The sequence below is a fragment of the Epithele typhae genome (genome assembly GCF_022376455.1).
Source record: "Epithele typhae strain CBS 203.58 chromosome Unknown BXZ73scaffold_1, whole genome shotgun sequence".
NCBI classification, from domain to species: domain Eukaryota; kingdom Fungi; phylum Basidiomycota; class Agaricomycetes; order Polyporales; family Epitheliaceae; genus Epithele; species Epithele typhae.
The window spans coordinates 1,453,553-1,892,307 of record NW_025954192.1 but is presented as its reverse complement, the minus strand read 5'-3'; the positions used below and the strand labels follow the sequence as shown (position 1 = coordinate 1,892,307).

The following is a 438,755-nucleotide window of genomic DNA, read 5'->3' as shown; positions in this document are numbered from 1 at the left end:
CGTTCCATACATCTGCATTCTCTTTGTGCACAGCCATTAGTATGGTCAGAATGCTGTTGTAGGCACAGCTATAGTTGACACTGTCCCAGGGCAAACCATTGAAAGGGCAGCCAGCAGAGAGATTGGTGGTTCTAGGTCGCTTGGTAGAGCTTTCAGCATTATCAGAGGCTTTGCGCTTCCCAGAAGGCTTTCCCACAAAAGTGCTCACTGCAGGCAAGGCCTGGCTTCCCTTGGCTACCACATACTTCTGGGACACCTTGTTTCTATTTGGAAACTCATCTGTTGGTGCTGTCTTTTCAGCTCTTATCAGATCATTTTTTCCAGAAACAATCTGCCAGCCTGCATCCTCTGTGACATCTTCCATATCAAACCTGCTATTTGTACCCCACTTCAGAGACTTGTGCATTGTTTTTGGCACATAGTCTTCTCCCTTCCACTTTCTGAATGAGTAGATGAGCTCATTTCTAGTGATGCCAGTGACCTTTGGAGAGAGAATAACACGACCAAGTCAAGGTCTGGGATCCTCAGTGATCCAGTGACCTGCTTCAAAGACAGCCTTGTACTGCTTGTACTCCTCCAGAAAGAAACCCTTGAAAAGTCCAGCAAAAATGGCAGCAATAGGAGCGGACAGAACGTAAAAGAGCTTTGAATCCTTAAGGATTTGCTCTGCATTGCGTGAGCATTTGAAATTGGGGGTAAGCTCCTGTGTGAGATAGAAATCACTGCTAGGGTAGAGCTCCTACCAGCCAGGATAAGTATATCTGAATAGTTAAGATTAATGAGGTACAAATGAATCGTTCTTTATAGGGTGGGCTTAGACTGCGACGTGCGACACACAGAAAATGCTAGTCTCTGGGATTTTTGTTACTTTTCAATAGCACAGCCACTTCCTATGCATAGTTTTTCTACTTACTCCCATCACCCTAGCTCTGGGTTAGGGTTCCACTAGCGCTGGGTTTGCACTGCCACTTTGGCTCAGTGATTCACTCTCTGTTACACTTTGTAGTGCCTGTTAGTGTTTACACCTATTCAACTGGACTGAGGTAGGCGCTCTTTGGGGGCTTCAGTGAGACACTATGTACTATTGCTATGAATATACTCAAGAGTTATAGGAATTAATTCAATTTGTGAAGGGCTGATTTCAGCAAAGTGAGGCTTCTGTAAGTTATTTGACAACCAGTGGCTGTAATGCCCTGTCTCTGCCCATTGCACTATGCCTGCCTACTGGTAAATAGATCAATTCCCTAGAATGTTGATTATATTTGTGAAGCAATTTTGCATAGTAGCCAGTCTAGATGTAAACAAAGCGCTCATATGAATGTAGTAGTTTCAGCCCTGTAAGGACTATGACATATGGTCTATATGTTGTAACTAATGGTATGAGCTCAGATGATCTTAGTGTGTTCAATGTGCATTGATGAGAGGGATCTCATATTTATGTCATGTGATACAGGAAGTGCATGTGGTGGAATGGGTTGAGTAACATTGGTAGCACACTATCTGTATAGTGTATGGCTGGTTATAAGCTTGTTGCTGAGCCAATCACTATATATGCAGGTACATTAGAAAACCTCTTTGGAGGGCTACAAGACAGTACATGTTACATTATGTATTGTGCATTGCAGCTGCTATACTGTAGCAACTACTGCTTGCAGTGTTGACTGAGTTATAGCACTGGGACTGGGAATATGCTTATGTAACATATATAATTCGAAAGCCACTTTGAAGACGTACTTGGAATAGTTTAAATCATAAGAAACAGACAAGAAATGAACAATAGGGAGGGTGTGCAATGTTCTCATATGCAGTCGCCTAATAAGGTGTGTGAGAAAAGGGTTACATAAGCACCAGCAGCGCACTCTCATCCCTGCTGCCACTGCTCCTCCTCTCTTGGGGGACTCTCATCCACCCTTCACCTCTGTAGCCTGGCTTTTGGCCAAAGTCAGTGCTCATGAGTGGGAGGATGCCCCCCTACAGTCCCTGTGCTTCTGTACCATGCCTACTCGGTGCACTGATTTAGAGCGGTGGTTTTGAGCCTAGGATGCCTGTGACATTGCCACTTTGGGTGGCCGGGTTGTTGGAGCACAGACCAAGTTCTGTGTGAGATGGATTCAGCATTCTCTTCAACTCTCTGGTAAGCTTTCGGTGTCTGTGGGTGTTAGGTAAGTATGCTTTGTTGATTTGCTCATTCCTTGGTACTTTGATGTCACTGTGCCTCCCTTTCCATCCCCATCAATCCCAGAACACTGCCAGATTGTTCCCAGGTGTGTGCTCTTTCTGTAAACCTCTCATTCATCCCCCAGTTCGCATTTTTGCCCCACCTGTGCGCATACTGACAGTGTGGGTTAGCACAGCATTAACAGTGTTTATTTCAGAGGCGCCCATTGCATCGCTACATCCACAAGCCTTGCATGCCATCCATCCCTTTCCTATGGTCAGATTGGTTCTCTAGGAAGCTGTTTGATGCCCCTTTTGATTGATACCTAGTGCCTGATGATATCACAGCCCTGTACTGCACCCCAGGCTGGCCATTTACAGGTAAATACCAGCTATTGCCCCCCATTCCAGCTATAGTCACCTGCAGCTACCTATTTACCCCAATTCCAGCCCATTATACCAACCAGAATGCCCACCCGTGGCACTACCTGCACCTGGTTATTTATAGCTAGGTAGGTCCTAGTGGGTCCCTGGCGTCAGTTATTACAGCCTAGAGGAGGTTCTGTCATTATAAACATTACTTTTGACAGCCTAGAGGAGTTTCTGTTATTCAGAATTGCATTTTTAACAGCCCAGCAGAGGCCCTGTCATTAAGAATTTCACTTTTAACAGTGCAGCAGAGGTTCTGTCATTAAGAATTCTGTTTTTAATAGCCAAGGGGAGGCTCTGTCATTAGATACTTCGCTTTTGACAGCCCAGGGTGTGTGCCATCATTATATATATGCCTATAACAACCCAGAGGGTGTTCTGTCATTAGAGATTTCGCTTTTAACAGCCCAGAGGGTGTCCTGTCATTAGATATGTTGGTTATAACGGCATAGAAGAAGTGCTGTGATTAAATATATCACTTTTGATAGCCAGGGGATGCAGCTGTAATAATAACACAACACATACATAGTATTACAGGCCTTTGCAGGGCTGCTATTGTTATTGCTTCACCAGGGTTTTCTACAATGAAAACGTGGTGGGCCTCAGCATAATGGACTTCCCAGGTACCTAGGGGATTGTATTACATCTGTGGTCACCACAGGTGTCGAGAGCTCTGGTTGTTGAGGTCGAGCAATGTCACGCTCGTGGTAGATGGTGACTGGCGACGTGCTAGGGCACATGCGTGCTGGCCATACGACAATGATGAGGATGACAACTGGTAACATAGGGGCTGACAGATGTGTGTGTATGGACCTGATGTGATCGTCCACCTGGTCACGTAGAACAGAGGTCTGGAGGGTAGCAGTGTACACACGCCGTCTATGCTCTTCAACACGTAAGTCTGCATGGGCCTGGCCAATTGCCACTTGTGCTGTATCACACACACCAGCATGACCAGGCCCTCGGCCTCAAGCTGTTTACCAGTACAAGTGGTGTGATGGAGCAGAGGCTGTCAGGACCACAACACCTGGGGAGTTTAGCAAAAGACACACCTTCATCACCTTGTCACATCACAGGATTTTGTATCACACCCACACCTTGTGGAGTTTGATTGTGTGACGATGGATAAGGTGGGTAGGTGCATGCAAGTCTTTAGGTGCATGCTTCCTGCTGGCAGCAGTGGTGGGATGAGCATTGGTGAGCAACGCACCATCGTTGTTTATGGGCAGGACAGTGATGCGCACCTGGACGTGAGCCTGCACACATGTGTGACTGCTGCAACACAGCCTTTGCAGCCGACTCAGCTCCTATCAGGTCAGACATGGGTGCAGATGTGGGTGTGAGGTCAGAGTGAATAATCTACCAAGACTCAAGGCGGGCGATGTGACCCAAGCCTGGCAGGATGTCGGAGAGGCTGAGTCCTGAACCGTCCTAAGCCAGTCAGAGAGCGATGTCATGGCCGATACTTTGGTCAGCCCTGGCGATGATGAGAGATGCACTGTGAACGAGCCAGAGTGTTGCGGGTGATGGTCAAGCCCTAATGGTGGGAGAAGGGAAGCAGGCCATGGAAGAGGAGGAGAAATTGGTGGATGAATGAAGGACATGGCAGGTGCTGGCAGTGTGCCTCCACTTTGGGGTCATGTGGGAATCAACGCGCTTCACGTGAATTCCAGTGCTTGACACTGCCAGCACCTTGTTGTTCTCATCGTTCTCACCTGCCTTACTGTCTTCCAGCCACTCCGTGCAGACCTCCCCACATCAACCACGCTATTCTCTCACCCTCAAGAACCTCTTCAAGTACTTCACCATCATATTCTCCTGCTGGTTGCTGGAACTGGCTCTCACGTAAAGTCCATGTATGCAAATAGCTTCCCTTGAGTTCTCTACCTTTCCCTACGCATCCTCTCTCACCTCCTGACCATCCCATCTTGCCGTGACCTCCAAACGACACCCTAACACATGTGTACATGCAAGGCAGTGGGTGTGGGTTTACCTCGCACGCCCACAATCCTCCTTCCTTTGATGAACTCTGAGTAAGGCAAGGACTGACTGTAGCACACACGAACAGGAGCGACTACAGATAGAGTAAGCATACGTGTAAGGAGCACATAAGAGTGTAGGTACTTACTCCTCAGTCAGTGATAGAACAACTGAAGAGCAGTGTGAGCCAGAGTCCTCCCTATATACTGTCCAGGAGTAGCATACGTGAGCAGTGATGGGAAGACATATGGCGCAGAGATCAGACCAGACAGAAGATGAATACAATGCTGTACAGGATGTGTGCTCAAGACAAAGAAAGTCCGTAAGTAGAACAAGGGAACAAAAGAGAAGCGTAGAAGAACGGAAACAGAGAGATATGGAACAATAGGGCAGTGTAACTACATGCGGAACTACAGAAACTATCTCACAGTGTCCATATGTACATGTGAACCGTCTGTATGTACCAGTGTTCAGTATCCAATGTTCAACATCCTTGACATCCCGAAGCTCAACATTGCTGTCTCCCCTGAGCAATACAATTCCCACTCCTGTTCACCCGCTCACCTCTCGTAACCTTCACAGGCCACTACTCAAGTCCAGCATGCCAGCAATCAAGTCTGGTAAGGTCTTTGTCTCTGGCACGAACAGCCACATCACTGTCTGGGTAGTCAGGACCCTCCTCGACTATGGTTTGGCCGTCCACGGCACTGTCTATGTGGAGAGCAGGGACACTCACCTCCGCACACTGTTCGCTGACGCAGGTGACAAGCTCGAGCTTGTCATTGTTGAGGAGGTCACCATTGTGTGTCCCCTGCCTTTCTCTCTATCTCTCCCACCTCCTCCTCAACTGACCAACCTATACAGCCTGGTGTGTTCAACAACGGACAATATCTTGTCCGCTGTGCTCGCGCTGGCCCCCACAGCCATCATACCCACCTCTCACTATGCCTTGCCTGCTGCAGCACAGCTCATGATTGCGAACATGGTGTGTCAGCCACACCATACCCTCCGTTTTCCGTTGCTTGTTCAAATACGCCTTGTTGTCACCCATGTCGCTCATTTTCCCATCGCACCTGCGTCGCCACGTTGACACCTCGCCTGTGTCCCCTCCGTTGCTCTTGTTACTTGCCTTATCCAGCGCGCATGCCTTGCCCACCTTGCCATGTCATGCACGTCACCCCTGCGTCTTCTGTATGAGCTCATGCGCTGTGAGTGCAAGACCACAGGCAGTCACTGTGGTGTCACACTCCCCAACCACAACTCGGTAAAGACTTTCCATGTGACAACGAGTCACGACTGGTTTCCCTAATATCTCGCTCACTATGCTCATGTATGTTTGAACAAATCTATTTTTGTTTATGCAGAGACTTGTCTATTAAGAGATCAATAGCACTACTTGGAGCTCACCTCGCACACATCGGTGCAATTTGCATCAGTTAGGACTACATGAGCGTATTATATACATGGGTTAGAGCTACGTGAGCTTAGGTTTGCACTCATCAGAACCACATGAGTGCAGATTTGCAGATTTGCGGAATTTATCACTCTGTTATCTGTGTTACAGCGGCTGGGACGTCACATAGCCTGCCCGCAGAAGAGTCGCAGGTGAGCAGGACAACCACTGAGCCGTCTGTAGGGTGTGGTGTCATAGGAGATGGTGTGTTGGTTGCTCAAAGGTATGTGGGATACAAAATGCAGGTACATAGTGTGAGTCCAAAAGCGATAGCCGAGTTGATCGTAAGGTGCATGACATAACGTGGATCATTACATAGGTGGTGTGTTAGAGCTGTAAGCACTAATATGCAAGTGAGGGTTTTCCTGATACCACACATTCGCTGTTGACTTGTGCACAGTCAAAGCCGTCAGCAACAAGAATCCTGTGTAGTGCAAACAAGATGGCTCGACGTGGTATAGATGTTTGCCATGAGAGGGGGTCACCAGTGTACCTTGTAATACCCAGGTGTGCTGGCACCGCAAGCATGGACAACATGCCAGGTGTCAGACAAGCCTGAGGGTTGTGGTGCTTAAATGACCTGGCACTACAATGAACTACTCACTGACTGTCTCACTGTTTGGGAACAGGGTCACTTCAATACACGTGAGAGAGAAACGAAATGCATACCTAATGGACAGAGAAGCACATCTTAAGTTCATTGTAAAACAGAGATACCATCAGACGGAACGTGGAAGGCTAAGACAATCCTCAATTGGTGAGCAAGGACACAATTGAATGTCTGCAGTTGAATAAATTGTGTCTCAGTTGTGTCCCAGAGAAGTAGACATTTTGATAAAGTGAATACACATGGTACGACAAGGTTCCGCAGAGCAGCGAGAAATTAGAAGAGATGTCAAGAAGAAATTTGGGGAACAGAGGCCTTAGATAGGAGAAGGGGATGTGATGAGGCTCGCTATCGCCATACTCTATCTGTAAGTGGTACAGGCACCCGCACTGCCATGGGTCCACATATCCTTGTGTGCACCACGTTCTCTGCCATGTGCACTGCTCAGGTGCTCGTGAACTAACCGTATAGCTCATTACAAACTTACCATGCACCCCGCCCATGCCATGAATCACCCTTGGAGGGGCACATGATCATCTACTATCATTATCATATCATCGACTATAGCTTTCTGTCTAAGCTACTAGTGTCTGTAGTAGATCCATCATAACTTGTATGCGGCCACAAAATGTGATCAAATGTCATATCGAAGACGAATGAATACCAGCTGCTACCATTCTGCTAAGGTATGCCCAGCACAGACACAACTAAGTCACATGACCTGATTGTGTCACACTCTGCGAGGGAACCAACTGTAAATTGATAGGCTTTTCGAGCACCCACTGTATCCTCAATGTCTCTTAAGAATAGTGTTGCACAGACATCTGTATACATTTTTCTTAAGCCAGAAGATACAAAAGTAACCAGTTTGTGGAAAGATAGTGATTCATTCAAAATTCTGCTTAGCAAGACATCAGCAAGATGTAATTAAGCGAAATATTACACTAAAGCACCCAGACAACCTGTGCGGACTCCCGAGGCTACACAGTACTTTGTCCATTGTGGGGCCAGAGGGGATAACAAAACAAAAGGCTGTGGTAAGCCAACATATCAGAAGTCCTGCCCATGCTCACCCTCTAAGCAAATGTGTCTGAAGGCCACTCTCCTGGCTCCCCTTGAGTCTTGACACCATGGGCTCTGAGGCAGCGCAGTCCTCCAGCAGTGCTAGCTCAACGACGCTGCACAATGGGTGTGGGAAGGTCTTTGCCGATCTATTGATGCTGATTGATGATAGGGTGGTGAGTCAAAGTCCAACCATGGTCCAGATGTGCCCTGTGCTTCCCCCAGCACATCGTCTACTGAGTTGTGACAGTTGACTTGTGTCGGTTGTTATGTCTCAAGCCCATTGCTGGAAAAACCAAATTGGGCTCGCAAGGCCTCGCAAGCAATTCTGGGGTGATCGGCCTCACGAGCAGCGAGGCCTTGCAAGCTAGGCTAATTAGCTCGCAATCCAACTGTGCGTCTGATGTCATCTTGCAATAGGTTACCTGACATCGTGATCTGTCGGCCTGCCTGTCAACTGGGTGTCCGGGCTTGCATCCATTGCCGATTACCCGCTTGTGCACTCATTATAATCCAGATATTCTGTTATAATCATTATGGTGTTATGTGTATAGGCTACAGTACAACGCAGGGAACTCATACAGACAGCGCAAGAACAATGGAATTGAGAAAGAGATATGGCAACATGGTATATGAGTTGTTGAACATTCTGTGGGTATCAGTAATAGATGACTCACTTTACACATAGGCGGCCAAACCCCTACCGCAGTGTCAAGCAATGAGTGCACTCTGCATGGGCATCAAAGGGTGGTCAGATGAGAAGAGGTACAAGACCTGTGCCAGGACAGAAAGTATTAGCAAGGCACGCGTGAATAGGCAGCATACACATACATTGATTGTTGCCCATACTCTGCCCTGCTGCCAGCATGAGCATCTGACATTGAGTCTGAACATAGAGCGGAAAGAATAAGCGAAGAAGGGCAGGAAAAGCAACCAACACAGACCTGAACATGAGATCTGACGTGTGGAGTGGTGAAAGACATGACAAGATGAGAAGGGAGGGGAGGACAAGGACAAGGCCAGGGAGTGAGTGATGTGGTGGAAGCAGAGAGAGGAGCGCTAGAGACTCGAGAGGCGTGCACTAGTCGTGAAATATCCTAAGTCCCTTGTCGTCAGCTGGAGCGTCCACAGTGCTGCAAGGTTGCCGCAAGGCCTCGCAATATGGTTTCATGGGTGATAAGTCCTTGCAATCACTTCAAACACCTTGTAATCCCTCGCAAGGCACCATTGAGCTTGCGATGCCATCGCGAGTCAACCAGCGCCTCGCAAGGGCTCGCAATCTAATTAAAATCTGCTTACCAGATCTTCGGCTTGCGAGGCCAATTTGTTTTTCCGACAATCTGTCTCCATCAGCACCGTGTCTTTCAACCAATCCCTCCCCAACATACTACACACACATTAATGGCTCTATCACTCTACTGTCCACAATAAAGACTACACCATGCACAGTGCGCGCTAATCCAGGCATAGACGCTAGACTTGTGTAGGCTTATCGGTCACTTGCACGTGGTGTGTCACACGGATCACGCATAGTCATATCTGTGCTGGGCATACCTTACCATCATTTGTCATGCAGACAAAAGACGACCTGTCCCGATCTGGCAGAGTCGCGTAGTGTTGCGGAGGGCTCAGCTCGAGCCAGCTCTAGAGCCGGCTCTGAGTCATTCCGGAGCTGAGCCATTTGTCAAAACCGGCTTTTCCCAAGCCAATTCTGAGCCGATTATTAGACGCTAAAAGCCGAAATCAGCCATACTGGAGCCGCTGGTTGGAGCCAGCATCGGGCGCCTGTGCAAAGACAATGCTAGATTGTTAGGTGCCTGTCTCCGGAGAGGGTGAGCAGGGCACATAGAAGCTAGCCACAAGCTAATACTCATGTCCCCTTGCCCGAGTGAATGGAATTCCTTGCACCCAACTGGGTGGAGTGAGCTGCGGACATGAGGGACAGGTCACAGGAGAGAACAACCCATGACCGTCTGGTCTCGGGCAAAGTCTCGGGCTTCTGCCTGTTCAGTGCATGACTCTTGTGCTATGATGAGGCCAAGGCTCTGAAAAAGGGGGTGAGGAGACCACAGCCTTCTTGGTATATCAGAAGCACACAAAGCCAGCGACTCCAGGAGTTGAGTTCACTTGTCACATGGCCACAGCACCGCATGTCCGTGGGAGATCTTAGTCAGACTCTCAGAGTGTCGACCTTGTCCAATCATACTCTTAACAATCTTGAAACTTTCTACACCTCATAGAAGCACATAAAAAGCAGTTCTAAGGTACTCCTGCTAGTAATCACCACGGGTCACCCCTGGGTATTTTTGAGTTGACCCGTACCCGTACCCACGAAACCCGGACCCGTGAGCTCATGGGTCAGGGTATGCTCGGGTACGGCCCTTGCGACTACAGGTCAGTCATGTGTGACAACCAGAGTTGGCTCTTGCACACAGCTTGCCAGTCGTGACTCACAACTTCTCCCTTCCTCCCCCTCCCCTCTGCTTCTCTCCTTCCCAGTAGCTCTCAAACCTCAGCCAAACTTGGTCAGAGTACACCTCGACCTCCTTGGCGCATTTGAGGAGATAGAGTGGAGGTGGTATGGCATTCATCGGCTCAGTGGGAGTGCGATTACAAGGTGCGCTTTCATTTGATCTGCTGGTGAGCCTCAGTTCGTGACAGGAGAGTGACTGGGAGAGGTGCAGGGTGTGCTTTGATCCCTGGACCCGCAGCATGAAGTTCACGCCAGCCTGTATGTCTGGGCTCTAGGCCAGCCACCTCGTGAGTTTCCTCGTCTTCTGTGTCCACTTTCAGCACTCATACGCACGCCCGGACAGTGTATGGTCTAGACGTGGATGGGCATGCGGCGTGCGCTCGCCATACGCTCGCCCGCGTTCGGTGCATGGCTGGAGAAGCTGCCGTTCTCGGCCGTGACCCACGCGCTCTTCTTCAACCTCTGCGAGCATCAACCTGTCTCCCCTGCCCAGCCCCTCCTGCTCTTGGAGCCGAGCAACATGGTAGGCAAGGACGTGCTGAACACGTACTTCCCCCGCTCCTTCCCAGGCGCATGTGCCGTTCAGTGCACCACCGGGCGTGCGCACGGTGGGGCACATGCAGAGGTGGGGGATACCTCTCCGACCTAGCCATGTCTGCCACTCTCACAATGTCCGCAACACCTATCACGATCTCCGACCTCAATAGCCTTTCTGAGCCGTTTACACCGCCCACACACCTGCAGAGCGCCCTCAGCGTCACCAGCGACACCTCGCACTTCGTGCTCCACAACAAGGGCGAGGCCACTGCCCACCCGATCACCAACAACCCGCCCACCAAGTACCTCCCGTTCCAGATGACCATGGAGACCATCCGCCAGCACAAGGGACAATGCCTGCTCTGTGGGCAGAAGGACAACTTGACGGCCATGCGCACCATCCTGCAGCACGGCGTGGGCACGGAGCAGCTGGACGTGAGTCTTCTCTTCCTCGGTGTCCGCTCCTCGCTCAAACCTCGCGGGGACAGCCCATATCGTGGCTGCAGGGCCTCAAAGCCCTCCCGGTGGAATACACGTGTGACGAGTGGACGAACCTCATGACATGTATGTCACCTTTGCTTGCGGCTTCGTCCGTCTGCGCCCTCTGTTTACCCGCCCCTCCCCCCCGCTCTTATCCGATCAGCAGTGTGCAAGCCGCACGCACGCGTGTATGAGGACAACGTCTGGTGGTGGGTCCCCAGCACCGCGTTGCGCGCACACATGGCCAACCTGGTGCCCATCTCAGGCGCCGCAACACCCTCGCACGCCACGAGCGAAGACGGCGAGGCAGACGAGATGGACGAGGGGGAGGACTCCGAGGCGCACGGCCCGTACTCCCCCTCCGAGTTCATCTCTGGCATCACCATCGACGATGGCATCTCCGGGCAGATGCACAACCCCGAGATCCGGAGGAGCAAGTATACAACGCTCACGTGGAGCAGGAGAGGAACTCGCATGAGCCTGGGACGTCTGAGATGCGCGTGGAGAACAGGAAGAAGGAGGATGCTGAGGTGCAGGCGCGGAGGGTGGTGATTTTGGCAGGGAGGGTAGCGGAGGGCAATGAAGACGAAAACACGGACCTCGACGTTGGACTACGATGACCGCCACTACGAACACGACCATGAGATGGCTGACACGCACGGCGGAGTGGCACACGTCGACCACGTGTACCAACAGGTCCAGGATGAGTGTGAGATGGACGTCGATGAGCCCATCGACACGCTCTTGAGCGAGGACAACAAATAGCATAAATTAGAAGATGCGCACTCACCCCCACTCGCTCGCACGCACAGACCCCCCACGATACGCATAAGTCTGGTGTGTGTACATGCTCTACGGTCGCATCCCCACAGTCCTGGGCATGGCCTCATTGTTCTTAGTCACACCAAGGTCCTCCTGCAGCGCCGTCCTCCCCACCGTCTTCTGTGGGTACATCGTATGCACCTTTCTGCACCTTCAACACCTCTGACCAAATCCTCGGCCGCACGCTAGTCGCCATCGGCCTTGCGCATTGTGCGCACTGGTCAGGCCCTGCGTCGTCTTGCAGCACCTACTGTACGTGTCGTGGCCAGACTGCAGCGTTCCCGCACGAGGTCCATGAGGGGCTGCTCGCGTTCGCACGGCTCATGTATGAGGCGAACTGCAACCTCGCCACGCATGCAAGTTGGAGGGTGGGCAGAGTGGGGCTGAGGACCTGGACCCCACCGTGCTCTCCACCTCGGTCTGTGCCTCCAGCACGCGCATGTTCGCCGCCGCCATGATGTCTGCAAGCGGGAGTGTGAGCACTTCAAGGCGCGTGCACGCCGTCAAGGAGTTGGCCACGGTGAGGAGCGAGGGGACTTCTAGGTCCGCCTCGCGCCATATAATCCCTTTTCATTCAATACAAGACTATTTATTACATGTATAGTGTGCTCTGAGTCTACGGGTTGTCACAGGTCGTTGAGGGTTCACCCTGCGGGTGCACGGGTCAGCTGAGCATGACCTGGACCCTTACCTGTGGTACCTGACCCACCAACCCGCACGGGTGGCCCGCACCCGTGGTGATCACTAACTCCTGCCCCTCAGTTGTGCCACAAAACATACATCCTTGTGCGATCACCGGCGCTAATCGATGACCACGGCTCTTGGTGGCTCCATCGGCTCGGACCCTGGCTCAGGCCATTAGAGCCAATTTTGGAGCCACAGCTCCATTTCTGGCTCCCTCAGAGCTGCCCGGAGCCGAGCCGAGCCGAGCCGAAGCCGAGCCATCGCAACACTAGAGTCACGTGCTATCGAGCGCTACCGTAAAAAACACCTTTTGCTGATGTAGAGATCAGAATGTTTCGTTGTATCTACTTAGCTGCACATGTACAATACTAGCACGACCCTAGTGATGAGAAATGTGAGCGCCCATGAGATCAAACCATGAGAATCTCAACCATTACTGCTGCGATAGTCTTCGGTTTTTTTCCACATGCTAACAGTGTCGTAAGAAAGCGATTTGCAACATTTCAGAGGAAACGGGTACATATTGTGCCCCTAGTGAACGAACCAGCCGCAGACCCTAGTTATGAGAAATTTCGCCAAGGCTTGGTCACGGTGCGGGTCACGCAGCAGACACCAACTCTGCTCGGCTAAGCTGTCGGATACTGTACCATTTTGACCCAAAGTTCATGTCACGCATCATGGAGGCTTATGAACTTTCGATCAATGTGTCACGGAGGGCCATGAACTTTCCGCCCACAGAATGTCACGGTGTCTATGTCGTGGAACGGACTCTGGACTCGCCCTATGTATTATTTTTCGCCTTTTCTTTGCCTTTTCCCTGCCTTTGGAAGGTTGTTCCCGCGCTTAAGCGCCCGTGTCGCGCCCTCACTTAGCACTTGCACTTCATGTCCTAGCCCTCATCTCGACCTTTTGGTCTTTGTGGGCTAGGTGAGTATCTCGATTGCCTGTATGTATGTAGAGCTATGTTAACTTGGTCTTTGTGGGCTAGACATCCCTTGTGTGACTCTAGCTTGTGTTTGCTTTGCGCCTAGTGCCAGCAACGCCTCTGCACCATTACATCGAGGTCATCCAACCTCAATCTACACCCATCCACCCCTCCCTCTCCTCCGATTGGTGTTCGCGGCCCACTCCCGCGTCAGTCTAATTTGCTGCCGTTCCAGCTGTCTGAGCGACGAAAAAACGACGGATTATGAACAGGGGAGGCATTGCATGTATATTGAGATAGTCAGAACGGAAACATCACGACGAATACCTAATCTAGCTTCATCCTCCTCTCTGGTCTGCGTGGGAAGAGGTCGCTTTCCGGATTAGGTACTCAGAAGGCGCTTAGATCCTGGCACGACGGAATCCAACTCGGACGGCGGACCCACCACTGCCATTGACATCGACCATCCTCTCATACTCTTCATCGTCGACTTGCGAGGGATTCTTCCAGCCCTTGGCTTCCAAATCCATCCCATCCATTGCATGCAAGTTCCATGGAAAGTCCACATTATCAAGTTCTCTACGGTCAGGCTCTGTCACTACCCCAAACCCGTTGACGGCAAGACTACCAGTTAGATCGTGCGTTTCGAGGTTGCCTGTGACAGGATCCTTGAGTATGGAGGGATGCGTGGCACAGGTATCAGGCTCAAAAGGTAACGGGGAAGTGATGTGACAGGTGCAGGCTGCTGTCTGCGCAGTACGTCCCATCCTGTCCCGTCTCCATGGCAATTGGCAATGTGGCATTCACTATCATTATAGCCTACAATAATTGTCAGTAAATAATCATTTCAGCGAGAGTGTTGACACCGTTAGACGAGCCGCTGATATCCGCAATATTGCGCATTTATCATCATCATATAGTCGCGGGCGGCTAAAGGGTCCACTGGCGCTATGAACATTCATGGTGTCACAGGGGCCCGTGAACAGGGCGAACTTTGATGTCCACGGTCACGCAGGGCCATGAACTTTCTCGGCTGGAAAAGTTCATAGTCACGCCCAAAATCGATGAACTTTGGGTCGAAATATAGTCTTGTTCCCACGACCCTCTGTTCCAGAGGGTCTGGTGCATTTCGTCTCGCTTAGGGGGGTCCGTGACGCGGGTCACCAGTTGATGGATTGGTCAGCTTAGTCATTTGAAGGATCTCGATCGTTCTGTAACGCTGCTGCAAAGGACTGCTGGACACCTCCCCCCAGACCCTGGGGCTCTGGACTTTGCGATGCTGAGCACTTTTTGTCTTGAGGATATAATGACAGCTATGCTCAGTGTCATTGTCCCTTCCAAGAACAAACATGATACTCATATATTATATGTAGATGTCTGCTACAAAGCCAAGTTGGTACAGTGGTATGAATGCCTAGCATGCGGTTTTTATTTGGTTGGGTGCAGGGTTCTATTCCCTATGTAGCCATTTTTGCACTTTTAATTTTTGCCTCCCACAACATCCCATTGTGGTGTTGTGAGGGGCACCCGCTAAATCTAATTACTATTTGCAGTAGAATAAAATGCTTGTAGAACAAACACCCAGGTTGGGCACGGCTTCGTAGATGTGGGGTGCAAAAATGGATAGTGACGGGATTGAACCCTGGCACCAAAAAAGCGCACACCAATGTCAATACCACTGTGCCACCCAGCCTTTGCTCAGTATCTCCCTCTGTAATATATAACTACAGTGTTTACTCTGGAAGTGATGACCCCCACCAGAAGTTAGTGCTGGTGGACAATGCAAGTGGGGAAGTTGTCGGGGAGCTGCTGAACTGGGTGAGCATCAAGGAGGACCGCTCCGCGTGAGTGCACCTATCATAGACGAGGACAGCCAGTCTGCGCGGGTGATGCTAGGGCTGCCCGAGAACGTCTATGACACGTACACAGGCCTCGCCGACTTCGGCGAGTTGACCTTGTACCCTCCCATTCAAAGCCCTCCAATCTCACGCTCAACGGCCACAACACGCAGCCAAAACTCTTGAAGGCCACCATTCTTGGCAGAATCTGACCACACTTCGCGCGCATGCGCCTCCCCAAGTCCACGATTAAGTTCGACAGCGTTCAGGCCGCGGGCACAGTGCGCGTGCATGGACCGCGCGGAGGGGACGGACGCGCGCGGCGCGAGAGCTCAGATAGACGCACAGAGCTCTCGCTCTGGCGCTGCGTCACAGCTGGTCACCCTCATGCCGGATCCGGACGTCGGGGGAAATCGGAGTGACGCTAAAAGTCACGGACCGACATCCCGAGCCCGAAGTGCACCAGACGTTCTACAAGCACTCCCAACGCGCGCCTGCCCCGTCCCCGTGAGAAATTTCAACTTTTGCATGGTTCTCATTCAGTCCCGATTCAGTATTCCCTCCATCCTCCATCACAATCCCATTCCCAATTCGGTATCCCCTCCCATTTCTATTATATAATCACTGCGTAGGGGCAGGCGCGCGTTGGGTGTGCTTGTAGAGCGTCTGGAGCCGAGACTAGGTCGAAATAGTACAGTACGTCCAGTGATGACAGCATCCTCCCCGACGGCAACGTCGGAGACTGAAACTCACTCACGTTCTGTGGCTGAAGTCACGCTTGAACTGACCCAAAGTGCGTTTTCGCCCCCCTCCCGCAGATATCGTGCCGGAGAATTCGAAGCAAGGCAGCCATGCTTCGTCCAATGCCCCTCGCGCAGCTTCCACCTAAGCGCTGGTCATGGGGTCGTAGCCGACGGGTATCAAATCCTCAACTTTTCTCATTTGAGAGATGTTTGCCAAAGATCGGGCTTGTTTCTGCACGGAACGATGCCGTCCTTTTTGCAAACGAAATTTAACGCATATTTCTACCAACGTGTGAATTTCAAACATTATCGGATGAGGGACGGGACCGTCAGACCAGATTTCTCATCACTGGGGTCGTGATAGTACTGGTGCTCATCCTATGTACCGATATGCTTCCGCTGCGCCCCCTACATGCGCTCCAGCGGCGTGATGCTCAGCAACCGCAACGCCGCCCCGAGAACGTCTCGCGCAGCGACGTACAGCGCGAGCCGCGCCCGAGCTTTGTCCTTGTCCATCTCGCCCTTGACGATCACCGTCTCCCACGCGCTCGAAATCGCATGCGAGAGCCGGAACGCGAACGTGACCACGTTGCTGGGTTCGTGCGTCTTGAGCGCGTTCTTAACCACGTCTGGCCACGAGCCGAGGAGGAAGACGATGTCGCGCGCCTGGCCCTCGACGAGGAGGTCGGTGCGGAGTTGCGAGGGGGCTGGGAGCGGAACGAGGTCGGGGTTCTTGCGCTCCATCGACGCGAGCCGGACGTGCGCGTACTGGAGGTAGGGGCCGGTGTCACCCTCGAAGGAAAGCATGCGATCCCAGTTGAAGGTGTAGTTGTTGATCCTGCATGACAGTCACCATGGTTTGTCGATTCAAGCGGATGGTGAGGGATGTGGGGGCGAAATAAGAGGAGAAACCGCACCGCTTGGCAGCCATGTCCTGGATTTTCACGCCCGTGATGCCGACCTCAAGCGACGTGTACTCGGGGTCCTCGATCGCCTTGTACTTCTCCTCGTTCTTACGCATCTGCTCGTGCATCATCGAGGCTGCCTCGCGGATGATCTGGTCGAGGAAGACCACCGTGCCCTTCCGGGTACTCATCCCGAGCACGAGCCCGTAGTTCACGTGCTCGAGATTGTGCGCCCACTGATGGCCCATGAGCTGCAGGATCTTGAAGAACTGCTGGAGGTGCAGGTCTTGCTGCGACGCGATCACGTAGATCATCTTGTCAAATTTGTACTCTTCGTACCGCTCGATCGCAGCACCGATGTCTCGTGTGAGGTAAATCGAGGTGCCGTCTAGGAGCACAAGACTATTGAGCCTCGTATAGATATGCACAAAGGCAGTCAACTACGCACCTCGTTTCCGAATGACCGCCTTCCCGAGTTTGTACGCCTCTAAGTTGACCCGTAACGCACCGTTGTCCTCCTCGATCATGCCCATCTCCTGCAACTTCTTCACCGCGTCCTCCATCGTCTTCGCGCCAACCATGCTCTCGCCCGTGTACACGTCAAAGTGGACGTTGAGCCGGGCGTACTCCTCTTCGTACTTGCGGATTGAGAGCTCGCGCCAGACACGCCAGTTCTTCAGCGCCTCGTCGTCGCCGTCCTCCATCCGCTTGAACCACGCGGCGGCCTCCTCGCGCACAGACGGGTCCTTCTCCGCGTCGGCGCTGACCTTGACGTAGATCTCGAGCAGGTGCTGGATCGCGTTCTCCTCAAGCTTCTCTTGAGAGCCGTACTTCTCGAACCCGGACGCGATGAGACCGAACTACGTGGCGCGGAGAGGGGCGCGACTCAAAAAGGGAAAACGCGCATACAAGGAGCAGATGCCCACCTGAGTGCCCCAATCTCCGAGGTAGTTCAGTGTGATGACCTCCCAGCCGCATGCGCGGTACAGGTTGGAGAGGAAGGCGCCGATGATGGTGCCCCGCAAGTGGCCGACGTGGAAGGACTTGGCGATGTTGGGCGAGGAGTACTCGATGAGGACACGCTTGCCCTCTCCAAGGGAGTTCGCACCATACTCAGGCTTTTTCGATTCAGTGTCGTAGGTGAGGGCGTGGATTTGGTCGAGGACGAGGCAGTTGAGGGTCGTCGTGCGACACTGGAAGTGGAGGAAAGCCTTGGAGTGGACGACGGTCTCGATCCACTCGTCGGGTTGGAACTGGAGCACGACGTCTGGTGTGGGTGGGGGGAGGGACGCAGAATGGGGACTGTGCGCACTTTTTCGAGCACCTTTTTCGCGAGCTCGTCCACCTTGCCAGGCAGACGGAACCGGGGGAGCGCGACGGTAAAGTCTTCACCCTTCTTGCCGTAGTCTACGCCCTCATACGCCTTCTCGACAGTGAGTGCGGGGAGAGCGTCGGCGAGGACCTTTGCGATAGCGATTCGGAAGGCATCGAGCACGCAGCGTGTGGGGTCGGTGCCCGGGACATCGGGGAGTTTTGAAAGATCGGCAGGGAGCGAGAAGGGAGACGGTGCGAGTTTTGGCTGGTTTGCGGACCCCGCTGGTGTCGAGGCCATGGCAAGGAGTGCGGCGGAGGATAAATGGGATGTATGCAAGGTCCGGGAGAGGGGTCGCCGTAGGGCAAGGCGGGGGGGAGAAGGAAGCGTATGTACAAAGCGTGAAAGGGAGCGGAAGGAGAGAAGGATGGCCACGGCGGATTAGTTGAGAAGGAGTCAGATAAGTCGAGGCTTCAGTCCGGCGAGCAGATTTGGAGCAGATCGATTGCATCCACTGACTCGGCTCGTGCCCGTCGTACCAAACACGTGATCGTGACGCGGACGTGGCGAGGGACCCTCGCCCCCTCCAGGGCCCTGCTGCCATTCATCTCGCTCGTGTTCCTCTGTCTTCTCGGCGCGTAGACATTCCCAAGTGCCATTCCCAGACGTACTGGCCATCCTTCGTTTTATTCTTCTCTGGCACCGGATACCTCGCTTGTCATATGCTTGGGGCTCTCCTCCCTCTCGTCGCATGGCCTATTCTCCACGCATGTGCCCAGAAACCCCCTGTTAACGTGGGGCTCAGAACGTCATGGCCGTCGTCACCGCTTCTTCTAGAGTGTCTGTGAGTATCCTGTTCAAATTGCGGGCAATGCACGGCGTGGAAGCCTCTCACCGGCATACTTCATGCCGAGAGTCGTCGTGCATATTTTCGCCTGGTTATAAACCTACTTTTGGATCTAGACACGAACGTATACTGACCATTTTCCTAGTGAATGCGTAGCTATAGAAGATCCTGCCGCCTTTTTCCCCGTACTGCATGCCGTAACCGACCCTGAAACACTGGGGATCTCTCGTACGCCTCAAAACGACTACCAGCACGTCTTCAATGCCGCAAGAGCACTCGACTATCTTGCGCAGCCTGGTGCACATGTCGCGGCGGAGATGCACGTCGCCCTGCATTCGGCCAGCCCCAAGCTCGAGGCGTTCTACCAGTACTACTCTGATCACCAGGCCATGAAGCACGACGCGAAAGGCGTGGAAGGATGTGAGTCGTGGGTAGACTGGTACGGGGAGGTCGTGTGCGACGTGAAGACTTTGGCGCGGTTGGTAGAGACGCATTCGCTTGATGCGCCAGAGAATGTGTACGTCCCTCATTCACTCTTCCTCGTCCACCTGTTAAGACAGCCCCTCCCAGTACGGTCGCTGCCATGGCCTCACCACGGCTTCTCTCATTTGATCATATCCTTCCGGAACCATCCACCGTTCTCGAACCTACGGAGCACACAGTCATCCTCTACGCGAACACCGATTCCCCGAACTTCCGTGACCTCCACGCCTACCTTTACGCCGCGGCAACAGAGCTCATCCCGCGGACCACCTATGTCTTCCGTCCCATCCCTCCTGTGCATCGCGACTCCAGCGACCGCGCCTACCTCTCGGGATATGGTGTCGCGCTCGACCTCAAGAAGATGGACTACCTCGCGGTGGACGACCGACTTCAAGGAGGTGCTGCGCACAAGGAGGATTTGAAGCATGCGGATCTGGAGGATGAGGAGGACCCCATCGTTGCCTTGTTGCAACAGTACCCTATGGACGAGAGCGTAGATGTGACCCTGCCACTCACAGAGCAGGAGTTCCTCGGTAAGTTCTTATCCTTTTTTCTCTTCCGCATTCGCAATCTCCGGCTTCCTCCTATATACATGTAGAAGAGGCCTGTGTCTTGAGTCCCGGCTCAGGATATGTATTCGGGGCGCATATTGTCTGCAACCAGGTTTTGGATATACTGACGACGTTGTCTTCCGTGCAGATATAGACATCCAAGCTGCGCAGCTCATCTACGGCGCTGAGGACAAGCTCGCGACACTCAGGCACCTGGCGCAGAACTTCCCCCGGTACGCTGGCGCGCTCTCTCGTCGCGTCCCTATCAGCTCGCAGCTTTTCGAGGAGATTGCAGAGAAACAGAACCATGTACGGGGAGGAATGAATCTAGTCTGGTTGAACGGCGTATCGTTGGAGGAGAAGGACTTGACCCCGCTCTCGTACGTCCATTTTTACCATCTTTAAAACACACGTGTCAAACGGCTAGAATGGATATAGGTTGCTGAGGCTCATCCGCCGTGAACGGAGCAACATGCAATCCCTTATGTCTCTTGGTTTGTCCTCAGAGGAAGCCATTAGACTCCTTACACACAATACGGTGGCACGCTCGCAGTCGAGTGCTGGAGGTGTCGACGGCTTGTTCGATGCGAGCGACCGAGTTGAAGGCGGAAGAGTGATTGGATGGCTCAACGACCTCGAGACGGACGAACGGTACGCTCGCTGGGGGAACACGCTCAGGATCGTGAGTATCTCTCATCATTCTCCAGTAGAGTACAGGCCTGATTGTTTGCCGTTACGGCGTGTCCCAGGTCTTGCGTCAGATGTACCCTGGGCAATTCCCGTCACTGAAGTACAACCTGTGGAACGCCATCCTAGCGGTCGACATGTCGAAGCTCAGCAGCACACACTTCATCTCGGTCACCGTTCAGGCGCTCATCAATCGTGGCCTCGCTTTCCATTGGGGTATTGTGCCCCTCGTTGAGACCGACGAAGGTCAGAACTTCGATATCGTGCCAGCGCGGAGGATACTAAGGACGTTCTAGCCGCTCGCATGGCAAGACTGTTTTACCATCTCCTGGACAAGGTCGGCCCTGAAGAGACGTTTGCGTTCCTTTACCACGTATGTATTGCCAGAACTCTGCCGTTTATTCATGTCTTGAGCTCACAATCGTTTCTAGCTCAGCCAAGTCGATACAGATATGGAGGATATAGATGGCACAGCTGTCAATTGGAAAACGGTCACGGCAACTTACCAGCAGCTGCTAGCGCGCAAGAGAGACCTCGCCGACCCCCTTGAGTCTGAGCTCGAGGCTATCCTGGCGGGTACGGAGGGTGACTTAGACCATGTGCGTGCATACGCGAAACGTTTGAGTCTCGACGCAGCGGACAATGGACACGCATTCATGAACGGCAAGCACTTCGACTTGGATGACGTAGGGGGATTTTTCTTCCTACTTATTGACAAAGACCTGATGCATCTCCCGCAGAATATTTTGCAGTCTTTCCAGCAGGAAGCGATGCAGCAGTTACAACACGTTCAGATGAAGGTCGGCTGATTACATCTGTCATTTGATGTTGATTCGACTGTTTTCGTGGCAGGTGTACCAGGGTCAGCTCAGTGACGAGCATGCAGCTGGCGTCTCGACTTACTTCTATGACTTACCAACAACTGGGAAGCGCCGTAACGTGTACATCTACCCGTCGTCGAAGCCCGGCAGTCTTCGTATCTTCAGCCTTCCCGAGCTCATCGGGGGTAACGGCTTGAGCAGCGCTCCGCAGGCCTTCGTCAACCCTGGTGAGTTATCCGCCTTCTAGATATCAACCCAGTGCTGATGTTTTCTGCAGTCGGGGAAGGAAGTCTGCCGATAACCACTTACCTCGTCGCCGACTTCGATACCCCCGAAGGTGTTGAACTTGCGAAGCAAGCCCTTATGTCTATCGTATGTTCCCATAACGCTTCGGCCACTACCGCCCTGCTAACACAATACGACGTATAGACCCCGGAATCCGTTAGCCGTCTTTCCTTCATACACAACCCCGCTACCGTGTCTCCCCGTTCAACTTCCGACAAGTCCACAAGCACGTCCCACTTTCTTGCAAGACTTGTCGTGAAGGGCGCCCTCTCGCAGGTGGCACCCGAGCGTCTCTCCGCGGAACTCGCAGGGACATATAACGACGCCTTCCCCGAGGCCCCAGCGCAGGTCTACTTCACCGAGCTTACGGGTACGGAAGTCTTCTCTGACAAGGAGCACGCGGGCTACCTTGCAGCGTGTCACCGCGTCGTGCAAGATCTGGGCCTCACACCGGGTGAGCAGGCGATTGTCGTGAACGGTCGGGTGAGTAGTATGTATATCATTAATGCATCGAGCAGCTTACTGATCCCCGTTTACTCGTAGGTCGTTGGTCCGCTGAAGTCGGGGGTTTTCGTCGCGGACGACTTTGATGCGCTCGCGGCGTACGAGTTTAGCAAGCGCACTGAGCCTGTGCGCGATGCGCTGCTCGATGTGTATGCGCCTCTCAAACAAGCGAACCGGTCCGTCTGTCTCCATCAGTTCGATATGGCCACGACTGAGGCTCGGATAGCACGGTCGCAGCGGAGCTCGTCTCCGTCGCCGCTTCCATCGTTTCGTCTATCCAGCTCCCGGATGCCAGCGAAGCGGGCCTGTTCAACGCACCCTTGAAGCCGCGGTCGATGAACTACCGCTTGTTGCAGAACACTTACTCGTGAGTGTCTTGATAGCACCATGCACTTCGCCCGGTCTAATACATGTGCGACGACAGGGGTTTCAAGATTGGCGACGAATCTGCGGCGCTCTTCCACTTCGGTGTCATCATTGACCCTCTGAGCGAAGCCGCCCAGATGTGGTCGGCATTGTTCGAGGTATGCACTATATGACCGCGTTTGCTCCTGCCAGTTTTGATTGGGACTTTGAAGTGGTTGCAAGAAATGCCTGGTGTGTACATCGACGTGCATCTCAACCCTACAAGGTATAACGAGGTGAGGTTAGTCATCGTTTTTGCAGGGGCTCTACACTGATTTTGTTGCTATCAGCTCCCGCTCAAGCGCTTCTACCGCTACAATCTCAGCCCTCGACTAGTGTTCGATGAACACGGGTGAGCCACTTCACTACATGATTAGGTTGCATTCGCTTATTGTAGGTGTGTAGGCTAGAAGTGAAGACCACTACGAAGTTCACCGAACTCCCCATCGAGCCCATCTACACACTCGCCATGGACACTCCACAATCCTGGCTCATCCGCCCCCGAGAGGCGCTCTACGACCTCGACAACATCCAGCTCGCCAAGGTCCCCGTCGATGGCATCAAGGCGATCTTCGACCTCGACTACCTCGTTATCGAGGGCCACGCGCGCGAGCGCCCGTCCGAGGCTGCACCCCGCGGCCTGCAGATGCAGCTCGTCACGAGCGACGGGACCCCGATCGCGGACACACTTGTGATGGCGAACCTCGGCTACCTGCAGTTCCGCACTACGCCGGGCGTGTACCGGCTCGAGACGCGTCCTGGGCGCGGGCGCGACATCTTCGAGATGGAGAGCGTGGGCAACCAAGGATGGGAGAGCCCGACGGTAGGCGAGGCTGGGGACGAGGTTACAGTGACGAGCTTTGAGGGCGTGACGCTGTACCCGCGCCTCGTGCGTAGGCCGGGGATGGAGGCTGTGGATGTTTTGCTGCCTGCTGAGAAGCGCAGGGAAGATGAGGAAGATGGATTACTTGATAACGTGTTCTCGAAGTCAGTTTTTCTCGTCATTGACGGAGGAAGAGACAACACTGACGGTTGTTCTACAGGATGTCGTCGTGGTTCGGTGGCTCGAAGGAAGAAGAGGTAACAACCGTTGTGTCTGTTGACGACGGCCAGGCGGAGATCAACATCTTCACTGTGGCCTCCGGACATCTGTACGAGGTACGTCTACGCCGGCTTCATGGGATTCTCCCCGCTGACATTGAGTAGCGTTTCGCCTCTATCATGATTCTGAGCGTACTTCGCCACACGAACAGCACTGTGAAGTTCTGGTTCATCGAGAACTTCCTATCTCCGTCCTTCCTGGTGCGTCGTCACTCGATCCATCCTTTTTTCCTCCGCTCACATCCTCAGTAGGAGTTCATCCCTCACTTCGCAGCTGAGTACAGGTTCCAGTACGAGCTCGTCACGTACAAGTGGCCGTCTTGGCTCCGCGCGCAGACGGAGAAGCAGCGGATCATCTGGGCATACAAGATCCTCTTCCTTGACGTCCTGTTCCCCATGGATCTCAAGAAGGTCATCTTCGTTGACGCCGACCAGATCGTCCGCGCGGACCTCAAGGAGCTCGTCGGCCTCGACCTCCACGGCGCGCCATACGGCTACACGCCAATGGGCGACGACAACCCCGACACTGAAGGGTTCCGGTTCTGGAAGACGGGGTACTGGCACGACTTCCTTCGCGGGATGCCGTACCACATCAGGTTGGTGATCCGAACTGCGTGGGATGGCAAGCTGCTGACGCGCTCCGCAGTGCGCTCTACGTAGTCGACCTGGATCGCTTCCGCGAGGTATGTCCTGACGATATGTACGTAGCCGATGGGATACTGACGGGTTACCCAGATCGCGGCGGGTGTGAGTTCATTTGCGGGCCGAACGTGTAATTGCGAGACTCAGCTCCGTACAGGACATGCTTCGTGGCCACTATCAAGCGCTGTCAGCGGATCCCAACTCCCTCGCGAACCTTGATCAAGGTGAGTGGGTCCCGAACAAAGGATGGGTTGATGCCCATGCTTCTCGTTTAGATCTTCCAAACAACCTTCAGCGTGAAGTGCCCATTGTGAGTAACGATTACACTGGAATAATGACGCTGCTCACATTCGACACAGTTCTCGCTTCCTGAAGATTGGCTTTGGGTAAGTGGTTCCGCTGAGTCCAAACTTTAACATCATTCACCCCGTCGTCACGACTTCAGTGCGAGACCTGGTGTAAGTACCGACGTTTGATTTTTGCGACGCGGTCCTTAATCTCTACATTGCAGGCAGCAAAGACCGCCTGCACCGTGCCAAGACGATTGACCTCTGCCAGAACCCCCTTACAGTACGTGTCGACACATCACGTTGCCCCCACGTTCTCGCTCACTCATGGTCTCGTAGAAAGAGCCCAAGCTCGATCGTGCGCGGCAAATCCCCGAGTGGGAAGTGTACGACTCCGAGATTGCCGAGTTTGCACGCAAGTGCTCCACCAACACACAGGATGGATCTAGAGACGAGGTTGTGGTCCGAGGGCACGATGAGCTGTGAATGTGCAAGTGATATAGATGAGGATAATACAAGCTGTAATTTATTCGGAACATTCCACATCTTCGGCCTCAATCAAGTGCTACACTCCAGTTTCAAGAATGCCAGCATACATAGGTCCAAGCACCAGGTCGAGTCCGGATTAATTCTCGAGCATCGGAGACATATACATCGGAATCAGGTGTGTGCAAGTCTAAACTTATCATTACCCGTCTCCTTTGGCCCTAGTGAACATATCTTTGACAGCCGTTTGTTCATCGGAGGATGTTCCCGACTTCGTCAATGTGCCGCAAGAGGACGAGCCGCTCGGGTGCGCTCTCGACGACAAGGAACGTGGCTTTTGTGGTCAGGACCATGGAACTGCTAGACTCCACATCTTCCACACGAGCCTCGAGGCCCTTGTTGTTTCCGGCAAGGATGACCACTTCTTCGCCCTGCTTCTCAGGATGGATAGGGGACAGCAAATGGACCGGGACGGCCAGGATCGGCTGCAGGCGATCAACGGGATCGAGGAAGCGCACACGCGCCGTGGATTCAAAGGTGTCGTTGCCAGTGGCAAGCACGCTAAGGACGACACCCTGCTTGCCCTCGTAGTCGCCGTTGTGCCAGCCGTCGGCGCCGAACGAGCCCTTGACCTCGACGAACATCCCGTTGACCTTGTCCTTGAGATCCGGATCGAGTAGCCAGGTCGGCGATACCTCTGACAAAGATGATGAAAAGGGATCAGTGGATGTGGCATGATATGAACTCACCGAACTGCGTGTCGGCACTGCCGTAGCCCGCACCGCCAAGGACAGCAGGGGTCATTGGATAAGCGTTCGTCGCCGCTGGTGTCTGGAATTCGTACACTCCGGGAGTTTGCAAGGAAGTATACGGCCCCGGCGTCGGCGCGCCAGGTGTGAAGGCAGCCGCGTACGGCGTCGGCGCACCGCGATCCTGGAACAGGTGAGGCGGCGATAACCAGAGTACTGTGACTATGACATACCCACGCATCCCATCCACTGGCGGCTCCCCCTGCGTTCGTCGGCCGTCCTGGCGTCGCTCCGCCCCAAGCCGACGCCCCACCACCGTTCGCATACGGATTCGGTGTCCGTGATGATGAGTTCCATGCCGGGGTCTTCCCTCCACCTCCTGTGTTGAACGAATTCGGTGTTCGAGACGAGTTATCCCCCCATGCCGGTGTCTTGCCGCTTTCTGCGTACGGGTTTGGCGTGCGCGAGTTCCCACCTCCCCATCCAGGCGTCTGGCTGTTGTTGTAGGGATTCGGCGTGCGTCCAGTGTTTCCCCAGGCTGGTGTACGCCCACCACCGCCGACACCCTGGCTGTATGGATTGGGGGTCTGTCCACCTCCGAACCCGACGCGGGAAGTCGCCATGCCCATTGGCCTCTCCAGTTCCTCGAGACCGTTCGCGCTTGCGGGATATTAGTCAAACTTCCATAAAGAAACAACCAACCGCTTACCTTCGCCGCCTGAGCTTCTCCTTGTCAATGGTAATGATTTTGTTGCCGGAAACCAGCTCGACACGGGCATGCGGTCCGTTGGTGTCCTTGATAACACCAGCGTAACCCTTGTTGGGGCCCTTGATGACCATGACGTTGACACCAATGAGTCTGTCGCGAGGTCCCCGACCCATCGTCCCTGATCCGACCATACCGCCCGCGCCACCGCTGAGGGCTGGGTTCATCTTCGACAAGTCGGTGTTGCCGAGTTTCATGACGCTGCCCTTCGGCGCCAACGACTGAAGCGACCGTGAACGAGTCACGAACACGCCTCCGTTCTCGGTGTAGTCGCGATTGTGTAAGAACGCGTGGTATGATTGATGTGTATGCAGGACGCGACCTTTGCGGCTCTACGAAATAGTCATTTTCCAGCACGAATAGAATGAGATACCAACAAACCTCGCCATCGACCTCCTTCACGTTATCGCCGGCGCGCAGCTCGAAGCCTTGGGAGTCTACGGCGATAGCTCGGTTTGAGTCCCTCCGCATTGAGATTTGATGAGGCTGCACGAGGCGAACTTGGCCATGTTGGTCCAATACACGAAACGAATCGCGCTCCGTTTTGAAGATGACACCGACGGTCTGGTGACTATATGCTATGAGAACGAGAGCCTGGACGAGAGAAAAACACGCTTACTCGATCTGAACTAGGTCATGTAGCTCATAGTTTCCAACGATGTTTGTACCGGTCCCGACTTCCGCTGCCTCGCGTAGGTCTTTGGAGAAGACGGAGACCTGGTGCAACGTCAGGGATAGGACGCGGCAAGTGCGACAAGACAACTGACCTCCTGCATTGACATGTCGGACAAGAAAGTGACAACGTTGTCCACGACCGAGACTACTAAACCTGTCTCATCAGCGTTCTTACCCGTCATAACCTTGACGTGGTCTCCAGGCTTGAAGCGTTTCCGGACGGATCGTGCTGGCAGCTGTATCCGTTGTCCATCAAAGTCGACGCCGACAGGTTCGATGGTGACGACGTCTTGTTCGATACTGTGCACGGTACCGTGGACGCCGGACTGTTCACCCTCGAAGACTTCGACGTGATCACCGGGTTGGAGAACGGAGATGGCAGCCTTGCGAGACGCCTCCGCGATAATAGAAAGGTCCACATTCGCCTCGTTGTCGTTGCCGTCTTGACCGCGGGTGAAACGGGTGATCTCGTCGAGCGTGGGATTGACGTCGTCTAGCTGAAGCGCGGTGAGGCGGAAGTCTTTCTCGATGAACCCGTCCTTATATGTGTCGTTCTGGAACACAAATACGACGTTTCGCTTCACGACCGACTTCCGTCCATAAACTCTCGCGACTTCCTCGTAGTTGAAGAAGCGTTGGGGAGGCCGCATGTTGAAGGAGGAGAGGCCAAGCCCAGACTTCTTCCGTTTCTTGCCATCCACCGTCACCTGGTCCTTCGGGTTGAGGTCGATACGGGGGATGAACTTGAGCCCGACTTCCTCGCCGTTCTCCGTGACATCCATGACCTGAGCGAGATCACCCTGGTACTTGCCGCGCTTAATACGGACCCAGCTGCCGGGGGTCACGGTAAGTTCTTGTTGCTTGATTTGCAGCAAGCTCGCCATTTCCTCGATAGGCACGAGGACGATACCACGGCTGGGGAAGACACCCACCAGGCCATTGATGGCCTCGCTGACCTGTTTCGCGCTGCGAGCTTCGACATAGATCATGCCAGGAAGAGAGTCGCGCTGGAATGCGGACAGTATGCTGGTGGGGCGCGCCGAATATTCGAGGTCGATGGCTTTCCGCATGAGGCTGAAGACGATGTCCCTCTCTTTTCCAGGCTACGAGGACGCGCCTTGAGCGTGAATGCAACAGAACGAACGACACAAAGTTGGACGCACCCTGACTCGCACTTGCCACAAATTGGCGTCGTGCACAGACGGCATCAGGAGTCGCTGAGGCACGTCGCTCATCTCTCCCGTATACCGCACCGCCGTCCTACGGTACCGTTGGCTGATGTCTTCCGCCACCTGTTGGAGGTCCCGGTCGTCCATCTCTCGGACCCGGCGGTCATAGCGGGCATGGTCTCTCGCTCGCCGAGCGGTGTCGTCGTCGTCTTCTCCCTCGACACCGGGCTCCGCAAGGAACCCATCTGAAGCAAACTGAGATACGTGTGACTGCGATAGACTGGGATGTGCGTACCGACGAACTCGTCGTCCTCGTCCTCCTCTTCGTCTTCCTCGTCTACCTCGGCCTCGAGATCGATGAAACGGTTGACCGTGGGACGCTTGTGTCGATGCTGCGAAGAATGAGCCATTGGCATACAATAACGTGAAGCCACCCGGTGCAATATCCCCGCTGCCCCTCAGGTAATTCCACGCACCTTGGCTCGCTTGGAACCACGTTTCGTGCCCTCGTCTTCCTCGTCTTCGTCTTCATCTTCCTCATCTCCCTCTTCCTCCTCATCGTCATCGACCTCGTCGTAGTCACGTCGTTTGCTCTTCGCGGGGCGCTCTTCTTCCTGCTCCTCGACATCCTCTGCCGCGTCGCCGCTGCCAAAAACAGCGTCTTCATCGAGATCTGACATAGTAGGGCCCAAGCGGTGGCGGTGATTGGGGAGGAAGAGTGGGGGAGTTCGAACTTGCAGCTGCCCGCTCGAGGCCTGACTTAAGACAGAGACGCTCAGCGCTAAGCGAACCCTCCTGTGTGGGCGCCTGAGCCACGTGGACACAGAAGGCGAGCGTCTCGAGTCCCGTTGATAGTTTGCCCATCCCCCACCGTCGTCGCCCCCATTCCCTCACGCCCGCCCACCTCGGCCCCTGCAATCTATCGCAATGGTGAGTACCGCATCCTCGCCTCCCGTTCTCCCAATCCCGGTAGCTGTAACACGCTGGAGAGTGCACAACGTGATGGATTACACTCGGACCATCTGGATGCACCCGCCCTTCGAATCCACCAACTGACGAATGCATGCTCCCCAGGCCACCGCCGAACTTGCCGCTACCTACGCCGCCCTCATCCTTGCCGACGATGGCATTGAGATCACCGTCAGTTTCTCGGAACCCGCGTCCCGCGCTCGCGCTGACCCAAAACTCACTTCCAGTCCGACAAAATTGTCGCGCTGACAACCGCGGCTGGTGTTGAGCTCGAGCCCATTTGGGCATCTCTCCTCGCGAAGGCGCTCGAGGGCAAGGATGTCAAGGATCTCCTCTCCAACGTCGGTGCGGGTGGTGGAGCTCCGGCCGTGGGTGCCGGGCCCGCAGCAGGTGGTGCCGCCGCCGCCGTGGAGGCGCCGAAAGAGGAGGAGAAGAAGGAGGAGGAGAAGGAGGAGTCCGACGACGACATGGTACGTTCTTCTCGCTCTCTTTACCCGCGTCCAAATAGCACAAGTTCTGAGAAGGCCAACAGGGCTTCGGTCTGTTCGACTAAGCACCCCCGGGCGCTGCTCTGTATCCTCTCGCCATACTATGTGCATGAGATCCCAAAATTATGGCCGTCGTGTCCGAGTCCGTATCCGCAAGATGGTGCACGGACTATGCAGAGGCTACGACTAGGTTATGACTCTCACCGTCGCATTGTGGGCATTTGGAAGTGCTCCAACCCCGTGTTGTACGATATCCCCGAGGAGCAATACTATGGTCATTGAGAGTCATGGTCAAGACGTCAATGCCTGCGTGATCACCGCCGACCTTACAGCCACCCTCGTGAACACCGTTGGGTGGACGCTGAAACGTTGGCTTCGGGCGGGAGCAACCCCTGCAATCAACCTGTGTATCGATATGCGAGTGAGGGGAGCTCTGTTGGGGTCGCGTCAGTCGCGCGTGCGTGCTCCCGCATATACAGTCCAGTGTACAATTGCACAAGCAATACTAACGAGCCATGGCACGATACGGTCAGCCGGCTTTGACCTTTCCTTTCAGCTTGATGCCTAGAGAAGACTTGCTCTGCATCTTCTTCCGCTTAGCAGCGGGGGCCCCGATCGCAGAGGCGGCGGAGAGCAGAGAGCGCGCTGACTCTGGCAAGAGGCTTTGCAGCTCCGGTTCCTCAGCTCCGGCTTTGCGTTTGACTGTGACGACCGGCTCGACCGAGCCCCCAGGATGGCTCGGCCCGGCTTGGGCAGGAGAATGGTCGCCTGCTGGGATCTTGGCGAACACCTCGCGCACCAGCCTCTCGTCCTCTTCTTCTGCCAGCTTCCTCTCCCGATCTTCCTCCGACTCGATCTCCTCCATCCCTAATCGGTCCAAGAGATCCACCGACTGGCCGACGCGCTCGTTGCGGGCGTTGCGGGCACGGATGTCTTGCAGCGCGTCGAGGATGTCCATCTCTCGTTTCGAGTCCACTGTCCGGTTCTCCAACGCCTTCATCGGGTTGTTCTCCTCTTCCTCCAGTTTCGCCAGTCGGTCCCCTCCTCCACCGCCTTCTCTTCTCTCCAGGGCTCGAAATTGCGTGACGCACCATGCTCAGCGGCATAGTCCGTGTTCTTGGGATCCGTCTTGAAGGTGATCTCCGCCGAACATAAGGTGCTAGCGTAGTCGCCACATTAGCGGATGCTCGGGTATGACACTCCATAGCACGCACCATTTGATGTAGAAGCGGAAGATCTTGATCCCGTAGTAGTCCTCTCCGTCGACGGTCTCCTTGCGGGCGTTGAACTTCTTCCCTTTGTAGATGTATTCGCCGCAAGTGTTGCAGCGCCTGGAAATAGTCAGCTCGACGAATGGATTGCGCCAAATGCGAGACGGCGCACATTGAGAACGGGGCCATGAGACGGACGACCTGCTGGGAGTTCTTTGGTAGTCGCCGCCGCGGAATCAGGGACGGGTCAAAGTCCGGGGGGAAGTACTTGTTCAAGACTGCAAACCAGCGTGAGTGCGACGGAGCAACCGGGGATGCTTGACACACCTTTGCGTTCAGACATGGCGGACGACGGACGACGGACGACGGAGGAAGCAGCAGTAGGGAGTGGGGGGCGGAGGCAAGGATGGCGGCGGCGCGTTCGTCAGCCGCCAGCCTGAGACGCACGACGGACGTCGGGCCGCGCGAGACCCTCGCCTTCAGCACTCATCTTGCCCTCTTCTCCCATGGCCACTTTGCAGTTCTGGAAGCCGGGCACCGTTGGGCCCGGCAGCAATCTCGACAGAGCAACAGAAACGGAACAACATATCATCTCCAGCGCGCCCTCCTCTGCCCTCTCCCTGCAGTCAGCCCGGGAGCGACTCCCCATTTTTGCGCACAGTTAGCCCATTCGTCCCCCTCGCATCTTGGTTCTGGCCAGCTGACACTCTCTGCAGGGCACAAGCTCCTGCACACCATACAGAATCACGGCGTTGTAATACTCGTTGGGCAAACTGGCAGCGGGAAGACGACACGTGCGTTGCGAGCAGCTCCCCGCTGTTTTTCTATCCTTATTTTTCTCCAGAGCTTCCGCAGTTCTTGTATGAGGCTGGGTGGGGCGCTGAGGGCAATGTCATTGCATGCACTCAGCCCCGACGAGTGGCTGCTACATCGGTTGCAAGCCGTGTTGCAGCAGAAGTTGGAACGACTCTCGGCGACGAAGTAAGCACTCGTCCATATCTCGCGCCTTCTATTATGTTCTTAGACACTGCTAGGTTGGATATACCATCAGGTTTGAGGATTTCAGTGACAAGGAGAGGACCCGCATTCTCTACATGACTGATGGCATGCTTTTCCGCGAAGCACTCGTCGACCCCTTGCTCAGCCGGTACAGTGTCATCATGGTACGTGCGCCCGGCTCATACGTCCTCGTCGACATGTATATTGACGAGTGTGGTGTAGATTGACGAAGCGCACGAGCGCAGCGTTTACACGGACCTTCTGTTGGGCATACTCAAGAAGTAGGTGCTTCGTTAGTGTTCTCAGTTTACCAGAAGTTTGACACTCTCCAGGATACGCCGAAAACGCCCTTCGTTGCGTCTCGTCGTCTCTTCCGCTACTCTCGACGCTTCCGCCTTCTTGGACTACTTCATCTCCGGGAACACATCCGACGAAGCAACGATTGTCAGTTTAGAAGGTCGTGCCTATCCCGTCCAAATCGCTTATGCCCAAGAACCAGTGCCCGACTACGTACAAACAGCTGCAGAAGTCGTGTGGAACATTCATATGCAGGTGCGTGATTAGCAACCCTGATGTGTCCGACACTTGACTCCGGATATTAGAACACCGCAGGAGATATCTTGGTTTTTCTCAGTGGCCGTGAGGAGATAGACAGGTGCCTGGAGACGTTGGCAGAGATGCTCCCGACGTGAGTCTGCTCTGCAAGCGCCAACTCGCTCTACTCACATATCCCAGTCTATCCCGCTCGGCCAAGCGTCTCACTCTCTTGGCCCTTCATGCAGGCTCTCGACCGAGGAACAGATGAGAGTCTTTGAGCCTGCAGACCGAGGGGTAAGGAAGGTGATCATCGCGACCAACATCGCTGAGGTGAGCATCAAAGTGCACCGTTTATTCGAGCCCTAAAACTCGCCCAGGCGAGTGTTACTATCGATGGAATTCGCTTTGTCGTCGATTCTGGGTTTGTGAAGGTCAGTTGGTACGTCGACTCCCGGGCCGTCCTAACAATGTCATTCAGATTCGAACGTACAATCCCACAACGACGATGTCGTCTCTGACCACGGTCCCCATCTCGCAAGCTTCCGCGACACAACGCGCCGGTCGCGCTGGGCGAACATCAGCCGGGTTCTGCTACAGGCTGTACACCGAACAGGCGCACAGTCAGCTGCGAGTTACTACTCCTCCTGAGATTGCGCGGACAGATCTCACAACACCCATCATCCAACTGAAGTCGTTGGGGATCGATGACCTCATGAAGTTTGAATGGGTCTCTTCACCGCCTGCCGAAAGCATCTTGCGTGCTCTTGAAGGATTGTTCAACGCGGGGATGATCGACGAAGACGGCAGATTGACCGTCATGGGTTCGAAGGTGGCCGAGTGCCCGATCGAGGTCAACTTGGCTCGTATGGTGTGTTTTGGTGCTTCTGTCCAGACACACACACATGATTGAGAAGTATCTACAGTTGTTCACATCGAAAGATCACAAGTGCGGAGATGAAATCCTCACCATCGCAGCCATGACAACCATTCAGGTGCGTCAATTATCATGCTTTGTGTCAACAAAACGCCAAGCTGAGCCCATTTAGGACGTGTTCGTCATACCAGAAGGCGCACCGGGAGCGCTGGCGGAGCTGGAGCGACGAAAATTCACCGCCGAAGAAGGGGTGAGTGACTTGTAAGGCAGTCTCGGCTGGATACCTCACTGATGCTCTTGTAGGACCATCTCACGCTTCTTAATGGTGAGCGACACGTTTTCCGAAGTGGATCGTTACTGACCTGCAGAGTCAGCATACAATGCTTTCACAAGATACGGACGGTCGTCGTCCTGGTGCAAATCCCACGCATTGTCATTCCGCGCAATGTCACGGGCAGTCTCTATTCGAGCGCAGTTGAAAAAATACATGCAAAGATTCGGGCTTCCGCTGGAAAGTTGCGAAGGGGACGCAAAGAGACTGCGCAAATGTTTGGTGAGCGGATACTGGCGAAATGTTGCGCGATGGTCGGCCGATGGGACGTATAGGGCGGTTCGAGGAGACACCGTAAGCACCTCGGTATGGGTCCCCCAAGTCACATGTTTGCTAACATTGTTACAGGTGCTTCACGTACACCCGCATTCCGTTTTGTTCACGCGGAAGCCTCGGTCGGGATGGGTAATCTTTCATGAGATGGAAGAGACCAAGAAAACTCAGTACGTGCTGCCGCCTATGTGCTTGAATTCGATCGTTTCATGGATTCTCGTCTCGCAGGATACGCATTCTCACCGAGATTGATCCTGACTGGTGAGGTTTTGTACGCCCATACGCCGAGAGAGCGTACTGACCCGACAGTGACAAGGTTGTTGGACCACGGACACAAGTACCACGACAAACGTTCGGAAAAGTAAAGCTGTTTGGTGACATCCTTGGAGTGCAGTAGTGACGATTGAAGTGTACCACCGGTAGCCATATAAACGTGTTCGCCTTGAGAGTACAAGTTTACGGCCCGGAGCTTCCCGGGCGTGTCCGAGCGCCCGTCCAAGCACCCGTGGCACGGCGAGTCGCAGCCTCGAGCGGCCTGAGCCTGCACTTGCCTCTCGCCCTGTCCCTCCTTGCGTGCCCTCCAGCAGGGCTCTCTATCCTTCCGCCATGGGCGCATCTCAGTCCTCGCCGCTGGACGAAAAGGTGTTCACCCCCGACACCCCCTCCACGTACGTCCCGCCCCCGTCTGCGCGCGGCGCCCACCCCCGCTCACCCGCCCGCACCCCAGTTCTCCGACGACGTCGTCAACCAGCTCGTCGACCAGCAGGCCTCGCCGGCCATCCCTCGCGAGCGCCAGATCACGCTCGACGCCCACATCCGCTCCCGCATCCAGTCCGAGCTCGCCCGCCTGCACCAGGAGGAGGCGCGCGTGAAGGAGGAGATCGAGCGCGCCCTCGAGAAGGAAACCTCGACCGCGAGCGGAGCATGGCCGGCGGGGAGCACGGGTCCGACGAGGCCGGGCCCGCCGGCTCGGTCAGGAGCAGCGCCGTGCTCATGGGCGACCTCGAGGAGCTCCGCCAGAAGGTCGAGAAGTACCACGGTCGTCAGGACTCGGAGGAGCTAGCGGAGGTCCGGGCGAGGGGAGAGGAGGTCGTGTCGTGCTACAGGTGTGTTCTCTGGCCTCTTCCGCGTCCTGCCCGTCAGTTGAGAGTATGCGTCTTCAAGGGCCAACCCAACCACCACGCTTGAGTGTTGGAAGTCTGTTCGGGCATTCAAGACATCGGTCGCGCAGGTAGAGCAGGTGAGCATTCAGACGCTGTGTTACGAATTACGACCTCATACCGCTACAGAACTACGTAAATTCGCTCAGATAGACATAGAGCCTCCTTGTAGAGCGCACCGGACCTATCATACACCTTCACCAAATTATACCACCACCCAAGAAAGCTCAAGCTCCCTTGACAACACTACGACGTTCATGACGGCGTCCATCGTGATATCGTAAGTAAGTATAGCAAGCGTCGTTTACTTCATGGGAGTCCGTGTGAAGTCCGTAAAAGCGTCATAATCTTCTCGAACAGTCCTGTGAGTCCGTGTTCTGACCTTCAATCACCGTCTGGGTTGCTCATCGTCTCCGCCGTAAGCGAAGCCCATAGACTCCCAAGGATAGTCGCCGTACTGCGAGTAGATCGACCCAGTGCTGTACTCCGACAGGCGGTTGTTGGACCCTATCGAGTTTCGATACCGGTTCCACGGGAGGTAGTTGGCCAGCAGAGACCGTCTCGTGTCCTCGCTGGTCAGCGCCTCGAGCAGGCTCGACGGTACGCCCGCCCTCCTTTCCTCCATCGCGCTCTGTGTGGAATACACGGAACCGGAGCTGAGGGTGGACGCTTGGTGCGTCAGGCCGTGGGGCGGGCGAGAGGCGTCCTCCGATGGCGGAATCGGCGGCACGGGCGGGATGGGTGCAGGCTCGCGCCCAGGGTTCCACCGGGGTAACGGCGGCGGGGGGCTCTTCTCTGGGGCGTAGAACGCCTTCGCGAGATGGGCAGGGGGCGTGGGCGGACGGCTTCTCGGCGTCGCACGGGGCAGTTTCTCCGCGTCTGTGAGTGTGTGAGGGCTGCGTGCGGATTTTTGCATCCACAGGGTGGACTGACCGGAGCGGACGGGTTTCGCGTCCACCGCTCCCCAGAGCGTCGACTGGGAGGACGACGCGGGGGGCGAGGAGGCGAAGGTGACCTTGCGCCCGTTGCGGTCTCGCGTCGCGATGGGCGTATAGCGAGCGTCGGGGCGCGAAGAGGTGGACGCGTTTTTGCGGGTGTTCTCCCGCACTTGGAGAAACGCGAGCTGCGTGCGGCGCGGGGGTGAGGACCACTGGCGAGTCGGCAGACATCACACGCACTGTCTCCTTGCGCTGCTTAGCCGCTTTGCGCTTTATGCATCTGCCCCACCAGGTCCAGCCGACGACGGCAACGAGAGCGAGAAGGACGCCCGCTGTGGTGCCAGCTGCGATGGCCGCGACGGGCACGGTCGAGCGGGGCTGGGAGGGCGAAGTCGCGGCGGTGGGCTGTGCTCCGGGCCGGGTGAAGGTGGTGGTGGTGAAGGTGGGGAGAGAAAGCGTGGTAAGGACGGTGTCGGTCGAGAACGTCGGGGTCAGGAGGAGGAGGAGGAGGAGGCGCGCGACATGGGTGGGTGCGGGGGTGACGGTGGCGGGGAGGAGAAGGGGCGGGCCTCGTGCCCGGGCGGGGGTCGGCGAGATATTGGGCTCAGTCTGCGAAGGCATCGGAGGAGGACTGCCTCGTGGCCGGAGCCTGTCCCGCCCCGCCCCGTTCTCGCTCCTCCCAGAGTTGCATCCGCGCACCTTTCCATCCACGGACAGGCAAGACACCCAGTTCACGAGCAGCAGACTGGCATTCAAGCATCGCGTTACATGTCGCCACGGTACAAACGCAGTACATACACACACACACCCTCACTCCTCCTGCATCCCGGCCAGGGCTTCCTCGTTCAATGCCTCTGCCTCGGCCATCACCCGCTCCTCCAGGTCGCCCACCCTGCCCATCACCTCTCGTCGCTCGCCATCCAGCTCCGCGTACCGCTCCTGCAGCCGCCTCTCCCGCTGCTCCAGCTTCTCCACCTCCTCCTTGAGCCCGCCAGCCGGATCGGCCCCATTGCGCCCTCGTTCGTCCGCAGGCGCGAGAAGCTCTCGTACTCGATCTTCTCCTTCTGCAGCTCCGCGAACCCGTCCTGGATCCGCCTCACCAGCGCCCCCGACCGCACCTGGTACCCGCCGAGGACGATGTTGAGCTTCTTCTCTGCCTTGCCCACCTTGCCCGCCTCCTTCGCCATCGCCTCCCGGTACGCCGTCAGCTGCGCGTTGTACCCCGCCACCCGCCCGCCGCCGACAGCGAGCCCGGCTCCACCCACGCGTTCGACTCCACGTCGTACGCCAGCTGCGCCCGCACCTGCACCCACGAAAGCGACTCGTCCACCTCGTCCGCGTCCGACAGCGCGACCACGCCCTGCCGGAGCACTTCCTCGCCCGCGCCCGGGTAGCCGAGAGACGCCCCGAGCTCCTCGTGGATCAGGCTCCTCGCCCTCGCCAGCGCGTCGTCAGGCGGCGTCTGGTACGCCGACCGGGTCCCGCCGGGGTGCATTGTGCCAGGAATGGGATGGGCGATCGAGTCGTGCTGCAGCAGATGCGCCATCTCCTCGTGGACCAGCTTCGCCGCCGCACCGTCCTCGTCGTCGACTGTCAGAGCCTTCATGAGTTGCGAGACGTCGACGTTGGCCGGCCTCGGGAGTCCGCGCTGGACCACCTGGGATCGACGAGCGAGTGCCTTCCGTTCCTCCTCTTCTCGGAGCCGCTTCAGACGGGCGTCCCGCTCCGCTGCGTCTTCCTCTGGCCCCGCGCCGCCGGCCATGAGCTCTTCGTCTTCGTCTTCAGGGACGAGCAGCTCGAAGTTGTTCTCCGGCTTCGGCAGATTCATGAACCCGGCCTGGAGAGCTCTTTTTGCTGACGTCACTCTGAGGCGTTGGTCCCGCGGAGTATCCCCAACAGAGGAAAAGCCGTCGGAGGGGTTGATGCTGAGACCGTCACGCATCGGGGTGCGCATGGATGTGCCTGGGGTGGCCTCAATCGCTGACCTGGGCGTGGCTCCAGGCCCAAGGCCGCCCGAGTGCATCGGAGTCGCCAACGGATTCGGCGTGAATGCGACTTGGTGCTGAGGCGTCGCGCCCTCAAAACCAGTGCCGCCTTGAGGGCCAACATGGAGAGGGGTGTTCTCGTCCCCAAGGAGAGGCGTTTGCAACATCGTCATGTTTCGGAGGTTTCGTGCTTCAGACATGACGTTATCATCTGAACAAAGCTGTTAGCACATATACTTTGGGCACCTCCGAAGAGACTTACATTGAGGTGCAGTCCGAGGAGTGCGCGCCATCTGGGCCTTCTCCAGGCCTTCATAGTCATTGAGCAACTTGCCAGATGCTTCCGTACCGCCGCTGACCAGCGACTTCGCGTTTTCACCAGCCTGACCAATCTTGACGATGTCCTCCAGCTCCTTCTCTCCGACCTGAGGGGCTGGTAAATTGAGCTTTTGCCGCCTCCCGATAGACTCTGCCTCCTTCAATTTCTGGATCTGAGCGTCGCGCGCAGCAACAAATTTAGTTTGGTGAGGCGCCTCGCCCTTGCCGTCGCCCTTGCGCTGGCGTTTCCTGCGTTCAGCTTCCTCGTCCTCCGGCTTGCGCTTGTTCTCAAGACGACGAAGCGTCTGGCCGACAGGAGCCGTAGTCGCCCGGGCTTGTTCGTCCGAGGTGTCATAGAAGCCTGCAGCAGGTCTCTTCTCGAAGGGAATATCGGCGTTGTACTGCAGGAGCCGGTCAGCGGAGACCTCCAATTCAACAGTCGCATGCCACTCACGTCCATGCCCTTCTTCTTCGTCTTGTGACGCATACTGACGGAGATATGAGCATCGATATCGCACCAGCGAATGAAGAACAATTTACATGATACCCGCGGCCTTCAGCTCACGCTTCTTTTGGAGCACTGCGAGCCGTCTAGCCTCCTCGAGCTGCCTCTCGCGCGCCTTGCGCTTCGCCTTCTTACCCTGCGTGTTGGCCAGGCGAGCACGGGCTTCAGACAGCATCTCCTTCTCTGCAAACCGGGCGTTTGAGTGCCAAGCGTTGACACAGAGCGCACGCTACTCACCATCCTCGTCCATGTCAATGGGGTCCGGCCGCGCAGGCTTCGTCTCCGGGTCAGGGTCGATCTCGCCCGGACGCAACCTGCGCACGTCGTCCGCGCTCGGCCCCGCCTCACCTCCGGGCCCTGCGAGGCCGAGCTCCTCGTTCTCCTTCGCCTCCGCCTCGTCCAACAGCTTCTGGTACCGCTCCAGGCACTGCGTCGCCGTCCGGCCGACGATGGGGGCAATGGTGCGCCATTGGGTGGGCATCAGCTTCGCGAGGTGCAGCAGCTTCTCGTCTTCCGTCTGCCGCGTCAAACGCCACCGTGAGCACCGCGGGACGCAAGGAGGGCGGGAGGACTTACTTTCGACCATTCTGTCTTCTTGATAGACGGGTCCAGCCACTCGTACCATCGGGCCTTGCACTGTTTTGGCGTCTTGCGGACGAGGAGCGAGGAGATGCGGGCCCTGGACGTCGAGGCGTCAGAGAGCCCTTGAAGGAGGGGTGGTAGAGTCGGCAAGAGGGTGTGGGGGGCGTACATACCATTGGTTCTTGCCATACTTGGCAATAGCAGCCTTCAGAACCTCGTCTTCCGTGTTCTGCAGCAGATTGAGTGAGTATGTGGCAAGAGAGCCAATGCAATGCTCGACGTACTTTCCACACGCCTGCAGCCAAAAGAACGCGATGAGAATACAGAGACCGCAAACCAAAGGCGCGTTACATACCTCCTTTAATTATAATGCGCACCATGGCAGAGAGAGGTGGTGAGTGCGACGCGTGGGGGAGGGAGGGCGGGTGGCCAGAGACGACTCTGACGGCGGACGCGGGTCCAGCGACGACGCGGCGCCAACATACGGCTTTCCCACGCGCGTCGACATGCAGAGCGTGGGTCGACGCGTACCTCAAGGCCTCAGGCCTCAGTACTCGGCCGTTCCTACACCTCCACACTCTTTCCACCTTCCGGCTACCATGCTTCTGAATTACCACAACATCATTGTCTATTCTGTCATACTGCTCAGTAGAGCCTCCCCGTTCCCTTCGACTGTATTCATTTCAGACACACTGATCCTCGTCTACACCGGAACCTTCTTCCACTTGAGCCGCGCGATGTACTTGGACCTCAGCGCTCCGAAGGGGGTCCACGCGCAGGATTCTCAGCAACACGTTCCGCGCACACCGATCTGCCAGACGCGGGAGAAGATGGGTCATGACGTTTGTCGTGGAGAGGGCCGGAAGGATACGGGGGAGGGGGGTTGTGGCCATCCAACAACGGACTCTCAGAGCCATTCGGAGGTATGTGGGGATATGAAGGGGGGGAGGTGGTGGTGGTCCGTGAGCGCGGGACGGTGCGGGAGATACACTTTGCAGCCGATAGAGCCACACAGTGGTAAAGTGTATAACTCTGTTAACCGTGGTCAGACATGCACGAAGAACAGCAGGGCCGATACTCACGACTGAGGTGCAGTTGAGGATAAGCCGACCGATGATGCAATCAATGGGCCGCCTAGCCCTACATGCACGATGGACTAATGACACTTTCCCATTGATCACATTGAGATGTGCCAAGGCCTCCGCTGCTGTCGACCGCTGCTCTGAGCGTGGGTGGATCATACCAGCTGTCAGTGGCCCGAGGATTTTCACATTGTTATATTTCTGTGGCGAATGGTCAACTCATTGGCACTGTTACTGAGAAACATCGACGATTATACCTTCTTTGAAAGGATCATGCGGAATTGATTCGGATCGCTTGGACACCTGTGGGACACGGATTGATGTGCTGAAGTCGATGAAATGGTATGTAACATCGGCTTTAGAGCGCCGTGACCATCGATCGGTTCTTGGGACTCTGGGATATTTATCCGAGAAAGGATGGGAACTGTTCGGGAACATGGTAGGGGCTTCAAACCTCAAACTGTCATACATGTCGTCCCTGATAATGCAAGTCAGGACGAGTGATACACTTTGAAAATACACCAAACTAACCGGTGAGCTATATTGTGGGAGTGCATGAACACCAACCCCTGTACGTACGAGAGAATATCAATAGCGACAAAGAGCACGGCAAGACCTGGAATACCTGAAGAAGTTGGCCGACAGCATCAAGAATGCTTCCGATGGTGTCAAACTCCGGCTTGTCAATATGCCGGAGAAACGGCATAACCATATAACACCACGACGGGTTTTCCTCGTCAACGATGACATCCAGGATGGGAACGCAGTGATTGGATGGATCCTTGCGCAGGGATTCCGAGGAGAAATATGTAGCGATCTCGAGCTCCGACGACGATGTCTTCACCTTTTTGAACATGATGTGTTTGCCGTCTGAGATGCGGCGACCATCCATGACATGGAGCTGACGCCACTGACGGTAGAAACAATTGGGACTAACCCGGGCAGGACGAAGAGGCGTTGAACTTACCATACGAATGGGATAGTAGTCCTCTGCGTAAGCGGGGTTAATGCACGGGTCTGCCACCCACGACGGCACCCAGTCGGGGTCGAGCCGTGGTCGAAGGGCATACCCACGGGATTTGAACAGTGTATAACGGCCCACCCAGTGCATTTCCGTCGTAGATCGAGTGGACATGACGGAGCAGACAGATTGCAAGAGGAGACCAGAGGCTCAAAGATGGGGAAGGTGATGGTTGTGGTCGTGCACAGAAAGGAGGAGGAAGGTGTTGTGAAGGAGAGGAGCTGATGGGAGCAAATATATGGATTTGGTTGTACTTACGGGGTTTGCGGAATTGGGGCAGCGGCGCGATCTCCGCGATCTGGGCAGAACCGCGCGTCTACATGTTGCGTTAAATGGGTGGTCCCTCATAGGGACGAAGTGCACTCACCCCGATAGAAATCAGCTTGTTGCTCAACAGCATTGTGACCGCCCCTTTGCCTTCACCACAAACTCTCTCTGATTTCCCATCCCATTGCTCGACTCCAATGGTCGAACTTCAGGGGCATCTTAGGCATGAAAGGAGGTGGCACATGAATACATCATGTTGTTGGCGTCCACAGGTAGAAGTCCCGGAATGGGTCCAATGACGGTGCACCGCCCTCCCGGACCACCACGGTTTGAGTTGCAGACGCCACCGCAGCGATACTGCAAGCAGATTGAGACCTACCTTCGGAAACAGGTTTGGGACAACGTGGTTTGAGTTTTGCGGGGGTAAAACAACGAGAAGAGCGGGGTTGAACTTGTGATCAGACTGGCTGTCTCTGCTCTGGACCACTGGCGAGGACACACCCTTCCTCCAAACCGACCCCCTTGTTGCCCGGCCAAGCATGGAGGATGCACCGCTGCGGAAACGAGCCCACCACGAAGTGGCCTAAGCTGTGTGCATATTTCGGAACAGAGCGGCCCAAACGTCGGAGACTCGGCGCATGAGTTTTCTCACAAAACTTGATGCTTGAAGTGGGCATGATGAGTGTACGGTCACGCGAGAAATCTGTGATCACCATTGGACACACCTAGGGGTGGCTGCATTCGAAGGCGAGCCGGGAGCTAGGGACTGTGTAATTGGCTTCTGAAGGCTGTGAGCAACGTCCACAAACTGCGAATTTAATGTACTTGGACGGGTCGAAGGAGCAGCGATGGTTGGATTGGGCGGAACGAGCTGGAGGAGCGAGGAGGGCAGCGGGAAGATTGTTCCACGTGACCTGTCAAAAAGTCGCCCCTGCCACAAGCGAGTTTCGCCTCTGTCTTTGCCTGCATCATGCCTCCGTCTCTCCCTTCGTCTAAGAAGCGCAAGACTCGCGACAGCGATGATACCGTGAAGGCAATTCAAGTCCTCGAGCAGGACCTCGCGTCTGCGATCTCGCGCGGGACTTCCCTGAACCCTCTTGCCGACCTCTTGGATCTTGCTTCGCAAGCAGAGACTCCTGCTCATGCATCCAGAGCTATATACGCGCTCTACAGAACATTTGTTCTTCTGCTCTCGGACGGCGCACTCTCTGGCCCCAGTCACACCGAAGAGGCCAAAGCCGTACGGACATGGTTACTCGAACGCCTGAATGCGTTTACGGACCAACTGGCAGGGTTGCTAAAGGACGAAGAGGCGTCGCTCCAGGTATGCTGACCTTGTTGCATGTTCTTGCCATTGCACGCGCTGAGCCCTGCTCTTATGGTCGCAGACCTCCGCCCTGGACATCCTCATGTCCCTGCAAAAGCACCTATCTTCCTCACTTACGCGCACTAGCGACAGCAAGCAACCTCCCCAATCTCACGTCTCGCACTTCCGGAAGATTGTATCCGCGCTCCTCCTGTGCCCTCCCTCTACCCGAGGTAGCACGCCCAAGAAACGCAAGACGGAGCCTGTTTCTGACGACCGCATGTTGGACTCTACCGTACGAGACCACTTTGTAAACACTTGGTTTAGCGTACACGACGATGTGCGCTGGTTCTTCCTCAGGGATGCGGCGTGAGTGACGCCGCTTGTGTATCGCTGGGTCAACCGACTCACCTCTCCGCTTCAGCATCCTCCTCGCGAGGCATCCGCACAAAGAAGCGCCTCAGCTACCGGGCAACCTGCTGTCCATCTTGGAGCGGCTCACGACGTTCCCGACACAACGCTCAGAGCTGAACACCTGGTGGATTGAAGAGCTCGGCGCGAAACCGGCACCATCCAAAAAGTCTTCCGCCCACGAGGACGCAGACGAGGAGGTAGGAGGCGCGTCCGGGGCGGACGACGAGGACGACTGGCGCAAGTTCTTCGACGAGCCCGCCTCGAAAGCGGACGACAAGGGCAAGAAGGGCGCCCCAGGCCGGCTGCACACGCTGACGGTGCACCAATCCCTGCACTCGCTCTCTGCGCACCGGGCGGTCTTCACCAAGGCTTGGCTGGCGCTCCTGCCGCAGCTGTCGCTGGGCGGGGCAGAGAGGGCCCGGACACACTCGCTTCGCGTCCTGAACGTGCTGCACCGCGGGGTGGTGCCCCACCTGACGCGCCCGATCCTGATCATGGACTGGGTCGGCTCCGCGGTCGACCACGGTGCGAGAACGGAGGACGTCCCATTGGCCGGCAACCGCTCACGCACATGTTTGCAGGCGGCACGGTCGGCCTTCTGGCGCTCAACGCGCTCTTCATGCTCATCAAGGATCACAACCTGTACGTCTAGACTGTGCGCAGATGGCGTGATCTGACGGACAGGCGCCCGCAGAGACTACCCCGCATTCTACACGCGGCTGTACGGCTTCCTGGACAAGGACGTGCTCCATCTGAAGCACCGCGCGCGGTTCTTCCGTCTGACGGAGGTTTTCCTCGGATCTACGTGAGTCGCCCTCCGCTCGCGCCAGGGGACATTCGTTGACCGATCGCGGCGGACGAAACAGCCTGCTTCCTGCGAACCTGGTGGCGTCCTTCGTCAAGCGGTTGTCGCGACTCTCGCTGTGCGCCCCTCCAGCGGCGGTGGTTATGCTCATCCCGTTCACGTACAATATGCTGCGGCGGCATCCGTCGCTGATGACGATGATTCACCGGACGGAGGAGATCTCAGGGGCGGAGTGCGGTGCGTCGCGCGAGCCGCGTGTCTAGTGTTGTGTTGTCGCTGACGGCGCGCGGCAGACGGGTTCGACGCGGGGGAGGGGAACCCGGCGTTGACGAACGCGCTGGAGAGCTCGCTGTGGGAGCTCTACAGCCACCGACGGCACTACCACGGGGCGGTGTCGTCGCTGGCGCGGATCCTGGAGGAGGCGTTCACGCGGCCGCGGTACGGGATGGAAGACTTCCTGGACCACACGTACGGCACGGTGAGTGCGGTCGGGCTGGGAGCGGAGAGGAGACGCTGACGGAGGTGGGCGCAGATGATGGAGACGGAGGTGCAGCGCAAGATTCGGAGGGAGCCGGCGACGGAGGGGGAGGGAGTGCAGTCGGACGGGCTGGAGGAGCTGTGGAAGATAGGTTGAGGCAGCATTTGGTCGCCGGAGAGGAGACCGGAGGCATTAAGCGAGACGCACGGTTGTGTCGGAAAACCCAAATCAGGAGTGCAACGGAGGGCGGGGCACGTGGGAGAATTGGCGGAGGGTGTTTGATGCCCATTGTCGGTCGCCGGCGGAGGAGCGAGTGGAGGAGGAATTCGCCGGGAATGCCGGTCTGGTCGCCGCATCGGGCGCTTGCCGTTCCCGGTGACGTTGATCCGGCCCGCGCGGGCCTCGGGGCGGCTCTCCGCCACGGACGACGCCCACGGAGAGCGGATGGCGGATGGTGCGGTCGACGCCGGTGAATTGCCGCCTGGGATGGAGACAGACGATCCCGGGCGCCCGCGCCGGCCGCACGCTCAACATGCTTGGCCGCAGGCGGCGAGTCTGAGCTCGGCGTCCATTCCCCGGCGCTCTCGCGGCTGGCCATGGGAGTTCGGGCGGGGAGGGGCGGCATCTTGACGCCTCTGCAGCGCCCGTCGCCCGTCGCGACCCCCGCACGCTGTCCAAACCTGCGACTCAGACATCCGCTTGGCACACCAGCAGCAGCACTTGCGTGGGCAGCGGTCTCGGCCAGAGGCTGGCGTATGGCCGCGCGAGCCTCAAAGATCCCGGAGAGCGAGCGCGGCCCTGGCTTACATAAGCGCGGGCAGCCGGTCTCTTTCTCGGCTTGGAGCTTGAAGGCGTGGATGGGCCCCGGGGAGGCCGGCAGCACACGAGGTTCGATCGCGCACACAAACCGGCGAGCAGATGAGTCCCCGCCACTGCCGACCGTCCGCCGTGCCCGCTGCCCGTCGCACACCACGCCGTCCGGCGACGCTGCTGCACACGATCCGCAAACAGGAAATGCAGCGCGGGTGGGCAGCGGGCAGCGGGCGGGGAAGGGGCGGGACGAGGGCGGGCGGGGACCTCAGTCGGGAAAAGAGCCGGAGAGGGCAGGCGGGGGCCGGGGCAGGGGCCGGCCACTCGCCGGAGAATCGATCCCGGCGAACAAACCGTCGCTCCGGCGTCTCCCGCGCGTCTCTCGGCTGCTCCTCTCTCCCCCGCCACGCCCGTCTTAACCCTCCCGCCCCCACTTTCTCCCTCTCCCAACTCCCACCCGACCCCCTCCCCGCCCATCCCCTCTCCCGCACGCGTCCTCCCGTACGGTCCGTGCTCAGAGCCCCCCCCCCCCCCCTCTCCACCCGACTCCCTCCAGCCACTCTCCCCTTCTCCCCTGCTCTCGTCGCCCACCATGGACGCACCACCCGTCTCAGCTAACCCACCGTGCGTGTCATTTCCTCTCTCTTCCTTTTCCTCCCCTCTCCCAGATCCCCGCTCATCCCACTCCCCAACCAGCTCCAAGAACCCCCTCCACCGCGGCGCGCGTGCATGCACCGTCTGCCGCCAAGCAAAGGTACCTCCGCTCTATCTCCCCTCCCCCCTTCTCCTCATCCCCTCTCCTTCTCCCAGATGAAGTGTGTCGGTGCCGAGGACGGAGTAAAGCCCTGCCAGCGTTGTCTCAGGTCCGGTGCAGAGTGAGTATCTCCCTCTTCTCTACCTCACTCCTACCAACTCCGACCCCGCCGTTTTCAGATGTATATTCGAGAAGCACCGTCGCGGCCGCAAGCCCGGTTCAAAGTTCGTCCACATCTGCTCGTTTGTCTCCTCATCCTGATCTGTCCTCAGGCTGTCCGAGGCCTCCAAGATGCTCCGTCGCCTCGAAAAGGGCCTCAATAGCCAAAAGGCCAAGCACCCCGCCAACCCTCCCCCTGCTCAGGGCTCCTCATCTGCCTCGTACTTGCAAGACGACGGTTCTGCCTATGCCGGCCCCTCCAACGCGGGTGCTCACTCCGACGATGATATGGACGATGAGGAAGAGGGCCGACAAGAGGAGGCTCTTTACCCTGCCCAGGTCATTCGCGCCGCCAGGACCCCATTTCTCGACGTTGTCATGAATCCTTCCCCCACCGACGTCCGCGCTCCTTCCGGAAGTCCCATCGAGCGCCCCACCCATGTCGCTCCCAAGTCCTTTTCCCTTAGCCCATCCCGAGGCAACAGCTCTCCCCAGCTCAAGGCTTTCCGCACTCCCACCTTCCCACCCAGGGACCCCGTCGCCGCCGGTCTCCTCTCTGAGAAGGATGTCAACGAATTTTTCGACATGTTCTTCATCCGCCTCAACCCCTTCATCAATCTCTTCGACCCCGCCCTCCACACTGCCACCTACATTCGTACTCGCTCCCCCTTCCTCTTTACCGCCTTACTCATGACTTGCTGCAAGTTCTGGATGCCAGCCAACTACCAGGCCGTCCGGGACCTTGCCCAGGACTGGTGTGTCTACACCTTTGCCCAAGGCACCGAGACTGTCGAGACTGTTCAAGCTCTCGCCTGCATGACTTACTGGAAGGAACCTACGGAAAGCCGGACGTGGCAGTACATCGGTATGGCCGCTCGCATGGCCGTTAACCTCCGCCTCAACCGTCTCCTCGGCCCTCGGCTACCCAACGAGAGCGACACCCAGTTCCTTGAGCGCCGCAATCGGGAACGCACCTACCTCGTCCTCTTTGTCCACGATCGCTCGCTCTCCATGCAGACCGGCAAGCAGTGGATGTTGACTGCTGATGACGCTTTCATCGAGTCTGTCACGCATTGGCATCGGGAGGGTGTCGCTGGACAGTACGGCGAGGTCCGGTCTGAAGACGTTATCGTGGCCGCGTTCGTCCAGCTCCGGTTAATTGGATCCGAGGCGACGAACATGTTCTACAACCGGCGCCGCGATCTGTTCGACTTCGACAGCGAGCTTCACAAGTACAACAACCAGCTTGAGAGATGGCAGGAGATTTGGGTCGCTGAGATGAGCAAAGGTAAATAGATCTGTGCGCCCTTTTATCCTGACTACGACACTGATCATGGGCTTATAGCATCGTTGGCAGATGAATTCCACAATGCATTCCTTAGGTTCTTCCAGTCTCATGTGAAGCTTTTCCTGAACACGTTCGGGCTGAACCTGTCCAACTTGGACGTGGGTATATTATTTGATTGTCCATGGTAGCGTCATTAACACATCTTGTAGATGGTGAAGACGGCACCCAACCCCGAAGCGGTTGAGAACTGCATCAAGAGCGCGCGCGCGAACCTGCAGATCGTGAAAACGTTTGCTAGCATACACATGCTGGTATGTGTAACTCGCCTCATAGTATGCACACGGACTAACTGCCTACCAGCGTTATGGTCAGGAATCAACGACAACCATGTCAGGATACGCTGCGATTGTTCTCCTTAGGGTATGTCCTCCATTTCTGCATGCCTAGAGATTTCTCACGTCCTTCGCTAGTTGTTGAACAGTCCGGCAACCAGAGCCCATTTGCGCGAGCAGTCCGTTCCCATTCATGATGCCATCGTGAGCGCTGCCGATGCATACGGCGCTGGCTCAGAGGGAGACTCGGCGACACACCACGCCCGTTTCTTGCGCCATTTGGTTGACCAACAAACGGCGCACGAGGCGAAGCAATATCGCACCGACGTTCCTCCCGCATTTGCCCAAGGTCTTCCGCCGCTCAGGTCTCAAGTGTCGCCTCTTTTGGACCCGTTCTCGACCCATCGCCAGTCTCTTGCCCCTCTGTCTATTCCTGGCGCGCCCTCCGGTGTTGACGTGTACTCCAACGGCCACTCAGAGTACGGCGCGGAGTCGGCGCTCCGCTCCGGCATCTCACCCAGCCTTGCCCGCGGTCCGCCGTCGACATACTTGACGACGGCAACTGAGTCGGACCGCCGCTATTTCGAACACATGCTCGCCGAGGCCAACCTGACTGGCGACAACCTCTTCCCGAACTTGGGTTCCCTGCCGTCGATTTCGAGCGGTGTCGTCGGGTCGAGCGGCATGAACGACTTCAACTTTGTCTCGCCGCAGAGCCATTACCGCGAGCCGTCATACGCCACGTACAACAACTACAGCCACGGTCGCTCGAGCTCGTACCACCCCGGCGTGCAGTACCGCTGAGCGCGGGGTGCCGCCGCCGTTCTTGGACCCCTTCTGCTCTTACCTTCTGCTCTTAATGTCTCTCCCTTGCCATCTGTATATGTTTTCCTGTGATCTTGTGCTCGCCCTCGTTCGTCGTCGCTATTGCCCTCATCCATCTGTCGCCCCGCTCTGCTCGCCCATCTCGCACGTCGTAACCAGTTAGTGCCCCCCCTCCCGTATTATCGCTCTCCTCTCCTCTCTCGCCACTGTCGATATATCGTACTGCACTGTCTCATTTGTTCTCCCCCGGACCCGACTCGCGCTCCGGTGTAACGCCGCACACGCCTTTGGTATTCCCACCGTGATAGATATAGCAATGGAATGCATTCGTTGGATGCGCTCCTACTGCGCGGTCGTCCACGCCAAGCGACAAGCACGCCGCGTGCCATACACGTCCATACATTCAGCGGTTCCGCACAGACGGCGAGAGAAAAACCCGGTGGGACGGCGTCCGCCGCCGTCCGCCGACGCACTCGTTACGGTACAAAGACTGGCTAGGAGTCGACGCCGATGTAGAAGACGACGACGTCGCGGCCGACGGCGGCGGCGATGCGCGGGATGCCGCGGCAGGCGACAAAGTCGAACGCGCGCACGTACAGCGGCCGGCGCGCGAGCGCGAACACCGTCGGGGGCGCGTGCGGGTAGGCGACGTTGTGGACGTGGATGGCGGCGCCGCGCGCAGGGCTGCGGGTCGAGACCGCGAAGTAGTCCGGGTACGTCGGGCACCACCTGCGCGGCGGAACTGTCAGCGGCGTGTGCGGGGAGGAGAGGGGAGGGGGCCATGCGCGCGCTCGCTCAGGCCCACCGTGCTTCTGCGCGGGCGGGGGCGGGATCGGATGCGAGGGTCGGGGGAAAGGGGGGCGGAGGCGTGACCGCAGGCGGGGAACGGCGGGGAAGGGGGGACGGGGGACGGGGGAAGTGGACCTGCACGCACCTGAACTGGTGGCCGCCCTCGGGGAAGGAGGGCCCGGCGAGGTAGGGCTTCCCGCCGTGGAGGTTGCCCATGTCCCAGAGCGCGAACCGCGAGCCGTACGCGGCACCCACGCTGCCCGCTGTCAGTGCAAAGTCCCAAAAGCTGCCGCCATCCGGGGCCTGCCCCGGGCGTCGTGCGCCGTGCCGCCGTCCCTGCCTGTCCGACGCACGCTGGCAGGGGGCCGCGCCAGGCGTGCGACCCTCTGTCCGCTGGTGTTCAGGCGGGCTCGGAGGCGTCACGGAGCACGACACCGAGGGCGCGTCCGCCGCGGGCAGCCACACCGAATCGAATTTGAGCACTCACAAGTCCGCAGACGGGTCCCGGCGCCACGCGACAGAGCCCGACCAGCGCGTCGCGAGCCCGGGCGCGGCGTCGGCGAGCGCGCGGGGCTCGAGCAGCTCGACGATCGCCTGGTTCCGCCAGCGCGCCTGCTCGTCCCCCTCCTGGTCCGTGCGCCAGTCGGTGAGGAAGACCGAGCCCCGGGCGTCGCCCACCAGCACCTCCTTGCTCGTCGACGGGTGCGCGTCCACCGACGTGAGCGGGTGCGGGAACGCGACCGCGTACGCCGTCGGCTGCGCTCGCTCCGACGTCCCCTCCGGCGTCCCGCCCCCATCCGGCGAGGATGGCGAGGCGATGTTTATCGACGGCTCGAGGTCCCAAACCATGAGGAACTTGTCGTCTGTGGGGCGGCCGAGCGCACGGCGGATGGGCATCTGACGTCCCAGACGGACGAGGGAGGGAAGGACGCACCAGACACAGAGGCGACATACCGCGAGCTGTCTTCGCTCTGCCCGCCGCAGAACGCCATGTCGTTCACCGTGCCATGGTGGCCGCTCAGGCCGCTGCCGAAGCGGAAGACCGACTCCTCCGACCCGGCATCTTTCGTGAGCAGGTAGAGGCTGAAGTCGGACGCGGCGACGGCGAGCCTGGAAGGCGGATGAGCGCGATGAAAGCCAGGGGGCGAACGGAGGAGACGGACTGAATGGACCAGCGGTCGGAGGAGGAAGGCGAGCTGACCCGCGAGGACCAAGCGATGGCGGTTGTGCGCAGGCCGACGTAGAACGTCGCAATTGTCCTGCACGAGGACTCGCCCTGGAAGACCGTCAGTGGACGCGCGGCGGAGAAAGCGGGTGGAGGCGCACGAGCTGGATGACTTCGACTGAGTGGTCGCCGCCGAGGGCGACGAGGTCGTGCGCGTCGTCGTGGTAGCACGCGCGGAGGACGTGCACCGTGGATCCGTGCGAGTGGCGGACGTCCATGCGGGTGAGGTGTGGGTGAGGGAGGAGGAGGAGAAGACGCGCCACGGCACGTGCGCGCGAATGAGGGTCCAAGACACCCGCGTACTCTAGTGGCTCTGCCGTCCGCTCGGCTTGTCTCCGTACGTCCCTTGCCATCTTCCGCGCACTCGCCGTCCCTCGATGGCTATCTACGACTCCCCCGTGCTCCTCGAACCTGTTCTCTCGCAATCAGAAGGCCTGTACAGTCGATGCCAAAAGGCCAGACACTACGGCGTCGACATCGCATGGTGGATCGTGGGGCCAATGCCACTCTCCTCGTTCAACGAAACCTTCCTCTGTGGCACCTCGACAGATCCCTCGTACGAACAAAAGAGCATGCTGGCGGCCTTCAGCAAGGTCCCATTCGGAGCAAAGAGGTGCGACGAAATCTCCCGGCCCATGGTAAGTATCTCTCAACTCGCGAGCACACATCAAGTCACCTCGGTGCGCGAAGCTCGCGGCTTTGAATCAGAAGAGGTCCAAGTCGCTCTTCCCTGGTTTTGTCTTTGACAATGTCGCGCTGCCGAACGTGCACCCTGACGAGCAGGGCCCCATGAAATCTAGTCGCAAACTCGTGCATGACTCGGACGGGGCATTCTCCTCCAAGTCTAACTACACTGACCTGTTCATTGACATTTCCCCAGACTCTACTCACGATTTCTTCCACGATCCCCCTGCCAGATCCAAAGTCCGTAACCGCCTGGAATTCCTCTCGCATTCCGACAGCAAGCGAAAACAGATGTCGACTGAGGAGCTGTTTGGCCAGCATGTGTCCTATGTCAGCGAGATCTTTGCGCGACAGCAGCGCGTCTTCCTTTTCACAATCGTTATGTATGGCTCTCTCACCCGCATTCTCAGGTGGGATCGCTCTGGGTGCGTCGTGTCGGAAGCTTTTGACGTCGCCGACGACGCGGCTGGACTTTGCAACTTCCTGTTGCGATTTTCAAGCGCCTCGGATGCGGGACGAGGTCATGACACCTCTGTGGCCCAAGCAACCTCGACTGACGAAACTCTCTTCGCGAACGCCATCCGAGAATACGTTCGTTCTCAAATCACCGACAGCGAGGATTTGGAGCAAGCGGTCCAGCAGCGCTATTCGCCACGCCACGTCTACGCGACCCACATCCTCCGCCGCCTCTCTCCGCTGTGCGAGGAGAACACTCGAAAGCGATTGTTTTCTCGACCGGCCGCGAATTCCTCCTCTGTGACAGGCCGTGGAACTCGGGGATACTGGGCACTCGACGTGTCCTCTGGAAAGATTGTGTTCTTAAAGGACACCTGGCGAGATAGCCTACTGGCGGAGGTGGAAGGGGACATACTGCAACAGTTGCACGAGGCCGGGGTATCGTTTGTGCCGTCTTTTGTATGGCACGGGGACGTTTCTTCTCTTGACGGGTACTCAGAAGAGCGGCGGCCGCTGCGTAGTAAGCGCGTCCACTTGATGAATCTCACTGTTGTTGATCGTTCCCAGAGACGGAGATTCAGTCGACCATGACGAACACCCTATGCGGAGAGGAGTGGGTTTGTCGCGTTCAAGGCTCACTGCCAAGATTTTCGCAACGCCGTCACTGTAGACTGGTGATGGGGACTGTGGGCATGCCGATGAGCACGGTGCGGGGGACCGAAGAGCTCCTGCATGCGACACATGACGTTTTCACAGGCAAGTGCAAAAGCGACTTTGTGTCCGCGCTCCGGGGGGCTGCTGATGTTGTACGTACAAAAGAGAGCCGCCTCCACCGAGACGTCAGCGTGGGCAACATAGTTCTAGTCAAAGAGGCGGACTCGGAGATACGTCGAGGTTATCTAATAGACTGGGAGATGTCGTGCAAGGTCAACGACAGCAGTGAAGCGATTGAGAAAGGTGAGTGGATTGTCTCACTCCCTTGGCATACTTGTGAGCTTATTTGCCCAGGGGACATGGGCCTTCATGTCTATGCGCGTTTTGACCTGGTATAAAGACGACGATTCCTGGCGCCTCAAGTTCGAAGACGACATGGAGTCCCTCCTCTACGTGGTCATGTATAGTGCTCTGTTGTGGCAACCGCACCACTTCACCGCCAAGGGGGTCACGATGATCATACGTGGGATGTTCGATGAGTATACTCGTATCTCTTACTTGAACGTGCTCATCAGCGGAGGAGGTAAAGCCTCAAATGTACGCAGCCGGGGCCAGGTATACGGCAAAGCGTTCAAAAGCCCGGCGTTCGCCAAGTGGCTGTCGGACATGATGGCCCACCATGTTCCTAAAGATTACGATGATAAGGCCTACAAAGGCAAATGGGACAACCCGGTCTTCATATACGACTACTGGGCCAATTTCCTCCGCCTGCACTCGTTGGAGCGGGACAACCGCGTGGATAACCTGGCCGGCTACTCGAAACTACGCGATCTTTCGACCGAAGCCGTGGAACGCGAACAACTTCCTCCGTTTCCCGACACGACAAGCCGCGAACATTCGGACGCTGAGCACAGGCGCCACCAACTCAAGGAATCTGCAGCGGAAACCCAGAGGGGCAAGCGAAGGGGGCGCGACTTGTCTCAGTCGTCAGCTCCTCGCCGTAGCTCGCGGATCAAGGAGAAGGAGGAAGCAAGGGCGCAGGCTCAGTCTGCGCAGAACGGTGTTGGGCATGGCCGCGGATCGTCAAGCCGTGGCCGGAGCAGAGGGCGAGCCCGTGGCCGGTCTCGTTGACAAATATGTATGTCAGGTTTTTTACGCGGACTGTATTCGATTGTCGTACGCTACATGTTGTGTCCGCTGGACGTGGTTCTGACGACTTGGCCGACTCCCTTTCTTCGCTACTTAGCACTACTGCTACGTCGTTGCCAATCAGTCATCCCGTTGGAGACAGCAAACATACCGCCGCCCGCGCTCAATGTTCAGCTGCGCCCCTTGAAGGTTCGAAGATGCGCGGTGGCTGTCGAGAGGCTCCGTCCTTCGATGTGTGCAGTGGTAATACTAAAGGGATAATCGGGGGCTTACAAGACGTTGGCAAGCCTGGGATATTGTTCACGTGGGCTGGCCAAATCGGGGGGTGGGCGAGAAGGCGGGCAGCGCGCAGACCGCCCCAGTCCGTCTCGTGCGCATCCGATGGCAGGCAGCAAGTACCCAAACCCACTCCTCTTTGTCGCCATCTCTGGGCTCTCCTTCGCTGCCTTTTACGCTACCCTCCGCTACCGCGCTATCACCTACCCCGCCTCCTCCCAGCCCCGCCAGCACGACCACCCTCTCGTCTCTCCCCGTCACAAGGAGCCCTAGATCATACCCAGCCTCCCGCTCGTCATGCCCGCCATCCTTGACAAGATCGCCGACGCCCTCCACCTCCACAAGAAGGAGGGCGAGCACCCCGCCCCCGCCGAGTCCAGCAAGAAGCAGGTCTTTGACCACAACAAGGTCACCGTCATCTTCGTCCTCGGCGGCCCTGGCGCCGGTACGCTTCCCCGTCCCGCCCTCCCTCCCGTCCGCTCACCGCCCCGCCGCAGGAAAGGGCACCCAGTGCGCGAACCTCGTCCAGGACTTTGGCTTCTGCCACCTCTCAGGTCCGTCGTGCCCGTTCCCCCTGTCGCCCGCGCGCTCACCCGCCCCCTTCCCCGCAGCGGGCGACCTCCTCCGCGCGGAGCAGAACCGCGAGGGCTCCGAGTACGGCGAGATGATCCGCAAGTACATCCGTGAGGGCCAGATCGTGCCGATGGAGGTCACCATCAAGCTCCTCGAGAATGCGATGACCGCCGCCGTCGCCGAGCAGCGCCCCGGCGACGGCTGGGCGGACGGCAGGGGCCGCTTCCTCATCGACGGCTTCCCGCGCAAGATGGACCAGGCGGTCAAGTTCGACGAGGACGTGAGTCCGCCGCCCTTGCCCCTCGTCTCTCCCTCTCTCCTCGCGACTCATCCCGCGTGCGTCTCGACCAGGTCTGCCAATCTGCGATGGTCCTCTTCTTCACCACCACCGAGGAGGAGATGCTCAAGCGCCTGCTTGAGCGTGGCAAGACGAGCGGGCGCGAGGACGACAACGAGGAGAGCATCAAGAAGCGTTTCCGTGCGTTGCCCCTCTCACCTGTGTCCTGCCTTCGCTCACGATCTCCGTCAGGTGTCTACAAGGAGCAGACCATGCCTGTGATCGAGCACTACAGCAAGGTCGGCAAGGTCGGCACCATCGACGCGACTGCGACTATCAACGAGGTGCACGAGAAGGCAAAGGGGGTAGTCACCAAACTTTTCGCGGGCGAGGTCGGACACAACATCACCGCATAGGCTGCACGTCAAAATGGCGAGGATACCCGCGGCGCATAGAGCATCTAGCAGCATAATATAAAGGCCGTCCACTTGTACAGTGACGGTCAAAAGTAATGCACACCCTGGCTCTGGCGTCTAGTGCGCTTCATGGCGGGCTCGAATCTCGTCCGTTTGGGACGATTTCTGTATGTACGGGTAGATATTCTGAATGCGAACCTGTGGGTACTTGTTTGAGAAGATTCGGACTAGTATTGAGCGAGATAGGAGGCAAACTCTGTGAGCCACCCTGTCACAGCTGTCACAACTGTGGGCAGGGGGCGACAATGCATGTCTGTAGAAGCAGAACTGCAGAGAGTTGAGAGCTGCGATTTATTTGAGGCTTATTAGGAGTCTGAATGATGCTCTGTGTAGGAATTTCAGGCTGCAGAAACTTCTGGTTGGGTCATGTTTGATCAAACATGGTTTTGAGCTGCCTCAACTCAAATCCGACCATTTGTTCGCACAGGCTCGGTCTGACTGCTACTGCAACAGTATGGAATATTTTTAACATGCTCATAGACGTGATTGATGCAAAAAACCAGAGGAGAAAAGGTGCAGATGTGGTTGTAGAAGGTGCACTGTGGTATTGATCAATGTCACACACATCACAAATCGATGTCTAGAACAGGACAAAGGACCCTGTGAGGCACGAAACTGCTGTGAGAACTTCCCATAAAGAAAGGCTTTCAGATAAGGCACGTAAGGTTGGCCGCTATGGCTTCGTTGCATGGGTACATACTCAGGAAGTTGCCTGATGTGACATGTGCGGCTTCACCAAGTATCCCCCGTCCCAGGTTCGCCGTGTTTTTCGCAATTCGTGCATGGTGTTTGTATGTATCAACTTTATAAGTCTCTGAAATGTGCTCAAGCTAAAATTCCAGCATACAGACAGCCAGGAAGGCAAAACAATGGAGGCAGGGCAATCATTGAACATGATCATGTCACATCAGGCAACTTCCTGAGTATGTACCCATGCAACGAAGCCATAGCGGCCAACCTTACGTGCCTTATCTGAAAGCCTTTCTTTATGGGAAGTTCTCACAGCAGTTTCGTGCCTCACAGGGTCCTTTGTCCTGTTCTAGACATCGATTTGTGATGTGTGTGACATTGATCAATACCACAGTGCACCTTCTACAACCACATCTGCACCTTTTCTCCTCTGGTTTTTTGCATCAATCACGTCTATGAGCATGTTAAAAATATTCCATACTGTTGCAGTAGCAGTCAGACCGAGCCTGTGCGAACAAATGGTCGGATTTGAGTTGAGGCAGCTCAAAACCATGTTTGATCAAACATGACCCAACCAGAAGTTTCTGCAGCCTGAAATTCCTACACAGAGCATCATTCAGACTCCTAATAAGCCTCAAATAAATCGCAGCTCTCAACTCTCTGCAGTTCTGCTTCTACAGACATGCATTGTCGCCCCCTGCCCACAGTTGTGACAGCTGTGACAGGGTGGCTCACAGAGTTTGCCTCCTATCTCGCTCAATACTAGTCCGAATCTTCTCAAACAAGTACCCACAGGTTCGCATTCAGAATATCTACCCGTACATACAGAAATCGTCCCAAACGGACGAGATTCGAGCCCGCCATGAAGCGCACTAGACGCCAGAGCCAGGGTGTGCATTACTTTTGACCGTCACTGTATAAGACTAGCAATACAGAACTACACATCGTACACCGGTATCTCACAGGCTCGAGGGAATACTACATGCCATCTGCACTTTCAAGCGTAAACAGCAAATCCTGTGGTAGCGTCCATCGGTGCAGCCGCCGTGCAGACAGCCCTACCGCCTTTGGGTATCAGAAGAATGTCGCCGTCTGTGCAGACAAAGTGCGCGCGCTCGTCGATGTCGTCCTGTGCCTTGTCAGTTTCCGTCACAAGGGCAATGGGGCTCAAGAGACTCACCGGCTCCCATACCCAGCGTCCACACCGGATGTACTCGACCACAGTGGGTCCAGTGCCCTCCGACACAATCTTGCCGTCGTCGTCGTAGCGCATGTCGATGTGTTTTCCGTCCTGATACGCGCCGCCGACAACCGTCATCTGCTTCTGCGCAAATGCCGCCCTCACCTCCTCAGAATCCATGTCCACAGACGGGTCCCTGAACGGCCTGATCATGACCAAGTCCAGCGCCGCGGTCGTCTTCTCCCCGAGTACGTCCTTGCCCCTCGGCGTGATCCTGAACGCGGGCTCGAGCCTGTCCACGTTCACGGTCGACAAGAAGTACGCAAACGGGCCCCCGACGTCGACGATCGGCTCGTCCTCCGAGCTCTCCTCGTGGGGCACGAACGTCCCCGTCGCGGGGTCGTACACCTCGACGACGCCCGCGCCGTCGCGTGGGTAGAGCTTCACGTGGGCGGCGTACCAGCGCGTGACGTTCTGCCGCGCGGCGGTCTTGAAGCGCTCCATGCTCGGGTCCGTCGCGCGCAGCGCCTCCGAGTCGTGGAGGATCGCGGCGTGGAGGGCGGTCGAGGCGACGACGGCGGAGATCGCGGCCTGCCGCGCGCCGCGGGGCACGCCCGGCGTCGCGACGGGCCCGGGCGCGATGTCCGCGACGGCGAGGTTGAGGGGGATGGTGCGCGGGGCGGGGGCGAGGAGCTGCTGGACGGAGCGGAGCCGGTACTGGACCGGGTCGTCGTCGGGCGAGGGGGGGAAGAGGGCGGCGTAGAGGGCGTTGGCGGTGCCGCAGGGGACGAGGGCGACGTTGATGCGGGGGAGGGCGGAGCCGCCCGCAGACTTGTGGAGGACGTTGATGAGCTCGTGCAGGGTGCCGTCGCCCGAGCCGAGGACGACAGAGAGCGGCGCGGCAGGGTCCGCGGCGGCGAGGAAGTCGACGAGCAGCTGGCCGACGTGGCCTGGGCTCTCGGTGGTGGCGACTTTCGCGGGTGCGACGCCGTGCTGGGCGAGGAGGGGGAGGACGTGGGCGTCGAAGAAGGCCTGGGCGGAGCGGTCGCCGCAGACGGGGTTGTAGACGACGAGGACCGGGTCTGGGGCCATGACGCAGTCGACGACGTACGGACGAGGGCAGCTGGACAGGGGCCTCAGTCGCCGCGCACCGTTTTGCAAGGACGACGACGCACCTTTCTTCCTCCTTGTCGTCCGCGACGGCTGGGAGTGAGTACGGTTGGCCGGCTTCGACGGACGACAAAGGCCGCCCGATGCATCGATCAGGCCCATCTTATCTTATCTCCCGGCCTCTCCGCCCGGTCTCCCGCCCCCGCCGTCGTTCCCGCAATTCTTGTCTCACTCGCGCATGTTTCGCGTGCTCGCCCGACCGCCCGCCCTCTCTTCTTTCCGATCGTCCACCTTTTGCGCGCGATGTCTTCCACCACTGCCCCTGCGTTCAAGCCGTTCAACCTCGCCCTCATCCAGCTCGGCCAGGTTGGAGTCGACAAAGCCGGTTCGAGGCTGCTCTCCGCTTATCGACGGCCCTGCTGACACGCTGTTCCAGCAAACCTCAAGCATGCCAGGGAGATGATTTCCAAGGCTGTCAGCGGCGACGGTGGAAACAAGCCGAAACCTGATCTCGTAGTCCTTCCCGTGGGTTCCAGCACCCCATCCTCTGCACCAGCGCTATAGGACGCGATTCGTCCCTGTAGGAATGCTTCAACTCTCTGTACGGCCACACCTACTTCCCAGAGACCTCTGAAAACATCGCGTACACGCCTGGACAACTGTATGACGTCGACAAGTCGGAGAGTCAGTCGGTCAAGATGCTGGCCGCTGCAGCAAAGGACGAAGGGGTGTGGATCATCGGAGGCAGGTCCTAATCACAATACCGCCGCGGCCTCTACCGATGCGCGTTCTAGGATCTATCCCCGAGCGCGAGCAAAGCACTGGCAAACTGTACAACACGGCCACGGTGTACTCCCCCAAAGGTGCGCGTCTGTCGGGAATGGCGAATGAACGCACGCTCCATACGTCATGCCAGGCGAGCTCGTGGCCATGCACCGGAAGGTGCATCTGTTCGACATCGACATTCCTGGCAAGATCACCTTCAAGGTTTGTCTCAGCCTTGAGTTGGGTGTATGCGATCTCAAACGCGCACCGGCCCACACTAGGAAAGCGAGAATCTTAGTCCAGGAGAGACGATCAACCATTTGGACACCGGTGCGGTTTCTTGAGCTGTGTGGTGCTTGTGTGCTGACCACAGGAGGGAATGCAGAGTTTGCGCGCATCGGACTGGGGATCTGCTACGACGTCAGGTTCCCGGAGTTGGCCATGACTTGTGCTCGTCGAGGTCGGTCCACGTCCACCTGTCGTCTTCGACGAGCGACTGACTGGCCGCGCACACGGCAGGGTGCCACATGATGATCTACCCCAGCGCGTTCAACACGACGACCGGACCGATGCATTGGGAGCTCCTGCAGCGTGCACGGTGTGTGGTGGTCGAGCACTGCGGAAACACATTCGCTGATGGTGCATTTCAGCGCGGTGGACAACCAGGTGTTCTTCTCGATGTGCAGCCCGGCGCGGGACATGACGCAGAGCTACCATGCGGTGAGCAGCCCTCCGACCGAGGCGGATGTGGAATGCTGACCGGCCGGGCGTGCAGTGGGGCCACTCGATGGTCGTAGATCCGATGTAGGCGGCGGTTGGTCTTCCCCGGTGTGCCGCAGCTGACAGATGGCACGCAGGGGCAGGGTACTGGAGGAGGCAGGACACGAGGAGGACATCCTGTATGTGCACATCGGTAAGCCACGGCGACCCGCGCAGCGCACGCCGAGAGCTGAGGCAGGCCGCAGACCCGAAGACGTTCGAGGACGCGCGTGCGGCCATCCCGGTGACCACCCAGCGAAGATTCGGAGTGTACCCAGACGTGGCGGGGGAGAGCTGAGTGCTCAGAGCATGATTATATTGGTGGTAGTTGGGCGCCGGAGAGCGGGCCGGGAGACGTGCCCGGGCACCTTCCATATCGGGGGACGCTCGAACGGGGGCGGCGAAGTTTCTGGGACGTTCTCCGGGGTTCGCTGTCCGTCCGCCTTTTATCCTCTACGCGTCTCCCGCTTGTCGTCCATTACTCTTTCCGCTCCCCGTCCCTTTCCCTTTCCCTCTCCTTCTCCCCGATCTCCTCCAATGGTCAAGGAAACGTACGCATCCATCCTGCTCTGCTCGTGCTCCTGTAGTGACCGGCTCTCACCGCAGCAAGTACTATGATCTCCTCGACGTGACTCCCGATGCGAGTGAGACCGATCTCAAGAAAGCCTACCGCAAGAAGTCCGCGACATTCCTCTCATCTCAAGCTAGGGTTCGCCCGCTTACACATCACTCCACAGGGCTCTCAGGCTGCATCCAGACAAGGGCGGTGACCCCGAGCTTTTCAAGGAGGTGACCCATGCGTGAGTAATCCTTGCCACATCTGCTCTCCCCGCAGAGTGCCAATATATCCATGTCCAGCTACGAAGTCCTTTCCGATTCCCAAAAGCGTCAGCTCTACGATGCGCGCGGCGAGGCAGGTCTGAGCGATGCAGGAGGCATGGGTGGCATGGATCCTCAGGTGCGCGCTTTCCCCCTACCTCCGTGATAATCGGCTGAGCAGTGCAATCCCTCCCAGGATCTCTTCAGCCAGCTCTTCGGTGGCGGGTCGTTCTTCGGTGGCGGCCCCTCACGCTCACAAGGACCGCGCAAGACAAAAGACCTTGTCCACCGAGTGCACGTCACCCTCGAAGACCTCTACAAGGGCAAGACCACCAAGCTCGCCCTCACCCGCAACGTCATCTGCGCCAAGTGCAACGGCAAGGGCGGCAAGGAAGGTGCCGTCAAGTCCTGCAACTCGTGCTCTGGTCGCGGCGTCAAAGTCACTCTCCGCCAGATGGGCCCGATGATCCAGCAGCTCCAGCAGCCGTGCGACGAGTGCAGCGGCACGGGCGAGATCATCAACCACAAAGACAAGTGCAAGACGTGCAACGGCCGCAAGGTCATCTCGGAGAAAAAGATGCTCGAGGTCCACATCGACAAGGGCATGCGTGGCGGGCAGACAATCAACTTCCGCGGCGAGAGCGACCAGGCGCCAGGCGTCACGCCGGGCGACGTGATCATCGTCATCGAGGAGAAGCCGCACGAGCGGTTCAAGCGGCAGGAGAACGACCTCTTCCTCGAGCAGGAGGTCGATCTCTTGACCGCACTCGCCGGTGGCCAGTTTGCGATCAAGCACCTCGACGACCGCGTGCTCATGGTCAATATCACGCCTGGTGAAGTACTCAAGCACGGTGCGTATCCTCATGCATGCGAGTGGCGGGCCCGTGCTGATCGACTTCGCTCGATGTAGATGACCTCAAGGTGATCCGCGGCCAGGGTATGCCATCACAGCGACACCACGAACCCGGTGACCTGTTTGTCAAGATATCGGTCAAGTTCCCGGATTCGATTCCGCTCGAATCAGTTCCTCTGCTTGAGCAGGCGTTGCCACCGCGCCAGGCGATAGAGAAGTTTGACAAGGGCCTGGCGGTAGAGGAGGTGGAGCTGGACGAGGTGGACCAGCGACAACGGGAGCGGGCAACAGGCGAGGACGCGATGGACGAGGACGATGAGCAGCCACGGGTGCAGTGCGCGAACCAGTAGCGGGTTGGGTCGATGGACGCTGACTGTGCTTGTTCTGTATCGCTACCGAGAGGGGAGACTAGAGAGGAGGAGAGATGGACGTCGTTGCTTGTCGATCACTGTTGCATTGTCTATCGCATATCCCTGCACGCCATTCGTAGCATAGTACACCATCTAGATTTTGTGACAGTACCCTGTGTTATACATTCCGCCTTTTCTATTCTCTGCCTTGTGCGATGAGATGAGAGTCCGCCTCGCCGGGACACGGGCCAGGGCGATCGTGGGCGATCGGCGGACGCGCGGTGCACGTGAACAAGACGACAACGCGACTCGAACCGCCACCACCGTCCTCATCCCCCTCCCCGTTGGCCAAGACCTTCGTCCCTGCGCCTTTGTCTGCTCGTGCTCTACGCGTCCCACCGCGGCTGCCTGCCCGCCGCAGCCTCTAACCACCATTCCCTCCCTGCTCGCCCTCCCGACTCCCACAGCGTCCCTTCGCTTCACTTGACTCTATTCGGCGCCCTCTTCCTATCGCGATGGCCACTCCCTACAACCCCGGCGAGTCTTCGGGGCCTCCACGCAGGCCAGACATCAAGCGGAAGCTCGTAGTCGTCGGTGACGGTGCGTGTCTGCGCGGCTCTGCGGCCTGTCCAAACTAACCTCGTGCCCTGCAGGTGGCTGCGGGAAGACATGTCTTCTCATCGTGTACGCGGAGAATCGTTTTCCAGAAGTGCGTGCAGCTGCGTCGCCCTTCCGGCTGCCCGCCCGTGTTCTGACGCCTCGCCGCAGGCGTACATCCCCACCGTGTTCGAGAACTACGTCACGCTCGTCAACTTTGATGGCAAGCTCGTCGAGCTCGCGCTCTGGGACACCGCCGGGCAGGAGGAGTACGACCGCCTGCGGCCACTCAGCTATCCGGAGAGCAACGTGATCCTCATCGTCTTCTCCGTCGACTACCCCGTCAGCCTCGGGAACGTCCAGGACAAGGTGCGTCCTCCGCTCTCCCTCCTTTGCGCTCGGAATGCAGACCCGGCACCGTTCCCTTCGTCTCTCTTCTTTCTGCGCAGTGGTTCCCCGAGGTCGCGCACTTCTGCGAAGACGTCCCGCGGATCCTCGTCGCGACCAAGACCGACCTCCGACGCGACGAGCAGACGCGGCGGATGCTGAGCGCGCAGGGCCAGCTGCCGGTGACCACCGAGCAGGGCCTCGCGTCGCGAAGGAGATCGGGGCGCGCTACGTCGAGTGCTCGGCCAAGACGGGGGACAACGTCAAGGAGGTGTTCAACCTCGCGCTCAAGGAGAGCATGAAGGGCAAGTGGGGGAAGATGGTCAAGAAGCCACGGTGCGTCATCACATGAACGCCCCGCCCTCCGCCGCGCTCCCTCGCCGACCGCGCGGACGACATCGCCCGCAGGCGGGACGCGGGACGTGGTGGGACATGTGTGCATATCGGTGGACATTGGCTACGGATCCCCCGCGCGCCGCGCACCACCCCCCTTCGACCAGACACCTCTCCCGCTCCCGACCCCCGCCGGCCCGCCCATTTGGACGCTGCTCCTACGATCTACATCAGCATCTTCGTATACCGCTCTGCCCCACACACCGCGTACTGTACTGACTATTGCTCTTGACTGTCAATCCGTTTTTGTGGACGACTTGGCGGCGAGCCGGCGGGCGGTGCGAGTTGCGGACGCGAGCAGGTAGAAGAACGCGGCGAGCATGACCGCCGCAGTGCCGACGTCGACCCATTTGAGGTCTTCCAGCACCCCCACCGGGACGGTGACCTCGAGCGGATCCCGGGGCGCAGCGTCGTGGATCAGAGCAAGGGAGCCAGTCGGCCATCCGGGGAGCGAGACGTAGGAGAGCAGGGCGTCCGGCACGGGCGCTGGCTCTGAGGGAGCACTCGTTCACTCGGACTCCAATGCGCGACCGAGGACGGGCACTCACTGTCGAGGGGGCATGATAGAAAGCCGAGCGGCCTCCGTAGTCGCGCGGTGTGATATGCAGCAGAGTCTCCGGAGACCGGCGTTGCATACCGGGCATGCAGGGGGACGTCTAGCGTGACACTCGAGCCGGGCCTGAGCCCAGCAGTCAGGAGGAGGACGGTCCCGTCTGGAGGCACGGCAGAGAGAGGTCGCTCGAGGTCTGAGAGGCCCCAGAGGGCGGTGGTGTAGTCTGGCCGTTGTGCCAACTCGTACTCGTCGGCGTACACATCGGGGCCGAGGTCGTGCAGGACGTGGAGGGCGCACTGGTCGAGGGCGACGTCGGGGGCGAGATGACCGAGGTGGAGACGGTGAAGTGGAAGCCCTGCGGCTGCAGCGCGGAGTCGAGGGAGGACATGGACATGGGGGTGGGGACGACGGAGGCGGGAGGCCGGACCGCGTCGCGTCGCGCGTGCGCCGTGCGGTGGACGATCGGCACGTGGAATCCATTCCGACGCTTGGCCGCGACCATGGCCCTCCGCCGACGCCCGCCCACCGTCCTCGTCTCCCCTTGCGCCCGCCATGTCGTCGACCGATACTCCAAACACCTTCCGGCCTTCCATCACCTCCCGCGAGCTCGCCGCCGTCGATGGCGTCCTCCAGGACATGTCCCAGACCGAGAATGCGCCCATCTCCGTCAACGCCGTCCCGGGGATCGACATCTCTCTGCCTGAAATCGGCTCTCCCCCCGCAGTCTTCAAGGCTGGGGGCACGATGTAAGCACCTGCGCATATACCGACCAGGTGCCCCGCCCACACTTCTCCAGGCTCAAGGAGTTTGATCAGTCCACGGCGACAAGCCGGATCATGTCCCAAGCATCCACCCCTCCGCGGTCTGTCGTCGGGATCGGCGGCAAGGGTGCGCCCTCTTTTCCTCCATCTCAAATGCCCGCTCACCGTCTCCAGTCGGCAAGCCTGACTATTCCGAGGCCAAGATCGTGCTTGCCATGGTGCGCTTCCACCCTGCCATCTCTTTCGCGCCGCAGACTAAATACCAGCCAGGTCGGCCTGCCCGCCCGTGGCAAATCCTATCTGAGCAACAAACTCATGCGATACCTCAAGGTGCGCTTCTAGCTGTCCCAGATCTTCCCCGAAACGTCGTGTTCATATGACCCCGCAGTGGTTGGAGTATAACGTGAAGGCGCGCCCGCCTTCCCACCCTCAGATCTCGATCCCCTCTGATCGCCGATTCAGGTCTTCAATGTCGGCCAGCTTCGCCGCTCTCGCGCCCGCCAGAAGGCACAGCAGTACGCACCTGATTCGAAGGACCCGTCACGTTGCTCATTCGTGTTTGGTTGCAGGAGCGGCAAACGCGAGGACCACACGGCCTCGTACTTTAGCCACGATAACTCCGAAGCTACCAGGATCCGAGAAGAGCTGGCCAACGACAGTCTTGAGATGCTCATCAAGTGGCTCAAGGACGGGGGGAACGTTGGCATCCACGACGCTACTAACAGTACGCGCAGCCGGAGGTAGGCGTTCACGGGTCGAGATCTTGTAACTCAGTCTCACTTGTGTTAAAGGAAGAAGATCGAAGAACGGGTCGCGCGCGAACCCGGTCTCGTCGTGATTTTCCTCGAGTCCGTTTGCGACGACCCTGCTGTGATCGCCGCCAACGTCGCACTAAAGGTATCCTCTGGTGACCCGGACTACAAGGACATGTCTCGCGAACAAGCCAAAGCCGACTTCGAGCGGAGGATCCGAGAGTACGAGGCCGTGTATGAGACGATCACTGAGCCGCATCTGTCCTGTTTGAGGATCAAAAATGTCGGCAACCAAGTGACTCTCTGCCACATTCACGGTTATCTTCAAAGTCGAATCGCCTTCTACTTGATGAACCTGCACCTCAAGCCCCGCAGCATCTTCTTTTCTCGAGTGAGTATTTTTTTTCACTGCTCTGCAGCTACCATTGACAACAACTTGACAGCACGGAGAAAGCCAGTATAACGTCGAGGGCAAGATTGGGGGCGACTCTTTGTTGTCCGAGCGCGGATTGAAGTATTCCAAAGCGTTGCCTCGACTGATCACTGAGAACATCGGCGACGCGCCCTTGACGGTACGCAGAGCTGTAAATTTCCTTCCAGCTGGTGGTTGCCGACGTCAAATAGGTATGGACTTCGACTCTTCAACGAACCATCCAGACCGCGCAAGAGCTGCCGTATAACAAGCTCACGTGGAAGTCGCTCGACGAACTCGACGCTGGAGTATGCGACGGTATGACATATGAAGAGATCGAGGTCAGTTCCTTTTGTGGGACATGCACAACCTCACTTATCGAGGTTCCAGCAAGCGTACCCTGAAGACTTTGCAAACCGTGACGAGGACAAGTTCAACTACCGCTACCGAGGTCAGTCAGATGAGCCTACTCCAGCCATTGTTTCCTCACCGTTCGACAGGCGGTGAATCGTATCGCGATGTGGTCGTACGGCTGGAGCCCGTCATTATGGAGCTGGAGAGGCAAGAGAACATCCTGATAATCGGCCATCAGGTAATGCAACTGCTCTGGTGCTGAAACAACCCACTCACTCGGCGGTTGATACAGGCCATTCTCCGGTGCTTGTATGCGTACTTCCATGATCTTCCTCAGGCGGATCTTCCATACATCAAGATTCCTCTACACACCGTCATCAAGCTGACGCCCAAGGCCTACGGTTGTGACGAGGAGCGCTACGCCGTGCCCATCCAGGCGGTCGACACCCATCGTCCGAAGCCCAAGGGTGGTGAGACGAACGCTCCAACACCCAACACCGCCCGTGAATATTTCTCGAAGGACAGGTAAAATAGAGGCGGTTCCCCTGTAGACAAGTGCGCGCGTTGGAATCGTGCATAGATGTTGTACAATTGGAATTACATCAGGAGTGTTTGTTTGTTGCAACGCTCGCTTGGCCCGATCTCACGCCACCCACGCGTCTTCCGCTCTCGGGATTCCGTCTGGGCCGCCTTCGCTGCACCTCCCACGTCTCCAAAGCCCGCCCCCTCGCGCACTCGCGTGCCTCGCACGATACTCGCCCGCATCCTCCGCTCTGCTAGTGCGAAACGCGCGCCATCGCGCATGTCCTCTGGCTCCAAGCAATGTACGTGTCCTGTGTGCCCCCCTCCTCCCCCTCTCACCCATTTACCTCGCAGCCTCCAAGAAACGGTCAGCAGATCATCTCGACTCTGCAACCCCTGGACCGTCTTCAAAGTCCCAGAAGCGCAAGTCGCGTTTCTCTTCCTGAGCTCGTATGTTCACCCCCTCCATCCCCAGTCTTCCCTCTCTTCGACAAGCCCGGTGCTAGTTCGACAGACTCTTCGCATTTTCGCTGGATATTACCCTCTCTCGGAACAAAACGCTCCTGCTTGCACGGCCTCAGTCATGAGCCGCGCCCGTCCACCAAGGTCGCCGCCTTTGATCTTGACGGCTGCCTCATAACGTCCTCCTTTCCCAAGAAGGGCACTCCACCAACGTTCGAATGGTGGAACAAAAGGGTGCCCGCAAAGCTCAAGGACGTACACGACCAAGGGTACGTCCGTCCGATTGTCCGCCGTTCTCTCGTGCTTTTCCTCACTCCTCCTGCAGGTACTCGGTAGTCATCATCACCAACCAAGCCCTCCGCACCACGGCCCTAATCAACGACTGGAAGAAGAAGATCCCTCTCATCGCAGCTGCAGTACGTCTGGCCGTTGACGAAACTGTGCTGCACTCAACAAACACCCGCACCAGCTCCCGGATGTCCCTTTTCGCATTTTCGCGGCCACCGAGAAGGATGGATATCGAAAGCCTATGCCGGGCATGTGGCAGGAGCTTGAGCGCATATATGCAGGCGACGGGGTCCAGATAGGTGCGTCTGTTGGTTTTTGTCGCTCGGGCAACCTCACCCCTTCTCACATCGCGCTATCAAGACCTCTCAGAGTCATTTTTCGTTGGTGATGCTGCTGGACGCAAAGGCGACCACTCATCGACAGACAGGAAGCTTGCACTTAATCTTCGCCTGCCATTCTATACGCCAGAGGTAGGCCATCGCTTCACAGAATGTCATTGGCGCCAACGGATATCTTCCTAGGAGTATTTCTTAGGACTTCAAGGAGCCCCATACACATTACCTGGGTTTAATGTGTCGTCTTTACCAGCGGAGGGTCCGTCCAACTTTTCCCGTTATTGCAGAGCATTTTCTCCAACACTCCGTCCACAGAACCCCTACTAGAACCGTCTGACCCCCCTCTAGTACCTGCTCTCTCTACCCCCGAGCTGGTACTGCTTGTAGGGTATCCGGCCTTAGGAAAGTCTTCCTTCGTCCGCAACCACTTCGACCCCGCGGGTTATGTGCACGTCAACCAAGATTCATTGAAGACGCGTGACAAGTGTGTCAAGGCCGCCGGGGAAGCTCTACAAAACAAACAGAGTGTTGTTGTGGGTGAGCCCTCTGCGCAACCACTGAAGGCTCTCGCGCTGATCCCATGTTAGACAACACAAACCGCAACGTAGCGACCCGCAAGTACTACCTCGATCTCGCCAAGAAGCACAAAGTCCCTACCCGGTATACGTTTTGTCCGCCCGCCGAGATGATGCGTCTAACACGTCCCTCAGTTGTCTCATCTTCACGGGTTCCATGGAGTTGGCATGGCACAACAACCTCTACCGAGCGTTCAACTTGCCTCCAGAGCAGGCCGCCTCGGAGGTGCGACACGATCCACCACTTCTACTAGTCTATGTGCTAATCATCTGTCGCCCGCTCAGCCCAAACGCGAGCTCTTGCCATTCAACGCGTTTACCAGCTTCCGCGCCGCGTACGAGGAGCCCACGACCGATGAAGGATTCACCGAAGTGCGCAGGGTCAATTGGGTATTCGAAGGGGACAAAGAGGCGCGACGACGGTGGAGCATGTGGTTGCAGATCGATGGCAAGTAATGTCACGGAATGAACGTCTCTAGCCTCCGTGCATCGTACACGTTCTATTTGCTACGTACATGTCGTCCTACTCTCAGAATCGCAGCGAACGGATCATTCATCTTCGACCTTCTTCAGCCCGCTCACGTCTCTCGTTCCCCTGGTCGGACCTGCAGTCAGCGCGGACGCAGAGACCAAGAGGGCGAATGCACGTACATGACGGGCATCCCAAAGACGTCGATCGCGTCAACACGCGTCTCGTCCTCGCCTCCCTGGTTCGACACCACAAACGCCTGCACGCCGCCCCCGCCGAACGTTCAGCACACCGCCCACACCCCAGCGCCGCGCAGACGGGGGAGAAGAGCGCACGGACGGCGGGGACTCACATGCAGACTCGTCACCGACTGGAAGCGCACGAACCGGAGCGGGACCTTCCTGCCCTCCCGGACGTCCGCCTCCGAGAGCTCGAGCTCCTGCACGACCGCGCTCGCCTCCTCGCCGTCCTCGAAGCTCAGCGACGGCCGGTTGATCAGCAGCCGCACCGTCCTCGGGCCGCGGGCGACCTCCGCCGTCTGCAGCGCGATCGCGCGGATCTTGACCGTCTGGTTGAACTGTGCTCGCCGCAGAGCCCGAGGGGGGGAGGAGGAGGAGGGCGGGGCGTCAGCAGGCAGTGGGGAGATTGATCAGTGGCGCGACCGGGGGACGCGTACGGGGATGTTGAGCAGGAGCTGCTCGTCGGCGTCGCTCTGCAGGTACGCGCTGCCCGTGTTCTTCTTCTTGTCCGCGAGGATGCCCTTGAGGGTGTGCTGTGGCGCCTCGTTGAGGCAGTTGAGCTGCGGGGACTCGAGGTACTCGAGAAGCGAGGCCTGGGCGCGACCGGTCAGCTCGAGGGCAGACTGCGGGCGGCCAGCACGCTCACTTCTGCGTCGGCCATGGGGTGCAGCGGGGTGCGGGGGGCAGGTGTGGAGGGGAGGGGATGGGGGTATCGTGGATGGATTAAGAAGAGAATACAGGGTACGGGCGCGCGGGCTCGGAGATTAGATAAGATGAGCGAGGGCAAATACAGCAGCAGCCGGCCCCGAGCGCGTTCTACAGTCCGTCCACCCCGTCCGTCTCCCAGCGGTCTGCTCGCCTCGACTGGCCGTGCTATACAATCACACACTCGTCCTTCGCGTCCTGCCGCGTCGGCCGCGCCATGTTCGCCCGCTTGTTCCCGTTCCGCTTCATCTCCGTCAGCCGGTTCATTGCCCGCTTGTTTCCCTGCGCTGCAAGCAAACACATTAGCCACATTCGCCACCAGGACCGCGCCCGACTGACCTGCTGCACGCATGTACCACCGCTTCGCGAACTCGACGTCCTGCTTGACACCGATGCCGACCTCCGCGTAGTACCCGACCGCGTACTCGGCCTTGCTCAGACCCTTGTTCGCCGCCCTCCTCGCCCACAGATACGCCTCCGAGTCGCTCTGCTTCAGCACCCCCTCGCTGCCCGTCAGGTACCAACCGCTCAGCGCCAGCTCCGCCTCCGAGTGCCCCTTCTCCGCCGCCTTCGTGTACCACGCGATCGACCGCCGCGGGTCCACCGGGCAGTTCATCGACCCGTACTCGTACGCCTGCCCGAGCTTGTACTGCGAGTGCGTGTATCCGAGGCGACCCGCGCGCTCGTACAGATCCCGCGCGTACCCTGGGTCGCATGGCACAACCCCGTTCGCAGGGTTCTCGTGGAGCATCGCGAGCTCGTGCAGCGCGTGCGGGTTCTCTTCGTCCGCCTGTTCCGCCGCGCGCCGGAGCCAACCTATCGCTTCGCGTGGGTTCGGCGGCTGCTTGAGAAGTCCTCGTAGGAGGATGACGCCAAGCTTGTACATAGCCGCTGTGTCGCCCAGGGACGCTGCTTTGCGGTAGAATGCCGCGGCGCGTTGAGGATCGGCCCGGGTCCCAGCCCCGATCTCGTTACATACTGCAACGCGGTAGCAGGCGGCGGCGTGATTTTGCTTCGCGGCTTGAAGGTACAGGTGGTAGGCTCGTTCGTGGTCAACTTGCAAGCCCAGCATACCGGTGCCGTGGCAATTGGCGAGGAAGAACTGCGCATCGTCGAAGGGCTGGCCCTGTGTGGCTAGCCGTCGGATGACTTTGAGAGACTCTTGAATCAAAGCGTCGCGGTACTTCCGTAGCCCTCTTTGATCCTTGGCGTCACTGCCGAGTTTCTTTGCAGCGTCGATAAGATACTTCGCGTATATGAACTGAGCCTCCGGATCCGGGTCGTCTTTGATACGTGCGCGATACTGGTCGATGTACTCCTTGGTGAATGGAGGGGCGCTAAGGTCGATGGCCTTGATCTTCTGCGTGCGAGGGTTGACAGAAGTCACTGTCTCGGATCTATTCATCCGAGGGCGAGACATCTCGAACTCTGGCTCCTCCTGAGGCGGTGGGCCCATTGAAGGGGCTGTCCGGAACGAGGAGGCGTTCGAGACGCCTCTCGTGAGGCTAGTCTGCGAGTCGTTGGGGTAACCCCCAGGACCAGGGGGGTACTGGCCAGGGGGTCCGAGGAACGCTTGATGCTGGCCCGGCGGGGGGCCATAGTTTTGTTGGGCATAGGGAGATGGCGACGGACCGGAGCGAGGGTAGGGCGGTTGGGCAGGACCAGGAGGGAGAAACTGGCCAGAAGGTCCCGGTCCTTGTCCCGGTCCTTGGGGATAGCCTCCATACATCGGCTGTCCAGGTGGGGGGGCAGCCCCGGGAGGAGGCGCCATTCCTAATACGTCCGAGGCGGCCGCGTAGAGATAGTTGAAGTCGCCCCCTTGAGGAGGAGGGCCATTGTACATGGGTTGTCCGTGTCCTTGCCAACTCCCAGGCGGAGGAGGGTAGCCACGGCCTGGCGGGGGACCTTGCTGATTCTGCTGGGCCACGGCAGGCTCCTCGGTGTACGAGTATAGGCTCACCACGTCGCCTTCTGGGTCGTGCCCTTCACTGTAGAAGCTGGTGCCACCGCTGCCACCGGAGTGGACGGAGGCGGAACGTCCGGTGTCCATTCGTGCTGGGGACCGCGACGCATCTGATCAGGGGATGTGGGAAGACCCATGGGAGGACCCATGCGCTGAGGCGACTGGATAGAATACATTGAGCCCATGGACATGGAAGTGCCTGTGCGAGAGATGGGGTCTCCAAGCGGAGGGCCATGGGGCTGGTTGCCGTGTTGCTCGAGGTACATGTTGCCGAACTGGTCGGCGAGCGCATTGGGATTGTAGTGTGAGGGGAGAGGAGGGACATGGTCGGTCTCGCCGTAGTTGTCTACCTGGGTGTTGATCGCGGGTACGGAATGGTTCTGGTGACGCATGAGAGGGGCATTTGCTGATAAGAGGTGGGACGGGACGAGGGCGATTGGGAATGCGGTTAGGACAGTGGGAAGTGGGACGAGGAGCTAGCTCACAGTGATCATTATGGACGCCGTCAAGATCTTCATAAGGCGGAGCGTCGTAGTCGGGTGGGAATGTGTTCGCGCGAAGGGGGCGTGGTCCCCGCTGTCGGGGGCAAGGCCCTGGCGACGGGATGCGAGCAGTCCAGGGGCAGGCTGGAGCCCGTCGACCTCGGCGTCGGCCATGGGATCGCGAGACCGGGGACGCGTGGGGCGGGTGCGGGCAAAGGAGGAAGAGCGGGGAGGGGCGGGGGACGGGGGAGAGGGCCGGATGCAGGCTGAATGCAGGGCGAGGACGAGGACGACAGCAGGACGGCGCTCGCCGGGAAGCCCGTGCTCCGCCACCGGGGACGCCGACTGTCGTTCATTAGCGAACGCAGACGTCCATCAGCGACTGCTAGTACACAGACGGCGTCCATTAGCGGCTGCTAGTACATAGTGATTAATGCCACAGAGGCAATAATGATATTCCATCGTCCGAAAGTCCTCTCAGCACCCGCCGTCCACCGCCATCGCACTCGTCCCTCCGCCGTCCGCCTCTGCCGTCCCGTTCGTGCTGCCTGTCTCCGCCACCGCAGGTGGTTCGGGGGCAGCGTCCCCCAGCTCCACGTCCTCTCCCTCCGTCTTCAGCACCGTGCGCGGGGTCGACGTTCCGCTCGCGCTCGCGCTCGTCCACGTCCACTCCTCCAGCACCCTTTCCACCCGTTGCCTTTCCAGCCCTCTCGCCGTCCGCCGCACCTTGACGATCACCTCCCGCTGTCGCTCCACCTGCGCATCCTCGCCATCCGGACCATCCGCCACCGCCTCCCAGCTCGCCCACGCATCTGTCCACTGCGATGTCCCCGGCTTCGGTCGCGGTGCCCGGGCGAGCGCGCTCTCCTTCTCCGGCTTCTGCTCCTCCACCTTCTCCCATCCTGGCCGCTTGAAGTTCCGGAACAACTCCGATCCATCCTCGCTCGCGTCCACGCCCGTCCGCTTTCGCTTGTGCGACGCGCCGTTGGCAGACGTGTCCCCGTTCACCGCCGTCTTCGTCCTCCGGTGACCTCGGCTATCGTCATCGCTAGCGTATCCAGCCGCGTGTCGCGCCCTCCACCGCAGCTCGCGAGCCACAGCGTGTGGATCTTTGATCCGGTCTCCTGGCACTTCCTCCTTCGCCTGTCGTTTCGCCGCGTCCGTGCCCCGCTCCATCGTCCGAGTCTCTTGGACGAGGAACTCCGCGATGGCCTCGATTCCTTCCAGCACTGGCGGCGGGAACTCCTCTTTCGCCTTCAGGTCGCGGATGTACTTTTCAGCTGCGTACCAGCATAGCCTTCGACGTCGCTGTCAATAGCAGCCACTAGTGGAGCGAGGAAACAGACCGTACCGGGAGAATTGCGGGAACCTGAACTTCTTGGGCACATGGGTCGCGATCTCAATCTCGCGTACACGGAGTTCTATCAGGTAAAGTGTGAGCGCGATGATCAGGGATCAGACATTGCGTCTTACGCATTGGAACGTTGTACGAATGCAAGAAGTTGCCTCCGAAGACCAGGGTGTCTATTGGTGTGTACTGAAATGCCTGTCAACGTGTTGGCGTCCCTGTATGCAGCTCGGACTCACTACGGCATGAATCCAGCCAGTTGGGATGATCATGGTGTTGCCTGTGGTCAGTTCGACTTTGAAGACCTCGTCGCACATGTCGCCAAGCCAGGAATGGTTCTGAGCCTCGCTTCCTGACCATCGTTCATAAGCTGCCAAGTTTGCAGGTGTAGGGCGGATGAAGTAGAAGACCTGGATCGCGAAGTGAGCAAATGACTGACATAGCTACGCTGGTTCAATTACTCGTACCTTCTTCCCATGAAGTATGTGGTAGTACACCGACGACCCAGCGAAGTCAATATGCCAGTCCTAAAAGCAACGGCCATTAGGTATACTGCAGATAGACCGGAGCTACGGGCTACTCACAGTCCACGCCCCTGCGACGCCCATGAGACAGTAGAGCTGGACTTTGGGATAGGTGTGCCCGCGGCCCTTTTTCGTGCTCGGCCAGAACTTCTCGACCCAGTCGAGCTCGCGGACGATGCGGGGAGGCAAGATGCGGTCCGCCAGGTCCGTGCCCGAAACCTCGAGCGAGATCACGTTCCGGATTTTGTCCCGCTTGTCGGCCTCCGTGTTCCAATACTCCTGCCACTTGCCCAGCGTCCAGTGCACGTTCGACTGTGTTGCCACATCTGCGATTTCCCGACGACGACGTCAACGCTACGACATACGCTACAAACGCGCGCAGATCCACCCGCGCGCGACGGAAAGTACGCACCGATCACCTCAAGCGGATACTCCTCGCCCAACGCCTCCGCGACGTCGTCGACGGAGAAGCCCGTCGGGGCATCTTCATCCCGAGCCCCTCCTCCGTCTCGACCACGATGGGATCCTTCATCGCCTCCTCGTCGTTCTGCAGCCACTCGAGCCCGACGTCGGCGCCGGGCATGCGCTTGAACGGGTCCTTCTTGATCGGCTTGCCTTCCATCATCCGTAACCAGCGGCTGGGGTCCGCCTCCTGGCCTGCGTTGAGGCCGGCGTAGTCCCGCTGCTGCTTCTTGCGCGTCGACTTGCGCGCGGGAGGCTTCATCGTAATGACGCGGCTGGGGCCGCGGCGCGACACGGCTTGCAGAACCTACCGCGTCGTCACGGGGGGCGCGGAGACGAAAAGAAAAAAAGAGAGGACGCAAAGAGGGAGATTGGTGCGAGAGCGGAGACGGAAACCACCGGCAAGAGAGGGACAGTCACGCACCACATGTCCACCGCGTCCAGGTCGCCGTCGCCCGCGCACCGCCAGTGGAACCACGTCTTGCACGCGTCGCAGCGTACCCACTTCTCCTTGTTGGCGTCCTCGACCTGTGCGCCGGCCACGGCCTCGGGGCAGGCGGGGCAGCGTTCCTCCTGGGCCTCTTCTGCCTCCTCGACCTCCTCGCCGATTTCGTGGACCTGCGCGTCGTCATCGGTGGCGCCCGCCTGCTCGGGCGTCTTTTGGGGTTTGGCAGGCTTTCGACGGGTACGGGCCATGTGCGGGCGATGCGCCTGGGAGGTTCGCGTAACAAGGACAGAAGAAACAGGAAGCTCTGTGCGCGTGGCCACAGGCGAGAAGGCGTGTGGAGAGACACGACAGCGCAGCTCGCCCGTGCCGCCCGGGGGCGCTCCAGGCGCCGATCGCCTGAACAGGCACCCTGCCTCGAGCGGGCCTTGCCCTCTTCGCTCTCCCTCCAGGAATATTCTCGGTCTCGGACTCCCAGGCACTCATTCGCGCGGGACAGGTCGCTACTCTATTTTGGGTTCTCTAGTATTAAAAGCACTTACAGCCGGACGGTCCATGTCCTACTACAGATACAGTTGACTTCTGGTTTGCCTTCATGCGCATCACAACACTTCACTCACTTCTTCTCGCTCAGCTGGGCGACACCCGGAAGCACCTGCACCTCTCGTCAGTTCGTCGCCCTCTTTACACTCCACTCGTGTACTCACCTTGCCTTCCAGAAGCTCCAGGCTCGCACCTCCGCCAGTGCTGACGTGGCTGAGCTTGTCCTCGGCGCCGTAGTTGGCCACAACAGTCGCGGTGTCTCCACCGCCGACAATCACCGTCGCGCCATTTTGTGCCGCCTTGATGGTAGCATCCAGCAGAGCCTCCGAAGACGCGGCGAAAGCGGGGAACTCAAACACACCGGGCGGGCTTCCCCAGCGAGTCAATGCCCGAAGTTCCAAAGAGAATAACGCTCGAGAATTCACTCACCCGTTCCAGAGAATGGTCTTCGCCTCCAATACCGTTTCGCGGAAGAGCTCTCGGCTCTTCGGGCCGGCGTCGAGACCCATCCAGCCGTCAGGGATGCCTTCCGCGTCCGTGGCGCTACCCGTCTGTCCTCCAATCAGCCATGTTCGCCTTCAAACGTGCTGTCGCCAACCCACCGTTGCATTCTTGTCAAACTTGTCCGCAGTGATGTAGTCCACGGGGAAAACGACCTTGATGTTGCGGGCCTTGGCCTGCTCAACCAGCGCAGCCACCTTCTCGGAACCCGGCGCATCGAACAGGGACTGGCCAATCTGCGATCACACGATTGAGATTGCCAGAAGACGCGCCACATTCCACGGGCCGACATTACCTTGACGTTCTCGAGAGTCTTCTTGAAGGTGAACGCCATTCCGCCGCAGATGATCAGAGAGTTGACCTGGAAACGTGTGAGCATCTAATAACCGACGGTGAGCCCATTCGTCGTACCTTGTCCAGCATGTTCTCAATAAGCTGGATCTTGTCAGAAACCTTTGCGCCACCAAGGATGGCCAGGAACGGCCTCTCGGGGTGCTCCAAAGCCTTGGCGAAATAGTCGAGCTCCTTCTTCATGAGGAAGCCGGCCGCGCGCTGCTCGAGCAGCACACCGACCATGCTGGAGTGGGCGCGGTGGGCAGTGCCGAATGCGTCGTTGACGTAGACATCGCCGAGCTTGGTGAGGCCCTCGCGGAACTCGGTGACCTTGGCGGGGTCGGCCTTGGTCTTCTTGCCTTCCTTGTCCTTGCTCGAACCCTCCTCCTCAATGTGGAAGCGAAGGTTCTCGAGCAGGATCACCGACCCCTCAGGAGCCTCGGCGACGGCCTTCTCGACATCGGGACCGACACATTCGTTGACAAAGAGCACAGACTTGCCGAGGTGCTTCTCGAGCTCGTGGGAGACGGGCTCAAGGGAGTACTTCGCGTTGGGCTTGCCGTCGGGGCGGCCGAGATGGGACATCAGGATGACCTTGGACGCGCCTGGCGGTGGGATCAGGGCTTGAGCACGCGCCAGAAGAGATGAGACAGACCGTTGTCGATAGCATACTTGATCGTAGGGAGCGCAGCGACGATACGCTAAAAACACAGGCGTCGGTCGAGAGCGGGCTTTGCGCGAAGGGGAGGACGCACGGCGGGGTTAGTGACCTTGCCATCGGCCATGGGGACATTGAAGTCGACGCGGATCAGGACGCGCTTGCCCTTGAGGTCGAGGTCGGTGATGGAGAGCTTGTTGGAGAGCGACATGGTGCGTGGGTGCAGGGGAGATCGATGGCAGGACGCGGTGGGGACTCGGGAGGGGATGGGTTGGGGAGCTTATATCGCCCGCGCGATGAAGTCACTCGGCACTCGCCGCCCGCGCCTGCGATGGCCGGTCCGCGCCTCGGCTACTCTCGTCGCCCTCCTCTCTCTCCTCCCTCCTCTCACGCCGTGCCATGGCTGACAATCCGTCTCCAGACCAGTCTGCTTCCAACTCGCTCGGCCTGGACATCGAGGCTCCCGCGCCCAAGGGCGCTCCTGATGCATCCAAGGCCGCGGAACCTGCGCATAACGCCCCTTCGGACGACTCACCGAAGTCTCCAGAGGATGCTTCGGACAGCAGGGGCGACGGGGAGAATGGCTCCAAGGAACCCAAGGAAAGAAAAAGCCATATGTGAACCCCGATCGCGTCAAGACGGGCGGCCAGCGAGTGCGCACTCGACACGCTCTGTCGCCATACGCGTCGCGTTGATGAGCTTGTGCAGGAAAAGCCCAGCGAAGAGGAGCTGGCAGAGCGCATGACGCGCATTCGCGAGCAGAACGAGAAGATCAAACAGCGGCGTGCGGTATGTGTGCTAAACCTCACTTGCGCGTATCTCGCTGATGGGGGCGAGTCAGGATGTACAAGCAGATGAAGACGAGTACAAGAAGAAGCAGGAAGTGGAACGCGCCAAGATGGCGAAACAGAAGAGGGTGCAAGAGAGTGTGGACAAGGCCCGCGAGCAAAATGCTCGCCGTAAGATGGATAAGGTGCGTGGTCACATCCTCTTCAAACATAACACGCATACATAACATGCTATCTTACTCAGGTCCAAAGTCGCGAATGGGACTCTGGGAAGCCTTCGCGCAGTGAGTGGAACAAGGGCAAGAAGCCTGAAGAGGGCGAAGATGCGGAGAAGAAGCCGCAAGCGTCCATCGGCATCCGAGGCGCAGTGCGGGGAGGTGGCCGCGGCGGAGGCGGGGGGCGTGGTCGGGGCGTGGGGGCGGGGTGCCCTCGCCTGGAGCAGACAAGAGCGAAAAGAAAGACCCATCCCCCGCTGCTCCTGCGGCAGCAACGCCGGCGCCGGCGGAGAGTGTTCCTGCAAACTCGTAGTAAATGATACCCTTGTGCTGTGTATGATAATGCTTTGCTGTATGTTCGGGATGATGTCATTAATGCTATCGAAATCGTTTCTTGCTCCTCTCCAAGCTCGAGTGCGGCGGCTGGTCTCTTCCTTGCCTCCCTGTACTGGGCTAACCTTCGGTCCGCTGGTCCTGCTCCGGCCCGGCCGATCTGTCCCACTCGATTTTCGGAAGCGCGCGTGGCGAGCGAGTGTCGCGTCCTCCGACCTGCTTGAGCAGTTCCGTCCACTGCCGGGACAACTCAGCCTTACATTCTCGCCGACCGGTCACTGTCAACCGCCATGGGTCGGGGCGTTCTCTTAACCTCGAACCTTCCTCAACTCCAAAACCTGATCAAGCGTGACCCACCCGCATACAAGGAGGAGTTCTTGCAGCAGTGGAACCACTACAACAGCATCCGTCAGATATTCCAGATAAACCCGGACGAAAATGCTCAGCACTTCAGAGAACTCGTCTCCTTCATGGCGCAGGCGGGTGGTCAGCCCCACCCTCACCGACCATTACATTCTGATTCCGTGCGCAGGTCGCCCAGTGTTACCCGAAGGAGACCTCCGAGCTCCCCACCCAGATCTCAGCCCTGTTGCTAGAAAGCTACGGCTCGCTTTCTCCAGATACCCGCAAGTCTCTCGTCCAGACCCTGGTCATGCTGCGCAATAAGGATGTCATTACCTCCATAACGTTCGTAATGGCGTTCGTCTTGTCTTCATGGCTAGAGCTTCTTCTTCAGGCTACTGCAAACTCTGTTCCCCCTCCTGCCCCGCACGACTTCGTCCACCCTGCGGGCCTTCATCCGAAGGACTATCCTGTCAGACATCCGCACTGCAAACCTCCGGAGCAAAAACCACAAATTGAACCGTGCCGTACAAGCCATGCTTTTCGGCATGATTGAACGTGGGATGGACGGCGAGGTCGTCGGAGACAAGGGCAAGCTCAGGGCCGCTGTGGGATCTTCCACGGCTTCGAGCAATGGCGAGGAAGCCATGTGGGCAGTTGTTTTGACCAAGGAGCTGTGGAGGAAGGGCATTTGGTACGTCGCGTCTATGAAATTTTACACAAGTTATATATCTCTGGATACAGGAACGATGCCAAGACCGTATCCATTATCGCGCTGGGATGCTTCCATCCAGTGGCGAAAGTCCAGAGCGCTTCGTTGCACTTCTTCCTCGGAAGTGACGAAGAGAAGGAAGACAGCGATGACGAAGAGGACGAGGTGAGCAGCCATGTTAGTTGGGGTTGCCCATGTGGCTGAGATGCTGTTTCTTCAAGCTTCCGAATGTGAAGGCACTCCAGCATCGTCAAAACATCAACAAGAAGACCCGCAGTGGCGCAAAGATGATGCAGAAGACCGTCAAGTCTGTCAAGATGGTATGCACGTCCGTCCCCACGGCTTAAGCCTACCCTGACACCCCACTAGAAAAGGAAGAAGAGGGCCGAAGCCGAGAACACCAACTTCCCTGCCATCCAGCTTCTCAACGACCCTCAGACCTTCGGCGAGAAGCTTTATGACATGCTCAACAAGTACGACAAGAGGTACTCTCTCGATCACAAGATCCTCATCATGCAGCTCCTCTCCCGCGTCATGGGCGGCCACAGGCTCTGCGTGCTCGGCTTCTACACCTACATCATGAAGTACCTCACCTACCACCAGCTCCGCATCCCTGCCATCCTCGTCGCCCTCGCCCAGTCCGTGCACGAGTTCACCCCGCCCGACGCCCTCACGCCCGTCGTGCGCAAGATCGCCCAGGAGTTCGTCCACCCCGGCGTCGGCAGCGAGGTCATCGCCGCCGGCATCAACTCCATCCGCGAGGTCTGCCGTCGGCAGCCGTGGGCGATGGAGGAGGAGCTCCTCGGCGACCTCGTCGACTACCGCAAGAGCCGCGACAAGGCCGTCACCGCCGCGGCGCGCGGCATCCTCCAGCTCTTCCGCGAGGTCAACCCGGGGATGCTCAAGCGCAGGGAGCGCGGGAAGGAGGCGGCGATGGGCATGGCGTCCGGCTCCCAGCCGCTTCCGTTCGGCCATAGTGCGGAGGCCGCGGTCGACATCGAGGGCCTAACGGTACGACACTTCAGTAGGGGTTTTGCGGTCACTGCTGAACGATCGCCGCTCTAGCTCCTGGAAGATCATCTTGAAAAACTTCGGGATGAGGACGGAGCTGCGCCGGAAGGTGAAGAAGATGACGCGGCTGCTTGGGAGGGCTGGGACGTCGAAACCGACTCAGAGGAGGAGTCTTCTGACGGTTGGTTAAGTGTCGACTCAGACAGCGACTCGGACCTCGAGATCAGCGACAGCGAGGACGAGGGCGGAGGCAAGAAAAAGAAGGACAAAGGCAAGGGAAAGAGGAAAGCCGCCGAGGCAGCAGAAGGTGATGAAGCAGACGATGACAAGCCCGAGGGGGCTATGGAGGAGGCGGTAAAGCGCATATCCACCATGGCCACTACCAAAGTAAGCTCATTGTTGACGCTTGAGCGCTCGACTGCTAATCACTTGCAGATTCTTACGCCCGCCGACTTCGCCCTGCTCAACGACCTCCGCATCAAAGCGGCGACCGACGCCGTCGAGAGGGGTGGCGGTAATGCGGCAAAGCGCAAACTGGCCACCCTGGAGTCGCAGAAGAAGTCGTTGCTCGCATCCTCGGACGGCAACCTCGCTGCGACGTTTATCTCCGAAAACGATATCCTCGGCCCACGCAAGAAGGCGAAGGCGGATTACGCCGAACGCATGGCGTCGATCGAGAAGGGCCGAGAGGGCCGCGAGAAGTTCGCCTCAATGAAGGGCAAGAAGAACAAGGCAGCTCCTAGCTCATCGACGAATCGGGAAAAGGCGCGCAACAAGCCACTCATGATGATCCTCGCGAGTGGTGCGGTGCGAGGCAAGAAGAAAGCGTCACTGCGGGAAAAGCAACAGAAGCTTCGTGCACATATCAACCGCGCCAAAAAAGCTCATCACTAACTGTTCTATTTCCGAGATCTGGTTTACATGTGGCGCTTGTATACTACTGTCTACCTGGGATGTATCAACGACTTCCACCCTGATATATGCGCTCACTGCGCAAGGTAGTGGACGTCGGAAAGACTCCTCAACCTCTGAGCAGCGTCTTCGGGTGTGAGATCGCGCTGAGGCTCAGACATGAGCTCAAATCTGTCAAAGGGGTAATGCGTTAGAGAGGAAGCTGAGTCAAAATACACAGGGCTCACCCGGCCAAGAATTTGCGGACTGTCGCGCTACGCAAGAGGGGCGGAGAGAAATGCAGGTGAAGATGAGCTATGTTCTCCTCGTCCTCGTCCTCAGGGATTGTGTCGGACGTCGCTGGGATTGGACGCTGGTGAATCCCCATGGAGTACGCGAAAGAGCACGAGAAGAGGTTGTCATAGCGAATGGTAACTTGCGACAAGATTCGCGCGAACGACGTCTTCTCTTCCGGAGTAAGGTGCAAGATTGAAGGAATGTGGCGCTTGTAAGGCAACACTGTAAAAACATGAGCGAGGACTCCAAGCCGACAAGGACTTCTTCCACATACGAAGAATTTCGAACGGCCAAATCGCCCACCAAGGGACAACGGCGACAAAGTGGTCGTTTTGGACAACAACGCGCCCTTCATTCCCGGCCAAAGTGACCTCAAAATGCACGTAGTCGCACAGAAGGCAAGAACGACCGAGGGGACCCCGGGGCGCATCGGACGGGGGAGTGGAGGAAGCGTATTTCCTGAGGCTTTCCAGCTCTGTGGCTGGGATGTGAGGCACCTTGGACGTGGACCATGCTTGGCCGTGCGGATGCGGGTTGGAGCAGCCCATCATGGCTCCTTTGTTCTGTGCGGCGGTGAGACGAGTACGGATGCGATGGGGGCAAACATACCTCGAAAATCTGCACATGTTCGATTCCTTCCTGTGAGCCACGCTTCTTGTACACAGTGCACCAGGTGTCGATGATACGTTCAATATCGGGCAACGGGAGCCTGGGGAGCGTCAAGTCATGGCGGGGGTGGAAACAGATGACATCGCAGCCTCCCGAGACAGGTTCGGTGGTGAGGAGGGGATGAGGGGCCGGAGGGGCGGTTGGTCCTGGGGGCGGAAGGACGGCAGCAAAATCATTCTCAAAGACCATGGTGTTCTCGTACTTGTCGTTGAGGAGACCTCCGGCGCGAGTGTTGCCGGGACAGAGGTAGCAGGCGGGATCATACTCGAGCAGCATGGCCGTCGGGATGGGCTCTGTCTGGCCTAGCCATGGACGCTTGCTGCGATGGGGCGCGACGATGACATGCTCTCCGGTGAGCGGGTTGACTGGGGGACATGGTAAGTAAATGCAGGGAGGCTGAGATCGGAGCGGGACGACACGAACCCCTGCGGTGTGGATGGCTAGTCGGGTCGAAAGGCTCGGCCATGGTGGGATGAGAGAGGAGACGATGGGACCGCCGATCGGCTGGTCGGGCTCATGGTTGCAGCTGCGAGCTTTCTCCAGCACTCCCACTCAGGGTGTGCAGTGACCTCGCCCCGGCAGACTCCGGCCCGTATGACCGTCCCGGTACCCGCCGGCGTCTCCTCGAGTCCTCGCCGACAAGTTCGTGCTCCAGCGGCCACAGCGCCTTAAGTCCTCCCACTCCCTCACCTTTCACCATGTCCGAACCAGCATACAAGCGCGCCCGCGTCAAGCGCTCTCCCTCCCCCGTCTACAAACTCGACGATGAAGATGACTCCTACGAACCGTATGTTCCCGTCGCTCAGAGGCGTCAAGCAAAACTCGCGAAGCTGACCTCTTGGGGCGCAAACACCGAAAAGGACCAGGCGAAGCGGCTCCAAGAAGAGCTGGATGAGCGAGACGACGAGGAGCGCGAGGAGGAGCGGCGCCGCGAGAAGACCCGCAAGGAGCGCACCCTGCTGATGGAGGCACAAGAGGTCCATGACCGCAAAGCTGCTGAAGGTCCGCACCCATGTCTCTCCACCCGCATCCTTGGACTCAGTGTACGTTAGACGCGAAGAAGACAACAGCGGAGAAGGCAGAGGAGGCAGATGCCGAGATTCTCGCAGCCATTGCAGCCCGGAGGAAGCTCGCTTCGGACCTGGAGTTGGCCAAGGGTGTTCTATATACCGAGCCTATGAAGACGTCGTGCGTACCGCGGCCTCATCGGACCACAGTCATACGTTAATCTTTGGCCCTTAGATGGCGACCTCCCCGATTCGTGCGGGAACGGACACCAGAGGAGAACCACAGTATATGGGAAAAGCACCACATCATTGTCGAAGGCGAAGAAGTTCCACCACCCATCGACAATTTCACGGACATGAAAATCCCAGACCCGCTCGTCAAGTTCCTCAAGTCAAAGCGGATCCTTAAACCCACCCCCATCCAGCTACAAGGCATTCCCACTGCGTAGGTGCATCGAACCCTCATTGAGCGCCATCTGACAACCGACCAGGTTTGCTGGACGTGACATGATTGGCATTGCGTTCACCGGTTCAGGAAAGACTCTAGCATTCTGTTTGCCGCTTATTATGGTTGCTTTGGAGGAAGAGGTCCGACTGCCATTCATCCGCGGGGAGGGGCCGGTCGGCATCATCCTCTGTCCTTCCCGCGAATTGGCCACACAAACGTACGAGAACGTTCTGACGTGGACTGCCGCACTGGCGAAAGACGGTAAGTACCCCCAGCTCAACAGCCTTCTGTGCATCGGTGGTATCTCCATGGGCGACCAGAGCCACGTCCTCGCCAAGGGCCTCCACATCGTAGTTGCCACGCCTGGACGACTCATCGACATGCTGGAGAAAAAGCGCTTCACCTTCGACAACTGCAAGTACCTTTGCATGGACGAAGCGGACCGTATGATCGACTTGGGTTTCGAAGACGACGTGCGGAATATCATGAGCTTCTTCAAGGTGCGTCCGTCCTGCTCTGAGCTCTCCATGCATCTTCTGAAACCAACGTCCTGCAGCGGCAAAGACAAACGCTCTTGTTTTCCGCGACGATGCCGCGGAAAATTCAAGACTTTGCGCAACAGTCGCTCGTCAAACCTGTGCTCGTGAATGTGGGTCGCGCGGGAGCCGCCAACCTGGACGTCTTGCAGGTGGTCGAGTACGTCAAGCAGGAGGCCAAGATGGTGTACCTGTTGGAATGTCTGCAGAAGACACCGCCCCCTGTCATCATTTTCAGCGAAAACAAGAACGAGGTTGATGGTGAGTCTGCTCCATGGGCCGGTGAAACATGGTCTCAAGGTTCTCTAGACATCCAGGAATATCTCCTGCTCAAAGGCGTCGAAGCTGTTGCCATCCACGGGTCTAAAAGTATGTTGCCACCATCCTGTAGTGGACTGTCAAGCTTACGTGCCGCCCTCCACAGCTCAGGAAGAGCGTCAATACGCGATCAAGTCCTTCAAGTCAGGCGCTAAGGATGTTATGGTTGCATCTGGCGTTGCGTCCAAGGGTCTGGACTTCAACGACATCCAGCATGTCATCATCTTCTCTATGCCCAAAGAGATCGAAGACTACGTGCATCAGATCGGTCGTACGGGCCGTAGCGGCAAGACCGGTATCGCGACCACGTTCGTGAACATGAATACCCCCGAGCAGACGCTTCTTGACCTCAAGTACCTCCTCATGGAGGCTGGCCAAAAGTAAGTGATCAGCCTTCTGTCAGGGTATTGGCCACTGACTTATCGCCACAGAGTGCCACCATTCTTGCAGAGCATCGAGGATCCTCGTGCTGCTCAGGGCGGCTCGCTCAAGGGTTGTCCCGTTTGCGGCGGTCTTGGCCATGGTATCTCCAACTGCCCCAAGCTCGAAGACGCGCAGCGGAGGCAAATGGCCTCACACCGGACTTCGGACGACAGGGGATATTGAGCGGCCCATCTCCCTCTCTCGCTGGTCCTCGACACACTTGCGAGCATCGTCGGCATCCGTTCCATCCTCTACGTGTACAACATACATTTTATCACAACTTCTGCGTCATCATAGCCATCACTCGCATGCGCCAGAATCAAAGCTTCGGCGCGTCGATGAAGGAGACCCCCTGTGGGTCACGGTAAGCACAAGACTGAGGCATCAGGTTCGTGCAAACGGACCTTGTCAATGTTGGTCGTGAGGTCGCCGAGTGCGGTCTGAATGAGACTTGTCTCATACTCTGAGAGCTTGCCAAGAGGCTTGATGGCGACCACGCCCTCAGGCTAAAGAGAACACTCGTGAGCGCGAACGATACGGTAAGGATGAACGATGATCACTGACCCCGAGCTCGACAGGTGCAGAGAAGAACTGAAGGTCGCGGCCGATCTCCTTCTTGATGACTTCACCGCCAGCCACGTCGGCAGTCAAGTGGACGAAGGTGGGGGCGACGATGCCCTTCTCGCCCTTGACGGCGCGGATAAGCTTCTCCGCGAAGTCAGCACCGGCCTGCGCCATGGAGAGCGTCGCGGAACCCGCGCCATCCTTGGCCTTGACAACCTCGTCGCCACCGAACTGGATGCGGTTCGTCAGCGTCTCGATGTCTCCCTGGGCGATTCCGGAAGGAAGAGGGTGGGACGACTGCGAGAGGAGTGGGACGATCTGTTGGAAGGATGGTTATCAACCAAAACGATTCCATTCGCGGGCGGGTGTAGACTTGCCGTAACACCGCTGTGGCCGCCGACGACCGGGACAACGATCTTGGGTGCGAGGGAGAGGTCGCCAAGAATCTCAGCGACAAACGTGGAAGCGCGGACGACATCTAGAGTGGTGACACCAAAGATCCTGGGGGGCGGACGAATCAGGGACGATGCATTGGGTGAGTGCGTGTTTGCGATGTGCTACGCACCGCTTGGGGTCGAAGACACCGTGCTTCTTGAACACCTCGGCAACGATAGGGACCGTTGAGTTGACAGGGTTAGAGATGACAAGGACGAATGCCTTGGGGGCCGTGGTAGCAATACCGGTAGCGAGGTCACGAACGATGCCTGCGTTGATCTACAAGCAGTCAGCAGGTAAAACAAGTGTGTTTCACGGTGCGCCTTGACTGACCTTGAACAGGTCATCTCTGAGCGCACGAAGAATCAATATGCGGATGGTACGATCAGGAGACGAGGCCATACCTGGTCATCTAGGCGCGAATGTGAGCATAAGGTAGTGCAGACGTATTGAAAAACATACTCCAGGCTTCCTGGGCACGCCAGCGGGGATCACGACCACCTCAGCGCCGGCAAGAGCCTTCTTGAGACCATCATCGGGAGGGAGGAAGCCTTGGACCTTGGCGGGGGTGTTGATGTGGGAGAGGTCGGCGGCGACTCCGGGGGTGTTGACAATATCGAAGAGCGAAAGCTGTACTGCGGTAAGGATGCGAGACTTCAAAATGGCTATATGCGACCTGCCTGGGTGACCAAGGGGTTGTTCTTGAGAAGGAGAGACAAGGGCTGGCCAATTCCGCCTGATCACGGCCGATGAGTTTATGGGCGGAAGAACGAGCGGATGTAGAGACTGGCCCGCGGCACCGAGAACGACTGCCTTGACCATTGTGCAGGAGGGTGCGATGGAGGGTGGATAGGGGAGATGGAGGGCAGGAGAGAACTGAGGAGGACGGACCTCTGGACCGATCGCGCAGGTATATCTCCGCACACGTGATCGCTCCCCAAGGTGATCGCGATTCGCGGCCCGTCTTCCCGCGTCGCCTCCGGCCTCCCGCTGCACAGCACACGCCAGGCTCCTCCCCGCGCTGCCAGGCTGTACACCCAGATGCTCCTCGCCGCCCGACTCTGCTCTCCTCGCCTCCTCTACTATCTCCCCTACACCTTCCGCTCGCTCTACACTTCCACCTTTTCGTGCACCATGCCGGACCCCAAGGTCATCGCCGTCCACGACCTCCCCACCGCAGACGCAAAGTAAGCATCCGCTGATGTTTGCCGGTATTGCCGCTCACGGGGCGCCGCCTCCCGCCTCTCGACGTTTTCAGGTGGGTCAAACTCAAAAAGTGCACCTGGCAGGATCCGGACGGCACAGAGGCATGTCCGCCGTTCCCCTCCGGTGTTCTCTTCCCCTGACCGCAGTCCTTCTAGAGGCTCTGGGAGTACGCCGAACGACCGACGCGGTCTGCAGGGGGCATAGACGGTGTGTTTCGTGTAGGGCCCCCAGCCACACCATACCGACATGCACATCGACAGCCGTTGCCATTCTTGCACTCCTCCGTTCGCAATCAGGTGCATTTGCGCCCTCCACGGTCATCATTGAGCAGTTCCGCCCGCCCGTGGAACGCTTTGTGGTCGGTTAGTTTTGAGGCTCGTGATTGTCCGTACTCGTGCTTACTCCGTTCAGAGCTCCCTGCAGGCATGCCGTTTACTTTCCGTCGGCCGAACTTCGGCCTCCTAACATGCCCCTGCCAGGTCTAATTGATAAATCCGAGAGCCCAGAGCAAGCCGCGATCCGTGAGCTCGAGGAAGAGACTGGGCTCAAGGCATCGGCAGTCATCGGCTCGACTCCGGTGATGGTGTGCGACCCTGGTAAGTACCCAAGTATCGTGTGCGGCGGGTTTATCTACGAAAGCATACAGGCATGACGAATGCCAACATGAAGTTGGTGACAATCGAAGTATCTTTCCCTGACAAGCTGGAGATGGCACCTCAGAAGCTGGAACCCGGCGAGTATATTGTTGTGCGCGTCGTTGAGCTCTCCAAGCTGGGAGAAGTGCTGAGAGGTATGCTCGTTGTTCATCAACGGTTGCTTGTGGCATCGCTCACACCCACCACCCACCATCCAAGCATATGACAAGGACGTGAGATCATTTCCTTTCAAATTTTTATCTTCAGTCTCTCAGGCTCGCTATTGCAGAAATTCGTCGTTGATGCGCGGCTTGAGCATCTCGCGTCCGGTTACGAGCTTGCAGAGAAACTCCGCCATTAGTTCGGCAGGCGTTGTAAATGTACGATACGGCAGTGACTATGGAGGTACCGCGGCCTCTAGGTGAGTGTTATGTGATCATTGTTACTGTGGACTGCTAGGCTAGGATCCCGTCCTCGCACAATATCAGTCTCGGAAACAACAATTTCTGCGTCATCGAGACCCGGGTCTTTAAGGTTCCAAGGTTTGAAGCAGCACAACACGCCCCTGAGCGCTGAGCACCGAGCAGTGCGACGTTCAGTGTATGCCGTTTACATCGCATCTGGTGTTGCGGCACTGCTGGAGGGGCTGAAGTCACCAACCTCCTCCTCCTCCTCCACCAGCTCAGCCTTACTTCCAGCAAAGTTCTTTTGGGATGCCTGTAGGTTCATGGCAAGCGACCCATGTGGTGCGACCCTTCTGAGTACTGCATGGTGGACCCGACCTGGGATCCAATGGTATCCGCAGATACCCCAACTAGTAGAACAACAGGCATCTGGATGCGTCGAGGCAGTGTGCGGCATCGTGAGCGCGATGCTGTCCATTGTCCACGTATGGGATGGGATTTCATTCTTCTTCCTGGCTGTTGGGCTTCCGTGTGGTCTAATGGGTTTGCGAGGAACACTGCTGGAGACGTTGATGGGCGCATGTCCCTCTTGCGCGACGCCAGTCCGGCGCGCAATGCAGTGCAACTTCGAGAACGGTCTAATGAGCGTACGGCACTCCAGGCAGTGCATCCGCGAGTGATTCTCCTTCTCGTGGACAATATGGTGGGCTCCGTGGGAGAAGCTCGAATCTCTGTCGAGGAAAGCGCCAAGGCAGTACTTCGCCGGGGCTGTTCTATTAGGGTTCAGACCTTGAACCGCGCGGTCTGTGCACATCTCTCTTCTGTGCGGAACTTTCTTGCTCGGAGCCGGGGCAGAGGACGGACATGCGCGGGTTCTGCCACACATAGACGCATCCCTCGAGTCAACCATGTGTCCTTGCACCTTGACACCGCCTCATCCACCGTCCTCTATTAAGTGCCCGACATCCGTCATGTCCTGCACCAAACCCTCAGATACCCAACATCTTTGATACTCCCGCACCCCCATCGCGGTAAGTCGCTCATTCTGCTGCATATTGGATTTCCTGACATGTTCACGACTTCAGACAATGTCTTCTTCCCTCACGTCCGCACCGTTCGCTTCGTCTGCACTCCTCGGCTTCGTCGGCGGTGATCAGACTGCGACTGCTCTCTACCTCACTCACATCGCTGGACGTCAGCGGATCCCGACTCTTGTCAACTCCCCCGGATCCTACTTCGCCGCCCGCGCTCTCGCCGTCCTCCACAAGGCCCGCGTCTGGGATGGCCTCCATCCCGGTGTCAGTGTGGACCCCTGTTCTCTTGCCAGCCCCAGCACTACTCCGGGCCCCAAGTTCATTGCCAGCGTCTCTGGCACCATCCTCGACTCGACAGGCCCCATCGCCCAGGAGCTGCTCGAACACACCAGATCTCTCTCCGCCCAGACAGTTTCCGGTCGCCGCACCACGCCACTCGCCGTGACCATCGTCGAACTACCCGACGCCCCCCACTCCGAGCTGCACCCCACCGCCAGAATATCCGCTCCAGTCTTCCTCCCCATACTCGCGAGCGCTGCTGCAGCGACCTTCTGCGGCCTAACCAGCGACTACACCACCCTCGCTGCCATCGCGTTCGGCATGCTCTGCAGCGCCGGCGCCTCGCGCGCCCTCCACGCCGGAGACCTCACCTTCACCCGCCCGCTCTCTACCCCCGGCGCGACCGTCGGCGACGGCTACCTCGAGACCGGGAACGAGTTCATCGTCCTCCGCGGCTCCGAGACCGCCGTCGCCGCCGTCACCCGCGGGCAGATGACCCTCCGCTTCCGCTCCGAGTGCACCCACCGCTCCCTCGCGTTCGCCGCGCTTCTCCTGGGCACCCAATGCGTCGCGCAACTCCTCCTCCTCCCGCTCGGCACCCTCCTCGGCCAGCTCGCCTTCCTGCTCGCCACCGCCGCCGCCTGGCTCTACCACGCGCACGTCGCCCGCCAGGCGCCCGCCGCCTGGCGCCGCCTCGTGCTCGAGGACGTGCTCTCCGCGCCGGCGATGGCCCGCTACAGCGTCGGCACGCGCACCGCCGCCGCGGTCGTGCTCATGCGCCTCCTCCGCCCCGCGGACGTCGAGGAGCAGCTCGCCCGCCTCCTGCCCAACAACACGCCCGTCTGGAAGCTCTGGCGCGAGACCGTCGCGCAGCGCCTCCGGAGCGGGAAGCCGGCCTTTGTCGGCGCGGACGTGCCCGTGCCCGTGCCCGCGACGTTCGACATGAACGAGCGGAGGCTGTTCCACACGCTGCTCGCCGACGCGCAGTGCGCGGTGGACGCCTTCAGCGGCTCGTACAAGCTGTGAACATTGGGACTTCTGGTGAGCGACCGCCCGTTCCCGTCTTGGTAGAAAGTGCTCACCCTTTTCAGCAGCAATTAACCATCGAATCGAAGAAACTCCTCAATGCGGCTGCTCTTGTTTCGGCCTTACGATACCCTTGACATGTAATCTCAAATCTCCGTTTGCATCCCGGTTGTCACCTATTTATCCCTAGAGATGTTGTATCGTACACTCCGGCTTGCGAAGACACGTGCCCCCTTGTATTACGAAACTAGTCAGAAATCTCTGTAGCGATGGCCTTCTACATCTTGCAATGTTGTGACCCTTTTCACGCGATGGTTTGGGCTGCAAATCAGACTCGATCGGTCTCGTGCTCTGGCACTGGCCAGCGTCCAAGACGAATGATAGCACACGAACTAGAGAATAAACGTTGCCGTCCGCTGCTGGCAGCTGGTACACGCCCAGTCGTCCGGTATAACTCAGGATAACCTACAGCGGAAACATCTTACGACATCCACTGCAATGTCCCAGTGATATTTGACTGGAATTTCTCCACCTGACATCGGCGCCCATATATACAGTGTTATCTCGTTCGGATATCAGTTGATAGCCCTTGCAGTGTATGCCCATGTGACCCGCTTCGTATTCGACCCGCTTCGTGCGCTGCAGTAGCGGCGGATTTGGGCTCTGGCGGACAGCAAAAATTGTTGTCACAATTACTGACGGGATGGACATGTATGACATACAACTACAGGGCGCAGTCGTAATATAGCTACCATAGGAAGGACGCAGCAAACCGATCATCGACGGATCCATCGGATTGGTCGCAGAAAAGCATGGCAGAACGGGCCCGCACAACACAGAGAAGAAACACATGACTCACGAGACAAAGATATTTCGACCTTGATGCGGAAAAGAGGGTACACAAGACGAAGATCCAGAGGGGGAGTCCGATCCTGGTAGGGGGTCTGGCGGTTGAAACGGACGTCGGGACACCCCAGGAGCGAATGCACGACTGAGGGAAATACTGAGTCCGCGACCAAGAAAAAGCGGATGGATGAACATACCTTTGTAAGAGAAGTCGCGAGGGCAATCTTACTGTAGGGAAGAGGTGAATGGGAAGTGTGCTGGCAGGTAGTGGTCGAGAGTCAGGTACAAGTCCGAAGCGCCAACACTGGTGCGCTGTGACTCGCGCGCGCGTGTCGGTCAGCGCTTCGAACTTATGCTTGGCTCCCACCGCCACGTCTGCTGGCTGCAGCCTCCTCAGGCATCTCCTGGTGAGTGTGTAGAGTCCCTTGTTCACCTGCTTTCTGTGTCAGTTGACCTTCGCCACACCCCCACTTGTAGCTCAGTTCAAAATAACTGTGTTGCCCGCCGCCATCCGAGTGTCTTGGCTCTTGTCTGCCGCCCACGTCGTGGTCAACCGCTCACAGGCCCGCTGTTCCTCATATCCCTTAATGAATACAATTATATTAGTTTAGCGCGGAATGTCTAGTGAAGCAATGGCCATGATCCAACTCCCGACCTGTGTGAAGCCTGAAGGTCACCGCTCAATGTTGGAGTCCCAAAGGGGGCACCAGGTTGGTGTCACCGACATAACCCACCGGGCACGTAGGAGCAGCTTGACTATATCTGAACTGGAATATCCCAGGGATATTCTGCCAGCGTGGCTCCGGGTGTATCGCAGTGCCGATACCGTGGGGCTATCACTCGGATATGGAAGCGGTCCCTGCGCGATCCCGAGAGGATCAAATCCAGTCAATTTGTCCTAGGATAAAACGGTCGATTGGCCGTGTAAGTAATTGTTTGGCCACGGACTGTCGCCATGCGCAATTGATACCCGCCACGGCGCGCTCCGTCGAGACTCCAGGCAGAAGGACTTGTGCCCAGTGCCCATGCCCACCACGAGGTGGGTCCTATCAGAAGTTCAAACGAGTACAACGACACTGAAAATGGTGGTGTGCGGTCCAGGCCCTTTGTTTCCGAGCCGTCGGAGCTTTGAGAAGTGGATCTGGACGATGATAGCGATAGGCATCCAGGTTCCTCCAGGCGTATGGCAGTTTTGATGTATTCCGATTACCATGAGAACGTATAGACGGATCTCTCGGTTGAAGAAGGGCCATTATGACAGAAAGAGGGACAAAGGCGTAGAAAGAGGGAGTAAGTAATGGGCGGCAGACGCGGACCGTGGCGTTCATGACGCCCGCGCGCAGACGGAGCCAAGTGCGGCTTGCCTTCTGCTACCACGCCTCTCCCATCCAGCTCCTGCCCTGCCCAGTGTATGCGAAGCACGACCTCCCACTGCCCCGACATCCGCTCACACTTCTCTATACGCATTTCCACAGACGCTTTCATGAGGCTGTTCTCTCGTACACGGCAGCAAGCCCTCTTCAAAGCCGTTCACGCAGCAGCGCGTCAAGAAGCCTTCGACCATGAGGCCATTACCCTGACCCGTTAAGGCACCTTTTGGCATATACCCAGCCCTCCACAGCGCCCCCCGCTCGCAGTCTCTCGAGCCTTGCCTCCTCCCCTCACCGCGCTCTGACTCTCCCGGATCGCTTGATCCCCCTACCGCCTCCTCACCATCCCGCCATCGCCTCCGGCAATGACTCCTGCCATTCCTTTGGCAGACACCAACCTCAACCTAGACATATCAGGCGTCGCCGGTTTCTTTGGTGGCGATGTCGCCGTCTCCGCCATGGCTACCGTCCATGTCTACCCCGGCCGCAAATGGCTGGGGTGGTACAACACCCCTGGGAGCTACGAGATCGCCAAACGCTTTGGCATCCTAGGCAAGACGCGGTTCTGGGACGGGCTTTACCCTGGCGTCAATGTCGATCCCGCTGAACTATTCGAGCTCGATGGTGCCAAGGGCCCCAAGTACCGTGCCCTCCGTTCCGGCACCGTCATGAAGTCGACCGGCCACCTCGCCTACCTCTTCGCCCGTGAGTGCAAGGACATCTCGCGCAAGGAATGGTCCCCTCCCAAAGGCGCGCGGAAGACGAGCCCGGTGAACGTTACCATCGCCGACCTCGAGCACACTCCTCCCGAGACATGTCACCCCCGCATGTCCAAAGGCTCGACAATCACTGCCACGAGCCTCGTCGCCCTCATCCCCATTCTCGCCTGCATCGCCACCGCCATCCCGTGCGCCATCTTCAAAGACTGGACGTGCTTCTCCATGATCGTCTTTGGCATGCTCGTCAACGGAGTATCATGCTTCATCATCGGCAGTGGAGTCCTCACCTTCACACACCCCTTACCTGCCGAGGGCGCACCCCCGGCGGACGGCATTCTTGAGGACGGCGAGCAGATCATCATCCTCCGCGGCGCCGAAGGTGCCGTGAACCCGATCACCCGCGGCCGCTTCACGCTCAAGTACGCGTGCGAGCCCAACTACCACCCCATCGGCATCTCCTCCCTCCTCCTCACCGTACAATTCATCGTCCAGCTTGTCGCCGTCCCACAGGGCGAGATCTTCGGGCAAATCATGTTTCTCTCCTCCCTCGCCGTGTCCTGGATGTACAACTCCTACCTCTCCTCGCTCGACAAGGAGAGCATCCAGCGCCGGCTCCTGCACAGAGAAGTGCTCCAGAGCCCCCGCCTCCGCAAGTTCGAGCTCCCGACCCGGACGAGCATGACCGTCTTCGTCCTCCTCGTCCTCGCCGCGCGCGCGCACAAGGTCGATCGCGGCTCGCTCTGCTCCGTCCTCAACGACCTGCTCCCGAACGACACCGACCTGTGGCAGAACTGGAAGGACCGCATCCTGCACGAGATCCAGAACGGACTCCCGCACGGCCCCGGGCAGCTCCGCTTCGATAGCCCGCCGCGCGAGACAAACTCCGGCGCGGACGTGAAGGACGACGCGGATCTGCTCGAGCGGCTCTACGACGATGCGCGCCTCGCCCTGCAGGCGTTCGAGGCCGTCACGAGGTCAGTCCTCGCGTCTCCGTTTCCCTACTTCCGACGTCGCTCATCCCGTCATCGTCCGCAGAGATAACCCTCGCGATTCGCTCGGGGCTCGCTCGAGCACGACGCTCAAGGAGGACGCGTGTGATGTGGTGAGCTCGCTGACATGGTCTAGTCGGCAGCTCCCTAGTGACAGCATTGATACGCTCATCACCATGACCATCCGCTATCCGCTCATCCCCCCCTCGCTCCACGCTCACATCGCACATCGCAAGTCGTCGTTTGCTGTCCAGTTATGTGTACGCTCTGAAAGCACGCCGTTTACATGCACCACCGCCACCACCACCCACACAATTTGACCTCATCCGCATGTTTCTTGTATATCATAGCACACCCACTTGTACCAAGTATACCGCAATGCAATTAGATCTCGACCCTTGCACGTCACGCGCCCACCGAGGGATAGTTCCTATCAGGGCAACGTGCGAAGGAAGACATAGGCGACGCTGCCGGCGCAGAGTACAGAAAAAGGCAGGCCTACACCTACGGAGACGGGGACACCGCAGGCCGCGCTCAGAAGCCGTTCATCTGGTCGGCGGCGGCGACACCGTTGCCGAGGTTGACGTAGTCCATGAGCACGAAGCTGGGGTTGAAGCCGCCGCCGCTGAGCGGGCGGCAGCCGGCGGCGTTGGCGAGGACGGACGTCACGCCGTTCGTCGTCGACGCGGCGGCGGGGTCCGAGACGAGGATGCCGGTGTCGAGGATGTTGACGTCGAGGAAGTGGTTGAGGAGGTACATGTGGTCCGCGGTCGAGAGCGGGCCCGCGGAGCGGTCGACCGAGCACGGGAAGGTGTTGTCCGTGGAGTCGAACGGCGGCTCCCAGATCTGCACGCGCGAGCCAGGTGGTGAGGGGCCTGCCGCCGGGCATCCGAGCGCGGAGAGGGAGACGCACCATCTCAAACTCGGGGAGGATGTAGTTCACGTTCCCGTCCGCGCCGTCCGCGCCGGCGTCCATGAAGACGACGACGCGCTTGCCCGAGTCGATGAGCGCGCCGAGGGTGGGCCACTCGCCGCGGGCCATGGGGACGTGCGGGGGCACGTACGCGAGGGGCGCGATGCCGGACTGCTCGAACGCGGGGGCCCAGACGTCGGGGAGCGAGACGCCCTCGGGGTTCGTGAAGAGGAAGGTGACGACATCGTTCGGGTTCGCGTCCAGCCAGGACTTGACGGTCGCGAGGTACGCTACGTGCGTCGCGCGCAGGTGAGCGGGGACGGGCGAGCGAGCAGCAAGACGTACCCTCGACGGTGCCACCGTCAAAGAGGGTGCAGCCTGGCAGAGCGTGTGAGCATTGCGCGCGCACAGAGGGAGAGGTAGCGACGGACTGGTGTGGCAGAAGTGGAGCTGGCCATTGTTCCTTTTCGCAAGGGAAATAGGCAGGTTAAGACTGAGCGACGCGGGAGATCGGGATGGCTCACATATGAGATTGGGCCTGGAGCATGCGGATGCCAGAGTTGAGCTGGGTGGTGATGTCCACTCCTGGTCTCTTGCCACTGGATTGGGCGCGTTGGACGGGCAAGATGACACGTAAGAAGCGAAGACGTACGCGCGAAGGGGTTCTCGCTGAAGGCGTACGAATCATGGGCTGACGGCGGAGGTGTGAACGGATGAGGCGATGGGAAAGGGGAGAGAACGTACAGCCTGCAAAGGTGGTGTTGCCATAGCTCCTGTTGCAGAGCTCCGCATGACCGTTGCAAACAGTTGCGCTGCGTGGATTCTTCAGAGAGCAGGCGAGAGGGAAACGAGAGTAGACGGACCGCTTGTGGGGGATTACTGCAGCATACGCAGCAAGGGGTATAGAAAGGAGAGCGGCACAAGCAGCAGCAAAACGCATCTTGAACAACGTCAGGCGGGCAGAGGCGGAGGACGGGGAGCAGGGAGGGGCCGCTGAGACTCTGTCGGTGGGGCATGGATATTATATGGCTGGGAGAAGTAAGAAGAAGTGGTAGCCATGTGGGCAGAAGGGATGATCAGAAGGAAGCGAGGCACAGAGGAGGAGGCGACGCGCGGGGCTCAGAGTGAGCTATAGATGGTGCGGGTCGCGACCGTGGACGACCAACGTTTGCATCCGTCCACGGGGCCGAGCAGAGCGAAGCAAGAATACACATGGTCGTCGTGGTGGGAGACGCGGCGAACGTGGGTCCACGCGCTGGATTCGGTGGAGAAGAAGGCGTGTAAACGAGCGAGAACGATATGTCAGACTGGCAGCTTCATCGTCGCCAGCCAGGCTTGACACCAACTTTAGACTTGGATTGTCGCACGCGTCTACGTCACATGCCGGACGCGACCACGTGAGTCTTTCCCGTCACGTTCACCGTATGTACTTACGCGTCTACTAAGGGCCAAGCTTGCTAAGTAGGCGTGTTCGCAGGCTTGTCAATCGCTAGTTGCTTTCGTTACGACACCCGACCGCATGTCGCCCACGAATTCTTCAGCCTTTTCTGCGGCGACACCTGCTCACTGGGACCACCTACTTCCAGGAACCAGCGGTCTTCCAAGATCGATCGAGGATCGCGAACCTGGCCCATCGCAGGACAAGGCCGGGCCGCGGACGGCGCGCGGTCATAAAATCTGGAACAACAGCGCCCAATCAACCTCGCTCTTGCCTTGGCCTCGCGCGTCTGCTCGACACTGACATGCTCCTCCCGACCGCCCTCTCGCCTCCCTCCAGGCCTCCCTCACCACCCCCGAGTCCACTTTCTTCGACTGGTCCGTCCTCACTCCGGTCTGCCTCTCCATGGTCCTCGATTCCATCCCCTTGAGCTCTGCCGACATCAACCTCGACATCTCAGGTGTCGCTGGTTTTTTTGGCGGTGATGTTGCCGTCTCCGCCATGGCCACCGTGCACGTCTACCAGGGCAGGAAGTGGCTCGGGTGGTACAACTCCCCAGGCTCCTACGAGATCGCAAAGCGCTACGGCCAGCTCGGCCGCTCCCGCTGGTGGGATGGCCTCTACCCTGGCATCAACGTCGACCCTGCCGTACTCTTCGAGCTTGACGGTATGTTCGGTCCCAAGTACCGCGCCGTCCACTCCGGCACCGTCATGACAAAGACAGGCCATCTTGCCCATCTCCTCCTCCAAGAGTGCAAGGGTATCCCTCCCGACAATATCCACAGCCTCCCAAATTCCCGCATCACCACCCCCGCATGCGTCACCGTCGTCCACCTCCACAACGAGCCTGCAATGGAGGAACATCCCCGTCTCTTCCGTGACACCACCAGCCCCCTTGCGCTCATCCCCATCTTTGTCTCCGCCGCCACCGCCGCCGCCTGCGCCGCCTACCAGGACTGGTATTGCTTCTCCATGATCGTCCTTGGCATCCTCAGTAGCGGCGTCTCCTGCTATGTCATTGGCACCGGCGTTTTCACCTTCACCCACCCACTTCCTGCCAAAGGTGCACCCTTGGGCGATGGCGTTTTGGAGAGCTCAGGCGAGGACGTCGTCATTCTCAAGGGTCCCGAAGGAGCCGTGAATCCCATCACCCGTGGCCGCTTCTCCCTCAAGTATTCCAGTGAGCCAGAATACCACAACATCGGCATCTGCTCCATGCTCCTCACTGTCCAGTTCCTTGCGCAGCTTCTCCTCGTTCCCCAGGGCGAGATATTTGGCCAGATCATGTTCCTATCCTCGCTCACCGTCTCTTGGATATACAACTCCTACCTGTCCTCCCTCGACAAGGAGAGCATCCAACGTCGGATCCTCGTCCAGCAGGTCCTCCGGGAGCCAGTCATGCGCAAGTTCAAGCTGGGCACCAGGACCATCCTCGTCGTCTTCGTCCTCCTCGTTCTCTCCCCTGCAGATCCGGAGGCTCTTCGAAAAGTGCTCGACGACATGCTCCCTAACGAGACAACCGTCTGGAGGCTCTTCAAAGAGAACATCCTGATCGAGATCCCCAAGGTCCTTTCCAGCGAGAAGGGTCGCACCAATGCGTTTCTGTTCAAAGACGCTGTCGCCCCCACGGTCCAGATGAGCGACAGGAAGCTGCTCCTAACACTCTACAAGGATGCTCGCACGGCCTGGGAAGCGTATGAAAAGTGAGGGTTTCTTCGGTGCCTCTTTCAGCGCTGGCTGACCAACCGTTCTGTCCTAGGTTGTACATGCAAGGACCCCTGCAGTCTGACTGGGTCGCGCCTTCGCCTACGGAGGATGCATACAACCCTGCGTAGTAAGCTTTGCTGCCGCGCGCCGATCAACCTGGTTTATCGCTTAGCTCCTGCTTGTCTGCATCGCTTGTAACACGGTCTGAACCTCCTCTAACCAGGCGATGATTTACGGGATAGATTCATGTACGACACCGACCCATGCTCCCGACTCTTATGATGTACACACGCAACAGCTACTGCATGCTCACGTTCCGCGGACTATCACGCATTTTCACGCACACCCTAGATGAACATCACGCAGTCTATTTATCCGACGCATCTACCTCACTGCTTTGCTTACACGCTGTCCATACTCATCATGTACCACTGCATCTACAGTACACTTTGCTATGAAGCTGTCACTGTTTGGTCCTGACTCTGCTTGACCGTTGTTACATGTTATGTACGATACTTACCCACAACCCACTGCAAGATGAGAAAAAGGCGAACTTGCCGCCGAAACTAGCAAATATACTTCCGCTCAATTTACATGGCCTTGATACTATGGTATCGTCATTGTCCACTAAGTAGGCTGCGAGCACTCTCTTTTCGAAGTTTCACCTCCGTACCAGGGGGTGTATATATGTGACCGTGACTTGTCACATCTTCCTCCCTAGTCTGCCGCCGCGCACACCGTGCTCCTCGCCCATCTCCACCAGCCACCACCCCGTCCAGCACGATGTCGACTCGTAGGAATAAGCGTCGCCGCGTCGAGCCAGAGGAGGAGGAGGCCGAGGGGGACGACGTCATCGACATCTCCAGCTCCCCGCCCCCCGAAACCGCAAAGTCAGTGGCCAACACCGAAGCGCCCCCAGAGCCGGACGAGGAGGCCCTCGCGCGCGAGCGGGAGATCTGGGACGCGTTCCGGGAGGAGCACTACGAAGGTGCGTGCGCATACACCCCGTGCCCCCGACCGAGCTCACCTCGCGGCGCCCGGGCCCGCCAGTGCTCGAGCAGCTGCCGCTGTCGCTGCACCGCGCGTTCACGCTCATCAAGGAGCTCGACCAGCAGGCCCAAGGTGCGCCCGCGGCTTTGACGACGCCTTTGTCGAGCTCACGTCGCCTGCAGAGCACGTGTCCAGCCTCGCGCCGGCGATACTCAAGTACATCACCCTCCGGAAGGCCATGGAGGCACCCCCAGAGAAGCCGCCCCTGTAAACGGTGGCGAGCCAGAAAACGGTAGTGATGGTGCCGCCGAGGCGGCGAGCCGCACGCCCCGAGCGTGAACGGCGCCCCATCCACCGTCAGGTCCCTCTCGCCCGTCCCGGCCGCCACTCCTAGCTCGGTTACCGCCTGCTCCCCCACGCGCGCGGCCGGTCTGCCGCGCTCCCCAAGTCGCTGAAGAAGATCACGGAAACGTCGACGTCGACGCGCGAGATCTTGGTCGGCATCGCGCAGACGGCGGAGGAGGTCTCCCGCGCGTCCAACGAAAAGGAGTACCTGGCCCAGCACGTCTACGACCTGGTGAGCCCCCCTTCTCCCCGCCGCTCGCGTCCCCTCCGTCTCATGCGTCGCGTCGCTCCCCCCAGGTGGACCGGTACATCCGCGACCTCGACCGCGCCATCAAGAGCAGGAGGCCTCCATCTCCCTCGGCCTGCGCCCGGGCACGCACCCCGCCTCGATCATGCTCCCCGAGCTCGTCCTGCCAAGGCCGGCCGGCCGAAGGCCGTGAGCAGCCCCCCGGCCGAGCCGCAGGACGACTACGTCCCCCGGGACCACGCCGGTCGCGCCCTGTCCGCCGACCGCTCCCGCCCGGAGGTGGGCGTGTACGAGGAGGAGGAAGAGGAGGAGGAGCACGCGGAGGGCGCGCGGCCGGAGGAAGAGGAGGAACCCGAGGAGGGCCACGAGCCCAGTCCGGAGGCCGAGGAGGAGGGCACATCGTCGAGCCGCCGCACGGAGAGGAGATCGTCGACGTCGTCGGGAGGCCGCCCACCTGCGGCGGCGGCGGACGAAGAGGCCGCCGTCCCGGATCGGAGGGGCCGCAAGCGCCGCAAGCCTGCGCGGTACCGCGACAACGAACCGTCCGTGGAGCGCACTGTGAGCACGAGCGTGAAGAAGCCGACGGCGAACCGCGGGGGGCGGAAGTCGTTCACACTGAAGATCCCCATTTCTGCTCCGCCATGGTGGAAGTCGACGAGTCGGACGACAACCAGCGGTGGTGCTTCTGCAACCAGGTTTCCTATGGCGAGGTGCGTTTTTGTACCCAGTGTGTGGCGTCGGTAGTATCTGACCGATGGTTGCAGATGGTTGCTTGCGACAATGAGCAATGTGCTCGTCAATGGGTACGTCGTCGTGCCATCGCCAATTGTACGTTGCTGATCCTTTCACAGTTCCATCTACCCTGTGTGGGTCTTTCTCATGTTGACCCCAATGAGCAATGGTATTGCCGGGATTGTGCTAAAACACATAAGAAGCGCAAAGGAAAACGTCGGGCGTCAGCCCGCTGAGTTTGCATCTATCGTCTCTGATATCTATGTCGTGGGCTCCTCGCTGTTATTTAACACGTTAACGCAGGTATGTCTGTATGGTATAGCATTGGCACTGTAATCGTAGCATACAACACAAACTACTGGTACAACAAGGAATGTCACGACGTCAGGTGCTACGGACTCGGATGCCTAGTTTGTTTGCCAAGGTCTCCATGTAAATCTCTGGATTGCACGTCAGTAACGCGCCTCCAGGCTTGAGTACGTATGAGCGCATACCGGTCTCATGTCGTAGTTTCCAGTATTCCGTCAGTAACTCACTGATCTCCGTTTGACTGACCTTCATGTGTTCGTTCATCTAAAGAGTCTACGTTCAGCATACACACACGAAACATTTATTGAAAGACGGACCTTCCGTTCAATGACGTCGGCCTCCGCTCTCAGCTCCTCCACTTGTCGATCGTTGTCTCGTCGTTCGACGGACATCTCTTCATACTCGCGCTGCAGGCGCTCGATAGTCTGCTGGCTGGCGAGTCGCTTGTCTTCAACATGTCGTTGAGCGCGCTCGAGCTTCTCTTGAGCGTTTGAAAGTTGCTTGTAGTGCCGCTACAGATGATATGAGCAGGGCGTAGAACATGAACGGCGGACGACGGACCTCGCGACGCATGCCGAGTTCAGCTCGTTCGCCTTTCTTACGGTCGAGCGCGTCCCGCAAGTCACTCAGATCCTTCTGTGCCACATCTAGGGTGCGCATCTCCCTCTCATCGTCTGCAGCTGCTCGACACACGAGCGCACGTCCTGCGTAGCATTTTCAGTATCATTCTCTTGCCCAAGGCCCGCGAGCCGCGTACCTTCTCAATGTTGAGTAGCGCTTGGATCTTCGTGTGCAGGTCGCGGGTCTTGACCTCGTTTGCCGCGACGGTCCTCTTGTCCTCGGCGAGCGTCGTGCCCATGGTGCTGATGTTGCGCTTGATGCGCTCGGGCGACTGCACTATACGCGAGCGCGTGTGCGAGATGTTGTCGGTCGACACGCTAATCTCATTCGTGACTTGTTCCTAAACGTGACCTCCAATCAGCGAATTTCCCGAAGAAAGGCGAATGACGAGCGCGCCTTCTCCGAAACGAGCGCCGCCTTCTGCTGCTTGAGGGTCTCGACCTCCTGGAGGAAGCCCATCTGCTGGTCCTTGTACGAGATGACCTGCTCCATGAGCGCTGTGTTCTCCAGCCGCAGCGCCTCGCATTTGGGCTCGTCTTCCGCTCGCTTGACGCTACCGCAGCCTGTGAACGAGGAGTAGGGGCGGCCACGAAAGACACGAGACTCACTTGAACACGGCGATCGTCTGCAGCAGCTCCTCCGTCTCCTCAGCCACGGTTTGTCGTTCTCGGATGAGGGTAGCAGACTGATCTCGCAGGCGGGTAATGAACGCATCGCTTTGCTCGGAGAACTTCATGAAGTTGATGAAGGCGGAGAGGATGGACCGGGTCCGGTCAGGGTTAGGGAAGTACAGGTCAGCGGAGCTGAAGTCGGTGATCTTCGCAGACTCTGCAAACCGCTGGCTTTGCACTCGGGTAAGCCGCATGACCTTCCTGGAAATGGCTCCATACATGTGGTGGAGGAGAAGATTTTGCGCAAGAGCTTGGAGTATATTTCCTGGTGGGATGAGGGTGCGTGTCTGGGCTATGAGTGCATGAAGAGCTCACTGGAATCTCCGTCGACGCCAGAGACTGCTCGACCGCCTCTTGCAATTGTTCTAGGTGATTCCGGTTACCTGGGTCACGCACGCGGTGTACACGTCCACGATAAATTCCGAACTTGGCCGTGCAACTTGCTCTGGACTGAGAGAGTATCCCCACCCGCGAAGGCGTCGACGATCTCCGCGGTGGACATGGTCGGAAACCAGAATTTGCTCGACATTGTGGCAAGGACGGAGCCCGGCGCAGGAAGCCAGTGGAGACACTGGGAGCAGAGGAGGCGAGGAGAAAGCTGCGTTGAATGGCGTTTGGCTGGGACGGTCAGGTGACGTCCGCGACGCGAGGCGACGCGCTCGGCGCTTCTGCCGCTGCCCGCATTGCTCTTCTCCCCCACTCCCCTGCGGTGCTCAGCGCGTCGTCTTTGTCTGGCCGCTTCCCCCATGTCGCGTCCTCGCAACAATCTAGACGAGCTCAACGGAAATACGGCCAGCAACCGCCCCCAAGCCCGACCAAGGCCTCCACGCCTGCCACAGGATCCAAGGTGCGTCGAGCTCCGAGTTGTCGCTGCCCGCTGCGCTCATCGTTCTTCAGAGCAAATTCAAGCCCACCAGATCTATCCCTCTGTCTGCGTCCGCTGCATCCAAGACTGCGGGTGCGTCTCCTTGCTCCGTTGGGTATGCCGATGCTGACTGGCAATAATATCTAGTGCACAAGCTGCCTTCGTTTTCGACGCCTAACTTTGGCAAGACAAAGCCCGCCCAACTCGCTACTCCTGCCAACAATGCCAACTACGTGAGCGTGTCCTCTACTGAAACCACGCCTCTCGATGCCTCTACCTCAAGCATTCCCTCCAAACGGCTTTCCTCTGGATTCCCCGAGGGCACCTTGCCCAGCTCCTCCCCCAAGCGACCTAAAGTCTATCATCCTCAAGAGAAAGAAAACGTCGTACCTCCCGCAACCGATCCTCATGGCAAAGGCAAGGCTCGTGCTCAAGATGCTACTCACGTTCCCGCTCTATTGTCCTCGTTTCCGCCAATTCCCGCTCCACAATTCGTGTCCAACGCCCCGAGAACCTCTCGCATCACTGCACATGCGGCAGTGGGTCTGCGTGAAGCTTTTCAGAAACTCCCTCACGATGCCGGTTTGCGCGAGGTATACTCTCTTGACGTATCCTATTCACTCGCTTACCCGCCTCGTGTGCCTAGAAAACCGAGGCCGAGCTCCTGGTAGCGTCAACCACCTCCCAGGACCTGATAGACACATGCGATAGGTTAATTGGCTCTGCCCGGTCCGAAGGTCCCAGAGACGTGGAGTTTCTCGAAATTTTGGGGTATTTTATTCCCGTTCAACACGGTACTCTTTCTCATTTCTCCGTTGTTCTGCAGCGACTACCTTGAGAACAGGCTACAGGCTTGCCGAACCGAACTCAAAGCACTCAAACGTGGGGAGCGCGATACAGCGTCGAGAGCAGCGAGTTCTGACCCACCCTTTGCGACTGCGACGAGTGCAACCTTCACCGACGGCGACGGACATGGGGTCTTGGATCTCGAGAGCGAGATTCCGGTACAGCCCAACACTGCCCCTCACTTTTCCGACGACGAGGCCATGTGGGATGATCTCGAGGATCACTTGGATCTGAGTCTTGACTTCGACGAACCACCCATCCCCACCCCTGCCACACCCCCAGCGACTCAACCCCGTTCTTTTCCTACGTGCATCCCTCCCCCTATCCCCGAACCGCTTCCCACGCCTCCAGCCCCAGATCAAGCTGCCGGGACGGAAACGGCACCTATTTCAGAGACTCTTACGATCCCGCAACACTCGCATTATCCTGATATCGTGAATGCGTTGCACCGGGTTTTCAAGCTGAAGAACTTCCGCCCTAAGCAACTACCCGCTGTCTCAGCGGCGATGGAGGGCAAGGATGTCTTCGTTCTTTTCCCGACCGGGAGCGGCAAGAGCTTAACATTCCAACTGCCGGCCGTCTGCCTCGTTGGCGTCCATATCGTCGTCTCTCCCTTGATGTCGCTGATGCACGATCAAGTGGCTGCTCTCAGGCGACTTGGAGTTCAAGTCGAGCAGCTGAGCTCTTCTCTTTCGGAGTCGGAAAGGAGTCGAGTGAAGGCACTGCTGTGGAGCCGGAACGACAAGGACTTGCCGCGACTACTCTACGTCACCCCAGAGCAACTGCAGATGAGCGGCGAGCTGAAGAGTATTCTGCAACGTCTGAGTGAACGGAAGCGATTGATCAGGTTCGTCATCGATGAGGCCCACTGCATCACAGACTGGGGCCGACGCTTCCGCGACTCCGTGAGTGGCTTTTCTGACTGTTGCATTTCTGCGCTGAAATCTTGCGTCTTGTCAGTACTCGCATCTCAGTCAACTCAGGAAGGAGTTCCCCAACATCCCTATCACCGCGCTGACCGCGACCGCGACTCCCGAAGTTGAGAGCGACATCATCACACGACTCGGTCTACGAGATTGTGTTCGGCTCAAGCTTTCCTTCAACCGAAGGAATCTCGACTATGAAGTTCGCACGCAAAGGTGCACCGCAGACCTGGTCGCGCAATACATCAAGGAAAACCACCCCGGCAAGTGCGGTATAGTCTACTGTAACTCCCGCGACAGGTGTGAAGAAGTGGCGAAGGCACTCCGAGATAAGCACGGCTTGCGATCAAGGCACTATCATGCAATGATGGATCCCGGAGACAAGTCGCGTATTCAAGACGAATTCTTCCGGGGTGTCGTTCATGTCATTGTAGCAACTGTTGAGTATATGCTTTCTAATCCGTCTGCCAGTTTGGCTGACTACCAACCAGGTCGCCTTCGGCATGGGCATCGACAAGCCCGATGGTGAGCCAGGTTGATGGCAAGTGCTCTGGATGTTATTCACTCCCCGCTAGTCAGATTTGTCGTGCACTATTCACTCCCGAGCACATTGGCTGGGTGAGTTGTCGAATTCGGCAACACTACGATCATAAGGCTAATCCTACCACCGTTCGCAGATACTATCAAGAAACCGGTCGGGCTGGACGTGACGGCGAGCCGGCGGCATGCGTTCTATGTACGTTCCTTCATGGGTCTTCATTGCCTATAGCATATCGACCAATCGGCTCTAGTCTACAGCTACCCCGACTACCAGCAGCGAATCAGCCAAATTCGCAAAGAGGAGAAGGACTGGGAGGAGAAGCGGTGGCAAGAAGAAGATGTCAACGCCGTCCAACGCTATTGTATCAACAACGTTCGTTGTCGTCGTCAGCAAGTCCTCGCATTCTTCGAAGAAGATTTCGACCCTGGGAACTGCGGCCAACTGTGCGACAACTGCCGTGTAGTGGCGCCAGGCGAGGAGGTAGATCACACCGCCAACGCCATCGCGGTCCTCGATGCGGCGGAAGACGCCAAACGTCAAGGCAAATCGCTGACTCGGGTCCAGCTCAAGGACGTCCTCCGTGGTTCCAATAACAAAAATATTCGCGAGAAGGGCTTTGACCAGCTTCAAGGCTACGGCTCCTTCAAGAAGTTATCACAATCGGCGGTTGAACGTCTCATCGACGAGCTCCATATCATCGGCGTCCTTGATAATGACATTCAGATTCGAGGTGACTACCCCCAGAACTACGTCAAGGTCATTATGTCCTCTCTCGTTACACCGTTCCTGCCGCTGACCGTTGACTGCCCACAGGCCGGTAGCAAGGCTGGTCGGTTGCGCAGCGGCAACCTGAAGGTTGTCATTGAGTTCCGAGAGACCCGGAGGGCGGCCAGCGGTGCGGGTCGGGCGCCCGCCCAGAAGCCTCGAAGCAGAGCCGTTCAAGACCGCGCAAACAAGGCTTCTACGTCCGCCGCTGTACCCAACACCGAGGTTTACAAGCTTCCTCTCTACCGCGACGACCCCGTGGACAACAGCCCACCGGATGACGATATCGAAGAGTTCCCGAGCCCTGTCCCCCGCGCGCGTCGAACCACCTCCCATGCGACGACGTCTGCGCCTTACAACGATGCGGAGCATGACAGTGGATCGGAAATTGAGGAGATTGAAAGCCTGCCACCTCGACGTACCGTGACGATGTTGTCGAGGGAGAACATACCCGACTTCGACGGACTCGTCGCCGGGAACGTTTCCGCGCCGAGCGCGACCAGTGCTCCGAGCGGGTCGACGGTACCGCAAACCCCCCCGGAGGACATACCCCTCAATGCCATGCTTGCCCTGCGCGATGAGGTGCGTGGTCTGTACTTCCACCTATACCTGACTCAACTCGTTTCCCAGATCCTTCGCAGCAATCCCAAGTTGGATCATTATCTTAGCGACGAAGTCATCCACACGCTTGTCCTCACACGACCACAGGGTTAGTGATCGAAGTGCGCTTGCTAGAACCTAGAGGCTGAAGCACTGACGGACGTTCCAGACCCAATGGCATTAGCACGGGAGCTGCGCAGTCTAGAGGTCCCCGCAGGGTCTCTTGCCGAGTACGAACACAAACTCTTGGCTATATGCAAGCGATCGGACTGAGGTACCTGCGGGCATGGCCCTACTTGTTGTGACTTCTTGCTTCATTTTTTCCTAGTCTTCATCTGTAGGCTTGTAGGTGCTGTAGTGATACGATAATTGAACTTGCCCGTTAATGTGAGCATAGCGATGATTCATACTTAATCGCCTGCAATACTGTGCTGGGAACCCCTGCGAGATCTCAGCCGTGACATTCGCAACAGGCATCTAAAGACAACAGAAACACAGACGCAAGAACGCCAGGGATTACACCGTCGACTCGTACTCCGGCCTACACTCCGTCCGGAATGTGCTGAACCAGCCGTGGTCGACGCCCTCCTCGATCGTGCTCGAGCGCGAGAAGTGACTCTCATGCGTCAGCCAAGCCGAAGTTCCGAACAGCTGCCCCGTGCGTTCGAGGAGCTCCTCGAGCGTGTCGACGAGGCACTGCATGACCTCCTGCTCCGCGAACGCGTACACGAGCGAGAGCCCGAGCTCGGTCTGCTCCTCGCGTGCGTGCGCGATGCACTCCTGGACGTGCGCCTCAAGCTGCGCGAACGCGTGCCGCGCCGAGGGCAAGAACTGCGGGAGCGGCTCGCGCGCGCGGAACGCATGCTGGCACGCGTACAGGATGATGCACACGCACGACATCTGTTGGCGGAAAGCGGTCAGCGTAAATCGGAGCTTCGGTGTGTGAGCGACTAACGAATTCGCGGCGCTCTTTGAATACGCTCGACACGGTCTCCTTCCGAGGAATGTTTTCTCGGATCTTGCGAAGGCCAGTCATGAGGTCGAGCAGCTTCTGCATCGTAGTCACGATGTTGCGGTACTGACCCAGTGGTTTCTGAAGACAAGCCCTGGTTTGTAATCGTGTAGAATGATTTGAAGGAACATGCTTACAGGGAGAAGACTCAATTCATCATTCATCGTCTTCAACAGAGCGGACAGCCTGTAGAGAGAACTGCGGGTTTGCAGCTCTAGCTTTAGCTGTTTTCGACGTTCTTCAAGAGAGCGAGTCCGATTCATTCTGAACATGTCGCTGGAATGCACGGCGTCAGTGGAGAGTGAGCGTAGGCCGTTGACTACCCACTGGCTCAATGTAAGATAGAGGGTGCTGAGTCTGCCGAGCGTGCGCGCCGTATCGTTGAGGAAGAGTACCTGTGATATCATGAGTCTTACGGGCATCTGACAGAAGCCACGAGAACAAACGCACCCGACAATGCCGAGGGAATAACATACTATTTACGATGACGGCCGCAAGGATTCCTGCGGCGATCATTGCCGCGCGAGCGACTGTGAGATCTGTGGATAGATGAGTGTGATGCTAGCAAGGATGCATGCAGGGGTTACGTACGAAGAACAGAAGCCGTTGTATCTGGGGTCGTATAATGTGCGAACACGATGGGGGGCAACGTCACGGATCTGAAGCCGGATTTAGTATACATCCTGGTTATCAGCTTGAACCTTGAGCTTACGCAGGAACAGCAAGCGGCGTCACAGAGGTCCGGAGTATAATCCATGTAATGGGTATGTCAAATGCCTTCCTATGCCATTAGACATGCGAGAACAGTTTGGTGCGTTGGAAGGCTCACCGTAACCATGGTCACAAGACCGTATGGATTTGTGCCACATATTAGAGCCGTCTAACCGTCACTTCGTGAGACAAATGAAAAGGGACGGAGCTACAGGGTCACGACGCACAACATATGCGTATGTGGCTCCAAGTAATGTACCAACCTGTTTGGTCAGAAAGTTTGGGTGATCGGAACGTTGTTGAGGAAGAAAGTAATACGTACTAGTCGTAGGTAACCTGTCCTCCACGTCGCCCCGGTGTTGGTCTCCAGGACCCATAGATAACTGAGCCACATTGAGCGACGCAACACGGACGGGCTAAGGCGGATGGCTCACCTGATAGTCATCCACTGCCCTCTCCAATCCTGGAACCATAGCCGACCTGTGCAGAGCGTGAATATTTGCGAACTGAAGCCTTGGCACAGCACAAACCAGGAGAGTCCGCTGGCAAAAACGCCGGGAAAGTCAGCACGGCGACCCCGATCGCATTCTTCAGCCCATGCTTCCAGTGGCTCGAGTGTTGAACCGCCCGGTGCCTCTTGGACAGCCACACCCTCGCGCGTAACACCTGCTCGCTCGACCACAACCTGCTCATCTGCCCGCGCCAGAACCGCCACGTCCACACCCGCGCCTTCAACGCCTTCAGCTCCATCCTACTCGCGCTCGCTGCCGCGTATACGCGATAGCGCGCCGCGGCGATGCCTCCGGCGGGCAAGTGCCGGCCGTGTTTGGCGAGCGTGAACTCGAAGGCGCGCTCGACGATACCCTGTCGTGCCTCCATGACGGTCAGCCGCTCGTCGGTCTCGGCGTCGGCGGGCGAGTTCTCGCCCGAGGCGTCGGCACCGGCGTAAGCTGCGTCGTTGTGGTCGTCGGAAATAAACTGGCCTGGGGGGACGCCGAGCCATTGCAAGGATATCCGCGGGTACCAGAGCTTCGTGGGGGACTCCTCGTATCGCCTCGCGACATGTTCGGCGAGGTGCAGCGCAGCAGCCATCTCCTGGGCCATCTAGCCCGCCCAACGCAAGACACAGGTCGAAGTCAATACCGGGGGACGCAACAAGGGGGGTGAGGGCCGAGCACATACCTGGAGCAGCGCGATCGCCGCGAGACTGCAGTCGAAGATCTCCTTCGGGAGGTGCGGTTGCTTCCCCTCGGCACGCTGGTGCATGTCAACCTGATCGAAGACATGCTTGAGAACCTCGCGCATCTTGTTGCAGGCGACCTCAAGTTTGCTCCTCGCGGCGTGGACGGCGACCTTCTGAGACCCGGAGATCGACTGCGCGCTCTCCGGAGTCTCTCCTGCTGATCGCTGGTGAAAGATCACCGTGATCATATGCTCCACCGTCTTCATCGAGTCTAGGACGGCTTGGGCCAGGTCAAGTGCTGGTGGTTCAAGTACCGACACGAACGCAAGCGGGTGTTGGCTGGCAGAAAAGTACTCGTTGAGACTTTGTGCTACGCTCCGAGGGCTCTGAGGTAATGAGCGTGGGGTGCCAGGGCCCGGAGACCGAGGAGTGCCAGGAATACTGCGCAGAGGTTTCACGGGCGACAGTCCCCACACCAGCTCGCGTCTCAGGTGCTCGACTATGCCCACGAACGGCCGGATGGATTGGACTACGAAGTATGGGGTGAGCATGGGGTCGTGACGGTCCGATGTCGACGTACGACTGAGGCGACCGACGCGCAGCTCGAAAGCCGCCTGCGAATAGGATTCATTCAGCTTAATGGAGCGCTGGAGAAGCTGCGCGTGGAGTTGCCGATAGTACGAGACGTCCATCTTCGTTTCCCGGGCGCCGACACGATAGAGACTCGTGGATAAGCATTCTTGAAGGACAGCGAATGTGGCAGCTGTCTCAAGCTCAAAGTTGGTAGTAGAGCCACGGAAGATGACCATCATGACGAGCAGCGATACGACGCCTATAATTGCGGCAGATAGTGTTACCCAAAGGAAATTACCTGAGTCCGCCAGGACGCGCTGCATGATAACTAGAAATGAACTCGATTCCAATCTGGGGTATTCAGGACGTACATCTGAGACTCCGATGTTGCCGGTGAGCAGCCAGATGGAAATGAAGCATGATATTCGTGTAGAGAGCTGCAGACGAACAAGTCTGCTTTTAGCAACACCAGCTGGAGAGATATAAGCGGGAGATCTGCTGGGCCAGAGGGGTGAAACGTACCGAGGAAGCTGATCAATATCAGGAAGACGAAGCAAGTGATTCGTGCGGTCTGGGAATCCGGGCCTGCAAGAGAGGCGAGATATTTTGCGAGAGTGGATAGGCCGATCCCGAGCAAGGCACCGATGATGTTGAGGCACGTGAGCTCAAGCTGCTGGGCGAGGTTTTCCTGGACTGAAAAGACGAGTTCCTTGAGGGCAAGGACGAGAAAGGCATATCTCCCGCCAAGCCTGGCAAAGGGGCGGATGACTATGATAAGCGCACACAGGAAAGTGGAGAGCAGCCGGGCAAGCGGTCGCCTGGCCAGAGAGCTGGCCGGAAAGACCGACAGACGGTGCAGACAGGCTCGCCACGGGGCTGGTGAGGGTTCCGGGGCTTTCTCCGGACCATCGTGGGCCATGGGAGGCAGACGGAGGGCGGAGGCGAGGGGGAGAAGGTCAAAGAAACATGGTGATGCGCACCAATCGTTTTGGGTAGTCCGGAGAGGACGCGACGCGTGATAGGCTCCAACAGGCTCCGCTCTGGTTCTCTGCCCCCGCTCGCCCGACCTTCCAGCCTGTGTCCTCCTCTAGTCTGCTCCTCCAGAACGACTGGGCTGCACAGCTCTTGGACTAACCCGTCAACATTCTACTCATGTGTCGCGTGCAGAACTGCGCACAGAGTCACTCTGTCTTCGGCGACGGCGTTAGAGTGCATGCCGTTCATGTCCGGTCGCCGCACGTTGAGAGACGGCTCTTAAGATCTTATGACTGGGGGTGGGCGGCCCTTGTCTCCCGGAAAGTACTCTCGATGCTCGCGGCCCTGCTCTGCATGGTCAGCCACGTAAAGTTTACCAACCGTCCGTGCGGAAGTCATGGTTGGAATTGCTCACCAGCAGGGTCGTGACTTGCACACGACAGGGCGTAAGGACCACGGGGAGCGAGTTTGATGGCTGAGCGGCAGTCTGGGTGCAGCGAAAAAGAGCTGGGAGTACTGGCAGGAAGCAAGGATGGGTGTATGCGCGTCCCCCATCAGGTAGCGGCCGCCCCGTTTGGCAAGTCGCCTGCCTAATGGAGACGGCGCAGCCCTGGCTTCAACTCCGACCACGCTGCGCCTCTCGGCTCTCCCTGTTCTCGTCCCCTCTTCATTTCCACAACATCGCCGCCTGTGCGCTTCCATGAGGCTTTTTCGCCGCCAAAGTTCTTCATCACATCCCTTCTTCCTCCGCCAGAGAATACCTTGCGCTGGTAAGCCTATTGTGCGGATGCATACGGGGAGCGAATCGTGACTTCTCGCTCTCCAGGCCTGTTCTCCCTAGTCATAGCGGACTCACGGGCGATAGTAGGCGGCAAGAGCATAGGATATCGCATCCCGCTTTCAATGATTGATCGTGTACGTTACCCATCACAGGAAACGAACGATTGTCCATGTATGCGCAAGTACACGCAACCAAGAGCAGATAGCTAAGCTTATACGCACTCGCGTGCGCTCCCTAAATTGCTGACTTGACTTTGCTCCCACATCATACACAATCTGGCCATTGGATCACTTCCCATGCCTGAGTAGACTTCGGTCCCAGACCGCGGAAGTGAATGATCGATTAACGACGCTCTTCCTCCGCTCGTTAACGAGCCAATGTCATGGCAAGTAAACTCTCAGCAGTGTGCTTCGGATACGCTCATACTGCCGGCAGGTATGGGCAGCGGAAACGCGCGTGGGTGAACTCGACCGCGCGCATGTACAACATGACCCGACCGTGATGACGAGGTTCGGAGGCTGCACAACGCTGTCCGCGAAGGTTCCAAGGCCCTTACGTCCGCGACCGGCGTAGCTGAATTAATACCGGAGGGTATTACTATGAAAAGTTGACGACAGATCCGCACCTGATGGTTGATCTGGGCGGGTGAAGTACCCTGCTGACTCCAGTCTCCGTAGGTCTCACACCAACGGAGCGTAACGTTTGTCCCCGACAATGTGGCCACCTTCCAGACATCGAGAACGCATTGAACCGGTGTTCTCCAGGCTTTACAGACTACCACGAACGCCGACCACGGGGCCACGCTCGGAATCGGTTCGCCGGTGACCCGGGTCGCTTCCTCCACCCATTCTCGCTCAACCTTCCCTCGGCAAGCCCGTCGTGCCCAATCGTACCACCACGCGACAATGGACCTGACGACGAGGACCGAAAACCGCCGTAAGACGCAGTTGGATGCGCAGGGTTGCGCACCCCATGACCACACTCATCTCAACGAGCTCGGTTGGCTTCCCATACCGGCGGTACGCGCTCGACGCCCGACGTACGTCACCCCGCGCTCGCCTGTGCAGCCAGGGCCCTTCCATGCCGTGTCGTCCAGGCCGCGCGCCCGTCGCGCACCGCCGATGCCCTGGAGCTCGGCGCGGCTGCGCGGCCGCGCGCAGGGGCGACGTGGGGGCGACAAGATTCGGCCCCCCAACCTTCCTCCACCGGCTCATGATCGAGTCTCGCGGCCGTGCGCATGAGCCTGAGCTTGAGCCTGAGGCTGGAAGGCCTGAGGCCTGAGCCCCCGGGAGCGTGTCGGACGTGCGAGACGATCGCCGCTGGGCGCAGCGCCGTGTTCAGTCGGGCCGTCGACACCTCGCCTAGACCCGTGGAGCCTGCCGTCGACGCCCTGGCCCCGTCGCTGGATGGTGGCCAAACCTACCCGCGCGCGCCCGTCCATGTCGCGATCGAGGCCACCTGGCCCCGCGGCCCCGCCCTCGATCGCTCCAGGGCGAGGGAAACCACCCGCGCGCGGTGGCCCGCGATCGCCGATCGACGCTTCATTTCCGACCCCGGCACAAACGCCGTCAAGAACAAGAAGAGCCTGCGCAGGACACTCGCCGCCAGGAGCTCGGCCGCCTTATTGGCACACGCCGTTCGGCGGCGGCAGGGAATTGGAAGGGAGGGAGGTCCGCGGCGGACGCCGCGGTTCGTGCGCGCAGGTGCGCGGAGTGTCGAGTGCGCGACGTCCAATCTCCGCGGTCGTCCCCCAACTCCGTCCGCCGCCCTCGCTCGGCGGCCCACCACAGCGGCCCAGCTCTGGCAACACGTACATACACGTCAGACGCGGTGGGCGCAGGCGGGCGTAGAAGGACGTGCCAAACAGAATTCGCGCGCGCAGTGCGCCCTGTGGTCAGCACGAACTCACGCTCACTGGACGTACGATGATTCGCGAGGGGCCTCGTCCGGGTAGGGCCATTGTCAAGTCCGCGAGTACCTTGTCGCAGATCGAGCGTGCCTCCCTTGGCACCTCAATATTCCTCGATCAATTTCCCCATCCCTGAGTGACGCACTCGTCTTGTGGGCGCACGGCACTTGCATCACCCTGCAGAGTACTGGAGACGTGTATATTCCAGCTCTTTTCTGTGCCAGATGGCTTTACTCGACAGTGACGGCGACGACGGACTACATAGAGCAACAAGATCCAACATACAGTTTCCCATTCAGTACATAGATAGCCAGAGTATGGACACAAATGCAGACTACAGCGTTATCCACAAAGCAGGCAGGTAAAAAGAACAGCAAGGCCGAAAACAAGCACTATTATACACAGAAAGCAGACCGTTCGCGCAAGACGTGGGTTTTTGAATGTATGTAGGGAAAGCGGAGAGGACGGCGGGACCGGCGCAGACGTACGAACGAGACAGAGAGCACCTTCAGCGAACGCCTGCCGCACGCGGATGTCGCATCTGAGCGCGAAGAGCGAGTGCACCGCACAGCTCCCTGACGACCTGTTCACTTGCCTGACGCGTCCGCCTCGTGCTCCGGGCGAGGGTGGCTGCGCGAATCGACCATCTCCCTCGGCGTTCCCGCCTCTGCGCCCGGTGACCTCACCGGAGGCTGCATGTACGCCTGTGGATACCCGGGGAAGGGGTGCGGCATGGGATGGGCGACGACGGGGATTTGCATGTCGGGCCGCATGTGAGGGTGATGCTGGACGTACGGGTGAGGGACCATGTACGTCCCGTACTGAGAGGTGATGGGGATGAACGCGGTGGGGAAGAAGCCGGGGTGTGGAGGATAAGCACCGATTGGTTCACCGTCCTGGCCGGCTGGGGGCGGGACTGCAGGGACGGTGTAGACGACGGGGGAGAAGTACAAAGGAGGGTCCCCGGGCCTCGCAGCAGAGGGGGGGTATTGGGTGAAAACCGGTGCAGCGTACGGGACTTGGGCCGTCGGGTGGGGGACGGTGGCGGGGACGGCCAGTGGGGACGCACCCGCTTGCTGCACGACAACGTCGGCCTGCTGCTGCCGGACGTTGGCGGCTAGAGGATACGCGGGTCACGGTCGACGGCGCACGGCTGGAAGAGGGGCGGGAGGACTCACTTTTGTCATCGCGCTTCTTGTAAGGCCCCCGCTTCTTCCCCTTCGCTCGCTCTTTGCGGAGCGAATCGACGCACTCGTCGGCGAGGCCGTACTTGACGCAGCGGAGGCAGGGGCGGGCGTCGTAGCATTTCTTGCATGCTTTCTGACAATTGGTGCACGCGTTCTTGACCTGCTTGCGCTTGGGGGGCGCGGCGCGGGAGGACGTGCCGGAGGAGACGGGGTACATGGTCATGGGAGGCATGCTGGACATGAAGTCGGTGTGGATGGTCATTGAGGGCTGGATGGTGGTTGTGGGCGAGGGCGGGGTGGAGGGTGGCTCCGGGTGGCTCGCGGCGAGACCACCGTGTTCGTCGCTCATGGGGAAGGAGGCCGAGAGGGAGGGAGGAAGCCGGGCGTGGATAAGGTCGCGCTGATATAGCGACGGGAAGTGGTGGGCCGCGGGTGGGTACACGTGCTGAGAAGCCCCGCGCAGACGGGCGCGGGGAAAGGGGATGTGGGCGCGGGAGGGGAGAGGGGCCGGGCTGAAGGGGCATGGTGAGCGTCGAGGACGGCGGGGAAGAAGGAGCGGGCGACGTACGGGGTGATGGGCGGGATGCTCGCTGAGCTTGGGGCGGAGGGCGGCTCCGACCGGAAGCGGAGGCAGAGGCGGGGGAGGAGAAATTGAAAGGCAGCGGGCAGGCCGCGTCGATATCAATGCTATCAATAAGTATTGATTCCGCCTCTCCTCGCGCCTTAACGTAATCGTTATTTATCCACAGCACTCCGCGGCCTCCTTATCGATTAGCTCCGCTCTCCGACGGCTCCTCGGCGCCCCCGCCCGTCCGCCCCCCGCTTCCTCGTCTTCTCCACTCGCCGCGTCCACCGCCGGCCGGAAGCGTCCCCACGCCCCGCATGCGCGCCGACTCGCTGCTCGAATTTCGAAAAGCGCGCGCGCGAGCGTGCTTTATCAGCGCCTATTATAACACCTGCCATTCTGGCGCTCCCACTAAGCCTGCAAGCGAAGTCATCCCTGTCTGTGATCGTTTCTGCCCTGCATCTTGTTCGCGAACGCACCAAGTCCGTAGCCCTTCGCGCGGGTACGAGAGTACGGCGCCGCGCGGATGCCGCGCCCGGCTCTGTACACGCAGCTATGCCTTCGTGGGTAGGCACGCGCTGTAGTCGCGCGCGAGCACGTCTCCCGCACTGCGCCGCCGCGCAAGTCCTCCGTCTGACATTGCGCGTTTGCGCAATTGGCCCCACCCACATTGCCTCCCAGATTCTCCTCCCATTCCTCGACCAGCGACGGCGCCATGAGGCTCTGAGCGCGCCCCAGCAGCGGTTCCGGACTTGGGCGGCAACAATGGGCCAGCTCCGCCACGTGCCAAACAACCCCAAATAACACGAGGCCCAGCCGGCGACGGGTGTTTGAGCGACGTGCTCCAGCAAACTGGCATCGTCGAGCTCAACGGCCAGTCAGTCGCCAGCCTCGAGCTGGTCCTGAGCCCCAACTCTCTCTCAACTACCCCCAGACCCCCTTTGTCGGTTTCCCGGACTCCAGCCTCGTCTTTCCTTTCCTCCATTCGCTCCTTATCCTCTTTCTCATGTCCGCCCCGTCTCCCCCCACCATCGGTCAAGTGGCTCATGAAAAGGGACGTGTGAGGAGGAGGGACAGGCCTCCGGCCCTGGACATCGCGGATCCCAAGGCAGGTTCGGACGGTGATGTACGATATGACCGCGATGTTGCGAATGATTCCCGAAAGGTGACCCTCGCTTTCGCGCGTTGGCATTTCCCTTCGCTCAACCACCTCCTCGTCACAGCCCTTTCTGCAAGTTGCTGGCGCAGAGGAGCTCACCACCGACGCCGAGGCCGACGTTCCTCGCTCTCGCCCCGCTTCAGCCACGTCCTCCCTGGACCCCTACTACTTCGGCACCAACAGCCCATCGGACTCGCCCATCCCCCCCGTTCCTAGCCTTCCCGCACTTCCAAAGACACCGGAGATGCATGCGTACGAGCCCGTCACCCCTGGAAGGGATCCTGCCGCCATTGATAGGCGCATGTTGGTCGGGGTTGGAGAACTCGCTACTCCACGCTGGGCGCGGGGTGCTCGCAACGACGACTTCGAGTTTGTGACGCAGGACCGTGTGGAGGAGGTTAACGAGGACGACATCATCGACGTGGATGCCATGGATGACGAGGCGAGGGACTCGGATAGCCCATGGACAATAGAAGCGATTGACGGGGAGCCAGAGGACTCTGAGAAGAACGAGGTTCGTCTCTTTTTTCATGGCTTCTTGTGTACTCGTCTGAGCGTTGCAACAGCCCCTTATGGAAGTAAAACACTCCGCTCGCGCGGTTCGCAATCGTCGTTCAATTGCTGAGGAGAGCGGTGGAGAAGAGATTCTATACCCCCGCCATCCTCCGCAGCCCCATCCCTCCGACATGCCTTCTATCCCTCGAATCCCTTCAGATGTCGACAATGACTCCTCTGCTGTGTCCTCGTCTTCCGCCGATGCAGGGCCTCCTCCAAGTGCCTTCTCAACACCACCGAACCGTCCTAGAAAACGGACATCGGAGGAGTTCGAGTTGGACAACGGCGTACTTGTATCCAAGCTTTCTCCCGGTACGGCCACGCCTGGCACTGCCAAGGAGAAAGACAAGGCACGGAGACATCGAAGTCTAGGAGTCGGTATCCCATCACAGACCACCCCCAAGGATAAAGGCAAGGATCGCAGAAGGGACACGCTCTCGGTGAGCGTCCGTCACTCTCGCCAAGGATCTTCAGGCTCGACGCCTGCGGAGACCCACCACTCCCGGCGAATGCATACGTCTGACTTCTCCCACCTTCCCCCGTCGCCGTCGTCGTCATCAATCCAGCAGTTCCTGAAGCACGGCGGCAATTCGAGCAGCTCTGCGTCATCCCCTCTGAACACCCAGCCTCACGTCGCGGCCAACGTCGCCCACTCCCTCCTCCGTGGCACTCAGGAGGGGTGGTCTGATTTGGATGATCAAACGACAATGGAGGCGCTCAGGAAACTTGACGGTCTTTCGGGCAAGGCAGCACGTGCCCGCTCTAGCATTGGTGGACACAGTAGGGTCAGCAGCAGTAGTCGCCCAGGCACGCCGGCCAAAGCTTCCGGGCAGTGGGAAGGCATCGAAAGCAGCACCAGCAAGAGCGGCAAACGAACCAGCACCCACGCGCCGTCGAACGAGGGCAAGAAGTCGAGGGACAGCACTCACAGAATGTCCTCTGGGCTCGGGCTCGGGCTCGGGCTATCTGTGGATGGGTCTGCGGAAGTCGAGCACGTCGTACCGGATGCTGGCGATGCCGTTCTTAGCTCTCCCATCCCGGAGAAATCGATACCTGCGAAGAAAACGGGCTCTGCCAGTGCACGCTCGAGTTTCACGCCGAAGAGGGGCTCTGCATCCTCGGGCACCTATGCAAGTACCCCCACTACGAACGGCTCGCGTGACTCGGCCCAGCTTTCCGTCGCTACCAGCGCCACATCTGTCTCCCGGCAATCGTCTCAGAAGGCCAGGCGCAACAGTGCGGGCAGCGACATTTCTCTCGGACATGCCAGCGACCCGACTTCTGCTCGCGACCGCGCTGCCTCCCTTGTCGGTAATGTCGATTCGGCGGAGGAGAGCTATGTACCACCGGTGCCACCACTGCCGAAGGAGCTGTCGACGTACAAGTCTCCGCTTGCCTCTCCCAGCGTCGCCGTCCCTCCTTCCCACGATTACGTTGATGCTCTCCCCGATCGGAGCAGGCGGGAAACCTTCAACGATGTGACCTTCCCATCCACTCTCGAGCCTCCACCCTTCCCGTCTACCCCGTCGAAGCACAGTTCTCTTCAAGTTCCCAAGTCGACCACGCCGACGAACCTCCACAAGACCCCGTCAAAGAAGTGGAGTTTCTCGAGCGCCTTGGGCAAGAAGCTATCGTCCACGCCTTCGACGTCCTCGATGAAGGATGCTGTTCAGGCGAAATCACCTATAACCAGCCCTCGCGCGATGTCATTCGGACAACAAATCCGGAAGTCAATGTCGAGGGAGAAGCGCCTATCCCCAACCTCCAAGCCATCTTCCGGCGGGGAGTGGTCGCCGGTTAATCAAGCCGCCATGACCTCTGCGACCTCACTGGCCTCATTGTCGTCTGTGGGTTCCACACACGCCCTGTCTCCGGTGATCCCAGGGCAGCCCAATGTGATCCCTGCGAAGACGCCGGACCGCCTTGTTTCCAGCAGGGCTGATACTGCGTCCCATGCCAGCACCAATGTCCCGGCTGCGCCCATGAGCCCTTCGGCGTCTGTGCGTCGCAATCCGTCGACGAAGCGCCTTACACCGTCCTCGATACCCTTTTTCAGGCGATCTTCGTCGCAGTCAATGCAGGTTCCTCCACCCAGTTTGCCGCCGACCTCCATCTCTCCGACCACATCCTCGGGCCCCCCATCAGCCACTCACCTCCGCGCTCCGAGCGCCACCTCCCCGACAAAGGACAATAGTGTTTCTTCTGTCAACGTCCCAAGCTCTGCCAAGAAGTCATCGGTCCTCAGCCTGGGACTACCCTCCCTCTTAAAGGGCTCCAGCTCTCGCCGTAGCCTGCACTCCGGCGGGGAAGGCAAGGGTGACGCGAAGAGCAGCCGCGAGAGTAACGCTGGGCTGTCGGACCGAGAGCGCTCCAAGAAGGACGACAAAGACCGTAGTGAAAGCAGGATCTCGGTGCTAATGGGTAGAAAGAGGGGCAAGGTGCGTTTGGCATGTCCGCGTTTGTGGTCCCGTCTTCCGTATTTATGCTTGCCCGCCCGCAGACGCTTTCGTCTGCCCAGCAACCGCCTAAGAAAACAGAGCCCGTGGCTATGCCTCCCATGCAGATCTCGGCTTTGCCTCCGTCCACCGCTGCGCGCGTGGCTAACCTCAAGTCTACTTCACAGTCATCCTTGACCTCGAGCACGGGCTCTGTTAAAGGTGGCAGTTCCGCGCGCGCCACTGCCCAGACCCTCAGCTCGATGCAGAAGCAATCGGATACGTCACTCCGCCGCCACCAGCTGCCGACCATTGCGGGTTCCCCCTCTGTCGGCGGCCTCCAGCCCGCAGCCCGCGACGTCAAGGACGGACCGCCCCTTGCTGCACTCAACACCTCCGCCGGCCTCCCGAAGGAGACCCCGACCAAGATCCCCCGCATCTCCAGCCGCTCTTCCGCCGCCAACTCACCCACGCTCAAGGCGAACGGGGCGAGCCGCAGGGCGAGCGTCATCGCGGGTAGCGGCCTTGCGTCGTCGAGGGGAGCATCGCCGGCGGGTGGGAGCGAGTCGATGAACGAGTTCGGGGTCTTGGAGAACGGAGTGGCTTCTACATCCAAGACGGCACGTACCTCAGTTCGCAACTCTCCCCAGACGCCGTCTTCACGAGTCCCCCGCCAGGTCTCTGGGACGAACGGCAGCACGATTCCCCGCAAGAACCGCGAGTCACTGTCATTCGGCGGGCTGCGCAAGTCGTCGACGAGCTCGGTCACGTCAAACAACTCAGGTGCGCAGCACGAGCAGCCGCAAGCCTCGCATTCGCACCACCGCTTCTCTGCGCTCTCGCCGTCCAAGGGGTTGAAGCTCTTGAGCCCCAAAGTATCACTTCCCACCGCCCGCGCGTCCAACAACTCTTCATCCACCCATAGCATCCAGCAGGCCCTCGGTTCCCCGTCCACTAGCAGGCAGAGTCTCTCTACGCCGTCTCCGGCGCCGAGCTCTGTCGACGAGGAGGAGCTTCTGGGTGATGAGGAGATGATGCAGTACATCAAGCGGCAGCAGGCGAAGAAGTTGCAGAGCGGTTCGACCCAAGAGGATCTCGACGCGATGCTCCGCTTCCCCGAACCCATCCCCCCCGCCGCCGCTTTGTCTCCCCAAGGTACGTCTCTGGTAACACGTCGTGTGACTTTGCTGTCGTCTGACCGTGCCACGCAGCTCTCCTCGAAAGCGACCAGGTCCGCTGGCTATCACAGTACGAGTGCCGTGAGGTCCTCGACTACGAGTCCATCTACTTCACCGGCGCGCGTAGCGACAAAAAGATGGCCACTCCGGACATCGCGACCAACAACTACGGGTACGATGACGAACGCGGCGACTACCTGGTCATCAACCACGACCACCTGGCGTTCCGCTATGAAGTCATCGACACGCTGGGCAAGGGCTCCTTCGGGCAAGTACTTCATTGCCGTGACCACTGCACTGGGGAGTCCGTGGCGATCAAGATCATCCGGAATAAGAAGCGCTTCCACCATCAAGCTTTGGTTGAGATCAAGATTCTGGACAACCTGAGGAAATGGGTACGTCGGTCTCTAGGTGGTATGTTGCATTTTACTCATGCTATCGCAGGACGCGGAAGAGAAGCACCATGTGATCAAGATGACCGAGCACTTCTACTTCCGTGGTCACCTATGTATCGCGATGGAACTCCTGAGCATCAACCTCTACGAGCTCATCAAGGCAAACAACTTCCACGGTTTCACCACCGGCCTTATTCGTCGTTTCACGAGCCAGATGCTTCAGTCACTTGCGCTCATGCGTCACCACCGCATTGTACATTGCGATCTCAAGCCCGAGGTGTGTAACAGTTGTGCGCAGTCCGTGCATTCTCTGAACCGGGTTTTGTAGAACGTTCTCCTTCGTCATCCCGCCAAGAGCGCGATCAAGGTTATCGATTTCGGTAGCAGCTGTTTGGAGCACGAGAAAAGTGCGTCGATTGCTAGCATTCCTTACAACTCACGTGCTGACATCCGTTGCCAGTATATACATACATCCAGAGTCGCTTCTACCGCTCCCCAGAGGTCATCCTCGGCATGAACTACCACATGGCGATCGACATGTGGAGTTTAGGTTGCATCATGGCCGAGCTTTACACGGGATTCCCGATCTTCCCTGGCGAGAACGAGCAAGAGCAGCTCGCCTGCATCATGGAAGTGCTCGGCGTGCCGGACAAGGACTTCGTGAACCGCAGTTCGCGAAAGAGGCTCTTCTTCGGTGCGTACACTGCACACGGTACCAGCGTATCTCGTACTGACGACCGTGCGCAGATACTACGGGCGCACCTCGGCCTGTCGTGAACTCAAAGGGCAAGAGGCGGCGTCCTGGCACCAAGACCTTGGCGCAGGCGCTCAAGAACCCTTCGGATGATCTCTTCATCGACTTCATCTCAAAGTGCTTGGTGTGGGATCCTGAGCGGCGGTTGAAGCCGCAGGCTGCCCTCCGCCATCCGTACATCACTGCCGGGCGGCGAACCAAGCCTGTCAACTCGACTCCGTCGACGGCGAAGACGCTGCTTCAGACGGCGTCGTCGAACCTCGGTAGCCGCAACACGAAGGTGACCGAGACGCCAAAGAAGTCGCTCATCAGTGCGCCGACGCCGCTCACCGCTCGTTCGTCGCGTACGCTGGCCGTGCCGAGCACTCCGAGCGGGTCGACCAGTATGCACAGCACCCTTGGCTCCGCTTCTCGGTCGTATCGTGCCTCACAAGCGCAGTCCATATCTTCATACCACTCTAGCCGCACCATGGTGAGTTTCCCGTCGAGTGTCAATTCACTGTCGATTTTGACCGTCTGCTCTTCCAGACCACCCGATGACCTCCATGACAGGGAACTATGTATTTCTGCTACTCTAATCGCATCCTCGCAGACTATCGACGATATCTACTCTATGCTGACGAATTTCGAGCTGGTCTGTCCTAGTTGGTCCTTTGCTATCCCATACCCCCCATTCGATTCGTTGTAGTTTATTCTCCTGCCGCATCTGTCATCTGCCACTCGCATCTCGCCACGCCCATTCGCAAACCGAGCGCTGTTGTGATCCTCTCTTACCGCGCCTCATTCCCACTATTTTTTTCCGTTGCATCACGCCACCGCCTTCGCCCACGCACAATATAATACTCGGCCGCCTTGTGGTGTCCATCGTTTCATGGAAAACTCGGGCGGGATGTTACGTTCACTTTGAACCTTTCAATACTATGTACCCCCTTCAAGAAACGGGCACAACATACGAGATGTTATGAGTCACTCCAGTAGCGGATTCCAGTTGTGCTGTGTGCTATACAATGTCCAAAGAGTACGAGAACTATATCTCAACGTCCCCTCCGCCATCCAGACAGCGCAGCTTGATGAACACATCGCTCCCTGCGAAGCCGAGAAGTGAGCACCGGTGCAAGATGAATCGAGCGGCGGACGCACCCCAACCGTCGAGCGACTTGAACACGAGCGAGCCCCCAAAGTACTTGGTGTACAGCCTGCTCATCGGCAGCCCGTACCCGAGCCCGGCGATGGTGCCCATGCCCATCTGGACGCCCCTGCCCGCCATCTCGGCGAACAGGCTCTCGCCGCCGCCCGCGCCCCCGGCGCCGTCCGCGAGCGCGGCGCCGCCGCTCATGTGCTGCGCGGCGTACGGGCCGCCCCCGGTGCCGTCCTCGTCGCCGCCGCCGTCGTGAACCGCGCCGCGGCCGGCGGTGGTGAACGAGTACGAGAAGATGCGGGACATGTTCGCGGGGGGCACGCCGCCGCCGTGGTCGCGCACGCGCATGAACAGGAACCGCGGCCGGGGCTGCGGGCGGTGGTGCGGGTGCGGGTGCGGGTCTGCGGCCGGGGACGGGGACGGAGATGGGGACGGGTGCGGCGGGGAGGAGATGGTGATCACGACGGGCGGGATGGGCTCGGCGGAGGAGTAGGAGTGGTGGCGCTGGTGCCACTCGACCGTCGCGCGGAAGGAGTTCTTGAGGATCTCGGTGAGGATGTACTCGAGGTGGACGGGGACGTATCTGCGCGCGGCGGTCAGGTCAGGTCAGGTCAGGGTGGGTCGGGTCGGGTCAGGGCGCGAACGGGACTCACGCGAACCGAGCGTCCGCGTCGCCGTCGATGACGATCCGCGGGCTTGCGCCGAGCGTGGCCTCGCACAGGTCGCTCACGAAGGAGCCGCACGCGCGGATGAGCTCCCGCGGGGAGCAGTTGGCCTCCACGACGCCGCGGTGGTCGCTCGCGGTCGCGTCGTTCTGGGCGAGGCTGCGGGAGATGGCGATGTGCTGCTCTGCGATGAGCCGGACGGCGATGCGGTTGCGTATCGTGCTGTCCAAGAAGGTGCTGATGTCCTCCGGAGTCATGTACCGCGCACACTCCTGGAAGCTGCCGCGCTCGTCCGTCAACAGCGGTCCGAGAGAGAGAAAAGGAGAACTGACCCCTTTGCCATCGCAGGAATGTCGTTCGCATGGGTCTGGACAAGGTTTGCGAGATGCTCGATGAACTGCATGTTCTCCTCGAGGGTGGTGACCGGTGGGTGAGTGATGAGGAACTCGAACGAGCTCCGGTGCGCTTCGAGAGTCCGGGCGATGAAGGGGTTCATTCCGACTATGAAGGGGAGAGTCTCGAGCGAGCGGGCTCGCATTGCGAGCATGCGCGGGATCTCCGTGAAGACATACTTGACGGAGTTGAGTACGGACTCGGGGGAGACGGGCTGTGCGAAGGAGAGGAGCTTGGAGAGGGTGAGAGGGTTCGGAGGGTTCTTGGTGTGCTTGTCAATGAGCCGCGTGAGCTGTGCGGGAGGAAGGCTGCTTGGGCCGGGGTGCGCCGAGTGGAAGGTGTGCCGCTGCTGTCGGTGGCCGACGAAGGAGAATGGTGGTCGGACGAGCGCGAGCCGTGTCGGAGGATGCGCGAGGGATGCGCGAGAAGGCGGGGCGCGAGGCGAGAGCGCAAGTCGCCTCATGGCGGGCGAGAGGGGAGGAGGGGAGGGAGGGCGCACGAACACAACTCATGATCTGCGCGAGTGGGCGGAACTTGCAAAGCGGGAGGGCGCAATGACGCGCCTCGCCGCGGCCCGCTCTCCTGCGTTCCATCCCTTGCCATGCGCATTTCCCGAATCGCGGTGTGGATGCTCCTATCCCTGCCTCAAATCATAGAAACCCTCCGTGTCTCAGACGGTACTCGGGTTGTGTGGAAGAAGGCGAAGACGGCGTCGGAGGTTAGGATGTCTGCTCCGAATCCCTGCGAAAGGATACATCCACTGCGTCCTCATCCTGGGTGTCATTGTGGATGAGGACCCGTCGTGGTGTTTCATGGGGATCCCATACTCTAGGCGTATTGACCGTTCGACATCATCGGCAGCACTCTTGAAGCTGTCGGTCAACTTCTTCAGATATCTTGCATCTCCTCACTTCTGGCAACCCTCTTTGGTTTCCTCTTGCACAGACTTTGGCGTTTCTACAATCCCACAAGATAGAAAACTGGTTGGTGCTATTCAAATTTATGGGTGGACTACGTGTTCCAAGACACGACAGGACTTGCAAATACAACTCATTGCACGCCACAGAGAGGGCCCAAGAATGGCGTCAGTCGAGAGCGCCCCGGCGCACACGTATTTAGCACCAAGAAGTCTCTGCCTCACATCCTCCGCACCTGGAGAGCGATCCGTCCTTGTATACGGAAGATGCTCGACCCCGCATCGCTCCTCGACCAGCACCTCGCGATTTTTGCGCCGCGGTACGCGTGGTTATAATGGCCAGCGACCAGGGAGATTGCAAGTTCAATGCCAAGCTTGTACTTGTCCACTCCGGTGTCCCGTAGATGACGATGAGCGGCTTCAAGGACATGCTCCAGGATAGTGCGACTTCGGGGCCGCGGTCGTGAAGGACGGGCTCGAGGTGCCAAGACTAGGTGCAAAATTGGGGGAGAACATACCATGTCAGGGACTGAGTCCTACTCTGTGAATGCCAGCAAGGCCTGCGGCTACCGGCACAGGGCCAGTGCGCCCCCTTCGGTTTCCGGGCATATGGAACGTATGAGAATGTCGGATGAGATAACTAAAAGACTAGTAATAACACGCGGGCCTGAGTCTACCACTCCGTCTAGTTGTACACTTGATATAGCGGCCTGCACATGTCCGGTCAGCAAGCATTCGGTTCATCGTGGCGCGGGCGACGTACGTGCTCGAGAACTTCGTCCCTTGGCGCACAACTTTCTCGACGGCATCCAAAAAGTCGCGTTCTGTTGCAACCTTTCTGCGCGCACGGATGGCGAACATTCCCGCCTCCGTCGCCACCGATCGCAACTCAGCTCCTGTCGTGTTCGGGCACAGGCGAGCAATTAGGTCGAAACGGATGTTGCGCTCCACGCTCATACTACGAAAGGAGATCAGCCCACAGAAATATTGCACAATACTTTCCTCCTCACGAACCTACGGGCATGGATACGGAGAATGTGAGCCCGACCCTCGTTGTCAGGTAGTGAGAACTCCACGCGACGATCCAGACGACCAGGACGAAGCAGAGCAGGGTCCAATGTGTCGGGCCTGGCGGCTTCACGGTAAGCTCAGTAGACAATAAGACAACAATCACCTTACCTGTTCGTAGCCATCAACACCTTGATGTTGCCTCGAGGGTCGAAACCGTCCAGTTGGTTGATAAGTTCCAACATAGTCCGCTGCACCTCGTTGTCGCCACCAGCACCGTCATCGAACCGAGCACCACCGATGGCGTCCACTTCGTCAAAGAAGATTATGCAAGCCTTCTTGCTCCTCGCCATTTCGAACAGTTCACGAACCATCCTCGCACCCTCACCGACGTACTTCTGCACAAGCTCGGAACCAATGACGCGGATGAAGGTTGCATCTGTCCGGTTGGCCACAGCACGCGCACAAAGAGTCTTGCCAGTGCCCGGAGGACCAAAGAGAAGGACGCCCTTTGGTGGGTCGATTCCAAGGTTCACGAATCGTTCGGGCTGATGTGAACATGGTGAGCAAGGAGCTGGTGCATGTGGACAAGGAGGACTTACTGAGAGTAAAGGTGTTTCAACGACTTCGCGTAGCTTCTCAATCTGCTCCTTACAACCACCGACGTCTGAGTAAGTCACGTCCGGCTTCTCCTCAACCTGCATCATCGTGACCGAAGCGTCGATCTTGGGAGGTAGCGGGATCTGGATCTGGTACTTGTTGCGATCGACACTGGAAGCATGCCTTTAGAGATTCAAGTATAGGCCCCGGGTCAAGGAAACTCACCCAACGCGCATACCCTCCTCAATATCCGTTGGCGCGACGCGCTCTCCAAGTCCGACAACGAACTTGGCAATCTGCTTGATGTTGATGACGTACTTGTCTTGCTCGTCCGCACCCTTCTGGCCCTGCACCGCGCCTTCCGGGTTCACTGCGCGCGCACGCTCCGCGGCGGCCTCGTCCATGGGAATGATCTTGGTGCAGCGCGCGACTTGGAGGGGATGCTCCTCTCCCATGCGCTGCCTGTCCGCAGCCAAATCCCACAGGTTGGGCGAAGCCAGACCGGTGTCGGACTCCTTAACACCTGGTCGATTTTGAGAACAAGGCGAGCATGCACCGAGCTATGAAACATACCGAGTTTCTCGTTGATACGCTTCTGCACCTCTTTGATATCCGTCTCAACCTTCTTCAGTCTTCCAGCGTACGGCCCTTGGCCCTAAATGTTAATGAGCAATGGCAAACATGTGCGCGAGGTATGACATACATATGTCTTGAGGATCTGAATGTCACTGTCGTCAAGGGCTGTAAACAAGTTAGCTGATGCACCAACGCTGCAGAAGGTGCACTTACGCTTGATCTCTTTCTCCTCCTTATCGTCACCCTTCTTCTCCCCTACGGAATGAGCTCAGTCTCATGCAATTCCGTACAAGCGCAATGCACATACACTTCTCCCAGTCGCTGTAGTCATGGTCATTAGAGTGATGAGAGGTGCATAGTGATGTTAACTCACGCTTTCGGCGGCATATTTCGTGTGTGGCAGGGGGTGTGGAGGCAAGAGGAAGGAAGGGTACGCGGCTCGGTCGGACGCAGCCACCGTAAGCGACGAGGACGCGTCAGTGGACGCGTAGGCGCTCATTCGGCGCTCAGATCTCTTTTGACGCCCGGGAGAGGAGACCGCCGGAAGAGACCATCCCTGGCGGTGCGGCCGGCCAGCCGGCCGGACAGTTACCGATTGTGGATGCCTCTCTCGTCTCTGGCCGCCTTCCGCCCTCATCCCCTTCCTCTTCACCCCCACTCCACTCCATCATGGCCGGTGCTCTTCCCAACGCAAAGAAAACACTCATCAAGATTCAGGATGAAGACCGCGAGTCCCGTTTTGGCCAGGTTTTCGGCGTGTCTGGTCCCGTCGTTATTGCCGAGAACATGACCGGTTCGGCCATGTACGAACTCGTCCGTGTCGGCCACGACGAGCTTGTTGGTGGTGCGTATACATATTTTCGATGTGCGCAGAACTCCGGCTGATTTGATGCTTGTAGAGGTCATTCGTATCGACGGAGACAAGACAACTATTCAGGTGTACGAGGAAACCTCCGGAGTTACGGTCGGGGACCCCGTCTTGCGTACGGGGAAGCCTCTGAGTGTTGAACTCGGCCCTGGTATGTACTATATTGGCGATGTCTCTATTTGCAGGTCAATTGAACTCTTCAAGGTCTCATGAGTAACATCGTCGATGGTATTCAGCGGCCACTGCGAGTGAGTGCTCATTTCAAAGCGCTGCGTGTATGCAGTGTAACATGAGATACGCAGGGCATTCAAGAGCTATCCAAGTCCATCTACATCCCAAGAGGTATTAACACCGACGCGCTGGACCGCTCTCTGAAGTGGGATTTCACCCCTACTGATATGAAGGTACGTTTCCATCTGCCCGGGTTTGGGAGTAGTCTTGACACAGACATAGATCGGCGACCACATATCCGGAGGCGACATCTTTGGGCGCGTCTACGAGAACTCTCTCGTTGACAAGCACAAGATTATGCTTGGCCCTCGCGCTCGTGGTACCATCACTCACATCGCGGAGCCTGGCAGCTACGCTGTCGATGTGAGGGCATGATATGACATCACTGGTAAGCTCGCTAATCACGCGCATTAGGACATTGTTCTTGAGACCGAGTTCAACGGCGAGGTCACCAAGCATGCCATGATGCAAGTGTGGCCCGTTCGCGCACCACGCCCTGTCGCCGAGAAGCACACCGCGGACTACCCTCTGCTCACTGGCCAACGCATCCTTGATGCACTCTTCCCGTGAGTGATGGCCATCCCGACCTTCGCCACGATTTTGACCTTGCACAAGTTGCGTGCAGGGAGGGACGACGGCGATTCCCGGAGCGTTCGGTTGTGGCAAGACGGTTATCTCGCAGGCTCTTTCGAAGTTCTCCAACAGTGACATCATTATCTACGTCGGCTGCGGAGAGCGCGGTAACGAGGTATGTTTGATAAAACCTAGCAGATCGCGAAGTGCTGATGAACCGCGTCCAGATGGCCGAAGTACTTATGGACGTAAGTCGGTTTTGGGCACTTCGCAGTCAATCCACGCGCTGACCCCAATGCAGTTCCCTCAACTCACTATGGATGTTGGCGATCGTCAAGAGCCCATCATGAAGCGCACTACCCTTGTCGCCAACACCTCCAACATGCCTGTCGCTGCGCGTGAAGCCTCCATCTACACCGGTATCACCCTTGCGGAATACTTCCGTGACCAGGGAACCAACGTCTCTATGATGGCCGACTCGACTTCACGTTGGGCCGAAGCTCTTCGTGAAATCTCGGGTCGTCTTGCGGAGATGCCCGCTGATTCCGGATACCCTGCATACCTCAGCACTAAGCTCGCAAGCTTCTACGAGCGTGCGGGCAAGGTTACTTGCTTGGGTAACCCCGTGCGTCAAGGGACGGTCTCGATTGTCGGCGCGTAAGTCTTCCGGACTAGTGTACCGCTAAGAGATGGCTCATGGTGTCCTCAGCGTCTCGCCGCCGGGTGGTGACTTCTCGGACCCGGTCACGGCCGCCACGCTCGGTATCGTGCAGGTCTTCTGGGGTCTGGACAAGAAGCTCGCCCAGCGGAAGCACTTCCCGTCGGTCAACTGGTCGTTGTCGTACTCCAAATACACTAAGGTGTTGGAGCCATACTACGAGCAGTCGGAGCCGGGCTTCGTCGAGCTACGGATGAAGACGAAGGAGATCCTGCAGAAGGAGGAGGACCTCGCTGAAATCGTGCAGCTGGTCGGCAAGAGCGCGCTCGGCGAGAACGACAAGATCACGCTCGAGGTCGCGAGGATGCTCAAGGACGACTTCCTGCAGCAGAACGGTATCTCGGAGTACGACCGCTTCTGCCCCTTCTACAAGACGAGTGCGATGCTCCGCAACTTCGTGGCGTTCCACGACGCGGCGCAGAAGGCGGTTGGCGGCGGGGACCTCACGTTCGCGAAGATCCGCGAGTCTGCGAGCGATATTATGTTTAAGCTGTCGCAGATGAAATTCGAGGTACGTCGCGGTGACCCATGTACAATTTTGGCCGGTGGCTCACTCCAAGACTCCAAACTGCGCCAGTCGCCGTCGCAAGGCAAAGAGCCGATCAAACAGAAGATGGACGCGCTGCATGGCGAGATCCAGGAGAAGTTCCGGCAGATGGTAGAGTAAATGGACGCTATACCCCCTCACACCCACGACTTGTTTAATGATGCAATAGTACGTCTTTGACTTTCCTTGCGTGGGTGCAGGCGACGCACAAGCCTTGCTATACTCGTCCCTCAAACATCGAAGATTCTACACACTAATCACAACAGGGCTGTCTCCGCGGCGTTCTACGCGTTTGGCAGAGCTACTCGTTATCGCCTGACCCTTGGCGCCAGCAGCACCCCCACGCCGCTGTCAATCGAGCGAGCGCGACGCCCGGGTCAAGCCCCTGGCTCCTGTCCTTCCTCCTTTTTGCAAGCCTGACTTGGTACTCGCTTATTTCACTATGGCTACGTCGTGGTGTCTCATGTTGATGCCATATCTCCGGCATATCGACGAGCCACCATTCGACACTGTCGGCCGCATTTTCGACGCTGTCGACCAGTTTTTTCCAGGTCATTCGGGTCTCTCCACACATTCGATCTTTGTTGACGGTCTCCTGTTTAGGGCTTGGTCTTGCAACATAGCCCCCCGGGTGTTGATTGTAAACGGACCGAGTGCTATGACCTGCATCAGTGGATTATGGTTACAAGAACGTGATGTTCGATGCCTCTACCATGTTCCCAGATTGTATTCGGGCCAACTCTCCCCCGTCAAAATTAGCGAAACCCTGAATCTGTTGCGTCGCCGCTCGACAGTGGATGCCACATACTACCTCATCGACTTACGCATTTCCAGTCGGTTTGCACCTGATCAGCATGACAAGTTAGTCCCCGGCTTAGACTGCCTAGACAAAGGTATCGGGCTATCCAGCACAGTCCCACGTCTTCGTTTTAAGTCCCATTATTCGGAGAACCAACATCGATGTATGTCTTCTATGCATTTAACGTCTTCGCTTACAACGTCATTGAATTTACTGAACGCAACAGGTCTACACCAATGCGGATATGCTTGAGACGAGCGACCAGCCGCCGCAGAAGCCTTGGAATGTTTCTCTGCGATCAACAGGAATGTGTCGCTCGTTCGGCGTATTCGGAATACGAGTAAATGCCTTGGCGAACGATCCATCCTTGGCCTTTTCTCGATTGTCGGTTCTATGTCTGCCGGATGTGTATGCATTAATCACCGTCACCAGTGTTCAACCGTTTGCAATGCTGCGGCCGCAATAACTATAAGATGTATCGTACTGTAGATAATCAACAATAACCGCACGCGCTCTCGCACCGTATGTCTTTCCGCCGTCTGGTCCTTGCGGGATGCCATACCTCACGCTTTCCCAGGCCATCACTCTTCCCGAGGGACCTTCACCACAGGCCTCTATCGTCTCCGATGAACCTTACATAATGGGTCCTCGGTGAGCATCGCAACTTGCCTCCAACCTCGTGACTCCTTCCTTTCGGCCCTCGCCTCGATCGATCCTATTGACTCCGAGGATGAGGCAGATGACACACAGTTCCAACGTCACAATCTCAGTTCCTAGCGCACTGGCACCTTGCCTGCCGCCTGTTTAAATCGGCGGCTCTCGCTGCGTCTCCAAGCCCCCGTCAAGTTTGTGTGGGCGGGAAAGCCACGCTGGAGGGGCCTTGCGGAAATTATACTGCTGGTCGGCAGGAGTGCCCTGGGCGAGAACGACAAGATCACATTCAAGGTCGCGCGGATGACCAAGGACGACTTCCTGCGACAGAATGGCGCAAAGGCGGGAACTTAAAGGCGGGAACTTCACGTTTGCGAAGATCTGCGAGTCATGTCCAGGCTCTTGCAGAGATGAATCGCGTGGTGGCCGTTGTATACGTGCACATATGATTTTTGTCTACGGCGCACTCCGGACTGCGCCAGTCACGGTCGCAAGGCAAAAAGTCGATCAAGCAGATCCAGGAGAGGTCCTGGCAGATGGTAGAAACGCCAACGAGTTCTCTAATGATGTATGTCCTGACCCCTTCATGTGCGCGCGCGGGCGACGGGCGTGGGCGCAGCAAGCTATGTCACAGCGAACGGTTTGTGCGTCGGGGTGCATGTTGAGCCCGGGGCTGCGTGTGTTGTGGCGTGCAGTTCCAGAACGCGGAGAGGAGGAGATGCTGCGGAGCGGGGGTCGGACTCGCAGCTAGCGCCAATCCCTGGCTGCGGATGATGCCTCATACTTAAACCATCGCCCACCAAGACGGCGGACCAGCCTCACGGCACCTGCCACTCCCTTTCCTCCTCCCCTCATGCTCCTCCTGCACGCCGTGCTTGCGGTCGTGTCCGGAGGCATCCTCGTCTCCGCTGCCCCCGACCCGGGCCGCGCGAGGCACTCCGAGGGCGCCCCCGACACCCGCCCCGCGTCCTACCGCCGACCCGCTGCGCACGCCGGCTCCGAGTGGGCCCCCGACAGCTTCGGCTTCGACCGCCCCCAGTTCGTGATGGACGACACCCGCATCGCGCACGCCGACGCCGAGTACGAGGACTTTGGCCGCCAGGAGCCCATCGGCCACTTCCCCGGCGCACCACCGCAGTCCCCGAGCCGCGGCCCGCCGCACGGCGACTTCCCGGGCTTCCCGACCGACCTGCCGAGGCCCCCGACCGACATGCCGAAGCCGCCCCAGCACCCTCACCGCCCGCCCCCGCCCAAGGACGACGAGGAACACCCGCACCACCCTCCGCACCGTCACCCGCACGAGGACAAGTCGAACCTGACCATCTTCCAGATCCTTGAGTCCAGCCCTCAGTGCGTTTAACCAACGGTTAACCACCGCTTCCCTTTCTAACATCCGCCTCCAGGTTCTCCCGCGTTTTCAAGCTCGTCAACTTCACAGAGGATGTCACCAAGCTGCTCAACGACTCCTCGGCCAAGTACGTTACCTCACGTGCTGCTTATCGTCCTCCAACCGCTCATGCGTCTAATCCGCAGCATCACGTTCTTCGCCGCCCCTAACTGGGCGCTCCCCAAGCCCCGTCACCCGCCCCCGCAGAAGGGTGAGGACCTCGACTGGGAGCGGGTCCTGAAGCCAGAGGACGATGTGGCCGACATGCTCGCTGCCGCCGAGGGCCTCCTCGCCGCGTCGGAGAAGCCGGACAAGGACAAGATCAAGAAGTTCCTCGGCTACATCCTCCTCTACCACACCCTGCCTGACTTCTACACCGCGGCGGAGCTCGGCAAGAACAACACGGTCGCGACATCGCTCTCCCTTCCCGACGGCTCTCTCGACGGCAAGCCCCTCCGCCTGCGCATCGGCCGCCAGAGCATTCTCTCGCCTCTTCTCACTGTCAACCTCTTCACCAAGATTGTCCGCCCTGACGTCGCTGCTGTTAACGGTGGGTCAATCACAAAAACTGTCGATCACGATTGTGTACTGACTCTTATTCTGTAAGGCATGCTCCACGTCGTCAACGGCCCTATTCTGCCCCCACCTTCGATCTTCCAGCTTTCGTTCTTGTTCACAGATCCATTCTCCGTCTTTGTACGTGCTATATGCGTAGTCTTCGAGAACTCTAATCTGACTACGCCTCCCAGACATCCGCTCTCCAGCGTGTCGGTCTGACCGATGCCGTGGACTGGCGCAACGTTAAAGATGGCTCTGTTGAGGGCTCACCCGCCGTCACTGTGTTCGCCCCAACGAATAAGGCGTTCGACAAGTTGCCGAAGAAACTCAAGCTTTTCCTTTTCTCTCCTTTCGGCGAGAAGGTCCTTAAGAAGCTCCTTCAGTTCCACATTGTTCCCGAATATGTTCTTCACAGTGGTGAGTTTCGTCCAATCTAGTGCCTTCGATCAAAAGCTCAAGGTGTATGCACAGATTACCTGCACGACGCGTCGGAGTCTGTTATCAAGCGCAGGGGTTTTTACGAAGGCGAGGGGAGTCAGTTCTTCGACCAAATTGACTACAACCACGACTTCGCTGGCTTCTTCGACGTGCCGGCGGAACGCTCTGCAGCAGTTGACCCCCGCCTCGAGCATGACTTCAGAGAGTGGTTCGAACAGGACTCACAGACACCTTATTACAGTGCTGAACACGCTCCCGACCAATTCACGGAGGAATTCTCCCAGTACGGTGGGCCGCAGCGCATGCCGCCGCCACCTCCCCTTCACGGCATGCCGCCGCCTCCGCCTCCTCCCGGTTACCACATGCTTCCGCCTCCTCCTGGTTTGTACGGAATGCCACATCCTGGGCCGTACGGGATGCCGCCTCCTCCACCCTCTCCTGGTCATCACATGCCTCCCCCTCCTCCTGGTCCGTACTATATGGGTCCGTACTATATGCCGCCTCCTCCCCCTGGTCCTCATGGTATGCCTCCGCCCCCGCCTCCTTCCGGTCACCACACGCCTCCTCCCCCGCCTCCTCCCGGGCACCACATGCCTCCTCCCCCGCTGGGACCCCACGGCATGCCTCCCCCTCCTCCTGGTCATCGCATGCATCCCCCTCCTTTCCCTCATGGAATGCCCCCGCCCCCTCCCCCGCCTCATCCTGGCCACCACATGCCACCCCCTCCTGGTCCCCACGGTATGCCGCCGCCGCCGCCTGGCCCCCACCATATTCCCAAGGGTCCTGCGGACGAGCACAAGCACCACCACCACCTCCCCCCTCCCCCTCCTCCCGGCCCCCACCACGATGGACCGCACCATCCTCCCCCTCCTCCCGGCCGCAGGCCCGACCATCCCGGTAAGGGCCCGAAGCCCGACCACCCGTACCACCCGCCACCTTTCCCGCACCACCCGCCGGAGGTCTCGTACGCGCAGAACGTGACGGTGCCGACGCTGCTCGCGAACCACAGCCTCGACGTCGAGATCGTGCAGTTCGCGCGCCGGAGCCCGCTGCCGTGGAAGAAGGCGCCGGTGTACGGGACCGTGATGTTTGCCAACGGCCAGCCCGTGCCGGTGCTCGACGTGCCCACCCGCAACGGCGCGCTCCACGTCGTCGTCGAGCTCCTCAATCCGCTCCGGCGCGGCGGCCGTCACGGGCCACCCAAGGGTCCTCACGGTCCCAAGGGCCCGCATGGCCCGCACAGGCCTCACGACGAGCCTGAGTGGGAGCACGAGGGGCCGGTGCCGGAGACCGCGTTCGAGGAGCACGAAGACGGCGAATGGGCGGGCTGGGAGGAGTGGCTCCCTGCCTGGGCCGAGGAGAACTGAGTGCCGTCTGTTACCCCGTCCAATAGTTTCTGACCTCTGAACGTTCCTTTCCCGTGTTCCCAACTCACCCTCCCTCCTCCCACCATATACAGCTGTTGTAGATTCAACACGGTAGCGTCGAATGTTGCGCTCGAGATCACATACTTGTACATTAGTTGCTCCTGGTTGTCCAAGACCTGCCAATTGACTAGCACAGCCCACCACGTCCGTAACAATGGAATGATCACTCGTCATTCCAATAAACACGAAGTCGTTGTGCAAGAGGGGCTTCTATGGCACCTGCCCTGAGAAGACTGCATGTCAAAGAGCTGCATCTGACCTCAAATCTGAGCATTTCCAAGAGATGTGATCTATGTGAGTTCAGCATGCGGCCATCGCAACCCACTGGTCGGTCACTGTACAAGTTTAGAACAAGCATTCAAATACTAAAGCTTATGATAGGTGCGTTGCCCGTCCGCTTTACGTCGCCATGGGCTAATGTAGTGGATGGCACTGTGGCAGTCGACCATTTGCTGCTTCGATATGCAGCGAAGGCGCAGACAGGGACGCGACGGGGCGATGAAGCGCGCGCTGGGCCCCGGCCGCGGCTGCCGACGAGTCGTGTTCGATTGATGGCACAGTACGGCTTGCCGATTCACCTTCGACATGATGCTACAAGGCCTGGGGCCTGAGCGCTGAGCCATCGGCATCAGGAGCCGTCGCGCCTAACACCTCCGCAACTCTGTAATTGACACCCTCAATGGGCTCATCGCCGCCAGTGCCACGTCCGCCGCCAAGGAGGTCGCAAACCTGTGTCAGTTCGTGCCAGCGAAGGCAGCCGTGTCCCTACTTCTCCTTATATTCGAGGCGATCAAGGCAAGTCGCTCCCCCAACCTGCTAATCTGCGCACACGCGGTGCCGCTGACGCCAGTGCTACATATGCAGGACGTACGGACGCAACGGGATGACTGCATCCGACTCGCGTGCCGCTGCCTGTTCCTCCTCGTCAACATCCGTGACCACCTTCTCGATCACGCCACATCGGTTCACCGTTGGCGACTATGGGTACTTTCCGAAGTCGATTGTTGTCGAACAAGAGTGGTCCGAGTCCGTCGTGCTGGGAAACGTGTAGGACGAAGGCCGGTCCGCTTCAAGACCACGCGCGTGTCGGACGGGAAGCCACAGGACGGCCATCGCAAGTGGTATGACGTGCGGTCCTTCGAGCTTCCGGATGGAGTGCATGGGTACGCCTTATTCTCTCTCGAACCATCGTTCGCTGAAGAACAACGATCTCAGATGGACCGTCGTTGTACTTCCGGAAGCGGAGCTTGGCATGCACGTTATCCACACCACTGAAGTGGTCCGCGCTGAGCACATTTGGAGCTGACTGTTGATCCACTGAAGAGCGCAAGCCAGGAAGTACGACATCGCACCCTAAGAGTTGACCCTCAATAGCCTTGCGACTGTTCCCTCCTTGCGCTTGTCCCCTCGCCGATCTGACCTATCCCTTGTGCCCTTCTTCCCACAACTTCCACCGCACCTCTTTCGGCCATCAGAGCTACTCACCGTTCGCGAAGGAGGGGGAGCAGGTTGTTTCAGGGCAGGATCTCGCGCCGAAAGTGTTCTACCTCTTTACGTCCGATCAGAAGGGGAACACGCCGTCCGACACCGAAGCCCCGTCTCCAGGCGGGAGGCACCCCGAATCGACCCGCACAGCGCGCAGTGTTTCGCCAGTTTAAACGGGTGAGTGGTGTTTCTACGCGAAGTGGGTCTCGCGGATGTGATGCTGACGTGTTGTGTGCGGGTGAGTCACAGCGCGCAGGGGGTTTTGGTCTACGTGCAGCTGCATTCGGAGGATTTCTTAGATCAGGGTTGTCGGTATGTGACTTGGTTAGAAAGAACAACAAAAGCGAAGACCGTAAAATCGCAAGACGTGCGATCAGATTAGTCCGCTAAGGCGTCGGGACTGGCACACACGATCGCCGACGCGACAGCCAAGATCCAGAACATTCAAACTCACACTCGTTGAACTCGTCCACCACCAAGCTTAAGCTCACGCTCAGGTGTCACACTATTGTACCCGTTCATGACAGTTCGAGCGGGCGACGCGATGCCCGCGTCGCGACACTGGCGTACTGTGCTTCCAAGTGTTATGGATAGATATAATGGCGTTTTTGCGGTCGTCTCAGACACATTACGATTCCAGCACGGTGGGCGTTCTCGGCATGAGCTGGGTCAAAAGTGTGATGGTATTCTGTATAACATTGCCGCAAGCTGTTCGGTCCCCTTCTCGCGCACAGAACGTACAGTGGATTGAACACAGGCTCGACAAGGCCCATATACGACACGCGCATTAGAGTCCATCCTCGTCATGGAAGTATGAATTGGAGGGTACATCTGAACGAAAGCTTTGCTGAGAACGGCATCCAAGGACGGCGAGAACGCGCATGCTTACCTTCTGGGAGCGGGATGACACGACGCCAGTACAACCTCTCCTGATCAAGGTACCACATCGGGTCTTCGTCGATCTCGAGGACCGCCTTCAGCTTTTCAATCCATTCCCATGAAGTGCGGTGGTGGTAGTTCGTTCCAACCTGGAGGCCGAACATCCCCTCTGCGTCTTTGTCGCACAAGGGGACCCATCTGACTAGATGCACGTACTTTCTAGGCAAATCGATGTGTTTCGCCAGGGCGTGGACGAGGTCTCGACTGGGAAGAGTAAGGTCGAGATACCCAATTTCCGTCTCGGGTCTCGGGTTGTCTGGGTACTCGAACAGTTGCTGGTATTCTTCAGGGACTGGGTTTGGCAAGGGCCCTTTGAAAGGGCGGGAAGTCGTTTTGATGGCATCTGGAAATTTCGCCAATATGATCTTCAACATGTGTGCATCGTCGATGGGCCAAGCAAATCGGAACAGAGGAGGTCTAAATTTCGTGCCGTTCACATAGCGAAGTCGGCTGTCGAATTGTGAGTCCTCGATGGGTTGCATGGAAAACAGACGCAGGTCTTCCTCCTGGAGATATACATGTGAGCGTATACTTTACGAGAGGCTTCCCTTGTGAGTGAACGCACGTCTTCGTACTCCAGTCCATCAGCAGGAGCGAATGGAATGCGTCGACTAATTTGAAGAGGTAAGAATGACTCGATGAGATCGATCATCTTGGTGGAGTCGTGGACTGAGGGTAGAGTAGCAGTGAAAAGTTGAGCGTTTACGTTGAGTGGTCATACACCATGGCCCGCTATATTGATACGGTCCAACCGAGTTGTGACTGCGTGACGAATGTGACTGCTGATATCTCCAAGATCTCTCGATGTTTTCGGAAGGCCTACTTGATTGGATTGAGAACAAACGACATGATATATGCTTGTTCCAAAAGTGGTTCTGTGAACTCAGAGCAACATACATATGCAATCTGATTCCCGAAAAACAAGGATGAACCGTATTGAACTAGGCCTTGGCCGACTGCTTTTGTAATTTTTTTAAAAGCTACAAACCAGCCGCTAATATGGCGTAGTATGCCATCCTTGTACTTCCTAAGAGCATGTGGATCCCGGAGTTGAAAGAAACTCGCGTTTCAGCGACTGGCAGACAACGAGTCCTCGGAGTCGGCTGAGGGTGAAATTCCTAGAAGTCCAGACACAGTCCAGAGCAAGAGGTAAAGGGGTGCAGGCCTCGCGCGCACTCCGCACTGGGCACATGTACACACAGTACACATCCGGACATTGCTACTCACAGCAGGACCAGCGCTGACGGATTGAGGAAGACAACAACGGCTGTTTAAAGTAATAGTACTTGACGGTCTCATCTCCTTTCGGCTAATGTGAGGACAAATCCTGAGCAATGATTCGGATTTGGATGTGTGCTATATGGTGTGAAGCGCATGAATCCGGTACAGTAGAATCACGTAGCGATGCACACGGGCTGTTGTGCTTCTGGTGCTGGCCCCTGCTGGGTTCTGGCCGCATTTGGAGGGGTTCCAGGTGACTTGAAGTACCAGGGCCATGTTCCTTTTCCTGTCCGTTTTTATTCCATTTTCCGAGGCTCTTTATAAATACACAGAACACTGCCGCGATGAGCCCAGCATCTCCAATCCACTCTCCTCTTTCCCGGTGTCGCTGTACACCGAGCCTCATCTCATCCACTCCTGCATACATAGGAACCATCATTTCCACATGGCTTCGACTGAAATAATGTATCCCCCCGACATCCACACGACTCTGAGCAGTGCTTGCTTTTCTCTCCTGAATGCCATGGAACTGGGAAGAGAACACGACCTATATGAATGTGTCACCCGGTTTCTTTCCATCCCATGTGATTCTATCAACACCGAGTTCGCCTCGAAATATCTACTCCGCTTCCATATCGCCCCTCAAGGATACGTGTCAATCACCGTCAAGCCCAAAAAAACACAAATCATCGAGGACATAAGTGAAGCAGAGACTGTGCTCACCGACAGCGACTACGATAGCGTAACAGAATATCGTGGCTCGGACAAAGAGGACAGCGAGGAAGATGAGGAAGACCTGGAGGATAGGCGCTCCATCCAGAACGCAGACAACCGCACACCGAGTCCAAAGTCACAATACAGGAAGAACACTTCCAGTACCACCCTTGACGAAATCGATTCAGACAGTGACATGGACTGGTGGCACGACCGTAATGATAGCCAGGCACTCGGCAAAAGGAAGGACGAATCTCACGCTGGTGGTGCAACTAGGGGTTCGGGATCTGCTGGGCGAGGCCGTAGCGCGCGGGGGTCTCAACCAGGTCGCGGTGCTGGAAAAAGGGCCACACGAGGGGCTGAATCTCATCAAGCCCAGGCGCAGCCCCCTAGCAGCGTCATAGGCGACACTGGCGCCGCTACTAGAGGTACATAGTCGGGTTCACGTATTCTCGCTGATCAAGTACTGATAGGTACCCACGTCTCTCCTTAGTAGCACCAGTGTCACAGCCACGTGCCGGATCGAAGAAGAGAGGTCGTACATCCGATGTATCGGTACAGGGCAATAATGCGGCTCCGCCTAATAAGAAGACGAAAGAGAAGACGAAAAAGCCGAAGGATACCCAGATAGTAACACGCTTTCCTGACTGGCGCTGGGTCATGGCTTGGATGATCCGTGACCTCCCAAATGGCAGCGGCCTTCGAGAGCTTCAACGTACGGTCGTCGCCCTCACAGAAGTGAAGCTGGTCTCTCGCAAAGTGCGGGGGCTGATGTCAGCTATCAGGAGGGGCTACTCGAGCGCATTTTCGTACTACGTCAAGCTGATCACAGCCAAGATGGATGCCATGCTAGCACAAGTCATTCAATCTGTTCAGGTCGCCTTTGGTGAAAAAGAGGGTTTGCAGCAGGTCGTCGCACTCACGGTTGTGAACGACTATTGCCGTTTCATCTACTTTCAACGGAGCAGTGTACCAGAAATCACCAGTTTGGATGACGTCCCGCAGAAAGGCTATCCGATTCCCCCGGAAAAGAAGAAGGGTGGGGCCAGGAAAGAATACCTTTACGCGACGATCCTTAAATCCACCGCACCAATCCCTATGATCACTGGTTCCACAAGATTTGTGCTCTCCGCAGCCACCCCCCCTGTCCTCGCAGACGAGAAATTGGACTTCACTGCCGAGTTCAAAGAACACTGGGCGAAGTTCAAAACATGGGTGAGAAACAAGGAGCACTTCCCCCCTCCCTCTGGCTATAATGGCGATCAAGTCGGCGCTTCGCAGAGTCAAGTGGGGGTACAGGAGGGGAATCCTAGCGAGCCTGATTTTGCAGGACATGTTTAGCGGGGGTCAAGTTCGAAGGGAGGCAGACTCCTCGGGCGTGTTTTGTAGCACAAATGACTGTATCGACGCGAGTAAGTAGAAAGCCACGTATATACGCTGTGTTGACGCGAGTTTTTCGCTTCCTGGTGCGCGGGTATAGCTACGTGGTATCAACGGAGTGATGTAGGCCATTCGCGGCAAGGACAGTACTCTGCTCCGATTTGTGGGTCGTATCTGATCATATAGCTAGTAGCGAGGTGGGAAAGGACGAGCGCCCGGAGGGCCGCGCCGCCGAGCGGTTACGCCGCGATGACGGCGGTGAGTCGATGAGTAGCTGGGAACAGGAGTGTGTTACCAATACTTGGGCAGGAGAAAGGAAGGTGGGCAAGCCCGAAACCCTCGCGAAGAGGACTCGGGCACCTGAGTCTACCCTGGCAGGGATTCATCAGTCTAGCCATTGCCTGGCCACGAGCACGCTTCAGCTATCTTCTGACCAGATATCGCGTCCACACACCCGGTTATGTCGCCCTGACGAGCTTTCACTGGTTAAGCTTCAAAACTGAGAATACGCTCTCGCCGCGATGCACAGGCTACATGGAGCTCGCAGCCTGTGCGGTACAACTCGAATCACACTTTGTCCGAGTCTCCTCTCCCCATTGATGCCGACCTCCCATTGAGCTTTCGGGTCATGGTTTTGTGAGCCTTGCTTCGCTGGTGCTCTTCCCACTTCTGGCCGTCGACCATCACGGGCTGCTCGGCGTTTGTCGTACACACGTCGCACTGTCTGCGCTGGTGTGCGCTGAGTACTGCGAGCGGGCTATCAAGTCTCCGTCGTGAGAGCAATGCGCAAATGGTTTTAAGAATCTAAACGCACTCTGTGGGCTTTTCGCGTATCTCCAGGAGCGTGCTTGCCGCCTGGGAGAGCGCCGCAGGGTCTGGGAGCTCCGTTCCTTCCAAGAATGCTGAAGAGGTAACGGTGAGCAGGACGAGCCAGACCAGTAAGTATGGAGCGCACCTTTGGTAATCTGGATTCCTCGGTCGTGGACGTTGGCCGTCCACGCGTCGCCCAGCTCTGCACAACCAAGATGAGCGTGACGATCCGCCGCCGCCGCACATCGACTCGTACCAGTAGCGTCGAGGATGTATGTAGGTACTTCAGGCTCTGTGCCTTCCTCCCTTGATGCGGAGTTTGCAGCGAAGACCGTTGGGAGCAACTTGTTGCGGATCCACGAGATCTGCCTCTTTGCGTATCGTCGCGTACCGAGCTTCATCTGGTCAACTGCCTCCGAAAATGCGGAGTCTTGGCGCCCAGGTGAGTTGAGGTAGTTGTGGAACTCCTTATATCCTACAAACGCCGTTCAGTCGCCGGACAACAACGTACAAGAGAATTCCCTACACACCGATCGCTTGGTAGATACCTAGAGTGTAGTCCATCTGAGCTTGTGGTGAGGCCTCAGAAGGGGTCTGCGCCGACGTGCTGGCGGAAACGATGCTTCGGAGCGTCTGTATCTCGTTCAGTAGGCCTTGCTGCACTTGGTTAGCTGCTGTACGCGCATCAAGAGGGGTCACAACATCCATACCGCGATCATCTGATCAACACGCTCGTCCAACCGAGGCTTGAGAGCATCTGGTTCCGCATACAACCAGAAGCAAAGCGTGCGATATCTGTGAGATGGTTAGATTTGATGTAAATGAGGATGTTGTTGACAGCATGCTTACCGAGGTCTTGAGACGACACGAGACTGCTGCTCGTAAACCTCGCTGGCCAGGCGACGGTTATCTCGCATGACACGGAGGCAAGTGAGCACTCTCCGCGTGTCTCGCCAGTGCCACCTCTGTGCCACTGACGGGTCCAACCCAGCGAGCAGTCGATGGAGAGCGAGCGGAGCATCCTCAAACTCTGGCAGGGGAGCTTGTTCCGGGAGTTTGTCGAACAGTGCTCGCAGTTCTTCCGGGAGTGCAGCAAGAGCATCGGAGAACGCTTGCGACGACGTAGGGACAATCCCTAACGACTCTGACGGCTTCTCTATGGACGCCATGCGTTCGGGAAATATGAGGTGTTGTATCCAGTAGGAAGTCCCACCCACGACGATGGGCACCTCCCCTTGCTCATGAATCTTGTCGATCTGCCCCGCAAATCAAGCTGAATGCCAGTTGGGATGGTCGGGCGACTCACCTCGGTTATGGCGTCCGCAATCCATTCTGGGCCCGTCAACTGCTCTCCTGGCTCCTTGTAGTCCATGAGGAGGTGCTCGACCCCGCATCGCTCCTCGACCGGCACCTTGTTCGTGATGACGTCCATCCCCGTGTACACCTGCATCGAATCGGCATTGATGATCTTTGCGCCGCGGTAGGGATGGTTATGATGGCCGGCGGCCAGGGAGAGTGCGAGCTCGATGCCTAGCTTGGACTTGCCCACTCCGGTCGTCCCGCAGATGACGATGAGCGGCTTCGAGGGCATGCTCCTAGATAGTGCGACTTGACGGACGGAATTGCGAAGGGCCAGCTCGAGACTGGCTGAGACTGAGATGGGTGTGTACCATTGAGGCGGAACATACCAGCATGTAGTCCAAGAGAGACACGATCGGTTGTACGATCGTCTTCGGGCAGGGACGCTCTAGCGCCGGACCGAGCTCGCTGCTCGAGTTGTCGCTCTCGGTCTTGTCGCTTGCGGTCAGTGCGGTCACTGCAGTACTGACCACTGTCTTCTCGCATGCCACTTTACACGCCCCGGATGGGCGCATTCTCTTCACGCAGTCGTTTGGTTTACGTAACTTTTTTTGCGCTTCTACCCTGGTCAAGAATGGCGTCGGTCCATACCCAGGGCACCCCTAGGGGACAGGCCGCAATGCGCTCAAAGACAACAAAATTCCCCAATGGCGTTCTCCCAGCACCGATCGCGGGAATACGTACACAGCCCACTCGGCAGCCTGGACGGGACGCAACAGGCTGGTCCGTTTGGACAAAACAACTACAGTGTCCCACGGGTCCCGCTGATATCTCTGCGATTTTGTATCAGCGGTCGCTTATTTTTCATATCTACACAGTCTCACATAGTAGCTACATACATGAATATTTTCAGGGGGATCTGAAGTACAAGAGACGAGTGCGACAAGAAATGACATATGGCCCTAAAGTTCGAACCCACCCCTCCTTGGGACGGCCCATATCGGGCAATAGATCATGGATCTCCCACGACGCGTATTGGCGCTTCCGATGAGCCATCGCGGCCGTGCCAGTGCTCAATGCCATCCTCCTCATCGTCCTCCTCGTCCCCGCTGTTACCTTCATCCCGTATCCGTACCACAGCCTCCCCCTCGTACTTATCAGGTAAGGTTTCCATGCAGGACACGGAGGGGCCAGACAGGACGACGCGTCGTGTGAGAGTGTCACGTGGTACGCGTTATGTCGCCCAAAAAGACGCCAGAAACGCTGGAAACCTGGGACATGTCCGGCATCACTAGCCCAGCCGTGTGATCACTTGAAACCCCGCAGGGAGAGAGCTAACATTAACAGAAGTCATTAAATCAATCTCCGAGCTTCAAGAAAGTTCCACTCTCCCAACGACATGTCCTCTGAGTTTGCTCACACTCTCGGAAATGCGAAAACATATTTTCATGGTCTCAATTAGCTCTGGGATCAGCTGGAATTGTTACTCTAGCTACATGGAACATCATTGTGCACTGAAGTGACATTTCTTCAAGATTATTGTGAGTGTATATCAGGAGGATCCGAGGTCTGTCCCAAGGACCCGTGGGACACTGTACGTCAATGATTAATCCTTCCTACTCAAGAGTGATGTACAGTTGCTTGCTCGTTAGAAGCGCGGTCGCACCCGGGACGATCACGATCGTTTGTGTGTTGTCGATGATCATCGCCGGGCCCTTCACCTCGTCGCCCACTGCCAGCCCCTCCAGCAGAAACACCGGCGTGTCCTCCACCCGCCCTACACTGTCAAAGTACGTGCTGTACGCCGAGTCCGCCTTCTCCCGCCCAACGGGACGCCGCTCGAGTTTTGCGACCTCCTCGTACACCGACTCTCCCAGCGAGTCGAACGTCTTCCCGATCCCGCGAACCTTGACGTCGTCGACCACTACCGCCTTCGCGTCGAGCAAGAAGCCAAACTCTTCCTTGTACACGCGCCGGAATGCCGCGCCAAACTCCTCCGCGCCGTCGCCGTCGCCGGGCAGCGGGAGGACCATGAGCGCGGTGTCGGTGCCCTCGAAGCGCATGTTGAGCATGCGCTCGGTGTGGACGCGCCCGCCCTCGAAGCCCTGCCGACCGAGCTCCTCGCGCACCAGCGCGTCGAGCTTGTCGAGACGCGCTTTGAGTGTCGCGCGGCTCTCTGGATTATAGACGGTCGAAGAGGGCTCCTGTAGCTCGTATGCCCTATAACCGAATGGTCAGACGGGATGTCGCGAGCGGAGGAAATGATGCATGCGCACCGATCGGCGAGAGCAAGACCGTAGGCAGAGAGTATGGAACTGTATCGGTGAATGAGAATGGTTTTGATACCGAGCAGCTGAGCGATCTCGCAAGCGTGTTGACCGCCCGCGCCCCCAAAGCTCGAGAGACTGCAAAGAGTAGATGAGCAATGAGACTTGCACGGTGAGGAGGTACATACACATGCTTCGACGTCGCGTATCCGCGTGCCTCCGTGAGCGCGCGTATCGGCCTCGCCATAGTCTCGTTAGCGACCTTGATGAAGCTACTCGGAGAGTTAACCAGAACTTGCATCACGAATCAGAAAAACACACCCATATATAATCTCGTCCATGCCCATCTCCTTCTCACTGACGCTGGCGTTGATCTCCTTCGCGAGAGCGTCAAATGCCGACTTCGACGCCTCGATATCCAGCGGCTCCTTCTCCGACTTGCCGAAGATCTTCGGGAAGTAGCCGGGGATAAGGCGACCCAGAACGAGATTCGCATCTGTTACGGCCAAGGGACCGCCTTTCCTGTAGCACCGGGTTAGCACAGATTGTATTCATATACACAAAACATACCTGTAGCATGCTGGCCCTGGCTCGGCACCGGCACTGTGTGGACCCGCTTTGAAAAGCCCATTCTGGAAAGTGAGACATGACCCGCCTCCCGCAGCGACGGTGTTGATGTCAAGCTGGGGAGACTGGATGGTCACCCCGGCAGTGGTCGTCTCATAGACGATTTCGTAACGCCCTGCAAACCGAGACACGTCCGTTGAGGTCCCGCCCACGTCAATTCTGTGCGTTGATCCGTGAGCCGCGAGAGTGACAGCCATAATGAACGGTTACGTACCCAATAATGGGCGTCTTCTTGCTCTCGTCCCAGCTGGTGAGCGCGTAACCCACGACGCCGCCGGCAGGTCCACTGAGAATGCTCTTGAGACCCGAGAAGTTGTTGAGGTCGAGCAAGCCGCCGTCGCTGCCCATGAACTCGACTCGCGGGGTCCGAAGAGTCCCATCCTTGAGCTTTGCATCAAAACCGGAGAAGAACCCGTCAAGGTAGTCTCGCAAAATGGGCGTAAGGTACGCATCCGCTGTGGAAGACACTCCGCGCGGCACCATCTTGATCATGGGGAGTAGCTGGGACGACGCGGAGACCTGGGTGAACCCAAGCATGCGTGCAAGCGCCGCGATCTCTAGTTCGTGCTCCGGGTAGGTGTACGAGTGGCAGAAGACGATCGCAATCGAATGGAAGCCCTCATCGTACAGGCGCTGCAAGTCCGCGCGCACCGCGTCCATGTCTGCATCGCGCGTTGAGCGCGCATATATGCAGGAGATGGGACGGACGCACCGGGCTTCCGCATAATCCTGACCGCCTCGCCAGACAGTCCCTTGACGATCTCCCCAGGGCCTTCCGCGTGGCCCTTCTGGTCCCAGCCCTTGCCACGGTACCCGCGTTCGACCTTCCCGTTCTCATCGAACCGAACGGCGTGTTCTTCCGCCCTCGGGTCGGAGGTGTATCCGACGAGAGTAACGCGCTCGTCGACCTCCAGAATGGTGGAGTAGAGTGGAGGCGGTCTGCGGATGTTGAGGTCAAAGATCTTGGGGCGCGACTGGTTGCCGATCAGAAGCAGATCCTTGAAGCCACGCGTGATGAGCAGGGCGTGTTTGTGGCCCTTGCGCTCCAGAAGCGCGTTTGTTGCGACCGTGGTGGACAATCGGATGTAATCTGCGCGCCGTTGGAGGGATTGCTCGCTGTGGACGGAGAGGATGCTCACCGATCTTGTCCGTGTTCAAGATCTGCCCACGGGGGAGCTGCTCTCCGGTGACCTCCTCAAGCACGCGTCGGATCCCTTCTGTGGGCGCATCGCTGTAGTTGCCTGGATCTTGTGAGACTGTCGACGGGACGTGAGGGACGCATGCAACGAGTGCGTGATGGAAGTAGGACTCACGGAGTTTGACCACAAGTTCCTTGCGCTCGCTCGGGTTCTCCGGGTCGGGGTACGACGCGTGAACGTCGCAGAAGGTACCGCCGCGGTCGGCGCAGATCCTGATAGAGTGGTCTGGGACTGTTCTCGCAGGCATGGGCGCGTCGTGGTGTCTATCGTTGTGCAGTTCAGTCGGTTGTGTGCTTATTCGAACCGATACGAGTCAGTCTTGGCGCGAGCCTCCGATTCCGTGATGGTTGAACCAGACGCCGGCGAAGCTTGCAACTTTACTTAATCAATTAATGGAGAGCGCGGAAACTGGCGATTGGGGGTGAGCATCGTGCAAACACCCAAGTAGAGACGACATCGGAAGAGGACTGTGCATGCGCCCAACCGACTGTGAAAGCACATGGCGCAAGGTGGGGCAGGTTCAGCCCTCACCGTAGCACTGAACAGATGGCGAGAACTCGGATTCAATGAGTGGTGTTGTGCCGAACCTGAAGACCTGACATGCAGGATGTATCATCTGAAGTACTTCGCTGCGCTAGTCTGAGTGCTCTCTATCGATCCTCGACTGAGAAACGCTTCTGAATCGCACACGGAGGTATCAGTGAGCGCGGACGCGCCACCGACGCGCCGGCGATCGCCCGATGAGCGCGCTCGCCTGTTATGCACGCAGGTTAGGGCTGAACACAGCGAGCGACACGGTGAAGACTGCATGCAGCAACGCCGCCGGCGGGGAAGCCGGAAACACGTTCGCGTAGAGCGGAACCCATTTGGCGGGTCGACGCGTGCAAATCGTGCGATATCGATTATGGGCGCCTTCTCTGCTGGCCGTTAAGCGATGTGCAAGACAGCTTCCAAAGACAGCAGTTGAAAGCATCTTCGAGATTGGTCGGAAAACGTCGAGGCGAAAGAAGACAGGAGACATGCGAACGACACATTGGCGGGGCATGTGTGCGGGATAATAACGAGGGAGAAGAGAACAGGGGCTAGATCGAGTGGAGTGGCGGAAACCACGTTGGGCTTGGCGATTCAAGCTCCGACTGAATATAGAAGCCCTTGACCTCGAGTCGTGCCCGCTTCGACTTTGTCCCTCCCCGGTACCCTCCATCCTTGACGACCCCGCCTCTACCCCCAGTTCTATTCCCTCATGTACGTGTTTTCTACCCTCCTGAACCACTTCCGACCGCAACGACGCGTCGGATTGCTCTCTTCGGCCTTCAACCCACAGTTTCGGCCTTTTCTTGAGCAGTCGCGCTGACGTTGACATTTCCAGAATGCGTGAAATCGTTCACCTTCAGACCGGCCAGGTAAGCCCGACGCGTCTTTACACACATGTCCCCCCTTTGACCACCCTGCGACCTCCAGTGTGGTAACCAGATTGGTGAGAGTCGTTGATTGCTGGCGATAAACAACCTCGATCGCTTACAAGCGCGTAGGTGCCAAGTTTTGGGAGGTCGTCTCTGAGGAGCACGGCATCGAGTCGGATGGTCTCTACAAGGGCAACAATGACCTTCAGCTCGAGCGGATCAACGTCTACTACAACGAAGTCGGCGCCAACAAGTATGTTCCCCGTGCTGTTCTCATTGATCTTGAGCCCGGCACCATGGACTCCGTCCGTGCCGGTCCTCTCGGCAGCCTTTTCCGCCCCGACAACTTCGTCTTCGGTCAAAGCGGTGCGGGTAACAACTGGGCCAAGGGCCATTACACTGAGGGCGCGGAGCTCGTTGACTCCGTTCTCGATGTCGTTCGCAAGGAGGCTGAGGGTACCGACTGCCTGCAGGGTGCGTGTTCTCGTGACGCCGTCACCCGTCACGGTCACAAGGTCTGATCCACATGTGCAGGCTTCCAGATCACCCACTCGCTGGGTGGTGGTACCGGTGCAGGCATGGGTACCCTCCTCATCTCGAAGATTCGTGAGGAGTACCCCGATCGTATGATGGCCACCTACTCTGTCGTGCCCTCGCCCAAGGTCTCCGACACTGTCGTTGAGCCTTACAACGCCACGCTCTCGGTCCACCAGCTCGTCGAGAACTCCGACCAGACGTTCTGCATTGACAACGAGGCGCTTTACGACATCTGCTTCCGCACGCTCAAGCTCACGACCCCCACCTACGGTGACCTCAACCACCTCGTGTCGATCGTCATGTCGGGTATCACGACTTGCTTGCGTTTCCCTGGTCAGCTCAACTCCGACCTCCGGAAGCTCGCCGTCAACATGGGTATGTAATCCAGCCCATGTTGTTGTCATCTGAACTCACTCGTTGTCCGCAGTTCCCTTCCCCCGTCTTCACTTCTTCATGACCGGCTACGCTCCCCTCACGGCCCGCCTCAGCGCGCAGTACCGTGCTGTCACCGTCCCCGAGCTCACACAGCAAATGTTCGATGCCAAGAACATGATGGCTGCGTCGGACCCGAGACACGGTCGTTACCTTACCGTCGCGGCTGTCTTCCGTGGCAAAGTTTCGATGAAGGAGGTTGAGGAGCAAATGCAGAATGTGCAGAACAAGAACTCCGCGTACTTCGTCGAGTGGATCCCCAACAACGTCCTGTCCGCGCAGTGTGACATCGCTCCTCGTGGTCTCAAGATGGCCGTCACCTTCCTTGGTAACTCGACCGCCATCCAGGAACTCTTCAAGCGTGTCAGCGACCAGTTCACGGCCATGTTCAAGCGCAAGGCCTTCCTGCACTGGTACACCCAGGAGGGTATGGACGAGATGGAGTTCACGGAGGCGGAGTCCAACATGCAGGATCTTGTTGCGGAGTACCAGCAGTACCAGGATGCCACGTGCGTATATTCTCTAGCGAGCTGTTTCATATGTTGACTGAAGTTCCAACAGCGTCGAAGAGGAGGGCGAGTACGAGGAGGAGGTCCCCCCTGAGGAGGAGTAAGCGTACTGTACAACCCCCGCTATCCCCCCTTCCGCTAACACGAAAAGGTCGTCTACATCGTATACACTTTATATTGGTCGCTTTCCAGTGTTATCCGCATTCCTTTCCTCGTCTGCTTTACTATCGTCTTTGCGCTTGACGACGCACCACATCCTCCGACACCGGTTGGCATTACCGAAGTTACCCCTACATACGTTTACGAATTCATGACCTTGGAATATCTCAGCCAGAGGATGAAAACACTGCGGCCGTAAGTGCTGAGCTGAAGTCCGCTCGCCGTGAAGTGTCTATTGTAGCCAAGTGGCGACATTGGACAATAGGCGGGGTGCACTGGCCCCTGGGAGAGAGCTCAAGTGAGAGGGCGCACGACTGCGGACCGGGCCCAATTGCGAGCGCCGGGCAGATCGGCGCAGGTGTGGGCCTCGCCGTCGGAGATGTCTCAACCTCGACACCGCTCTCCTTGATCTCAGCCACGTCCAGCTCCCCCTTTCTTCCACTCTCCGCGATCTTCTCGGTCTCCGACCGTTCCTCTTCAGTGCAGCCCCGTGGACCCCTTCTAGGGCTGTGAACGCCGGCCATGTCAGGCATGCAGCACCTCGGCAAGGGCATCATCCGCACCGCCAAAAACTACACCAAGGGTTACTCAGACGTCCAGGCCAAGGTTCGGGAAGCAACTTCGAACGACCCATGGGGCCCATCGGGCACTCAGATGAATGAACTCGCTCAGCTCAGCTACAACCAGTACGTGCGCGACGTCTGTTCACACGAGACGCGTCCCAACGCCCCCTGCCCCGCCTCACAGAGACCACTTTGTCGAGATCATGGAGATGCTGGACAAGAGGCTAAACGATAAGGGCAAGAACTGGCGGCACGTCTTCAAGGTGCGCGTCCCGCAGCCCCATCTCCGCTCCCACTGACTCGCTCCCCCCGCCCCGTCGCTGGCAGTCGCTGACAGTGCTCGACTACCTGCTCCACGCCGGGTCAGAGAACGTGGTTGTGTACTTCAAGGACAACATCTACATCATCAAGACGCTCAAAGAGTTCCAGTTCATCGACGAGGAGGGCAAGGACCAGGGCGCGAACGTGCGCCAGAAGGCGAAGGACATCACGAACTGCTCCAGGACGAGTCGCGCCTCCGGCACGAGCGCCGCGACCGCGCGATGATGCGCGACCGGATGGTGCGCAACCGCGGCGAGGGCGACGGGGACGACGAGGAGGTCGACGAGAACGCGCTGCGGCGGGCCGCAAACGGGCGGCGCGGGCAGAACGGGAACCCGGAGGACGACGAGCTGCGGCGCGCGCTCGAGGAGAGCAAGCGGACGCTCGCGAGGAGCAGACGCGGGAGCGGATGACGGCCGAGGAGCGCGACCTGCAGCAGGCGATCAAACTGAGCGAGGAGGAGGAGGCGAAGCGACACAAGGCCGTGCAGGACGCGAACCAGAACGCGCTCTTCGACGAATCGCAGTGAGTGCCTATGTCTTTCTTTGCGATTGTGCCTGAGCCCCGGGTAGGCAGCAGAACCCGAACAACTCCTTCCCCTCGTCGACACGTCCCTGCAGGCGCCGCAGTTCATGCAGCCTCAGTTCACCTCCGTCCAGCCCCAGTTCACGGCGTTCAATCCATATCAGCAGCAGGCACAACAGGAGGCGATGCAGGTACGCGTGTCCCTGCATACCTCGGCATGACGCTGACGGTCATGTCCAGGCGGAATATCTACGTCAGCAGCAGGAGTGGCAGATGCAACAGATGCAGCAGCAGCAACTATTGGCCCAGCAGCAACAGCAGGACGAATGGATGCGTCAGCAGCAGATGCTTCAAATGCAACAGCAACAACAGCAACAGCAACAGCAGGCATTCCTCATGCCTCAGCAGCCCTTAGCCGCGCAGCCCACGGGCTTCGGGTGCGTCCTTGGCACTGCGCTCATCATTACATGTGGATTGACGATGGCTTCACCGTGGCAGCTCGAACAACCCCTTCGCGCCGGCGATGTCACTGTCCACGTCGTCGCTCCCGACTGGGCCCCAGCAGACCGCAAGCCCAGTCTCGTTCAACCTTCAGGGGACGTACGGTGGTCCAGCTCAACATCGCCACCGCCGCCATCCCAGTCAGCGCCGCCCGCAGCGCGGCAGAACACGATGCCCGCCGTCCGGGCGCGCACCGACGACGGCGAGCACGCGAAGCTCGCGGGTCTGCTTGCCAACCGCGAAGATGGTGTCGACACGTTCGGTAACTGGGGCAACCTACGGTGCGTATTTAACCAACTTCATGTTCAATCCCGTTGTGAAGATGAAGGCTGCTGACTGTTGGTCAACGGCAGATACGGCCAACAAGTCTCGCGGGTGGGCACTCAGCCGACAGGTGCGCCGCAGGGTACTTTCAACCCGTTCGCGCAGCAGCAGCAACAGCAACAGCAGAGCAACGAGCAGCCATTCTTCTCCATCTAGCGCTCTTCCTCCTGCGCTTCATACGTTCTGCTGTTTATTCCATGTCCTCCGTTCCTGACCCATGCTCTCCCGTCCGCGTGCCGTTCTCTTCCCTTGTCGCTTTCCCCTGTCTGACCCATATTCCCCGCGTCGTGCTTCCGACCTCTTTCTGCGCCACCTCCCACCCTCGCTCTACGTTTGTTCCCGCACGGATGCACGCCTCGCGCGAATGTACATTTCCTTCTTGGCCGGTATACGTAATGTCTCGCAGACGCGTGGAGGGGACTGTCTTCGGGGGCGCGGACGGTGTGTCATGCACATGTAGGTCTATGTCGAGCTCAAATGCAAACCCCGCTGTTCTCGTAGACGCGCCGTCGTGCAGGGGTCTGCCACTGTATCCGCCTGCGTTGGCGCGACATCAGATCAGTGGATTCGGACAACATATATGCGGCGACGCCAAGTCAGAGTGGAACAGAGTGTGCAATATATGTCGGTGGTAAACGTTCAACATTACAGCGGTACGCAGGACTGCTCTTCATAAGTGCCCGCAAATCGTCGGGGAGCGCAGCGAGAACGTCGCGAGATGCCTGTGATGGTACAGCAAGGTCTTCGACTTTTTGTACGTCATGCTACATGGACACCATAGCAAGCATTGGCAAAAGACGGGGACGTTAAGCCAACTTCAAGCGGAGGAATATCGAACAGAACTTTTGCGTAGTGTGCACGAAGGCGTGCACGTACAGCCACGAGATTCTTCGATGCGATACCTACAAAGGTACAGAAAGCATCCGACTAACGAGCTAACGACTGGGAGATCGCGCGGGCGACCCACCCGCAGAGCCGTCGCGCCTGTCCGGCGAGATGCTCCTGCTCCTCGACCGGTACGGCGACCGCGAGCCGGAGCGACTGCGGGAGATGTACCGCGAGCCAGCGGGCGAGGGCGACCTGCTCCCGGGACTGTCGCTGCGCCTCCACTATGGCCCGGGGACTGCGACGGAGGGCCTGTCCGTCCCGACCTGCTCCTGTCCGAGCTTCTGCTCCTGCTCCTGCTCTGCTTCTGCCCCTCTCGCTGCCGTGCTCGCTCTTGCCCTCCATCGCGTCCAGCAGGCGGCTCTTCCGGGGGCCGATGTCGCCCGCGTCTTCCAGCACATCGCGTTTTGTCATTCGGGGCAGGATGAGGTCGCAGACACGCTCTTCGTTGAGGAGCTGGTCGACGAACTCGTCCATGTAGGTGAGGGTGTACCCTCCTGCAGCCCGTGAGCACACAGAACGGCAACCAGGGGGGAACACGCACCCATGCCCAGATATCGTAGTTTTCTGTAGTCTTTGAGCAAGGGTTCCAGTATTTCATACACCTCGGCTGGTCGGAACGTCATGCGGATGTAGAACACAGCCAGTGCTCTTAGATATCTAGGTGGGTTGGGGGGTTGGACGACGCATGCATAAGCAGAAGCACTCACTTGAATTCATCCGCTCGCAGATACTCTATCAGAATCTCCTTCTCTGGCTGGATCTGTAGGAGCTTGAGGAGCAGGCACAAGAACTCGGTGGGTTTTTGGTTGCCGTATACGCCCCGATGGCCTTGAGTTCCAGAGACTTGTCGATGATTGTCTCCGCTGCTTGCGAAGTCAGAGCGCGAAACCAAGGGAACGGTAAGTATAACGTGCGCACCAGTCAGTGCGAAACAATGCTCTTTCCAAAGTTGGAGTCATAGATGCGGTTGCGAATGACGGATTCGACTAGGTACTGAGCATTCAGATTGACATTTCTCCAGGCTGCAAGACAAAACGGATCCTACCTGAGGATTCTGGCCATGAATGGCGGTCGCACCGCGGACGGTGGTGTTGGCCATGGAGGACGCGTTGTTGATCTTTGTTTGTCACCAACAGCGTCCATTCCCTCCACCACATCCGGGCCGGAGCCGGTCCATCACGCCGCCGGAAGCAAGGAAGCAAGGTCGACAGTGGTACACGCAACGATTAACAGCACGCCGCAGAAACACTACTGTCAAGTTTATAAAAGAGATATGTCGCTTTACATGTCGCAAAAGTAGTTTCCTTCTCGAAGGCTCTCCCTCAGATTAATTTACTGACTATCAGAGCAGACGTCATGATCATGATCGCGCGAATCGCCCTCCGAGAGTACTGCACGCAGGGATCTTCATTTTTGTGTGCCTGGAAGTCGTGGTAATCTTGTAAAAGGTCATGGGATGACTCAGTAAGCCGAATTTCCGCGGACGACGTGCTTGAGAGCTTTCTGCAGGGGCACCGCAATGCGCTCGGGAGCATCGTAGTCGACGAGAAGATGCTGACAGCAGTCGCGCAGCCTGCGCTCGTAGGAGTCTCACCTGTAAAACCATAAATCCCATTTTTCAAGGGAATGTCTGAAGAACGCACCAGGGTCATCACGAACGCCGTTAATGTTGGCATTGACACCATTGGCGACCCTGGTGAATAGCTGGTCAGTATGCATTAGGTATCAATCCCACGGCCACTTGCAAATTACTCGACACAGGGAAGCCAGTAGTGTTGTCGATAGTGACCTGGTTCACGGTGGCACCCCCAGTGAGACGAGTGAATACAAAGGGGGGCTATATGACGGTCACTTGTCAGCGCTATTGAGACGGTAGTGACCACTGGCACATCTACTCACAGCGGTGCAGTTGATGCCCGGACCGAACGTGGGTAGATTGACACTGAGTGGAATCAGTACGAAAAACAGTGGTATTCAGAAAGACGTCGTCCAATGCTTACGACATGCCGACACCTAGGGGTAAGAGAGACTGTTCAGAAGCATTGATGCCACTGGCGAGGCCGCGCACAAGGTCGGCGACACCTGCAAGAGTAAAAGCTGGTCAACCATGCTCATGAGCACTGATATATGCATCATACCTTTGCAGCGAGGTTCGCGGGATCGTCAGCCTCGCCTGTGTTCGTTGTGAAGGAGCGGTGAGTGTTGTTGCCGGCTGAGAAGGCGATGGCCGGAATCTGAGACCCTTCGTAAGAACATTCTCCAAAAACAGATAAAAGCACTGCTACCAACCCCTCGCTCTACTGCCAAGTAGGCTGCGCCGATCGTGCCGCTCAGTGTGAAAAGGAACGGCCCATTGTTGTGACCTTCATTGGGACCGGAAACGACAAGATCGATAGGGACGCTGCCAAACTTCTTCGGAGCGACGATATCAATCCCGAATGCAGCCTCCCGTCCCACGGTGCTTATCAGTGTTTGGCCAAGTGGTAGCGGACAGAAGGGAATCGGTCTCACCGCGGCGGCGGGCGTTGCGTTGATATAAACTAAGACGAGAAGTCAGCATCTGACAAGGACGAAAGCTGAATCAGAAAGTGTTGCTCACAGAGGTCGCCGTTTTGCACATCCTGGCCGAAGAACGGTGCGCCGCAGGGACAGTGCCAAATTCAGCGCCGCCCTGTGTGATGTTGGAGGTAGGCAGCACGAAGGTACCGCCCTTGCCGGACTGCTGGACGGCCGGACTAGGGTGCGGAGTGAGCTTAACGAGGTCAGCGAAGGCGATAAATTTTGCTTACGCAACCATGAGGACGTCATGACCATCCGCCTTCAACGCGTCAAAGGTGGCACTAGTGAAATCAATGTGGATTAGTTCACAGAGCCTGTAGAGATGAAGAAAGACGACAAACCGGACATTAGCAGAAGCCCAGCTGTCATCGTTGGTGAGCAGGATGTTCAGACTCGAGACCCGAGACACGAAAGCGAGGAGCGAGAGACTGAGCTTCCACATCCTTGACGTTGAGGAGAGGAGGAAGGCTACAAGTGGAAGGGGAGCAAGCCACAAGGACCAGAGGGCGCGCCCGGAGGCTCATATGTATCCGGAAGGAAAGGGTGGGATCAGGCGCGTTTGGGTAGTAAATGTGTAAACGGCCGCGACTTGCGCAGGATGTCGTCGACCGCAAGGAAAAAGTGGATGCATAGCGAATGGGAAATGGTCGGCGACCCACGTTTGTGCGCTCAGAGTCCAGGTGTCCTCCACGGGATTGCCAAGCCGGACGGACACCTGCGACACCGGGCTGGGAAGACACGACGGGCGGATCCAATGAGTTCACCGCGGGGCCCGGGCTGGTCGATTGACATTCGTGGGTGAGCATTCGAGAAATCATCGTTGCGAGCCCTGGGCGCTGTGGATTCAGGCCATACGCCCAAGCACCCCGTGAGCTGCCGGTTGTCGACAACAAGAGAAGTACTTGCGCACTTGACCAAGTTTACGGACATACACGATATCCAGAGGACAGCGCTGGAGACCTTGCTCGTGGTATAGCGTATAGAATACATCAGAGACGCCCGGAGGAAGAGCTGCCTCCAGCTAGCGCGGGCCCTGTGCACTCCTTGAACCTCACCCACTACCACCCCGAACACGCCAATCAGTCGCGTCGCCTGCCTTCTATCAGCCGCTGTGCTAGCACGTCAATTGATGTCAATGAACAAGATGCTTTTGCCGCTGCGCGTTGTGAGGTGGTTGTGATAGTGGGCCAATCCGCCTCAAGTTGAAGAGTCGAGGAGTCTGAGGTATGCTTCTTCTCCGTTTTCATACCATTGAAGTCTGAAGCCTCGCTCCTCACAAACCAGATTCTTGAGCTCTTTACACCTGCTCTCATACACTGCCTAGTCTAAGACGTCAACGAGTGCTCGATGCTGTCTTACTCTAGACCCTGTAGCCTATCTTGGTCCACAGCTCAATCTGGTTGCCGAGCGGGTTGGCACCCTTTGCCTGGATTGTCGGATTATTGGTTCAGGGAACGCCATTTACCTGTCCAGGTCAACAATAACCTCGGGCGGATATCCCTTTCAATGCAGCAGCGTCATATGCCTAGGTGTGTATGGGGAAATCGTTGTTCGCATCGGTACCGGTACGTCTTTGCTGTTGGTCCCTCTTATGACTCCAAGCTCATGGCAGAGTTATTACCCATAGATCCCTTTCCCGTATGATCATCCTGATACTGTGAGGCGTTGCCGATGCAGAAGACGAAAATTTTCACTGTGGCAGCCGCTGGCGTCTTTGGCCGAGGTCCTGGCAGCACCTGGTCATCTGTGAGCAAAGCATTTGCAACGTGGCTGACACTTGTATACAGACCAGCACTTCTTACTCAGTATCGTTCTCGCCAGTATGTACAATCGAAGGGGGAGGGCTTCGCGCTATGGCGCTTTTAGCGCATGGACTGGCCTTGGGCGCGGAAGTCGGATTACGACGTGGTGTCACAATAGAGCAGAACTTCGAATGCCCATGTTGTTATACACTGGACGTGCTTGCGCGCACGATAGCTTTTGGACATGCGAGAGCGTTGGTAGGATGCTGCTCAGCATCATTGCCCAGCGAAGACGGGAGGCACGCTAGGTTGTTGCCCTTGTCCCTCACCGCCACTGACCACCGACCTCTCGTATACCACTTTGCACGCCCGGAGAGGCGTACCTCCTTCACGCGGTCTCTCGGCTTGCCTTCCATCTCTTGCGCTACCGCACTGCTCAAGAATGGCGTCGGTCGAGAGCGTCCCGGCGTATATGCACCCAGGGGTCTCTGTCTCGCATCCTCCGCACCTGGACGGCGATCCGTCCTTGGCTACGGAAATCCTCCCCGGCCCTCCCCCTCTTGCGTCCCTCCAACAGGCCGCGATGCCGCGGAAAGACAACAAAAACCCTCCAATGGCGTTCTCCTACCTCCCCGGCTCCGACCCAGGGACTACGTACACAACCCACTTCGCAGTGGGCTCTGTTTCCGCAGCGGCACCCTCCAGCCTGGACGGGTCGCGGCGCAACAAGCGGGTCCGTTTGGACAAAGGGTGCGTCCCCCCTGTTTTTCAGAGCAGAGACAGCCGAGCTGATCGCGAGACGACCGTCGCATCTTCCGCCCTTCTCGTTACTTTGCCCCCGCAAAATTACGCCGTCCTCGGGACCCCCCTCCACACGTCGCCAGCGCCGAGGGCAGGTCTCAACGTGCCTCTGCTCGCAGTCTCGCCGCGGTGACGCCTGCGACTGAAGCCATTGTGCTCCAGGAGGCTGGTGCTTCGTCATCGCACCCACTGTCGGAATTTGACCCTGCACTCCTTCCCGCCGACGCCGACGACACCATGCCCTCACGCGCCACCTCCTTTCACGCCGAAGATACCCCTCCGGAATGCGTAGAACCCGGCAAGCGAAGTCGGGCGAAGGCAAACAAGGGAAAAGGGAAGGAGAGGGAGCTTGTGGTGAAGGTGAAGGAGGAGCCGGTCATGATGTCGCTGAGCAACGAGCTGGCATCTCTCGGGGTGAGTGCAACTCGTCCCCCTCCCATGACCACCCCGTCAGACACAACGTGCTGCAGACAAACGAGGACCATTGTTCTGCGTGTCGGTCTCTTGGAGCACTTGTGTACTGTGACGGCTGCCCCAGGGCGTTCCACTGGATTTGTCTCGATCCCCCGATAGAGGCGACGGACATACCCGAGGGGGAATCTCGATGGTTCTGCCCGGCGTGCACCTTGGAGAAGGTATGCTCCCACCTTTTCCCCGCTCCCTTATCGTTCACCCTTCGCCTCGAAACAGAAGCCCCCACCCAAGCCGCAGCCTTCTCTCAAATTCATGGCCCCTTTAGTTAATGAGCTAGCAACTAAGATACCCACTGAGTTCCAGTTGCCTCAGGACGTTCGAACATTCTTTAAAGACGGTAAGCCTCCGCACTCGCTCCTGTGGTCCTCCCAATGACATTTTGGGGTTCAGTGGGAACTGGTGCGAAAGGTGCATATCTGGACACCTCAGAGGTGAAAGCTGCGCGTTTCAAGTGAGTATGACTCGACACCGATATCGTGCCACCCTCACCCCAAGGTTACCCCCAGCCGCCTCGGTCAACTCGAGGATCGCGATCCGTACCGATTAAAGGATCGCAATGGGGACCCAGTGCTATGTTTTCGCTGTGGAGCCTCAGCATTGCCCCCAGGTATGACGGCTGAGTCTCCAACCGCCAAGCGCACAAGGCGGTCCATCTCAACCAATGTCAACAACTATGAGACCGGTCGGGCCATCATATCCTGCGACTACTGCCACCTCCACTGGCATCTTGACTGTACCGATCCGCCGTTGATCACAATGCCGGTCTGGTCGAAGAAGTGGATGTGTCCCAACCACGCCGAGCATGTTCTGGTGCGCGTCCTATCGGCTTTCGTTGGCTGGCGCGGCCGTAGCTTACGTCTATTACATCCTCATAGCAACCCAAACACCGCATTCCTCGAGCCAACGCGACGCCTATCGATATTACGAAGCCTCGGCAGAAGAATAACGGCAATATCGAGATCATACAGGCGGAAACGGCTCCTCCCACCGGCGTCGTCCCACCGAAGGTCAATGTTGACGAAGTTCTGATCAATGGCCGACGATATCGTGTCCCTGAAAGGATCATTACGCTCGACTTCTGGGACAAAGTTAAGCGTAATCGTTCAGACGGTTCAGGGGTCGATATGTGAGTCCTGGATTACACCGCTAGATCAGTATCTGACTTCGTTTCAGGGGCGAGGTTGAGATTTCAAGTTCAATGTCTTCACCATTGACATCCTTGTCGTCACTCGACGATCAGGACAGCATACCCCCGTTCTCCATGGAACCTGCGTTATTCAACACAGACGATCTCAGGATCGCACAGGTGAATCCTTCTTGTTTCGTGTCGTTTGCGTACGAGCTAACGAGAAATATGCTAGATGTTGTGCGGCATGCGCTTGCAAGGTTCCTCATCCACTTCCAGTGCTCCTCTCAAGTCCGCCCCCGCAACCAACGGGACACATCGTGAAAGCCGTAAGCACATCAAGACAGAGTCCCAGGAGACGTCTCTGAGTGTGAGTGTCTCATAGCATTTTTCGGCACGTTCGTCACCAACGTCATCCGCCCACAGACCCACACTGACAAACGGCGCAAGACGGAAACTGGCCCCTCCTCCCGCCGCGCAGGAGCTTCCCGCACGGCCGCCGCGCGGGCGGCGAAAGCCTCGAAACGCTCCACTCGCGACGATGATTCGACCCCGGGCGCCGACTTCGACTACGTACCCTCCATTTCCTCCGGCAAACGTCCCAACGCCCGCCGCGCCGCTGCCCGCCCTCCCGCACCCGCACCCGTGCAGGCCGCCTCAAGCGCCGAGGCCGACGTCGTCGAGGTCCCGCGCCCCGCCTCTGCGGTGTCGACGTCGACGCGTCCGCGGCGCACACGCCAGCCCACACGACGGCTCGGCACTCCGCCGCTTGTGATCAAGCCCGACCCGGACGCCCCCGCGCCGAACGCGCTCATGCTCCCCCCCGCGCCAAAGGCGTCCGCATCCACGCTGCGGAAAAAGGCGAGCATGTCCGCCGCGTCCGCCGCCGCCAAGCCGGCGACCCCAACCTCCGCGTCCGCCAACGGGGAGCTCAAGCCGCCGTCGGCGACGCCGACGCTCAAGATCCGCCTCCCGCGCATCGGCGCGTTCTCGCCCCAGACCGTGGCGCCGACGGCGGCAGCCGTCGAGGCCGCGAAGGCGTCGCCGACCAAGGCGCCCGCCGCCGCTTCGACCGTCGCCGCGGCGGGGGGCAGCAGCCTGCGCCCGCGGCGGTCGCTCCGCCGGCAGGCGTCGGTGCCCACCTCCCTGACCTCGTCAGCGCTGTCGACGAGCCCGTTCGAGTCCTCCTGACCCGTCGCGCTCGCACCCCATACGTACATATCGTTATTGTATCGACTCTCGTCCGTCTCTCCGTTCAGCCTCCCGCCGGTCCGCAGGAATGTATTACGTTCAGTTCAAAGCAGGCTCCGGCCGCGCGTTAATGTTGTCTGTGGGCTCTGTCGCATTAATGGGATATACGGTAGGCAGCATCCGTTCCTTCGCCGTCGCTTTCGGGTGCTCTCGCAGGGCTGCCGGCCTTCGCCGCAGTAGGTGATCCATGTCCTCCGTTCCATAATATAGAGTACACTACGTAAATGCAAGTACAGGGCTGCGTAATAGTCGTGACAGGGCAACACTCTCCAGCGGGTATACAAGCGACGACGCCCCGGGCCCCAACGGCGCACATATCGCCACAGCCGCGCGCGGGACGAGCAACAACTACACCGCCTCGCCGACCTTGACGGGCTCGTCGTCGCGGTGCGCGGTGCTCGCGGGCATGGACAGCCGGTCGGGGTCGAACGTCCCGCTCTCCGCGCGGCTCACGCTGGGCGAGTACCGGCTGTCGTTCACGGTGGCGAATCGGATGTGGGTCGACATCACGGTCGTGCTCGGGTCCGACCGGGCGGCGGCGCTGGTGCGGACCATGAGCATGGTATAGGTGAGTGCCTGTGCGTGGCGTCGGAGTGCGTCAGGTGCGTCCGGAAAGGATCGGTGCTGGTGCGCGAGGGCTTACGTTTACGGCGGGGAGCTGCAGGACGGAGGAAGGAAGGACGGTCGGACGGTCAACAAAAGCGGAGGGCATGTCGCGGGGAGGACGACGCACCACTTGAAGGAAGATGAAGAACGCGTTCGACTGGATGAGGTCGGTGACGATGAGCGCGAGGAGGTTCGCGCAGTATATCGCGGCTGGCGGGCGAGACCGTGTTCAGCACGGGCTCCCTCGGAGGACACGGGGCGCCGCACGCGAACGTACCGGTTTCGATGACGAGCGAGATGACGGAGGAGAGCGGGCTGGCGCCGTGCGTGTGCCTCGACGTCTTTCTCGTCACGCACCTGATTTTCCAGGAAATCAGGGCTGGGATTCAGGAGAGTGGCGGTCAGGCGCGTGGTTAGGGAGCGTCTGCGCCGCACTGACCGGCACAGAGGATGTTGAGGGCGAAGGTGAGGATGAAGAAGTACTTGACGCGGATGGACACTTCGGCGGCCAGGATTCCTACGGATACGGTGCCGGTCTGGAACTCGGTCCATACCGACCATGCGCTGAGCGCTGTGCATGTGATGGGTCAGTGGTCAAACCTCGGGCTGCATGCGGCACGAGCCTGGTACGTACCGTAAGAGGCCAGAAGGAGGCCGACGGTGAAGAAGGCGACGATGAGGTTGTAATCACAGACCACGAGCGTGCGGTGCACCTATAACGAAGCAGAGTGAGAAGCGGAATGAGGTGAATGGGCACGAAGCGCACGATTATGAGGTCGGAGAACATGGCGAGGGCGGCAGTGAAGACGCCCTTGGCAAGGTTGACGTGAGAGCCGATGTCGATAATCACGGCATGCGGATTCGCAAAGCTCTCTCCGGGAGGCACGCTGAACGCAGTATAACCGAGGACGAGCTGCGTCCAGGAGTCCTGAGAGGAGGGAGAGAGGTGAGCAGATGATCCGGTTCATCAGGCCAGGCACAGGGACTCACGGCCATCGCGAGGACGAAGATGATGGCGCACGAGAGCGGGAGCCAGAGCGACGCCCCTGCGCGCCATTTTCGGCGGAGAACGAGGACGGACTGTGGGAGATAAGCAATGTAGACACCTGGAGCGGTGCAAATGGGTCAACTTGGAAGCGGGCGCTGCTGAGGGCGGGCGACGGACCTGTGGCAAGGGTGTCAGCGAGGAGGCCGATGAGATGGGCGTTCTCGGACGAGAGGCCCTCCATGGCACGGGCGGGAGGGGCACGTCCGCGGGGAGCGTGCGAGCGTGCGCCGTGCACGGAGGAGGACGGCGGGGGTGGGGCGGGAGGGGAGTCGTGCAGGTCGACATGGAGAGCTTATAGGCACGGACGAGCCAGGAACAACACAGGCTCGCAGCCGGAGTGCGGGCCCGCAAGAGCCATGGGAAACTGGTGCTGAGAAGCATGATGCAGGCTGTGGGCGAGAAGCACTCACCCAGGGAGCCGACTCCGGCCATCGCGCAGACGGCTGCGTGTGGTGGCACGCGGCGAGCTACCATCATCACGACCCAGTTCGGACAGGCAGCGCCAACCGATGTTCATGCGTCCTCGTCGCCTGCACCGATAGTCTTCAATTCGATAGACCATTTATTGCTTCTCTCCTACTTCTGCCTGGGCGATTGGAGATATGCGTGTAGTCGTTGAAAGAGTGAACGGACCCTAGTGTTCGGACAATTCTCCGTACGTCGTCACAGACGCAGTCACGGCGCTCAGCTGTAGCCGATGTCAGAACCTGTCGTAAGAGAGCCGTTGCCGAGCCAAATCGAGTAGGGCGCTGAGACGTGACGCACAAGCGCTGGATTACTGTCACGCCTTAAGAGCTCAATTCTGTACTGTCGACGCCCACGAGGGCGCATTCTCTCGGAGAATTTGGAAGAAGCTTTCAAAGTACGCAAGAATTACATTCCCAAAATTCCAAGGGGAGCGCTGAGATAGGTGTTTCAGCCGAGACCCATCAAAGGTGGACTTCTCCCAGTGAGGCGAGTGCATCCTTGAGATCGGACGCAGCTTGGTCTGGGGGGACGCAAAACTGCGAACACAGATGTGTGAGAAGCTATCCTAGCTAAATCTAAAATTTCATGATTATCGGTGGAGGTACCGGAGCGCAATTCGCGTTTGTCCGAACACTAGGGTCTGTCCACCGGGCGGATACCGCATTGTGGATGAGAGCATGAGCGAGTTGATGAGTGAGACTGGTCAGTGTTGAGCCGTATGTTGGAAGATGACGGTCACATGACCAATGACCAGCTTGATGCTGATCCTACGCGCGATCGGTTCGGTCTTTCCACAAACAGGTGCTGTTGAGGGCGGAGCGAGCGTCGCGGGTCGTGGGATGGCGACCATTGCGATGCGGGACGTGGCAGAGCCTTAGATATCCTCGATGATGTTGTGGTGGTAGTTGACCGGGAGAGGGAGGGTGTTTAGAGCGGGAAATGCTTTAATTTGCATCATTGCTACATTGCATAGAACACATGCATCGCAAGAATCGTACACCTTGGTAACCGTTCGCCCTACCCCGTCTGCACGGCTCAGCACCCACCATGGTGCCGCCGCGCCTGCCACAGTCGCCGTAGCCAGTCACTTCCCAGCGGCCGCTGTAGTCGCCGCGACCGCCACAACCGCCATGCCCCCTCAGTCGCCGCGGCCCTTGCCGCGGCCCTTGTGTCCCGCCCGGGGAGGCGGAGGGGCACCGTCCACGCGGGCGACGCGGAGATGGTTCTTAACCGCGTCCGTCCACTGCTGCTTCTGCGGCCGCGCGAACCTCGACGTGGCCGCCGACGAGAGCGCCCTCCCGCTAGGCGCCGCCGCGTCCTCCAGCTCGTTCAACGCCACGCCGTCGTAGAACACCGCGGCGCCCAGCCCGAGCGTGCCCTCCGCGATCTTGCTCCCGCCCTGCGCGAGCCCGGGCCCGTGCGCCGCCGCGCCGTTCGGGTCCTCGAACACCTCGACGGCGAACGTCGCGCCGGGCACGAAGACCGTGTTGCCCGTGCCGAACGGCTGCATGGCCGCCTCGGGGCGGGCGGCGTGCGCGATCACGCCGCGGGCGAGCTGCTCGGCGGTGAGCGCCGGCTGGACGCTGAGGGCGACCGGGTCGAGGGCCGTGATCTGCGCGTTCGGGGCGCGGACGAGGATGTGGTCCACGTAGATCTGCTCTGGGGTGCCGTAGAGGTAGAACGGGGTGTAGGACGCGGGGTACGCGCCGTCGCGGTAGCGTGAGTTGAGGGGCCGGTTCTTGAGCACGTCGGTGATTGTGAGCGTGACGAGGATAGCGTCCCCGGTCGTCGGGACACTGGCCGTGCAGAGAGTATCAGCGGCGGTGACATGCGGTGCTTGGAGAGGATGTCAGCGTACCCTTGCGGCTCCACGGTACCCTCCACCTCCATCTTGGTGAGGATGTCTTCGATGGTAGTCTCCACACTGTTGAACTGGAAGTAGGCATCGGGGTAAAGGGCCCGCGCCTGCTTGTATTGCTCGCGCCCGGCGTCGTCGGCGAACGTCGTGCGCACGATCAGCTGCTGGCGACCATTCGCGTGGTAGAAGTTGGGGCGGTAGACGAGGTATGGGTCGTCCTCGCCCTGCATGAGGAAGCTGTGCACCTGGTTCGAGACGGTGTTGCGCGCCACGACGTTCTAGAGAGGTGGTCGACGATCCTGGTTAACCCCTGCAACGATCACAAGAACGGATGATTGGGAATACCTTGGTCTCTTCCTCGAGGACGCCTTGGAAAATGTCGGCGAGTTTCTGAACAAAGTCTCCGGCGCTCTGGAAGGGCGACATGACCACGTTGCGCAGGAGGAACAAGTCCTGCCCGGACTCCGTCTCGAGACCAAGTCGGCTGATGCGAAGCACGACGTCAGACCCCATGAATTGAAACACCGGACACGCGACACTCGTACCGTTGGAAGTCCACGACGCACTCCCCGTAGTCCTCCAGCGCGAACGTCGTCGCCGTCAGGAACAACGGCACGGTCTTCGGGTCGATGTGTGGGCGCGTGATCGAGAGCCGGTCGAAGACGCGCTTGTTGAGGTAGTTGGCCTCCTCGACGTCGTCGTTCACCCGGCCGTCAATGCGGAAGTTGCACGCGAACGCGTTGATGTTGAGGTCCGAGCCGAGCGTGCACAAACACTGGAACGCCACCTTGTCCGCCACGATCTCCTCGTTCGTCTTGCCGAAGATGCGCTCGCGGATGAACTGCTTCTCGCTTGGATCCTTGAGCGCGTTGAACGGCTCGACGATGAAGGGGGTCTCGTCGTCGGACATGGCGGACCAGTGCGAGGCGAACTGCGTGAAGAGGAAGATTAGGTGAGCGACGAGACGTGAACGTGTCGGAAACAGGATGGCCTACTCGGCGGCAGGTGAAAGTGGCCTCTCCCAGGAGCGCACCGTGGCCATTCTTGTGAAGGCCTGTGATGGTGTTGTGGAGGTAGCAGGCAACCGCGGGCGCCCCAGGCTTGCTGGTAATCGCGGAGGTCCAAGATGAGCATGCATTCACATTAAAATGCGCGCAGAGGACGTCTCACCTGCCCTCGATGCCGTAGATCCCGATGCTCTCGCCCTCCGTGTTCTGCGCGAGGTATGGCGCCGACCACGTGAGCAAGTACCGCATCCGCCCGTCCTTGTAGCACAATCCGCCAGCAGGGTACGGGACGTACCCCGCCTTGTGCGGGTCGATCGTGATCGAGTCCGCCCCGCAGAGCGCCTCGAACTGGGTGATGCTGCTCCGCCGCATCGTCATGCTCGGCACGAACTCGCGTGGCGGGTCCTCCCTCGGGGTGCCCTCCATAGGCTCGTGCCCCGCCAGCGGCGGCTCGTCGCGGATCATGGACGCGAAGTACCCGCCCCAGGCGGCGTCTGCGTGCACGATGAAGGAGAGCCCCTTCGCCGCGAACTCATCCCGGAGCTTAACCATCTCGTCGAGCGGGTCTACGGCGCCCTCCTCAGTCGAGCCGATCACGGCGACGATCGAGTAGACGGCACGCTTCGTGTCGAGACACTCTTGGAGTAGTGTGCGGAGCGAGGAGATGTTCATGCGAGCATTGGTGTCGACGGGTACGTTGGCGCAGTTCTTGGAGCCGATACCGACCAAAGCTGGGGAGCGAAGTCGTGAACCTGAGACCCAAGTATCGGACATGCAGAAGGGGTACTTACCGGCAGCCTTGGGCCAGGAGTAGTGCTTCGTGCTAGGGACCAAGTACAACGGCTCATCGGTGATCTTGTAGATCTCCCTGAGCTCCTCCTTGCCTGCCGTTTGAACGAGGTACGGTGAGAGCGCGGCTGTGAGGAAGTCTGACGTGATGCTGTACTGGTTCTGAAGGTCGTCCGGGAGACCGAGGATGACACTCGGGGAGAGGTTGAGTAGTTGCCACGCATCGAGATCGCGGAAGAGCTCGTCCGTGCCGGGGATCTTGAAGTCATCGGCGATGAACCCGAGCGGCTTGTCGCCCTGCGTCATCGCAGCGTGAAGCGAGAGTGGGTAGAACTTGAGGTTCCGTGCTGCCCTGAGGACATGGCACAGCGGGTGAGAATCTGGCATGCGCCGTAAATAAGGATGCGACTTACCACATGGACTCCATGTTGGCGAGCGTGCCATCCGCTGCGATATGGCCCCACGGTTCGGGCTCGCCTGGCTCGATGTTCTCGGTTTTGTATCCCAGCATCGCGGACAGCTGCTTCCCCACTTCGAGCTCGATGACGGTCGTGATGGGGCTCGCTTCGTACGCCACCTAACATCCTCATGACTAGTGAGGATCGCCGTCTTTGGAATATGGCGATGCACTCACGTTGTTGGGGTTAAACAAGATGGTGATCATCCATCCGAGAATCGAAGGCATTGACCTGTGAGACGTAAGCGGATCAGGAAGCGCCCCATCCAGCAGAACGTTGAACCGAATAACTTACGTCTCCATGTCCATGTGGCCCATGTACCGTCCTGAAAAGAACGGGACGGACCAGCCGTTGAGGCCCTCGGTGACGAGTCTGATGTGGGTGCGGAGCTTGTCGACGGCGAGCTCGAACTCGGACGACGCTTTGATCGCACTGGTGATAAATTCCTGTAAGAGTGATACAGTGAGCCAAAGGCGATGGACCGCAGCGCGGATGTATACTCGCCCCATCTTCGGGGTGATATTCCTTGCGTGTATTGGCGTGCATATCGAGGGCCCCCTCGAAGAGCTCCTTGAGGAGGTCGAAGTTCTCGGCGCGGGGGCCGAGGAACCATGCCGACACTTTTTCGTGGAAATGGGGGTCCTGGACTGACCGCTGCATGACAGTGGGGAGAGACAGAGACGAAAATCAGAGAAAAGGTGAGAGCAGGGTCGCTGGAGAGAGGGGCGGAGAGACTAGTTCTTATATACGCATTACCAAGTGGTGTGGGGTCGCTGCACTAGTCAACCATCCCACGTGCGTCATGTCAGGAAGGTTTGCGAGGAAGATAGGTCGGAGCCATGCGGACGTACAAAGGCACGATATCCACTGAAGGGAAGGCATGCGTTAGGGAAACACCTAGTTCTTTCTAGTCGTCTGAGGGCGGAGGTGTGCCTCGCATTGGCAGTGCACGCATGGCAGAAGTCTACAGGAGACCATCCTCTCGATCCTTTCGCCCGAAGTGCTAACGGTGATCTCTGGCGTATCTTGACAGTGTTCGGCTCTGTGCATGAGCGGAGATGTGTTTGAATCGTCCTTTGTACGCAAAGTTAGTCAGGAGAGCACCAGATGAAGCGGGGTCCTGAATGCCAAGCAGTGGCAAGGGGTCACCGGTTCACCTACGACAAGGAAGGGGCGGGGAGTGAGCGCAGGTGGAGACCGTCTCCAACTCACCTGTAGCTGACGTGAAGACCGGATAGCTCGGGGAGCATATGAAGCAGTTATGGCACGTGCCAGAGTTGTTGACCATCTCGTCACCAGCGGGGTAAAAGCCGCAAGCGCTGCCCGTGATCGTCGTACAATGTACTGACGGCCGACGCGACTGACTCCCCTGTCACTAGTCTCATGACTGGTTGTGACGGAAGCACGAAGCCCCATAAAACAGTCGCAGAAGGCTTTCGTCGGTGCTGTTACGGGGGCTTCGACTCAGGCTCGCTGTCGGCGGCGGCGGCGTGCCATCTGGAGTTCCGAACGGGAAGAGAGGCGGCGATGAAAGAGACGCCGGGAAGCGTCTCTCAGGCCCAGGCCTTGGGCGCACAGTCTCTCATTCCCACGGCGCCCTGGCTGGTCTCTCCCCTCATGGACAACGCATCGACGTACCATGTCAAACCAAACGGTGTGGGGTTCGCACCGGACTGCCAGCGCGTTGCCCTCCCAGGCTTCGAGTTGTGGATGAACTACGTGATTCACAACTTTCATTCGCGTCATGCATCTCACACCGACTCCTCCGCAGATCGAGAACGTGCATGTCGTTCCGCAGTGCATAGACCCATCCCGATTTTGTGCCGCGCTCGCGCTCAGTCTGCAGGTCTTCCGCCACGCTGCTGGCCAGTTGCACCGGAATGACGGTGAATGGGAGGTACTGCTCTCCGCCGTGGCAGCTTCACAGCCCACCGACTGAGCCCCCCCCTCACTCAGATCCTACTCACCGACTCTCCCGTTCCGGTCGAGGTCGAGCGCATTGATGCCAACGCGATCCGGGTCGGAGATGACACAGAGGCCGTCGACTGGGTGATCCAGCCGAATCTCAAGCGCTTCTATGCCCACCGCGACGCCAGCTCATCGTCTTCCACGCACACCGCCCCGCTGCTCTACGCGAAGCTCACTCTTTCCCGCTCTGATACCGCTATCGGCGTGTCTTGGCATCACACACTTGGTGCGCATCTGCTCCATCATTGCATTGAACGCATTCTCGTAGGGTCCCAGACGACGAGAGAATCAGAGCGGTGGGATGCGGTCCCGCCAACACATCTCAACTCAGACAATTGCATGGCGGCATAATCGCGGATTGGGGCTCAACTCGCTGACTTACTTCAAACCTTGATCCCGACCGTTGTTCATCCCCTTGCCCGTCGTCTGGGGTCCTGTCCTCGCGCGCCCCACTGGGCGTTCATACCGCTCACTCGACGCTCGTTTCTGCCCAGGCGATGCCTCCGTCCTGCTGCACTTCATGCAATCGCTATCGCATCACTATTCAAACCCTGGCAAGACCCTCGGACCCACAGTACCGACGTTCACAAAGCGAGCGTTCCCGCGACCAACGAAGTCTCTTATCCACGAGTACACCCCTCTCATACCGCACCTAGCCCAGACCTGCCCCGAGGCGGAGCTCGGGGCTGTTTACGGAGCGATGAGCCATGGAACATCGCGGGTCGCGTTCCGCATCACGCTTGACCGGCTAGAGAGGCTGCGCAGCCGTGTCGTGGCGGCTCTGGCCAGTCACCATCACAGTGAAGGCGAGCAACTCAAACCGTCACGTCATGACTGCCTGATCGCGTTCATCGTCGGGGTGCTCAATAGGCATCTTCACGTGCCCATAACCACCGTCACAAACGTTGCGAGTGTACGTCGACTGCACCATTCCAATCCCCCATACTCAAGTCGGGTTTCACAGTATCGTAGCGTGCCAGGAGTGGTCCACCACTCTGCGGTGGCAGGTAACGCAATATGCATCGTAAGACCCCGCCCTTTCTTTCACCTTCTCCATCCTTATCCCTTCGCAGATCCCGACCACGCTGGACCCCTCCACGGCGAGTGGTACATTGGCTGACAACGCCCACCGCCTGCGCGCGAGCCTCACGACCGCGCGCACCCCCGCTTTCGTCGAAGCCTACATGTCCGTCGCGTCCAACCTCATGCACACCGCCGTCAACTCCGGGCGTGCCTGGTGGTTCGCTGCTCCGCCCGGGCGCGCCTCCGTCAACTCCAACGCCGCGTACGTTACCGCTGCCACCCTTCCCCCGCCTTCTGAACCGGTTGCCCCCCAGGCTCGCATGGCACTCCGTGCACTTCGGCTGCCCCGGCCGCGCCCGATTCTACACCAGCGGGACGAACGACCGCTACATCAGAGTCTTCCGCTCGAACCCAGACCCTCCAAGCGCCCCGCAGACGCCCGCCGCAGACCGCGTTCTCTGTCCATCGTCGACACCGACAGAACCCGCGGAAGCTCTCGAAGGCGCGGCGCCACCGCGGCCAGACGACCGGGACCCCGGCTCGCAAGGGTGCGTGACGGCATTCGGTTTCGCGCGCCTCGAGACTACCCGTCGACTGAGTCGTGCCGGCACGCACAGGCGCGCCGTTCTCACAGCTGCCGCCGACGTGACTGTAGACGGCCCTGGGCCGCGCAGCGCCGGGACGACGACGACGGACTCGCTCGACGTGGTCTTCGCCGTCGCGAGCGGGGTGCGCGCCGCCGTGTCGGGGGCCATCGCGGCCGAGCTCGCCGCGCCCGACTTCCCGGACTCCCTCCCGGGTCTGTGATACTTACCCTCGCGGCGAGTCTGTGAGCGAGACGAGATGAACGTGGTCGGTATAAGACGCGGCTTCGATTGGTGCACTGGTGCCTGGGAGGGGGGGGGGGCAATGATTCGAATCATTGCCATGTTCGCGGTCCACAAGCAACCAGACGAGGCAAGACGTGGCGGCGGCCGAAGCGCTTTGCGGGGATCACAGAGAAGGCGGAAGCCTGAAGGGCAGAAGAGCGCGGGCGTAAGGTGGCCGCCCGCGTCCGTAACTTCCTGTGCGCCTGGGATTCTACTGGTCCTGTGTTGGGAGAGGGGTGCCTGCGGGCGTCGCGGGCACGAGTTCTCGGTTTGAATGGGTTCGAATGCCGTTGGGGTGCTGGGGTCAGGGTGCGCACACGTTCAGATGGTCAACTTACGATACTTCGCACTGGTTCCATTAGAAGGCCGAGCGCGCAGCGTCGAGGAGATAAGATGGGTGGGCTTCATCTTCGAGACCCTCCCGGACGCGGACAATGGCGTTGCACAACGGCGTCAAGACCGTGCAGTGCTTCCAACAACTTGGCATCCTCCTCCAACAGAAGTAGTACTGTGCGCCCCCCTAGCCTGACCGACGAATCACAGCTCATCCCCCTCGCATACAGCACCCTCCGATGGAACCACGCCCTTTTCGAAGTACTCCCGAATGTGAAGGGCAGTAAAACCGATGGCACAGAGGACGAGTAGTGCCCGTGTGTGGACCACCATCCCCGCGGCGCCTGGGTACTACTATTCTATTTACTGCCCCGCACGAGCTCCGCATCCCGAGGCGGGCACACTTGGGCGGAGCGCGGCTGCACGAACAGCAGCGGGTTCACCGTGCCATTCGGCGCAGCTTCCACGCCGCGCAAGTACTGGAGGCACTCGTAAGTCAAGTAGTGCGCCCAGAAAGGCCCTGCCCGCGATCGCCGCTGCTCGCGCGGAGTGCGAAACTTTGATTCGGAGCTGGACCTCTAGCAGCCAGCCAGGGGCCAGGGGCCATCGTCCCTCTTCTAACGTTTTAACTCTGCGTCATCCGGCATGCCTACACTCTCGAGCTTTACGCTTCCTCTCGACGCAGTACCTCCTGGCTTTGACCCCGGGACAGAGGCTCTCACCGATGGTTCCAACACCGCGGCGTTCGATACGGGGCTCGATAGACGCGACGTATTCCTGGGAGTCCGGCGCTGCGTAGTCTGCGGAACCACGATATCGTTGCAACACGCCCGTATAATTCCCAGGATCGAAGCCGACACTGTGAGTAGCTGAGGATCGGATCCGTCATCAATACCAACAACTCTCTATAGTGGATGGAGCTCAACGAGCACCAATGGCTCCCTGAAAATGCGAAAAGGTCAGTCAAGCATGAGGCGCGCAACGGCATCACCCTGTGCGCAACCCACCACGTCAGTTTCGACCGGCATGATTTCTTTATACGCTTTTTCCCCGGCCCCGATGGCGATATGCGGGTGTGTTGGATTTTTATCTTCGTCCTATGCCCCCGCCAATGGTGTCGACATAGGGCGCTCGCTTCGTCTTCGTCAACTATGCTGAAAAGATCGATTACGAGCCTTTTCACTACAAGGCCATCGCCCTCGACCCCGCGGACCGGTACTCCCCCATCCCGGCCCTGTTCATCATCCACGAATCGCGCGTCCGTGGCCGCCACCCGTTCCACAACCCTACCCCAGACTGCCCCGGCGACACCATCGAGTGGGCAGCCTGGATCCTGCCAGTGGCGCGTTGCGTACCGACGGTGGACTGGCAGGCCATTTCGTCCGCTCCGGTCCGTCACGCACCTCTCGCCGTGCCCCGCGCGCAGCACGGCTACCAGCCCCATGGCCTCCCCACCCTCGGGCGGTGTGTCCGAGTCCTCAACGAGCCGTCCCCTCCCCCACATCAACGACGCGCTTGCGGACATTCTAGCAGCGCAGCGCAAGATGCCTACGTGGCGCGCGTGCGTGGCCGAGAACACGAGCTGGGATGGGACGGCCGACGAGAACGTCCAGAAGTATGTAGCGACTGTAGGCCTCGAAGGCTCCGACGCCCAGTAGGTCCCCTGTCTGAGACGGCTACGAGAAGCCGCGAATGGGTCGCTACGTCGCTGCAGTTGTTGTTCCCGTTCAATGTCAATGTATCATAGGTCCGGAACACGCACTATTGACCTGAAATTGTCGGCGGGCTCACGAAGGGTCCGTCGCCTGCGCACCTCTCCGGCGAGCGCGATGGGCAGCGGTCGGCGCTCGACGGGGTCGAGGACGCGCTCATGACGCGCTTTGATCGCTTCGGGCTGCATTCGAGGGGTCCGGCTTGGTAGCAGTAGTCGGAACAGTGGCTTCTACGTCGACGAGGTTCCCGCTCCAGTGCTCGCACTCAAGGGTAGCCCTCGGTGTTCAAAACGCCATCGGGTACGAGCCCCATCCTCTATATATCCCAATCAAACACTTCGGGTGTGACTTTAGGTCTAATCTCTGGGAAGGGAAGGGTGGCTGTCGCCGCGACTAGGAATACTACTAGCTTGACGCGTTTCGTGCCGTGGCCTCAAGCTGCGGGCCCGGAAAGGGTACACTTCGGAAGCGCAAGACTTTCCCCCGAGGTAATCGCGTGTAATAATCGTGGGAATATAAGGGAACAAAGTTCACTGATCGTAGCCGCCTTTCATTACGTACCATTGATATCGTCTTGATCACTGGGGGCTAACAGAGCCTGATCCCGCTGTGCCCTCCATCTCGAATGATTCGTCCTTCCTTCGTCCGACATGGTCTTCGAGGTCTTCGCTGTCGCGAGCGGGGTGCGCGCTGTTATGTCGGCGACCATCGCGGGCGAGCTCGCCGCGTCTGTGATACCCTCATGTTGCGGTTTGAGCTCTTGGGGCGCACGAAGCGAGATTTGGATCTGGAAGATGCGCGTGCTACATACTTGGTCCGAACGGAGCACGAGTGCTTCCCCGGAGTCTGGCGGGGCTTATGCGTACAGTCTACTCAATTCTCAGCTCGAGAGGCGAGCAAGCTAGAGCAGCTCGCGCGCTGATTCGAGTGATCAATGATGCCCGCGCCCCGACGCTGGTGCAGCATCTGGCGCAGGCTCATGACTGATGGTCGCGTCCGAAGAGGAGGGAATGTGTTGGAATCAAGAAGAGCAGAAGTGTGCGGGCGCAAGGCGGCCGCGGAAAGGCTGCTTGTCATTTGTGCGCCCACGGAATTCGACTTCTGGTCCCGTTGCGGTGCCTGCCTCGCGGGCACGAGCTCTCGGTTTGAATACCGTTAGGCTGTTGGGGTCAGGGTGCGCAGATGTTCAGATGGTGCGGGAGTCCGATCGGGGCAATTCGCGGTCGGCTTGCGATTGCCCTGGTTCCCTGGGAAAGCCAAGTGCGCAGCGTCAAGGAGATAAGATGAGCGGTCGAGCACACCTCTGAAAGTCTCTGGAACCCTGCCGGAGGCGGACGACGGCGTCGCGCCGACAGTACTCACTCCACATGCATCTGCGGTCGAAACGAGAGCGATGTCGACGACGATGGAGGCGCTGCTGAGATGGGCATCAGTGGGTGGTTGCACTGGCGATCATGGGAGGGCGGGGGAAGCGACGTGCGCGCAAAATCTGCCCACGATGCCACCGCAACTGGGAAGAGAAGAGCGGAAGGCGAGCATGAGGGGCGCGTCGACCACCCACTCCGCCGCACCCACGACGGGGCTTCTGGCGACGACGTTCGTGGCTTCCAGCAGTGCCAGGCGACGTAAATCTCGTGACAGAGGGTGAGAGTATGCAGGAAGAGGGGGCGAAGGCGTTCGGGAGTAAGAATGGGAGCTGCACTGATACACGACCGGATGGTGACACGAGAGACCAAACACATGGGGGAAAGGAAGTCGAGGGCGCCGCGTGCGATGTCGAGGACGGGGCTCGGGCGCCTGCACGCGGGCTGCCGACGCCACGAAGGCGCCGAACATTGACCTGCTTCTCTCCGCCCACCGTGCGGCCGGCCGTGCGCCGCGCGGTGCGCTCCCACCGGACGACGGCGGGCAGGGCAGAGATCAGAGAAGTCGGCTGCGCGCGCGCTCATCGCCCTTCCTGCGCTTGCGCACTGGCGAGCCCGGCCCGCTCTTTTTCCTATAAACCTCCGGGGCGGGGACATGTGCCCTCCAGGCCCGAGTCCTCCAGCCCCGCTGCCCCGCCTCCCCGCCGCCGACCCCGCGTGCCCCAGACAAACGAGTCGCGGCTGCTCCGACCATCCCGCTCGCCCCCATGCCCGACCTCTCCTCCGAGAACGCCCACCTCGTCGGCCTCCTCGCCGACACCTTCGCCAGCGGTCTGTCCCCTCCTTCTTCGCCCCCGCCCCTCGCTCACCGTCCCGACCCAGGTCTCTACATCGCCTACCTACCCCAGTCCATCGCCGTCCTCAGGAGGAAATGGAGGGCAGGGCTCCCCATCTGGCTCCCGCTTTGCTGCGCAATCATATTCGTCCTCGAGATGGGTGTATGTCGCACCATCCCTCTCTCATGTCTGCTCATTCCGACACCTCGTAGGATTGGTGGACAGAGCTCGTCCTCGGTTACCAGGCCTTCAGCCTGCATCCAGGACAGAAGCTCGCCAACCCGTCCGCGACGTACCACAACATCTCCAACCCCGTCACTCTCGCCAAGGGCGTCTTCACTGCCGCCCTTGCCATGTTCTCAGATCTCATCATTGTCCGTTCACTCCCCTTGACTCCCGTCGAGTACCCCCACTCACCTTTTCTATCCCTATAGGTTCACCGAGCGCTCATCATTTGGAACTACAACCTCCTCGTCGCCTTCCTTACTATCGGTCTCCTCCTCGCTTCTTACGGTCCGTTGGCTCCCAGCCTTCGTCCCTTCGTCAAAACGCTCACAATCTTCCACTCGTCTTCAGGCGTCGGCGCGTGGTCCGTTTGGACAGAGTTCCAGACAGGCACTGTTTCTGTCGGTATCCTCGCCGCTGAGGTGACTGTGCGCGTGAGGTACTTCTTCATCATCACCTTCGCCCTCAACATCCTCTGTGCAGGTGAGTCCATTATATGCTTGGACGCATTACGTAGCCGTGCATATACTTATGTTGACCGTAGCCCTCATCTCCTGGAAGATTTGGCGCGTCACTAGACGGACAGCCAAGCATATACACGGCAACAACCCTGTAGCTCAGGTTATGTCGATTGTCATCGAGACTGGTAAGCATCTGCCTTTGCGTGTTCACCCGACAGGTGTCTCATTTTTCTACAGCCGCGATCTACTGCGCGAACCTCCTCGCCCTCATCATCTCAAGCTTCGTCCAATCCAACACGTTCTTTATCTTCCTCCAAATGGTCCGTCACTTTACGCCCCACCACTCCCTCTCGTATCCTGACTCGCTCACAGCTTCCGGCGGTGAACGCGATTACCTTCACGATGCTGTGGTACGCGCGAGCAATGCCTCGCAACCGTCGAACGCGACCGCAGGGACCAACGTCTCACCACGCTCCGCTTCGGCTCCTCCGCCAACGACACTCGGTTCTCGCGCTCCGCGCACCACATCGAGACCGGCATCAGCCTCGACCAGATGTCGGTCGCGAACACCACCGCACGCTTCGACGGTTCCCGTGCGGACGACGAGTCTAAGTTCGCGACCGCGGTATAGCTCCGCCCGCCCTCTCCCCTTCCGCGTAACTTTATTCCCTATCTCCGGCTCGGCGGCGCCGGCGCGCGTCGCGAGTGTGTCTCTGCCAGTCCATGGCTGCGAAGCGTCGTGCGGGGAGGACGCGGTGCCCGCTCTTGCTCTGCTCTGCCAATTGTTATGTTTTGTACTGAACCATCTGTCCCCTCATGTCTTGTTTGTGCTCTGTACTGCATCTGTATCCCGATCCGTAGTGTAGGCAATATACGGAGGTTGTGCCAGGGTTCACAGGGACCCTCGGCCAGCTTCATCTCGAGCAAAAGGGGAGAGAGATTTAAGTATCAGGATCAGTTCGCTGAGGTTCGCCGGGGTCGGAGGATATGAGCGCTCCGGCCCGAACAGCCGCAAACAGGATCGCGTCCGATTTCGGCAACGTCCGACTTTCAAGCTTGGGCCACGACTTGTCGGTCTATCACATCGTTGGAAGTCCTAGGCTATACAGCGCCGACATCCACCAGGACAAGCACACGATGAGCCTCACACCAGGGCTGAAAGAGCTGGTCGACCAATGGCTGCGCCAAGATCCGGTGAGTGCCAAAAGCTACACGGCGAACCAACACTGGTCCTGACCCCGCGGCGCAGAACGAAGAGACTCGCAAGGAGGTGGAGACGCTGCTCAAGGAGGGGCAGTATTCCGAACTCGAGAAACGGATGAGGTATCCCCTCGCCTCACAGGAAGGCGCGACTCCGGTTAGCTGATCACCCTCTCGTGGTCTCTGCCAGCCCGCGAATCGAGTTCGGCACGGCAGGTTCGTCTGCTCTCCGCCGCCTCTTCCACCAATCTCACCACTCCCCCGGTCAGGTCTCCGAGGCCGGATGGAGGCCGGATGGGCGCGCATGAACGATCTCATCATCATCCAGGCCTCCCAGGTGCCCAGCGTCTGCCCTCTCGACTGGTGCCTCCCTCCGATGCTGAGCGCGCCTTCTCTTACTCTTAAAGGGATTGTGCGCGTACGTCGTGAAAACTGTCGAGAACGCGCGTGAGCGCGGGATCGTCATCGGCTACGACCATCGGTACCACTCCGAGAAGTGGGCGAAGCTGACCGCCGCGGTCTTCATCGAGAACGGCGTGGCTGTGTACTTCCACGACGGCGTCGTGCACACCCCTTTGTAAGTGAAGCATTTTATCTGATGCGTGCGTGCTGACCGGCGTCCGACAGAGTGCCGTTCAATGTGAGAGCGAAACGGGCCGCGTGTGGTGTTATGATCACCGGTCGGTTCATCTTCTTTCCGGACAACGACATGCAGCTGATATTTGAGCAGCCAGCCACAATCCCAAGGTATGCCTTTCGTGATGGACGAAACCGGCCAAGGATTCTCACATAGTAGCGATCCAGCAAGACAACGGGTACAAGGTGATTTCAATCCGTCCTATCCTTGTGCATCGTGATAAACATCCTAGTTCCCGTAGGTCTACTGGGAAAATGCAGTGCAAGTGCGTCAGAGCATGCGTCTCCACATCCTCACCCTGACCCGGTCCCAGATCATCGAACCGCATGACAAGGGCATCTCACAGTCGATCAAGGAGCACCAAGAACCTCGCCTTCTGAACATCGAATCTTTGCACACCTCTACCCTGCTGAAGCAGTACGGCTACGACGAGTACTTGGCATACATCGGCTCCCTTTGCCACAGCCGGTAACCGTCACACGGCAGATCTCCAAATGTGCTTCCAACTGAGCACTCTTGCCTATAGGACGGCCAACACCCAGACCCCGCTCAAGTTCGTGAACACCTCGATGCACGGTGTGAGCGACTCGCCGATGAGCAAGGCTTTCGAGCTGTTCGGCTTCCCGATGTACGTCCCCGTCGCCGCCCAGCAGAAGCCGGACCCCGAGTTCCCGACGGTCAAGTTCCCGAACCCAGAAGAGAAGGGTGTGTCCTCCAAGCTTCGGACCTGGGAGTCATATTCTGACCGACGATCGCGGTCACAGGTGCTTTGGTATGCTGCATTTCTTCTGAACTGGACCTGCCGTTTGATTGTGCCCTTCACAGGATCTCGCCATGGCCACCGCGACGGAGTGTGGTGCGGACTACATCCTCGCCCAGGACCCGGATTCCGATCGGTTTGCGGCCGCGGAAAGGGGGTGAGTAGCTGTGCCTTGAAGTGGGGCTTAGGTGTGGATCTCATTGCCCACAGACCCGATGGGAAGTGGATCCAGTTCACGGGCGACCAGCTTGGGACATTGTTCGCCAGTGCTTGCCTAGAGCAGTACAAGGAGACGGGAAAGCCACTCTGTGAGTCCTCGTGAGTCCTCACGATTTTGTACTGATCTTGAGCACAACGTCGGACGGTGATGTGTAGCGAAACTCGCCATGGTTGCGTCCACAGTTAGCTCGAAGATGATCGAAGCGATGGCGCACGCCGAGGGCTTCAAGTTCGCGGAGTGCCTGACAGGTGTTGTCCCCTCTCCCCGCGTCCGAACGGTGCCCTCATCCCAAAGCACAGGTTTCAAGTACATCGGAAACACGGGCCTGACTCTGGAGCAGGAGGGCTACACCGTGCCGTTCGGGTACGAAGAGGCCATCGGCTTCATGTTCGGGGATCAGCTCCGTGACAAGGACGGCGTCGCGGCCTCGGTCCGTACCCCTCCCTCCCACCCGCTCCCGGCTCGCCCCAACTCACCCTCCCCCGCCCCCATCGCCCAGGTCGCGTTCGGAGAACTCGTCGTGCGCCTGCAGCAGCAGGGCAAGACCGCGAGCTCCCACCTCCGCGAGCTCTCCGAACGCTACGGCTTCTTCCAGGTCCGCCCCACCGCTCCCCACCGCCCTCCCTCTGACCCGCTGACACCCCCGCACCCGAACCCGCAGACCAGCAACTCGTACTTCACCTGCACGGACCCGTCCACGATCGCGCGCATCTTCGCGCGCATCCGCGCCTTCCCGCGTCCGCGTCCGCGCCCCCCGCCCTGCCCGCGTACCCGCCGACGCTCGCCGGGCTCGCCGTGACCGCGGTGCGGGACCTGACCGAGGGGCACGGGTACGAGAGCGCGAACGCGCCGAGCTGCGCGCCCACCCTCCCGCTCTCGTCCGGGCAGATGATCCAGTTCCGGGCGGAGCGCCGCGCGGACGGTGTGCGGGTCACGCTCACGACACGGTGCGTGCGGCCTACGCTACGAGAAGGCACGGAGGCTGATCGGGGCGCGCGCGCGTTGCAGGACGAGCGGGACGGAGCCGAAGATCAAGTACTACCTCGAGGGGAGCGGGAAGGACCCGGCGGCGGTGGCGGCGCTGCTGCCCATGGTGGTACGGGAGCTGTCCGAGGTGTGGATGGAGGCCGAGAAGAACGGGCTCGGGAAGCCGTAGAGCAAGGGGAACCTGGGATCGATACAGCAGATGTATGTTGATACATGCGAGAAATCACAGAGCACAGGTGTAGCATTGAACGACAATTGCGACCGCGGTTGTATTCCTCCTCACACTCAGGAGGTGGCGACGGCGGCCTTGCGTCGCTCGTCGAAGGCCTTCGCACGCTGCCATGTTTCGACGCTGAGGGTCGGTTCATGGAGTGACAGCGCGTACAACCTGTAGCAATTCAGTACGAAAGAAGAAGAAAAACCAATCAATGAGACGACCCACTTCGCAATTGACATCTCCCTGATCAAGTCGTCCGCGGTTATGCTCCTGTCGCCTCGCCGCGACTCGACAAACTGGGCCTGTACGTGCTGTCGGCAGGATAGAATCAGCGTCACCTAAATCTCCTCCACCTCCGTCCAGGACGGCTCACCTCGGACGTCGCCTCGGGCACCTGCACCTTCCCACACCGCGCACCCACCACGAGGTCACGAAACGCCGCGAGCGTCGCCGGCGGCGGCATCCGCACCTGCTCCTTCGATTTGTACAGCCTCGAGACAACCTCCGGGTCGTGCGGTACGCCGAGCGGCACGCTCAACTGCGTCTTGAAGAACGCGCTTTTGCGGCCTTCCGCGAGGACGACGGCGGTGATGTCCGTGGGGAACGAGTACTGGCTGAACGGGAAGGTGTAGGCGAGGGTCTGGCTGTCCATGACTTCCTGTAGCGCGCGGACGTTCCGGAGCCCTGCGGGGGCGTGCGGGTCAGCCACGTGCCAAAAACGCTGGCGGCGGACCGACCTTTCTCGACGAGCTGGCCCTCACGCACGCCACCCTCGGAGACAAGGAGGTGGGTGCCTTGAGGCAGCTGCAGGACACCAGCGTGCAGGTCCTCGTTTTTGCTCTCCGGCGCGAAGCTGCTCTTGTTGAGGCTGTCGAGCGAAAGTGGCAGGGTGTGCGCCAGGGGCAGGAGTGCGGAGAGCACCCAGCTGAGCGCAGGGAGGGGCAGGGAAAGGGAAGAGCTAGTGGACGGAACAGGCGGGGGCGGAGGGAACTGTGAGATTGTGAGGGTGGGTGGATATAGTGGCGGTGTGCGGGATTGACTGCAGCAACCTTAGTTAAGTCGAGAGAGCTCCAGAACATCTTCGACGTACACTCTGGCGATAGCGGAGAGAAGGACCCATTCCGCAGCGTGGCGGTCTCCTGCGAGAGACTCCTCGGCAATCCATGAGATCAGCTCCTCTCGCAAAGCAGAGGGTTCTTGAGTATCGTTGGCTACGGATGCGGCACGAGGGAAGTCTCGTAACAGTATGTTGGATGTGTGTGGCTTTGAAAAAAGGACGTGCAAAGTCGGCACTTCTGGAGGCGTTTCTTGCATATCGTCCAAGCAACATCTAGAGCAACATGGAAATCTGAGAATCGTACCAAAGCGCAAAGCACGAGTCACACCTACGGCTCAGCGGATAAAATTCCGACAAAGGTCACCACATCGGTGGACTTGGGCACATCCAGGCCATCTTTGTCATAGATCTATATTGAACATTTTAGGCCGTGGTGATAGTGTAACAAAGAGACATCTCACCTTTACTTGAACTCCGACATGCTCTGTTTCAGGGTGGGGATACTTGTACAGGGCAGCAGGCGGGGGGGACGCAAGCTCACCCTCACGGGAGGACCTCTCTGCCACCCTGTTCATACATGAGACTGGAATTCAATATAACTGCGTACCTGGAGAAGAACCATCGAGCTCTTCTGCACTCCATTGCGACTCAGCAGGAACGCTGACAGCCCAAACGATGTCGCACTCCCGAAGATTTGCATATTGAACGTCGTCGCTGGCGTTTGAGCTGCTCGCGCCTTGAGTTTCATAGATACCCCATCCTCCACTGTCACCACTCTCTAGCTTCGAAAGGTACATCTCCGGAGAGAGTGAGGTGTCTTGAACCATTGCACGGAACCGTACCAGTGTACGATCCTTGTGGAATCTTGCAGGACGAGACAATCCTAGGGCGGGGATCTTAAGGCAATATCAGTTATGTGTTCAGAAGCTCCCAAAATCAAATAAACATACTTTGTTCAGAGACCCATCGGATTCAAACAGTTTGGCGAAGTGTTCCCCAACCAGGCGTGGAAAGTTGTCGGATGCACTTGCGTGCTGAGCACGAAAGAGTGCTTGTATGATGCATGACGGATCCTCGCTCGCTTGTCCTTCGTAGTCGACTGCCATAGGGATGCGCAAGAATGTAGGATAAGAGAGATGGACGTGAAGATCAGACGGCCGCGGGTGCTTTCCATCGTTAATTATGAGACGCGTGTTCGACGCGACTCGTCACGCGCACGCGTCCCGGTCACGTCACGGCAGTCCTCACAGGGGACGGTGGTAATATGCATATGCAATATATTAAGGTAGGAACACTACTATCCCTCCCGGGGTGTTTGGACAGGCAAGCGCCGGCCGAAAGATTTTGATGCACCCCTGTCTCCCTCCACGTCCGATAGCGATGAAATTTTACAGATGCGTCCAGAATGCATGATTTTCACCATTCCGAGAGTTTTAGGCCGATCCAAAGAGCTTTGCGTGAGCGGTCGTCGATTTACTTCGTCGACCCTAGTGTTTGGACATTTCACCGCGAGCGGTCACGCTCGGGGTCACAATGCCGTGCGCTGCCGACGCAAGCTCCGCTCAGTAGACACCGGGGGCATTGCCAGATGAAACACGTGGCTTCATGCTTTGTTCATATAGATTGTCCCATTGATGTACTGCACAAACTCATCTTGAGGGACATCCTTGTATCATTGATTGCTAGCCAATCAGAGCTCGAGCTTCCCATGATACGAGGAGAGACATTCAAAATGAGTCCAGATGGCGCATCCGCGAGGCATTCTATATGAGACATCAAGGAAACGGCTTGTCTCATCGGGAAATGCCCCCGGTGAGACGCTGGGAGGCGCCAGGTAGTGCGTCGGAGTTTGAACGTCTGGGCAGCGCGCTGTCTGTCACTCGTCTGTCACCGTCCCCAGAGACCCCCGTCTTGGACCCAGCTTCCACGCCCACGAATCGTCTCGGAGAAATTGCCTAAACACTCCAAATAGCCTCATAACACATGTTGTAGAATATCGGAGCTCTTACTTTTGAATTTGTGTGAGCCGAGAGGCATCAAGGTATGCTGAAATGCCACTCACCGCACCGGAGTTTGCAGATCGGAACGAAATCACCACAGAAGCACACGAAACTCGAGCCATAGGCAAACGAGAAGCAGGGATATATACGTGCAAAATCTTGTGGTTATCGGTGAAGGGACGGGGGCGCAATTCGCGTTTGTCCAATCACTAGGGGCTGTCCAATCACCCCGGAGGGATAGTACCATCAGGCAGCGAAAATCACCGAAAGGACGGTAAGCGGCGCTAGGCGCAAAACCCAGAATGACCGTGACCGTAGAAAAGATGTAGAGATCATGAGACGGTGAGCAATGCCTCCGAGTCCACCGAACCCTCACAGATCTTGTTCACTCAGGTCATTATAAGCGGGACAAAGGTCCTCCCAAGCCTCTTTAGTAACCCGTTAGCATCGATGAGGCAGCTCAGCGAGACCCGGCACTCACGGGGTACGGGGTTGTTCGCTATAGCATCGGGAATATCTTCGGCCATAACGACAGCAAAGCCCAGAGCGAGATGGTAGTCAATATGACAGTGGAGGAACCATGGGCCCGGGTTGTCCGTCTAGCATAGAAAATTCAGTATGAATCTACATACGACTTTGGGCAGGGAACGCACTCTAAAGCGGATGGTCACGTTGTCGGAATCGTAGAACGAACCTTGACTGGCGACATCGCGCCAGAGCGGGTTCGCGTAGTTGTAATCCGTGCTGTTGGCACTGCGAACCACTGCGAAAGAGTGCTGTCAAGTATGCGTGAGCATTGCGATCGCCTGAACGAATGACGTGATTCCGTACTCCATGCAAGTGCCAAGGGTGGGGGGCGCCAATTTGACCCGTCATCCCCACCGGAAGAGAAATCTCAATGGTAGCATTGGGAGGGAGGGAGTAGATGGAGCTTGCAGGCATGAGCTCGTTCACTGTCTTCGCACCGCTTATGAGCTGAAGGAGAACAGGAACAGTCGGCGGGTTGAAAGTAGCGTTGTTGATGTAGAACTTTAGGCCGAGTCAGGTGAAAGATTATCGTGTCAGTATGACGACATCGAGGACGTGACTACACACGCCGACCTTATTATTCAGGGATGTGGCCACGAAGTTGAGTGCCAAATCGACACCACCCGCGAAAGGCAATCCGGGCTGCAGAAGACATGAGCATATGCCAGCCACGTGAATAAACCAACGCATACCGCCGGCTGCGGGACGAGTGGGCGTAGGTCCGCCTCATGCAGGGCGTTCCCCACCTCCAATGCAGTCGTGGGTTCCTCTTCTGGTGCTCCTTCGTATCGCAGGATCGCCGAGTTGTACCCGTTCTCAAATCCGATAGTTCCCTTGTTAGGGTTGGCGCGGATCCAGTAGTTACCGACCTCCTGGTTGGCATCCAGAACTACAGAATAACGCTGTCCAGCGAAGAAGTCTATAGAGTTGACAATGTGTGGGAGGGTGTTATGAGCATCGGCCTCGATGATCATCAAGTGGTGCATGTCAATGCTGAAGACGTGGTGGGCATCACACGATATGGAAATGATCCGGAAGCGGTACCGCTTGCCCCTCTGAACAGTAATGGTGGTGAGTTCGGCGTTAGGAGTGGCAGTGGAGCGGCCTAGGCCGTTGATGAGGGTCGCATTCTGTTTCCTGTTCGTGGACGTGAGGACGAGACGAGGCGCGACTACATCGGGTACCCACGGAAATAATTGATCGAGGCTTGCTGTCAAATGTTGCCAATCCGCAAGTGTGACAACTGTGCTCTCTGAGAAGGTGTCAGAGACAACTCACAGGCTAAGCACGGGTCACTCACCATCATCGACATCATACAGCCAAGCATGAGGATCTTCAGGATCGTACACAATAAAACCTCCCCTCAGTCCGTCGCAGTACTGCGTTCCTAGGTGGCTGTGGTACCAGAATGTCCCTAGGCAAGAGCAGTCAATACAGGTCAAGCGCAGGATGTATTCATGTCCTACCTGCTTGGTCTGGTACGGTAAAATCGTAGAGGAACGAGTCGCCAGAGGCGATCGGACATTGTGTGACGAACGCCGTCCCGTCAAACGCGTTCTGATGACGCTGGTCGATACCATGCCAGTGCTGAGAAGGGAAATCGGTAAATGCAAGCAGCAATTCAGAAGAGAAACTGCGAACAATACTGGTAGACTTCAGCATGGTGTGGTTTGTGAGCTCGTTGATGACGTTGATCTGAAAGCGGTCACCCTTCTGGCCAGTGATCAGGGCTCCGGGAAATGTTCCACCGGCTAGAACGGCGGCGCGTGTGTAGCCATCCGGCGCAATGTCGCCATTGGTGATGTGAAGATCGGCCTTGGGTCCGATTGCGGCTGACGCGTGTAGGGCGGAAGCAAGTATGGCGAACGACCAGAGGAACGGTCTTGTCATAACAGCTGGGGAGGAGAAGGGTTTGAGGGGGAGATACCGAGGAAAGAAAGGGAGGTGGGAGGCTGGTTGGAGGTTGGAGCCTTCGCTACCACCTGCGGTGATTAAATATCGACTGGAGAGCCGAGGCAGGGGTCCCCAGGGTGAAGGAATGCGGTGATGCGCCGCGATGCTTGACCGGGTGGTAGCTTGGCCATACCATGCGGAAGTGTGACGCTTACAGATAATAACAAATCGATAGAGACCTCGGATTCCCGCACATGTACGCGGTGGAGCTCGAAAAAAGCGACGCTTGCGCGAGGCGGCCAGGGTCCGCTGCGTCTGTGTGCGCGCGCGGCCGCTCTGTTTCGAGCCCCGCCGCAACCAACCGCGTGTGTGCGGGAAGTCGAGGTCTCTATCGATTTGTTAACTCCGTGGGCCCACCGTGCCGCTCCCAGGTCGTCGGGAGAAGTCCATCGGTTGGGCGCTGAGGTGGTCGATTTTCGATCGAGCCCAGCGGCACCTCTTGCGGTAATTTAGCGGATGGCACCATTTTCACCTCTTGTTGACGCCTAGGCTAATAAGCGATGCGGACCAAGAGCATAGGCGAGGCAGCGAAGTCCGCTACTAGTACTGCTGGCGCTTCCCACTCGCCGGAAGCATGGTCAGTATGCAGAACTCTTCCGCACCAGTCGCGGGCGCTGACTAGTCGGGTGGTTCTAATCGACGATGCTGGATGGGAAACGATGCAAGCCACGAACACCGTATGTCCTGCCCCACCGAACGGTAGGCTAACCAGTTGCAGCACCCGGCCATAGAACACCGAGAACCTAGTGTCAGACGATGAGGGTCAGCGCATGGATCTTCTGAATTATAGTGACGATGTACATGTGCAGTCTATTCTGAGAGCGGCGATGCGAAGGCGTTGGCGGGTGCAGGATGCACGGCAACATGTCCCACTTATTCATGGGCTGGTCAGCCACGCCACTCCCTTGTCGAACATGTCACGGTCAGGGAAGACCTCCAAAATTTCGCATGCGATGCCGTCGGTCTCGAGCTTGTATGTCCTTCTCAACTCCCGCTTGCCGCTGACTACTTGAGCGCTGACGCTGAGCAGCGTGAAGTTGGGGTAGGCACGGAGATGACGGAAGATTTGTCCGATAGCGAATTTCTCGTCGAGGAGCAGCCGCTCGCACTCAGGCGAAGTGAGCGTCACTGACGACGTGGCGATGCATAGGACGCGGGATCCGCACTTGAGATGAACCTGACGATCCTGCCGAATAGGATTCGTCGGAGATGCGCCTGTGCCGCGGAGGGCCGTTTCGGTGGAGATGCACTCTATGGTGATTGTCTGGTCGAGGAACGCACTGAACAGGCCTCAGCGAAGAAATGCAAGACGACTCGTCATGCATACCTGAGATGCCGCTGGAGATCGCCCTGCGCGACCAACATAATCCTCTCCAGCCCAGTGACATCCTCGGAATTCTGAATCTGGACTTCGAACTGAGCGACATGAGGCGAGCATGTAGACAGACAGCTTACCTCTATGCTTGTAGAAACCCCCGTGTACGTATCTCTGGCAAAGGAACCGCCGTTAAGATTAGGAGTCTGCATGTTGGAGTATGAGTTTTGATACGTGTATGGATGAGCTGATAGAGACGGCTGTGACGAGTCTTCCTAAACGCTGAACAGTCTGGATGGGAGTCGTGGCACCGGCAGAGCCGCACAGCAGCAATGACGGCGCGCCTTTCGACTCGTGAACGTAATGGGTGATACGCCTCGAGGGTGTCGCGTCGATCACGGGCAGTTGCCCATTGCGCGGCTATCTGAGCGCGCGGCGGGGGACCGAGAGAGACATGCCGGGGAGCGCAGCGGAGGTGGAACAGGCTGGTATCGCGAGGACGAACGACGGTCATCGATCGATTGCAAGCACAAGCGGGAGAGGTCGAGCAGGCCATGAGCGACGATGAGCCTCCGGACCAGATCGTCGTGCGGGGAGTTGCCACCGATATTGAGTCGGAGATTGAATTAAGGGACGCGTGCTCGCAGAGCAGGTTCTCCGAAGGATCTCTGCTCGCTGCTCAAGGCGACTTCGGTCTGTCTTGTCCCAGAGTCTACCTCCTTACCCTTCCAAATCTCTCAAAACGGCTTCTGGCGGGAGCCACGGCGGTCGACGCATGACGGAGGCCTCAACCCGGGCTCGCACTCCAGCCATGGACGGCACCGCCAGCCCCAACATCCACACCATCGTCAAAGCTCAGATCGTCTTCCTCCTTTCTACTCTCACAGAGGAGAACTTCGAGCGTAATCAGGTGGAGATTCGTTCGGTATGTGCTGTTTTTCGTTCCCCTTCTTTCTGCCCTTCGCGTTCTGACTCTCCCGCATCTTGTGTGCGTGCAGCTGTCCGAGCAGCATGGCATCGACACGTACCTCCACTTCATACGCCGTCTCATAGTACACTCTTATGCTCGCCTCACCTCCAACACCCCACCCGCCGCCTTCGACCCATCCTCCGCCCTCACCTTCCGGCTCTTGATTCAAGAGACCCAACGACTCGCACGCGATCCTTTCCTGGCCGACAGGTTTCGAGATGGCATAGATCGGGGAGAAGGAGACGTGTTCCGCAACTTCGATCTGGTCAAGTTTGCCGACAGGATTGGCCTCCGCCCCCTCGAACGGCTCATTCTCGTGTCCTCCATAGTCGCCGCGCCGACACGCCGCGAACTTGCAGCGCAGGCAATGACTGTGATTCGCATGGACTTCGAGAATGCCGCACTGGCGTTATGTCAACACCCGTCCTTCGACCATGCAGACTTGAATCCCAATCAAGTCGGCAAGCTTCTCGCGAATCTCCTCGCTGAGCCACCCCGGGACGCTCCGGTCCTCGATGCCACTCAACGTCAAGCCATCATGGTCGCCGCACAGGCCAAGTACGGGACTGAAATCGCGTCCCCCATACTACAGCGCATCCTACCCAACCTCTGGTGCGTTTTTAATGCTCATAGCAGTGCATTTAATTGGTCTCAACCAATGTGGCTCTACGTTTCCAGTCTCCCTCCCGGTACATCTCTTGTGCAGACTTTGGTCCAGCTCGGCGCCGAAATCACTTGCGATGCAGACGTCGTGCGCTCTCTCTTGACCAGATTCAACATCACAGAGAGCAATCCTCCCACGGACGTACAGATAGTAGAAATGGTGACTACGGTCGCGCGCTTAGCTTCAGAAGGCGCTGTGCTCCCTGATGTGGGGGCAATCGTCAGGGCGTTGTCTTCATTCGTAAGTCAGGACTACTTCTTGCTTTCCGGAACAATGCTTTAGCCTTGCCACAGAACACGCCTTTGAATTGGGCTGCCACCATCAGGGCCTTCGATATGTCCGACCGGCAGGGAGTGGACACAGCGACGCTCAAGCTTCTGATCGCCATTCTCATGAATTCCCCTCGCGACGAGCCGCATGCCGTGACTGGATTCTGGCAGCTGTGGACCAACATTCCGTACCAGCTGCGGTTGCTGGACGCCATGCTCTCGTTGCCTGCTGACACCTTCAGCTTTGTCAACCTTCCTGGTCGCAAGATCGTCACCGTGGAGGATGTCGCCGGTGCGAGTCCCACAATCAAGTCTCTGGCCGCCAATGTTCAAGGTCACACTTGGAACTCGCTGGATTTGTTCGAGGTCTTGGTGCAGGCAGCCGACTCGAAGAACACGGACGTCACGAACTTTGTGCGAGAGATGTTGGATAAGGCGGTGAAGATCAGTGCGGAACTCGTACATATGGGTTTATTACAGGTCCAGGTGAGAGTTCTACCTATTGTCGCATGACGAAGATCGTTGGTCTGACCCTAGAACAGCAACAATCATGGAACGAGATCCGCTTGGACTACACTCAGCGTCTCTTGGCGATGTTCTTGGCTGGCCATCCTAATCACCAACTTGTCTTCATGCGCATCTGGCAAATCCAGCCAGCGTACCTCACCAATGCGTTCCGTGATTTCTATGACGAGAGCAATCAGAACATCACCAGAATCCTCGACGTCGCTCAGGATCTCAAGGTTCGTCATCGTAGAACCCTGTCCAGTATTTCCCCCTAACATTCAACAGATACTGGATTCACTTCTGGAAGTGCGGCCGTTCAAGTTCGCGCTGGATGTCGCGGCGCTGGCATCTCGCCGAGAGTACCTGAATCTCGATAAATGGCTGGCGGACAATGTGACGGCCCACGGTGCCGACTTCCTGCACTCTGTCATCGCTTTCTTGGAGCTCAAGATGGATAGCGAGAAAACTGTCAGGGTTGCAGACCCTCCTGTGGAGCCTCGCACCATGCAGCTTTCTCCACAGACGATAGCCATTTTCTTGCGGGTGCTTCGTAACAGGTTCGTGATTGTCGCCTCTGCTTCCGTATGTCTTCTTATTGTCCCGGTCACACAGTTCTAGCATTATGCATGAGAGCGATGTCGACTACTGCCTCGAAGTCCGCAACGCCTGCTTGCAGATTCACCCCCGCCTCATGAACCTCTTGCCGGGATCCGACGTGGAGCCTGGGTTCACAGTGGTCAGCTACTCGGCCGAGATCGAGTCTGAAGTGGACGGCATCTACAAGCAGATGTACGACGAGCACATCACCATCGACGATGTCATCAAGCTTCTGCAACGCAACAAGGCTTCCAGCAACTCCCGCGATCACGAGATCTTCTCCTGTATGCTGCATTTCCTCTTCGACGAGTACAAGTTCTTCCAAGCATACTACCCTCCCCGCGAGCTTGCCATGACGGGGTATCTGTTTGGCTCGCTCATCCAATATCAGCTCGTCGATTTCATCCCTCTTGGTATCGCCATTCGCTATGTGCTGGATGCACTCAACTGCACCCCCGAGACGAACCTGTTCAAGTTTGGTATTCAAGCCCTTTCACGGTTCGAGTCGCGTTTGTCCGAATGGCAGCCACTGTGTCAAGCCCTCTTGAAGATCCCTCATCTTCTTGAAGCCCGCCCAGATCTCGCCATTAGTATTCAACGCGCTCTCGCCAACGGGGATGGTTCCAGCAGCTCTGCGGACCTCAGGACTCTGACTGTCGCACCAATGGCCGAGCCTCCTCCGGTGTTCACTGCCATCATGCCTGACCGCCTTGAGGGTGAGCCAGAAGCGCCGCCCGAGGAAGTTTCCGACAAGATCCTGTTCATCGTCAACAACCTGGCGCCGTCGAACTTCGAATCGAAGTTGGTGGAAATGAAGGGGCACTTCCAAGAGCAGTACTCAAGATGGTTCGCCAACTATCTAGTCGATCAACGTGTCAGTATCGAGCCCAACAACCACCAGCTCTACCTGCGCTTCCTTGATGCTCTCGATGTGCAGCCGCTCTTCCGATTTGTCTTGCACGAGACCCTCGTCAAGTCGGCCACCTTGCTCAATTCGGAGAAGACCCTGCAGCTGGGTTCGGAGCGGGCGATCCTGAAGAACGTTGGCTCATGGTTGGGCAGCATCACGCTTGCTCGGGACCGTCCAGTCAAGCACAAGAACCTGTCGTTCAAGGATCTGCTTATCGAAGGATACGACAATGGCAGGCTGATCGTGGCGATCCCCTTCGTCTGCAAGACGCTTGAGCCCGCGGCGAAATCGAGGGTGTTCCTCCCCCCCAACCCTTGGTTGATGGCCGTCATCAGCCTCCTTACGGAGCTGTACCATTTCGCTGAGCTCAAGCTCAATCTGAAGTTCGAGATCGAGATGCTTTGCAAGGCGCTTGACGTCGGTCTTGATGCTGTCCAAGCCACAACCATCCTCCGGAACCGTCCCCTCACAGATTCACTCGCTGGTCCCCCTCTCCCCGACTACGTCTCCGACATCGACTCCTTGCCTATGGGAGGGTACGACCCTGCCGCACAGGCCCAAGCAGATGCTCAGGTCATACCTCTAGGCCCTGCGAGCCCATCAGACACCCAGCGCGTTCTCGGAGCCCACATCGAGAACATCCTTTCCAGCCTCCTCCCCAACGTCACTGTCAGTCCCCAACTTGCCCCCCTCCACACCGATCCTCGTTTCAAGCGTGCCATTCAAATGGCTGTCGACCGTGCCGTTCGCGAGGTAAGACTCTCAATTTGCGCCTCCTATAGACACTCACTAACGTGCCTGGCATAGATCATCCTCCCTGTCGTCGAGCGCTCCGTCACCATCGCCGGTATCTCCACTCGTGAGCTGGTTGCGAAGGATTTCGTCACGGAGCCCAACGAAGATAAGCTCCGGAAGGCCGGTCACCTCATGGCACAGAAACTTGCCGGTAGCCTAGCTCTTGTTACCTGCAAAGAGCCGCTCAAGGGCAACCTCGGCAGTCACATTCGTCACTTCCTCTCGGAGGTCGGCTTTTCGGACGTACGTCACGTCACATCTTACTTGCATAATATGTACTAATCGTTGCTTCCCTTCCAGCAGTTGGTCCCGGATCAGGTTGTCTTCTTGTTGGTACAGGAGAACATTGAGCTCGCTTGCCAGGCCATTGAGAAGGCTGCAATGGATAGGGCGGTCATCGACGTCGATGACAGCTTCGCCGCCGCTTACGAGGTCCGCAGACGCCACAGAGAGGTTAGTCTTACGGTGGGTGTAAGAATGAACACATAAACTGACGTCGAGAATAGCAACGTCCTGGACAGCCCTTCTGGGACAATTCCGTCTCACAGTCGCATGTCTTCGGTTCTCTACCGGACCCGTTGCGCATCAAGCCCTCTGGAATCCAACCCGCGCAGTTGGCAGTCTATGAAGACTTCAGTGAGTTGATTCTTTCACCTGAGCAGTTTCCCTAGCTAAGTCTTTTCTCAGGCATGGAGAAGCAGCGGCGCATGTTCACAAGTCGTCCGAACTCCACCGTCTCCTATTCCCGCAACGACCAAGTTCCTGCGCTCTACAGTCCTTCCCCTGCGCCGGAGCACCCTGCTCAGAATCTGCTGCGCCCGCAGGAAGCCATGGAGCGCTTCAACGTGAGCCATCTCCCCTGTATTGCCAACCGAATACTCATTCTATTAACAGGCTTTGGTGCGCGACTTGGAAGCTGTTCTCGTCCAGCTCCCTATCACTTCTCTCGCCGCCCTCCCCCCTTCACACGAAGTCCGCCAACTTCTCCGCCAGATCTTGTTCATTGCTGCCGACTCCATGGACCGCAACCGCACCCCCCTCCTCATGTCACAAAAGATCGTTCAATTGCTGTACAAGACTCCGTCCCAGCTTGGGCGCGAGATTTACGTTGCACTCCTCGACCAGCTGTGCCGCTCGTTCGAGGAGGTCGCGCGTGAGGCTATCACCTGGCTCATCTACGCTGAAGACGAGCGCAAGTTTAACGTGCCGGTCACGACAACGCTTCTTCGGAGCAGCCTCATCACTGTCTCTCAAATCGACCAGCAGCTCGCCAAGACGCTGTACACGGATCCCAAGCAGAGCCTTCAGAACTTCGTCGCCGGCTTGGTTCGCGAGTGCCTCGTTGCCGACCCTTCGTTGGCCACTCAGGCTCAGTTCTCGTACACAATCGACATCCTCAGCCAGCTCGCCCAGTCAGGCAAGGTCACGGATGAGTAAGTTGAACAAACTCGCATTTTGATTTAACTGACAAATCGCACAGAGCCGCACGGTTGCTGGACGATTTGCGCGGTGTGCCCCGTCGGGCTGCCCCCGCTGCCCCGCTGCCCCCGCTGCCCCCGCTGCCCCCGCTGCCCCCGCTGCCGCTGCAGAGAACGTACCAGCTCGCCAGCCATCTGTTAAGCCAGAGACCGAGACACTCAGGGAGAAGCTCTTCATCTGGTTCCAGCAATGGGTCAGCATTTACCAGAGGTCGCACTCGCCCGAGAAGTCCTTCGTGCCATACATCACGCAGCTCACCCGTCAAGGCATCTTGAAGGCCGAGGACACATCTTCGTTCTTCTTCCGGGTCTGCGCGGAGTCCTCTGTCAACAGCTACATCAAGCACGTCAACGCTGGGGAGTTCGGCTTCGCGTTTCAAGCCTTGGACGCCATGTCCCGCCTCATCGTGTACATCATCAAATACCACGGTGATGCATCTGGGGTGAACAATGACCAGGCGAAGGTCCATTACTTGACGAAGATCTTGTCCATCTTCGTGCTCGTGCTGGCCAACATGCATGAGGAGCCAGGACCGCACTTCCAGCAGAAGCCTTTTTTCCGCTTCTTCTCCAGCCTGTTGAACGATCTTCACTCTATCGCTAGTAGCCTCGGCACGGCATACTTCCAGTTGCTGCTTGCCATCGGGTATGTGTAAACAACTTCCATATGGACAACACTAGTTGACATCCATTCATCCCCTCAGCGACACCTTCAGCTCGCTGCAGCCTACTTACTTCCCCGGCTTTGCCTTCTCGTGGATGAGCTTGATCTCTCACCGCCTCTTCATGCCAAAACTGCTCCTTTCCGACAACCGCGAGGTATGTGCCGCTGATCTTTGTCTGTATCTACCACAGTTCTTTGACATCTGTGTAGGGATGGTCCGCCTTCTACAAGCTGTTGCTTTCCCTCTTCAAATTCCTTACCCCCTTCCTCAAAACTGCTGACCTCCAACTCTCCGGCCGCGACCTCTACCGGGGCACCCTCCGCCTCCTCCTTGTCCTTCTTCACGACTTCCCCGAGTTCCTTAGCGAGTACTACTTCTCCCTTTGCGACGTCATCCCCCCGCGTTGCATTCAGCTTCGCAACATCATCCTCAGCGCCTACCCTCCCAGCGTCGTCCTCCCCGACCCTCACCTCCGTGACATCGACTTCGACACAATCCCCGAGATGGGCCCCATCCCTACTGTTCTCTCCGACTTCGCTGCCAATCTTAGGGCAGGTGACCTCAAGATATTCCTCGACCAGTACCTGTTGAACCGGGGCCCTCAGTCCACCTTCCTGGCTTCGCTCAAGGATCGCCTGCGTTTACCAGCTCAAGACGGTACTCCTGAGGCATACAACACCACCCTTATCAACTCGCTCGTCGTGTACATTGGAGTGTCCTCGGTGGCTCAAGCGCGTGCTCGTAGCGGCAGTCCTCTGTTTGTTCCTACCGACGCCGGAGTTGTTGCTTTGCAATACCTTGCAACGAACCTGGATGTGGAAGGTAAGGATACATCCGTCAGTCTTTCTATGCATCAATGCTCATGTCGTATCAGGCCAGCACTACTTGCTCAGTGCGATGGTCCTGCACCTGCGTTACCCTAACGCGCACACTCACTGGTTCAGCTCCCTCATTCTGTACCTCTTCCATGAGATTCAAGCCGATCAATTCAGAGAGATCGTGACGAGGGTCTTACTTGAGAGGTTCCTAGTGCACCGTCCTCACCCGTGGGGCGCACTGGTCACGTTCATCGAGCTGCTCCGGAAGCCCAGGTACAACTTCTGGAACCAGGAGTTCATCCAGATCGCGCCCGAGGTTACGCTTCTCCTCGAGAACGTGAGTATACATGTTCTCCCTACTTCACGTGTGCTGATGATCGCTCTCGACCAGGTCGCGAGGTCCATCTTCCAAACCTAGAGCATGCCATCCCCCGCGCACCCTCCCCCTTTCCTTGCTGTCGCTTTCGCTATCTGTGATATATATTCCGCTCGTCCCATTCTCCTTTTTCTCGTTTAGGGCTGTGTTTTCATCGCACTGTATTGTAACAAGATTTCCCCTCTCGCACTGTTACAAAAGGCACACGTGAAGGATCGAACTTTGCTTATGGTCAAGCCCTGACGAATCCCCCACGCACCAACCACGACCCCACACGACTACCGTACTAAATGTGTCATGTATATTCAGTAGTGATGTATCACCCCATACATACCTCTTGTCGTAATTTAGAACGCGGACATGGCCTCCTTCCAACTCCAGTCATTACCCCCCTGTACGAGTCTCAGTGGCAATGAAGTATCGTCTTTTCTCTGGTGTACAGACGTCGACGCCGCTGGATTCTCGCAGTACCAACAAACTACGTACCACTGTTACGCCGCATGTGGGGCGTGAATCGCGCGAGCATGCGTGCCCAGCGGGTCCGCCACGATCCTCACCAAACTACTGCTATGCATTGACGAAACTATTGTATTCTATTACATATGCGCCTCCCAGGCATAAGCTCAATCCATTTTTGCGTCTGGCGGACCAGAAAAGGCCGTGAGATCCGTTATGAAGCTCGTGATCCCATAATACAAACCGTGCACGAAAGACATGAGTGGGCTCGAGAGTCGCTCAACGCAATCTAATGCCCAAACATAACATCGGACGAAAAAGAGGATTCGACGCACCCCACGAGCACTCAGACGACAGTTGCACGCACCCGGGCATCTCCGGCACACGCAGCTCGTGTTGCCTAGTGAACCACCGTATAGGCCACGGTGCGGTACTCTTGTCATCGGCACTCTGCAACAAACAATCAACCAACATCCTTCGTGAGAAAAGCTGGAGGGGACGGAAGATGCTCACAGATATGACATAGTTGCAGATTTGCCCCATACAATACATATCCCATGCGTACGGATCCAGCCACGTCACGTCGCCGGGTCTGGGTATCTGCGACTCGGGGCTCAACTCGATAGCGCGGGCTGTTCCCCGGGTCCCCGTGCAAGTTGCATCGAATATTCGAAATCGATGAGGTAGACGTTGTCGGGAAGCAGACGGCTTCCGTTGGCGAGCTTGTCACACCATCATATTGTCTTCCGCCAGGTCCTGGAGAACAAATGAGAACGAGGGACCATCGGGGTGTGAACCGTCAACGTACACCGTGCGCAACGTGCTTGCTATGCAGCCAGGCAACAGCCTACGAACGCAGTTAATTCCTGTGATCCATGGAACAGAGTGAAGGAATGGCGTACGTACCCTAAGCATGTTGTCTGTACCGCTCAACCGTTCGCTCCAGGACCATGTTAACAGCAACTTCCCCTTCCTGTAGAGCTCGATATGAGACAGGAAAGGGAGAAGCAGAAAGAGGGGATCATGGTCCTCGAAGATCTCGCAGGGAAGGATGTATCTCGACGCTTGGGGGTCCCGGAGGAGGTAACGATAGACGGTGACCTCGTTGTCGAACTTGGCACGCATTACTCCTTCCCAGGCGCCTTGGCAACGTATATCTCCGGAACGCTGCGGTCGGACGTCCACGGTTTCCACTGCGGAAGAGCCATGAGCAGAGCGCAAACAACTCATGCACGGAGGACGTACGGGGCGCATCTCAATATGGAACCTTATACCTCTCTTCACTACGACGGGATGGTTCACCAGCCATTCTGGCAGTTGAAAAGGATTGCGGGATGCGCGCGGCATGGGGGTTGGAATTTGGGATGGGAGTGAAATGAAACGATAAGGAGAGTATGTCCCAATCTAGCGACCCCTCTCCGTCCACAACCAAGACCGAAGCGGGCGCCTGCTCCAGAATCCCCAGAGGCTATTCCCAGGTGGGTCGAAAACGGGCGGCGCAGGGTCTGTGCAAAGCAACGAGCGACGTAGGCGATATCTTCATCCGTTTCCAGAGCCTCTCCTTCTAGGTGAGGTCCCTCGAGCGGTGCGTTCGTGTAAGTGTTCTCGCCGTTATCTCTTCGCGAGGCCTGGTTTGTCATCGTGGAGGACCTGATCCACAATCCTGTCCTATTCATCTCATCCATCGACGCGTCTGAGGTAAGATCTATCAGCACTGTGACAGCCACGCCGAGTCTCACTCACATCGCTCGTGTCTAGCATACGAGGGATAAGCGTGCGCATCCAGAGGGGTTTGAACGCGCTTAACGTGTAGGGCGCGAACCGGGGCAGACTGGTCAAGAAGTGGTCATCAAAGCGTCTTGTACGATAACGGTCTTGAAGATGTTTCGCATGTCTGAATGAATGGTCATATGTCGCGCACATTCCGCATGCGTGTCTGCCTGACTGGAGTTGCATGGCCCGCCTGCTCCTATCTGGGAGACCTTAACGTGCACATCCCGACGGGATTGCTAGCTTGCGTCTTGTGCGAGGCGGTTGAAGGGCTTGTATGCAGCGATGGAATGTAGACGTGCGTTGATCTAGACCAACGAATCCGTCGCTAGCAAGCTCGTCGGGCAACCCGTTGTGTAGGTGCAAGAAGGATGGCTCCAACTATGTCTGTTACTCACATCGAATAAAGGGTGACTGCCAGCCGCCCCGCCTTTTGCGAGGCACAACTCAGTGCATGTTGAGTGCCGTTGGTCGTCATACTCCCTCACTTCTTGCTAAATTCTAATGGCGACTCTCCGATCTGCTCTGAAAAAGTGCATTCTAATCCGGATGTATACTCGGCCACACCGATTTGACGACGTCGTGTTGTACTCTAGAGCAGTCTAGAATGCAGACATGACCTCATTCCAGGTCCAGTCGTTCCCCCACACCCTGTGTACAAGTTTCAGCGTTGATGGATTTTCCTCTCCCCTCTACGAACACATACCCTGCACTTTCGACACCACCCGACCCCCGCTCGTCGGCGTGCGGCCCAATCACGATCCAATCCGGAACGGCGATTCCAGTGCGGATGGGGAAGAGCCGCCGCGCTCTCTCCTGCCCGGCGGCGTCCGAGCCGTGGACGAACAAGGTTAAGCCGTCCGGGTTGGAAGGGTGGGGGTGCAAAAAGAGTGTTGCAGTCGAGGGGCCGTCGAGCTTCCGACCGCGGAGCGACAGCACTCCATCCTCGAGCTCGAACGGGGTCTTCTTCTGCTCCAGCAGCGCGGTCGCGAAGGGGCCTGTAGCGCCGATACTCAGCACGGCGATGTTGCCCGCGCCCAGTTGCCCGTCGCGCAGTCGGCGGGTCGCCTCGTCGTCGTCGATAATCTCCGCATCGAGCTTGTGGTAGATGTTCAGGTCGTGGGCGATGCGGAGCGCGCTGGACAGCTGCGACGGCACATTGGTGGCAGCGACGATGGTGAAGGGGGCGTGAGTGGTGAGGAAGTTGGCTATGCGGCCTGTGCGTGCGATGGTTATGGTAGAGGAAGGGGAGTATGGCTACGACGTAGGGTAAGATTTCATCAACAGAGAAGTCGAAGTGGTAAGACACTCACCGTCCATGTGCTCTCCTTGGCCAGCCCTAGGATGAATTCAGGCTGTTCCCAGGAGGCTTCGTCGAGCGTGATTGTTTGGCCATCGACAACGATTGGGGAGTTCACCAGGTCTCGGGGCAACAATCCCACCGGAATGGTGAAAGCGTCGACGTTGCTGGTCCGAACGTCAATAGTCCCCACATCCATCGTGACAGCGATCCGAGATAACCTCCCCGGGACACTGAGGCTCTGGATAGCCCATCCGTGCATCGTTCCAGAGTCGCTTGGAATGGCGACAGTTAATGTGAACGACAGCGGCAGCGTAACCGACTTCTCAGATGCAAGGTTGGCCGACAAGAACGACGCCACGTCCTCCCGGGCGAAGAGCGAATCGTACCAGTGCGGCTCCCCAGGATCCTCTCTGTAACTGTGAAGCGATATACTCAGCTGCTAAGTGTAGTCGTTGACCTCAAGACGCTTACGTGATGTTAGCTTGAGGATTCCACGTGCGCACGACGGAAACAGCCTCTCGAGTATGCCACACGGGCACATTATCGTCGTCGCCACTGCATATGAGAGAGGGGGACCCGTTAAAACTGGAAACAGTGGAATTCGAATCAAAATTTACCCATGAATGGCAAGGATAGGTGTATGAACCACGTTGGTGAGGAACAGGTCGTTGTCGTCAGGAGTAAGGGAGGAATCGAGGACTGCACGTAGTCCGGGGTCCACATAATGTGCCGACCTAGATGGTTGTAAATCATCTCGCCCAGCCATGTTGGATGTCACAGCGACTCACCTCGACATAACCCATGGAACGTACGCCTGTGACTTAATGTACCCAGCGGCGGGTATGACTGCCTCAAACATCAGCGATAGACAGTCGCGCAGCTAAATGGACAACGCACCTCCTAGTACTCTATCGGGGAACCTCGCCGAGGTATACCATGCTCCCTGACCTCCGTTGGAATGTCCCATCAGCAACACTTTGGTATCTTCGGGTATACCCCATGCCCGCCAAGATTCCCGCGCATCTAAGATTCGCTGCAGGGCTGCCACTGTGCTCCAGGCTTCCTTCGTGCTCGGGCCATGCCAGTCCAGTCCCTGCGAAAGGGTCAGCTCAGTGCACCAACTATTTGGTGGATCCATACCCATTCGGTTCGGCCGGTGGGAGCGATGACCCAGCCGTGCCTCTCGCGAGGCAAGGCTTTGATCCAGAAGTCCCACTCGAACACGTCTAGTCCAGCACCGTCTGCGAAAATTGAGCGCATCAGTATGTACGTGCATGTCATGAAGCATCGATGGTGACGCACGGAGGGCCAGGATTGGCGGCTGCGGTCCATCCACATTCGGCTCCTCCGGCGGAGCGACGAGGAACGCGGTTGGCATCGAAGACGCATACAGATAGGACGCCTTGATACCCCCAGTCCGGACGGCAGGCAGAGTCCAAGCCTCGTATTGCCGAATGGGTATCGTGACGGCTACAACCGCATCTTTGCCGTCCTTCGACTTGAGCTTCAACGAGAAATCTAGATGGTCCAGCGAGAGCGGTCCCGTTTGTGAGATTTGGAGCGGAACGATGCGGGTCTGAGTGGGCGCAATCTGCATCTGCTCGGACAGAGAGAGCAAGATGACCTGGGATACACAATGCATGTAAATTCAGACGCAAATGGAAAAGAATCAACACAACATACCTCGGATATCGCATCGGTGGAGACAACGTCGACGACCGTCCACCAGCCGTGTTTGCTCTGCAGACCAATGCCGAGTGCTTCGCCAAAAGCCCAGCCACCCACGAAGTCACATGCGACGTCATGGGAGGTGTCGCGCACAACAGGTTCAGGAACTGCATTGGGATCCTCGATCTCAAATGTGACCGTGATAGACAGCTTGGGCACCCCGTTGGAGCTGGTGTCGTGACGAGGATCTCCGAAGAGCCGAATCTGACCACGATCGGTGAGTATGCGATGATCAATCCAGAAAAAAATAGGAAATCTCACTTCGTAGTCACCGCTCAGAAAGAAGTCATATGTGGTTGGAGAGTCGAGGGAGGGAGGAACAGGAAGGCTGATTGTGTTCGGGGCGGCTCGATGGATCATATAAATATTGCCGGCATGCCATTCGGGCACGAAGCCCGCATAATCAGACGAAGGGCGGATGGTAAACAGCGATCCTTGGAGGAGGTTTACGAGCAAGCGAGGCTCCGTCCTGGAAACTGCGCTCGAGGGAGGATGTACCGTCAACGTGGTACGGAGCAAGCTGTGATGCTGCAAGGCCGCCCATCCCTCGGTCGCGCGTAGCGAATCCCATCTAGAAAGACGCTATAGCGGGACATAAAGGATAGAAGTGACGTTGAACGCGCCTGATATGAGGGAAAGAGACTTCGAGCAGACCAACTTCAGTGGACTGAGCCTTCGTCCACCCAACAGCGCCTCCGTCGGCGTAGGAAGACGGCCATGTCGCAGCGAGATCGACGGGTTCGGATACTTAAAATTGGCCACATGAGCTAGGCTTTTTGGCACAAGCGCGGTGCACGTACGGTTGAGAGGAAACGAGGGCGACAGAAAGTGCTGCTCGCGCGCGTGAATGGGGAACGGGCCTAAGACCTCGTGTCCGGCAGTGTCAGGCTCAGCAGTTCTTGTCTCGCTACCACGACCACGACCACCCGAACACTCACATCCCAGTTGTGAGACACCTCCACCCTCCATCCCTGTACGTCGACCCCAGCGACATTCTTATGGCCCATGACTACTTGCGCGTCCTGGGAAGCTGTAACGGTAGCGGCGATAGCGAAGCTGAAGAGATGAAGCGCAAATCGCATCGTCCTTGAGCCTACCATGATCTCCGGAATCCTCACGCGCCTTCAGCACGTGCGCACGTCTTGGGTGAGCGATACCGGATCTTAGAGGTTATGCAAGGCGTCGATGGATGGGATGAGAGAGAGATGCTATCTGTGTTTGGTTCCCACCGCATCCGCTGCGGAATCGACGCCAACACACCGCCATATCGTGCATCTCAGACATCCTTCACCAGACATACATTCGCCAGTGAACCTCAAGGGTTTGATCTCGAGCGGCTGGACGTATAGCAGAGCTTGCGGCTGGTTCGTTTACCGTAACACGGCCTTCAACTTTCTCATTCACGCAACAAGGCGCTGTCCACTGGCACATTCCAAGCACACCCAAGACGCCACGTTGTACTATGTTATGCACTAAGAGAGGCGGGTTACGGTCTTGGTATCTCGCATTTTGTTTGAATCGTTGGGTCTTACGGGTAGTCACGCGACGAGCAGCACACCGTCCGAAGTACGTTCTTCGTTCGTTTATTGGAGTCACAGTCGAAAGCGGGCTATATGATACAGCGTGATCCTGGTACGATAGAGAAGCAGGAATCTTATAGGGGATTATAGGTTTTTGATGTCAAGAAGCAGCGGCATTAAGGAGAAGACGGACTATCGAACGAAACCAACAACACCCTAAGTATGTAAAGCATCCTCGAGAAGACTCGAGGATTCAACGCGCGTACAGAACCTCATACGCTGTGATCAAGTAGCGCTGGACTCCGGCTTGCTCGCCAGTTGTGTCTCTGGTGTTTCGCTGACAGAATGTGTCACGACAGATTCGGTATGCGTGCTAGGAGAAGGAATGCGTATAAGCAGTGAAAAGATGGCGGATTGTACAGGTCTCTTACTTATCCAGGAATATGTTGGTCGTCAAAACACCGGGGAAACCAGACTCAGTACCGGTAGTGCCTTCGGACACTGACAGGAAGTTGCTGGGTCTGTGAATATCATAACAGAAGCATGTCAATCAAAAGGTCGATCGTTCGCAAAGGGTCAACGCAACTTGTCGTCTGTTAGTGACAGCACTGCGTATGAGGACATGATCACGCTACACGCGGCGGCTAGGATAAGATGTCAGAAAAGCCGAGAGGGCAGCAAGTTAGTCTTGCGTACATGGCATAGATGCAACGACATTCATGACGACTGTGCCACACGGTTGAGACCGGGACGATTTTTCACAAAGTATACTGCGTACCATTCAACTTCAGAGCGGGGAGAACCTTGTCACGCCAACTCATTCGTGAGCCAATGTTCTGGGACAATCATAGCGACAGCACATACCACGGCTGGGATTGTGACTACGAAAGTCACAGCACAGTACCAAATGCACTGTTCGGACAATGTACTCCCGAGAGGGCTTTGCAGAGCAGCCGCCTTCCACAGTCCGCAGATTGTGAGGACGAGGACAGCAAGGTCCATTAACATGGCTAGAGTTCCATCAGTCCGAGACAACGCATCAAACCCAGAATACCGAAAGGACTTACTGTAGAAGTAGAAGGCGAACATGGAAGCGGTGCTTGACGAAACCACATAGCAAGTGAGCTGCACAGGATCATAGGCAAAAAGCACACTTTCCGCCATTTCTGAAAACGCGCACGTGAGTATCTTGCTGCAGACGATTTACAGTAACACTCACGAACGAAGACGAGGGAAGCGTGCACGACGGAGGCTGCCGCCCATGCCCACACGACATACCGACTCATATTCTTCCAGATGATGAACGACCGAAGCCCAAGGTTCAGAGTCGAGGAGAATGAAGCAGCGCTGCCGAAAAAGGCGAGAATTTTGTAGACGGCTTAGGACTGCCGGTCAGAAAAGGTGCAGAACGAGCGTCGGAAGCAGGGGCGCACCATCGCAGTTCCGAACGCTGTTCGAATGGGCGATGGTCACGCTGCGAAAAGTCAACATAATTTCACGAGATAGATGAGAAGGACGAACAAAGTGAGCAAGGTAGCCAAGATGCTGTAGCGTCCGAACAGGTAGGGGATCTGGCAGAGCTGTCAGTCTCTTGGCACACAAACCAGCAGTGAACACGTACCAGCACCGGATCGAATCGACGACGACGAGTGATGAGGGACCACTCTATGTCAAAGGCAGTGATTATTTGCATGCTGAAGAACCAGCGAGTGAGGAGGAAGAGGCAGGACATGGAGCAATTCATAGGACGTACCCTACCGCGCCAAGGAGGAAGACGCTTAGTTGGTAGTAGACGAAGACACATATTGCAATGACTTCGGGATCCTGCCAGTCAACCATCTACACGGCATGCAACATGAATCGCTGGGATGAGAGCGGGCAGCAAGTCGGACAACGGACGGTCCAGACGGCTCGGCGGGGCGGACGGCGACGAACTCGCGGGGGACCGACCCAGACTTTAAAGATGAAAAGTGGGTGAATGTGTCATGATGACGGGCTCTGTGATTGACGGTTAGCGGCTTGTGCAGTGGCAACAGCGCAGGGAAGAGGGGGAGAAGGAGCGGATTCGTCCGCTTTGCCGCGTCGCGCACAATACGCGGCACGCGACCCTGACAGGCCTGACGGCCTCGCACGGCCTCCCGGGGCCCAGGTTCCCTGCGCCCTCCTGCGCCGCGTCTTGTCTCGAGGTGTCTTGTCGACCCACTCCGAACATCGCATGAGCGCAGCCTGGCACGCGCAGCCTGGCACGCGCAGCTGTCCGCTCAAGCGCTCTCGCACGGGCCGCGGCCCGCGCGCAGCTCGAATGGTGGCAGATGGGGCCTGCACGGCTCAGTGGCCCGCGTCCCCTTCAGCAAGTCCTACGTCGTCCATCCACTCTCACATACCCTCGGCTCCTACAACACAGATAATCGCCCTCCTTTGCTCTCTCGCCCGCCTCAGCGCGAATTCTCTCCTCGTCCCTCGTTCCCCACCTCCCTGCTGAGGCTTGCTGGCATTCAGCTCAGGTGAATCGTCCGAATGGCTTCTGGGGATCCCCAGGGATTCACTCCTTACGGCTGGGTTGTTTGTCTCTGGGTTCTCATAGCCTCCTTTCAGGTCAGTGCTCTCACCTTCTGCACGTCGACTCTCTTTCTCATCCTCGCACAGTACGGCTTCCACATCTCCAGTCTCAATCAGCTTCAGGCCGTTCTCACTTGCCGCGGCCATGGGCTGCCTTTCCTCCACTACGGCCTTCCAACATGCATACCCATGACGGACACCACCTTCTCCTTCCTCACCTCCGTCTACACTGTCGGTGGCTTCCTAGGCAGCATCGGTGCCAATGTGGTCATGGATCGGTATGGCCGCAAGGGAGCCATGCTCATTAGTGCGTTCATTATGGCTATTGGCTCGGGCCTGATGGGTGTGGCCGCCTCTCTCACCCCCTTGCTGTTTGGCCGGTAAGCTCTACTCCCTCCCTGCGCCACGGCTCTCAACCTCTTACCAACGACTTCGGATACCAGACTTTTTACCGGTATCTCTGCTGGCATCGGTATATGTGTTGGCCCCATCTACATTGCCGAAATTGCGCCCGGAAGCATCAAGGGTGCCGTAGGTGCGCGTGGGCATTGCATTGCCCGCTATTGTCGCTCAGATCACAGCAGGCGTCCTCACCCAGTTCGCCATCGTCATCGGTATCATGGTCACGCAGTCGATGGGTCTGCAGCTCGCCACTCCTCTCACATGGCGTCTGGTCCTCTTCTTCTCGGCCGCCTTCGCGATTGCTCAGCTCCTTGCGGGGATGTTCATCGTCGAGTCGCCCGTATGGCTCGCACGCCACGGCTTCGTCCGCGAGAAGGAAATGAGCTGCCGCAGATTATGGAACGACCCTCATGCTCTTCGCACTCCTGAAAGTAAGCTCTCCGTTTCTGGCGTTTCTGGTCAGAACTCATGGGTCCACCCAGTTTCCACTCCCGACGTGGAGGATGTGGAAGACCCGCTACTAGCCGCTCAGGATGAGCGTAGTTCACTCAACCCTGACATGAGGGAGAGGGATGAGCCGCATGAAGCCGCAGTCACTGTGCCTCAAGTTCTGTCGCGGAAGGAGTTCAGGCGTCCGCTGGCCATCGTCTGTTTCTCGATGCTCTGCCAACAACTTTCAGGTGGGTATGCATATCATCGGGTTGTTTGGGGTAACTGATTATTTTGCAGGTGTCAATGCTGGTCAGTTGGCGCGCGTTGGTAATAGCAAACAGTACTTTAACACAGTGTTGTCATACAGTGCTCTATTACAGCAACGATATCCTATCCAAGACAGTTCCAGACGCGGGTCCATATATTTCACTTGGCGTGACCGTCGTGAATGTATTCATGACCTTCCCGCCCATTTTCCTCATCGATGTAAGCTCTCAAACGGCGTGGCTCACGTACTGCGTTCGTCTAACGAGCTCTTCTAGCGCATGGGACGTAAGAGACTGCTCTCTTTGTCTGCTTCCGGGGCCATCCTATCACTCGTCGGCGTAGGATGGGGATTGGACAGTGGTGCAGTGGTGCTAGCCAGCGTCACTGTTATGACGTTTATCTCGTACGTTGCACTACGTGTTATACCCATCGTAAGACATGCACTGACCCGTCGTGTGACTGCCAGATCGTTCGCCATTGGAATCGGACCGGTGCCTTTCGTCATGATCCCGGAAGTGTCCCCACACCACGTATGTTCCAGTATGACTGCATTGCTAACGACCTGACCCTTACGCCGTCCGCCAGGCCGTGTCTGCTCTCTCCTCCGTGGGTCTTACGCTGAACTGTAAGCTTGTCGACGATGATGTCAGCAGATTTGTGAGCTTAAACCGATCGGACAGGGACGGCGAATTTCCTGGTGGGACTGGTGTTCCTCCCGCTCCGCAACTTCCTCGCAGACGGAGATCCGCTGAAGGAGGGGCGAGTGTTCTACGTGTTTGCTGCGATGCTCACGTTCTTCACGTTCATGCTGTTCGAGACGTACCGGGGTTGATGTGGGGCTTGCTTCGGACACGATCCGTAGTTGGTAGTGACACCGCAAGGACACTGTACTATATCGCTGCGGCAATGGGACGACGTACTGCCATGTCGCCGTGGGTGCAGTGCAAAGCAAGGAAATGGCGCGTCTTGGACTGAGCGCTGCCAAGGGCGGAGCATCCGGGCGCGGTGACGGCTTACGAGTGACTGTTTGTGTCAGGCTGTGACCACTGCGGGCGCTTGGCGTCGGACTGGGCGTCCGCGTCGCACCGCCGGCGTCGCTCTCAGCCTCTCTCCACCTCCTCGTCCCGCGCCCCTTCGTCACCTTCGCTCCCCGGCTGGCCTACCATCCCTCATTTTGCCTCTTGCACCGGTCTTGCCTTCGCTTCCCGTTCGAAACCCGCCTAGATGGGTCTCTTCAACCGCAAGAAGGCCGGCGACGAGGGCGAAGCTAAGAAGGAGAAAGGCAGCTGGCGGCGACCGGCCAGTGCGTTTGCTTTCGTGTGCCTTCCCGAACGTAGATCGTGACGCACATTTGCGCTTTCCCTCTCCCCAATTTCGCCAGACACCGCGTTCAAGCAGCAGCGTCTGAAGGCATGGCAGCCCATTCTCACCCCTCGCACCGTCCTCCCGACGCTGTTCATCATCGGGGTGATCTTTGCGCCCATCGGTGCGCTCCTTATCTGGGGTAGCGGACTGGTGCGTACCCTATCCTCTAGCCCATCGTCGCCTTACTCACCCTCGTACGCGCTGCCAACCTGTGCAGGTCACAGAGATGGACTTCGACTACACCGACTGCGAGCTCCTCGATCCGCAGGGTGCGACAGACGACCTCAATTCGCTCAAATACACCGATCTCCCCTCTTCGAAGTACCTCTACAAGCTCAGCGCTGCGGACTCGAATGCGCCTACGTCGACTCCGCAATACGCATTCATGAACATCAACACCAATCCCGTCGGGCAGCAGCAGCAATGCGTGCTCCGCTTCGACGTACCGGTTGACGTCAAGCCGACAGTGCTCCTTTACTACAAGCTCTCCAATTTCTACCAGAACCATCGGCGGTACGTGAAGAGTCTTAACCAGGACCAGCTCCGCGGCAAATTCGTGAGTGCGAGCACCCTCGGGAGCGGTGACTGCAAGCCGTTGGGGTCTATCGACGGAAAGGCCATATACCCTTGCGGTCTGATTGCGAACTCGATGTTCAATGGTGCGTCTTGTGCTCTCTCTGTAAAGCACGTGCAGCCGGAGATGAACGCAACCCCGTGCGAATAGATACCTTCTCCAACCTCACGATGGCCACCGAAAATTCCACGACCTACCTCTGGTCGGAGAAGAACATCGCATGGCCCGGCGAGAGCAAGAAGTACGCGACCAAGCCCGGCTACGACCCCTCCCAGATCACCCCTCCCCCGAACTGGATCAAACGCTTCCCGAGCTACAACTCATCGAATCTGCCGAATTTGAAGGAAGATGAGCACTTCCAGAACTGGATGCGCACCGCTGGTCTACCTACGTTCACCAAGCTCTGGGGTCGGAACGACGACACCACGCTCCAGAAGGCGCAATGGCGGATTGTCATCAACATGAGTACGTATTCTGTATCTTCCTGTTTTGCATCCGTCACGCAGTGGGCGCGGGCGTTGATCCGCTCGCCCGACAGACTTCCCCGTCCGACCATACAAGGGCACCAAGTCCATTGTGATTTCGACCGTGTCGTGGATGGGCGGAAAGAATCCGTTCCTCGGCTGGGCGTACGTCGCTGCGTCTGGTCTCCTAGTCCTCCTCGGTATCCTCGGCACGATCCGTCATCTCGTCAAGCCCAGGTTCGTTGTCATTCTTTGTTCCGTCTCTCCAGAGCGGGTGCTGACATGGCCTGCCCTCACAGGAAACTCGGTGACATGTCCCTGCTCTCGTTCAACCGGTGACGATCTATGTACACGACTCCTCGGTGCTCTCGCGCGCTATTTATCCCGGACTACGTGTATTGGCCTGACTGTCCTGTCAGACATGACTTACATAATGGAGTGTATTAGAACCATTATGCGCCCGCCTGTCTATCAGGCTCTCTTCTCCACTGACAGCAACGTGGTGCCTCCTGGTATCGAGTCAATACCAGCGACGTAACCGTGCTGTGCGTAGGCATCGGTTATGTTCATGTCGTGTGCGCCACTGCCACGTCTGTCTACCACCAACCGTGTTTATGTAGCGCCACGGCTTGCTACTTATACCAGTCCCAGGAATCGACAGCCATCCCGCCCACATTGCCGGCATTCTCTCTGTTGTCCGCTGATCAGCTCACTCGGAATTTCCATGTTCAGCAACCTCCTCCCCTTCCAGGCAGCGCAGTCTCTATTGGAGCGGCTTCAGCGCATGTCAAGCGCCGCGCCCCCACCTGATCCCGACTTCATTCGTCCAGAGCAGCCCAGGGATGCCATCGTGTCTGTGCTGCCGGGCGACGTGTTTTACATCGTCTTCGCTCTGCTGGACCCAGAAGACCTCCTCGTGTGCAAGCAGGTGAGCCCGTCGAAGTCGGTCACTGCTCGGTGCTCAATGCAGTTCGACCCCGCGCAGCTGTGCCGCGTGCTGTCGCTCCTCGTGGAGGTCGACGTCCGCTCCCAATACCGGATCGAGCTCGCCGCCGCCGGCATGGTCGACGGCGGCCCAGACGGTGCGGGGACGATGGGCGAGCGGCTCGCCGCCCTGCGCGAGCACCGCCGGAAGTGGGACACGCCCACGCTGTCGCTGCTCGCCTCCCACTCGTGGCCGGCGACGCCCAACGCGGTCGAGATGGTCACCGTCGACGGCGTCCCGTGCCGGTGCGAGGCGCAGTCTGACGAGAGGCTCGCGCTCAGCTTCCAGCCGACGACGGACGGGTCGGTTTCGCTCCAGGCCGTCGTCGCGTCCACGCACCGGACGCACCTTGAGACCGCCGATCTCGCTCAGGACCTCATGGTGGTGTCCGAGCGCTTCGGAAACACCTTGTCAGTCTGGTTGGGCGGATACTTGCAATCGGCCACTGACGAGTTGTGGAACAGGGACGTGAAACTGCGCCTGTTGTCGGCGCGAACAGGTCTAGAACATCCTGAGGCTGCGCAGCCTGTCTACGACATCACCACTCAGCTTTCCAACGCACATACTGTGCAGATATACGACCGATATATCCTCTGGAAGGCCCGCTCCGCACAAACCAACACGTTCACTGTTGAGATCCGGGACTGGAGAACCAGTCAGCCAATATGGGTGAGCGGTGAAGTACTGCGAACCCCATCCGTCGCACTCACAAACCCACAACTCCCTGTCCAGCGACACGGCTTCCCGCCATACGTCTCGTACAACCTCCTTGACCACGAACACCTCCTCGTCACCAGCCAACGCCAAGAGCACCTCGAGATCTACCACGTCCCCCGCCTCCCCACCCCAGACCCGAGCTCCTCGGTCACCCCCGAGCCGACCGAGGACACCGCACCGCTGCTCATCCTCGAGCTCCCCCTCGGCTCCTTCCGCGCCTCGGTGAACCAAGACCCCAAGTTCCGCATCCTCACCTCCGGGCCCTCCCCACGCGCGCCCTTCCGGCCGGACCCCGCGCTCGCGCTCACCGCCGTCCGCTTCGCGCTCTACAACCCCGAGCTCCTAAACCCGGTCCTCCTCGTCCCCGGGGCGACGTTCCGCGCGCAGATCGACCTCGCCCATGCGGCCGCCCGTGCGTCCGACCGCCCCGCGAGCCCCCGTCCCCGCCGCGTCTTCTGGCACGAGTGGGGCCCGACGGGCGGGCTCATGCTCGGCGCGTTCGCGCACGGGCCGACGGAGGCCGTCTTCGGCACCCCGTGCGGCACGCGCCTCCCCGTGCTCCTCCCCGAGCGCACCGCGAGCCGCACCGTCGTCCTCGACCTCCACCCGTGGGCGGCGCGGCGCGCGGCGGCGGAGCGGCGGGCCGCGGCGGCCAGCGCGGGGTGGCTCGGGGTGGCGGGAGCGGGAGCGGCGGGGGTCGACGGTGCTGAAGGACGCAGCGGTCTGGTGCTGCGTCGCCGGCGGCGAGCGTGCCGTTCGCTGCCTACCAGGGGCCGCGCATCATGTGCCCCGAGAGGCACTTCCCGACGATGGTGGGATGATGCAGGACGGGTTTACGGTGGTAGTGAGTGTCTTCGCCCCCTCTGGGTTGATTTTGGAACCCTGACACATCCTCGTAGAACGAGTATATGCCGCCGTATCAGGCTAGGATGGGCTGTGGGTATCATATTTTCTCCGTGTAGACAACGTTGGGGAAAGGCCAGTCGAAATTACGCTCATCCATGCATTCCGTGAGAGAAAACGTACATGCTACAAAACCAACCAAGCCGTGGGGGCATGAGACGCGTAAAGTGAGGTACGGAGGTATCCAGTATATAAAGATGAGGAAAGGGGCGGACGGGACGTCTACCGTCGGAGCATAGGTCCCAGCTAGGTCATGTGGAGTTAGTTTTCTATGGTCATGCAGATTCATTTAAGCTTACGTTCTGGCGTTGTTGTTTGAGCCACTTGTGGGTTCCGGCCGCGTTTGTTGCTTCGCGAAGCCCAGCTGGTCTCGTGCTGTGCGCATGCCTTGACTGTGGATGATACTGAGCATGAGGGTTTGCTCTCTGCTGTATCTGGTGGTGGCCTCTGAGTGCAGCCGCTGCAATAACCGAGTGTCACAGTAAGCGAACGATTTGAGTCAGTGGGCAACCACGACCTCTGCCGAGCGAGATCCTCTTCCAAGATCTTGATTTGTGTCCTGAAGCTGTTCTCTGCCTCGTCGAAGGCTCCCTGAAAGACATTGAGTAATCAAAAATCAAGAATACTCGAGCAATGACGTACCGCAGGGATCGAGCTCGTGCTCTTCGCATGCTCTTCCTTGAACAGCTTGTCCTGCTGTTTGATGAACTACGATGCCGAAATCAGACAAGGCAAGAGACGAAACTATACAGATCAGTGACGTACGGCTTTCGCTTTGATAGCTTGTCCTGGGCAGTCTTGTACTGCTCCTTGAGGCTGAGGTTCTCCTCGTGCATGCCCAGCATTTTCTGCCTGATATCCTCCGGGACATCCTTGCCAGACAGCGATGCACGCAGGTCGCCGATCGCCCTTTCACGCTGGAGCATCCTGTCGCGCTGATCGATGCCCTCGCTTGGAGTTGACCTTCTCGAGGAGCAGACCGTTGATCTGCTCGAGTTGCATCTTGTTCTTGTCGGAGAGCTCTTTGACGTTAGTGCGCAGACGGTCCACTTCTGCCTCGAGTTCGATCTTGTCTTCTTCCACAGACTCCCGCAGAGTTTTGAGGATGTCGAGCTGGTCACGGTTGACAAGGGTCACTGAGGCAAGAGGCTGATTAGGCAAGAGACAGATATTCCGGAAGGGATGAACGCACGATCAGACTTGGCGATTGTGAGCTCCTTAGACATCGCATCAAACTTGACTGAGAGCTCGGTGTGCTCATTCCTGAGCTGATCGAGCTCGTCAACAGTCTCGTTCAAGCGTTGACGCAGAGCTATCGCAGCCTCCGCCCTAGAAGCGGATCAGACGCAGTTCCACACTTGCACACTTTCAACGCACCCATCGCCCATAGACTTGCCGTTGCGGATCTCCTCAAGGTTGTTCTGGAGCATGAGCTTCTCGCGGTGGGCGGCGAGGTAATCCGCCTCGTAGCGCGCCTTCATGCGGTTCGCGTCCTCGAGCAAGTTCTCGAGTACAAGGAGGCGACTGGAGTCCGCCTCGTTCTTGCGCACCGCCTCGAGCTCGCGCTGCAGCTTCCGCACCTGCAGCTTGAGGTCGTCATCGTCGTGCCTGCGATCGCAGAGTCGAGCTCTTCTCCAAGCCCAGCGACGTCCTCGTCACCAACGGGATGTTGTTGCCCATCAGTTCAGATTCGGTGAGATCGGCCTGATTGCCTGTAGGCTCGTCCTCGGGCGGACGCGTACGCGAGGTGGCAAGAGGGCGCTGGGACGTGAACTCGAGTTCACGCACGCGCTCTTGGTAGAGCTCAAGGGTCTCTGAGTCCTTCGCGCGCTCGTCTTGTGTCACCTTGAGCTTGGTCTTGGTCTGGTCGAGCTCGAACTTGAGCGCATCAATTTCCTTGCGGTGTGCCGACGATTTGGTCTCCAGCTCGGCGATTTGGGACTTGTAGGACTCCATAAGCGGCTTGAACGCAGCGACCTTGCGGTACTCCTCCTCAAGGGCGGCGTTTTGTCGACGAGATCCGAGTTTTGCTTCTCCAAACCCTGTGGTAGAGTGGTTAAGGCGTTATTACAGCTCATAGATAATGATGACAGGAACGGCTTCGACATACTTTGACCTGTTGTCGCATGTCCGCGGCCTCTTGGAGCTTCTTCTTATACTTCTCCATGACGTTCTCGGTTTTCTGTAGCTTATCTGCTGCATGCCGATATCTGAACCAAATGTTTTGATAATTCGTACGACCAGTTGGTGGCGGGAAAAACCCACTCGTCAAGCTGATCCTTCAAGCGAACAGCTTCATCCGCTTTGCCTTGGAGTTCATCGACCTTGCGCGTCAGGTCTGTCACGAGAGCCGTCTGCTTGTCGAGCTCAGACTCCGCCACGGCCAAGTTGTCCTCGCTCTTCTGCCTGGTGTACACAATGACGTTGGAGCTTGAATGTACGTATTGACCTGAGCACTCACAGGTCAGCCCGTAGGCGGTCCATCTCTCCACGGAGCATGTTGTCTCCACGAGAGTCCGTGGCACGCTTGCTCGCACTTTCGGCCTCACGCTGAGCCTGCTTCAGCTGCCCAACCGCATCCTCCTTCTCATTCACCGCGTCGTCGAAATTCGTCTGCAATGTCCTGTGCTCTTCTAGTAGCTGTTGATACACTTTCATGAGGGTTTCCTTCTCTGCCAGTATCCGGCTCCGTTCCGACTGAATCTGGTAATAGTGGTCGTCTCTGCGTAGATCGAGTGAGCAAACGGCGTGCATGTATGTCTCAAGCAACCGATCTCCACGCACTCTGTCATGCTCGCTTCCATCCCGGCCTCCGCAGACTTGCGCGCCTTGGTCATGATCTGCACGCCGTTCCGCTGATGAGGATGGGCCGCTTCGCATACGCCCCCGCCATGCACGCACCTGCTCAATGACCCTCATGAGCGAATGCTGCTCGGATTCGGTGAGCTTCTGTATGCGCTCAATGATCTCCTTGTTGTTCTCGCACTGGACCGCGATGGCAATGGTCAGGCGGCACATGATGAGCGTCGCGTTCACATTGTAGTCCTTCGCGATCGACTGTAGGTCCGGGACCTCGAGCGCACTCGTCGGCTGGTGAAGGACCTCGGAGAAGTACTGGGTCAACAGCCTGTACAGCTTCTTGAGAGACGCAAAGCGCAGAACCCAGTTTTCCGAAGGTTGCGCGGAAGGACGCCCCGGCTGGCGGAAGTAGTCGGGGTCGCTAGAGTACGAGCAGGAGGTCAGCGGGGCCGTACTTGAGACCGCGGGATACGGGGACACTCACACGATGGACAGGATATCAAACAGAGCCGCTCCATCTGAGAGGTCTCCGATGGTCGTTACAGGGCGTGGAAGGTCGAGCGTCGCGAAGAAGGAGAGGAAAGCGTTGAGCTCCTTCTTCTGCGAGTCGACAGACATAACGGGCGGCAATGCAGAGACGAGAGTCTGGTCCGAGGTACACACAAGCCAGCTGTGAGAAAGGGGTCGGTCTAAGGGAAGGGGCGGGGAGGGAGAGCAGAACAGAGGACACGCGGAAACCGTCTAGGATCACTTGCCCACCGCTGAACGGGTCGCCGGGTGTGTCGCGCATTGGGCGGCTGTTGCTGAAATGCGCCTCCTCCGAATCCGCTTCCGCCTCCCTCCCCAGACCGTCCCCAATCTCCATGACTCCATCCACCGTACATAGCGACAGAGCACGACTCGGTCCATCCAATCCCCCGGCGCCCTGACATGGCCTCCACCTCAGACCCTCTCCAGATCGATGGCAGCGTCCTCGAGGGCGGCGGCCAGCTCCTCCGCATCGCAGTCGCGCTCTCCGCCCTCCTTTCGCGCCCCATCGTCATCCACAACATTCGAGCAAACCGCAAGCCTCCGGGCCTGAAGAGCCAGCATGCTGCAGGTGCGTGCCTCTTCCCTTCTCCGCCCCCGATCCCGACGTGAGCCATTCGCCAGGCATCCGCCTCGTTGCCGAGATCTGCGCCGCCCACCTAGACGGCTGCGAAGTCGGTTCGAGCACCGTCACCTTCGCGCCCCAACACCTGCCGGAGCTACACAGGCCGTACCTCGCCGACCCCGGCACAGCCGGGTCCATCGCGCTCCTGCTTCAAGTCTCCCTCCCATGCCTGGTCCTCGGCGCCTCCTCCGCATCCCCAGAGCCGACCGTGCTCGCCCTCAAAGGCGGGACGAATGCGGCCCAGGCCCCCCAGGTGGACTACACCACGCACGTCTTCCTCCCCTTCCTCCACGCGCAGTTCCGCCTCGCCCCCACCCTGCAAGTCGTCAAGCGCGGGTACTACCCCAAGGGCGGTGGTGAAGTGCGCGTCGAGGTCCCCGCGCACCCCGGTCCGCTTCCGGCGGCGACGCTGCTCGCGCGCGGGGACGTAACGACGGTTTACGGCCGCGCGTACGTCGCGGGGCTGCCCAAGAAGCTAGCCGAGTCCATGCGCACTGCGGCGTCGGCCGTCCTCCTCAAGTCTGGAATTGCGCAGAAGCAGATCAAGATCGACGTCGTGCGCGACAAGCCCGAGGAGTCGATCGGCGCGGGGTCGGGCATTGTGCTGTGGGCGGAGACCGAGGGCGGGTGCGTGCTTGGAGGGAGCGCACTGGGCAAAAAGGGCTTGGAGCCGACCCAAGTCGGCAGAGAAGCTGCGAGTGAACTTCTCAGCAATCTCGAGCATGGGGGGTGCGTGGACGAGTACATGCAAGTTCGTCTATGATCCGTCTTCTAACTCTAACTATTTGGCTTGCTAACCACTCCACAGGACCAGATGGTTATTTTCCTCGCCCTTGCTCAAGGCACTTCAAAGGTTCAGACAGGTCCACTGAGCCTGCACACCAAGTAAACGCCATTTTCCTCAAACTGTCGCTTTTGCTGACAACTTGTCAGGACTGCTATCTGGGTAGTAGAGCAGATGACATCCGCCAAGTTCACCGTCGAAGATACCGAAACTGGCGCGTCTATCCAATGCGAGGGGATTGGCTACGTGCCATCTGCTCGCTAGTATCGTGCTCCGATCACTCCTTCTGCTGTTTATTGCAATATAACTCGATCCTAAATCAAACCAAATGGCCGTGTTGCATTCGTTCTCACCTCACGCCCGAACCTTGAGCGCGCCCGCCAGCACCTTGCCCCCCGCAACCGGCCGCTGGAGCTTGTTCGCGCCCGCATCCACGATGAATGTCGCGCTCGCGAAGCTGTCGAAATTCGGGTTCGCTGCAGCCCCACCCTCGTCAGCCTCGCTCGCCCGTTTCGCTCCAGAGAGGGCTCACAAATGTTGCGCATCGCAAAGTAGGTTGCGTTGGCGGTCTTGGGCGTGAGCTCGAGCGTGAAGAAACCGCGGTACGAGCCCTCACTCCACTGCAGGTCTGTGTTGACCGCCACGAGCTCGGCGGAGACCACGTCCGCCGCCGCGGGCTTGACGTTCGAGCCGAAGGGCGAGCTGGAGGTGACCGCGGTCCCAGCGAACTCGACGCCGATCGCACCCTTGCCGGACACAGGGTCGTAGTTGGTGGTGTCGTTGATGTCTGCGCAGGAACAGCGGCTGGTGAGGAGACAGAGAAACAAATGCACGAGGAGGAGACGTACGCGCGAGGTCGCTGACCCAGTTGGCGTGCGAGTCACCAGAGAGAATCAGGGTGTTATCGATCTTGTTGCTGTAGAGGTGATCGAGGATGCGGTTGCGATTCGCGCGGTAACCGTCCCACGCGTCCTGAAAGTGTCCTAGTGGGTGGTGGCATGACCACCACAGGAAATCGACGTACGACATCAACTGTTTGAGACAATGCACCTGTCAATGCTTTAGAAGACTCATATTGACTGAGGACTTACATCCACCGCTTTCGTTTAACTGAGTGAAGACGATCTGCTGGCTGGTGTGGCATTTTCTCAATTTCGTGCGTGCGAGTTAGAAGGGGTTGCTTACCCGACCACACGCCAAACCGCCCCGCGAGCCTTGGATTGGGTAAGCGTGTTAAGGAACCCTATGTAGGACTTCATTTGTCTGCACAATAATCATAGAGGTAGATCACATACAGGACTCCTGAGCAGGGCCCATGAGTGAGCGTCCCTTCTCATTCGCGATGGAGTTGATGACTGGTTGGAAGTAAACATGACAAACTCAGACTCGGAACACAAAGGTATGGCTCACAGTCTATAGGACATATCGCGATTTGTGTCAGGGATCACAGTAGAATGGACTCCATAACGCACCAGTGTTATAGTAAAGCTGGAAGTGGTCGTGAGACCTATCCTTCAAAAGAAACACTTTGAACAACTCACATCTGTGATGTCGCGGTCATATTGACGCGTGTCGAGCATAGTGAGGTCCTGAGACAGATGTCATTTTGTGGAGCCCAGCCAATATGCCTACAACTGCAACGTACCAGCAGCTTTCCGATCTGGAAGTTACGCCAGATACGTAGCTTGTCATCAGGGTCGACTTGGCGGATCGGCATCCACTCGTGGTACGCCCGCACGGCAGCGAGCTTCCTATCCGTGAAGCAGGCGCCCGAAGGAGACCAGCTACAGCCCGTGGAGCTGTCGTTGGCATCGGCCGTACCCGCCTTCCAAGATTGGTCCGCGACCTCATGATCGTCCCAGACGGAGATCCAGGGTCCCTTTTGGTGCGCGGCGACGAGGCCAGAGTCGGTCCTGTACTGGTTAAGGCGCTGGCGGTAGTCGAATATAGTGGCGAGCTCGCGCCCGAGGGTCTTGCGTCCTATCGCAGCACTGGTAGAGATGCGTGAGCGCGCAATCGGTATCTAGCCATTGACAACTCACCCGTTACCGAGGGACTCGTAAATCTAGACGGCACGATCATCTTTCCAAACTCACAGCGGCTTCGGATCCCACTCACGTAGTCTCCCAAGTGAACGAAGATATCGGCGGATGTGTTGTGCGCGGCGACACTGTAGGCGTTGAACCAACCTGAAAGAAGCGGATTGTCAAGAATCGGATGTGCAAGAGATATCAGGCCATACATACCAGCTTGGTACTGAGAGCAGCTGAACACAGCTAGCATGAGAGGCTTGCCGTTGTTCACTTGGTTTGCGGGAGCTGTTAGATCCGACATCAGCCTTTTATCCGATACATCGGCTACCATTGAACAGACTGTTCGGGTTCGAAATCGTCCGGGTCGTGCCGACAGGGCTGACCGTCTGCGCGTTCGTGCAATCCGCAAATTGAAACCAATACTTGGTGTCCGACTTGAGGTTCTTCGCTTCGACCTTCAGCGTGAAGTCCACGTCGTACGACGTGAACGCATCGCCGGTGTCGAGAGGCTTCCCGCTTAGGTTCTCGTTGTCGAAGAGCTTGAACGAGATGCAGACCGGGATACTCTGGTCGGGGAGCTGGGATCCAATTGGGACGGCGCGGGTCCAAAGGAGGACGGAGTTGTCGAGAGGATCACCCTGTACGTTGGACTCGGTGTGAGAATCCGTGCCACTAGACTAGCTGGCAGGGATTAGCTGTAGTGCTCACACTGGCGACTGTTGGAAGCGTCGGAACGTTAGTGGCGGTTTCGCATTCCAAATCGGCATCCCACTGACCTGAATGAGTGAAGTTGATCCCACCGTTATAGATCCAGGGACTCTGAAATAGATAGGTGTCAGTAGGGGTGCATTCTATCTTTCAGCCAAACGCCGATCGAGACACTTACCGAGCTAAAATCGCCACCGTAGAAAGTGGGGTAATGTTCATCGGTGAACGCTGACGAGCTTTCGGTGTCGTCGAGTCGGCTCTGCCTCTTGACAAAGGCGACATGGCGGGCCTGGAGCGACCGCGTATCGTGCGAGAGCTGGCGAAGGTAGCGTGGGGGCGTCAGTACCCTCCACTCCCACGGAGAGAGCAAGGACATACATGGCGGGCGTTTGCGAACGGCGAGGAGTACGCGAGGTTGCGATCGAAGAGCTCGGTCGCACCCGCGAAAGCGGCGAGCGCAGCACCGATGAGCAAGGCAGAGAGCATGGCCGCAGCGGTTGCGGCTGCTACTCGTGACGGATGGATAGATTATATGCTGCCCCTCTGCCAACGTTGGCTCAAGTTGGAGCAGCCAGGGCGCGCCCGGCTGTCATACCGAGTGCGTGCGGCGTTCCGTAGGGGCAGGGCACGTTCGTGCATCCAGGCGACCATTGGCGGCGGCGCAGGCGGCCCTGAGGTGAGCAAGAGCGTGGGGGTGCAAGAATACCGGAGGGGCGGCAGAAGGGGGCACGTCTACCGCGAACGCGTGCTGCACAACTTCGATGAGGAGACGATTCGCGAGCACGTGGTCCAGATGTACGTACTCTGTTGCCCGTTTGGAAAATCAGATCTCACACTCGCAGCCTGGACGCATCCAAGAACTCGTCCATAGTGCGCTTCCGAACACGACGATTTACCCGTTTCGCCAACACCATATCACTTGCTCACCCCACCAGACGTACCACGATCCGAAGCCGAACGTTCGCCGAGTCATCCATGTGCCAGTTGGCGTTTGGGCGCAAAGGAGATTGACTCCGAAACCTTCTGAATTTCCCGACGGGTAGTACAATGAACAAGTACAACTGCAATCCAACAGAGGTCATGGCATGGTCGCCGAAGTCGGAGAACACACACACCTATGATTTGATACACACAACATTTCTGGCCCCGGTTCGATGTCGCCCTTCAGCCCTACTTGCTCGAGTTTGAGAAGCGGAAACCGACGCCCTCCTGGGCCTCCAGCACCTGGAAGTGGGGCCGGCCACTGAACCAGCCCCCCATCATACTGCCTACAGTCGCATAAGTGATCGCAGCGTCCTCTTCACCGATCTTAATCGTCTTCCCTCCCGTACCCGCCGCCGCAGCATCCGCCATCAGCTGCACTTGGCAAGACTTTTCCATCGCGATGAAAAAGTGGACGGTACCCTCAATAGAGCTCGTAGCGACAAGAAGGCCGTGGTTCTGCATTGGGCGCAATGCGTCAAGGCCAATCGATACTGATTGTCTTTTAGACGAACCTGCAAGATGACGGCCTGTGCGAGACATGGGTCCATGAGACTACGTACGTCCGTGGTTGAGGTGTTTGTATGCGTACCTTCTTATGACCTAACATCTCTGCGATGCGCAAGCCCTCTTCCTCATCCAGAACCACGCCGCCATATTGCGTGTATACTGCATGGTCCTGCGGCGCGCGTTCACTTTCTTCAACACGGCGCATACGGGTGTAGATATCGCGAAACATACCTTGTAGAACGCGCAGCTATCCTGAGTGATCATATCCAACTCCTTCCCTAGCGCGGCGAACGCGCGGCCGTGAATCGAGTGCGAGTGCGCCGCACAAAGTACGTCGGGGCGTGCCGTATGCACGGCTGAGTGGATCATGAAGGCCGCGCGGTTGAGAAGCGTGTTAGGACCGGACTCTGTGGTCTGAACTGTGCCATGGTGGTCGACGAGCAAGAGGTCGCTTGGCTGGATGAGCGCGAAGTGGAGACCCTGCGGGAGGACGAACACATTCAGCACAACGATGTCGCTCATGTCATCATGTGAAGCACAGACTCACGAAGGGATTCACCCAGAAGCAATCGGTCCGGATGGGATCCTGGGATGGACGTGGTCAGAGTCCAAGAAGGGCGCCGCTCCCGCGCGCAATAGGAAAGCAGATCCCTCACCCGGACCGTGATGTGCCCCGCTACACCTTCATCGTACCCCTGCTTTGCTGCGACAATCCTCAGTCACGCTGTCCAACAAACCGAGCACATTTAACCGCGATCTCTCACCGAAGATCCTGAACGCCTGCGCCAGTCTAAACTTGATCCACTCTCGCTCCTCCGTCTTCGTCGCAAATGTGGGGGGTTTCGGGGCGCCTCCAACGGCCACGGAGGGGACGACCTTGTCACCTACGACAATGTCTGGTTGCTGTTCCAAGCTAGAAGCCGCGGTGGCGGTAGGAGACATGTTGCACTGAGGGATTGGGGCCTCTAGCTGACGAGCCGGGTACTGCGAGGAGCACTTAGAGCAAGTTATGCGTACGTGTGAGTACAGGTTTAAGTATGTTCCATCGACATGACCGGACCTCCGGCAGTCATTGACCCGGACGTCCGAGCTTTGGGAATTGCCGCCATGTCTCATCTGGATGGATGCTTGTGGTGGTGTGGAGGAACAGCTGACCTCGGAGGGTGCCCTGAAGAGTTTCTCTTCATTCTCTCCTCTGTCGGCCTAAGGTGTATGAGGCTTATGATAGACGAGCCCTTTGCATGTCGTACCATTTCTCAGCATGTTAAAGGGAGCAGATTTTCCCACTCGTCGGTCCAGGCAGAACTCCGAGCGCAGCGCTTGCATGGGCAGCTGACCTTCGGTTACACCCGTGCCTCCGATCATGCTCGGGCAGTAGATGTAGGAGACCCAAGAGCCGACATCAACTAGGAGCACATTCCGTGATCTTGTGATATTCACTGAAGACATGAACGAAGGCATGGGCTACATAGCACCCATGTCAGATGAGAGTCAAGACTTGGAGTGCGGCACAACCAAGTCTCCCAGCGGTAGTATGTAAAAGGAGGAAGTCAAAGATGGAAAGCCAGGAAGAGCACATGCCTGCCCCAAATGCATCCGTTACGAGGATCCTTGGGCAGGGAACTGAGTACGCTGAGCACGAATAAATACATATAGTATATGTACAATTTGGGCGCAGCAGAAAGCGCGACGACAGCTCTGGATACTCGTCTTTCTCAATTCCGTAGTGATGCTACAACACCGAGAGCGATACCGATACAACTACCTGTCAACGAGAATGAGCCTGCATGCTCCGCGGCGGCCGACGTAGCTGACGACACGTACTACTCACTTGACACAGCCAATTGTCCGACTGTGACTCTACTTGGAGCTCGAGGGGTTATAAGTGACACCCTCTTGAGCCTCCAGTACTTGGAAGTATGGGCGACCACCAAACCAGCCCGCGTTCATGCTGCCTACAGTCGCGTATGTAATTGCGGCTTCTTCTTCTCCAATCTTGATCGTCTTCCCTCCCATGCCAACCGCTGCAGCTTCTGCCATGAGCTGCACGTGGCAAGACTTTTCCATCGAGATGAAGAAGTTGACTGTAGCCTCAATAGAGCTCGTGGCGACAAGCAGCCCGTGGTTCTGCGATGAGCGCAATGCATTAACTCTGATTCCAGGAGGGGTTCCTTCTACGCACCTGCAAGATCACAGCCTGTGCGGAACACGAGATTCGTGAACATGTAAACGGGGTTTGGAAGGTGCATGCGTACCTTCTTTGCCCCCAGAGTCTGAACGATCCGTTGGCCCTCCTCCTCGTCCAGGACCACACCACCAAACTGCTTGTACACGGCGTGATCCTGCCGCACGCAACATCTTCCTTCAGCTTCGCTTGCTCCGAAAAACATGCAGATGAAGCCTCACCTTATAGAACACGCAGCTGTCCTGAGTGATCATGTCCAACTCCTTCCCAAGCGCCGCGAACGCGCGGCCGTGGATCGAATGCGAGTGCGCCGCGCAGAGAACGTCAGGACGCGCCGCATGGATAGCAGAATGGATCATGAAGGCTGCGCGGTTGAGGAGAGTGTTGGGCCCAGACTCGGCGGGCTGTACGGCACCATGGTGGTCGACGAGGATGAGGTCACTCGATTGGATGAGCGCGAAGTGGAGGCCCTGCGAAGCAAGGGACGTGCTTGAGAAATACGACAGCCTGTCATAAATCGAACGACTCACGAAGGGGTTGACCCAGAAGCAGTCGGTCCGAATGGGGTCCTGCAGAGTCGATGGATGCGGTCAGAGACAATGGCGCGCGCGCGTCTCCCGCCTCACGAAGTTGAGCGATCTCTCACCCGGACAGTGATGTGGCCCGCGATGCCTTCATCATATCCCTGTTTTGCTGCGCCGTGGTGGAAGATAGTTCTCAGCCGACCCGCGCGATAATGTGCGTACAGTCGCATGCGACGTCTCACCAAAGATTCTGAATGCCTGCGCCAGCCTGAACTTGAGCCACTTGCGCTCGTCCAGCTTCGACGAAAACGTGGGGGGCCTAGGGAAGGCTCCAACGGCCGTCGAGGGAACGACTTTTCCCTCTACGACGACATCTGGTGCATGCTCCTCGGTAGGGAATTTCACGGCGACTGGAGACATGGTTCGGTAGGCAGAGGATGATGTTACAATCTAGAGGGACATTCAGGGTGAGTTGTCGATGCGGCTGGTTATATGATCTGTCGGCATATCAGGGCTGAAAGGCCGTACTCAGGGATGATCGTGCCCTCCGCGATAAGGGCGTCGGGTCTGACGTCCGAGACTAGGCTGGGCAACGGGTACCAGTAGCAGAGCCACAGCTTACCGTTCCTCTCCAGACCTCCACGTTCAGTTTAATAACGGGCTGCCTGTTCGATTTCCTGAGTGGCAACGCACCGTGCGCGCGAACTGGATGAGATCAATCTGCACCCTCTCGTTTGCCGTCACGCTCAACTACCTCAGGGGTGGCAGTGGCTCCTAGCACCAGCTGACCTAAAGCTCAGTATGGAAAAGTGCTTGCACCGCTAGTGATCGGTCTGGTCTCTCACCAATGCAGGGTCTGAAGTACAAGATGAGAGCCGGGTAGCGTCCAGCCAGAGTTGACTCGAATGTAAACATCAATCTCATTATTGGAAGAATATCGGGGTGCGATAGAAACTAATCTGTACCATAACATACCAGGTTTGAAGACCATTTAGAAGCTCCTATATCGACCGACGAAGCCTAGCGGTAGTAACAGGGACCGCGTGGCATCCGATAGCCGTAGTAGCGGCTTCCACGAGTGGGGCCGTCGTAGTCTAGACGGCGTCAGTATCGCGACATTTTAAATGGCTGTACACTCACAGGAGCTGGTATCGCGCTCGGAGTCGATCCCCGCTACGGCACTGAGGTTGAGGTACCCCTCTGAGGAAACACTCGCCGAGCCGCCAGCAGTGCCTTGCGTGGCCCACGGTCCTCTACAAGACGGGCAGGTTGCCTTGCGGCCATCATTTTTCGAAGTATTAAGCCCTGAAGTCCAAGCTTATAAGTCGAAGAACAAAGACAAGAACGACAAAGGTGGGAGAACGCACATCGTTGGGCACATTCAGTATGAAGAGCATTGCCACATTGGGCGGTGCAGAAAGCAAGAGAACCCTCTTTCGCATCGTCCATTTCCTCATAACAAATGGCGCACATGTCGTCTTTCGCGGGCATGCGGCGCTTCCCTGCATCCTGGGAGGTTGAGCCAACTTGCTTGCCGGTGGCATTAGCGTACGCCTCTCGGACGCGTGCGTGAGCGGTGGCGCCCGGTGCAGCAGGAGCATTGGCAAAGATCTCTTCAAGCTCAGAGGTGAGGAGGGCCCTCCGTGCGAGGATGAATGAATGCACCAATAAGATTGTCTAGCGGAGAGGCTCACTTCTGGTACCAGTGACCGGATGCCTGGGTCACTTGGAGTACTGCAGACATGATCAGTCACCGGTTTCAAACGTTTAGCATCACAAGTACCTTTGAGGAAGATGAAAAGCTGGATGCATCATGAGTTACTTATCTGAAACGACAGCACAGGAGACTCACAATGTGCTTGCAGTGGTTGCCCTTCGTGGCGTCTGGACCTGAAAGTGGCGTCAACGAACGGTCAATGAAAACCATGGGGGCATGCGTACAGTCGCAAGAAGGCTTCTTATCGATCACCACCGTGTACACCTACAATGGGAGAACGAGTTCAGCCAAGGCCTCACGCACGCGCGCACTGACCTACGTTACCGGTTGATCCTAGAACGCCGAACGACTCCTTCAGCTCGTTTGGGTTTCTCTGTCGGTCTATCATGAAGAACCTGAGAGGCCCTCTCATCAGCACCGTCTTATGCCTGACGCACCGCACGACGACAATAAAACGTACCTCTGGGACATGACTCGCTCGACCCGCTCGATGATGTTCTTCGGGCACGCCTTCTTGAATATGGCGCCTCGCTTCTCGGGCGCTGGCGCGCTCGAATCCTTCGTGCTACGCGCCCTCTTCGCCTTGGGTGGCGTGTCTACGGGGATGGGGTCGCGTGCGGTGCCTGCACCCGCACCGGCAGAGTGCGATGTCGACGCGTTTGCGCGACCCCTCGGCGTCGTCGTCGGGGTCGGGACCGCGTAGTAGTCGTCTGTGGCTTTTCTCTTCGGCGGCATAGTTCGGGGTGGCGCGTTGACGAATGGGGGAGAGGAGGAGGAATACGTGCCAAGGAATACGGTGAAAGCCTTTTTGACCGAGAGGGCGGCCACAAAGCTGAGGAGGCTTGAGCACAGCGGTGGCCACTGGCGGATCTCAGCGGCCGGAAGCTCTCCAGGAGGCGTGAAACCAACGCGGCGGGCATTCCCACGCTTTGCTTATCACAAACTCTAATAGCCTTTCACAGTGTGCGTCACCATCGCATTGAGATGCAAGTGTTTCCGATGTCCGAGTAGTGGAGCCACTGACCAAAGTCGCTCATGCTGTGGCTTCCAAGAACAAAGGTAGGCTCCATCAAATAGCAGTGACGATGCAAATACAGGACACAAAAAAGCAAATCGACGATAGCAAATAAACAGACAGATAACCAAAAAGCATGAGCAGCCACATCGTGCTGCTGTGATGACGTTCTAGAGGGACGACACCGGGATAGACAGGGTTGCGGGCGGGGTAGTAGCATGAGAGCGGAGTTCAAGGGGCCGAGGTTCCTCAATATATCGCTTCATAACATCGGCCAACTGTGATATAGGAGCGACGGCCTCTGTGACTGCAGCGTCGAAGGCTGCCTGAGTGGACTCAAGCGTTTCTTTGACACCCAATTTGAGTGTACCGAGCGACTCCGACACCGAGTTGTGTATCTCCGGCAGCACCTTGGCGAGGATCTGCTGGACGAGGTCCTCCGGCGCTGGCAAAGGTGATGCTTGAGGGGCTACTGTTTGCGCAGCATCGAGCTGGAAACGGAGGTCCTGCAGCTGTTGTCGGTTCCGGTCGGTGCGCTTCAGGGTGTTGTCGTTGCGAGCGGCAAGCTGTGTCGATGCTCGCAACGTCAGCATAGAAGGGGGCTTTGCGAGAACGAGTTCTCACCTCCTGCAATGAGGCAGATATCTCGTGGTTGTCAAGAGTCCAGCGGAAGGAAATGTTTGCCATGGGAACCCTGCGGACTCGAATGCCGTCGAGCTGGTTCTTGCAAAGGTCGATCTGGTGGTCGATCTTCTTCATCCTGCTCCCCAGAGTGCTAATCTCCGCTTTGAGCCCCTCGGCGGGTGCTTCTGAGCGGAATGCCTGGTCGGGCTGCCAGTCGCGTTCGGAAAGAGTGTCCGACTCCACAGCCCCGTGGAGCTTCTTGTGCTTGTCAAGAAGCTCAGCGAAAGAGCTGTGCAAGGCGGACAAGCGTTCATCGACCTTCTCATTGGACTGCTGTAGCTCCTCGAACGTGTCGTGAACCCGTCTTACGGATTCAGCAGAAGCAGTGGCAGCTTCTGTGATCTTCAGACTGGCCTCTTCCACAAGTCGTACTTGCTCGTCGTGCTCTTCTTTCTTCTCTTCCAGAGCTTGGACCTGTGACTGGACCTGCTCGATGAGTGGGTGTACCTGTGCCATCCACAACCTGATCGCAGTGTCGTACGAGCGAATATGGACGATCTTCTCCTCCCCCTGGTTATCGCACTGAGATGGCACGGGATAGCTGTCCTGGTACTGTGGCAGGCGGCACATGGCTTCGCTTAGCCGGTCCTTGTTCTTGCTCATCTTCTCTGCATGACTGCTTCGCGCTGCTTCAATCAGCGTGTGAGCTGCGTGGAGAGAAGCGCTCGAGTACGCTTTAGAGTGCTGCATTCTGCGTTGTCGGCCTGCCTCATCACGTAGTATACGCTGCTCCACCGAGAGGAGAGAGGCCTTCACAAGCGCTCTTGACAAGACAGCATTCAGATCTTGTGCGATGTATTTCGAACATAGGACGGCGATACTCACTGCAGGAAGCCTCGAGCCCGGTCGACCTCTGTCGGGGTGGTATTTTCCAGCTGCGAGTCATGTTCCAGCTCGTCATGACCCGGCTCGTCGTGTTCCGGCTGGTCATGATCCAGCTCGTCGTGTTCCAGCTCGTCATGTTCCAGCTCGTCGTGCTCTTCATCATGCTCCAGCTCGTCCACTTCAACTTCGTCAGGCTCCTGTTCATCGCACACCGGCTCGTCGCACTCCAATTCGTCGGTGTCCGAGCTCTCGTATCCCGACTGGTCGCGCTCCACTTCCACAGAACGTTGTGCCAGTTGCGCATCGTCCCCGTCCGTCCGTGGGGCTGCACCTGTGTCCGAGCCCGTAGCCACCGGAGCAGCGTAATCGCCGAAAGCGAACGGGTTGCAATTCGAACCTGCAGCAGCGGTCGACGCCAGAGCTGCGGGGAGACCGCTGCCCAGCACGCGCGTGGGCTCGCGGTCTGGAATCGCCACTTGCACGACGTCGACTTGATGGTGATTGGACCGTCTTCTTCGAGGGCTCGTCGCCGCGGTCGGAGAGGTCGGACCGAGAGCGGGGGCCGACCACCCCGACCATGGCCCAGTGTCGACACTCTCCAAAGCGACGGTGCCCCAGGGCGAGACGTCTTGAGGGCGTGTCTCCTGCCCTGGGTCGCCGTTCGGGTGGCCCCATCCGACGGTGGAATTAGGCACCCGTGCGTTGCTGGTCGGCTCGCCCCATCCGACGTTGGTATCGGGTACCCGCGCTTCGTCGTTCGGGCTGCCCCACCCGACGTTGATATTGGGCCCCTTCGCGTTGCTGGTCGGCTGGCCCCACCCGATGTTGGCATCGGGCTCCTTTGCGTTGCTAGTCGGGTCGCCCCATCCGATGTTGGCATCGGGTAGCCGTGCGTTGCTGGTCGGGCTGCCCCACCCGATGCTGGAATCGGGCACCCGCACGTCGTCGTTCGGGCTGCCCCACCCGATGTTGGTTTTGAGCTCCTTGGCGTTGCTGGTCGGCTGGCCCCACCCGGCGTTGGTATTGGGCTCCTGTGCATTGCTGGTCGGTTCGCCCCACCCGACGTTGGCATCGGGTACCCGCGCGTCGTCATTCGGGCTGCCCCACCCGATGTTGGTTCCGGGTAGCCGTGCGTTGCTGGTCGGGCTGCCCCACCCGAGGTCGGCACCGGGCCCCCTTATGTTGCTGGTCGGCTCGCCCCACCCGATGTTGGGACTAGGCACCTGTGCGTTGCTCGCTGGCTCGCCCCATCCGAAGTTGGTATCGGGTACCCTCACGTCGCCGTTCGGGCTGCCCCACCCGAGGTTGGTATGGGACTCCTTTGTGTTGCTACTCGGCTGGCCCCACCCGGCGTTGGTGTTGGGCTCCTGTGCATTGCTGATCGGCTGGCCCCATCCGTTGAATGATCCCCATCCGGCGCCGCACTCCCCCCAAGTCGCTGGCACGTCGGAGGATTCCACCCGGGACTTCTGCGGTCCTCCACGAGCCCACCCGCCGTCTCGAGGCCGATCCCCAAACCTGGGGCGCGAGTCGGGGGGTTTGGGGGCGGACGCCCACTCTTGGCTGTCGGGATGGACGAACTTGCAGCTGGCGCCGCGAAAGCAACCACCCCGGACCGGATGGCCGTTGTCTTCGAAGAACTAAAAAGCCGGTGTGAGGATGCGGAGCGCAGCTTCGATGTAGAGCGCACTTACCCTACAGCGGCGGCGAGCGTAAGACATCTTGACAAATTAGGTTCAAGGCCGGACCGGAGTCCGCGAAGACGGTGATCAAGTCGGGATGTTCTTGTGATGGAGGGATACATATGTGTGGTGAGGTGACTGTCCCGCGGGGAACTGGGGATACTCACAGGTTCAAATAGCCAAAGTGCGGACAGCCGGGGAATGGGTCGACGAGCTTCTTAACGCGACCGAATCCAATGCCGATCGAAGGGGAAACGTGTTGTAAGGGAGAAAAGGCGACCAAAGAGTACCTCAAGGATGGCCCGGAGCGGGCAGCACTGCGGGGAGGGGCTGTAAAGCCTTGAAGGCTGACCTAGTGGGGCCTGAGGAAGCAGTCGCGTGAGAGCAGTCTGGACGGTGCTGCAGCAGCGACCGGGCGTCCCGCTTCGCGACTTGTTAGTCGACAAACTCTATTGAATCGCTTGCCTGCCCCGCCTTTCGCTTCCCGCCGCCTCCTGCTTTGTTCAATCTTGCGCTTGTGTCACCGTCTGCCCGTCACCACGCCCGTTGTTTCCTCAAACCGGAGCAGAAACACCTCAGACCTCAAGATGATGTGCCCCAGGCTGAACACGTGCGTCTTCTTCCCCTTCCCGCGTACCCCTCCCGCTCGCCCACAGTCTCGAGGGTTTCGTGCGCGGCAACTACCCCAGCCGTAGCGGCGTGGCGCATCGGGGTCCCAGCCCATCTCCGAGCTTGCTACTGTTCGCGACTCAGGGTGACCAAGTTCGGGCCTCGTCGCTCGAGCAGAGGAGTGATGACGGCCACACGACATCGCGATGAAGAGAGGGCCAATGGGCTCGTATGTGTTGTGGGCGGTCCTGCTATTCGTGTCCGGGAGGTCGCTGGGAGTAGATCGACGGCAGAGTCGGGACGGGGCCGGGTCGGCATCGTGTTGCAGGAGAGAGGCCAAACGGAGGTCGGGCTGGTAGAGACACTCGGCAGGTTCAAGCGGGAGGCAGAAGGTACGTGGACAAGGACATGATGGAGCCGGGAGCGAGTTAACTGCTTTTCGAGCGCGCGTCATCTGGCGTACCTTTTTCCACCGCATCGCTGCAGGCGGCCGCCCTCGGTCCTCCAGCACTCCACTCACAACCTGGTAATGTCGCCTTCGCTTCAAACTCGCTGCTTGGACTGACAAGGCATCGACAAGATAGGGATTCGGGAAGGGAGGTTGGACAACGCCCACCGTACTGGGCGCAGGTTACTTATCCCATGGGATCCAGGCCTCCGAAGAGATCCCAGCCGTCTTTCGTCGTGGAAAGGACCGCAACCCCGACCTTCTCCCCCTCTGTGGTACTTGATGCAGCCTGCCGCATATATAAAAATGGATACGCCCGCGCTTCGCCCAAGACCACCTCAAGCTTCCCATCTCTCCGGGCGGCCGAGGCGCTACGCCCGCACACATTTAAAGACCTCGGTTTTGTGAACTCGGATCGGGGGTTCTCTGGACGTGTCTTGATCTGGGATCGCTCCAATGCATGTGAGGTACCTAGTCGCCTGCCGGCATTCAGCACGACGACGCCGGGGCGCCCACCCCCACCCCCAAGGGCCCCTCCGCCCGCAGCACCGCAGCCGCGCCTTCCCCGCTGGAAGCGTGCAAGGGTCGGGCCCGGGGAGCTCGATATCGAATAGCGACCAGCAGTCCGCGCTTCGGCAATCTCAACGACCCAGCTCCACAATTGCAATATGCACCCCTGAAGTGAAGCCTTCCCGACATCCGGCATCGTCAACACCAGTGTTAGGGGCCGTGGGATGCCGTCACGGCGGCGGTACCTCCTGGGCGATTACAAGACATGAGGGACCCACAGGCGTCCACACCAGCGGGGCGCCGTCCCCGTTTCACGGCGTTCCGTCAGCCTTTTGAATGCGCTTCGCGAGCCGGCGTAGAGAGACGCCTCTGCTGTAGCAGTGGGGACCACACAAAACGCCATGGGCGGCTTGCCATCATTAGGTGATGAGCAAAGTTCGGCGAGCGGCCTCGCACCGGTGGTCCGCCCCGATATCTGTGTGTTGTCGGCTGGGGGTCAGACGTGGGGCTGGTCGGGATGTTCGGACTATACTTGTACATTCAGCAGGACCCTATGCGCAGAGTGGAAACATATTAAACCGCTTCGTTGAGCTCCAATAAGTAAAAAAAAAACCATCACACCAGGGTATGGTACACAACCACAAGGGACCTAAGTGACGCACACATGTAAGGACAGAAGACGAATGTGAGAGTGGTACGGAGCGGCGTGCGGAGAAGGGGGTAGAGAGGGGTGCCAGTGGTTGGGGGAGCGTTGCAAAGAACGGGGTCACACAGAGTCCTGAGCGTCGTGACCGGATCGTGAGTCGCGCGTACCAAGAATCGTGTACGTGAGCAATTGTCGTGTCGTTCCTCGCGCGTAGCCTGCCTTCAGCCACCGAAGGGAGACTACAGAGCCAGGAAGCTTGCGACTGTCATGAGCGCACCCATGATGAGAGCGAGCGACTGCGAGGACAGCACGCTCGTGAGTGCCGCATTCTTGGTCGTGGACTGCGTGTTGCTTGTGGAAAGCGACGTCTTGGTGTAACCGCACAAACCAGAACCCGCAAGAGAGTGGTCGGGCATGAGGATCACAGGGACTCCACCTTGCGAGTAATCGACGATAACAGTGCCGTTGCTGCCAACAGCGTACTGCTTGCAGGTAAGGATACTAAGTTCAAATCGTCAGATGATATTCCAAGACCGAGCCGATTGAACTCACTCTGTTGTGGACGAGCTCGCGTTTAGCCACGTGTAGGCATGCGTAGTGAGTGCCTGGGGCTGTTCAAAGGTCAGTAGAAGTCCCGATTAATGTTTCAACATTACTTACAGGAGACCCGATGTTCGTCAGCACAGTGATAACATCGCCCTTGTGGATGACAATGCTGGTATCCGTGTGGCTCAGAATCTCTGTGGACATCGACTCCCAGCCGGCGGTGTTGTTGATCATGAAGTTACGCAGCTGACGATATCGCACTTAGTAAACGAAGAAATCATCGCGGAAATCATCCCCACCCGGTTGAGCTTGGAGATAAGATTGTAGCTGGTGGTGTTGGCGTAGGTCGAAGGCCAAAGAGGTTCACGGTTGTACTGGGAAGAATCATGAGCGGATTTGCTTTGCTCACAACTAACTAGCACTTGCGGATCAGCGTTGCCTTGGAAGCCCTGCTCTTGGCCGTAGTACACAATGGGGATACTGATGATCTGGATGAGTGGGAGCGTATATGACAGGCTCCGGAGCGACTTACCCGTCTGAGAGGAAAGAGAAGATCATGGCATTCCACATGCTCTGAGGATCGACAGACATGTTCGCCCACCGGGGGACGTCCTGGTCCTCCAAAAAGTTGCCGAGAACAGTGGTATCCTGAGAGATCGTGAGCACTACAGCCCCCTAATGAATGGGGGAAAAGCTCCTACCGTTGACTTCTTCTTGATCTGACCGACAATATCAACCAAGGCACTCATGTTCTGAGGACCCGGGATGGTGAAAGCCGACACAAGAGCGTTGTACAGCGGGTAGTTCAGGATGGAATCGAGTGCCTGGGTTCCCTGATACTGGAGTGCTTGGCTGTGATGGCCAGTCAGTCGTTTCCAAGGTCAGGGCAGGAAGTTCACACACCCGGGGTCTGCGTCGAAGACTTCGCCAATGCAGAAGACATCAGCGGCACCACAGAACTGCGGCCAGAAGTCCATGTTCACGTGCCTATACTAACGTTTAGCGGCTGTACTGATGATGGACACCAGACACCCATAACTCACTTGGCAGCTGAGAGAGATGACCCACGGACACGTTATGGATTCAGATTCAGAACAGCCGGAGCGACAGCAGAACTGACCATCAATACGGAGACCATCGATGTTGAACTCCTTGACGAGAGCAGAGATCCACGACTTGTACGTGGAAACCACAGTCGGGTCCTGAGTGTTGACATCAGGGAGAGCGACTTTGGTGTCTCCGAGCCAGCATGACTGCTCGCTACTGGTGTTCCCCCATTGAATGGGACAGTAAGGGTGGTACTGCGACTAAAGAGGAACGCGTATATGAGAGGATGGCGAGAAGAAAGATGACAGAGGCAGTAACCTGGTCCTTGAACGTGAACGTGGAGAGGTCAGAGAGGTCGGTGGAGAGGGACATCACGTTGTTGACGACAACATCGACCATGAGTAGCCTGGGTCAAGCGACAATGAAAGCTGAGCGGGGAATCCGAGACACGAAGACCTGTTTACACACATTCCGCGTTTATGAAGTTCATCAGACAGCGCCTTGAGATCATCAGCGGTGCCGAACTTGGAGTTGAGCTTGGTGGCATCCGAGATCCAGTATCCGTGGTAAGGGTCGCCGTAGGGCGTGCGCTCGCCCTCATAGTTCTGGGACACGGGGCTGATCCAAACTGCGGTGCGGAAAGGGGTTCGGGCACGAGACATGATTAGAGTGCGGGCGACGAACCGGCAGTGAAGCCCATGTTCTGAATGTAGTCGAGGTTGTCCTTGATGGTGTTCCAAGTACCACCGCACCATGTCTGTGCCCCGGGATCGCACGCGTCTGTGGCAGCACCCTCGGGGAGGGCGTAACGGTCGACGATGATTCTGCAAGCGAGCGGGTCGGTGGAAGAGAGTGGAGGAGGGGAAGAAGAACGCGTACTGGTAGATGGACTGCTTCCTCCATACGTCCGCGTTGGCGGCGAAAGTGAGGGAGAGGAAGGAGAGGGGGACGAGGAGGGAGAGGAGCTGCATGTTGAGAGGTATACGGAGGGTATTTTCAGCGCATACGCGGGATTAATGGGTGACGGCGGGCTTTCGGAGGAAGGAGCGAGGGGAGAAGGAATGTGGGCTCAGCGGGGCTGAGAGGAGGACCGGCCGGAGGAGGAGGAGGGAGGAGGGAAGGAGTGTCAGCCTCGGCTGCTGGGGAAGATGGCAGTCGGGAAGCGAGGCGGGCAGCCGGCATGGCGGGCGAATGAATGCTGACCCATGGGCCATGGGATGGTGGCCGGAGAGGGATCACCGTCGCCGTCGGGCCGCGGACAAGTTTGAGCCCGCCTCTCCCTCACCGCCACACCTCCACAACCGTCATGGCCGTCAGCCCGTTCCCCACACAAACGCTCGCCTCCCCGCGTCTGCCTCCCCGCTGTCCTGCGCCCGGTGTCGTCCCTCTGTCGGGCGCAGCGGCACCTCGCTCTCGTCGCTGGCCTGCGTCGTGGTCGCGTGCCTTGTCGCATCTTTTTCTGGACGGCGATGGAAGCCGACGCTGGCGTGACCTCCCGGTTCCTGGCCATCCCCGGACCACCCGGCGTCTCCGTCGCTAACGGTCGTCAGGCCCGACGTCTTCGTCCCGGATCACCTCCCTCGGGCCGCGTGGAATCACCACTCCGGCCACGGCACCTGCCGCCTTACTGCCGCCTCGCCGAAAACAAACCATCCACCCCAGGGGCCATCTAATGGCGATGCGGGTGTAATCAGTGCGTAAAATGTGCCAGATCACAGGTTGCAACGAGCCGAGAGCTCAACTCAGAACCGCCTCGGCTACTTTTAAACGAAGCGGGCCATAAGGATCGACCGCCATATCTATAACACAAATGCTCACATGAGATAATAATACTCACAACGCCCGCGACAGTGCAAGCAGAATCATGGAGCCTCTCGGGCAGGATGCAGTGGGGGCTCGGGCATGTATAGTAGATGGACTCGCGGCAGCGAACACAGCACGAATCCCTAGCAGCCCCTTCCTCCGGATCCCTCGGTCGACCGTTCAACTGTTCATTGCCCGGCACTGGCTACAACCACCAACGACCAAATGCGGAGGCACCATTCCCTCAGCGCCGCATTCCTCTTCTCTCCTCCCCATCCTTCCAGGACACGCTCTGGGCCGTCCTCCCATCCTCCTCGCCGGCTACGTCTCCGCCCGCGCCGCCCTCCTTGACCGCCCCACTGTAGCCCTCCTCGCCTCCCTCGCCTCCCTCGCCCGCCTTTGCACCGCCTTCCCCCCCGACATTATCCTCGACTAGATGGCCCCCGCGTTCACCGCCCACCCTGGGCTCCCAGCGTGGACCGTCATCGCGTGCGGCTGCCCGAACGCGAAAGCGCTCTCGCTCCCGCTCCTCCTCCAAGTGCTCGGCTGCGTGGACGTCCTGAGCGGCCTCGCGACCCCGGGCGGGGACGCGAGTGCGGTGCTCGCGCGCGCGCGCTCCGTGGTCCTCCGCGCAGGAGTTTCAGCTCGCGCCGAGGATCATGCGCTCCGATCGGCGAAAGGGTGCAGTGGTCGAGAGCGTAGCCGTGCGAGATCAGGCCTCAGGACCCCGTAGTCCGGCTCTGGGGCCTAGAAGGAGGACGTCGGTCATGCGGAATTTCGTGCGCGGGAGGGCTACTGGACGGAGACAGGGGGCCGAGGTTGACACAGACCACGGGCGTAATATTGCAGAGGATGATGGCGCGTCGATGGCATCCGACGAGGATGCCGACGTGAAGGAGCAGCCTTCTATGGGTTTGATAAACGAACCGTGGCCGGGGTTTTGAGCCCGCCATTCACGGCAACGATTGTCGCCCTGATCATTGGCGTAAATCGAAAGTGTGCACATGATGTTGGTCCGTGGTACTGACCTCAGGGTGCGCTGACACCTCACAATTCCTGGACAGCGACGGTGCGTTGCACAGCACCGTCACCAGTGCTGTCCACAAACTGGGCGGTACAGTGTACGTCGTTGCTTCAAACGTGCACGTCCTGAAAACTATCCAGCGCAGTCTTTCAAACCTTCAGTCTGCGCCGAGCTCGCGCGTGTCAACTGGTCACATTCAGGGTGACTCGCGCCCTCATGGGTCCTCCTGGTCCGCCCCACCATCAGGCCTGCTCTGAGCCTGCGTTTTATATGGGGGACAGCGGGGCGCGGATGGTATGTTGACAACAAGCTCGTCTGGTGCGGACCGCTCTGTGTTCGGCTTGAGTCACATCTGACCGAGGGGCTGCAGGGTTCTCGATTCTGCCGTCTGCGATGGTGCTCATGAGCGTCGCGGAAGTGGCAGGGGCGAGGCAGGAAGGAATGGCAAGTTGTCTCACCACAGTAGTATCTTCTGTCGCCTCTCATCGCTGTCCCGTGCTCTCACAGCGATTATGTTCAGGGGTAACACAACGTACAGCTTGCAGTATTCATCGCAAAACGTGCGTCGAGGCATCCTGGAACTGGATCTGCAGCGAACGTCAGCGCGTCACAGGAAGACTGAATCGGAAGGTGGTGGGACAAGTTAAAGTTCGCGTGGCTCTGCTGCAGCCACTGCCTCAGGCCGAGGCCCGCAGGCTGCACAGCTGCAGGCCACGGCATGGACACGGGCGTCTACTCCAACACCCTCTTGTATTGGTACTCGACCATGGCCGGCAGACAAGGCGGAAAGCTCAAGCCTCTCAAGGTCTGTGCTTCTCCATCTTCTGCTGTATCTGTGCTCAAGCGTGCTTCTTCAGGCTCCCAAGAAGGATAAGAAGGATCCCGACGACGACGATGTCGCTTTCAAGGAGAGGAAGAAGGCAGAGGAGGCAGCCCTGAAAGCTGCTCGCGACAAAGGTGCGGCTGCTTCTTGTATGTTTCTCTTCTCTAGAGTGTTGACCTTGGGTCATGCCTTAGCTGCAAAGGGTATGTTCGTTCTTTGGCTCATCGAAGGAGAGATGATTCACAATCGATGGTGCGGCAGGCGGTGCTCCTGGCGGTGGAATCAAGAAGTGCGTCTGAGCTATCCATTGGGCCGTTTTCCTAGACTCACACACTGTTCAGGTCCGGCAAGAAATAGCCAGGGTCGTTTCCATGTTTCCCAGCACTCGCTCCCATGCGACCACTAGTCTGTTCCTCCGTATCCCCTTTGCTGCACTGTGCACCTTGCTGTCTCGATACCATACCCCAGCCCCGCGCTCCATGTATCGTAGCAGAACATTTTTGCCAATGTACCCACCAGAACTCATGACTCATCCCTCTCATCCTCCATCATCTATCACGCCACGCCTGAGCAGTTCGGCACACGCACGCATGGTCCAACTACCGGCGACGGACTGCATTGACACACGCTGCTCTCATACAACAACGACCGAGCACGCACACGCACGACACGACCACACCATCCCACCCAACCCATCCCGCTCAAACCCTGACCTTCTTCAGGCCCAAACTCTCCCCCTCCCCGCGTACGCCCACCGCCGCGGGCATCGGCGGCGGCAGCACCGCGCCGATGTCGAACGGCACCTGGATCGTGCCCGAGTGGTCCCACGGGCCGCGCACGAACTCCCGCTCCCTTTCCCGCTCCCTGCGCGCCGACGGGCCCGTGCTCCCCGCGGACGACGGCGAGCTCGGGAGCGACCCCAGCGACGCCTCGCGCCCGTGCGCGAACGCGAACGCGCCGGTGACGACCCCACTGGCGCGCGCGCTGAACGCGGACGGGCCCGCGAGCGCGACCGGCGCGGCGGCGAGCGCGGGGATGACGAGCTCGGGGAGCGCCTTGTGCGACATGCGCACGCGCGGGACGGGGCCCGCCGCGGGCACCGCGCCCGTCGCGGGCGCGTGGAACGCGGGGCAGGGGAGCGAGGGGAGGGTGTGCCGGGGCTGGCCGCGCGGGGGGAGCGGGCCGTCGTGCAGGCGGAGGGGGGTGGGGGGCGACCGGCGGGGCATGGCGTTGCTAGCGTGTGGGGGTGTGGCTGAGAGGAGAACGCGGGCTTCGAGGGCGAGCGAGGCAGCTGTAGGAGCGAGGGCTGTTGGTTAGCATCCTGTGCTTGCAGGAATAACACCGTACACGATGCAGGGGTGTGCGCCAACATACAAAAAATGTGCCAGCAGCAAGGAAAGAGACTCACAATCGGCTACGGTCAGAAAGGGTCGAGTAGAACTGGGAATTCAAGACGAAGAAAGCGAAAGAGCAGTCGGATCAACCGAGCCTGGCTTGTCTGCAGACGAAGCGAGAAGCAGAATGAGCAAGAAGGAGAACAGCGAGCGCAGACCGGGAACGGGGACGTGGAGGACGAGAGGCAACCCAGTGGCAACGGGCGACGCGAGCTCGCTGCCTGTACCCGACCGCGAGCCCATCAGGCCTTCGCTTCCACCATCCAGCCGGCACCCGCGCCCCCGTTCCAGACGCCCGCCTCCATGGCATCCGCCATCGAGATCACTTGACCACAGATCCTCCAACTTTATCCGACTCTGTCACGCAGAAACGAATCACTCACGGACGGGGCGCGGGAACAGAGGGAACGAGCGTAGGGTAGGAACATCTCGTCGCATATGCTTTATGTGACATCTGGACGAGAACTCGTCGCAACGACAACATGGAGCGCATTGCGAACAGAATGCCTGCGAGGGTCGGCTCCCGGGTATATCGATGCAGAGCACTCGTGCGCGCAGCATCTTACAGCACGATCAAGCGGTGGCTGCCACCTGGTGCAGTAATGGCATATGCCTGAATCGTATGCAGTTGGGATCCATGTGCGGGAGAATGGTATGTCATGGCGGCGGGGAGGGGGTTCCAAGGACGTATTGTCCTGCGGCGTGGGTAACAAAACATGCGAGAGGTGATACGACGAAAGTATATACACAGAGGGGGCGGATACGACGCGCTCAGTCGCTCCCTTCTGAAATCGGGCGGTAGTGTTTCATGAGCTGCGTTTTGAATTCTAGACGCTTCATGAGCCCCAAACACGTAATGGCAGAAAGGTCAAACCCTACCTTCGACGTTGTCCCAGATGTTTGACGCATCCGGGTTGAGTGGCGACGCGTTGTTGGGCTCTACCAATAGAATTTAATCAGTCCCGTCTCAAGGCAGTAGACATCCCGGGTACACGTACCCCCAAGCAGGGACTGGAGGGAGAGCATGATGGTCTGCACGCTGTAAACGGCAGACCACTTGTCCTGTTTGCCGACGTCAGCCCCACGTAATCCCACAGCAAGAATATGCGCACCTGCAAGATGTCCAGACAAATGCCACCAGTGCTCAGGTCGACATTTGGGTGGAAGCATGGCGACTCGAACTTGATAGTTGGAGGTGCCATGGGATAGTTTGAAGGGAAGTGGATGGCGATCTTGAATCTCAAACCAGCATACACCTGCGGCAGGTTGGAATCTCGTGAGGATATGGGAGCATGAGGAAACCACGTACCGTACCCGCCGCGCCCTCAATGGTCCCCACCCAATCGAAGAGGTTCGAGTCAGAGCGGGGGAACGCAGACTAAACGGAAATGTTAAGCAGTGTAAGAGGCGTAACAAGCATTCCAAGCTCACAATCCCCGGGGATGCGGACATCTGCGCAATGGTCAATTATGAGATCCTGCCGGGGAAGTCCAGAACACTCACCATGAGGGTCATAAGTTCGCTACTAAGTCTGTAGATATTCAGGCTTGTGACATGCCCATCGCTCCCTCAGCATAGGGACCACTCACCGTTTCGTCACGCTGCCTGCAGGGTCTCCTCCAGCTCCGCCAGCTGAGGGCTTGGTGGCAGTACGGGGGGCAAGCTGAGATGTGATTTGCTCCATTATAGAGGACAGAAGATCGTTAAAGACGTGTAAAAGTAGGAGGGAGAACGACGTGAGGGGGTGGGTGGGTGGCGGGTGGCAGTCGTGTGTTGAGTTTGGACGCGGCTGTTTTGAACGCGTCTTGAACATTACGTCACGTGCGACGCGGAGCGGGCGCGTGGTATCCGTGTTCAGCAAGCATTGTCGCGAATACCTGACGTTTCACGACGCGCAGCAGGATGGAGTCGTGATGTGACATTATGGCGACGTGTGAAAGATCATATGGTACACTGTTCAGTCGTGACTAAATCGTCTAGTATCCGGGGAAAGAAGTCCTGCAGGATATCATCATCTGCCACCACCCGATACCAACTTCATGAAGGAGGGCAAATATTGCTCGCAGATCGAAGAGAAGTAGAACTCATGCTCCGAGTTGTGTTCCTTGACTAGGTTGTGTGCGATCTCGTGAGCAAGTGTGAAGTACCTGAAGGATGGTGAACATGGATAGTAATAGGGAGACAGCGGGACGCACCATGAAATATACGCGTTCATCAGGATACCCGCCTGAACTTCCGCGTCATCTGCAGCGAATGTGTCACAATACGTTTAGAATCCAGCAAGAAACCCGGAGCTCACGCCACTGCTCGAAGTATCTTAGGTTGAGGAACAGACTCGCAGATCGGTTGAAAGCGATGAGCTCGCCGGCGCGGTCATAGAAGATGTGCAGACTGGTAGGCGGGAGGGTATACACTTCCTGCAGAGGCCGAATGGTGTAAATAAAGCGAGCCAGGGATTCAGACTTGGTCTTCATGAAGGACTTCATATCGGGAACGTCTGCGAGCCTAGTATGAGCATATGTTTTTGGGCTACTTGATGAAGACGCCGTACCTTTGGCAACGAAAACCTTGATGCCGCCCATTTCACCTGGAAATCCCAGAACATGAGCAGAGGCGCACCCAGTCCACTGGAATATACTCGCCAGCTAGAGCCATGTCAGTGGGATGCCCGGAAACATCACAGTAACCTTCGTTCAGAGACTCTTTGACCATCTGGACATGCTGCCGATTCCTCAGCGTGTCGTTCCGTTCCTCCTTACATGCCCGGATGGCAAGATCGATGTTGGAGTCTACCAGAAAAAAATTAGTAGAGTATCGAACGTTGACACGCAATTACGAACTGATGGCGCTCCTGGGCGTCGCCGCGGGATTTGGCGTGCGAGCGCGGTCCTGACGCGGAGGCGGCAGGAGCGGTGCCTGCAGCTCATTGCCAACCGGAGGTGGCATGGCTGGTGCATCGCTTGGTCCAGCGACGGCGGAGTTGTCGTCTCCCTTCCTTTTCCACTGATTCATCTTCTGCAGCGATTGACGGAACGTGTTCATCGGCCCGGCATGTTTCGACTCGTCGGGCAAGCTCGCCACTTCGTGGTCGATGAGAGTATCCTTCGCAGGCAGCGGTGGTGGAGAAACCAATGTGTCCACGGGAGCATTCAATGCGGTCTGGGAAGCGATGGCAGCCTTGGCTTTTGCACGAGCTTCTTCTGCAGCGAGACGATCCGCCTTCTGCTGTCGAAGAATGCGGTCGACTACAACACCATCAGTAGTGGCTGGTTTTCACGCGCATGACACGCTTACCATTGTAGCCTCTCCTACGTAGTGCTCGCAGGTCCGTCGACAGGATAGTCATGAACAGAAGAGCATCGTTGACTTTGGGCGAGTCGAAAAGATGCCTGCACATCGACGTTGATACCCTACATGCGAGGTGTCAGTGACACCGACAGAAGAACTGACAGGAAACCCACTTACTCGTACATGTCGACTTGGTCGTTGCCTGCCAGCCACAGTTCGATCGGACCACGATTGATTCTCCGAGCGACGGCCGATGCGTCTTGACTCTTGGAGAATTTCTTCTCACGGTAGTCCAGGGTCTTGGTGACGGTGAGCTTGCCGAAGGTCTTGACGATGAAGTTCTTGTCGCTGTTGAGCCAGGAGTAGGACACCTTTGTCTTCGTGTGCGTGTGTTCATGCAAGAACAACGGCAAGCGTTCCAGGATAAGACCACGAGTCTCTGCCGCTTTGCGCGAGCCTACGACCTCACCGCTGGTATTGTAATCTTCCCGCACCGTCGAGCTCACTCGTCTGCAGCCAAGCTCCATGTAAAATTCTGCCGTCGTATCGTGAGCATAACGGGCATGGCGTTCATAGAATGACCTATACCTTCTAGTAGATCTTCCTGTGGAGCTGTGAATATGACGTCGCCGAAAAGCTGGTATGCATGAGTATCGTCCGCGATCACAATCTTGTCGGGTGTCGCCAGGTCATACTGATACTCCCAATCTTCCTCCTCGAGTTCCTCCATAGTCTGCATAGGCGACTTCTGAATTGTGGGAGACTTCGCCTTGCGGATGCGCTGAGAGCATAGCAGGACGGGGGAGCGCTTCAATCTCGCCAAGGTACCGGAAGAGATCAGCCGTCTGTTGACGGCAATGTTCCGAAGCTCGGTGAGATAGCTGCACAGAAAATCGTCAGCATGAGTTCTTCTCAACAATGCCGTTGACGTACTTCTCACGACCCTCAGCCAACTCGTAGAACTGCCTTGGGTTGTCAAGCAAGATCTTGGCAATCTCCTCGACCGATGGTTCGTGCTTCACGCCGCACGCGCTCAGGAAAGCGTTCGCTGTCACGCCAAAGTCCACGAACGTGAACAACTTCGAGTGGAATTGTGCTTGCGAGTCTCCTTTGAAATAGCACTGTGTAGGAGGTAGACGTTGAATACTTCCGTTGGGGCGCTTGACAGGGACAAATGCCATCTGAGACAAAGCCCTGAGCTCGTGAGAGGAAAACGCTTTGAGCAGATGTCAGTTATGCGTCTCCAAGATTGAGTGGGGAAGATGCATACAGCTAACGCGACTCGCGAGAATCGAGAACCACCGTCCACCTATTTCCTCGCTGGAAGGCGGTGAACTGTGCAAAAGGTTAACCAGTTTCGTCCCGGGTGGGTGTTCTTGAAGCCTGAGATGCACAAGGCTCTCCCCTTTGAGTGACGGGTCGATGACCATGAAGCCAAGAGTGGCCCATTCCGGCGATGAAAACACCTATGATCACCAAGTCACGTACGAACCGATGACGGCGAGCACAAAGCGTACCTCGTGCGGTCGAGCCACGCAGCTCTTGCCGCCTTGCACCGCGGGGATAAATGCGACGTTCGAGAAGTTGTTGGGGTCATAGTCCGCGTAATGGGTGGCATAATGATCAAAGAAGTACTTCATAGCTGCCTTGCGCACTGGCTCATTGTCGTTAGCTGCCAGACCAATGAGCTCAGGCAGTGGCGGGTTGCGTCGCAAGCCCAGCTTGTACAGGAATTTGGCTGTGGTGGGAGTTAGTTTTATACGCAAAATTAATCTGCTTCGGGTACCGTACCCTCTGGAGAATTACTGCGCCATTTCTGGGTCTTTCCCCAGTCGATAATCGGCAGCTTGAGCTCTCTGAATACATCCAGAGGCTCATAGAGATCGGAGGCCTTCTGACGGAAGGGCTTGCCGTTCTCAGGAAGCTTCTCGCCCTCTCGAAGCTCACGAGGGAATGCGGACGTCATCTCCAGTCGCTCGAGCTCGGTGGCGGTAAGCGTCATCTGAACGTCGACAAGATACTTGATCAGGTCCGCGATGGTCCAGTCTCCCGTTTTGATCATCCTGTGACGATACTAGTCAAAATTGACCATCAGCCCGACGAAGTCCAACGCACCGGTCGAAGACGATCTGAAGGTCGACGTGTTTCCGAACTCCAATGGTCTGCAGGAACTTCTCCATAGGTCCTTTCACCACAGCACCGGAAGGCAAGGTCAGAACCGGCAGATCACTGAAGACATGCGCATTTTGGAAGTATGCTTCGCTTGGCCTCTTGAGTCCAGCGGAAGTCGGGATACAAGCGTGTTCGCTAAGCAACGCCTTGGTCTCTTCCAGACGACCCTTGGACAGCGACGGGCTCGCGCGCGCCAGAACGTTCAGCACGCGCTCGGCCCATTGAGGAGACAGGTGGACGTCGTGCTCGGTGTCGTGAGGAGAAGGGGTATGACGATATGTTTAAGCCACTCTGTAATGCTGAGTTCGCGCCAGCCGAAAGCAGCCATGAGATGAGCAGGGTCGAAATGACGGGAGAGGGAGACAGGCAAAAGGTGAGGGGGAAGCGGCCCATCGGTGGGGATGAGGGAGCCACTGGTGCGAGAGTTGAGGAAACTTTCGATGATGGAGAGGGGTACAATCTGTCCCGGCTTGCCAGCTTCTTCGATTGTGAGGACTGCGGCATTCAGTAGCTGTGATCGCACAGTGTCCAGGCTGACAGTGACACCGGCCATGCCCCGATTGTATAGCTTGATCCACCATTTAAAACACTCCTGCATCTCCGTCAGAGTGAGCGGGCGATCACGGAGCTCCTCTAAGACATCCTTGAAGTTGATGTCCTTGAGCATGCCTTGCTCTCGCAATTTATCGATGATGGCGGATGCTTGATCCAAGACTTCCTTTGGGACGATAGGGAGGTTTTTCATGAAACCATCGAACGCCTCGTCTGGGTAGCGCACGTCAAAAGCGTCACGTACGCCTGTGGACGACATGATGTAGAAATGAGTCTTGCGACCGGAGAACAGAGTCTTGGTAACGGCGCATGCGAAGAAGGCCTCTTCGAGGAAACGCGAGACTACTGAAGATGGCGTCGATGCGTGGAATGTAAAGAACTTTAGCGCATGTATGACTTGATCCCGCAATGAGACGCGAAGCTCTTCGTCCAAGGTGGCGTCCGGCGAGTTGACCTTAGCGGCCGCCAGGGCTGTATCCCATGTATGCTGGACGGCAGAAATTTGGATCTCGTAGGCGGCACGCGAGAGGTACCCTCCCATGTAGAGCAGTTCCTTATTCCAAACTGCGATGGGATTAGTGCTACCCAATGTCAAGATTGACAAGCAAGTTCTCACCTGCAACATTACGATCCCTGCGTTTCAAGGAATAATACACAGATCAGGTCGTGCGCGACTTATGCAGCGGGCACACTCACACGAGATCAATGGATTCTCGCTCAACAGTTGGAATGAATCGGGCTGACATGTGCCCTGCGAGACCCGTGGTCTGAGCTGTGGAATGTCCCTGTGATCATGAGTGAGGTTGAGCTGAAAGAAGGTGTCATAGCTCAGCTCACGATGAAAACCTTTGCTTGGCCGGTCCTGTGCTAAAGTGTGAGCCTCTACAGAATGTGGTACCGCACATAGCCTACATACCCATCGATATCCGCACGCAGGCCCTGGAAAATACTCCCTGTGGGCCGCCCGTGCTTTGTATCTTCGCTCTTACTTGCGTCGTACTCTTTCTTTCCGGTCTGTTGATGTCTTAGTAAGATACGAATCATAGCCTGCATGGACGGTGTCACATACATAGATGAGCTCGTATTTCATCCTCGTGGGAGGGTTCTTCTTAGTTGAACGGTTGAGCTCTGTTACCATCTTCTGATCCAAAGAGACTGCGATGTCTGCGGTGAAGATGGAGAGTACGACGTTAGACTCAACGATCGCTTTAGGGTCGACTTTGGGAACAGACGGGGTGGGGGTAGGAGTGATAGATCGTGATGGTGCTCCAGAGCCACCAAAGGAGGAGAAGAGGGACGAGAAGAATCCACCACCACCCCCAGACGTAGGTTTGGGGACTTCTTTCTTTGGCTGGGGTTTTTCGGTCCCTGCCATGTAGACCCACTCCATGACCTCGGCTTTTATCGATAGCGCTGATCATAAGCCAGTTAGCGGGACGTGGGGACAATATCCCAGTCAGATACTAACGAGTTGTCATGATGCCGTGCACAGTCATCGTACCCAACGGACTCGATGGCTTCAATCCTTTTGGTAGAGCGAGCGAGACGGGTTTCCCTGGATTCTTCGTCAGACGAGAAAGCCTCTTGTCGTCCAGGAAGATGCTGACATCGACCAAGTGTCGCATGAATGTGATAGACGATGCCAAGAAGCGAGTAAAATCGAAGGGTTGAGGAATGGGTGTGGGCTCCCGAAGCTCCATCTGAAATGTAGTCCAAGGGTCGTTCTCGATGCCTTTGCGCACTCCTCGCCTTGCGAACAGCTACACACCCGTTAGAAATACACATTGTTAGCGCGATATTGACTGTATAAACCTGGTCTTTCTTGTCCTTCCAGTAAAAGTTCATCCACTGGCCTAATCATGGACGTCATGAGTCCGCCACCGCACTACTAATTGGACTCTTCGTACCTCCAGAAAACACCCATGGCTCCTCGGTCACAGAGAATAGACTGTAGAATCCTGAAGACCTATTTTTAACGAACTGTTATACTGAGTAGCTCGATGTCCATGCTTACCAACGCCGAAGGCCCCGATCTTCTCTTCGTCTGGATTGCCCTCCGCTGAACGTGCGATTATTGAGCAAGACATAAACTTGACGCTCTTCGACACTCACCAATCTTCTTTAGACGGCTCCAGTCCTCGTCTCTGAAGACGATACCATTGTTCTTGAATGTCCACTGGTGGACCTTTGAAACTGTTTCAGTCCGGTTCCCTTCATCTCAACTGACAAGCGTCCTCACCGCAGCGTTCTTGAGATCTGGGAAACTCTCCGCCTCTGGAACAAGATCGGATGCTTCACCGGTTTCAGCCTTGTTATTCTCGCGGTCAAGGTAGGCTTTCGTTTCGAAATGGATCTCGACCGCAGAAGCGCTTGCGTCGTCTGAGTTCTGCAACAGCTCGCGGAACACTGCAAAGGAAATATTGGAGACCTTGTGTGGATGTAAGTTTTAGTTTGAACTCACCTGTGAACTCGCCAGAATATCGCGCAAGGACCTTGTCTATTAGGGCGCGTTGGTTGACCTCAACTGATTCATCATAACCCGACTCCCACTGGAATGATGTGCACCTTTCATAACAATGCATATAAGTGAACCACAACAGACTCACCAACGCATCCCGCACATTAGCCATCGTAATCCTCTAGTCCCGTCGTCGATGACTGACGAGTCCGCGTGATACTCAATGCGAGCCGATCCAGTAGTCCCAAGTAGCTGAGGAAGTCCTGAAGCAAAGATCGTGTGGGCAAGTATTCAAGTAGCGACCCCACAAAATGGTCGAGAAGGGACCGAAAGCCAAGAGGAGGGTGGTAGGGATGAAGAGGGTATATACGAGTGTGTGTGCCAGGCAGTGCCCGAACTTGTGCTGGCTGTCTGTTGTGGACTGAGTGTTCGCGCCTGCCGGGGCAGCCGGACCGCACGCGTCGCATCGTTTCTTCAAGGCGTCAAGGAGTCTTGCCCTTTCCTGACTCTTCCGACCTCCCAGCCTCTAGTCTCTCTGGGCAGACCTTCCACGTACGAAGGCCTCAGCCTCCAGGGACTGCAGGGTCCGTACACTGCACCGTCACCGCAAGTATCTCCGCGCGCCTCTCGCGCTTCATACCCTTGTACATATCCCTCGCTCACGACCCGCCATGACCTCCGCGCCCTTTTTCACGACTTCCGACCCTGCCACGCCCAGCAAATTTGGACCTCGTACCGGAAGGATCAGGCTGGATCGTGGGGACGGGAGCCACGTTCTGGACACAGAAACACCTGCGCTGTTGATCGCGACCTCTCGCGGCGTCGTTCCACACCTCACGCGAGACCATGTGCATCTCACGACCGCCATTCGACACGTCCAACTCCCCTTCGAGTCATTGTAAGACTCCCTAGGTCCTCGCGAGCACCGTTCTGTCTTCTTCTGACAAGAATCTTGCGCAATATGCAGTCTGGATAGGAATCCCCCAGTCCCCACTCTGGTCGAAGGCCCGCACCCTCTCCACTCCTTCCTGGGCTATCGGCCCGAAAGCCACGCGCTCATACTAACGCTTCGCGACCCTTCCGACGGGCGGAAGATGCCTCCCAATGGCACCGACTTTGTATCCGCCCAGTGTACTCGTGGGGTGCGCAAGGTGAGTAAATCCGCACTTCGACCTGGAGAGTTTCGGGACTCACCGTCTTCGTACAGGCGTCTCTAGCTGCATGGAAGGAGTATGCGCACAAATGCAGCCCAGACCTTGTGGTGGCTCTTTCCGACACCCCCTTAACCCCTCCACCGCATTCTCAGAAGCGCCTCACGAAGAGTATAGAACGATCGATAGCTTGGCTCGCTGAGACCCTGAGGGAACCTTCACCCTCGCGCTCACGGCCACCACGGGTTCTCGTCCATCTTGCCGGTGGCGCAAGTTCCCCAGCGCGAGCCGAGTTCTCTGACCGCTTGACGGAACGGATTGAACTGAAAGACGCAGCCGGACTAGCACCGCTCGACACGCTCGACGACGGGGTCGCCGGGTACGTCTTCGACCTTCTACCCCTCCACATGGCCATCCTGGCCGACAGCGAGCAAGCAGACGCCCCGAACGCCTCTCTCGAAGACTTTGTGCACGTCAGCGACCGCCAACGTTCGTCTCCTCAGTCGTCGGAACGGCTCGTTGAACTTCTGCACGCGTCACTGTCTCCTCTCTCAGCGCAGAAACCGCGCATTGTCAACTCCCCCGTCTCCCCTCACGAGATACTGCGGCTCGTCCGGGACATCGGCGTGGACCTTATCGACAGCTTCTGGGCGCAACGCGCCGCAGACATTGGCATCGCGCTCGACTTCGCCTTCCCTGCCCCTTCACCCCTGCAGTCCGCGGAGGTCCCGCCCCCAAGAATACGGGAAGCAGAGAAGCTCGACCTGGGCCACAACCTCTTCGACCACGCGTACGCGCACGATCACTCTCGACTCGCCGCCACCTTCCTCGACGGGCGCGCCGCACAGGCTGGCACTGAACTTCCCGTCTGCCCGTGCGGTGCATGCTCACCCCAAAGCCCTGCGTCGCGGCTCCTCCACAGCCCGGTCGACCACCTCGCGTGGGCGGACAAGCCTCCCGCGACGCTGCAGCCGCCGTTCGTGCGGTCGTACATCCACCACCTCTTGCACACGCACGAGATGTCCTCGCACACGCTCCTCACGATGCACAATATGCATGTGCTCGACGCGTTCCTCGCGGGCATCCGCGCCGTCCTCGCCCGCCCGAACGGGAAGGAAGAGCTGGATCGGGAAATCAAGATATTCGAGCGCGCGTACGACGAAGGAATGGCTCTGTGGGACGAGGCGGAGCGGGTGTGGCTTGAGGTTGAGCGTGCGCGAGGGAAGGGACGGCTGGCGAGAGAGAAAGAGAAGCAGGAGGCTTCGACCATCGGGACCGCAGTAGAGCTGTGATCTATTATATTGAATATTACCGTGGTAGCACGGCGCACAGTACGCTACTCGGAAAGGTTGGCAAGCAAGCCACGCCCAGTTTTACTTGGGAGCGGAGATCACCCGGCGCATGTCGGGACGTTTGCGAGCATCGTCAAAGCGGCGGACAATAACCTCGCACTGTGTCGACTGGCAAATGTGCTTCGAGTTCGCCTTCACGGCATCAGAGATCAATGTCAGACCCGCAGCTCGCTCGACCGCATCAACTGTTGTATGTCAGTGAGGATGGGCTACCGGGACACGGGAATATGTATCCGTACCTGGCACCACGAAGCTCTCTAGCTTGGCTTCGTCAGGGATCACGGCATTTGGCAGCACAAAGGCCCCAGTGAAGACTTCCAGAACGTCGGGGGTCGACGGGGACTTGGGTTTGGTTGTGAGCACAACCTTGGCAAAATGTGTCGGTACAGCGACATTGGGAGGTGAACCAATGACTTCATGGCTCTGGTGCAGGATGAGTAGCTGCTCTAGCCAGACAAAAATAAAGCGATCTTACCACACGCCACTTCCCGTCAGCCTCCATCTTGGGCAGGTACAAGGGCACGGTGAAGACGTAAACGTCTTTGAAAGACCCCGTGAGCCTTCTGCACCAGTCCTCAACATATGCCCAGTCTGTCTCGGAACGGGTTAACTAGAACGTCCGCAGGTTCCCGGCAGTATACGTACAGTGCCTATTGAACCCCTCTCCGACTTGAGGTGCGATGTTAGTGAGCAAGAACGTCTCGTCCATAGCATCCTGCATGCACGGTCAACACTCTCCTCACTAGAAGGTCGCGCCCACGTACCTGCGACGCCTTCGCGTCTGCTGCAGGAACCCTATACGTTCAAGTCGTCAGCTCCCCAGACTAGTACCTCGCGTCCAAGCCACTCACATATGCCCGCGGTCATACCCGCTGCGGAAGTAGTCCTGCAGCCTCGCGCGGAACATCGCAGGTACGGACTGATCCTCCTTAAACTGAGAGTTCTGGCGGTCCGCAGCCGCCCGCGCCTCCTTATCCTGCAGCGGTGACTTGCCGAGGGACGCCAGCGTCAGATGCTCCGCTGTCTGTGGCGAGTCGGGGTGAGCGCAGCGCGTCGCTCGGACGTCCGACGAGCACGTACCCACGCAGGATGGCGAAGCCGACGATCGTACGCGGTGACGTACGCCCGCCGCACGAGCAAGTCCGAGACCGGTCCTGCAAGGCGGAGAGGTGATCGGGACGGGCGCGCACAGGAGGACAGACCGATCGGGCTTACCTGGATGTCCGTACTTTAAGACGGCCATGTCCGTCTGCACTTGTGCTCCTGGAGGCGGGACGACGAGCACGCCCTCTTTGGTGTCCATAATGGGCGGCGTCGTTGGCCTCTGCGCCAGTCCGGGTCCGGTCGGGGGAGGCATGTCCACTTTTTTGTTGCGAGAGGCCACAACGGTGGCGACGCCACCACCAACGAGTGCTCCTACAGCAAACACGGCGGCATTTACGATGCTTGAACTGGCCATGAAGAGCGACAAGACAGGCTGGCGGAAGTCGAGCCTGAGGGAGGAGGGGTCGAGGGCGCACACGAAACGCGGTCAGCTGCAGCACATCGCCTATGACGCGTGCACAAATCCAGGCAAAGCGAGAACCAGCCTCTCGCGCGACCCCTAACAGGACCCCCGACATCTCACCCAAATGCCTGAGCCGAATCCGGACATTGATGGCGATTTCGCGGGCTCGATGCCTGTAGGCGCTTAGGCCTTGTCGGACATTTTCCAGGGTATCGACCGGCCGATGCCTGAGCCATCATCCGACCATTAGGGCGGGGGCTCCTCAAATGCCTGATCCTCAACGGACGGTCGGGCGGCTTTGGGCGGTCCCCGGAGGTCAGTTGGAGTGGGTGACTGACTGCGCGACCAATGGCAGCCACCTTATGTGAGCCGCTGGCGCGCGTGTAAGAACGCTGCATTGACTGAACTGTTTATAATGATATTCTACTGCCCGCAAGTAAATACAGAAAGCAAGCTGAACCCAGACTCCGCCAGAGGCAGCATACTTCTTCAAGACCTAATACAGTTCAATCTCCCCATGTGCTTCCGGGAATTGACGGGCCGTCCGTTTGACCGCGCGCCAGGTGCATATGCTACAGATTTCGTTTGGTCCACCCTGGCTCAGATCCGGGGCGAGAACGAGAACGCGAGGGCACGGACGACGGCTCGAAAGTTGGCCGAGGACTCAGAAAGCGCGGGTAGATCGAGAGGGGATCGCCACGGGCGCAGGTGGCCCGGATAGGTTGGCGGGCAAGGGTCTCTCGACGCGTACAGGTGCCATGGCCCATGCTCTTCCAACCCTCTCACCCGCATGCTGGACTATCGAGTAACCGTCAAGACCTGTGCATTCGATGTGATGACGTGCGCGCCCTAAAGGCCGTCAACGAAGACCCCCCAGAACCCGCGTCCCCCCATCAACGCCCTCACCTACCTCCTCGCCCTCCCCGTTCGAGACCTTCCGCAGCCCCCACAGCATCCCGCGGTCCGTCAGGCGGTCCGTCCGACAGATGTCAAGCACGCCCTCCGGGTCCTGGGCCCGCGCACCGTCATCACTCGCCGCCGCGCACGCCGCACGCGCTCGCGACGCACACCCGCGCGAAGTGGCTCAGTGCAACGTTGTAGTCGTCCGCGGCGATCGGCGTGTGCAGGTGTGCATGCAGCACGGTCATGAGCGCGGCGAGGGCGAGCGTCGGCGAGGGCGAAGGCGAGGGCGAGGGGTCAACGTAGAGGAACCATGGGAGGTCCTGTAAAGAGGCGAGAGGAGAAGTGCGTGGGGGAGGACGAGGGCGCTTAGGCTACAGTAGCCACTGCGAGTCTATGCCCCTATGTGTTCTCGTCAACGATCTCCTGTATTCACAAGTTGCTACAACTCTTGAATGTCTCTCCTACGTGCTCTGAGAAGCCCCGAGGTCTCCTGGACAAAAAATTCGCCTTCCGGAGGCCTGTTCGAGCGGAATCCGGACATTTTGAGGCCCTCCGGAGGCCTGTTCCGAAAATCCGACCAAATCAGCCTCCGGACGGCCGAGGCCTGCGGCCGTCCGACCAAAACGGGGTCGCCGGGAGGCCTGATCCCCGAGGACATTTTTGGCGCTTTTTCGAAAATTGGGATCAGGCATCTGGGTGGAATGTCGGGGGTCCTCCCCTAACCCATGTGACAGGCATATATATGCCCATCCCAAAATAAACTCACGCTGGTTCTGCGCAGGCATCCAACGGTTGATAATGTGATACAGGACATGCATGCAAGCATGGATAATGCCGTGTCCATCCATATATACATCACACCGTTCTTACTCTAACTTGCAATATCGGGTCAGTCATACAACCAAAGGCTACTCTGAGGGGTAAAGGTGGGATAAACGCGGAAGAGGGAAAAGGCAGCATGCGCATGAGCAGGACGACTATGATATATGGGTGGGAGGTGTGAGGGGAATACTTAGCATGCAAGAACAGGAATTGTTTCGAGATGAGAGAGGAGAATGGCTTTTGGTAGGTAAGCCAAATGATGAGGGAGGAACGAGGTGACCGGCGCACTCTCTTGCTCTGCAGAGACCGCCGGTGATGATTAGAGGGCTACGCGAACGGAAGATATCTCCGGACAGACAACGGAGAGGATGATGATCCGGGTAAATACGTGACCGCATCCGAAAGCAGTGTAGGATTGGGGAGACTAGAGCAGGAGACCACGAGGACGAAAGCGAGAGGAGAGGGATGGGTCGTCGTGGAGCCGAATGAAAGTGTGCCGAGTCTATCTCGCAAACGGGATGAACCGAGCGGAGTGCACGTCGCAACCCCAGACCTGCAAATCACTTGCCGCCTGCACGCGCCATCCCGCTAGTCTTCAGATCTCCAAAGGTTCGTGCGAGCGGGCCTCAAAGCCACGGTTGGTTTGACTCTCGCGGCGCTCCCGCCGAGACTCAAAACCACCCACACCAGGGCCACGGGGTTGGCGGACGACGCCAGTGGGGCTGTCCATGCCACCAGTGTTCATGTTGGAGACGCTGGCAGGCAGAGTAGGGACGGGTGGAATACCGTTGCTGCCGAAGGCGGACTGACCGAAGAGAGCGGCGAAACCAGGCGACCGGCGAGAAGGAGAAGCGATAGTAGCGTAGCCTTCGCGGATATTGCCGTTGGAGGAACGAGTGTTGAGGCGCGGCGCGGCTTGCTGGAGACTCTTCATGTCCGGCATGGACTTCTTGACGCGGAGCGACTGCGGCGCCATCGGGGTCGTCGGTGAGAGGTAGGAAGCGGAAGCCCGGGAGAGCGTCTGGCGACCAGCCTAATCGTGGCGAGTCAGTAGTCTGTCCCGAACCGAGGATCATGATGTACTTACAGCATTGGGATCAATGCGAGTCACGACAGCGTAACGCTCCTCGCCTTCACCGACTGAGTAATGATACACCCCGAGCTTCTGGGCCACGAGATGCACAACACGCCTCTGCTTGGGCGAAAGCGCCCGGGAGAACGCAAGCTCGTCGCGCATGGGATCGTCTTTGAAGAGCAGGATGCGCGAATAGATTTCGAGCGTCGATGGATCGTTCAAATCGAGCTCGTTTGATGACTTCAGGCCAGCACCTGGGGATACCGAAGGCATAGGAGAGGTGACATTGAATGACTGCGAGGTAGGCAGAGGCGGCATCTGAGGCGGAGAATACTGCTGGTTCTGGTAGACGTTGGACGCAGAGAAAGACCGCTGGGGGGTGAACGGGGTGGAGATCACCGACCCGTAGTCCTCGTACACCGGCTGCTGTTGCATAGCATGTTGCTCCTTCTCAAGCTGCATGGAGCGCATGCGTCGAATGGCCTTCTCTCGTTCAATGCGCTCCTTTTCTCCGGCCTGAAGCACCTTTTTGTACTCCACGCGAAGCTTACGGCCCTGGACATCGAAGCCGTTGAGAGCCGCGACGACGGCGTCGGCGTCGACCGACTGACGGAAGTTGGCGAAGGCAAGCCCGCGGAACTGACCAGACTGGTCGAGATGGTAGTTGAACGCATACGGCGTCGGGATGGCGAGCGATGCCTGCCGATCAGGTCAGAACATCGGTGTATGCGCCTGAGAGAGATGCCGGAGTCACTCACGATGATATCGAGCAACGTCTCTCGCTTGACGTTGAATGGGATGTTCTTTATAACAATGGCGGTGGGGATGATCTCGTCGTCGCCACCGACGGGGGTGCCAGAAGTCTGTGGGGGCGCGTGCATGTGACCCAAGGGCGGTGAGCCTCCAGACGAGGAGAGATCGGAGTTGTTGGGTGGGGAGAGGGAGCGATTATCTGGCATACTGGCGGGGTTGTCGAGCCACTGCTGGGGACGAGGAACAAGGGTCAACGCGAGGGTATCGAATACGCGTCAGATGGGGTCGAAATACTTACGGAAGGAAGGGCGGCGCGAGAGGCCTTGTTCTTGAGCGGAGACTGATTCATGCCAAGCGGGTTGTACTGGGACTGGGCAGGGATAGGAGGGGATGTAGAGTAGTGGTACGGGTTTCTGCCATTGCCACCGCCGTTGCCTTCAAAGTCGTAAGTGTCGTGAAGACGTTGCTGAGAGGGCTGGGAGCCAATGGAGAGGGTTGCGACCTGGGAGGCGATGTCCGGGGTGGAGGAGGTGGTCATGATGGCTTCGCCGGGTACGCGTACTCGGAATTAGTGGGGGATGATACAGGCCGTTCGTGTCGTGGACTCGTTAGATGGAAATAATGGAGGGGATAGGAGAAGTAGAGCGAATGATAATGCCCAGACAGCGAAGATGGTCGTTGATGTAAAAAGCACCCAGCAGTGAGGCGCTTGCGGTGAGAACATCGACGCGGCGGCCCCCATGGCCAGGCCACGAGGCATCGTTCTTCGTTCGGCGGGCCCCTCCTCTTCTGTCGTGCGGCCCCGTCCGCTGTTGCCGTCGGTGGCAGACCCCTTGCCTGCGACGTTGCGCTGTCTGCCGCGCCCGATTGTGTCCGTGTCTACTCGTCGACCCAGCCCTGTGGCTGCGATACACACCATGCCCACCTTCCGCGGTATGCCGCGGAAGTAGAGCGACGACGTCGACGACTTCCCGTGTGCGAACGAATGCGGCACACGCCATGGAGGCTGGAGCCTACAGGCTGCGGCTGTCTGCGCCGTGCGACCGGGAACATCACCGAGCCCACCACTGCGTACTCCGCAGCCGTAATATACGTCCAGAGTCCTCGTCCCCCGTACCCCTGCGTCCTCGTTGATGACCAGGCCGACCGTCGGGATCGTTTCGCTATGCCTCTACGGCGTCGGTCCATCGCTTCTCCCTTCGTCAGTCCGTACCGCCCTGGATGCCCTCCCGGCGCGCACGGAACGTGGGCTTACAACAATCACTGTAAGTCCCACTCCGGTTAATCAGATTCGCACACCACTTCCTCATCCCTCTCTCCCTGCATGATTCTCCTACCCCCAGACGGCCCCTCACCCCATCCTCACGCTCCCTCCTTCCTCACCCCACGCCCCGAACCCCCGCGGTTTGCCCCACCACCCGAGCAGCATGCCCTCATCTCCGCAGAGGACGACGTACAGCGCTTGTTCAACGTCTGCAGAGTCGGTCGGGGCAATGCCGAGCTCCTCAACGAGGTCCTCGTCTATGCCAAGCCACAGGAGCTCAAGAACGACATCACAAAGGTTTGTCTCCCGTCGCCACCTCTTGTCTCTCCTCTTCGTCTCAAACCACTCTATGCGTAGGAGCTCCTAGAGCGCGCGCGTCAGTCGCACGAACTTATCGCCTCGCAAATACCCTGGGCTACTACCCAAGCTGAGAAGTCGCGGCATTCCGCACGCACACTCGAAGAAACCACCGAGGAACAGCTGCTAGCTGCTCTACTCGGTGCCTATGAGCAGCTTTCGGAATGTCTTCGAATGTATGAGGACCTCGAGCGCATCGCCATTGAGCAGGAGGCGGAGGAGAGGCTAAAGACAGAACGTCTGGTGCGTCGAACTTGCGGGCCAATGCTGCGCTTATTATTAACCGTGTTCCTTTCCCTCGTACTAGATCCAAGCCCTCACGGCTATATCTGAGTACCGACCCGTAGCCGAGGAAACACCTTTGATTGACTGGGTGTTAGCACAAGGTGATCCCGAACGTACTGGGAAGATCAACCCACAAACCGCCACTCGAATTTTCAGTGCTTCCAACCTCACCCCGGATGCTCTTGCCAGGATTTGGGAGATAGCGAGTGTCGATAGCAAAGACGGCCTCTTGGACAGGCAAGGTGTCGGAATAGCACTCCGTTTGATTGGGCATGCGCAGAATGGGGCGGTTGTTATGGAAAACTTGGTCAAATTATGTGAGTATTCTTTCGCGTATAGCGAGAATGCGAAGACATTGACGTCGCATAGCCGGTCCACTTGCTGTGCTTGAGAACATCTCCCCGATCGCCATTGAGTCCGTCGCCGGACCCTCTACGGGCGTGGCGACCCATGTTCTTCCGCCCCTGACTTTGCATGACCAAAATAAGTTCAAGAAGATCTTCAAGGCTTCTGGTGCAGAGAACGGCTTCCTAGGAGGTATATCTCATGACACAGCGAGACTTCACGTTGGCTCACACGCGTAAAGGAAACAAAGCAAAGGACGTGTTCATGAAGTCCAAGCTTCCCTGGAATGCTTTGTCGGATATCTGGTTTGTAGATATGCTCAAAATCCAAAATCCAATAACCATGTCTCATCTCATTGATTTTAGGATGCTCGCTGACTCGCGTCGTCGGGGTTTTCTTGATGTCTCGGACTTCATCGTTGCTATGTATCTAATCCAGGCCCTCATGACTGGGAAGCTCACTTCGGTACCTACCTCTCTCCCTCAACACATATACGAAGAAGCTGGGCGGGGCTCCTCTAATCTTCTCGACCTGAATGGGCAAACATCTAGCGCGCTACAACCATCACATTCGCCGTTCGCCACTCAACCTCCTCCCCAGCACCCCACAACACGATCACCTCGACCGCCAAGTTTCACTTGGGACATCTCCCCAGCTACTAAAATCCAAGCTGACCATACGTTTTCGACTCTGGATCCTGGCAAGACGGGACGAGTCCTAGAAGAGACGGGAAGGGCATATATGCATCAAGCAGGCCTGTCTACAAGCGCAGTCGGTCGAGTCTGGTACGTAGGCTTGGCTGAAGTGACAAGGTTTGAGCTCAATTGAGAATTTAGGGATCTCGTCGATGTTGGCAAGAAAGGATTCCTCACTCCCCTGGAGTTTTCAGTAGCTATGCACCTTGTCAAGATGAGAAAAGAGGGCTATCATTTACCACCATCAGTACCACTTGAGCTACTGCCGACCACCTCCGACGGCGCGTATACGGGTCTCACTGCCAGACAGCCGTCTGAAACCGGAACTCGAATGATGGTTGCTCTATACCCTCCGTCACCACACGGCGAGGGAACGCGCTCTGCCTCCACATCACCTGGTCCCTCTCGCTTGAGGGCATCGCGGAGTACACCTCAACTGCACATGCTCGGACCGCCGCCCCCACCAACTTCGTGTCCACCACCTTTCCCAATGTCCCCTCTCCCACAACCTTTCGAATACGTTCCAGCACAACCCACAGGCATCGAGCAACTGGATATCCGTCCGGAGGAGCGAGCACGATACGACCGCTTCTTCGAGCAACTAGATACCGCAAGGCAAGGGTATCTGAAGTCCGACGTGGCGGTGCCATTCTTTGCTCGAGCTAAGCTACCCAATGCCGTCATGGCCACTATATGGTGAGGACGAAGAGCGCCATTTTGGAATAATCGCGGTATTAACGTTGTCCGGCACCCAGGGATCTGGCCGATTCAGAGCATGACGGGCGACTGACTCCTGAAGACTTCGCGGTTGCGATGCACTTGATCCGGCAGAAGCTGGCTGGGAAGGAGCTTCCGACATCTGTCGTACATACCCCTTCCGCTGGACCATCATCGCACCAACCGCAGCTACAGCGCCCACACAGGCATTACAGTGAACCCTCATTCGAATCTGCTCCGTCTGGGGCGGCCACCCCAGATGCGTCATCTCCCCCTCTTTCTCTCCCCCATCCTCCCCCTCCTGCCGTCGCTCCTGCTCCATCCCAGCCCGAGACGGATCCTACGACGGTTCGACTGCCAGATGATGTCCCGGATGATCTCAGATCGGATACGCCTCCCCCGCCGTATGAGCTGTTACCTTCGGGTATGACCTAGTATATGCATTGGATACTTCGTGGACGCTCGGACATGGACGCTTCGTGTATTACTGTGTAAATCGCATACATGTGCTGCATTTGTTGAGCGCCCATAGTGTTGGCTATGGATGCCGGTCGCCGAGGGCTTCTGAGCGACTCTGCTGGGTTCCCTGCGCGCGCTGGTGCCGCGAAGGCTGGAAGGCTCCCGTTGGCAGTCGGGGCCTGAGGGAGAACAAGGCAAGCGGACATGCGGCAGATGGAGTGGCGAAGGTCGAGCGGAAGTTACGTAAAAGCGTAAAGATCCAGAAAAACGAGGCAGGCGGCGCTGGCGGGCTCGAATAAATGCAAACGGCGGGCGGGACGGGGGCGTCGACCCCGCATACCGACTCTGAGCCCGCCGAGGACGTCGGCGAGCGAGCAAAACACGACGAGACTAGCAGTGCGCACCGAGAAAGGCCGGCTCGGCTGGGCGCGTCCGCATTGTTTGTGCCAAACAGGCCAGGATGATCAACGGCGCTGCCCTGCGAACCAACTCGAAACCCCCACCACCGTCCCCGCGCCGCACTCCGCCATCCAACTCCCCATGCTGGGCTCGCTCGCAGGCCCCAACAAGCCTCCACCCGGCCAGCAGCAGCAGCCCAAGGCCCCCAGCAGCAGCAGGGCCCCCAGCAGTCCGAAATCCCCTCCCCCCGCAGAGCGGCCAAGACTACACACTCTCCTCCGTCCTCCACTTCTCCAGACCGAATGGCGTCGCTACGAGCGCGACAGGAACGAATGGGAGATCGAGCGGGCGGAGATGCGGGTGAGTCTTCGCGCTGTCCTCCCCACACCCGTCGCGTCGCTCACGATGTCTCGTGTGCGTACGCCGCCCAGGCTCGCATTGCGCTCCTTGAGGGCGAGCGTCGCTCGTTCGACAACGTCAAGCTCGATCTCATGCGGCGAATCAAGATGCTGGAGTACGCCCTACGCGTTGAACGGTACGCGTTGCACCTCGCTCGCCGGCGCACGTCCCGCGCCTGACGTGTCGTCCCTCGTAGTTCCAAGCAGCTCGCCCAGCCGCCTGCCCAATCCGTCCCGCCTTCCAAACTTGCGACACTGCAGTCTCAAATAGCCCTCACCTCCCACAAAGACGACGGCAGCAGCGGCAGCTCGCCGCGCAGCGAAGGTGCGTTTGGAGGTCGTGCGACACGCTTCAGGGACGTATCATTCAGGCATGTTCAGACTCCCCTCTGCCGCCCGACCGCATGTCCACGGGCTCGTTTCCCAACGGAGCTGCATCAGGCGGGCCCCCGAGCCGCACACAAACATGGATGAGCGGCACGGGTGGGGTGGAATCAACTCTACCGCGGCGACGGTAGGCACGATGGGGAAGCCCCCTCCGGGACGCGACATGAAGAGCCGGGCGAGGAGTAGAGATTTCTTGAAGCAGTGCGTATAGTCTATTTCGCCCGTAGATTTTTGCACCAACACCCCTACAGGTGTCTCCAAGAGGTCTCCTACCTCACCTCCCCCCAAGCAATGAACCCCCTTCCAAACCGTGCGCTCTTGGCAAACTCCAACCTCCCCCTCCAGCTCCCGAACGTCCCCCAGTTCGAACAAATGCCGTACAATGGTCGTCCGCGAAAGTCCATGCCTGAAGTCGGCAAAGACTTCAACATGAACCTCATGTCTGGTCCCTCAACTGCTCCCGCTGCACCACAGTCAAACACCCTTGACCGTACCGGTCTAGCAGGCCCCGGTGTCCTTAACCAGCAGCCGGGACAGGCGACAAACGGTATTGGTCAGCAAATGCAGCAGCCCACGCAGTCTCAAGGTTCCCAGCCTTTCTCAGGGGAGATGAAGGACAGGGAAGAACCCGACCAACCATTGTCTGACGACGGTGCAGACTGGAAGGAGAGGTTCCGGTTATCACAGGAAGGCTCGGAGCAGGCACGGCACCAGCTGAACAACTCCATCAGCGGTGCAGGTGCATGGGAGCAGCGTGCACGAGATGAGGACGATGATGGGAAGGATGAGGCGGATGACGACGATGCCAGCGTCATGAGCGAGGGAGAGAGTACGAAGGTGTGGAAAGCGAAAAGGACGCTCCGGAAGTCAGTATAATTTTCATGATCCGTTGAACGGCGTGCATACCCTTCGGTTCTGGAAGCTGACTTATCTCTCAGTCATCTGGATGCCGTCCGCGCGCTCGCCTTCCACCCAACGGAGCTTTGTCTCGCAAGCGCAGGCGACGATAGCACGGTCAAGATCTGGCGTGTTGATGTCGCGAGCCTCGCGTCCTCGGCGTGCGCTTTCCCCCTCCTATTCGCCCGCGGTTCATCGGATCTGACCTCTATTGTTCAGCTCTCGCCCAACGACGGAAGTCGAGCCCCAGCTTACGCTTCGCGGACATTCGGCTGCGATTACCCGCCTGGTCCATTCCCCCACAAAAGGCCTTTTGTATTCGGCATCCCTCGATTCTTCGATCCGCGTATGGGCACTTCCCGCCCCCTCGCATACGACCTACGCGCCGTATGATGCGACGCGCGCGCGGGGAGAGTTGATCGGCCACACGGACGCGGTGTGGGATCTGGCTCTGGCGCGCGACGAGAGCACGCTCATCAGTTGCGGCGCCGAGGGGTCGGTCAAGGTCTGGGACGTTTCTGGGCCGTCGGGTGGCGGTTCACTCAAACTCTCGTGGTTGTACGACGGGCTTGAGACGCCATCTGATCTCAGTCCCGAAGGCGACCAACCTGGCGCGACAGCCGTTGAGGCGATCAAGACCGACCTCAAGAAGGTTGCGGTCGGTTACCAGAACGCCGTTATCAAAGTCTTCGACATCGAGAGTGGGAAAGAGCTGTCCAAATTCCAAGTGGACCCTGTTGAGGGTGGTAAGTGGCTGTGGGCTTGTGTCTGCGGCGCAGCGTGCTTACAGTGTGTATGCAGACGATTCCGTATCGGCGCAAGTGAACAGCATTGTGTCACATCCCACGATGCCTCTGCTCATTACTGGCCACGAAGACAAGCACATACGCATATTCGACATCGTCACTGGTGCGCCACCAGTTTAAGTTTTCCGCCAGTGCAACGGCTAATCTTCTCCTGACCTCACCCTCCAGGCCAGTGCACGTACTCGATGCTCGCACACCTCGATGCCGTCACCTCGCTCTCGATCGACGCGGCTGGGTTTGCACTCGTCTCGGGATCGCACGACTGCTCCGTCCGCTTCTGGGACATCCTCGGCTCGCGCGCCTGCATCCAGGAGAACACGAGCCACCGTGAAAAGGCGCGCGAGGGCGTGCTGGACGTCGAGTTCCACGCCTCGCTACCCATCATGGCCAGCGCCGGCGCCGACGGCGTCGTCAAGCTGTACGCGTCCAGCGCCTCATGAGTGCGCCCGCGCCTGGGTGCGCTGTGGTGTGGACGGTTCGTATATAGCTCTAGCTCATGGATGCATGCCGCCGGTCGTCTGGTTCGCTCTCTTGCTGTTGTGTACTCCGCATATATACCTCGTACGACCCTTACGAGCGCAGTAATAGGATTGTTATCTCGGGAAGGACCGCGTCAGCCCAGTGCTGTCTGAAACTTGGCTTAACAGTGAATGGCTAGAGGTAATGATACAATGTGTCTAGGGCTACAGTGGGGAATATGGCAAGTCCGAGGTATAGGCGTACATCGAAGAGACAACAGTAAAATGGTATGGTCGGTTCATCAGCTATATCGCTGCGAAGCGGATGTCAGTCACTGTCCGGAGGGATCTCGCACGAGAAGACGTACATATGTGCATGCCCTGCTCCGCGGCAATAATCTCCGCCCCGAGACCCTTCGCCTCCACGAGCTCACGCACCTGCCTCGCAACGACCTCGTGTATCGGCTCGTCGAACGCGCCCTGGAGGTCGTCCTTGACGTGGATCACGTACACCGTCAGACCCGCGAGCGCGCCCCGCGCGTCCGGCGCCGCGTCCGTGTTCCGCCGCCTCTTCTTGCGCGCCCCGTTCGGCCGCTCGCCCTCCCGCGCGCGCGCCTGCTCGCGCTCGCGCACGCCCGCGACCTCCTGCGCGAGCGCGGCGAGCTCGGCGGCGAGGTGCTCCGGGCCGAGGTGGCCGTAGAGGGTGTCCGCGGGGCGGCCCGCCGGCCACGAGCACTCGATGAACAGCGCGGGGAGCGCGTGGGGGACCTTGGGCGCGGCGGCGCGCCAGACGTCGAGCGTGCGCGGGCCCCCGCGCGCGCGCGAGACGGCGTCGGGCTCGACGTCGCCGAAGAAGAGGAGCTCGCGGGCCGAGGGCGCGTGGCGGACGAAGAACGCGGCGGAGGGGTACGTCCCGCCCGCCGGGGTCTCGCCGTGGCTGAGGGGCATGGCGCGCACCGCGAGGTCGCGCGCGACGGGGGTGTAGCCGGCGTCGGGGGGTATCCTGCGGGGGGCGGCGTTGGGAGGCGTCGGAGACGGGAGAATGGAGGGAAGGGGACGTACGGAGAGAGTAGGAGGCAGGTCCCGGGCTGCTCTGCGTCCTCCCAGCTCGCGAGGTTGGGCCAGACGTCGCCTGCGAAGATGCCCGCGAGGCCCTCGAGCGTTTTCTGGTGGCCGTAGACGCGTTTTGGCAAACCTTTGACGGAGCCTGCGGACAGCACGAGGCCGTTGACGTGGTCCAGGTGTGCGTGGGTGACGAGGTAGCATCTGCGGCACGCCAGTGAGCTCGGGCGCGGTCGACGAGCGCGCTGCGGAGGGGGGCGCACCGTATTCGAGCGTAGACGTCGGCGGCAGTCTTGAGCGCAGGCGGCCCATCGGAATCAGCGGGGGTGGACCCGGGATTTGCGAACGCGTCCGGACGCGATCCGAGAAGCTTCGTGAGCGCGCCCATGCCAGAGCCTGCAGAGGAGCACGCTGAGGCACGCGAGCAGGCCAAGTGCAGGGACACTGCGCACCTGCTTCCAGAGCCACGATGCCGTCCTCCCAGGTCGCGTCGGCGGCTTTGAGCAAGTAGCTGCGGCGGTGCGTGGGTGAGTTGGCGCAGTGGATGAGAAGGAGGGAGCACGGACCTCGACAGATTGTGTTCGCTCGGTCCACCACCTGCACCGAGGGTGGGATTGAGGAGACGGAAGAGGGGAGGACGAGGGGAGGACTCACCACAGCCGACGACGACAATGTCAAAGCTGCTCATTGGGAAGAGGACAGAAGGTTCTGCGCGGAAACGTACGGTCGCGTGGGCGGTTTGCAGGCGCGTCGGGGAGTGGAAGGTTGAGCTGGCGAGTGCACTCTGGCCTATCCACCGGGCGGGACCGACGCAGCAGCTCGCGCAAGGCACACGAAGGCGCGGGCGGGGCAGCAGGTGGGCAGCGACGGGGCCCGAGGCTGTGAACGCGGCGACGACCGTCTCCGGGGCGCGCTTGCGGAGGAGGAGGATGGGATGGGCGGGAGTGTGGGCGGGAGAGTGGGCGGGGTACGGGCAGACCTTTTAGCGGAGACGACGAGCGTGTGCGCCTCGGGCGGGCGCAGGGCCATGAATGCGAGCACAATCGCCGCCGCCGCCGTTGTCCGCCTTTGCCGCCAATCCGCCCCCCAGCAGGCGTGGCGGTGGCCCGCTTAGAACAATGCCGTCCTCCTCGCCCGCTCGCCTGCGGGCTCTCGCGCCCCGACATAGACCGGACAGAGCACAAGACCGCGGTGCACGAGTCAAGAGTTCAAGCGCGGCGCACCGCACACGGGCTCACACGCGGGCCCAGGACTCGGACGTCGGCCACTCACGCGACTCACTCAGCCCACCGCCCAAGACGAGATAACAAGGTGTCATTGACGGTCAAATACGGACGCTCCTCCCTCGAGGCCGCGCTCCATTCATCGCATAGGCAGAGGATGCCCGAGCCCGTCGCGGAATTCCGACACCAGGGTGAGACAGAAAACGGTGAGCGAGAGTAGTAAGCTAGGTCCGGAGTCCGTTCCGTATGGAAAAAATAGCAGATTACTTAGTTTGCGACCACACGACGAGTTATACGGAACAAGGGTGACGAAACGGAGAGAGAGAGAGAGCTCATAAAGCTAACCAAACGAGCGTGGAGAGGACAAGCACGAGGCAGAGTGGAACGAGCGGCAGGTACAGGTAGAGGGTTGCCCTTGTTGGTAGTATGGAAGGCATATACAGCCATACCTTTCAGAGAAGGAACCATGAACGATCCCGAGGATTATTGTGCACCTGTCCGCGGCATTGTCAGCAATGTTCCTCAACAAGGTCAATGGCGCTGGACGTACCTAGTAAGCTATTGAGCGCCCTCTGGACGTCGTACCCATGTTCTTCGAGCGCCGTCACCGCCTGCGTCCTGCTGAAGCCCATGCCGCAGAGCGTCTTCACCGCCTCCACGTCGTCTTCCACTGCGGGTGTCGGGTCCTCCACGATCAGCTGCTGTGACAGCTGAGGTACTGGCGGGGCGTCGTGCTGCTTTTTCTTGCGGCCGAAGGGCAAGCGGATCTGGGGCACATACGTGAGCCGATATCCTCGCCTCGAAATAAAAGGTCACTTACACTGAGCCGGTTACTCCTGGTCGGAGGGGCCTTCTCCTTGCCCTCCTTCTGCGAGTCTGCGGTCGACGGCCTCGGACGGGGAGAAGAGTGCCTAGGAGGTGGGCTGGGGTGCCCTCCAGATGGAGACAACGATCTCCTGCCGCCCGGCGCGGTCGAGCTCGACCCTCGCGGCGAGCCCACCGGTGACCCCGCCGGGAACGCGTGCTGCTGCTGCCGACCCGGTGGCGGGCCTGCTGGAGGCTGGAAGCCCGAGGCGGAGATCGTCGACGTGGCCGCCGATCCGGTCGGGGGAACCGATCCAGTGCTCGTGAACGAGGAGTCGAGGGTGAGCGCGTCATCAGTTCCCCCAAAGGCGTCCTCGAACGAGAAGCCGCTAGCGGTGCCGTTGCTTCGCCCGGAAGTACTAGCGGTGAGGTTTTGTGCTGGGGCATGGGGCAGATGGGAAGAGGACCCCGTCGAGCCGACACCAGCACCGAACGCGTCGTCAAAGGAAATGGTATGGGACGGTGCGCTGGACTGGGCCGAGTGGCTTGTAGGGAGAGCGGTGGCTACTGCGGCGGCGGGGGCGACGGCAGCAGGCGCGGGGACATTGCTTGTACCGAACACATCGTCGAAGCTAGAGCGCTTGGTGGTGGGGACTGGGGGAAAACCTGGAGCGGGGGCAGAAGGGGCAGGAGGGAAGGCGGCAGCCGCCGCCGCCGGATTGGCATCCACGATGGGCTGGGCTGCAGATGCAGCAGCGAAGTCGAAATTGTCGTCGAAGGCCGAATCAAACCCCCCAAACCCCGTGAACTGAGACGAAGCCGTGCTGCTCTCCATACTTGGAAGCTTGGCCAGTGCCTGATCGAACTCGTTAACACCAGCCGAAGGAACCGCAGTGCCGTTAATGTTCGGAGTGGCGGCCATGGCGGGAATGGTGGCTGACGGAGGGGCTTCCTTGGCCACAGCAGGGGTCTCAAACATACTTTCAAAGTCGTTAGCCGCAGTGGACGAAGGCGAGGCTACCGGCAAGGGAGGAGACGCCTGCTTGTACGCGTCATTCTCCTCCTTCGAGATTGAGATACCAAAGGAATCCTCGAAGGCAGAAGTATCTGTGGTGACCGAAGCTCCGTTTGTCTGGGGTTCAGCTTGCTCTGTCAGCTTCGCCGCAACTGAGGTCAGCGGCTCGTTGTCGTCGTCGTCGTCGTCGCTGCTGTCGTCGCTGTCCGACTCTTCGATTTCCTTCAACTGGTGGGCGAGATCAGTATCCTCGTGGCCACTGAGAGGCGTGGATGCGGAGGGGCCTGTAGGAGTGGGCGCAATGTCATCGGTGACGATGTCCTCCAGCGCAGGGAATTGCCCAGCCTCGCTCGGTTGGGGCGACGTGTGGTGGGAAGCAGTCGCGGTACTCGGGGGTGTTGTGAAGAGGTCGGCCTCGGTGTCGGCAGGAGAAATGATCTCTTGTGCACTGGGCGATCCGAGATTAAGAGGCGGCGGCACAGAAGGTTTCGGCGTCTCGGGGACGAGCTCCTCAGGCTTGGACTCCGTTGGGATAGGGACGAACGCCTGGTCAAATCCAAAAGGATCGATACTGGCAGCGGGGACCGCGGGAGTTTCATGCACAACAGGGGTTGGGAGAGTTGACGAAGTGGTGAACGGAAGGAAGGGGGACTCTGACCGAGGAGTGCCCGACATGGCCAGCCGCTCGAAGGGATTGGTGCTCTTGCTAGTCGAGGCAGGTGGGGAAATTTCTGGAGAAGTCGGCAACGGCAGGGCAGCGGCAAAGGCCAGAGTGGGATCTGGGCTCGCAGCGGCAGAGACATGACCGTTTGCGAGCGGGACTGCGGCGACCTCAGCCTCAGCAGTCTCACGTTCCGCGGTGGCAGTCTGCAGCTCCCCCCTCGCGTCCTCCAGTTCTTTGTCGATCTTGGCCTTCTCAGCCTCCCTGGTAGCAAGCTGCTTCTTTGCAATGGCAAGCAGTCCCTTTTGTTGCTTCGCCTCCTTCTTCATCTTCTCGACCTCAGCCTTCGTGGTCTCGATGCTCATTCCCGTCTCGGTCATCTTTCGTTGCAACTCCCGAACTTCTTCCTTGTCACGAAGGAGAGCGCCCTCAATCTCAGCCTTCTCCACCTTGAACGCGCTGAGGTCGCTTTCAGAATGAATGAGCTCCTCTCGGGTCTTCTGGATGTCCGCGCTCTGGGTGGCGAAGCGTTCTTTGAGGGCTGCCAGAAGCTTCGTTTCGGTGTCATAAGCCGCTTTCGACGATAAGAGTTGACTTTGAAGGCTGGAAAGCATGGCAGCTTGCTCCGTCAACTGACGCTCGGGGTTGGCGCGTTCGCTTTGAGCAGCCTCTAAGGAACGGTTGGTGGAAGCCAACTGATTCTTGACGTTCCCGATCTCTGCAGATTTGTCCTGGAGCGGAGCTACTCGCGCTGCGACGTCGTCGTCATCGCCAAGGAGATCATGCGCAGGAGATGCTAGCAGAGAACATCAGTCAAAGGATGGAAATGCGCAATGTGGTCTGACGCACATGTGCTAGGTACACCGAATGGACTGTTCGCGAACGGATCGGAAACGGCAGCAGATGGAACTCGAGGTGGAGGAGACATGGTCGGTGTCGAACGACCTTGGGACATCATAGACATATGACCGGTGGTCTGCGGCTGCAAAATACCGGTGGACTGTGGCTGCATCACGCCAGTAGACTGTGGTTGCATCATTCCTGTAGACTGGGGCTGCATCATGCCAGTAGACTGAGGCTGCAGGATCGACGTGGGATGAGTAGGAGCGGTGGCTGACGCCGGAGGGGAGTCGTCCCAAAGTAGGTCTCGCATAGTCTCGGACATCTGTGGTTGTTGAGGAGCGGTGGAACCACGCATGGAAGGCGGGATGAGAGTCGGCGGGATGGTCGTTGGAATGTCGACGCCGGCCATTTTGCCTTGGATCAGATGCATGGCGACTGCGAAGCCGTCATGGGTCAACCGGCCGTCGTTGTTGAGGTCGGAAAGGTCCCTGAACACATATTAGACAATGGAAGCGCAGAATCTCGGCGGACACCTACCAGACTTGAGCCAACACGTCTTCAGGCAACTTGGACTGTAACATGAACGGTACAGCGACATCGCCTTCGATATATCCTCTCTGCTGGGTATCCAGACTTTCGAAGATACGGTCCGCACTAGCCTTCTCTTGAGGAGTAACGTCCCACTGAACGTTGGGAGACTGCGGCGCGGCGAAAGGGAAGTTCGAGCCAGAAGGTGCACCTCGTGGTGGTGGGGGCGGCGGGGCATTCCTGAGAGGACCGGTCGTTTGAGGCTGCATCTGGGAGAGGGCTTGGCCAGTCATTTGCGGTTGCATCTGCGACAGGGTTTGGCCAGTCATTTGCGGCTGCATCTGGGAGAGTGTCTGTCCAGTGTATTGTTGTTGCAGAGGACGGTTCGGGAAGCCGCCAGTGAGTGATGGACTTGTGTGCCCGCTGTCGCCTGTAGCCTGAGGTACGATACCGTTCATAGCTTGTTCGTAAAGGGAGGGGGGTAGTGTCGCAGGAATCTGCTGGAGCTGACCAGACATGGATGCTTGGATGAGATACATTGCTATCGTGAAGTCGGTAGCATCAAGGGAGCCACGATTCTTCGTGTCGGCGAGATTCCTGTGAGACGAGGAACAATCAGTAAGCGCAAATCTTCATAGGATTGCAGACAAAGCTGGGTGACGCATCGAATGATCGTTCGCCCGCGCGACTTGTCCTTTCGCTAGAGAAACCTTCCCATCGCACACGCGCCTGTCATCTCCACAAGATAATGATGCGTCGATGGGCGAGACTGGTCTCATCACCATCTCGCGAAACAACCAAACAGCGCGCTCTTTCCGACCGCGTTATAGAATGTGACCGCGAACTCGCCCAGAAATCTCCTCGGCCATGAACTCTAGGATGTGAACTCACCAAATCTGTGACAACTTGTCCACAGGTAATTTGGACTTAACGAACACGTCTCTCGCCTTCTCGCCTGAATAACCTGGTCAGCGAGGTGAAGCATAACGCGAGGGTTGCGCGTGTGCGCACCATTGAGGACCCCGTTCTGTGGATGGCAGCCCAAGAAAAGCTTGAGAAACTTGGCCTTGTCTGCAGGTGAGAGAGGTGGGAAGCCAGTGACTGGGGACTTGGCCCGGGCGTTCAGGCTTGAAGGTGCCGCGACGGCGGGAAGGCCCTCGATGCTAGGTATCGGACCGGCTGCACGCGAAGTAGATAATGAACTCGCGTGTACGCGGTGCAGGGACGCAACGAATGCACTCACGTTGGTACGCTAGACTCTCTTCCACATTCTCACCGCGCTGCGCATGGCCTAGAAGGCGCACGGCGATGCCAACACCCTTGCGAGTAAGGACACCGTTGTTGTCTTCGTCAGCAATGCTCCAGATCTGAGCGAGAACGGTTGGGGAGAGCTTGGACCCGCTGAATATCCTGACGGCAGCGTCGCCAGTAACAACATTGAGTTTCTGTGTGTCGGCCTGGGCGAAGATGGCGTTGATGAGCGCGACCTCTTGTGGAGTGGGGGTGAACTTGGACATGGCCAATAAGTTAGAGGGGGCGCATGCGTTGGCCGGGTGCGAGCTAGCTGACGTTCGTCGGCGTCTCTCGCCCCCGCCCCGCGCTCGTGGGAATCCCCGCCTGCGCGGCGCTGTGCGGACCGCCCGGCCGTGTTTTAGAACAGCCATCGGCCAAGCCTCTCCGAAGATGATCTTGTGCCTGGGTAGAGCAGCAGCGTTCCAGACTACGCTTCGCACAACAACTACACACTCAGGCGCGTAAGAGTGGACAATGACAGAGTGCATTAAGCAAGTGTATTAGATTAGAAATCAGCTAGAATATCCTTCACGCTCGCCCAGTAAGCCTTGTCCACACGAGACTCAATCTCCTCCTTCGTTAGCCATGCAAAGTCGGAGACAGTCTTCCCGGGGCGGACCTGGCCAGCAAGAATGTGGCCCTTAAGGAAGAACGTGTAGGCCTGCGGACGAATTGAATGACGACGCTCCTGCCACGAAAACACTGCAACACACCTCGTTTTCAGAGCCCGATGGCTGATGCATGGCAATAGGCTTCCTGCCCACCATCCATGCATCCATGTTCTCACCGCACTCCGCGTAGAGGTCTCGCACCGCAGCCTACGGAATTTTCACGGTGAACATCTTGCATCATTCCGCCCAAGGGGTGTAACTCACCTGATGCAGCAGCTCGCCCTTCTCCAGACTGCCCTCGGGAAACCTCCACATCGACTTGCCTGCACGGTCCTTCCCCTGGACGAGCAGATAAAGATTCCGCTCACCCATCCGATCCAGGCTCTTCACGTCACCAGTCCTGTCCGACTCATGTACCCGTGGGGCAGGAGGCGTCAGGACCTCTTCACCCAGCTCAGCCGACTCCGCCCCCACTGGAAGTTCGCCGAACTCGTCCACATTGCTTGACCTCCTCCCGTCCTTGAACGACCATTTCCCACCAAATGCCTCGCGTTCACGGATCTTCTCTCGTCGCTCGAACTGCTTTTCGAGCAGCGTGCCCGATTTGAAGTAAAAATCGGCGGGGAAGGGGTTGAACAACGCGCGACGGATACGCGACTGGTAGGCGTAGTATGCCCGCTCGAAGGGGGTGGGTGTGCGCGTGATTATGGGCGAACGGTTGAGGACGACCGCAGCGTTAATGACAGGTTCGGTCGACGGCTTGCCAGCCTGGGTGGACGAAGAGGCCTCCGCGACCGACGCTAGTGCGCGTGACGGGGCATGGACACACGCTAGACAAGGGCAGAGCGTCAGCCTTCGCATCCACGAGTGTCCTGTATACACACACCTTTTGTGCGTTGTCTGCTCGCGGACACGACGCTTCGAGAGAACATGGGGCGCGGAGCCAGGACGAAGGTAGGGAGAGTGTGGCTCGTTGACGCGAAAGCAGGGCGCGTCAGAGGCGCGTATATTTCCGCAAGCGGGCGCGTGGGAACGCGGAGAGACGTCTGAGGTCACCGTTCCGGGCAGCGCTGCACTCGTCCCCCTCCGCTCTCGGGCCACCGACGGCCAACGCTCTCTCCGACCATGTCCATCACCCTCGTCTCCAACTCTTACCTCGAGGAGAACTCAGCCAAGATACGCGCAAAGCCCGTTCCGTGGGAGGTACTGCCGCTCAGCATTCGCCCGTCCCGGTTGCTTATTCCGAGTGCTCGTTGTCCAGGCCTACCAGCGCGCCGGATACATCGTCCCTGAGGAGCTCGCTCTCATCAAGAAGGTCGACCGCCAAACCAAGGCCAAGATTGAGTCACTGCACGCTGCCGATGGTCAAACGTACTCTCTTCTCTACCTCCGTCTGCTCAAGAAGCTGCAACGGATTGATACCCAGTCATGTGTTCTAGTGCTGATCGCGGATGCTCTCACTGGTATGTGTTTACCTCTTTAGCACTGGTTTTACTGATCAGATCTGTGCTTTCAGACCATGAAGAACGGATACCCTGGTTCACAACCGCTTCCCAGTCCGACCCAGAGCTTCCGTACGGACCCCTACTTCGGTATGTTCACTTCATGCGCGACCTTACTCCTACTTATGGCATTGCAGTATTTTGGAATCTCAGGACGATTTTGTGCAGCTCAAGGGCGCCCAGATCCTGACTGTGCTCCTCAGGTTCGTCGCCAAGGTTGCATTTGCTTGTCAATCCGACTAAAGGGACCCCAGCTCGGAAAAGTCCTCTTTGCAATCCCAGCAGCTTACACCATACCTCCACACGCTCAGTGCATTTGTTGCCAACACCTCTCCCCACAAGAGAGACGTTGCCGTGCAATGCCTGGAAGCTGTCCTACCGCGTCCAGAATGCCGCAAAGCCGTGTGGGCGAATATATCGCTGGTCATGGGGTACGTCGATAGTTCACGTTGCAGGATCGCTCGTTCATTATATTCGCAGTCTTGTGGACATCTTGAAGCATAATCCGTCACCACAGATGTGTTACCAAGTAGGGTTCTGCTTTTGGCTTCTCAGCTTTGAGCAGGATGTCGCGGAGCAGATCCAGCAGTACGTCTTTATACCCATGTCTGACGTTCCTATCATCAACCGACGATCATATAGGAAGTTCGACATCATTCCCCTTCTCGTCGATGTCGCCCAAGGTGCTGCCAAAGAGAAAGTAATCCGTGTCATCGTTTCCACCTTCCGGGTATGTGTGCATGCACTCATAGCCAATTCATCCATCTTACGATATATTTGCTAGAACTTGATCACGAAGGCACCACAGGCCAACTTACCTGCTATGCTTGTCGCTCAGCTCCTTCCTTTCACGAAGAACCTGTCGACAAGAAAATGGACAGATGAAGACATCCTCGAAGACATTCAATTCCTGCGCGACGAATTGAGTACTCGCTTCGAGAGTCTGACGTGAGTACTTTCCATCATTCAGTTTGTACACTGCGGACTCAAAAGTTCCCAGAACCTACGACGAATACCGTTCGGAGCTTGTGTCAGGGCATTTGTCTTGGACTCCAGTCCATGAGTCCGAACTCTTCTGGAAGGAGAACGCCACAAAGTTGAACGAAAAGGACTATGAGCTGCTCAAGTGAGCTGATATGAGCTCGTTAGCCTGATCATCGTCACTGATGTCTGTACAGGGTTCTGATCAAGCTGCTCAACGACTCGGAGGATGCCTTAGTGCTCGCTGTTGCATCCCATGACCTGGGGCAGTATGTGAAGCATTACGAGCGAGGGAAGAAGTGTGTAAATATTCAGACAGCTTCCCAGTTTACTAATCACTCTTTAGGGTCATCACCAACATGGGTGCCAAGACCCGTGTCATGGAACTCATGTCTCATGCAAGCGCCGACGTACGATACCAGGCCTTGCTGTCGGTGCAGCGGCTCGTGAGCCAGCCATGGGCCGCGGTGTAAGATCACATATTATTAATGCACACAACATGGACATTGTTTATATCATGATCAACGTACTCATGACAGACGCATAGCAATCACTTGATGGCAGCCCTTTGAAATTGAACGGTTTCACTTTCATCGTAAATATCGAATCAACATTTGAGCCCGGTACTCTAGGCTCGATCATCCAGCCGGTCGGTTCAAACTCCGCCACGCCTTCGGCGGTCGGTTCACCGACCGGCTGGTCAAACTGGTCGCCCGTTTGGCAGGACCGCTCAAAAAGGAAGTCGTACCTGAAGGACTTAGAAAAATCGCGCGTTTTGGCCTCTGGAGATGTGGTAGCTCCCCTGTACACATCCTTCCAGTCCACTCCCTCCGGTGTGCAGGTTGTTGTAACTAGTTGTAATTGTACATTCTAAACCAGCTGTGAGTAAATTGTGGGTCTGCATCACCGTTTTCGATGTCAGAGCCGGGTGCTAACGCGCTGGTGGCGGCTGCTTGAAGGGGTGGAGGAGGCAAGGGGTGCAGAATCGGGTGGGGATTGAGCATGAAAATCTCGGGACAGTCAATGTACATCGTAGTGAAATCATTGCTATGGTACATGGCGTGCGTGGAGTGTTGGATTCGAGCGGGTGTCCGCCTGGAGGGCTGAGGGTATAAGCACCATGGGGATGTCCAGCCATGGGGATGACAGGATGACGAGGTGCCGCCGAGGAAAGTCATCGCAGTATGCGGGTATGCTGATCTTGAGTGGGGTGCGGCCTCTTGGTCACGTCAATGAGAGCCACTGAGGTCCGCGCGACGACTTGTGTGCGTCCTGCGCGCAGCTCTTCACGCCCAACCGCGGGCACGCGCTCGCCGCCCACCTCGGCGCGCTCAAGCTCCTCGCGACGATCGACACCACCGTCGCGGACGCGGACGCGCCCGTGCGGGGCGCGCTCAAGCGCGAGGCCAGCGCGGCGCTCGTCCGCAAGCACGGGTTCGACCCGCGCGAGCACCGCACGTACGTCGAGCGTGTCTTCGGCCGCTTCGCCAACGCGCCCGTGCGGGATGACGAAGTTGCGCATGTCGGGCGCGAGCCGCTCGGGAAGCTCGCGCGCGCGGACAGGCTCTTGGGCCCGTACGAGATGGCGCGTGGGTACGGGCTCCCGACGGAGAACCTCGCGACGGGGATCGCGGCTGCGTTCCTGTACGACATGCCGGAGGACGAGCAGAGCAAGGAGCTGCAGCGGCGCCTGAAGGACAGTGGGGCTTTGAAGGTCGTCGCGGAGGTGACGGAGTACAAGGTAGGGTCGGATGAGCACCGGGAGATCGTGGGTGTGTACGAAGAGCTGCAGCGCAAGCGCGTTCTCACGCAACACCCACGACGATAGTGCGTACTTGAACGACAGCAATGGGGAGCGTGGATCTACTACTGTCATCGCCGTTGCTGCAGCAAGAGACGTCACGTTTGCCAACAAGGAAGAGCCTTCCGTCACAGTCTGTGAACATTGAGGAGCACTATTAGCACCCTATATACATGTGCATCAACTCACCTACACAGATTGTGAATGCCAGTGCAGCGCGCAGGAGTAACCAGAGCGTGCGGACATGGCGCGCGGGTGAGTTACGGGGAGGCGCCCGCGCACCAAGATGTCTGCAGAGTGCTGAAAGCGCGATTTTTCTAAGTCCTTCAGGTACGACTTCCTTTTTGAGCGGTCCTGCCAAACGGGCGACCAGTTTGACCAGTCGGTATGGGATTCTCCTTGCCTTTCGAACTCCGCTGTTCCCATCACGCCACATAGATATCCCCCCGATCGGGAGAAAGGTGAGGAGAATCCCGACCGACTGGTTTGCGAGTCTACCGGTACTCGTACAAAGGCGGTAAGAAGAGACTGATATGTCACCTCACCGCCACAACGCTAGTCAATGTCTCATACTTCTGTTACATCATGAACGCCTCGCGCCACAGTACCGCCGACGCGCCGCGGTCAGCACAGACTCATAACGAGGCGCGCTGCCTGCTCCGACCGGGGCTTAATGTCCGCAGCGAAGGGCTTCGGGAAGCTCGACAGGCCGGAGGTGTACTCGCCGCTCGGCGTGATCTCCTTGCCGTCAGGGCCGACCGCCTTGCGGATGTCGAACGCGGCGCACATGGACGCGATCGCCATCCAGACGCTGTTCATCGCCAAGAAGCGGCCTGGACATATTCTGCGGAGGCGAGCGGCGTGAGCGTGGGCCTGCGCAGCCACGAGCGGGCGAGGCGGGGGACACGTACCTGCGCCCGAACCCGAACGACGCGTACGGGAACTGCTCTGGATCGCCGTGCGGGCCTGGCAGGAAGCGCTCTGGCTTGAACGTCTCGGGGTCGTGGTACACGCGGGTGTCCATCGCCATCGACCTGCGAAGGGCACTGAGCTCACTGTACTTGGTAGAGGTAGAGCCCGATGCCCGCCGGAGCGCACGATCACGTACCAGGCGTTCGCGAAGACCATCGTGCCCTTGGGGATGAACATGCCGTTGAACGTGTCGTCCTGCATCGTGCTGTGCGGGATCCCTGGCGCGGTCAAGCCTGATTAGCCACCGTGACGCCTTACGTCCCCCGGATGCCAGCAGCCGTCGGCGGCGCATCGGAGTCCGCCTCGCCGGTCACTCACCGAGAGGCACGACCGGACGCCACCTGCAGAGCCGACGTCAGCTAACGTACTTTTAGCTAGCTTCGCTGACATCCAGGGGATGACTGGGCGTCCCGGCAGCGCGAGCACAGTACGCGAGCACGCACCGGAGGATTTCCTGGAAGATCGCCTCGATGTAGGGCAGGCTCTCGCGGTCATCAAAGTCGGGCAGGCGCTGGGTACCGACGACGCGGTCGAGCTCCTCCTGCGCCTTCTTGAGTACGTGCGGGTGCAGGACCATCGCGAGGATGAACGTGTTGATTGTCGAGTACGTCTGCGCGTAGGGGTCAGCCACGCACGGGGGGATGGGGGGCGGTGGGTGTACCGTCTCGGCTCCGCCGGCGTAGATGGCGCCCGTGGCGTGCTTGAGGTCATCCAGACTGTGCTCGCCTTTGTAGTCTGGCTTGGAGAACTCTTCGAGGTACGTCAACAGGAAGGACGGCGGCGCATGGCCTTCACTCTGTAGAAAATCAGATGTCTGCCACGTACGGAGGGCTCATCCCGTGCACTGACCATCTGACGCTGAACCTGCTCAAAAGGAAAGTCGTGGAACTTCTTGATCGCCCAGCTCCAGTCTAATCGCCGCATCAGCCACACATTTCCTCGCCACGTCCACCATGGCACTCACTGTGCACCACCCGGTTGAACCAGCAGCCCGGGAACCACCAGGGCAGATATTGCACTATTCATGGCAATAAATTGGTCAGTCTCACGTCACCCACCAGAGACCCGTTCCACTCACGGCTCGGGAAGAAATCCACAGGCGCGGTCCCGGGGTCGCCAGCGTCGACGTGCGCGAGCGACACGTTCTCGGTGAGCTTGATGAACTCGTCATCGTCCCGCTCGATCTGGTGCCCGTAGGCGATCTTCATTATCACCGCAGCGCCGTACCTGCATGCGCGGCCCAGAACCCAGAGAAGCGCCGAACGCCGGGCAAGCACGAGGGAGAGACAGCCGTGTCGGGTTAGCTGCTGTTACGTACGCTGAGGGTCCCGACCGCAGGGCGCGGCGGCCAAGAGAAAACGGGTATGCACGCACCGGCGGATAAGCCAGTCGAAGTCCTTGGGGCGGTCGAGAAGGTTCTTGAGCATTTTGTGCGCCTCGTCGGTGTGGATCGGCCGGAAGCGCGGGACCTCCTGCTTGGCCAGGTATTGCTGCAGGATGCGGCGCTGCTTGAAGAACTGCGGGCCGTACTTCAGGAAGGTGACGCTCACGCCCCAGCCAAGGCTATAGAAAAGGATGCACGTGTCAGCCCGTCTCCACGGACTTTTCAGCGAGCCGCACGGCGCACTTCATGAAGAGTGGGAACACGGGGCGGTCGCTGTAGTTGGCGCTGCGTTTATCCATGAGCTCGTTCGCCATCTCGTAGTTGTTCACTATGACAATTTTGCGCCCAAGGATCTCGAGATAGAAGATGTCGCCTGGTGTGGGAGCAATCAGTTGCTATTCGACGAGGTATAGAACGTAGTGAGCTCACCGTACGTCTTCGACCACTCAAAGAACGCTTCGGCTTGGTACGTCTTGGGGAAGATGCGATAGTGCCCGATGATGGGGTCGGAAGGAGGGCTGGGTGGCAGATGCGTGCGCTTGCGCCTGTCGCGGATTCGCCAGCCAGTGAGGAGCAGCGCAGTGGCCGCGCTGAGCGCAAAGAACGGCAAGAAAGAGTTGGCCGCCCAGATCTCCTCGAGCGACAGAGAATGGAGGTTGAACTTGAAAGTGTGCATGCTGGGCGCGTGGGTGTTCCACGCGTCAGCGAGAGCGTGGAGGTCGAAGGAGGCCATGGCGGGAAGCCCGTCGTGCTGTTGGTGGGACCTGCTGGCGCGTTATATACCGCTACGCGGAGCCCCTGCCCCGCTTAGTCGCGCTACCAGTCCACACACGTCCACCCAGCATGACGGGTCTGTTGGGGTCTGGGCATGGGCGCCGCAAGGACTGGCTTCCTGGCAAATGCGCATGGTCCTTCTACGCGAGGCCGCTAGCGCGAAACAGTCCTGTTTGACTGATCTGGGGAGGTGCCCGAGAATGCGCAGGGACAGGGTCCGGCGGCGCTCGAGCTAAGCCCGGCATGAAGTGCGCGCCAACGTTGGCAGCGCGGGGTGCAGCAACTGGGTTGAGATTCACCATAGGACGCATCAAGACACGTGGATGTGCGCGCGCCGTGCGACCGCTCCTGCCGACCGTGACGTGAAAGGGATGGTGCGTGATCTGGCGTACTTTATGCTGGTTTAGCATGAGCGAGAATCCAGGACAGGCCCCGAGGGGGACGCGTACCGGGCACCAGGAATCGGACAGTACGGACCTATTGCTCCGTTGTGGGTCCAAGGTACTACCAGCGCGCTGCTTTGGGCATAGGGTCGCCCGAGAGGCTTGACGTAAAGCCACATGATCCTGAAGGATATACGGCATCCGTCAGTAAGTTGGCGCGCAATTGACAGGGAATCGATAGGGTGAACAGGAGGGTGCTTTGCGTGGACTCACTGACACCAGAGTACGCTTGTGAGTACCGCTCCATTCGTCTTCGACGCTAAGTTACCGGCAGTGGGGACGCATACACGCACTCTTTGGAAGGAATTTCCGACCTCGGCCGGGTGTTGGGCAGTAGCGATAAGCACATAGCAAAGCATGGTTCCTAACGAGCGCGCAAGAATGAAGTTCCTCATGGGTGGGGAGGCATGCCGGCTGAGAGCGGCGAGCCGGGGACGTTCATGTGGATATGTCGTCATGGCCCTTTGGTCTCGTCCTACGTGTGGAAGTAATCAAGGTTTCGCCCAGGCCGGTGACGTAGTCGCAAAAGCGGAGACATTTCCGCTAGTCCCACCAAGTCTCAAGCTAACTTGCGACGAGAATGGCGTCAACACGAAGCAACCTGGGAATAATAATTCTCACCTCACCACACATCGGGCCCGAGTTGAGCCGTCCTCGCCATCCAGGATGTTTCTAGGTTGGTTAGGTGCAGTCCGCGGCCAATCGAGATCGCGGCGACGGGAGAGGCACCAGTGGAGGGCGCCTGTGGGTTGCTCGCCCGTGCGTGGGAAGAGTTGGTCGTATCCGGCTATGCCGAGAATATGCTGCGGATAAAGTTGGAATGCCGAGGAGGACATTTTCGACTCCGCGACACCACCAAAACCTCTGAATCTGATGCGACCACGAAGATGTCCTCGAGCACCTCGAACACGAAGTGCGTACCGATGCTGCGGATGCCGTCGCGAGGTCTGCTGGAACGTCCCGGTCCCATCCTCGTGCCATCGATTTTCTTCCATGGTGCACACAATGACCACAACCATGCGCACGAACGCCCACTAGAACCCCCTGCGGCCAGGGGTCCGGGAGTCGCACGTCCGGCGTCGGAGCTCAAGGCCCATCGCAAGCCCGCTAGAGCCTAGCGCACCGATAACCAGCCACGAGCGACGCGAGAAGCCTGGCATTGGCTTGTATACGTATCCCATCTGGGCAAGCTCAAAGACGGTGATGAAAGATGTGCACGTCGGTGGAGATGCTGCGCTGGTGTTGCGACCTCCTACGATGGGCCTGGTCAAAGGAACACACGTTGTCGACGGTCACGACGGATCTAGCGGGCTGCTGCGTGGAATGTGCAAAGCGTTCGACGCAGCCCGGAAGCGCGTTCCCGAGGTAGCCGCATCGGGTTGCTTGGACACCATTAAGTAGCACCCTTCCAGGCCTGCCCACCCCCTTAGGTGTCTTGCCGAGGGGGGTGTGTAGGGGCATAGGTCTGTAGTACGCACCTAACAACATCTCAATGGCTGCGGAGCCCTTCGAACAATCCCACCAACATGTACCCTGATCCCCTTTATTCTCCCACTGACCGCGTCGGCAGCAGGTAACTAAAAGTACATGTGAGTGACTCGCAGTCTGGAGCAGGACTACTGTAATGGGAACAAAGTCTATCGATGACGAGATGTAGCTGCAGAGAGCGTGAGTAATCGTATGCCCCGGTTGTGAGACGAGTGAGCGCGAAAAAAGCAGAGGGTAATGTAGGGGGACAAGTCCGGCAGATGAGGAAAGCGCGGGGCTCAACATTCGGACTGCCGATGAAAAGGAGCAGCGTTCGAACGTATAGGCGGGAAAGGGGAGAACGTGCACACGCTGCACCTTACGGTGAGCGGCTACTTCGTGTTCAGACGAAGCCCCGGCCGCCGCGCTTGGCGTCGATCTTCTTGAATCGCTCTTCCTCTTCACGCTGGAGAAGGATGGGCGCGTCAGGAGAAGGGCGTAGATGTTTGACAAAATACTTACCTGCTTAATGACACACATCGTTGCCAGGAACAAGCCGATCACAACAGCCATGAAGCCATAGATCTAGAAGAATGGGCGGTCAGCATCACCGCGCTCTCTAACAAGGGTTATGATTCGAGTATTCCACATACAGTCCTAGATTGTATGAGAATAAATTAGTACGGCTGCGCGGAAATGACACCAAAAGTATACGAGACTCACGTGAACACGTTGTTGAGCGTGTAGTCGGCATCCTTCGTGACAGGACCAACGCAACGACCAGTCTCGGTGTTGTTGGGGTCCACGAGCGAGTTAGCGAACGTGAGGTTCGCGCAGAAGCCGCCGATCTCAACGGTGTCGTTGGGGGTAAACCAACCACAGCACTTGTACTGAAGGTCGAGAACGGGTGAGAAATGGCTCGAAAATGCTTGAGGCCAGAAACGCTCACGTGGTCCTGAAGAGCAATGCGGGTCGCAGGAGTGGCGGCATTGAACAAGACAAGGTAGTTGGTGCGTTCTTGGAGAGAGAAGATCCAGAGGGCGGTGCCAATGACGAGGATGACAATGGCGTCAATGAGGAGGAACCAGTTGAGAACGACGAGGCCGAAGGTGACGTGATTCTTCTGGACGATACCGCAGATGGACACAATCCAAGTGACGAGGAGGAAAATACCGCCGATTAGGCCGCCTAGCGATCACGTTGAGGGGGAGGGAAATGAAGGGAGTAAGGGAGACTCACTGAAAAGCTGGCTCTTGCTGAGCGCGAAGTTGATGAGAAGGTTCGGCTGGGCAAAGATTTGGGAAAAGGCCACCATGATCGCGCCCGCTGCAAGGAGAGACACGTCCAGGAGACCCCAAAAGGTCATCGTTCCTTTGGAAGGCATCTTGTGCGAGACAGTTACAGTGTAGGACCTGGCGCATGCGGATGAGAGGGGAGGGGAGGAGGAGGGGAGGAGGACGGACCGGAGGAGGTGTGTGCTACGACTGGGCGAGCAAGATACGAGTCAACTCGAGAGGAAAGCGGCCTTGGACTCTTCTTCCAGAGAGAGCGGACGCGACAGAGGTGGCTGCAGCACCGGAGAGAAAAGAGAGAAAAGAGACGTTCAACGCCTGGGGAGCGGTCAGCCGAAGAACGAAGGGAGGGAGGAAAGGGTAAGGGAGAGAGGGGCGGACCTGCACACACGCGTATAAGCTCAGCTGTCGGGGAGCAACGCGATGCCCTCGCCCCCGCGCCGCGCATAAATGATCGCGTCGTCTGGTCGTCGCCATGGCCACATCTCATTCCCCCCGCGGTTCCAGCCCCAGCCAGCTCCGTCCGCTCGCACAATGCGCCTCCCTGTCTCCCTCCTGCCACACCCCGCCATTGTCTCCGGGCCATTGTCCGCCTTGCACGCTTGCCTGTACATCCGTCTGTCTCCCGCTGTCCGCTGCCTCTGCCTAGCCCGCGCACCACCGCCGCGCCCTGCCCAGCCCCCCGGGCCCGGACGGCCATCACCCGGCGCGCGTTCCGCACAATCATATCCCAGGGACTCTGCTGCGCCCGAGCCGTCTCTAATCGCGTTTTGATTGTCTGACGACCACGTTCGATTTGAACATGCCACAGACATCTCGTCCCTCGCAGGCGGATCTCTCCTCCTCGCCTGGCAACTCGCCGCCAAACGCGTCCTCATTGTCGGCGGCGGCGACGTCGCCTCCGGCCGCATCGAGTCCGTCTCGTTGCCGACGCCCTCATCACCCTCGTCGCCCCCCGCGCAGGTCTCCATCCGCTCACCGCCCACTTCGTCGACAACTGCCCACGGATCACCTACTATGATCGCACCTTCGCCGGCCCCCAGGACCTCGACAACGTCGACATGGTCTTGACCGCGATTGATGACGTCGACGTCTCCCGTCAGATCTGCGCACTCTGCAGGGAGCGCAAAATCCCGGTCAACGTCGCCGACATCCCGCCCTCCTGCGACTTCTACTTTGGCTCGCAGATCCGCAGCGGCCCCCTCCAGATCATGATCTCCACGAACGGCCGCAGCCCAAGCTCGCGAACATCATCCGCAAGAAGATCGAGGCCAGCATCCCCGAGCACGCGGGCGAGGCCATCGAGCGCGTCGGCGAGCTCCGCGCCAAGCTCAAGGAGCGTGCCCCCGGCGTCGGCGGCGACGTCTCCAAGCGGCGCATGCGCTGGATGATCGATGTCTGCTCGTCCTGGGGCATGGACGAGCTCGCCATGCTCGACGACCAGATGATCGGCCGGCTTCTCGACGAAGGCTGGGAGAAGCACAAGGTCCCGAAGCTGGAGGAGGTTGGTGGGGCGAGGAAGACGGTCTCTGTGCCGTCGCCATCGCTCTTCTTCCAACCGCACTCGGTTTCGCTGCAGGCGTAGCGTGCACCGCGGCTGCTTTACTTGCCGGCACCGCTGACCACAGCCATCCCCACCACTTGCTGCCTTACCAAAATAGATGCGCCATCGCGCCACGGATAGACGGACGTCAGATACAACTTGGATAGACATATGTGTGCTCTTGACATACACGTCGGATTAATGTTCTCATGTACATTCAACCAACACACATCTCTCCACTCACCGAACACATGCATATACCATCACTTAATCTCCAATGGTGCTCTCGGCGTTTCGGGAACATTCTCCCTCGCTTGTCTTGTGTCTGCTTAAACACGCCCGTACGTCTGTCATGCCCAGTCATGCCGAGAGACGTGCACCGCAACGCAGACAGACGTGAGCAACCCCGAAGGGTTGGTCACCGCCGCCGACGGTGTCTTCGCCGTCCGGAATCCGAGGCGGAGCATGGCTGTTGCGACTCACTCCGCGCGGAGGCGGCATGACTCAATAGCGCCCGTGCATTAGGCGCCGCATATATATGCTGCCAACTGTCATGCGAGCCGCTTCCCCACATCACCCGTTCTCTAGCTCCCTGTTCCGTCTCCTCGCCACCTAGACTTTAGATATCCCACCCTACACGACACTAGACACGATGAGCAATGTTGAATGGGACGCCAAAGTTGTCATCGGACAGAAGGCCAAGGCCCCGAAGGTCACCCGCAACACGTCCGACCTGAATGGTGAGTAGCCAGTTCATATCCCTCACACCCACGTCAACCAGGCTGACCGGGCGGTTCCTTGCCAACAGCCGTACGTTCCCTCTTTTGCCATGAGCAGTGCACGAACCGTATGTTCTGATGCGTCCGCCGCCTCCGCAGGCCCGTAGAGCAGGCGCCGTGGTCGGGACGGAGAAGAAGACGGCGGGTGGGGTAAACAAAGCCCATCAGGGTGCGCATCGTCTCATGCCTACCCTCCGTGCCGCCGCAGCTGACGGCTGCCCTCTACTTGCGTCGGCTCCCTCTGTGTTGCTGCAGGCACCGACCACCAGAAGATCGCGAAGCTCGACCGCGAGAACGAGGTTGCCCCGCCAGCGAAGATCAGCCCGTCCGTCGGCAAGGTATGTCGTCCGGTTCCACAATTAGATGTCCGCGGCGGTGCTGACCCGCGTGCAGGCGATGCAAACGGCGCGGATGGAGAAGGGGCTCTCGCAGAAGGACGTGGCGGCGAAGATCAACGAGAAGCAGAGCGTGCTGCAGGACTACGAGGCTGGCAAGGCGATTCCCAACCCGCAGATCCTGTCCAAGCTCGAGCGCGCCCTCGGCGTCAAGCTGCGCGGGTCAGACATTGGGAAGAAGCTGGAGGGGCCGAAGAAGTCGTAGGTTCGCCCCTCCAGCTATATCTCGTCCTACGACGCTCCGCCTGGTCCTTTTCTCCCCTCCCCACGTACAATGCTGCCGCCTCATGACCCCCACGCGGCTAGAGAGGAGAGTCCTCATGTCGAGTTGCCGTGATGCAAACCCCGTGTTTTAGTAGACTTTCGTTACACCTCCCACATCTGTCACAACAGGCAATTGTAGTCCACATCCTTGCTATTGTCACGCCCATGGTTCTGGGGGTGGCACTTGTGCGCATCGATAGAGAATCGATACGGTCCGGGAGCTTGGCTTCCATGAGCGTAGACCGTACCGCATGTCTCTGAAGACTCTACACGCCCTTGGAATGCGGCACATAACAATGGAAGTGGCTGCCAAACTGGGTGCCAAGTCGCACCGACCCTGCCGAACAATAGAGTTCAACATTCACAAGTCGGTATCAACACAGTGCACAACACTAGATTACAAGAGGCTAGGCCGCAGGCCGCATTACAAGCACATAGATATTCGCACACTCATCTCCGGCGTTCACGTCCGTCGGGTTTACGTACCCTGCTCTGCTTCATTAGAGCCCTATGCAGTAAAGTACAGGTTAGTGTGGTCCTACAAACAGTGAACTAATCACCGCAGCGACCCCACAAAAGAAGAAGCCAGGAAGCTAGTGAACAAGGAACGTACGTAGGTGATGTAGTCCGGGCTTTCACACGCCTTGTACTCCTTGAGCAGTTCTTCTGCTGTAGCTCTGTTCGTACGCCCCCACGCCACCCACCGCCGAGACCGCTAATCAGTGCCGTTTCGGATAGCAGATAGAAAGAACGGCACAGATAGAAGACGTACCGCGCGTCATCGAACTCCTCGAGGCCGTCCTGGAACATCTTCTCTTTCTTGTATTGTTCGACGAAGGCATTTCGCCGGCGCAGGCGGTCGAATTGGTCGAGCATGCGCTTAAAGAGCTGACGGTCACATTCTGGGTTTAGTGTGACTGAAGCTCGAAGGGCCGCCGTTAGACTCACCGAAGCGACGCTGGTGTGGTTCGCGAGCATGAGCCCGCTCACGCGGTGATTTGTTTGTACATACGGCGACCGCCGTGTGAGAGCGACTTGAATCGAGGCCGGTCCCCAAGGGATGAAGTTGGCGAGCTGGCGCTCGCGGATGCGGAGGAGGGATTGGTGCACCTAAGATGCCAGCTGCATCAGCAAATGGCCATTACGGAGTGACAGGCAGGTCGTACGTCTGTGGGGTCGACGTCACCCTGGATGATGTTGAGGATCGAGATGTAACACGCCGTTTTGCTTGGGGTAGTTGATACCATACAGTTCTTGGGTTGCAAGAGACGTCGCATGACATCGAGGACTGTTGTTCGTCGAATAGGCTTTGCCTGTGGATGTGTTCAGCTGGTCGGTAAATCATGTCTGTGTTGATATGACTATCTTACTTTGTCAATTTGATCGCTCGTGAACGGGGTGTAGGATGTCATGAGGAAATGGCATCGTGGTGTAGGAATCAATGATGCGATGATGCCTACGAGATCGTTGTTCATGTAGCCAGGATACCTGAGCGTTTGTGTGCTCGCAGCAATCACGGTAGAAACCTGATGCATAGAGAAGTAGTTCAGACCGTGTCCATGCTGCACCCCCCATGAGCCTTACCAGTTGGTTCGTTTGATCAAAGCTTGGTGTTTGGACGTGAAGCCGGTCGGCAGATATCCGAGTAAGAGCACCATTGTCCAAAACAACGACCGAATCCGCGTGGTTGGTGAGACGTTTGAGCGTGAGCATTGCGTTGTATGGCTGGACGACAACATCTCCTTCTTGAGCGTTCGGGAATACGGAGTATGTTTGTATCAACTTCTTGGGGAACTTGTCATTCAGGCGCTCTAGCAAGAAAGAGCCTACTCCTGAGCCGGTTCCACCGGCAATGGAGTGCATGAGCATAAACCCCTGCGGTCCAACGAAGCTATGAATAGCAATTGCGGGAGACGTGCAGAACAAACATACCTCCAACGAGTCGCTTCCCTCAGCCTCCCGATCAACCATCTCCATGACCTCTTCGTATATGCGCTCGCCTGCAGCGTAGCCTTGAGCCCAGTTGTTGCCGGCACCCCCGCCATCCTTGGACACAAAAATGTTTTCGGGATTGTACAGGTTTGCGTATGGCGAGGAGAGGATTCCGTTGATTACCTGCAAGGTAGCGCGTTCGCGTCGAGGCTATTGTCGATCAGAAGAAGGTGACGCACTCTTGGTTCAAGGTCGACGAGAATGGCTCGTGGGATGTAGTGCTCATCATCCGCCTGGTAGAAGAAAACGTCTTTCCTGTCTCCACCTTCAGTCGCCCAGTCCTCTAGAATGCCTTCTTTGTTAATCCCGTGCTCGGCGCACAGCCGTTGCCAGTAGACGGAACCCACTTATAACGCGTGTCAGAGTGGCAGTGGTGGTGGGACGGGGTGGAGATCGCACTTTGGTTGCCGCACTGGCCCAGCTGAACGGTCACGATCTCCCGTGGCATGAATTCAGGAACGCGAGGGTAGAGGTGAGAACACAGAACAAGGAAGCTGCAGCAGCAGCACTCGCCAGGCCTTTGCGCGCGGTACGGTGGCGGCGCGCGTCCCGACGCGTGTGTCACGAAATGTAACGCGTGACCCTTTGTGACTCCCTCGGGGGAACCGTGGACGGAGCCGGGGCGTCGCTGTGTGGTGGGCCTTGGCCGCAGCGCTCATATTGGGGAAGACTTCGCCGTCTTGCCTCATCTCTCCCCGACCTCGCCACTCTTTCCATGCCCTCCTCTCTTTCCGCTAGGGACTCGCCTCGCGCTCAGCATGGACGCCGCAGAGCCCCTCGCGGTCAACTTGCCCGCTCAGGCTCCTTCCTTGGGGCTATCAAAAACCTAGTCACCGCGCCCCTCGCCTGGTTCGCGGGCTACGAAGACCAGGAGAACATCGCTGGGAAACGCGGACGGACGAACGTCAATGTGGCCGACGATGAAGGACGCTATCACGAGGGTCAACCATCCGCCAAGCGCAAGAGGGTCGACAGTCCTGAACCTGATTTCCCGTCTGCCCCTCCTCTCTCCACACGTCCATCTCAGGGCTACCTCGATGTTCCCGAAGGCCTTCTGTCTCAACAACAGACTTCCCGTCAACGACCAGGCATCTCCGCTGGCCATGGTCGTTCCTCATCGCTTTTTGCCCCCAACCTCAGCGTCCCTGCCATCCCCGACGTTCACCCCTCTAGGAGGACGGCTTCGCCTACGGGCATCAGCGCATTTACCCAGCCTCGACCCTGCAGCGCACTCAGTCGATGGACCCCCCTCAATTCCGTGCGATTTCTCTTTCTCGAGACGTTTCTATGGAGGATGGTGTCTCTGGAACTAAATCCCGCGACGTCACAATGTCGCCATCTCGCCCTACCGCCTTCAAACTTCGTGCACGGAGCTCCCTGACGCCCCAACCCACTGGTCAAGGCTTTGGTCCGAAGCCCCAATTCGATGAGCGCGACAAATCGGAGCCTCCCCCCTTATCCGCCCTCATGACGAAGCCTCAGTCCGTGAAGGCTCCCTTCCAGACGAACCAAATACAGCGGGAGCCCTCCGTTACTACGCTAGGGACCATTGTAGAGGCATCTGGCAGAGCCGTACGTGCCACTCGCCTCCTTCGCACGTTATCAGATCGTAACCATTTGCAGCAGAGTCGATCGCCTATGCGTCAGCATAGCGGGCTCTTCCTCGGCGCTCGTCCCGGTTCAATCGTACAAAGCACTCCTACCCGTGCGTCTGATGCTTACATCTCGATTTCCGTCTGCTGAATGATAGTGGATGGTTCTTCAGCGATCGGCCGCGCCGCCAATGCCGCTGAACAGGCTCTTCAAGGTCTCGATGTATACAAGACGCCGCTGTTACCATCCCGTCTCCGTGGGTCCCAGACGATTCCGGAGATGTTCAAGCCTAAGAAAGCGCATGCACCGGTTCTGATGCGATCTGAGCGAGGCCGTGATCGGAAGCCGCGCTTAGGTGTGCAGGACAGGAGGGCAGAAGAGATCAAGCCATACACTGCAAAGCGTGGACGCGGGACGAGGGAGATGATCAAACGGCGCAAACTCGAAGAGCAGGAGGAGCTTGAGAAGGAGCGTGCCAACGCGATCGAAGCAGACGAGGAGAACCTCTCCAAGCCGCCATTTTCCGAGAACACGACCCGCGATGTGTCTGAAGCCCTTGAAGCCGCGATGTCTTCCAAGGCTCGTACCGTCGGTGGCCGCGATCAGTCGTCCCTGCGTGTTGGGCGCTCTCGCACTGGTCCTTATATCCCGAGGTCGGCACCGAAGAACAAGAACCGCTTCTCTGCCGCTTATGAGGACGAGGATGGCGACGACTCGATGCTCGATGAAGGAAAAGATGCTTCAGAGGAGACTGCCAAGTTCCCCACCGTATACGAGAGCCCAAAGAACTTCAGCTTCGCTCCTGAGGTTTGTTGATCTCCACATACTCAGAAGGGGTAGTGCTCACATGCCTTCAACAGAAAGCGCCTGTGTTACATGACTCTAGCAATGCGAGAGAGCCACCCATTGCTTCCTTGCCTTTCTCTTTCGCCAAGCCGATGTCGGCCGCACCATCTGCTCCTGTTCCTCCGTTCTCGTTCGCAGAACCCCCTAAGGCTCCCCAGACACTTCCTGTGCCTCAGACGCCGGAGCAGCGTTCATCGGCTTCCTATGCAACCGAGGTCTCCCCTCTTCCAGCGGTGCCGTCAATCTCTCTCATACCCCCGAGCCCTGCACCCAACAAGGCTAGCGACGAAACATCCGCACCTACTTCGTCGACGAATTCTTCAGTTCCGAATTTCTTCGCCAATTCGACGACCATCTCAAAAGCACCAGCAGTCACGGCGCCCTTTAGTTTTGCTCCGGCTTCATCAGCGAGCGAGGAGAAGGGGGAGGTCAAGACTACAGTACCTTCCTCATTCAACTTGCCGCTGGTGCCTAAGGAGAGTGTTATTTCTCCTCCCGTTCAAGCCGCGGTCGTTGCAACTCCTGCGCCCTTTTCGTTTAATCAGCCCTCCACGAACCCAGGCACTCAGAGTTCCCTGTTTTCCTTCCCTTCGGCTTCCACTAAGAATGCCACTACCAGTAATCCCCCACCCTCGCTCTTTACTCCCATTGCGCCCGTTTCTGCCAAGGAACCTGCACCATCGACGGTTGCACCGGCCCCCGAGAGCAAGCTTCAGGCCCCTCCCGCCTTCTCTTTCGCCCCGCCATCCACGACTGCAGAGTCAGCCCCAGCTGCTTCCGGTGTCTTCAACTTTGGCGCGCCCTCAACCACGACGACACCCGCAGTCCCTGCGCCCGCTCCTCCGGCCACGAATCTCTTCAGTTTCGGCAAGCCGGCGGGCGCAACATCTGTGACTACGACTGCAACAAGCACAGCTCCCTCGTTTTCGTTCGGCGTGGCACCTGCCGATAGCAAAGGCTCCGAGGTGAAGTCGCTGTTCGGAGGCAAACCTGAAGCATCCGCGGCGTCACTATTCGGGGCTACCTCATCCGCTCCAGCTCCTTCCACGTCGCTTTTCGGGGTTAGTCAGAAGACTCCCGTTGTAGAGGCTCCAAAGCCTTTCGCCTTTGGGCAACCTACTGCTTTGCCTTCGACCCCAGCATCTACCATTGAAGCGCCGAAGTCGTTGTTCCCTTCAACTTCCACCGGAAGCTCAGGGGGATTCAGCTTCGCTCCCGCCTCGTCACCGACACCACAACTCCAGTCACCTTTCGCTTTCAACGCCTCGCCCTCCACACCACCTGTCACGACGCCGGCCGACAACAAGTCGTCGTTCACATTTGGTACTGCAAGCAGTCCGTCGGTCTCAGCGCCAACAACGTTGTTTGGGGGTCCGTCTAATAACAGCCAAGATGGCGGGAACAAGGGCTTCTCGTTTGGTGCACCCGCGCGGCCTGTCACCCCTCCTCAGAAGGAGCAGGAGATGCGGATGGAAGAAAGTCCGACACACAACAACGGCATGGAAATGAGCAGCGATCAGCCTGCTCCGTCTTTGAGTTCACTGAAGCCGGCGGGTGGGTTCTTTGGCTCTGGGCCTTCTCCCTTCGGGCAGCCTGCATCGGCCGTCTCCTCGCCGTTCGGTTTTGGCGCCAAGAATGAAGTAAAGCCCGAGGTCAAGACTTCGGGTTCCTTCGCTAGTTTTGGCCAGAACAACTCGTCTCCTTTCGGGTTTGGGAAGCCTGGAGAGAACACGCAACCATCCCTTGCCTCTCCTTTCGGTGCTCCCTCTAATCCTTTCGGCTCCTCGAGCACCCCTACTACGACCCCGACGCCTTTCTCCTTCGGAGGAGCAAACAGTGGTTTCGGATCTCAGCCAACGAGCCCTTCGACGTTCGGTCAGCCGGCAAGTGCACCCTTCTCATTTGGCGCAACCCCCACCTCTGCCACGGCTCCATCGAATCCGTTTGCGTTCGGAAGCCAGCCAGCCTCCCCTGCTACTGGTAACTCAGGACTCCCCCAACCCCCAGGCTCAGCAGGCAATCCTTTCTCTTTTGGCGCCTCAAGTCCTGCGACATCCCAAGCACCCTCCTCGCCTTTCGGTGCCCCGCCGACTCTCCCTACCCCTGCTGGAGGCGTTTCATTCACCATGGGCTCTGCAGCACCTCCCCCCCAGGCAGGCGGCGCCCGTAGTATCAAGAAACTTCCCAACCGCCGAGGTGGGCCCGACCGCGATGATCACCTGTGTCTTGATCATTGGTTTCTTGTTTCTCTATGTTATTGTCCCATCTCGCACAAGAACTCTGCCACACTATACATCACATACATAACATATCCATAGTCGAGTCCTCCGCTTGAATGTCGCTCATCCTGTCATCCGTTTCCGTCCCGCGTCACCTCTCGCTCCCTCTCCTTCATTCAAGTGGTCTCTCATGCTTATATCCCGTTTATCTGTTTCGGTCTGTCCGTGTCCCGTGTGTCCATAGCACGCTCTATCTCCTCTCTCGCATAAGGAACCAATCTCCCTCACTTGGCTGACGGCCAAACATCGCATCGCATTGCATCAGTCTCATTTTTTGATCATACATCGGTAGTAGTTAGTTTGCAAGTACGGTTAGATGGCTAGTACTCTGGGCTAAAGGCTCATCATGCATTGCGTCTCATACCTGCAGTTTGTTGTCCGTAGGAGTAGGTACCAGTACTAGTATGTCTGCAGCACCGTTTCCCGAGCTATAACATGTTCTTTTCAGCTCCCCCGCTCGATCCCCGACTCCGCCCTCAAATCCCTTCTCCGCCATAGGCCTGGTGGTGACTGCGTGGCAACATTTGCATCACGCTTTCGGCCATTGGCCACCATGCGCATGAGGTGCGCCCAACTGCTCCATGCCAACCAGACCTGTGACACTCGCAGGTATTCCTCCCTTCCTTGGGATCGAAGGTGAGCATTCGTCCTACGACAAGCCTTTATGCGCGTGATCAGTGCTGTATCTTCGACCACTCCGAATTCACAGCACCCAACGACAAAATGCGTTTCCAGCTGCTCAGCGACCTTCACATGGAGGTGGAACGTCCGCCTACCGCCCTCCAGTCTAATGAAGACTCATATACCTATACCTTCCCTGCCGATGAAACCGCGGATGCGCTCGCTCTTGTGGGCGATGTAGGGACCACGAACGATGAGCGGATGTTTGGTTGGATTCGAACTCAGCTTCAACGTTTCAACCTCGTGTTCTTCCTTCCCGGAAATCACGAGTACCACCACTCGTCCATCGTACGTAGCTCGAAGGGAACAGCCCTGCGTTCGTTGACATCGCTTCAATCTCCGCAGGACGAGTCGCGCGAGAGGGTCGCTCGGTTTGCCGCCGAATGCGCCGCCGCACGCCAGGCCGAGGGGTCGCACCTCGGCCGCTTCGTCCTCCTCGACCGCGGCCGCCACGACGTCTCGCCCACGCTCAGCGTCCTCGGCTGCACTCTCTGGGCGCAGCTCGAGCCTGCCCAGCACGACGCCGTCTTCCAGGGCGTCCGCGACTTCACGCACATCCGTGGCTTCACGCTGGACACCTTCCATGCGCTGCACGCGCAGGACCTCGCGTGGCTCGAGGCGTCCATCGCCCAGATCGCACGCGAAGAGCCCCAGCGCACGATCGTGGTCATGACGCACCACGCCCCGACGCACGTCGGCACGAGCAACCCGGCGTACGCGGGCAGCCCGAAGAGCTCGGCGTTCTCCACAGAGCTGGTCGGCGGGCCGTGTTGGGTGTCGCAGGTGAAGGTGTGGATGTACGGGCACACGCACTGGAACTGCGACGCCGTGCGGGAGGGCGTTCGGGTGGTCAGCAACCAGCGGGGTTACAAGGATGGCGCGCCGGGATACGATCCCGCCAAGGTCATCGAGATAGGAGATTGAAGGGTGGTATTTGATAGCAGAACATGCCCATGTCTCCCGAATGTGTTTATGATGCATAGCTACGGTCGTCCTCAGCACTTTTGTATAGCGTTCAAGACCCTCAACGAAGTCCAAATCCGACTTAATCCGAGCATTTCCGCATCTCCTCTACCGTCGCCAGTCTCGTATTTCACCACGTGAATGTCCGGGGGCTGGGATACAATCTACGACAGAGAACAAAGTGCAGATCAGCAAGGGAACGAACGTCAAAACGGCCGTGTACTGACTTCATATCCACGAACGTCACCGCGTAAAAGTCGACCGAGCCCAGAGAGTCGACGATCTCTTCCCATCTACGAAGGGCCTCCTCCCTCCAAAGCATCCCCGCATACAACGCCGCGCGATCCGGAAGACGGACGGAAAACAGCCCCAGATCCACGCGCTTGACGCGAGGGAATGTCTGCGCGAGGAAATCGCCTACGTCGCGAGCGTGCTCCCCACTTGTCTCGAGCGGTGCAGTCCAGAGCCGGAGGCTTCGAAGCTTCTTCGCCTTTGGGACATCGCCGCCTTGTCGGAACACGAATCCGGTAGAGAACCGCGGGAGTGTGGCGATCTTCAGCTCTCTGAGCCTAGGGCAATGCTCGACAAAGGCCAAGAGACAGTCGAGGGTCTGCATCTCCTCTACAGGGCTGGACGGATGAATAGAAGGAAAGCTTCCTGGGGACTCAGGCAGAGCGCTGAAGCGCTTGAGGCTGGGGAGCGCCTTTGCGAGGTTGTAGATGAAGTCGTTGCCGAGTTTGAATACAGATCCCATGTCAAGCTTGACGACGCGGAGACGGGAGAGACTGGGGCGCAATAGAGGGCTGAGACACGGCTGTCCGAAAAGCAATGTGTGCGTTTGGAAGAGTATTGGTGAACGAAGGGCCCCTGAAACCATCGTGACGGATAGATGGGTCAAACGGGGGCTGATGAGGACGGAGTCAAGAGTGTCACGGAGATGGTCGGAAATCTTGAAACCGCGAGATTGGAGGGATGTCCATAGTATGGTGATTTTTTGCAGTTGCGTGGAACTGAAGTCGAGGGCCGCCAGATACGGTTCCACACTGGGTAACACTAGATGGCGAAGACGATGGAAAGGGAAAGTGTGGTGTTCATCAAGACGAGGCGTAGCTGCATTCAAATATCGCATTCTCGACAACTCGACGAAAAGGGAAGTCAACTTTGGGAGAGAGCTTAAGTGCCGCCATGTCGAATCGTCGATGAAGTCAGGTTGAATCAATACGTGCTCGAGTTGTGTCATCTGGCACATGGATTGCTGGATCAAGGCTTGACGGCCGGCGCCTAGAGGGCGTGGAAGGACCAGTGATTGTATTGCCAATGGCTGCCTCTGTCTTGAGAGGGCGGTCGTGATACGGTCTTTCTGTGGGACACATACAGTGAGTATACCTCGTGAGTGCATCACGAGATGTTATGCACATACCCCGTACCAGTCACTCGGGAGCTGTAAGCGGCGAACCTGGGGATTAAGGAGAAGGGTGCAGTAGGCTTGGCTAAGCCACGAGACGTGCAAAGTGACCTCCTGTAACTGGGGGAATGCATAGCCTGAACCTTTGTCCGTGAGGTATTTGGCGAGTGGTTCCACAACGCTGCCCTCGTCTAGGACTCGACCGATCGAATCCTCGTACGGCAAGGGGATCCCTACCGCACGTATTCGCCTAACAAACGGATCTAAGGTACGCCAGAGAGATGCATCGTCCGGGTTGTGTATATACTGCGGTGATAATAGTTCCGTGAGTGGTAGCTAGTGAACAGATGCAAATGTCAACTCACCAGAGTTCGGTTAGCCTCTTGATAGTCTAGTGCATCGCTGGGAAGAGCATATTTGACTAGGACAAACAAGTCTGGAATGTCGCGCCAGAGGACATCAAGTGCAGGCTCTTGAAACCCCTTGCATGTCCGAGCGAGAGCAGCGAGAGCGTGGAGGCTTGCTACTTCTCGGCACAGGGGAACGACGTTGAGACCGGCGTCGTCAAAGACGTACCCGTCGACCTGCTCGAATACGAGGAGTAAGATGTCGTGGATGCTGAGACACTTGTGCATGGCGGGGCGAAGAAGGGGTGTTGTATGAATCTGGGAGGGGACGGTATCAGGATTAGAGCAGCGCGATTGGGTTCGGGTGCTCTGGTGGGTCTCGGGTCAATGGGGCGGTACAGCGGCACTCCACGCCGCTTTCTAGATCGATCTGCTGGGGGACTCATGTTCTTCTACCCGTACGCTATTTAGACTGATGGTCAATGCCAGCTCTTTCCATTTGGTTTGAAGGCCACTCATCTGGGGGATCGTGTACCTGGAAGGAGTGCTTCAAAACCTTGTGTCACTCACACAGCCATCCTTTCCTCGCGAGTGGGGCTGCCCGGGGCTCAATTCTCAGATCTCTGCGCGAGCTGCCTGCGCGCCTTGGCGCCCAGTTACGCGACGACGGCTCTGTGTCGTCCACCAGCGCCTATACTTCTCGCCATTTCTGCCATTCTCCCTCATCACCGTGACGCCTGTATTGCCAGTCGTGAGCGCGCAGTATTTGCAGACAGACGACGGGAATTCGCGAGTGGGAGAATGGAGAGATGTCGATGAACGCGAATGGGAAGAAAGACAAAGGCCACCTCGACCTCTGCCGGCTGCTGTTCCACATCACCAGCAGTCGTCGCGTAGCTGGGCGCCAAACGAAACGGACGAACTCGAGCGCGCGGGACAAGGCTGTGGCTGCTCGCGCTGAGAATTGAGCAGCTCTATTGCAAGCTAGTGGGCCTTACTATACATCCCAACTCTACTCTTGAAATTAGGAGGCAATCTCAGATAACCTGTGAGTAGCATAATCCACAACAGTCCGGGATGGCCCTTGCAATCCATACCATCACGCCGTACTATCGGCGAGCTTTGGCGAGAACCTTCTTCAGCTGAACATTCTGCTTCTCCAGGCTCTCGATCTTGTCCTCGGCCACGCGCATCTTCTTGAGCAAGTAATGTTGGCGCATCTCTACTACACGCGTGGAACCCCACCAGTGTGCAGTCCCAGCATCCACGTCCTTGAGAGTGAGCAGCTCGCTTTCACATGCTTTGAGGATTGCCTCGGCGGATGCGATGCTCTTCTCGTTGTAGGCGATGTCTTGCGTGGCTTGGAATGTTGCATCTGGAGAACCCCAGTGAGGACTTCGATGGCGGTGTGATAGCACCCGAACTTACCGGTAACCAGTCGCTGGAAGACCCACTTGTATACCGGCTTGCCTGGTTTGATCGTGGAGGGGCGGCCTGTAACACGTCAGCTATTCACATACACAAAGACATTGCGCAGTCGTCCTACCGTTCAGGGTGCTGATGGTGATGAGCTCCGCATGCTCCAAATGGCGTAGAGGACTATCGTCGCCTTTGAATGGCGAGTCCATGAGAACCTCGTAGTACGGGATCTACCAGGGTGTGAACCTCAGCTGGAAAAGAACATCAGGGTGGTGGAGTACCTCATCGTTCTTGGACAGCTGCTTCATTAGCACCCAGACTTGCTCTCGGGACCAGGGCAAACTCTTGGCGTCCTCAAGGTCGTCACCGAAGGCGCTTTTGCGCAGCTCACCAACCCCACGCAATATGATGTCCTCGACTGCCTCCTCCACCGACATACCTCCGCGGATCTTGTAGACTAACTGCGATAGGGCGCATATGAGTGAGACATGCAGTCGAACCACGTTGGTGCACTCACACTCTCGAGATCGCTTGCGCGACCTCCCAGCTTGCTGACATGTGTGATCTGTTGCTTCGAGAACGACACGTCTATCCCGATGTCTTGCAGCTTTTGAGTGATGAACGATAGAGCACTGTTGCTATCAGCATCGGAAAGCGTGATCTGGTTCAGCGGTTTAGAGGGCAGAGCTTCCTGATGGTTAATCCCGGCTTTTACTCTTAGGCAAATGGTACTCACCCTTCGCCAACCGCTTCACGTTCTCGCGATTGTCGCTGATGACAATCACGTGGGCAATCTAGAAGTGGTTCGTCAGCTCTGCATCGCAGCGACAACTTACTGAAAACGCACCTGGTTCTCTGTAAGAGTAGCGGCCCACTGTGCAAGAGCGTCCAGAAGCTCTTCCTTGCGGAGCCCTCCACCCCTCGACTCGAAGTTCTTAATAACTACAACAGGCAGAGAGTGCACTGATTCCATGTCCTCGGACCTATCCTTCTTGCGTCGAGCGTCCGCGGCTTGCTTCTCCATCTCTTTCGTCCGCAACCCGTCTTTCTCGTCTTGAGCTTGCTCGACGGCCTCCAGTTGTGGGTTAGGCTGGGCATCGGCGAGAGTGAAGCGTTCGATACCAACACCCAGCTCGCTGATAACGCCGTTTCCACAAACATCATCGATACGGCCGTCGTGCCAGGTGCCCTCGACAATGCGTTCTCGGAGGAGCTCCTCCTCCTTGCCCTTGATGGCGTCCAGCTCAGTTTGTGTGGCCCGGCGTTCGCGTTGGGTACGGTTGGCAGCGTTGCCTCGAGAAAGGCCTCTACCGACGACATCCAGGATCTCCTTGAGCTGGTCAGGTAACGACGAACTCAAACCGGCTGCAAAATGGCAAAACTCATCAGACACCTCTCCCTCATATTGTTAGTTAGAGCTACCTTTCTGTCCAATTAGGCCTGTGCTCGCTAGGTCTATCATGTTGTTGATGGAGTTCAAGAACGAGAATATCGGCCAGTACCCCGTTTGAGATGCTAGGCCCGAGAGAAGAGCTGTTTCGGAGCCGACTTTGGACAGCGCCCCGACATCGATGACCATGGCTTTCCTACATAGGATTTGAGCTCCATTCAAGTCCACGAGAGCGACGTATCAGCTGCTAACCTGTCGGTTTCTTTGAGCAGAGCTGTCAGCATGCGAGTTTTGCCACTTCCCTGGGGCCCGTGCAAGAAAGCAACAGTGTCTGCAAACAGCAGTGAGAAAATCACATCGAAGACTCAAGCTGACGTATACGTACTGGGCAGATCGCTCAAGTACTTCTGCAGAGCTTCCTCTGCGTCCTGTCTTTCTTTCCAGACATCTGCCTTGGGATGGGATTTGATCTGATCCTCTCCATTGAATCTGTCGATAGTGTTGGCCCGTAACCATTTGTAGACAGCAAACTCTGCAGTCGTGTTTTCAGCAAACGCAGCGGAAGAGTTGTAGAGTACGGCAGTTGTTACCTTTGTAGTCAAACCAATCATTCATCTTCCCTTCAACCATGAGCACACGGATAGGATCAAAGACCTGTTGAAAATGAGTGTGAGGGATACTGTTGGAGAATGAAACGACTGACCGCATACGTAACGGTGCCAACGAGGAAAAAAAGGATAGGAAGGAATATTCGGGGATGGTTCGCGATGTAGTTGCGGAGCTCGTGCGGAGCAATAGGCTGTGCATATGAAGTCCGTAGCGTTGTAACATTCGAAGATGCAGGTACTTGGAAACCATGCAGGGTATTTCGAGCCGAAGTTGATGCGCGCAGGTCACGGTAATGGATCATGGCGGAACGAAGCGTTCCCGCAGGTACAGGCAAAGGGGACGTGATGTCTCTAATCCTGCCATAGGGCTACGAGTTCATTGGGACGTGGTTGCTTGACTAGAAAGATTGCGGACTCACTCGAAACAACTCGTAGAGTTTCTCTTCAGGTACGTCGGGACCATCAAATGAGACCTTGACAATCCCCGAAGACATCCTGTTCATATCCTATGGAGTGCTGGTCGTCAGGATACTCAATTCCACCTTTTTTTCGCAAGTTATCCGTACCTCGCGCCACGGCTGCCCCTCCACGAGCCAGATACCTCCCGACGGCATCCCAATCCACGAAGGTACTCCTCCATGGGAATTGACATGTTCCCTCAGCTTCTCCAATATATCGTTCAGGGAATTGCATGCTCCAGAAGCATCATAACTGAACTTGACGAACACGCCGCCATCTTTCATTTGAGGTTCAAGAGCTAGCGGTCGGAACTCGTGGACATGAACACCGGCCAGGAGGTCGTGCAGGTGCTCCAGAAGGGTTTCTTCCCTCGCATATCCTACAAAATTGCGCACACTGCGAGAAAACGTCAAGACGACATGCAGCAGAGAACATCGAGAGGACGCACTCCGCCCAGCCGAGAGAAACCGGAAAAACCGAATTGATCCATAGCCAGCCTTCTTTCATCTGCGACCAATGAGAAAAGATCCTTCCCGAAGACGCATGCGGCACACCTCTCCCCGCCCGGTTTCGTTGACAGGAGCAGCATTGACCGGGGCACTGTCGGCATAGTGTCTAAGGCGACCGGTCGTCCAAGCGGTGGATTGACGAGCGAGTATAGACCTTGAGGGGGATATTGCGCCACGAGTTAACATCCGAGTAGAGGACAACATGGCATCCTTGGCATATGAAGGGGCAGAGGCAAGTGGGTGGGGGACGGAGCACTCGAGAGCAGGAGGGAAGTTGCGACGGCGCGCCGGTCCTGGCGCGTCGTGCCGGCTTCCAGTGACGTCAAAGCTCAATCGGGCAAGCGGCAGCTTTCGATCCCAACACGTGCATGCAACCTCTCCGCTCACTTCCACTGTCCGACTGATAGTCTTTGTCTGTATTTGCACTCGCACACCTGGGACCGGGCTATTCTTTCGTACTGCGAGTGGTAATGGAGACCGGAAATGGGCAATTGCTTTCCCTGAAGGTGATGCGGGTCTCGGTGCGTGTACGACTTCGCTCGTCCTGCGCATATACCCACCGGCAGCGCTCCAGCGTCCTTCATTGGCATCGTCATGGGAACCTTTCTACTCCAGCTCCCCATCCCTCTCTGCCCACTCAACTGCATCCATTACCTCTCTGCAAGGCCACACACCCCTCCCCGGACATCCCAAGACTCTTCGTGATCTCACTCACATCACCGAGTTGCTCACTCTACCCTCCTCCTTTGGTGCTATTCAACTCGGCGAGACGTTCGCTAGCTGTCTTTCCATAAACAATGACGCAAGTGTGGACGTTGAAGGTGTCACCGTCCGCGTTGAGATGCAGACCGCCTCGGCCAAAGTGCTCCTAGCTGAATTCGGAGGAGTCGACCATCGGCTACCGCTAGGCTCGTCCTTGGAGAAGGTCGTTAGCCATGAGATCAAGGAGCTAGGTCAGCATGTGCTTGGATGCACCGTCACGTACCACGTTCCGCCAAGTGTGCGCGCGGTCGGACAATCTGCGGACACGCAGGCTCCTGAGACTCAGTCATTCCGTAAGTTCTACAAGTTTGCTGTGAGTACGCGTCTCCTTCGACGGGATTGTTTCTCACTCGTTTTCTGCAGGTCACTAACCCGCTATCAGTCAAGACGAAAGTGCACACACCGCGCTCTCCGACGGCCTTAATGTCTGCGGTGGAGCGCGAAAAGATATTCCTCGAGGTCCACATCCAGAATCTCACTCAGGAAGCCATATGGCTAGAACGGATGCAATTCGAAGCTATCGAAGGATGGCATTGTCAAGATGCCAACAGCTTGGAAAAAACTGCTACTCAAACAACGGAATCAATATTCTCGGGATCTGTAGCATTGTTGCAACCCCAGGATGTTCGACAGTACATTTACGTTCTGTCGCCCAACAAGCCGCCCCCTTTCCCAGTGGTTCATACACCAGGTTCGATTCTACCACTTGGAAGGCTCGACATTTCTTGGAGGTCGTCGTTCGGTGAACCTGGTCGACTGCTGACGTCGGTGAGCACGAAATCTCCATCTTTCGAGAGCTTGCACTGACACCTGCTGACAGACACTATCGCGCCGGATTCCGCTCATCCAAACTGCCCCGCCTACCCAGACTCCAACCCAAAGTCAGTTCTCTGTGAACAAGCAACCTCCAACGGCGATCCCTTTGCACTTGCAGCGGAGTAACACGGTTAGCGGAACTCCGCCTCGTCCTCAGTCTCCTCAGTTTCCCCTTCAACGTGCCATGAGTCCGCCGGCTGGCCAGCCTCCAGCACCCTACCGTCCCTCTTCTCCATTTCGAGGCCGTACTGCGAGTGTGGGTCCTCCAGCGCGGAGCAACACCCACTCGCCTGGCCCTTCTACGACATTTGCACAGCAGATGCAACGTCTCCCGGAAGACGTGGAGGTAGATCTTGTCGTTTCGTCTATCCCCCGTGATAGCATTGCTCTCGACAAACCTTTTACCATTGGATTTAGCGTTATCGCTCAGGCCCCTGCGCCAATAGCCCGGCATAACGAACCACGGCGTCAACGCGTCATCTCCCTTGTCGTACAACACGTCCAACCTCCAAAACAGCTTAGTGTTGCTGCTGCCGTCGCCTCTGCCGTCGCTACTTCCACCGGTATGGCGCCACCCTCTCAATCCCAAGGCGCATGGACCCCACGCGTTCCATCCTCTGGCTTCTCGACCCCCTCCCCCTACGCGACGCCGCTCCGCGGAGACTTCACCGATACCCTCGCGCAGCGTCTCCTTGTCGCCTCGCCTCGCCGCCTCCACGCCGGCGACTCCGACGCCTCCGACGGCGGTGAAACCCCCAACGCAGCCGCGCTCGCAGGCGGGCGCGTGTACGACCTCCCCCCGCCCGAACGGCGCGAGCAGGCGGCCGCCGCTGCGGAGGGGCTCCTCTTCCTTGGAGCGTCCGCGCGCTTCCTGCCCCCACTGCGCCTGCCCATGCCCTCCCCGCTCGCGTCGAGCTCCGGGACTGGGGGGCACGCGCGCATCGCGTCGGACGCAACGGACAGCTCGGCCGATAGCGACGCGAGCGATAACAAGCCGCTCGTTGCGCCGGATCGGCTGAAGTCGGTCGCGTCGCAGGCGTTCGAGCTCGACTACCTGCCGCTCAAGAGCGGATTCCTGTCCGTCGGCGGGCTTCGGGTGCTCTTAGTGGAGGACCGGTTGGTGGAGGAGGAGGATACGGAGGGTGCGGGTCTTCCGCAGCTGGCGGCAGAGCCAAGAGTGCTGAAGGAGTGGGATGTCGTCGCAGAGGTATGGGTCAAGTCATAATGCGCGCACAGTGGCTAGAGCTTGCAGTAGTGTTTCATTTATCGGTGTAAATACATGTCTGCTACGCCTTAACGAAGGTTGTGACTCTTAAGCTTGGTCGGGCTCGATGGCTTCGAGCAGTGCGGCGTGCTCGGCTGACCGAGGCTTGATAGTCAACGGGAATGGCTTTGGGTGGCTGCCGCAACAAGGCCCATTCGTGTCAGTGTTAGCGACTCATTGGTCAGCCGTAGAACACACACCACAGGAACCCGCGATGATAATCCCCGTCTGGAGTGATTTCCTTTCCGTCTTCACCCAACTTCTTCCCAATCTCGAACACCGTGAGCAACCGTGCGATGGCGAGCCATATGGAGTCCAGGCTCATAAACCTCCCTGGACAGATTCGTCTCCCGAACCCAAAGGCCGCTACGGAGGGGTCACGAACATCATGGTTGAGCGTGCCGTCGCCGCAGAGGAAGCGGTCAGGATTGAACACCGAATGGTCTGGGTACTGGTTCTCGTCGTGAAGAATGGCCCTGAAAGACATATCAAACTTCGGTTTCTTCGAAGGTGTGATCGTGCCAATGTTACATACCATATGTTCGCAACCACTAACGACCCTTTGGGGAGATAATAACCCTCATAGATATCATCCTCGGTGAGCATGTGAGGAACGTCTACAAACGGTCAGCCCGATTTGAAACAACAGAGATGGTCACCAACCTAGGGGTACAATCGGATTCCAGCGTATTGATTCCCGCACGATTGCTTCGATGTAAGGGAGCAACGGCTTATCAGAGAAGTCGGGGAGTCTATGCGAGCCGACCACATGGTCAAGTTCTTCTTGTGCCTTCTGTTGCACCCCGGGGTTGAGGACCATTGCAAGGAAAAACGAGCCAAGCGCAGCGACAGTCTAGTGCGGTCACCCAGGTCAGTGCCCAAGCGGACAGAATCGGCTTGAAAATGAGCGCACCGTGTCCGCGCCGCCTAGATCGAAGATAGGTGAGACTGATCGACTTCAAGTAAGTGTTGTTGAACTCACCGATGTAAAGAGACCCGAGAGTGCTGCGCATGATGAAGTCAGTGTATGCAGGGTCTCTGGGATCCTTTCCAAAATGTTCGGCAAACGATTTCATCGCGCAGTCTCCTAAATTGCCCGCTGCCTGAACTCGAAATCAGTTTCATGTATCTAACGCGGACAGATAATGAAAAGGCTTACTAGGCGTTTGTGAGCGTCTTCGTACGGATCGTTCAAGAGTCTCATGACGTCTTCGCGCCAGATTCGTGCCTCCTTTGGGAAGCCGGCGCCCGGGAACCACTCCGGCAAATATTTCACTGCGTGCAATCCGACGTGAGCGACTCGGGAATTCAAAGTGTCTTTCGACTCACGGAATGGGAGTACATCAACTACGTAGGAGCCGGCGTTGGTGGTTCGCGTGATGCACTCTGCCACGGCCTCTGCTATTTGGATGTATTGGTTTTCAAGACTTTCTACGTTGATGTCGTATGCAATTGACATAATCGCCATGGCTGCCAATCTGGATCAGAAGTCAGTGAGCGGTTGGTGTACTCTGCCCATGCTTGACATACTGGCGTAGGTTGTCGGTGAGTCTGTCAGGTTCCTGAATTATGTTCAGAAGCAACCGGTTGGTCGACTTCGCTATCTGCGGGCGATATTTTTTGACAGCTGAGGCGTTAAAATCATGGTGCGCCATTTTGCGGGAGTCTTTCCACGGCGTGCCGTAATGGATGAATGCGAGACCCCAATCGAAGCCGCATCTGTGCCGGGAATCAGACCATGTTGCACGTCAAGCGGCGTTTGCGCTCACAATTCGCCAAGCATGACCATCCTGGGCCTGACGAAGTTGCGTAAGTCAGCTGCGGATCAAACGCCAAAAATTGACTGCCGTAAACCTATCAGAATAAGTAGAAGATCGCTTGTCGAGCAGCTCGTTGGTGACCTCGAGGGTGTTCGTGACGACAATGTTCATCCCCAGCGCCGTGAGTCGCACAATGTCCGAGCCTGCACGTCGAGGCATGAGAGTCTTCTAGACATGCTCTGTGAGAAGGTCAAACGCACCGTACTTGTCACTCCACCCTCGATAGGTTTCCCAAGGGAACGCGGAGGGACTGGGTACATCCAACAGGTTGCCTAGAAGAGGGAGGCCGGGAGGCCCAGGTGGGTGAGGGAGATTGGGTCTACGTGCTCGAGACCGCAGCCAGAGAGCACAACCTAGGCAAGAAATAAGGACAAGAGCGTCGATGGATGAAGGAGCCATGGGGGAGGGGTGGATCCTGAGGTTGGAGGAGCACCTTGAGGACCGCTTTATACGTCCTGACACACAGACGGCAGGAAGCGGCCACCTGTGCAGATAGTCGGGCCGTGGTCGCGACCTGTCTGCGCGGCATGTACGCGTGAGGCACAGTATTTGCTTTCGCTGAGCTCGACCGGCTAAGAGCAGGGAAGTCGTGGGCAGGCTTGGAGGTGAGCAACTCCCGCGCCTTTTCTTGCACTCTAACCTAGTTTGGCAGTACGGTGCCACAAAGGCCATCGGTTATCTCTACTCAGAGGACCGGGGTCCAGAAAATGAGTCGACAGATTCACGACGGATCGCGGGGATGTCGCTGATTCGTGAAGCCGTCAGAATCTCCGTCACGACAGGTAGGAGAGCAGCTTTCCTTAAGCCGTCCGAGCGGTCAAGGAGGGTGAAGGGCCAAGGCCGCCGCTGACAAGATCAACAGCCAGTGGACACATGAGCATGAGCATGAGAATCCCCTCCCACCTGCAGTTGTAGACGTTAATCATGAGAAGACGTTCGATGAGCCGAGGGTGGAAACAGATCCCCACGTTGTGCAGAGCGGTGAGCACGCGGCAGATCAACGTGGTCGAAGTTCAAGGGCGCTTTGCGGCGGAGGCGCCAGAAGCCGATGCCGGTTAAATCCCACCACGTCCGGGCTTCTACTTTTCGCAGCCCTCATGTCCCATGATACCCCATCCATGTAGTCGCCTCCCATGCCGAAAGCACGGAAACATAGGCGCAAGGTCCCGGTAACGGCACCTCCGCCCATCGGTCCTTCTCACTCCGCGGCGGCGGCTTCTGCCTCGGCCCGCCCACAAGTCACACGAGATACCATTCGTCGATTTCACGTTCTACTCAAACGCCAGACTCAGTTGAAGGCATTCGATCGGAAAGGAAGAGGAAACGCGCGTGCTTCAGCCACGGAGTTGGCAGATATAGAACGAGAAATCGAGGAGTTGGGTGGGCTTGCTGAGTATCAGCGCATGTCGACTATTGGTCAAGGCAAAGACCGCGGAGGCGGCAGCGAGAAGATCCTCATCCCTTGGTTGCGCGAAGTCGGGCTGTCAGATGACGTTCAGGGTGCGGGATCGCGAGCGCGGTATGTCGCCCTTCTGGATTCTCGTTTGCAATCTGCTGAATGCAGCCCAAAAAACCAGTCTTCTCGAAGTCGGTGCGCTCAAGCCCGACAACTATGCATCGTGTCAGGCGTGGTTGGACGTGACACCCATAGACCTCCACTCGCAGCATCCGGCTATCGAGGAGAAGGACTTCCTGCTGATGAACCCCGCGGAGCACCGAGAGAAGTGGGACGTTATCAGTCTCAGTCTCGTTCTGAATTTCGTACCCGACGCCAAAGACCGAGGTGCATTCAGTAGCTCCGGCCCGCGCAATCAATGACTCACACACACCTACAGGCACAATGCTCCGGTTAGCACACACGATATTGAGGCCCGAGGGTCTGCTCTTCGTTGCAGTGAGTGCATCTCCCAGATCCTCTACCGGATTATTCAACTCACCGCGCTCCGAAAAGCTCCCTCTGCCCTGCATCCTGAACTCGCGGTACATGACGGCTGAGCACTACAAGGGCTTGATGGAGACAATCGGGTTTGAAGAGATTCGGTCACGATGGAAAGAAGGGGGAAAGATGGCTTATTGGCTCTTCCGACGGACAGCACGGCCAGCATCCTTGTCTGAGCAACAGCATACACTGTACGACAAGAAGACAACGTTTCGGACTGGCAATAGGAACAATTTCGTCGTCTTGTTGTAACCCTCCCACGTGTGCCGGCCTCAAGTCTGCGTTTCGCATGCTATGCAGAGCGGGCGGGAAACTATAAAGCACTAAGCTAGACAGACTACCTACTTCTTGAGAAGCTCCATCGGTTGCTCCTTGTACTTCAGGAGCTCCTCTGACAACGCCTTCCATCGCCCATGTACCAATGGTTTGGGCATCCTCGCCAATGCCTCCGGGGACAAGTATCCTCTGTTCTCCCACTCGGTGTACCATACTATCGTCTCAATGGGTAAGGATGAAGGAATGCATAGATGAAACAAGGCGTACCGATGTCAGTTTTGCGAGTAGGCGCGGCTTCTAGCCGGTCCGTGCGCCCTTTCAGGTGGTCGCGCATGGCAAGATCATTATAGTACTTGCAGAAGACAGAGCCACCAAGCTTCTCGACAGCTTCAATGGCACTTTTTGATGCACGAGAAGGAACAATGTGAATGGGAGCCTTCAAAAACTCCGCACCCTTGAAGAGAAACTCAGAAAACGAACGTGGAAGCGCAATGCGAATAGGGTACGCACGTTGCCCAGCAGCTTTACTCCATCATGCACGTTGTGTACGCATCCACTGTGCAGCAAATCCCGCGCCGTAATGGGTTTCTCCGGAGTCGATGTCAATCGGCCCTGGTCTATCCAGTGCTGTATGCGGTCGAGATTTATAGGTGCGTACGTCCTCGCGTTCCTGCACGGGCGTTACACGCGGGCTTTTAGCAGCATAAAAATCACGCACTGATTTACGAATCCAACTTTAGGGAAACGCTTCAAGATGGTCGTCTGCCCACCCTCGAAGCCCTGTCTGGGCAGACTGTAACCCGAACGCGCCTTCTGACCCTTGTGACCACGTCCAGAGGTCTTACCAAGACCGGAACTGCGACCACGACCCAACCTTTTTTGCTAACAGAATGTCAAGGTGCAGACCGGACAGCAAGAGGCCAGCGACGTACTGTTGACTGGGAGCCAGGGCCAGGGGAGAGGTTGAATAGGCTCACGCGGCCCGAAGTGGCCTTGAAGCGCGCCGCAACACCAGACATCTCGATACCAAGTCCACCGTAAAAAGAGAAAGCAGGCGAGAGGTGAGGCGAGGCGAATGGCCCTGGCGCGGTTGTTGGTGTCAGTGAGCTGGACGGTGCAGCCATCGGGCGCCTGTGGGTTTCCGTGCTGTACGCAGTGGGCCACGTGCGCGTCGCATCTCGAGATCGGACGCGCGTGTGGCGGAGCTCGAGGTCCTGCCCGCACTTGCCTGGTCGCCTCTCTGCTCTGCCTCTACCCTTTGACACACGTACTCGATGACCACGCTGCGCCTTGCTCACTTCAACGATGTCTACCGCGTCCAGCCGTTCAAGTTGGAGCCTAAGTCGCCCGAGACGATCGACGTGACCCAATGGACGGCAATGCTCGACGGCGTGCGGGATAGCTGGCCGCAGCGTGAAGATGGAAAACGCGACGGGCTTGTCCTCTTTTCTGGGGACGTCTTCAGCCCGAGCGTCGAGAGCTCAGTGACGCGGGGCAGCCACATGGTCCCGGTCATGAACGTGATCGACCCCGATGTCTCGCTCACCGGTAAGCTGCGTGTTTGCGCGCATATAGACAGTGGAGGAAATCTCATTCTAGTGTATTGATGTAGGCAATCACGACTTTGATTTCGGTATGTCGCTGGTACAAGGGGAGCACTGCATCATATCAATGCGTGGTCGAGGAACTTCTAGGCTATCCCCACTTGTCGAAGCTGATCAAAGACACCCACTTCGTCAGTAGACCTTTTGGTTGATATGAGGCGATCCTGTGTGATACTAAGATTCATGGAAGCCCTGGATTCTCAGTAACATCATCGATTCGGAGACGGGCAATACCCCAGAGGCCCTCCGGGAGTTCTGTGTCTTCGAGCGAGCAGATGTGCGCATAGGTGTGATTGGACTCGTCGAAAAGTAACTTTCACAAGGAGGTGAATCTATGTTTTCGCAGTCTAACATAATCTTCTCTCGCAGAGAATGGATCGGAACCGTGTCCTCATGGCCTTCCAGCTTCGAGTACAGAGACATGGCCGAGGTCGCTCTGGCACTCTCTGAGAAGCTGCGTGACCCATCAGGGGCACACAAGTGCGACATCATCATTGCCTTGACTCATGCACGGTTAGTTTTTCGTTCAGTCTACTGTATAGACACCGTTGACTGGCGTCCTGTCGATAGGGTGCCCAACGTAAGCATCAGTAGGGTGCCTCAGGGATTGGTTTGCTGACACATAACAGGATGTAGCATTGGCTAAGGAAGTCAATGCATTATCCCCTGCAGGTCAGAAAGACACGCCGATCGATAATCTGCACGGGGTGGACATTATCTTTGGTGGACACGACCACCTCTACTTCATCTCGAAGGGAGTTACGTTGTGGGAAGGGTATGACCTTCAGCAAGATATTCTGGGTGCGGAAGAAGACAAGGGCGATATCCTGGTAGTGAAAAGCGGGACGGACTTCCGAGACCTCAGCGAGATCACTCTGGAGCTTTCAGATACGCCCGAAGGGAGCATTCGGAGGAAGATCATCCACGGGATACGAGGTTCGTAAAAAGCGCAGCTCTCCAGTGCTATTCCCACTGACTCGTTCCTATCGAAAACTTAGGGAAGTATCATACTACAAAACCTAACTCCACAAAGAGCGATCGCGTCGTTAGGCTTCTAGAAGACCTCCTCTCGTCCGTGAGCTCCGCTATGAAGAAACCTGTTGGCAATACTGAAGTGGAGTTGGATCTCCGGTCGTCTTTGATACGCGTTCAAGAGGTCAGAGGACGGATTTTCGCAAAGTTGCTACAACCCATGTGCTTACCGCATTCATCAACTGACAGACCGCGGGAGCCAACTGGTTCGCGGACGTGCTTAGGCATTCGTATGACGACGCTCTGGTTGCACAGACAGGCGAAGGCTCTGATGGGGTGTTTATATGCGCCGGTACTTTGCGAGGGGACTCCGTCTACGGCCCTGGTGAGTGTGCAATGGTTTTGTCTACTCGCCCAAGAGGTAAGCTAACATCTGGGTCAGGACCCATCACCCTGGGTGATATCCTCGAGATTCTCCCTTTCGAAGACCCACTCGTAGTGCAAGAAATGGATGGAGAGACTATCTGGGCAGCTCTTGAGGCTTCGCTAGAGACATGGCCTGCTCAAGAAGGGTTTGTGGCTCTCTTCTGGATGTAACCAATACAACTGCCTGATATCTCTGTCCTTACAGCCGCTTCCCGGTAATTTCCGGTTTCCGTGTCTCATGGGACTCCCGGAAGCCCAAAGGCCAGCGGGTATTGGGAGTTTGGCTCCTCCAAGAGCAGTCAGATGGCAAGAGTACACCGAGTACACCTAGCGGCGCAGCCTCGCCTCTCCGATCGAACTCTGCGTCTTCATCCATGACAAGTCTATTGCAGTCCGGGAATAGCCCGGCATCTCAGTCCAATCCCCAGCTTGTCGACGGGGAGCCGATCAAACGGGTCAAAGGGGGGAGGATGTACAAGATCGTCACTCGCGAGTACATGGCTCAGGGTCACGACGGTTTCCTTCCGCTGAAGGGATGCAAGTACCTTGTCGACGACGAGAGCGGGCAGATGATGAGCGCCATCGTCCGCAAGTACCTCCTTGGTGGGCCTTCTGCTTCTGCACCTTAACTCGTCCTCCGTCCACGACTGACTCGCGCACAGGCGCCCGCTTCGTCAACCGCCTCGCGCGCATGGCGTCCACGAACCCCGTCCAGCTCCTCCACCCAGACACCTCCGCGATAGTCCAGCGCGAGAAGGCGCGGCAGTCGCGCCCGACGCGCCGCTCGCGCTCCAAGTCCAAGGACCGCGGCCTCGCGTCCGCCGTGCGCTCCAAGAGCCCGCTCGGCTCCGGGCACGCTGGCCGCACGACGCCGACACCGGCGACAGCGACGACGCCGCGGTCAATGAGCCCCGGGCGCGCGATCGGGGATATGTGGCGGCGGGTCGCGGGCATGGCGCTGCGTTGGTCCCGCGGGCACTACCGCGACCACTTCCGGGTGACAGGCAGGGAGCACATGAGCGATGTGGACTGCTTTGACGGCGCGCGGATGCGCAGGGGGAGGGCGGAGGGCGAGCAGAAGCCGAAGGAGGACGAGGAGCTGAACGGGGCTGATGAGGACTTGTTGGTGATTCATCCCGTTGTGGATGGTCGTCTCAAAGATGAAGGCAGGAAGTAAAGGACATCAATGTGTATAATTTGAACAGCTTGTAGCAAGTACTCCGCGGTGAAATTGGATGTGTAAGTTAGACTTCACGGGGAATATGTGGACAGTGAGCGAAGATGATATTACGAAAGTCCTATGCACATGTTATGTATGTACAGCTTCTCATCCAGCGACCAACAGGATAAGAGGTTATGAGAAAGTTTCCATGCGGTCAGTGCTCCTCAACGGCGCGGTGATTTCTGGAACGCGAGCAGCAGGGGGAGGGTCGCCAGTAACAGTACGGGTGTGATGTGCGATGAGTCCAACTGCCGAGCCTATACCAGCCCCGCCGAGAATCACTACCACCGGGCATTTGAGTGAGCATGCATGGGAGGTTGACAAGAGTAACTCACAATTGAGACTAGTTGCCCTCTTCCAGAAAAGAGCGGGTGTGAGGACGGCAAATAGAATTCCTCCAATTGTGGAGTGGTCATCCGCGCGTAGTGAAGCGGTCTAGAACGTATGGGCATGACTTCCTGACGAGATACAGGCAGGAACTCACATCATATGCCGCGCGGAACCTCCTCATCCTCACTTTCTCCGGATTCGAGTATGCCGTGCGTGCATACTCAAAAGCACCACCTCCCACAATGCCTGCAAACACACGTATTCAGCGCGCAAGACACGCCGAATCTACAAGCTCTTACCGGCTGATCCACCTAACCACGTCGCGCGCAGAAGACGGTTCACCGACAAATGTGATCGACCATAACGCGAGATTGCTATCACCGTGTACACAGGAGGGGTGAGGAACGAGAGCAACTGGTAACCCTTCGTCATTCCCCTGCGAACAAAGTACTCAACATCCGCATTATGAGCGTCATGAGAGGTGACAGCGGGGATGACTTGGGCCATATCGCCGAAGCGCGTCAGAGTGGTGGAGGTGGACGAAGGGGAGCCAACTTGTCGAGCTGCAGCTGTGACCAGGATGGCACGCGTAGACGCCGCGTTCACGCGCCAGGCTTGCGCTCCCTTCCTTCCATCCACGACTACCACTGCTTTCCTCCGCCTCTCGCTCATTTCGCCATCCCATGTCCGTAGAGTTCACCGACGCGTCTCTGGCTCAAGTGCGCGACACCATTGCGCGCTTCCAAACCCCATCCCGACCTCCTACTCTGCTCGCCCTTCTCGCCGCACCACTCGGAGCAATCGGCCTCTTGCCTCCGCGGTTTCGACAACACAACACCTCACCAATCGCGACAGGCAACTTCAACGTCCCACGGCATATCTCAGTACTGCAACGCGCGCTCCTGGAGCATGTCATCCGACGTGGGAGCCCGAACTCACGAAGAACCACTCCTACGAGCTCGTCGAGCAATTCTTCTGCCCCGACCTCATGTCCTTCGCGAATCCCGCCGCGGGGCACATTGCTTTGTACGCATACTCTACTATCCTGTCCACCCCTCTCAATGATTACTCTGTTCGTCTCCTCGCCAAGTTGTGCAAGTCGTACCCCATCGACGTGCTTCATGGCATTGCGTATCCAGACATCGGAGGGCCTGCGCCTGCAGGCAGACACTCTGTAACATGGGAGGATTGCGTACGGAACGCGATCGCTGTTCCTGCCAAGGTTGCGAATTACATGGGCGATCGGGGTGACTGTCCACCGGAGCTCGAGCACGGACAGTACTTCAACGACATGAGTGTACGAACAGAGCGAATCATCTTGGGGGCGCATCAAAGCCGTCTACGGGTAGGCCTTGACGCCACTTTGAGAATTGATGTACTGACTTCAACCAGACAGGATATCTTCTGTAGCCTACCTGCTGGTGAAGTTGACAAATGTCGGCGTCTTCCCCGCCGCACCACCAACATCTCCTGCCCAGCCTTCATTCTTCCATGTGGTGCTTCCTGCTATCCGTCGGCACATAGGCGAGGGAATAAGGAATATTCAACCTGCTGGACCACTGTTCTTTCAGCCTGCCGTCAGCACAAGCCTTGAGAGCTATTCTTACCTCTCTGCTGGCCGCTCTGGCCCTATCACGGACACCCTTGACGCTAATCCTAAGACTAGAGCACTTGTCACACGAGAAGCGAAGATTTTGCTCAATGTCTTCGGACCCCTCAGTGCAGACAACGGCGAACTGCTCGACTGCTTTACCGCTGTAGTGCTGGGACGGAGCTGGGCGAAGGGTCAGCGCGGATATTCGCATGCTATGCTGCGGGTGCGGAGAAAGGGGGGCGCATGAGAGAAGGTGCAACTCTCTGCATATCGGACCTCTTAACATCAGGCTGACCTGTTCTGCAGGTCTGGAAGCCTTTCTCGAGAGGGTCGTGGCAAGATGGACTGACGTTGACCACGTCCGACATTCACTTCTGTCAGAACAGCGTTGTACGCTTGTTTCCTTGGTTTCTTCGCGATGTAATGTCTGACGGAAATCATGACAGATCTCACAGCATTGTTGATCCTGACCGTTTCGTCCTTCCCTCCGCTTTCTCCCGCCCACAAGCTCGCACTCTCGGCCCCGTTCATTCAGGTCATCTCAACATACATATCACACGTGGATCCATCCATTCGACGTTGTGGCATGCTTGTCGCAGAAGAGATCGCACGTGCAGCAGGAAAGTCGTTGGACTTCGGGAGCTGGGATGGCGACGATCAGAACCGCGCATGGTGCAGGCAGTTGCGGACGCTCGCGAAGGAGTGCGACACCGACACAGAGGAGGTCATTGACAACGAGAGTACAGAGCAAGGGCTCGTTTTGGAAGACATCATCGACGTCCTCCCTCCCCTCCCAGGATCAGTGTCGAGCTGCCGCCTTCTGGGTACGACTCGGACGACTCTCTTACCGGTTACGCATCTCCCGACTCGTCACGCTCGGCGTCTCCGACACCGTCTGAGCTTGAAGAGATTGAGAAGGATCCCACATTGCGCGTCGGGCGAAGAAGACCCCGCGACCCGTGTACCTTGCGCAGCTCGGGGAATTGATAAGGCCAACGAATGGGCTGCAAAGCGGCGAGGAACAAGAAACGGCGAACAAGGTCGAAGTTGCTTTGGATGTCGCGGATGGCTCATCAGACGGAAGAGCGGCTACGGTACAGAACTTGGTAAGTGTGCGTCTGGGGGCAGCTTGACCATGCAAGTATTGACTGATTTTGCAGAGGAGAACACCGTGAACCTGGCGTACGCCTTCGTTGGGCTTCAAGATAACTACGACCTGGAAGATTTTGCACAGAAACGACAGGCTGCTCTCAATGCGCTCGTTGCATGCTCACCCAGGAAGGCCGCTCCGTCAGTTCTTCGTCATGTTCTTTGTTATAATTTGTTTATCTGTTCGATTCAGTGCCATTATCGAACAGTTCTTCACCACTCAATACTCAACCGACCAACGTTTCACCATGCTGAACGCGCTTGTCCTCGGCGCCCAGGAATTAGCTGGCCTCCCTGTACCCGAATACCTCGGCCGAAAAGCCCTCCCTCAGGAGAAGACATTGTTCCCGAGCAAGCGGCTTCCAACCGGTCTTCACAACAAATACGTCACTACAGGCGATCAGCTCAGCACACACGACCCGGTGCAGCTCTTGCTCGCGAACGCGACGCGCCTCGCAATAGACAAGGACAGAGAAGCCGCCGCGGACTCCATGCCTGCCCTCGCGCGCGACCGCGCGCTCCGCATCCCATCGTCAAGCAAAAAGATATCCGAGATCTCCCCAACCACGCCCGCCGCCGTCCTCCGCGCACAGCTTGCTCTACCCGCCGCACACCCGAAGCGGACGACGTTCACGGCCGTCGCGGCCGAGCACTTCCTCGGCCCGCTCGTCCACCGCTTCTGGCGCTTCCTACGCAACGAGCAGACGCGCGAGGCGCGCACCACGCACCAGCCCGAGCTCCACCGGTACCGTGCCGCGGGCTCGAACCTCATCCTCTCCGCGCCCGTGCTCGCGCGCCTTCTCGAGGCGGTGGGCGTGCTCGTCCACCTCTCGCGGCACGCGCGCGAGTGGCTGGCGGTGCTCGCCCCGGGGGCGCTCGAGCTCGCGCTCGCGCTCGGCACGCGCCCCGTGTCGCGCGGGGAGGGCGCCACGGAAGTCGCGGAGGATGGCCCTGCGGGCGTCAAGGAGGCCGCGGTGCTCACGGCGGCGCTGGAGCTCGCGGTGGTCGTGCTCGACGGCTGCATCGAGGTCGACGGGGCACGGTCGCTCGGGCTCGAGCACACGACGCTGCTGCTGGGCACGGGGGAGTGGGCGGCGAAGGTGATGGAGAGCCTGGAGGACGGGATGAAGGTGCCGGGGGGCGGGGGCGCGCAGGAGGTTCGGCTGCGACGCGCCGCCGCGGGGGTCGTGATCAAGGTGGACGAGGCCACGACGAAGTGGAGACGGTCTATGGTAGACCTGAGTTAGTGGTTGATACGGAAGAGCGCAACGAAGGGGTTTGTCCACCGTCAGTCAAGTTTTCTCTCTTTGAAATGGGATATCGAGTCATTTCTCCAGGTCCGCGTTCTAGTCATGCCGCGCCCGGACTTGCTTTGGTATTTTTCGCAAACGGCGAAAAGCCCAAGCATGCAAGGGCTGCGGATGAAATGCTCAGTGGGTGGCATCGGACATTATCTTGGCCGATGCATGGATTCGCCACGAAATGACGCATCCCAGGCTTATGAGCTATCGGCTGATGCATTCAGCAGCGTTTATTTCGCAGTGATGGCCCTGCGCTCAGACAGAAAGTCTGAGACCAAATCTGTTGGAGATGCCGAACGCTTCGCCGGCCGACCGCGGCAGCGCCTTTGCCCCAGGGTTCGCGCTCCCAGCGTCTTCCCGCCAGGCGTGCATTTATATCTCCTCCTACTGCAAATGCCCCGGTCGTGGGTGTGTAAGCAGAGGCGCAGAGCCCATAACTGCCTCCAAGCCTCCCTCTTCAGCACCACTTGACGCAGCCTTGCTCACCACCATCCCCAGGCTCTGACAACCCACAGCTTTCAAAAAAAATGACCACCTCGGTCCCGCTCTCGCAACAAACTACGATCCACGCGCCGGACGAATGCCTGATAGACGCCATATACGACCATGACGTCGAGGCCCGGATGGCAACCGGCTCGTCGAAGCCCAGTAAAAGCGTCGCCGGGCCTCCTTTAAAGTCCACCGTTGCCAGGAAATATCCAGGGGGGGAACCCTCGAGGACCCATACGTTGTCGACTGGGACATCGCTGATCCCGAAAACCCGTACAACTGGGAGCGCCCACGGAAATGGACGGTCACCGCCCAGGTGAGCTCTCCATTTCCTACGCTGAAATGACAACACCCGAACCCGCCGCCCTCTCGCCCGACAGCTTGCCACCTCTACATTCACCGTCTCCTTCTGCAGCAGCTGCTACACAGGTGGCCTCGAGCTTATGCGAGCGGACTTACACATGTCCGAGATCGTCGCGCTCCTCGGCGTGTCGCTCTACGTCCTCGGCTTCGGGCTCGGACCTCTCGTCTTCGCCCCGCTCGGCGAAATGTACGGACGCGTGAGTGGGTTTCGTTGGTACCAAACTCGTTACCTTCAGCTGAAATGCTTTCGCAGCGGATTGTATTTATCGTCACTGGCACGGTCTTCATGTTCTTCCACCTCGGCGGCGCGCTTGGCCACAATGCGGCAACGATCCTTGCCACACGACTTCTAGCGGGTATTTTTGGCTCAGCGCGTAAGTCCATTCACTTTTCTTTTTGCGGACAAGGATATAACCCTTAGAGCGACACGCAGCGCTAACCAACGCGGGCGGCGCAGTAAGCGACATCTGGATCCCGAGGGAACGCGGCTTTGCGGCCTCGCTTTACGGCACGGCGCCATGGATGGGCCCAGGTCAGCCTCTCCTTGCCGTATCGGTCACAGGTCTTTCACACGCGAAGTGTAGTGCTCGGGCCCATCGTCGGCGGTTATGTGTCGCAGACTCGCCTGGGGTGGAGGTTCCCATTCTGGATCATGTTCATCATGGCCGGGCTCACCGCGCTGGCGTACATCTCCTTCACGCCGGAAACTGTGCGTTCTCACATGCACACAGTCCGAGTGTTCAACTGATCAGGTGTCCGACATATAGTTGGCACCCGTCCTTCTTCGCTGGAGGGCGCAAAATTTCACCAAGGCCAGTGGGGGAAAGACGGTATACGTGTCCAAACAGGACATGAACCGTTCTCAGTCCTTAGTTCACATCCTCAAACGCGATATGGGTCGTCCGTTCTGTACGTTATCCCTTGTGTACGTCATGCGAAGAGGTTCGAGCTGACCCGTGGGGACTTAGATTTCCTGGTGACGGAACCCATAGTGTTCCTCATGGCACTCTACATTTCCATAACGTACGCGACGCTGTATGCGTTCTTCGCCGCGTACCCTATTGTCTTCCAACGCCATCGGGGTTTCTCCGAAGGAGAAGGTGGGCTGGCCTTCCTTGGCATCGGGTTGGGCAACATTCTCGGCCTATGTCTCTCGCCGGTCCAGAACAGACTGTACTGGAGGGCTATGGACCGGAACGATGGCAAGCCCGTCCCAGAAGGGTGCGTGTTGCGAATCTAACTGCCATGGCTTTTGACCAAAGCACACACCCTGGGGTCCCAGGCGATTGTACCTAGTCATGTTGGGAGGAGTGTTGCTGCCCGTCAGCCTCTTCTGGTTTGCATGGCGAGTTTTCTATCCATTCCTCAGCGGCCGTATTCTAACCGGTATACTACAGGACTAGTGACCCGCCCGTACCATGGATAGTCCCCGTTCTGTCTGGCGTCCCCTTTGGACTCTCCTGCGCCGTGATAATGCAGGGCTTGGCGCAATACCTCATGGACGCGTACTCGATATACTGCGCGAGCGCGATCGCTTCGACTGTAGTGGCCCGATCGACCATCGCGGCGATCTTTCCGCTCATCAGCCCCGCGCTGTACGGGAGCCTCGGGGATGCGTGGGCGTGCAGTGTGTTCGCCTTTTTAGCACTGCGTGCATTCCGATCCCTTTCTTATTCTACGTGAGTGTCTTGCTTGACGGCGAGGATGAATGATGATGCTGACAGGATGAACGCAGAGATACGGGGGCTGGATCCGGAGCAAGTCGAGATACGCATTGCACGACGACACCATCATCCGGCCCGAAAATGATATACTCCCATCACAGCCATCGGAAGTGGAGGAGAAGGCCGTCGAAGTTAAGGAAATGAAGGCATAGATTTTACGAGGACTTTCGGAACACCACCACGATATAGATTTTGTGCCAATAGACTGTTTTGCTTTACTACACACGGGGTTGCTCGGTTTTGACGCCATAATGATAATGGAGTACATCCCGGTGTGGTTAGTGGACCAAGTCTGAGCACAAGCCTGAGGCAGATTCTGGCCAGCTGAGTCAGCGACTCGATCACGGCTGACCGCGTCCAGCGCCCGACGCGTCCCAAGCGCCCGCGGACGCGCCAGAACGGCGGCAAGTTGAACACCAAGCGACGCCCGTCTACGCTCTCCCTCGTTCTCTGCACGACTCCCCCAGTGCTCTGTGCACCCTGGCGCACCCAGCCTCTCATTCTCTCCTTACGACCGGATCCGACTCCGCCTAGCCATGGCAGCCACCCTCACTTTCGTAGCCCCCGCTCCTTTCGCCGACCCCCTCGCCCCTCCACCCTCACAAGACTTCCAGAACGCCCCATCTAATGGCGTGCCCAACGTCTTCGTTATCCCTCCAGAAGAGGAGCACCAGTACAACCCGCCTTTCCTCTTCTTCGACGCCACCGAGGCCCGTCGCACCTCCCTCAGCACCCTCCCCGACCCCGACGCACTCCACGCCCAGCTCGGGCTCTTCCAGCAGACCGACAACCGCTCGCCCTCCTTCGGCCGCGGTCGCGGCAAGGGCCTCAACTTCTCCTTCCTCAACGGCTCGCAGGACACGGTCGTCATGCCCCGCCGCGCGCCGAGCCTCGTCAAGCTCGCGGACATGCACATGGACGTCGACGAGGAGGCGCTCGAGGCCGAGGACGGCCTCCCGGACATCCGCTCCCGCAGGCGCGGTGGGGTACGGAGGCGGGCGGTATGACGACGCGGAGATTGTGGAGGTCGTGCGTGTACCCAAGGGTGCTGTGGGCGGGACGGGGAAGATGAAGAAGTCGATCACTTTCCGCGCGCGGGCGTCCCAGGCGCTCCGCTCTATCAAGCTGAACGTCGGCGGCGGAAAGGCGGCGGCGCGCAGGGAGACCGTCAGCGAGCAGGTTTCGCCATCAGCAGCGTCGCCGACGATCCAGGCCACCACTCTGCCGCTGCGGGGGACGTTTGAGGATGTGGCGCGGTCACCCGCGGAGCCGGCTTCGAGTACCAAGTCACCGACCATCTCGCGGAGACGGTCTGTCACGCTCTCGCAGCTGTTTACGAGCTTCAAGGAGAACCAAGGGGCGCGCCCCGAGACACCGTCGGACGACCCCATGTCGCCCACTTCGCCCACCCTCGTCAACTCCGAATCGAGCTCTATCCGCCCAGTGTCTCCCACCGAGTCTCTTGCATCAAACGCGCGATGCCTACACACATCCCCGTCTTTCGAAGACTATGACAGGACACCGACGAGGCCGTCGACCCTCGGGGCCCGCTCATTGAACGTTTTGAATGTGGATGAATCCGCGAAGCCGACACTGTCCAAGCGCAAGTCTTTCCGCCGTCGCCTCTCGGTCCTCGAGCTCCAAAAGCTGTTCAGGTCGAGCGGCTCGAATCCGAATGTGGTACGCACTCGCCCCGCTTGTGCAGGGTTAACCACTCAACTAAATCCTTCTCCAGGCGCCCCCGCAGGATGGTGCTGATGACGTATTCTCGCCCTCTCGGCCACGCTCAAGATCAGTGGATATACTCTCAACCTCCTCAACACGGTCTACCTCTTTAAGCATGGGCGAGCTAGCGTCCCGTCCTTTGAACGCGTCGCGTGTCAACAGTCCGGCGGCTGACGAACCTGAGGACGACGACGACGACGACCTCGAAATGCGGCTCGACTCGCTGCATTTCGACTCATTGCATTTCGACCCGGAGGAAATTATGAGCTCAGTCTGAACACCTCCACGTCACGTCTCCCGCTGCTCACATCCCATCCTTCGCCGCCACATACGCTCACGTCCACATATACGACTCATCATCTGCCCTCTTCTCCATTTGCATCGTACCGCACCTACCCATGTCATATCACCATAACATTTATACACACTCTAGCCCGCGCCTGTTCCCGACTGTCCCATGTTCGTTCATGCTTTCCCTTGCATATCGTTGATCGTTGTTTTCGTGTCTCATGTCCCTCCCGTACCCGCTCTCATGCTCTCCCCGCCCGGCTGCGCCGCCCGCATACCACACACCTTTGACTCCCTCGCCGGCCGCTCGCTCCCAAGCCCAGTTCATGGTCCCGTGAACGACGTCCCCTGTATCTTCTACGCCACAGATATACCGTGAATAGACCCCTCGCCAGTCTGGCCACCTCTGGCCCTCTCGGATTCCCCTTGGCATGCGCGCACTTCCCCCACATGCGACGCTCGCACACTCCCCGACGTGTGAATCCCGAACTAACCCCACCCCATGAGCACGCGCCACCGGCGCGAAATGCAGTCGTAAAGATTCACGCAAGCGGCGTTGACACTGAAGATCACTATGGCCAGGCCCTCGAATCCTTCTAGCTAGTACGGTCTCGGTGTTGTGCCAAGTGCTATCCGACTCCAGGCCCTCGCCCCATCGTCTCAGCGGGAGGCAAGCTGGATAAACTCTTTTCCCCGCGCCGACAGCGGTCAATGGAGAGGAGCGGTCCGTTGTAGGGTTCTATCTGGTGCAGAGTTCACGGCGGGTCGGGGTACTATCGCCAGCATATGCGCCAGAGGTCGCCGACAACCGGTGGCACAGACGTGTGCATGGCTGAATTTATCTCCCCAAGACGGAATACGCATACATGCACGGTGAACTGGAGCAAACGAGTTTGAGACTAAAGGAAATTGCTCGCAAATAGATACACTGACTGTGGAGAAGTCTATGAGAGAACGGATGGTGAGACAGTATCAGCAAACGATGAAGTTTTATCAATCCTGAAGGCCTGAACCACTGACTGCTGTGCATCACGACGGCCAGAGCTTTCCGAGCAGGCCCATATGGGCGCCCTGATCCCCACACCACTGCCATCGGAAGAATCTCCACCGCAAACGTCCCCACCAACCTGCCCGTCTTTGCATGGATCCAAGGCATGCCGGTAGGCTCCATCCCTAAGTACTCCATGTATACAGGGTAATATACTTATCTCGCGTGGCCCAATCGACCAAGCACAGCCTGCCGTTGACGTCCAGTATCATGTTGCGAGGAGCAAGATCTTGATGGACGAGGACATGTTCGGGACGTGGGGTGCAGTACGCTGGGTGACATCCCGTGAGCCACCAATTGAGATACCTGGCGGAAACGTGGGCGAGGCGTGCCGTTTTGGTCCGTGCAGTCCATGGATCCACTCGGAGACGACGGTTCCCGAGTGAAGTCCGCCAGTCGTCGGAGACGTGACGGAACGCAAGGCGGTCAGGAAAGTTCGGACCTGCCGCGCCACACGCAGGATGGTCCACAAGCCGAGGTGAGGCCAGAGCTGCTCGAGGGCCTGTCCATCCACGCGATCCATGATAATGAAGTGGTCTCCTTGGAGATCGTCGACGACACGTCGGATGATTGGGACTCTGACGCCGACCGACCGTGCTCGTTCGATTGCGTGCAATTCGTCAGAGTGTTGTTGGAAGTGTGGGATCGTTTTCAACATGAGGTCTTGGAGAGGTGATACACCGAAGACTCGGTGCGCGTTGTGTGCAGCATACTAGGAGAGCATTTGATGTATTGCATGTATACTGGTCGAGTAGGTCCTCAACGAAGGCACCGGAGGAGCTCGTAGTGTCTGTTTTTCCTCGCGCGTTAATTACGAGCATAGAGGAAAGGAGCAAATGCTCACATGGCTGACGGAGCCGTGGTTAAACGCAGTGGACGACGTGGACGAGGACGAGGACACGCGCCAGCACCAGATCGAGAACGAGGTCACCCGCAGGGACGTGTCGATTGTGACCGTCCGAGTTCAAACGGCGGATGTACCTCCTCAACCCGGACTCGCCATCATAAGCGGAGGAAAACAGTGACCGGGACGTCGAAGTTGTTCGACTCGCTCTGCAACTACATCAGGCATGCATCTATATATGGTAATTGGATGACGTCATGGCACTCCTCAAGTTCAACGCTCATCCTCTTGGACGCCTACTGCTCCTACAGCCATCACATCTCCAAGATCCGGTGACTCCTTTCGGGCATGCACGGGTCAAATGGCACTATTACGGGTGGTTTGCGTACACAAAGGCCAAGTACTACAGATGTTGTCGATTTTTCGTAACTTAAGCCCGGACCTTGACCCGAACCGGTGGTTTCGAAAATAGTACCAGTCATCGATTATTCGAACTTCTATAAAACACCACAAAGCACATAATAAAACAAGAAGGTAACTCCTATGTCCACAAGCGTAAGAAGCCATGGAGAGTAAGGAGGCAGTCATATGAAGTCGTCAAGGCTCTAAACGGAGGGAGTCAATCAGAAGCAGGATCACTAGTTCACTTGGACCTTCATCGCCAGGTAACGTCCATCCATCATCCAAAGAAAGTACCCTTTGTGATAGGCCGGGCAACCGAGCCCGTGCCCTTAGGGAAGAACCAATATTTGGCAAGACACTCCTGTGTCTCCACCGCATCGGCCCGCGAAACGATGCCTGCGTCGGCCAGATCGTCGACGACGGTATGCAGCCAAAACCGGCATCCCTCGCCGACGGGCGCGAGGATGTACTTGTCCCTCTTCTTCGCGATAATGACCTCCAGGACGTCCTCACGGTGATGGGCGAAGCGGGAACGATATCGACTGAACAGGTGTTGTGCCCGTGACAGCGCAGCGCTTGCTCTCGAGTACGACCATGCCAGGCGAGCCTGGCGCGTTGGGAACCACTTCGACGCGCACAGATGAAGCCGATCCGGTGGCGAGGAAGAGAGACCAGTGATTGGTTGGTTCGAGGCCGGCTCTTGGGTCTCCCAAATTTTCGGGATTCTCGTCGGCCACAAAGTGGATGGTGAGGACGGGGATGTCGAGGGGGTTTTCAAAAAGCGGTACCCCAATCATCGGATGTGGTAATGTGCTTATGGCGGCAGAAGTCATGGCGAGGACAGGGTGTAAAAGCGTACGGCTCGAAAGAGGTGTGTTCGACACGGGCGCTTAATGCACAGTCACCGCCAACGTGGTAACCCCCGTCTTCCCAACCCTCGTAATTCCCTCTCGGCTACTCCGTCAAGACGTTCCCCATCACCGGCACATTGTGCACTCTCACCCCACTTCACAACGACTTCCAACTGCGGCCCGAGGCGGAGCGTCGGATCATTCTGACGTCGCCGTTGCATCAAGTCCGGTGTCTTCTTCAACAGCGCGAAATACGAATTCCTTCTCCACGCAATAGACACACCAACCGAACACGTTCGAGGGTCCGGGACCGGCGACACAGCACAGACCACACGGGATCCCCCGCAGCAACTCCACCATCGTGAATCGCGCACTACGGCATTGGCCGCGTCCGCGCGACCCCACTTTGATGTCCGTGCACGCACCCGCGCCCGTCGGGAGAGAAGCCGAGGCCTGGTCATGGCCGAGCCTCGACTCAGTAGGTCTCCGAGATGACTGCAGGGAGGTGAAGAGCGAGAATGTCGCGTCCAATCGTCAGCTTACGATTCGCGAAGCCCGACGTCGGGAACAGATCACTTACTGAGCGTGACAAGCGACGTCCAGCCGGTGAACGGATGGCTGCGAGTGCGGCCGCCGTGGCAGGGGCGGATGTCGTGAATTTGTCGTCGAGGAAAACACGAGAAGGGGTTGTTATCGCAGAGAAACCAAGAACGGTAGGGCGGGAGATGGAAGAAGAGATATCAGAAGCGTACACCACCAGGAGCAGAGGATGCCAAGCCCAGCAAACCTCCGAGGACCGGGAGCGGACGACGCACCTTCTCTTTCCGGCACCAGAGATGGGATCGTACTGCTCCCATACGTAACCCGTTCGGACGTACTCCTGTCAGGACGCACGCGGTCAGTATCGGCTCGATAACCCAGAGAATAACGCTCCGAAAGTGTACCTTGTGTACGTTGTCGATAACGTTCTTGCGGAGCTCGTCGTAGATTTGTTGCGCACGCGTTTGGAAAGGGCCTTCCTGGGCGGCGTATGTCTGTAGGGTCAAGGTCAGCGTCCGATTGAGGGAAGAAACTCGGACAAAGAATTTGGTAATGGTGACACAACAAGATGACAGGGGATTCTTCACCACCGGATCGACACCGAAGACATCGGGTATCCGAGCGGTCCACCCTCCGGAAGACGAAAGCGGGAAAGGGCAGTATCGTGTGACTTCAGGAAAACGAGACCCGGAGCGAAACAACCAGTTACGATTGCAGGCACGTACCTTGTGCAACGCGGAGAGCGCAAGATAATTCATTTGAATCCAAATCGGCCCTTTCCAGTAGTTCTCGCCCTGGCCAAACTCGGGGTGCGACGCCGATAAGCTACGCAGCCCATACGGCGACCAGAGATGGTCCGGGTCACGCAAGAGCTCGAGGATGGGGCCGAGGTGAGGCGAGTCCGGCGGCAAAACCGACAAAAGGAACGGGAAAAGCGAGAGGTAACCCTTGTGACAGACATGGTAGGACTCGTCTATGGAAAGTGGTTGGTCGGCGGGCAGATCACAAGACGTGCGGAAAAGGAGCGGACCTTCGTCATTCACGCCGGCGTCACAATACATCTGCTCCTCTTCATTCCAGTGCAAGTCTATATTTATGTCAACCACATGTCAGCATTAGGTGGGATGACGATCAAAGAGCCTCCGTACCATCAATATTGTCAATAGTCGCCTTCGCGATCTCTTCGAATGCATCCGCGTCGTCAATCTCACCAATGAACGTGGCAATATCTCGCATCGTCTGCGAGAAGAACGCCATCCAGGAGATCAGGTCTAGGTGGAGCTCACCCGCACTCGGCGGCCCACGGGGGTAGTCGTCCATGCCGCTGGTGAGAACGTGTTGTTGCGAACGGCCCCGCCAGCGGTACGCCTCCGTACGCGAGCGAGCCTTGCGGCCGTACTGCTTGATCTGCCCCCGCTGCGTGCGTCGGAACCATTCGTAATGGCGCTTCAGCGGGCCGTAGATCTCGCGCAGATACCCCAGCGCCAGCTCAGGTTCCTCTAGGAATCGTCTGCCGGCATTGGGGCCTTCCTGCGTGGACAACGGAACTTGGGAGCCGGTGCCGTATTCCATCCCGAGATCGGCGTCGGGGATGCGCTGGTGTGCCCGCAGACGGTTGATAAATGCCGTGACCGCCATCGTCAGAGTGGGCGGGTTGGCGTAAGTGGGGTACTGGGTCTGGAACTCGGGCGGGACGCGGCTCCGTGCCTCCTCGCCGAGAATCTGCTCGCGGGCAACCCATCCGTCGTCGTCAATGAGGTTGATCCAATCCTTGAGAATTTCCAGACTGTGGTGACAGCCTCTATCAGCATCGCTCGGAGATATGTCAACAGAAATTGCCTGACGTGAGGTCGTTATCATAGTGTCCAATGTGGAGGAGATGGAAACCTTCATCCCTAGCGCTCATGTGTCAGCGCCCGGCGCAACTTCCAATAGTTGTACTGCGCTGACATACCAATAAAATCCTCTGGGGAAGAAGCTTCTGCTTGGGGTTGCGGTAAGCAAGCTCCTGGGAGGGACTAGTGTAGGCCCCTTCTTCCCGGCAGCCTCGGACGAATCGTTGTCATCTTCGTCCCACTCGTAAGCAAAGCCTCGGTCAACGATTGAAGTCCCGTAGAAATAGCCGACACCGCCGATGAGATTGGAGGTGAGGGCCTTTGAGAAAGTCCGAAGTGAGTCGGGGTCGGAGTTTTGGTAGTTGGCCGGAATTGGAAACACCGAATCAAAGTGTTCGTTATATGCCGTAGACAATGCCGGTATCCCTTCGTCAAGAACGGACGCTGTGGCCATATGATTAACACGTTTGAACCATGAGGAGCGAGCTACCCTACATGTCAACTTCTGTTTTCCGCTTTGGAAAAAAATGTCGAAGTGGAAGGGTCCGTCGTAGTGCTTCTGCACCGCATATAGATTGCTACCGGTATAGGACTCGTCTGGGAGCTGGAAAATGAACGCTGCATCGGGAAAACCCTTGGTTCCGTCTTTGTAACCTTCGACGACTTCGCTGGCATACTTCATGAGAGGGGCCATAATATGGTCTGCAAAGAGACAGAATGTCAGCACAGCGCCCACTAAAATGCAGGTATGCTGACGAAAGAACAGAAGAATCTGATGGAGTGACACCAGATATCAAGACGCGCTCCGAAATTGCAGGCATGTACGGCCATGTATGCGTCAGCGGAAGTGGAGGTCGCATGTAAAACAGTGGGGACCCGACGGCCAAGCGTCGCACCCAGTACCGAGTACGAAGTGTTGAGCGCCGATGGGTGAAGTGGGTAGGCTTACCCTGAGCTTTCCAGACGGTGCCAGCGGGGACTTGCAGACCGAGATAATGTGACTTCCCAGCTTTGTGCGCAAAAGCGTGCGCGTGCGGGCCTTCCGCGATTAGGTGATTCTCCGGACCTGGCGAAATATCAGAACTTGACTTGACCTGACCAATGCATTGAGGAGCTCGCACCTTCTACAATGCGAATGGTGAAGTCATCTAGCTCCGGGGTAGAGCCTGTGAATACAATGGGACCTTCAAGGCCCTGCTATTGATAAGTAGAGGGCGAGTGAACAAGGTAACTGGAGCCCACGTTTTCATGTTCCTCTGACTCCATGTCGATGCCACCAAGGCCCTCCAGTCCGATATAGAATATGGGGGAGACACGGGATGGGATGGCTTGAGGTACGCATGAGATACGCACACATGTTGAATAGACACAATACATACCGGGATTCAGAGGTTCACCTTTCACTCTCGCCGCCCAGCTTCCACCGAAGTCGCCACCAGGGACCTTGAGGAATTCAGTTGTAATTTTGACATTATTCGGCGCGTCATTGATCACTTGCACGCCTCCCTGACGCGGGTCATATTCCATCCACGAGTATCCCGTAAGACCGTCGTCCTGACTGCATGCATGACGAGCCTCTGTAGCACAGCACCGCGTCAGTAGGCGTGCATACATGCATACGAAGTACACACTTTGAATGGATTGATAGTTGTGCGTTCCAAACCACATGAGCCCAGTCATGAGCGATTGGGGAACTTTTGGTCGGAGGCCAAAGTAGAGCCCCGGACGATACGTGCCCCAGAAGAGTGCGTCAGAATCATTGCCTGCGGCCACGACTGCCGAGGCATGAACGAAGGGCAGCAGGATCCATAACGTCCTCATCTTGCCCGGCGGTTCTTCGGCACAGCAGATGAGAATCTCCGTCCGCGGATGAGCACCGAGTGAGAGGCTAGGGTTGAAGGCAAGACGAGCGAGGTGGGGAAGTCGAGGCGGAGGCCGTGGCCGGGTGAACAGTCGTTTAGCAGTCGCAGCTGGAATTGATCGGACGTGGCAATGGGGCTCCCGGCTGCTGGGCGCATCTAATCTCGCCCCGCGATCTGATCGAGCACAGCGCACTGCAGCACCCGCGAAGGTGTGCTCTTCTTCAACTCTTACTCTGTGGCTCTCCTTCGTCATGCTCAGCTTGTACCGCTCATCCCTGCCCTCCATTGTCCGTCTACTCCTGGGAACGCGGATGCAGCGTGGATACCACATCCAGGACCACAGAGCGTACCGCCCATAGCAACGGCATGCGGAACAAACGCCGACCCTCTGAGTTCTGTCCACCATCCCTTCCCCTCGTCGTTCTCTCTCGACGCTTCCCTTCTCTGCTTCTCTAGGGACCGGACCTTCGCCATGTATCATGATGCGGACGAGCATGTCGCCATCTTCTGGGACTATGGTGCGTTTCTGACTCCTCTCAGTCAACATCCACATATCGAAGCCCCTTTCCCCTCTTGTAGAGAACTGCTCTCCACCATGCAGCTTTCCAGGGTACGATGTCGTGAACAACATCCGCCAGGTTGCCCACCTGTACGGCAGTGTGAAGCTCTTCAAGGCCTACCTGGAACTTTCTGAGCTGTCATCCTCCAAATCTATCGGACTACGCTCGGAGCTTCAGTCCTGCGGTGTCTCGCTAACAGACTGTCCGCATAATGGGAGGAAGGATGTCGCGGACAAGATGATGATAGGTGTGTGACATCATGGTTGAATTTGAGCGCATTACTCAAACATCATGGCCTTTTCCATTAGTTGATATGCTCACCTACGCCATTGACAACCCCGCTCCTGCCACAATCGTCCTCATCTCCGGGGACCGCGACTTTGTATATGCAGTCTCGGTTCTACGGCTGCGCAAGTATCGCGTCGTGTTGGTAGCACCAAACTCCGCCCACGCCAGCCTCAAATCCCAAGCCTCTCATCTTCTTGACTGGGAAACCGACATCATGCGTCGTCCTGGAGTCCGGCCGAACTCACTAGAAGCCTCTCGCCCGGCTTCAGATGACAGCGTCTCGCGTTCTCCCCGAAGACCGGGGCAGTCCTTCGGAGCGAACGCAAAGCCTGCTCGGGGCATTCCGTCACCGGGTCCCGCTCTGGGGCCCCCAGTGCTCCCGTGGACAGCAAAGACGGACATGTGGTCGCCGTTGGCTACCAAGGGAGTCGGCATATTAGGCTCCCTTCCGTCATTACGACAGACGAAACATATCCAGCGGCACCAACCCATACAACGCTTCGACATCCATACGGCACTGATGTGGCAGATGCGACTGATATCCTCGGGTTCAGTATGACGGACGTTAGCGAGACTATGGGCTCCTCCAACCCCGTCGATCTAGTACAAATTATGGAGAGCCTGAAATATGATTCCCAGGCCATGAGTGACTCGTCATATGCGAGGGTGAGTTTCTCTAGATTCCAGGAAGCTAGCTGTATTCCAAGCTCATGCATAACGTACGCCTCAGTCCGTTGAGGAATCGACGCCGACGGAGCAGCCCTGCACGGACTCGCTTAGTCCCGAGGCTACATCTCCAGATATGATTCCGGAGAAGGCCGCCCTGACTCCCGAACCGGTAAGTCCCACTTCGCAATCGCGCCGAAGGATGTCGCCATCTAGCGCGCGCTCGCACGCGGCTCTCTAACGTCTCTTTCTCGAACCGTGATAGGCGGCCCCGAGGAACCAACCGCCCGTCCAGCCAATGGAATCAGACAACATTGCAAAGGGCTATTCTCACACCGCACGCGGCCCTGCAAACGCCCCACCGCCTGCGCACAATGCCTCGCTGCCCATTGCCCCTCGTCCTCCGGCTTCACCGTTGCCGCCCAGTCCCCCGCCTGTGCTAGTGCCTCGCCTCATGACAGCGGAACCGGTCTGTGGGCTCCCGGACGACATTCCGACGGCGTGTCCGGAGAGCCCTGCGGGGAGCACAGCGGGGCCTGTCGTAGTCCAGGCCCCGGACGACATGCTACATGCGGTCCCGGCTGAGGTGGACGCGGAAATGCCTCCAGCGAACGCGGGGATGTCGAAGGTTGCCGATCTGTCACAGTCTGCCCGACCCCGACCCATCGCCGTGCCTCTCCAGGCGCCTTGCACAATGGCCTCCTCCGCTCCGGTTTCGGCGTCTGCGGAGGATACACCGACGACGCCGGCGATCCCAGACGCAAACCCGCCAGCCAATGTGACCAGCCAGGATTCACCAAAGCCATCACACATGCCTCCAACGATTCCCACGCATTTCCACAAGCTCCTGACGGTGCTGGAGGAGTTCCGCCAGAAGGGGACCGACAAGCCCCTGCGAACATGCGTCGCTCTTCGCCTGAATCCCGCGATATACAAGCAAGCAGGCGGGAAAACTTTCAAGACATACGCGGCAGCGGCAGTCAAGGCAGGGGTCATTGTCCTCGGCGGTTCCGAAGGTAAAGCTTGGATGTCCCTTGCCACGGCTTGGCATGGCAAGGTGCCCCCGCAACTCTCTTGAGCTCTCGCCCCTGGTTCTTTGGATTGCAGGAGATTGGCCGCACCGAGCGGAGCGGCTTGTCGCCCTGGGAGCGTTTTCTCCCATGGTGGCTGCGATCGGTACCTGTGCGAGGTAGCAGGATCCCTGGGTAAATCTAGTTGTTGTACACTGTGTATGACTGATGATGACAAGGTATTCCAAATCATTCAGGCGTTGGCCTCCAGGGCATATTGACGAGACCTCGAAACGGCATCGGCTGCCATTTTGACAAGGTGCGTGACGGTCGATTGATGGCGGGCGAGGTGGGGCAGGGCTCGCCTGGGGGTGATGGGGGGATGACATTGGGCCCGGAGGCCGCGGGGGTGCGCGGACCGTCGCCGGAGACGCGGGCTGATGGGGGATGGGAGACGCGCGTGGTGGCACTGCGAGGACGTTCGCCGCACCGTCGTCCGTCGCAATGGGGCAGCAACCATTGGGCCCCGGCCTCCCTCCGTCTTGGCCAGTGCGAGGTGGATCGGGCGCAAACCCATCCATTTGTCACGCCGTCCGCCGGCGCCGTCGCCGCTCTCACGCGCGCGCTGCGTCCGGACGATGCCCATTCCGCGCGATCTCACTCGTTTGGAGACGGCCATGCTGCTCACCCTGCTTCCTGCCTGTCGCCCACTGTCTGACATTAGCAGATCCAGTGCCCGCGCGCGTCCCCTGGCTGCGCCGATCCGGACCCTCTCGTAATCCACAGATTACCCCCGCCCCGAACGCCCCCCCTAGATAAAAGCATTGCCCTCCCGCGACTTCTCGGCTTGATATCCCCTCTTCTCCCATTCCCCGCAGCCATGCGCGCAGACGTCAAGAAAACCTGCAAGCGCATCGTCGGAGCAACCGACGAGGACTCTGCCTCCGTCATCTCCCCCCGGGATTGGGTCAGAGGGTCCGCCTCCAACCCCCTCCAACGCGTGCGCCCACCGTCCTCCCTTCGTCGCCGCGCCCGTGCTTATTTTTCTCGGCAGATCGTCGACTACGTCGTCGCGCTCTTCCCCGTCTTCAGTTGGATCACCCGCTACAGTGCGTCTCCAACCCTCCCCACACTTCGGCGTCATCTGACCACAGCTGTGCAGACCTCGGATGGGCCAGCGGGGACATCATTGCGGGCCTGACGGTTGGTATCGTCGGTGTCCCCCAGAGCATGTCCTATGCGCAGGTGCGTCGCTTCCCGCTTTCTTCCTCTCCCGACGGCCACTCACGTCGTCATACCCAAGATCGCAACGCTTGATCCGCAATACGGTCTCTACTCTTCATTCGTTGGCGTTCTGGTATACTGCGTAAGTGCCGTGCCGCCACTCCGCGGTAAACCCGATCAGCCCTCACCCCAACTCAATCTCCGTAGTTCTTCGCCACTTCCAAGGATGTTTCCATCGGTCCCGTCGCCGTCATGTCTCTCACGGTCGCCCAAATCATCAAGCACGTTACCGAGGCCCATCCCGACGAGAACTGGTCGCATCCGCAGATTGCGACCACCCTCGCCTTCGTTTGCGGCTTCATCGTTCTGGGCATCGGTCTCCTCCGCCTCGGATGGCTCGTCGAGTTCATCCCCGCCCCCGCAGTCAGTGGATTCATGACCGGTTCGGCACTCAGCATCGTGTCTGGGCAGGTGCCAGGTCTTCTCGGCCTGAGTGGCTTCGAGTACGTTCTCATGACCGATATGAGTCCGGGAACGTCGCTGATCTTCATTCTAGCACCCGCGCTGCGACGTACAAGGTCATCATCAATTCACTGAAGCATTTACCTCAGACGAAGCTGGACGCGGCGTTCGGGTTGACGGGCCTCGTTTCGCTTTACATCATTAGGTGGGCTTGCGAGAAGCTTGGAAAACGTTATCCTTCACGAGGTGTGTGGTGTACCATTCATTGGATTCGCCCAGCTGACCGTCCTGCCCAGCGCGCATGTTCTTCTTCATGTCTGTGTTCCGCAACGCCTTCGTGATTGTCGTCCTCACCATTGCGGCGTGGCTGTTTGCTCGCCACCGGAAGGATGCGGCCGGGAACTACCCGATCAAGGTTCTCAAGGACGTGCCGCGGGGTTTCCAGCATCTCGGCCCTCCCACCATCGACCCCAAGCTCATCTCCGCGTTGGCGGGTGAGTTGCCTGTTGCGACGATCATCCTATTCCTGGAGCACATTGCCATTTCCAAGTGTGAGCATCGGTCATGCACGCGTCTGCATTCGCCTTTAGCGCTAACCCCAACTCTCCATAGCCTTCGGACGTGTCAACGGCTACAAGATCGACCCGAACCAGGAGCTGATCGCCATTGGCGTCACCAACACCATCGGCACCCTTTTCGGCGCGTACCCGGCGACCGGCTCTTTCTCCCGCTCTGCGCTTCAGTCCAAGTCCGGCGTGCGCTCGCCCGCATCCGGTCTCTTCTCTGCGGTCGTCGTCATCGTCGCGCTCTACGGTCTCACCCCGCCTTCTTCTGGATCCCCAGCGCAGCGCTCTCCGCGGTCATCATCCACGCCGTCGCCGATCTCGTTGCTTCCCCGCGTCAGGTGTACTCCTTCTGGCGCGTCTCGCCCATCGAGTTCGTCATTTGGGTCGCCGCCGTGCTCGTCACCGTCTTCGCGACGATCGAGGATGGCATCTACACCTCCATCGCCGCCTCGCTCGTTCTGCTCCTCATCCGCGTCGCGCGCCCGCGCGGTCACTTCCTCGGACGCGTTACCCTGCACAACGCCAAGGAATCCAGCTCGCGTGATGTGTACATCCCGATGCAGCCCAACAAGTTCCTCATGAACCCCGACGTCAAGGTCTTCCCCCCGTCGCCAGGCGTGATCGTCTACCGGTTCGAGGAGAGCTTCCTTTACCCGAACTCGTCGTTCGTCAACGACGCGATCGTCGACTACGTCAAGGAGTCCACCCGCCGCGGCAAGGACATGACAGGCGTCAAGGCCGACGATCGCCCCTGGAACGACCCGGGCACGAAGACGGAGGGGGACAACTCGTCAAAACCGATTCTCCACGCTGTCGTCCTCGACTTCTCCGCGGTGTACGTCTTCCGCTCACTCGGCCCGCACACGTGAAAGCTAATCTCCCATGTGTCCATCTCGCAGATCCCACATGGACACCACCGGCGTGCAGTCCCTCATCGACACGCGCACCGAGGTCGAGCGCTGGGCCGACCGCCCGATAGAGGTTAGTGCCTCGTCCGAATCCGCCTCGTCCGTTCTCCCGAGCGCTGATCCCGTCCTCACCTTTGCCTCCCTCCCCTCCCTCGTGCTCGCAGTTCCACTTCGCGACCATCCTCTCGCCCTGGATCCGCCGCGCGCTCGTCGCAGGCGGCTTCGGCGTCGGCTCCGACACGATCCACATGCACGAGGAGATCGCGCCCGTCACCCGCTACCACGACCAGTACATCGCCGACCCAGAGCACACCGAGCCCGCCGCCGCCGACGCGCACGTCTCCAAAGACGTCGCCGAGATCCGCCGCGACGACCCCGAGGCCGGCACGCGCGTCATGGCGATCTCCGTCCGCTCCTCGACAGACGGCACCGTCGCGTCCGCGCTGCCCTCGGCCGGGCTCGGCCCCGGGGCCGAGGCGGCGCTCATGATGCTCCCCGACACGCCGTTCTTCCACCTCGACCTCGCGTCCGCGGTGCGCGCGGCGGAAAAAGGGGTCTCGCGCCCCGCGTCGCTCGCGCCGTCGGTGCGCAAGAAATGAGCCCCGAGTTGTCCACGCGCGCGCCCGCGCACGGGAGGGCCCGCGCTGTAGGTAGGGGTTCACTGGCTACGTTGATTTATCTATCCCACGGAAGGAGGAGCTTTGCTTGCACTTCATGCTTTTTAGAACGGACTGTCACGATTTGATGTATTCATGACCCCGCCACATCCACGCTCGCCATAGATAGTTGTAGTTTTACCGCTACCCTCATGTACACAGAGCGGAATGCCTGTATTATATGACAGCCCTGCACGCTGCGTCAGAGCTGAAATTTTTGGTCCGAGGTGTGCTGTATTGCATCTAAGGAAAGGGGTGTGTATAAGGTCTCTACTACATGCTATGAATCTGCCGTGGTGTACACTCTAAGTGTGTCTCCCTCGGACTCGAGAGCAGCCACGAGCTTGGCTAACCGCTCGCCCGTCTCATCGTCCAGCTCTTCCACGGGGTCGACGGGAGCATACACGAGCTCGCTGCGGAGCACTTGACGGACAGCGTTCGACTCCGCGAGCGCAGACGTCATCCTATGCAGCTCGGATGGTGGGCATGAGAACTGGACGTGAAGACCGCGTCAGCACCAACGACAGAATCCTTGCGAGAACCGCCCACCGTGACCGTGGCGCCCTCGTCCGGCGAGTCCTCGGACACGAAGTCGTGTGCGCCGAAGTCGAACGCGGTCTCCACCGCCATCTCCAGCCGCGCGTCTGCGCTGACGCCTTCCTCGGCGAGTATGGACGCCTCGACCTGGCCTTCGTGCTTGAACAGATACTTGACCTCCGACTTGCGGCCGCTGCGGAAGCGTCAGCGGAAGACGAACGCGGACGGGCGCGCAGGGAGGCAGGCGTACCCGTTGTCTTTCATGAGCTCGTTCAGGAACTTGAAGGTCCGGTTCGGGTTGTCCGACATGGACTCCCTGCGTCCGACGTTCAAACGTTCAGGAGACGCGTCCGCGCGAGCCGACGTGCGCGGAAGGCACTCACACGATGATCCCCACCGAGCCCGGCCCCATGCACTCGAACACGAGCTGCTGCGCCCCCCGCTCGCCCCCGCCCGCGGCCTGCGACCCGCTCAGACCCGCCCGACCGTCCGAGCCGCACGCAGACGACGCACCTTCGCGAGCGCCTTCTCGATGTTGTCCTTCGGGACGCCGCTCGTCTTCGCGGCGCGGATGGCCGCCGCGAGCGCGCCGTTCACCTCGGGGTCGAGGCTCCCGCCGTCTGCGTGGCACGTCTCAGCGAGCGCGCACGGGCGGAGCGCGCGCGGAAGGACGTACTGCGGGCGGCGAGCACGATTTGCTGGCGTGCGCGACGAACGTGAGCCCCTCACGACGCGCGGGGTGGAGCGGGAGTGCGCGCACCCTGTATGCCTGGCTGTAGACCTCGCCCTTCTTGGCATCGTTGGCACCCTTCTGGTTCTTGATTTTCGACCACTGCGGCACGCGCGCTGTCGGGCGCGCCGAGGTAACGAGCGCGTTGGGAGGGCGTACCTTGTTGTGGCCCGAGAGCGCGGGCGGGGCAGGGTGGAAGGCACGAACGGAGCTTAGAGGCCAGGCGACGGACGGAGGTAGCAGAAAACATCAGGAGCAGAGGCAACATCGACTGGTGACGTCTCCGCCCAAAGCGGACATCCTGCCCCTAACCCTACGAGCGGCACGTACTAGTATACACGATCGCATTAATATTGATGTCTCATCCGCCCATCTCACGTCTCAGACTATATCCCTCCCTGTTCTGCTTCGAGTCAGGCCGGAAATTATGGTGGAACTCTTTTGTGACATCGAGCAATGCAATTTCTCTCCCTCCGTATGAGTCGATGTGGTGGAGGTCACACAACGCCACTGCCAAGGACTTGTGTACGACAACAGGCACTCCTACAGCCACCCACCCTGTCTCGAGGGCGACTTTCCAGAAGACTGCTGCGGCTCCTGCGGACGGAGCGGTACCGACAACGCAAGTTACGGTGGCCGTCGATAATATCGTGTTCATAACACGTACAGTATGCGATTTGTACTCTAGCGGGACTTAACTTGACAGCAGAATACACAGCGAGCGAGACACGGAGCAGAGCACAGAGGAAATGGAGAGGACACCAAGAGAACACCGCGAACACTTGCCCCCCACGCTTACACCGACACGACCACCTCTGCCGCCGTCTTCTTCCCCGGCACCGGACTGGAGATGCTCGACGTCGACGACGCCGCGGTCCGGCTCCGGCTCAGGCCCGCCTCCGCCGCGCGCACCGCCGCGGCGAGGTCGAGGTGGAAGAAGGGCGTCTCCTCCGACACGATCGGCGCGTCCGCCTCGTCCGCCTCCACGCCCTCGACGGCCTCCTCGACGTCCGCGCTCTTCCCCTGCGATTCGACCCGCGTGCGCCCGCCGCGGTAGGGCACCACGGGCGCGATCTCGGTCGGGACGTGCGCGTGGACGGCGCCGACGCCGAAGCCGCCCGCGACGAGCGCGCGGCGGATCCAGGGCGAGAGCACGGAGGCGAAGTGGAACTGTGCGATGCGCACGAGATCAGGACCGGCGCTCGCGACGGGGACAAGGTAATCAGGGACGCACCTCGACCGGGCCGTCCGCCCACCGCTCGACCTCCGTGCGCGTGTCGATGAGGGACTGCACGCCGGTCGTGTCGATGTGAGACCTGGGGGCAGATAAGGGGAGGGGGACCCGCGCGGCGCGCATCAGCATGCCGTCCACTGCGAGTTCGGAACACGGAGCACTCACACCGCAGAGAAGTCGAGCACGATCGCGTGCAGCGCCGGCTTCGCCATGTTCTCCGCGTTCTCGTCGTGGCCCGGGCGCGGCCCCGGGTCGTTCCACGGCCGGTCGCTCATCCGGACCGTGGTCATGTCCAGCCCGCGCCGCGTGTTCGTCTTCGCCCAGTCGACGAGCACGTCGTTCAGCTGCGACGTGTTCGGGTACAGGACGCTCTCCTGGAAGCGGTACACCACGATCCCCGGCGCCGGCGGCGTCACCTTCACCTTCGGCGCGGGCGTCATCGGGACGAAGACCTCGCGCGTCTCGCCGTCGGCGCCGTCGCGCGCCCCCGCGGTGCGCAGCGTGACCTTGCCCAGGAAGCTGCCGCGCGGGTGCGCGACGCGGATGATGAGCAGCACGAGCGAGGCGCAGATGGAGGTGTAGATCCCGTTCTCGATCGAGGAGAAGACGGTGACGAGCACGGCGGCGACCCAGATCAGCCACTCGAGCGGCGAGACGCGCCAGAAGGAGTACACCTGGCGCGGGGACGCGACGAGGTCGGCGACGGCGTGGATGATGACCGCGGAGAGCGCCGCGTTGGGGATCCAGAAGAAGGCGGGGGTGAGGCCGTAGAGCGCGACGATGACGACGAGCGCGGTGAGGATGCCCGCGGCGGGGGTGCGCACGCCGGACTTGGACTTGAGCGCGGAGCGGGAGAAGGAGCCGGTGGCGGGGTACGCGCCGAATACAGACCCAACAGTGTTGGTGACCCCGATGGCGATGAGCTCCTGGTTGGGGTTAATTTTGTAACCATTCAGGCGGCCAAAAGCTGTATGACAGTCGTGAGAACGCTTCGGGCGCAGTCTAGGGACAAAACTCACACTTCGAAATGGCGATGTGCTCGAGCAGGAGGATGATGGTCGCGACAGGGAGCTCGCCAGCCATGGCGGACAACAGCTCGGGGTCGATAACAGGAGATTTGACGTGCTGGAACCCGCGCGGCACGGTCTCAAGGATCCTGATCGGATATTTCCCGGACGCACTGCGGCGGTGGCGGCAGTACAGCCAGGACGCGATGGTCAGGACGACAATGACGAAGGCGTTGCGGAAGACGGAGAGGAAGAAGAAGAAGCGCTCTGCGAAACAGTCAGTCTCTGTATAGCACTCGAGAATTGCATAATCTACTTACTCCGACGGGGGTAACGGGCTCCCAACCAGTCGCACACTATGCGAAACCCGTACAGGCAGACAAGACCGGTGATCCCAAACGCGGCGTCGAGTTGTGTATGGGGCAAGAACTTGAAGCAGTTGATGATAACCTTGTAGGTCTCAGCGCGGGTGCTGTCAACTGGTCAGCATGAGCTCGTATCGACCGTCCGTAGGCGAACTTACTCGAAGCCGGACTCTCCGAGCAGTCCGGGGACTTGGCCAGCGGCGATACTGATCGCAGATCCGGTCATGAACCCACTGACGGCGGGCGCGGGGATAAGCTCCACGAGCCAGCCTAACCTCAGGAGGCCGACGCCGAGCACGATGAAGCCGCAAATGAAAGCGACGGTGGTACCAATCTGAGGACCGTCCCATTGTCCGGGGTGGTGAGCCTCGACATGGGCGATGATACGGGAGACGGTGAGGGACATGACTGCGACGGGGCCGATGGAGACATCCTTGGAGGTGGCGAAGAGCTGCAGGACGGAAACCGTCAGCCCGCGTCACATGGTGAGGCCCGCTCCTGCGACTCACGCAATAGACGGCGACTCCCACAAAAGCGGAGTAGAGACCGTACTGCGTGGGAAGCGTGGCGATCTAACGGCACAAGGTTAAGTACGGCTCCCTGGCGAGCGTCACGGGCTCGACGCACCTGGGCATAAGACATGCTCTGGGGGACGACCACGATGCCGACCGTCAAGCCGGCGATGACATCACCGTACAGCCATCCGAGGTCTGCGATTGCCGTCGTTCAGCAGACGGAGCAGTGCAGCGGATAGGAGCGACCTACTGTACCGACTGATCCATTGCAGAATGGGGAACAGACTCTGCAGATAGCGCACCACCTGGGAAACATGAGCGACAAAACTTGAGGGCAGGAAACCATACGTACTGCGTTCGCTGGCTGTTTCGTGGTATGCTGTCGCGTCCAGTCCGCGACGGTGACGACAGGGACAGTGGCTTCAGGGTAACCGATGATCTGTTTGCCGAGAAGCTTGGCTTTGGTGGTGAGGGAGGGCATGTCGCCGGTGGGCCGAGACAAGGGAGTCTGGGAGGACAAGCTCGCTGAGGAGGTCATTTTAAGAGGCCGCCGGAGTCCGAGGAAAGCGAGATGAATCCAGGCACGGCGGAGGTGGTGAGCGCAGATGGGCGTATAGCGCAATCCGGCTGGGGGATGAGGAATGCAGGGCCAATGGAACTAGGCTATACTGGCTTGGCGGCTGTCGGCGGCGAACCGAGGAGCGGTTGGGGTGGGGGCTTGCCGCGCGAGCTGGCGAGGATTTATGCTGCGTGCGCGGCGAGGCGGAGGCGAGGGCAGAGGCGAAGACGGGGTGGTGCAGAGAAGAACACCGAGCTCCATGATTCATCTTCGGGTGGATGAAGTCAGCACAGGGGATGAAAAGCGTCGTGCGCTCAGAAGCACGTCATCGAACTTTGCTGTTGCGCCAGAGCACGTGACTTGCCTTTTCTGGCCCAGATGAGGAGTCTCGTAGAACTCTGACGCCTTCTCCGCGCCTTGGCCACATTCGATCCGTCGTCGCTCTCTACAGCCCGCATCGCGCTCTCTCGGTCTCTCTCAGTCCTCCGTTTTCCGTGGACGCGGTCGCGGTCGCTGCGCCGCCACGCACGGGCACACGTACGGCCGGACGGAATCACAATCAAAGCCCGGGGACTGTGTGCTCGTGTACATCGCGACGTGCTTGGCTGATTATCCCATTGCCGCTGTTCAGCGGAGCTTCCGTAGCCTCATGTCAGTGTACACCTCAAACACCGGCCAGAGAGTCTACGTAACCGGAGCGCACAGTACGCGCGCCCGTCGCGTGCCGCCGATCTCGGAATCCCTCCTGGAAGGCTACCCCACGCGCACTGAGTACGAGTGGCAGAAGCCTCGCCGCCTCGCGACCGGGCGGCAGCGTGCGCGATCCGCGGTGGCCATCGCTGAGAGAGGCCAGCCCGCCGCCGCACCCCGGACTCAACCCCTTGGGAGTGCAGGCTGTCTGCAGGTGGATGTGCTCGATTCTGGGTGGCGTCCCGTCTATACCCTGGCACATACAGAGACCAGCAGGCAAATTTAGTGCGAGATACAGAACGAGCGCTCTAGAATGTGTCCTCTCACAAGACATCAGTTAGCCTGCACAGGCGTCTGGGAGCCCGCGGTCGAGAACACGTCCAAGTTCCTTAAGCTCTGTCGAGCGGGTTCCTGTCTTCGGCTCTTCGCGAGCCTCGAGGCTACCCGTGAGCCACTCCGCCCGCTCTCCGCTAGCAGACGCAGGGTTTATAACAAATAGCAATCACGGATAGCAGGTATGAACCCGCGGTGTACGTACAACTAGTGTCGACTTTTCGGGTTCATGCACCCCGGTTGCTGACGTCCTCGTCTCTTGAGCGCTGAGTAGCACCATTGGACTGCTGCTGCCGTGTCGGGATGCACGTCAGGTACCGCCAGACGCTGCACTGGCTCCGCGGACCGGGTTGGAATAAGCCCGTTTCTGTCCTGGAGTACGATTCCCTTGCCCCGTTTCCACCATAAACATTTAATGCGATGCCAGCATCCAGGGATCAAATGAGCCCGCCTTTGGACTGAACACGGCCTACGATAATCAGCGCTGAACGATGCGCAACCTGTCAGCAGCGAGGCCGTCGAGTATGCGGACAGAAGCGCGCTCACCCGTTGGTATTCTGAGAAGCACACTTTGTCAGTACACACCCCCTCTTCCCAATGCCCCCCGCAGGACATCGCATGGTTACCAAAATCTCGGCGCGATTCTTCCGCGAAAGGGCGGCACAGCGAACGTGCCTTGGTGTCTAATGGTGCGCTGCAACGCGAGCCAACGAGATTTCGACTGTCGTCAGAACCCTCCACGATCGCTTGGAAGTGGAAGCACGGACAAGAATATCTCCTTTCGTCACCAGGCAGCATGAAGAACATGAGTTCTCGTCGAAGGCATCGAACACGTCTTGCGCGTGTGCTGCACAAGTGCGGTCGGAGGACCGGGCCGCTGCGACCGTGCCGAAGCAAGAACACGATCGAGGAGATCGGCCGACGCGAAGATGGGTTGTACGAGGCCATGAGCTGGATTAGACTGGAGGAACCGATACATTCATCACGACAGCGGGTGGGTGTTACGACACCATTCTTGGTACAGACATATTGCTACTCCGAGTCTGCCCCAAGACCTTCGACGCCAAAACAGACCTGTTTTACCTACAACCGAAATAAGGGCGCGCGGGAATATAGTAATGCATTATGTCTGGAAAAAGCCTATCAGCCACCGTTCGCCGGCACACCTTGCCAGAGTCCGTAGGTCTTCCCGGGGCTAGTTTGCCACAACCGAATGGTACCATCCTCTGCAAAACAAGACAAGTATTAGCCTCCGAAGCAAGCTTTCACATAAAAGCAACAGAAGTATAGATAGAAGTTCACAATGCATGAGTTAGGTCGCAAGGCGGGTCCATGCTCCGCCATTTCACAGTACATAGATATGCTCATAGTGCATAGGTCAAGAGCACGCTGTGCACTATGAGCATCTAAGCTGTGCTGCTGATGCCACGTCACAGTACTCTCCTGGCTTGTATGCTGGGAGAACACAAAGCCACGATGGATCCGTGCGTCCCGACCTTCCCCGCATTCAAAACCATCGGGGTGGAAAAAAAGAAGGCAACTCACCACTCCCGCTCGCAAACACCTCGCCATCTGGACTGAACTCGACACAGTGGACGGGCCCGTGATGTCCCTTCAACACTTCCCGCTCCTCGCCCGTCACGTCGTGGATGCGCACCCACTCGTCGCTCGTGCTCCCGGTGACGAACCGATCTTGGAGGATGGGGTGGATCGACGCGGACGAGGGCGCGTACGGCAGCGTCAGGCTGTGCGTCTGTGGGCCGTTGAGCAGCGCGGGGATGAACGACACCGTCTTGCCGGACGTGACCACGATCCGGTTCGTCTGGGGGGAAAGCTCCATCGAGGTGATCGGGCCCGGGAAGGTGAGGTTCGTCGTGAGCGCGCGCGTGCGGAGGTCCCACCACTTGATCATCCCGTCCTCGCCGGCGGTGACACCGGTGTGGTCGCCGACCCAGACGACGCTCTTGACGGTGCCATCATGCGAGAGGCCGGAGGGGCCGTCGACGAGGAAGTCCGGCTCGGCGTCCGGGCGGTTGACGTCGAACATGCGCACTTTCTTTTCCTGGCCGCCGGTGAGCATGTGGCTTGCGCTGGGGGATATCGCGACGCTGCGGACGATGTGGTTGTGGGGGAATGACTGGAGACATTCGCCGGTGTAGGTGTCCCAGACCTTGCTGATCGGACGGGCGAAATCCAGTCAGATCCAGACGCCGGAAACGCTCCGCGGGGGCACGGGGGTGCGGATCGTAGACGTACGCAGTGAAGTCGGCGCTGCCGGATGCGGCGCGCGACGTGTCTGGGGAAAGCTTGCTGCTCCATACCGCGCCCTTGTGGCCGATGAAGGTGCCGATCCAGTCGCCGGTCCATTCGCGGAGCATAGGATTGCCATCTTTGCAGGAGGAAATGATCACATACGTCCCGTCGTCCTGGAGGGGCGAGAAGGATAGATGGGTGACGGGGCGTGTATGCCCGGGCGCGACGAGCGGGACGGCTTTGTGTGGAAGGGCCATAATCGGGATCGTATGGTACAGGCCGAGAGTCGTGGGGGTCGTTACGCAGGCGCACCGCGCGCTGACAGATCTAGAGATGAACGGTGTGCTGGCGAGAAAAGAAGGAATACAGCGGTGTCTCAGGCGAAGGCAAAGGACGGCGAGGAAGGGGCGCGCACGAGAGTTGGCGTCCCTCCAGCCCTGCCCTCCCCACCACGTGGGCTTCCATTTCTGGTCCCTTTCATCAAAACCCGCCCCTGCACCAACTGCAATCGGCCCCGCTGCGACCTCCACCGTGCCATCTGCCTCAGACTGCACTGTTCTCTGACCCAACGCACTCACTCGACTGTATCTGGCGTGCTGTGGTAGGTGCGTCGCTTTGGTCCCCAATTCGCCCAGCCTCCTTGCTATCTCGAGCGCAGCCCACACGTACCCAGCGCCCATACAGTACCGCGCCACGGATCAGTATCGCGTGCAGCGCGGTCCGCAGTCTATCCAGACCTTGTGACGCGCCGGTTACACCGTATGCGTCTCACGACGAGGCGTCGGTTGTGGCATCTTGAGCATCAGCTTGTCGTGCACAACTTCTATCATGATGCAAAGACGTGTACTGACAAATCAACCTAGTAGTCTACAATATTTCTGAGATCCGACGGCAATGTTCGAAATTGTTGTGGCTCTCCAGTTTTGAGTCCTGTCGATGTATATCTTTCAGCGCATTTCAGGGAAACCCCGTTCAATAAATATTTCAACAGCTCAGCTACCTGAATCCGATTCGTGACAGCAAGACACTTCGAACAATCCCCGAATGCCGACACCACTCCCCCGGAGACTCCTCGCCAACAACCAAATCCGTGCATGCGGACTCCCCGCTACGCGTCGCGCCTCCATTCCATCACACTCCACCCACCCGCAGCTGTACCACTAGTGAACTGGGCATGACATTTCGCCAAAGGATCCCACCAGTTAATATGCAAGTCTGCCGCGAGGCGTACACCACACGGTAGATCGCGGATGCTTCGCAAAAAAGTCGACAACATGCCGTAAGAGCATAACGAATTGCTGCGCACCGACGAGCCCATACGCCCGAAATGAGCCACTGCGCCCTCGAAGTTCAGGTTCGCGCGGAAGCGGCGGCACGCCCGACCGGCGTCGCCCCCGCGTTCTCCACCTTCTTCCGCACGTACGGCCAGCACAGGCCCACCGCGAAGTGCCCGTCCTCGTAGTCGTCGTAGAGGTTCACGATGCCCTTGTTCTTTCCCTGCGCGATGTAGTCCTTCAGCCGCGCGGCGCCAGCGCGCTCGAACAGTGCGGTCCGGTCCCGGACGACTTTCGACAGGAGGCTGCCGAGCTGCGACGACGCGACCTTGGTGAGCCCTTCGTCGTGTTGCTGCCTGAGGATGTCGACGAGCGGCTGGAACTCGGGAGGGACGACGGGGTGCCAGAGTTCCTTGGGCTGGTCGTCTCGTGGCTGCTTTGGTGGTGGGTTGGTTTGCACTATGGGGGCGGTAGTTGACTTCCTCTCCTTTCTTTCGGCTGTGGAGGGTGCACTTGTGGTAGTTGAAGTTGAGGAGGGCGTAGATGGATGGCCAGGAGGGGGTGGCGGTAGGACTCTTGCAGGGGTAGTCGGCAGACTGCTTGGCCGGGGCTGTTGATGAGAAGTCGATGCGAGATTTTCATGACTTTGAGCATGGGGGAAACCGCTGACGTTCAGGGGAAGTGGTAACGGAAGAGGAGAAGGTGGTGTATGCTGGAAGAAACGTCGAACATCCTGTGGAGACGGCGGACTGGGTTCTAATTCTGCTGTAGAGAGCCGAACAGTACTGGGAGGAGATATCTGTGACCGAGGGACACTGGTCAACGCCACAAGCAGACGCAGCAGTGATCAACATGCTTACTTTGGTACTGAACGGCTTTGAACAGCTCTCTCCAGCGGCGAGAGCCTCGGCGGCAGGACTAGAGTCAGTGGAACCCACCAATGTCTAGAAGCAAGTGGTAGGGGGTCAGCTGTTGATCCAGACGATTTTGTGAAACATACGCTTGTGTCGGAAGGCGACGTTTCGCGAGCAGCGTGGTGCGCACGTTCTGGGCGGCCGCCGGACACCGAACTTGGTGGCGTAGCAGCAGCATCTCGGGGCTCCCTCTTTCGACTTCTCCCGCCATCGGAGATCTGCCCTACGGGTGCTACACTTGGCGGTCTCGGGATGGTGCTGCGGTTGCAGGAAGTGGAGGGGATTGCATGGGATGACTCCCACGGTCCTAATAGCCCCAAGGAAGGTGCGGGCAGTGGCTGATTTGTAGTTTGGGGGGGACTAGCTTCGCAAGGAACAGAAGGAAGGACCTCCGGAACAGAAGGAACTTCGGGTAGGACGTCATGGGGCCAGTTGTATACGAATTCCGCTTGTGATTTGAGGCAACCGGGGGTAGATCTAGGTGCGAGCAAAACAATACGGTACTGGCGCAAGGCGAGGACGGAGACCGCATACACGAAGTCACGATCTCCGGTGATAAGAAAAATCGTGGTCGGAGCCGGGGTATCAATTGCATACGCCATCATGTCGACTAAAATCCATTTGAGTAGCCATTCGTGCTGTGCATATGAAGACGGTTACCGATCATCATCTTGTCGGCGACGTCTTTGCGACCGTTGTGAGGACAGTCAATGAGCGAAACGCCGCACGATTGAAGCTCCGAGCGCAGAGCCAAGGATCGCGGGGTCGTGTGTTCGGGATATTCAAGGTATGCCCTAAAGCTCTTGACGCTCCCGTACCGATGTGCGATCGCGCGTATTTTATTCACGATCATGTACGGGGGCTCCATGGAAGGGAGAGCGCAATTCTCTGACACTAGGTGTGGGCGATGTGGCAGGCGTAGTGCAGAGGATCTGACAAACCATAGTCCCAGAAAATGGCTACACTGGACGTCATTTTGCGGGGAACCTAGAAACACTGTAAGACTCTCAGGACAATCAAACGCTCTGCTCGTTCCGAGATGCTTACCGTGGCGTGGAAGGGGTCGCCGGGGCACTATGTGGGTGCAGGCGAGGGCTGAATGAATTGGATCATGAACAACAGAGGACGAGCTCCTGGAGGAATGTTTACGCGGCTCATCGGACTCGAATAGCATCGGCTGGGCCCGGGTGGCTGCGGGTCGGTTCAAGTTGAACCACGAGCGGTCCGGCCCCGACCCTCACGTGCACACATCAAGTATCTCTCCTCCAGCCTGTTACTTATGTATAGCGCTGAACTAGAGCTAAGCGATCTTGGCGCGCATAGGCTGCTCTCAACCACCACCTCCATATCATATGATGCACCACAAGTCAGCACTCCTCCTATTACCTTACCTTGTGACACTCGCTGCGACTTTGCCATGCGCCTGGCCCATGAGACTGCGTCGCGCCCTTCGCTGTCTTTCGTGGGTAACCCATGACCTCCTGATCATTCTTCTCTTATGTACATCCTGCAGTGACCGACGTTTAACATGCATGCGGGCGTGCTCTAGCCAGCTATAAGTATACCGCTGTGAGAATTGGCCCCACCCCAAGTATCGTCCCACCCCTGAACTCGCAGTGCCGTGTAGAATCCTCTCCCCCTCAACACCATGTTATCGCTCCTGGCTCGTCGCGCCAACGTTTGCCGCCCCAGCAATGTGACTAGACTGGCATTCTCGACTACTGCAGCGCGACGTGAAGAAGCCGCTTCTCGCTTGAAGAACGCCGGTCAGCTTCCTCCTTATGGACCAGTCGGCGTTGCGAGAGCCCTGGCTTCAGACACCTCCTCCCGTGCGTTGCTCGATACATGGTGAATTTCTCACCACTGACGCCTGAGGCACCAATGCACTAGCTTCACAGCCCACACTTTTCTCCCAGGAGTTTTCCCTCGCAGACCGTGTCGCCCTTGTTTCTGGAGGCAATCGAGGTCTCGGCCTGGAGATGGCGCTCGCCCTTGTTGAGGCCGGCGCCCGAGCCGTTTACTGCGTCGATCTGCCCAAGCAGCCCGGAGAAGAGTGGAAGCGTGTTTGCGACTACGCGGGACGCATGGAAGGCTTGCCCAGTGAAGGTCGGCTCGAATACCTCAGTGGCGACGTAAGGGATCAAGAGGCAATGTGGCGCATTGGTGAGACCGTGGGCGCGCGCGAAGGCCGCCTCGACACATGCGTGGCCGCTGCGGGCATCCTGAAGACGCATACGGACTGCCTGGAGTATCCGCACAAGCAATTCCAAGAGGCGAGTGATATTTCGAACCCTGATCTCCGCCCATGCGTTCCCCGGTCTGCCTCGTTTTGTTGCTGGAACACTGCGCATATGCGTCTATTTTCCGTAACACATGCGCGACCTCGGATGTATGTCGGCGGTGGACACGTATGCTCCCTGCCGTGACGCACGTATAGTGACTCTGGGTCGTCCTCTTGGCAGGTGATGGATATCAACGTCAACGGCGTCCTCTTCACTGCGCAGGCTGCGGGCCGCCAGATGGACAAGTTCGGGAACGGCGGGAGCATCATCCTCGTCGCGAGCATGAGCGGAAGCATTACGAACAAGGTGTGCCTATCGCCCACGACAGCGCCCGTTGATCACGCTCACCGTTTTGCGACTTTTTCTCGTGCTTGTGGACGATGCCCGGGTGTGTATCCTCGCCGTGCCTGGACGCTACTGTGACATCCGGATGGGCCGCGTTTAGGATCACGCCTGGGTGTCGTACAACACGTCCAAGTCCGCCGTGCTGCAAATGGCACGCAGCATGGCCTGCGAACTGGGCCCGAAGCGCATCCGCGTCAACACTCTCAGCCCGGGTCATATTTACACCAAGTGAGCCGCTTCCCTTCCAGATATTCTCGTAGCGGAGCCTCTGGTGTGGTGGCCCTCCCAGCTTCGAGCGCTCCGAGCGCGTCTTCAATTTGCAATCGGACGCGGGTTTCGCAGACGCTGATCGGATCCAACAACCCACAGCATGACCGCAGCCTACCTCGATTCCCAACCGCATTTGCTTGAGAAGTGGTCGAGCCTCAATCCCTTCGGGCGCATCGGGCGGCCAGATGAGCTCCGCGGCGTGGTTACGTGGCTCGCGAGCGACGCGAGCACGTTCTGTACCGGATCCGAGTACGTCCTTTTAACTACTGCACGGATGTTCCATGTACTGACTGTGCCCCTTCGCAGCATCCTCGTCAGCGGTGGACATCATGCGTGGTGATGTGACAGCTGGATGCCTTTACCGTCTGCCTCGCGGCATACCCGGGTCTAGTGTGGTCCTTGACGGTTGTTCAGTCTGCTTTCACTGTTCTGGGTGCTTATCACGAGTCATGTGTATGGATTTGGGCGCTCGTTTGTACGTTGGGAAGTCATGCATCACGCGGTAGACAAGAATTCTAGTGCGAAGCCACCGACCAAGTGTTATGACTCTGAATATGAACTGAGGAGCTCGCGCAAGCTCACTGGGGATGACTTGTAGACCGGTCGGAGGTGGACGTTTGAACGGGCGTGGGATGTTTGTCGGAAGGAGGGCGGTGTGGCAATCTATCCTTGGATTCCCGATAGCATAAGGACTGCACAGTACCGCGGATGTAATGCAGAGGGGGCTGCGCTCAAATGTAGACTCTACCGCATGTCGTGGCCAAGAGTGGACCCAAGGCGACACGCTGGACGCGTCTGCGGCTGCTTGCGCCCGTCGAGGCAGTCGCGAAGAGCGCGGAAAAGAGCCATGCGTCTGGATAGCTGATAGGCACTGGGAAGTCCTGCGGATGGCGGGGGAAGACAGGCGACACATCGATGGCCTGCATGAGACGAGATGCGGGTACGTCGGACGCGCGTTGGGCGCGGCGCGATAGCAGTGGAGGAACATATATAGCGCTGAGTGAAGTGTACACACCCGAGATAACCGCGGAGGGAGGGCGGGGAGTTTCTGGGTAGCGCGGGGAGTGGGTGAGAGAGAGCCATTAATATTCGGGCTGACGCTGGACAAGGTACCGAGCGGGAGCGTTCCGGTGGGGGCTGCGGGGAGATGCGCGTGTGGACGGACTGCGCAGGGGCGGACGCGCTGATGCCATGAGACGTCACGGACGCCGCGGTCGCTGCGGGGGGCGAGGGGACGCGTGTCGGCCGCGGCGCTGCTGGCCGCAGGCTCAGCGGAGGCTGCGAGCAGCTCGGCGGTGCGGACGACGGAGGCTGCGCGTCGGGGAGGGCGGAGAGGCGGGCGGGCCGCGGCGTGACGCGGCGTGAGGGGCGGGGGCCCAAGGGGGCAGGTGTGACGATCGATCTCGATCGTGCGCAGCTGAACGACTGCGGAGTGCGACGCGGACTGTGCAATTGGTTGGCCGAGGGCAGATCCCGTTAGCATTCCTCCCTCACTGCGCATCGCAGCACCCCCATCCTCTTTCTCTCCAACCCTCTCCTCCTCTCCTCCCTCATCCTTCTCCATATTCTTGCGCCTGAGCGCGCTCCCTTAATCCCTTTCTCTCCACTCATGAACGACCCTTCGCATCCCAAAATCGCATCGACGTCCCGCAAGGGCAAGGAGAGGGAACCTGCTCAGATGGATATTGCAGACAAGCTCATCGCGCTCAAGCGCAAGCAAGCGTGCGTGGCCCTTTTTATCTGACCCTCCTACCTCTCATCTTCTTCCCCGCCACTCAGTGCTGCCACCACTCGCGAACGTCCAGAACGTCCAACCCATCCGTCCTCTTCACACCAAGAGCCTCATCGGCCCACCCCACCTCACCGCGGCGGCTACATGCGCCCCCCATGCCCAACCCGAGCATTGTTGTCTCGGAAGGCTCCCCACAATATGAGGCCGATCCAGACGACTTCTCGCGGCGGCTCAAGATTTCCTCATCCTCCCCACGCGGCCCGCACGCGCGCCCTGCTGCCAACGGCAGTCCCGGTAAGCTCTACGATCCCAACACCGACTCGGTCCGCAAGACTGCCCCCCATGTCACTGCCGAGCCAGACGCGATGTCCGATGCCGCATCGAGTTCTCATTCACCGCGAGTCTCCCGCATGCACCAGTCCCCTCAGGGCGCCCGCAACCTCGTCGAACACCGACAGCTCTTCGATCCTCGCAAGCACGATGCGGTTCAGTTCTCTGCCCAGAACCGACATAACGCCACTGTCACCCCATTGCCGAGCGGTCGCCCAACCCCTACACCCAAGTCTTCAGGAGACTGGGTCTCCGCGTCTTCAACCTCCTCCGCTTCGTATGCCCATTCATCTATATCTTCCAACTTCACTCTCTCCTCCGCCACCGACTCCTCTTCTGCATCATCCGCTCTTTTCGACTCCTCAAATCCCGCGGGCCGGAGGTCCGAGGACAGCGCCTCTAGCGCGAACGCCTTCTCTCGAAAACTGAAGGAGGTTTACCGAATGATCAGTGGCCTGGAGACCAGGCTGTTGGGTAGCGACAAGGATCGGGACAGGGCAGAGGATGGTGAGCGTGGATCGCGGGGGGTATTGATCAAGGGACGCGCGAGCAGCAACGCTCTCGCGAGTACAACCGATGAGGGCGAGTCTGAGCGGTGGCGAAAGCTCGTATCAGAGCACCAGCAGTAAGTAATCCTATCTGCGTCTCAGCTTGGGGTCTCATTATGCTTATGCTACTCATCAGACTTGCGGAATGCATCCGCGAGATGCTCGCTCTTACGCTTGCGCCCACGGTGCCCGCTTCTCTCAAGAACATCCCGCAGAAGTACAACCTAATCATTAGGTTATGGTCCCATGCATTCTACCATCTTCTGGAGTCGCTTCGTCACGCCGCGCGGCCACCAACAAGCTCGCCAGTAGCTCTTGAGTACCTTCAGGTAAGTTGCATGTTCCACTGTTTGGAGCTCGTTCTCATCTTGTTTCTTAGCAATTCCTTAACTATGCCTATGTATTCTACGGCGGTCTCATCGAGGAACGCAACTTCGCGCAATACCGCGGGCCGTTCCTCGAGGCTCTCGGCGACTTGTCTCGCTACTGGATGGCCGTCAGCGCCCTCATCGAAGGCACTCATTCTACAGGCAACACACTCACGGTATCCGCCGTTGCCAAGAACAACCTGCTCGCCTCCAACACCCCTCGCCCATCGTCCCCGAATCCTCCCGCCACCGATCTCCCGTCAGCTGCGGTGTCGCCAACCCCTGCGCGGATCGACGACAGCCCTCAGTCGTCTGAGGCTGAGATGCCTCTTGGTGCCGATGACGTGGGTGCTGTTCTCCATATCCACAACATCCCTAGCGTCGGTCAGGAGGCAGCCCGCTTGATGGAACTCGACCCCGACAAGGAGCGCTGGCGGCAGGTCGCGAAGGATTGGTTCGCGCGAGGGCTCGCAATTACCCCCAACTCCGGCAAGCTCCAACACCACCTCGGGTTGCTTTGTCGCGACAAGGACGGCTTGGATGAAGAGCTGCGCGGCGTCTATCACTTTGCGAAGAGGTGCGTTACATGATGTTAGTGTGAGACTGCAACTGACCAGCCGAGATTAGTCTGGTCGCGTTCCACCCATTCCCCACCGCGCGCGAGTCCGTGCTCAACATGTGGACGCAACCGTTGCAGGCGCGTCGGCAAGCACCTGATGCGTCGCTCACGGAGCTCTTCGTCGCCCTACACGGCATGCTCTTCACCAACATCCAGCTCGACGACTTCAAACGCGTTCTGGAGCGTTTCCAAGAAAAGCTGCAGATCGGCGGTGAGTTGCTTGATTTCGGAGCCGAAAGCGCCACTCACTCTTCACGCTTCTCTAGACGGCGAGCAAGTGGAGGAACGCGAATGGATCATGATGGCCCTGGTCAACGTGAGCGCGCTCCTCGAGTACGGCCGCGCCACGGCTGTTCTTCACCGCGTCAGTGGTATCGAGTCCCGGGGGAACAATGCGAGCCCGACGCTCCCTACAGGCGCGGCAGCAGGCCGGATCAAGGTGCTCATGGCAAAGCGACTCGACGGCGACATGGACGTCGATGACGAGGAGGCCCCCTCCGTCGCCTCAGCAACTGCGGCCGCCGCGTCGAGCGAGCCGGAACTACCCGCTTCTCTTTCCCTGGCGATGCAGCTCGCATTTGTTATGCTCTCGCATACCCTTCGCCACCCCTTCCGCCGGCCAAGCGAATACGCGTCACCTACCCTCAACCCCTACAACACCATCTTCCTTACCTTCCTTGCGACCGTCCTCCGCGATCCGCACGTCCGCTCAGCCCTCGAACGGGCCGTTCCGTGGGAGGAGCTTGCGAGCTTCCTCGTCCATATCCCTCGCCGTGACCTCATCCGCGAGCACCAGAAGGTCAGCGTCGAGAGCGGGCTCCTGCTCACGAGTGGCTGCAAGCCTCTCCCGGAGGACTGGTGCATTCGCGGTATGGGCTGGGGCGGCAAGAAGGTGTTCGAGCGGGGGTTCTGGAACAAGGACGCCGACACCGCCGGAGAAGAGCGCAACATCGAGGTCGAGGTCCTCGACCGCATCGAGATGCCCGACCATGGCATGGACGGCATCATCGAGGACGAGTCCGACGAGCAGGAGGGCCACTCCAACGACCAGTCGCCCGAGAAGCGGAGGTGGGCCCGTCTTGCGCGGGCGGGCCTCCGCATCGCGCGCGACATCCACGGCTTCAAGTTCTCGGCGTCGTCTGCGCAGGAGGGCACCCGGCCAGCTTTCCGGGTCGAGGGCGCACTTGCGGAGAAGGTTGCGCGATGGAAGGAGGAAGAGCAGCGCGAACGCCTGGCGGAGGAGCAGCGGCTCCGGGGGACGAAATGGAGCGACGACTCCATGGATGTCGACGACGTCGAGATGCAGGAGGACGAGTCGGATGCGGAGGACGGTGAGGCTGACAGTGAGGAAATCCGCAAGCTCAAGGTAAGCCTTTGTCATCGGAATTCAGTCGCCTCGTGGGTACTGATCACCTATGCCATGCTACTCAGGAGCGCCGGAGGCACCTCCAGGCATTGCTTGAGTCAGGTCAACGTGAGGCGCCTTCGCGTCGCCCTCGTGGATCGCGCCGGACAGACCCGTCCCGGCCTGCGCTCCGCTGTGTCCCGGGCTACAGCGTCCTCGTCGTGGACACGAACATCCTCCTCTCGTCGCTGCAGGAGTTTTCCTCTTTGGTCGAGTGCAACAAGTGGACGGTGGTAGTCCCTCTTCCGGTCATCATGGAGCTCGACAGCCAGTCGTCGAACATGAACCAGCTCGGCGAGGCTGCGGGCGCCGCCCTCCAATACATCTCGTCGCACGTGCGCACCCACTCGGCCTCGCTCAAAGTGCTCACCTCGCGCGGAAATTACCTGTCAAACGTCAACGTCCGCACCGAGCAGGTCGACTTTTCCAACAGTGGATGGGAGCGCAACATGGACGATCTGATCCTCCGCGCCGCTATGTGGCAGGACGAGCACTGGATGGACCGTTCGGCGATGTTGCAGGCCGGTGAGAACCGGGACACCACTGGGGCTGCCAAGGTCATCCTGCTTAGTTTCGACCGCATGCGTAAGTCGCCAACCATCTCACCGTATGATCATATGTACTGAGATTTCCGTGCCTTTTAGTTCGTCTGAAGGCGCGCTCGAAGCAGCTTGACGCCGCAAGCGAGGCTGACCTTGCGGCTATTCTGTCCATGGGCTCGTAACTCGTCGTTGGGAAGGTTCCATCGGAACCCAACTATCCCTTTCAGTGCCCTTACTCCACGCCCATCCGTGTCGGCGCGTCGTCCACCATCCAGTCCGGAGTGCACCCGCATCCACTCGCCCAGGGGCCGCCGACGACTCCGCTCGACCTCCGGCCGCCACGGCAATTCGTGCATTTTGCGACGCCCGTCCGTCGCGCAAGCGCCTCAGAGGCGTTCGCGGCATCTCCGTCGCTCATGCCATGCACTCGACCCAGCTATGCACATACCGTAAACATATATTTATTCCATCCCACTGTCTCGCCTGTTGCATTGACTATCTCACTCTCGTTGCATATTTCGCTATAACCCCTCTACACTACGCCGCAGCCCCCATACCCGCATCCACACACTCGTCGCAGACCCACATCCACACTCCCTCGCCTCCGCTCGAACATTGCCTTTTGTCTCTGTGCCTGTGTGTCTCGCGCCTTCTGTGCTGTCCTGTTTATTGTCTCGTCACTGTCGTTTTTGTACCAGCATCTCGTCTCGTCGTCATTTACAATCCATTGGAAGTCTGGCAATCTCTTGTCGGATATTACAGCCTTCTCATCAACCGTCCGCGTGGACCATCGACGCTGTTGTGGATGAATTCCTCGATATCGGCGCCGGGTGGCTTGAGAAAATATGTGAGGCGGCGGTTCTCGCGGTGTTTGTTGGGGAAAGCGCCCAAGGTCCGGTGAGGCCGGAGTGACGTCTGCATCTTCCCTCCTCCCACCATCTTCCTCCCGGTCCGCAACAGTTTTTACCCCCCAGACCAATGATCAACCCGACAAATGCCCACACACCACCGCATGAAGCAAACCGCGGAACCGACCATGCTCACACGTCGACCGCCTTCGACCACAACCTCGTTCTTCTGTCAACGTCGGTATCATATTCTACACCGCCTTCTCTCAATGCTCAATTGCCATTTTTTTCAAGAGTGAATCGCTCTCGCATGCGGCGGGCGTGCCGTCTGCCCACGCCGACATCCGGGGTCGCAAGCTCGCCACTGCAGGCCGCCGTGGTGTCCACTGTTCATCGGCTGAATACGCCCTTACGCAAGCTATAGCATCCCTGAGGCCTTATCAAAAACCAGTGATCCTCGTGCTCGCCGCCGCTCCGCCGCCGGAGGTCGGCGCATTGATAGAGACTCATCATCAGTGTGGCGATCCGCTCTGCTGGTGTAGTTGCACTCGCCACTAGCTAGCGTGCACAGCACGTGCGCGCTCTCCTTGCGTCTGTGTGGGCACTGACCGGTCGCCAGGAGCACTGCCAATCGTTATCGCATACTCGCTCTTTCTCAGTCGGGCCGTGATGCCACGTAGACATCCAGAACGGGACGTCCGTAATGAGCAGAGGACGAAGACCCGGTATTCGCCATGTGCGCAGGTTGGAGTCTCGACCCGGTACGCCATTGTAATTTCTGTGTATGAAATGTGGTGAATGGCAGGTGCCGTCATTGGCGCCTTTGGCGTGGAACTTGGCTAACTTCGTCATCCATGCCCGCTCTTGCGCTTTCGCGGACATATGCTGACTCTCATTTGTAATGCAGCCCGACGGCGACGACTCACGAGCCCGGCAAGAGAGTGGGTCGAATCCCTTGGCGACTCATAACCACCTCCCCACCCCGTTTGGCCGTCGTTCCGCGACTTCAATGAGGCCCAAGGGCCAAGGCGAGCCAAGAGATCAACGGGGGTGCCTGTCGATCTCCGTGGTCGATGACGAAGGATTCGCGTTCCGCAAACTCCGCCGTCACACACACTATCCCTCGGACGGCTCGGCACGCTCTCTCACCATCAATGACTGATGTACTGCCAGTCACCCCTCTAGAGGCCGTCCGATCCGGAGGAACCACCCTGCAACTGCGATACGCGCGCAGCATTTGGACAAGCCTCCCGCTCAGTGTGCCTTGCTTCTCGCCCATCCGTCCACTGCCATTCAGATGCGAAGGACAATCAGTCTCCATTGCCAGCCGACCTGAATTTCCGAAGCCTTTTCAAGCGAGTGCCGCCTGTGCAATCTTTCTCCGACCGCCCAGGCCTTCCGCAACGTGTGAGCATGCTCCTCGAGCGCAAGTCCGCGTACCTTAGAAGGTAAGCAATACATCTCACTTGCGCGCTCTTTTGGAGGCATACGTGCTACGCGCTGACTCGGACTCGAAATAGACGGCCCCATGAACTGCCCTTGATAGTCTGGATCCGTATCAACGTCCTCAGCAAAAAGACTCCACGTGCGCTCCGAAGGGCTGTTAAGGGGCTCAGGAGTACTGGTCGCGCAGTAGGTATATTTCATCTACACAGCGTTTCCTAGCTGATATCTGAATAACCGTTGCTTGTTCAAGCGCCTTCACGAGACTTCTCTCGCACGACGTCCTACCACCGTCTGACGTGCCAACAGAAGTCATCAAGTCAACAACCTACGGCGTAGTTCCCCGTTGAACGGGAGCGAATTTCATGCGGATAGCATTCTCGACGAGCACATTCCGTCCGCCCACATCAGTTCTAGGCAAGCTGGAATTAGCACCACTCCGCTGGCGCCTCATTCAGACGTGTTTTGTCAGGACCATCAAATCTTCGCCCGCTGCTTTCCCGCACCCCCGGAGTTCCAGCGCCATTGATACTATCTCACACGCCAGGACCAGCACTCCTACTTGCTCGCAGTGAGTTGTATCCAGTGCGAACGTCGCACACTGGTGGCTCCACGTCGTCCCAATCTTCCTTTGTATGGGCACCCAGTCCACCACTACCAGAGGACAGCCAGCCTCTCGACGTGGTGACGGGGATCGCCTAGTATTTCCGGCGACAAACATCTTTATCCCTTCGAGGAGAGGCCATCTCAACGATACCAGTTTGTTGGAGCCACTGCCGGTACTAAGGCCGCGCCAGTCACTCACCGGGATGTGACACCGAGCGATGAGTGTGGGCGGGAGTTGGCGGTGTCGATGCACGGTTGTTTATGGTGAAACACCACACGGGTTGACCGAATGCCTGCGCTCTTCCCAGGATCGGCGTCGTGCCCGGACGCGTCCGCGTCAGTCGTCGGTGTTTGGTTGTCGTCCTGAGGGAGGGCGCTCGGGATCGCTCTTGTTTCGTGCCGCCCGCCGGTGCAGACGAGGCTTCTCCCGGTGGCGGGAGACGCGCCGACGCCAGGAGATCCGGCGCCGGGAGCACGAGCGATAAGTCCGGAGGCACTGGTGGGCTGTGTGGAAGGTTCGCTCGTGCATTGTTCGCTGGAGAGGGGAGCAGCCCACAGCGGCGGGAGGGAAAATGCAGCGAGCGGACGTTGGAATGTTCGGGATGTGGTCTGCCCGGCGGCTGCCCGGGCAGGGTGCAGCTGGCGGCAGACGACAGAAGATCGAGATTGGGCGGCGCTTCCCCGCCCAGCGTCGTGCTCTCAACCGCCCACCTGAGGACCCGTTCAGTTGGCGCTTTGCACTCTATAAGACTCTCCGCCTCCGTCCCGGACTACTCCCCATCCTCCTCCGCGGCCCGCACTCCCAGCCTTCCTCGCACGCGCTTTTCTCTTCAATCATCCTCCATGATGCGTTCCTTGAAGCTGTACGAGCACCCGGAGTTCAAGACCGAGGACGAAGACATCTCCCTCCTCACTACAATCCTCTTCGTTTCGGCGCTCGTCCTCCTCGCCGCCATCTTCATTCTGAGCATATTATGTCTCGTCCGCTGGGACGAGTGCTCAACAAGTGAGTGCCCCAGTATATTGCACCACGTTTCGCTAGATCTGACGAACGACCCAGCGTACTCCGTATACAGTGCGCAACCACAGTTCATGACTGTCCGGCAAATACTCAGCAGTACGAGGAGAAGTATCTGAGTGCCGCTTGTCGGCGCTGAAGTCTGCGTAAATTCCCGTTTTTACAGGTGAGCGTCTCACGTATCATTCCAGCAAGAGTATCGTTCATCACTGAATGATAAACAGGTCACCGTCTCGATTGTTGTATTATTAGTCGCTGCACATACTGCCCCCCATTCAGCCATACGACCCTCGGATGCCGGCAGCTGGTCCTTCGCTTCATCACTACTCTCCCCCGCACCATGTAGACCATAACTTGTATGATCCATTATTCGGTTGCTTCCCGCCTATGGAACCCCGCCACGACGTCTCTCGCACAAGCCCTCCCCCGCATCTTGTAGAACTTCCCTTACAGTCGTCCCGTCTCGTGCTCGCCTCTTTTGTAATACCACACGCTATTCTTATTGCAGCCATGCCTGTTTCCCACCGGGATTCACACTTGCTTCCGTGCACCGAGCAGCACAGGTCGACGGCGTTTGGCAGTACGCAATGATATCGCCCTCCGTGTCTCCTCGGACTGCTTTCGGCTCTCATATCGCACCTTAACGTTATAACACCGACCTCTTAGCACCGAGCTCCCGCCGTCCTCGCGAGTGCAAATTCGCACCGCGCGCAGGTATGGACGTACGTACGTACTCACCGCGCACAGCACACCGGCATCACCTCGTCTCGCGAGCTTCCACGCTCGCCTCGTGTGTTCGGATCGCTGGACGTAAGTGACGTAGCGAGCCGGCAATGCAGCAGACCGAGATCACCAATCGTTTTTGGCAACGCGAACCCGACGTGCATGGAAGCCAGCAACAAACACATGCAGAAAGTTCGAGACCATCGGCGGCGACAGTGCGCGGCCAGTGCGGTCTCACGCGCTCCGCGTCCGCTCGCGGTCTCGCTCGCCCCAACCACAGCTGTGAACGTAAGGGTATATATCGCAGCTGCCTCGGAAATGGGTATACGCTGCACGTGCTGTCGCCGACTATCCTCCACGCGATGCACCAAACGCGATGTACGTGCGTATACAGACCACACGGGCGACGAGGTTATCGTGACCACAACTCAACCTTTCATCGCATACACTACGTGCAATCCCGCGACAGCCCGAACAAAACGTCTGATGCGTCGAAGAGTAATAGAGTCCAGCTGTGCGCTCGTCCGATCCGCACCCTCGTTCTCGCAACCCTGCCCCTGTCGGTGCGCGCGCCGCCCCGGTGTCGCGCGCCTCGCGAAGCAGCTAGAAGCCGCAGACGGACCCGCGCGAGCGCAGACTGAGATACGGCGCCGACTCCGCGCCTGCACATGCATCTCCGCCCTGCACGCGCGGCGTCCCTTGCCCCTGGAATGCGACCGGACGCGATTCGAGCGGGGCGACCCTGCAGCTCCCGGAACGTCCGCGCCCTCGCTTTCGTCCAGAGGCCGACGCGCTCGGGGTAGCGTGCTGCTCTCGTATTGTGGTTGCGCGCCCGCGCCCCTGTCCCGTCGTGGGCGCCCGGCTACACTGGGACCGTCATCCGCATTGTCGCTGGTGTGCGCGTGGAAGATGGCCCCCGAGCCCTGAACGAACCCTGGCTGACGCCGCGGCTGCTGCTGGGGGTGCTCGGTGCCTCGTCCGAAGCTTTGACGCCCCGCCTCGTGCTCAGAGATACGCCGAGAGCGACACCGGCACCGCAAGCACCTCCCGCATCTCCGTCACCGTCCGGGCGACGACGACAGCGGACGCCGGGCGCGCGGGCCGCTCATCCGCCACGGCCGCCGCGGCCTCGCGCTCGCGCTCGGGGCCGTCGTCCTCGCCCGCGAGGCGCGCGGCCTCGCTGAAGACGTCGTGCGTGCCGTCGTCCACGTCCACGTCCGCGGCTGCGACGAGTGCGGCGAGTGTCCCACGTCGGCGCGCCGGGACGGCGGCGGCGAGTGCCTCGGGCGAGTCCGCGCGCGTCCGCCGGCGAGGGGCTAGGATTGGGAGGGGGAGGGGCACCGCGTCGGGCACGTTCCAACCGAGACGCTCTTGTGCGATCTGGCGCCGGAGGAAGAGGAGGCCGATCCCGTACGTGCCGCTGAAGGTCTGCCAGGGTTGATGGCGTACCGGAGGTCGGCCATCGGGCGGGCATTCGCAGGAGTTGAATCGGAGCAAGGCGCACGTCGGGGAGATGACACCGAGCGAGGACGTCAGCGAAGCACTCGATAGCCCGCGTCGCCACACTGCGGCCCAGTGGGCGCAGCGCGGACGAGGCAAGCGGGCAGGCGCGAGCAGACATGGAGACAAGTACTCACCGCCGCCCAAGTGATGCATATGGCCGTGATGGCCTTTTGGCTCGTGCCGCTCACTCCTGGGTCGCGGTCTGCGCCATTGATCGTCTGTGCGTTTGGGGTAGTGGCGTCAGCGCTGCGCATACCGTTGTGGTGGGGGGCCGCGCCCTGCGTATGGCAGTGCGCGGACGCACCTCGTATATCGACAGCCCGAATATCGCGAGCCCGAGCCCGACGTGCAGGATGTTGCGGGGTGGGTGCGCCTTCCGGCCGTCTTTGGGGCGCCGCATGTGCACAAGCGTGCCCAGAGCGACCTGGACAATGAAGAGCGCGAAGAGAACCACACCGCCGATCTTCATATCGTCAAGGACACGGGAAGGAAGACGAGAAGCCGAGGCTCAGCTCAGGTCCATCCCGGAAGAACCCTGAGGACAACACTCACCTGGTGGGCGGTCACCACATGCTCCAGACCCTGTTGCGCAACAGCGAGCGGCCCTAGTGCCCATCCTATGCAAATGAGCGGAAGCCCCAAAACGACGTTGATGAACCAGTGGGCTGTGAACCACTTCGCTGTAAACACCCGAGTCCACCGGGCTACCAGAGCACCCAACGGAAGCATTATCAGGAACCCCGCAGCACAAAAGACCGCGTGCGCCACCAGAAGGCTGTTAGTGCGCGCTCGGTCTTCGTCAGTCGTGGTGGAAGAAACTTGCGACGACGCTGAAAGAGAGGAGATGCTCGTGACCGTCGGGGACCCTGGGGTACTTTGGGCGTCGGACGATACGGTAGGAGAAGAGGACACTTCAAGGTTGTTGGCTAGATCCAACGAGAACCTCCCTGCGTCTAGATGCTGCACGATGCTGGTGTTGGGGTCGGGATCCGGCACAGTTACTCCATACGCCCAGATGAGCGATTCGGCTAATTCTGGGGTCTTCGATATGTCGAATGCCAAAATGGGGGAGACGTTGTCGGGCAGCTGCGGAGGATCAGGTACGATATAAGGGAGCCGCCTCTGAAGTGGTATCTAAACGCACAGGGTCGACCGGATTGGCAACTACGGTGGCCAGGCGCGGGGGATGTGTTACAGGCTGGGGCTCGACATGTCCAGACGCTTGTCGATGTGACAGGATTGTCGTGCCGTTCGGGGCTTTCCATAGGATGACCATCGGGGTATTGGCCATGGTGTCGCCGAAGCCACTAAGAACGGATCGCTCAGACACCGTCCTGCGCGCTGAGCAGAAGGTTACTCACATCGCCATCCATCCTAGCTGATTAAGAGCCTTCAGCTCATCTGTAACCATCCCAAGTGTGAGTAGACGCGTCTCATCGGTTCATTGGAGACGTACATGTTACTGTCGAGGCTTGGACGGTAGCACTGACGCACATCAAGATCCCGCACCAGGAGTCGCCCTGGAGTGCCGAGACCTGGGAGAACCAGGATGGTGTGAACGCGAGGAGCCCCAGCAACAAAGACTTCGGAAGGTGGGCCAAGGAATAGGGCATGCCTACGGGCAGCCAAGATGTGAAGGAGGGCAGGAAGGGCGAGAATAACGTGGTGGAGAGCAAGACCAGAGGAGACCTCCACGACAGCCCTCCGGAGGACGTGGTGCCTCACAATTCCCATGGTTCGCTCGCTCTCGGCATGCCCGGTACCCACCACTGGGAATGTGTGAGGACGGGACTCGGCACCTCCGCCGCTCCCAAAGGACTGCAGCGTGAGAGCGCTCACACGGGTTGCGCTCGAGGGACCGCAGGCTGGAAAAGGAAGCGAGATCACGGACTTGTTGCTGAGTCTGAGCACTTCTAGACTACAGATTGGACGCGTGCGTATACAGTGATGGTTTGCGTGTTAACTTCTCTCGATGCGACATCTACTCAAAGATCCACTTGGCCATGTCGTTGGTGTACTGAATAGTACCCTCGGGGAACCAGCTGCAATGCATGTAAGCGCCACGTGATTACGGCAAGAAAATATGATGAACGTACAGAGTAATCTCCTTCTCGGCGTTCTCGACGGAGTCGGAGCCGTGGCAGATGTTGCGGCCGACAGCGAGGGCAAAGTCACCACGGATGGTGCCTGCAAGGATGTGACGCGTGTTCAGACACACGTGTATGTAAACACGTGCAAGAAACGCGCACCAGGAGCAGACGCGAGCGGGTTGGTCGCGCCGAGCATGGCACGGCCGGTCTTGACAGCGTCAAGGCCCTCCCAGACCATGGCGACGACGGGGCCGGAGGCCATGTACTTGATGAGGCCGGGGAAGAAGGGCTTGCCGTTGAGGTCAGCGTAGTCTACGCATGCCCAATTAGTGACGCGTCGGAGCAACGTATGGAGGTACAACTTACGCTGTTCGAGGTGCTTGGGGGTGGCGTGGACGAGCTTCATAGCGACCAGCTTGAAGCCGCGCTGCTCGAAGCGGCCGATGATGTTGCCAACGATGCCGCGCTGGACACCGTCGGGCTGGAGAGACGCGACGCGTTCAGCTTCAGCATGGGGCGCCTATGGAACACGCGGAGGGTCGAGTGAGTACGGACCTTGACCATGATGTAGGTGCGCTCGGAGACAGACATGGCTATGGCGGGGAGGGGTTGGGGGAGATGGAAGACGATGAAGAGGTGGAGGAAGAGGAGGAGGGCGAGCGACGCTTTATACATCGCGCCTCAGATCTCTCGACGACTCGTTAATCGCGACCAAATCGGGCTCCTCCACCGCGACCGCGCCGCGTCCTCCGCCACCGCGCACAAACACCGTCAAACAGCCCTCGGGCGGACTCGCGCTGCACGCCGGCGCTCGTGCCGCCCACCTCTCCCGTCCCCGCCGCCATGACCGTCTTCGGGCCCCTTGGGGCGTCGCTCGCCCCCTACATCACCAAGAACCGCGGGCTGTACAACATGATCAAGCCCATCGCAGACTGGTACGCCAACGCTTCTGGCTACAGAAAATACGGCTTCAAGTACGACGACCTCAGTACGTGTCTGCCCATCTGTCCTCCGTGTGCCTGTCCGCCGACCCGTTGCCCCCTTCACAGTCGTCTCAGAGCGTCCCGACGTCGAGCGCGTGAGTGCCCTCTTTCCTTTGCATGCGCACACACGCGTTGAACGCGTTTCTCCAGGCCATTGCTCGCCTGACCCCGCGTGAACGGTACGACCGCGCGTTCCGCATGAAGCGCGCCTCGCAGTGCAGTGTTCTTCACGAGCCCCTTCCCAAGGACCAATGGACTAAGCCTGAGGAGGTGCGTGCACACTGCTGTCTATTACGTTTGCTCTACCGAACATGCGGCCTCAGGACGTCCGCTACCTCACTCCTCACATCGAAGACGTCGTCCGGGAGGACCAGGAGCGCGCGAAGTGGGACACCATGGCGGTTGAGCGCAAGCGGTAGACGGCGTTTGGGGCCATTCTGTACAGCGTATAGCAGGCGAGCCTCTTATCTTCGTCTAATCCACCTGGTCTCTACGGCAATACCTCCATCGGTGCGAAGTTGGCTTTGACCTGCAAACCACGCCTTCACGAACTCCCTCGCTCCAAAAGTGCAAAGCAATTTGACATGACCGAAGAAATACACGCGGGCTTTACTTCTATGTCTACGCTACAAAATCCCCGTTGGGCCGCCAAGATCCGCACGATCGAACATCCATTCAAATGGCCTTCGCGAGCGGGGAGACGACCTCGCCGCCCTTCTGCTTGTAGAAGGCGATGACCTTCTTGCCGACAGAAGCAATGTCTGAAAGCGGACGCGATGAGCAAGGTTTATCCAGAGAAACCGCGACGAGATGACGTACTGGAACCGGTGAGACCGAACTTCTCGTACACCTTCTTGTACGGTCCAGACGCGCCCCATCCGTTGATGCCGAATTGCTCGTGACTGTACTTCTGCCAGCCAAGAGTCTACGGGAACGGGTCAGCACCTGTCCGCTCGTGGCTGGTCTTGTACGTCAACTCACCGAGAGCGCCTCAACCGAGAGGATGGGGGCACCGCTGCGCAGCACACTGAGCTTGTACTCCGTCGGCTGCATGTCGAAGATGCTCCAGCACGGCAAGCTGACCACACGGGTCTTCACGCCCTCCGCGGTGAGTACGTTCGCGGCCTCAAGCGCGATCGAGACCTCGGAGCCAGTGGAAACGATGGTGAGGTCCTCGCCCTGGACTTCGTGGACGACGTAGCCGCCCTTGAGCGCGTGCTCGAGGCTCGAGTTCTCGAGGTTCGGCAGGTTCTGGCGCGAGAGCGAGAGGATCGAGGGCGTCTGCTTGCGGGTGAGCGCCGAGTAGTACGCCGCCGAGGTCTCGTTGCCGTCCGCGGGCCGCCAGAAGTCGGTGTTCGGGAGTGCACGGAAGTGCGCGGCAGTCTCAATCGGCTGATGCGTAGGGCCGTCCTCGCCGAGACCGATGGAATCGTGAGTCGCGACCCAGATAACCTGGTGCTTGCTGAGCGCAGAGAGACGGACGGCACCAGCGGCGTACGAGACGAAGTTCTAAGGGTTGATCGAGGTAAGTGGGGGACGAGGCGGGCGCGTTAAGGTGAGGACGTACGAAGAAGGTCGCGACGAACGGAATAATGCCACCATATGCGTGGAGACCGTTCGCGATGGCACCCATACCGTGCTCACGAACACCGTAGCGGATGTAGGTGCCCTTGTAGTTACCGAGACCGGTGCTCTCGGGCTGGAAGTCGACCATCGTCTTCGTGCGGGTAAGGTTGGAGCCCGTCAAGTCTGCAGAACCTCCAACGAGCTCAGGGATGACAGGGACGATGGCGGAGAGGACGATCTCGGACAGCTTGCGAGAGGCCTGAGCAGCGTCGGTGGGCTTGTAGACAGGGAGTTTCTTCTCCCAGCCATCGGGGAGCTTGCCGGAAATACGGCGGGTCAGCTCAGCGTACTCCGCGGGGTATTTCTCAGAATATGACGCGAGCAGCGAGTTCCACTCCGTCTCGAGTTTAGCACCCTTGGTAGCCATCGCGTGGTAGGCGGCGTAGGTCTCTTCAGGCACGTAGAACGACCGGTCGGCGGGGAGACCGAACTTGGTCTTGAGCGCCTGAATATCATCGGCCTTGAGAGCTACGAGTGCCAAACTATGGTGAGTAACGAGACGTGTGGAAAACACACGAGCCACATACGAGCACCGTGGACACCATGGGTACCCTGCTGCTTGGAACCAAAGCCGATGGTCGTGCGAAGACGGATGAGAGTGGGCTTGTTCTTTGACAACTGCGCCTGAGCGATGGCAGCGTAGATCGAAGGGAGGTCGCTGGGAGATTACTGTTACCAATGTCGGATGGAAGTGAAGGCATCTCGATATTCACCTGTCACCGTTGTCGACATGCAGCGTCTCCCAGCCATATGACTTGAAGCGCATCTCAACGTCCTCCGTGAACGCAACAGCGGTGTCACCATCGATAGAGATGTCTGCGGTCACTCAATTAGATCGTATCCCATTTGCAACCTCAAGATGGCTCACGATTGTCATCATAGATCTATGCGCAATAATCAGCGATTGCTCGTCCAATCAGACATGACTATAATACTCACCGCGATCAGGTTCCCGAGCTGCAAGTGACCAGCGAGAGAGGCAGCCTCGCTCGCAACACCCTCCATCAGACAGCCATCACCAAGGAACACTGTACGATATGTGAATGATTGAAGACAAGTACACTCGAAATGTTGAACACACCGTAAGTGTAGTTGTTGATCAGGTCGAAGCCGTCCTTGTTGAAGGTCGCGGCCATATGCGCCTGTCCGATGGCAAGACCGACGGCGTTCGAGAAACCCTGGCCGAGAGGACCAGTGGTAACCTCGATACCGTCAGTGTGGCCAGCCTCGGGATGACCGGGAGTGAGGGAGTCGATTTGACGGAATGCCTTGAGGTCGTCCATGGAGAGCTTGTAGCCCATGAGGTGGAGGAGGATGTACTGGAGCGCGCATCTGTCTTCAAGTGAGTGTGGGATCTCGTGGTCGTTCTATGGGCTGACTTACGCGTGTCTGGAGGAAGGAACAGGTGAGTTATACACTTATATAAGAGAGTGTATGCGCGCGCACCCGTTGGAGAGAACGAAGCGATCACGGTTGAACCACTTTGAGCTCTTGGGGTTTGCGTTGAAGAACCTGCATTCCACTGTGAACAACCATCCAACAGATCGACGGCGACCGCGCGCACCTGGTGAAAAGGACGTGGGCGACGGGCGCCATTCCCATGGGTGCACCTGCGAAATAATAGGGCTCGACGGACGCTCGCGATCTCCGTCGCGACGGATGTGCAGGACGCACCAGGGTGGCCGGAGTTGGCCTTGCCAACGACATCGGCCGCCAGGGCGCGGATAGTGGCAATGGAGATGTCGTCGGCGGACTGGGGTGAGAACGCGGCCATGGCGGTAAACGGTGGGGACGGTGAGGGGTGGGTTGCGCGAGCGTGGAGAGGGGTGTAGCTATATACCCGGTCCTGCCCATGGGCTTGCACGGACAGGCGCGCGCGGGCGTGACTGATATCTAATCGGCCGCCTCTCCGGTCCGGCGCCTCCGTGGGCAACGCTGGCTGGCCGGTTCACGCCGTCTCTCCATACCGCGTCTCTCCGTCCCTCGCTCAGGTCGGCCTCGCGCTCGAACGCCGGACTCCGAACCGCCCTGCACCGGTCTGCTGCTGTTCACCACTTTCTCGTCGTCCACACCGCCGTGCGGCCATGCACCCCCAGCTCACGGAGAAGAAGCTAGGTTCGCACCCCTCTCGGCCGTGCGCCCGCCTACCCATACTCGTATGTGCCTGTGGGACTGACCGATCCCTCTCGTCCCTCTCAGTGTGCCTGCAGTTCATCCAGGCCCTTGAAGTCTGCCACTCCGACGGCGGCTGGCAGCGGTTTTTCGGCGGGTGCAACCAGGCGAAGCACGAACTCAATATGTGTCTCCGGAAAGAGGTCCGTGCATGCTCCCCTCCTCGCCGCCCCGCGCCGCCCCGCTCTGTCATCCATGACTAACCATGTCACGGTATTCGCCCACCCTCGCTTACGCGCGCCGTGCTCCCGCGTCAACCCTGCGTTCGCGGCGGCCAGCGAGTTGACCGCACGACGCGGAACCGTGAGCAGGCAAAGGAGAGGCGGGAGAAGATTGAGCAGGCATGGCAAGAAATCCGCGACGACTAATTAACCCGCTCGCTTCCGCGCCCGACCAGTGCGCGCGCAGCTTCCGATGCCGCCTTTCACGACGAGGGGATGTGCAAATACAAAGAAGCACCCGCTAGACCAAGCGCACCGCCCAGTCCTGACAATGCTCGCTGCTAATCCCGCGCGCCGTGCGACCTGGCTTGTTGACATGAGAGAATTCCCCCACAGATTGGCGGTACACCGTACGTGATACATTGCTACACATCCCCACTCGTCGTATCTGTACAATCATATATTCGCAATCTACGACCGCTTGATCGAGTTCTCATGCCTTGAGTGAAACAGTCGTCTGGGCCTTGGCTTCCACCGTCTTGATCTGGCCACCGGCGAAGTAGCTCACCGACGCCAAAGCCACCGTCCCGTTGGACACGTTCACGACGATCTCCCCACCCTCCATCTTCGCTTCCACGACCCCTGCGGTATCCTTGCCCCGGCCAGTTGGCACCTCCGTGTTGACGACCTGCCCCTCTTCCAACTCGTACACCTGAACCTCCAGCCCGACGCCGCCAAAGTCATAGTCCGGCTTCCCGATGTCGGCGGGTCCGAGGCACAGAAGCGCGCCCTGGCGGACCCAAACCGGGATCTCGTCGAGCGGAACGACCTCCTTGATCCAGATGGGCCCGACCTGCGTGCGCGAGGGGTGGAAGAGTGACGTCCACCGGCCCGCCGGGAGGTAATACTCCGACTCTTCACCGTCGGGCACAAATACGGGCGCGACGAGCAGCGAAGGGCCGAGCATGAACTGGCGGTCGAGGTAGTGTGCGGTGCGATCGTCAAGGAACTCGAGGAACATGGCGCGCTGCATGGGGTGGCCCTTGATGTGGCCCTCGAGTGACTAGAATGGAATTCAGATAGGGAGTCACTGATAGCAACGGATATACGAACCAGCTGGTATAGGTGCGGCATGAGCCTGTGCTTCATGTCAAGGAACCTTGCCATGTACACCGCAGCCTCTTCTCCGTATTGCCATGGAACACGGTAGGACATCGACCCGTGCAACCGCGAGTGGGAAGAAAAGAGGCCATAGGCAACCCAGCGATGATAGATCTCTGGTGGTGGGTGTCCCTGTACCCTTATTTAGGGACTGTTGGCACGCAGAGGAAGCCGACGACCTCACCTCAAACCCTCCAATGTCGTGGGACGCGAACGCGAAGCCGGACGCAGTGATGCTTAGATTGCCTCGTAGCGACTCGGCCATGGCTTCGAATGTCGATTCGCAATCACCGCCCCAGTGCTATCAGAGAAACCCACGTCATTGGATGGGCTAGAAACGCAGTTGCAGGCACGCTTACCACAGGGAACCTCTGTCCGCCGGCGTGGGCAGACCTTGCGAACACGATGGCCTCACCCTTGCCGAAGCGGCGCTCCAGCAGACGGAATACCATCTCGTTGTAAATGACAGAGTACTGGTTGTGCATCCGGTAGGGGTCTGAGCCATCGTGGAAGACCACGTTCGCGTGGGGGATGCGTTCTCCGAAGTCCGTCTGGCATGCCATGTAAGCCCGCACGAAGTCGGATGTCTGCTGTCCGCAGGGAAGCTTACCTTGAACGTATCAACGCCGAGGTCAACGAGAGCGTCCAGTTTCGCTTCGTACCATTCCCGCGCCTTTGGATGTGTGACGTCGACGACGCCTAGACCGGGCTGCCACAAGTCCCACCTGCCATCGCGGAACATCTAATCAATCCTGATATCGTATTCCCGGCGAAAATCACCTACTGCCATGGAGTGCCGTCCGTGCGTTTGATGAGATACCCACCCTCGACTGCCTCCTGGAAGATGGGAGAAAGTTGGGAGATGTACGGGTTGACTACGTGTACAGTGAGAGCACTATTGTAAGCAAAACAGGGTGACGTCCTGCGGCGGAAAGGACGTACTCCATACACAGATCTTCACGCCATATTTCTGCTTGATCTCGGCAAGATAAGCCTTGGGGTCAGGGAAGAAGTCCGGGTCAAATGTGAAGGAACACCTGTCCGTAATCAATGCGGAACAGGTTGTCAGAATCTGGAAGGAAAGCGTTGGGGAAACACTGAGGGACATACCACTCGTATTGCTTCATCCAGAAGCAGTCAAGATGGAAGACCCGGACCGGACATTTCCGTGTCTGCATGCCCTGCAGGAATCCAGCCACTGTCTTGTCATCGTACGAAGTAAGGAATGATGTCGACAGCCACAACCCGAAGGTCCAAGCGGGAAGGAGGCTACAGTACTCGTTAGCAGTGTGGACGCCTGAAGGAGACAAGCTCTTACGCAGGACGACCAGTCATGCGAGTGTAGCGATCTAGGATCTGCACGGCACGATGAGGCTAGATCCTGGTCGGGTTATTGATGGCGTACTTACCTCAAGCGGAGAAGGCCCGTAGATGATGAAGTACTCGAGAGCTTCTCCTGCGATGCTCACGCCGACCCGGCTGACCTTTTCGCTCCCAACCTCGACCTCGACCTCGCCCGGATGGTTGATGAAGACGCCATAGTTGCGGTTCGTGATGTAGAACGGTACGCACTTGTACGCCTGCTCACTGGACGTGCCCCCGTCCTGGTTCCACACGCTCACCGTCTGACCTGGTCATCCGCGCAGAAGTCGTCACCGCATGTCCTGCATCCAGCGCACACAGCCGGACTCGGAAGGAGCGCGACTCACCGTTCTTGACGAACGGCCCGAATTGCTCGCCCATGCCGTAAATAAGCTCACCCGGGGAGAGGTTGAGCTCGGAGTGGATATAGCGCACGTACTCGGGTGGCGCCTCCGGACGGGGGTTCGAGCTGAGGTCCGTCGCGAGACACGAGCTGTTGGACGCGCTCCGAAGCGTCCATTTGTATGGGACATCATAGATACCCTGGTGCTTGTAGCCCGCGGAAGTGAGGGTACGCGTGGGCGACTTGAAGGTGACCGTGTACGGGTTCTGAGTGACTTCGGCCGTGAGACCGCCGGAAGAGACCGTCCATGTGTTGTCTGTCTTGGAGAGAGATGCAGAAGGCACGGGAGGGTCGTCAGGGAACAGGGGAATGTCTGGAGTGGGGCTGATATGCTTGAAGTGCTCGATCTTGACACCGATCACGCCCTCAGTGGGTGAATGCACTCGAATGCTTATGACGGGGCCTGGGAGGTGCACGTTCAGGACGACCAGCTACGGGTAGATGAGGAAAGCATATACCCGCAAGGGTGTCCCCGCGATGGCGGATGGGCTTCGTGGAGACCTGGAAGTTGTAGCCATCGCCGTCAGGGAGGCCCTGGACGACCTGGAGGGCGTGGGCAGGTTTGACGCCGCCTTTGAGGAGCCAGAAGCCGTCGTTGAAGCGCATGTCAATGGGCTGGGGAGAGGGGATCAGGTGGTGAGGGGGAACGGGACTTTATAGTCTTCTAAAGGCGAAGGTGATCCTGGACGGGCCGCGGTCGGGGTGGGCTCGGTGCGGAGCATGGTGGTGGTCGGCCGGGAAGAGGGCCGGGCTGGAGCCAAAGGGGCGGCAGGGCGGCAGGGTCGTGCAGACTGAGAGAGCGATAATGAGATTAACTGAAATTAGACTTTGCACATGACGGCACCAGCAACTCTCGAGCTGGGCTTTACCGGCATCCCCAGGGCCGTGGCCGGGACGGGCATGCCGCACGCCAAGATCCGCATTTCCTATGGCGTGGATTCAGATGATGCGCGATATGAGTCTTCTTCACTTGAAATGGCGAGAGACGAGCGATGTGCATGTGGAGGTGGCCAGGCACGGGGTAAGGTTGGAGCAGGAGTGGAAGGTGGTGAGAGACAGAAGACACGGTCAGGACGCAGTCAAGTGACGGTGCAGGGCCGGGTGTTGCCGCTGCGTGCCGCCGGCTCCTCGCATTACATACGGAGAGATTTCTGCCTCGGTAGTCTGGTGATACAGGACTTGGAACTACTCACAAGCGGAAGTCTTGTGTTGATTCTTTCTGAAACAACGCTTCCACCCGCGTGCACGGGCCGGGCACAACGACGCGCAAGCTCGGCAGAACGGCGCGATCAGATCGAGTCATGTTATCCATCTCTTTTTATTCTCCCTCGTTCGCTCTGTTTCGGTGTCTTTCTTCACTACGGCCTGCAGCATGGATCCATTCCCCAATAAACTGTGGCTTGAAACACCTCTCATTCGCTCCACCCACCTCTCATCTCTCCTGGGAGCCAATATTTATCTGAAGCTCGACGTGAGCATTGATCCAGCACTGATTCTTCTCAGGTGCTTACCACAATGACAGAACCTCCAACCCGCCCAATCTTTCAAATCGCGCGGCATTTCCCACTACGCCCAGAACGCCTTCCGCGTCCACGGCCCCGACGTGCACCTCATCATCGCCTCTGGCGGCAACGCAGGTCTCGCCGCAGCTTGCGCCGCACACGCTCTCGGCGTCCGCTGCACCGTATTCCTTCCAGAATGGGCCGGCCAGGCTACCCTCGACTTCTTGCGCAAGCAGGGGGCCGAGGTCGTCAAGCGCGGCACCTTCTACTTCGAGGCGCTTGCACACGCGCGCGACGCCGTTGCCGCTGACCCCAAAGCGTGAGTACTTGAGTGCTCGTGCGGGTGTAGATCGGGTCCACAAGCTCACAACTGGCCCCGCAGGGTGATGGTACCTGCGTACGACGACCCGCTCTTATGGGAGGGCCACGCGAGCCTCGTCCACGAGATACGCCACCAGCTGCCGGAAGGCACGAAGCCTGCTGCGGTCTTCTGTAGTGTGGGAGGGGCTGGGTTGGCTGGTGGCATAATGACTGGCCTAAAAGCGGTAGGGTGGGACGACGGTGAGCCTCAACACGGAATGCACAGACAGGCGTACCTGATCTCTGGCGTAGTTTCTCTAGTCACGGTTGAGACGCACGGAGCCTCTTGCTTTTATCAGTCCTTATCCCTCAACGACGGTAAATTCCCTGGAGAGGTGAAAGAAAGACCGCCGCCGGAGGGGATTACAGCAGAGTTTGTCGCCGATGCGGATGTAACAGTAGCCCACGTTGCGAAGCTGACGTCGAAGGCAACGTCACTCGGAGCGTCTTCGCCCTCAGCACCGGTCGTTAAGATGGCATTGCAAAGGAGCGGAGAAGTGAAAAGCATCTGCATTCCGGATGAAATGGCGATGCAAGCAACTTCTCTATTTGCAGGTAAGGAAATAGTCGTTTTACGCGAGTGCAGAGATTTACTTCAAACTAAACCCTCCCTTTAGCCGACCACAAGATACTGGTAGAACTCGCCTGCTCCGCGACTCTTGCACCAGCATACAAGCCCGAATTGTTCAGGAAGCTAGTACCGCAGTCCGAGGCTCCCCCCACCGTCGTGCTGATTGTATGCGGCGGCTTCAACGTGACCTTGGCCGATCTTGAAGACTACAAGAATGTCGTTGGTGCGGATATTGCAGCTGGGGGAGTGTGGGAGGTCGCGTACAACGGTGCCAAGTTGACGGTTCCGAAAGCGCAGGCTTAGAAATAGAAGTTGAAGGGTGTGTGTTGCGTACAAGTACAGTGGATGATAGCGTAGAATTAACAGGATGTAATTACCATAGATGCACAGCGAACCTAGCCTGCCATTCCATCGAGGGTCTCAGACGAGCTGTACTCATGCACAGAAAAACGAGGACTCACGCCAGGGCCACCAGCTCCGACTCGACTTCTTTCGCTCCTCAGCATCCACCGCAGCCCTCGCCTCGGCTTCTCGCGCCATCTTTCGCTCCAAATTGCGCGCCTTGATCTTCGCGAGCTCCTCCTTCAGCGTGACGGAGTCCGTAGGTATGTTCTATTCAAACGCGGATCACTACACAGCGGATGTAGATTGCACCAAGCACCTACAGTGTTCAACCTCCCCTCAGGAGGAAATATCTTCTCTTTGTACTGCGGAAACGCATGCATAAACGCGCTGGAGGCATAACGACGTAGTGGTACGTACCGGAAGCACATTCTTCGCATACCAGTCAGGGTTGCCGTAGTGCAGGAGCATCACAACCGGAAAGAAGACATAGACTGAGAACTTGAACACCTCCAGATTAGGTCCTCCCATATCTTCCCGGATAGTCGTGTGAGAGTGAGAGGGAGAGCTCGAAAACCCGGAACAAGTCGCGTCGAGGGTGCAAGGGTGAGCGCTTGAGCGCCGGTGAGCAGCAGCCACAGACGCCCAAGAGAGGCGAGGCAGATCGAGACCGCATTTCTTCGTTCGCCACGTGCAGTGACACCGACGCAATACGGTACTTAGATGGTCGCCGTGTTTGACTTCCACTACTAATAACACTAGCACCAATGAATGGCATGCACGCTCGAGGGTATAAGTCATATGCGTTGCAAAAATCTCGTCTTATCCAGATGCAATCTGACTGAAGTGGGTACTATAAAAGAATATACACTGATCATACAAAATCGTCCAGCCCTCACGCGAAAAGCATCATGACAGAGGTCGCGCCCGCGAGCGCGAGCGCGCCGAGCGCGCCAGAAACACCGAGCGACAACGCAGCTGACGAGCCTCCCGTCGAGCCTGAGGAGCTGGTAGGGGCCGCCGTCGCAATCGCGCCGACGCCGCCAGAGACAAAGCCGTTGTCCTGGATCGTCTTCTCTGACGAGCCGACCTTGACCGCCGCCGACTGCCACGCCTGGGCAGTGTTGCCCGACGTGGGAGCGTTGATGGCACTGGGGGAAGTTTGTGTGAGTATGGCGTGATCAACGGGAGAGTACGGGCCATGGCGTACCCAACCATGCCGAGACCGCAGTGCGTGGGTGACTTGCAGAAAAAGTAGACGGCTGACGTGGAAATAGTTGTCAGAAAGGGCAGCGAGTGCACATCGAAGATGGCTGCTCACGTTCTTGGTCGTTGGTGACGTTGAGAGTGAACTGGACGCCGGCGCTCTGCAGGCCAGAGTCAAATCCGCCCTGAAGCGGCTGGCACGGGTTGTTGAAATCGCCCTGAGTGACGGAGTGGGGGATAGAACCACTATGGCGGAATGCATGTCAGGGCACTGGAAAGCAAGAATGGCAGCTTCTGTGCTCACCCAGGGAAGAAGAACGTGATCAGCGTGCCATTGGGGGCGGAGATGTTCGTCTGGTCGTAAACGAATTGGCCACCAGCTGCAACGTTAACCTGCGAGCAATCCCCGCCAATCAGTGTCGACGTTCTGCAAGCAGAACGGATCACTCACGTTGATCTGCGAAGATGTGCTCGGAGGAGCGGAGGGGGCAGCAGCAGCACTGGTGGTCTGGGCTGGACCAGGATTGCCGTAGATTTGCGGCGAAGCGACCGCGACGAGAGGGAGAAGCGCAAGCGTGAAAGCGGTCGTGAACATTTTCGTTGGTGGAGGGGGCGACGGGGGGTGTGGTGGCAAGTCTAGACGGAAGAGTGGACAAATGTGGTTGAAACCCGGAGTCAATGGGGTGAGGACTTGGGAGCGAGGGAACCTGAAGCTTTATACTTGGCATCCCGAGGGCCTGCTGATGCTTCCACCGTATTCATTCATGGCTGACTGTTCCCGCGGATGACAGCGGAACTGCGCGCCGCGGCAGTGTGGATGCTAGCACGCAGAGGCTGGCCGGCGTGAGTGAAACAGGCGGTCAGCCCGACGGCGGATGTGTGAGCGCATAAGGTGGGCGGACCGCGCGGAACCAATCGCGATCGGGACGGGCTGCAGTCACATCCGCGGGTTGTTTTTAGCCCCCAGGACATGTCGACAAGTCCGAAACGAATACTCACGCTGTACTCGATTGGATCCGGCCTGGCATTCGTCTTCCCTCGCGGATGGCGTGAAGTGAAGATTCACAGAGCGCTTTCTCCCACACCAGTGGGAACATTCTTGCTTTCCTGGCCCGGAGCGCGTTCCGCGGCGAGACCTCCGCACATCTGCCTCAGTGACGTGTCGCGGATGCAAATTCAGTAGCACCCTTGCGGCGCCCGTCAACGGAGATGGACGTAAAGTTGCATGGAAGGTAGGAGAGACCTACAATGACTCCACTGGGTTGGAAAGCCGTGTTTCGACTAGGCTTGTCTTCCATGGACCACGGCCATGGACGGTATCTGTCAGGACCTGCGCACAGTCAGTGGGCCTCGATGTCGGACCTATCAACGACGAGTCGAATTTTACAGAGGTGAGCATCGAGGATGATCTTGAACACCTGCCTGTTAGGGTTTCATCCTGCAGTGCGCAGTAACTTACGTATGACTTCCGCCTGGTTGCTCCTCGACACCTCGTGAGAAGCATCGAAGTGCTCCAGGGACCGGGGCCCCGAGACTGCGCATGCATCTCCGATTGCTGGCTCCGGTTTCATCTGGACGCCCCCCAGGGACGAAGAGAGCTGTTTGTGCTGTGGGAACCGTTCGCTGATAGAATGCCCGAGATATCCGGCGGGCGTGGGCGTTAACACGTCTGAACCCCAACAGCGCTTTCATGGTCGTGTTCTACAGGGAGACTGGAATATGTATGTACACCATGCAATAGGATCAGCAGCCGCACTCTACGTGAAGACCGCATCCTGACGGAAAATGTGCTGATGCTCACCGGTAGGGAGGTGGATGAGCAGAGTCACTTATAGAACGCCAAGTCCCTCTGTCCGACATGGATGGAACTTCGTGCTGGCAGCGCTCCGACACGGGAGTCCGGTACTGCCGTTCCGAGCCGGCGTCCAGATGCTGTCGCGCTGCTTGTGTCGTCTGGCGGCCAGACGAATGTTGGCTGGGAGCACAATCGCTGCGGACTGTGGATAGCATCTTTAGAGATGATAGAAGGGGATTAGAAGCCGCGCCTCGTCGAACCTGTGGGAGCGTCGAAATTTTGCCACCAAAAAGCATGAGCACGTGCCTGTCTCTCTGGCAACGAGAACAAGCAACAAGAAAATATGGCTCACATTGAGTCTCGTATACATAGGCCGCATGACAAAGGGGATGTTGGGGCCGATATGTACATAGTAGAGATTCAAGACTAGCAGCAGCCTACTGTCAGAGGGTGTGAACCGGTATGCCTCGATAACCGTTATTGACCACGCGGATGATCTGAGTGTGAGAAGACCGAGCACGCAATCTCCAGTCCGTATCGCCAGCTCGTACTTATCTCTTCCACGATACATAAACCTAGTATCAGCGCTGCAACGCCACGCCTGCTGCGGGCAAGCAATACCGAAGCGCTGTAGAAGCATCAGCGGATGACAGCGGGTTAGGGTGATGCTAACAACAACTGCTGCTTCAGCGAGAAGGACGTCTTGGAGTCTTGGAGTCAGGCCTGTTCAGCAAACGTTGTCTCGCCTTTTCGTCTATGGATCGAACAGCCTCATGGGAGCAAACCGATCCGCACGAGGTATTTCCAATAGCTAGTCCGTGTACAGAAACAACAGACTGCGCTGCAACAATGTCCAGTCAGCGTTCACATCTACGGACGACCAGAAACAGCACGCCGAACACTCACAGATACACATGAGCTTCCACGATTGTCATCTGCCGTCATGTTTCCCCCCCTCCCGCGCTCATCCGCTCCACTGCAAATTGCGTCCTTCTCACGCTCAACGTCCGCATGTTCACGAGTACGAGCGTGCCCGACGTCGCGAACTTTGGCAAGAGCACGATCCGGCATCTTTTCGTCAGCCGGTCGGCCTTGTCGTCCGCGTTGGGATCCCCCTCCGCCTCAACAAGCTTCGTGGCGAACTCGGGCTGATTGCCGACGGCGTAGATGTCCGGCGTGCGCGCCATGACGAACGGGTCTTTCGCGAAGTACGGGTGACACCAGAGCGTGTCGGGCGCCGTGGGCGCCATATGTCGCCAGCGGAGCGTTGCCTCCGTCAGGCCCATGCGAGAGATTGGCGGGGTCGGCACGTATTTGAACATGTCGTCCACGGGCTGTCCGGAGTGGACAAGCAGTGTGCGCGTAGCGGAGTCATCGACCCGTGACTTGGTCTTGGATGATGAAGCATCAGAAGGTCCGGCTGTTGAAGCTGTCGAGTCGTTTCTCTGGATGCAAATGTAGGCGGGGTTTGATTCGCAGTGGAAAGTGGCATAATGTGAAGCGCCTCCGAACATCGAGCGAGGAAGAGGTTGTTGGGGAAGGATAGTCGCGGCAGGGTCAGAGGCCCCAGGAAGGAGATGCACTGGCATGGAACTACAAACGTCCGTGAGGTGTTTTGCGAGGTTTTGCGCAGGGTTGGTGCTCATTGATATTGATTGCGTGTTCTTCCTTCCAGGCTGCAAAGAAGGAATCATCACATGCTGCAAATTTCCTGGGATAACATCAACACTCGTACCGATTTCTTCTCTGGCTCCCCGCTGAGGACACCCGTGGATGCGGCCATTGAGCCTAAAGCGTCGCCTGCAATTATTAATCGCGAGATTCGCGCTGCTTGGGATTGGTCATCCAGACCGCCTGCTTCGCCGGCCAGATACTCCGCGAGTATCTGAACCTGCCCGTCCGTTGGGTTCGCCGATCCGACTTCCAGGCCGGAAACCAGTGCTATCCACTCGTCCGGGGCTGAATCTATGCCAATGGATCAGGGACAAACACGCTAGGGTCGTGGGTATATGCGTACCACCCGTGTCCATGGAGTCGGACGCGCTCGAGGATGTCCGCCATGCGAGACCGGCGGAGGGCTGGGGCGCCATCTCTGGGAAACACAAGTCGACGACTTCGAAGTCGCCACTGCTGGTCTCCATACCGAGGGCTCCGAGGATTACACCGGTAACGAGGCATGTTGAGAGTATGCGGTTGCCTACCAGGCATATACGCCCAGACTCGTCTTCCAGCATCACGCTGTCCTTGTCGGAGTGGAACTTCTCCTTCGGAGGAGGGGCAGGAATAGATCGCTGAAAGGATATCAACAATTGGTGATGTTGGTCGAGCGGGAACTCACGTCTCGGGCAATGTCGTCAAGCACATTGGGTTTGAGTGGCATTTCCATGTACACCGTGCCAATCACGAAACACAGTTCCCCCCTCTCGACATCAAGCACGCGGGGAACGAACTTCGGCTTTCCTAAGAAGCCAGATACGCATAGAGCGGCCAACTGATGGCTTGCAGACGTACCTGCGAGCTCGTTCCATCTCCTCTTTGCCTGCTGCTCGACAAATCCCCTCAGCGCTCGCAGTCTCACGAAATACATGTTCGCGTATTGGTGTTTATACGACTTCTCCGATGGTTTGATGAGGAAAGATGCGTCTTCTGGGGGCGCGACTACGGTTGTTGGTGGACGCATGAGGGGGACCGCAGACGTCGGCCTGCCTCCTGGTAAGAGAACCGCTTGCACATACATAATTGCAACGCTCACAAGATGTCGGGTACTGTCATTATGTCCCCGTGGTTTTTCAACAGGAGATGGAGACGATGTGGTGGGTAGAGAATGGGACAGAGAGCTCGCTGTGGCTGAAGACGCGTCTCATGATGCATCTCCCGGACGCGTCGCGCGCGCGCGTCACGAGATTTTGGCTCTGTTTGGCTCCATGATCTCGGGATAACTTTGACTCACGACTTCGACCCTCTGCACTTGTAGTACTTGTACCCTTGGGCTCAGGGAAAATATTCAACTCCACGAGCAACCCGCAGTCCATACCGCCGCTATCACCGAAGCAAATCCCAGCGCTCCATCAGATGCCGTTGGATGTTAGTCAGTGGATAAATTCAATGATCAACGGCTGTAGCAACCGCCAAGGCATCTTCATTCGCTCGTCAGGTCCACCGGCCAGCATATGGAGTCGCGAAATCGCGCTCATGCCGTCAACAAGGCCCCAGAAAAAAGCGACCGTTACCTCAATCGAAACAAGCCTCGAGACGCCCACTCTGATAGCCGCGTCCATTCAACGCATGCCACACACGACTCCCAGACAAATTTTCGGCAACAGCAGACCAGAGGCTCCTGAGAAAGCAACGTGTGAAGACCACACGGAAAGCGTGAGCATGTCGCTACAGAATTAACAACGGTCTATGTGATACAGATCCAACAAATCGCCTGAAGCAACCCGAAGCCCGCACGAGTGGGGAGGATACACCCCCTCCGCGACGCGCAAGCACTCGCGCCACGCCCGCAGCATGTAAGCCAGCGCAGAGGCGTGGTTAGAATTCCGGTGCGCCCTGCGCACAGACCCTACGCCCGTATCCCGTATGCACACACTGATCTCAGCCCTCCTCCGCACACCGGTTGGATGGGTGATCGCGCGGTCTAACTCGCAAGCGGCGCGCGAGGGTATCTGCCAGCGCACGAGGGCCTCCCAAGGATCTTTAGCCCTTCAAACTGGGGGGACCTTTTGGGAGTACTGGGTCTGCGACTGGTACTACATGGGCAGAATCTGTGCCATGAGCGAGGCGTTTTTTCGTGAGAGAAAGGGAGGTAGCTTACGTCGACCATGGTCTTGTCGCGCGCCGACTCTTTTGTGGTGTCGATGCGTATGGCAATGTCGTTGCCACGGACGCGCTAGGTGAAACACACGATGAACAATGCCCTGTCTGTGTGGTGGGAAATTGGCGCATACCGAGTTGTAGGCACCGGCTGAAGGGGGGATGTTGTTGAGTGAGAGCGAGAGCTCACCCCGGCTCGATGAACCGTCACGCAGGCCCTTGCGCGCGTTGAGGGTAGCCATCAGCGAGTTGGAGTAGACTGGAAACGCGACGCGATCAGTACGCGGACACCGGCGGATGCATAGCTAACGGTACTCACGACGACCGATGAGGTAGTAGAATATGATGTAAATGAACGTGTCCGGCGCGGTAAAGAAGGTAATCAACGAGAGGCAAGCGCAAATGCCAGTGAGAAGTCCGGTATTGATTGCGAAGATCATCTATGCGAACGTGAGCCTTCCGGTAGCGATGATCATGTAAGAGTCACGTACCAATTTGTTGATGAGCGTGTTCGACCGGGAGAAGCTGGTCTTGGAGAAGTGCAGGATGACGCACAATGTTCCCGCGATGGCCATGTCCGACGTGGCGGCGAAGACATTCATGAGGATGGACTCCGTCTGCACAGGTAGCGTGAGTATGAGATGCGGAAGCAGGCCAATCGACAGAACATACCCGAATCTCACCGAGTTGCAGGTACGAGGTGATTTTGTAACTATAAAACCTGGTGAGATATCGAACACCACGGTGTCACTGTATACATACGCCTTGGAGAGGTAAGCTAGGAAGAATATCGTCAGCACGCCGCAGAACGCCATACCAAAGCTAGGCGCGTACATAGTGTCACTCCGAACTCCGCAAGCACAAGAGCGCCCTACAAGAAGCTAGCCGTAAGACGTGGAAGCTGCTAAACCAGATGTCCTATACTTACGACAGGAAGGACGAGGTATAGTTTGTGGTGGCTCAGGGTCCAGATGCGCATGATGAAGAACGACTGCACGAGCAACCCGGTGATGCCATTGAACAGCAGTTCCGTGATGATCCCACTGCAGTATCCTTTGAGCCCACGCGTATCGGCAAGAAGGCAAAACACTCACAGATCAGGCACCAACAGGTTCAACGGATTGGCATAGTTGGTGATCAGATAACTATAGACTGGATGTTCTAGAATCAGAGACAGTCTCGTACTGCACAGTACTATCCTGCTCACTACTCCAGATAACCAGCGCCTTGAAGAGGATGATTAGTGTCGTGGAAACCCGCGTGCACTGCAGCGAGCTCACCTGATGTGTTGAATCTGACAACCACACTGCGAGTACCTCCATACATACATACAATGTCAGTACGTGTGACAGACAGACCCACCCGTTGGAACGCACCAGTAGCTTTGTACCTTTGGGGTCGCTCCTGTAGTGCGAGAAGTAGAAGTACACCTGTGAGCAAGTCACTAGATGCTGTGTCAGTCCACGAAAGAGATGGCACAGGCGACACGACAAGCTCACCTCCGTACAGCCTGGAACGCACGCGCGTCAAAAGGTAAATGTCGGACTCCACCTCGGGCAAATATGCCTTCGCTCACATTGCGGAAAGGATGACGCCCATGAGGAGCGCCCCCATACTACCATAGACCTATTCAGCCAACGATCAAACGCGGCGAGAACACGGCACTCACGTTTGGTTCAAATCCATCGCCGCAAGCACAGCAGCACCCGCTGCAGCCTTCGCAGCCGCCGGGTCCGCGGCGGTCATATTATCGGTCGGGTCGGACATAGTGTGGGGCCGCGGGGATGAGGTGAAGGGAGGAGAGGGTCGGGATCGGTGAGGCCGGAAGACACGGGACGGGACGGCTTTTCATGTGCTGTACGCGGCGGGTCTTATATCCTCGCGTCTGCAAAAGAGCGAAGGTAGGCTTTGCCTGTTTGAGATCAGCGTCTTTTACCGGTGACTATCTCGCGTATAAGCTGGAGGCCGGTAGCGCCGAGCGCAAGGCGCGGCCGGCGCTGCCATCAGTCGCTACTTTCGCTTGGCCGGAAAAGTTGTAATCCCGCTGCCCGTCGTCCTTCGCAACATGCCCCAGGGCTGCCGACTCCGGGGACCATACAGTCGGGGAGATTTACGTTATGCTCCACATAGTATGAGTTGCCGAGTGTATACGACAGCTTACCTCTGAAGATCTTGGTACGGGGAGAGCGACATCGTGCGATGGTTGGAGGCCGCTTACTCGGTGCATATGATTAGTGTTGGACTGTTCACACGTTGCATGACGTTCAAGAACTGACCTCAAATCTTCTCCAGCATACCCGATGGCTCATCGAGACTCCACTTGATGTCCAGGTGTGATCCGGGATCTCAGCCTTGTACGCAGACTACGTACGGTGGATGTGATGCTATGGTTGGCCTCCGGCTGCAACATCAGAATCAGAGTCCGTTACTCCACAGATTCCGATCGAGTCTCGCGACCGTTCGTAGTTGATAATCACTGGACACGCAGGCCGCCGTGTACCAGTTACGGCAGTTGTGCGCAGACGCGTGGACCCAGGTGGACCTTATTATGAGACGTTAATGAGACGTCTAGTCGCCGATGAGTTGCGCTCACAATATTCTGTTGGTTGAATCTGTGCCAACCAAAGTTCCTGGAAGCTGACGAGGACAAGAACGCACGACATGTGGGTGTTCACAATTGCTTTGATGATAATAGCAAGGCTTTGGGCAAGCAAAATCACGCCGTTTCCTTGGAGAAGTGACGGTGTGGCGCGGAATAAGTTTCCATGGGTTCTGTTAAGAAGAAGGACTTGATTCGGAATATTCTGTAGGATGCTACCAGTATAGCATCATCTGAGTGTACTGAGTTCGGCCTACACTGAAAGCCGATACTAGGCGCTTCAACTTGACCGTTCAAAGCAAGCGTCATCGAAAGCCTTCGGTAGGAGAGACAGGATGGGAGCAGGTGAGAAGAGACCAACAGCCCGTTGGTTAACGGTACGTAAACACTGGTCTTGCGGACCACCTGTGGCAAAGCGGAGTTCGAACCACCCGGCTGGCACCGAGCCTAAAGCCTCTTGGTAACAGGCGCCCATCCCCTGAAACATGAGCCCAGGGCGGTCATATTTCCAACTCACCATCGACACCAAGTACATTCAATCTCTTTGACTCGGATGCCACCTGCTGTAAGTCAAGCTCAACGGTCGCGAGTTCGAAGAGAAGCGAATGTCCAATCTCCAAAGAGCTTGCGTTCTCTTCCATCCAGACCGACGTCCGACGGAGCGTGCAGGTACGGCTTCACCGCTGAACGAGATCCCAGGCTTTCCGGAATGTAGCATGTGAGTAAACAAGTTGACTGTGCGGATGAAGACTCAGATTCTTGGAGCATACTTAGGGAATGTCAGGTGTGTTTGCAAATGGGCCACGAGGCCCGTGCTGTCTGCCCCACGCAGCCCGCACGGGGCCTGGTGGACGAGGCTTTGGCTCTGAGCGCGTGCTGGTATTGATATTGAACGGTGGTTGCGCGTGTCGAGTGAGTTCAGGGCCGGAAGACTGGCTGCCCGGCGAGAGTGCGACCGAGGACGGGTCTCATGATGCTCCAGGCCGTTCGATCTGCGCGTCATGGCAGGTCATGGCAGGCTTTGGTGCAGCTGCAGGCACTGAGCAGAGGGGCCACGCTCATGATGACGGCACCCGCCCTAGGCCGCCCTCCGTCTTCGCACGCGCGCTGCTGCCCATGCATGATGTCATCCACTGCCCCGTCTTATTTTTGTCCGCCCTATACATATCCCCTCTATGAACCCCTCTGCGTGTTACCGACGCTCCTCTTCCCGCTACCAGCATGGCTCTCTCGAGGGTACGCTGCGTTCGACGCTGCACGCCGTTTAGACCCCGGTCTTGATCACCTTTCATAGCACCTCAACGCAGACCACCTCATCCAGCTCGCTAAGGTAGCCTTTCTCCGTACTCGACTCATCCCATTGGTGATGGAACAGTCCTCTAGGATCATAAGGGCCACCATCTTGGCCATAGCTCCACTGACCACCACGCCGTTCATGCGTACGGTGCGCGCTATGGGACCGATCCAATTCCGAAGTTCAATATCCCATCCAAGGTTAGCTGCTTTCCCTCGTCCACCCATCCCAAACGCTTGTTTACGCCTCTGCTTCCAGGGCGTGAGTGCGGAGGCTACCTACCAACTCATTCATGACGAACTCGCTCTCGATGGCACGCCCTCCCTCAACCTTGCTTCATTCGTCCACACATGGATGCCTCGCGAAGCAGATCAGCTCATGATGGAAAACATCTCAAAAAACCTCATCGACCAAGACGAGTACCCCATGACCCGTCCGTGACACTTCTCAACCTCTGTAGCGTCACCATGTCGTCTGACGATCATTTCGTGCAGAGTTGATCCACACACGCTGCGTCTCCATCCTCGCGGACATGTGGCACGCGCCTTCCAACCACCAGGCGATTGGGACCGCGACTACCGGATCTTCGGAAGCTATCCAACTCGGCGGTCTGGCCATGAAGCGCATCTGGCAGGAGAAGCGCAAGGCAGCCGGCAAGTCTATCCACGAGCCCGGTCCCAACATCGTCATGGGCGCGAACGCTCAGGTTGCACTCGAGAAGTTCGCGCGTTACTTTGATGTCGAGTGCAGGCTGGTCCCTATTTCGGAGGAGAGTCACTACCGTCTCGACCCCAAGCGTGCTATGCAGTACATTGACGAGAACACCATCGGCGTGTATGTCATTCTCGGAAGTGCGTCCCAATCATGTCCCTCTATGATACAATCGTGCTAACTCGGCCCATGTAGGCACCTACACTGGGCACTACGAGCCGGTGAAGGAAATGGCTGACCTCCTCGACCAATATGAGAAGGATACCGGCAACTCCGTCCCAATTCACGTTGACGGTGCCTCCGGCGGCTTCATTGCACCATTCGCAACCCCGAAGCTCGAGTGGGACTTCAAGATCCCACGTGTAGTCTCGATCAACACCTCTGGCCATAAGTTTGGCCTTTCTTACGTCGGTGTTGGCTGGGTGGTCTGGCGATCCAAGAAATTCCTCCCCAAAGACCTCATCTTCGAGCTGCACTACCTTGGGTCCGTCGAGTACTCCTTCTCCCTCAACTTCTCCCGGCCGGCGCACCCGATCATCGCGCAGTACTTCAACTTCATCCACCTCGGCTTTGAGGGGTACCGTAACGTCGCGCTACAAGACCTCAAGAACGCACGTCTTCTTAGTCGTGCGCTTGAGAAGAGTGGCTTGTTCACCGTGCTTAGCGACATACACCGTCCCGCGGAAGGCCTCATGGCTCAAGCCGCCCTCGCCGTCGACGAAGAGAATGTGGAGGTCAGTGGTTCTGTTCTGAATAACTAAGAGTCTCCGCTGATCCGGATCCCGTGATGCAGAACTACAGCCCGGGCCTGCCCGTTGTCTCCTTCCGCTTCACCGACGACTTCAAGCAGCAGCACCCCGATATCCAGCAGAAGTGGATCCAGGTCCTACTCCGCGCCAAGGGCTGGATCGTGCCCAACTACGAGCTCGCGCCGGACCTCGAGACCGTCGAGATCCTCCGCGTCGTCATCCGCGAGACGATGACCGCGGTTATGGTCGATCGCCTCGTCGCCGACATCGTGAGTGCGCCCTGCATTAGTGTCGGGCGGCATGACTGACACATGCACCTTGTCGTCAGATCGAGATCGTTGAGGGGCTCGTCCAGCAAGACTCTCCGGTACATGCCCTGTCCGCGTTGGCGGCGCGGAAAACTACTGAGGGTCACCACGGGACCTTGGGTCAGGGGTCGGGCAGCAAGCCCAGCGGGACGTACGCGAAGCAGTGCTGAGTTTGAATCGTTCTGCATGCGCACAAGGACGATGGTGGGTTCTACGTTCTGTGGGTCCAGTTAGGCAATCTCGAAACGTAAGAGGTGTAAGAAGTTCACGATATCGATCTGAGTATGTTAAGACCCAAAGCCTCTTGTACTTTTACTCGCACATCTACTCGTGTTGAAGTGTCAAGCTGTACGCTGCCTTGTGTTCATTGACCTGATCTCGGCACATCTCCCCATGTACTCGCGTAGGTGGCTGAGAGATCAGGAACTCAGGGAGGTTGTTTTTAAAAATCTTAGCAGCCGCCGCCCGCACGAATTGGTAGTCAACCTTGTGCGCTTCGCCCTCCTCCGGAGTTCTCGTCCTCGTCACACATGCGACGTTATGAGCTCGTGCGGCGCGCGCGACGCGCACTTTACAAGCCTCCTGGGCCCGAGCACTTGGCACGTCGAGATCATCCTCGCGTACGCAAACGCGCCTAGAGGGAGTACAAGCTCCTGCGGCGAGCTTTTCAGGCAAAGAGGGTATGAGTTGGCAATTGAACGTTGAATGGTGAACGTTTGAACATTGATCGAACTACTGACAAGCAAAGCGGCAAGCCCGCACGTTCAATGTAGGATTTCGGCGGTCTGGACGAGATCGGATGAGGGGGGATGGAAAGGCAGTCGATACGAAACGGTTGGACCCTATGAACACCGGGTAGCGAGTGGACACGGGGGAGGAGAGTTGAAACGCAACTATCTATTATGCGGGCATATTCCAACAGACTCTGATGAGCCGCCGGTTTAGACGCCGAGCGCCCTGACAATCACCGTCACTCAAGTACTCACTGCTGTTGGCCCCCGACGCTCGAGCTCCTCGAATCGTAGAGAATCAAGAGCTTGGGACTTCACAGTGGCCGATACGTTCTTTGTGAACGACGCACGCTCTCTTGACCACATGATTGTCACACGTTCCTCAGGTTTCCTTTCCATTTCGATTCCGCTCCTCTCACACTTCCCCTCGACAAGCACACCTTCGAATTCCGTATCGACGCGACAGCCGCGGTCTCCGGCCTTCAGCGCGACCTGGATCACCTTCTCGCCCCTTATGCAGCCCTCGCGGAGGCTACCTTCGCTAGCGCTGATTGGTCGTGCCAGCCAGCTAACTCGGTCCACGAATCCGCTTGATGCCGCACAGTCACATGGGAACCGTCGCTTCTCGCGCTCCTTTACGAAACTCCCTGCTGGGGAGCGCAGGGGAGCGCACGTTCTGCTTTCACGGCAAGGGGCTGGGACGCGACGATCGCGTCGTGCCTAGCATCGGCACGGCACTCTACCCTCCGGGCGGGTTCTTCCATCCCACGCCCTGGTACAGAGCACCAGGGGAACCAAGTTAAATGTCCCCTCTAGAGGCTCGTCACCCACCTCCATCTCCCGCCGGCCTGTCCCACTGTTAGGCCTGACGCTAGGAAGTGCACGCCTGACAGACACGACCACCCTAGGCTCTCAACATGAGGATCATCAACGGGCTCTGGACCTTGGCCCTCATGTCTGCGGTTGCGTCTGCCGTCACCGTTGGCGATGTGATGCGCAGCTCACTCCGCGCCTACGCCAAGCGCAGCACGGTCTCCGAGATCCTAACTGATATTGAGGACCTGGCTGAGTGTTCGGCATGCGAGGTAAGCCGATTACAGCGGTCTATATTACATGCTGTTCTCCTAGACGTATGTGCTGATACTTCTGTTCCAACCGTGTAGGCATTGCTGGTGGTGCTGAAGGCCCTTGCCCATCTAGGGAACTCTGACTTCGTCTCCGTGATAACAACCGTTTGTGAAGACTTGGTATGTGACATTGATTTAGCACATCTGCTGCGTGGACCTTACTCACGTGCTACCAGGGCGTTGAAGACTCTGATGTTTGGTCGGTCAATCTTTGTTTGGGGCTGCCCGGCTGCTTGTTACTGACCCAGCCCATAGCGCCGGAGCTATCGGTCTCGAGGGTCCCATCTTGGCTCATGACCTGCGCCAGATGACCGTCGGCACTAAAACCTCGCAGCTGTTCTGCCTGACCGTCTTCGGCCTGTGCCAGTGGCCGGACGTCGACACGTCGTACTCTCCGTCCATGTCGGCCAAACCCGCCAAGTCGCGTCCTCTGTCCAGCGGGAAGACACCGATCAAGGTGGTCCACATTAGCGACATCCACGTGGATCTGAGCTATGAGGCGGGCGCCAGCTTCAACTGCACCAAGAACATCTGCTGCCGGCCGTACACTACAGCCGATGCGCCTGGAAACAACGCCTATCCTGCGGGCGCATATGGCAACCCCTCCTGTGATACTCCTGTCACCCTCGAAGAGAGCATGTACTCGGCTATCGAAACTCTCGTTCCGGATCGATCGTTCATGTTAGTGCCTTCCCTCGATCGGGAGAAGTAACATCACCCCCCATCTAACACTGAGTCCTGTAGGATCTTCACTGGTGATGTCGTTGAGGGCGCCGTTTGGCTTGTCACTGGTACGAACGACCAACTTGCTCCCACTTGGTGGAATTTTCTTTCTCACACTCGCACAGATGAGGAAGTCACCAATGATCTTAACGACGCCTACAGCCGCATGAAATCCGTAGGAAAGACCTACGCCGTCACGGGCAACCACGACGCATCGCCTGTGAACTCGTTCCCGTCGGCAAACATCGACACGACTATCACCACGCAATGGGCCTACGACGCCTTGTCGTCGGACTGGGAGACCTGGATCGGGCCCGATGCCGCCGCGCAGGTGTCGTCAAACTTCGGCAGCTACTCGGTCGTGGACAGCAACGGCCTGCGCATCATCAGTGTAAACACCAACTTCTGGTACAAGCAGAACTTCTGGATGTACGAGAAGGACCTCGAGCACGACCCCTCAGGCATGTTTGCATGGCTGGTGTCCGAGCTCGAGGCTGCTGAGACAGCCGGGCAGCGGGTATGGATACTTGGTGAGTTTATGCCGCCAATGGATGGGCTACGGTTGAGACTTGGAACTAACGGAAACGCTCCGAATAGGTCACATGCCAATGGGTGCCTCTGATGCCTTCCATGACGCGTCCTACTACTTCGGTATGCATATGTAGTGTATCCTAGTATTGTGAAGTCTCGGGGCTAATGCAAGATGCAGATCTAATTATTCAGAGATTCGATGCAACCATCGCCGCCGTCTTCTACGGGTATGTGCCTGGACCTCACCCAATCCCGAGTGGGGAAAGAACTAATAAAGAGAGCAGGCACACGCACAAGGATGAGTTCGAAATCGCCTACAGCGACTACTCGAACCAGGCCGCGTCGACTGCCACGATGATGTCTTACATTGCTCCAGCTCTGACCCCCACCTCTGGGAACCCTACTTTCCGGTAAGCTGGCCCTACAGGCCTGATATGCCCCCATCCCGTTGCTTTTGCTGACGCCGTGCAGAGTGTATGACGTCGACCCGGTCACCTTCGGCATCCTCGACTTCACCGTATACTACGCGGACCTCGACTCGGCGACATTCCAGGAAGGACCGACGTGGCAGGAGCTGTACTCGGTCAAGGCGACGTACGGCGCGCTGCTTGGGGTTACGGACCCGGCGGCGGAGCTGACGCCGGCCGTCTGGCACAACCTGACGGAGCTGTTCGAGAGCGACGACACCGTGTTCCAGCAGTACTACGCGCGCAAGACTCGGGACTTCAGCACGGCGACGTGCACGGGGACCTGCAAGACGGACGAGATCTGCCAGTTGCGCGCGGCACAGTCCCAGTTCAACTGCGGAACCATCAAGCCCGGCGTCAACTTCAAGCGCGACACCACCGACGCGACGCCGACCACGGCCGGCGAGTGCGACGGCTCCCAGGCCGTGCCCATCCTGTCCGCGATACCGGGCTCGACTGGCCTCCAGGCGCTGCAGAACGTGCTGGTGGCGGCGCTGGGATCGGGCTTCATGAACACAACCATCCCCTCAAACTACACCGTCAACGGGACGACCTATGGGAAATGAGTCCGTGGTTTATGTTAGTTTTGATGTATAGCTCGGGCGATCTTTTGGAGAGAGCTACATATTGCAATCACCGACAAGTTGGTTAGCGAATCTGTTGACTGAGCACAGAGTGGGCATGTAGACTGACGACGCGACCAAATCTGGCAGCTCAGGTCCCGTGGCCGTGCCGTTCTGTACAGGACCGCCTGCAGGTGCACAGCGAACATGGGGTGCTTAGGCGCAGTTGGGTAAGGATATCACAGACATCCAGCGACTTCTGACGACGACTTCCAGCTTGCGTGCTACGTGCGCCTTGTAATACATCTCCTGGGCTCAATTAAGTACTGTGCACGTCGAGGTCATCATCGCGCGCGCGCCGATGGACTTACTATCGCCCCGAGATGGTGTCCTCTCCTCCGCACTGAGGGTCGCACTTCCGGCAAAGCCTGAAAAACACCACGCGGTGGCACGTGAGCGTGCCATCTGGCGAAAAGCAGTGTGGCTGGGCCGGTCCGGGTCAGGCCGGTGCGCAGCCTGCAATGCCCCGCCGGCGCTAGATTCGTTCCTCCCTGGGTACTAGGACGCAGGCAACATCCACATCCCTCCCCCTCTTTTCGACATCTCCGGAACGCACATGCTTCAAGCATGGACGGTCTCAAGATGTTCACCAAGTTCCCACAAAAACTCCCCGACCCCTTCAACTTCCTGGGAGATCAGCCCAAACTAGCATTTCGCAATCAGCCTGGAGGCATAGCAAACTCGCTACTACACGAGTGGGTTTCCATCTTCTATAGGCCTAAGTTCAGCAACATGACGCAGTTTCTTTGCAGAACATATCCGAGAAGGAATCATACTGGGACCAGGTGAGTACTCTCACTCGATCTCTGGCGCAACTCACGTCCACGCCTAATAGTATGTTACGCTCTTCGACTCCGCCTCAGACGTCTTCTCTCTCATTACGCACAATGATGGTGGGCCTATTATTGTGTCACCTTCCACCCGCTCAAGTCTTCGCCATACCTCCGCTTCTCCCCCCACCCGGATGCCAGTCCGTCGTGCGCTGCTCGAGGCCCCAGAGAACGTCGCGACGCTCGTCCGCGTCATCTCCGCGCGGCTCTTCAACCTCGTCTCGGACCACACCTTCCCCGCACCTCCCGCAACGCTCGCCGCGACGCTCATTCGCACAGGCTCCGGCATCACCGGCGCCGCGGGCGAACGCAACGCGACCAAGGAGGCCCTCAACTGCCTCCGCATCCTTCAACGCGTGCTCCCCGTCATCTTCGAGCTCGAGAGTGAGTCGAGCCGGTTCGAGCGCGAGGTGCTCTGGAAGCGCGTCCCCGCTCCCGACGGCGCGAGCGGTGCGGGTGGACCTGCGGTCGAGGTGGCGAGCGCGGAGCCGCAGTTCGTGATCGAGGACGAGGACGAGGACGGGAGCGACGAGGGTGACGCCGGCGCGCCGAAGAGCCCACCGCCGCAGACAGCCGCGGCGGAGAAGCCGAGGGAGATGTTGCCGTCCATTGCAGAGAGGTTGTTCAGCTGTCTGATCGACCTCATGTTCTGCTGTGGGTTCACGCTGCCAACGAAGATCCAAGTGGACCACTACAAGATCAACTACATTATCTGGTGCGTGGTCCTTATCATTTGCTTCTGAGCACGGGCCTAAGGCAAGAGGTACGCAGGGAGAAAGGCATTGGGTCGACGGCAGATCCAGGTCCAAGTCAGCAGCACGAGAGCAACAAGACTGAGGTCCTGCGCCTCCTCCTCGTCCTCCTCTCCCGCCAGATCTACTCTCCTCCCTCCGCGCTCTTCACTTCCCCATCACAATACACACTGCACTTCGTGCAGACCCTTCCCCGTCGTGATGTCCTCACGGTCCTGTGCTCGCTCATGAATACCGCCATGAACGCGTCGCATCCGCCGCCAAGCCCGGTGAACGTTGTCGGAGCAGTAGGGGCAGTCGCCGGTCGCCTACCCTACAACCACCTCCTGCTCAAAGGAGAGGACCCACGCACGTCGCTCATTTCCCTCTGTTTCCAAGTCCTTTGCGTCCTCCTTGACTTCCAGAGCGGGCCGGCGCGCGACGACGCCGGGGGCCCGACGGCCAAGACGAATGCGTTCCGCTACTTCATCGCGAAGCTCGTGAGTCCTATCACCTTCGCCGTGGTAGCGTTACTCGTCAGGACCTCTATTCACTTCGCGCTCAGCATCGGCCGAACGACTTATCGTTCATTCTACACGGCCTCGTTGGTATCTTCGAGGAACAGATAGCTTCTATCAGCGGCCTCCTCCCCGGAGCCAAAAAGTCGGTGCCGTACATGGTCGAAGCGAGTGAGTCTCGAACCCACAGTGTTCCTCCCTCACAGGAAATATCGCATTACAGATGCTGATTGAGCGTCGCAGTCACCTTTCTGTGGAAGATGGTCGAGCTGAACAAGGTTTGCATTCTGCTGTTTCCAAGAAGCTTGAAAGCCAGGCTGACGACGCATCTTAGAAATTCCGAGCGTACCTCCTCGATTCCGACAAAGCAACAGATGTCCTCGCATATCTCCTCTGCTATGGGCTTGAGATCAAGGACAAGCCAGGTAAGAACATGGCCTTGCCGTCTGTCTGCTTTGTCGCTGAGCCCCTATGCCAGAACAACATGGAATGTGCCGCGTGCTCTCATACCTGATCCAAAGTCTGTCGGCCGAGCGTGGGTTCGGGCTCAAGCTCAGCTCGCCTATTAAGGCACAAATACCCCAGAAGTTTATGGCTATGGGCAACGCTGGCGACTTCATGATACAGGTGGGGCTTTCCTGACAAGTCTGAGAATCACCAGAGCTCGAGTCGCTCACTCCCTTGTCAGTCGATATACTCGATGATCGCGACGACTTCCGGTAACCTGAATTCTCTGTACCCGGCGTTGATCATTGCCCTGTCCAACTCGGCGCCTTATCTCAAGAACCTCCATGTTACCTCCTCGGCACGGCTCCTGCAACTATTCACAGCCTTCTCGAACCCCTCCTTCTTACTATCAGATGAGGGCCACCCCCGGTTGCTCTTCTTTATGCTCGAAGCCTTCACGTCGATTCTCCTTCACAATCTCTCCGAAAACCCGAACGTCATCTATGGCCTGATCCGCGCCCACAAGCAATTCGAGGACCTGGGCACTTTCACGCTCGCCCGCGGCCTCCGCGAGATCCGGAGGGTGCAGCAGACGAAGGAGGAGCGCGCCCGTCAGAAGCAAGATGCCGCAACAGCCAAAGGCAAACGCCGCATCACCGACGAAGAGCAGGGCGACCCCGCAAGCGAGAAGGCGCGGCTCCTCAGCCGCGAAGCCGCCGGCTCGCTCGACCTCCCGCGCGCCAGCGAGTCCCTAGATAGCCTGCCGCAGCCCGGAGCGGCGGCGGCGGGAGACGACGACGCGCCCCCGTCGACAGCGCACCCGCTCATGTCCCCTGGGGAGGCGCCGATAGCGTTCAACCCCACGCCGCCACCCGCCGCGCGTAGCAGCTCGGACGGGCCTCCGGGCATATCGGAGAAAGCACGGGGAAAGATGCGCGCCGCGGGGCGGTCGCTCTCTGGGGACATGACGGGGAGTTTGGAGCGCCTCGCCGCCGCGGGCGTCGGCCGCAACGGGTTCGTGCCGACGCAGGAATGGGTCGCATCATGGCATCAGGGGTGGGTCCTTATTGCTCCATCCTCTCCTGCTTCGCGGACAGCACTCACCGACGCTCGCATGCATATACAGGCTCCCACTGGATGTGATCATGTTGGTGATCGCTGAGCTGCTTCCGAAGGTACAGAGCTTGCAGAACTCGCTCAGCGCGACCACGGCGAACAGCGCGATCATCGACCTCCTCCGGAGCGCGAACGTCGAGCACGCGCTGCCCAAGGCACCCCCACTCTCCCCTCGGCGCTTCATGGTGCGTCCTGAGGTCCTTCAAATTGCCTCGCCTGTTTACATGCTGACACCGCACATGCGGTCTTGCTCCCCTTCCACAGTGGTCGGACGCGTCCATCGTATGGCTCACGTCGCTGATTTGGGGCGAGATTTACGTGCGAGGAATGACACCTCTCGGGATCTGGAACTCGACGTCGGTCAGGCTATTCTACGTGAAGCACGCGCCGCAAACGCAGCAGCGACAGATCACGGAGACAGTCACGAACGTCATGGGTGGATTGCTTGGGCGGACGGAGTCGTCGCAGTCGCTGGGCAGGCGCCAGTGAGACCCGTCCTACGTAGACTAGACCTCTCGTGTAATACCTCTATGCAGCCTTGTATCCTGTACACTAGGAGAGATATCCTTCGGAATTCGGTGCTCCGGATGTTCTCTTGATTCGATGACCACGGTCACGTGCCATATATCTGTTGACGCGTCGTTGGATTGGGGCGCGTCTATTAATTGCGCGTTCCTCTTCGCAGCCACCACCGATGACACTCTAGCTGTTACTTTTGTTCCATCCAACTCGAGAAATTCAAAGATAATGACATACGAGGCGTGTTCAGGATGGAAAGCCGATACCTTGCCGACCTTTCAGGTCTCACCATGGCGCAGAAGACCACACTCGCCAGAGGTACGTTGTCAGTGCAATCAGCTGTCGCTAGTCCTCACCAACGGCTTCAGGGAAAGTACAAACTGTAGCAGATCTACTTCTCAAGTCTTCAGCTGACACGGCAAAGAAATGTCGTATCACGCTCAAAGAGGTGCAGACGATCACAGACATCGTTTGCGGCGAACTCGAGCAACCGCCACAACCACTATCTGAAGCAATAGGCATCGGAGAAGGCGTCTTCACAACAGGAGATGCAGCGGTAGATGCCTGTTTAGGTGGCGGCATTCGAACTGGCATGTTATGGGAGATTTGTGGGGAGAAGTACGACCATCTGTCTTACCAATCCTCTCCGTCTGACGAGTTTATGACAGCAATGCGGGAAAGTCTCAACTGGCAATGCAACTTGCTCTCAGTGTTCAACTTCCTGTTTCCCAGCACGGGCTGGAAGGCTCGGCCTACTATATCTGCAGCCGCGGACAGCTCCACACAGAACGAATACACCAGATTCTCCAGGACCACCCCGACCTCCCTTCCCGACTCTGCAGCTTGGACAGCATCCAAACAGCCCTCTCCCGCGGATACCTAGTACTCACGCGAATTCTCAACGAGATTCTCGCCCGACCCATCACCGGGCCCTTGACGGCCAAACCGCCACGCCTGATCGTCATCGACACGTTCTCCGACTACTTCGACGCCACGAAAGACCCCCAGTACGAGAATAACCCGGCGCTCCGTGCCCAGCACCTCCGCGCCATCGCGCTACTCCTCCACCGCATCGCCACCAAACACGCCCTCGCGTTGTCCTCCTAAGCGAGGCGAAGCGCACGCTCCACAGCGCGCATGACGGCGTCGGCGCCGACGCCGACGCGCCTGACGAGCTCCCCTACTCAGACCAGGAACGATGGTTCGGGCGCGCGCACAGCCTGCCCGGGGAGGACGCGCACGAGGCCATCCTCGGGCGCGTCTGGCCGAATCACTCAACGCGCGAGTGATGATGAGCCGCACTACGCGCACCCGCTCCCTCAAGGAGATCGGGGTAGAAGGCAACGGTGACGACGTAGTGCCGTTCAGGCGGCTCACGGTCGTCTTCTCGTCCGTGGGCGAGCCGGCATCGTGCGACTACGTCGTGCTCGACCGCGGCGTGGTCGGGATCGCGGTCGCGGAGCCGCCGCCGTCGACGTTCATGTACTCGTCCCCGACGCCGCCCTCGTTTGGAGCCACCCCAACACAATGGCGTTGTACAGTGCGACACGAACGCGATGAATGGGCTCCCAGGGCCTTCACAGGGGCCCACTACTGTCGCATGGGCTCCAGCACCGCACCTGGACCACACGTTCGCAAATATCCCGTCCTCGGCGTCGCCCCCGCCGCTCACTCTCCTTCCTGCGGCCCTTCCACCCACGCCTTCAGGCGCACTCGCCCTTCCGTCCCTGGCGTTCTTATCAGACCCTATCTCAGCCGAGGCGGACGAAGAGGACCAGTACTGGCGCGCGACGCAGGGCGACGACGACGACGCGATCTTCTCGCAGCTCCCCCCAGACGAGCCGATGTCAGAGGACGTCGCGGCGGCGGCCGAGGAGGGACCTGCACCTTCGGAAGACGTCGTCATCCCGATGGACGAAGGGGTCCAGACGCACTCCGACTCGGAGTATTGGGGGAATGAGGACGACGATATCAATTGGGCAGACATTTAGCACTTGTCACCAGTAGGGGGAATTCGCTTGCTCTCAATATTTTGCTCCATCTTGCTGATCTATGCATGTTGTTCGTATGCTCGAAATGTATGTTAACGATCCCGTATCCCTATTGTACCAGTTGTCCTGCATGTCTTCGAATGAAAGCCAGAGCGATATCTCACTATGGACAAACGTAATCCGATGCTGCTACGCAGCTACACAGAATCGAATTGTATTGCTACAGAAATATTAAATGCTGATACAAATGTGAGCGACCTCGCGCTTCTAAAATATCACAGATACTGGGTAGTAGGGAATGTAGGGGAAGGACGGGGCGGTCGGTTGCAAACACGACCTCGGAGCCAATAGTGATAATTTACAATAGGGTATGGCACTGCGCCCTCGCGGACGTCAGGCGTGGTCGTTGTCGTCGGAACTTTGGAGATTCAGTCGGCTGACCTCGTGCTCCAGCATGCTTCACGCGCCCCCCGTCCTGAAATAGTACTGCTTCCCCTCAGTCACGACTGGGGGCGCGTCCACCGTCGACCGCAGGCGCGAGGGCATGTACGTCGCCTCGAGCCCCGAGATCTTGGACGACTGCTGCGACGTTTGCGTTGCGCGACTGCTCCCCGAGCCCGACTTCTCGCGCGAGAAGCCGCCTCGCGCGCCGGCCCCCGCGCCGTGCGCCCACATCTCGGGGGGCGACCCGTGCTGGACGGCGACGACGTGGGCGGAGACGCGCCCGCCGAAGCCGCGGCGGGGCTGCTTGGAGGAGATGGAGAGGAGGCCGGCCTTGGAGTTCGCGCGGAGCGGCTTCGGGCCCGAGATCGGCGGCCACTTCTCGAGGTCGCCCCCGATGAGCGTGTGCGTGAAGCGCTCGTTGCGCTCGAGGAGCGCGATCCAGACGAGGTGGAACGCTGCAGGGAGGGGGGAATGACCGGGTGTGAGGCGCGTCGCGGGTTCTGCGGGCTGGGCGCACACTCACTCACTGACCACTCCACCCAGACGGTCGCGATGACTCCGATCGTGGCGGCTTTCGCGTTCGAGAGATTGGACAAGTCGAAGAGAAGCGAGTAAACGTTGACTGTCATCCATATCGCGCTCGCTGCAAGACGTTACATTAGGTGCGCGAAATCCGAGTGAGATGCAACTTGGCGCACGCACCCAGGCTCATCAGGCTTGAAGCGACGATAAAGACGGGGCGATCAAGGGGGTTTTGTTCCGCAGTGTCGTATCCGTGTTTGCGGCGCTGATTCAAGTAGGCATATAATCTGCAGAGCAAACAATTCGCATTCAGCTGGTCCCGTCGCCACGATACCCAAGAGCAATTGCGATCTCACCTGATTACGGTGGGAATAACGAGGGCACCCTGCAAGCTGACCGAGACAACCTCCGTAGCTGAAACAGACGAGGTGTGTGCATTTAGCACGGACATTGAGGGAGTGCATGGGAGGACGGATACTCGCCTGTTCCCTTGCGAACAAGAAGAGACAGAAGGAGGATTACGATGAGTCCAATTTGGCATGCGAGAAGGAATAGCGCTGGGAAGCATGGTAGAGAGATGGTTAACACGAGGAAGCGTGCGAACGGATGGACTCACTCATGCAAAACTTGATTGCGAAGTGGAGCTTGGTCATCTTGGAGTTCGTGAGGAAGAAACGGTGTGTCGGCGTTGTCCGGCGCAGACGGGGTACAGGAAAAGGGAGGGAGAGCGGGGCAAGCAAAAGGCTGGGTGAAAGCGTTGCCAGGGTATTTAAACAGCGCTGGTCTGCGTGCCACATGGAACCCGGGACAAAGCGACCATACGTCCTTCTGGGGCAAGGGCGTCGAACGCACCCCGGAAGCCGGCCTCAAACACGCCTCAACAGCTGTGAGTCCAGACCTGTTGCGAGTCGCGGCCACGAAGCTCTTTCCCTTGTGGCGGCTGCGCTCGACTCGCGGCTTCTCATTGGTTACGGTGCTGAAATGAGTTGCTTTAGAGCGTCGCGACGACATCCGGGGCCCTCACAGATACATTCTTCGGATGATAGATTTCACGCTACCATCACGACCGTCAGGCTGCTGTGCGCACATGGTGAGCCTGGATTTACGCTGAGTGAGGCACCCTTCAGTGCCCCTGAGTCCTGAGGCGCAAGTCGTTAAAAAGTCCGTCAGTGAAACCCGGAAACAGAGCTACCCACTGAGAAGATGCGCGGTCTGGTCATGTCGCAGCTGGCGGCTGGAGCAGACCGCCAACAGGGGGTGGAGGGTTCTCCGGCCCGCAGCGCGCCTCCGGGCCGGCCCGCGCAGACTCCGAGTCTACTGCCAACCACGAGCTCCAGGCTGAGCCAGCAACAACAAAATACACCACGACCACACAGGCAACGGGGTTTCCTGGTCACTGGACCCGAGGCAGAAAATTACAGCAGTGGCGTGCATGTCGAGTTCGAACTCGCGCGCACTTTTACGTAGGAACGGACCTCACCTCAAGTAAGTACTCACCTCTTGCGTTTCAGAATCTCCAGCCCAGCAACTCCTTCAAGCTTCAAGCAGCGCGATGTCTTCCACTTCGCGCAAAACGCAATTCCCACCTACGGCCGGAGGCTCTTCACTTCGTCGGCAAGACCCTCAGAATACGCTGCAGTCTACCTCCCACAGGGGACTGGGGATCGAACTCGTGCGCGACCGGAGCGTGGAGATCGTCATCCACTCGAGTGACTACCTCGAAGCCCTCCAGCAAGCCCGTCGAGGTCGATTCTTCAGGCCTCAGCGTCCGTCCGAACTCGAGCCCCGCAGACTCCTCTTCGCATGCTAAGCAGTACTCGCAGAGATTTAGTATTGTTTTACGACAACCGTCTCCTCTCGCGAGCATGGTGAACGAAAGCGAGGCCAGCTCCCCGCAGGGTGCACGAAGCCCACCGTGCTGATCTGCAGCGTAGGTGGCGGCAGGCTCGCCGGTGGGCTCATAACCGGCCTCAAGGTCGTCGGCTGGGATGCGGTGATCCTCCTCCCTTCGCGGTAGCAGTTAATGCCGTGCACAAGGCATTGATTGGAAGCACAGCTGTATAAGGACTGAATGACGGGAAACGTGATTGCGACTACCGTGAAGCATGACGCGCTTTTCAGACATATCGAAGATGTCTTCTCGTCTCACACACGTGCCACTGTTGGCCTAAGCCGAGATAGGCAGGGAAGTCAACGAAACCATCTCGGATCTCTGTACTCGCCTTTCGCCTGTGTGACTTCATGGCGATGTACGGCGGATGCAGACTTTCGTTCGAGTCCCATATACATGCTTCATTATTCCATGGCCGGTGGCGGGCAGACAGATACAATCTCAGATACAATACAAAGCCCGCGTCCACAAGAAGCAGACTGGACGGCGGGAGGAGGGGGTCGGAGTATACTTATATCAGGAAACGACACGCGATGAAGGGGAGGGAGGGCGGGCGGGAGGCGTATGCGAAAGACGGGAGATAAGTAATTGGAACGCAACGTGAATTCCCGAACGTGTGCCGCGCCGGCATCTATCCGACTGCAATAGTCCGCGTGCCCAGAGACGAGCCGGAAACCTGGGACGCCACCGAGAGTGTGGTGGGGAGGGGTATTCACCAGGAGCCGAACGTGTTCTCGCCTGAGTAGCTGACATACAAGAAGCCATCTTCATCTCTGGAAAGGGGCAGACAGAAATGGGTCAGGGGAGGTACAACAAGATGGAATGATCCACGCACTTGTGCTCCTCATAGATCGCACTCATGAGTGCTGCCGTCGGAGGGAGCACCTCGTCGACGAAGATGAAGATCGCCTTCTCGGGCGCGAGCTTGATGCGCTTGCGGATAACATAGACGAACTGCCCCACAGTGAGGTCCTAAGGAACCCACAGATCACAACTCAGTCCGCGCTTTCACAATCTTACCTCGAATCACGTACCGAAGGTACCAGGTACTTCTTCTTGTCAATGGTAGGGATGTCCGTCTTGTCTGCCTTCTCGCAGATGACCTGGGGATGGTTTCCACCGACCTTGGTCAGCAGCGTGCACGCAACCTACAATGCAAGACAGAGTAGACGTACGGGTATCCTGTCCGGGTACTTCTGCCTGATGCGCTCCGCCTCCGCCTTGCGCTTATCTGGGACACGAGAAGAGCTGATGAGCACAGATCTCGGGCATCGAATGGTGCTCAAATCCGCCACTAACCGAAGGGGTGCTCATCCTTGAACTTGGAACGCATGATGAACAGGACGAGGAAGGGTGGTCGTGCGGTGTGCGGTGGCGTGAGGTGGTGGGGAAGGCGGGAGAGAAGCAGGCGGGAGGATGAGGACGACAACGAACCTGAAGTAGGCCGGTCGATGCGCCGCCCGCGAGGAGAGACGGCGCGACCGATCCGCGTGACTCGGTCAAACACAGGACAACAACGCGAAGCCTCCCCAGTTTGGCAGCCTCCCACCGGCGCCTCCTCGACGTCCTCCGTGGCCGCACCGATTTGGCCGCCTGTGCCATGTCGGTGGACTCCGGCACCGCGACCGCAATCGCCCAGACGGTGCGCAGTGCGCAGCCGCGCCGAGGTGCTGACCAGCCTCGGTCCCGCGTATACCACCCCATAGGGGCTCGTCAGCACACGTTTCATTCTGGGGACGCCCAACTGGACATGCTCGCACAATCCGTCGGAATCGTGTTGCAGATGGGATGGAGCTCAAAATTTAGGCAGGCTCGTTCGCCTAGCCAGGACTTCGTGAGCAAGATAGGCATCCATATCAAGTCAATTACGTATGTATAATACAATACTGCGAGTCCAAGATCGTGTAGCAGGAGGGCGGTTTCTATATTATGGCGAAGGGCGTGTGCTCGCTCAAGACCGCTTGTTTATCCTGGCGAGGTGGTAGTTGATGGAGGACCTGTGTTGCTTTTTCACGGGGACCTAATCCAAGCTATATGACCCCCGTCTCACGAGCAAGAGAGAGATGAGACGTACCGCCGTCCGCATGCAACCCATAACCAGCTGTGCTGCGTCGGCACATGGGCCCATGGATTTCAGGTCACCAGTGTTGGACCAACACGCCAGCATGGCACTGAGCTCTTTCGCACAAGAGCCCAGCTGGACACCTAAACACATGAAGGATAGTAAGGACGCGCACAGATGCCCAAAACAGAGCTACACACCTTGACGAGGCTTCACCTTGAGCCTCTCAATATGCATCCTGCACCAAGGAACCTACAACGCGGGCGGGTTTCGTAGAAGGGAAGTAAAGGGAGGACAAGGAGATATCAGCCAGGTAGTCGCACGCCAGTGGGCGAGGATGGAAGCGCACCTGGGGAAATGGATGGTGGCAGTCAGACTGCTGTAAAACGCGTCGACTCCTCCCAGCGCACGACCACGATCAGCACCACGGGCCGGACAGGAATGATCACGTGCGTCCACGTAGCGGGGTGGAACGGGCGCTTGAAATGCGGGGAGGAAATCAGGAGGGTATCCGACCGCCGCTTGTCGTGTACTCTCCATCTTCTCTCACCTACTACCCCCTGGCTCCTTCGCCTTCGCGATGGCTGCTCATGCAGGCTTGAACAGGAACAACTCCGGTGAGTATTTCGTGTTCCTTGTCTGAGAACGACCCCTCACTCTATGATTACCAGCTGTCAAGCGGATCATGCAGGAGGCTAAAGAGCTGGCCAATGACCCCTGCACAGACTACACTGCGGCACCTCTCGAGGCAAGTGCAACGCCCTTGACTTTCTCACTTGAGTGTTGCTGATGCGCTTCTCTCCTACTTAGGATGATATCTTCGTGAGTATCGTGGCTGCGGATGCTGCCACAGCCTGACCGCTACCAACAGGAATGGCATTGCACTATTCGTGGCACCCCCGGAACGGAGTTCGAAGGAGGGCTGTATCACCTCCGTATCCTCTTGCCCACCGAATATCCCTTCCGTCCTCCCTCCATCATGATGCTCACGCCAAACGGCCGCTTCGAGCTCAATACGAAGGTGTGTATGCATTTACTGGTCGTGTGCTGCGGGAAGCTAACTCCGGCCTCTAGATTTGCATCAGTTTCACGAATTGTGAGTTCTGCCTAGCGAAGAGAGCTAGCTTGCGTAGAAATCTGAACAAACTCGCCGCAGATCACGAAGAGCTTTGGCAGCCAGCCTGGGGAGTGCGCACCGGTGTGTATTGCCTTTGTCATTTGCTGGGTTTTGCGTCCCTGAGCGCTCCTCTCCCCCGTATCACAGCAATCGTCGGTCTGCAAGGTTTCTTCCCCCTGAGGGGTACCGCTGCCGTCGGCGTGGGTGCCATCGAGTACCCCACTACGGAACGGAAGCGACTCGCCGCACTGTAGGTTCACTCCGTTCTTCGCGCCCTCCGTTCTTCGATCTCATCAATTGTGCCAGTTCTCGTGACTGGGTCTGCCCTCACTGTAAGGTGTCCAACCACGAGCTCCTCCCCGACCCTCCAACGAACGAGGCAGTACCTCGTCCTCCGAAGCTGCCTCCACCGACGGCTCAGACTCGGTCGTTTCTCCTGCCCCCACGTCCGTTCCTGTAGGACAAGCCCCCGCAGATACCCGCGCAGCTGAAGAGTCGCACCCACCAGCTCCCACGCCGGAGCACGTCGTCGTCCACCGTCCATCCCCGTCATCGCCCCCAAGCCAACCCGTCCGATTTCGCAGCCCTCGATCGTATCCCAATCCTTCGACACGCCCCCGCGTACGCCAGACCTGCAGCACCCACTGCTGCAATCCCGCCCCCTCAGCAGCCTAGTACCCGCGATGGCACTCCGCAGCCCGCTCTCGTGGCTGCGGTCCGCCAGACACCTCGCCGTCCCCCGATCCTGCTTGACACCGCGATCTGCGTGCTCCTCGTCCTTATGTTCGCGCTCATCGCCCGGCGCTTCCTATAATACATCTCCCTCGCCGTACGGGTCTTTCTCGTTTTCATGTGAAGACATGCCGGTTTCTGCGTCGCCTAGCAGCTTCTTCTGCCCTCATTGTATAGCACACCTCTGTAGACTAGCCCCCTCCCAGACTCACTACCCAGATCAATATTTACGCACGCTCATCTCTTCCCCTCCCTCCATCATCGTTTTACACGTCTGTCGTTTGTCGTCGCATTGCATCGTCGGTCTGGATCCAACTCCGGCCCACCTTCTCCTTCCCTGCTTCGCTCGGACTCGCTCATCTGGATCGCGCATTACATAGGTAATATATGCAGTAGGAAGTACAACACAGCACATCCCCGCACGCAGGACGCACAGGGACACAAAGGCAACATACCAGCAGTGGGCCAAAACTTGGAACGAACAACCCGGACCCCGTCCCTCACGCCTACTTTTTCTTCTTCTCGTCCCGAACCGTCGCCACGACCAAATCCTCGTCCTCGAGGTTGTACGTCGCGATCGTGTGCGTGTTCGTGAGCATCTTGCCCTGGTAGGAGAACCGGATCTTCGACGCCCCGATCGAGCTCCCCGTGTGCTGGATGAGCCGGTCCCGGAGCGTGGACACGAGCAGCATGAGCGGCAGGTCCGGGATCGTCACCACGCTCCCGTCCAGCTTCCACTCCGGCCGCGCCGCGTCCAGCGGGAGCTGCACCCGGAGCGCGATCGGGTGCGGGTGCATCCCGACCCAGTCCTGCTCCGGGTAGAGCGCGCCCCCGGGCAGCTTCGCGACCCGCTGCCGCTTCGCGGGCGGCACCCCGGCGCCGTCGCCGTCGCCGCCCTCCATCTCGTCCGCGGAGCGCACGGTGCCCGTCTGCGCGGCCGGCGGGGGCATCTGCTGTCCGAGCGCGGCGGCGCGGGCGGGGTGCATCATCGGCGCGCCCGCGGGCGGGGGCTGGTACCCGAAAGGCTGCGCGGCGTCCATGCCCTGGTAGTGCAGTGGTGGGAGCATGACAGGCGCGGGTTGAGAGGGGAAGAGCGACGCGGGCTGCGGGCCGGAGGAGACGGTTGCAGCGGTATATGCGGGCTGGCCAGAGCCTGTCGGGGGTGCGGGGAGGGAGGCGGGAGCGGGCGGGAGTGTGCTGAGAGGAGCAGGAATGGCGGCTGGACCGATGCCTGGGCCGATGGCGTTGACCTCTTGTCTGCACTACAGATCAGCGGGCATTCATACGAACACTGACAAGAGAGCACGTACGGTCCGAGACCCTTGGCACGATGGATGGCTGCAATCTGTTCGTCGATATTGGAGTTCATCGAGAACTTGTCGAGCGTGTTCGCCTTGGATGCAGTGTGACCGTCCCAGACGACCTTCTCGCGCTCCCTTCTGCGAAGCCTTTCTTCCTCTTCCTCCTTCTTCCGTCGTTCTTCGTCCGCCTCGGCACCAAAGATGTCGACACGAGTCTTCGCGAGGGCCTTGAGGGATGATACGACATTGGCACCACGTTGTAGCTCCGAAGCCTGCGCCTTGCGAGCTTCGAGCATATCGCGCTGAGATTTCCACTTGGGGTCGAGCAGTTCGATACGCATGTGCTCTTGGAGCTCGTCGACAGGGATTTCTTGTCCACAGATACTGCAAGTAGTGAGCTTCTCCGCGTTCTTCTTGTGAACTGGAGTTGGTTGTCAATCCCCGAACCACAGCAACAACCGAAAACAACACACTCACGTTTTGGGACGTAGTCTGTCCTGATCTTCATCGGACCACCAGCATCCAACGAGCTCGCTTGGATTGCCCTCGCACGCTCAATCTCCTTCTGCCTCTCCTCTTCATCGCGCCGTCTCCTCTCCTTGACCTCATCGTCCTCGTCGTCGCTCTCTTCCATCGCGGCATCTTCTTGGTCGCCCCCAGCTCCACCAACCGCAGCGGCCGCTTCCGCTTCTGCCGCAGCTTGTCGGGCGCGGTGGGCCTCGACATCCTCCGCCGTGGTCTCCATGATCATCGCCGCCATCCGCTTCTGGGCAAGTGTCATGCTCTCCACCTCCTGCACACTCATGGGCGGCGGGAGCTCAGACGTCGCGTCCGCAGCCGTGAATTCGATGGTCTGGACGATGGCGTAGTCGTGCCAGTCGATCTCAGCGAAGGCGACTGCGATATGTCCCCTGGTCAGCACATGCGCACCCCCAGACACGAAAGAGAGCACGCACCCCGCTCCGCCTCCTTGTCGTCCTCCCGCCGCTTGTCCTGCTCGCGCTTGACCTGCTCCCACCGCGCCCTCCGCTGCGCGAGCTCCAGGTCCTTCCACCGCGCGCCGTCTTGCGCACGCTCCCTTAGCTGGACGAGCATCTCCTTACTAGGCAGGAGCACTTTCGAGTACTGGTCCACCAACCTGTTGAAGTACCCAAACAGCGAGTGCGTCGGCCGCAGGAAGTCGAACTGGTAGTTGCGCCCCTCGCGCGAGGAGAGCGCGTGCAGGAATGGCTGCCCCCGGCGCGCGGTGAAGAGCGCGGTGAGCTTGATGGTGTCCCTGTCGTCCGAGCCCCCAGCCTAGTCAGTCCTCCATGCCGTCACACGCGAAGCCAGCGAGAGAGTGCTTACAGGTCTATCGCCGACACGTTCGGGATGCTGAGGATGAACTCCGGGATGGGTGGCTCCTCGCCAACGTCCACTGGGGTCTGCTCGGCCGGGGCGACCTCGACCTCCTCCATAGCCTCCTTCGCCGGGGCCGCCTCCTCGTCCAACTCGCCGCGGACGACCTTGTCCATGCGGTGTCTGTAGTAGGCATGGTAAGGGTCCGCCGGGTTGAGGAACGCAAACTTTGGGTCCTGACGCTGGTTCTCGCGGATCTTCTCCTCGAACTGGGGCGGGTTGGCCGACCGCGCGACAAAGGTCGCTGTGCGGTCGATGACAGCTGGAGGTCACACACGAGTGCGGTCAGTGTGCTCATGAAAAACGTGGGCGCGAATATGCTCACATTTTATCTCCGGGGGAGGCAGGATGAGGCCGCTGGCGAACTTGGGCTCCTTGTGCACTCCGTTCACGCCGTCCATGTTCTTCACCCCGTTCACCACTCCGTCCAGTTCCATGGGGGAAGGCATTGCCTGTGTCGCCACGCTCATTTTACGTCCTGGGCCGTGAAGAGGGAGGACAAAGGATGTGGGGCAGGTGTTAAGGCGAGAGGCCCGCGAGCCCGCCGTCCAGTTGTCCGCGAAGACGCCTCTCGCTTAGTCAGCACATCCTTCCCTTTCCGATCTCGCGTTCAGCGCTCGTATTGTGGCCAGCGACCCTCACCCTCGACTGCCACGAGACTATGTTCGGGGCATTCAGGCCATCACAACCCAGCTTCGTCGGTCTTCTGTGGTGCGTAAAGCCGCTTTGACGTTCTCCTCTTGTTTTCATCGCGCGTGTTCGCAGGAAGACACCATGGAAACTGTCACGTACGCGCAAGGCCAACGCCCGGTTTCGGTTGAAGCGGGTGGACTCGGTCATTGAGGCCGTCGAGGCAAGCGGTGTGCACTGTGCTGCCCTGGTGCGTATGCATATAAGTCTTTGCGCGTCCTTTCGTCAATCCTGCCCTCTCAGGACAAGGCTCTGGAGCTGCCCAAGGAGCACGAAATGCCCGCACGGGACAAGTACACCGTGTTCTCAAAACACGCGAAAAACTACCGCAAGGGTATTCACAAGGTTCCGAAATGGACTAGAGTGCGTTCCGCCGGTTTCACTGTCGCGTTGCAGTAGCTCACGCCCGTTGCAGCTTACGCTCAGAACAAACCCGAAGGGTTTCTAATACCATTCTCCCCGCTTGTACAGTATCATACACTCATCTATTATACGGAGGCCTGTTGCAGACCGTCCTGGGAGCCAGCGTGATGCGGTACGTCTACAGTAATACTAACTGGATTGTCCCTTGCCGCAAGCCGTTGAAGACCTTTGGCGCTCCGAGCACTGTCCGGAAGACCGAATCTCGAGTCTCAGGAATGTCCAAAAGCGAACGTTTCTTGATGTCCCGATGGGAGACGTCAAGGATGATGTGAGTGAGAGCGGAAGTGGCGAGAGCATCTGTCAGATAGACAAAGTGAGCACGTCCGCTTTAATTGAGAGGGAGAAAACGTACCAGTGTCGCACAGCAGTTTGCCTATGCGATCTGGTGTGCCCACCGCGGCTGCAAGCTTGGTTCTCTTCAGGTATGCGACGTGCTCTTCGAGCTTGAAGTGCCGGGCGAAGAGCTTGGCGACGTCGCCACCCTTTTCTCCCCTCAGCCGTTTATCCTTGAGTATTCTGGTAATATCCGCCACCCGAAGGGCCGCTCCAGCGATGAAAAGAAGGGTGGGTGCTCCATTGTTCTTGGGCTTCTGGGACAAGCGAATACGGAGAGTGGGAAGCACTGGGAGAAGTGAGCATGTATGGGCAGAGGGGGGAGTTGGAAGGGAGACATACTCTTGGATATGAAGTCCACCAACTGGTCCAAATTCCTCGACGCGGTCCACAAAGTGGTGTCCGCTATAGAGGTCTCTGTCTATGCGTCAATACTTAGACGATGGCAGGGGCTGATAGAGCGAGGGCGGCACCTGGAATCTGCATGTCTGCGAGCTCAATGCCGGACATCTTGGAGAAGGTCTTGGCCTGCATGGAAGAGATGTAGTCGGCGAGCATGACCGGGGGCTGGGCGGATACTGATGGGGGCTGGACGGGCTCAATGGCCTCCGCAACCTTGGCTCTCTGTGCCCATGCGTCGGCCATGAGGGAGTGATATACTGGTACATGAATGGAGCAGACAGACCTTTGCTTTCCGCTCCTTCTCCTTCGCCCGCCGCTTGCGCTTCTTCTCCATGGCCGAGGCTGCATTGGGCTGGGCTGCCTGCGTGCTCCCTGCTCCGTCTTCCTCTGCGCTGAGGAGCCCGTCAATGTCATCGGCTTCGGGGAACTCCTGCTCATCGTCGGACGCGACGAGGTCATCGGGGACAAAGTCGTCTTCAAGGTCGTCGCCGCCACCGTGGGTAGACATTGTCGCGAAGAGGCCGTTGAGGACCTTTCTGTGCGGGCAGGGCCAGTTGGATGGACGCGCGAGGGCAGGTGGAACGACTGCGGCAGAGGGCCGAGGAGAGTGGCTAGAAATAGCCGCTGACCTGGAGGCCAAATCTGTGCGGCACGTGGGACGGGCCGGGAGGGGCGGGCCAATGGCGGGGGGCGGGAGGCGTCGGTCTTCACGCGCCGGGCGAATGGGCTCGCGGGCTTTGGCGGGGGCCATGTGCACCCTTGCGCGCACCCATTACCCCGCCCACGCAACCGCCTGCAGCCTGCCCCGACGGCCGCGCGAGACGGGGGCGCGGGCGGGGGTGGTGCGCGCTGTCGCGTGCAGGGGGCGCGGGGCAGGACCCCGAGGACCGGATGGCCGCGATAGGGAGGGGCAGGCGAGCGAGGGCGGGGGTGAGTGGGCGCGCAGCTTCTCCTCGGTCGACGATGGCGGCGCGGTTCGAACAGCGCGCGGCGGGGGGCCCGTCCGAGGTGCACGTCGCCCTCCCGCTCGCCGTCTTCGTCTTCTTCTCCCTGCTTATCGCGACCACCCGCCTCCTCCTCAGACCCCCGCCCCCGTGCGAAGGCCACCCTCCCAGACACGCCCCCTCCGCGAAGCCCCAAGCCCTCCAGCCCCCTCCAGCCCCACCCCTCCCGCCCCCGCCCCCGCCCCCGTCCCCATCACGCCCCAAAGGCTGCAGAGGCGACCACCAGATGGGCAAGCGCGCCAAGCAGCCGTACGACGCCTTCCTCGTCCTCGACGTCGAGGCCACCTGCATCCAGGGCGCAGGCTTCGACTACCCGAATGAGATCATCGTGAGTCCCCTCCTCTCGCGCGCACGCGGATCGCCCATCGCCCCGACCCCGCCACAGGAGTGGCCCGTCTGTCTCCTTCGTTGGACCGACAAGACCAACAAGGGCAAAGCACGCACCCTCGAGGTCGTGGACGAGTTTCGCAGCTTTGTCCGCCCCACATGGCGTCCCCAGCTCTCCTCCTTCTGCCATGCCCTAACGGGCATCACCCAGGTCTGTCTCTTCACGTCGCGTGCCCGCTATCTCCAACAACTGCCACGCTCGTGTGACTCTCATCCCCGTTTTCCTCCAGGAGCAAGTGGACGCTGCCCCCACCTTCCCAGACGTCCTCCAGTCCTTCCGCAAGTTCCTCGAGAAACACAAGCTCATCGACGCCACCGGTCAGCGGATATCGCACTTCTGCTTCTGCACCGATGGCCCGTATGATATCCGAGATTTCGTGGTGAAGCAATGCTTCATGTCCAGGGTCTGTCTTCTCAGTCCCTCTTCCAACCCGCAAGCGGAGCCTGACTTCGTCTCCCGCAGATAACGATACCCCCGTGGCTCACCTGGGATATCATGGACGTACGAAGAGTGGTGGGCGAGTGGCAAGACTCTGTCACAGCATCCACCGCCGCACCCCGCCCGGTACGTTCGCTGGCAGCACCCCGTCTATATTTGTGGAAGAATGGTGCTTACTTTCCACGCAGAACGGCGTGATCTCGCGACCAAGACGAATGACTTTTTCTCTGCAGCGCCAACTGCACGCGCTCGGACTCGCGCCTTTCGAAGGCCGCCAGCACAGTGGTATCGACGTGAGTTCCGCTCCTGGCTCCATCCACGCTGTCACTTAGTCTCGCCCTCGTCATTCCGCCCCATCCGGCTTTTAGGACACACGTAACATCAGCCGCCTGGTAGTTGAGCTGGCCAGGCGAGGCTGGAAGCTCGAGTCCAACACGTCCATCAGCCCCAACCGCCGCTGGCCGTGGATGGGCAAGCGGGGCAAGGTGCTCGAGGAGTATTATTCCTAGTCTCCGCCGCGCCACCTCCACCCCCACCATCGCGTCCGTGACCTGTATATGTACGTGACACCCCTCCTCCCCCGCTCGAGCTAACGCGACCCGGGCGGGTGGAGAGTGCCGCCTGTTGTATTGCCCTGTACGTCTACCGCGGACGATGTACGATTGCACCACCGATATAGCCTATTTCCCAGAATGCCAAGACTCTTTTGCACCCCTACTCTCCCCGGCCCCGCACGAAGCCCTCAACGCCTTCTTTTTCGCGAAGCCCACCTTTCCCCGGGGCCCGGCTGCTTGCCAGATCGCGGTCCCGCGGTCCCAGGGACGGCTCCGGCTCACACAGGCTTTCCGCCCCGGTGTGGGATGAGTGGGACGCGTCTGGGAACACACTGCCATTCCGCGCGCGCGTCGACGTGCCGGCAGCGCGCGCCCCGCACGCGTGGTGGGAAGTGAAGCGGTCCTCGCGCCACCGTGGTCTCCGCATTCGTCCTGCGAGCACCGTGCAGGGTCCCATCGGGGGGCGCCCCGGGTGGCGAGCGGGTACGGTGCGGCGAAGCTTGGCTCTGCGTGGTCCGCGTAGAGCGCACCGGGCCAGGGCGGCGAATCACTCGACAGCCTAAGCCCCGTCTGGGGCACAGCGCTTGAGCGCAGCGGTGCAACAGCCCACTCTCCATTGCACCGTACTTACGCGCCCCGGGGCTCGCAGCGACAACCTTCCGGTGGCGGTCGCGACGCGACAAGAGAGACTAGCACGACTCGGCAGGGGTGGGGCCGCGAGGCCGCTCAACGTCCGTGCGCCACAGCACCCGGGAGGAGTGTCTCGCCGTATGTTACTTGGCCGACACGACCATGACACGGTCGAGAGTCGGGGCCTGGACGTCTGCACGGCGGTGTGCACTCGGCGGCGACCCTGGCCGGCGTGGGTCGTGCATGGTTTGTGGACTTGTTCGGGTGCGTTGGTCACGACGGACGCACAGGGAGGTGGGGCGCCGAGAGGTGCGCGGTCGTCCGCCGTCGGTCCACCGACCGGGCGCGGATCGTTGCTGGGACGAGTACCGCATCCGTCGCGCACGACCACCGCCGTGGGTGCACGGTCGCTGCGAGGGTGGGTGCTGTTGCTGCCGCCGACGCTCCACCTGGAGCGCGGGCACAGTGGTGGTGTGTGTACTGTGGGGCGGGCCGAGGCGGGCTGCGTGGGCAACTCAAACGTTGGGGGTCACCGCGGGCTCGAACGGGACATCCTGCGACGACGTGTGGACGCCGCGCACGGCCTGTCCGCCAGCGAGCGCGCCCGCTCGCAGCGGGGGGGCGTTGGCGTCGCGTCGCCGCTGTGAGAGTGCCGCGGTGGTGATTGACGCAAGGGGTGACGCTCACCAGGCCCTCCTCGAGCCCGACGTCCGACCGATCCCCACTGTGTAACTTACTGCTACGACGGACCGCCCGGCGCGCCACACCACGCAGTGCCGCGCTCGGAGTCGGGGGTGGCAGGCGTGGAGTTTTTGGACACACTGTCAGGGCATTAACATTCGAACACAGTAAGCAGGCCGCGCCCGGCGGCCTGCGTGGCAAGGTTGCGGGGCGTCATAAAGATAAGTCTATTCCACCATGGGCGGCAGCAGCAGCGGTGATGGCGGCGGTGGTACAGGCAGTGCAAGTGTGTGAAGTGTGCAGTGCGGTACCGGGAGGGTTTACATGGCGAGTGCGTAGAAATAAGCGATACTATATCCAAGGGATCCTGGAGCGAACGGACATTGCAGTGATAGGCGGGAATAAATGTGCGTGAGTGGTAAGAGGGCAGGAGTGAGTAGTAGTATGTACAGGAACGACTGGCGAGCACGGCGCGGGGGCTTCAGCCGGGCCGTCGTCGCCATCTATTAACCAAGGATTACAACCGAGTCCCCGAGGACAGGCGGGCGGCGCGACTAGTACGCGCTCACTGTGAGAAGGAAGGGCGGCAGCGTGAGCGAGGACCCAGGCACGATTCAGTTTGGCACTCACGAAGTCCCAAAGCGTCCCGAAGCAGGGGATGCCGGCTTCCTTGCAACCCTGCAATCCGACGACGCGTCAGCCCAAACTCTGTGCGGCCGGCAAAGCAGGCGTGCGCCACGTACCTCCATCATCTCCGTGTTGCCGATGAAGTTCGAGGTGATGAAGATGACTGCAGAACGTCCGTCAGCACCCAGCGCCGCGCCGTGAGAGGCCGCGCGGGACGTACCCTCAGCGTTCCAGTCTTGGTAGACCTGCTTGAGAATCTTCATCGTGTCTGGGCGACCGCCGCGGAGCTTCGAATCCCACAGCAGCAGGCGCTCGGGCTCAATGTGCCTGTGGATGAGGCCGCTGATCGTCGGACCGAACGTCTTCTCCTGGTCAGAGCCTGGGCGGTGGAACGTCAGCGCTCATGCCCCCGCATGGAATCGCGCCGGTGAGAGAGCAAACACGTACCGATCCAGATGAGGAACCTGCGTGGAAAGAAAGCAGAAGCGCACACGTTTCAGTTGGCGGGTGCCACAGTAATTGAGAGGAAATAGGTACTGACCAGTTCGGGCTCTGGATGCATGTGGAAAGCGCCGCACCGATACCGGTACCGGTGCAGATACGGATGCCGCGCTTGTAAAGGGTGGACGTGTTGGACACACCGGCGACCTGGTAATTGCATCAGCGCGTCGGTCTCGGGCACGTTGCCAACACGGATCACAGGCGGAGCAGATGCTCACCTTGAGTTCACGGGTCCAGAGAGTGGGAGGGGGGTCGTTGACAAGGCTGCGTGTGAAGTCACCTGGAAAATTACACGGTCGGGGGCCGTCGATGGAGCGAGGCTGAATGTCACTACGAACCTTGCACACCGCAAATCATGTAATGGTACTTCGCGTGGGCACCCTCACTGCAACTGGGGTCAGCACTGGACGCGGCGCAGGTGGAATGGGAGTGGGCGCACGAAATGATACCGAAAGCGTGGTACTCCTTCACAGCGCTTCGGCTAATACGACCGAGCAGACCTTGCTGCATCCCACGCCTGAAACGGACAACAGCGACCTTGGGCGACGGCTGCGTGCGAAACAGATGCTCAGTTCGTGCTGTGACAGCAGTCACTGCGGCCAGGGACAACTCACAAGCTCGATGTCGACAGGGACCTCCCGAGTGCAGATCCACGGAAGCGCGATCCAGAGGGTCATGCCCATAACATACCAGAAGTCCTGCTGGCGAACGAGGTGCTTGCCGTCAGGGACCCAGGAGCGGTTGCTGGGGTCCCAGATGTCGCCCATGATCGTGAACCCCCCTAGGGTTAACGTGAGAACGTGCACCCACACGGTGAGTGGAGTGGGATGCGTACAAGTGAGGAACAGGGCAATCCAGCCGACAAAGCGGTGGTGACGCTCGAAAACGCTGCGGCGCAAATGAGTCACCGTGCGACGATTGGAAATATGAAGTAGTCACTTGTGGTGTGTGTTGCGGACCCACGGGAACGCCGCAACAGCGGTGATGATGACGGCGACATTCGTGAGGACACCAAGCGCAAGGATTGCGTTGTTCTCGTTCACGTGGTTGATGTATGTCTTGACGACTTTGAAGGTAAGCCAGACGATACCGGAGACGGCACATCCTGTGTGAATTCCTCCCAGGTGCTGTCAATGCGGAACGTGAGTGCTGTGTTATGTGTCAAGGTCGAGGCGCGTACCTGGAGAACAGACGTGCAGCCGAGACGCCACCAAAGAGGTGCCCACTGCGGTGAAGAGTTAGCGGTCGGATCGCCAAGCATATAATCGGAACACGTGCCTTGGCGAAGAGCGTGTTCACGATCAAGTAGAGGATACGGCCGAAGATCTCATTGCGCATAAGGATGGAGAAGTTGAAGTTGCCGACGGCGAAGGCACCCGCGTACTTGACCGCGTATGGCCAGTGGCCGGAGACAGCGAAGCCGAACATTATCATGTTGACGGAAAATGCAATAGTGAAGAGTTTACTGGGATGGGAGAAGTGTGAGCCTAGAATATGATCGCGGTCGGCAAAGGCACTGACCGATAGGTGTTGTACCATAGCTTGAACGTGATGACCTTCGAGACCTTGTGCTTCTTGCCCGTGGCTTTGTGTTGGCCGTACGGGTCCTGCTTTGTGGCGGGCGCGGTGAAGACGGCGACGTCCTTCTTCTCGCTGATGAAGGGATCCTGCTTCTTTTCGGCGGGATACGAGACGGGCTTCTTGTCGACGGGGAAGACGGCGACCTGCTCGAGGGTACCCTTCTCGGCGTCGTCGTATGCTGGCGCGGCACCGACGGGGCGGCGTGGTTCCGTGGACATGGCGGGCGGAGGCGAGCTGGAGAGCTGCGTGTGAAGAGAGGCGGGTCGAAGGCGAAGGCTAGTAGCAGGGCCAAAGGGGAGGCGGGCTACACGGGACGGGAGGAGGTCGGTCATGCCGATGTATGTCCAGCCGGTCTTTATCCACTGGACGGGCGCGAAGCAGGCACGGAGTGTGAGATCGCGGAAGCGCATCTAGGCGCACGCGCAGGGAAGGGGACACCGCAGAAGGGAACCCGGCAGATCGCCCCTCGCGCACGGAGGGCGGATTGGCTGAGAGCCGTATGGGCCGCGCAGACACAGCTCTGCGGTGTGACCCGCGCTCCCACAGCTCCCGAAAATTCCACGGGCGGATGAGCCGTCCGTGGGTCGTACACCCGAGAGCTGGGCGTCGAGTGGGTGACCTCACCGCCATCCCGCCATCGTCGCGGCCGCCGAGCTGCAGATCTGCCGGATGTCGTCCACTGCCGCCAACGTGGTGGCGCGCCGGGGGACGTTTGCCGGTTGGCGCCGTTGTGCAGGGCTGCGGGGCGTTGGCGGGTATGCGCAGTGCGCGCGACGGCCGCATCGGGGACATACGCGACAAGTCGGGCTGAGTGGGCGATGGATGGACGCTGCGCACGGCTGATACGCCCCCGCTGGCCTGTTCCCACTGTGAGTGCAGCACAGACGCCGGGTGCGAGCAAACGTTCATACATACCGCAAAAGGAAACGCCCTGCGCCGGCCCAACGCCAGCCAGCGCGCCAGCGGATAGAGTGCGGGTTCACACAGCGCGACACACACCCGCACGGGCCCGTACACCGCTCCCATACCGCTCGTGCGGAGCGGGACCAAGCCTGCTAATGTCCCCGGGAGATCGGTATGTCGTCCATTTCCGCCCTCTATGGGAGGGCCCTCTCGCCGGCAGAGAGGGCCCCGGGTTCGTACCATGGCCGGGACACCTTCTCGTCGGAAGCACGTCCACGAGCGAGCGCGAGTCGGGGAACGCAGCGAACATCCATGCAGGCGACCGCGGCGGGAGAAAGGACAAACCCTGCCGCGACTTGGAGACAAGCCCGCCAAGCGCCATACGCGGTCGCTCCCTGCGCTCGGTTCGGGCGCGCAGCCGCCGCGTTTGCCGACGATACGTTCGCGGCTCCTTCATCGAAAGGCGGTGCCGCGTCCGACGTACGCAGCCCATCCGATCGGACCGCGGAGTCCCCACTTACCGTTTCTACCTGGCAAGAGGCGAGCTGCAGATATCCATTCTACAGCCGCGTCGCGATTCTTGATATGTTTGACCCGCAAGTCTCCCGTCGTCGAGGCGAGGCTGGCCGAGGCGATTCGCACCAACGTGTGAAGCAGGAGCAGGGGGCGATGATGAGAGTGTGTGAGGAGCAGGCGCGGGCCGTGGCAGATGGCCGCCGCGAGCGTCGGACTCGGTGTCGGAGGCGGCGCAGACGCACAACCCGCGCTCGGCTGCCCCGACGTCGACGTCCTGCCTCGTCAGAGCAGTCTGCCCGACGCCAATCTCGCACCTACGCAACTTCCACCGCCGATGGTGAAACTTCGTGCCCGCATCGCCATTCCGCCCTCACCGGCGCCCGCCCTATCGCCCTATCGTGCACACCATCTCGTTCAAGTACGACGAACACCACAACATGCACACCGGCCAGGTGTCCTTTCTTACCCGGATTGGACTAGTAAGATTATGTTGCTCAGATGCCGCCGCATCTGTTTTTCCGACTCGATGCCACGCCGGCTTTTCGCCTCAGAGCAACGAAGCATGTAAAACGCCGGCGCTGCACATATGGCACGCCCTCTCCACATCCGATGCACGTAGTGTACAACAGGGAGGCATCAGGTATAACAATAAAGGTCCGGAAGTCGTGTCAGAAGCGAAAATTGAAGGGTACTACAAATGTCATCACTATGCGACTGGAAAAATCGCACAGACAAGGTACGGTGAGTAAGGAGACAATGGCATGCTGAGACTACGGAACCCACACAGGGTAACGTCTAGTTCGCCTCGGAGAAATCCTTGAGGTACTGCAGCTGCTTCGACACCTCGTCCTTGAAAGCCACGACATCGCTGCTATTCTTGATAACCGCCCGTACGGTATCCTCCTTCAGCCTGTTCACCTTGTCGATCTGTTCCCGGTACCTGGCAGCAGAAACAGAGCCTTCTGTTAGTTCTCTGCGCTGCGGACGCCACAAGGGAGAGAATCCTCGCAGCCGATGGGAGAAAGGATATGACGTGCGAACAACGGACAGCATGCACCAGCGCCTACCTCCATGATGGGAGTGCGCCCACCGCGCCGATGGAACAAGAGTGGGAACAAAAAGTAAGTACGTACGCGATCTGCAAGGCCTGCAGGCGCGATTTGACGCCCACACCGTTGGCCATCGCGCCGTCCGCGCAGCCGCTAAATCTCTCTCGAGGCGGGATGCCTCCGCGTTGCTAATTAGCGCTTCCTGCTGCGCAGCCTACGAAGTTGATGAACGATACGGACAAAGGAATCATCAGCTTTTCCTGCGTCGTGGCGCGCCACGCTGGCCAAGGGATCCATATCACTCACCTCCCGCAGCTCGTCCGCTTGGTCGTTCAGAGCGCTCGTCTTGTTGTGGACTCGTGCACTTCCTGTTCGATGGTGTCGCATTCGACATTAGTTGGTCAAGTTCATCGTCCACCTTGATCCGGTCACTCTCCACATCCGCGCATGTCGTCCGCTTCATTTCGGCGATGCGGTTGAGCGTGGGTTTCACCACCTTCCGCACATCGGCGCCGGTAAGCAGGTCCTGCGGATTGCTTGCGGCGGAACGCAGGTCGATGGTGAGATCAATGTCCTCGAGCGGCGGAGGTAGCGGAGGGAACAAGCCCAAAGTGGAGAGCACGAAGTGTACTGGTCTAACGCCTCTTCAGCATCTGACACTTTCCGTGTCAAGGAGACCTCGAGCTTGACGACGGACTGCGACGACTCCGCGATCTTCTGCTTGAGAGACTGTATCTCGCGCGACAGGTTCTCGTGCTCGGTGTTCATGCGCAAGACCTCCTCGGGCGAAAGGTTCTGCACTTTGACGATACTGGCAAGCCGCTCCTCTTCGGCGTGGAGCGTCTCCAACTGTGCACCTGTCCGCACAATCAGCCATTCCGTACAATTCATGCACGAGCGACGGCCACAAACGATTGTACTCGAGCTCGGTCTTCTCATCCTGCACCTGGCGCTGCCACTTCTGCTTGCGCTCTTCGAAGCGGCGCAGGATCTCTTCGAATTTGAGTTTATCGCGCCTAAGAGAGCCGTTGTCCTTTTTCAGGTCTTCGAACGGCGGCTGGATCCCCGTCAGCATCCCGCCACAAAATACACAAACATTGGTTGAGATCACTGACCGCAGACTTCCGGAGCGACTCCCACTCTGTCTGGATCTCATCGAGATGCTTCCGCCGGTTCTTTAGGTCCGTAAGCACTCCGGTGTCCTTCCTGGCTGCAGTAGACATGAGATAAGGCGGCGTTGGGTGGGACGGCATGAGTCAGACTTGCCGTAACGCTGCTCCAGGATCTTCTCCTGCTCAGGAAAAACGTCTTGTCCCTGCAAGAAGACTTCGTAGGCGACACATTTGTGTTGAAACGCGAGGGCCAGGTGGTGTTCGTCATCGTCGAATTCCTCCGGCACAAGTTCCGGGTTCTGCAGGGTTGGATGCTGACTATTCATGTAAACGTGCCGAGCCTGTCGGGCGCGTCATCAGCCTGGTGCTTGACGCCTGCATAACGAGAGTTGGTCATGCCGGAAGAGCGCGTACCTTTCCGAGCTCAGCAAGCCAGTGCAGCACGCCGAGTAGCGCGGGCCATGAGTGCATCGCTGCCGGGGTGGGAAGCCACTTGATGTCGATCTGACTGACATATGGGTACTGCATAGCACGGAGCGCTCGCATGAAATGCTCCTCGAAGCGGAGGTCCTGCTCAAACGGCCACTGAGGGTCTAGCGAAGTGATAAGCTGTTGAAAAACCTCTCGGAAGTCTTTGGACGTGATGTTCTGCAACATGGACATTGGTATGTCTTTTTCAAGGTAGTTTTTGAAATAGGCCACGATTTCCTGTCGCGTTTTAAGCTGGTGCGCCTTATCGCGGGTGGGCCGGGCGTCCTTCGTCTGGTTGGACGTTGGCGCGGGATGGCTACCAACTGGCCATCCTGTATTTCGGCGGTTACCGTTTGTACTGGGTTAAGCGACGACATATCAGTGTCCAAATGCAAGCGTGTTCCAATTGCATCGCGGGAAAAGTTGACGGCGGACAAGACGAGGCCGAGGTGGAACAAGTTACTTGGGAGCGCGACCAACATAGTCTACGTCCGCACTGGCTGCATAATGTCCGGACACCTGATTGCTAGGCAGTGGGCTACTGCCCCTAACATCCTCCCCAGTCAACAAACTTACAAACAAAGCTCCCACATACCCCAAACAACCGGAAAACTTCGCGAGTGTTGTACTGAAGCACCACGCAGAATACTCACTTTCGCATCGGTGTCCTGCCGTACGGTTGCGGTTTGCTCGCACTCTGGGCCAAAGGATTGAAATTGTGGGAGCGCATCATGGACTGCCGCGAGTTCGAGGCCGGGGGAGCTGGGTAGGGTGCACGCTGCGCAGGTCCCGACATGGACATACGGCCGGGCCGTGGAGGTTTCTTGACGGTGGAGGGAACAGGGAGTTGCGAGTTGCGGGCATTGTTGTAAGGATCCGCGTGTGGGGCCATCGTGTTCCTCCTTGCGGAGTACTCCATGTGTGCCAGAAGTGTTTTGTGGTGCCACCGAGGGCTGAACGCGAGAGGTGAGGAGCGGTCCTGAGGGGAAGAGGCAACAGTGGACGCGCCACACGCGATGTTGAACGCGCCTCTCACACGAGCACGTGCGCGCGATTTGCTTCGGCTCCGGCGCGCAAGCTCGCTTTTGATGGTGCTCAGGGATGTCGATGAGTTCTGTCCACTTGGCCCCCGCTCTCTCGCGTGCCGCCCGCCTATCTTCACCGCCGTAAACATCGCCAGAAGCGTGTCATGTCTGCGTCCAAGGAATTGTTCGGAGGTGCCATCACGGTCACTCTGCCCTCGGAGCTCATCGATGCGTCGTACGTCTCTTTACTTGCCTCTTACGGTCCGACACCGACCCGACGTCGACCATGTGACCGCTCTCAGGAACTTCCGACAAGTTCCTGATACGCAGGAAGTCTTTGTATCTCCGAACTCTGGCCTCAGCGTCATCGTCGAAGTCCTCCAGAGCGTCGCAGCTACCGACCCCCGAGAAGCTGCCGGGTAAGAGGCTCAATCATGGAAAATTCCTCTGCAACCACTCAATATGGGATCACCGCAGCTTCCATTTCGATGCCTTGGCGCATGATAACGACGCCAAAAGCAAGACGATCACCGACACCGCGACTGTCTCGAACGGATCTGTGGGCGGGACGCCAGACCCTGTCGTCCTGGAGGGGACACAGATGGTGGAGAAGTTCAACAGGACGAAGCCGGACGAGGTCCGCATTCTGCTCGCTCTGTTCCGAGTGCCGGACAAGACCGTCGATCTCGTTATGACCATGAACGTACCCATGACGAGCGGCGACGGCGGCGCGCTGACCGAGGCCGACTATCGCTCTGTCAAGGACGTCTTCGACACAGCCGCCAAATCGTTGCGCATCGTCGACTACGGTTTGTTCGCATGAAATGGGCTTTTCGGGGTCTGAAGAAAGCAGTAGAGGATATTCTGATGTTGTAAGCACGTCCACAGCCCTCGCATAATCGGTGACGTGCTCATGCGGACTCTACTTAGGTACAGTACCTGTAACCTTACGCGCATATGGGTAACAAGTCTCTGCGCCATCTGCCGGTTATCTTGGAGGCATGGTGAGCACTGTGGTCGCGCGGGTTCCTCGGTCACGGCAGTCGGGTCCACTATCATGCAGGATGTCGAAGGCCTCCTTCTCGTAAAACAGGTTGCAGGACCTGTTTCAAAGTATGCATGGGGCTGCCGTCGGCGCCGAGAGGATCGCCCTCCGAAAATAAGTAACCTAGAATAGAGGACTTGATGGCACATTAATATGTCGCTAGGATCTACGCGGTCGTCCGCTGATTCTGAAATTCTACGAGCTGTTCGCTATCGGCGGCAAGTAAATTCAGAGCACCCTGTGCGATCTTTGCAGTACCTCCTTTCCTTTTCACGAATATTGAAACATCGTCTGTGTACAGTAAGGTAGCCAAGTTATACATACATGTTTTGAGAAAGCGTGAGTTGGGGGCATAACGTGTATCTACTTGACAGACGGGAGACAGCAAGGGTAGAGCAAGCGAGGGTAGAGCGATGAGCACGCCCTTCAAGCCGCCACTTCAAGCGACCTGCTCAGGTGCGCGTCATCGCGCTCCGCCGCCGCCTCCGCCTCAGGGTCCTCCTCGATGCGCTGCCCGACCACGTTCGTGGTATCCGCAGCGGCCTTGGCTTCTTTCTTCCGCTTTGCCGACTCCTTCAGCTTCTCCCACCGCTCGCGGAACCGGACGATCATTGCCTTCTGTGGACATATGCATGTCAGACGACCCTGAAGCCTGATGATGGAAGGGCGATGACTCACCTGCTTCTCGTTCTCGACACGGAGGCTGCGGACCTCGTCTTCGAGCTCCCGCACACGGCGCACGAGCTGCGGGTCCCGGTCGCGCGGTGCAACCGGAGCGGGCACGGCCGGAGGTGTGGGCACGTTGATGTTGAGCGAAGCGATATCCACGGGTGACTGAGCTGGTCGCTGCAGAATGTTCGACGATATCATCGCGCGATGTGCCTGGAGATCGCGAGACAAACGGCAGAGGGTAACCAGTGAGTCAACGCACGACAGTGAGACGTGGCGCAGGGTGGTGGTGGGAGACATACCTCTTTTCGTGCAATCATGATACTATCTCGTAGCTGCTGGTCTTGTTCCTGGCGCGCCTTCAACACCAGCTCCATGTTCGCTAGCTTTTGCTGCTGTTGCTCCAACTGCGCCTTCAGTGCCGCGTTTTCCTCCTTCAGAGACGCCGCATTCGGGTCGGCCTTGGATGGGATGAGACAGAAGGAGTCGGCCATGTCGTCGTCTGTGGAATATCACGAGTCAATATGTCCAAGCCGGTCGAAATGACACGAGACAGAAGTGGTAAAACATCCTCCCCCGACTCGCCACCGGGGGGCGGAACATTGTCTGCATTGCTTTCTCGGGAACCTCGGCTCGCTGCACGGAGAACTCCTGACATGCCCGGGTGGCGCTCTAGCTCGATTGATGTCTGACCGCTGTGCAGTTAACCGCACGGCCCGTAACAACAGTCACACAACACCCATAGCCAGTGCGGGGGGCGCAATGCCCCAAACAAGCAAGAGAGCGGAAAAGCCGGACGGATGAGGAAGTTATATATACCTTCGAATGCGCGGATATCATCATCCCAGTCGTCTCGGAGATCGAAGGCGTGGGAGGGTTGAGGCGGAGGCGGGAATGTACTTGGACCTGGAGAGGCTTCAGACTCCATCGTTGAAGGAGATGAATCGTAGCGAGTAAGCATCTTCGAATGCGCAGCTTTCATGAGACTGATTCCACGAGAAATCCGTTTTGAGATGGGGTCGTCGAGGTCATTGTCACTGCTCCAACTGCCCTCCCTCGTGCGCAGCTTAGCCGTGGGGTCTTCAGGAGCAAGAGGAGCCGTGGCAAATGCAACTGGTCTTGAAAGGTAGTCGAGCATGCCTTCGGTCGCCTTCCAGAATTGGTGAAACGCATCACCAGGATCACTCTGATAAAGAAAGCATTCTGGGGGTGAACGGGTGGAGAGAAGACGCGGGGAACATACCCTCTGTCCTAGGAGCATGAAAGATTCATCAACCGTTTGTTGGGAGTCAGACAACTTGCTCTGAGGAGGAGGTGGCGGAGAGGGCACAGGTTGTGGTGGTGGGACGGCGGTATGAGGCTTTTGGCCCGAAGCGGACCGCGTGGGCTTCTGGGGAAGCGATGGATCTTTGTTCTCTTCGCGAAGCTTGGCTATTTTCCGCTGGAGGTCCTTTCCCGACTTCATGTGCTCGTTGTGCAGCATACGCAGAGTGCGTTTTGTCTGGGGCACAGAATGTAGGAGAAGAATCCATGGAGCAGTACATTCAGCGACGAGTGGAGAGCTCTTGTGAGATATGACGCACATTGTCATCGTTAGAAGCCTCGACACATATCTGGAACGCTTCTGCGGCCTTGTAATGCTCCTCGGCTGCCGGGATGAGAAGTCCTCGGGCGAGATAGTCGTCCGCATTTGCGGCATGTTGATGGGCCTGCATGAGAGCCATGCGACACACCTACGTGAACAGAAATATCACACCGCGCGGCAAGCAGAGACTGACAGCATTCATTGGAGAGTCCATTGTTGTGGGTGGATACGAGGGAGGAGACAAGGAGGCGGCGGCGAGGCAGCGCAGTCCCAAAGGCACAGAAGTGGCCACAGGGCGCCAACGCGTGACGCGCTGTGGTCCGAACCCTAGATTAGGTCCCTCTCGGCGCGGGCCATCCCAGCGGCCTTTGCCGGTCCATATCCTCACTCTTGCTTCCCCCACCAAGGACGCCCGCTACATCCTCTCACCTCCAGCTACCGACGTGAACTGTGTTTCTCAATATGTGTGCATCCCACCCGTCCACGCAACAGGCGGACGAGCATGTGCCCGGCCTCCGACGGAGGGCCGCGGACGGCTAGCGGCCAACCCACCATTCCTGCTCGCAAGGCTAGATCGGAAGGATGGTGCCCTCCGCCGGACGATCGCACGCCGCCGCGCGGATCTCAGACATCCGCTGCGACTTTCTTGAGCGGTTCACTGCGCACCTCCTCCATACTCATAAAGATGCTGCTCTCTCCGTTCGCCACGCCTTCCCCACCCCGCCATCTCTTCCCTGGACCCTCACCCCTCCTCCACCCTGCTGCACAATGTTCGACTGGCTGGTGAGGAAAATCCATGACGGTCCCTACCACGGCTCGGCAAAGGGTGAACGGCCGGTGAGTTTCTTTCCGTTCACTTGTATCCACATCTGGTTAACCTTTCGCTTTTGGATAGAAATCGGTGGTGAACTATAAGCATCCACAGAGGGCACATGTGCCTCCAGCTGATGTGATTCCCAAGCCCAAAGCCACTGTTGGTACATCTTACCGCTCTCAGTTGCTCATCCACTAACTTGTTGTGCCAGTCGGTAGCAGCCCAGAGCGGCCAGAACCCTCAGGAAGGCATATTCCTATTTGTAGGAGCCTCACATCCGATCTTGTATGTCTTCATTAACGTTGTACGCAGCGTCAAGTTAGCAAGCGGCAGTCTAACGCAGGTCGTGGGTCGAACGGCCCGATGAACACGACACCGAACGTCTCCAGCTTGCCACATACAGAAGGTTCCCGCCCTGCTCTTGGTCGCGAGCCCTCATGCGAGATAAGAAACCTTTTCCGCGAGAATTCGGCCGACTGTCGGCAGCCCCTGGTCGACGGCGTGTTCCCGCCAGACTCTCCGGGTGCCGTCCCAGTTCACTGCAGCGTGCCTTCCTACCTTCCCAAGGTTACCCAGGCGGATCTCCCGTACCACCCTCTCAAAGCGGCAGTGTTCAGTCCCCACGGCAGGGGCATGCGCAGACCGAGGACCACCATCGAGTCGGACATATCGGAGGAGAGTGAGTCGGAGACAGAGTCAGATCGGTCGACCCCTACAAGTATGACGGCAACAGATAACCGTTCTTCTTTCGCAATACCCTCGACCTCTACCATTCCTTTGCCTCCGACGTTTGCCACTCCGACATTTGCTGCGCCGAGATTCGGTGCTTTCCCCACTCCTACCTTCAGCACAGCGGCCAACGTGACGCCGTCTGCGAAACTCGCCGCATTAGATGCCGAAGGTCGGAAGGAAAAGAGACGCAGCACTGTGAGTGACCATCTTGTGACGGCTCCATCAGTGCGCTCACCTGCTTCAGATGCCTCCGTTTGCGAGTCTGAAACGCGGACTTTCTCTGCTGAGGTCACCCAAGCAGGGCAGTCCACTCCCAGAGGCAAACAGGCGCGAGTCGGGGACTCTTCTGCAAGTCACCGCTCCCAGTGATGAACCCACTCCTCCGACAAGGGATATCCATTTCCCTACTTTCAGGATGAAACCATGAGCTTTACGACTCTTATGATGAACCGCGGACTACATCAGCACCGGACATGGACGCTTTGTACTTGTGATATTACTGTACACTCATTACTGCTACATATTTGTAAAATTGGACTACGACTGGACTCCGGAAGGACGGAGAACTCCCACTGTGTAAGTAGCACACCTGTATCGTGTCGCTCCATGGAGCGCGGCGGAAATAATACATTTATATCGGCCAGGAGGCCTTTCAGGTTCTCAGTGAAGCAGTAAATGGCGTTCGTCGATTTAAAAACATACCAGCCACGAGCGCCAACGCAACACGACCCTTGCCATTTTGGGACCGAGAAATATCTGGACGCGCGATCGTGCAGCTTGCTCTCGACTGCCCATCGCCCCCACCCGCTCGCACAATGTTCCAACGTGATTCCCGTGCAGGCGCATTTCTTGGAGGAGACAGAGTATCTGGCCAAGATGTCCGAGATCAAAATGGTGCGCCCCTCTCGCCCCTCTCGAGTGCACTCCGTGCTGACTGCAGGGCCGCGCGTAGTCCTCGCCGCGCAAACCATTGCGAACGTCGTGAAAAGCTCGCTCGGCCCGATGGGGCTCGACAAGATGCTGGTGGACAACATCGGTGTACGTCGCTCTTCCTTCGCTGCCCCTCTGCGTTAAGCATGCCGACGCGCGTTCCGGCCCCTCTAGGAAGTGACCATTTCCAACGACGGCGCGACAATCCTGTCCCTGCTCGCGGTGGAGCACCCCGCAGGGCGTGTATTCGTCGATCTCTCGCAGAAACAGGACAAGGAGGTCGGCGACGGGACGACGTCTGTCGTGCTCATCGCCGCCGAGCTGCTCCGACGCGCGAACGAGCTCGTAAAGCAAAAGATCCACCCCACCACGATCATCACCGGGTACCGCTTGGCCTGTAGGGAGGCGTGCAAGTTCATGCAGGATCAGCTCAGTGTGAAGGTGGATACGCTCGGGCGGGACGCGTTGATCAACGCGGCAAAAACGAGTATGTCGAGCAAGATCATTGGCGGGTGAGTGTTTACTTGCGCCGGGGGGAAGAAAACGACGATGGGACTCGGTGCGCGATCTTGATAGGCTTACGAGGCTGCTAGGGATGACGATCTCTTTGCGCCTATGGCCGTCGACGCGATGCTCGCAGTGAAGACGATCAACAGCCGGGGGACATCAAGTACCCTGTAAAAGCCGTCAACGTCTTGAAGGCGCACGGACGCAGTGCGAGGGAGTCTCTTTTTGTGAAGGGTTACGCTCTCAACTGCACTGTCGCAAGCCAAGGTATGATCTACCATTTCGTTTGCACGAACAGGAATCTCAGCAGCTATATTAGCGATGAAGAAACGCATTACGGGTGCGAAGATTGCTTGCCTTGACATCAACCTCCAGAAAGCGCGCATGCAGCTTGGTGTACAGATTCTAGTGGACAGCCCGGAGCAGCTTGAAGACATTCGTAAACGGTTTGTCGCTCATTTTACTCCATCGGCCGATCTAACACGAGATCATCTCTTGCCCCATGCCTACAGTGAATCCGAGATCACCATCGAGCGTATACGCAAGATCCTCGCTTCGGGTGCCAATGTTATCCTTACCACAAAGGGCATCGACGATCTTTGTCTCAAGGAATTCGTAGAAGCCGGCGCAATGGCCGTCCGGAGATGTAGGAAGGAGGATCTTCGCCGGATCGCGAAGGCAACTGGTGGGACGCTTGTGTCGACGCTCGCCAACCTGGAAGGGGAGGAGTCGTTCGAGCCTAGCTATCTCGGCTACGCCGACGAAGTTGTTCAAGAGCGCATCTCAGACGACGAGCTTATCCTCATCAAGGGCACGAAGGTCGTCAACTCCTCGTCTATCGTGTTGCGGGGGGCGAACGACTACATGCTCGACGAGATGGAACGAGCATTGCACGATACGCTCTCGATCATCAAGCGTACTTTGGAGAGTGGTTCTGTTGTGCCAGGTGGAGGTGCCGTTGAGACTGCTCTCAGCATCTATCTCGAGAACTTCGCGACGACACTGGTACGTATTTGTCGTTGAACTTCTAGCTTGGATGGCGCTGATTTAGGTGTAGGGGTCAAGGGAGCAGCTCGCGATTGCCGAGTTTGCATCGTCGCTCCTGGTCATCCCGAAGACGCTGGCAGTCAACGCTGCGAAGGATTCGACTGAGTTGGTAGCGAAGCTTCGATCATACCACAACGCTGCGCAGAACGCTCCGGTCGGGGACCCCAAGAAGGTTCTGTTACGTATGGTCTGGATCTGTTGAACGGCCAAGTCCGCGATAACGTCACTGCGGGTGTTCTGGAGCCAACCATTAGCAAAGTTAAGAGTCTGAAGTCTGCGTTCGAGGCGGCAGTGTCGATTCTGCGGATAGATGATGCCATCCAATGCGTTCCTGGTGGGTCGCAACTTCGATTCGTTTTGTAAACCCCGCACTGACCGGTGAATTCGCAGAGGCTAAGGGCGGCGAGGACGACGGACACGGGCATTAGAGAACATATGCGGACAATGGGAGAGGGGAGTGAAGGAGCAGTGCTGCACCAGCTTTGTACATCACCATCTACAATACAAGATCCCGCTTTCTGGTGTACTCGTCGTTCTGTACTTGCCTTGTTGGGCCATAACAACTCTCCTTGCTTAGACTTCCTAACCAAGCCACAACGCCACCGACCAAATGGGCGCTTGTGTTCCCCACCTTTAGATGCCACGTGATGCAGACGCGTTGGTTTGGAATCGCGAGGCAGATGCTCTTTTTCTCCTTCCGCCACCTCCCTCGCTACACGCTCGCCGCGCGCACGTCCGTCTCGCTTGCCATCTGAACCCTATGCCCTAGGAAAACTATGCCTCACGACGCTACGCCTGCGGCACCAACCCCGCAACTATGTCAGCGATATTCCTCTCTTGTATGGTCCTGCCTCGATGCCGATCTCCACAAGACCGCGCTCTTCTATGCGGAGCGGTACTATGTGCTCGATACGAACAACCACGACGCGCGACATCTGTACGCCACTGCCCTCCTCCAGGCGGGCCAGCCCCACTCCGCCCACCACCTGACCAACGTCCCGCTCGACAAACGGTGCACCGGCTGCGTCGAAATCATCGCGAAGTGCTGCGCAAAGCTCGGTCGCCACCGTCAAGCGCGAGAGGCGTTGGAGACGTGTCTGCAGGACCCGGCGTACATGGCCTCCCGTGCGTGCCTGCGTTTTCACGCCACTCACGCGTCCCACCTGACCGACCACCTTCTCCCTGGCGCGCGCGCCCACGTAGAAGCGTCAAGCTCGCGCGCGGCGAGGTTCTCCGACGAAGCGGTGCTCTGGTGTCAAGCCGGGAACGCCGCGCTGAAGGGCAACCAGCACCAGGCTGCGACAACGAGCTACTTGCATGCGCTTCGCCTGAACCCGATGCTGTGGGAGGCGTTCGAGGGCCTGTGCGCGATAGGTGTGTTCTTGTGCTGTTTCCCCTTGCATCCTGGCGAGACGCACGCGACCCTTGAGCCCCCTTGGAGCCCCGTTCGCGCGGTGTCCCCACATTTCTTGCGAATAAACATCAACAACAATCCTTGTATCACGTCGGTTCTTTCATGTCCGGTGGCTTTCCTGTTCGCCGGGGAGGGTTCTTCTTGGAATGTCTTTGTGGTCATGCACAAAGCTTAACCTGCTCGTTCCATATCTGAGATGACTGACTATGCGATTGATTGACAGGAGACGTCCCGCCTGTTGACAACATACTCCCCGAGCGATCAATACCTACATCACTCAACTTCGGACAAGGTGAATCAAGCAAGTCAATACCGGTTGCAACGGGGGCCGGATTTTTCACACCCGAAGCGGGTAGCAGCAATTTCTTCAACGACTGGATGCCGGGCCAGCTCGCGGGACCGCGGGACTCGATGTTAGTTTTGCCTTGGGATGAGTCGCCAGTCAGACTGACCGCCGTGATTAATAGAGCGACAAATGACTCCTCGTTCTACGGCGAGCCGTCCTTCGTGGCACCCATCCGGGCAAGCAGGTCGCAGCCGACCAACATGGCGGTTCAGCCACCAGCTGTGCGTCCCCTTTCTTCAGCCGATGAGGCGGGCCCGGTGACCAAGAAGCTGCGGGCTCTCGTACGGCAGCGCAAGGCGCCGCCGGCGCCGACGGACTCGCAGCCCGCACTCAAGTCCTCGAAGTCCGCAGGGAAGGTCCCCGCCGCGCCCCCCGCCGCGGCCGACCGCCCGAAAAGCTCAAAGGCACGCGCACGCCCGGCCCCGACGATCGCTAACATATTCTCATCTCCTCGCCGGTCTGCCCAGAACGCGGCAGCGGCCCCTCCAGGTCCAACCACGCGGTCAACGTCGGAAAGCCGGGGAGCGGCGCAGGAGGGACGCGGCGGAGTTCGAGGCTGCAGAGCGGGGGCAGCAAGCTCGCCAAGGTGCGCGGAGGGGACCCTGAGATGAGGACCGCGCGTCCTCCGCGCTGCCGTCGTTTGACCTAATCGCCCGCAGGCCGTCCGGGATCGAAGACGAGTAGCGACGAAAACACGGTCGCAGTCCCACGAGTCGTTATTGGACGAAGAGAGCGAGCTGCCGGCGTTTGCGCCGGCGTCTGGCCTCGCGCGGGATCCGACGCCGCCGCCCGCTGAGGAGCCGCCTACGCAGGAGGAGTACGAGATGGAGGTGGCAGAGTGCGAGATATACGACGTCATGCGCAATTTCGCGCGGGCGACGCTGGCGATGTCGCTCTACGACTGTCGACAATGCCTGGAAGAGCTCGAGGCGCTGCCGGCACAGCACAAGCGCTCTGCGTCCGTGATGGCCATGCTGGGAAAGGCGCACTACGAGCTGGGCCAGTACCCTGAGGTGAGTGGCCGCGCGGCCTTCCGCTGGACTTCGAAGCCTAACACGTGCTCGCCAGGCCGAGCGGGCGTTCGAGGCCGCACGGAATCTGGAGCCCTATCGGCTGTGGGACATGGAAGTGTACTCGACGCTGCTCTGGCACCTGCAGCGGAACGTCCGGCTGTCGTTCCTCGCGCAAGAGCTGCTCTCGACCGACTCCAAGTCGCCGCAGGCGTGGATCGCGGTCGGCAACTGCTTCTCGCTGCAGAAGGAGAAGGCGCAGGCTCTGACCTGCTTCCGACGGGCGTCCCAGCTGGACCCCACCTGCGCGTACGCGTACACGCTCAGCGGCCACGAGTCGATTGACGAGGACATGAACAAGGCGATCACCTTTTTCCAGTCCGCTTTACGTGCTGATGCGCGGCACTACAACGCCTGGTGCGTAGACCCTCTTTCCATCACCAAGCCGATAAGAAGGCCGCGCGGGGGACGCGTGGCGAGCTAATCTCTGTTCCCCGTCTCGCAGGTACGGACTGGGTACGTGTTACATGAGGATGAGCAAGCTACGGTTGGCCGAGTACCATTTCAAGCGCGCGGCCGCCATCCATCCCCAGAACGCGGTCCTGCTCGGCTGCGTCGGTGTGGTAAGCGGTGCGGCACACGAGCGGAGACGATCCTGAACGCTGAGCTGGATGTGGTGATGCAGGTTCACGAGCGGTACGGCGATTACGACAAGGCGCTCGAGCTCTTCAACACGGCTATCGCGCTTTCGCCGGACAACGCGCTCGTTCGGTATCACCGAGCGAAAATCCTTATCGCCATGAAGAATTACGCGGTTAGTGTTCAGGTCTCGGTGTCCGGCCGCCCGGTTCGCAGTTGGCTGATTGGAACCCCTCCTCCTGGCGCCTGGGCGCTGTCGGTGTCTATCCTGCGCGCGTCTGATCCGACGACCTCTCGTCCCGACTGGTCCGGTGAACGGCAGGGCGCAGCGGTGGACCTCGAGCACCTGCGGGACACGTCGCCAGACGAGTCGAACGTGCTGTTCCAGCTCGCGCGGGCGTACCGGCTGATGGGGCACGACGTCAAGTTCACGCAGCTGCTGGCGGAGGTGCGCGATGTGGCGCCGAAGAGCGCGGCGAAGATACGGAAGCTGGTGACATGGAAGCGGATGGAGGCGCGGGTGCGGACGTCTCGGAGGTGATGGACGAGCGGCCGGGTAGTGGGAGGGCGAGGGAGGGCGCGGGCGACAGAAGTGGAGGGGAGGACCGCGTCGGTCGGAGGACGAGCGCTGAGCGCCGAGCCATCGGGGCCGCGTGTAGATAGAACATGCACACGAGAGCCTTCCATTGTCCCAGCGTCGAGAGTCGAGTGCCCGATGGCGGACATGACGTGCGGATGACCTTCAGTGACGCGCCGGGGCCCCGGCCGGGATGAGGGCGTGATTGGAGGGGAGGGGCGGCCGGCCGGACGCCAGAGGAGGCATATCTGGGCGTTAGTGCGGGGGTCGCCGGGAGGGGGGGCGGGCGCCTGTGGAGTCATCGGGTTGGCGTGTTATAAGCGGCGTCTTGCTCTCGTGCCCTTTCGCTCTTGCCTCCTGCCCCCGCCACCATGTCGGCCTAAGTCATATCGCCCGTCCCCCCGCCCCTTGCCTACTTGTTCCTTGCCTCGCCTGACTCCCTCTCGTCACGGCGTCTCAGAGAACCAGCATGGTTAACAAATCCGTCCGCAAGTCCAAGAACGGCACCATTCTGTTCGAGCCCTTCATCGTCTACCGTATACACCGCTGATAACGCGCACGCGCCCCGTCTGCCTCGTTCGTGCCTCCTTCCTTCTCTTACGTCTCCTCCGTCTGATCAGTGCTCCTTACATGCCTCCTCCGTCCCCCCGCACAGAACGCACCACTACCCTCTGCCCGGTGTCGTTCAACCGGCCTCGCTTCCCGCCACCCGAACCTCCTTTCCATATATCGCCCGCCCCAGCGCCGTCCATGCCGTCCGACCCATCGCAATCTAGCTCTCCCTCTTTGTTCTCCATGGCCCGCTCCAAGCTGCACTCTGCCGTTGCGGGCGGCGTCAAGGACTCCTGCAGCCTCCACCGCTGGGTCCTCCTCAAAAACTTTATCGTCAACACTCACCCCGCCGAGCCTGCCCCGTCTCAACCAGACGCTGACGTACACCACGTAAATAGAACCGACGACGATGCGGCACGCGACGCAGTCGAGGAGGACGCCTTCATGTTCCCGGACCCCCACACCCTTGCCGCCCGCAGCCCCAGCAGCGGAGACTGCGAAAAGCAGTGGCTAGACTCCCTCCTAGAGGACCTCGGCGACGATGACGACGACGCGGACGTCGGAGTCTCGACCTCGGTCATTCCCGTAGACGATGACGACGAACCGCTGAGTCCGCTGTGTTCCCCCATGTCCTCCTCGGACGACCTCCTCGTCGCACACGCGGGCATGTTCTACCAACCTCCCCCTATTGCCGTCCCCTACCCCGTTCCGTACCCACCACTGCACCCACCGCTCATGCCGTCGTGGCTCCAGTTCGAGGACCCGCACGAGCTGGACGCGCTCCCCTACTACGACGCGAACTACGTGGACGAGCTCCCTGTACCCGACGCGATCGAGGACACGTCGGACGACGAGTCGGACGCGCTCTCGACGCCGTACAGCCAGTCCATGTCTTCGTTGTCCCCGGTCGATCCGGCATCCGTCCCATTGCCACCAGAGCGCAGGCGGCTGCGCGGCGATCCACACGTGTACGTGGGCCCGGAGGACCCGTACTTCTACCCCTTCGAACTGGACCCGCCCCTCCCGTTCCCCGACGACGACGGTTTCGAGACCGCGCACGGTTTCCGTCCCCCCATCTACCAGGAGTGCTAGCTTTCCCTGTCTTATTCCCTTCCTTTCGCGACTGTTGTACATATATTTTGGCCTCTCCCCCGTCTGCCCCCCCTCGCATTGCCTGCTCCCCCCATCCCCCCTTACCCCATCTCGGTCCCCATCCCCTCCCATGGTCTCTCTCACTCGTCTGTTCCGCTCTCGGTGCTGGTGCCTGGACTGGCTCCCCTCCTGTTCCCCACATGCACTCCCCTGTCTGTCTGCATATAGTACTATTGCTCCTATGCTGTCCCGTCGCACTCGCCTGGCTGCCGCCCCTACATGTCTCTAATTTCCCCTCGTGTCTTGTCCCGGTGTCCATACTCGGTTTTCAATTGGAGGGTGCTGATAACGACCGCGATACGTAATGATGCGAGGTCTAATTCCAGCCGGGCACGAGTCGCCCATCCCTTCCCGATCTTCCCCCTCCCGCTCGCGTGTCCCCGCGGCCTGACTCGCCCAGCGGACGATCGTCCCTCCGTCTTACAGCCTCCTACAGCGCCCGCTCGCATGACCCCGTCGGCGTCAGAGGATGGTGCTCGGCGGTCGGGACTCGGAGCGAGCTGGCACGAGTCGCGCCGCCCGGGCTGCAGGTGACACTCGCAACGACAACCTCGCTCACCGCTCGCGCCGTTGCTGGGACGCGGAGGGTGGCTACAGGTATGTCTCATCCCCGTTCCGTGTCACCCTGAGCCGTCAACGCGTCACGCGCCATCAGAAGGATAAATCAACGTGCGCGATCCGTCGCCGTGCGCACGGAAATGGGACGGAGGGCACCCCCAAATACACACGAGGCCGATGCGGACGCGAGGCATGGCGGGGGGGGGGGCCGCCCGTTCTCCCCGCACAACCGCGGCGTCTTGCGGTCGCGTTAAAGCGGGCGGTGACTCGCGTCGGAAGCAGCACGGTTCGCGGAGCCTTTACGCGTGGTGCCTGCCATTACATTCGTCGGAGTCACCCGCACAGGGCAGGTGATCGCTTGACTTATACCAGCCACTGACGTGGTTGGGTCGAGCTCCGAGTGGAACCACCGCTATGTACACGCTCTCGAGCGCGGCTCTCGCGTGCCCAGGCCCCGCGGGGGGCGAAGCGACTCGAACACATACACTCCGAGCCCCTGACCGACCGGGCAGCCTGGCCAAAGTACTGCGGACCGGGGAGGGGGGGACGTGGTACGCGCCACGTTCAAGCGTCCCGACGCACTTTCCTCCCGCCGGGCTGCACATGCCCTCGCCCCCTACCCCGCCGCCTCAAACTGCACGCCAACGAGGCGGTCGAACGTTGATTAGATTTCCCGATCGACCTGCACTCAACAAGAAACGTCCGTGGGCGCTTTCCCGATCGCCCGGCCTCGGCGTTCTACGTTCTACGCACCTACATGGCTCACATGCGCAAACCAGCCGCGCAACGCAGCCGCGCGTGGTGGCCGCCCGAGGCTTCGACGCTCCTGTGTCGATCGAGGACCTTTTCGTTGAACGTCAGAACGCAGGCGTCGCGCGGCTCTGCGCTCTAACCGCGCACACGCCCAGGTGGAGTATTAGGACAGGCGAAACGGATAGACATCACTGGACACTCTGTTTCTCCACCTCCGGTCGATCCAACACAGGGCCGGAAGGGGGCCAGCTCGGCGCGAGAGGGGCGCGCGATAGCGCTCGGCCGGGTCGATAGCCTATAGGTCACCGCCCTCGCTCGATTGCGCTATCGCCAGGCAGCAACGTTTGAAGGAGGTTCGGGGGCGCGGCGGAGAACCACAGAGCCAGCCGGGAGGCGAGCCCCTCGAGCGCGCTCGTTGCAACAAGGCGTGCGCGATCGCGTGTCGCGCAAGTCGCCCCGGATGTGGGGCAATGCGACCGCGCGAGCACGCAGTTATCGCGCGCGGTTACGCCCCTTGTCGCGATCGTTCTGGGTCGGCGCCGGGAGGCGCACACGAACGTTTGAACGCGTGAACGCTACGGCCGGGAGGCCTGTCGGGGAGATCTGTAGTCGAGAGCGCGCGCCTCGGGGGACTGAATGGGCAGAGGGACGCGTGGATCGCAGGTCGTCTGGGTCTGATGTACAGCAACATGGCACCGTACGCCCCGCCGGCACTGCATTAAATCCGTCAAGTCAGTCGCACTGCGACGGCGCAGCTCTCGTCGCCGTCGCCCTCGGCGCGGAGTCCGACCCCGCCGCCGGCATACGCGTCCTCGGCTGTGACGGTGGTGCCACCGCCGTCGCTGCCGCCGTTGTCGCCGTATTTCGCCCCGCCGCCACCGCCGTCCCCGCCTGCGTCACCGATCGCCCTCCCGCGCGTTCCGCGACCGGCGTGGCGTGGCGTCCCTCGGGTGCCCCGCTGGTCGTGCGGGGAGGGCCCACCAATCGGGCGCCTGCGCGTCGAGCGCCAGCCTCGGCGCGTGCTGGAGCGCGAGGTTGTTGAACGCGGTGGGGAACGCGGCGCAGGGCGCCAACGGGCGCGTCGTCAGGAGGGGCACTGGCGGGCGGGCGTGGTGCGAGGTCGTCGGGTCCGCGACGGCCGAAGGCGAGCGCCGCGAGGAGAGGGCAGGTTTGTTCGCGAGCGCGCACGACGCAGGGCGCGTGGGCGCGGGGGAGGGTCCGCGGCCCGCGTGGTGGCGACGGGTGCACGGGGCGCGCGACGGGGAGGGCCGAGCGGGGGGCGGGGAGCGAGGGGGAGCGAGGAGCGTAAGTGAGCGGCGGGCGATATTGGGCGGGCGCGTGCGAACCTATGCGCGCCACGCACGGGTGCTCCGCAGCCAGCCTCCGCGCAGGTGTGCTGTAAACGCCGCACGGCGTCGGGTATGTTCAACGTCTGCGCGGGACACACGGGAATACGCACTTTTCGGCATAGTCCCCCAGGCGGTTCGCGATAAGGAGGACGTTTGGGAGCCGCTCCGGCGACCAGTTTTCACGGAGCAGGTTCTCGTACAGGTGCAGGTCGCAGTGGGGCATGTACGCGATCGTGGGGGATCGCAGCCTGTATCGCGCCTCCTGGGACGTTCGGGTCGGCGTCAGCAAACGAGCAATGACGCAGGGCACGACGCACGCGCTCCGTCGGCGGAGGCGGTCGTTTTGAGCGTGACGATAACGACGAGCGCGGCCGTGCTCAGTGTGTCAGGGGCGGGAAGAGGACATGCAAAGACGTACGATGTCCTCAGACTCGGGGAGGGGGGTCAGGCGGCGCTCCGCCAGAAGCTGGTGGTCCTCGTCGGTGAAGACGGGATCGTAGACGGACACGGACACGGGCGCCTAGGAAAGGCGAGATGAAAACGGACTGAAAGACGAGCGATAGATGGGAAGAGGACAGACTATGGAGAGGTCGTCGGAGGCAGCGAGGAGGAGCGCGAGCTGGGCGCGGGCATCACGCGACGCGGCGGGAGACCCGAGCCCGAGGCAGAGGACGGGAGGAGATACGGGCCCAGCGGGGACTGGCGGTGGAAATGCCTGTTGGAGGGCGTCGCGTATCGCGTCTGCGATAAGAGGGCGGTCAGAATAGAACGGTGGGCGAGGACGGGCACGGACCGAGGGTGTCTCGCAGCCAATCGGTCTCCGCCAGTTCCTCCGCGGTCCTCTCGAGGAGGACGGCGGGGGGGGCGGGGGCCTGGCGATTCTTCCGTTTCTTGCGAGACCTGGCGGGCGTGAAGGGATCGCCATAGCTGAACTCCGCCCTGTCTCCGCTCTGGGCCATGGTGGATCGCCGGTGAGCGGATGACCTCTCCTCATGGCAAATTGCAAGCTTCGGCGCCTGAACAGCGAGCGCCTTTTGTTTGCCAGGCACGCGGACGGCGGGATGAAATCCACGTGGCAATTTGACCCCCACGTGGACGACCGTGTGCCCTCCAAGTTGCCGATGCCGATTCGAGCAAGGGTACATTGGCCCGGCGGCGGGGACAAGGCTCCACCGGCTGTGTCTCATTCCATGCATACATACTCCGATCCTCGGAACGTTGTGGTTTGCAGCAAGCCCCACCGTCACCTGGTAGAAGCATCCGGAGTCAAGTCTTTGCTCCCCTGACACACGTTTGACCCCCCTGAGCACAGCGCACCACAACAGGTGGGCCTCTGGACAGAGCGGAGCATCGGCACCTCGCAATCATCTCCTCAGGGCACCCATTGACATGTCGACCGCACGATATATGCACCGAGGCCCCACAGTCTGACGGATATATATATATATTGACACACCGTCGCGACTCGCCCGACATCGCCACCGGGCAATCCGATACCAGGTGGTTCCCCTGCCAGTGCGGGGGTTTTCCAAGTCCGCGGCCTTCGCACGCCCGACCACGGCTCACCTCGGTCTCTCTCGCCTCTCGCCTTCACCGCGCCCGGGCCTGCCATCTGGACGACCCTAGCCCAGGCCCCTACTGTGGGAAGGACTTTCTCCGAAGTCCGATCCCCTCGCGCGCCCACATAGGCTCCCATGCCGCGGCAGCAACAGTGCGCATCGCAATACCAGCCGTAACCTCATGCCGCACGTGTGTTCGGTGCATCGTTTTTCCTCCGTTTCGATCAGGAACGGCCCGCCACCATCCGATACAACTCTGTGGACACGCTATGCTTTGTTTGTGCGCGCGATGCGCTCGAGCCTCGCGCCGCCGGCCGGTGTGCGCCCTGCAATCCCCAATCCCCGACACCGGACTGGCGAACACCACGCTCGCCGTGGGACGCCTCCCGCCCTCCCTCGCCCGTCCGGCCTGACGCACGCACGCACTTGCGCGTTCTTGGCGTGCGCGAGGTGCACCCATCGAGAGGTGTTGCTCGAACAGGGAGCCGCTCCCCTCCCAGCGACTTCGACCAGCGGCTTCGGCCTCACGCGGGTGGCCAGGGTGCGGGATTAGAAGTGCCCCTCGGACACCGGTCACGACACGCGTTTCAAACACCCCACGGCTTTGGTAGATAGACTTGAAATTGTATTTCGAACCCTCAGATGCGCAAAGCTCCGAGGTTTTGTGGTTGGCGCGGAGACGTCATGTCAACAAAGACGAAGCGCCGGCGCCCGACCTGGAGCGGTGACCGGGCGCGCGATTGGTGAATATTCACCCTCAGAACGTCTGAACGCTGCATCCCTTGGGCGTCGACCTCGGAACGTGGCATAAAGGCTCGTGGAGTATGTTAGAAACGCGTCTCCCGGAGCTCGGCGTCCGCATCATCCTAGGTTAGGGTTGGGTAGATACGTCCGGGGACGAGACGGACCTCTCTAGTATCACATTCAGCGCTGCTCCAGTCTGCGCGCCCCCTCCGCTCGCATCACTCGGTCGTCACCGCGCCCGCCCGCCTCCCCCCGTTCCGACAGAGTATACAAATTCAGATCCCCGAGTTCCACAAGGGTCGCAGAAGATGCGGATGAACGGGCGGCGGAGGCTTTGACAGAAACGCACACGTCATCCGGGCCTGAGTAGACCCCTCCCTCTGGTGTGCAAAGCTCATTCTTATATGCACTTACTAGGGGGGACCGCACGACCGCGACCTTGCCCGCCGTCACGTCCTGCACTCGAGGACGTGTGTACAAAGTACGTACGGTGCTCGGCCGCCGCACCGATTCGAAAGAAGCTTCGCCCTCGTCCTCCAGCCGGCCGCGGCACGCGCAGCCGACGTCGGGCCACACACGCGCCCACGCACCACGCACACGCACCTTCGCCTTTCCCCCGGGGACGACCTGCCCGCGCGCCTGGTGGCGATGCACGGTCCCCACCCACCCCTGCGAGGGTTACCGGTGCCAGTGCCGCGGCGACCGCCATGGCTGCCCCCTTAGAACCTCGTATGCGTTTGCCGCACTCGGCGGCGTGTGGCCAGACACCGCGGAGGCGCCCGCGCTGGACCCGGGCGCACGACTGCCTCGCGTGCAGAGAGAGAGCGAGAGAGAGGGAGGGAGATCCCCCGCGGGAGCAGTAGGCTGCACACGCACACGCACGTACACACGCCGCGCGCGCGCGCGCGGCCGCATGACAAAGACCGAACTCTCTCTCCCGTGGGCCCCTCCCATCTCAGATCGCGTGCTCGGCGCGGGGGGGCGGGGAGGGCTTCGCAGGCTCGAAATGGGCGGCGCACGCCCCGGCGTGGGGTTCCATCACGCGTCCGCCGGGCGGCGGCCGGGGATGGCTAAGAAGTAGTGTGTATTGTACGTGCCGGCGGGCGGGAGGACTTCTGAGTACTGAGCACAAGAGCGGTGTGTGCGCGGGCGGGGGCGCCCCCCCCCGGCGTCGGGGGGATATGGAGACAGAGGCGGGAACTGGATACACAATAGGCGCGGACGGCAGGCGAGAGCGAGACGATTACCCCAGGCGAAGAAGGCGGGTTGGGGGGGGCATTAGCGGCTTTACACTTAGACATGAAACCTGCGAAGCCCGCGAAACGAGGCCGGAGAACGGCGGGGATCAGCGTTCGAAGGTCGACCCGCGCAGCCCCCGGTCAGACGCACCAATATTAGGATACGGGCGAGGACCGCACTAGTCCTCCCCGGGCGTCGGCGACATCACGACGTCCCAGAACTGCTTCGGGCTGTGCGGGGACCCGGTCGACGCCGGGAGGCTCGCGGGGTGCGTGTTCACGGACAGACCTGCGCACGGCGGCGGACGTGTCAGCTCCCGCGGCGATAGCGAGGCGGCCCAGTGCCGGGGACGCAGAGACGGCGAAACGAAAAGACCTCACCGGACTGTGTGTTGCTAGGGCCCGCTGTGGCACCGCACGCGGGCGTGACAGAGGGCGAGGCGAGGAGGGAGACACGGAACGCGGGCGCGGCGGACGAAGCGACGTTAGCCACAATTCCCCCATGCGACGGCGCACTCACCCGCCGCGGCGTCCACTACGCGCGAGCACACCGCGCGTCGCTCTCGCAGCGCACGCACGGCAGCATCGCGCGCGAATCCCTGACCTCGCACCGCAGCTTCTCCCTCTTGCTGTCCCCCGCACCAGACGCCGAAGAGCCCCGTCAGCGCAAGGTTCGTTCGCCCCACCGCCATCCCCCGCAGCCCCGACGAGGGCGGGCGAAGGGGGAGGGGGGCCTCCGTGACTCGACTCACCAAGCTTCGCACGCCCGCTTGCACTGCACCCTGCCCGACGGCGCCGCGTCCCCGGTCGGCCGCTCGCAGGTCGTCCCCGCCTCGAGGCACTTCGCGCAGCGCCACTGGCCGGGCACGTCGATGCACTTGACTGTTGGCGAGAAGGGTCCGTCGTCAGCCAAGGTGCCCGGTATCCCAATCCCAGTCCGAACAAATCGCTCGGGCGTGCAAGGGCCCGGCGCCGACATCAGCGAGCGGCGTGGCCCGCAGAGGGCGGAGGTGGAAGCCCCGGGGCCCGAACGCGCGCAAGCTCGTGCGGACGGCTGGACCGCGTCAGCCTGCTTTCCACGGCCGCCCCCCGAGCGCGCGTCAAGGTCAAACGGACACGGGAGGCAGAGACGAGGACGGGGAGGGGGCCCTCGCTCGGGGCGCACGACGGCGGCCCGCCGGACGTCCCGCGCGAGCCTAGCGCAAACACGGACGGCAGGACGCCCGGCGGTGATGCAGAGATGCAGACCCGCGGGCGTCCCCGCGCCGCGTCCCCGCCCAGCCCTCCGACGCGGTGTGCAGAAGCCCCCGGGCGCGCGGCGATCTCTCGCACTAAATGCGGGGATCGGCCCTCCCGCGCCTCGCGCCCGACTGACGTCGCGCTGCGCAGGTCTCCGACCCCCCCGAGTCCCGGGGACCCAGACGCAGCAGCTTGGGGGGCAGAGCGACCCGGGCGGACGGCTGTGGTCGCGTAGCCCCGCCGGGGCTCTCCCACGCCCGCCCGAGGGCCTAGCGCGTCGCTTGGAGCATCCCGACCGAAAGAGGGCTAGCGTCGGCGTCGGGGAGCGACGCCCCCCACCCCCGTCCTCGGGCAGCTCCGACGCGCCCGGCCGGGCGTGCGTGCGCGGGCGCAGCGGCTGTCAGATGTGGAGGCGGGCGACGGGTCCGCGGGGGCGCCAAGCACAGGCTCGTGGGGATGTGGGACGCGGGAGAAGAGAAGGGGAAGGAGAGGCGGTGAGGGAGAGGCGGAGGGGAAGGACGGGGCCACGGGACGAGAAAGGTAAGGAGCGGAAGCGACACGCACTCTTCTTCTGCGCGCACCTGGAGCACGCGGGGCTCGCGCGCGGCTTCACGAACGGTCGCTTGCCCCCGGTGGTGTCTCCAGTCATCGTCGAGGCTTGAAGAGGGCGGTCGCGAGCGCGGGATGAGTGTGTTAGTGTGTCGTCCGAGGTGCGGGCGGGCGGGCGAACGGGCAAGCGTGAGTCGAGTGCTTGCGAGGTGGCCCAGAGGCGGCGGGGAGCAGAGCTCTGCTCGCCTAGAGAGAGCGTGCAGGCCGAGAGCGAGATGGGGGTGCAGCAAGGGACGGGAGGGAGGAGGGCACTGAGAAGGAGAACGAAGGGGAGGGAGGACGAGCCCCGGGGCGGGATGGCTATATATCGCTGCGGGGTCCGGGTCGGAGGGCGCGCAAGGGGGGGAGATCACGCCCTTTGCAGGGCGGGTGCCGTAACCGAGGAGCAGGAGCTGTTGGGAGCGAGCTCGCTGCAGCGGGCGCGCGTGCGGACGCGGACGGACGCGCAGGCGGGCGGGCGGGCGAGCGGGGGGCAGGGGGAACGCGCGTATTGGTTCCCAGGCGCACGCCGTCCTCCGATGGCAGCCGTCGCCCGCGATCCTGGACCCTTCGTGCTGGGCCCGCGCGCGCAGGGCTCCCGCTCGCGTGGCGTGTGGGCAGATCACGAACGCGCGGCGCGAGGGAGGGCGTGCGGTGCCAAAATGAAAATAGGGTCGCACGGCGGGGACGCACGGCGCGGGGGGCACTGCTGCATCTCGGCAGGACGCGTCCGAAGGAAGGAGGGCGCGCGCGCAGCGGGAAGCGTGCGCGTGCGCGGTGCAGGCCATCGTCGCCCGGGACGCGAGCGGGCAGGCGGGCGGGCGGGCGAGAAGGAGCTGTGCGCCGGGCCGGGCCGTGGACCCATCGACATCTGCTCCTTGCCCGGCAGCATTGACGGGCCCGTCGACGTCTGTCCTCGCCACGCCCAGCTCAGTCCCATCCAACGATCGCCCGCCCGCTCGCATCTACTAGCAGGAGTGCCCAGGGCCCGCATCTTGGCCCCCCAGTGATCGTAGGCCCGCACGAAGCGCGCCAGCGCGCTCCTGTCCGGACGGCATCTGGCGTTGGCGCGGACGCGTTAGCGTTTCACTTTTCGTCTCTGAGGCAACGCAGCCGCGCGGGAGCCCCCCATGTGCCCCGCGCAGCCCGCATACCCACACATCGCATGGCGGGAGCGCCGGTCCACGCCGCTCACCATGGGCTCCGGGGGAGGCGGGTGGGCACCAGCCGCACACCGCACAGAGGACCGAGAGGCTCTGCAGGCAAGTGGCAGCGGGAGGGGCGCGCGTTGACACATTGCCCCGACGGATGCCAGGCCGGCGCAGATGGTGCACCGCACGCCGCGCCCGGACGGCGAGCGCCCGCGGGACCTCGAGGAGATGGGAGAACGACGGGACCCTGGCCACGCGCGATCCATGGCAGGCGGGAAAACGCCCGCGCAGCCCGCGGCCGCGGAAACACGGTGGGAGTGGACGTAGGGGTGGAGGGACGGACCAGCTGGGAGCCAGCGAGGCGTCACCGAGCGTCCGTTCGGACGGAGAACTTGGAGCTGGCGGTCCACAGAGCGCATGGCACGGGTTGCTGGGCGCGCCGGCGCGCCGTGGGCCCTCGGCAGAGTGCTTGAACAAAAGAATCGGATACTGGGAGGAGGCGAGTCGGCGGGAAGAGGGAGAGACGATAGGCGCCCCGTTCAGGGTCGAGGTTACACCCACAACAAACGTCCGTGACGGTGCCCCACGAGCGACGAGCGCCTCTGCACCGATCTATCCGTGTCCAGCACATGCCTCGCGTGAGTGGGCTTGCGCTGGGTTGCCCATGTCGCCCGCGGCGACGGCATGGACTGCGTTGGACTCCCTGCGCCCCGGCAGTTTTGCATCCGGGGCGCGTCGGTGTACGCGTGGCGGGTTGGCAGCGATACTGTTTAATTGTCCGCCGAGCGCCGAGCCTAGTGCCCATAGAGTCGCGGGCCATCGCGCGGACCCTGGGCACCCGCGCCCTCGGGGAGTCCGCAACGACGCCCCCCTCTGCGCACGACGGGCTCGTTTTGGGCATATTGCGGGCTCCCCCCGAGATGCGACGCGTTTGGGTCGCCTGAGGGCGGGCGTCCTCGTCTGCGAGTGGGCAGCAGGCAAAGCGTCCCGACGCCCCTCCGCAGACGCGCACGCGCACAGGCGCAGCCCCAACGCTCGCTCTGGCGATCGTCTCCCGCCCGTTCTGGAATCCAGATCGTGGTACACCGCGGGAGCCCACGCGGGCGCGTCAGCCGCTTCGTCTTCCCCGCGTCCACCGCGGCGTACGGCAGGCCCCAGCGAGCGTCTACACGTGCAGCAGCCTGCGGTGCGCGGTGTGCGGAGTGGGAAGGCGGAGGAGGAAAGGGACGGAGAGGGCGTGAAACGACGCCGAGATTGGCGCGGCCGCGGGATCTGGCATCGACGGGCCCTCG

General features: G+C 58.5%; 147 protein-coding genes across 147 annotated transcripts; 72 read left to right on the top strand and 75 right to left on the bottom strand.

Annotated features, from left to right (window-relative positions):
• Nucleotides 1–10,041: 10,041 nt before the first annotated feature.
• Nucleotides 10,042–11,798, top strand: BXZ73DRAFT_73182 (uncharacterized protein; the record flags this gene model as incomplete). Its single annotated transcript, XM_048021845.1, has 8 exons — nucleotides 10,042–10,082; nucleotides 10,257–10,305; nucleotides 10,437–10,448; nucleotides 10,517–10,707; nucleotides 10,785–11,133; nucleotides 11,205–11,262; nucleotides 11,345–11,615; nucleotides 11,690–11,798. The coding sequence occupies 8 exons, from the start codon at nucleotides 10,042–10,044 to the stop codon at nucleotides 11,796–11,798; spliced, it is 1,080 nt and encodes a 359-aa protein (XP_047884151.1).
• A 4,800-nt stretch (nucleotides 11,799–16,598) lies between these two features.
• On the bottom strand, nucleotides 16,599–18,707 carry BXZ73DRAFT_37553 (arginyl-tRNA synthetase; the record flags this gene model as incomplete). The annotated part of the gene is made up of 5 exons (XM_048018034.1): nucleotides 16,599–17,028; nucleotides 17,108–17,483; nucleotides 17,544–17,955; nucleotides 18,022–18,348; nucleotides 18,408–18,707. The coding sequence occupies 5 exons, from the start codon at nucleotides 18,705–18,707 to the stop codon at nucleotides 16,599–16,601; spliced, it is 1,845 nt and encodes a 614-aa protein (XP_047884150.1).
• Nucleotides 18,708–19,129: 422 nt separating this feature from the next.
• Nucleotides 19,130–25,506, top strand: BXZ73DRAFT_37702 (glycosyltransferase family 24 protein; the record flags this gene model as incomplete). Its single annotated transcript, XM_048018066.1, has 28 exons — nucleotides 19,130–19,251; nucleotides 19,400–19,769; nucleotides 19,811–20,270; nucleotides 20,437–20,668; nucleotides 20,727–20,970; nucleotides 21,038–21,221; nucleotides 21,272–21,348; nucleotides 21,407–21,661; nucleotides 21,716–21,775; nucleotides 21,828–22,023; nucleotides 22,074–22,168; nucleotides 22,226–22,564; nucleotides 22,625–22,761; nucleotides 22,812–22,952; nucleotides 23,010–23,109; nucleotides 23,164–23,226; nucleotides 23,281–23,342; nucleotides 23,396–23,977; nucleotides 24,034–24,148; nucleotides 24,197–24,292; nucleotides 24,344–24,687; nucleotides 24,738–24,795; nucleotides 24,891–24,957; nucleotides 25,009–25,043; nucleotides 25,093–25,119; nucleotides 25,179–25,195; nucleotides 25,249–25,303; nucleotides 25,360–25,506. The coding sequence occupies 28 exons, from the start codon at nucleotides 19,130–19,132 to the stop codon at nucleotides 25,504–25,506; spliced, it is 4,680 nt and encodes a 1,559-aa protein (XP_047884149.1).
• Nucleotides 25,507–25,757: 251 nt separating this feature from the next.
• Nucleotides 25,758–29,545, bottom strand: BXZ73DRAFT_37261 (transcription elongation factor Spt5; the record flags this gene model as incomplete). Its single annotated transcript, XM_048017965.1, has 10 exons — nucleotides 25,758–26,203; nucleotides 26,256–26,439; nucleotides 26,489–26,915; nucleotides 26,965–27,353; nucleotides 27,403–27,592; nucleotides 27,641–27,738; nucleotides 27,789–28,799; nucleotides 28,860–29,120; nucleotides 29,165–29,257; nucleotides 29,342–29,545. The coding sequence occupies 10 exons, from the start codon at nucleotides 29,543–29,545 to the stop codon at nucleotides 25,758–25,760; spliced, it is 3,303 nt and encodes a 1,100-aa protein (XP_047884148.1).
• A 379-nt stretch (nucleotides 29,546–29,924) lies between these two features.
• Nucleotides 29,925–30,387, top strand: BXZ73DRAFT_86548 (60S acidic ribosomal protein P1; the record flags this gene model as incomplete). The annotated part of the gene is made up of 3 exons (XM_048024243.1): nucleotides 29,925–30,005; nucleotides 30,062–30,304; nucleotides 30,367–30,387. The coding sequence occupies 3 exons, from the start codon at nucleotides 29,925–29,927 to the stop codon at nucleotides 30,385–30,387; spliced, it is 345 nt and encodes a 114-aa protein (XP_047884147.1).
• Nucleotides 30,388–30,851: 464 nt separating this feature from the next.
• BXZ73DRAFT_86547 (CWC16 protein) lies at nucleotides 30,852–31,876 on the bottom strand (the record flags this gene model as incomplete). The annotated part of the gene is made up of 5 exons (XM_048024242.1): nucleotides 30,852–31,340; nucleotides 31,373–31,481; nucleotides 31,537–31,653; nucleotides 31,706–31,811; nucleotides 31,861–31,876. The coding sequence occupies 5 exons, from the start codon at nucleotides 31,874–31,876 to the stop codon at nucleotides 30,852–30,854; spliced, it is 837 nt and encodes a 278-aa protein (XP_047884146.1).
• Nucleotides 31,877–32,627: 751 nt separating this feature from the next.
• BXZ73DRAFT_73178 (P-loop containing nucleoside triphosphate hydrolase protein) lies at nucleotides 32,628–34,693 on the top strand (the record flags this gene model as incomplete). Its single annotated transcript, XM_048021844.1, has 10 exons — nucleotides 32,628–32,696; nucleotides 32,755–32,813; nucleotides 32,865–33,084; nucleotides 33,135–33,220; nucleotides 33,315–33,399; nucleotides 33,548–33,937; nucleotides 33,993–34,061; nucleotides 34,116–34,193; nucleotides 34,337–34,496; nucleotides 34,623–34,693. The coding sequence occupies 10 exons, from the start codon at nucleotides 32,628–32,630 to the stop codon at nucleotides 34,691–34,693; spliced, it is 1,287 nt and encodes a 428-aa protein (XP_047884145.1).
• A 460-nt stretch (nucleotides 34,694–35,153) lies between these two features.
• On the top strand, nucleotides 35,154–35,860 carry BXZ73DRAFT_95919 (uncharacterized protein; the record flags this gene model as incomplete). The annotated part of the gene is made up of 5 exons (XM_048026940.1): nucleotides 35,154–35,219; nucleotides 35,275–35,415; nucleotides 35,466–35,653; nucleotides 35,712–35,787; nucleotides 35,837–35,860. The coding sequence occupies 5 exons, from the start codon at nucleotides 35,154–35,156 to the stop codon at nucleotides 35,858–35,860; spliced, it is 495 nt and encodes a 164-aa protein (XP_047884144.1).
• Nucleotides 35,861–36,095: 235 nt separating this feature from the next.
• On the bottom strand, nucleotides 36,096–37,266 carry BXZ73DRAFT_95918 (uncharacterized protein; the record flags this gene model as incomplete). Its single annotated transcript, XM_048026939.1, has 3 exons — nucleotides 36,096–36,586; nucleotides 36,641–36,830; nucleotides 36,886–37,266. 3 exons carry the CDS (start codon nucleotides 37,264–37,266, stop codon nucleotides 36,096–36,098), a joined length of 1,062 nt encoding a protein of 353 aa, XP_047884143.1.
• A 189-nt stretch (nucleotides 37,267–37,455) lies between these two features.
• BXZ73DRAFT_86545 (Cc.Cdc5 protein) lies at nucleotides 37,456–40,415 on the bottom strand (the record flags this gene model as incomplete). Its single annotated transcript, XM_048024241.1, has 10 exons — nucleotides 37,456–37,594; nucleotides 37,621–37,853; nucleotides 37,907–38,841; nucleotides 38,893–39,349; nucleotides 39,403–39,436; nucleotides 39,489–39,636; nucleotides 39,691–39,970; nucleotides 40,030–40,132; nucleotides 40,209–40,264; nucleotides 40,413–40,415. The coding sequence occupies 10 exons, from the start codon at nucleotides 40,413–40,415 to the stop codon at nucleotides 37,456–37,458; spliced, it is 2,388 nt and encodes a 795-aa protein (XP_047884142.1).
• Nucleotides 40,416–41,348: 933 nt separating this feature from the next.
• Nucleotides 41,349–42,252, bottom strand: BXZ73DRAFT_73176 (uncharacterized protein; the record flags this gene model as incomplete). Its single annotated transcript, XM_048021843.1, has 4 exons — nucleotides 41,349–41,595; nucleotides 41,649–41,686; nucleotides 41,743–42,027; nucleotides 42,085–42,252. The coding sequence occupies 4 exons, from the start codon at nucleotides 42,250–42,252 to the stop codon at nucleotides 41,349–41,351; spliced, it is 738 nt and encodes a 245-aa protein (XP_047884141.1).
• Nucleotides 42,253–43,375: 1,123 nt separating this feature from the next.
• BXZ73DRAFT_37225 (CBF-domain-containing protein) lies at nucleotides 43,376–45,564 on the top strand (the record flags this gene model as incomplete). The annotated part of the gene is made up of 8 exons (XM_048017957.1): nucleotides 43,376–43,729; nucleotides 43,794–44,080; nucleotides 44,136–44,650; nucleotides 44,707–44,767; nucleotides 44,820–44,930; nucleotides 44,992–45,167; nucleotides 45,224–45,408; nucleotides 45,463–45,564. 8 exons carry the CDS (start codon nucleotides 43,376–43,378, stop codon nucleotides 45,562–45,564), a joined length of 1,791 nt encoding a protein of 596 aa, XP_047884140.1.
• Nucleotides 45,565–46,810: 1,246 nt separating this feature from the next.
• On the top strand, nucleotides 46,811–49,555 carry BXZ73DRAFT_86543 (fungal-specific transcription factor domain-containing protein; the record flags this gene model as incomplete). Its single annotated transcript, XM_048024240.1, has 9 exons — nucleotides 46,811–46,842; nucleotides 46,915–46,972; nucleotides 47,029–47,093; nucleotides 47,152–47,196; nucleotides 47,245–48,419; nucleotides 48,477–48,577; nucleotides 48,629–48,730; nucleotides 48,780–48,839; nucleotides 48,890–49,555. The coding sequence occupies 9 exons, from the start codon at nucleotides 46,811–46,813 to the stop codon at nucleotides 49,553–49,555; spliced, it is 2,304 nt and encodes a 767-aa protein (XP_047884139.1).
• A 515-nt stretch (nucleotides 49,556–50,070) lies between these two features.
• Nucleotides 50,071–51,808, bottom strand: BXZ73DRAFT_95913 (WD40-repeat-containing domain protein; the record flags this gene model as incomplete). Its single annotated transcript, XM_048026938.1, has 6 exons — nucleotides 50,071–50,305; nucleotides 50,511–50,621; nucleotides 50,853–51,228; nucleotides 51,300–51,475; nucleotides 51,529–51,641; nucleotides 51,692–51,808. 6 exons carry the CDS (start codon nucleotides 51,806–51,808, stop codon nucleotides 50,071–50,073), a joined length of 1,128 nt encoding a protein of 375 aa, XP_047884138.1.
• A 159-nt stretch (nucleotides 51,809–51,967) lies between these two features.
• On the top strand, nucleotides 51,968–54,515 carry BXZ73DRAFT_37757 (uncharacterized protein; the record flags this gene model as incomplete). The annotated part of the gene is made up of 4 exons (XM_048018074.1): nucleotides 51,968–52,228; nucleotides 52,281–53,247; nucleotides 53,298–53,691; nucleotides 53,726–54,515. The coding sequence occupies 4 exons, from the start codon at nucleotides 51,968–51,970 to the stop codon at nucleotides 54,513–54,515; spliced, it is 2,412 nt and encodes an 803-aa protein (XP_047884137.1).
• Nucleotides 54,516–55,106: 591 nt separating this feature from the next.
• BXZ73DRAFT_36937 (UMP-CMP kinase) lies at nucleotides 55,107–56,075 on the top strand (the record flags this gene model as incomplete). Its single annotated transcript, XM_048017915.1, has 5 exons — nucleotides 55,107–55,254; nucleotides 55,307–55,363; nucleotides 55,421–55,662; nucleotides 55,734–55,860; nucleotides 55,912–56,075. 5 exons carry the CDS (start codon nucleotides 55,107–55,109, stop codon nucleotides 56,073–56,075), a joined length of 738 nt encoding a protein of 245 aa, XP_047884136.1.
• A 1,747-nt stretch (nucleotides 56,076–57,822) lies between these two features.
• On the bottom strand, nucleotides 57,823–59,097 carry BXZ73DRAFT_37029 (ATP-NAD kinase-like domain-containing protein; the record flags this gene model as incomplete). Its single annotated transcript, XM_048017930.1, has 2 exons — nucleotides 57,823–57,954; nucleotides 58,006–59,097. 2 exons carry the CDS (start codon nucleotides 59,095–59,097, stop codon nucleotides 57,823–57,825), a joined length of 1,224 nt encoding a protein of 407 aa, XP_047884135.1.
• A 321-nt stretch (nucleotides 59,098–59,418) lies between these two features.
• BXZ73DRAFT_37435 (carbon-nitrogen hydrolase) lies at nucleotides 59,419–60,937 on the top strand (the record flags this gene model as incomplete). The annotated part of the gene is made up of 12 exons (XM_048018003.1): nucleotides 59,419–59,500; nucleotides 59,552–59,640; nucleotides 59,700–59,803; nucleotides 59,860–59,978; nucleotides 60,032–60,102; nucleotides 60,162–60,210; nucleotides 60,266–60,340; nucleotides 60,400–60,478; nucleotides 60,531–60,600; nucleotides 60,656–60,684; nucleotides 60,738–60,793; nucleotides 60,846–60,937. The coding sequence occupies 12 exons, from the start codon at nucleotides 59,419–59,421 to the stop codon at nucleotides 60,935–60,937; spliced, it is 915 nt and encodes a 304-aa protein (XP_047884134.1).
• Nucleotides 60,938–61,176: 239 nt separating this feature from the next.
• Nucleotides 61,177–62,661, top strand: BXZ73DRAFT_95908 (uncharacterized protein; the record flags this gene model as incomplete). Its single annotated transcript, XM_048026937.1, has 6 exons — nucleotides 61,177–61,190; nucleotides 61,246–61,317; nucleotides 61,377–61,439; nucleotides 61,498–61,597; nucleotides 61,655–62,309; nucleotides 62,369–62,661. The coding sequence occupies 6 exons, from the start codon at nucleotides 61,177–61,179 to the stop codon at nucleotides 62,659–62,661; spliced, it is 1,197 nt and encodes a 398-aa protein (XP_047884133.1).
• Nucleotides 62,662–63,176: 515 nt separating this feature from the next.
• On the top strand, nucleotides 63,177–63,997 carry BXZ73DRAFT_86536 (small GTPase superfamily; the record flags this gene model as incomplete). Its single annotated transcript, XM_048024239.1, has 5 exons — nucleotides 63,177–63,261; nucleotides 63,315–63,370; nucleotides 63,430–63,627; nucleotides 63,708–63,827; nucleotides 63,860–63,997. The coding sequence occupies 5 exons, from the start codon at nucleotides 63,177–63,179 to the stop codon at nucleotides 63,995–63,997; spliced, it is 597 nt and encodes a 198-aa protein (XP_047884132.1).
• A 276-nt stretch (nucleotides 63,998–64,273) lies between these two features.
• Nucleotides 64,274–65,093, bottom strand: BXZ73DRAFT_95906 (uncharacterized protein; the record flags this gene model as incomplete). Its single annotated transcript, XM_048026936.1, has 3 exons — nucleotides 64,274–64,530; nucleotides 64,587–64,887; nucleotides 64,920–65,093. The coding sequence occupies 3 exons, from the start codon at nucleotides 65,091–65,093 to the stop codon at nucleotides 64,274–64,276; spliced, it is 732 nt and encodes a 243-aa protein (XP_047884131.1).
• Nucleotides 65,094–65,143: 50 nt separating this feature from the next.
• BXZ73DRAFT_37578 (bifunctional 6-phosphofructo-2-kinase/fructose-2,6-bisphosphate 2-phosphatase) lies at nucleotides 65,144–67,399 on the top strand (the record flags this gene model as incomplete). The annotated part of the gene is made up of 13 exons (XM_048018039.1): nucleotides 65,144–65,337; nucleotides 65,388–65,479; nucleotides 65,527–65,570; nucleotides 65,623–65,682; nucleotides 65,741–65,755; nucleotides 65,815–65,867; nucleotides 65,922–66,092; nucleotides 66,144–66,495; nucleotides 66,548–66,676; nucleotides 66,729–66,857; nucleotides 66,907–66,967; nucleotides 67,017–67,108; nucleotides 67,163–67,399. The coding sequence occupies 13 exons, from the start codon at nucleotides 65,144–65,146 to the stop codon at nucleotides 67,397–67,399; spliced, it is 1,629 nt and encodes a 542-aa protein (XP_047884130.1).
• Nucleotides 67,400–67,672: 273 nt separating this feature from the next.
• On the top strand, nucleotides 67,673–69,508 carry BXZ73DRAFT_86534 (PNK3P-domain-containing protein; the record flags this gene model as incomplete). Its single annotated transcript, XM_048024238.1, has 11 exons — nucleotides 67,673–67,694; nucleotides 67,747–67,824; nucleotides 67,907–68,123; nucleotides 68,180–68,270; nucleotides 68,324–68,441; nucleotides 68,503–68,612; nucleotides 68,664–68,736; nucleotides 68,793–69,014; nucleotides 69,065–69,137; nucleotides 69,188–69,278; nucleotides 69,338–69,508. The coding sequence occupies 11 exons, from the start codon at nucleotides 67,673–67,675 to the stop codon at nucleotides 69,506–69,508; spliced, it is 1,266 nt and encodes a 421-aa protein (XP_047884129.1).
• Nucleotides 69,509–69,601: 93 nt separating this feature from the next.
• On the bottom strand, nucleotides 69,602–70,421 carry BXZ73DRAFT_95904 (DUF1000-domain-containing protein; the record flags this gene model as incomplete). The annotated part of the gene is made up of 5 exons (XM_048026935.1): nucleotides 69,602–69,647; nucleotides 69,704–69,780; nucleotides 69,874–70,098; nucleotides 70,198–70,353; nucleotides 70,407–70,421. 5 exons carry the CDS (start codon nucleotides 70,419–70,421, stop codon nucleotides 69,602–69,604), a joined length of 519 nt encoding a protein of 172 aa, XP_047884128.1.
• Nucleotides 70,422–70,633: 212 nt separating this feature from the next.
• BXZ73DRAFT_37700 (HCP-like protein) lies at nucleotides 70,634–71,921 on the bottom strand (the record flags this gene model as incomplete). The annotated part of the gene is made up of 2 exons (XM_048018065.1): nucleotides 70,634–70,752; nucleotides 70,805–71,921. The coding sequence occupies 2 exons, from the start codon at nucleotides 71,919–71,921 to the stop codon at nucleotides 70,634–70,636; spliced, it is 1,236 nt and encodes a 411-aa protein (XP_047884127.1).
• A 1,466-nt stretch (nucleotides 71,922–73,387) lies between these two features.
• On the bottom strand, nucleotides 73,388–75,940 carry BXZ73DRAFT_86532 (Clavaminate synthase-like protein; the record flags this gene model as incomplete). Its single annotated transcript, XM_048024237.1, has 9 exons — nucleotides 73,388–74,207; nucleotides 74,262–74,331; nucleotides 74,384–74,447; nucleotides 74,498–74,668; nucleotides 74,726–74,785; nucleotides 74,843–75,108; nucleotides 75,227–75,519; nucleotides 75,540–75,551; nucleotides 75,669–75,940. 9 exons carry the CDS (start codon nucleotides 75,938–75,940, stop codon nucleotides 73,388–73,390), a joined length of 2,028 nt encoding a protein of 675 aa, XP_047884126.1.
• A 365-nt stretch (nucleotides 75,941–76,305) lies between these two features.
• On the bottom strand, nucleotides 76,306–77,935 carry BXZ73DRAFT_95901 (phosphoglycerate kinase; the record flags this gene model as incomplete). The annotated part of the gene is made up of 8 exons (XM_048026934.1): nucleotides 76,306–76,344; nucleotides 76,397–76,601; nucleotides 76,662–76,783; nucleotides 76,835–76,969; nucleotides 77,029–77,094; nucleotides 77,145–77,671; nucleotides 77,722–77,767; nucleotides 77,822–77,935. 8 exons carry the CDS (start codon nucleotides 77,933–77,935, stop codon nucleotides 76,306–76,308), a joined length of 1,254 nt encoding a protein of 417 aa, XP_047884125.1.
• Nucleotides 77,936–79,350: 1,415 nt separating this feature from the next.
• Nucleotides 79,351–82,019, top strand: BXZ73DRAFT_86530 (SDA1-domain-containing protein; the record flags this gene model as incomplete). Its single annotated transcript, XM_048024236.1, has 9 exons — nucleotides 79,351–79,539; nucleotides 79,593–79,747; nucleotides 79,797–80,096; nucleotides 80,147–80,279; nucleotides 80,336–80,434; nucleotides 80,484–81,152; nucleotides 81,180–81,306; nucleotides 81,328–81,512; nucleotides 81,561–82,019. The coding sequence occupies 9 exons, from the start codon at nucleotides 79,351–79,353 to the stop codon at nucleotides 82,017–82,019; spliced, it is 2,316 nt and encodes a 771-aa protein (XP_047884124.1).
• Nucleotides 82,020–82,111: 92 nt separating this feature from the next.
• Nucleotides 82,112–83,448, bottom strand: BXZ73DRAFT_37146 (galactose-1-phosphate uridylyltransferase; the record flags this gene model as incomplete). The annotated part of the gene is made up of 5 exons (XM_048017948.1): nucleotides 82,112–82,208; nucleotides 82,265–82,535; nucleotides 82,588–82,876; nucleotides 82,923–83,347; nucleotides 83,406–83,448. The coding sequence occupies 5 exons, from the start codon at nucleotides 83,446–83,448 to the stop codon at nucleotides 82,112–82,114; spliced, it is 1,125 nt and encodes a 374-aa protein (XP_047884123.1).
• A 232-nt stretch (nucleotides 83,449–83,680) lies between these two features.
• On the top strand, nucleotides 83,681–85,897 carry BXZ73DRAFT_86528 (P-loop containing nucleoside triphosphate hydrolase protein; the record flags this gene model as incomplete). The annotated part of the gene is made up of 8 exons (XM_048024235.1): nucleotides 83,681–83,984; nucleotides 84,035–84,170; nucleotides 84,225–84,434; nucleotides 84,481–84,937; nucleotides 84,994–85,234; nucleotides 85,283–85,342; nucleotides 85,398–85,671; nucleotides 85,723–85,897. The coding sequence occupies 8 exons, from the start codon at nucleotides 83,681–83,683 to the stop codon at nucleotides 85,895–85,897; spliced, it is 1,857 nt and encodes a 618-aa protein (XP_047884122.1).
• A 136-nt stretch (nucleotides 85,898–86,033) lies between these two features.
• Nucleotides 86,034–87,535, bottom strand: BXZ73DRAFT_86527 (malate dehydrogenase; the record flags this gene model as incomplete). The annotated part of the gene is made up of 9 exons (XM_048024234.1): nucleotides 86,034–86,066; nucleotides 86,119–86,220; nucleotides 86,279–86,596; nucleotides 86,656–86,779; nucleotides 86,844–86,992; nucleotides 87,047–87,060; nucleotides 87,172–87,343; nucleotides 87,394–87,449; nucleotides 87,514–87,535. 9 exons carry the CDS (start codon nucleotides 87,533–87,535, stop codon nucleotides 86,034–86,036), a joined length of 990 nt encoding a protein of 329 aa, XP_047884121.1.
• Nucleotides 87,536–87,847: 312 nt separating this feature from the next.
• On the top strand, nucleotides 87,848–88,915 carry BXZ73DRAFT_86526 (NUDIX hydrolase domain-like protein; the record flags this gene model as incomplete). Its single annotated transcript, XM_048024233.1, has 7 exons — nucleotides 87,848–87,900; nucleotides 87,972–88,020; nucleotides 88,075–88,126; nucleotides 88,180–88,281; nucleotides 88,399–88,515; nucleotides 88,566–88,709; nucleotides 88,830–88,915. The coding sequence occupies 7 exons, from the start codon at nucleotides 87,848–87,850 to the stop codon at nucleotides 88,913–88,915; spliced, it is 603 nt and encodes a 200-aa protein (XP_047884120.1).
• Nucleotides 88,916–90,046: 1,131 nt separating this feature from the next.
• BXZ73DRAFT_86525 (uncharacterized protein) lies at nucleotides 90,047–91,297 on the top strand (the record flags this gene model as incomplete). Its single annotated transcript, XM_048024232.1, has 1 exon — nucleotides 90,047–91,297. One exon carries the CDS (start codon nucleotides 90,047–90,049, stop codon nucleotides 91,295–91,297), a length of 1,251 nt encoding a protein of 416 aa, XP_047884119.1.
• Nucleotides 91,298–93,878: 2,581 nt separating this feature from the next.
• Nucleotides 93,879–95,273, top strand: BXZ73DRAFT_37284 (uncharacterized protein; the record flags this gene model as incomplete). The annotated part of the gene is made up of 1 exon (XM_048017970.1): nucleotides 93,879–95,273. One exon carries the CDS (start codon nucleotides 93,879–93,881, stop codon nucleotides 95,271–95,273), a length of 1,395 nt encoding a protein of 464 aa, XP_047884118.1.
• Nucleotides 95,274–95,755: 482 nt separating this feature from the next.
• Nucleotides 95,756–97,074, bottom strand: BXZ73DRAFT_86524 (PLC-like phosphodiesterase; the record flags this gene model as incomplete). Its single annotated transcript, XM_048024231.1, has 8 exons — nucleotides 95,756–96,067; nucleotides 96,135–96,424; nucleotides 96,480–96,512; nucleotides 96,566–96,597; nucleotides 96,659–96,733; nucleotides 96,783–96,825; nucleotides 96,879–96,946; nucleotides 96,998–97,074. The coding sequence occupies 8 exons, from the start codon at nucleotides 97,072–97,074 to the stop codon at nucleotides 95,756–95,758; spliced, it is 930 nt and encodes a 309-aa protein (XP_047884117.1).
• Nucleotides 97,075–97,977: 903 nt separating this feature from the next.
• On the top strand, nucleotides 97,978–99,279 carry BXZ73DRAFT_37382 (uncharacterized protein; the record flags this gene model as incomplete). Its single annotated transcript, XM_048017988.1, has 1 exon — nucleotides 97,978–99,279. One exon carries the CDS (start codon nucleotides 97,978–97,980, stop codon nucleotides 99,277–99,279), a length of 1,302 nt encoding a protein of 433 aa, XP_047884116.1.
• A 783-nt stretch (nucleotides 99,280–100,062) lies between these two features.
• BXZ73DRAFT_73164 (uncharacterized protein) lies at nucleotides 100,063–101,829 on the top strand (the record flags this gene model as incomplete). The annotated part of the gene is made up of 7 exons (XM_048021842.1): nucleotides 100,063–100,267; nucleotides 100,330–100,401; nucleotides 100,505–100,536; nucleotides 100,664–100,846; nucleotides 101,033–101,571; nucleotides 101,626–101,689; nucleotides 101,713–101,829. 7 exons carry the CDS (start codon nucleotides 100,063–100,065, stop codon nucleotides 101,827–101,829), a joined length of 1,212 nt encoding a protein of 403 aa, XP_047884115.1.
• A 148-nt stretch (nucleotides 101,830–101,977) lies between these two features.
• On the bottom strand, nucleotides 101,978–103,415 carry BXZ73DRAFT_95891 (uncharacterized protein; the record flags this gene model as incomplete). Its single annotated transcript, XM_048026933.1, has 8 exons — nucleotides 101,978–102,033; nucleotides 102,088–102,166; nucleotides 102,220–102,414; nucleotides 102,464–102,538; nucleotides 102,592–102,606; nucleotides 102,660–102,863; nucleotides 102,932–103,076; nucleotides 103,132–103,415. 8 exons carry the CDS (start codon nucleotides 103,413–103,415, stop codon nucleotides 101,978–101,980), a joined length of 1,053 nt encoding a protein of 350 aa, XP_047884114.1.
• A 1,690-nt stretch (nucleotides 103,416–105,105) lies between these two features.
• BXZ73DRAFT_37257 (ATP-dependent RNA helicase) lies at nucleotides 105,106–107,128 on the top strand (the record flags this gene model as incomplete). Its single annotated transcript, XM_048017964.1, has 6 exons — nucleotides 105,106–105,810; nucleotides 105,866–106,267; nucleotides 106,320–106,353; nucleotides 106,404–106,446; nucleotides 106,506–106,564; nucleotides 106,620–107,128. Coding segments are annotated over 6 exons (1,752 nt in total), but the record flags the coding sequence as incomplete, so codon positions are not given.
• Nucleotides 107,129–108,250: 1,122 nt separating this feature from the next.
• BXZ73DRAFT_37522 (uncharacterized protein) lies at nucleotides 108,251–112,132 on the bottom strand (the record flags this gene model as incomplete). Its single annotated transcript, XM_048018026.1, has 16 exons — nucleotides 108,251–108,634; nucleotides 108,690–108,827; nucleotides 108,884–109,022; nucleotides 109,074–109,141; nucleotides 109,197–109,285; nucleotides 109,338–109,405; nucleotides 109,459–109,523; nucleotides 109,576–109,626; nucleotides 109,685–109,720; nucleotides 109,780–109,840; nucleotides 109,892–109,937; nucleotides 109,988–110,561; nucleotides 110,640–111,169; nucleotides 111,221–111,530; nucleotides 111,585–111,685; nucleotides 111,736–112,132. The coding sequence occupies 16 exons, from the start codon at nucleotides 112,130–112,132 to the stop codon at nucleotides 108,251–108,253; spliced, it is 3,057 nt and encodes a 1,018-aa protein (XP_047884112.1).
• Nucleotides 112,133–115,465: 3,333 nt separating this feature from the next.
• BXZ73DRAFT_95888 (uncharacterized protein) lies at nucleotides 115,466–116,414 on the bottom strand (the record flags this gene model as incomplete). The annotated part of the gene is made up of 2 exons (XM_048026932.1): nucleotides 115,466–115,995; nucleotides 116,057–116,414. 2 exons carry the CDS (start codon nucleotides 116,412–116,414, stop codon nucleotides 115,466–115,468), a joined length of 888 nt encoding a protein of 295 aa, XP_047884111.1.
• A 1,619-nt stretch (nucleotides 116,415–118,033) lies between these two features.
• On the top strand, nucleotides 118,034–123,794 carry BXZ73DRAFT_36846 (uncharacterized protein; the record flags this gene model as incomplete). The annotated part of the gene is made up of 8 exons (XM_048017898.1): nucleotides 118,034–118,303; nucleotides 118,356–120,782; nucleotides 120,845–121,934; nucleotides 121,991–122,352; nucleotides 122,402–122,629; nucleotides 122,681–122,759; nucleotides 122,813–123,046; nucleotides 123,100–123,794. The coding sequence occupies 8 exons, from the start codon at nucleotides 118,034–118,036 to the stop codon at nucleotides 123,792–123,794; spliced, it is 5,385 nt and encodes a 1,794-aa protein (XP_047884110.1).
• Nucleotides 123,795–124,133: 339 nt separating this feature from the next.
• Nucleotides 124,134–129,073, bottom strand: BXZ73DRAFT_86517 (26S proteasome subunit P45; the record flags this gene model as incomplete). Its single annotated transcript, XM_048024230.1, has 13 exons — nucleotides 124,134–124,192; nucleotides 124,247–124,827; nucleotides 124,898–125,188; nucleotides 125,242–125,651; nucleotides 126,978–127,176; nucleotides 127,233–127,346; nucleotides 127,398–127,774; nucleotides 127,829–127,997; nucleotides 128,052–128,349; nucleotides 128,400–128,481; nucleotides 128,530–128,567; nucleotides 128,616–128,657; nucleotides 128,995–129,073. 13 exons carry the CDS (start codon nucleotides 129,071–129,073, stop codon nucleotides 124,134–124,136), a joined length of 2,739 nt encoding a protein of 912 aa, XP_047884109.1.
• Nucleotides 129,074–129,188: 115 nt separating this feature from the next.
• On the top strand, nucleotides 129,189–131,459 carry BXZ73DRAFT_73156 (V-type ATPase; the record flags this gene model as incomplete). The annotated part of the gene is made up of 10 exons (XM_048021841.1): nucleotides 129,189–129,246; nucleotides 129,302–129,421; nucleotides 129,475–129,518; nucleotides 129,573–129,674; nucleotides 129,724–129,864; nucleotides 129,916–130,067; nucleotides 130,117–130,249; nucleotides 130,302–130,322; nucleotides 130,376–130,731; nucleotides 130,784–131,459. 10 exons carry the CDS (start codon nucleotides 129,189–129,191, stop codon nucleotides 131,457–131,459), a joined length of 1,803 nt encoding a protein of 600 aa, XP_047884108.1.
• A 2,183-nt stretch (nucleotides 131,460–133,642) lies between these two features.
• On the top strand, nucleotides 133,643–136,539 carry BXZ73DRAFT_73155 (FAS1 domain-containing protein; the record flags this gene model as incomplete). The annotated part of the gene is made up of 6 exons (XM_048021840.1): nucleotides 133,643–134,139; nucleotides 134,193–134,264; nucleotides 134,323–134,726; nucleotides 134,784–134,872; nucleotides 134,926–135,151; nucleotides 135,206–136,539. The coding sequence occupies 6 exons, from the start codon at nucleotides 133,643–133,645 to the stop codon at nucleotides 136,537–136,539; spliced, it is 2,622 nt and encodes an 873-aa protein (XP_047884107.1).
• A 2,332-nt stretch (nucleotides 136,540–138,871) lies between these two features.
• Nucleotides 138,872–139,675, bottom strand: BXZ73DRAFT_95882 (uncharacterized protein; the record flags this gene model as incomplete). Its single annotated transcript, XM_048026931.1, has 3 exons — nucleotides 138,872–138,915; nucleotides 138,974–139,529; nucleotides 139,589–139,675. The coding sequence occupies 3 exons, from the start codon at nucleotides 139,673–139,675 to the stop codon at nucleotides 138,872–138,874; spliced, it is 687 nt and encodes a 228-aa protein (XP_047884106.1).
• A 1,092-nt stretch (nucleotides 139,676–140,767) lies between these two features.
• BXZ73DRAFT_95881 (uncharacterized protein) lies at nucleotides 140,768–142,299 on the top strand (the record flags this gene model as incomplete). The annotated part of the gene is made up of 4 exons (XM_048026930.1): nucleotides 140,768–141,173; nucleotides 141,235–141,284; nucleotides 141,338–141,386; nucleotides 141,455–142,299. 4 exons carry the CDS (start codon nucleotides 140,768–140,770, stop codon nucleotides 142,297–142,299), a joined length of 1,350 nt encoding a protein of 449 aa, XP_047884105.1.
• A 606-nt stretch (nucleotides 142,300–142,905) lies between these two features.
• BXZ73DRAFT_36820 (tRNA isopentenyltransferase) lies at nucleotides 142,906–144,739 on the bottom strand (the record flags this gene model as incomplete). The annotated part of the gene is made up of 8 exons (XM_048017893.1): nucleotides 142,906–143,095; nucleotides 143,153–143,240; nucleotides 143,294–143,350; nucleotides 143,405–143,623; nucleotides 143,679–143,805; nucleotides 143,859–143,943; nucleotides 143,998–144,404; nucleotides 144,455–144,739. 8 exons carry the CDS (start codon nucleotides 144,737–144,739, stop codon nucleotides 142,906–142,908), a joined length of 1,458 nt encoding a protein of 485 aa, XP_047884104.1.
• A 1,324-nt stretch (nucleotides 144,740–146,063) lies between these two features.
• Nucleotides 146,064–148,787, bottom strand: BXZ73DRAFT_95879 (5-oxoprolinase; the record flags this gene model as incomplete). The annotated part of the gene is made up of 9 exons (XM_048026928.1): nucleotides 146,064–146,667; nucleotides 146,724–146,852; nucleotides 146,903–146,986; nucleotides 147,036–147,236; nucleotides 147,285–147,500; nucleotides 147,556–148,003; nucleotides 148,054–148,431; nucleotides 148,481–148,597; nucleotides 148,655–148,787. 9 exons carry the CDS (start codon nucleotides 148,785–148,787, stop codon nucleotides 146,064–146,066), a joined length of 2,310 nt encoding a protein of 769 aa, XP_047884103.1.
• Nucleotides 148,788–149,910: 1,123 nt separating this feature from the next.
• Nucleotides 149,911–151,525, top strand: BXZ73DRAFT_36859 (beta-tubulin 1 tubb1; the record flags this gene model as incomplete). Its single annotated transcript, XM_048017904.1, has 6 exons — nucleotides 149,911–149,943; nucleotides 150,002–150,017; nucleotides 150,073–150,417; nucleotides 150,478–150,855; nucleotides 150,908–151,421; nucleotides 151,474–151,525. 6 exons carry the CDS (start codon nucleotides 149,911–149,913, stop codon nucleotides 151,523–151,525), a joined length of 1,338 nt encoding a protein of 445 aa, XP_047884102.1.
• Nucleotides 151,526–152,102: 577 nt separating this feature from the next.
• On the top strand, nucleotides 152,103–153,970 carry BXZ73DRAFT_86512 (ENTH-domain-containing protein; the record flags this gene model as incomplete). The annotated part of the gene is made up of 10 exons (XM_048024229.1): nucleotides 152,103–152,266; nucleotides 152,328–152,406; nucleotides 152,471–152,608; nucleotides 152,647–152,742; nucleotides 152,856–152,948; nucleotides 153,037–153,180; nucleotides 153,230–153,426; nucleotides 153,488–153,571; nucleotides 153,604–153,771; nucleotides 153,844–153,970. 10 exons carry the CDS (start codon nucleotides 152,103–152,105, stop codon nucleotides 153,968–153,970), a joined length of 1,290 nt encoding a protein of 429 aa, XP_047884101.1.
• Nucleotides 153,971–154,749: 779 nt separating this feature from the next.
• BXZ73DRAFT_86511 (PRP38-domain-containing protein) lies at nucleotides 154,750–155,801 on the bottom strand (the record flags this gene model as incomplete). The annotated part of the gene is made up of 7 exons (XM_048024228.1): nucleotides 154,750–154,855; nucleotides 154,908–155,196; nucleotides 155,244–155,359; nucleotides 155,410–155,530; nucleotides 155,621–155,639; nucleotides 155,681–155,695; nucleotides 155,748–155,801. 7 exons carry the CDS (start codon nucleotides 155,799–155,801, stop codon nucleotides 154,750–154,752), a joined length of 720 nt encoding a protein of 239 aa, XP_047884100.1.
• Nucleotides 155,802–156,163: 362 nt separating this feature from the next.
• BXZ73DRAFT_95874 (sure-like protein) lies at nucleotides 156,164–157,703 on the bottom strand (the record flags this gene model as incomplete). Its single annotated transcript, XM_048026927.1, has 11 exons — nucleotides 156,164–156,291; nucleotides 156,346–156,395; nucleotides 156,460–156,539; nucleotides 156,602–156,644; nucleotides 156,771–156,784; nucleotides 156,841–156,936; nucleotides 156,992–157,163; nucleotides 157,214–157,242; nucleotides 157,302–157,454; nucleotides 157,497–157,542; nucleotides 157,603–157,703. The coding sequence occupies 11 exons, from the start codon at nucleotides 157,701–157,703 to the stop codon at nucleotides 156,164–156,166; spliced, it is 912 nt and encodes a 303-aa protein (XP_047884099.1).
• Nucleotides 157,704–159,445: 1,742 nt separating this feature from the next.
• Nucleotides 159,446–162,595, top strand: BXZ73DRAFT_37826 (uncharacterized protein; the record flags this gene model as incomplete). The annotated part of the gene is made up of 10 exons (XM_048018083.1): nucleotides 159,446–159,753; nucleotides 159,888–160,218; nucleotides 160,275–160,439; nucleotides 160,495–160,615; nucleotides 160,669–160,729; nucleotides 160,785–161,088; nucleotides 161,154–161,404; nucleotides 161,452–161,584; nucleotides 161,640–161,780; nucleotides 161,831–162,595. The coding sequence occupies 10 exons, from the start codon at nucleotides 159,446–159,448 to the stop codon at nucleotides 162,593–162,595; spliced, it is 2,580 nt and encodes an 859-aa protein (XP_047884098.1).
• Nucleotides 162,596–163,003: 408 nt separating this feature from the next.
• BXZ73DRAFT_95872 (uncharacterized protein) lies at nucleotides 163,004–164,490 on the bottom strand (the record flags this gene model as incomplete). Its single annotated transcript, XM_048026926.1, has 9 exons — nucleotides 163,004–163,231; nucleotides 163,299–163,313; nucleotides 163,389–163,471; nucleotides 163,539–163,640; nucleotides 163,701–163,832; nucleotides 163,896–163,974; nucleotides 164,028–164,189; nucleotides 164,252–164,367; nucleotides 164,427–164,490. 9 exons carry the CDS (start codon nucleotides 164,488–164,490, stop codon nucleotides 163,004–163,006), a joined length of 981 nt encoding a protein of 326 aa, XP_047884097.1.
• A 1,425-nt stretch (nucleotides 164,491–165,915) lies between these two features.
• BXZ73DRAFT_86509 (PLP-dependent transferase) lies at nucleotides 165,916–169,549 on the bottom strand (the record flags this gene model as incomplete). The annotated part of the gene is made up of 11 exons (XM_048024227.1): nucleotides 165,916–166,573; nucleotides 166,636–166,913; nucleotides 166,981–167,119; nucleotides 167,181–167,566; nucleotides 167,631–167,739; nucleotides 167,806–168,373; nucleotides 168,434–168,783; nucleotides 168,845–169,008; nucleotides 169,066–169,120; nucleotides 169,184–169,335; nucleotides 169,394–169,549. 11 exons carry the CDS (start codon nucleotides 169,547–169,549, stop codon nucleotides 165,916–165,918), a joined length of 3,015 nt encoding a protein of 1,004 aa, XP_047884096.1.
• A 957-nt stretch (nucleotides 169,550–170,506) lies between these two features.
• On the top strand, nucleotides 170,507–172,687 carry BXZ73DRAFT_95870 (uncharacterized protein; the record flags this gene model as incomplete). Its single annotated transcript, XM_048026925.1, has 7 exons — nucleotides 170,507–170,608; nucleotides 170,661–170,786; nucleotides 170,846–171,083; nucleotides 171,352–171,770; nucleotides 171,822–171,881; nucleotides 171,931–172,142; nucleotides 172,195–172,687. The coding sequence occupies 7 exons, from the start codon at nucleotides 170,507–170,509 to the stop codon at nucleotides 172,685–172,687; spliced, it is 1,650 nt and encodes a 549-aa protein (XP_047884095.1).
• Nucleotides 172,688–173,727: 1,040 nt separating this feature from the next.
• On the top strand, nucleotides 173,728–174,740 carry BXZ73DRAFT_86508 (uncharacterized protein; the record flags this gene model as incomplete). The annotated part of the gene is made up of 4 exons (XM_048024226.1): nucleotides 173,728–173,943; nucleotides 173,994–174,155; nucleotides 174,209–174,462; nucleotides 174,509–174,740. The coding sequence occupies 4 exons, from the start codon at nucleotides 173,728–173,730 to the stop codon at nucleotides 174,738–174,740; spliced, it is 864 nt and encodes a 287-aa protein (XP_047884094.1).
• A 2,185-nt stretch (nucleotides 174,741–176,925) lies between these two features.
• Nucleotides 176,926–178,311, top strand: BXZ73DRAFT_95868 (uncharacterized protein; the record flags this gene model as incomplete). Its single annotated transcript, XM_048026924.1, has 9 exons — nucleotides 176,926–176,989; nucleotides 177,041–177,156; nucleotides 177,207–177,368; nucleotides 177,429–177,507; nucleotides 177,571–177,702; nucleotides 177,764–177,865; nucleotides 177,918–178,000; nucleotides 178,053–178,090; nucleotides 178,134–178,311. The coding sequence occupies 9 exons, from the start codon at nucleotides 176,926–176,928 to the stop codon at nucleotides 178,309–178,311; spliced, it is 954 nt and encodes a 317-aa protein (XP_047884093.1).
• Nucleotides 178,312–178,817: 506 nt separating this feature from the next.
• On the top strand, nucleotides 178,818–181,653 carry BXZ73DRAFT_95867 (phosphoglucomutase 1; the record flags this gene model as incomplete). The annotated part of the gene is made up of 17 exons (XM_048026923.1): nucleotides 178,818–178,874; nucleotides 178,930–179,003; nucleotides 179,071–179,096; nucleotides 179,150–179,217; nucleotides 179,288–179,457; nucleotides 179,508–179,560; nucleotides 179,611–179,627; nucleotides 179,685–179,702; nucleotides 179,759–179,782; nucleotides 179,831–179,985; nucleotides 180,044–180,222; nucleotides 180,282–180,289; nucleotides 180,343–180,434; nucleotides 180,488–180,585; nucleotides 180,653–181,092; nucleotides 181,164–181,444; nucleotides 181,506–181,653. The coding sequence occupies 17 exons, from the start codon at nucleotides 178,818–178,820 to the stop codon at nucleotides 181,651–181,653; spliced, it is 1,908 nt and encodes a 635-aa protein (XP_047884092.1).
• Nucleotides 181,654–181,769: 116 nt separating this feature from the next.
• Nucleotides 181,770–183,864, bottom strand: BXZ73DRAFT_73142 (mini-chromosome maintenance replisome factor-domain-containing protein; the record flags this gene model as incomplete). Its single annotated transcript, XM_048021839.1, has 9 exons — nucleotides 181,770–181,872; nucleotides 181,927–182,012; nucleotides 182,075–182,385; nucleotides 182,439–182,740; nucleotides 182,792–183,031; nucleotides 183,091–183,167; nucleotides 183,220–183,317; nucleotides 183,366–183,654; nucleotides 183,709–183,864. 9 exons carry the CDS (start codon nucleotides 183,862–183,864, stop codon nucleotides 181,770–181,772), a joined length of 1,662 nt encoding a protein of 553 aa, XP_047884091.1.
• Nucleotides 183,865–185,130: 1,266 nt separating this feature from the next.
• Nucleotides 185,131–187,176, bottom strand: BXZ73DRAFT_86504 (phenoloxidase; the record flags this gene model as incomplete). Its single annotated transcript, XM_048024225.1, has 10 exons — nucleotides 185,131–185,186; nucleotides 185,240–185,357; nucleotides 185,412–185,534; nucleotides 185,590–185,787; nucleotides 185,860–185,928; nucleotides 185,979–186,423; nucleotides 186,475–186,538; nucleotides 186,587–186,700; nucleotides 186,753–186,873; nucleotides 186,928–187,176. The coding sequence occupies 10 exons, from the start codon at nucleotides 187,174–187,176 to the stop codon at nucleotides 185,131–185,133; spliced, it is 1,557 nt and encodes a 518-aa protein (XP_047884090.1).
• Nucleotides 187,177–188,116: 940 nt separating this feature from the next.
• Nucleotides 188,117–188,766, bottom strand: BXZ73DRAFT_95864 (uncharacterized protein; the record flags this gene model as incomplete). The annotated part of the gene is made up of 3 exons (XM_048026922.1): nucleotides 188,117–188,519; nucleotides 188,567–188,643; nucleotides 188,695–188,766. The coding sequence occupies 3 exons, from the start codon at nucleotides 188,764–188,766 to the stop codon at nucleotides 188,117–188,119; spliced, it is 552 nt and encodes a 183-aa protein (XP_047884089.1).
• A 599-nt stretch (nucleotides 188,767–189,365) lies between these two features.
• On the top strand, nucleotides 189,366–196,645 carry BXZ73DRAFT_37539 (Not1-domain-containing protein; the record flags this gene model as incomplete). Its single annotated transcript, XM_048018031.1, has 17 exons — nucleotides 189,366–189,479; nucleotides 189,553–190,136; nucleotides 190,203–190,428; nucleotides 190,482–190,943; nucleotides 191,000–191,200; nucleotides 191,250–191,521; nucleotides 191,577–193,224; nucleotides 193,279–193,509; nucleotides 193,567–193,719; nucleotides 193,773–193,902; nucleotides 193,954–194,111; nucleotides 194,161–194,699; nucleotides 194,747–194,784; nucleotides 194,856–195,390; nucleotides 195,449–195,563; nucleotides 195,619–196,231; nucleotides 196,284–196,645. 17 exons carry the CDS (start codon nucleotides 189,366–189,368, stop codon nucleotides 196,643–196,645), a joined length of 6,381 nt encoding a protein of 2,126 aa, XP_047884088.1.
• A 2,786-nt stretch (nucleotides 196,646–199,431) lies between these two features.
• BXZ73DRAFT_37690 (uncharacterized protein) lies at nucleotides 199,432–202,867 on the bottom strand (the record flags this gene model as incomplete). The annotated part of the gene is made up of 14 exons (XM_048018062.1): nucleotides 199,432–199,480; nucleotides 199,536–200,086; nucleotides 200,137–200,548; nucleotides 200,604–200,687; nucleotides 200,750–200,866; nucleotides 200,921–200,978; nucleotides 201,030–201,225; nucleotides 201,273–201,373; nucleotides 201,435–201,756; nucleotides 201,807–202,064; nucleotides 202,122–202,442; nucleotides 202,480–202,607; nucleotides 202,661–202,727; nucleotides 202,799–202,867. The coding sequence occupies 14 exons, from the start codon at nucleotides 202,865–202,867 to the stop codon at nucleotides 199,432–199,434; spliced, it is 2,733 nt and encodes a 910-aa protein (XP_047884087.1).
• A 798-nt stretch (nucleotides 202,868–203,665) lies between these two features.
• Nucleotides 203,666–204,666, bottom strand: BXZ73DRAFT_73138 (uncharacterized protein; the record flags this gene model as incomplete). The annotated part of the gene is made up of 8 exons (XM_048021838.1): nucleotides 203,666–203,753; nucleotides 203,812–203,901; nucleotides 203,985–204,024; nucleotides 204,077–204,106; nucleotides 204,159–204,183; nucleotides 204,245–204,390; nucleotides 204,448–204,546; nucleotides 204,600–204,666. 8 exons carry the CDS (start codon nucleotides 204,664–204,666, stop codon nucleotides 203,666–203,668), a joined length of 585 nt encoding a protein of 194 aa, XP_047884086.1.
• Nucleotides 204,667–205,897: 1,231 nt separating this feature from the next.
• BXZ73DRAFT_95861 (general substrate transporter) lies at nucleotides 205,898–207,872 on the top strand (the record flags this gene model as incomplete). The annotated part of the gene is made up of 11 exons (XM_048026921.1): nucleotides 205,898–205,975; nucleotides 206,027–206,319; nucleotides 206,383–206,474; nucleotides 206,524–206,772; nucleotides 206,824–207,021; nucleotides 207,071–207,082; nucleotides 207,141–207,259; nucleotides 207,316–207,443; nucleotides 207,507–207,570; nucleotides 207,626–207,665; nucleotides 207,721–207,872. The coding sequence occupies 11 exons, from the start codon at nucleotides 205,898–205,900 to the stop codon at nucleotides 207,870–207,872; spliced, it is 1,425 nt and encodes a 474-aa protein (XP_047884085.1).
• A 392-nt stretch (nucleotides 207,873–208,264) lies between these two features.
• BXZ73DRAFT_95860 (cell cycle control protein) lies at nucleotides 208,265–209,782 on the top strand (the record flags this gene model as incomplete). The annotated part of the gene is made up of 6 exons (XM_048026920.1): nucleotides 208,265–208,343; nucleotides 208,422–208,555; nucleotides 208,623–209,064; nucleotides 209,130–209,444; nucleotides 209,518–209,680; nucleotides 209,743–209,782. The coding sequence occupies 6 exons, from the start codon at nucleotides 208,265–208,267 to the stop codon at nucleotides 209,780–209,782; spliced, it is 1,173 nt and encodes a 390-aa protein (XP_047884084.1).
• Nucleotides 209,783–210,167: 385 nt separating this feature from the next.
• On the top strand, nucleotides 210,168–211,966 carry BXZ73DRAFT_95859 (uncharacterized protein; the record flags this gene model as incomplete). Its single annotated transcript, XM_048026919.1, has 5 exons — nucleotides 210,168–210,371; nucleotides 210,414–210,838; nucleotides 210,893–211,097; nucleotides 211,161–211,817; nucleotides 211,865–211,966. 5 exons carry the CDS (start codon nucleotides 210,168–210,170, stop codon nucleotides 211,964–211,966), a joined length of 1,593 nt encoding a protein of 530 aa, XP_047884083.1.
• Nucleotides 211,967–212,343: 377 nt separating this feature from the next.
• On the bottom strand, nucleotides 212,344–215,465 carry BXZ73DRAFT_86499 (HOOK-domain-containing protein; the record flags this gene model as incomplete). Its single annotated transcript, XM_048024224.1, has 14 exons — nucleotides 212,344–212,508; nucleotides 212,529–212,639; nucleotides 212,691–212,756; nucleotides 212,810–212,983; nucleotides 213,012–213,184; nucleotides 213,241–213,377; nucleotides 213,426–213,656; nucleotides 213,712–214,090; nucleotides 214,155–214,258; nucleotides 214,314–214,454; nucleotides 214,510–214,770; nucleotides 214,833–214,888; nucleotides 214,950–215,268; nucleotides 215,332–215,465. The coding sequence occupies 14 exons, from the start codon at nucleotides 215,463–215,465 to the stop codon at nucleotides 212,344–212,346; spliced, it is 2,451 nt and encodes an 816-aa protein (XP_047884082.1).
• Nucleotides 215,466–215,777: 312 nt separating this feature from the next.
• Nucleotides 215,778–217,048, top strand: BXZ73DRAFT_37019 (RNA 3'-terminal phosphate cyclase; the record flags this gene model as incomplete). Its single annotated transcript, XM_048017927.1, has 4 exons — nucleotides 215,778–215,946; nucleotides 216,000–216,751; nucleotides 216,809–216,885; nucleotides 216,934–217,048. 4 exons carry the CDS (start codon nucleotides 215,778–215,780, stop codon nucleotides 217,046–217,048), a joined length of 1,113 nt encoding a protein of 370 aa, XP_047884081.1.
• Nucleotides 217,049–217,138: 90 nt separating this feature from the next.
• BXZ73DRAFT_95856 (PhoD-like phosphatase-domain-containing protein) lies at nucleotides 217,139–220,011 on the bottom strand (the record flags this gene model as incomplete). Its single annotated transcript, XM_048026918.1, has 18 exons — nucleotides 217,139–217,260; nucleotides 217,317–217,571; nucleotides 217,633–217,756; nucleotides 217,809–217,816; nucleotides 217,876–217,916; nucleotides 217,970–218,027; nucleotides 218,080–218,139; nucleotides 218,257–218,272; nucleotides 218,326–218,373; nucleotides 218,430–218,775; nucleotides 218,827–218,849; nucleotides 218,903–218,973; nucleotides 219,031–219,102; nucleotides 219,158–219,455; nucleotides 219,526–219,533; nucleotides 219,594–219,636; nucleotides 219,704–219,841; nucleotides 219,904–220,011. The coding sequence occupies 18 exons, from the start codon at nucleotides 220,009–220,011 to the stop codon at nucleotides 217,139–217,141; spliced, it is 1,839 nt and encodes a 612-aa protein (XP_047884080.1).
• Nucleotides 220,012–220,695: 684 nt separating this feature from the next.
• On the bottom strand, nucleotides 220,696–221,958 carry BXZ73DRAFT_73133 (class II aldolase/adducin domain-containing protein; the record flags this gene model as incomplete). Its single annotated transcript, XM_048021837.1, has 7 exons — nucleotides 220,696–220,965; nucleotides 221,022–221,036; nucleotides 221,099–221,185; nucleotides 221,248–221,496; nucleotides 221,564–221,602; nucleotides 221,673–221,719; nucleotides 221,781–221,958. 7 exons carry the CDS (start codon nucleotides 221,956–221,958, stop codon nucleotides 220,696–220,698), a joined length of 885 nt encoding a protein of 294 aa, XP_047884079.1.
• A 918-nt stretch (nucleotides 221,959–222,876) lies between these two features.
• On the bottom strand, nucleotides 222,877–224,145 carry BXZ73DRAFT_95854 (class II aldolase/adducin domain-containing protein; the record flags this gene model as incomplete). Its single annotated transcript, XM_048026917.1, has 7 exons — nucleotides 222,877–223,143; nucleotides 223,199–223,213; nucleotides 223,272–223,358; nucleotides 223,423–223,671; nucleotides 223,732–223,770; nucleotides 223,848–223,894; nucleotides 223,968–224,145. The coding sequence occupies 7 exons, from the start codon at nucleotides 224,143–224,145 to the stop codon at nucleotides 222,877–222,879; spliced, it is 882 nt and encodes a 293-aa protein (XP_047884078.1).
• A 600-nt stretch (nucleotides 224,146–224,745) lies between these two features.
• Nucleotides 224,746–227,744, bottom strand: BXZ73DRAFT_95853 (uncharacterized protein; the record flags this gene model as incomplete). Its single annotated transcript, XM_048026916.1, has 11 exons — nucleotides 224,746–224,819; nucleotides 224,866–224,978; nucleotides 225,197–225,364; nucleotides 225,420–225,459; nucleotides 225,509–225,527; nucleotides 225,578–225,615; nucleotides 225,667–225,706; nucleotides 225,762–225,837; nucleotides 225,903–226,274; nucleotides 226,737–227,023; nucleotides 227,082–227,744. 11 exons carry the CDS (start codon nucleotides 227,742–227,744, stop codon nucleotides 224,746–224,748), a joined length of 1,890 nt encoding a protein of 629 aa, XP_047884077.1.
• Nucleotides 227,745–227,962: 218 nt separating this feature from the next.
• BXZ73DRAFT_95852 (uncharacterized protein) lies at nucleotides 227,963–229,687 on the bottom strand (the record flags this gene model as incomplete). The annotated part of the gene is made up of 2 exons (XM_048026915.1): nucleotides 227,963–229,606; nucleotides 229,661–229,687. 2 exons carry the CDS (start codon nucleotides 229,685–229,687, stop codon nucleotides 227,963–227,965), a joined length of 1,671 nt encoding a protein of 556 aa, XP_047884076.1.
• Nucleotides 229,688–232,100: 2,413 nt separating this feature from the next.
• On the bottom strand, nucleotides 232,101–234,425 carry BXZ73DRAFT_95851 (alpha-amylase; the record flags this gene model as incomplete). Its single annotated transcript, XM_048026914.1, has 14 exons — nucleotides 232,101–232,362; nucleotides 232,414–232,472; nucleotides 232,522–232,653; nucleotides 232,707–232,781; nucleotides 232,824–232,887; nucleotides 232,940–233,055; nucleotides 233,109–233,259; nucleotides 233,311–233,394; nucleotides 233,451–233,457; nucleotides 233,528–233,714; nucleotides 233,773–233,860; nucleotides 233,923–234,082; nucleotides 234,139–234,278; nucleotides 234,334–234,425. The coding sequence occupies 14 exons, from the start codon at nucleotides 234,423–234,425 to the stop codon at nucleotides 232,101–232,103; spliced, it is 1,617 nt and encodes a 538-aa protein (XP_047884075.1).
• A 2,574-nt stretch (nucleotides 234,426–236,999) lies between these two features.
• On the top strand, nucleotides 237,000–237,461 carry BXZ73DRAFT_95850 (translation machinery associated TMA7-domain-containing protein; the record flags this gene model as incomplete). The annotated part of the gene is made up of 5 exons (XM_048026913.1): nucleotides 237,000–237,086; nucleotides 237,139–237,238; nucleotides 237,299–237,307; nucleotides 237,366–237,393; nucleotides 237,446–237,461. 5 exons carry the CDS (start codon nucleotides 237,000–237,002, stop codon nucleotides 237,459–237,461), a joined length of 240 nt encoding a protein of 79 aa, XP_047884074.1.
• Nucleotides 237,462–237,805: 344 nt separating this feature from the next.
• BXZ73DRAFT_95849 (uncharacterized protein) lies at nucleotides 237,806–238,330 on the bottom strand (the record flags this gene model as incomplete). The annotated part of the gene is made up of 1 exon (XM_048026912.1): nucleotides 237,806–238,330. The coding sequence occupies one exon, from the start codon at nucleotides 238,328–238,330 to the stop codon at nucleotides 237,806–237,808; it is 525 nt and encodes a 174-aa protein (XP_047884073.1).
• A 939-nt stretch (nucleotides 238,331–239,269) lies between these two features.
• On the bottom strand, nucleotides 239,270–240,182 carry BXZ73DRAFT_86494 (ubiquitin-conjugating enzyme/RWD-like protein; the record flags this gene model as incomplete). Its single annotated transcript, XM_048024223.1, has 8 exons — nucleotides 239,270–239,325; nucleotides 239,378–239,437; nucleotides 239,497–239,560; nucleotides 239,611–239,754; nucleotides 239,808–239,876; nucleotides 239,930–239,950; nucleotides 240,002–240,029; nucleotides 240,088–240,182. The coding sequence occupies 8 exons, from the start codon at nucleotides 240,180–240,182 to the stop codon at nucleotides 239,270–239,272; spliced, it is 537 nt and encodes a 178-aa protein (XP_047884072.1).
• A 327-nt stretch (nucleotides 240,183–240,509) lies between these two features.
• Nucleotides 240,510–247,140, bottom strand: BXZ73DRAFT_86493 (uncharacterized protein; the record flags this gene model as incomplete). The annotated part of the gene is made up of 28 exons (XM_048024222.1): nucleotides 240,510–240,645; nucleotides 240,694–240,742; nucleotides 240,798–240,995; nucleotides 241,050–241,085; nucleotides 241,141–241,287; nucleotides 241,339–241,743; nucleotides 241,793–241,908; nucleotides 241,964–242,321; nucleotides 242,375–242,667; nucleotides 242,720–243,002; nucleotides 243,057–243,252; nucleotides 243,304–243,524; nucleotides 243,578–243,849; nucleotides 243,902–244,203; nucleotides 244,233–245,074; nucleotides 245,127–245,143; nucleotides 245,207–245,295; nucleotides 245,348–245,372; nucleotides 245,427–245,524; nucleotides 245,580–245,923; nucleotides 245,979–246,270; nucleotides 246,323–246,363; nucleotides 246,418–246,468; nucleotides 246,525–246,569; nucleotides 246,623–246,695; nucleotides 246,750–246,916; nucleotides 246,972–247,059; nucleotides 247,117–247,140. 28 exons carry the CDS (start codon nucleotides 247,138–247,140, stop codon nucleotides 240,510–240,512), a joined length of 5,208 nt encoding a protein of 1,735 aa, XP_047884071.1.
• Nucleotides 247,141–247,639: 499 nt separating this feature from the next.
• BXZ73DRAFT_95847 (tRNA-guanine(15) transglycosylase-like protein) lies at nucleotides 247,640–249,411 on the top strand (the record flags this gene model as incomplete). The annotated part of the gene is made up of 3 exons (XM_048026911.1): nucleotides 247,640–247,866; nucleotides 247,936–248,119; nucleotides 248,176–249,411. 3 exons carry the CDS (start codon nucleotides 247,640–247,642, stop codon nucleotides 249,409–249,411), a joined length of 1,647 nt encoding a protein of 548 aa, XP_047884070.1.
• Nucleotides 249,412–249,492: 81 nt separating this feature from the next.
• BXZ73DRAFT_73126 (uncharacterized protein) lies at nucleotides 249,493–250,930 on the bottom strand (the record flags this gene model as incomplete). Its single annotated transcript, XM_048021836.1, has 8 exons — nucleotides 249,493–249,656; nucleotides 249,711–249,894; nucleotides 249,947–250,062; nucleotides 250,117–250,186; nucleotides 250,236–250,266; nucleotides 250,323–250,495; nucleotides 250,552–250,625; nucleotides 250,687–250,930. 8 exons carry the CDS (start codon nucleotides 250,928–250,930, stop codon nucleotides 249,493–249,495), a joined length of 1,056 nt encoding a protein of 351 aa, XP_047884069.1.
• A 2,368-nt stretch (nucleotides 250,931–253,298) lies between these two features.
• Nucleotides 253,299–255,069, bottom strand: BXZ73DRAFT_37556 (uncharacterized protein; the record flags this gene model as incomplete). Its single annotated transcript, XM_048018036.1, has 4 exons — nucleotides 253,299–253,736; nucleotides 253,791–254,477; nucleotides 254,537–254,761; nucleotides 254,830–255,069. The coding sequence occupies 4 exons, from the start codon at nucleotides 255,067–255,069 to the stop codon at nucleotides 253,299–253,301; spliced, it is 1,590 nt and encodes a 529-aa protein (XP_047884068.1).
• Nucleotides 255,070–255,855: 786 nt separating this feature from the next.
• On the top strand, nucleotides 255,856–258,629 carry BXZ73DRAFT_37704 (EF-hand; the record flags this gene model as incomplete). Its single annotated transcript, XM_048018067.1, has 8 exons — nucleotides 255,856–256,092; nucleotides 256,153–256,395; nucleotides 256,460–256,754; nucleotides 256,807–256,974; nucleotides 257,024–257,087; nucleotides 257,148–257,567; nucleotides 257,619–258,173; nucleotides 258,233–258,629. 8 exons carry the CDS (start codon nucleotides 255,856–255,858, stop codon nucleotides 258,627–258,629), a joined length of 2,379 nt encoding a protein of 792 aa, XP_047884067.1.
• A 564-nt stretch (nucleotides 258,630–259,193) lies between these two features.
• BXZ73DRAFT_86488 (WD40 repeat-like protein) lies at nucleotides 259,194–261,980 on the top strand (the record flags this gene model as incomplete). Its single annotated transcript, XM_048024221.1, has 10 exons — nucleotides 259,194–259,412; nucleotides 259,484–259,587; nucleotides 259,648–259,775; nucleotides 259,832–259,933; nucleotides 259,969–260,038; nucleotides 260,089–260,703; nucleotides 260,776–260,895; nucleotides 260,954–261,480; nucleotides 261,536–261,643; nucleotides 261,709–261,980. The coding sequence occupies 10 exons, from the start codon at nucleotides 259,194–259,196 to the stop codon at nucleotides 261,978–261,980; spliced, it is 2,265 nt and encodes a 754-aa protein (XP_047884066.1).
• Nucleotides 261,981–262,304: 324 nt separating this feature from the next.
• BXZ73DRAFT_86487 (cyclic-AMP phosphodiesterase) lies at nucleotides 262,305–263,748 on the bottom strand (the record flags this gene model as incomplete). Its single annotated transcript, XM_048024220.1, has 7 exons — nucleotides 262,305–262,333; nucleotides 262,367–263,001; nucleotides 263,061–263,264; nucleotides 263,324–263,456; nucleotides 263,513–263,571; nucleotides 263,627–263,657; nucleotides 263,715–263,748. 7 exons carry the CDS (start codon nucleotides 263,746–263,748, stop codon nucleotides 262,305–262,307), a joined length of 1,125 nt encoding a protein of 374 aa, XP_047884065.1.
• A 1,018-nt stretch (nucleotides 263,749–264,766) lies between these two features.
• BXZ73DRAFT_95841 (uncharacterized protein) lies at nucleotides 264,767–269,651 on the bottom strand (the record flags this gene model as incomplete). The annotated part of the gene is made up of 8 exons (XM_048026910.1): nucleotides 264,767–264,777; nucleotides 264,834–265,050; nucleotides 265,104–267,559; nucleotides 267,613–268,094; nucleotides 268,144–268,731; nucleotides 269,026–269,089; nucleotides 269,146–269,313; nucleotides 269,378–269,651. The coding sequence occupies 8 exons, from the start codon at nucleotides 269,649–269,651 to the stop codon at nucleotides 264,767–264,769; spliced, it is 4,260 nt and encodes a 1,419-aa protein (XP_047884064.1).
• Nucleotides 269,652–269,932: 281 nt separating this feature from the next.
• On the bottom strand, nucleotides 269,933–270,970 carry BXZ73DRAFT_37370 (39S mitochondrial ribosomal protein L46-domain-containing protein; the record flags this gene model as incomplete). The annotated part of the gene is made up of 4 exons (XM_048017985.1): nucleotides 269,933–270,112; nucleotides 270,141–270,245; nucleotides 270,303–270,868; nucleotides 270,925–270,970. The coding sequence occupies 4 exons, from the start codon at nucleotides 270,968–270,970 to the stop codon at nucleotides 269,933–269,935; spliced, it is 897 nt and encodes a 298-aa protein (XP_047884063.1).
• Nucleotides 270,971–271,163: 193 nt separating this feature from the next.
• Nucleotides 271,164–272,994, top strand: BXZ73DRAFT_37243 (ATPase V1 complex subunit H; the record flags this gene model as incomplete). The annotated part of the gene is made up of 11 exons (XM_048017960.1): nucleotides 271,164–271,241; nucleotides 271,300–271,501; nucleotides 271,555–271,630; nucleotides 271,678–271,743; nucleotides 271,795–271,971; nucleotides 272,021–272,128; nucleotides 272,183–272,270; nucleotides 272,325–272,488; nucleotides 272,541–272,666; nucleotides 272,719–272,820; nucleotides 272,868–272,994. The coding sequence occupies 11 exons, from the start codon at nucleotides 271,164–271,166 to the stop codon at nucleotides 272,992–272,994; spliced, it is 1,314 nt and encodes a 437-aa protein (XP_047884062.1).
• Nucleotides 272,995–274,946: 1,952 nt separating this feature from the next.
• On the bottom strand, nucleotides 274,947–277,354 carry BXZ73DRAFT_36835 (cytochrome P450; the record flags this gene model as incomplete). The annotated part of the gene is made up of 12 exons (XM_048017897.1): nucleotides 274,947–275,166; nucleotides 275,234–275,356; nucleotides 275,431–275,512; nucleotides 275,613–275,635; nucleotides 275,738–275,904; nucleotides 275,956–276,090; nucleotides 276,144–276,205; nucleotides 276,259–276,312; nucleotides 276,373–276,521; nucleotides 276,669–276,857; nucleotides 276,922–277,051; nucleotides 277,108–277,354. The coding sequence occupies 12 exons, from the start codon at nucleotides 277,352–277,354 to the stop codon at nucleotides 274,947–274,949; spliced, it is 1,581 nt and encodes a 526-aa protein (XP_047884061.1).
• A 2,411-nt stretch (nucleotides 277,355–279,765) lies between these two features.
• Nucleotides 279,766–280,746, bottom strand: BXZ73DRAFT_73118 (tetraspanin; the record flags this gene model as incomplete). Its single annotated transcript, XM_048021835.1, has 6 exons — nucleotides 279,766–279,828; nucleotides 279,885–279,947; nucleotides 280,016–280,019; nucleotides 280,086–280,252; nucleotides 280,312–280,550; nucleotides 280,602–280,746. The coding sequence occupies 6 exons, from the start codon at nucleotides 280,744–280,746 to the stop codon at nucleotides 279,766–279,768; spliced, it is 681 nt and encodes a 226-aa protein (XP_047884060.1).
• Nucleotides 280,747–281,456: 710 nt separating this feature from the next.
• On the top strand, nucleotides 281,457–282,239 carry BXZ73DRAFT_95836 (Sirohem biosynthesis protein C-terminal-domain-containing protein; the record flags this gene model as incomplete). Its single annotated transcript, XM_048026909.1, has 3 exons — nucleotides 281,457–281,568; nucleotides 281,618–281,796; nucleotides 281,850–282,239. The coding sequence occupies 3 exons, from the start codon at nucleotides 281,457–281,459 to the stop codon at nucleotides 282,237–282,239; spliced, it is 681 nt and encodes a 226-aa protein (XP_047884059.1).
• Nucleotides 282,240–282,849: 610 nt separating this feature from the next.
• On the top strand, nucleotides 282,850–283,576 carry BXZ73DRAFT_37155 (ylMBF1; the record flags this gene model as incomplete). The annotated part of the gene is made up of 4 exons (XM_048017949.1): nucleotides 282,850–282,941; nucleotides 283,084–283,145; nucleotides 283,232–283,314; nucleotides 283,370–283,576. 4 exons carry the CDS (start codon nucleotides 282,850–282,852, stop codon nucleotides 283,574–283,576), a joined length of 444 nt encoding a protein of 147 aa, XP_047884058.1.
• A 567-nt stretch (nucleotides 283,577–284,143) lies between these two features.
• BXZ73DRAFT_86479 (gamma tubulin) lies at nucleotides 284,144–286,075 on the bottom strand (the record flags this gene model as incomplete). Its single annotated transcript, XM_048024219.1, has 10 exons — nucleotides 284,144–284,173; nucleotides 284,249–284,312; nucleotides 284,408–284,523; nucleotides 284,584–284,745; nucleotides 284,802–284,948; nucleotides 285,006–285,161; nucleotides 285,220–285,510; nucleotides 285,568–285,750; nucleotides 285,807–285,973; nucleotides 286,027–286,075. The coding sequence occupies 10 exons, from the start codon at nucleotides 286,073–286,075 to the stop codon at nucleotides 284,144–284,146; spliced, it is 1,365 nt and encodes a 454-aa protein (XP_047884057.1).
• A 589-nt stretch (nucleotides 286,076–286,664) lies between these two features.
• BXZ73DRAFT_95833 (uncharacterized protein) lies at nucleotides 286,665–291,950 on the top strand (the record flags this gene model as incomplete). The annotated part of the gene is made up of 8 exons (XM_048026908.1): nucleotides 286,665–286,733; nucleotides 286,801–287,199; nucleotides 287,254–287,332; nucleotides 287,393–288,027; nucleotides 288,081–290,262; nucleotides 290,955–290,981; nucleotides 291,055–291,314; nucleotides 291,372–291,950. 8 exons carry the CDS (start codon nucleotides 286,665–286,667, stop codon nucleotides 291,948–291,950), a joined length of 4,230 nt encoding a protein of 1,409 aa, XP_047884056.1.
• Nucleotides 291,951–292,119: 169 nt separating this feature from the next.
• Nucleotides 292,120–294,029, bottom strand: BXZ73DRAFT_95832 (uncharacterized protein; the record flags this gene model as incomplete). The annotated part of the gene is made up of 4 exons (XM_048026907.1): nucleotides 292,120–292,153; nucleotides 292,217–292,803; nucleotides 293,410–293,700; nucleotides 293,760–294,029. The coding sequence occupies 4 exons, from the start codon at nucleotides 294,027–294,029 to the stop codon at nucleotides 292,120–292,122; spliced, it is 1,182 nt and encodes a 393-aa protein (XP_047884055.1).
• An 821-nt stretch (nucleotides 294,030–294,850) lies between these two features.
• BXZ73DRAFT_36855 (RNA12 protein-domain-containing protein) lies at nucleotides 294,851–298,312 on the bottom strand (the record flags this gene model as incomplete). The annotated part of the gene is made up of 16 exons (XM_048017902.1): nucleotides 294,851–295,116; nucleotides 295,170–295,235; nucleotides 295,288–295,390; nucleotides 295,442–295,621; nucleotides 295,678–295,847; nucleotides 295,897–295,954; nucleotides 296,008–296,525; nucleotides 296,583–296,746; nucleotides 296,803–296,881; nucleotides 296,936–297,082; nucleotides 297,141–297,204; nucleotides 297,254–297,526; nucleotides 297,578–297,664; nucleotides 297,725–298,013; nucleotides 298,066–298,124; nucleotides 298,172–298,312. The coding sequence occupies 16 exons, from the start codon at nucleotides 298,310–298,312 to the stop codon at nucleotides 294,851–294,853; spliced, it is 2,664 nt and encodes an 887-aa protein (XP_047884054.1).
• Nucleotides 298,313–298,596: 284 nt separating this feature from the next.
• BXZ73DRAFT_37689 (DUF974-domain-containing protein) lies at nucleotides 298,597–300,929 on the top strand (the record flags this gene model as incomplete). The annotated part of the gene is made up of 4 exons (XM_048018061.1): nucleotides 298,597–298,647; nucleotides 298,701–299,201; nucleotides 299,252–299,656; nucleotides 299,709–300,929. 4 exons carry the CDS (start codon nucleotides 298,597–298,599, stop codon nucleotides 300,927–300,929), a joined length of 2,178 nt encoding a protein of 725 aa, XP_047884053.1.
• Nucleotides 300,930–301,016: 87 nt separating this feature from the next.
• On the bottom strand, nucleotides 301,017–303,187 carry BXZ73DRAFT_37318 (cytochrome P450; the record flags this gene model as incomplete). The annotated part of the gene is made up of 12 exons (XM_048017975.1): nucleotides 301,017–301,104; nucleotides 301,169–301,444; nucleotides 301,504–301,585; nucleotides 301,632–301,821; nucleotides 301,882–301,895; nucleotides 301,951–302,071; nucleotides 302,128–302,243; nucleotides 302,298–302,446; nucleotides 302,499–302,687; nucleotides 302,738–302,764; nucleotides 302,823–302,931; nucleotides 302,989–303,187. 12 exons carry the CDS (start codon nucleotides 303,185–303,187, stop codon nucleotides 301,017–301,019), a joined length of 1,560 nt encoding a protein of 519 aa, XP_047884052.1.
• A 734-nt stretch (nucleotides 303,188–303,921) lies between these two features.
• Nucleotides 303,922–304,979, top strand: BXZ73DRAFT_37650 (nucleolus protein; the record flags this gene model as incomplete). Its single annotated transcript, XM_048018056.1, has 4 exons — nucleotides 303,922–304,307; nucleotides 304,366–304,571; nucleotides 304,624–304,682; nucleotides 304,740–304,979. 4 exons carry the CDS (start codon nucleotides 303,922–303,924, stop codon nucleotides 304,977–304,979), a joined length of 891 nt encoding a protein of 296 aa, XP_047884051.1.
• An 89-nt stretch (nucleotides 304,980–305,068) lies between these two features.
• Nucleotides 305,069–306,022, bottom strand: BXZ73DRAFT_37159 (ribosomal protein L15; the record flags this gene model as incomplete). Its single annotated transcript, XM_048017950.1, has 5 exons — nucleotides 305,069–305,217; nucleotides 305,271–305,457; nucleotides 305,514–305,673; nucleotides 305,722–305,885; nucleotides 305,936–306,022. 5 exons carry the CDS (start codon nucleotides 306,020–306,022, stop codon nucleotides 305,069–305,071), a joined length of 747 nt encoding a protein of 248 aa, XP_047884050.1.
• Nucleotides 306,023–306,277: 255 nt separating this feature from the next.
• BXZ73DRAFT_95826 (Metallo-dependent phosphatase) lies at nucleotides 306,278–309,182 on the top strand (the record flags this gene model as incomplete). The annotated part of the gene is made up of 12 exons (XM_048026906.1): nucleotides 306,278–306,551; nucleotides 306,616–306,636; nucleotides 306,698–306,738; nucleotides 306,798–306,916; nucleotides 306,977–307,120; nucleotides 307,178–307,187; nucleotides 307,237–307,543; nucleotides 307,606–307,763; nucleotides 307,829–307,964; nucleotides 308,022–308,151; nucleotides 308,211–308,608; nucleotides 308,668–309,182. The coding sequence occupies 12 exons, from the start codon at nucleotides 306,278–306,280 to the stop codon at nucleotides 309,180–309,182; spliced, it is 2,253 nt and encodes a 750-aa protein (XP_047884049.1).
• Nucleotides 309,183–310,240: 1,058 nt separating this feature from the next.
• On the top strand, nucleotides 310,241–313,547 carry BXZ73DRAFT_86467 (uncharacterized protein; the record flags this gene model as incomplete). Its single annotated transcript, XM_048024216.1, has 11 exons — nucleotides 310,241–310,441; nucleotides 310,486–310,894; nucleotides 310,950–311,276; nucleotides 311,342–311,404; nucleotides 311,458–311,541; nucleotides 311,598–311,853; nucleotides 311,919–312,110; nucleotides 312,143–312,209; nucleotides 312,236–312,257; nucleotides 312,312–312,441; nucleotides 312,494–313,547. The coding sequence occupies 11 exons, from the start codon at nucleotides 310,241–310,243 to the stop codon at nucleotides 313,545–313,547; spliced, it is 2,805 nt and encodes a 934-aa protein (XP_047884048.1).
• Nucleotides 313,548–314,638: 1,091 nt separating this feature from the next.
• BXZ73DRAFT_86476 (major facilitator superfamily domain-containing protein) lies at nucleotides 314,639–316,329 on the top strand (the record flags this gene model as incomplete). The annotated part of the gene is made up of 10 exons (XM_048024218.1): nucleotides 314,639–314,650; nucleotides 314,707–314,827; nucleotides 314,887–314,985; nucleotides 315,038–315,162; nucleotides 315,221–315,362; nucleotides 315,422–315,674; nucleotides 315,736–315,798; nucleotides 315,851–316,069; nucleotides 316,099–316,132; nucleotides 316,189–316,329. 10 exons carry the CDS (start codon nucleotides 314,639–314,641, stop codon nucleotides 316,327–316,329), a joined length of 1,209 nt encoding a protein of 402 aa, XP_047884047.1.
• A 384-nt stretch (nucleotides 316,330–316,713) lies between these two features.
• Nucleotides 316,714–318,179, top strand: BXZ73DRAFT_73106 (uncharacterized protein; the record flags this gene model as incomplete). Its single annotated transcript, XM_048021834.1, has 3 exons — nucleotides 316,714–317,163; nucleotides 317,222–317,857; nucleotides 317,913–318,179. The coding sequence occupies 3 exons, from the start codon at nucleotides 316,714–316,716 to the stop codon at nucleotides 318,177–318,179; spliced, it is 1,353 nt and encodes a 450-aa protein (XP_047884046.1).
• A 2,582-nt stretch (nucleotides 318,180–320,761) lies between these two features.
• BXZ73DRAFT_73105 (uncharacterized protein) lies at nucleotides 320,762–321,317 on the bottom strand (the record flags this gene model as incomplete). The annotated part of the gene is made up of 2 exons (XM_048021833.1): nucleotides 320,762–320,992; nucleotides 321,033–321,317. The coding sequence occupies 2 exons, from the start codon at nucleotides 321,315–321,317 to the stop codon at nucleotides 320,762–320,764; spliced, it is 516 nt and encodes a 171-aa protein (XP_047884045.1).
• A 493-nt stretch (nucleotides 321,318–321,810) lies between these two features.
• Nucleotides 321,811–325,531, bottom strand: BXZ73DRAFT_95824 (glycoside hydrolase; the record flags this gene model as incomplete). The annotated part of the gene is made up of 15 exons (XM_048026905.1): nucleotides 321,811–321,830; nucleotides 321,916–321,953; nucleotides 322,151–322,215; nucleotides 322,280–322,369; nucleotides 322,601–322,848; nucleotides 322,906–322,962; nucleotides 323,024–323,661; nucleotides 323,720–323,770; nucleotides 323,830–324,154; nucleotides 324,206–324,412; nucleotides 324,660–324,776; nucleotides 324,832–324,904; nucleotides 324,953–325,038; nucleotides 325,090–325,287; nucleotides 325,342–325,531. 15 exons carry the CDS (start codon nucleotides 325,529–325,531, stop codon nucleotides 321,811–321,813), a joined length of 2,403 nt encoding a protein of 800 aa, XP_047884044.1.
• A 3,445-nt stretch (nucleotides 325,532–328,976) lies between these two features.
• BXZ73DRAFT_86465 (sulfate permease) lies at nucleotides 328,977–331,855 on the top strand (the record flags this gene model as incomplete). Its single annotated transcript, XM_048024215.1, has 11 exons — nucleotides 328,977–329,096; nucleotides 329,151–329,205; nucleotides 329,259–329,341; nucleotides 329,400–329,462; nucleotides 329,528–329,823; nucleotides 329,877–330,028; nucleotides 330,079–330,333; nucleotides 330,395–330,595; nucleotides 330,631–331,183; nucleotides 331,248–331,329; nucleotides 331,421–331,855. The coding sequence occupies 11 exons, from the start codon at nucleotides 328,977–328,979 to the stop codon at nucleotides 331,853–331,855; spliced, it is 2,295 nt and encodes a 764-aa protein (XP_047884043.1).
• Nucleotides 331,856–333,974: 2,119 nt separating this feature from the next.
• BXZ73DRAFT_36823 (sulfate permease) lies at nucleotides 333,975–336,781 on the bottom strand (the record flags this gene model as incomplete). The annotated part of the gene is made up of 10 exons (XM_048017894.1): nucleotides 333,975–334,349; nucleotides 334,414–334,495; nucleotides 334,579–335,380; nucleotides 335,433–335,687; nucleotides 335,741–335,892; nucleotides 335,944–336,236; nucleotides 336,295–336,357; nucleotides 336,413–336,495; nucleotides 336,551–336,605; nucleotides 336,653–336,781. The coding sequence occupies 10 exons, from the start codon at nucleotides 336,779–336,781 to the stop codon at nucleotides 333,975–333,977; spliced, it is 2,289 nt and encodes a 762-aa protein (XP_047884042.1).
• A 2,244-nt stretch (nucleotides 336,782–339,025) lies between these two features.
• BXZ73DRAFT_37531 (serine/threonine kinase receptor associated protein) lies at nucleotides 339,026–340,392 on the bottom strand (the record flags this gene model as incomplete). The annotated part of the gene is made up of 3 exons (XM_048018028.1): nucleotides 339,026–339,108; nucleotides 339,428–340,056; nucleotides 340,139–340,392. 3 exons carry the CDS (start codon nucleotides 340,390–340,392, stop codon nucleotides 339,026–339,028), a joined length of 966 nt encoding a protein of 321 aa, XP_047884041.1.
• Nucleotides 340,393–341,485: 1,093 nt separating this feature from the next.
• On the bottom strand, nucleotides 341,486–343,191 carry BXZ73DRAFT_73100 (NYN domain-containing protein; the record flags this gene model as incomplete). Its single annotated transcript, XM_048021832.1, has 4 exons — nucleotides 341,486–342,019; nucleotides 342,270–342,353; nucleotides 342,410–342,933; nucleotides 342,984–343,191. The coding sequence occupies 4 exons, from the start codon at nucleotides 343,189–343,191 to the stop codon at nucleotides 341,486–341,488; spliced, it is 1,350 nt and encodes a 449-aa protein (XP_047884040.1).
• Nucleotides 343,192–343,971: 780 nt separating this feature from the next.
• On the top strand, nucleotides 343,972–345,560 carry BXZ73DRAFT_86475 (sorbose reductase sou1; the record flags this gene model as incomplete). The annotated part of the gene is made up of 6 exons (XM_048024217.1): nucleotides 343,972–344,152; nucleotides 344,214–344,596; nucleotides 344,786–344,911; nucleotides 345,051–345,178; nucleotides 345,320–345,469; nucleotides 345,527–345,560. The coding sequence occupies 6 exons, from the start codon at nucleotides 343,972–343,974 to the stop codon at nucleotides 345,558–345,560; spliced, it is 1,002 nt and encodes a 333-aa protein (XP_047884039.1).
• Nucleotides 345,561–346,829: 1,269 nt separating this feature from the next.
• Nucleotides 346,830–350,946, top strand: BXZ73DRAFT_86461 (uncharacterized protein; the record flags this gene model as incomplete). The annotated part of the gene is made up of 8 exons (XM_048024214.1): nucleotides 346,830–346,942; nucleotides 347,026–347,907; nucleotides 347,967–348,159; nucleotides 348,210–348,775; nucleotides 348,826–349,028; nucleotides 349,084–350,183; nucleotides 350,249–350,807; nucleotides 350,867–350,946. 8 exons carry the CDS (start codon nucleotides 346,830–346,832, stop codon nucleotides 350,944–350,946), a joined length of 3,696 nt encoding a protein of 1,231 aa, XP_047884038.1.
• Nucleotides 350,947–354,504: 3,558 nt separating this feature from the next.
• On the top strand, nucleotides 354,505–354,798 carry BXZ73DRAFT_95817 (uncharacterized protein; the record flags this gene model as incomplete). Its single annotated transcript, XM_048026904.1, has 2 exons — nucleotides 354,505–354,667; nucleotides 354,722–354,798. 2 exons carry the CDS (start codon nucleotides 354,505–354,507, stop codon nucleotides 354,796–354,798), a joined length of 240 nt encoding a protein of 79 aa, XP_047884037.1.
• Nucleotides 354,799–356,407: 1,609 nt separating this feature from the next.
• Nucleotides 356,408–358,196, bottom strand: BXZ73DRAFT_95816 (uncharacterized protein; the record flags this gene model as incomplete). The annotated part of the gene is made up of 5 exons (XM_048026903.1): nucleotides 356,408–356,830; nucleotides 357,040–357,123; nucleotides 357,210–357,368; nucleotides 357,458–357,991; nucleotides 358,050–358,196. 5 exons carry the CDS (start codon nucleotides 358,194–358,196, stop codon nucleotides 356,408–356,410), a joined length of 1,347 nt encoding a protein of 448 aa, XP_047884036.1.
• Nucleotides 358,197–358,886: 690 nt separating this feature from the next.
• Nucleotides 358,887–359,586, bottom strand: BXZ73DRAFT_37211 (nucleoside diphosphate kinase; the record flags this gene model as incomplete). The annotated part of the gene is made up of 5 exons (XM_048017955.1): nucleotides 358,887–358,947; nucleotides 359,002–359,092; nucleotides 359,155–359,307; nucleotides 359,362–359,476; nucleotides 359,551–359,586. The coding sequence occupies 5 exons, from the start codon at nucleotides 359,584–359,586 to the stop codon at nucleotides 358,887–358,889; spliced, it is 456 nt and encodes a 151-aa protein (XP_047884035.1).
• A 252-nt stretch (nucleotides 359,587–359,838) lies between these two features.
• On the top strand, nucleotides 359,839–360,397 carry BXZ73DRAFT_95814 (ubiquinol-cytochrome-c reductase complex subunit 6; the record flags this gene model as incomplete). Its single annotated transcript, XM_048026902.1, has 4 exons — nucleotides 359,839–359,983; nucleotides 360,045–360,073; nucleotides 360,129–360,248; nucleotides 360,302–360,397. 4 exons carry the CDS (start codon nucleotides 359,839–359,841, stop codon nucleotides 360,395–360,397), a joined length of 390 nt encoding a protein of 129 aa, XP_047884034.1.
• A 256-nt stretch (nucleotides 360,398–360,653) lies between these two features.
• On the bottom strand, nucleotides 360,654–363,378 carry BXZ73DRAFT_73097 (transketolase; the record flags this gene model as incomplete). The annotated part of the gene is made up of 13 exons (XM_048021831.1): nucleotides 360,654–360,739; nucleotides 360,798–360,903; nucleotides 360,960–361,487; nucleotides 361,546–362,072; nucleotides 362,132–362,262; nucleotides 362,318–362,420; nucleotides 362,473–362,488; nucleotides 362,544–362,632; nucleotides 362,686–362,936; nucleotides 362,988–362,993; nucleotides 363,051–363,116; nucleotides 363,169–363,214; nucleotides 363,279–363,378. 13 exons carry the CDS (start codon nucleotides 363,376–363,378, stop codon nucleotides 360,654–360,656), a joined length of 2,055 nt encoding a protein of 684 aa, XP_047884033.1.
• Nucleotides 363,379–363,688: 310 nt separating this feature from the next.
• On the top strand, nucleotides 363,689–364,144 carry BXZ73DRAFT_37368 (UPF0287-domain-containing protein; the record flags this gene model as incomplete). The annotated part of the gene is made up of 2 exons (XM_048017984.1): nucleotides 363,689–363,919; nucleotides 364,055–364,144. 2 exons carry the CDS (start codon nucleotides 363,689–363,691, stop codon nucleotides 364,142–364,144), a joined length of 321 nt encoding a protein of 106 aa, XP_047884032.1.
• A 286-nt stretch (nucleotides 364,145–364,430) lies between these two features.
• On the bottom strand, nucleotides 364,431–367,469 carry BXZ73DRAFT_95811 (alpha-glucosidase; the record flags this gene model as incomplete). The annotated part of the gene is made up of 12 exons (XM_048026901.1): nucleotides 364,431–365,000; nucleotides 365,051–365,230; nucleotides 365,283–365,399; nucleotides 365,458–365,649; nucleotides 365,709–365,823; nucleotides 365,883–365,973; nucleotides 366,041–366,135; nucleotides 366,209–366,367; nucleotides 366,417–366,454; nucleotides 366,508–366,728; nucleotides 366,808–367,266; nucleotides 367,322–367,469. 12 exons carry the CDS (start codon nucleotides 367,467–367,469, stop codon nucleotides 364,431–364,433), a joined length of 2,385 nt encoding a protein of 794 aa, XP_047884031.1.
• A 766-nt stretch (nucleotides 367,470–368,235) lies between these two features.
• Nucleotides 368,236–369,599, top strand: BXZ73DRAFT_86456 (tryptophan synthase beta subunit-like PLP-dependent enzyme; the record flags this gene model as incomplete). The annotated part of the gene is made up of 5 exons (XM_048024213.1): nucleotides 368,236–368,334; nucleotides 368,386–368,684; nucleotides 368,748–368,926; nucleotides 368,978–369,280; nucleotides 369,343–369,599. The coding sequence occupies 5 exons, from the start codon at nucleotides 368,236–368,238 to the stop codon at nucleotides 369,597–369,599; spliced, it is 1,137 nt and encodes a 378-aa protein (XP_047884030.1).
• Nucleotides 369,600–369,977: 378 nt separating this feature from the next.
• BXZ73DRAFT_37439 (uncharacterized protein) lies at nucleotides 369,978–370,169 on the bottom strand (the record flags this gene model as incomplete). Its single annotated transcript, XM_048018005.1, has 1 exon — nucleotides 369,978–370,169. One exon carries the CDS (start codon nucleotides 370,167–370,169, stop codon nucleotides 369,978–369,980), a length of 192 nt encoding a protein of 63 aa, XP_047884029.1.
• Nucleotides 370,170–370,533: 364 nt separating this feature from the next.
• Nucleotides 370,534–371,439, bottom strand: BXZ73DRAFT_95809 (uncharacterized protein; the record flags this gene model as incomplete). The annotated part of the gene is made up of 5 exons (XM_048026900.1): nucleotides 370,534–370,789; nucleotides 370,825–370,900; nucleotides 370,960–371,090; nucleotides 371,149–371,237; nucleotides 371,296–371,439. The coding sequence occupies 5 exons, from the start codon at nucleotides 371,437–371,439 to the stop codon at nucleotides 370,534–370,536; spliced, it is 696 nt and encodes a 231-aa protein (XP_047884028.1).
• Nucleotides 371,440–373,580: 2,141 nt separating this feature from the next.
• BXZ73DRAFT_37613 (DNA polymerase alpha/epsilon subunit B-domain-containing protein) lies at nucleotides 373,581–375,376 on the bottom strand (the record flags this gene model as incomplete). The annotated part of the gene is made up of 5 exons (XM_048018048.1): nucleotides 373,581–374,307; nucleotides 374,367–374,598; nucleotides 374,630–374,930; nucleotides 374,978–375,099; nucleotides 375,151–375,376. 5 exons carry the CDS (start codon nucleotides 375,374–375,376, stop codon nucleotides 373,581–373,583), a joined length of 1,608 nt encoding a protein of 535 aa, XP_047884027.1.
• Nucleotides 375,377–376,346: 970 nt separating this feature from the next.
• On the bottom strand, nucleotides 376,347–378,222 carry BXZ73DRAFT_95807 (uncharacterized protein; the record flags this gene model as incomplete). The annotated part of the gene is made up of 16 exons (XM_048026899.1): nucleotides 376,347–376,391; nucleotides 376,457–376,531; nucleotides 376,590–376,714; nucleotides 376,775–376,895; nucleotides 376,947–377,072; nucleotides 377,128–377,167; nucleotides 377,218–377,233; nucleotides 377,290–377,326; nucleotides 377,384–377,498; nucleotides 377,550–377,607; nucleotides 377,663–377,681; nucleotides 377,736–377,771; nucleotides 377,832–377,899; nucleotides 377,955–377,965; nucleotides 378,032–378,070; nucleotides 378,125–378,222. 16 exons carry the CDS (start codon nucleotides 378,220–378,222, stop codon nucleotides 376,347–376,349), a joined length of 1,029 nt encoding a protein of 342 aa, XP_047884026.1.
• Nucleotides 378,223–380,275: 2,053 nt separating this feature from the next.
• Nucleotides 380,276–382,286, top strand: BXZ73DRAFT_95806 (glutamate decarboxylase; the record flags this gene model as incomplete). The annotated part of the gene is made up of 8 exons (XM_048026898.1): nucleotides 380,276–380,290; nucleotides 380,349–380,384; nucleotides 380,438–380,548; nucleotides 380,607–380,781; nucleotides 380,843–381,199; nucleotides 381,255–381,793; nucleotides 381,853–382,077; nucleotides 382,137–382,286. 8 exons carry the CDS (start codon nucleotides 380,276–380,278, stop codon nucleotides 382,284–382,286), a joined length of 1,608 nt encoding a protein of 535 aa, XP_047884025.1.
• Nucleotides 382,287–383,764: 1,478 nt separating this feature from the next.
• Nucleotides 383,765–386,261, top strand: BXZ73DRAFT_95805 (Metallo-dependent phosphatase-like protein; the record flags this gene model as incomplete). Its single annotated transcript, XM_048026897.1, has 10 exons — nucleotides 383,765–383,932; nucleotides 384,011–384,094; nucleotides 384,151–384,173; nucleotides 384,230–384,655; nucleotides 384,719–384,765; nucleotides 384,823–385,227; nucleotides 385,295–385,348; nucleotides 385,407–385,455; nucleotides 385,513–385,638; nucleotides 385,700–386,261. The coding sequence occupies 10 exons, from the start codon at nucleotides 383,765–383,767 to the stop codon at nucleotides 386,259–386,261; spliced, it is 1,944 nt and encodes a 647-aa protein (XP_047884024.1).
• Nucleotides 386,262–386,885: 624 nt separating this feature from the next.
• BXZ73DRAFT_86451 (high-temperature-induced dauer-formation protein-domain-containing protein) lies at nucleotides 386,886–390,449 on the top strand (the record flags this gene model as incomplete). The annotated part of the gene is made up of 12 exons (XM_048024212.1): nucleotides 386,886–387,017; nucleotides 387,071–387,103; nucleotides 387,154–387,211; nucleotides 387,290–387,863; nucleotides 387,920–388,379; nucleotides 388,445–388,568; nucleotides 388,641–388,675; nucleotides 388,732–388,822; nucleotides 388,876–389,024; nucleotides 389,086–389,900; nucleotides 389,971–390,145; nucleotides 390,225–390,449. 12 exons carry the CDS (start codon nucleotides 386,886–386,888, stop codon nucleotides 390,447–390,449), a joined length of 2,871 nt encoding a protein of 956 aa, XP_047884023.1.
• A 320-nt stretch (nucleotides 390,450–390,769) lies between these two features.
• Nucleotides 390,770–391,586, top strand: BXZ73DRAFT_95803 (P-loop containing nucleoside triphosphate hydrolase protein; the record flags this gene model as incomplete). Its single annotated transcript, XM_048026896.1, has 3 exons — nucleotides 390,770–390,797; nucleotides 390,848–391,097; nucleotides 391,148–391,586. 3 exons carry the CDS (start codon nucleotides 390,770–390,772, stop codon nucleotides 391,584–391,586), a joined length of 717 nt encoding a protein of 238 aa, XP_047884022.1.
• Nucleotides 391,587–391,770: 184 nt separating this feature from the next.
• Nucleotides 391,771–392,470, top strand: BXZ73DRAFT_95802 (uncharacterized protein; the record flags this gene model as incomplete). The annotated part of the gene is made up of 2 exons (XM_048026895.1): nucleotides 391,771–392,014; nucleotides 392,091–392,470. The coding sequence occupies 2 exons, from the start codon at nucleotides 391,771–391,773 to the stop codon at nucleotides 392,468–392,470; spliced, it is 624 nt and encodes a 207-aa protein (XP_047884021.1).
• Nucleotides 392,471–392,929: 459 nt separating this feature from the next.
• Nucleotides 392,930–394,089, bottom strand: BXZ73DRAFT_95801 (uncharacterized protein; the record flags this gene model as incomplete). The annotated part of the gene is made up of 6 exons (XM_048026894.1): nucleotides 392,930–393,369; nucleotides 393,438–393,557; nucleotides 393,617–393,723; nucleotides 393,793–393,850; nucleotides 393,886–393,993; nucleotides 394,053–394,089. 6 exons carry the CDS (start codon nucleotides 394,087–394,089, stop codon nucleotides 392,930–392,932), a joined length of 870 nt encoding a protein of 289 aa, XP_047884020.1.
• A 1,950-nt stretch (nucleotides 394,090–396,039) lies between these two features.
• Nucleotides 396,040–396,660, bottom strand: BXZ73DRAFT_86450 (symbiosis-like protein; the record flags this gene model as incomplete). The annotated part of the gene is made up of 5 exons (XM_048024211.1): nucleotides 396,040–396,100; nucleotides 396,163–396,299; nucleotides 396,362–396,430; nucleotides 396,503–396,558; nucleotides 396,627–396,660. The coding sequence occupies 5 exons, from the start codon at nucleotides 396,658–396,660 to the stop codon at nucleotides 396,040–396,042; spliced, it is 357 nt and encodes a 118-aa protein (XP_047884019.1).
• Nucleotides 396,661–396,927: 267 nt separating this feature from the next.
• On the top strand, nucleotides 396,928–399,320 carry BXZ73DRAFT_95799 (UBC-like protein; the record flags this gene model as incomplete). The annotated part of the gene is made up of 8 exons (XM_048026893.1): nucleotides 396,928–396,969; nucleotides 398,200–398,211; nucleotides 398,261–398,410; nucleotides 398,464–398,485; nucleotides 398,546–398,587; nucleotides 398,654–398,756; nucleotides 398,813–398,888; nucleotides 398,967–399,320. 8 exons carry the CDS (start codon nucleotides 396,928–396,930, stop codon nucleotides 399,318–399,320), a joined length of 801 nt encoding a protein of 266 aa, XP_047884018.1.
• Nucleotides 399,321–399,744: 424 nt separating this feature from the next.
• BXZ73DRAFT_37325 (Pre-mRNA splicing factor PRP21 like protein-domain-containing protein) lies at nucleotides 399,745–402,407 on the bottom strand (the record flags this gene model as incomplete). Its single annotated transcript, XM_048017978.1, has 6 exons — nucleotides 399,745–400,495; nucleotides 400,549–400,960; nucleotides 401,017–401,436; nucleotides 401,496–401,815; nucleotides 401,887–402,199; nucleotides 402,263–402,407. The coding sequence occupies 6 exons, from the start codon at nucleotides 402,405–402,407 to the stop codon at nucleotides 399,745–399,747; spliced, it is 2,361 nt and encodes a 786-aa protein (XP_047884017.1).
• Nucleotides 402,408–402,598: 191 nt separating this feature from the next.
• BXZ73DRAFT_95797 (mitochondrial ribosomal protein L31) lies at nucleotides 402,599–403,075 on the top strand (the record flags this gene model as incomplete). Its single annotated transcript, XM_048026892.1, has 4 exons — nucleotides 402,599–402,648; nucleotides 402,703–402,817; nucleotides 402,871–402,990; nucleotides 403,043–403,075. 4 exons carry the CDS (start codon nucleotides 402,599–402,601, stop codon nucleotides 403,073–403,075), a joined length of 318 nt encoding a protein of 105 aa, XP_047884016.1.
• Nucleotides 403,076–403,168: 93 nt separating this feature from the next.
• Nucleotides 403,169–404,028, bottom strand: BXZ73DRAFT_37433 (U3-containing 90S pre-ribosomal complex subunit-domain containing protein; the record flags this gene model as incomplete). The annotated part of the gene is made up of 4 exons (XM_048018002.1): nucleotides 403,169–403,347; nucleotides 403,403–403,672; nucleotides 403,726–403,800; nucleotides 403,857–404,028. The coding sequence occupies 4 exons, from the start codon at nucleotides 404,026–404,028 to the stop codon at nucleotides 403,169–403,171; spliced, it is 696 nt and encodes a 231-aa protein (XP_047884015.1).
• A 987-nt stretch (nucleotides 404,029–405,015) lies between these two features.
• On the top strand, nucleotides 405,016–406,124 carry BXZ73DRAFT_86447 (ribonuclease H-like domain-containing protein; the record flags this gene model as incomplete). Its single annotated transcript, XM_048024210.1, has 6 exons — nucleotides 405,016–405,117; nucleotides 405,175–405,327; nucleotides 405,407–405,580; nucleotides 405,640–405,741; nucleotides 405,804–405,908; nucleotides 405,984–406,124. The coding sequence occupies 6 exons, from the start codon at nucleotides 405,016–405,018 to the stop codon at nucleotides 406,122–406,124; spliced, it is 777 nt and encodes a 258-aa protein (XP_047884014.1).
• A 1,862-nt stretch (nucleotides 406,125–407,986) lies between these two features.
• Nucleotides 407,987–410,407, bottom strand: BXZ73DRAFT_95794 (uncharacterized protein; the record flags this gene model as incomplete). Its single annotated transcript, XM_048026891.1, has 15 exons — nucleotides 407,987–408,034; nucleotides 408,111–408,158; nucleotides 408,224–408,270; nucleotides 408,328–408,486; nucleotides 408,555–408,571; nucleotides 408,649–408,755; nucleotides 408,827–408,888; nucleotides 408,947–408,993; nucleotides 409,048–409,157; nucleotides 409,223–409,389; nucleotides 409,444–409,496; nucleotides 409,548–409,735; nucleotides 409,789–409,833; nucleotides 409,881–410,073; nucleotides 410,130–410,407. 15 exons carry the CDS (start codon nucleotides 410,405–410,407, stop codon nucleotides 407,987–407,989), a joined length of 1,569 nt encoding a protein of 522 aa, XP_047884013.1.
• Nucleotides 410,408–412,403: 1,996 nt separating this feature from the next.
• BXZ73DRAFT_86446 (HEC/Ndc80p family-domain-containing protein) lies at nucleotides 412,404–415,159 on the bottom strand (the record flags this gene model as incomplete). Its single annotated transcript, XM_048024209.1, has 11 exons — nucleotides 412,404–412,548; nucleotides 412,742–412,755; nucleotides 412,782–412,871; nucleotides 412,964–413,021; nucleotides 413,050–413,231; nucleotides 413,318–413,514; nucleotides 413,570–413,714; nucleotides 413,773–413,867; nucleotides 413,924–414,110; nucleotides 414,184–414,598; nucleotides 414,894–415,159. The coding sequence occupies 11 exons, from the start codon at nucleotides 415,157–415,159 to the stop codon at nucleotides 412,404–412,406; spliced, it is 1,794 nt and encodes a 597-aa protein (XP_047884012.1).
• A 270-nt stretch (nucleotides 415,160–415,429) lies between these two features.
• BXZ73DRAFT_73079 (Mog1p/PsbP-like protein) lies at nucleotides 415,430–416,088 on the top strand (the record flags this gene model as incomplete). The annotated part of the gene is made up of 3 exons (XM_048021830.1): nucleotides 415,430–415,500; nucleotides 415,568–415,684; nucleotides 415,743–416,088. 3 exons carry the CDS (start codon nucleotides 415,430–415,432, stop codon nucleotides 416,086–416,088), a joined length of 534 nt encoding a protein of 177 aa, XP_047884011.1.
• Nucleotides 416,089–416,736: 648 nt separating this feature from the next.
• BXZ73DRAFT_95791 (uncharacterized protein) lies at nucleotides 416,737–418,703 on the bottom strand (the record flags this gene model as incomplete). Its single annotated transcript, XM_048026890.1, has 6 exons — nucleotides 416,737–416,928; nucleotides 416,989–417,192; nucleotides 417,282–417,481; nucleotides 417,799–418,165; nucleotides 418,223–418,480; nucleotides 418,563–418,703. The coding sequence occupies 6 exons, from the start codon at nucleotides 418,701–418,703 to the stop codon at nucleotides 416,737–416,739; spliced, it is 1,362 nt and encodes a 453-aa protein (XP_047884010.1).
• Nucleotides 418,704–419,332: 629 nt separating this feature from the next.
• On the top strand, nucleotides 419,333–420,537 carry BXZ73DRAFT_73077 (uncharacterized protein; the record flags this gene model as incomplete). The annotated part of the gene is made up of 6 exons (XM_048021829.1): nucleotides 419,333–419,401; nucleotides 419,460–419,541; nucleotides 419,590–419,663; nucleotides 419,691–420,057; nucleotides 420,112–420,305; nucleotides 420,355–420,537. The coding sequence occupies 6 exons, from the start codon at nucleotides 419,333–419,335 to the stop codon at nucleotides 420,535–420,537; spliced, it is 969 nt and encodes a 322-aa protein (XP_047884009.1).
• Nucleotides 420,538–420,925: 388 nt separating this feature from the next.
• BXZ73DRAFT_86444 (T-complex protein 1) lies at nucleotides 420,926–423,022 on the top strand (the record flags this gene model as incomplete). Its single annotated transcript, XM_048024208.1, has 10 exons — nucleotides 420,926–421,004; nucleotides 421,063–421,148; nucleotides 421,215–421,552; nucleotides 421,634–421,661; nucleotides 421,697–421,814; nucleotides 421,867–421,993; nucleotides 422,060–422,552; nucleotides 422,605–422,776; nucleotides 422,806–422,928; nucleotides 422,985–423,022. 10 exons carry the CDS (start codon nucleotides 420,926–420,928, stop codon nucleotides 423,020–423,022), a joined length of 1,602 nt encoding a protein of 533 aa, XP_047884008.1.
• A 348-nt stretch (nucleotides 423,023–423,370) lies between these two features.
• BXZ73DRAFT_86443 (protein prenylyltransferase) lies at nucleotides 423,371–426,544 on the top strand (the record flags this gene model as incomplete). Its single annotated transcript, XM_048024207.1, has 10 exons — nucleotides 423,371–423,719; nucleotides 423,798–423,968; nucleotides 424,232–424,421; nucleotides 424,476–424,811; nucleotides 424,844–424,940; nucleotides 425,014–425,367; nucleotides 425,423–425,781; nucleotides 425,870–425,987; nucleotides 426,050–426,178; nucleotides 426,326–426,544. The coding sequence occupies 10 exons, from the start codon at nucleotides 423,371–423,373 to the stop codon at nucleotides 426,542–426,544; spliced, it is 2,322 nt and encodes a 773-aa protein (XP_047884007.1).
• Nucleotides 426,545–427,375: 831 nt separating this feature from the next.
• Nucleotides 427,376–428,224, top strand: BXZ73DRAFT_73074 (uncharacterized protein; the record flags this gene model as incomplete). The annotated part of the gene is made up of 1 exon (XM_048021828.1): nucleotides 427,376–428,224. One exon carries the CDS (start codon nucleotides 427,376–427,378, stop codon nucleotides 428,222–428,224), a length of 849 nt encoding a protein of 282 aa, XP_047884006.1.
• A 2,267-nt stretch (nucleotides 428,225–430,491) lies between these two features.
• Nucleotides 430,492–431,903, bottom strand: BXZ73DRAFT_95787 (uncharacterized protein; the record flags this gene model as incomplete). The annotated part of the gene is made up of 5 exons (XM_048026889.1): nucleotides 430,492–430,941; nucleotides 431,051–431,206; nucleotides 431,363–431,464; nucleotides 431,525–431,685; nucleotides 431,738–431,903. The coding sequence occupies 5 exons, from the start codon at nucleotides 431,901–431,903 to the stop codon at nucleotides 430,492–430,494; spliced, it is 1,035 nt and encodes a 344-aa protein (XP_047884005.1).
• Nucleotides 431,904–438,755: the final 6,852 nt, after the last annotated feature.